A 517046-nucleotide genomic window follows, 5' to 3' on the forward strand; every position below is an offset into this window, starting at 1 on the left:
TCCTTCATTGGAAGGAGTGACGTGATGTTTTAACATTCGTTTGGTTGTCACACCAGACCCTCTGACCTACAGTATGTAACTCACAAGCCAAATGTCCTTGGGAAGGAATGAGAATGATGTCATTCCACAATCAGATACAATAATAGCTGGCATGTTGATCCTCTAGTCTACACCAAACTGTCAATAAATCCCCCATTGGAAACAACAGATATTTACAGTTGATTTTTATGTTGTTACAGTAGGTCTACAATAGGGCATGCTGTCTACAGTAGTGGAGGCTGGTGGGAGGAGCTATAGGAGGACGGGCTCATTGTAATGGCTGGAATGGAATACATGGAACGGAGTCAAAAATGTGGTTTCCATATGTTTGATGTGTTTTATACCGTTCCATTTATTACATTCCAGCCATTACAATGAGCCCGTCCTCCAAATAGCTCCTCCCACCAGCCTCCACTGGTCTACAGTAGGCCTGCCCTACACAGTTAACTGAGAGTAGTCTATGACCCTCCACCCTTATGGCACGCTGCAAACCAACAGAACTCTGGGGGAAAAAAGCTGTGTGTGAATGACGTGAGCTCACAGCTAGTCTAATGGACCTTGACCCTCCCAGCCTTTCTGAGAGAGAGACCAAGGGGCCATCCCTACGCCCTGTTGCGCCACACTTCCATGCATGCCTGTGGTAATCGCTAACAGATGTCAGGACTCTTCCTGCTTCAGAGGGTTAGAAGGTTACGATGGGTACGGAGGAGGACTAGGGGACAGAGTTCAGCAGTCACTGTGTGTGTGCCCTTATGTCAGTAAGTGAGGTATGTGTTTGTGCAGTCATGTGTATATTTCTGTGCGGTGTGTGTGTGTGTGTGTGTGTGTGTGTGTGTGTGTGTGTGTGTGTGTGTGTGTGTGTGTGTGTCAGAGAGATAATAGAAGCATGTGTGGGAGTATGTGAGACTCTGTCTCGCTCTGTATCTGTATTTGTGTGTGTATGTGTGTGTATGTGTGTGTGTGTGTGTGTGCGTGGCCACCACGTATCAAAACAAACTATGCAGGGGGAACAGAAATTACTGTTGTGGTGGGCCGGGCGACTGCAGGCTGACTTCGGTCGTCAGTTGAGCAGTGTTTCCTCCGACAAATTGGTGCAGCTGGCTTCCGGGTTAGGCGGGCGGTTGTTAAGAAGTGCGGTTTGGCGGATCATGTTTCGGAGGACGCATGACTCGACCTTTGCCTCTCCCGAGCCTGTTATGGAGTTGCAGCGATGAGACAAGATAGTAATTGGATCGCAATTGGATATCATGAAATTGGGGAGAAAAACAGAGTAAAATACAACCACCCCCCAAAAAAAACACAAATGACTGTCGATAAATTGGGCTCCCGAGTGGCGCAGCGGTCTAAGACACAGCGTCTCAGTGCAAGAAAGGTCACTGCAATCCCTGGTTCGAATCCAGGCTATATTACATCTGGCTGTGATTGAGAGTCCCATAGGGCGGCGCACAATTGTCCCAGCGTTGTCTGGGTTTGGCCGTCATTGTAAATAAGAATTTGTTCTTAACTGATTTTCCTAGTTAAATAAAGGATAAATACCTCTGCATGATGAGTATGTACACTACCGTTCAAAAATGTGGGGTCACTTTTGAAATGTCCTTGTTTTTGAAAGAAAAGCACATTCTTTGTCCATCAAAATAACATCTAATTGATCAGAAATACAGTGTAGACATTGTTAATGTTGTAAATGACTATTGTAGCTGGAAACGGCAGATTTTTTATGGAATATCTGCATAGGTGTACAGAGGCCCATTATCAGCAACCATCACTCCTGTGTTCCAATGGCACGTTGTGTTAGTTTAACATTTTAAAAGGCTAATTGATCACTAGAAAACCCTTTTGCAATTATGTTAGCACAGCTAAAAACTGTTGTCTGATTAAAGAAGCAATAAAACTGTCCTTCTTTAGACTAGATGAGTATCTGGAGCATCAGCATTTGTGGGTTCGATTACAGGCTCAAAATGGCCAGAAACAAAGACCTTTCTTCTGAAACTTGTCAGTCTATTCTTGTTCTGAGAAATGAAGGCTATTCCATGCTAGAAATTGCCAAGAAACCAAAGATCTCGTACCACGCTGTGTACTATTCCCTTCACAGAACAGCGCAAACTGGCTCCAACCAGAATAGAAAGAGGAGTGGGAGGCCCCGGTGCACAACTGAGCAAGAAGACAAGTACATTAGAGTGCCTAGTTTGAGAAACAGACGCCTCACAAGTCCTCAACTGGCAGCTTAATTAATAGTACGTGCAGGTTGGTGGCACCTTAATTGGGGAGGACAGGCTCTTGGTAATGGCTAGAGCGCAATAAGTGGAATGGTATCAAATACATCAAACAAGGGGCAAAACTTTCAAATGGGGACAGAGGGGACATGTCCCCCCCACATTCTGAAATTGCATTTTTGTTCCCCCGAGTTTTATCATTGGAATGTGATACAAAACGGACGCCTCCGAGCGGTCAGGTAGGCTGTTTGGAGTGTTTATCCGACCGGATACACTTCTAAAACAAAAGTTGCACCACTGCATCAAACATGTTGTTTTCAAGCCTCCACTGACCAAAGCCTGTATTTATAAAGTGTCACAGAGTACGTGTGCTGATCTAGGATCAGGTCTCTCCATCCATGTCCATCTTATTAATTATGATCTAAAAGGCTAAACTGACCCTAGATCCTTTCTCTTAATCAAATGATAGACTGTTGAGTTTCATGTTACAGTAACCCACGTCAACAGCAGCAGGTCATGTTATTATGTCACCAGGACAACACATTATGTCATCACCAGGCTGTCTGTCCTCCTTCTCTGTTCCTGAGTTGCATTGATGGATGTGACTGACGCATTCACCAGTCACCACCTTGGACTCGATTCATTCCGTATTACAGATATTCAGCGTTAAAGCGTGATTGAAGTGTAAATCCAGATTGAATAGAGCCCATTATCTTATCCTGCAGCGTTGCTACATAAACAGCAAAGTACAGTAGAGTTGACTACTATAGTGTTAGTAAGTAACAGGTGTATGTTTACCATGATCTCATGTTAGATCCCTTGTCCAGAGTCCATTCGAACTCCACCTAAAAAAAACAAATTGACAACTCATGTGACGAATACAACATCCCTGTGTAAATCACAAACAATATGGACATTTACAGTCTACGAATAGCTTTCCTATCAGTATGTACTTAGATATTTAAAGTGCACGTTTGAACGCTATCGTCACACTTGCAGTGGCTCAGTAATAAAGTATACAATGGCGCCCTCTATTGGAGAAAAGTTATACTCAACCAACCTGTTTTCACAGTAGCATTTATCAGGGAAATGCATGTGATTACATATGTCCACATTTCAATTACAAAACAGGAGTGAGTAGTCAACAGAGTTTACAACAGACAGATCTTCTTATTGTGGACCAAGAGTAGTCTAATGCTTGGAGAACAAGGACGGCCATTGCCAACTAACAGACAAGATATACAGCCTCAGCTCAGATTGTTCCACTTATACATTATTTTCAAAGACAATTATTAGTGGGCTGCTATACATTTTCTTTAGTTTTTTTTTAGATGACTCACCATCTTTATTCATCCACTGTTCCAGGTCTTCCATCTCCAGCTCCAACACAGAGGGGACATCATCCTCAAACATGGGCCTGGAAAACAGCCAACATAGTCAGCCCATCATATTAGTGTTTTGACGTTCGAAAATGACAAAATAAAGGGACTAAAACGAAGGGAGTGTAGAGGGGAAAAAATACAAACATCCACCGTTTTGAGGGGTTTCTCACACGATGTACTGGTCTCAAATTAAACTCCTTAGGAATATGCTGTTTTTCACTGATTTCCACCCAAAACTGTTCGTATTTGAATAAGCACTGTCCTTCCCTCCAATCGTTTGACATGATTTTCTACTCAAGGCCATTTGAGTGGTAGTGTTTCTGACTCTCACAGGAGGGCGCTCTCGTCACTGATTACAGTTTTCTGTCAATGCGCTGAAGCGTTCATGTGCAGTGTAAAGTTTTGACAGGAGATTGTTTTTTGATGGTTATTTCCTTTATGTTAGTCTGTCTCTTCCACTAAAGATACCTTAGTCATACCGTACATTCTCACATGGAGGCTGGTTACCAGGGACAGGGTGTCATATCATAGCAGGCTAATGTGTTCTCAGGCTAATGTGTAAACACTTAGATTCACACATGATACTTCTTGACTATATACTTTATGTCAGATATGAAAGACTGGTGCGTGTGTGTTTGTGTGAAACAACTTGTTGAGGAAAAGAGCACACGCGCACACACACACGCGCACACACACACGCGCACACACGCACACACACGCACACACACACACACACACACACCCACACACCACACACACACACACACACACACACACACACACACACACACACACACACACACACACGCCTTTCTTTCTAAACAGGAAATAACAAACAGAGGCGAGAAAGGGTGGGGTCAAAATCATACCAAGGGAAACGGATTTACTGCCATATACGAATTTAAGTGACTGCAACTTGAAATGTATAGAGAGCACAGTCAAGACAGCAGTAGCCTAGATACAGTGCATTCGGAAAGCATTCAGACCCCTTGACTTTTTCCACATTTTGTTATGTTACAGCCGTATATTTTACAGCCGTAAAATGGATTGAATTGTTTTGTCCCTTCATCAATCTACACACAATACCCCATAACGACAAAGCAAAAACAGTTTTTTAGACATCTTTGCAAATTTATAAAAAATATCACGTTTACATAAGTATTCTTGTAAGTATTCTTGCTTGTGTTATTGGCTTGTGTTATTGTTTACTCCATGTGTAACTGTGTTGTTGTCTGTGTCACACTGCTTGGCTTTATCTTGGCCAGGTCGCAGTTGTAAATGAGAACTTGTTCTCAACTAGCCTACCTGGTTAAATAAAGGTGAAATAAAATAAATAAAAAATTCAGACCCTTTACTCAGTACTTTGTTGAAACACCTTTGGCAGTGATTACAGCCTTGAGTCTTCTTGGGTATGACGCTACAAGCTTGGCACACCTGTATTTGGGGATTTTTAGGTCTCTCCAGAGATATTCGATCGGGTTCATGTCCGGGCTCTGGCTGGGCCACTCAAGGACATTCAGACTTGTCCCGAAGCCACTCCTGCGTTGTCTTGGCTGTGTGCTTAGGGTCATTGTCCTGTTGAAAGGTGAACCTTCGCCCCAGTCTGAGGTCCTGAGCACTCTGGAGCAGGTTTTCGTCAAGGATCTCTCTGTACTTTGCTCCGTTCATCTTTCCCTCAATCCTGACTAGTCTTCCAGTCCCTGCTGCTTAAAAACATCCCCACAGCATGATGCTGCCATCACCATACTTCACCGTAGGGATGGTGCCAGGTTTCCTCCAGACGTGACACTTGGCAATCAGGCCAAAGAGTTCAATCTTGGTTTCATCAGACCAGAGAATCCTTTTTATTATGGTCTGAGAATCCTATAGGTACTGTTTGGCAAACTCCAAATGGGTTATCATGTGCCTTTTACTGAGGAGTGGCTTCTGTCTGGCCACTCTACCATAAAGGACTGGTTGGTGGAGTGCTGCAGAGATGGATGTTCTTCTGGAAGGTTCTCCCATCTCCACAGAGGAACTATGGAGCTCTGTCAGAGTGACCATCGGGTTCTTGGTCACCTCCCTGACATTTGCCCTTCTCCCCTGATCGCTCAGTTTGGCCGGGCGGCCAGCTCTAGGAAGAGTCTTGATCAAAACCTCTTCCATTTAAGAATCTATTTAGTGTTTTTTTTAGGTTTACAGTTTTGGACCCTTGTGTACTAGGCAGTAAGTGAAACTCACTACACATTAGCACAGTTTACATTATTTATTTCTGCTGTGTTCTTGTGGACCTTCAATGCCTTTCCAAATCATGTCCAATCAATTGAATTTACCACAGGTGGACTCCAATCAAGTTGTAAAAACATCTCAAGGATGATCAACGGAAACAGGATGCACCTGAGCTCAATTTCGATGTCTCATAGCAAAGGGTCTATATACTTATGTAAATAAGGGATTGCTGTTTTTTGCTAAAATGTCTAAAAACCTGTTTTCACCTTGTCATTATGTGGTATTGTGTGTAGATTGATGAGGGAAATACACTTTAAAAATATATATATATTTTAGAATAAGGCTGTAATGTAACAAAATGTGGAATAAGTCAAGGGGTCTGAACACTTTCAGAATGCACTATATAACTCATAGAGCAGTGTTCAATACTTACATTGGAACGTTTTCTGTGTCATCGCTACCATGCAAATATTTATCCTCTTCTACATTATCTGGAATAGGAAACCATCATTATAGCCAACATCGTGCACCATCTAATAAAGTAATGTCAAAGTACATTAACAATATCCACTCATACATTGTATACTGTATTGTGGTTGAGTATACAACTGTAGGCCTACACACTATTCTAAATAAGTATGCACAAAGCTAAACATACCCCTACTCAGAGCAGTCTTTCACATGTCATAGTGTTGTAAAGTACCCATGCAATGAAAAGGACGACTGAATTGTACAGTACATCTAGTCATAAGCAGATCTGTCATGGTGTATGAGAATGGGGTCATGTCGCCTGTTGCTTCTCATCATGTGGACATATTTCCAGCTATAGCACAGTTCTCACGACTTACCAGAATTGCTCTTTTCTTTCCGATTCCATCTGCGGTTGATTATGACTACGCCCACTACCATGGCGATGATCACGACCCCCAGCACAACAGGAACCAGGATGAAGGTGAGACTCAGACTGTCCTCCAGTGGTGCTTCAGAGGATTTGAGAGTATCCTCTTCTGGAAGAGGAACCATCATGGTGGGAAACTGATCATGTTGCTACAGATGTAATACCAGCTTGTCTGTAATGTTTCTGCAGTTATTTTCACCATCTCAATAATCGTTTCTAACACACGGTTTTCTTTAACACTACATCAGTATTGTTGTTTGTGTTCAATCAATCAAATCAATCAAGTTTATTTTATAAAGCCCCTTTTACATCAGCAGTTGTCACAAATTGCTGATGTACTGATGTAATATACCTTCTAAATGGACACCTGGACTGTATCCAGAACCAGATTCAGCTTCAGTCTCATATCCCTCTGAAATGACATAAAATGAAATGAAAAACCAGAGGGCCTTTTTGTTGTTGTCATGCAAGGCTCTGATGGAAATCAGGTAATGGAATTGTGTTATGGAGACAGGTGTAATCTCACCTGAAGGACTCTCAGATGATAGGTATGAGTCTGGTGTAGGGGTAGCATCACTTGCAGTTGGGATCACTGGGAACATTGAGAAAAGTATCAACACAAGCACATCTAATGCCAAACCCGTTGGAAATGGACAGTTATGAGCTATTGCCACCAGGTTGTTTTGGAGGAGTTTGCACATGGGGGAAGCAGATAACAGCTAAAGCTCACCTGAGAACCCCGCATCATTTTCTGTTTGTGTTTCTTCAACAGTATTTGTGTCCTCATCACCCTGGCAGAACACTGCAATGAATGAAAGAGTCAATGGTTAAGCAACATAGGGCCAGGAGTTTTTCATTATAACACGACCTGACCTCAAGCCTACTGTATAACGAGAGCCAAGAGTTTTCCCGGGTAATTTGGCCAGGAAAAAAATCATCACCCTAGTTTTATGCAATTTAGAATATTTGGGATTCATAAAAAACCCACGAAAGACTCCACTATGTGCAAACTACACTGAGTCAGATAGTATGATAGTGTTTCCCAGAAAAAGGAGCTTAAACAGTCATCAGATCTTTGGATGTGAATGAGTTTGGGCCTGTCAGTAGTGTACTTGGTTGAGAGCTGTGACCTTAATTATGTTTAACAAAATGGGCCTATGTATCTTACACTCTTCCAAAAAAGGGTTCCAAAGGGGTACTTCAGCTGTCCCCATAGGCTAACCCTTTTTGGTTACAGGTAGTACCCCTTTGGGCTCCATGTAGAACCCTCTGTAGCTGGAACCAAAAGTGTTCTACCTGGAACCAAAAAGGGTTCTTCAAAGGGTTCTCCTATGGGGACAGCCTAATAACCCTTTTAGGACCTAGATAGCACCTTTCTTTGTGTAGGTTAACCCCGGACATTCCAAGAACCATCACAGACACATCTTACTGTAAATGTTTGGGCGTGTACAGTGTAATTCAAAATGAACGTGTTGAGGAGACATGGACAGGGCATTAAAAACCCTTCCAAATAAACATATCCCTTGGTTACCAGCCAGTATTTACAGTGAAAAAGGCAAGGCACATATACTGGCAGTAGACTCTATGACTCTTTAAACTAAAAAGAAGTATCACACAGATGGAGATAACATACACCACAGAGGGAACAAACTGCCATTAGGCCTAGGTAATGCCATTAGGCCTAGGTAATGCCATTAGGCCTAGGTAATGCCATTAGGCCTAGGTAATGCCATTAGGCCTAGGTAATGCCATTGCGAAAATGTTTCTGTTAACGCTTTTCCTACTAACAAAACACAATGTTCTCGTTCTTTTGGTGAAGATGGGTCTTTTGAAATAAAACAGGAACATCAATGTTTCACTGTGTTTATAGCTGATTCTTATCATTGGTAACTAACTACCTGTTGCAAGAAGGGATGTGAACGCAGCCTCTTTCACAACTGAAAGGTAACAGAAATGTACATAGACAATAACATCTGTTTGAATAGAAGTGAACAAGCTCTCGGAGAGCTATTCAAATATTCAATTGTGAAGCAACTCAAAGGCACATGTAACCATACAGCAACGGTTACTCAGGAACAGTGTGTAAGACCTACTGGATAGAATACCATGTCGTCAAAAGGCCTAGAACTTTCACTATCTCTTCATAAAACGTGTCCACACATATTTCAGCAGCCACCACCCGCAAATGTAAACCACATTTCAGCATACTATTACATTCTCAGGCAAACTGAAAAAAAAGAGGAGAACAGAGAGACACCAGAAAACAGACAGGTAATGAAAGTGAGTGAATGTAGGAGAGTAGAGAAAGCCATGAAAGCTCTATGCTTCCAATGAGCAGTAAGGGCAAATGATCTTTCCAATCCACAGTCCACACCTACCAGTCCCAGCCAGGCAGGCTGTCACAGCCAGCAGCAACATGATCGACGATAGGGTCATTTCCCTGTGGCCTCTCCTCCCTCTCGTCCTTGTGTTACCATGGACAGGAGTAGCAGCAGACATAGTGACATTGTGTGGTGGTGGTGCCCATTTCCTTCTGCCTACTAATGTCTGTCACGGCATCCTACTTCCTGATTCAGGGCTGCTTTTGACTCACCTAGAGACTCACCGAGAGGAGGAGGAGAGAGAGAATGAGAGAGAGGGCGAGGGGGGAGAGAGAGAGAAATAGGGAGGGAGGGAGGGAAGCGAGAGAGAGAGAGAGAAAAAAAAATAGAGAGGGAGAGAGAGAAACCTAAGGAGTACACAGCCACATAGCTACACACACCCAGCTGGATCACTCTTGCGGATGTGATGCAATTAACTGTGTGCTTGTAGCCACAAGCCTGGCAGCGCCTCTGCTCTCTGCTGAAGCAAATACTTCCCAGTTAAGGTATTCAAGCAATCGGGGCATACCAAAGAGAAGGCAAGAGCACAGCAAACTTACTAAATGGAGGAAAGGAAAATGTTTTGCTTAGTTACATTCAGTAAGGAGCAGCTGGTGGTTGTTCTCTGTTACACTGGTCTCCTGAAGGACCAGGTAAGCTTCTGTTTGGATTTGAATTCAAACCGCTTACAGGGTCAGAATTGAGCTCTGAAAGTACTATCTATGGATATGTCGTTATACCTCATTAACCTTCCCCCATACCCTTATCCACCTATCCCATAAAGCATAGCCCCGGCCATGACAAGTTTAGACATGATGTCACAGGTGAATGATTTTTCTGAGTTGAAACATGTTCAGAGTTGAGACTATAAACACAGAAGCTTCCAACCGATACGGACTTTTAAAGAAATGTTGGCCGGCAAATAAAAAGTAACAGTACACACCAATGCAAATGAGGGTTTGGCGATACATAGTTAGGGTTATCCACTGTACTTAAATAGTTTTTTTACAATTATTATTTTATACATGTGTATTGATGATGCAATGTATTATAGACATGTACCATGTTTGACCATGATTGTTTTTAGTGTCTCAAAACTCAGTTGGAGTGTTCCACAATGTGTTTCAGTATTGTGTATTATTGTATCATCGTGGAGTGACACTTTAATACATTTTTCTAACTCTAAGTCTAGTTGTGATTCATGGATGATGCAATTCAGGAAAATCACAGAGACATAATCCACCAGTCAATATAGGCTTTGGTAGATGAATATATTTCCTCTTTCTATCAATACTGAAGGCTTTTAAACATATTTATGTGTTCACCAGCTGTGTCTAGTCTGACAAGAGAACTAGGAGGCCAGCATGCCAGAGGATTTAATACAACATATATCTTCTATGGTCCATTAGCGCCCCCATGTGGTAAAGTGTAATATGAGTTCATGAGAATACAAAAGACGGCACTGTGCTCCCATTCGACCTCAAATAGAGTCATCTCTTCTACCTCTAACTCTAGTGGAGTTGCAAGTCTGTGACCACTCAATTATATTATTTCCACAATAATGAACTAAGCCGTTGGTGATCCCAGTTGGCCTGTTTAGAGATAACCTTGAAGGAACTTTAATTAGCATACATTGTCTGTATAAGATTATGACCGCAGTTAGAGTTCAGAGCGCTGAGGAGATTAATATTGAACGTTTCCATGGTTTTAATTAATTAGGCTAAACAGAAAATGCTTTCGCTCTAAAAGGCAGTGAGTGTGGAGATGAAATGCTTGTTCACAGCAAGCGTTACACAGAAACATAGTGGAGTCAGCCTTAACCTCTATGGGATTGGTGTGTGTGTGTCGTCCCCCCCCCCCCCCCCCCGGGATGGTTGAGTTAACGTAGGCTAATGTGAGTAGCATGAGGTTGTAAGTAACAAAAACATTTCCCAGGACATAGACATATCTGATATGGGCAGAAAGCTTAAATTCTTGCTAATCTAACTACACTGTCCAATTTACAGTAGCTATTACAGTGAAAGAATACCATGCTACTGTTTGAGGAGAGTGCACAATTATGAACTTGAACATGTATTAAATAAACCAATTAGGCACATTTGGGCAGTCTTGATACAACATCTTGAACAGATATGCAATGGTTCATTGGATCAGTCTAAAACACATACATTGCTGCCATCTAGTGGCCAAAATCTAAATTGCATTTCAAGATGATGGTACAAAATAAAAACCAAAAAACGCATGTTTTTTCTTTGTATTATCTTTTACCAGATCTAATGTGTTATGTTCTTCTACATTAATTTCACATTTCCACAAAATTCTATGTGTTTCCTTTTAAATGGTATCAAGAATGTGCATATCCTTGCTTCAGGTCCTTAGCTACAGACAGTTAGATTTGGGTATGTCATTTTAGGTAAAATTTTTAAAAAAAGGGTCAGATCCTTAGTCAGCCTTGAAGGGATGTGCTATGATTTAGTGAATTGTATTGTGTCTACATTTTTGAGGAATATCAACCATTACTACTAGGCGGGCGTCAAGTAGCTTAGTGGTTAGCAGGTTTTGAGAGGCGAGCTAGAGATTTGACAGTTCGAATCCCGGGTCAGACGTGAAAAATCTGTCGGGAAGTGAGCTAGCGTACCGGAAGATTGCTGGTATCAAATGATGCCATTGTCTTCCGTTGTGCTATTGAGAAATCCACAACAACATGGGTGCTCAGTGTGGCAGCCCGCTGCTCCAACCTGTAGGCCTATACGTGTCTTTCGGAGGGGTTGGGATAAAGCAGAAGTCACATTTTAGAGTGAATCAAGCAGATTCAGGGTCTCTAGTCACTTTGTTTTCATGTATTTATTGATGTTTAATGACCATCCCTCTCTGTTAAAATAGATGTGGTCAGAGGCTGCCAAAGTGGATGACGTTATTCCTTTCCGTTTCCATGGAGACGTCAATATCTACAGCTATGCAAATTAATCGTATCAGCAGTGAATGGGAGGATTTTATAACCATGGCTACTACCTAAGTCAACAAGCAAATTATTTTCATGACAAAACTGTTATGAAGAAGCAAAGCCGCTACTGCTAATAATCAAATTAAACCTTTAACATGCATCCCTCCCCCCCTCATAAAATATATGATCAAGTGGTGCATAAGCACCAAGCATAATAAGTGAATTCAAGGAAGGGAGGAAGAAGGCAATTTTAAGTATTCAAACAGGACCTACATTCCATTGGTTGCAGTGGGATAGATTGTCCACCGGAGGGCAGTCCAGCCCACCGTCCTGTTGGTCGTACTTAGAGCGCTGCAGCCTCTTATCAGTCAATTAAACCACTAACCTTTCCTGTCTCTCAACAGAGAGGGAACAACACACTGGAGAAATAAAAGTGACCAATAAATCTAAGACTTAATAATGCATTCAGCACAACTTTTTACCTCAACACATCTCTCACTGCAATACAATATCGATCCTTAAAGAAAAAATCGCTGCTCCTTCCTGCTAAAGGGACAGAAAATAAGGCAAAAGAATAGAACAATATCTCACTTCTAAAGAGGGAAAGCTAATTTACTCCCCAGACTCAGCATAATAGCCTATGCAGGGATGTAATGGTTGGTCCTGTGGCTCAGTTGGTAGAGCATGGTGTTTGCAACGCCAGCATGGTGTGTGCAACGCCAGGGTTGTGGGTTCGATTCCCACGGGGGGCCAGTACAAAAAAAAAATTAAAAATATAAAAAATGCATGAAATGAAATGTATGCATTCACTACTGTAAGTCGCTCTGGATAAGAGCGTCTGCTAAATGACTAAAATGTAAATGTAAAAAATGTCCTGACAGGCGGGTCGTAGAGGGTCATAGGTTTCTGTTTTTCTTTCCTCCGTCATCCCTCCAGCATCCCTCCGTCATCCCTCCGTCACTATCAGAGGAGGCTAGTGGAAGGAGCTATAGCAGGACGGGGTCATTGTATTGGCTGGAATGGAATCAATGGCACGGAGTCAAACATGGTTTCCATATGTTTGATACCGTTCCATTAATTCCATTCCTGCCGGTACAATGAGACTGTCCTCCTATAGCTCCTCCCACTAGCCTCCTCTGTTCACCACCCCTCCTTCAGTGAACTTCATCACTCCTTCCTTCCATGGTTGAGTTCCCTTAGTCACTCTGTAAAGCTCACATGGCAACATGCCATATTAATGCAGGAGTTATTGTACTGAGTCTCATACCTTCATATCATGATATTAAAAATGTATCCACAGGGGACTCCACTGAGATTGCTATAAAGGCAACCGTTCCTTAATCATTGTTATATGTGAATATCTCCAGGGAGAATTGGGGAATAGGCAGTTGGCATTATGAATTCCTCAATGGATTATTGGGTTGCAGACAGTTGATGACTGACTGGGTGTTTTTTGCTGACTTCCATTTCACCCAAACACATCCATTATTAGTGACTACAGAGCGTAGTTATCCTTTTAATAGCCCCATGCTCTGTGAGGCTGTTGATAATGACGGAGGAAGGAGAGGTTTGCAGTGACAGAGAGGACCGCTGCTTTGTTCCTGCTGGTTGTGATGAGGCGGCATGGGAGGGACAGACAGGGAGTCAGAGAGAGAGAGGCCCACAGAGAGAGAGAGAGAGGGGGAAGAGAGAGTGAGAGAGAGACAGAGAGAAAAAGAAAGAAAGAAAAAGAGAGGGAGAGAGAGAGAGACAAACCAATATCTGTTGTTTGTCAGCCAGAGATACTGTGCTCTCTGTCTTTTTATCTTCTCTTTTCTTCTTTCTTTCTTTCTCTCTCTAACTTTTTTCTCTTCTATTCTCTTCTCTCTCTCTCGTTACTTTACTGACCTAGCCTCTTTCTCCTTGTAGACTCCAGAGGTTAGAGAATATAGCCTGGTAATGTGTTACGTGTATTGTAATTATCACAAACCAGTGCATGCAGGTAATGAGGGACATTTTGAATGGCTTCATTAGGATCAATAATGTATGACATATTAAACATTGTTATGGACTTTCCATCAGCTATAATAGATTAGTGGATTTCCACTGCTCTCTTTTGCATTGGAATTCCCCATTAGTCTTGAGGGAGCTTCCCATCTGTACAGTCACTTCCTCCATCAGAGATTTCTTATGCATTTATTCCTAGGACGTGGATCAGTAGGGGCGTATTCATTAATGGACACCGTAGCAACCCCTTTTTTTTTCTCCAACAAAAACAAGAGTTTCTATTGAACAAATTCAGGTAGATCCCTCCCCATGCTGTCCCGTTTGGTTCCTGGTGAATACATCCCAGGCTTCTCCAGTCCTCTGAGGGTTATTAGGACTAGAAGAGGTTAGTAGTGAATTAATAGGAATGGGAACATTACTTTAGCAGGAGAGAGTGTTCACAAATGTCCTTGCCTGCTGACATCTGAATAAACCAACATTAGCCCAAGCAACATAATCATCATTCTGCCCGGATACAGCCCGGATATAGTATACGAATTAGATGGAGCGGCTAATAGCAATGTCGTGACATTACAAGGGCTCTTGGATGCTTTAATGCAGTGTGATGAGGAGGGTTTATCAAATGCTCTCAGGCTAACATTGGTTGGGGAAATGCTTTCCATGAAACCAGGGGGGAAAGCCAAGGCAGGGAGAAAGTCACTTCATGTAATAGAAGGGGATGCCTCTCTATGGTTTATAAAGCAGCTGATGTCACAAAGTGCTATACAGAAACCCAGCCTAAAACCCAAAATAGCAAGCAATCCACTGTCTCACTACGGTTCCCTTTGTTGGGAGAACTTCCTGAACATGTGAGATTTGGCTTCTACTTATATAATGGCAAATAAAAGAGTTGACTATGAGTGAATTGAACTGAGTAGTTTTTGGTAAAGGACGAAGGGGTATATTTTAGTAGATTTTGAATTCAGCTGTAATTTTTATGTACATGTGCATGCACAATATTTTATACAATTGTATCTCATTTTCTTGAGCGTGCAATTTAGCTCAGTATTTGTATTATTTCTTTTATAGTATTTTTTTTATCATCTTTATCAAGGGTGCCAATGATTTTGGAGGTGACTACATTTAAGACCTGTAGTTCTTTGCCGATGAATAATATTATGCTTCTGTCGCTCAGAGCTTAAGTTGAACAATTGAGGAAAGTCATATAATATAACACTGATGTCATGACGCTACATTGTATGACTGTTTAAAACCATAGAACTACAGAAGCTCAAATATTCATCAGTATAGATAGCAAATATGTTATCGAAATACTGTTGTTGATAGAAGTTGGGGTATCTGAAGATACAATTCAAACTCATCCCTTCATAGACTCAGCAACACAACAGAAGGTCACACATATTGTCAAATGGGACAAGTCAGGCTATCGATTTCACATTAGGCCTCTAACCTTTCTGGTCCAACCTGGCACAAAACAACACTTTCATACACTTCACTACAGAGTTATGAATCAAGAAAAATAAGAAACCTCCGAAAATGTCAACAAAACTTCAAATTGATGTCGGTGTTGTCTTTTTTTACGATATAAAACTCTTATAAAAGGCACAGATCTGGGGAACGGTACCAAAAAAATCTCTGCAGCATTGAAGGTCCCCAAGAACACAGAAACCTCAATCATTCTTAAATGGAAGAGGTTTGGAACCAAGACTCTTCCTAGAGCTGGCTGCCCGGCCAAACTGAACAATCGGGGGAGAAGGGCCTTGCTCAGGGAGGTGACCAAGAGCCCAATGGTCACTCTGACAGAGCTCCAGAGTTCCTCTGCGAACATGGGAGAAGCTTCCAGAAGGACAACCATCTCTGCAGCACTCCACCAATCAGGCATTTATGGTAGAGTGGCCAGACGGAAGCCACTCCTCCGTAAAAAGCAAATGACAGCCCTCTTGGAGTTTGCCAAAAGACACCTAAAGGACTCTCAGACCATGAGAAACAAGATTATCTGGTCTGATGAAACCAAGATTGAAGTCTTTGGCCTGATTGCCAAGTGTCACGTCTGGATGAAACCTGGCACCATCCCTACGGTGAAGTATGGTGGTCAAGGCATCATTCTGTGGGGATGCTTTTAAGCGGCAGGGACTGGAAGACTAGTCAGGATCGATGGAAAGATGAACGGAGCAAAGTACAGAGAGATCCTTGATAAAAACCTGCTCCAGAGCGCTCAGGACCTCAGACTGGGGCGAAGGTTCACCTTTCAACAGGACAATGACTCTAAGCACACAGCCAAGACAACACAGGTTTGGCTTTGGAACTTGAAGCCGATCGAACATCTTTGGAGAGACCTGAAAATAGCTGTATAGCGACGCTCCCCATCCAACCTGAAAGTGCTTGAGAGGATCTGCAGAGAAGAATGGGAGAAACTCCACAAATACAGGTGGCCAAGCTTGTAGCGTCATACCCAAGAATACTCGAGACTGTAATAGCTGCCAAAGGATCCTCAACAAAGTACTGAGTAAAGGGTCTGAATATTTATGTAAATGTGATATTTCAGGTTTTTTTTGCAATAAAACGTTTTTTTGCTTTGTCATTATGGGGTATTGTGTGTAGATTGATGAGGGGGAAAAACTATTTAATCCATTTACAATTAGGCTGTGAACGTAACAAAATGTGGAAAAAGTCACGGAGTCTGAACACTTTCTGAATGGACTGTATACAACATCTCTATATGAATTTACCGTTTGACAACATCCATCCGGCTTTGAGGTTGCTGTTCGTGATGCTGTGTAAAGCCAGCTTGAACACAGAGCTTGTCAATTGATTTATGATCTGCCCCAGGTTCAAGGTTGAGGTGAAAGGTACCCTGACATTCCTTCTTAATCAAATTCAGAAGCAATTCAATCACATGCAGTTGCTCTAAAAGGTATTAATCTGATCTCCAGCGATTTGTAAAGGCTCTGGCCCGTGCACTGCATGTTTAAAGAAGAGTACAGACGTGTCACACAGCACAGTCATGTCTTTTCACTGCTATATTGGAATATCACATCCGAAATGCACGTCATAGATAAATATATTTAAAACGTGTGAAATATATGTGAAATACGTGTGAAATAAATATGAAATACTGTATGTGATTGAAAGGTTGAAAAGCATTATCGGAGGCTAGTGTAAGTCGACTACTAAGCGATACACTTTTCTAACTGCTCACTTCGATCTCAGTCATTCCCCATGCCCAGAGAATATTTCCCTAAGCTATTCCCCCTCCTACACGTCCACTCTCTTCGAGAGTGTGACGTTTGAAAGTAAGATCTGTAGAGCCAGATTGTCTTCAAGCCTGTCTAGGTGTTGTATCCCCAGATGACCTCTTCATACAGGCCAGCGAGCGGTGTCAGAGACTCAGGAGACCATCCCATTTAGAACAGACAACTTTGGGAAAGGAAGGGGAGGAAGGGGAAGAAGGATCAAAGTCTTTGGAAGTTAACTCTCCTTTAAATGAAGATTAAGCTGTTTGTCAAAGGAAGGCATGGTACGATGAACGATTACATCTTTTTTCTCATCCACTCTCCACTTACCTTCTCTCTCTTTCTTCCTCTCAGCGGGGAGTTTTTGGGGATGAGAAAGAATGTCAAATGACACTTAAAAAAAAAACTTTTTAGACGAAATGGAAGACTACAGTTGCAAGCTCTCTTCACATACACTGCACACAACATTAAGAACACCTGATCTTTCCATGACATAGACTGACCAGGTGAATCCAGGTGAAAGCTATGATCCCTTATTGATGTCACTTGTTAAATCCACTTCAATCAGTGTAGATGAAGGGGAGGAGACAGGTTAAAAAAGGATTTTAAGCCTTGAGACAATTGAGACATGGATTGTGTATGTGTGTCATTCAGAGGGTGAATGAGCAAGACAAAAGATTTAAGTTCCTTTGAACTGGGTATGGTAGTAGGTGCCATGCGGACCGGTTTGTGTCAACAACTGCAACGCTGCTGGGTTTATCACGCTCAATAGTTTCCCATGTGTATCAAGAATGGTTCACCACCCACAGGACATTCAGACAACTTTACACAATTGTGGGAAGCGTTGAAGTTAACATGGGCCAGCATCCCTGTGGAGCACTTTTGACACCTTGTAGAGTCTTTTCCCGACAAATTGAAGGCTGTTCTCAGGGCAAAAGGGGGTGCAACGCAATATTCAAAAGGTATTCCTGATGTTTTGTATTCTCAGTGTATATTCTACTGCATGCTACTACAGTAGGTCACAGAGAGGGTGCTTTGCACCCCAATCATCTCCCGCAATAACTCTGCTGTGTCACAGCAGTATACATGTAGTAATTACAACTAATTGTGTGACAGAAATTATTGGTGCACAATTTGTCTGTCTGTTGATTCAGTCTGCCAAACAGATGCTAATGATGTGTCATTATGACATCATATCGAGCACATTGTTGAATACGATAGGGGCACAGAACCACAATGGGGCAACTAGTAAGTCCATATCAAGGCTGTTCTATGATAATGAAATGTTTGCATGCGGTTAATACTTGTGTGTGGACAGTTATTGTTAGTTTCTCACAAAACTCTAAACTCAAAATTCGAATGAAAAACCTCTCTCTATGTCAGGGGTCCTCAATGGCATTAATCTGTGGGTCGATTGTTTGTTGAGCGGATGGTCTGGGAGCAGGAACATAATTATAAATCATTTTAACACTGCAAATGGTCCGCAAGAAGCCCAAACAGATAATATTTGACAAAAACATAATGATTTCAAATCTTGATTACACTAGAATATGATCACATATGCCTCTTTATTTATGCGTGGGAATACTTGGGAACAGAGTTCCTGAATTAAAATCAGTTTGAGATGATTTCCTGGTGATTTTACAGTCATTTATGTTCAACAGCGAAAATGATAAAGTATTGGCCTGTGGGTCGCCTATTAGGGAAACCTGCTCTATGTCAATGAAGGACAGCCACTTACTGGGCATAAAGATGACCCACTGGGCAAAAACTGGTTGAATCGACATCATAAAATAAATAAATAAATGTGATGACGTTGAATCAACTTTGAAAATGGATTTGCAAAAAGTAATCAACATAAGGGAATTGTTAATTTTTTCACCTAACTAAATCCAGTGACATGGTGATTTTTGTTATTGTTGATTTCACGTTAGTTGACAACTCAATCAAATGTAAATCAAAACTAGACATTGAAATGCCTTCCAGTTGGAAGGAGCTTCAATATGGCCATGAATATAGCATAGGGGAGGTTATAATCATCGTTCACATAACAACTGATATCACAAACTGTCAGAAAATAGTTTGTGTCCTGACGAGCTAGCTGACATACGCGCAAGCCTTCGAGATAAACGGAAAAGCTTAAAAATCAAAACTTTGAATTACTTTGAACTTTGAATTATTAAAAAAAAACTGGTGACAGTAACTGTATTCCTTGATCAGTCACTGATTTAATGGCAGCACTCAATTCAATACAAATCCCCAATTGAAGAGTGATCACTGATGAGCAACCAGAAATTGTCAAAATATCCATTCTAATTGGCCACTGGAGAGTTCTGTCTAAATCTCTACGTGACTGCCACACTGTTCCGTCGGACCCGTTTTAGTGTCACAATCGATGACCAATACGTGTCACAGAGCCCCCAATCGATACTAAACACATATACTCTCTTGGAAGACATGGTGGCGGCATCTTGTTAGAATTGAGTTGTACAGGGATAACCTACTCTCGCTACAGACCTGCAGAGCCAACAGGGTTTAATAAAGGAATGTTAGGGGTTTAGTTAATTTGATGCGTGATTAGAAGAGCCCCTCCTGTTATTGGTGGACTCGGGGAGAGGGCGGGCTGTCTGGCAGTGACATTGGTTATGTCATGTAATGAGATTTGTAGGCAGGCCCACAGGCCAAACTGAAGGACAATGACAGAAGAATAAATTGAAAGTGGCTGTCTACAGGAATAGACTGGGGTGGTAAGGGTACTAGTCTATGCAATGCACATTTTGACTATATACAGTATACTAGTATGGGTACAAAAATGCCAGGCTCTGCTGCACACATTTGTGACAGTTCAGGTGCCTACTGTTGTCAAATGAAATAAAATGATACTGAGAACACTACATTCAAGTACTAGATAGACAGTGTGCTGTGGCTGGAGGCATTATGTTGCTACCAATCATATAAGTAGCAACGGCCATCGAAATAGTAAAAATGTTTTAAAAACAATTCTAATAAATGCAACAGTTGGACAATGGATGAAGATGCTCCAAACTCCAAACTTTTTTTAATAATCCATTAGATATTGACTGAATTATATATAGCATTAAATATTTTATAGGCAAGGACAAATAATGGAGTTCAGGTATTTCATTTATTGTCAAATGTATTTCTTACTGTATCAGGTATTTTTTATATATGTTGTGTTAAAATAAATTATATGTGGCTAATTTGCGTGAATACACCAGGTGTATTTGCATATATGAAACATTAACATAAATGGGTGGAACAGGGCTCTGTCTAACGTATCTGCACTCACCTGTGCTGTCTAGACTGACTCATTAATTACTGTCGTTTTCACATTCTCTTGCATAATTCAACAAGTGTGTCAATAGCAGGATACCCTCAGATTAAAAATCAACATGCTTGGCTCTAGATTACACCTATCTAATCTACTTTACATTGTTTGCGAGATTAGACATAATATCACTATAATCCGAGTGTTCATAATCGGAAGTTGCTTTCATTTCAGCACATCTAATTTGTAAACATTTAGACTGTACTAAACGATTACTTTGTTCATTTGCACATAAAAGGAACGTTCTCTTCTCTTTCTTGTGATGTAAGTGTCGAGACAGGGCGTTATATCCCCGACAACACTTTAGTGCTCTTATAGATACAACAGAAGGATACTGTATTCAATTGAGTCCATTTCAGCCATTACCAGGGTGTGTTTGACAGGTCATTACAAGAGTATGAAAGAGTCACAGGAGCAAAATGAAATCAATCAGTCATGTGAGATTAAAGTTACAAGTCTATTTTGCACCACTCACACACAGGAAAGAGATGGCTGAAAAAGACACATCCTCACATAGGCGGGGCAAATTTTTAAGTTCACCTTTATTTAACCAGGTAGGCCAGTTGAGAACAAGTTCTCATTTACAACTGTGACCTGGCCAAGATAAAGCAAAGCAGTGCAACACAAACAACAACACAGAGTTACACATGGAATAAACAAACATACAGTCAATAACACAATAAAAAAAGTCTATATATATATATATGTGTGTATGTGTCTATTGCAAGCCATTCAAATTCCAAATTCCATACAGTTATTCTTGTGTAAAATTGATGAGAGATTAACATGCTATACAACTTTGAACAAAGAAAGGGGAACTGTGATTTACATAAGCATCTACAGTGAGGGAAAAAAGTATTTGATCCCCTGCTGATTTTGTACATTTCCCCACTAACAAAGAAATGATCAGTCTATAATTTTAATAGTAGGTTTATTTGAATAGTGAGAGACAGAATAACAACAAAAAATCCAGATAAACACAAGTCAAAAATGTTATAAAATGATTTGCATGTTAATGAGGGAAATAAGTATTTGACCCCTCTGCAAAACATGACTTAGTACTTGGTGGAAAAACCCTTGTTGACAATCACAGAGGTCAGACGTTTCTTGTAGTTGGCCACCAGGTTTGCACACATCTCAGGAGGGATTTTGTCCCTCTCCTCTTTGCAGATCTTCTCCAAGTCATTAAGGTTTCGAGGCTGATATTTGGCAACTCGAACCTTCAGCTCCCTCCACAGATTTTCTATGGGATTAAGGTCTGGAGACTGGCTAGGCCACTCCAGGACCTTAATGTGCTTCTTCTTGAGCCACTCCTTTGTTGCCTTGGCCGTGTGTTTTGGGTTATTGTCATGCTGGAATACCCATCCATGACCCATTTTCAATTCCCTGGCTGAGGGAAGGAGGTTCTCACCCAAGATTTGATGGTCCATCGTCCCTTTGATGCGGTGAAGTTGTCCTGTCCCCTTAGCAGAGAAACACCCCCAAAGCATAATGTTTCCACCTCCATGTTTGACGGTGGGGATGGTGTTCTTGGGGTCATAGTCAGCATTCCTCCTCCTCCAAACATGGCGATGCCAAAGTTGATGCCAAAGAGCTCCATTTTGGTCTCATCTGACCACAACACTTTCACCCAGTTGTCCTCTGAATCATTCAGATGTTCATTGGCAAACTTCAGACGGGCATGTATATGTGCTTTCTTGAGCAGGGGGACCTTGCGGGCCCTGCAGGATTTCAGTCCTTCACGGCGTAGTGTGTTACCAATTGTTTTCTTGGTGACTATGGTCCCAGCTGCCTTGAGATCATTGACGAGATCATTGACAAGATCCTCCTGTGTAGTTCTGGGCTGATTCCTCACCGTTCTCATGATCATTGCAACTCCACGAGGTGAGATCTTGCATGGAGCCCCAGGCTGAGGGAGATTGACAGTTCTTTTGTGTTTCTTCCATTTGCGAATAGTAGCACCAACTGTTGTCACCTTCTCACCAAGCTGCTTGGCGATGGTCTTGTAGCCCATTCCAGCCTTGTGTAGGTCTACAATCTTGTCCCTGACATCCTTGGAGAGCTCTTTGGTCTTGGCCATGGTGGAGAGCTTGGAATCTGATTGATTGCTTCTGTGGACAGGTGTCTTTTATACAGGTAACGAGCTGAGATTAGGAGCACTCCCTTTAAGAGTGTGCTCCTAATCTCAGCTCGTTACCTATATAAAATACACCTGGGAGCCAGAAATCTTTCTGATTGAGAGAGGGTCAAATACTTATTTCCCTCATTAAAATGCAAATCAATTTATAACGTTTTTAACATGCGTTTGTCTGGATTTTGTTGTTGTTATTCTGTCTCTCACTGTTCAAATAAATCTACCATTAAAATTATAGACTGATCATTTCTTTGTCAGTGGGCAATTGTACAAAATCAGCAGGGGATCAAATACTTTTTTCCCCTCACTGTACATTTCCTACTGCACTGTTGACATTGTAGCAATTATCATGACATTACCCACAAACCCCCATCCTGAGGTACTGCCTCTTATGACTAACAAGCAACCTAAGTCAGGGTTCATGGAGTTATTTAACAAGGTCTGCATGTCCTACTCCCTGTGGTGTGTGTGTGTGTGTGTGTGTGTCAGGTTGAATCTTAGTTCAGCAGGTTACAGCACACTAGGGAAAGACTCATGTAATATTCAAAAAAGCCCCATGAATGCTTTATTTGCCAGAGAAAATGTGCATGCATCTGTGAAAATGCAGAGTGTGAATTAGCATATATGGGCATGATTACCCAAGTTCTAAGGCTGTGTTTACACAGGCAACCCAATTCTGTAATTTTTTCCACTGATTGGTCTTTTGACCAATCACATCAGATCTTTTCGCAACAGACTTTTTTTCAGAGCTGATTGGTCAAAAGACCAGTTAGTGGAAAAAGATCTGTATTGGGCTGCCTGTGTAAATGCAGCCTATTTGTGTTAGATGTGTAATGTGAATTGATCAGCCATATCATCATAGGGACTACTGAGTATGACTATATGACATTTATGTATTGTAATTAGACTTCGCTGTTCAAAAATATTCAAGGACATTAGCACAGAAATTCTGATAAGAATATCTCACTGCATTAACACTCATGTCACATCGACTTCTTCAGTGTCCCTACTACTGTACCTAGACACAACTCCTCTTCACCAGTGTCCTCATGTTCCTTCATCCGCTACAGTTCACTAGAGTGAGGTCTCACCTTTAATTAGTTGACTTTGCTGCCAAAAAATATTCTCCGCTCTCCTATAATTGAATGTGAAGTCAAACACCACTCTATAATGTGTACTCATTAACGGTATTTACGCTATTCATGAGCCTCCATGGTCTAAGAGAAATCGCTCATCACAGACTGAGGGTACGTCCCAAATGGCACCCTTTCCCCCTATACAGTAGATTAATTATAACCAGGGCCCGTAGGGTGCCATTTGTGATGCGGCCCACCTTGCTCATGAGGATGAGGAGCCATTTTTAATATACACTCATTTGCCATCCATCCCCTTCTGTTCCATCAATGCTTTCCTCCGGCTCCACAACAATGACAAAAAGCACTCAGCAGCAACACAACACCATGAATCACTACGCCACAGAACTCTATGATCGCTTACTCGAGATGCGGAGAATTTAGCAGAAAATAGCTATGAATTGAAACCTACAATCTTAAGTTTGCAGTATGCACACGTAGATAAATTACAAAGTATCTTTGTGATACAGGTTGTCTATCATACTATGCTACAGATTCTGTGGAGGGTTGAAGAAGTGACGTTGTATGTACTGTACTGTGTACACAGCCGAAGGTGCTGAGAGTGCCTCGTTAAATTGTTCCACATAGTTCATCCATCATAAAAACCACAAAGGATGAGATCAATAATAACCCACTGTACACTTTAATCAAAATCTAATCCTATCTCTTCCCTTGTGCCCTCTTAAAGACCAAACCAGAGCTACAGTGAATCCAGCCATCATTGGAAACAAAACAACACTGTGGTCACAATGAATAACCCATATGGTAATGAGGCTTGCAGAGATCCTGCTGACAAGTAGAATCTAATTGAGTCTCTGAGGAGTATATTGCCATTGCACTTTCTGAGTGAACCGCACCACAAAGGGAAAAATAAGTACTGGGTAGATTCAGAATGACATCATCTCTAAAAGTTGGAAAGAGAGTAGACATTTTTGTGAGATTTGATGGTTTGCAGTAGTCTACAGTTCAAGTGTCACATACGTAAGTGCATGCACAAATGTACGCGCACACACACACACACACACACACACACACACACACACACACACACACACACACACACACACACACACACTCTACGGTCTACAGTAGATGGCGCTGTTGTCCTGGTCTAGTGAACCAGATGAAGACTTTACACAATCTAACAGCTGTTTGTGTCAACCTCCCTCAATGTACAATAAAACAGAACTCCTTCAGCAACATATCAGCTGGTTGTTACAGATGTATGATCTTAATTTGGGTCAGTTTTCTACTGCAGGGTAATAATCCTACAGCAACCGGAAATGAAAAATGTCATCTGGTTGTTAGAAACAAGTCAGTATCTTTCTTCGTAGGGTTATCAAATCATTACGATTGATAAGGATGATAAATCAATCAGTCAAATGTATTTAGAAAGCCCTTTTTACATCAGCAGTTCTACAGATACCCAGCCTAAAACACCAAAGAGCAAGCACATCTGCATTGTATCTGCAAACGTCTCTTAATCACTTTTTTAAAGATATAAATTGCTGAAATAGTTTCACTTGACAATACCACTACCGTTTATTACTATATGATTGCTATATGATTGGGTACAGTCATATAAGTGGACTAGACTCTATAGATAGAGAAACTGCTACCAGCTAATAATCATATCAACACCGTTTTCCCTTTGGTAAGACATCTGTATTGAATGAAGTGTTGGGGAGTAGTGAACTACATGTAGTCATTAAATTACATTATGCTGTAGCTTTTTTCCATGTAGCGGTGTTGCTAACTACTGGAACTACACACTACTTTTTTTTGTTGCAAAAAATTGAATAAAAGATGGGTGAAGTAGACATGAATTTCCTTTCTTTTTCGACATCAGACCTGCCAAATTCTCACCTGAAACATCGTTTTTGTGTTTAAAACCCCCATGAGTCGATTGACGCACCGGTGCGTCAATCTAAGTAACATAAAGGAATCCCATTGAAATCTGTCAGTTTAAGCTAGAGATATCAGTTTGGGCTACAAACTAATACGATACCACTGTGGAAAGGGGAGATTTTGCTCCATTTTGCTCTGAGACCCCCACAAGTGTCACGGGAGTCGTCTGAAGGTAACCTGCACCGGTTTAAAAATGTATGGAGGTAGTTTTGTGCCTACTCAAAAAAGGGGTTAAATATGTGTAAAAAATAACCCTAAATATTTCCTAAGCTTTCTTATATCTCCTAGATATATTGAATTGAATTTATTTTGGGCAACATACATATACAACAAAATGTACAATGTGGACCCAGAGGATATCACTTGAAAGAATTAATTCAAACGCTTGTTTCCAAAGTGGTCCTCGATGGTAAAAACAATAACACATAATGATTAAAAGACAAGACAAAATTACACAGAACCATAAATACATTCATTTATATTGACATCCTAAAAAGTGGCACTATTCACTGCACTTCTCCCTAACCTTAAAAATCAACCATATTCAATTCACATTAAAACAATCTATTAATTGCACGATCATTTAAGATGTCAAACATATGATTAAGTTTAAGTTACTCCACTCTGAACTCCACAGGCAACAAGCCCACCTCCCGGAACTCCTGTACCCCTATGTGGGTCCTAGGGGGGGCATGACCTGCATTCTCTTTTTCAGCTTTTTTGATAGCCTACTATACCAAGCAGAGCAGGCATAATCAAAATGGCACTGAATCAAGGTTGAGACAAGCAGTTTCTGAACTTTAATGTCGAAATATCTAGCGTTACGATATAAACATTTCAATTTCTTTGCCATTTTAGAAAGAATTTTAGCAGCAATCAGGTTTCCAGAAAGGGATTGATCTAGGGACACACCAAGATAAGATACACTTGTTTTAGATTCAATCTCCTTGCCTGCACAGTTTACCATTATCTTGTCAGCCCTAAGCAATCTACGTTTTGTTCCAAACAAAATCGATTCAGTTTTTCCCCAAATGTAGTGACAATTTGTTGTCAGACAACCAATCTCTTACAAAATGCAATTCCTTACTCAGGGTCTCTTCTATGTAAATTGTATCCTTCCCTGATACCAGTATGGCTGAATCATCAGCATAAAGCAGGAGTTTGTGCTTTACTGTATCTGGCATATCATTAACGTAAATAAGAAATAAGAGAGGCCCTAAAATGTATCCCTGCGGTACTCCACAGGATATTTCTTTGGCCTCTGACAGAACATCACCAACATTACATACTTGTGTTCTGTTGGTCAGATAAGACCTAAACCAATTCACTGATACATAATTTAGAACCATGCATTACAGTTTCATCAGGAGAATATCATTGTCCACAGTGTCAAAAGCTTTCTGCAAGTCTAACATGACCATACCTGTATAGTTCCCCTTCTCACTTTCCTGCTTAATGTGGTCAAAAAGGTGGATAAGGCAAGTATCAGAGGAATGAGCTGTTCTAAAGCCAAATTGTAGTTCATAAAGAAGTTTGTGCTCAAGAAGGTATCCCTCAAGTTGATTAAAAACGAATCTCTCAATAACTTTGAATGAGGTGCTGAGGATTGACACAAGCCTGTAATTTCCTACATTTGTTTTACTGCTCTTCTTGTGGAGTGGAAACACCCGGGCTGTTTTGAGATCCTTGGGAAATGTACCACTACTAATAGAAAGGTTTACAATGTGTGTTATTTCAGCAGTGAAGGTTATTCAATCTTGCAGGAAGGTTATTCAGCCCAATTGATTTGTTTGTGCTCATTACATAGTAGATTGGAAACTTTGTCCTCTGCTACCATGCACAGCTCAAACAAATAATTTGCGATACCTATGGTAAAAGTTGTTAAAGAAAGACTGGCCATAGTGTCCAGAGAAGGTGGGTAACTTCTTAACCAGAGATGAGGTTATAGTGGTAAAAAAAAATGTTAAAATTGTTTGCACCCTTTGCCTGGTCATAGTATAAAACATCATCAATATCCAGGCCAATACTACAGGATTTTACCTTACGGGAGCTTTTGAGCCAATGTCCTTTAAAAATTGCCACAGTTTACGAGGCTGATGTAAGTTGTCATTAATGGCATTTACATAATGTTGGGATATGGTCTTATCCATTTTGTATCTTGCCTGGTTTCTACAGTTAATATAACCATCATAATCTTGTTGTAGATTTGTCCTTCTGAATCTGTCCAGGAAGCGACCCCTTTTCCTTATGAGGTCAAAGATCACAGAAGTGATCCATTTCCCTGACTGCTGTTTGATACGAATTTGTTTTATCGGAGCCAGAGAGTCGAGTGCAGACAGATACAGATCTTTAAAAAAATACAAAGCTTGATCAACATCATCACAGTTTTGTTCATGAGACCGATCCAAAATTCCAAGTACTTCTATAAAACGTTGTTTTGAGTATTGTTTCATAGACCGTACCTTCATGTATTTATTACCTGGCTCTAGAAGCATTTTTGGTTTCTTACGGGTACAGTAGGTTACCATATGATCACTAAAACCAATATTTAAGACTCCTGACTGACAGACATTCTCTTGATCTGACACAGTAATCAAATCCAAAGTTGATTTACTGTCAATACACACCCGGGTTGGCTCAACAATCTATTAGCACAAACCTTCAAAACCTTGTTCTTTATGATTTCTTTTTTTGACTGTCTTTATAGCCATTTATGAATGTGTTATTCAATGCGTTTCTCTGGACTATAGTAGTAAAGGCCAAACTCATTATTTTATCAAATTATTTAAACATATTTTTTTGTATACCTAAAGGGGTCCTAAAATTCTAAATCAAATAGTTAAATTATCCATAGTATGACCTTAGTATGATCTTAAAACAATTCCATATGTCAGCTTACATACAGTTTACATACTGTACATGCGATGACGTTGAATCAACAAGGAAAATTCATTGGATTTGCAAAAAGTCATCAACGTAAGGGAATTGTCTTTTTCTCACCCAACCTTTAACCTAAATCCAATGACATGGTGATTTTTTGTTGTTGATTTCACCTTGAATTCACGTTAGTTGACCACTCAACCAAATGTAAATCAGAGCCTACAACATTTCTGATTAGGAAGTGATAGCTTTATACATATGAAAACCTTTGCAAAGTAACTTTAGTTAAGTAAGCTATATTTTTCTTAAGGGTAGCTTTAGTGTAGCTTGGTAAACTATATTTTCAGAGTAGCTGTGAAACAAGCAAACATTGTGAATGAATGATACGACTCATCTAATTTCACCAGTCTATATCATCATCATACCATCCTCATGGGGCCACCCATATGTAAAATGGATGCATGCATGACTGTAAGTCACTCTGGATAAAAGCATCTGCTAAATGACATATTTCAATGAAATTACGCTGAATCAATGTGGAAAAGACGTTGAATTGACGTCTGTGCCCAATGGGATATAACTGAGTGCTTCCTCTAAAAAGCAGACAATATCATCTTCCATTATCCTTCAGGGACTCATATACTGTAGCCTACCTTGCTGATGTGTGATATTAGTCTTTTGAAAAGCGAGCAGATCTCCTTTGATGGTAAGTCTCCGAGGCCGATATCTTTCCAATATTGACCGAGGTGAAGAGGTGATGTTTTCCTTTCATTTATTAATGTTGAACTTTACCTGCAATGTTATGTTCTGTCTCTAGGGATTCCACCTTGCCTGGGCGGATTATTCATTACATCAATTGGGTTTCCATGGTTCCTGCCCTCGAAGTGGGATTTGAAGGCTTAAGGATAATATGGGAACCACAGTTGCAAAGATACCATAGGTGTTTTATTTGACATTTTGCTTGAGTAGGAAGGAATTCAGAATGGGGTAATTGTGTTCAGCATCTTCATTGGGATGTTACGCATCTAACCGTTCAACCTGTTCAGTTTGATTGTCAAGAGCAACAATAACATAACATTGACTTGTATATACATTTTAAGGGTGCTCCATACATTCAAATATTTCCTTTAATTATTATGTGACCATATTTTCATTCATAATTTGTAAAGGAAAGACTAATTAGTTTATGATTTTTAGAAGAATAGCATATGCAGTTCTTTAAGTGAAGGTTGTCGGTGCTGTATGAAAACCTTAGTTTTTGTTCTTCAAATATATTTCATTGGAGAGTGCACACACAGGGCCGGCTCAAGCCTTTTGGGGGCCCTGAGCAAGATTTCCTCTTGACGGTGGAGAGAAAAAGTTAATTGTAAAAGTTAATTTCCTGCAATTCTACACATTTTTCCATGGGGCGGAGAAAGAAAATATTGCAATTTTATAACAGATTTTATGCAATGTTACTAATTTTGCCATGGGGCAGAGATACAGTTGCCCTGTGTGGCCATGATTACTACAAGTTTAGATAGCTGGCTAGACTAACTACCTATCAAAAAATTGACATGGCTAATTGAGAGACATAACAAGAGACAAACAGCTGATGCGCCAGTAGCTGGAACGGAGCGAATGGAATGGCATCAAACACATGGAAACCATGTGTTTGATGTATTTGATACCATTCCACCTATTCCGCTCCAGCCATTACCACGAGCCCGTTCTCCTCAATTAAGATGCCACCAACCTCCTGTGTGATGCACAACCAAATTTTCGAAATTGCACCTGGTGTGTTCTACTATTCTTACTCTCAATAGTAAGTTGAGACCCAACTGAGTTCCTATTATCTCTTTTCAAACAAAATTGTGCTTTTTTTTATATTACATCTTTTGGGGTCAGGGGCCTGTCATGGCAAATAATGTCCCCCTCTACGTCACAATGGGATTCGATAAACTATTAGTGTCCGTTGCTATATCAACAGGGTGGGGACCTAATGATTCGAATTTTGGAGATCATTACAGCCTCAATGGTGTTCTTTTCATCGTCGCGATGCAAACAAGGCTGATTTCCGCGACAATTTCGCTGTTTAAACAAGTTTTGTTTAGATAAGAAAATGAAAACATTAAGTCAAACTACTTTTGGGTACCTTGTTAACATTAAAACATGACATCCATGGCTTAAACGTTGCTACGTTTCGGAAATGGCAAAGAAAACATGTAATCTGCTTGACACATTAAAGTTACTTACCTTACAGCTCATTTCCACTCCATTCATATGCAAATCAGTTTAATTCATACACTGGCTTGTCTGTCTGTCATGTTTTTATTTTAACCGGCCCTTCCCTTATCTACACCGAAATAATTTCAGCAGTCCTCTATTATGATCATTTGTTTTCTATCTCGCATAGCTCATTAGTACACACTTGTGGTTGAATATACACTACTGTTCAAAAGTTAGGGGTCACTTAGAAATGTCCTTGTTTTTGAAAGAAAAGCACATTTTTTGTCCATTAAAATAACATCAAATTGATCAGAAATACAGTGCAGACATTGTTAATGTTGTAAATAACTATTGTAGCTGGAAACGGCAGATTTTTATGGAATATCTGCATAGGCATACAGAGGCCCATTATCAGCAACCATCACACCTGTGTTCCAATGGCACGTTGTGTTAGCTAATCCAGGTGTATCATTTTAAAAGGCTAATTGATCATTAGAAAACCCTTTTGCAATAATGTTAGCACAGCTGAATACTGCTGTTCTGATTAAAGAAGCAATACAACTGGCCTTCTTTAGACTAGTTGATTATCTGGAGCATCAGCATTTGTGGGTTTGATTACAGGCTCAAAATGGCCAGAAACAAATAACTTTCTTCTGAAACTTGTCAGTCTATTCTTGTTCTAAGAAATTAAGGCTATTCAATGTGAAAATTTCCAAGAAACTGAAGATCTCATACAACGCTGTGTACTACTCCTTCACAGGACAGTGCAGAATAGAAAGAGGAGTGGGAGGCCCCGGTGCACAACTGAGCAAGAGGACAAGTATATTAAATTGTCTAGCTTGAGAAACGGACGCCTCACAAGTCCTCAACTGGCAGCTTCATTAAATAGTACCCACAAAACACCAGTCTCAACTTCAACAGTGAAGAGGAGACTCCGGGATGCTGGCCTTCTAGGCAGAGTTGCAAAGAAAAAGCCATATCTCAGACTGGCCAATAAAAAGACAAGATTAAGATGGGCAAAATAACACAGACACTGGACAGAGGAAGATTGGAAAAAAGTGTTATGGACAGACTAATCTAAGTTTGAGGTGTTCGGATCACAAAGAAGAACATTCTTGAGATGCAGAAAAAATGAAAATATGCTGAAGTGCTTGACACCATCTGTCAAGCATGGTGGAGGCAATGTGATGGTCTGGGGGTGCTTTGGTGGTGGTAAAGTGGGAGATTTGTACTGGGTAAAAGGAATCTCGAAGGAGGAAGGCTATCACTCCATTTTGCAACGTCGTGCCATACACTGTGGATGGCGCTTAATTGGAGCCAATTTCCTCCTACAACAGGACAATGACCCAAAGCACAGCTCCAAACTATGCAATAACTATTTAGGGAAGAAGCAGTCAGCTGGTATTCTGTCTATAATGGAGTGGCCAGCACAGTCACCGGATCTCAATCCTATTGAGCTGTTGTGGGAGCAGCTTGACCGTATGGTACATAAGAAGTGCCCATCAAGCCAATCCAATTTGTGGGAGGTGTTTCAGGAAGCATGGGGTGTAATCTCTTCAGATTACCTCAACAAATTGACAACTAGAATGCCAAAGGATTGCAAGGCTGTAATTGCTGCAGATGGAGGATTCTTTGACGAAAGCAAAGTTTGAAGGACACAATTATTATTTAAATTAAAAATCATTATTTATAACCTTGTCAACGTCTTGACTATATTTCCTATTCATTTTGCTACTAATTTCATGTATGTTTTCATGGAAAACAAGGACATTTCTAAGTGACCCCAAACTTTTGAACAGTAGTGTATATGTATCTATTGTAGGTCCTAGGATACCACAATGAATAATGTGGAACAAATAAATACCATCAAAGGATACCTTATAACTTAAAATAATGAACACCTTGTGAAACCGCTGTGCAAACCAACCTGGCAATATTTAAGATTTTAATATATAAACTTTGATCGTTTTTGGTACAGTTGTGTCATTCATTTATTTTCACAGATTTTTTGTGCACTCACATGGCAATCATAGAATAAAATACTGAATTCTGGTGTGTGGAATATAGAGGAAGGGGTTGCTGTGTGGGTGGGAGGTTCTGCCTGTCACTTGTTCTCAACAGGCAGCCAGTCTCATAAGGGGGACTTGAAGAGGCAGACTGCAAAGTCCAGGCACTGCTGCTCTCTTTGTGTTTGCAGTGCTCGTGTTTTTAGTTAATCTGTGTATCTCACAGGTTACACTTTACTGTGAGAACATTTGTTGGATTAGTGCAGTGTTATAATTGGGAGATATGTACTTTTCAACTCTTTTGGAAGGTATAGCCCACCTCAAGCTGGTCCCCCTCCGACTCAGAGCATAGAGAATCAGACTGATCCGAACTCACTGGTTCTGGTGGACGGGATACCTCCTGGGGGGCTCGAGCAGTTGATGGTCCTAAAGTAATTTGGAGAGGTAAATGGAAGAGGTACATTTTTAGAAGCTTAGCATAACTACCATTTTCTTGCTTTCTCAAATGTCTACCAAAGCTTAACATACTTTGTTTATTGGGCTTCATTGAAGTGTAGGGCGTCAGTGCTTTCAGTGGTCGACCGTCCAACTGCTCCAACTGTAGAAGATTGTTAGCTTCCACCCTTGGAAGACAAAGAGAAAAATCTCAGTGTTAGGGAAACTAAAACTAGTTTCAGGTTATTTTGTGTGCAAATGCAAATAGTTATTATCTGAGATTTTTTATATTCACTTTATTAACAGATGGTGACCCTAGCTAGGAGCGAAAGAGCAGCAAGGTTTTCCAGGACTCACCCTCCTTTTGTCCTTCTTCCAAACCAAGTAATTCGCCCGGATGTCGTAGCACTTGGTCCCCTTCTTGACTCTGCTTCCGTGGCTCTCCTTCTGTTTCTCCTGCGCCTTGTCCATGTTTAGTCTCACCATGATTGATGACAAGAATACATGTAATTATAGTTCATATTGCAAATACATTTCTTACATGTCTCTTGGAGGGCCAGAAAAGAAATGAATAGCGGATCATTTTTACCTGGTCAAAAACCTCCACATCCTTCTCAGTCCGTGCCCTAGGTAGTACTCGAAAGCGTTCTGATCTGGTTCCACAACTTCCACCACATCAGGAGGGGTTTCAGTGATCTGAAAATATGTTATACCAGCGTTGGTTGTACATATCTAAGTCTAAGTCACCTAGTTAAGGGCATTTGGAATTACCATAATTGCTTACCCCTATCCATTTGATTGATCAGGTTTAACTTACAGCTAAACACCTCAATATGACAGACATATAACTATATCAGTTATATCATAATGGAGTCAATTCTTTTTAATTGAACCTTTATTTGACACGTCAGTTAAAAACAAATTCTTATTTACAATGACAGCCTAGGAACAGAACGACTGATTTTTACCTTGGCTGCTCGGGGAATCGATCTAGCAACTCTTCAGTTACTGGCCCAACGCTCTTACCACTAGGCTACCTGCCACCCATGGAAGCCATGCGTTTCACTGAACCCAAACTGGCTGCACGCGTCCGCCATCGTGCATAAATGTATTTTGTCCCCCCACACCAAACGCGATCACGACACGCAGGTTAAAATATCAAAACAAACTCTGAACCAATTACATTAATTTGGGGACAGGTCGAAAAGCAATAAATATTTATGGCAATTTAGCTAGCTAGCTTGCACTTGCTAGCTAATTTGTCCTATTTAGCTAGCTTGCTATTGCTAGCTAATTTGCCCTGGGATATAAACATTGAGTTGTCATTTTACCTGAAATGCCCAAGGTCCTCTACTCCGACAATTAATCCGCACATAATACGGTCAACCGAAACGTTTCTAGTCATCTCTCTTCCTTCCAGGCTTTTTCTTCTCTTGACTTTATATTGCGATTGGCAACTTTCATAAATTAGGTGCATTACCACCTCCTTCGTTTTCAGTCACCCACGTGACATCGCAGACGCTCGTTGGCGCGCAGGAGCAGTGTGGGTGCAATAATAGAATAACATTGATTTCTAAATATATTTTGCAGCCTATAAGATACCATTCCATTTACTCCATGCCCAACATTATTATGAGCCATCCTCCCCACAGCAGCCTCCACTGAACTATATGTATAGCTAGCAACTAGCTAAAGTTAGATGGAAAATGGTTATTCATATCTCAATCCGTCCAGTTATCTAATAGAAATGAACTGCATGAATGAATTGTGAATTTCTCTAAATGTTGCGCCTCTTGTCGAGATCAGTGGTGTCTTCATAGTACTTTGCCTGGTTGGAAATATGAAAGAAAATCTCCTCGAGAGATGCCATTGAAGTGCAAGCTACATACAAACAGAAAGCTGCAATAAAAGTTACAGTAGCTTGCTTGCTAACTAGCTAGCCAACTGTTGGGTTGCGTCAATTCGAATCTGGTATTAGAACAAAATAGTCAGCACAGAGTAACTTCTGATTTCTTTGTACTTTAATTAATTCAATGATATATAAATGGTAAATATGATGTTCGTATATACGGGCTCACTGTGACACCACCCAGAGAACTAACTGTCACATCCAAAGTTCTTCTTTAATACTCTGACAGAGATAGTTCCTGCTTCAGAGCCGGCCTGTCAGTGTAGAGGCTGAGTGCGGTTTAGACTTACTCAGCCTATCGTAGGTGCACAGGCTGGTCCCAGCCTCCTGGCGCATCACTGTTGCCAAGCATAGTTGTCTTCTAGCTTATCTTCATTTTTAGACATTTTAGTCATTTAGCAGACGCTCTTATCCAGAGCGACTTAGAGTAGTGAATGCATACATTTCATACATCTTTTTTCTGTGCTGGCCCCCCGTGGGAATCGAACCCACAACCCTGGTGTTGCAAACACCATGCTCTACCAACTGAGCTACAGGGAAGGCTAGAGAGTCAGACACCCAAGGACAGTGTCTGTTTTTATGCTACAGTTAGGACAGTTTCTGCTTTTGTGCTACAGCTATCTTCCATTCTACCAGTCCCTCACGTACACATGTCCTTGAGTGGTTCCACAACCAGGCAGTGTGTGTGTGTGTGTGTCATGAGTCTACTCAGCCTACGCTCCTACTACACAGCAATATACTACAGTTAGTCACATACACGGTCTCTTAGGACATAATAATCACACAAGCATGTAGCTTAACAAAACAATAAAACATATTGATACATATGCTGATATAAAAAGATAATTATACCTTACACAACGTAAGCTAAATAAAACTGTCTAGCTAGACAGCAGGTTGTCACCGTCAAAAACATCGTCCTCGGAGAGCAATAATAATTTTGCGCGGACTGAGCGAGCGTTTATGCAGTGAAATAGAACGAGAACTGCCACCATCCTCCTTCCTTCGTGACCGCTACGAGGTAAAATAGAGCCAAGCAACCAGCATAGCAATGGACGCTTTGGTTCATTATGTAATCCGGTCAGAATGTTGCAAGTTCTAGCAACAGCCCTAGCAACAGAAGCTAGAACTAACTCATCGAATCCCATTGTGATGTAGTGGGGGACACTATTTGGCATGACAGGCCCCCTAACGTCCGGGGGCCCTAAGCGACCGCTTATGCCTGGAGCCGGCCCTGCGTACATATACAGGATAGTCTGCATAGGCCTTGGTTTTTCACTAACATTTGCGAACATACCAATAGAAACCAAAAGCTACTTAAACCAAGGCAACCATGTATTACATTATGAGCAGGTAGAGAGATGAATCAAAGGAACATTTTTATTTTATACCTGACTAAACATTCCACTCATTTGTTTCTTCCCTGCAGTGACCTTAGGAAAATGACTGAACGTTTCATTCTTCAGAAGCGTACGAGACACACATTATTTAAATATTGCTTTCCTAATCGAAAGGCTTTATGATTGGTTCTTGTCCAATGTGTGATGCAAGGAGGCATTCATCATTGCTAGACTGAGAACAAGGCACGTTTCACAAGCAATGCCTTCCCCATGGTTCAGCAGCCATGACATATTAATAAAAGCAAGGACAAACATGAGAATTTAAAAGCTTGTGTTTAGCTCTTCAGTAAAAGGCGGATAAGAGAAGGATGTAATGCAATTAAAAATTCAATACTCAAACTGAATTGGTTGAGTAATTGGTTTGCTACTCACTATTGACAGGTAGGCATATAGCAGAATGCTAATTTATTTGTATAGAATGCTACAACATGCAGTACCACTTCTAAAGGAAGAACTGTAGGATTTGGCAATAGTCCTAGACTGCGAGACAATTGAGTTCCATAATGTAATTAGCTGATTCTGTGAGAAAGGTTGACTTCTGTTCTGCAAAGGGAATAAATCTCTTATGCTATATGTCGTTAATAGTAGTCGGATTGCATATCATGAAAATAGCATTTCATATGAAAGAAATTAAGTATCTAGTTGGCTATTTGGAAAGATGCTCTGCAATTTAATTGGGAAAACAGATGTTGCCAGGTGGTAAAAGCACGTAGCTGGCGTACTGGTGTTCTTCCATGCCGTCCATGGGAGGGGTGCGTCACTTGAGTGGGCTGAGTCACTGACGTGGTCTTCCTGTCTGGGTTGGCGCCCCCCCCCCTTGGGTTGTGCCGTGGCGGAGATCTTTATGGGCTATACTCGGCCTTGTCTTAGGACAGTAAGTTGGTGGTTGGAGACATCCCTCTAGTGGTGTGGGGGCTGTGCTTTGGCAAAGTGGGTGGGGTTATATCCTGCCTGTTTGGCCCTGTCTGGGGGTTTCATCGGATGGGGCCACAGTGTCTCCTGACCCCTCCTGTCTCAGCCTCCAGTATTTATGCTGCAGTAGTTTATGTGTCGGGGGCTAGGGTCAGTCTGTTACATCTGGAGTATTTCTCTTGTCTTATCCGGTGTCCTGTGTGAATTTAAATATGCTCTCTCTAATTCTCTCTTTCTCTCTTTCTTTCTTTCTCTCGGAGGACCTGAGCCCTAGGACCATGCCTCAGGACTACCTGGCATGATGACTCCTTGCTGTCCCCAGTCCACCTGGCCGTGCTGCTGCTCCAGTTTCAACTGTTCTGCCTGCGGCTATGGAACCCTGACCTGTTCACCGGACGTGCTTGTTGCACCCTCGACAACTACTATGATTATTATTATTTGACCATGCTGGTCATTTATGAACATTTTAACATCTTGACCATGTTCTGTTATAATATCCACCCGGCACAGCCAGAAGAGGACTGGCCACCCCTCATAGCCTGGTTCCTCTCTAGGTTTCTTCCTAGGTTTTTGGCCTTTCTAGGGAGTTTTTCCTAGGGAGTTTTTCCTAGCCACCGTGCTTCTTTCACATGCATTGCTTGCTGTTTGGGGTTTTAGGCTGGGTTTCTGTACAGCACTTTGAGATATCAGCTGATGTACGAAGGGCTATATAAAAATGTTTGATTTGATTTGATCTGTATTCATTTATATCCACTAGATGGCACTGTGCGCAGTGTGTAAGAGTGAGAGCAAGCAATTACACTGGAGAGCTGATGAAATCCATCGTGGGTCCAACGCTACTTTAGATGGCTAAATAATACTTTTCATTTTACTCTTGTACCGGAACATATCATATTTTGCATCATCTGCAGTGTATAAGAGTTTGTTTTGTAATATTTATGCCAGATGGTCATGTTAGACTGTTGATACTTTCAGATTGACATGAGAAAGTTAGCTTCTTGCTAGCTGAATACCAGTGCTCTCAGAACCACGTTGTGAAGTTGATGATAACCTTATTTGAAGCGTGAGTAATTATCAGAATGACATTCTATTTCGTGTAACGCTATAGGGTGTTGTTTTTTGTTTCATTTTTAAATTGTAACTTATCTGTTGATATGACATTTCCCCCAGTGCAGTATGGGTGAGATGAGGATCTACTGTTCCATGTGGTGTTAGGGTATCACCTGGACAGAGTGTTTGTAAGTATTCATATTGTTTTATGACAATATTTATTTTAGTTTTTCATGCACAATGTCATTTTATTTATAGACATCTTGTACCCAGATATTTGAAATGTCAGAAAGTCCATTCTAACTGTGAACATTGCGGTCTTTGTGTTTTCTTGTGGTTTTCCATAGAAAGCAGAGCCACTACCATTTAGGCATTTCACTTTGTACTTATTGTACTCAGATTGTTTTTATGCTGATTTATTCACTTGATTGTGATTTAGACTGAACTTTACTTGATGGGGACTTCCCTTCTACATTATCCTATTTTAAATGTAAGATTCGACAGAATAAACAGCCCCAAATTAGTTTGTGTCCTGTGCTGGGTTTACTTTCGCCAGGCTACACAGACCTATGAGTATTGTGGAATCTGCACTCCTTAAAATAATTTTTCTTCTGCAGTGAAAAACTGTTCATAGGGAGTTTGAGTGTTCATTTTGAGGGAGGAAGAGAGGAAAAGGGAGGAAGAAGACTGTCAATGATTTCACTGCGTAGTTGATGATAGATTGGGAAGATCTCAATTGCATACTCCTCCCGTTCTCTCACCTCTCTACCCTTCTCCTCCAATGGGTTTTGAGAAGGAGACGATGGAGAGAACGCCAGATCATCCCATTGGCTAACAAGCGCCACGGCTAATTCAACTGACTTTTCCTCCACTTTATTTAAGTTTAAGTGCCTGTAGAATTGCAAATGCAAATTACTCCACCTGATAAATTCATTTCATTATGGTAGAACTGCATATCATGAGCCCTGACAGGCTAGTCAGGGGCTAAATAAGATTCATTTGATAAAGGTCGGGAAAGGTGACGCTAAAGCGCTTCATCAAACAGAAAAGGCATAGGGTATGTGTGTTTTACACTTGGCTGAATATTGCTGCCAGCAATTCATTTAAATGTTGCAGCAATGTCTTCGCATCATATTAATTAACCAGATGCTTTCACAGTCCGAATGGTTCTTTAGTGGAGATTATATGGCGGTACAAATTATCACCATTAAAACGCCAACGTAAGTCAAGTTTTGTCTGAAACCATATGTTGTCCCAGGGACACATCATACCCATGTTGTTGTCTTTTCTACTATTGTTGGAGAAAAGTTTCAAATTTCGTCACGCTGGCTGATTCTAATGAGGTGTAAAGTATTTTGGCACAGATGTGTGCTCTGTTGGAGCCACAACAATGTCGCCCCGTACCTTGAAGATCTTTGATGGGACTTTGATATTTGCATAGAGACACATACTGTATGCTCAGTGAGTGAACACATGATAACTCACAAGGAACATTTGTTGGACCACTGACTGTGAAAAGAAAGCAGATTGAAGCTTCTTTCCTCTACGGCAGTCAGTGAGCTGTTCAGTTTTCACTTTCAAATTGTCACTGCTCGCAAATACAGCACATCCATCATTCTTCAACCTATGGACACGGAAAACAAGTTCTGTCATGCAGGAGATTCTCAGATTGCCATGGGGATTTCAACATACTTTGATGCAAAGCCAAAACACCACCTCTCATTCTCATGAAGATTTGTACAACAATATTAGCACCACAGCACTTCATGAGGATAGTGAAAATAGAGGCCAACGAGATGATTCCCACACAAAGCAGCGGATGGCATATACAGTAGATAAACAGATAGATGATAGATTTTAAAACACAGTACAACCACACATGTGGATAATGAGTTCCAGATTTAGATATCTTTATTTAACTAGGCAAGTCAGTTAAGAAGACATTCTTATTTTCAATGACGGCCTAGGAACAGTGGGTTAACTGCCTTGTTCAGGGGCAGAACAGCAGATTTGTACATTGTCAGCTCAGGGATTTGAACTTGCAACCTTTCAGTTATAAGTCCAATGCTCTAACCACTAGGCTACGCTGCCACCCCAATAACAGAAGATGACACAAAAAGATCTGAAAACTTATTTCCATTGTGGTCGTCTTGAATAAATGTCTCAAACATAACAGGCAGGCCTAGTCTACACAGTAGACCTAACCTACTAGGCAACTTAGGTTACAGATACAATAATAATGAATACAATATTTTACTTGTATAGCGCTTTTCAATTGAATCTCAAAGCCCATAAAAAGTTAAATAACAAACTAACAATGGAAAAGATTGAGCTTGAAAGTCTCAGTCGGCTTCAGATGAAGTTGAGGCAGTTTGAGCTGGAAAGGAAGTGGAGGTTCAGTGGAGTTTCAGTATAGGTACCGTGTAGGTTTAGCGTAGGTTCAGTGTAGGTTCAGCGGAAAGGGCATTGATGGGATAGCCAAGGAGAAACAAAGACAGTCTGAACAGTCCTTGGACTTCCTCTGTTACCTCTTGACACAGCATGCAGTCCTTGGTGTAATACTTTCAAACAGATAAAACAAAAAGCTACATTATTTGAATATAAACATCCAGCTAGCTAGCTATCAAGCCAAAAGATCGACTTTTCATCACGATCTTGCAACTATGAGAGTCATGACTACAGGATATAGTGATCAATCTTTTCCAAAAAATACTGAGTGTACAAAACATTTGCCCTCAGAATAGCCTCAATTCGTCGGGGAATGGACTCTACAAGGTGTCGAAAGATTTCCACAGAGATGCTGGCCTATGTTAACTCCAATTCTTCCCACAGTTGTGTCAAGTTGGCAGGATGTCACTTGAGTGGTTAACCATTCTTGATACACACGGGAAATTGTTGAATGTGAAAAACCCAACAGCGTTTCAGTTCATGACACACTCAAACTGGTGCACCTGGCACCTACTACCATACCCCGTTCAAAGGCACTTTAATCTTTTGTCAATGTCTCAAACCTGTCTCCTTCCCTTCATCTTCACTGATTGAAGTGGATTTAACAAGTGACATCAATAAGGGATCATAGTGTTCAGCTGGATTCACCTGGTCAGTCTATGTCATGGAAAGAGCAGGTGTTCCTAATGTTTTGTACACTCTGTGTATGTACAATATTTACAAAGCTCTCTGACTAGGATACCTCACAGCGCCATGGCAACCACGGAATAATATCTGCCGATGACTGATTTTTCCCACAACAACAACCAGCCACTATATGTATGTTTGTAGTGATTGTGTCTCTCTCTGGGGGCCCATATACAGGAAGTGTAAATTGGGTTATTCAAAGGCTGGATGAGAATGATCTGTCCCCAGGCCTCTGTGGCCTCAGAGCAGCAGACCGTGTGTAAATGTCTGAGTCACTTCCTCTCTCTGGAGGCCTTAATGGAGCAACTTACACACTGAGATGGATGAGAAGGCCTTCAGCCAGCCATTCTCTATAGTCGATATACTATCACCAGACCAGACCAGAGGAGTTACTCACTCTGCCTGGCTCATCTACATGGTATACACGTGGAATGTACGTTTGCCCATTTTGTACATTTGCCCACTTACAGAGAAATGATCAGTCTATAATTTGAATGGTAGGTTTATTTGAACAGTGAGAGACAGAATAACAACAAAGAAATCCAGAAAAACGCATGTCAAAAATGTTATAAAATGATTTGCATTTTAATGAGGGAAATAAGTATTTGACCCCTCTGCAAAACAGAGGCAAAACCCTTGGTGGCAAAACCCTTGTTGGCAATCACAGAGGTCAGACGTTTCTTGTAGTTGGCCACCAGGTTTGCACACATCTCAGGAGGGATTTTGTCCCACTCCTCTTTGCAGATCTTCTCCAAGTCATTAAGGTTTCGAGGCTGACGTTTGTCAACTCGAACCTTCAGCTCCCTCCACAGATTTTCTATGGGATTAAGGTCTGGAGACTGGCTAGGCCACTCCAGGACCTTAATGTGCTTCTTCTTGAGCCACTCCTTTGTTGCCTTGGCCATGTGTTTTGGGTCATTGTCATACTGGAATACCCATCCACGACCCATTTTCAATGCCCTGGCTGAGGGAAGGAGGTTCTCACCCAAGATTTGACGGTACATGGCCCCGTCCATCGTCCCTTTGATGCGGTGAAGTTGTCCTGTCCACTTAGCAGAAAAACACCCCTAAAGCATAATGTTTCCACCTCCATGTTTGACGGTGTTCATAGGCAGCATTCCTCCTCCTCCAAACACGGCGAGTTGAGTTGATGTCAAAGAGCTCCATTTTGGTCTCATCTGACCACAACACTTTCACCCAGTTGTCCTCTGAATCATTCAGATGTTCATTGGCAAACTTCAGATGGGCATGTATATGTATTCTTGAGCAGGGGGACCTTGCGGGCGCTGCAGGATTTCAGTCCTTCACGGCGTAGTGTGTTACCAATTGTTTTCTTGGTGACTATGGTCCCAGCTGCCTTGAGATCATTGACAAGATCCTCCCGTGTTGTTCTGGGCTGATTCCTCACCGTTCTCATGATCATTGCAACTCCACGAGGTGAGATCTTGCATGGAGCCCCAGGCCGAGGGATATTGACAGTTCTTTTGTGTTTCTTCCATTTGCGAATAATCGCACCAAATGTTGTCACCTTCTCACCAAGCTGCTTGGCGATGGTCTTGTAGCCCATTCCAGCGTTGTGTAGGTCTACAATCTTGTCCCTGACATCCTTGGAGAGCTCTTTGGTCTTGGCCATGGTGGAGAGTTTGGAATCTGATTGATTGATTGCTTCTGTGGACAGGTGTCTTTTTTACAGGTAACAAGCTGCGGTTAGGAGCACTCCCTTTAAGAGTGTGCTCCTAATCTCAGCTCGTTACCTGTATGAAAGACACCTGGGAGCCAGAAATCTTTCTGATTGAGAGGGGGTCAAATACTTATTTCCCTCATTAAAATGCAAATCAATTCATAACATTTTTGACATGCGTTTTTCTGGATTTCTTTGTTGTTATTCTGTCTCTCACTGTTCAAATAAACCTACCATTCAAATTATAGACTGATCATTTCTTTGTCAGTGGGCAAACGTACAAAATCAGCAGGGGATCAAATACTTTTTTCCCCCACTGTATGTACGCCACACACACACACACACACACACACACACACACACACACACACACACACACACACACACACACACACACACACACACACACACACACACACACACACACACACACACACACACACACACACACACGTAGATTAATGTACATACTTACCTAACTAATGTAATCTCACATTCTCAATGAGCTGGAGGAGAAGTCTAAGAGGAGGGAATACATTTTCAAAGGCAATGGATCCTCTCATTATCAGTCCAGTCCTGTCCTTTTGTTAAATGGAGAATAAGTTATGGCCTTGGTGTTAATTGTTATTATTACTAATACAGTCCCTACAGGCACACACACACACACACACACACACACACACACACACACACACACACCCACACACACACACACACACACACACACACCTTGGGGGACAGATACAGCTGTAGGGTAGAGCAGCAGCTGTGCCCATCTGGTGTCCCACCATGAGGACTTTGGTCCCAGAGAGCCTCAACTCACTGAGAATCTGCCAGCTCTAACACTGATCCCACAACACACACACCTATAGGCCCAAACCTGCCAAAGTTACCATTCCCGCTCAAAGCCTCTCCCTGAGGAACCAGCACAGATACACAGATGAAAACCAGGGCCTCAAAGTAATGTGTGAACACTGGGTTTAGAGAAAAGTTTCCATCTAAATCAATCAACACCGGACATGAAGATGATCCATTCACCCACAGGAATAATAGATACAACATCCATGTAATACCCCTATATCAGTCTATGGATTCAGATGGAACTACAGCCTGACAGAATAATTGTTTACCATGCCACTAAAGCCTTGCTATCTTCAGGTTTACACCACAGAACACTAACAGTGTTCCAGAACACACACTGAGAGCCACCGGCATATCCTGGGTCCTGTGAATAAACACTCTGGCTCCAGGCATATCAACCGATATGTGTGTGTGTGTGTGTGTGTGTGTGTGTGTGTGTGTGTGTGTGTGGTGTGTGTGTGTACTGTACCTGTGAGATTGTGTTTGCCTTGCCATGCGAGAAACTCATTGCTAAGCCATGGGGAGGTTTTAGGCATCTTGATTGTTGTCGATGGGGGGGGGGGGGGGGCGAATGCAGACACGCATGGGAGAGAGCTGTGAAATGATTCTTGAAAGACACATTCTAGTCAGTGATGTGCTGCCGCCGACTTTGGATGAATTGAGTACTTAGCTGAGAGAGTGAGAGAGAGAGAGAGAGATAGAGAGAGAGAGAGAGAGACAGAGCGAGAGAGAGAGAGAGATAGGGTAACACAATGGAATATGGAGTTTGTTTATGCTTTAGCGGTTTACCATGGATATTTTGTATACATAAAGTATACCTTAATGTACTGTGTATTACATCACACATGGACATTTGCTGTAGTATTAGCTGTGTGTACACTCACTGATCTAAAATCCAAAACACGCATTGGGTGTACTCTTGTCTAAAATGGGCCAGAAGTGTGAGTATTTTTTGCTATTTGGCGGAGTCTGTACATGCTGTACTCTTGAGTCCATTTTCGGGTTCTGAATCCGGACCCTCTGTTAAAGTTTGAGTCCTGGACTGAGACGTGAAACGTCAGGAAGACACTGTGTGAATAGGAGGTGGCCTAGCAGCTAGAGTGTTGGACCATTAACTAGTTCAAGTCCCGAGGTGAAACATCTGTCCATGGCACTTGAGTAAGGCACTTAGCCTTAACTGCTCCAGGGCCGCTGTTGATAATGGCTGATCAAAAAAACACATTTCCAATTCACATGTGTATAATACATACTTGTACATGTGTGAAAAAGGACAAATATAAGCACCCACCACATTCTTATTGTAGTGACTGAATCATTGGCTCACACTCTGGATTGTGCATTACTGCAATGAGCTTGACTAAATGCCCACCATGAATCAAGCCCAGGGACTCCGATACTGAAGGGAGGGCATTACATATCACTTAAGCTGCCAATCACACTTGACTGACAGCTCCTCTTTCACCTAATTAAAACGTTCACCTCACCTCAGACTCCAGGGCAGGATAAGAGTATCCACACATTTTACCCTAGATGTTCCAGCAGTAAACTGCAACCAGATAAAAAACTGATCTGGACATTTCAACCAGCTTTGCCCACTGGGAATGAATCCCAAAACAGCAATATAATACTTCTCAACAAGTAATGTTTCAGGGGGTTTGGGAAATGTATACAAGACTAATACATCGGAATTCAGTGGCGGAGTTCAAGGGTTACCAGGGCAAATTAAACTGATTGACTGAACAGCTGGTGGATATGTCCTGGTGAAAATAGAGACCAGTTAAGGTTATCAGTGAAAACAGACCAGCTCCTCTCACACACAATTACAGAACCCCACCCAACACCCACATCAGAGCAACAGAGAGAAAGTTAGAGACAGAGAGAGAGAAGAGAGAAATATAGTTAGAGAGAAGAGAGAGAGAGGGGTAACGTCCACAAAGCTGTGAACGAGTTGAGCGATAAGGCAAGAAGGGCCTTCTATGCTATCAAAAGGAAAATAAAATTTGACATACCAATTAGGATCTTGATAAAAAATACTTGAATCAGTTATAGAACCCATTGCCCTTTATGGTTGTGAGGTCTGGGGTCCGCTCACCAACCAAGAATTCACAAAATGGGACAAACACCAAATTAAGACTCTGCATGTAGAATTTTATAAAAAATATCCTCAGTGTACAACGTAAAACATCAAATAATGCATGCAGAGTAAAATTAGGCCGATACCCACTAATTATCAAAATCCAGAAAAGAGCACTTAAATTCTACAACTAAATAAAAGGAAGCGATTCCCAAACCTTCCATAACAAAGCCATCACCTACAGAGAAATTAACCTGGAGAAGAGTCCCCTAAGCAAGCTGGTCCTGGGGCTCTGTTCACAAACACAAACAGACCCCACAGAGCCCCAGGACAGCAACACATTTAGACCCAACCAAATTATGAGAAAGCAAACGATAACTAGTTGACACACTGGAAAGAAATAACCAAAAAAACGAGCAAATTGGAATGCTATCTGGAATACCTACTTCTACAGTGTGATATTGTAATATAATAACAACGAAGGCGGGAGACTATGGGGGAGTTAATCATACCTGACCACTGTGACTGACCCAAAATGAAGAAAATCCTTGACCTTGTACAGGCTTAGTGAGCATAGCCTTACACACTGCCCACAAAATGAGGCGGAAACTGAGCTGCACTTCCTAACCTCCTGCCTAATGTATGACCCCCTTAGAGATACATATTTCCCACAGATTGTACGGACTCACAAAGAATAAAAAAAATAATAATCTAACGATGATAAACTCCAATATCTGTTAAGGGAAATACAGCAGAGTGCAGTAAGATTTGTGGACTGTTGCCATGAAAAAAGGGCAACCAGTACAGCATAAACAACATTGTAAGTACTACCAATATGTATCTGGTTATTTATCTTCCACTACTATTCATACTACAACTATTTGCACATTGCTAAAACCCTGTACATAGCTGATAATGTAACACTTTATCACCTTATTTTTATCTGCAATGTTTACTGTTCATTTTTTGTATATATTGTTTTGTGTCTTCTCGCTTTTGTTTATTTCGCTTGCTTTGGCAATGTAAACATGTTCACCATGCCAATAAAGTCCCTTTGAATTGAATTAAAAGAGAGAGGACAAGAGAGAGAGAGAGAGAGAGAGAGAGTACCAGAGAGAGAGAGAGAGAGTACCAGAGAGAGAGTACCAGAGTGAGTACCAGAGAGAGTACCAGAGAGAGAGAGTACCAGAGAGAGAGAGAGAGAGAGATTACCAGAGAGAGAGAGAGTACCAGGGAGAGAGTACCAGAGAGAGAGAGTACTAGAGAGAGAGAGTACCAGAGAGAGAGAGAGAGAGTACCAGAGAGAGTTAGAGAGAGCTAGAGAGAGTTAGAGAGAGCTAGAGAGAGTTAGAGAGTACCAGAGAGAGAGAGAGTACCAGAGAGAGAGTACTAGAGAGAGAGAGTACCAGAGAGAGAGAGAGAGTACCAGAGAGAGTTAGAGAGAGCTAGAGAGAGTTAGAGAGTACCAGAGAGAGAGAGAGTACAAGAGAGAGAGAGAGAGAGAGACTACCAGAGAGAGCGAGAGACTACCAGAGAGAGAGAGAGAGAGACTACCAGAGAGAGAGAGAGAGACTACCAGAGAGAGAGAGAGAGAGTACCAGAGAGAGTTAGAGAGAGTTAGAGAGAGAGTACCAGAGAGAGAGAGAGAGAGTACCAGAGAGAGTTAGAGAGAGTTAGAGAGAGAGTACCAGAGAGAGAGAGAGAGCGAGAGACTACCAGAGAGAGAGAGAGTACCAGAGAGAGAGTTAGAGAGAGAGTACCAGAGAGAGAGAGAGAGCGAGAGACTACCAGAGAGAGAGAGAGTACCAGAGAGAGAGAGAGAGAGAGAGTACCAGAGAGAGTTAGAGAGTTTGAGAGAGACTACCAGAGAGAGAGAGGCAAATTATTCATAATAAAAATGATCTATTCCTACTACACCCACACGTTAATTTTCAACATTAATGTTTTGCTCCCTCTGCTTTGGAATACTTACTTCTACAGTTTGATATAGTAATATAATAACAACGAAGGCGGGAGACTATGGGGGAATTAATCATTTTCTAAAGGTACACGCCACATGCAAAAAAGTTCAAAGATCTCTGAAATACAACAACAGAAAAACTTCATTTATGAAGTCTGGTTTTTGCATACCACAAGCTCACACTATGCTACTATAATAATAATACTGTATGCTTAGTATTCAATTGGATTAATACAGTGTAATGGAAATTCATTTAAATTGTGCCAAGAGCCAAGGTAACTCCTTCCATCGGTTATGTGATAAGATAAGCTTAGTGAACAATGGTCCAGTAAAACTGAGGGGATAGACACATGATAGATCAGTTACTTTTCTATTTTCTCTGTGTCTAGCCTCCATGGATGAAATGTGTGGTAATGTATTTGATGTTGGCTTACAGGAGGCAGAAAAATATATTTGAATTGCACATTTATATGTCTTCGAGCAATTTCATACTGGACATCATGAAAGAACTGGGCCAAATCAATTATTCACTTGGTCTTGAGTGTCAAGTAGACTACTGAATGAGTCATCAAAAACACTGTTATCTTAGGACCCCCTGTCATTTCCTTCATGTACAACGAATGGTGGGATACATCAGATGATCTGTTACTGTACAAATACAACATGACCAGTTGAGAGAGGTCAACAACAGGCTATCTAGGCTTTAGCTCTGTGGTCTAACGCAGGCTTGTGGCCAGCAGGACTTGAACATGCAAAACTTGAGACCCTCTTAATGACACCCTAAAGCTCGGATATTTTACTTGAAAAGTACTACTTGGCAGACACAGGCCATTGTCAAATATTTGAGCTCAGTGACCAACCTCTTCTAATATACGTGAAACTTAAACGAGACCGTAAAGCATTTTTTATGTTTTAAATGAAGGTTAGTCATAGTCTTGGCCGAAACGGAACATAATAAAGTATTTCAGTTTTCACATTCAAGGCAATATATCTCTTCAGCACCCCAGCTTCTACCGCACCAGAATCATAACAGAACCAAATGGAACACTATCAATACACACTAAATTCAAATCGATCAATACTTGTCTTGCCAAGGGGCCTACCCAAGGACTAGCTACAATTTATTGCCATGGCGATAATTCTGAAAATCCCCCAAAGCCTAAAATGGGAAACTATCACCATAAAATCTTTTTTAGGCTCGGTTTGAGTGATTTGTTTGGACATTTGTGATGTGAGGTTTCAGCTCGCTGTGTGGAGAGTGAAAAGTCTTTAGCTACAGGCAGTGTTGTAAAATACAGCAGGTAGCCTAGCGGTTAAGAGCGTTGGGCTAGTAACTGAAAGGTCGCTGGTTTGAATCCCCGAGTTGACTAGGTAAAAATGTGCTCTGAGCATGTCCCTTAACCTTAGTTGCTCTGGATAAGATTGCTGTTAAATGACGAAAAGGTTGTGATGTGATGTCTCAGATTGATGTATAGATGAGTGTGTGTATGGTTTAATAATGAGTGTACTTGGCTCCTGCGGTCCCCTGTAACTTGAGCAGATGTTTCATCTTCCTGTAGAGGAGGTGATTGGGGCTCCTGCTCTACTTCATCAGGCTGGATTCCTTCTCCCTGTGGAGGGCTGGAGGTGCACGTAGAAGTCACAGCAGCATGGGACGCATGTAATCCTGCTGCACCTCGCTGCCTGCCCTCCACACGCAGACACACACTTTTCCTATCTCTCCCACATTCTGCAGACTATTTCCAAATTATAGTCACACTTGTCTATAATTTGATTAATTCTCAGGCTTTTAAACCCCATTTCTCCCTGGGACACTATTCATTTCACAAGAACTAATTTTCTCTGGATCATTCCCATGAAATGATAACTTCAAATGTCTGCTCTCTGAAACCTCTTTCTCTTATCAGACCCTTTCTCTCATTAGGCCTATTGGAGAACCTGCACATTAGCTTTAAATTCATGGAGTAATATTTCATAAAGTCTCATTCAGTGGAGTGCACTTGCCTCCCTGTTAAACCTACTGTTTAACATCTATCATATCTGAAATTAGAAAGGAGGAAAGTCCTGGCTTACTGCCTTTACAGTATGCTGGGGGAGTGACATTATGTGGTGAAATGCTGCTTTTACTGATAAGAAAGCCAATGAAAATCAAATGTAAAGAGTTGTTCTGTTGTTATTGGTGAAGCAAAGGAAGCGGTGAGAGAGCAAAAGAGTGTATGACTTGCCTGTGAGCTCTATGCTATACACAACAAGTACTACACATACTGTAACTGAGCTCTGGAGAAAATGATAGGTGTAGTTGCCCCTTACGGTGGGGGGAAAAAGTATTTGATCCCCTGCTGATTTTGTATGTTTGCCCACTGACAAAGAAATGATCAGTCTATAATTTTAATGTTAGGTTTATTTGAACAGTGAGAGACAGAATAACAACAAAAATATAGAGAAAAACGCATGTCAAAAATGTTATAAATTTTTCCCCCCATGTGAGAATACACTTCGTGCTAATATGACATTTCAGTGTTCTGTATGTTTACCAGGGTGAGGACTGGTTTAAGTGCTATTTACTGTGAGTGTTTGCAATATGTTGAGTAATGAAAAACAGGAACATAACCAGCATGTCATTCCATCTACTTTAATGCAGAGACTAGAAACAGAGACCATGCCAGATTGCAGTCCCTGTTCCCTGTCCCGGAAGATAGCGTTGTCAGTTGAACAGTTGGATAGGCACGATGTTGTTAACGCCAAAACGAGATGTTGAGCGATGTTGACGAGAATCCAATTTACTTCAATATGCTCCCTGAAAAGCCTAATTAGCTTGAAAATGTCAACTTTCAAACTGAAGCGGAAAGGCACACGCACTGATCATCTCCACCAGATCTGGGCCTGCTGCTGTGCTCAGCCTCTCCTCATTAACCGTCTTTCTGTTCTAAAGTGTTTCATTTTTTAGAGAAGATGAGCTTCACTGTTCCAAGTGGCTTGGATTCAATTTGTTTTTGGAACAGTGATCAAAGCAACGTTTCAGGAGACACTTTCCCAGAAGTGCAGGAAAACGTATCTTTCCTCTCCTCCTTCCTTCAATTCAGACGACAAAGGTGTGTCTGATTCAAACCTTCCTACTCTTAGCAAGGGTGGCCTGCCTGACATGCCTCAGTACCTTGAACCACTGTGGCAGGACGATACCATAGATCGTAAGGTTAACACTCATCTGGCTGTGGAGGGCCTATCCTTCATTCCCCCTTCACGTGAGGCCCTGACTGCAGCATTGAACCCTGAATGCAACCCAGGATGACAGGCTGACAAACCCCTGCCTCCTGAGGTTAGCTGATACTCTTATTCCACCCACTCTTATTGGATGTATCCCAAACGGCACCATATTCCCAACATGTTGCTCAACTTTTTACCAGGGCCATTAGCACTATCTAGGGAATAGGACACCATTTGGGATACATCCTTTCTATCCAGTCTTATTAAGTCCCCTCTGAATGAACCAGCCCTGCAGGCTGGAGATACCACATGACAGAGCTCATAACAGCTTGCTTGATTACTTCGCCCTTCCCAGCAGCCTTAGCAGCTTGGGTTCCACCATGTTCCCTTGCCCGAGTCGCTGCTGCTTCTTTTCCTTCACACACTGAGGAGAAGGAAGAGGTGATGTGGTGTGGTTTACCCAGCATGCTCTAGGTCGGACCCACTTTAGTGGGCGGCGGAAACACTGTGAGTGACCTGCCCTAAGTCAGTCAGCATGTTATATGGAGACAGGCTGGTGGTGTTTTCGCCATAAGTATGCTCACCACACACACACACACTCTGACACTCGTGCGTACATATGTGAAAGTGCATGAGCTTATTGGGAAAAGAACACAACCATCCGTCTCCATATAACAGGCTGACTGATTCTGGTCAGGGCACTCACAGAGGAAAGTAAGATGAAGCTTTTGACCAAAGGTATATTCTATCATCATGCCGCAAGAAAAAAGGTCTTGACCCTTCTTAACTGTTGGAAAATCCCTGAAATCACAGTATATCAACGGGAGAATAATATTTTCACCAATTCCAGATGCACACACATTATACACATACATTCAAGAACAATGCAACAGTCATTTATTATGCGAATCGTTTACATAAGAATCATTTACATAAGAATCATTTGCATGAGAGTCATTTAAGAAGGGTCAAGACCTTTTCTCTTGCGGCATGATGACAGAATATACCTTTGGTCAAAATCTTCATCTTACTTTCCTCTGTGAGTGCCCTGACCAGAATCAGTCAGCCTGTTATATGGAGACGGACGGTTGGTTTCTTTTCCCAATAAGTTCATGCACTTTCACATATGTATGCACGAGTGTCAGAGTGTGGGAATGTGCAGGATTGCAACTCCTGAGCATACAGTTCAGAGAAACCACACCTCAGTCTTCTCCTATTGTTTACTCAACATAACCTCTCTCCTAGAAGAAGAAGGGGCGGAAAAACCTATTTATGAATTCCAGTCAATTTGTCACAGTGACACATTTATTGTTTGGCTGGGGGAGTGTATTAAAGTGTTGTGTTGCTGGTGTAATAAACGTTACTGTACTTCTCCTTTGATGAGCACCTACGGCTATGTAGTCTGTAATTTAGTGTGTAGAGAAACTACACCAAGGACAGTTCCTCTTAGAAATATGATCATTACTACTGGACAATTAGATTTAAGAAAGCACGACCTTCTCCCAAATTGAGGGGTTTTGTTATTACTGTTAGAAACATGTTTCAGGGAAAATAATAGTACCTTTTTTGGTTTTATTGTCTGCTTTTGGCTCACAGCATTTCTTTCAAACCAAGTTCTACCCACACATTTCCAACTGATAAAATGTTTGAAAGAATAACAATAACCTCAAATAAAGTTTACTTGAGGATACAATGTTCTCAGAGTAAAGAAAATGTTTGGCATTGGATTTATTGTGAAGGAGGTCTATGCTGAGAGTAATATTCAATGCTAATGCAGTGCCATTATGTACAACAACAGTTCATTTCAGGATATCTCTGATAATAATAATAAACACTTTTTTTACACAATGATTGAGAAAAGAGCTCAAAATATGTATTTGTACGTTCATGGGGAGCATTGTCTGACAAGATCTACTGGTGAACTCTAAGCTTAACCTTTGTACATCAATGGCCTCCTTCAATGTCTTTTCTTAGACCGTTTCAATGTTTGCAGTGGATTATTTTGCGTCGTTTGCATTGCCAACCATTGTCATGCCTATTGAGAACGTCTTGAAACCCTGTGTTCGACTGAAGGGACCGTTATCAAATGCATTCTGTTCATGTTGATGTATGATTGTCTTGCTTGGTAAGATCCACCCCAATATGAAGTGGAACTTCAGTGGATCATCAGAAGGACATTGGAAACACAATGTAAACCTTTCCAGTTTGTTTACGGAATGCACGCACATGCAAACGTGCACCTATGAATACACATATAAATAGTATTTTTGTTGTCTCTTGGTGTTAAAAAAAGAAGAAGATTTGTTTAATCATGTAATATATGCTTATGTTGTTCTTGTGTATAACTGTTCTGTACTTTGTCATGTATATTTCTACCTTTTATGTGGACCACAGGAAGAGTAGCTGCTGCATGTCAAAAGCTTGGACACACCTACTCAAGGGATTTTCTTTATTTTTACTATTTTCTACATTGTAGAATAATAGAGAAGGCATCAAAACTATGAAATAACACATGTAGTAACCAAAGAAGTGTTAAACAAAGTAGCCACCCTTTGCCTTGCACACTCTTGGCATTATCTCAACCAGCTTCACCTGGAATGCTTTTCCAAAAGTCTTGAAGGAGATCCTACATATGCTGAGCACTTCTTGGCTGCTTTTCCTTCACTCTGCAGTCCAACTATATATATATATATATATATATATATATATATATATATATATATATATATATATATATATATATATATATATATATATATATATATATAATACATTTAACTAAACTAAAATATACACCTACACCCACACCACATTTTTAGGTAAATTACTGTCCAACACTGTTACCATGACACATTAGAACAATAACCAGCAATTTAGCCCACACACCATGCTATGAAGACAGCAGAGAGGAATGAAGCTTGGTCGAAACAAACCAGGTCATGTAACCAAATACATTTTTTCCTATTGTGGCTAATGGCAGTGCAGTCAGTATAATGTGCAGTTTGATGGAGGCGTACAATTATGTAAAAAATTGCTAGCGTACAGCATAGTGGACTTAGTGCATCCCGTTCCATTTAAAATCTATTAAATATCCTTATCATCTGCCATAGTACCATTTTAGTCAAAAGTATCCTTATTATCTACAATCAGTGAACCTAGAAAGAACGTCCAGAATTGCTGCTAGAAACGTAGCCTTGAGTGGCCTTGCAGCTAGCGTCCACAGTGTATTGAAAGTACTGCAACTGACCCAATAATTCTGATGAACGTTTTTTACATTCTTTTCATGAGAGATTACCTCATACGCAAACACAGATGTCTCTTGAAAACCCCTCGGCGGCAAATCACCAGTTTGTTCATGACTTTTGTCAGCAACTCGGCGGATACAGAGATGTCACAGCAAACTGTAATTACATTTCTAATCCCCGAGCTGTGAAGATGAACACTAGTGCCGTCTAAATGAATATAGCTGAGGGGAGAACTCATCCACAAAACTGCTGTTGCACAAACATCACGCTAATAAAAGGTTGTTTGTAACCCGAACAGATGCACGGGAGAAATTGTTTGAGGTTTGTCTCTCTGCTTTGCTGGCGCTGTGTGTATCATTTTCAAACCACACTGGGTTTCAATAACTTCTTCTCTGCGCATGTAAGCTTTGACAAGTTAACAGTTATTTTTTTGTGCTAAAAATAATTTCAAATATTAAAGGTTTGTCCAGAACGGAATGTCCTTTTGATATATGTAGGCTATCAGTTTTTTGGCATTATACTCATTATTCACAATCTGTGAAGATGGTAAACACCAGATTGGATATTATTGCTCATCATTATGGAATCCTGGACATTGGGAATCACATCATTATACAGTCAAGGGTGGTAGGTAGCCTAGAGGTTAAGAGTGTTTGGACAGTAACCAAAAGATCTGTTGTTTGAATCCTCGTGCAGGCTGGGTGAAAAATCTGTCGCTGTACCCTTGAGCAAGGCACTAAACCTAATTGCTCTGGATAAGAGCGTCAGCTAAATATAGTGTCACGTCCTGACCAGTAATAAGGGTTATTTGTTATTGTAGTTTGGTCAGGACGTGGCAGGGGGTATTTGTTTTATGTGGTTCGGGCTGGTTGTGTTTATAGGAGGGTGTTTGATTTATTATTCCGGGGTTTTGGGCACTGTTCTATGTTTATGTATTTCTATGTTTAGTCTAGTCATTTGTATTTCTATGTTTAGTTTATTGGGGGTTGGACTCTCAATTGGAGGCAGGTGTTTTCTAGTTGCCTCTGATTGAGGGTCCTATAAATAGGTATGTGTTTGTATCAGTATTTTGTGGGAGATTGTGCTGGGTATAGCTTTGTTGCCTTACCGGCCTGTTATTCGTCGTTGTGTTTTTTTCTGTGTACGTGTTTGTTTTGGTTTACCTTCTTTGTCCATTTAATAAAAGAAAATGAGCGCACATATTCCTGCTGTGTTTTGGTCCACTCTACCCTACGACAACCGTGACATATAGTACCACTAGAACTGGGTCCATAAGCAGAGTTTCTTCCTGGTCACAGAAATATTCCTGGCCCTAGTCATATCAGAAGTGTAATAGTACAATATGCCACGGGCTGTTACAAGGATGTGCAAACGTTTGTGTGATGTCACACATTACTGTTTACTTGTACACCAGCCATCTGTCCACATCTTTAAATAGATATTTGCGTATGCTTCGAGATTTACAATATTATCAACCATACCAAAGAAGAATATCTGAACCACAAACAGAACTGTCTATGGCTGATATAACTCATCCATAGGACAGAGAGAGTGAGAGAGAGAAAGAAAGAGAGAGAGAAAAGGAGAGAGCAAGAGAGAGAGACAGAGAGAGACAGAGAGAGAGAGAGATGGATATACGACACAGCAGAACAGGATGCACTATCACGTGAAAACAACCAAGATTATTCCTTCAATTCCTTCAACCATAAACAAGGCTATTTGTCATCTGTGACAGCTTACACTGTAACGGGATGATGACTCAAGCCATACACACACCACTTTGATTGACAGGTGTGTTTGTTTTGTTCAGGGAAGTGGGACGTGTGAGGTCTGACCAGAATAACGTCTTTGACGTCGAAAAAACCATGATCAAGTAAACAAATCTCGTGACCAGAATAACCTCGATTTGATAGGTTTGTATTAATTCAACGCTACAGTGATATCATGGCTTTCTGTCAGTGACAGAAAGCCTGTGCCTGTGCTAGCCTATTTACAATAATACCTGTTGAAGATGTGGGGATGGTTGTGTTTCTTTGTATACAGAGGCGTGATGTACCAAAACATTTTCAAGGGGCACTTCTGTATTTGCGATGGATAAAACTGACAGGGCCTGATTTAATGGGCATGATGTCCCTGGGCGTACATACTGGATGTTGAAGGAGAACAATGGCCGTGCTAACCACAGGAGCTCATGCTGTATTATGAGGACTATGGGAATGGCCTTGCATGGCTACATGCTACATGGAGACAGCTAAACTCCAAATCAATAAATTACACTTCTGCTCCCAAGGTTTCCAAGAGGTAAAGAGGTGTGGAGGGCTGGGGAGTGTTGGACAAAGAAACCTAGGCTACCCCATCCATCAGCAGGGTGAAACAAAGGTAAAGTTGGCAGATGCAGCCAGCCGAGGCCCCACATTAATCTTGATGGCAAAGTGTAATTAGGAAGCGGCTGTATGAGCAGACATGATGCCATAAATAACTCTAAACCAGAGAGGAGCAGAGAAAGGAGAAAGGAGCTTGTCTCTTAATGACCCCAGAGTCACTGTGAACAGCCACATGTCAACAGGACACAAGATTCATAGCGTTGGTTTGGTGGCCATTTTAGAATGGAACTTGGCTGATTGACAAATGAGGTTGGATAATTACAAAGAGTAGTGATTAATAGCTATAGAGGCAGAGATGTGCACAGAAATGTTGACCGCTTTCAAAACAGGAAGCAATTACCTTTGAATCATTGTTAGCTATCTAGAGTTCAAACAAACAAGAATATTTTATCAAGGCAGCTTCAGAATGCCAGAATGTGGAGGGTAGGAAATATCTCCTCATATACTGTAATCCTCTTACTTAGTTATCGGCTGAGTCCAACCCTTTTCAATGCAAATCAAACTATATATGTAATATTTTATTGGTACATTAAAGCTCTAGTATGTCTTGCTTTTACTTCTATCTCAAAGCATGACGAATGATTCTGGTTTGGTTTCAAATGTGAGGCTGTGCACATCTCTGCCTTTAAACTCACACATTTGGTATGCTGGACACATCTCCCCAGCATAACTACATCAGGGCAGGATTCTTTGAAATATGGGAGTTGTATATCAGGGCATTTCTCTCCTCTGATCTCATCTGAGTGGATTCCACATCACTGGCCGTCGCCGCAGCAGAGAGGAGTGCAGAGACTGAGACAACAAGCCGGTAAATCTTCACTTCTGTGGCTGAGGACCAGTGGACCAGCAGTGGCTAAAGAGAGTGGCTGTTAACATTACACTGGAAAAAAGCATGAAGTGTTGACAGAGTTTTCCGCTCCAAACAATTTGTGGGACTCAAGTCGCACAGCCCACAAATACTGAAACACACACACACACACACACACACACACACACACACACACACACACACACACACACACACACACACACACACACACACACACACACATATATATAGAAACACACATACAAGCGTGCACGTATGAGCACACAAGTACACACACACACTCAGTGAAAAACGGTCTGTTCACTCTCCGTTGCGTTCGACAGTTCTCTGTGGGTGATACTGTCAGTAGTGGCAGCTAGATCACACGCATCACAATTCCCCCGCAATCACTAGAGCATACACAGACAGCACTGCAGCCAACCATCACACTGAATCCACTCTCAACAGTCACAACTTTGACTGAATTAGATCTGGCCCAGCTCAGTTGTCCCTGGCTGTGTCCACAACGGAACCCTATTGCATGTAGTGGATTGCTTTTGGCTAGACCCATATGGGCCCCGGTTGAAGGTAGTGCACTATTCAGGGAACATGGTGCCATTTGGGACCCTATGTCTGAGCATTCGCTCTCTCTCGCTCTCTCTGTCCTCGGGATCAATCTGGCCATCCAGCAGAGAAAGTGTATTGATCAAAACAAAGCCCACATTCATCTCTGCCAGAGTCTATTCTCCTATTACAGTAACATATCCCAACATCCTGTAGGCCTGGAATCACATTTGATAATGCACAGTCAGTCACAATTACCTAATGAGCATCAAGGATCAATTACTCTATTGCTGGCCGGTTGCTTTTAACCACAAGTAGTAGGACAGTCTATACACCATGTATTATGTAGAAAAACATAAAGATTTTTTTGACATTAGCGTAATATTGTATCTAAGTGTTTGGAAAGCTGGGTGCAGCCAGACATTTTGTACCACTCCATTCTCGCTCAATAGTTGCCACAGTAACGTGACATGTGTATGCGCTCTGGATAGTGAGAGAGGCTTGGTCAGTCAAGTGTTTCTACCAAGGTTCATTCCATTTCAATTCAGTCAATTCAGAGAGATGAATTGAAATTCCAATTCAATAAAAGTACCAATTGACCGGCTGAAATGGCATTGACCCCAACGCTGGCCTCATTCCTACTAAAGAACCAAGGATGGTTATATTCTCAAGCATCAGAAGCTCATTTAGTTACTGCTGTATATAATGAAATTAAAACATAAAAAAATACATAAAATATACCCTTGTAACCCATAGTCCAATCTCTGCATCCTTTATAAGGAAAGATCGTCAGACCCGTAATCCAATGTCACCGCCGGTACACATCGGTCACCACCGTTATGTTTCGGCGATGACAAATATCACCTTGCACGGTGGGTTTTAAATGCCATAAATCTGCGGGCCGGCGCCGCGGAGGAGAAGAGGGCCATAAAACATAAGAGACTTTTCTCTCCTTGAATAACAATCGCCAGAGTGGAGGAGTCAGTCAGTCAGTCAGTCAGTCAGTGCTGCCAGTTTAAACAGCCGTAACTCAGCCATATCCTCTCTGCTGAAGGACAGTTGAACATGCCAGGGACAATTCATGGCCTATCGCAATGAGATTACCACCCACATAAACATCATATAGATGATATACTCTGCGCAGGCCTATAGAGTGCACTCTACTGGGTGCGATCAAATTGTCTGGCACGAATGTGATCACTGTAAGACGACACTGTACGTGCATATGACGTTGGATTACTGTCATGGAGTATAATATAATGTAGACACATAGATCCATATCTTTGTCAATGTATTGTACAGTGGTCTAATGGCCTAATGATAAACCCAGAGTTTATAATCAATACGTAATTAACTGACAGCCAGATCCATATTGCAGTAGATTTCCATTCAACCTCTATAATGAAGCTTCTTATACAGAGTTTCCATTATATTTGCGGCCTACTGTAGATGGTTGGTGAGGGCCAATATCCACAAAGTGCCCTGCAGTAGGAGTACTGGATAAGATTGGGAGGACCTGATCCTAGATCAGCACTCCTACTCTGAGACGCTTCATAAATACTGGCACAGGTGGTGGTTTATCCCCTAGGTTCTGTGGAGATTGTTCCATCATATTTTGGCCTTCGCTACTCAATAGGATCTCTAATGAGATAAACCATCTGACTCATAACAGGGCTCACCTGTTCCCAGTCTCATACAGATCTTATCTAGTCCCCCCCACACACATCTGAAAATACTTTGTGAAAATGACTCACTTAATCTTGAGGGACATGCACGCATGCACGCACACACTCACACACGCATCCATATATAATGTAGTCCCCCCCACACACATCTAAATATACTTTGTGAAAATGACTTACTTAGTCCTTCATCTAGTGCCTGGATGAGACGGACGCGAACACACACAAGCACACACACACCACCCCTACACATTGTAATTAGTAGAGTATTGCATATCCATCAAGTCATTGACAAGAGCATATTTGATGTGACGGGCAACAGCAAACCCATCTAAAGGCAATTTAACTGAGCGGGAAAATATTGGGAATATTGTGAAGGGGAGCAATTTATTATCTCCCCTTCTTCCAAGGTGAAAAGTGTTTAATATCCGCTTGATTGCACTACGTAGTATCTCTGACGGAGAGAGAGAGAGAAAAGGCCATTACCATTTGATTCAGTGATAAATTAACTGTGATAAATGGCGTTTGATCATTTATGAGTTTCAAGAGCTGTATGGTTCACCGGCGCTGAGATGATTAACACTGAGCTATAGGTGGTTAGTCCATGTTGCACTAAGAGGGCTGTAGGTGGACGATATATGCATACAACCACATGAAAATACATATCATATATGATCCTTGTTTAACCTTGTAAATTATAGAACATAGTATGGCATCTAACTATTGGGCTGGCAATTTAATTGTATTTATTTATTTTTATTTTTATTTCACCTTTATTTAACCAGGTAGGCTAGTTGAGAACAAGTTCTCATTTGCAACTGCGACCTGGCCAAGATAAAGCGTAGCAATTCGACACATACAACAACACAGAATTACACATGGACTAAACAAAACATACAGTCAATAATACAGTAGAACAAAAGAAAACAAAAAGTCTATATACAGTGAGTGCAAATGAGATAAGTTAAGGCAATAAATAGGCCATGGTGGTGAAGTAATTACAATATAGCAATTAAACACTGGAATGGTAGATGTGCAGAAGATGAATGTGCAGGTAGAGATACTGGGGTGCAAAAGAGCAAGATAAATAAATAAATACAGTATGGGGATGAGGTAGGTAGATAGATGGGCTGTTTACAGATGGGCTATGTACAGGTGCAGGGATCTGTGAGCTGCTCTGACAGCTGGTGCTTAAAGCTAGTGAGGGAGATATGAGTCTCCAGCTTCAGAGATTTTTGTAGTTCGTTCCAGTCATTGGCAGCAGAGAACTGGAAGGAAAGGCGGTCAAAGTAGGAATTGGCTTTGGGGGTGACCAGTGAGATATACCTGCTGGAGCGCATGCTACGAGTGGGTGCTGCTATGGTGACCAGTGAGCTGAGATAAGGCGGGGCTTTACCTAGCAGAGACTTGTAGATAACCTGTAGCCAGTGGGTTTGGCGACGAGTATGAAGCGAGGGCCAACCAACGAGAGTGTACAGGTCGCAATGGTGGGTAGTGTATGGGGCTTTGGTGACAAAACGGATGGCACTGTGATAGACTGCATCCAGTTTGTTGAGTAGAGTGTTGGAGGCTATTTTATTGATGACATCACCGAAGTCGAGGATCGGTAGGATGGTCAGTTTTACGAGGGTGTGTTTGGCAGCACGAGTGAAGGATGCTTTGTTGCGATATAGGAAGCCGATTCTAGATTTAATTTTGGATTGGAGATGCTTAATGTGAGTCTGGAAGGAGAGTTTACAGTCTAACCAGACACCCAGGTATTTGTAGTTGTCCACGTATTCTAAGTCAGAGCCGTCCAGAGTAGTGATGCTGGACGGGCGAGCAGGTGCGGGCAGTGATCGATTGAAGAGCATGCATTTAGTTTTACCTGCATTTAAGAGCAGTTGGAGGCCACGGAAGAAGAGTTGTATAGCATTGAAGCTCGTCTGGAGGTTTGTTAACACAGCTTCCAAAGAAGAGCCAGAAGTATACAGAATGGTGACGTCTGCGTAGAGGTGGATCAGAGAATCACCAGCAGCAAGTGCAACATCATTGATATATAGAAGAGAAGAGAGTCGGCCTGAGAATTGAACCCTGTGGCACACCCATAGAGACTGCCAGAGGTCCAGACAACAGGCCCTCCGATTTGACACACTGAACTCTATCAGAGAAGTAGTTGGTAAACCAGGCGAGGCAATCATTTGAGAAACCAAGGCTGTCGAGTCTGCCAATAAGAATGTGGTGATTGACAGAGTCGAAAGCCTTGGCCAGGTCAATGAATACGGCAGCACAGTATTGTTTCTTATTGATGGCGGTTATGATGTTGTTTAGGACCTTGAGCGTGGCTGAGGTGCACCCATGACCAGCTCTGAAACCAGATTGCATAGCGGAGAAGGTAGCGGTGGGATTCGAAATGGTTGGTAATCTGTTTGTTAACTTGGCTTTCGAAGACCTTAAAAAGACAGGGTAGGATAGATATAGGTCTGTAGCAGTTTGGGTCTAGAGGTTGGAGTCTATTGGAGTTTCCTTTTCCATTGAAGATAAATTGCATTGTAACTTTGCAAAGTAAGTCTCCCATTAAAATCCAGTCAATTAAAAAGATCCTAGAGTCTAAACATCCACACAAAGAATGGTCAATAAAGACTCAATTTCCATGCTCCAAAAAGCATTCATCCTCTCCAATATTTACAGAAAATGAATTGAGATGCTTTGCACGGTTATCTCACAGCCCCATGTCCCCAATATTATGTCATGGAGGTGTCTGCCACACACAGAGGGTATTGTTTACGGCAAAATAATATTGTGGCTAATTGCTCCTGTGAAGTTGGGGAAATTGTTATAGTGCCCTGCGGCATAGTGCCAGAGAATAGGGCTGTGTCAGAAGTAGTGCACTAGTAGGGCTCTCGTTAAAAGTAGTGCACTATATAGTGAATATGGTGGCATTTGAGAAGTAGCCTAGATATTAAAAGTAAACATCCTCATCACTAGAAACAGCCCCACAGGCCCGCAGGGTGCCCTGTGTATTATGCGTTTAATGAAAAGCCAATATGGAGAGACAAGAGGATGTCACTACAGGCTGCCTCCCTGTCTCTGTCTGCCCTACTTCAGAGTGACTGTCCCTGTCCCTCAAAGCACCACTGTGGGCTGCTGTAATGAGTCCCTCTAGAAACGAGAATATATGAGAAGAATGCCTAGTAAAGGAGAATTAAGCAAAATTACATTTCCTAGCTTTGATTTGAGTTTGCATTTTAATCAATATAGCTAAAATTACCTCACCAAATTGTTATTGGGTTATGTACTTAAATATAGCTATGGAATACCACCACATATTTTACAAGGTGTGAGTAGTTCAGCAAGCTCTGTACGCCAGCGTCGGACAACGGAAATCTAGCTATGAAATACCCTCAAAATATTTTCCAGGATGTATAGTTCAGAAGACAACATGTTCAGAATGCCAGAATGATGGTCTACACTCTAGAGTGATAGCATCATTTATCATGGACAACCAATGCAGAGATAGAGAGAGGGTGGAGGAGACAACAATAACAACAATACAGGGTTCACCTCTCTCAGACCTGCTTTGCTGTCATTCTCCTGATATACTGTAGTGATATCTGGCCCAGGGGGACGCGACCCTGTCTCCATAGGTCAGTAAAAGGTCATGTATCTCAGACCCTGATGTCTACCATACCCTCAAGCTATTTCCTGGCTGACATATTGTCAGACTGATTAGTATAACAACACCTGTTGAGATGAGTTTGTTGGTGGACATATTCTGTATGGGACAGATGCAACCGCTGAGGCAGTAGACATAAGGTGGAGGGAGGGAACACGCTCAACTCTATCCTCTTGAGGAAAAACAGTGAAGGCAACAGTCAAGAGTAAAAAACATTTTTCATTGTCAGTAGATATATCTAACCTCACTGGAATAGGAGGAAGAAGTCGGTCTAATGAGGTGGTCTTTTAAGGGAGAAGTCGGTCTAATGACGTGGTGTTTTAAGGGAGAAGTCGGTCTAATGAGGTGGTGTTTTAAGGGAGAAGTCGGTCTAATGAGGTGGTGTTTTAAGGGAGAAGTCGGTCTAATGAGGTGGTGTTTTAAGGGAGAAGTCGGTCTAATGAGGTGGTGTTTTAAGGGAGAAGTCGGTCTAATGAGGTGGTGTTTTAAGGGAGAAGTCGGTCTAATGACGTGGTGTTTTAAGGGAGAAGTCGGTCTAATGAGGTGGTGTTTAAGGGAGAAGTCGGTCTAATGAGGTGGTGTTTTAAGGGAGAAGTCGGTCTAATGAGGTGGTGTTTTAAGGGAGAAGTCGGTCTAATGAGGTGGTGTTTTAAAGGAGAAATAGGTCTAATGACGTGGTGTTTTAAGGCAAACATGATGAATCCAGATAATGAAATGTTATGGAGCCGAACCTTAACGTTCATATTTTGAGTCTCTGTTGCTCTGTTAGCTGGGTTCCACTCACCTTCAGTTATGGAGGAGAGAGAGAGTGAGTGAAAGAAGGTCATTATAGTCTCTTGGTTTTAATTTCCAATTAATGTGAATCTGAAATGCTCTCTATCTCTACCCAGAATGATAAGGCCACATTACGATATATATTAATTCAGCCATCCTGAATTTGACAATGACCACGTCTGTTTAATGCCAGACATAAATTGACCCATGGAAGCCGTGCTGCTAATGATGTTGGGGATCAGTATAATTATAATTATCGGAAATGTGCCATTGGTAAAGGTGAACTGATTTAGATACTAATGACATTATAAGTCTGAATATGCAGAGGTTTTGTAGTTTCACAATGCTCTTTATCAGTCTGTAAGCCAAAGTGTCTGGTCGAAGTGTCTAGTCCTTTAATTGAGTTTAATTGTGAATAGTTTGGCAGGGGGAAAAAACGAAGACAGTCTCTAATAACTAAATTAATTCTCCCTAATCCCTCTTGCTGAATTAATGAGCGTTCAGCATGAGTCCACATCCAGTTCAGGTTAAAGAAACAGACTTTGTTCTTTGGATTTATCTGTCATTTTTTGTTTTGCTATTTTAGCATTGTATTGTATCTGAATGAGTCTGGTCATATTGTTCATGTCCTTGATTTCCCTGTAAATGCACAATTAAAAGGACCTACACTTAAGGGAGTGTACCCCAAAAATCTGAGGGGGCACAAAGTACAAAAACAGCTTTTTCCTGCAGTCTAGAGCAATAAAATAGGCCTATTTTTCTGCATTTCTAAGCATACCTCTTGAGCTGTCTGTATCCTCCTAACTGGTGGTTCTTTTTTTTAAAGAAACAAACTATTATTTTCTGCATCTCTGCTAAAATCTAGGTACAATATTTAAAGGAAAGTGAGTCTTATTCAGTACATTTAGTAATTGCTTACTTTTCTAAAGTCTACCAACCTTGCCAGCAGACATGCCAGCCAAGATATTTAACAAGCTAGCTAATCGAACTAGATTGATAGCCTGAAATTGCTTCTTGGTAGCTAGTTATGAGTTTGGGAGATTGGCAACCTATCTCGACTAGCTAAAGCCAACTTCATAAAAGTGAAGTGAAAGTGAAGTGACTAGTAGTATGACAGAGAAAAATAATATATATATATATATATATATATATATATATATATATATTTTTCATTGTAGTTTTTAAACAGGGACAATCTGAGGGGGCACGTGCCCCTGTGACCCCTATGAGCATGACCCTTCTTCCTACACATTTGGTGCAATAGCATCAGCATTATTGTTAACCAATGATTTGACTGCCATCATGGATCCATGGATACTGAGGGACTTGATTTGGAGTTTCAAACAAACATGTCAATAAATGTCAGTCAATGTCTATGAAATAGACAACATGAAAAGGGCAAGTCAGTCAGGGTTGACTAATGGATGAATAGTAAGGGAAGGCTGCCTTAAACAGCCAGGCTTAACTTTTCCCCATCCCAGAAATGTCACCTACACTCAAACTCCACAAGTGAGTCCCGCACCGGGAAACAAAGCAAATGTTTTCATGTCCTGTTAATAGGACGTGTGAAAGCCAAGCTTGATGTGTTAGATTCTAATTACAACACACTGAGCTGAATGCCCTCCCTGGGGCTAATGATACATTACAACACACCGGATGAACGGGCCTTCATCCATAAACAACTGGGTAAAGTGTTTGCCTACGGATGTTTGCCTACGGCAAGACGATCATGGATTGATGACAACAGTCATGTATTTCACTTAATTGTCACATCTGGTTTATGACGTGAATGTGTTTGAAATTAGATGAATAGATGAACATAGAAATATAACTACTAGTCAATGTTCTGTGATGGGTGGACTAGTGGCCATATTGATTTTACCCATTCACTCTATACTATTCTAATAGTCGTTTTATTTCCATGGCTGGCACATTATCATTCCAAATGTTTCCTGTTTAAATAGTTGTAGAAAGTAGAGCAGTAATTCATGTAGATTGACGCTTTCCAAATGGTCACCAATCGGTTGTTAAATACCACTAATGATGTTAAGCTTCGCTATACTTTTAGCATGTTAGCATGCATGCTGAGTCCTATTGACCCTTTGAGTGTCAGGTTGACCACCAGAGATGTAAGCTGTGGATCGATCCTGCAGCCACCTGCACGCACTGCGATAAGGGAGAGTAGACTATACCGCCCTGCAGAGCCTGTGAAAATAACTCACGTCAGTAATAGATCTAATCTAATATATATCTCCCCTCTGGTTTTTACCCCGACAGACGAGGCTTCTCTCTCTCTCTCTCTCTCTCTCTCTCTCTCACACACTCTCTCTCACACACACACACACACACACACACACACACAATGCTGTTAAACTTCAAAGTCTGAACGCCTTCATGCTGCAGCATGTAATCAAATATGGACAAAGGGCTGCTTCGAGGTGATGAGGGCAGATGTGAGACAATAAATGCCATTCACTCATACTGCAAGAGTTACAGCCTGGGTACTGAAGTAATGTTTCATCCATCCATGGTTTGATGTGAAATATAAGACCCACAGTTGAAATCCTTCAAGTCAAACTGCTGCTAGAGAGTTTGATTTAAAGGACAGACGTTTAGCACCAGACAAGGTCAAATGCTCAGATGTTAAATCCTGAGGCAACGATCTGATGAAATTTGATTAAAATGATAATGAATTGGATATTAATATTCAACTATTTGAGAATTATGAGGTTCATATATTACCTATATTCATATATTCAGATGCTATGAAGTTCTTATTTTAAATGGGGTTCCAGAACTGGAACATTACGAGCAGGATATAAGTGAATAAATGCTGAATAAGTAATTGGCATTGGAGTTAAATGAAATTGCTGCAGTGCCTTGTATTCCTGTATCTGACTGTTTGTTGGGTAGAAGTTTCTCACTCATTTGTTTATATGCTCTCCTCATTTACTGTCTCTGCCACTTCATTAGTTATAGTGATTTGATCCACTTTTATAGTCAGGAATGAAACAGCCAGAGAACAGTGTAGGCCCAGAGACTTGACCGAATGAGATTCATTCAAACTTTAATGGTCATATTAAGTATGTTTAAAACCCATAGGCAATTATAACTGGACAGCATCATCAAATCAAAATCAATGTTTATTGGTCACGTACACAGATTTGCAGATGTTATCGCAGGTGCAGAGAAAAGCTTATGTTTCCATCTCCGACAGTGCAGTAACGTAATATCATAGAGTACAAAAAGGCTTCTCAACAGTTTTTACCCCCAAGCCATAAGACTCCTGAACAGGTAATCAAATGGCTACCCGGACTACTTTCATTGTGTGCCCCCCCCCCCCCCCCCAACCCCTCTTTAACGCTGCTGCTAATCTCTGTTTATCATATATGCATAGCCACTTTAACTATACATTCATGTACATACTACCTCAATTGGCCCGACCAACCAGTGCCCCCGCACCTTGGCTAACCGGGCTCTCTGTATTGTGTCGCGCCACCCGCCAACCCCTCTTTTACGCTACTGCTACTCTCTGTTCATCATATATGCATAGTCACTTTAACCATATGTACATGTACATACTACCTCAATCAGCCCGACTAACCGGTGTCTGTATGTAGCCTCGCTACTTTTATAGCCTGTCTACTGTATATAGCCTCGCTACTGTTATAGCCTCGCTACTGTTATTTTTCACTGTCTTTTTACTGTTGTTTTTATTTCTTTACTTACCTATTGTTCACCAAATACCTTTTTTTCACTGTTGGTTAGAGCCTGTAAGCAGGGGCGGAAATCCCGGGGGGGACGGGGGGGACACGACCCCCCCCATCCTGGGAAAAATATTATTTGTCCCCCCCAATATATCACTGAAACATAACTATGTAATTTAAATAATATTAATAATACACAATGAAAGCAATTGTGCTGATTATAGACACTTAATAGCGCGTTTTTAAGTTTCAAAAGATTGCAACCCCCCACCCTTTGCCTCACAATGGTTTGATCCACTGCCAGTTCCTTAGTTGACAAGGTAACAGAGGGGTCGTATCCACTGTCTGAAAGGCACTCAATGAACGTAACTGACGTGAGGTTAATCCAGTCAATCGCGCACACACACTAGCTGAATATGTAGAGCTAGCGCGCAAATATTAACTATTAAACTAGCTAGTACCTATTCCATTTATGTGGCCTCGTCAAAGATGGAATCTTTGCTATCGTCAATTTATTCCAAGATCAGCATGCAGATGATGTAAGTTAGTGCTTCAAAGTCCCTGTGATAAGGTTAGCGATAAACTGGAGTCCAAACTGAACAGAACTACACTCTCTTCTACCATTGTCTTAAATATATTTAATGGTCTCGTTGCAAAAGCTAAATTGTCGCAAGGAAACTTTTATTTATTTATTTTATTTCACCTTTATTTAACCCGGGTAGCAAAGATTATAGCAAACACCACTGAAACGGAATTGGTGCTCGCTAGCTTTGCAAATTCAGCTATTGTTGGAAGCCAGCCAATATGAAACAAACTATTCAAATTACAAAAGGTTGCAGCATATGTTGTGTAAATGGTGAACTCATACAGCTGTCAACTCTTGTCATTTTAATCCGTTTCACATTTGCTAGCTACCTTTTAGATCGAAGCCCAAATAGAATGATTAAAGATAAGATGATAGAAGCCCATCTCCTACTGTAAATAACCTACACACTGTGTGTGTGTGTAGCCAGCCAGCCAGGTAGAAAAATGGCAGAAAAATAAAAGACGGACATCAGTGTATTTTTCAGTACACCAAAACGCAAAGTAAGAACCCTAGTAGCCTAATATCTCAAAGACTAGTTGATAAAATGTTCATAAGAAAGAAATGAAATTCTAATGGAAATGTTTCACAATGATGTCATTAGGCAGAGCAGGCAACAGATGGCACACAGACAGCAGAGTTGGGGACAGATATGCAGGGACAGACTGGCAGACAGGGAGTCTCAGGTAAGTTTGTTGAGTCTTTGTTTGGCAACATTATGAAAGGTTCTCAATTTTTTTAACTTGTAAAATAGGAACATAATTGGAAAATGCCATGGGTACCCCCACTCTCAACTTAAACTGGTGACTGAACTAAGATTTGTTAAAGGCAATGGTATTGCTGTTGTGATTAGTTGTGTAGTTTTGGGTACCGGTAGTTAGGAGTACGGCAAACACCTTATTTCTTTGGTTCCTCAATATACATTTACCATATTACAATGTAGGCTATGTGTTACAGCACTACTTTTGGTGTCCCCCTCAGGAATTGCTCTTGAGAAAATTTCATGTAATTGTCCCCTCCAAAGTGGATATCAGATTTTCGCCCCTGCCTGTAAGTAAGCATTTCACTGTAAGGTCTACAAATGTTGTATTCGGCGCATGTGACAAATAAACTTTGATTTGATTTGATACACTGCACTAAATCCTCATGAGGATACGTGGTAGTCCAACCTACTGTAGCCACTGTAGATGAATGCACTGATTGTAAGTCGTTCTGGATAAGATCGCTGCTAAATGACTCAAATGTAAAAGCAATGTGAATGACTTGCACACTGTAGCCACACCTCCCCTATTGGTGTCGTTGATGATAATATCACTGGAATAGGCTATATCTTTCGATAAACCTGTTACGGTGAGACTTTATATGGTCTGCTAGTCTTATTATATTGTATTATATTGTGTGTCAACCCTGTAAGATTTCTAACTGCTCTTTCAGTTCTGACCAGAGGCTCGATTCACAATTTCGGACAGTCAGCATTTTTGACGGAGGCATTAAAAAGACTGCTCACATTGTTCATCTCCTGGCCTTTTACAGCAGATGTCCAGCTATAACCTAGTAATAACTTGGCAATAACCTAGTAATAACCTAGCAATAACCTAGTAATAACTTAGCATTCTTGTGACACGTTTGTCTTTGCATATAAGATGGTTCAATGACTTAATGGATTAATTCATGAATAATGGGTAAATGACAGTTGCTGAATACAGACTGCAAATTCTCAAAACGTTTTTATTTTGGCTGTATGGCAGATGCGAAAGCTTAACTTTACATTGAAAGCAATATATTTAGCATGAGGAACAGATCATTCTCATCCAGCCTTCGAATAACCCAATTTACACTTCCTGTATATGTGCCCCCCAGAGAGAGACGCCATAACTACAAACGCACATATAGTGGCTGGTTGTTGTTGTGGGAGAAATCAGTCATCGGCAGATATTATTCCATGGTTGCCATGGTGCTGTGAGGTATCCTAGGCAGAGAGCTTTGTAAATATTGTACATACACTGAGTGTACAAAACATTAGGAACACCTGCTCTTTCCATGACATAGACTGACCAGGTGAATCCAGGTGAAAGCTATGATCCCTTATTGATGTCACTTGTTAAATCCACTTAAATCAGTGTAGATGAAGGGTAGGAGACAGGTAAAAAAAATGATACTTAAGCCTTGAGACATGGATTGTGCATGTGTGCGATTCAGAGGGTGTAGGATTAAGACAAAAGATTTAAGTGCCTTTGAACGGGGTATGGTAGTAGGTGACAGGCGCACCGGTTTGAGTGTGTCAAGATCGGCAACGCTACTGGGTTTTACACGCTCAACCGTTTCCCGTGTATATTAAGAATGGTCCACCACATAAAAGACATCCAGCCAACTACGGGAAGCAGTAGAGTCAACATGGGCCAGCATCCCTGTGGAATACTTTAGACACCTTGTAGAGTCCATGCCCCGACGAATTGAGGCTGTTCTGAGGGCAAAACGTGGTGCGGAACATAACTTGTTCCTAATGTTTTGTACACTCAGTCTATATCCACCCCTCATTAAGCCAAAATCTCTCACAGAAAACAACATATTACACGCTGGATTTACTGATGTGGGCTACCTGCTTTCATATCCCTGAAAGGTACAAATGAGTTCTTGAACAATCTAGTGGTTTTGAGGGTGAAACCATGTTATATGGCAGAAAGAAATGAATAACTAAAATGTCTGCCACCATCTCTCTCTCAGTGACAGTAGTCCCCTTGGGCATCTTTTGAATTACATGCTAAGTTCCACCTTTTTTGCGATGGCAAATCTATTGAATTTCAATTGCTTCTTCTTGAGGAAGGACGCCTCAGAGGTATTATAGAGTTGACATCGGCAGAACCAAGGAATAAAACGACATCTATATTAGGATGTGGGAAGTCAGGCAAGGGCAGAGGTAACTGAGTGGCCACTGAATATAGGGAAGAAAGACCATTCAATATCCCATTCACACTGAGCAGATAGATAAAGAAGACTACTTTTAGTCACTAACATTACACAGAGATAACCGGCTGGTGTCAGAGTTTATGCGTGAGTGTCTGCTGTGGGCCGTTTGTTAAATCTGCCTCTCAGGTAAGTGTTTTTCCTCCTGGTTTAGCCTGGGGCAACAGGAAGTAGTGGGAGCGGTGCTGTGTAGCCGTGAGGCTCTTGTCTAGGTGAGGAGTGATGTTGTGTAGTTGTGAGGCTCTTGTCTAGGTGAGGAGTGATGTTGTGTAGCCGTGAGGCTCTTGTCTAGGTGAGGAGTGGTGTTGTGTAGCTGTGAGGCTCTTGTCTAGGTGAGGAGTGGTGTTGTGTAGCTGTGAGGCTCTTGTCTAGGTGAGGAGTGGTGTTGTGTAGCTGTGAGGCTCTTGTCTAGGTAAGGAGTGGTGTTGTGTTGTTGTGAGGCTCTTGTCTAGGTGAGGAGTAGTGTTGTGTAGCTGTGAGGCTCTTGTCTAGATGAGGAGTGGGGTTGTGTAGCTGTGATGCTCTTGTCTAGGCGAAGGGTGGTGATGTGTAGCTGTGAGGCTCTTGTCTAGGTGAGGAGTGGTGTTGTGTAGCCTTGAAGCTCTTGTCTAGGTGTTGTGAAGCTGTCTGATACCTGTTCCCTACTTGTCTAGGTGTTGTGAAGCTGTCGGCTCCCTGTACTGTCTTGTCAAGGTGTTATGAAGCTGTCTGCTCCCTCTACTGTCTTGTCTAGGTGTTGTGAAGCTGTCTGCTCCCTCTACTGTCTTGTCTAGGTGTTGTGAAGCTGTCTGCTCCCACTACTGTCTTGTCTAGGTGTTGTGAAGCTGTCTGCTCCCTCTACTGTCTTGTCTAGGTGTTGTGAAGCTGTCTGCTCCCTGTACTGTCTTGTCTAGGTGTTGTGAAGCTGTCTGCTCCCTGTACTGTCTTGTCTAGGTGTTGTGAAGCTGTCTGCTCCCTGTACTGTCTTGTCTAGGTGTTGTGAAGCTGTCTGCTCCCTGTACTGTCTTGTCTAGGTGTTATGAAGCTGTCTGCTCCCTGTACTGTCTTTTCTAGGTGTTGTGAAGCTGTCTGCTCCCTGTACTGTCTTGTCTAGGTGTTGTGAAGCTGTCTGCTCCCACTACTGTCTTGTCTAGGTGTTGTGAAGCTGTCTGCTCCCTGTACTGTCTTGTCTAGGTGTTGTGAAGCTGTCTGCTCCCTGTACTGTCTTTTCTAGGTGTTGTGAAGCTGTCTGCTCCCTGTACTGTCTTGTCTAGGTGTTGTGAAGCTGTCTGCTCCCTGTACTGTCTTGTCCAAGTGAGGGCCGAGTGGCCCTCCTTATTAAACTTTATTAGAGCTTCCTCCGTCCCTCAATGGAGCGTTGCACCCTTGGAGATCAGTGTGGACGGCGGCTCCCCTACTGATTAGTTCCAGAGGTAATGACAGCCTCTCACTGAGGCAATCAGAGGTCACAGAGGTCACAGTCATCATCTCCCTCTCTGCTCCAGAGAGACTGCAGCTCTGGAGCTAAGACTCAACTCAACATACATCAGACTAGCAGACCAGCAGACCACAGAGCAGTGCAGGACAGACTCATCAGTACAGTAGGAACTGCTCCTGGCCTGGCCTTTGCATTCCCCTTTCTCTCTTTCTTTCCATCCTTCTCTTTCTCCTTTTCCCCCCTCCTTCTTTCCCTCCTTCTTTCCTCAGGACTCATTGAGGGCTCCTGGAGCGGGCCAATACTTCTCTCCCTCCCTCCTCCTTCCTCTCCTTCCTCTCTTTCTCAGGACTCGTTTGACATTCCAGTCTGCTGAGGGTTCTCCTCTTTATTTCACAGACTCATTGCTCTGAAGTCATTTGTCTCAGTCGTGCCTGCGAGACCTAATCACTCACCTCCTTCACAGGAGTCGAGCACCATGACTTTAATTTAGCACCACAGAGAGAGAAACCTATTACGGATGCAGAAGGGTTGCAACACTACGAATTCAATTACACCTGTGATTGCTTTGATTTGTATTATCACTTACTGGCAATTGAATGAACACCTCTCATAAAACCAACACACACACACACACACACACACACACACACCATGCACAACAAAATAAGATGTCATGACCTGATTACAGTATGGGGGAATACGACAACAGCTGTCTAGTGAATGCACGTGCAGTCTTCTGTAAAGAGAGGTCTTGCTCCTGAAGGCACAGCCTGTATCTAATGTATGGGTGGATACAGCCTCATGGATGGTCCATATGGGCACAGCTAAAGCTGAGAGACTTATTAGGCAAACCTTGAGATGTAATTAACTAAGACATACTGTAGTAGTCTTTTGTGACACAGTAACAAGTCCTGGTGAAAATATAATAACACTTTTAGCTTGACGCTACGGATGTAAATATAAAAAATAAATATTAACGAATGAAGCGCATGGTAAGTCTTCGGATGTATTTTAAGTGCGGACGAGAACTGAAGTTAGGTATGTCCACTCTAACACTGGCTAAACACATTCTAGTTCAAGTTCTATGAGCTAAACATTGTTCCGCTCTTCCCCACTGTGTTGGTCAACTGGTACTGGAAGCTAACAGCAGACGAAAAAGACTCAGAGGCCGAACAAACAGGAGTCAAGACAGACCCTGAGAAATGGGAGATAACATTCTGTGACAGGGTGCACACCAGTACACCACGGCTGGGCCAACAGAGAGAAGAGTCACTCCATCTTTGTCAGAGCAGATGAGATCTTTCGTCTTTTCCCAAAACTCAAAGGGGCTTTAGTACGGCGTGGAGCGAGGGACGAGAGAGAGAGAGAGAGAGGAACTTTACCTCAGGAGAGTGAAGACGGAGAGAAAGAGAGAAAGAAAGAGAGAACTAAAACAACACAGGGCGAGAGAGAGAGAGAGAGAGAGAGAGAGAGAGAGCAAGAGAGAGAGAGAGAGCAAAAGAAAGAGAGAGCGAGAGAGAGAGAGAGAGAGAGAAGGAGGAGGAGAGGGTATATTGGAGGCCTCAGCTGCAGAGGGACTCTCCTGTCACTGATAAGATCAGCCCAGCTGCCTCAGACTTTCGTTATATTGAATGCTAAAACATTTGGATGATAAATTGTTAATTTCCCTGGAAAATTACCAGAGAATTAAGGATAGGCGTTACTTCAGGCCTGTTGAGCCATTGAAAATAGGAAATGTGAAAAGGTTGTAGTCGTATTATAATTTATATAATGACTGGAATATGAAATGTACAGTGAGGGAAAAAAGTATTTGATCCCCTGCTGATTTTGTACGTTTGCCCACTGACAAAGAAATGATCAGTCTATAATTTTAATGGTAGGTTTATTTGAACAGTGACAGACAGAATAACAACAAAAAAATCCAGAAAAATGCATGTCAAAATGTTATAAATTGATTTGCATTTTAATGAGGGAAATAAGTATTTGACCCCCTCTCAATCAGAAAGAGAGTGCTCCTAAAGGGAGTGCTCCTAATCTCAGTTTGTTACCTGTTTAACCTGTTGAGGGTAGGGGGCAGTATTTGCACGGCCGGATAAAAAACGTACCCGATTTAATCTGGTTATTACTACTGCCCAGAAACTAGAATATGCATATAATTATTGGCTTTGGATAGAAAACACCCTAAAGTTTCTAAAACTGTTTGAATGGTGTCTGTGAGTATAACAGAACTCATATGGCAGGCAAAAACCTGAGAAGATTCTGTACAGGAAGTGCCCTCTCTGACCATTCCTTGGGCTTCTTGACTCTTTTTATTGAAAACTTAGGATCTTTGCTGTAACGTGACACTTCCTACGGCTCCCATAAGGCTCTCAGAACCTGAATGACGTCTTTGCAGCCCCTGGCTGAAAAACATTAGCGCCTTTGGTAAGTGGTCTATCAGAGGACAATGAGACTGAGGCGCGTGCACGAGGCGACCCCATGTTTTTATTTTCTCTCTCTTTGTACTAAAACACGGTTTCCCGGTCGGAATATTATCGCTTTTTTACGAGAAAAATTGCATAAAAATTGATTTTAAACAGCGGTTGACATGCTTCGAAGTACGGTAATGGAATATTTAGAATTTTTTTGTCACGAAACGCGTCGGGCGCGTCACCCTTCTTTACCCTTTCGGATAGTGTCTTGAACGCACGAACAAAATGCTGCTATTTGGATATAACTATGGATTATTTTGAACCAAACCAACATTTGTTATTGAAGTAGAAGTGCTGGGAGTGCATTCTGATGAAGAACAGCAAAGGTAATAACATTTTTCTTATAGTAAATCTGACTTTGAGGGCTAAACTTGGTGGGTGTCTAAATAGCTAGCCATGTGATGCCGGGCTATCTACTTAAAATATTGCAAAATGTGCTTTCATCGAAAAGCTATTTTAAAATCGGACATAGCGAGTGCATAGAGGAGTTCTGTATCTATAATTCTTAAAATAATTGTTATGTTTTTTGTGAACGTTTATCGTGAGTAATTTAGTAAATTCACCGGACGTTTGCGGGGGGTATGCTAGTTCTGAACGTCACATGCTAATGTAAAAAGCTGGTTTTTGATATAAATATGAACTTGATTGAACAAAACATGCATGTATTGTATAACATAATGTCCTAGGATTGTCATCTGATGAAGATCATCAAAGGTTAGTGCTGCATTTAGCTGTGGTTTGGGTTTATGTGACATTATATGCTAGCTTGAAAAATGGGTGTCTGATTATTTCTGGCTGGGTACTCTGCTGACATAATCTAATGTTTTTCTTTCGTTGTAAAACCTTTTTGAAATCGGACAGTGTGGTTAGATTAACGAGAGTCTTGTCTTTAAAATGGTGTAAAATAGTCATATGTTTGAGAAATTGAAGTAATAGCATTTCTAAGGTATTTGAATAACGCGCCACGGGATTCCACTGGCTGTTACGTAGGTGGGACGAAATCGTCCCACTGGCACTAGAGAGGATAAAAGACACCTGTCCACAGAAGCAATCAATCAATCAGATTCCAAACTCTCCACCATGGCCAAGACTAAAGAGCTCTCCAAGGATGTCAGAAACAAGATTGTAGACCTACACAAGGCTGGAATGGGCTACAAGACCATCGCCAAGCAGCTTGGTGGGAAGGTGACAACAGTTGGTGCGATTATTCGCAAATGGAAGAAACAAAAAAGAACTGTCAATCTCCCTCGGCCTGGGGCTCCATGCAAGATCTCACCTCGTGGAATTGCAATGATCATGAGAACGGTGAGGAATCAGCCCAGAACTACACGGGGGTATCTTGTCAATGATTTCAAGGCAGCTGGGACCATAGTCACCAAGAAAACAATTGGTAACACACTACGCCATGAATGACTGAAATCCTGCAGCGCCCGCAAGGTCCCCCTGCTCAAGAAAGCACATATGCCCGCATACATGCCCGTCTGAAGTTTGCCAATGAACATCTGAATGATTCAGAGGACAACTGGGTGAAAGTGTTGTGGTCAGATGAGACCAAAATGGAGCTCTTTGGCATCAACTCAACTCGCCGTGTTTGGAGGAGGAGGAATGCTGCCTATGACCCCAAGAACACCATCCCCACTGTCAAACATGGAGGTGGAAACATGCTTTGGGGGTGTTTTTCTGCTAAGGGGACAGGACAACTTCACCGCATCAAAGGGACGATGGACGGGGCCATCGTCCCTCAGCCAGGGCATTGAAAATGGGTTGTGGATGGGTATTCCAGCATGACAATGACCCAAAACACACGGCCAAGGCAACAAAGGAGTGGCTCAAGAAGAAGCACATTAAGGTCCTGGAGTGGCCTAGCCAGTCTCAAGACCTTAATCCCATAGAAAATCTGTGGAGGGAGCTGAAGGTTCGAGTTGCCAAACGTCAGCCTCGAAACTTTAATGACTTGGAGAAGATCTGCAAACAGGAGTGGGACAAAATCCCTCCTGAGATGTGTGCAAACCTGGTGGCCAACTACAAGAAACATCTGACCTCTGTGATTGCCAACAAGGGTTTTGCCACCAAGTACTAAGTCATGTTTTGCAGAGGGGTCAAATACTTATTTCCCTCATTAAAATGCAAATGAATTTATAACATTTTTGACATGTGTTTTTCTGGATTTCTTTGTTGTTATTCTGTCTGTCACTGTTCAAATAAACCTACCATTAAAATTATAGACTGATCATTTCTTTGTCAGTGGGCAAACGTACAAAATCAGCAGGGGATCAAATACGTTTTTTTCCCTCACTGTAAGTTTCCCCAAAAATATTTATAATTCTGATTTTAAGATGTTCTTTGTAAGGGAGGATGTTGTAACTGTGTTGTGTTGATCTTAAGTGTATTCCGACAGACAATCATGACAGTATTCATGTAACCGGTCAGGATTGGTACCTGCCATCTCAATATGCACAGCCACTAAAGACAGGAGACAACATTAAACCCACTAGGCTAAATGCTAATCTGTAGCCCTGGGGAACAACTGTTTTTGCATGTCAGACCAGGAAACATCAAAGTAACATCACCATGACGATGTCAGCCACAGGGTAACCTCACCATGACAGCCGATGGAACACAGGTGGTCCACCTCCGCTACACAAACTCTCCATCTCTATCTCCATCTCTCTCTATCTCTCTGTATCTATCTCTGTCTCTCCATCTCTCTCTCGCTCTCTCCTTCTCTTTATACATCTCTCTCTCTGTATCTATCTCTGTCTCTCCATCTCTCTCTCGCTCTCTCCTTCTCTTTATACATCTCTCTCTCTGTATCTATCTCTGTCTCTCCATCTCTCTCTCTCTCCCTCCCTTGCTCTCTCTCTCCATCTCTGTGGATAAATCAGGATCTCTCAACTTGTAAATCAACAGGACAGAAACCTCCAAAGGTCAGAGCACTTTGTAATTACAGCTAATTAAAATGTGCCAGGGAGATTGAGCCTGGAATTTACCACCACTCATTAAATTTGAGGAGACGCTGTTAATTGGATATCAACCTCTTGTAACTCACCCCACTGTTAACTGTCACAGTGAATTGGTGTCATGTTGGGTGCATTGGATCAGTACATAGGGGCATCTACTACAAGGATTACAGTAATACAGGTAATACATTGATGGTAGTGAATGTATGTATCAAGCCAGTCACACCTAATATCTCATGGACAGACTACGTAAACATAAACGGTAGCGTAGATCTGTCATGAATCGATACAACGGGATGCGTGAGATAATGAGCAGGATTAGTTCTGGTGCTTGGGTTTTTCATCACCTGTTATTTAGACAAATCACGATTTCGCAGGTCTTAGCAGCTTTCGAATTTTGAAAACCGAGATTTGAACTGAGATTACAGATCACCAAGCTAGAGTGCCCTCAGGTCTCCTATGATGTGCTGTGACATGACTTCCAGATTATAACATGGGTTCAGACCTTGTGCTCCTCTTAATGAAGGAAATAACCCACATACCAATGTATTCTATGGTGCAACACAGTGTAGGTTGCTGAAGATTTGCTTGACCTTTCTCTATTTCATTTCATGGAGAAAAACATATTTGAAGAGAGACAACTCAGTGGAAGTGGATCCTTGCATTTTTAGTCTAGACATATTTTGATGATCTCTGTTCTTCGTCTGTCACGTCCTGACCAGCAGAGGGAGTAGTTGTTTAGTATTTTGGTCAGGACGTGGCAGAGGGATGTTTATTTTGTATGGTGGGGGTTTTGTGTGTGTGTTAGAGAGGGGTGTTTGATTTATGTGTTCCTGGGTTTTGGGTGTATGTTCTAGGTTAGTTGTTCTAGGTTGTATTTCTGCATGTTGTCTAGTTTAGGTTTTCTATGTTTAGGTTTGGGTGCTGGACTCTCAATTGGAGGCAGGTGTTTCTCGTTGCCTCTGATTGAGAGTCCTATATATGGGTCATTGTTTGGTTTAGTGTTTGTGGGAGATTGTTTCTTGTTTTGCCTGTGTGAGCCTTACAAGACTGTTTTGTTGTTCGTGAGTTCGTTGTTTTGTTATTTTGGTGTTCATTTTGATTTCAAATAAATATCAAGATGAGCATCCACATTCCTGCTGCATTTTGGTCCTCCATTCCAGACGACAACCGTGACAGAATCTCCCACCACAAAAGGACCAAGCAGCAGAGGAAGGAGCAACAGGTGGACTTTGAGGAGCAAAGGGAATTTGAGTTGGACCAACAGGAGAAATGGACATGGGAACAGATTATGGCCGGAGAGGGCCCATGGAGAAAGTGGAGCGAAGACGGGGAGCGCTACAGGGGAACACGACTGGCGTTTAAGCCCGAGAGGCAGCCCCAAGATTTTTTTTTGGGGGGGGGCATATGGGTAGTTTGGCTGGGCGAGGTTTGAGCCCCAGGCCAAATCCCCGTACCTTTTCTGGGCAACCAGTGAATGGACAGGTTCCGTGCTTCGGGGTAATGGATACGGTGGCGAGGCCAAGTATTTTTAGGCCGGTACGCGCTATACCAGCACCCCGCATTTGCCAGGGGGTAGTGGGCATCCAGCCAGTAAGAGCGATGCCAGTTCTGTGCTCGAGACCGCCAGTACGCCTCTACGGTCCAATATATCCTGTTCCCACTCCACGCACTAGCCCTAAGGTGTGTGTTTCCAGTCTGGCATATCCAGTACCAGCACCACGCACCAGGTTTCCAGTGCGTCAGCCCAGTCCGACTCGTCCTGTTCCCGCTCCCCGCACTAGCCCTGAGGTGCGTGTTCCCAGGCTGATACCTCCAGTACCAGCACCACGCATCAGGTTTCCAGTGCGTCAGCCCAGTCCGACTCGTCCTGTTCCTGCTCCCCGCACTAGCCCTGAGATGCGTGTTCCCAGGCTGATACCTCCAGTACCAGCACCACGCATCAGGCTTCCAGTGCGTCAACCCTGTCCGACTCGGCCTGTTCCCGCTCCCCGCACTAGCCCTGAGATGCGTGTTCCCAGGCTGATACCTCCAGTACCAGCACCACGCATCAGGCTTCCAGTGCGTCAGCCCAGCCTCGAGAGTTTGGCAATAGTGTGCGGTCCAGAGTATCCGGCAACAGTGTGCAGTCCAGAGTATCCGGCAACAGTATGCGGTCCAGAGTATCCGGCAACAGTGTGCGGTCCAGAGAATCCGGCAACAGTGTGCGGTCCAGAGAATCCGGCAACAGTGTGCGGTCCAGAGTATCCGGCAACAGTGTGCGGTCCAGAGTATCCGGCAACAGTGTGCGGGCCAGAGTATCCGGCAACAGTGTGCGGTCCAGAGTATCCGGCAGCAGTGTGCGGTCCAGAGTATCCGGCAGCAGTGTGCGGTCCAGAGTATCCGGCAGCAGTGTGCGGTCCAGAGTATCCGGCAGCAGTGTGCGGTCCGGAACCGAGGGAGAATGCCTGCGATCCGGAACCGAGGGAGTCTGCCTGCGATCCGGAACCGAGGGAGTCTGCCTGCGACCCGGAACCGAGGGAGTCTGCCTGCGACCCGGAACCGAGGGAGTCTGCCTGCGACCCGGAACCGAGGGAGTCTGCCTGTGACCCGGAACTAAATATAAGTAACTGTGTTTCAAATGAGTCTGCCTACAGTGTGGAATGGAAGAGGTCTGCCTACGATCCGGAACGAGGGGAGTCTGCCTACGGCCCGAAACGGATCAAGTCTGTCTGCATTCTGGAGGACAGTAGGCCGGAGCCTGAACCACCACCTGTATAGGTGGGTTGGGGAGGGGGGGGGGGGGGTGTAGCACAAGTGCCGTCTGTGACGGCAGCCACCCTCCCTTCCCTCCCTTTAGTTTAGGGGGATTTTTTTGTTGTTGTTTTGGGGGTTTTGTTTAGTTATGAGGTGCATCCGGGGTCTGCACCTTTAAGGGGGGGGGGGGGGGGGGTACTGTCACGTCCTGACCAGCAGAGGGAGTAGTTGTTTAGTATTTTGGTCAGGACGTGGCAGAGGGATGTTTGTTTTGTATGGTGGGGGTTTTGTGTGTGTGTTAGAGAGGGGTGTTTGATTTATGTGTTCCTGGGTTTGGGGTGTATATTCTAGGTTAGTTGTTCTAGGTTGTATTTCTGCATGTTGTCTAGTTTAGGTTTTCTATGTTTAGGTTTGGGTGCTGGACTCTCAACTGGAGACAGGTGTTTCTCGTTGCCTCTGATTGAGAGTCCTATATATGGGTCATTGTTTGGTTTAGTGTTTGTGGGAGATTGTTTCTTGTTTTGCCTGTGTGAGCCTTACAAGACTGTTTTGTTGTTCGTGAGTTCGTTGTTTTGTTATTTTGGTGTTCACATTCCTGCTGCGTTTTGGTCCTCCATTCCAGACGACAACCGTGACATCGTCTGAACAGCAGAAATACATTCAAGATGGGGCTACAAATGATTAAGACTCAGCCTTCCTTGAGTCCTTTAAAACCAGTGCTTTGTGTGCCTGTGAAGGCGCTACATTACCCCTGGGAATGATGCTTGCCTCCTTCTCTCCCATCAGTCAGAGTTAAGTGGATATTTGAAGGCACTCACATGCTTTGTAAACAACAGGTGTAGACTAACTGTGAAATGCTTACTTACAGGCCCTTCCCAACAATGCAGAGAGAAAGAAAATAGAGAAATAATATTAAAGTAAAACACATAATAATAAAAGTAATAATAAATACACAATGAGTAATAATAACATGGCTCTATGCACAGGGTACCAGTACCAGTCAATATGCAGGGGTACGAGGTAATTGAGGGAGCTACGTACATATAACTGGAATAAAGTGACTCTTTCTTTTCCGAGGGCCTGGTCCATGGTGAGCAGTATGTCCTGTGCTGCAGACTCTGCTCTGATGTCCAGAAGCTCTTTTTGGTCGTAGGACACAATGGCGGAAACATTATGTACAAAAAACAATCAGCGTATAAAAACACTAAATAGAAGAACATATCTTGTCCAGAATAATTTATCCATTCCTCTGTTCATTCTATCAATCCATTCCTCTGTTCATTCTATCAATCCATTCCTCTGTTCATACTGTCAATCCATTCCTCTGTTCATTATATCAATCCATTCCTTTGTTCATTATATCAATCCATTCCTCTGTTCATTCTATCAATCCATTCCTCTGTTCATTATATCAATCCATTCCTCTGTTCATTATGTCAATCCATTCCTCTGTTCATTATATCAATCCATTCCTCTGTTCATTCTATCAATCCATTCCTCTGTTCATACTGTCAATCCATTCCTCTGTTCATTATATCAATCCATTCCTCTGTTAATTATATCAATCCATTCCTCTGTTCATTATATCAATCCATTCCTCTGTTCATTATATCAATCCATTCCTCTGTTCATTATATCAATCCATTCCTCTGTTCATTATATCAATCCATTCCTCTGTTCATACTGTCAATCCATTCCTCTGTTCATTATATCAATCCATTCCTCTGTTCATTATATCAATCCATTCCTATGTTCATTCTATCAATCCATTCCTCTGTTCATTCTCATCTGCGGAGCAGCAAACTAACATGGTATTGGCATAATTTGTACAGTACTCAATACTTCCTGGTTTCAACTCCATGGGTTGGAATAGTTTAGCGATTTGTTACGTAGACGACTCTTTAGCATTCTGCAAATTAAGGTGAGTTAGTTGTGTGTCAATAATATCAAGCAAAAGTGTAAATGTAAATTACTACCAAATGATGATGTTCTCATGCTGTCAGAAAATACTAATATCCTAAATGGATTATCTTGTTTGATGAAGAAATAAACTCAACCCAAGTGTCCATTGATTCAGGCCAACCATAAATACACAAACTGAAATGTCAATCAATGTATGTGTCTAGGCCTTTGCTCATCAAAGCTGGACTTGTTTTTTAGGATAATTTCCCCAAAGATGGGGTTTAAATAACTTAGTAAGGAATTTTGTATGGGAATCCTTTACAGGATGAAGGCCAAGCACAGAATGCCATTTCACAGAATCGACCCATGGCTTTTCTAACACACAAGACACCCAGTCTATACAACAACCTGGAAACTGTACACTAGATTTTCTGTAATTGCTATGAACATTACTTAACGTGGTACCAGACCTATGAAATACATACACGGTATCCCTGTGTGCAGTGCACATCATTTGCTCATCACCAGACGTTCTGACCCCTGCAGTCTTTTGGAGCCTATAGGGAGGCCTGTCTAGCCTGGTTGCCAGTCTGTTCAGCTTACATTCCACTCCTTGTAGTCCATGTCATGTGCCAATGAAGGAGTACAAGGAGTGGAATGTAAGCTTAACACACTAGCACCCAGACCAAGACTTGTCTTCTCTGTTCATCTTCGCTCTTCTCTCCTCTTCCCCCTTTTTCCTTTCCTCTTTTCCCCTCTTTTTCTCTCCTCTCTTCCTCTCCTCCTCTATTGTGGTTGCGTGATGTCCCACCAGATGTACTGCAGCATCCAGGCTGCTCTGCTGTTGGCTGCTCTTATCTCCACTGTAGGGCTCTGTGGCCTGAGGTGCTCTCCCCTTCTCTCTCTCACTCCCTCACCTTCCCCCTCCTCTATTACTCCCTTTTACTTTAAGTTTGTCTCTCCATCTCTCTCCCTTCCTCTCTCTCACACACACCGTCCATCTCTCTCTGAGTCATAACACACCCACTATTTGAAGGCTGCCAGGAAGAGAGAGTGTGTGTGTGTGTGTGTGTGTGTGTGTGTGTGTGTGTGTGTGTGTGTGTGTGTGTGTGTGTGTGTGTGTGTGTGTGTGTGTGTGTGTGTGTGTGTGTGTGTGTGTGTGTGTGTGTGTGTGTGTGTGTGAGAGAGAGAGAACACTGATGATGAGCCATCTGGACCTGTGCAGAAACCTGCTGTGGTGCAGAAACTCTCCCAACATCCTCTTCATCTCTGTCAGCACTCTGAACAGTGACCACTGACACACATAAAGGAGTTGGAATGACTGAGTCTGAACTTCTGCTAAACTTAGTCACCTCAAGATGCTAACATCAAATAAGTATACCGTAAAACTTCCGTTAATCTCAGTCTCCAGCGAGCGCTGATTTGTTCTGATTGCCGGGTAAAGAATCTGATTCTAGAAAATAAACGGTGGCCTACTGGATATAAAAAAAACAGATTGCCATGCTTCGGTATACTTTCAAAAACGTCTCTGCCACACAGCTCACATCTGAAATGATTAATCCCTGTCAAAATATTGATGCCTGTCTGTACAGCCCGCTTGCGAGTGAGTTGACTACGTGAGTGTAAATGAGTTTGGAGAAACTCACAAACTCATAACAATTTGAACCAGTTTCCAACGGCCATGAAACTTTGCAGTTCTAAAAACAAACTCACGGTAATGAAAATTGGATGATAAACTTTAGAGGGAAATAAATGGGTCTCACTGAGACTCTAATCCTCTGGAGTTCTGGTTGACTGAGGTCAGAGGAAGCAGAACTGCTCTTTCAGGTTCAGGTCTTTGCTCGTTGTTCTTGTTGTGCACCATGCTGATCTCCACAATAACATAATTCTCCTTTCCTTTCCGGCCCATTCCCATCTAACAACTGCTCTATAATGCAGACTAATGCATTTTCCATGTTCTAAACATCCCTGCTATTGTCTGGTAAAAAGGTCCCGTCTTCTGTCATTGACTTCAACTGAGAACGTATGCACCATGTACAACAAGTTTCAAGGCAAAAATAACCATTGCAGGACAGTGAGCTCGTTGTTAAGGGACTTTAAATTGATCATTAAGGCTAGTGTGTGTGTGTGTGTGTGTGTGTGTGTGTGTGTGTGTGTGTGTGAGTACGTAAAATTGCCATGCACTGTAGTTTAAATCATCAGGTCCTGTTTATATTTTAATTGAGAATGTGAGAGTGTATTAGCGAGGCAGAGTGAGTAACTCCTCTGGTCTGGTGATAGTATATCGACTATAGAGAATGGCTGGCTGAAGGCCTTCTCATCCATCTCAGTGTGTAAGTTGCTCCATTAAGGCCTCCAGAGAGAGGAAGTGACTCAGACATTTACACACAGTCTGCTGCTCTGAGGCCACAGAGGCCTGGGGACAGATCATTCTCATCCAGCCTTTGAATAACGCAATTTACACTTCCTGTATATGGGCCCTCAGAGAGAGACGCCATCTTAGCTGAGTTATGGGGTAAGCAAACACATAGTGGCTGGTTGTTGTTGACTGTAATTCCGATGGTATAAGATAGCATTGCTTTAGATGGGGAAGTAGGACCTGGATTTGTGTGTGTGTGTGTGTGTGTGTGTTTTTGCGTGCGTGCGTGTGTCTATAACATGGGTGTTTGTTACAACTATTAGCATGCAATGCTTGATCTATAACAGTAGAAGGAGAGTTGGAATCAGTGAAGGAAATATGTGAAGGAAATATGTCTATAAGCATTTATCGTTGAGCTTCAAGAAAAATCGATCATTCCTGCTAATTCCTATTAGATGGTGCATTAATAAAAACATAAGTGAGGTTGTCTCAATGTGATAGTTAGCTTCCAAATGTATGCATCCTCCTCTTCCATAATTAATGGAGATTTGAGGGAAAGCGCCTGAGGGCCTAACGACTATATTTTACACTGTTAGTGCTTATTAAAGGTTAAAAAGGCTTATAGGCAGTTCTATTCTGGGACATGTCTCCTAATTGTAGAGGATGGGGAGAGTCTCAAGTGTCTATCTCTTTGCTTTTGGCTAGCAGCAGGTTGCATTTATACGTAATCATATCAGGCGAATGCTAGCAGCAGGTTATACAGTATTCATAGAGATAGACATGCAGCCATTTGAGGATAATGCTAGTAGCAGGTTATACAGTATTCATAGAGATAGACATGCAGCCATATGAGGATAATGCTAGCAGCAGGTTATACAGTATTCATATAGATAGACATGCAGCCATATGAGGGTAATGCTAGTAGCAGGTTATACAGTATTCATAGAGATAGACATGCAGCCATTTGAGGATAATGCTAGTAGCAGGTTATACAGTATTCATATAGATAGACATGCAGCCATATGAGGATAATGCTAGTAGCAGGTTATACAGTATTCATATAGATGGAGATGCAGCCATTTGAGGATAATGCTAGCAGCAGGTTATACAGTATTCATATAGATGGAGATGCAGCCATTTGAGGATAATGCTAGCAGCAGGTTATACAGTATTCATATAGATAGACATGCAGCCATATGAGGATAATGCTAGCAGCAGGTTATACAGTATTCATATAGATAGACATGCAGCCATTTGAGGATAATGCTAGTAGCAGGTTATACAGTATTCATATAGATAGACATGCAGCCATATGAGGATAATGCTAGCAGCAGGTTATACAGTATTCCTATAGATGGAGATGCAGCCATATGAGGATAATGCTAGCAGCAGGTTATACAGTATTCCTATAGATGGAGATGCAGCCATTTGAGGCTAATGTTGGTGTAATATTAATGGTAGCATTGAATTATTTGTACACATTACATACAGTATTTTGTACTGAATGCCTCTGTATGTCTGAAAACCCTATCTTCTCACTCTAGATACAGGTTACATATGCCATTACACCGCATACTGACCCCATTCAACACTCTAGATACAGGTTCTATATGCCATTACACCTGGTCGGTAAGAGGTGTAATGGCATATAGAACCGACCCCATTCAACACTCTCGATACAGGTTCTATATGCCATTACACCTCTTACTGACCCCATTCAACACTATAGATACAGGTTCTATATGCCATTACACCTCTTACTGACCCCATTCAACACTGTAGATACAGGTTCTATATGCCATTACACCTCTTACTGACCCCATTCAACAATATAGATACAGGTTCTATATGCCATTACACCTCTTATCGACCCCATTCAACACTGTAGATACAGGTTCTATATGCCATTACACCTCTTACTGACCCCATTCAACACCATAGATACAGGTTCTATATTCCATTACACCTCTTACCGACCCCATTCAACACTATAGATACAGGTTCTATATTCCATTACACCTCTAACTGACCCCATTCAACACTCTAGATACAGGTTCTATATGCCATTACACCTCTTACCGACCCCATTCAACACTGTAGATTGTCATGAATCCCGCTTCCTGAGTCTGTTTTCTGCCTGAGCTGATTGTTTTTCTGTTTTGGAATCTGTTTCCTGAGGTTCCTGAACGCACCCTGTCTGGTTGCCAGGCGACGAAGCTAGGCGGGAGATCTCTCGATTACCCGCACCTGCAGCTCATCAGCTATCTGCACACCTGGTCCTGATCATCACCTCTTCACTTTATAAGCTCTGACCTGACATCCATTCCCTGCCGGATCGTTAGCAATGAACAGTATGTTGTGTCAGCGTATCAGCCTCAAGTCACTAGAGTTAGTTTTGTTGTTCTGTACTTTTTACCTGTTACTCACCTCTGTTTACTCTGTCTACAGTCATTCTCCCGGAACATTCAACCCCCCTGCCTGGTCGTCGGTGGCTTCTGTGACATCATTGGATCTGCCTATTCACTCTAATCAACTCACCTCCGCTGCGTCTCCTGGATTATTCTGTTTTCACCTTGACTCTGTAAATAAATACTCACCTTCATTTTACTCACCTTGTCCTGGTCGGCTTCTGGGTTCTGCTTTAGAGAATCGTGACAGTAGATACAGGTTTTATATGCCATTACACCTCTTACTGACCCCATTCAACACTGTAGATACAGGTTCTATATGCCATTACACCTCTTACTGACCCCATTCAACACTGTAGATACAGGTTATATATGCCATTACACCTCTTACTGACCCCATTCAACACTGTAGATACAGGATCTATATGCCATTACACCTCTTACTGACCCCATTCAACACTGTAGATACAGGTTCTATATGCCATTACACCTCTTACTGACCCCATTCAACACTGTAGATACAGGTTCTATATGCCATTACACCTCTTACTGACCCCATTCAACACTATAGATACAGGTTCTATATGCCATTACACCTCTTACTGACCCCATTCAACACTGTAGATACAGGTTCTATATGCCATTACACCTCTTACTGACCCCATTCAACACTGTAGATACAGGTTCTATATGCCATTACACCTCTTACTGACCCCATTCAACACTGTAGATACAGGTTCTATATGCCATTACACCTCTTACTGACCCCATTCAACACTATAGATACAGGTTCTATATGCCAATACGCATCTTACCAACCCCATTCAACACTTTAGATACAAAGCAAAAGTAACACAAAGCAAAAGTAACAATTTGAGAGCACGCAATGTCTCAGAAACACTCAGATAATCATCAACTAATACACTACAAATTAATTCACCGATTTTGTTTGACTGAAATGCTGCCAATTTAAACTTGCTCCTATTCCAAATACTCTGCTTTGTTCTGAAACAAATATTGTCAGCTACATACACATGATGTGGGACTGCCCCAGTGTGAAGACCTTTTGGTCACAGGTTGCCAGGTCTGTGTCAAGCATAGTTGGTGCTGCCATTCCTTATCTTCCCAATATATTATTGTTGAATGATGACTCCTCACTGACTCACAGTACCCCAGAAACAAGGATGGTTGTCCGGACTCACTGCTGCAAAAATAATGTTCAAATGGAAGCCTCCACCTAAGCTCAGCATAACTAAATGGCAACAAAACTTCCTTGATGTTCTTTCACTAGAGCTCTCCATAGCAACGTGTGAACAGCTATAAGGAAACAACATTAGATACATTCAGTAGAGCTGTCGAAAAGGTCAAAAGCTTATTTTGAATTAATATAATGTAATCCTGTTCGAATTTATCAATCGAATTTTGAATATCTGTATCGAATATCGATGTGTGCAGGCTGATTGTATTAATGTGTGGCTTGTTCCCACAAACAATTTAACAAACATAAGATGAGTTACCCATGATGTTTAGTTTTATGCATAGATATGTCCACAACATGAGTCCGTGGGGGGAGAGGAATAATAAAAAGTTGTTCAAAAAAAGAAGAAACACACAGATAAAACAAATTTATATTTAGTAGTTTAATAACAAAATACATTTCATTCCACAAGGCCCATCCGCTTTCTTCTGTACAATTTACAGCTATAGCTGCTCACTTATTTGCACTTGATTTATTGCGGACGCCACAGGGAATTTGATAAATGCGTTATAAGGAATATTTATCAGCTTAGCCCCATTCTCTGGGGAACCTAAACACAGAACGCACACTGTTTTGCTTGTCCTTGCCTTTATTAATATGTCGAGACAATTGATCCGCAGCAAAGTGTGTCATATGAGGGGAGTGTTGTGTGTGTGTGTGTGCCTTGAAAGCGATGCTCTATGCTGCACAGACCACGTTCCTTCACTGAAAAATGAATAAAAACACTATGCAATTCAAATGAAAGGGATCTTTGCTTTCGCTCCGAGAATGGGGCCATTGTCAACATGAAAGAAAATGAGATCACAGCTATTTCTCTTGTTACACACTTCCAACCACAAGAAAAGGGCTCCAAATGTGATTAATCGCTAGCAATGTGAACATCTAGCATTTAACATAAAGAATGTGCCATATGGATACACTCACGTTAACCTGCAACAATGTTCCCTTTGTTCCAGAAGAAACCCATTGAGGTAAACAACGATGCAACTGTAGTGGTTTGATGATGCAATACTTTAAAATATATAGAACTCATACAAGGCTCAATATCATATTGTGATCATGCATCAACGCAATGGCAAGCAATTCCACGTCAACAAATACACGGGAAAGCAACACTTGTCGTCTCGAAGAGAGAAAAAAAGAATCCACACCTTCACAACATATGCTTCCAGTTTATTTGAGCCAGCAAACATTTACTGTACATGCATAACTGTGAGATCTAAGTCAGTAACTTTTCACAAGCTTTATGAAATTGCGCTTTCCATCCTACTTGTAATAGTCATCTGCATTACAGTATCTTGTTGTACAGAGAAACTCTTAATATTACACACACAAAAGGAATGGTATTCTAAAACAACGTATTGGAATGAGATCTGCATTTTGGGTTTTCCATTACATTTGTTCAAATCATACATACAGTCTTTATAAAGATGTTAAATCTCACCAGGAAACTTAATATGTCACATTGGTCAATGTGTTTCCACTGTAATTATAGATGCCAAGCTAAGCCATTCCATTGGTCCTAAAGAGAAATCACCGCCCACCAGGTGACTCAACCTCACTTCCAGGTTGGTACTGGAATGAATGAATGGAATTAGGGCCTAGGGAAGAGGTTGTGTCCCAAATTGCACCATGTTCCATACAAAGGGCACTACTTCTGACTAGGTCAAATAGGTATTTGGTAAAAGATGTACACTATGGCGAAAAGGGTGCCATTTGGGTCTAAGAGAGTGATAATTGATTCAGAGTGATAATGGACTGGCGCACTTTGCTTCCAAAACCCAGCTCCGAACAAAGGCTAATGGGTGTAATGTACTATGTGTGCAGTAGTTAATCACCCTTTTTAAAATGGAGTTTATGACAATAACTGGTTCCTGTTCAGCAGTTTTCCAATAGTTCACCAAGTGCTCATGGTAATGCTGTATCCATTAGGCCTATTCTGTGACCCTCGCATAATTCCTCATTTTCGGGGGCAAATAAACTGAAAGCTATTTTTTTTTTGCTTTCAGGAACACGACTCACTATAGTGTAGTTCGGAGAGATTAGACACAGATGTACGATCGTTGGCAATAACATTTATTTAATATCACTATGTTATTTCCATGTTATTGATTCTACCATAGCCACAAACGACAGCTATATTGTGGTCATAACAGCCATCGGGGGGAGCGGGGGGTGGGCATTTGCTGTAGAGAAAGTCTACATGCTATAGACGTGAATTAGAATGACTGTAACTGTCATAGTGTTTCTGCATATATGGTGCAATTATCATCCATACCATTCCATGAAACATTTTCTAAAGTCTATTCTAGTCACTCTATTCTCACAGGCCTCTGACGTAAGCTATGCTATGCATCCAAAAATGATATCCATCTGCCATAGCGATCACTCAATCCCCTAGTGAAAAAGCCTGGCTACAAGGCGATGAGTCTATGAGGCTATAACAACCTAAAGGAGAAGAAATGCTTAGCCCAGGTTTTTGCGCTTGTTTATCCTCTGCATAAATGAGTGGTTAACCACGAGAAATGCAACGGTACGGGAATCAAACTCCTCGGAGGCTTCATTAGATCCTGTGTGTCGGATGGTTCCCTGTTGGCTCCAGTCACCCGGCCAGAGCACAGAGGCAGACCATTTTGTACGTTTATTTATCAATCCAGAAACACACATAGTGTAAATGCTGTTCGTTGACTAAAATGCTGTTTTTATTTTCAAATCATGCTGCTTATGACGTTGAGGTGAACTTTTCAATGCACAGTAGAACATAGAAACGGAATATAGAATGTATTCTACATGAGACCTATATGAGATATGATTTTGATGATACACAGCATTTAAGTCCCCATTAAATGACTAAAAGGGACATAGATTGAAACTGTAATAATGTGCATACACTTCAGTTTGAAACTATGACGTATTCCGTTTTAGGGAAGAACATTTTCTAAAAAGCACTGAAAAGGCAATGAGAGATTTAGCCATTGGTATGATGCCAGAGAAAGTCCATCATCAACTCTGTGTGGGGTGAAAGAGGTTGAGAAGAAGGAACCCTTTTCTCTCAATTACACTTGGAGGATAAACTTATCCACCCTCAGCGAGAAATAACTCATGAATATTGCAAATCGAAGTTAGAGTTCACATTATAGAACAGTGTTTGGCTTCAAATTCAAATGTCCCTAGGCAACAAATGTTTTTGGGGTAATGTCAACAAATTAAAGTTGAGATGCTTTTCGGATGGAATCCAGCAGAATGGTTCAAGGACATGGGCTGAGAAAGAAGCTTTCGAGGGGTTTAGCTTGCGGGTTATGTTCGAGAGGTTGGTTTTACTTCCTGTTGGAAATAAAGTACAGTGTTACTTAATCGACATAGCTCAAGGTATCTCTTTACGGAGATTCATCATTGATACACACACTCGCACACACCTTCACCCCGTGGGCCTCGATTCACACCAACAAGCAATTATTTGTCATTGAGGCTTATGATCTCTGTAATGCACACCTATAATGCGAGGCAATACAGAGAACACACATCCCTTAAAGGAACACTCCACCCAAAACGCAGCATCATAGGATGCAAAATGCATCATGCAGGGATGATTTTTGTATTTAGAAAGTTACATATGTTGAACACTTGATTGCTGACAAGCAAAACATTTTGGGACTATGTCAACAATGGACTAATGAAACAAATACCAAAATATAGTTTTTGGGTGGAGTTTTCCTTTAAGGCCCAGGGAAACAAAGTGACAACCTGCATTTTCTCTTCCACAAACTCAATAGTGAAGATCTACGTATTTTATACCCCCTTGTTACACTTCCCAGCAAGTCTGTGATGAGGTTGTGCTGTACTGTAATGGACTGTGCTGTACTATCCAACCCACATTGTGACCCCCTCAGGAGAACATACACGATGAGAGATCTAGTTGAAGCACGTTATCACAGCATACTGTAGCTTCTGTTATCAATATACACTGAGTGTACAAATGATCAGGAACTCTTTCCATGACATAGACTGACCAGGTGAATCCAGGTGAAAGCTATGATCCCTTATTGATGTCACTTGTTAAATCCACTTCAATCAGAGTAGATGGGGAGGAGACAGGTTAAAGAAAGACTTTTACGCCTTGAGACAACTGAGACATGGATTGTGTATGTGTGTCATTCAGAGGGTGAATGGGCAAGACAAAAGATTTAAGTGCATTTGAACGGGGTATGGTAGTGGGTGCCAGGCACACCGGTTTGTGTCAAGAACTGCAACGCTGCTGGGTTTTTCATGCTCAACAGTTTCCCGTGTGTATTAAGAACGGTCCACCACCCAAAGGACATCCAGCCAACTTGACACAACTGTGGAAAGTATTGGAGTCAAATGGGCTAGCATCCCTGTGGAACACTTTTGACACCTTGTAGAGTCCATGCACCGACGAATTGAGTCTGTTCAGAGGGCAAAATGTGGAAGATGCAACTCAATATTAGGAAGGTGTTCCTAATGTTTGTTATACTCAGTGTACTGTAACACAGTTCATCCCTGCTACTGTGAGTCCAGGATTCAAACTCTCCTCACAACGTACTCAACATACTCCAGACGCACCTGAGTCAGAAGAACCTGTAGTATCATATCAAGTAGTGTATATCTGAGTCAGCCATTTTGGTTATGGAGCTACAGTGACAGGACAATAGACTAAACTACTTCTAATCATTATTATTCTAAACCAAAGACAGCTGTTCTCCATTTAGTTGTCTTTCGGGATGCTCTATCAAATGCTTGCTGGACTCTGTGATATATTTGCTATTTAAAGAGCTCTTTCTGAACATAACTGATCATAAGCTTAAGCTAGTAGGCCTATGTCATTTGCTAAACTGGAATTCACCTCAAATTCAACCTGACACACACGCTATGGGGAACGTGGACGCTTCGTAGTCGAGCACCGTTTAACAAGTAAGATGTCTAGCCAATTACAGATCAAGCATGTTACTCATGAAAGTTATATCTCTTGTAAAGAAAAGTAATGTAAAATGGCCAGGGGCGCCCCAGGGAGTTTGGGCCCTGTGAAAAGATATCACATTGGGCCCCACCACCACAGGCCACACCAACCCTGCGCAATTTCTGTAACAATACACCTCCAGAACCCAATCAACCCATTCTTTAAATAACTCGACCTTTGCAGGCTTGCAACTGTCTTGTAGTCCAATATTTACTGTACGATATTTACTGACAGTGAGCTGTGAAAATATAACACTGTGCAGACATGCATGCAACATTCTGCATACAGTGGAATTCACTATTTGATGCAAGACTGATACCCTCTATAAGAAATGTTCTAAAGGCCATCTTTTACAGTCTAAATGGAATTTTAATGGTACAATTCTTGAATGGAAAATTCTCTTAACATTAATGAATAACTTTAATATACATTAACCTCTTCAATTAAAATACATGAACATTATCATCTATAGAATGATATAACAAACAAAATAATCAAATCAGCAGCAGATTGTTGAACTAAGTACACATACCAACTAGAAAATAAGCAGCTGGAAAAGTGAAACTGGAAAACTAAATGGAAATGAAAAGGCCTGATGGTGGCGCTAGAGGAAAGGTCAAGAGGTCACCAAATCAATAGGTTTCTTCCACTTGGGGTCTTGATTGTGCACAACAAATTTTATGGCAATCCAGCCATTACTTTGAGATAGATCTTGTTCTCAGTCTGTTCTCAGTCTTGTTCTCAGCCTGTGGGCATTGTGTGTAGTGATCCAATATCCATAGCCATGCCATTTAACAGTTATCACTGGCCCTTGCTTATCCTTACTCACCAAGAGCCCGAGCCTTCTTGCTAGCAAGGGGGTTGGGGGGATAACGCTAACACTAAACTAAATGGAGACATTGAATGCTCTCCCTCCTGTTGGTCCGGGGCGTTGATGTTAAACAATTTCATGATCATGCAAATGATGGTAACCTTATATCATAGCAAGATATGGAGGTGTATTCCAGTGGAGGCTGGTGGAAGGAGAAATCAGGAGGACGGGCTCCCCATTCCACCCCATGTATCCTTCCACCAGCCTCCACTGGTGAATCTATTGCATTGTCCATAACCTCAGGTGGCTAAATGGTGTTTGAGAGAAACATTGTGTAAAAAAAATTATACATTTACATCCATATGTTTTCTCTCTCCGAGCTGTAACCCTGCCTCCGTGGATAACAAGATTGAGATGGAGAATGATTGGGCATCATGCAACGATTCCGTTCCCCGCATCACAGTGTCAACAATGTTCTAATTAGGCCCTTGTTAAATGGCATTTGTTAAGCAGACTGAATCAACAGGCATGAGATTCAGTCGCAATAATTGCTGTCACACAATTAGCTGTAATTACTTTAAATCTATACAGCTGTGACACAGTTGAGTTATTATAGTGTATGGGAGATGATTCCAGGAAATAGAATGTGTTTCATGTCATACTAGGTTCAATGGCTGTGCTTCGGAAGTAGACACACTAGTGGTAATGTGATTCAACCGTGTAGTTAGAGCAGACAATATGGTTCGCTAGAGATAATTGCCTTCTAAATCAGGTCAGTCCAAACATTGTTGTGTCGGCCAGTAACTAGCATTAATCAAGGACTACAATCTCCCATATCAACGTAAGCTATTGTCACAAGAGATGCTAGAAGAGTACTCCAAACCACCAGCCTTTCATATGAGTACATGAGTGGGCATGTTTCTGAATGAATGGGGAATAGTAGAAATTAAATAATTCACTATTGTAGCCTATGGGTATTTAGTATACACACTTCAGACTCAAAGGAACAGCAAATAACAAATGTAAACACACTGCATGCTCTACAATCACTGGAGGCTCTACAGAGTTTGGAGCCCTCTGTTGTATTTGTAGTTAATACTACTGTTAGTGCCGTACATGCAGTACAATTTATTGGATCTGTGAATTGTACTTACATCAAAGATCATAACATGTCCAAGAGGCAATTGTATTCACATCAATGATCATAATGTGTCCAACATTAGCCAAACAGGAGTTCCTGGCTCATTAGCGATTCCTTATCATCCCTGATCTGCCCTCCAGAGAAAAAATGGAAATGGCCTCCAAGTTGGCAAGTAAGATGTTACCGTTCATTAATGGTTTTTGGTGGGGGGGGTTTTGACACCTACTGCTGCACTGCTTGAAGTTGAGGAGAATGAAGACAATCAGAAGAGGACAGGCATGCAGTCCGTCAGTACTGAACAGTGTTGGGGAAGCTACTCTGAACACAAGTTGCTTCTGTAAGTCGCTCTGGATAAGAGTGTCTGCTAAATGACTAAAATGTATGGTTTATCAAACTACCAATTACATCACACTAGAAGAAGTTAAGCTACCCTTAAGATAAATATAGTTCACTTAACGAAAGCTACTTTGAAAAATTTGTTCGCTAGTTCGGGAAAAATGATCATATCTTAATCTGAAATGTCATAGACTGCAAATTGCAAAAACAGATCACTCTGGAGTCAGATGTTAAAAGTATGTGTAATTTAGCCAATTGAAAACAAAAACAAAAATTTGGGCTAAATAATGTAGTGTGTAGTTCCAGTAGTTAGCTACACAGCTACATGGAAAAAAGTCATTAACAACTGAAAACACTACCAAGATTTGAATTTAGTTCAACTACCACCAAGCTACTGCAAATTGTAGTTTAATTACTACTTGAACCACAGATAGAACAATGAGCCAGATGTTTGATCTGAAGCATCTGGTTGGCATTTCCACTCAGCACCAAATATAGTGATGACAGGAAGCCCACTGGCCGGCAGTGGGAGTTAATGGAGTCAGATGGATTTTGGCATTCTGCAAATTTTCTCACCAATGAAACATTGAATCTCGATACAGTTTTCTGGTCCCAACACTAACATCTCTTACAAACAGAGTGGACTAAGTGTGGTAGACTTTACCCTTTGCCAAAGTTTCAAAAAATTGTGTTGTTTAGAAGGAGTGCGAGGGCAAATTGAGTTATTGCACACGAGTACTTCACAGAGTAGACGTTCCCTAATGGAAATATGCAAATACACGCTAGAAAGCACCAATAGGAACTTGCTAGCTCGTGCTTGGCTCTGCCCACCTCCTTGCTTTTTCTGCCCACTATGATTCATTTGCTCCCACTGGAAACGACAGGCTGCGGTCTATCTTGGATTAGTTATAAAAAATATTTGGTTGAACTACATATAGTTCACTACTCCCCAACACTGGTAATGAATGTGTTGTTGCAATCTATAGAAATACATTTAGAGGATGAATCAAGAGGAAATTGAGGATGACTACGTGTGGTAGATAGCATGAATATGTTCACATGTCCATGCTCCACAGAAGTTGCATGCTTTTCATAATAGTAAAGGATGGAAAACCTACAATGAGAAGGAACCTTAGAACTCCCAGACGGTTTACTCGCTAAATATATTAAGTGGGTAAAAATAATTAGACCTCAAAGAAGATGAAAGCCACTGAATGCTATGAATGAGGATCTTGAAGGCTACAGTATCTCCCCACATGTTCTTACCTGAATACCAAAAGATGTTCAGGTGCTCACATCACAGCATCACCGAAACACAAGTATGAAGGAGTGCTTCCTCTATGTCTTAGTGTGCATGATTAAATTGAGACTTGATCTCATTTAGCTGTAATGATAAATTATCCCACTCCCCAACCTTGAACCAGAGGTGCCTCCTAAATCCATTTACAACCTGAGTGTGTAAGCTAGTTATAGCTTTTTCATAGCTAGACCGTAGCTATGAAAAATACGGATTCTGTTATCCATCTTGGGTGCAGTTGTTACTTTCTCAAATCAAATCAAATCAAAATGTATTGGTCACATACACATGGTTAGCAGATGTTATAGTGAGTGTAGCGAAATGCTTACGCTTCTAGATCCGACAGTGTAGCAGTATCTAACAGGTCATATCTAACAATTCCACAACAAAACCTAATATCTAGCAAATTTCACAACAAAACCTAATACACACAATCTAGTAAAGGAATGGGATGAGAATATTTAAGTATAAAATATATGGAGGAGCAGTGACAGAGTGGCTAAGATGCAATAGATAGTAAAGTGATGAATACAGTATACAGTAAATACATATGAGATGAGTAATGCGAGATGTGTAAACATTCTTAAAGTGGCATTATTAAAGTGACTAGTGTTCCATTTATTAAAGTGGCCAATGATATAGGCAGCTGTATCTCTGTGCTGGTGGTGGCTGTTTAACAATCTGATGGCCCAGAGAAAGAAGCTGTATTTGAATCTCTCTGTCCCAGCTCTGATGCACCTGTACTGGCCTCGCCTTCTGGATGGAAGCGGGGTGAACAGGCAGTGGCTCGGGTGGTTATTGTCCTTGATGTTCTTTTTTGCCTTCCTGTGACATTGGGTGTTGTAGGTGAGCTGGAGGGCAGGTAGTTTGCCCCCGGTGATGCGTTGTGCAGACCGCACCACCCTCTGGAGAGCCCTGCAGTTGTGGGCGGTGCAGTTGCCGTACCAGGCGGTGATACAACCTGACAGGATACTCTCAATTGTGCACCTGTAAAAGTTAGTGATGGTTTTTGTACTTCCTGCCCGTCAGGAAGTACAGGACCCAGGTGCAGAGGGCGGGGTCCAGACCCAGGGTCTCAAGCTTAATGAGGAGTATGGAGGGTACTATGGTGTTGAATGCTGAGCTGTAGTCAATGAACAGCATTCTTACATAGGTATTCCTCTTGTCCAGATGGGATAATGCTGTGTGCAGTGTGATGGCGATTGCATCATCTGTGGACCTATTGGGGCGGTAAGCAAATTGGAGTGGGTCTAGGGTGACAGGTAAGGTGGAGGTGATATGATCCTTGACTAGTCTCTCAATGCACTTCATGATGACAGAAGTGACTGCTACGGGGCTTTGCTCTGTATTGAGTCTTGTAAAGATATTTTGGATTCTTCGCATAAAAATAAAACGCTTGTAGGAAAATATGTCTTAATTCATCATAGACTAATAATTATTTTCTGAGTTTACATTTCATATAACACAACAATCTAAAGAATGTGCAAAACAAATAACGATCGTTGATGAGAGATTACTGAAGTTACTGACGTCATTGGAAGCTACTGAAACCACTCCGTTAAATGAATAACTTAATCAGGTAGAGTTATGTTCGTCGTGATTACTTGGGAAGGCTTTGACAGACTGGCATCTTTATTCTCACCTGGTTCACAGAGAGCAAAAGTCTGTGTGTCCCCCCCCCCCCCCCCCCCCCCCTTCTCTCTCTCTCTCCGTCTCTATCTCTCTCTCTCTCTGGCGCTGTGGGCATCTCTCGCTACCTCTCTGTCGCTCTTTTTCTCTCTGACTCCTTGTCTGTCCCTCCCACACCGCCTCATCACAACCAGCAGGAACAAAGCAGCGGCCCCCCTGTCACTGCAAACCTCTCCTTCCTCCATCATTATCAACAGCCTCACACAGCATGGGGCAATTACAAAGAATGGCTCTACATGGAACTCATTAATGAAGTTGTTGGAATAATTAATGAAAGCAAAGTCACTTTTACAAAGTGTTCACAAAGTCACTGTTGTGTCACTCAAACTGTATGGTAAGTTTGGAGTAAGAGAAGTTGGGCTTCTTTTTCAAAATGGCCACCAACAGAGAATATGCAAACCACTGGGACAGCAATAGGATCATTAATGGGAGCCAGACTGAGACGAATTGCAAATCCTCAAAGATGAACGCAGATCAAGAATGCACGCTGCTTTTATCATCTCCCTAAAACGATAGGAAGGTAACAAATTAGATTAAAAAATAAATAATAATAAATCCAGAAAAAAACGATCGATTTCATTAATAGGATCTCATGGAGGGAGCTGGATGGCTAGAGGGGATTTGCAACATGCTGTAAACCAGGGCCTCACAGAACCATAGTGACCATGGAATCAAACAGAAAAACCAATAAGACATCCAATAAACCGGTGCCCTTGGGTGTGAGGCTTTGAGACCTGACGCCGCATGACACACATCCCACCCCCGCCCCCTTCCTCCCCCGCACCTCAGAAGGCAGCCAATAGAATTCATTAGACAGCCAATTACTCACAATAACATATTTTACACAGGAAGCGCCGCGTGACCCTGCAACTGTGAGATCCCCTGCAGCGTGTTACAGAGTGTGTGTGTGTGTGCGTGTGAGTGAGTTAGAACCATTAAATCTAGCTGAGGCCTACGTATCCTGGGGTGGAGCCTGGGGTACACGTTTGCCTTTTTCCTCTTTTGATAAGTGATATATCTTTAATGTCTCTTTTAATTTTATCTATTTTCAGCGTGTTCCAGTTCACGCCCATTTCCAGCAACTTCACATAGCCATTGAAGAGGAGTGGGACTACATTCCACCAGCCACAATCAACAGCCTGATCAACTCTATGCGAAGGAGATGTGTCGCGCTGCATGAGGCAAATGGTGGTCACACCAGAAAATGACTGGATTTCTGATCTACTCCCCTACTTTTTTTTAAGGTCTGTGACCAACAGATGCATATCTGTATTCCTAGTTATGTGAAATCCGTAGATTAGGGCCTAATGCATTTATTTCAATTGACTGATTTCCTTATATGAAATGTAACTCAGTAAAATCATTGAAATTGTTGATGTTGCGTTTATATTTTTGTTCAGTATAGTCTCTGTGGGATATGTATTATCCAGGCATTTTGGTATAGGGGCCTATGTTGATGAGCTGAATGCATTATTAGGCTACAGTTTCAACGTTCTTAACGTCCTTAACGTCATTTCAGACCATCCCTATACTGAGGAAGGGGCCATGGGATCAGTTATGGAATGGAAGTCATTATGCTAGATTCAAGACAGGGTTCAGTTATGGAATGGAAGTCATTATGCTAGATTCAAGGCAGGGTTCAGTTATGGAATGGAAGTCATTATGCTAGATTCAAGACAGGGTTCAGTTATGGAATGGAAGTCATTATGCTAGATTCAAGACAGGGTTCAGTTATGGAATGGAAGTCATTATGCTAGATTCAAGACAGGGTTCAGTTATGGAATGGAAGTCATTATGCTAGATTCAAGACAGGGTTCAGTTATGGAATGGAAGTCATTATGCTAGATTCAAGACAGGGTTCAGTTATGGAATGGAAGTCATTATGCTAGATTCAAGACAGGGTTCAGTTATGGAATGGAAGTCATTATGCTAGATTCAAGACAGGGTTCAGTTATGGAATGGAAGTCATTATGCTAGATTCAAGGCAGGGTTCAGTTATGGAATGGAAGACATTGATCAGCTAGAGTCAAGACAGGGTTCAGTTATGGAATGGAAGTCATTGATGCTAGATTCAAGACAGGGTTCAGTTATGGAATGGAAGTCATTATGCTAGATTCAAGACAGGGTTCAGTTATGGAATGGAAGTCATTATGCTAGATTCAAGACAGGGTTCAGTTATGGAATGGAAGTCATTATGCTAGATTCAAGACAGGGTTCAGTTATCGAATGGAAGAGATTGATCAGCTAGAGTCAAGGCAGGGTTCAGCTATTGAATGGAAGAGATTGATCAGCTAGAGTCAAGGCAACACATTGAGTTTGGGTTGACTTTACAGACATTCAGCTCCTTTACCAATTTTAGATGTTTTAACAACAGAGTTTAGTTCTATTTCTATGGTTTTTGCAATACATCCACACAAATAAGTGCTAACCCACTGGGCACAGACGTCATTTCAACGTCTAGTTTAGATTTACAATTAGTTGATTTGTCAACAAGTGTGAATTCAACGTGAAATCAACCAAACATGTTAACAATGTCATTGGATTTAGGTTAAAAGATGGGTTGGTTACTTTATATTGATTACTTTTTGCAAATCCAATCAGTTTTCCACGTTGATTCAACATCGTCACATAGATTTTTGTTGTTGTTGAAATGACGTGGAAACAACATTGATTGAACCGGTTTTTGTCCAGCGGGGAAGTTAATCCTGAAAAGTCTATTCATCTTTAGTTGTTTAGCTTTTACAGCACACTCTGACAGGAATGTGTAAATTGCTTGTGATCATGTGTAGCTTAAAGGACTTGACAGGTTGTAATACTTTCTAGATGAAAATGAGGATGCACTGCACACAATTGTGGGAAAACCCACCAGATACAATTCATTATTCTAATCACACAAATGACTCACAAAGAAAATGTATGACTCAATGGTACACCGTGAAAGTCATAGCCCCCATGCTCATTGATGACAGTTTTGTATGGCAGGATTTTCTCTGTGACATTAATCATTTCATTACAGTGCTTGTCGCTACCAAGACCACACCAGTGGCTTTTTCTCCTCTCTCCTTCATTATTCAAAACTGAAAAGGTTACATTGATTTCTGGTTCCATTTCCCCAGCTCAGCGATGGAATCTTAATAAATCAAATCATTTTTGACAGTTGGTGGCGCAGGCAGGCAGGGGCACCAGCGTTCTAGAATATTGGATTCTTGCAGCTGTGCCATCCTGTTTGCATTTCGTCGTCGGCACAGAGACGGTTGGTATTTAGAGTAATGACCAGGTGACACTGGTAGAATGTCACAAGGGGGAGTTTTTCCATGCCTGGTCTGACAGCTGGATGTGACAGTACTAAGATTATAACAAGTTAGACTTTTCACTTTGTACCTGAAGTTGGTGGATAATGGATTTATTTTGTTGGGAGGGGGATAACGACAACACCAGAACACCCAAACACCCATTTCTAATGCAGGGATCCATAACAATGTACTAATTTGAATGTTATTGGTCTGTTGCTGTTCAGATGAAGATTTAAATGAACAAAATAATCACGGGTTTTCTAAACTAATGCAATTTCTACCTTCCCTCCCTTGTGTTGCTGTTGGAAACATTAGTATAAATAGCTGTTGTCTTAGACTACTGACAATCTCAATCACAAATTGTTCTGGGTGTAGCTCTTAGCTGGTATATAAATCTATAAGAGCTGGGAAGCTGGACGACCTAGATCCTGTAACACTACCCCTCCAGATGCCTTTGTTGACAGAGAAAGCTCTCCTCCCTTTCTCTCTCTATCTCTCTATTCCTTCTCTTGCTCTCTCTCTCTCTATCTCTCGCTCCCTTCTCTTCTCTCTCTCCATCACTCTCTCTTTCCTCATTGTGCCCTATGAGGAGGGGAGAGAATCAGAGACGGAAAACACACACACACACACCACACACACACACACACACACACACACACACACACACACACACACACACACACACACACACACACACACACACACACACACACACACACACACACACACACACACAAACACGGCAACAGAACAAACTGAACAAATACAATGTAATCCTGGAGAAGATGAAGGCAGACAGCTAGGAAACGGTGATCCACACAAGCAGAAGAACAAATAGACTGACGGTTGGGTAGTATTTTCACAGGGATCGGATGATCTTTTAGAAAGTTTCCCCTCTCAATTATGTCACGTTTGTTTTTCTGGGTAACCGAATGCAGTGAACAAAATGGAACATGGCATGTACTTTCAGACTGAAATCTTGAACTTGAAAGAACTCTTTGTACATGTGTTCTGTTCTGTACAGTAACTCAGACTCTCTTGTAAATCAAAAGTTCATCCGAATACAGTATTTAATCAATATGCACAATATGGTTATCGTTCTGATGTTTCTTAATCTCTTGTTTCTTCCTCTTTTTGTTTTGGGATTATTTGTGTATTAGTATTGTACTGTTAGAAATGTACTGCACTGCTGGAGCTAAGAACAAAAGCATTTCGCTGCATCTGCTTTAGCGTTTGCTAATCTGTGTACGTGACAATTCCACTTTGATTTGATTTATGGTAGGAGTATATTCATCATAATCCATCACAAATATCGATCAGAAAGGTTGAGCTGCTTTACAAAGTCACCGATTACGTAAGTAGAAAATATCGCTGCCACGTTACGTAAGGAATGACGCTGGAGAAGAAAAGCAGGTATGGGGAGTCGACATTCAATCAGAACAGACATGAAAACAGGACAGGAACAGTGTCAGTACATGGGTATACAAAGACAGACGACAATCAATGCAGCAGCGGGGAACAGAGATGGGGAACTGACAAATATAGGGGAGGTAATAAACAGGTGATTGAGTCCAGGTGAGTCCAATAATTCGCTGATGCGCGTGACGAGGGAAGGCAGGTGTGCGTAATGATGGTGGAGGAGTGCATAATGCAGGGCAGCCTGGCGCCCCCGAGCGCCAGGAGGGAATAGCAGGTGCAGGCGTGACACATTAAGATATTCAAACCAATGGAAACTTTGGTTCAGGTCGTGGATTTACAGCAGGAAATGGTTGATAAGATTTCCAATCGATTTTTTATTGGGACTGAATCAAAGCCAACAACCACTGAAACAGTAATATCAGCTCTCTTGTTTTAATTCCTTTTATAAAATAAGTCATAAAAAACCTTAAACACAATCAATTTACGAAAGCCCTGCTTTGCCCCTTTAAACTCCTTGTCCAATAGAGGAAACACAAGTAAAGAAGAAATAAGCCTGTATGTCCGTGTGGTTTTTGGGAGGCAGTAGAAAGCAATTAAAGTTAATCATATAACGGTTTTATGGGCACTTTGTCATCTGTTTCATAGGACTGGGAGGCTGCTGCCCTGAAACAAGCATTTAGGTCAGATCACACATCACACTTCCTCACACTAACTTCCTGCTACATTACCCAAGCCATCAGGATGAAAACGCCTGTGAAATTTAGACATGCCTAAATACAGATGTGACTGACATTGTGTGTGTGTAGAGGGGTGTGTGTAGAGTGTGTGTACTTGTAGAGGTGGTGTTGTGTATGTATGTGTGTGTGTGTGTGTGTGTGTGTGTGTGTGTGTGTGTGTGTGTGTGTGTGTGTGTGTGTGTGTGTGTGTGTGTGTGTGTGTGTGTGTGTGTGTGTGTGTGTGTGTGTGTGTGTGTGTGTGTGTGTTTAAACATCATGGTTGTCTGAGATATATTCATGAGGCCAAGGTGTCATTATTTACATCTAAAAACGTATGTACACTGTGATTCCTACATTGTGTGGTGGTTAATTGCTGTATTACCAAATGAGGAGAGACAAACTTCACACACCAGTCAGAGTTCTACTTAAACTACATCTTTAATAATAAGAGCTTTGCAATAGCAATGACTTTCAACGATTCCCTATTTCTAATGAACCGTTGAGAGTGACAACACAACGGCTACTGAGAGCTTGAGATCTTTTATAGCAAAGATCCACCCCCCTAGTCGACTTAACAAACCACAGATATTAGGAACAGTTCACAAAGGAAGACTTTATAATGAGAAAGGAGTATCCCGTAGCCAGATAGCATTCGCTATAAATTATCGTTCAGTTTGGTCCCTAAAACGAGGTTATAATCTCGTTCCTGGTACGGTATAGCACAAACATTACCTCATGTCCTCTGGAATGCTCTTTAGGTTTTATCACCCAAAGACATCGTAAATCTCCTCTGTCAGTGTTATCTCATAGAGGCCCCTCCTCAGTAGAACACACACACACAATAGTTAACAGAATACTCTATTCTGTCGAATAAAACAACCATTAAAATGCAATACAAGCATTATAACATAATCTTGCAATTTCTGTGACAATTGTCTGAAAATAAAATAAATCCATCTAATTATCAAAATGGAGGTTATAGCATGTCAGTCTCATTTTCTATTTTCTATTTAAGCTCCCACCTTTCAAAACAGGAGAGAACATCCAGGCGTGTTGAAAACAACAAGGTTGTGAAGCCATAACATTATGGTAGATGAATGTAGCGTCGTGTGGGGTGAACATGTCAGTGTCTCAGAATAAAGCCGTGGATGATTACTCGCTCTGATGAATTCTAGTCAGTCAAATTGAGTTCCTTCCCTCAGTTATATGCATAATATGCCTACTTCCCTTTGATCAGAGGAGAGAGAGGAAGCAGAGGAGAGAGAGGAGAGAAGAGAAAGAGGAGGGAGAGGAGAGAGAGGAGAGAGAGGAGAGAGAGGAGGGAGATGAGGGAGAGGAGAGAGAGGATAGAGAGGAGAGAGAGGAGAGAGAGGAAAGAGAGGAGAGAGAGGAGGGAGAGGAGAGAGAGGAGAGAGAGGAGGGAGAGGAGAGGAGAGAGAGGAGAGAGAGGAGAGAGAGGAGAGAGAGGAGGGAGAGGAGAGAGAGGAGAGAGAGGAGGGAGAGGAGAGAGGAGGGAGAGGAGAGAGAGGAGAGAGAGGAGAGAGAGGAGGGAGAGGAGAGAGAGGAGAGAGAGGAGGGAGAGGAGAGAGAGGAGAGAGAGGAGAGCGAGGAGGGAGAGGAGAGAGAGGAGGGAGAGGAGAGAGAGGAGGGAGAGTCGAAGAGACAAATAGAAAGGTAGAGAAAGAGGGAGAGGGAACGGCAGAGCGAGGGAGAAAAGGAGGTTGAGGGAGATAGAGAGAGAGAGTGTAAAAAAAAGTACTACAGGATAAAAAAAGGGTAGAAGTAGTGAAGGTAGCCAGTGGTAAATTTGAATGGTCAGTCAGTAATATCAATGTTTGTGACCTCACAATTGGTAATGTCAGAGAGAGGGTGAAACTAAGACAAGCCCCGAAGCACTTGTTGAGACTTTCTAAAGCCAACAGATATAAGAGCTTTACCCTGAATTCTCTATATGAGAATATCATTCCCCAGGCTAACCAATTACAAAATCATTCGTAAATCTGGTGTAGTGATAGAATGCCACTAAGGGCACTAAGTGCAACGGAGGTCAGAACATTGGTCCATCAACCTAGCTATCAAAGTTAAAATGTGGAGTTCAAAACTTCACCTGAAAAGTCGCTGCAAGAGTTGGGCTAGTAGGCGGCAAACATGAGCTCTCCACAAGTGTTTCTTCCAAACAGCAATCAGAACAGCACACAAAAAAGGTAGGTTAAGCTGAATGTTTGCATCAACTTGCTAAACTCTTCCATCGGAAATGACTGACTTCCACTAGTTTGGTTGCTCAAAGTAGCCTGAATCCATAATAAGAGCACATTTGCAGACATCAACAGTGAATGACAACTGAGTGGATAACCACCCCTATTTCTCCTGGTGATTTTACTGAATCACAGTCCATAACGGATGGAAAGACCTGTTGACCTCCAGACCTGCTGTACTCTTTATCCTGTGACCTGCATGGTGGAGGAATAGATCTGCTATTGTATCCATGGTGTGGGGAGTATTTTGGTCTGTTTACTGCTGGCTCTACAACAAAAGCTCAGCATGGTCCTCTTTTTTCTATTTCATACCTGCTACCGCAGATGCTCTCTGGCTGCTGCTGTAAGTGGTACAACCTTTACACATAAAATAACACACATTTTTGAGAGCTGGAGAAAAATGTTTCATGTGATTCCTGGATCAAGAATTCAGTCTCTTGCTGTTTTGCGGATCACTATTTTGCAAGGCACTCTGCCAGATCAACAGAGTGGGGTAGCAACTTTGCTCTCTATTTTGCAAGGTACCCTGTCAGCCTGCCAGTGTGAGGTACACTGCATTTCAAAACTTTCTAAGTACAATTTACATTAAATATAAGTATCTCATTATTGTCAAATCAAGTTGTTTTTAAAAGTAGCTGTCTGAATGTGACTGACAAGGTATGAAACCATGGGCTCCTGCTACAAGACTATGTTAGCCCACTGGGCTAAAGCGTAGACCTTCAGGTCTCAAACAAAGGTACCTATCCTGCAACTGTGGTTTACTGAATCACAGCCGTGACACCAGCAGCCTACGCAGCCACCTCGGTAGGTAGTCTACTGTACTACCATCTAGTCACCTAGTAGGTAGTCTACTGTACTATCATCTAGTCATCCAGTAGATGGTCTACTGTACTACCATCTAGTCACCTAGTAGGTAGTCTACTGTACTATCATCTAGTCACCTAGGAGGTAGTCTACTGTACTATCATCTAGTCACCTAGGAGGTAGCCTACTGTACTATCATCTAGTCACCTAGGAGGTAGCCTACTGTACTATCATCTAGTCACTTAATATGTAGCCTACTGTACTATCATCTAGTCACCTAGGAGGTAGTCTACTGTACTATCATCCAGTCACTTAATATGTAGCCTACTGTACTATCATCTAGTCACTTAATATGTAGCCTACTGTACTATCATCTAGTCACCTAGGAGGTTCAAATCAAATCAAATGTATTTATATAGCCCTTCTTACATCAGCTGATATCTCAAAGTGCTGCACAGAAACCCAGCCTAAAACCCCAAACAGCAAGCAATGCAGGTGTAGAAGCACGGTGGCTAGGAAAAACTCCCTAGAAAGGCCAAAACCTAGGAAGAAACCTAGATAGGAACCAGGCTTTGAGGGGTGGCCAGTCCTCTTCTGGCTGTGCCGGCTGGAGATTATAACAGCACATGGCCTAGATGTTCAAATGTTCATAAATGACCAGCATGGTCAAATAATAATAATCATAGTAGTTGTCGAGGGTGCAACAAGTCAGTAACACAAGAGTAAGTGTCAGTTGGCTTTTTCATAGCCGATCTTTGAGAGTATCTCTACCGCTCCTGCTGTCTCTAGAAAGTTGAAAACAGCAGGCCTGGGACAGGTAGCACGTCCGGTGAATAGGTCAGGGTTCCAGCAGGTCTGGGACAGCAGGTCTGGGACAGGTAGCACGTCCGGTGAACAGGTCAGGGTTCCATAGCTGCAGGCAGAACAGTTGGAACTGGAGCAGCAGCACGGCCAGGTGAACTGGGGACAGCAAGGAGTCATCAAGCCAGGTAGTCCTGAGGCATGGTCCTAGGGCTCAGGTCCTCCGAGAGAGAGAAAGAAAGAGATAGAGAGAATTAGCGAGAGCATATTTAAATTCACACAGGACACCGGAAAAGACAAGAGAAATACTCCAGATGTGACAGACTGACCCTAGCCCCCCGACACATAAACTACTGCAGCATAAATACTGGAGGCTGAGACAGGAGGGGTCAGGAGACACTGTGGCCCCATCCGAGGAAACCCCCGGACAGGGCCAAACAGGCAGGATATAACCCCACCCACTGTGAAGGACCTCGGCGTTACTCTGGACCCTGATCTCTCTTTTGAAGAACATATCAAGACTGTTTCAAGGACAGCTTTTTTCCATCTACGTAACATTGCAAAAATCAGAAACTTTCTGGCCAAAAATGACGCAGAAAAATGTATCCATGCTTTTGTTACTTCTAGGCTGGACTACTGCAATGCTCTACCCGGCTCCCGGATAAAGCCCTAAACAAACTTCAGTTAGTGCTAAATACGGCTGCTAGAATCCTGACTAGAACCCAAAAATTTGATCATATTACTCCAGTGCTAGCCTCCCTACACTGGCTTCCTGTTAAGGCAAGGGCTGATTTCAAGGTTTTACTGCTAACCTACAAAACATTACATGGGCTTGCTCCTACCTATCTTTCCGATTTGGTCCTGCCGTACATACCTACACGTATGCTACGGTCACAAGACGCAGGCCTCCTAATTGTCCCTAGAATTTCTAAGCAAACGGCTGGAGGTAGGGCTTTCTCCTATAGAGCTCCATTTTTATGGAATGGTCTGCCTACCAATGTGAGAGACGCAGACTCAGTCTCAACCTTTAAGTCTTTACTGAAGACTTATCTCTTCAGTAGGTCCTATGATTAAGTATAGTCTGGCCCAGGAGTGTGAAGGTGAACGGAAAGGCTGGAGCAACGAACCACCCTTGCTGTCTCTGCCTTGCCGGTTCCCCTCTTTCCACTGGGATTCTCTGCCTCTAACCCTTTTACAGGGGCTGAGTCACTGGCTTACTGGTGTTCTTCCATGCCGTCCATGGGAGGGGTGCGTCACTTGAGTGGGTTGAGTCACTGACGTGGTCTTCCTGTCTGGGTTGGCGCCCCCCCTTGGGTTGTGCCATGGCGGAGATCGTTGTGGGCTATACTCGGCCTTGTCTTAGGACGGTAAGTTGGTGGTTGGAGACATCCCTCTAGTGGTGTGGGGGCTGTGCTTTGGCAAAGTGGGTGGGGTTATATCCTGCCTGTTTGGCCCTGTCCGGGGGTATCATCGGATGGGGCCACAGTGTCTCCTGATCCCTCCTGTCTCAGCCTCCAGTATTTATGCTGCAGTAGTTTATGTGTCGGGGGGCTAGGGTCAGTCTGTTACATCTGGAGTATTTCTCTTGTCTTATCCGGTGTCCTGTGTGAATTTAAATATGCTCTCTCTAATTCTCTCTTTCTCTCTTTCTGTCTTTCTCTCGGAGGACCTGAGCCCTAGGACCATGCCTCAGGACTACCTGGTATGATGACTCCTTGCTGTCCCCAGTCCACCTGGCCGTGCTGCTGCTCCAGTTTCAACTGTTCTGCCAGCGGCTATGGAACCCTGACCTGTTCACCGGACGTGCTTGTTGCACCCTCGACAACTACTATGATTATTATTATTTGACCATGCTGGTCATTTATGAACATTTTAACATCTTGACCATGTTCTGTTATAATATCCACCCTGCACAGCCAGAAGAGGACTGGCCACCCCTCATAGCCTGGTTCCTCTCTAGGTTTCTTCCTAGGTTTTTGGCCTTTCTAGGGAGTTTTTCCTAGGGAGTTTTTCCTAGCCACCGTGCTTCTTTCACATGCATTGCTTGCTGTTTGGAGTTTTAGGCTGGGTTTCTGTACAGCACTTTGAGATATCAGCTGATGTACGAAGGGCTATATAAATAAATTTGATTTGATTTGATTTTGATTTGATTTGCCAAAGCACAGCCTCTGTACTATCATCTAGTCACCTAGTAGGTAGTCTACTGTACTATCATCTAGTCAACTAGTAGATGGTCTACTGTACTATCATCTAGTCACCTAGTAGGTAGTCTACTGTACTATCATCAAGTCACCTAGGAGGTAGTCTACTGTACTATCATCTAGTCACCTAGTAGGTAGTCTACTGTACTATCATCTAGTCAACTAGTAGATGGTCTACTGTACTATCATCTAGTCACCTAGTAGGTAGTCTACTGTACTATCATCAAGTCACCTAGGAGGTAGTCTACTGTACTATCATCTAGTCACCTAGTAGGTAGTCTACTGTACTATCATCTAGTCACCTAGTAGGTAGCCTACTGGACTATCATCTAGTCATCCAGTAGATGGTCTACTGGACTATCATCTAGTCATCTAGTAGGTAGTCTACTGTACTATCATCTAGTCACCTAGTAGGTATCCTACTGGACTATCATCTAGTCATCCAGTAGATGGTCTACTGTACTATCATCAAGTCACCTAGTAGGTAGTCTACTGTACTATCATCTAGTCACCTAGTAGGTATCCTACTGGACTATCATCTAGTCATCCAGTAGATGGTCTACTGTACTATCATCTAGTCATCTAGTAGGTAGTCTACTGTACTATCATCTAGTCACCTAGTAGGTAGCCTACTGGACTATCATCTAGTCATCCAGTAGATGGTCTACTGTACTATCATCAAGTCACCTAGTAGGTAGTCTACTGTACTATCATCTAGTCACCTAGTAGGTATCCTACTGGACTATCATCTAGTCATCCAGTAGATGGTCTACTGTACTATCATCTAGTCATCTAGTAGGTAGTCTACTGTACTATCATCTAGTCACCTAGTAGGTATCCTACTGGACTATCATCTAGTCATCCAGTAGATGGTCTACTGGACTATCATCTAGTCATCTAGTAGTTAGTCTACTGTACTACCATCTAGTCACCTAGTAGGTAATCTACTGTACTATCATCTAGTCACCTAGTAGGTAGTCTACTGTACTATCATCTAGTCACCTAGTAGGTAGTCTACTGTACTATCATCAAGTCACCTAGTAGGTATCCTACTGTACTATCATCTAGTCACCTAGTAGATGGTCTACTGTACTATCATCTAGTCACCTAGTAGGTAGGCTACTGTACTATCATCTAGTCACCTAGTAGGTAGTCTACTGTACTATCATCAAGTCACTTAGTAGGTAGTCTACTGTACTATCATCTAGTCACCTAGTAGTTAGGCTACTGTACTATCATCTAGTCACCTAGTAGTTAGGCTACTGTACTATCATCTAGTCACCTAGGAGGTAGTCTACTGTACTATCATCTAGTCATGTACAGTAGTGGCCAAATGCCCATTACTCTGACCTCCTCTGTGCACAGGTTTCTGACTTTCACATCACGGTAAACCTTTCAAGTGAGCCGCAGCAATAATGAGGTTTGAATCCCCTGGCAGAGCAGAGCGGCTGGTGGTGAAATCCTCTGGGGCTGAACCCTCGTCAGAGCCTGGTACTGCTGCACCTGCTGAGGACACATCCACTCCTCATGTCCCACAAAGCCCCAGGCTCACATCCAGCTGTACAGATAATCAATGATATCACACATCAGCAGCCTGGGTGGTTAGGGTGGCAGGGTGGGTGGTTAGGGTGGCAGGGTGGGTGGGTATGTGTTCCCTAAGAGGCCTGTCTGTCTGTTAGCCCGCAGAATGAATGTGATTGCATTTCATGGAAAGATCTTTAAACATCTCACTCTTTTTCGCTTTCCTATTGGGTCCGTAGCTAATAACGATTATCAAACGGACCCGCTGAGGAATAATATGACACCCGGCATCTTATATCCACGCATGATGTAAAGACTTTAGAGGTGTAGCATATCAATACAGTTCTTATTCTCCCCTGTTCTGATCAAGCCATGTCTCTCTCTGTGACAAACTAATACAAATGGTCTCATGGATGGCATTTAAACAATGACATTATGTCACTGTGTGGTTTCATAAAATAATTAAACCAATATGAAATAATTATTTCTATCAACGCCGTCCATATGAAAGGCTTGACATTCTTACTGCGGATAGCAGACCTTATCAATCTACTCCCCAGTAATTACCTATTGTGTGGAATAATGAAAAAGTCCTCTCTCACTCTTTGCAATAGGAACGTTGTGCTTCTATTCTGATGATGTCTGATGTAAAAATGAGTCTGTGTGTGTGTGTGTGTGTGCGTGTGTGTGTGTGTGTGTGTGTGTGTGTGTGTGTTTATTTCCATCTGGGTATAGACTGTGTGAAAGGAGAAGCTCTGGTCTTCGATGCAGCAGCTCTGTTTTGTTCTTGGTGTTCTGCGTTTAATTATAACGCCACCTGACACTCCACTCTGGTAATAACGTGGGTCCACATTCAGCAGCATTGTGGGAACTGAACTAAGAGTGGAAATGAAATGTTCTAATCCCCCCTGAGTCGGAGCCTCTGAGATTTTTATTTTTACCACTAAATAGGCATGAGACAGTACATCTACCTTTATTTTTTCCGATTGTAATACACTTCATGGCCTTTAGAGAGCCAGTCACAGTTGGGCGAGTATTTTTCCCTCTCAATGTACGAAGGATTTGTTAAAGCAGTTAAAATCAGATAATAATGATATAATAATAATGAAGAGAGTTCAAATCAAAGTATATTGGTCGCATAGACAATTTAGCAGATGTTATAGATGGCGCAGCAAAATGCTTATTTTACTAGCTCCTAACAGTGCAGCCAAAATGTCAAACAAGTGCACAAATAATCATCAAAACTAGAAACAAGAAATCACGGATGTCAGAACGATTCCAGTTAACAACCCAAATAACACAGTTATCCAAATATAATCTATGCTTACAGTGCCTTCAGAAAGCATTCACACCTCTTGAGTTTACACATTTTGTTGTGTTACAGCCTGAATTTAAAATGGATTAAATGTTGTTGTTTTTTTGTCACTGGCCTACACACAATACCCCATAATCTCAACGTGGAATTATGTTTTTAGAAGTGTTTACAAATTAATAAAAAGTGAAAAGCTGAAATGTCTTGAGTCAATAAGAATTCAACCCCTTTTTAAAGGCAAGCCTAAATAAGTTCAGAAGTAAAAATGTGCTTAACAAGTCACATAATAAGTTGCATGAACTCACTCTGTGTGCAATAATAGTGTTTAGCATGACTACCTCATCTCTTACCCCACACCTACAATTATCTGTAAGGTCTCTCAGTCGAGCAGTGAATTTCAAACACAGATTCATCCACAAAGACCAGGGAGGTTTTCCAACGCCTCGCAAAGAAGGCCACCTATTGGTAGATGGATAAAACAAAACCCAAAAGCAGACATTGAATATCCCTTTGAGCATGGTGAAGTTATTAATCACCCTAGCGATGGTGTATCATTACAGCCAGTCACTACACCAGTACAGGTGTCCTTCCAAAATCAGTTGCCGGAGAGGAAGAAAACCGCTCAGGGATTTCACAATGAGGCCATGGTAACAGAGTTTAATGGCTGAGACAGGAGAAAACTGAGGATGGATCAACAACATTGTAGTTACTCCACAATACTAACCTAATTGATAAAGTGTAAAGAAGGAAGTCTGTACGGAATAAAAAATTATCCAAAACATGTATCCTGTTTGAAACAAGGTACTAAAGTAATACTGCAAAAATATAGCAAAGCAATTAACTTTTTGTCCTGAATAGAAAGTGTTATGTTTGGGGCAAATCCAGTACAACACATTACTAAGTACCATTTTCCATATTTTAAGGCTTAGTGGTGGAGGCATCATGTTATGGGTAGGCTTGTCATTGTTAAGGACTGAGGAGTTTTCATGATAAAAAATAAACGTAATGGCGCTAAGCACAGGTAAAATCCCAGAGGAAAACCTAGTGCAGTCTGCTTTCCACCAGATACTGGGAGATGAATTCACCTTAAAACAAAAGGCCAAATCTGCACTGGAGTTGCTTACCAAAAAGACAGTGCATTTTCCTGAGTGGCCGAGTTAAATCTACTTGAAAATCTATGGCAAGACCTGAAAATGGTTGTCTAGCAATGATCAACAAGTTATTTGACAGAGCTTGAAGAATTTTGAAAATTATAATGGGCATATGTTGCACAATCCAGGATTGGAAAGCTCTTAGGACTTACCCAGAAAGACTCAGAGCTGAATACTTATGTAAATTAGATATTTATTTTTCAATACATTTGCAAACATTTCTAAAAACACGTTTTCACTTTGTCATTATAGGGTATTGTATGTAGATGGGTGAGAACAAAAACCTATTTAATCAATTCTGAATTCAGTCTGTAACACAACAAGCACAGGTTGGTGGCAGTTTCATTGGGGGGGGACAGGCTCGTGGAAATGGCTGGAGGGGAATAGGTGGAATGTTATCAAATACATCAAACACATGGTTTCCATGTGTTTGATACGATTCCATTTGTTCCGTTCCAGCCATTATTATGAGCCGTCCTCCCCTCAGCAGCCTCCACTGAAGTCAAGGGGTATGAATACTTTCTGAAGGCACTGTATATTATAATGAACTATGTGAAGAAAACTGTATATGAATACACAGTGTGAAAGCAAAGGTCCAGTGTTTAATGTCTGTATATACATGGAACAGCAGCGTTGGCTATGTGTGTGTGAGTGTGTTTGTGAGTACTGTCACGCCTGCTCCTGCTCTCCCTCTTCGGCGTTCGAGGGCGCCAGGCTGCCCTTCATTACGCACACCTGTCACCATCATTATGCGCAGCAGCGCTCATTGGACTCACCTGGACTCCTTCCCTTTGCTGATTGCCCTGTCTATAACTGTCTGCTCCCCTGTTTGTTCCCGGTGTCAGCATTGATGTCGTTATTTTGTCCCCTGTCCAGACGCTGTTCCTGTCCTGTTTCACGTCCGTTGTTTATTATATGTTCTCCCTGTACCTGCTTCCTGTCTTCAGCGTCAATCCTCACAAGTACAGGAGTCCGCGTGTGTATGAGGTGTGTGTGTGAGCTTGTGTTTGTGTTTTGTGTAAGTGAGTGAGCGAGTGAGTGAGCGAGTGAGTGAGTGAGTCCATCTTTGTTTCTTACTACAGGAGATGGCTGTTCAACAGTCTGATGGCCTGGAGATGGAAGCTGTTTTTCAGTCTCTCGGTCCCAGCTTTGATGAATCTGTACTGTCTCCGTCTTCTAGATGCTAGCGGGGTGAACAGACTGTGACTCTGGTGGCTGAGGTCCTTGATGATCTTCATGGCCTTCCTTTGACACAGGATACTGTGAATCTTCCTGAGGGTTATATTTAATATTTAAGCAATAAGGCCCGAGGAGGTGTGGTATATGGCCAATATAGTCTACCACGGCTAAGGGCTGTTCTTAGGCATGACACAACGCGTGGTACATTGACCATACACAACAACCCCCCGAGGTGCCTTTGTTGCTATCATAAACTGGTTACCAACGTAAACATAAATGTTTTGTCATTCCCATGGTATATAATCTGGCATACCACGGCTTTCAGACAATCAGCATTCGGAGCTCGAACTACCCGGTTTATAATAAGCACACCACCTCATATCTTAATCATCCACACAGAAGAAATCTACTCATCTCATGAGTGAAGAGTACCATGAATATGAGACTGCAAAAGCATTTATTATTAAATCACTATTAACTTGTAATCATATAGACGAGTAGCCTGTTGTGGCCTTTCTCCCCTCTTGCCGTCCACTGAACTCCATATTACCAACATCCCTCCATATTACCCTCATCCCTCCATATCACCCTCATCCCTTCAAATTACCCACATTCCCCCATATTACCCTCATCCCCCATATTACCCTCATCCCCCATATTACCCTCATTCCTCCATATTAACCTCATCCCTCCATATTAACCTCATCCCTCCATATTAACCTCATCCCTCTATGTTACCCTCATCCCCCCACATTACCATCATCCCTCCATATTACCCTCATCCCCCCATATTACCCTCATCCCTCCATATGGTGCCGACAGAGAGGACTGTCGTGCTTCTAGCTCTTGAGGTAGGAAACTTTGCAGTATTTTTTTTTTTTATGTATTATTTCTTATTTTATTAATTCAGAAAATGTTTTGTGTTATTACGTACAGCCGGGAAGAACGATTGGATATCAGAGTAGAGGTAACTTACCAGCACCACCAGCATGACGACCAGGAATACGACTTTCCCGAATCGGATCCTTTGTTTACACCCCCCCAGGACAATTGAACTGATTCCAGAGGCCGACCCAAAACACTGCCGGCGGAGGAGAGGTACTCGGAGTGGTCTTCTTGTGCGACTTAGGAGGCACACAAACCACCCACCGCTTCCAAGTATATTACTTGCTAACGTTCAATCTTTGGGAAATAAAGTTGACGAGCTCAGGACGAGGATTTCTTTCGACAGAGACATAAGGGATTGTAACATACTCTGTTTCACGGAAACATGGCTCTCTCGGGATATACTGTCTGAGTCCGTCCAGCCAGTTGGGTTCTCAGTTCATTGCGCAGACAGGAATAAATATCTCTCAGGGAAGAAGAAGGACGGGGGTGTATGTTTCATGATTAACGACTCATGGTGTGACTGTGATAACATACAGGAACATAAGTCCTTTTGTTCATCCGACCTAGAATACCTCATAATCAAATGCTGACCGTATTATCTCCCAAGAGAATTCTCTTCGGTTATAGTCACAGCTGTGTATATTCCCCCTCAAGCCGATACAACGACGGCCCTCAAAGAACTTCACTGGACTTTATGCAAACTGGAAACCACATATCCTGAGGTCGTATTTATTGTAGCTGGGGATTTTAACAAAGAACATTTGAAAAAAAGGCTGCCAAAGTTCTATCAACACATTGACTGTAGTACTCACGCTGCTACTCCAACTTCCGGGATGCCTACAAGGCCCTGCTAAGTACTATTCAACGCTGGTCTGGCCAATCAGAATTCATGTTTCAAGATTGTCTTGATCACGCCGACAAAGATATGTTCCTTGGTAGCCTCCAATAATAACATTGATGAATATACTGATACGGTAACTGAGTTTATCAGGAAGTGTATAGGAGAGGTTGCACCCACTGTGACTATTAAAACCTACCCTAACCAGAAACCGTGGATAGATGGATTCGCACAAAACTTAAAGCACGAACCTCCGCATTGAACTATGGCAAGTTGACTGGGAATATGGCAGAATACAAACAGTGTAGTTATTCCCTCCGCAAGGCAATCAAACAGGCAAAATGTCAGTATAGAGACAAAGTGGAGTCGCAATTCAACGGGTCAGACACGAGGCATATGTGGCAGGGTCTACAGACAATCACGGACTACAAAAAGAAAACCAGCCACATCGCAGACACCGATGTCTTGCTTCCAGACAAGCAAAACACCTTCTTTGCCCGCTTTTAGGATAACACAGTGCCACCGACGTGGCCCGCTACCAAGGACTGTGGGCTCTCCTTCTCCGTGGCCGACGTGAGTAAGACATGTAAAAGTGTTAACCCTCACAAGGGTGCCGGCGCAGACGTCATCCCTAGCCGCGTCCTCAAAACATGCGCAGACCAGCTGGCTAGTGTGTTTAAGAACATATTCAATATCTCCCTATCCCAGTCTGCTGTCCCTACATGCTTCACCATTGTTCTTGTACCCAAGAAAGCAAAGTTAACTGAACTAAATGACTATCACCCCGTAGCACTCACTTCTGTCATCATGAAGTGCTTTGAGAGACTAGTCAAGGATCACATCACCTCTACCGTACCTGTCACCCTAGACCCACTTCAATTTGCTTACAATAGATCCACAGACGATGCAATTCTCATCACACGGCACACTGCCCTATCCCATATGGACAAGAGGAACACCTATGTAAGACTGCTGTTCATTGACTATAGCTCAGCATTCAACACCATAGTACCCTTTCAGGAGGCTGAAAAAAGGTTGTCCTGGCACCTAAAACCTTCACTAACTTTTACAGATGCACAAATGAGAGCATCCTGTTGGGCTGTATCACCGCCTGGTCTCAACTGCACCGCTCCGCAACTGCAGGGCTCTCCAGAGGGTGGTGAGGTCTGCCCAATGCATCATCGGGGGCAAACTACCTGCCCTCCAGGATACCTACAGCACCCGATGTCACAGGAAGGCCAAAAAGATCATCAAGGACAACAACCACCTGAGCCACTGCCTGTTCACCCCATTAACATCCAGAAGGCGAGGTCAGTACAGGTGCATCAAAGCTGGGACTGAGAAACTGAACAGCTTCTTTGGATTTCTAGTGTCAGTGTTTGTTGCAGGCATGTCATTCCTAAGTTTGCTAATCTTGCCAATGAAAAAATCATTAAAGTAACTGGCAATATCAGTGGGTTTTGTGATGAATGAGCCGTCTGATTCAAATAATGATGGAGCCGAGTTTCCCTTTTTTCCCATTTCATTTAAGGTGCTCCAAACCTTTTTACTATCAATCTTTGCATAATTTATTTTTGTTTCATATTATAGTTTATTTTTATTTAGTTTAGTCACATGATTTTTCAATTTGCAGTACATTTGCCAATCGGTTGTCCTGCCATCTCCTTAATATCTCCAAGGAGGCTCCCGTTGCCAGAGGGCGCTTTCTTCAATATCCACAGCGAGTGACATATCTCCATGGCTGGTTGGTTGGGTCGAGAACAGGAACATCCCCCAAGTCATCTTGGAGCATCCTACTAGCTCCGTTCCCCAGGGAAAGAGGAGACCCCTTCGGGGAGGGATCCCTGCAGAGTACCGGTCAGTCAGCTGTGGAGAGCCGACACAGCGGCAACACTCCACCAGACCAGAGCGGCGTCCGGCTACTGGGGTAGAAGAAAAAGAAAAAGTAGGCGGCCGTGGATTCCCCAGGAGCTTGTGTAGGCACTTCACCCATGTCGTCCTCTGTAAGCAAACAGTTGCTACATTGAATGTCTGGACGGTCCACATTGTCCCGGAATAAAGCAAAGTAACATAGCTCCTGCAGCGTTGAAAATAGCGACCACCATTTGAGACTGCAGAGCCAGCTATCCCTCATCCCCCATATTACTCTAAACCCTCCATATTAGTCTCATCCCCCCATATTGCCCTCATCCTCCATATTACTCTCATCCATCCATATTACCCACATCCTGTCATATTACCATCATCCCTCCATATTACCCTCATCCTCTCATCCTTCCATATTACTCTCATCCCCCATATTACTCTCATCCCTCCATATTACCCTGATCCCTCCATATTACTCTCATCGCTCATATTACCCTCATTTCCCATATTACCGTCCTCCCACACTGCCACCATGGAGTAGAAGAGCTTTCCATGCTGCAGGCAATCTGGGCTCCAAACAACCTGTAATAGAAACCCATGACACCATTCCATTTTAGATTCCAGCAACCTTGACACATAAACTCCAGCTATGGATATACTCCTCTGTCATATAATACACTGTCTGTGTTTCTTTCAACTCATCCAGGTGCCAACATACTGACAAGCCTACGTGTGAACCACGTCTTTTTACCTCAGTAGTCGTTGTGGCGTTTGATTTAGCGGGCACGCTTGTGTCTGACGTTTGAGTTTAGGACACAAATCAAACGAGACAACGCGTGGCGGGCGTACGGTTATTTAGTAGACGATTTGATGGATCTGACATATGTGCGAATGTGACATCTTTCAAATAGGTACCAGGCAGGCGAAAACGAGTTTGTCACTCCCATGCAGGGAAAATAGGCTGTCTAAGCAGCTGGCTCTTAGCTAGGCCATTTGGAGTTATTTTGATGTGTGGGGAGGAGTAGGCCAGAACTCAAAGTCAGGATGAACCTCCAATTTACATTGAAAGTAGTCTGTCTGGGGATGGGGGAAAAACACAATACGAGTGACAGTATATTACTAGGGGACCCTATTCATTACACAGTGCACTACCTTTGACCTTGAATGGGGTGCCATTAGGCCCTACCCAAAAGTAGTTCACTGCCATTTCAGATCGTCAAAAAAGATGAGTGTCAAGGCTGTAAAGGAGATACGCTAGGCTAAATGTAGCGTTTTAGCCTCTGAATGGTGTGACGCTAACAATGACGCTAACCTCGCTATTCGCTAGTTACAACGGATGCTTCAGACACATGGGTTCACATGCAGCAGGTAGAGGCTGTGTTCCAAATGGCATCCTATTCCCTATATCGTGCAGTACTTTGACCAGAGTCCAATGGACCCTGGTCAAAAGTAGGTCACTATCTAAGGAATAGGGTGTCATTTGGGACACACCCAGAGGCTACGGAGTGGAGCGAGTAATTAGCTAGAAAATGTTAGCGATTTTTCAAAATTCACTGCTTTGTTTAGTGACATAATGTATTTCCCTTTACATGAGATGGAGAGGAGAGGAACGACTAGGGTATGGCCTCTACTTGAAAAGTGAGGTCCAACAGAATGTCAAACTGCATGTTCAGCCCCAAGGGTACCACTTATCCAGTCACAGCTGTGCTACTGCAGTGATACTGTCAGGGATTTTTCTGCCATTGAAATCCTTGGGCAAACAGTGTAACACTTATTTTATTTTTTAAATACATTTTTGGGATGGAAAAACACTTTCAGTGTCAACTCAAACCACTAAAACCAGATATAAATGATGTAGTAAAGATAATGTGCCTATATTTTTTTAAATAATATAATCTTTGATAACTAACAATCACCAAAATAAAAGCTAGACAGTCAGGGAGAATTGAAAATTCCCAAAACAATGAATTTAGCAGTATTGATTTTGTTATTATGTTTGAGCAAAATAACACAGCATTAGCCATGGCAAAATCCATAGAATTGCAGGAAATTCTCTTTAAGGTAACAGTACAGTGAAAATCTCACTTTTAAAAGTTAATATTCTGTAAACCCAAATAATGTGGTTGACTCATCCTATATTCATATTTGTGGCAAAAATTGGAGTGGGAAGAAAACACTTAAAAAAAACACCTCAAAGCTGTTTAATATATGTCTATATGTCTTCACTACAAAACCTATAGTCAGTCAAGACAATTTTTATCCTAGATGTAATCAATAGTTCACCTCCGATCCATTATTTTAAATATTTGGCTCTGGTTCACTGTGTTCACTTCCTTTTATTGACCGTTTTTGACAGTTGTATAGTGTTGTAGAAGTACGTCAACATACAGACTGCAAACACTTTATTTGATCCCTTTATGCACTGTTTACTCCCATTTTTCATTCAAAATTAATCAAATTCGTATCAAATTACCTGTATAAATCTGAAGAAACCAGCAGATGGTACTCTGATAGATGATTATTTCCTCATATATTAGTCCTCTGAACACACCTGGGGCGCGTTCAGCACAATTACCGTATAACCGCGTAACTGGCGGTAATGGATGAAGACCGTAATGAAAATAAAATAACCGTCATAGCCGTTTGTGTGGAGCGAACAATGAAGATGGAACGGCCGGGCATTCGTGTGGTTGAGTCCATATCGGCCATAACATGGAGTTTTAACAACCTGATGAAACTTTGTTCCTCCTTGCTGAAACACGCAAACGAGTCTTCGGTTCCTTAGATTGCTGTCCTGTAATATGGTGAAGTGCAGCAAAAAAAGACCTAGCAAAGCAGCACGCCTTGCCCTTAACTGCACATAACTGTGACCGCGCTCATTTGACTGGCCAATTACAGAGGTCCAAAATTCCATGACCTTCACGGCCCTACGTTCAGCAGAACGCAAAGTTTGGGAACGTTCAGATAGATATACAGTGCATTCGGAAGGTATTCAGACCCCTTTACTTTATCCACATTATGTTACGTTTCAGCCTTATTCTAAAACGGATTAAAATAAAAGATTTCCTCATCAATCTACACACAATACCCCATAATGACATGTTTGCAAATGTATAAACATTTAAATACCTTACAGAAATACCTTACTTACATAAATATTCAGACCATTTGCTATGAGACTCAAAATTCAGCTCAGGTGCATCCTGTTTCCATTTATCATCCTTGAGATGTTTCTACAACTTGATTGGAGTCCACCTGTGGTAAATTCAATTGATTGGACATGATTTGGAAAGGCACGCACCTTTATATATAAGGTCCCACAGTTGACAGTGCATGTCAGAGCAAAAACCAAGCCATGAGGTCGAAGGAATTGTCCGTAGAGTTCCAAGACAGGATTGTGTCGAGGCACAGATCTGGGGAAGGGTACCAAAAAATGTCTGCAGCTTTGAAGGTCCCCAATAACACAGTGGCCTGCATCATTCTTAAATGGGAGAAGTTTGGAACCCCCAAGACTCTTCCTAGAGCTGGCTGCTGGCCAAACTGAGCAATCGGGGAAAAGGGCCTTGGACCAAGAACCCGATGGTCACTCTGACAGAACTCCATAGTGACCATCAGAGTGACCACCATTAAAAACAATTTAATTAATTTTAGAATAAGGCTGTAATGTAACCAAATGTGGAAAAAGTCAAAGGGTCTGAATACTTTACAAATGCGCTGTATGCTATGTAAAACGAGCATGCATCTCTGACAGGTAGAATAAAGAATCATGTCTGCTGTATTTGTGGTATTTCTATCTGCAATGTTCAAGAACGTTTTCGTACTGAACATGTCCCTGTTCACTCTCTGACTGGGAGGAGGTGGAGCTCTAGAGGGTTGTGTTCAGTTGGTTAAAAACGGAAGAAAACGCTTTGAAACAGAATGAAACAGGTACTGTCTGGACTGGTCCAATTAAGAAACACACATAGTATTCAGTTGCAAAAAGTTTTGCTACAAAGTGCCCTAATGAAAACAAAGCAGGTTCAGCTGGGACTATTATACAACTGCAGTATTATAATTAGCCAATGAGGGGAGGGTAGAGAGAAGTAGTCTTGTGTGGAACAGTTGTTGCGTGGTGTTAGCAATACCATGGTTGCGGGTTCAATTCCCGCAGGGATCACATACACCTACTAAAAATGTGTGAATTCAATGTACAAGCGTCTGCTTAGTGGTGTATAAAACTATGCTCTGTTGAAATACTGTTCAGCAGATTGGTCTCGTGATTAACTCAAACACTTACTGACACTGTATTATGTAGCATACATTGACAATATGATCCTGAGCCTAGTTCAGACTTACAGGTTGTAAATGGACATATCTTCTTGGGCACGTGGTAAAACAAGTTGACTGTAGTTAAAGTTTATTTGCTATAATATAATGATGATCTACTGTGTGAATAATTTACAGCTTTGTTGCATTTAAAGTGACAAATTAGACGTTTTGTATTTGATATCAATAGCCCAGTTACTGCCATTAAAGTTACTGTGACTTGTTTATTTAAATGAGAGGTTCTCATGGGACTTTGTTTCTGTTTCAAATATGTTTAATTATACTCTCTAAAGAGACAAACCTGCAAAACATATGAATCCCTTTCACAGTAGTAGAGCTGTCTGTCTGTCAGTCCCTCATGTTTGCCCTAAATGGAAATGTGGTGCTACACAACTTCTGTGGAAATGACAGGTGGCTCCCAGTCCTCCAGTCTGCTCACCGGAGTCATCTGACTCAATTAATTAAATCATGTCATGTTCAACGTTTGATCTTTCCTGCTCCAATAAAGGGGATAGGGGAGGTGGCTCTCCCTCATGGCCTCTATCTCTGTTGTTCTTTTCTCCCGCTCTCTCTTTTTGTCTGTACCTCTCTCGGCCTTTCTCTTAGGGCTCTATTTTTGGCTGGAGGCGCAAGTGTCAAATGGAACATATTTGGTCTTGTAAAAATTGGCACAGTGGCATTTTCCAGCCCTAACACTAGGTTTGACAATTTACCTGTCGAACATCTGCTTGCTTGCACTGAGGTGAGAGGGGTGGCAATATTTTGAGGTGTGACCTTAAAAACCAGCGCAAAAGTGACAATTTCATGAAACGCTAATGGGAAAATCAGGTCTTAATGGTAACGTTGGTTATGGCATGGATTTTGAGAGCGGAAGCGCAGCCTATCCATCCCTGATGCACAGTGCCCACGGAAGGAGAGATGTGTCTTTTGTGTTGGTGAATATATCTTTTTTTGTTTCCCCCATTTCGTTTAATTTGATTCAAAACCAAGCATAGCCTAGCCTCCCATTAATGCTGGTTTAGTTTAGAAGCATTGCATTGGTGCTTCTTTTTATCCTGGCCATTATCCAAAAGTAGCCTATAAATAAAGGGGATTTAAAGAGGTTTTTTTGGACGTTTTTGCCCTCATGCTTTTTCCTTATTCACAATTCGCATACCTGCATTCCGCTTGTTCAAGTAGGATATTCAACACCATTTTCAAAGAGCGCCCCTCGTTCGATTACCAAAGACAAGCTCCTCCAAACTATTCAATCCTCCTATAATGCCTTATCAAAGACAGCTTTTTTGGGAGAATCTGGCAACGATACACTTGACAGAGCCTAGTATTTTGTATAGACATGCAAATGTTATGCATAAAGTCATTTAGGCCGACGTCTGCACACAGTGCCATGGAACGAGATAAGGGATTTATGACATCATGCTGCTGACCTAATCCTATTTAGTAATATTGTTGTTGGTTTAAAAAACAGAGTGATTGTTTTTCATTTATTTGATAAAAAATCAATCTTATTAGAAAGATTCACCCTCCATGGGTTTATGGTGAGAACGTACAGGGCTCGAATGCAATGTAATTTGGTCTGCTATAATCTGTAAAATGGCTCCATGATGTTTATAAAACAATACATTTGCAAGCAGTACAGTGGTGAGTGGACATTCCCCCTTTGTCTTTGTATTGGATTCTTCAACCAGTGAAAAGTTTGGATGTGCACATTGTCTGAGCTGCCTTGTCTGTATTATGCCCTTGGAGAGCAATTATGGTGCCTGTAACTATATTTAGACATAGCCTATTTAAAAGAAGTTGTTGTTTCGCTTTCATTAGAATTTCATTCGAATTATACACTGTCTTTTCAGGCCTTATCAATAACCTAGTGAAATTAATCTTGCTTATTGACTACTTTTGGCATGTCCAGACTACAATTTACAGTATGTCTAGTCCCTATATCAGTTTGAATGCTATAGACTATGTTTAACAATGTATTTCCATATTAAAGTAATGCAATTAGAACAATGTGGACTGCAAACGTGTTCAAACAATGTATTTAACAAATTAGGCTATAACGGCCTAACATTCAAATTGGAGTTGATGACAATGCAATAAATTAAAATACCGGAAATACTCAACTTGAAGCAACCACATATTTAGCCATGGAGCACTTTCTGATTGGCCAGTGAGTGGGCCAAGCCTCGACACACCCACAACTTTCTTATTCATCAAAACACAGTCCTTTCACGCCACCACCTGCTACTGTGCCCATAATTCTGGTTCAGAAAATTGCGAGACTATTTCTGACCACCACCGAACCTAGAACGCTACCGCCAGCACTAAGATTTCCCATTGCGTTAGGTTTGTTAAAATGGAGCCCTTAGACTCTCTCCCTTTCTCTCCCCTCCTCCCTCGCTCTCTCTCTCTCTCTCTCTCTCCCTCCATCTTCACCCTTGCTCTGTCTCTCGGTCCATGTTGAAATATCAATTTGGTTTCTATTACCATGAGACATGAAGGCAAATGGTTCTTGCTTCTGCAAATTGAACAACATGGGGGAAATAATCAAAGGCCATTACTCAGAGGCAGCAGCACCTCACATTAAAGAGAGCCATCTATCAACTAGAGATATTTACCACAGCAACAGACATATTATGTAAAAAAAAAGATTTTTGGTGGTCGATGGATACAAAGAATTAGGTACTGGAACAAGAGTAAACATTCTATAGTTATTACAATATCTGAATTACTGGCATCAATGACCATAAACACCCTATACATCTATATTAAGTTAATTTATACATGTAAGAGACTTATAGAAAGTAAAAATGCTAATGAGACTATATATACAGTAGAAAGCCTATATTGCAGGTTTTTGATGTCCTTTAGCACCATATAGAATACTTGATAACTTTATAACACAACAGACATATATTAAAATGCTGTACATTTCCCTGGGATTTCTCCAATGGGCCAAAGGTTTCTCTCTAGATGTTGATAAAACTGTGACAGTAGAAGTACATGTTGAAATGCTGAATATTCTCTCTCTCTCAACCTCCCTCTTTCGCTCCCTCTTATATCAAACCAGTCCAGAAATTGTCAGGTAAAAAGGGAAGACCCAGATGCAGACCACGTCGAATAAACAATAGTTTAATATTCCAACAGGAGCAGGAAATAGACAGGTCAAGATAGGCAGGGGTCAGAAAACCAGAGGTCAGGCAACGGTACCGGACTGCAGGCAGGCTCAGGGTCTGGGTAAGGCAGAAGTCGGTAATCCAGAGGGGGGCAGCGGTACAGGTCGGCAGGCAGGCTCAGGGTCAGGGACAGTGATAAGGGAATTTATATGTTTAAAGGTAATGACTAAACAATTCCACCCTGAAACGTAATTATGACATTATGTAACATATATAATGAATAATTAAACAAGCGTAACTATTAGTAATTATTCGATTCTGTAATATGTATAATGAATTAGAATGATAAACTTCAGTCTAATAAGGTTTGGTCGAGACAAGTAGACTAAGAAAACTGTGTGACTAAGAAAATACCAAGAACAATTAAACTGTGTTTTACCTGACCTGGCTAGAACTCTGAGAAACTTACGGCAGGAAAGGGAGTCCTATCAAGGTCCCTCTAATCTCGGGGGAATGGAACTGCCAGCTTGGTAGTGATAAACAAGGTGAGAACTATGGGGAAGGATACATCCCGCCTACTGTTCGTGTGTATGTCTGTGCATAGGCTATCTACTGTTTGTGTGGAGGTATGTGCGTAAGTAGGGAGTGAGTTATAAAATGGCATGCCTTTTTTATGGACTTTAGAATGTTCTCGTGAATAAACTTTACGGACCTTTTGCAGAAGCTGAGTCTTTGCCTAATTATTATTAAACCCAGGGTCTTACAAACCTCGGGGATTAGTCAAAGCTTAAATAATTGTTAGTTATTATCATTGGGATTGAAAATTCTCGTGACAGACAGGCAGAGTGGTCAGTCAGGCGGGCTCAGAGTCAGGACAGACAATGGTCAAAACTGGGAGGGCAAGAAAAGAGAGACTAGAAAAAGCAGAAGGTGAGACACAAAACGCTGGTTGACTCGAACAAACAAGACGAACAGGCAACAGACCAACAGAGAACACACAGGGGATAATGGGGAAGATGGGTAACACCTGGAGGGGGTGGAGACAATCACAGAGACAGGTGAAACAGATCAGGGTGTGATACAAACACTTTGCACAGCATATCATCTCATATCATTCTTTCTCTTGTCTCCCCAGCCAGCCTCCATCAGGGCCCTGTGATAGTTTAGTGACATAGTTAATCTGTCTCCGAGGCCCTCAGGAGCAGATATGTTTAAACCACAGAGCTCAGTAAACAGTCACACCCCAAAGAGCACATGCATACTCTGGCAGTGTTTCAAATGGCACCCTATTCCCTGTATAATTCACTACTTTTAACCAGTGTCCATAGGGAATAGTGTGCTATCATTCCTCTCCGGCTAATGAAAACCAAACAGGCATGACATGATATGGAGGCCCCATGCCTTGTTATGGTTGCACTCTCACATCTCCAACTACAGTAGCATGGCTCATACTGAGCATTAAAGTGGAACTGACAGCGTTTTAACTACTTTGCAGAAACAAACAGACAACCCTAATATCAGTCATAATATGAAATGGAAAAAAAGTATCTTTATATTAGGTTTTAAAAATAGGTTCTATTTGACTCAACATTCCATGGCGTGCAATGTTGGCAGAATAAATGGATGCCATTTAAATGCATGATTAATATAATTCACCAATACATTTTTTGGTAGTCCAATAATATTGCTATCAGGTTGTAAATCACAGCTGGCCTGGTACATTGTTTGCTGCATCCATTCAGGATGCACTGTTTCAGTTTCAATGACTCAATATTTTGGACAAAAACTGACAAATGTCACTAAGGCTGGAAATGTCAATACAATCAAACTAGCAAGGGCAATGATCAAAAGTCAGTCATAACGTAGCTAATAGGTTAGCGTATCTATTTATGTAGCAAGCTAGCTGCTACATAAATGTCATGTTACTGGAGGAGTGGGTGAGTGACTGACTTTTTACCCTCATATCGTTTTTCGTTGGCTACTCAGCTAGAGATGCAGGTGTCATTTGGTTAGCTAGCAAGAACTTGATCGACTGTTATCCAGTTAGCATATTCGCAAATTCACTCTGGCTATATACTCCGATTTTAGAGCACTCTCTCGTCTGAGTGTGCAAGAGCGCAGAATAACTGATGAATTTACGAATGCGCAACAACCACTGAATATGACCGGTGTCAGTAAACGTAGGCAAAGAAAGTTATAGTTAGTCACGAACGAGCTACATAATATGTGCAGTAAACAGCCTAAAAACAGATCTGCAAGGGCAAGTAAATTGGTCAGAGTGTTCTCCCATTTGTGTCTGGAAGTAGCTTGCTAGCAAGCTAGCCAATTGTATCCAGTTAGCTTGGGTGCTTGGTTGGGACAAGCAATCATTGGCAGGCAAGCTGCAGAAGGACAGTAGTCTACAATTCCCCATTGTTTATCAGTGCAAGTTTGACGACCAACTTTCTGAAAAAGTTACAGAGGGTTTATCTAATGTTCCTTTGTTAGTTTTCAGCTCGTTTTGCTCTAGCTAGCGTTAGTTGTTGATGTTGTTGTTGTAACTGAGGGAGAGAGAGCCTACCTTTTCATGGTTGTTTGATCAATATGAATGTAAAGTTTTCCAAATGTAAGAGGCCTCCCATGGTGTCTACATATTTGCAGAAATCCATTCAGGTGTATTTTGTGGCTTTTGGTGAATGCGTTCTAATGATCTAAAGTCGCGTGTTGCAACTGCCTGTAAACACACAGTCCAGTTCAAAGTGAATGATGGCAGGCCTGTGTGTCTGCGTAGACTCCGGTCCTGGACGAGACAGATGTTTTTATCAGGTTTTATTTACTGCAATGTTTTTATTAATTGTCCAAACGCGCGTCCGTTTTCCCACTCTATATTACTATAGAATTTTCACAATTGCCTTAGTATACTGGTACGTACACTGAACAAAAATAGGGAGTATTTCTGTCTGTAATAATGCCCTTTGTGGGGAAAAACTCACACTGATTGGCTGAGGCTGGCTCCCCAGTGAGTGGGCCTGGCTGGCAAGTGGGTGGGCCTATGCCCTCCCAGGCCCACTCATGGCTGCACCCCTGCCCAGTCATGTGAAATCCATAGATTAGGGCCTAATTAATTTATTTCAATTGACTGATTTCCTTATATGTGGCCTCCATCCATCCATCCTTTCCTCTTTCCATCCTCTCCTCCTTCCATCCTCCCCTTCTTCCATCCCCCCCCTTCCATCCTCCCCTCCTTCCCTCCTCTCCTCTTTCCCTCCTCCCCTCCTTTCCTCCTCCCTCCTTCCATCCTCTCCTCTTTCCATCCTCTCCTCCTTCCATCCTCCCCTCCTTCCATCCCCCCCTCCTTCCATCCTCCCCTCCTTCCGTCCTCTCCTCTTTCCCTCCTCTCCTACTTCCCTCCTCTCTTTCTATCCTCCCCTCCTCTCCTCCTTCCCTCCTCTCCTCTCACCATCCTACCCTCCTTCCCTCCTCCCTCCTTCCCCTCTCCTACTTCCCTCCTCTCTTTCGATCCTCCCCTCCTCTATTCCTTCCCTCCTCTCCTCTCACCATCCTACCCTCCTTCCCTCCTCCCCTCCTTCCCCTCTCCTCCTTCCATTCTCTCCTCCTTTCCTCCTTCCATCCTCTCCTCCAAAAGAGCTACCCGCACACATACACACCGATGGTCCTCAGCTCCATATCGCCTGCCAGGTAGCAATATTGAAAATACATTGAAGACTGGAACAATATCACGTATCATTTTCCCCTCCACTCCTCGACCACCTGTGGCCTCCCTCCATCCCTCTATCCACTCCTCCAATGCTCCTCTCCTCTCCTCTATTCCCTCCCTCCTCTCCTCTATTCCCTCCCTCCCTCCGCTCCTCTATTCCCTCGCCCTCCCTCTCATCACCTCCCTCTCGTCCCCTCCCTCCCTCCCTCCACTACTCCACTCCCTCCCTCCCTCCCTCCCTCCCTCCCTCCCTCCCTCCCTCACCTCTCTGATTCCATCTGCTCTCTGGGTCTGCAGGAGAGCAACTCAAGCCCATTAGGAATGTTGGGTGAAATAACCTCAGCAATGAAATGTAAGTGCTGCTTCTGAAAACTATATAGTGATAGGAAAGCAGAAATAGTTGCTGACTGGAAAACACAGTCTGTCGAGGTGGAGGTCCAATCAAATGTGTGATTTCTCACAGGCAAGAGACTATTTATAATGATCAGTACTACTGCTGTTACGGTTGGTATTCTGGATGTGCCAGAACATTGCTCTTGGTGTTTGCATTTGGTTAACATGGCGCCGACAGAGAGGGCTGCCTCACTTCTAGTCCTTGGAAACTTTACAGTATTTTGTTTTTTTATGTATTATTTCTTACATTGTTAGCCCCGAAAATCTTAAGTGTCATTACATTCAGCCGGGGAAAACTATTGGATATCAGAGCGGGTCAACTTACCAGCACAACAAGCAGGAATACGACTTTCCCGAAGCGGATCCTTTGTCCGCACCACCCAGGGCATTTGAACTGATTCCAGAGGCCGACCCAAAACAACGCCGCCGGAGAAGAGGGAGTCAGAGCGGTCTCTAGTCAGACTTCGGAGGCACCCTATATTGCTCGCTAATGTCCAGTCCCTAGATAACAATGTTGATGAAATCAGGGCAAGGGTTGCTTTCCAGAGAGACATCAGGGATTGTAACATACTCTGTTTCACGGAGACATGGCTCTCTCGGGATATGCTGTCGGAGTCGATACAGCCACCTGGATTCTCAGTGCATCGCGCCGACAGGAATAAACATCTCTCCGGGAAGAAGCTGGGCGGTGGTGTATGTTTTATGATTAATGACTCATGGTGTAATTATAACAACATACAGGAACTCAAGTCCTTTTGTTCACCTGACCTAGAATTCCTCACAATCAAATGCTGACCGTATTATCTCCCAAGAGAATTCTCTTCGGTTATTGTCACAGCCATGTATATACCCCCTCAAGCCGATACGACAACGGCCCTCAAGAAACTTCATTGGACTTTATGCAAACTGGAAACCATATATTCTGAGGCTGCATTAATTGTAGCTGGGGATTTTAACAAAGCAAATTTGAGGAAAAGGCTACCTAAATTCTATCAGCATATCGACAGTAACACTCACGCTGGAAAAACACTGGACCATTGTTACTCTAACTTCCGCAATGCATTCAAGGCCCTCCCCGCCCTCTTTTTGGCAAATCTGACCACGACTCCATTTTGCTCGTCCTTTCCTGTAGGCAGGAAGTACCTGTGCTAAGGACTATTCAACGCTGGTCTGACCAATTGGAATCCACGCTTCAAGATTGTTTTGATCACACGGACTGGGATATGTTCCGGGTAGCCTCAATAATATTGACGTATACGCTGATTCGGTGAGTGAGTTTATAAGGAAGTGTATGGGAGATGTTGCACCCACTGTGACTATTAAAACTTATCCTAACCAGAAACCGTGGATAGATGGCAGCATTCGCGGCAAGGCGACTGGGATCAAGGCAGAATACAAACAGAGTAGTCATTCCCTCTGCAAGGAAATCAAACAAGCAAAATGTCAGTATAGAGACAAAGTGTAGTCGCAATTCAACAGCTCAGACACAAAACGTATGCGGCAGGATCTACAGACATTACGGACTACAAAAATAAAACCAGCCACGTCGCAGACACCGACGCCTTGCTTCCAGACAAACTATACACCTACTATACCTGCATCGAGGATAATACAGTGCTGCCGATGTGGCCCGCTACCAAGGACTGTGGGCTCACCTTCTCTGTGGCTGACGTGAGTAAGACATTTAAAGGTGTCAACCCTCGCAAGGCTACAGGCCCAGACGGCATCCCCAGCCGTGTCCTCAGAGCATGCGCAGACCAGCTGGCTGGTGTGTTTACGGACATATTCAATCTCTCCCTATCCAAGTCTGCTGTCCCCACATGCTTCAAGATGGCCACCATTGTTCCTGTACCCAAGAAAGCAAAGGTAACTTAACTAAATGACTATCGCCCCGTAGCACTCACTTCTGTCATTATGAAGTGCTTTGAGAGACTAGTCAAGGATCATATCACCTCCACCTTACCTGTCACCCTAGACCCACTCCAATTTGCTTACCGCCCCAATAGGTCCACAGACGATGCAATCGCCATCACACTGCACACAGCAATATCCCATCTGGACAAGAGGAATACCTATGTAAGACTGCTGTTCATTGACTATAGCTCAGCATTCAACACCATAGTACCCTCCAAGCTCATCATTAAGCTCGAGACCCTGGGTCTCAACCCCGCCCTGTGCAATTGGGTCCTGGACTTCCTGACAGGCCACCAAAAGGTGGTGAAGGTAAGAAACAACATCTTCACCTCGCTGATCCTCAACACTGGGGCCTCCAAGGGTGCGTGCTCAGCCCCCTCTTGTACAACCCTGTTCACCCATGACTGCATGGCCATGCACGCCTCCAACTCAATCCTCAAGTTTGCAGACGACACTACAGTGGTAGGCTTGATTACCAACAACGACGAGACGGCCTACAGGGAGGAGGTGAGGGCCCTCGGAGTGTGGTGTCAGGAAAATAACCTCACACTCAACGTCAACAAAACAAAGGAGATGATCGTGGACTTCAGGAAACAGCAGAGGGAGCACCCCCTATCCACATCGACGGGACAGTAGTGGAGAGGGTAGAAAGTTTTTAGTTCCTCAGCGTACACATCACGGACAAACTGAAATGGTCCAACCACACAGACAGCGTGGTGAAGAAGGCGCAGCCTCAGGAGGCTGAAGAAATTTGGCTTGTCACCAAAAACACTCACAAACTTTTACAGATGCACAACTGAGACCATCCTGTCGGGCTGTATCACCGCCTGGTACGGCAACTGCTCCGCCCATAACCGTAAGGCTCTCCAGAGGGTAGTGAGGTCTGCACAACGCATCACCGGGGGTAAACTACCTGCCCTCCAGGACACCTACACCACTCGATGTCACAGGAAGGCCAAAAAGATAATCAAGGACAACAACCACCCGAGCCACTGCCTGTTCACCCCGCTATCATCCAGAAGGCGAGGTCAGTACAAGTGCATCAAAGCAGGGACCGAGAGACTGAAAAACAGCTTCTATCTCAAGGCCATCAGACTGTTAAACAGCCATCACTAACATTGAGTGGCTGCTGCCAACATACTGACTCAACTCCAGCCACTTTAATAATGGAAAAATGTATGTAATAAATGTATCACTAGCCACTTTAAACAATGCCACTTTTATATGCTTACATATCCTACATTACTCATCTCATATGTATATACTGTACTCTATACCATCTACTGCATCTTGCCATCTTGATGTAATGTATCACTAGCCACTTTAAACAATGCCACTTTTATATGCTTACATATCCTACATTACTCATCTCATATGTATATACTGTACTCTATACTATCCACTGCATCTTGCCTATGCCGTTCTATACCATCACTCATTCATATATTTTTTATGTACATATTCTTATTAATTCCTTTACACTTGTGTGTATAAGGTAATGGTTGTGAAATTGATAGGTTAGGTTACTCGTTGGATATTACTGCATCGTCAGAACTAGAAGCACAAGCATTTTGCTACACTCGCATTAACATCTGCTAACCATGTGTATGTGACAAATAAAATTTGATTTGATTTAGTAGGCTTGATTACCAACAACAACGAGAGCCTACAGGGAGGAGGTGAGGGCTCTTGGAGTGTGGTGTCAGGAAAATAACCTCTCACTCAATGTCAGCAAAACAAAGGAGATGATCGTGGACTTCAGGAAAGAGCAGAGGGAGCACCCCCCTATCCTCATCAATAGGACAGCAGTGGAGAAGGTGGAAAGTTTTAAGTTCCTCAGCGTACATATCACTGACAAACTGAAACCCACACAAACAGTGTGGTGAAGAAGGCACAACAGCGCCTCTTTAACCTCAGGAGGCTGAAGAAATGTGTCTTTACACCTAAAACCCTCATAAATCTTTACGGATGCACAATTGAGAGCAACCTGTCTGGCTGTATCACCGCCTGGTACGTCAAATGCACAGCCCACAACCGCAGGACTCTCCAGAGGGTGGTGCGGTTTGCATAACACATCACTGGGAGCAAACTACCTGCCCTCCAGGACACCTACAGCACCCGATGTCACAGGAAGACCAAAAAGATCATCAAGGACAACAACCACTCGAGCCACTGCCTGTTCACCCCGTAACCATCCAGAAGGCGAGGTCAGTACAGGTGCATCAAAGCTGGGTGTAGTTGGTGTAGTTGACCTGCCAAAAATGATGCCAATGTGGCCGTGGTATCATTCCACTGAGGTTTCTTTCTAAGATTACCTAGTTTTACAAACTTTTGTGACGATTAGTCTAGTTCAGGTCTGCGTTGGTAAATTACCCCTCAATACTCTAAATGGAATGTACTCCTATAGGTCTACCGTAAATGGGATGTGATCCTCTATAGGTCTACTGTAAATGGGATGTGATCCTCTATAGGTCTACTGTAAATGGGATGTGATCCTCTATAGGTCTACTGTAAATGGGATGTATTCCTACAGGTCTACTGTAAATGGGATGTGATCCTCTATAGGTCTACTGTAAATGGGATGTGATCCTCTATAGGTCTACTGTAAATGGAATGTAATCCTATAGGTCTACTGTAAATGGGATGTACTCTATAGGTCTACTGTAAATGGGATGTACTCCTATAGGTATACTGTAGATGGGATGACTCCTATAGGTCTACTGTAAATGGGATGTGATCCTCTATAGGTCTACTGTAAATGGGATGTGATCCTCTATAGGTCTACTGTAAATGGGATGTGATCCTCTATAGGTCTACTGTAAATGGGATGTATTCCTATAGGTCTACTGTAAATGGGATGTTATCCTCTATAGGTCTACTGTAAATGGGATGTGATCCTCTATAGGTCTACTGTAAATGGGTTGTGATCCTCTATAGGTCTACTGTAAATGGGATGTATTCCTATAGGTCTACTGTAAATGGGATGTTATCCTCTATAGGTCTACTGTAAATGGGATGTATTCCTATAGGTCTACTGTAAATGGGATGTTATCCTCTATAGGTCTACTGTAAATGGGATGTTATCCTCTATAGGTCTACTGTAAATGGGATGTGATCCTCTATAGGTCTACTGTAAATGGGATGTGATCCTCTATAGGTCTACTGTAAATGGGATGTATTCCTATAGGTCTACTGTAAATGGGATGTTATCCTCTATAGGTCTACTGTAAATGGGATGTATTCCTATAGGTCTACTGTAAATGGGATGTTATCCTCTATAGGTCTACTGTAAATGGGATGTTATCCTCTATAGGTCTACTGTAAATGGGATGTATTCCTATAGGTCTACTGTAAATGGGATGTTATCCTCTATAGGTCTACTGTATATGCAATGTGATCCTCTATAGGTCTACTGTAAATGGAATAGCCTTCTGCTCCCCCTCTCCGATAGAGAGGTTGATGAGAAAAAGAAAGTGACACGCTGAAAGTGACACTGGGCCGGTTGCACCAACATGGATTAACTCTTGAACTGGGTTAAATCAAGCCTTAGCTATTAATCTTGTTGCACCAAACTTTAAACCTAGTTTAAAATTAATCCTAGTTAAATTAAATCCTTCCTCTAAGTTTAGTTTTCACTTTAAATTGAATATAAACTTATTTTGGAGATTAATTCTAAACTGCCACTTGAGGTGGTTTAACTGCTAAAATTGCAGCGTATCTACTGTGGAGAGACCAAAACGACAGTTCCCCAGAGAATAACTAGAGGCAGGTTGAATCCTGTTGAGTTTTATGATAATGATGAGTTGTCAAGGAGATATTGCTTCTCCAAGGACTCTGTAATGCAACCGGAAAGACAGGTTGGACCCACCATTAAGCATTTTTTTTATAAGAAACATTCATGTGTTGAAAATTCCAAATTGTTTGCATAGTCAATTTATGCAAAGCTCTGACAGACACCCTTACCCCACCAGACATGCCACCAGGGGTCTTTACACAGTCCCCAAATCCAGAACAAATTCAAAAAAGCTTGCGGTATTATACACTGCAGAGGCATTATTGCATGGAACTCCCTTCCATCTCATATTGCTCAAATGAACAGCAAACCTGGTTTAAAAAAACTGATAAAGCAACACCTCACGGCACAACGCCTCTCCCCTATTTGACCTAGATAGTTTGTGTGTATGTATTGATACAGTATGTAGGCTATGTGTTCCATTTTTAAATGTATGTAGTTCTGTCCTTGAGCTGTTGTCTATTAATGTTCTGTACTATGTCATGTTTCATGTTCTGTGTGGACCCCAGGAAGAGTTGATGCTCCTTTCGCAACGTCTAATAGGGATCCTCCCCTTTCAAACCCCCAGACACCTGAAGAGAGAGAAAACAACGCCTCTCATATTCTGGCAAGAGAGCACGAGTGGGGACAAGATTGAAGAACATCAAATTGCTTGGGGAAGCATTGTTTTAATAAATTCTTGTTTAAATAAATTCTTGTTTAAATGAAATAAAAATATTGGTTTTGTACAGCAATTTATTTGGGCCTTATGATACGCCCAGCCTGATGACTTTATGCAACGTGCTGTAACTGATAATGGTACCATTGTAGTGAAGTAGCATTAACGTTAACTTTAGCGTGCATTATAGTAATTGATATTGACCAGTTATTTATGCTTACTAAATATTGTTGGGTTGAGTTGTCCGTCGTCATCATATGGGTTAAGGAGAGGGGCAAACTGCTGGGGAATCATCTGCATATTTTCTGGGAGAGATTACCAATTCCCTTGGACGGAGGCCACCCTCTGGTCTGAAATAGCCCCTCCTCTCCTCTGACATATCCTTTTTGGCTTTGGCTTTTAAGTTTTTCCAGGCCGTCTTCATCTGTGTCACTCTTCTCTTTAATCCCTGACAGAGAGAATAAAGTAGACGGCGCGCATCAAATGTCTGATTTATGACCCAATGTCCGGATGACGCGTACATGCCCAAATATGGGTTTAGGACATCCTGGCGGGAAGGAGTCACGTGGTTATGGCCATATAAGTGCATCCTGTTCCTGTTGTCACATGTTAGAGTGTGGGTTATTTTATATCTATATTGCATCTATTCCTTTGAAGTTGTCATGATGATTGATGTGTAGGGACCTCGTTGAACTGGGGGGGGGGGGGGGGGGGGGTTTGAACATTTCAAAGAGGATGGCCCCACACCCCACCTATTTTATTGCTCTTAGGGTTGTTGTCTATGAAGCAGGAATGTCTGGGGGGGGGGGGGGGGGGATTGTGTAGGCGGCAGACGCATTATAAATAAGACCCAGAACAACACATGCGGCCCCAGAACACAAAACAAGATTTAAAAAAAAAAAACCAGAACATTAAACAGAAAATTATGTCTCCTAGGCCAATTCTCGGGGTGCTATGCGTCTCTTGTCACGAACCCAATGATAAAAGCATCGAGGAATTTTGGATACGAGTGATGGCCATATGACCTACATATTCCAACCTGAGGATTCAACTGTGAAGATTTTCACAGACAGCGGTCCCAACCCCCTTTATCATGCAAAACCCAGGAGTTTTTCTCCTGTGCTGGGTTTGAGAGAATGGCTTAAGATACGGCTAGCGCTCTGTCAAATTGAACAGGCCCTGAGTGGTACAACCCTGCCAGGCTATGCATTGGAAGAGCTTGTGTGGGGGCGCTATGATCGCAAACACCATAAGGATCTCTTCAATGGCTTATAGCCCCGACTCCAAAGTGACAATTTTAGCATGTGAATAATTTGATAGTACAAATGTGACGAAATCTGTCAGTTCATATGTATTTTCCAAAGCCTGCAAGGATGTAAACAATGTTATGCCAGAGTTTAGCTTTAAATGGATTGATTACCCTATATTCATAACCCTGATGAATAAGCTGGACAGTCTTTTCCAAAATCGTGAACAATTACGTCGCTGGTCGCTTCTATCCTTAAGACATACCCAGGGTCTACACCCAAGACGTTTGATCTATCCATGGAGTGAAAACTTACGGAGCCTTGACGGATCGTGCAAGAGAGTCTGTCTTGACGATGGTGAATTAGAGACGGATGGCTGTCAGGGTTAAACCTATAGCCGGGCCCTTTATCTGTAAGAAAGGAATAGTAAAAATGTTTAAGTAATTATAGCATGTTTTAAAAGGTCTGTACTAAAGATTTAGAATTAAATAAGGGGTATTAATGCTATATCTCAACCCTTAACGAACGGGGATCTCTCGTTTTCGCTCTAGCCCCGGTCTGTCGTGGAGAAATGCAATGTCTTAAAAAACAATGTCTTATTTTATACGAATACAGTCTTTCCTACAACAACATGTTAGAAACATTAAAGGTTATTAAAAGTGTAGTACTGTCTGGTAATGCTGTATAACTGTTGTACAACCAATGTCTATACATAAAAAAACATACGTGAGTGTTTCAATATTGCGCAGTAAAAATGTTTAACTAATTATAAGCTGTTTTAAAAAGGTCTGTACTAAATATTATGAATAAATGGTTTTAAAGCGGTATCTCACCTTTAACGAAGGGGCTCTGGCTTTTCGCTCTATCATCATTCATGTCCAGGAGAAAAAGGATTTCGGAAAGACGTGTGCGTGCGCGGGGGTGTGTGCGTGTGCGGGGCATGTATGTGTGTGTATTTCAAAACAAAAAGGGGGTGGGGATGTGTGTCTCTGCATGGGGCGTTTGATACCAAAAAAAGTGTGTGAGGCTGTTTAGGATTGTGTGTGTGTCTCTTCAATTGGGCTTGGCACTTTCGATTCATTACCCCACATGCCTTTCAAATATGTATTTATCTCACCCCCAAGGATGTGGGAGGCTAAAAAGTCAAACAACCCAGGCAGAATATATCTTGTCGAGACAACCTCCTACGGTTTAAAACATATGTTATTTCTAATCAGTGCATATACTAACGGTCCCCCCACCCCGGGCTATAAATTTACAACGGACACCCCCCAAGCTGCTACCCCTGAGGTTGTAGGGAAACAAAAGGAAATACAGGCACACAGAATATGTCGAGACACCCTCCTGTGGTTTTTGGGTCTCTAAACATTCTGGGGTACTATATGACCATTTGATTTTGCATACAGGATGCCGCCTGAAAAAACGGCACCCCCGCTCTGTAAGCTCATTACAGAATATCTCTCCTTAGAGCCACGACCGCGGAGCGAGGCTAGTGAAACAGATACTAGCCATTCTGTACGAACGGCAAAAGCGCAACTCCAGACACCAGGCCCAACATCCCAGAGGAGTTATCATCTCAGAACAGCTAAAAGATTATCTGTGAATCCGTCTGTCACGATTGTCGTAGGAATGAGAGGACCAAGGTGCAGCGTGTGTGTCGTTACACATTTTTATTTACACTGTGAAACTATGCAATACATAAATAAACTGAAAGACAAAAACAACAAACCGTGACACAGAGGTGAAACATACACAACTCAAAATGAATCACCCACAAAACCCAGGTGGAAAACCCCCTACTTAAGTATGATCTCCAATTAGAGACAATGAGAACCAGCTGCCTCTAATTGGAGATCATCCCAAACAAAAACCCCAACATAGAAATACAAAACTAGAACCTAAACATAGAAATAGAAAACATAGAGAGAGAAAAACCCCGTCACGCCCTGACCTACTCTACCATAGAAAATAACATCTTTCTATGGTCAGGACGTGACACCGTCCTAATGGAGCTTTCTGAAGGTGAGTTAGTGAAAATAATATATTAGATTTGGAGGTGTTAGGTATTTTCAGGGAATTATTTGGATATTACAATTTGATATTATTGTAATATTAAACAGGAGTTATATGTTTTTTTTAAACCAGGGGACAACAATGTTTTAGGTAATGTGTCAAATGCACGTATTCTTATAAGTTAAAATGTATATCGGATAAATATATGTTAATATTATCTAACGTTTGTAGGATATCAATCCTTTACCCAGTTGCTCTGGGGAATAAATGATTTGGAACAGCCTTTGTTAGAAGGGGATTCAGTAGAGCAAAACGCGTGCAGCCAGTCCCCATCACACCATTGTCGACGGAAGTCCAATAATAAAATCCATACAAATATTTATACATTAAAAACAAAAAGTGTGCACCCTATATTAAAAGCTATTTTTGTGTTTACAGCTGACAGACCGCAAAGAAGGATCACGGCTGCATTATGTACTCTGAACGACTACGGTGGAGATGATGACATAGATGCTATTCCAGACCCAAACAAGCAATGCACAACTTATGCGCAAATGCTTTGCGCAGAATCACCCCAGCCCGAAAAGTGTTACTGGGCCGGAAACTTACTGCTTCAAGAAACGGCGCTACATGGACACGGTATGAAGCCATTATATATTTATATATATATGTTATTAGTTATACATATTTTAATATTATTTATAGATTTTTATGATTGAATATGTTAAAACAATGACAAATAATGTTTTTTCAGACTCCAACGAGACATGCCCGGCAGAATCTGGAAGGCCTGGTGAAAAAAGTCTAGAGCCCACGGTTTCCGCGATTCGTCAGAACAGCCCGCGTCAAAAAAGCCGAGGTAATTTAATTATGTATTGTTAATATATAGTATTATATCTGAAATGTATTTGACATTTTTTACCTAATATATTTTATGTTTAATAATCTATTTTGTATATATTATTTTCTTTCAGACTCCTCCCCGGCGTATAACGGCACAGAAGACCATACACACCGAGAGCACGCGGAGGATTTCGGCGCACCGGACATTCACAATAAAACAACAAAACCGGATGATTTCACCGTTTTAAATAACATTTCAGAGGTAGACGACTTGATATTATGTGAAGCGGCCAACCTTCTTGATTCCTCCAATTCTTTTGTAGAAACACCCAAACCTGAAATAGAACAAGCTAGGTTTCTCACAGCCTTTTCTTGGCCTCTAAAATCCAGAAAGGTTTTGCTACACAAACAAATGGTGGCTTTACTCAAGCGGCAATACAGTCAGGATCTATCCTTCTGGCATAGAACAATGCCACGTTTGTTAAACAACAAACCGATTAAAACATGCAAATACATGTAACATGGATCCTTCCAGAATACCACAAGAACACACATCATTAATTACCCAAATGGATGAGCCAACAGACATAATTGAGACAGTTGAAACCCTGTTATCCCAGATACCGCACGAACTCCAAGCTTTAATTCACCAGATGAATGAGGCTGGGGTAACAGACATAATTCCGATAGATGAAAGCCTATTATCCCAGATTCCCGCCGAACTCATCAAATTAATTAATCATATGAGTGAGTCCGGGATGACCGATGAAAACCTGTTATCCCAGATTCCTGCGCCCTCATATCGTTAATTAACCAGATGAATGAGAGCATAAGATCTTCTACACAGGAACCCACACCGACCCCGCCATTAACTCCCATGTCCGAAGAGTCTGAAATGCAATACGATGTTTTGAGGAATTGGACAATTGTCTAATAAATCAGGAGGGAGATGGTCTTGATAGAAGTGTCCGGGTTGTATACCGAAATAAATTCAGCAATACAGAGATTCGACAGTTTTTCAATTTCACATAGATGAATCAGAATCTTGACTATGCGGTGTTTTATGTGATGATATTGGATACTCTGAACGACCTGTTAGACAGGGCAAGAGATTATGGCGAACCTCGTGATGTCATATAGTTGGACATTTGTGGAGCTAGCATGCAAAACACTTTATCTCTTATTTTACCCAATGATGAAGCAGATCTTGAACAATTTATAGCCCTGCTGGAACGAATTGTTCAATCAAATATATCTGTCATAGCCGATAGGACCCTCGAGCTTGTGGTGCAAATAATACGTCAACCCCTGGGTGGTGGGGGGGCAGAGAAGGAAACTAGATAGCCTAATGCAATCAGAAATCATAAACAATAGAAGGGCATACCTCATAAACGTTCACAATCCCGGTAATAAGCTATGCTTTGCAATAGGCCTAGCACATTTACTCAACGCCGGATGTACGGATCTAGCAGCGTTACAAAAGGCTAGAGAGCTCCAAATGGCCGTGGGTCTAGGTATACAGGATGCGGTGGCATTCTCTGACATAGTCAAATTTCAAAACTTTCTGAACATCAAGATTGTGGTTTTGTACCACAGTAGAGCTAATGCAGCTCTCTTGAAATTCCAAAACAACCCACAACCTCATCCTCAGATTCTGTACTTATATGTGCAAAACGACCATTATTATGCTATTACCAACATCACCGCGTTTTTAGGCGCACCATGTGTTTTCACACCAGAAAGGGGGGGGGGGGGGGGGGGGGCACTCGTGCAGTTATAACTGTTCAGTATGTCTGGATGAAAATTGTCCGATGCAACCCTTAAACCTGACACCATATGCGGATTGTCACCGCACATGTCGTTCGGACTACTGTTACAAAAAACACAAAATTGAACCATGGCACCCCAAGGCCTGTAAATCTGTAAGCAGTTGTGACATTAACAAGAAATGTCCAAAATGCCAGTGCAACTACAACCTTAAAATAGACAGCCCTAAACCTCATGTGTGTGGAATCATACATTGCCTAATCTGTAAAGGGCCTTTGAAAAGCAGAGACGCTGAAGTGGTTCAAGAAGTGCCACACGAATGTTATATTCAGCCCTTGGCTGAAGATGAACATTCAGAGAAATACGTTTTTTTTATGATTTTGAGACTAATCAGCAATCAGGGGTTAATTTGCCTATTTTTGTATCTACCCTGACTTTCAAGGGTGATAAGGGGTCAGCAGAGGGGCCCAATTGTGCGCTCCTCTTTCTAAAACACTTTAGAAAACCCCAGTACCGAAACTTCACATTTATAGCGCACAATTCTAGAGTCTATGACTCATACCTTCTTTTGAACCCTCTGATACAGCAAGGCGTTGCACCAAGTGTCATAGCTCAAGGTAGTAAAATCTTGTGTTTTGTAGACCCCGCCTTCAACCAGAGATACATTGACAGTTTAAGCTTCTTACCCATGAGATTGGCTCAAATGCCTGAGGCCTTGGGTTTTGAGAACTCTGTGAAAGGCTGGTTTCCCAATTTCTTCAGATCTGAGGAGAATCTACATTATATTGGATCTTATCCCAGACCCGAAATGTACGGGTGTGATCAGATGTCTCCCAAAGAGCGAGAGAGATTCATGACATGGTACGAGACAGTATGTCACAGCACTTTTGATTTCCACAAAGAGATGGAGTCATACTGTGACAACGATGTAGTTATACTTCGTGAAGAATGCCTCAGATTCAGAGAAGAAGAAATCAAAGACGCAGGCATTGACCCCTGGAGTTGTACAACTATTGCATCGGCATGCATGAAAACCTATTGTACACACTTTCTACCTACAGCATCTTTAGCTATCCCCTCACCTGACAACTACCGACGCCAATTGAAGTCATACTCTAGTGGGTCCATTCAATGGTTGGAGTACTTGGCCCAGGATAAAGACATTTTTATTCAACATGCTTTGAACAGGGGTGAGAAGGCGTTTGGGCCTTATCATGTAGATGGATACACACAGATTGACGGTGTTGAGACCGTGTTTGAGTACAACGGTTGTTTCTTCCACGGTTGTAAATCTTGCTTTGAGCCACAGGCCATGTGTGTCCTAACCCAAAAGACTTTTGGGGAAATGTACCAAGAGTTTCAAGACAAATTGGAATCTTTACAGGCTACTTATGGTTTGAAAGTGAATGTGATGTGGGAGCATGAGTGGACCGCACTCAAAAAGTCTGATCCTCATGTTCGATTCTTCCTTTCCAGCTTTGACACACCAGAACCCTTGGAACCATGACAGGCCTTGTATGGAGTCCGTACCAATGCTTTGACATTGCGGTACGTAGCGCAACCCGACGAGACAATAGGATATGTTGATTTTACGTCCCTTTATCCTCATGCAATGAGTTCCTCATGCTATCCTATGGGTCATCCTTAAATTATTCACCGCGACTTTGACTTACCCCAAAACTATTTTGGTCTGATCAAAGCAACTGTCTACCCTCCTAGGGGTTTGTTTATACCAGTGTTGCCTTACAAGGGACCTCAAGGAAAACTTTTCTTTCTTCTTCGTTGCACCTGCAGTGAAAACAACAACCAGGAAAAGCCTTGTGATCACTCAGATCAAGAAAGAGCCCTGACAGGTGTATGGGTCACAGTTGAATTCTCTAAGGCTCTAGAGATGGGGTATCGTGTGGCCAAAATCTTTGAAGTTTGGAACATTTCCAGGAAATCAGACACTCTTTTTAAAGAGTACATCAAGACCTTCTTGAGATGCAAGCAACTGGCTTCAGGCTATCCTGCATCGGTCACTGATCAAGAGAGCAAAGACAAGTACATTCAAGACTATCACGACAGAGAAGGCATACTTCTTGACCCTGACAGAATAGAGGTCAACAAAACCCCAAAAAAATTGTCGCAGAGATGCAACGTCGATCATTAAAGACCCCGAAGAATTTTTGGAATTAGTTTTTTCGGACCAATACGAAATTTCACATTTTCATTCTTGAGTCAAGACATTGCCCTGGTGCAATGGAGACGTAACAAGAATTGGGTTCTACCCCCGGGTAATGTAAATGTGTTTCTTGCAGCATTTACCACGGCCTATGGCCAACTTGAACTGTACGCCCTCATGGAGCAGCTTCAGAGGCGGGTTCTTTATCATGACAGACTCTGTGGTCTATGTAAGCAAACAGGGTGATTGGAGCCCCCCACTTAGCAACTATCTGGGTGGTTTAACGAGTGAACTCAAAGATGGTGACCATATCACAGAATGGTCCTCCTGTGGTCCCAAAAGCTATGCTTTTAGGACTAAAGACAATCATGCGGTGTTGAAAGCCAAAGGCGTGACTCAGAACTACGAAAATTCCCCGCGTGTAAACTTGGAATCAATCACACGCTTGGTCGAGGGGTTCATAAACAACCGGAATAGTGACTTGGAGATTTTGAGCTCCTACAAAAAAATTGTTAGGGATAAAAAGGGCTTCCATCTAAGGAATTCCCCACTTACTAAAAGATTCAGGGTAGTCTATGACAAGAGACTGCTTTTACCTGATGGGACCACATTGCCCTTTGGCTACTGACTTACGCTACAAGCCCCAGTGTGTCTTAAAGCTTAAGATATAATGGCTGCTGTAGAAGGTTTTGACCCCCGGTTGCAACTACCATTTTCGGCCTTAATCGCAGGCCCCTCCAATAGTGGTAAAACTTGTTTTGTAAAAAGTATTTTAGAGAATTCTGAACATGTGTTATCTCAGAAGCCTGAAAATATTGTGTGGTGTTATTAACCTTTGTATGATGAACTGTTGAAGAAAATAAAAATCTAGATTTTTGAAGGAATGCCTGAATCCCTGTCTGATGATGAACTTTTACCTCCTCATAAAAACAATCTGCTGGTTTGGACGATATGCTATTTGCAGGTAGCGAACATCCTGAAATTGCATAAGCTTTTACCCAATATACTCATCATAGAAACCTGTCCGTGCTTTACTTGGTGCAGAATGTGTTTCACCAAGGTAAAAATAGCAGTACCATTAGTTTGAACGCCAATTACATGGTTTTGTTCAAAAACCCTAGAGACAAACTACAAATTAACACTCTAGCTCAGCAGATGTACCCGGGAAGGAAATCCTACTTTATGGATAGCTATGAGGATGCTACCAAAGCGTCATTTTCTCATTTAATCGTGGATTTAAAAGCAAACACTTCAGAACACCTGAGGCTCCGAACCGGCCTGTTCCCGTGGGAGTGGCCGGCTGCGTACCTTCCTAAAAAGTAACCGCTATGTCTCTGCGTTTAAAAAGAAACCTTCCCCTCTTGAGAAACTTAGTTGGGGCTACAGCTAAAGAACGGAAGGCCATCTTGGGTCACTGTTCTTCAGATCTCATATTATACCTACAGTGAGGGAAAAAAGTATTTGATCCCCTGCTGATTCTGTACGTTTGCCCACTGACAAAGAAATGATCAGTCTATAATTTTAATGGTAGGTTTATTTGAACAGTGAGAAACAGAATAACAACAAAAAAATCCAGAAAAACGCATGTCAAAAATGTTATAAACAGATTTGCATTTTAATGAGGGAAATAAGTATTTGACCCCTCTGCAAAACATGACTTAGTACTTGGTGGCAAAACCCTTGTTTTGGTCAGACGTTTCTTGTAGTTGGCCACCAGGTTTGCACACATCTCAGGAGGGATTTTGTCCCACTCCTCTTTGCAGATCTTCTCTAAGTCATTAAGGTTTCGAGGCTGACATTTGGCAACTCGAACCTTCAGCTCCCTCCACAGATTTTCTATGGGATTAAGGTCTGGAGACTGGCTAGGCCACTCCAGGACCTTAATGTGCTTCTTCTTGAGCCACTCCTTTGTTGCCTTGGCCGTGTGTTTTGGGTCATTGTCATGCTGGAATACCCATCCACGACCCATTTTCAATGCCCTGGCTGAGGGAAGGAGGTTCTCACCCAAGATTTGACGGTACATGGCCCCGTCCATCATCCCTTTGATGCGGTGAAGTTGTCCTGTCCCCTTAGCAGAAAAACACCCCCAAAGCATAATGTTTCCACCTCCATGTTTGACAGTGGGGATGGTGTTCTTGGGGTCATAGGCAGCATTCCTCCTCCTCCAAACACGGCGAGTTGAGTTGATGCCAAAGAGCTCCATTTTGGTCTCATCTGACCACAACACTTTCACTCAGTTGTCCTCTGAATCATTCAGATGTTCATTGGCAAACTTCAGACGGACATGTATATGTGCTTTCTTGAGCAGGGGGACCTTGCAGGCGCTGCAGGATTTCAGTCCTTCACAGCGTAATATGTTACCAATTGTTTTCTTGGTGACTATGGTCCCAGCTGCCTTGAGATCATTGACAAGATCCTCCCGTGTAGTTCTGGGCTGATTCCTCACCGTGTTCTGGGCTGATTCCTCACTCATGATCATTGCAACTCCACGAGGTGAGATCTTGCATGGAGCCCCAGGCCGAGGGAGATTGACAGTTCTTTTGTGTTTCTTCCATTTGCGAATAATCGCAGCAACTGTTGTCACCTTCTCACCAAGCTGCTTGGCGATGGTCTTGTAGCCCATTCCAGCCTTGTGTAGGTCTACAATCTTGTCCCTGACATCCTTGGAGAGCTCTTTGGTCTTGGCCATGGTGGAGAGTTTGGAATCTGATTGATTGATTGCTTCTGTGGACAGGTGTCTTTTATACAGGTAACAAACTGAGATTAGGAGCACTCCCTTTAAGAGTGTGCTCCTAATCTCAGCTCGTTTCCTGTATAAAAGACACCTGGGAGCCAGAGATCTTTCTCACTGTATGTGAGATTGCTTTGAATCTTCTCAAAGGACGCATTCCACTCACCCTGACCCAATTAAAAAAATTAAAAAGACAAAAGACTGCGATCAAACTCTTTGCCAGTCTTCAAAAGAAAAGACATAGCATACAACAGTCTGGGGGTTTTCTTCTGCCTTTGCTAACTATAGCTGTGCCCTTCATCACCAGCCTTATTGCTGCCAGACGTGGGGGTTGAACACTGAGTGTGATGGCAAATAAAATGTACTTGGTGCCTCAACAAGAGTTGGATAGACTTAAAAAACAAATGCAGTGTCCTGAAAATATCAGACAAACAGCCGAAAATGATTTGGATACAGCCATGAAGGATATTTTGAACCAAAAAGGATTGAAAAGGTCCAAAAACGCACAAACCTCTTGCAAAGGTATTTGGCCTTGGTAAAACAAGGTGAGAGAGAGACCAACCATTTAACACTTTCCATACCGGAACCTTTAAAAGATGATACGCCTAGAGAGAGCCAAGCCCTGTAATGCCTGTACCTGCGATCTTACCGGCTGAAGATCAAATGCCTGTTGAAGATAATGTTATGCATGACATGTTGACACATGTTCCAGCACGTAACAGGAACATTTTTAGATACATTATGAACAAGATAAAAGACTCAAAGGGGACCCCTACTTGGAATGACAAAGGAGAGTTTGTCCTTCAGGGCGCTGTTGTCAAGGGTTCACATATGCTTGACTTGCTTAAAAGTACCACGGCAGCCCACAAGATTGCTGATGACAGAAGACCTCCAGGGTGGCGTCAGTTTCTTAAGGCCCTGGCAATCCTCAACATTCCCTTCTCGGGGTTACCCAACTATAAGCTTCGTCAACAGATTCAAGCTTTAAAACAAAAACCTTAAACGAGCTACAGCACCCCTAAAGATGTCCCAACAACCCCTCCCCCCTATGAAAGGGATGATGATAACTCATTTAACCCCATGAACACCTCTGGACCTTTTCCTAATCCCGATCTCTCGGGGTGGTTAGACTTTTGAATGACTTTTGAATGACTATGATTAAATTCAATACATTTTATTTGAAAAATTAAGCAAATTAACATTTATGGCATTCTTAAAACATTTGACGTGAGCATACACCTTGATTACACGTTCTTAAAGGACACATATTTGAACACTTTTGATATTTTGTAACAAAACAAGCTACAACGTTATCATTACTTCTTAAATCATCATTATAAAGAGACATAACATCTTCAAAAGAAACTCCCCGGGCTCTTTGGCATAGGTAGAATACACAGTGTTGACCACATGTAGTGGAAAGATTATCTTGCACTTGTTTGACGCTGTAGTATATATTTGATCCGTTTTGGGTCAAAAAATCTTTAATAGATTTGGGGAAATGTGAAAAACTAGGGGGAAAGCCGTAGGAAACAAAAAAAGTTGAGATTTTTCTTCCTCCTTCATCTTCTAGTGTCACAGCTAGCCAATGTTCACCCGGCATGTGTTTAGGATGGCCGGCCGCTCCGGCCATTTCTCAATAGGTAATTCATCACAAGCCCACACTCCACACATTTTTTTTCCATTCAAGCGGGTCATGAGCCCCTCCAACTCTTGGGTATTCATGTTTTTGCTCAACGATCCTTAATAATAATCCACTAAGACCTGTCTTCAGGCATTCACTTCCAAGATTGCATAAACAATCTTGCTAACTGTACAGGCTAAAGGTGTACGGAAACGCATTTCCAGCCTGAGGTTACCTTGGGACACCACAGACAGATTTCCTGAGGTGTCATCATCAGGAGATAAATTGAAAGCATACAATGTGTAACCCTCTGCAAAATCATTTCTGTCAATAGGTAAAGAGAGATCTTTTAGATGCCTCCCGGTAGCCAGGAATAGATTGTAAAATTCTCGCACAGATATGTTGTTATTAAATTGCGGTTGGAAAGCCTTAGCAGGGACCTGACGTCCATCCTGACAGAGAGCTACATACTCTGCATAGCTTCAACATAGCTACAGTGTGTAAATCAGCTAGAAAGATGTGTCGGCATCGAGTAATTGTCTCTGGCCCCCTCCCAGTTAGGGGGAGTGATGAGCTCTACAGCAGAGTCTCACAACTCAGTCGCTGGTTGAAAACTGTGTTCTGCCACTCCCAAAAGATAGAATTTGTAGATAATTGGCCCTCTTTCTGGGACTCACCCACAAACAGGACCAAGCCTGGCCTGTTGAGGAGTGACGGACTCCATCCTAGCTGGAGGGGTGCTCTCATCCTATCTACGAACATAGACAGGGCTCTAACTCCTCTAGCTCCACAATGAAATAGGGTGCAGGCCAGGCAGCAGGCTGTTAGCCAGCCTGTCAGCTTAGTGGAGTCTGCCACTAGCATAGTCAGTGTAGTCAGCTCAGCTTTCCCCATTGAGACCGTGTCTGTGCCTCGATCTAGGTTGGGCAAAATTAAAGATGGCGGTGTTCGCTTTAGCAATCTCACTAGTATAAAGACCTCCTCCATTCCTGCCATTATTGAAAGAGATTGTGATACCTCACATCTCAAAATTGGGTTACTTAACCTGTTGGGGATAGGGGGCAGTATTTGCACGGCCGGATAAAAAACGTACCCGATTTAATCTGGTTACTACTCCTGCCCAGTAACTAGAATATGCATATAATTATTGGCTTTGGATAGAAAACACCCTAAAGTTTCTAAAACTGTTTGAATGGTGTCTGTGAGTATAACAGAACTCATATGGCAGGCAAAAACCTGAGAAGATTCCTTACAGGAAGTGGCCTGTCTGACCATTTCTTGCCCTCCTTGATCATCTCTATCCAAAACAGGGGATCTCTGCTGTTACGTGACACTTCCTACGGCTCCCATAGGCTCTCAGAAGGCCGGAAAAAGCTGCATGATGTAATTCCAGCCCCAGGCTGAAACACATTAGCGCTTTTGGCAAGTGGCCGATCAGAGGACAATGGGCTTAGGCGCGTGCACAAGTCGACCCCATGCTTTATTTTCTTTCGTCTTTTTACCTAAACGCAGATTCCCGGTCGGAATATTATCGCTTTTTTTACGAGAAAAATGGCATAAAAATTGATTTTAAACAGCGGTTGACATGCTTCGAAGTACGGTAATGGAATATTTAGAATTTGTTTGTCACAAAATGCATCGTGCTCGTCACCCTTCTTTACCATTCGGATAGTGTCTTGAACGCACGAACAAAACAGAGGATATTTGGATATAACTATGGATTATTTGGGACCAAACCAACATTTGTTATTGAAGTAGAAGTCCTGGGAGTGCATTCTGACGAAGAACACCAAAGGTAATAACATTTTTGTTATAGTAAATCTGACTTTGGTGAGTGCTAAACTTGCTGGGTGTCTAAATAGCTAGCCCTGTGATGCCGGGCTATCTACTCAGAATATTGCAAAATGTGCTTTCACCGAAAAGCTATTTTAAAATCGGACATATCGAGTGCATAGAGGAGTTCTGTATCTATAATTCTTAAAATAATTGTTATGCTTTTTGTGAACGTTTATCGTGAGTAATTTAGTAAATTTTTAGTAAATTCACCGGAAGTTTGCGGGGGGTATGCTAGTTCTGAACGTCACATGCTAATGTAAAAAGCTGTTTTTTGATATAAATATGAACTTGATTGAACAAAACATGCATGCATTGTATAACAAAATGTCCTAGGTGTGTCATCTGATGAAGATCATCAAAGGTTAGTGCTGCATTTAGCTGTGGTTTGGGTTTTTGTGACATTATATGCTAGCTTGAAAAATGGGTGTCTGATTATTTCTGGCTGGGTACTCTGCTGACATAATCTAATGTTTTGCTTTCGTTGTAAAGCCTTTTTGAAATCGGACAGTGTGGTTAGATTAACGAGAGTCTTGTCTTTAACCTGTTGGGGCTCGGGGGCAGTATTGAGACATTTTGAAAAAAATATGTGCCCATTTTTAACTGCCTCCTACACCAACTCAGAAGCTAGGATATGCATATTATTAACACATTCGGATAGAAAACACTCTGAATTTTCTAAAACAGTTTGAATGGTGTCTGTAAGTATAACAAAACTCATATTGCAGGCAAAAACCTGTGAAAAATAGATCAAAAAAAATGTGAATTTTGTGACTGTACTATTTAGTGTCATTGTTTTATAGATACCATAGTGAGAAAGGATTCATTTTGCAACACCTACGGCTTCCACTAGATGTCAACGATCTTTATAAAGTTGTTTGAAGCGTCTATGATAAACAGAGAGCAAATTAGAATCCAAGGAAGTTGACATGTCATCACTTCATTTTTTTGCGCCTGCGCATAAATCTGAGAAACGTGAGTTTTGTCTTCATTTTTTATCTAGACATAGGATAGGTTGTGTGAAAATATTACTGATGTTTAACGTTAAAAATGGACAAAAAGATTAATGCTAAACAACATTTGACATGTTTGAACGAACATAAATAGATTATTTACTAGTTTTTTTTAGCTTTTCGGCGTGATTTTACAGTCCCCCCACCACGTTTTGTGGGAGCATAATGAACGCTAAGTACTTGGTGTTATTTGGACATAAATTATGAACTTTGTCAAAAGAAACCACATTTGTTCCGGACCTGGGATGCCTTCCGGACCTGGGATGCCTGCCTTCTGATGGAGATAATCAAAGGTAAGGGGATATTTACAATGTTATTATCGATTTTAGATGATGCTAACTGTATAGCATAGCCTGTTGTTCTTAGCATAGCACCCCGTTTATTGCTAAATGTGATTTCCCAGTAAAGTTATTTTGAGATCTGGCCATTCGGTAGCAATTACGAGATGATAATATATTATTCTTTGAATGACAATATTATAATTTACCAATGTTTTCGAATAGTAATTTTGTTATGTTCACCGGAAGCATTTCAGAGAAGAAAAAAATCTGAATTTCACGCTACTGTAAAATGCTGTTTTTGGATATAAATATGAACTTGATGGAACAAAAAATGCATGTATTGTATAACATAATGTCCTAGGAGTGTCATCTGATGGAGATTGACAAAAGTTAGTGCATAATTCAAGCTGGTTTCTGCTTTTGGTGACGCCTGACCTTGAATTGAAAATGGATGTTTGTACTTTTGTGGCTATGTACTGTCTTAACATAATCTAACTTTATGCTTTTGCCGTAAAGCCTCTTTGAAAATCGAACAATGTGGTTAGATTAATGAGATGTTTATCATTTAAATTGTGTAAAATAGTTGATTGTTTGAGAAATTGAAATTATTAGATTTTTGATGTTTTGAATTTCCAGCCTTGTTAGCAATCCCGGCTCGGGGTTCATTGCTAACCTGTAGCCCCAACAGGTTTACCTCTATGGGCTAGGTGGGACGCTTGCGTCCCACCTACTCAACAGCCAGTGTAATCCCGTGGCGCGTTATTCAAATACCTCAAAAATGCAAAAACTTCCATTTTTCAACCATATGACTATTTTACACCATTTTAAAGACAAGACTCTCGTTAATCTAACCACACTGTCCGATTTCAAAAAGGCTTTACAACGAAAGCAAAACATTAGATTATGTCAGCAGAGTACCCAGCCAGAAATAATCAGACACCCATTTTTCAAGCTAGCATATAATGTCACAAAAACCCAAACCACAGCTAAATGTAGCACTAACCTTTGATGATCTTCATCAGATGACAACCCTAGGACATTATGTTATACAATACATGCATGTTTTGTTCAGTCAAGTTCATATTTATATCAAAAACCAGCTTTTTACATTAGCATGTGACTAGCATGTGACTAGCATTCCCACCGAACACTGCCGGTGAATTTACTAAATTACTCACGATAAACGTTCACAAAAAGCATAACAATTATTTTAAGAATTATAGATACAGAACTCCTCTATGCACTCGATATGTCCGATTTTAAAATAGCTTTTCGGTGAAAGCACATTTTGCAATATTCTGAGTAGATAGCCCGGCATCACAGGGCTAGCTATTTAGACACCCAGCAAGTTTAGCACTCACCAAAGTCAGATTTACTATAACAAAAATGTTATTACCTTTGCTGTCTTCGTCAGAATGCACTCCCAGGACTTCTACTTCAATAACAAATGTTGGTTTGGTCCCAAATAATCCATTGTTATATCCAAATAGCGGCGTTTTGTTCGTGCGTTCAAGACACTATCCGAAACGGTAAATAAGGGTGACGAGCATGGCGCAATTCGTGACAAAAAAATTCTAAATATTCCATTACCGTACTTCGAAGCATGTCAACCGCTGTTTAAAATCAATTTTTATGCCATTTTTCTCATAAAAAAGCGATAATATTCCGACCGGGAATCTGCGTTTAGGTAAACAGACGGAAGAAAATAAAGCGTGGGGTCGACTCGGGCACGCGCCTAAGCCCATAGTACTCTGATCGGCCACTTGCCAAAAGCGATAATGTGTTTCAGCCAGAGGCTGCCTCGATATCGTTCAGCTTTTTCCCGGGCTCTGAGAGCCTATGGGAGCCGTAGGAAGTGTCACGTTATAGCAAATATCCTCAGTCTTCAATAAAAAGAGCCAAGATGAAACACAACTTGTCAGACAGGCCACTTCCTGCATGGAATCTTCTCAGGTTTTGGCCTGCCATATGAGTTCTGTTATACTCACAGACACCATTCAAACAGTTTTAGAAACTTTAGGGTGTTTTCTATCCAAAGCCAATAATTATATGCATATTCTAGTTACTGGGCAGGAGTAGTAACCAGATTAAATCGGGTACGTTTTTTATCCGGCCGTGTCAATACTGCCCCCTAGCCCTAACAGGTTAAAATGGTGTAAAATAGTCATATGTTTGAGAAATTGAAGTAATAGCATTTCTAAGGTATTTGAATAACGCGCCATAGGATTCCACTGGCTGTTACGTAGGTGGGACGATTTCGTCCCGCCGACCCTAGAGAGGTTAATGTTAGATCCCTCACTTCCAAGGCAGTTATAGTCAATGAACTAATCACTGATCATAATCTTGATGTGATTGGCCTGACTGAAACATGGCTTAAGCCTGATGAATTTACTGTGTTAAATGAGGCCTCACCCCCTGGTTACACTAGTGACCATACCCCCCGTGAAGCAAGCTTCCAGAAAATTGGAACGGAAATGGAAGTCTTCCAAACTGGAAGTCTTCTGACTAGCTTGGAAAGACAGTACCGTGCAGTATCGAAGAGCCCTCACTGCTGCTCGATCATCCTATTTTTCCAACTTAATTGAGGAAAATAAGAACAATCCGAAATTTATTTTTTGATACTGTCGCAAAGCTAACTAAAAAGCAGCATTCGCAAATGGAGGATGGCTTTCACTTCAGCAGTAATACATTTATGAACTTCTTTGAGGAAAAGATCATGATCATTAGAAAGCAAATTACGGACTCCTCTTTAAATCTGCGTATTCCTCCAAAGCTCCATTGTCCTGAGTCTGCACAACTCTGCCAGGACCTAGGATCAAGGGAAATCCTAAAGTGTTTTAGTACTATATCTCTTGACACAATTATGAAAATAATCATGGCCTCTAAACCCTCAAGCTGCATACTGGACCCTATTCCAACTAAACTACTGAAAGAGCTGCTTCCTGTGCTCGGCCCTCCTATGTTGAACATAATAAACGGCTCTCTATCCACCGGATGTGTACCAAGCTCACTAAAAGTGGCAGTAATAAAGCCTCTCTTGAAAAAGCCGAATCTTGACCCAGAAATTATAAAAAACTATCGGTCTATATCGAATCTTCCATTCCTCTCAAAAAAAATTGAAAAAGCTGTTGCGCAGCAACTCACTGCCTTCCTGAAGACAAACAATGTATACGAAACGCTTCAGTCTGGTTTTAGACCCCATCATAGCACTGAGACTGCACTTGTGAAGGTGGTAAATGACCTTTTAATGACGTCAGACCGAGGCTCTGCATCTGTCCTCGTGCTCCTAGATCTTAGTGCTGCTTTTGATACTATCGACCACCACATTCTTTTGGAGAGATTGGAAACCCAAATTGGTCTACATGGACAAGTTCTGGCCTGGTTTAGATATTATCTGTCAGAAAGATATCAGTTTGTCTCTGTGAATGGTTTGTCCTCTGACAAATCAATTGTAAATTTCGGTGGTCCTCAAGGTTCCGTTTTAGGACCACTATTGTTTTCACTATATATTTTACCTCTTGGGGATGTCATTCGAAAACATAATGTTAAATTTCACTGCTATGCGGTCGACACACAGCTGTACATTTCAATGAAACATGGTGAAGCCCCAAAACTGCCCTCGCTAGAAGCCTGTGTTTCAGACATAAAGAAGTGGATGGCTGCAAACTTTCTACTTTTAAACTCGGACAAAACAGAGATGCTTGTACTAGGTCCCAAGAAACAAAGAGATCTTCTGTTGAATCTGACAATTAATCTGGATGGTTGTACAGTCGTCTCAAATAAAACTGTGAAGGACCTCGGCGTTACTCTGGACCCTGATCTCTCTTTTGAAGAACATATCAAAACTGTTTCAAGGACAGCTTTTTTCAATCTACGTAACATTGCAAAAATCAGAAACTTTCTGTCCAAAAATGATGCAGAAAAATTAATCCATGCTTTTTTTACTTCTAGGCTGGACTACTGCAATGCTCTACTTTCCGGCTACCCGGATAAAGCACTAAACAAACTTCAGTTAGTGCTAAATACGGCTGCTAAAATCCTGACTAGAACCAAAAAATTTGATCATATTACTCCAGTGCTAGCCTCCCTACACTGGCTTCCTGTTAAGGCAAGGGCTGATTTCAAGGTTTTACTGCTAACCTACAAAGCATTACATGGGCTTGCTCCTACCTATCTTTCCGATTTGGTCCTGCCGTACATACCTACACGTACGCTACGGTCACAAGACGCAGGCCTCCTAATTGTCCCTAGAATTTCTAAGCAAACAGCTGGAGGTAGGGCTTTCTCCTATAGAGCTCCATTTTTATGGAATGGTCTGCCTACCCTTGTGAGAGACGCAGACTTAGTCTCAACCTTTAAGTCTTTACTGAAGACATATATCTTCAGTAGGTCCTATGATTAAGTATAGTCTGGCCCAGGAGTGTGAAGGTGAACGGAAAGGCTGGAGCAACGAACCGCCCTTGCTGTCTCTGCCTTGCCGGTTCCCCTCTTTCCACTGGGATTCTCTGCCTCTAACCCAATTACAGGGACTGAGTCACTGGCTTACTGGTGTTCTTCCATGCCGTCCATGGGAGGGGTGCGTCACTTGAGTGGGTTGAGTCACTGTCGTGGTCTTCCTGTCTGGGTTGGCGCACCCCCCCCTTAGGTTGTGCCGTGGCGGAGATCTTTGTGGGCTATACTCGGCCTTGTCTTAGGACGGTAAGTTGGTGGTTGGAGACATCCCTCTAGTGGTGTGGGGGCTGTGCTTTGGCAAAGTGGGTGGGGTTATATCCTGCCTGTTTGGCCCTGTCCGGGGCTGTCATCGGATGGGGCCACAGTGTCTTCTGATCCCTCCTGTCTCAGCCCCCAGTATTTATGCTGCAGTAGTTTATGTGTCGGGGGGCTAGGGTCAGTCTGTTACATCTGGAGTATTTCTCTTGTCTTATCCGGTGTCCTGTGTGAATTTAAATATGCTCTCTCTAATTCTCTCTTTCTCTCTTTCTTTCTCTCGGAGGACCTGAGCCCTAGGACCATGCCTCAGGACTACCTGGCATGATGACTCCTTGCTGTCCCCAGTCCACCTGGCCATGCTGCTGCTCCAGTTTCAACTGTTCTGCCTGCGGCTATGGAACCCTGACCTGTTCACCGGACGTGCTTGTTGCACCCTCGACAACTACTATGATTATTATCATTTATGAACATTTTAACATCTTGACCATGTTCTGTTATATTATCCACCCGGCACAGCCAGAAGAGGACTGGCCACCCCTCATAGCCTCGTTCCTCTCTAGGTTTCTTCCTAGGTTTTTGGCCTTTCTAGGGAGTTTTTCCTAGGGAGTTTTTCCTAGCCACCGTGCTTCTTTCACATGCATTGCTTGCTGTTTGGGGTTTTAGGCTGGGTTTCTGTACAGCACTTTGAGATATCAGCTGATGTACGAAGGGCTATATAAATAAATTTGATTTGATTTGAAGTGTTGAAAATGAAATACGTTTTTATGTAAGCTGCCCGTATTAGAGGCGTGATCAACCAAACCTATAACCATGTAGCGGGGTAAAGGGCCTAGAAAAGGTTTTCTTGACTGCAGATTCTACTGCCCACAGGTATGCTAAAGGTTTTCATGGTAATTCTTTGGAGAGGGTAAAGGGCATTTCCTTTCATCAAAGCCTGTGACTGACCCATACAAAATCCCGGAGATACAGACACTTTTTTAATAAAAAGCGTTGCCCCCAACACTTTTAAACTAAAGTCACCTTCTTGGGCAGACATCAGACAAAACTCATCATTGGCCCTGGTTAATTTTAGTCTTAAATCAACCGCATTTAAGAGTAAACGTTCTTGAAAGAAAATGTCAGAGTGTATAGGCCCTAGCAGATGAAACTCTTGAGATTCGGCACAGTAGCGAGCGCGTGCCTCCAGTCCTTTGTTTGCACCGGTGGAAGGGTCTATTGATTCCATAGAGACTCCTGCAGTATCCTTGCTAAACAGCCTGGTGCTGAATTGTGTCTTGAGAGTGTCTTCGGAGTAGTTGAGTAAACACTCCATGATCGCCCTATAAGGGTATGTGGCATTGCTTTGACTGATTAGGCGTTCACCCAAAGTCACATCCACTTGGGAGAACATGATGGCCACGGGGTAATTAATGAGACTCACTTTGGCATCGTTTGCAATATTAGTACCATCTCCTTTGGTCACTTTTAGACGTAAATGCACCAAGGTGTGCATGTTGAGGTCCAGATAGTTGTCACCGTGTCCTGGTATGAAAAATTCTATAGGACCGTTGTCGGTAATGGCAGAGAGTGGGGCTATCTCCATATAACTGGACCTATCTATTGAATGTTGGGTTAAGCGGACCGTGAAAAGATCGAGCTCTGTCTTTATAGCTTCAGAGGACATGCGGTGTAAAAGAGCCATGTTGCTTGGTTCTTTTAGAAAATACTTCCGAGTATTCTTTTTGTCGTTTTTGGTCCAGACCTCCTCACTTTACTACGTCTTTGAGTTACTGAGTTTCTTTAAACGGTTAACCTCTGCTTTTTAGGGGCAGGCCTGCGCCTTATACCCAGAGGTCTCTTTTTTGGTCTTCGAGACAACATCATAAGCCCCGAGCCTTCTTGATGCTCGGCATCTGGTGACGCCCTTCGTGTCATAGCATTGGCTACAACCTCACTTACTATATTTTTAGCCGCTGATTTTAAATGTGATTTGGCTATGCTGAGGCCTCTCTTCATAAACGGTAAAACCATCCTAAAGAGGTTACAAAATATACCTCCTATCCCCGAACCGTACATGGTTGGGGATCCATGATAGCCGGGTAACCCATTACCCACTTGATCAACATAGTATAAGACATAGCGGTTAGGGTCGAGATGGTGGTTGTGTTCCATAACCATTTTAATTTATTTGTATTATGTTTATAAAATAAATAAATAAATATATATATATATATATATATATATATAAAATACTAATAATATATTATATATAGAGAGGTTTTGGTGGGTCTAAAGTGGAGTTTTATAATCGTTTTACCATAAGTAAATTCGATGTTTTCGTTCTGATCCGTTTTAAACTCAACCAGAATGTTTTCAATATATTTCTTGCTTACACATACGTAGTGTGGCTTGTCGTAGGTGACAGTGACTATCCCTCCATCCTTTCCCTCTATATGAACTGTTCTCAGGAGGGGCACACAACTGTCTCCTACCCTTTGATAGGATATGATGTCGGTATACACAAATATGTTGTAAAACCATGCATGAATATCCACAGGGGTTGGGAATAATTTATCTTTCACATACGTCCATTTATTGGGACCCAGCCCCAACGTGTAGGCTAAATTACCGGTGGTATTTATACCCATATCCGCAGCCCCTGAGATTTGTACACGTTTATGAATAGGGTTGTAGATCAAGAGTATTTCCATATTGTTCAGGGTTAGGAGTTCATTCAACTCTGAGACGATCCTGTCGACGGTTCTATAGAACCCTTTTTTAATCTTTCTAAGTTTCGCAGGTTCAAATATCCTTTTGCAATAAAAATCCCGGTCCTTATCCTTGATATTATACCAACTATTGGGGTATGTAATCTCACTGAGACCTACTTCCCAGGCCTCGGATAACTCTATAGGCTTTGGAAAATTGGTTGTATAATTCGAACTTTGGTTATTACGATATATATGTGCAGACGCATTACTGGGGAGGGTCAGGTAGAAGCCGCTGTGTTCCATGATGCACTCCTGTGTACACGCGAATGATGCTGTATTTATCATGCATGAGGGTTTAAGTTAACCCCCGATGCCTCCACCACATCGTGCTCTAATACCCAACTGTTGAACTTTTGGGGCCAGTTTTTCCAACGGACCCAACACCCATTTTTTACCCTTTTCTCTCTAATGATCTAGAATCTCCTCCACGTGAAAGACTTTGTCTTTACCCATCTGTACCTTCTGTAGTTCCTTCTCATAAAACGATCCCTCTATAAGCTCCCCGTCATAATCTTTTAACTTGTAGACAGGAGGTATGCGCGGTAGACATTCGGTAACAGTGAACACCTCATCGCTGTAGCCTTGCTCATATTTTTGGTCGAAAACACCCCTCAACTTGGATATACGTACCAAGTCCTCCACTATGAATTTAAAATCTTTTTTTTTTCTTACGGCGAAGGGGGAACAAACCATACAGATTTTTAAAGACTTGAAAAGAGTTTTCAGAAGAGACCTCGGAGGGCTTCATCCATAGACTCTTATGGTAGCTGTAGTTGTAAACTTTTACTAAATCTTGAACTATATCTATATATCTATGCATGTTGTGAGCTGTAAAATATCTCCACATCCGCTCCTTCAGAGTTCTGTTAAAGCTTTCTGAAACTGAAACTTTCAAATCCGAGCCTGTAGCAAAATATACTATATTGTGCTTCTTCAGGAGTTTCTGAAAAGTATTATTAAAAACGTATTTTCCGCAATCAGATTGCACTTTCTTGGGGACTCCTCCTTCCATCAAGATAGAGTCAAAGGCCCTGGTCACCTCTGCCCTGCTCTTTTTTTTAAGACCCTTACAAATGCTATTTTAGAGAAAATATCTATAACCGTTAGCATGTATCGATTTCCATCATTTTTATCTGCAAGGGCCTGCATGTCACATAGATCCGCCTGAAACTGGGACAAGGGATGAGTAGAAAAAAAACTATATTTCTTGGAAATTGTTTTCATACAGGTGTAACGAGTGTCGTGTGTGGAGGACCAAGACGCAACAGGGAAGTGTATACTCATCTTCTCTTTTTAATATAAGACGGAGAAACAAAATAAACACGTATACAATTAACAGAAACGACACTAACAGTTCTGTCAGGTGACAAGCACAAAACAGAATACAACTACCCACAATCCACAATACAAACACACCCCTAATTATAGGACCTTCAATCAGAGGCAACGAAGGCCCCAACACCAATTAACTAAACATAGAAATACAAATGACTAGACAGAACATAGAAATAAACTAACATAGAACAGTCACCAAAACCCTGGACTAATAAATCAAATACCCCTCTCTACATGGACACATACACACAACCACCCTGAACCACATAAAACAAATACCCCCTGCCACATCCTGACCAAACTAAACACTAACAAATAACACCTTTACAGGTCAGAACGTGACAACAGGTTTATGCAGAGTATACGCATCCTGCTCTGCTAACCACTCATTCACATGAGCAACGCCTAACCAGCTACCTGTTTCTTCGGCTATAGCTCTCTGTAAATGCTCCTTACCCCCATAAGAACCAGGGTTAGAGGGGGTATTTACATTTACATTTAAGTCATTTAGCAGACGCTCTTATCCAGAGCGACTTACAAATTGGTGCATTCACCTTATAATATCCAGTGGAACAACCACTTTACAATAGTGCATCTAAATCTTTTAAGGGGGGGGTTAGAAGGATTACTTTATCCTATCCCAGGTATTCCTTGAAGAGGTGGGGTTTCTGGTGTCTCCGGAAGGTGGTGATTGACTCCGCTGTCCTGGCGTCGTGAGGGAGCTTGTTCCACCATTGGGGTGCCAGAGCAGCGAACAGTTTTGACTGGGCTGAGCGGGAACTGTGCTTCCTCAGAGGTAGGGAGGCGAGCAGGCCAGAGGTGGATGAACGGAGTGCCCTTGTTTGGGTGTAGGGCCTGATCAGAGCCTGAAGGTACGGAGGTGCCGTTCCCCTCACAGCTCCGTAGGCAAGCACCATGGTCTTGTAGCGGATGCGAGCTTCGACTGGAAGCCAGTGGAGAGAGCGGAGGAGCGGGGTGACGTGAGAGAACTTGGGAAGGTTGAACACCAGACGGGCTGCGGCGTTCTGGATGAGTTGTAGGGGTTTAATGGCACAGGCAGGGAGCCCAGCCAACAGCGAGTTGCAATAATCCAGACGGGAGATGACAAGTGCCTGGATTAGGACCTGTGCCGCTTCCTGTGTGAGGCAGGGTCGTACTCTGCGAATGTTGTAGAGCATGAACCTACAGGATCGGGTCACCGCCTTGATGTTGGTGGAGAACGACAGGGTGTTGTCCAGGGTCACGCCAAGGCTCTTAGCACTCTGGGAGGAGGACCCAAGGGAGTTGTCAACCGTGATGGCGAGATCATGGAACGGGCAGTCCTTCCCCGGGAGGAAGAGCAGCTCCGTCTTGCCGAGGTTCAGCTTGAGGTGGTGATCCATCATCCACACTGATATGTCTGCCAGACATGCAGAGATGCGATTCGCCACCTGGTTGTCAGAAGGGGGAAAGGAGAAGATTAATTGTGTGTCATCAGCATAGCAATGATATGAGAGACCATGTGAGGATATGACAGAGCCAAGTGACTTGGTGTATAGCGAGAATAGGAGTGGGCCAAGAACAGAGCCCTGGGGGACACCAGTGGTGAGAGCACGTGGTGCGGAGACAGATTCTCGCCACGCCACCTGGTAGGAGCGACCTGTCAGGTAGGACGCAATCCAAGCGTGGGCGGCGCCGGAGATGCCCAGCTCGGAGAGGGTGGAGAGGAGGATCTGATGGTTCACGGTATCAAAGGCAGCAGATAGGTCTAGAAGGATGAGAGCAGAGGAGAGAGAGTTAGCTTTAGCAGTGCGGAGAGCCTCCGTGACACAGAGAAGAGCAGTCTCAGTTGAATGCCCAGTCTTGAAACCTGACTGATTAGGATCAAGAAGGTCATTCTGAGAGAGATAGCAAGAGAGCTGGCCAAGGACGGCGCGTTCAAGAGTTTTGGAGAGAAAGGAAAGAAGGGATACTGGTCTGTAGTTGTTGACATCGGAGGGATCGAGTGTAGGTTTTTTCAGAAGGGGTGCAACTCTCGCTCTCTTGAAGACGGAAGGGACGTAGCCAGCGGTCAAGGATGAGTTGATGAGCGAGGTGAGGTAGGGGAGAAGGTCTCCGGAAATGGTCTGGAGAAGAGAGGAGGGGATAGGGTCAAGTGGGCAGGTTGTTGGGCGGCCGGCCGTCACAAGACGCGAGATTTCATCTGGAGAGAGAGGGGAGAAAGAGGTCAAAGCACAGGGTAGGGCAGTGTGAGCAGGACCAGCAGTGTCGTTTGACTTAGCAAACGAGGATCGGATGTCGTCAACCTTCTTTTCAAAATGGTTGACGAAGTCATCCGCAGAGAGGGAGGAGGGGGGGGGGGGAGGGGGAGGAGGATTCAGGAGGGAGGAGAAGGTAGCAAAGAGCTTCCTAGGGTTAGAGGCAGATGCTTGGAGTTTAGAGTGGTAGAAAGTGGCTTTAGCAGCAGAGACAGAAGAGGAAAATGTAGAGAGGAGGGAGTGAAAGGATGCCAGGTCCGCAGGGAGGCGAGTTTTCCTCCATTTCCGCTCGGCTGCCCGGAGCCCTGTTCTGTGAGCTAGCAGTGAGTCGTCGAGCCACGGAGCAGGAGGGGAGGACCGAGCCGGCCTGGAGGATAGGGGACAGAGGAAATCAAAGGATGCAGAGAGGGAGGAGAGGAGGGTTGAGGAGGCAGAATCAGGAGATAGGTTGGAGAAGGTTTGAGCAGAGGGAAGAGATGATAGGATGGAAGAGGAGAGAGTAGCGGGAGAGAGAGAGCGAAGGTTGGGACGGCGCAATACCATCCGAGTAGGGGCAGAGTGAGAAGTGTTGGATGAGAGCGAGAGGGAAAAGGATACAAGGTAGTGGTCGGAGACTTGGAGGGGAGTTGCAATGAGATTAGTGGAAGAACAGCATCTAGTAAAGATGAGGTCAAGCGTATTGCCTGCCTTGTGAGTAGGGGGGGAAGGTGAGAGGGTGAGGTCGAAAGAGGAGAGGAGTGGAAAGAAGGAGGCAGAGAGGAATGAGTCGAAGGTAGACGTGGGGAGGTTAAAGTCACCCAGAACTGTGAGAGGTGAGCCATCCTCAGGAAAGGAACTTATCAAGGCGTCAAGCTCATTGATGAACTCTCCAAGGGAACCTGGAGGGCGATAAATGATAAGGATGTTAACCTTGAAAGGGCTGGTAACTGTGACAGCATGGAATTCAAATGAGGAGATAGACAGATGGGTCAGGGGAGAAAGAGAGAATGTCCACTTGGGAGAGATGAGGATTCCAGTGCCACCACCCCGCTGGCTCGATGCTCTAGGGGTATGCGAGAACACGTAGTCAGACGAGGAGAGAGCAGTAGGAGTAGCAGTGTTATCTGTGGTAATCCATGTTTCCGTCAGCGCCAGGAAGTCTAGGGACTGGAGGGTAGCATAGGCTGAGATGAACTCAGCCTTGTTGGCTGCAGACCGGCAGTTCCAGAGGCTGCCGGAGACCTGGAACTCCACGTGGGTCGTGCGCGCTGGGACCACCAGGTTAGAGTGGCAGCGGCCACGCGGTGTGGAGCGTTTGTATGGCCTGTGCAGAGGAGAGAGAACAGGGATAGACAGACACATAGTAGACAAGCTACAGAAGAGGCTACGCTAATGCAAAGGAGATTGGAATGACAAGTGGACTACACGTCTCGAATGTTCAGGAAGTTAAGCTTACGTTGCAAAAATCTTATTGACTAAAATGATACAGTACTGCTGGCTGGTGGAGTAGGCTAGCTAGCAGTGGCTGCGTTGTTGACTTTGAACGTGTAGCTGGCTAGGTAACCTCGGTAGTTTCAGTACTACACCTTGTCATGATACAAAGCAACTTTGTAGCTAGCTAGCTAACATAACACTAATCAAGACGTTCCTTGTAGTGTATTTAGTTTCAACAATGCTGCTCGTCGGTAATAGTTGGCTGGGTTAGGAACAATGGCGTCGCGGGGGACGGAAATAGCTGGCTAGCTAACCTCGATGGCTGGCTAGCTAACAATTATCAAGCTATGACAAAGACAACTAAGTAGCTAGCTAGGTAACACTGCACTAGTCAAATCGTTCCGTTGTAAAGTATTAGTATCTACAGCGCTGCTAGTCGGTAACGTTTGGCTAGCTGGCAGTGGGTTAATGATGACTAGGTGTGTTGAGTAAATCTGGCGCCGCGTCGCGGCTGGCTGGCTCACCTCGATAATACTCAAACTCAAACTACACAATTATCTTAGATACAGAGACAGCAAAGACAACTATGTAGCTGGCTAACTAACACTAACACCACACTAATCAAGTCGTTACGATGTAATAGTTTCTGCAGTGCTGCTAGTCGGTAGAAGTTGGCTAGCTAGCAGTGATGACTAGCTAGCTAGCAGCTAGCAGTGTTGACTACGTTAGGAGGACGAAGATAGCTAGCCTGGATAATTACTCAGTTACTCTAAACTACACAATTATCTTTGATACAAAGACGGCTATGTAGCTAGCTAAGAAGAATTGCTCAGATCAAACAAATCAAGCCGTTGTAATCTAGTGAAGTGTAATATTACCTGTGGAGCGAAGCGTGGTGCGGCTGCTCGCTCCAAACCGGAAGTCAATACATGTTTTTCAACATCTGCTCCACCATCCTTCTTGCCTCTCTGAGGTACAATATCATTAATGAGCCACTTTCAAATAACGACTACATTTCATTTTCATTTTGAATTTTTACTTTTGCAAACATCAAGTATTACGTATACAGACAATTCAGGATTCGTTGCAGGATACTTGTCCCTGTTTTCTCAACGATCCAAGCATGCAACACCCTGTATATTTGGTTTAGATTTACAGGCTTGTGTCGCTGAATTTTTAGAACACACACATCCGCTATATAAGTATATAAACAACAAATATGATACATGTTACAATTAAATGGTGTTTCAAACAAATAAAGTAAAATCTTAGATAAAGTTGTTTCTAGTTCTTCAGAATCATCCACAAAACGGGAGACCAGTTGTGTCCATTGTAGACTCTCGCCCGTATGTTGTACATGATTCATGATTTGCTCCATTTTTAGCACACGCTCTACATTAGCCCATGTATTGTGGGTTGTGTAGAACGATACATTGTTCACTTTATTTTTAATAATTTGATGCATCACATTTGTAAGTTCTCTCAAAAGAAAAAATATATTTATTCTCTCTAACATCGTATGCATATAGTTACCCATTGCTTTACATCTAAATAACAAATATGTATTGTCACTCAGTCTCTTGGGGTTTATTGAGCCAGAAAGTCATCACATCAGCCACCACAGCTTCCCTGTATTTGTTGTCGTCCACCAGGGTGTGTCGGATTTCTTTGAGTTTCTCGTGGATGTAGATCGCCTCCTTCAGTTCATGTAGGAAAGCCTCGGTTACCCCATAAACTCTGGGAATAGACGGCACAAGACCCATAGACTCCAGGGCTCTGACCAGCGAAGGTATAAACCTGCAGGACCACAGTCTTTTCACCAGCTCCTCAAAATGGTTGAAGAAGTAGTATCTTGGGGGCTCGTATAAACACGGATGCCGGCGCTGGCTGGGGTGATTGATCTCACAACCGATGCATTTTTCTCTTATATACTCTCCAATCACCACGTCTAAAAGTGTGGCTACAGAGGCCTTGATGGTGTCTACAAAAATACTACTGACCACCCCATCAAACACATCCTCAGGCTGTGTACATGTAGGGAGTGTCGGGGATCTTGCCTGGGGGGAGTAGAATGGTGGGCTGCGAGGCATAGAGTCCTTAGGGTCTGGCCCAAATGACGTATCGGAGTCCTGGTATGTTGTATGAATATCCATGGTATATGCTGAAATGAAGAACCGAAGGCTTTATGGGCACTCCTTTTATTGTTGAACCAGTCCTTTGGGTATCAGGGCGTGGTTAACGCAGCCGCGTACTTAGTTTTCTTTGGGGGCTGACCCTTCTGAGGATGACCCTTCTTGGGGTTCCTTTGAATCATAATCCTCAGGATTCGTATATATTATGCACTTCCTTAGCCGAATAATGCTCTGCCGCAAGAGCGTCCAACAACTCTAACATTTTCAATTCCATTCGATCCTAACTTTTAAAAGGAATAATCATGCGCAACCTAAAATCCCCAGTCAAGCCACCATCACGAATGTTTCGCTTGCGGGTTTCCTCGTTGCTGATATAGAACTCCACGCTTCCACAAGGAAGTCCATTCTTTCTCTGTATTTTCACCCTGTGAAATACTCTTCCTGAGGAGTCTGGGGTACATTCCCAACGGGTCTTGTAGCCCGTGAACACCCTATACCCCTTTATGATAACTCTCAGTTCGGGACACACAACCTTGCGAAAAACCGGCCAGTCTTCAACCCCGTAGTCCACTCCTAAAGTCTGGTCTGTATATTCTTCACCTTTGGCTACGGTATAGAGTTTCACTCTACAGGCCTGGTAATCAAATTTATACCCCCATTGCTGTCCATTAGACATCATCACTTGATCTTTCAGGGTAGTTGCGGGCGGTATTTTGGTTCTATACACACTTAGAAACCACTTTTTTGGCGCATCGTATATTGTTGCTTTATACTTGGCCCTTTCTCTATGTTTCAGCAACGGTCCTGCTTCCGTTGTTACGGTCATCACTGCTTTGCCACTGATCACAAAATCCATGTTTATTTTTAAAATCTTGTTTTGTGTTCTGGGGCCGCATGTGTTGTTCTGGGTCTTATTTATAATGCGTCTGCCGCCTACACAATCCCCCCCCCCCCCAGACATTCCTGCTTCATAGACAACAACCCTAAGAGCAATAAAATAGGTGGGGTGTGGGGCCATCCTCTTTGAAATGTTCAAACACAACCCCCCCAGTTCAACGAGGTCCCTACACATCAATCATCATGACAACTTCAAAGGAATAGATGCAATATAGATATAAAATAACACACACTCTAACATGTGACAACAGGAACAGGATGCACTTATATGGCCATAACCACGTGACACCTTCCCGCCAGGATGTCCTGACCGGATGCCCATGTACGCGTCATCCGGAAATAGGGTTATAAATCAGACGTTTGACGTGCGCCATCTACTTTATTCTCACTCTCCTGACGATCCATTAAATCGGTCGCATAAAACGGCCAAGGTGTCTTCCTTCTTTTTGACAGTCATGTTGTCTGTCTTTTTATCCTCCAGTGTGTTACTAAATTCCTCCATCAGCTCTGACAAGAGGTCTTTTTCATATGCAGAGAAATGTGAACTTCTTTGGCGTGCCGTGATCAGGTGGCTACTGAACTAATAATAAATGGCTAAATAATGTTAAGTAATGAAAGTATTTTATCAAAGAAACAACAACTTTGTTGCCTCATTTGTCAAGTTGGCTAGCTATTTTGTTTCAACTCACAAAATACCTCACATATTAGTGTATCATGTCGCTTATCATTGTTTAAAACCGTTAATCGTAGATTTACTGATCCAGATAAAAAATTAAATGGTGCAACACATCTCTGATTAATTATAAACCTGGATTTACAAAACCTAGATTAGCTCTAATCCTAGATTCATTTAAACCATGTCGGTGCAACCCACCCAATGTGTTTTCCTGCCCAATCAGCATTTTCCCAGAAATCCGAAGTGATCCGTTGATTTAGGTTCCATACATAGTCAAGATGGATGTCTGTGGAACTGCAGGACTTAGTATCGATTGCTCATCCGGCTGCTCGTGGATATGAAACCTTATCAACAGCAGGCAGAGCATTTGTCACTTTTAAGTACAGCTATAAAAGCCTGTTCCCATCTCTGATCTCAGCATTAAAATACAAGAAATGAAGTCAATGTAAATTATATTATTATTGCAATAACATACATAAATATTGGATTTTCCTATGAAAGTGAGTCACTATGTTACAGTTATGTTATAGATCATCCTCACACGAGGCACCATAATGCCTATTCTGTTATTGCTTGTGGATTTCATCCAACATTCAACATCTACAACCATCCTCAAAACTTACAGTAACCTACAGTGCATGTCCTTGGTTCATCAAATCCATCACCCTGCTGCTTAGCCAACGGCTCACAGTCAAACCACCACGACAGATTGTCAGGCCAGTCAATTCGATGGATCTGTCATCACAGTGAAATGGACCGGGTTCTCTGTGGGAAGGCACACCATTGATCTGGTATAGAACACTATGACATTCATCAGGTCAGTCAATCAAACACCTCAAGGTGGACAGCAAGGCGGTGTCTAAAATGGCACCCTATTGTCCTCAAGGTGGATGGACATTGGACAGTTTGTGTTTTTCCCACAGCGATACGGTGCTTTTGTTGACTGCTCTACTAATCATCCTCCATCTATCAGTCTCTCCCTGCTGTGGTCTCAGTGCAAGATCCAGCCATACGGTGTCCATATTAGGACAGTGGCTCTGACACAACCTTCAATTGACTGTCTTGCACAACATCCGTGTGACTCTGTCCTAATATGGACTCTGTACAGCCAGGATCTCACCTTGATTCAGTCTTGAGGTGATACAGTACAGCTCACTCATTCACGTAGAAGTGCTTCTGCTTTTGTTGACTGCTCTACTCATCACCATCGATCACTTTCTCGCTGGTATCAACTTAGGTCATGTCTAAAATGGCCCCTCATTCCCTATGTTGTGCACTACCAAGGTCAAAAGTAGTGCACTAAAATTGCACCCTATTCCCTATGAAGTGCTCTGGTGTCAATTTAGGTAATGTCTGAAATTACCCTTATTCCCTATGAAGTGCCCGGCTTTCATTTAAGGCTACACCTGAAATGGCCCCCTATTCCCTATGTAGTGCACAAAGACATGGGGTCTTCACTTCAGTCAACCCTGATACGGAAAACTTTTTTGAAGGAACTTGTCAATTCCACTTGTATCCATTCGCTGGCATGTCAGAGTCACAGAGTCCCTGGGCTTTGCATATCTTACATGCTCCCTGATTACGACAGCCAGTGGCAGCAGCAGCCATCCGCCGGGGAGACCACATCAGGCTCCCAGATTTACACCACGGCCCCGGGGCAATGGCATTACATGAGACATTGGCAGGAAAAGCCTGGTCAACATGAAAGACATCGTCCACGGGATCCCTGCTGCAGCCAACAGAAACCACCAGGGTGCCGTGAGCGACGTATTTCCACCACACTAGAGTGTGGGTCTGTGGGTTAGGATAGACCATTAGGGGATGCCTGCAGCCTGGGGGTGTATGAAATCATTTACAGTGACAGCTGGAACTGGACGAATAACTGGAAGACGGTATCTTACCAGGTAAAGGGTACCATCCTACATGGACATTTCTCTATGTTTTGGTGTCTTACAGGATATTTGTGTTTGTACCACAGATTGGTTAGAAGGGTATTCTAGAATGGACATTAAAACCATTGTTGGGTCGCGTCAATTCGAATCTGGTATCAGAACAAAATAGTCAGCACATAGTAACTTCTGATTTCTTTGTACTTTAATTAATGCAAACACTTGAATGGTAAATATGTTGTTCGTATATACGGCTCACTGTAACACCACGCAGGGCAGACAGAGAACTAGAATGACATCACAAGTTCTTCTTTAAATACTTGACAGACTTAGTTCCCTCTCCCTGAGGGCCTGTCATAGTAGAGGCTAGAATATGGTTTAGACTTATTCCAGCCTATCGTTGGCGTGCAGGTTGGTCCCAACCTCTAGACACACTCCTGCTTCCTGGCATAGCCATTGTCTCTGGCGGATGTCTCATCTTGTGACTACACCATGCACAGTTCTCTAAAACCCTTACACCCCCCCCCCCCCATATACCTTTCACCCATATCCTGTTATTGCTATTATTCTACAGAAAATCCTGTTTTTACAGCATCAGCATTCTTTCCACATGACCCACCATCACATGAGCCACTTCCTCTAACATATAGCAGTATTCAATTATCTATAGTTTATATACTTATTATTATAGCATCTGTGTTATATTATATAGGTTATGCAAACAAATTGTTATATTATATAGGATATGCACACAAATAGTTGGTCAAACCCTAACACCAGATATCGGAACAGTTGGAAATGATATCGGGATACACCTTGCAATCATGACGCAATATGTGCCCACATTTGCAGACCGTACTTGCTACAAAGTTACAGAAAGCTAAACCAACAACCACATAAACCGAAATTGGATACATTGTAAACACAGGTCCAATGAGGAAACACTTAGATAACATTAGCTAGATAGCTAGCATTGATTTGTTTTTGCAGAGGGTCATTTTCTTGGAGCATCTGATGACCTAACGTGGTGAGTGGTGAACATTCATTTCTCTGGTCCCTATGTTGCAGAAATAGTGCTATGTTGTCAAATCCTACCATATGTTCTCTAGTTTAACCGGCTGATTTCAGCAACAGGTATTTTAGAATTCTGTTGTATTGGAAGGTTTGCTAGCTATTTAGCTAGCTTCTAGCCTAGTGTTTGATACTCCTCGTAATGAACAGTGTCGAGTGTCCTGACGTGAAACTTTTTCAGCTATGCCAGGCAAAATAAGGCATCATCAGCTCATTGCTATGGATGTATCCAAATTAATGTCAATAGAAAACAGCTTAAACAAACGCAAATGCAGCGACTTTGCTCTTATCCTGGCTGCCGCGGTCGTGACTTACATATAGAACGAACTACTGGGTCATTTCCATAAATATCGAACTAATCAAATGAACGACTTGGTCGCGTCTCTAGCAACCGAAAGACGAGAAAGTAGGAATTTGTTTATATTAATAAAAATATAAACGAATGTGTGCTTTAGTGTTGTTTTCTTTGGCAACTGTGGTATAAGTGGGAAAAACGCCTCCATTCCGTACATTATCTTGGCAAAATGAGCTGCGTCGTCCATTATTTCCAAGGTAATGTACAGAACGTCAGCGTTTATCCCTTACATAATATAGCATTATATTGTACTTCTGTTTTACAGTTAAGCTTTCACAAACAACATGTCAGTAATGTTCTCTCCATTACAGTGAATCACAATCACGCAACAACAGAAACCAGGAGATACTGGCGATAAGGGTATGCTGATTGTGGCTACATTAATATGCAGTATGCACCTCTCAGTCTGCCTGCACACAACACTCCACTGAAGTGGATTGTTTAGGCCCAGCAGGCCTCCAGCTGAGAATGGATGAGTAACGTCAAGATTCTTCGTATTCATCTCACTCTCTGCAAACAACCCATTTTCCTTATTCAACGTACACAACTCCATCCAGTAAGCTACTGTACAATTGCACTGTATTCCTTGCAGTATTGTGCAATGAGATAACAGACAGCAAAAGGACCAATTTCCATTTCGATTGACAATAACATATTGTAGAATTGTACAGTAATTGTACATTCATTGTACAATGATGCAGTGTTTGCATAGGCTATTAGATTGGCTAGTGTGGGACAGAACTGAGATGAAACAGAAGTGCAGTGTGTACAAAACAGCTGTGTGATGTCATTGTCTCTGCTCTCTATGGGTGTGTGATTAGATAATTGTGCATATTGTTTCCTGAGAAAAATGTTAATTAGAAAAAAAGAGATAATTAACATGCCTGGAAGAGCTACATTGAGCGCCACACACGCACGCACACACTTAATTGCTCTAGCTTGTTTTCAATAAGACAATGAATTGTCAACCACGTTTCTTGTTACCCAAAACCCCAAAATGTGTTCAAGAATGTTCATACATTCTTCCAAATTCAGTATTTTACTCTAAATGAAGTATTATGTTCCCATAGCAACTGAGAAATACTTAATTCTACTAATAAATAATGAGAATAATTTTCAATTCTTCACACAGAGCACTACCCATTCACTGAATCCATTCAAAACATCGTTGCCAGTCTTAATTTCAGCTCCAGAAAAACATCTCGTTAGCAGATTGTTAAGTGGTGAACATCAATTAGCATTGTACAAAATGTTGTACGAATGCGTTGTAAATAATTGAGGGAAGGGGTGAGCAGTAATGAGCAGGTCTGGGGAAAAGTTTCAATTCGTTTTAAATGCTTTGGAAAAAGCATACATTGCAGTGAAGTTTTATTTTTCTCACTACTGCTTTCTGTATGTAGTTGTCCTTCAAAACCTACACTAATGACAGTAAGGTAACCAATCTAACGACAGTTGGTCATTTTAAACAATTTGCATCTTGTTAAACGGCATGAATAGCTTGCATATACTGTAGGAACCATTGAAAATTCCTTTAAAAACAAATATCTTCGTTTCTCATGTTGATATCATCATTATCAAAAATGAAGGACAGTTTCTGTGTTGTACATGGTACTTTAGCATTAAACTCTTCTTGTGTATTGGAAGAGCTTTCAGTGCAGCCTTCCTTCCTGTCTGGACAACCATGGTGATTCCTTTCCACGGCTGTGACCTAATTTTCTGTTACAATTTGCTGATGATATTTCACATAAAGCTTAACAGAGAAGCAGGCTGGTTTAAAACTTTCAATATGCACTACGACTAATGTGAACTGCCACGAGTGCTGTCTGCCATTAAATACAACAGGACCCTTTGTAGCACTGCCACCCAGCCCAGTGAAATGCCATCTGGCATCAAGCTGCATTAGTGACGCCACATTAAACCAGGTAGGACATGAATCTTTCACAGCTCCAGGTGTACTGGGGAATGTGCAGCTCTGGTCTGGCAACACACTGACTCTATGGCCTTTTACTCTCTGCAACAAAACCACCCTGCACATTTTATTATCTGCGAACTAGGAGAGATAATAATGTCTCCACTCAGACCAATGATTATCATACAGAACCCATCCAGTACAGTACACAAACCTGGGTGATACTTACAGGAGCTCATCTGACATGAAAAATATGTAACATAATCTGTTTCATGAAATCATGTCTCTCTCCAGATATACTGTCCCTGTCCATACAGCCGTCGTTGTTCTCCGTACATCGTGCAGACAGGAAGAAAGAACTCTCCGGGAAATAGAAAGGTGGAGGTGTATGTTTCATGATAAACTAGTCATGGTGTGATTGTGGTAACGTACCGGAACTCAAGTCCTTTTGTTCTCCATATCTGTAATACCTTGCTATCAAATGCCGACCGCATTACCTCCCAAGAGAATTATCTTCGGTCATCGTCACAGCCGCCGATATTCCCCCTCAAGCTGACACCACGACGACTCTCAAGGAACTACGCATATCCTGAGGCCACTCTCCCTTTGGCAAATCAGATCATGCCTCCATTCTGCTCCTCCCTTCCTAGAGGCAGAACCTTAAACAGGTCCCATGTAGCTCCCCCTGACAATGGTGAGTCAAGGAAATTTCTGGTTGCGACAACCAGTCATATCGCCGTCTGCATCCAAGAATTGCACTCGCCAACCAATCCGAGACGCCAGTGCAACCAAGAATTAACCAAAAATGGACCAATGAGGATAGAGCTATGGCGAGACCTTTAAACACTAGAAGAGGAGTTATTATTTATTACCGTAGATAGCTACATAAACAAGTGTGATTTTATAGCTAGTAATTGTGTTTTGTCACTCAACTCAGCATCAGCAAACCTCTCCTTTTCTCTTTTAATTAATTTAGCTAATTGGACTAGGCATAGCTATAGGGCAAACACTGTCTTGATATGAAATAGGCTAGGGTCATCATGTTAATTATGAATTAAAAGGAGCGAGCGATATCCTATGCACTTGCTTATGCTGGTGTGTCTGTTTGTGGTAGAAATGTGCTTAAGCAAGCAGCTAGAGATGACAACATAAGTAGCTAGATATTATATACTTCATTTTATTGTTCCATCTATTAATCCAGTCTGCTCACTGTGATATAATTTATGCTTATTAAATACAAACTTTCCCATTTATTTTCACAGCCGACATGGAGCCCAGCTTCAGAAAACTGCCAAACGGAAGCCTTGTCTTAATGAACAGTAAGGATTCCAGGAAGCAAAGAGTTGGAATATAAACTAAATATACAGTGAGCTCCAAAAGTATTGGCATAGTGAAATGTTTGGTTGTTTTGGCTCTGTACTCCAGCACTTTGGATTTGAAATGATACAAAGTGCAGACTGTCAGCTTTAATTTGAGGGTATTTTCATCCATATTACAGCACTTCTTATTACAGCACTTTTTGTACATAGTCCCCCCATTTAGATGAACCAAACGTATTGGGACAAATTCACTTAGGTGTTTTAAAGTAGTCAAAAGTTTAGTTTTTGGTCCCATATCCATAGCACGCAATGATTACATCAAGCTTGTGACTCTGCAAACTGTTGGATGCATTTGGTTGTGTTTCAGATTATTTTAGCCCAATAGAAATTAATGGTAAATAATGTATTGTGTCATTTTGGAGTCACGTATTGTAAATGAGAATAGAATATGTTTCTAAACACTTCTACATTAATGTGCATGCTACCAGGATTACGGATAGTCCTTATGAATTGTGAATAATGATGAGTGAGAAAGTTACAAACGCACAAATATCATACCCCCAAGACATGTTGTATGACATAAGGGCTACATTGAGAGGTAGCTTGCAAGTAAGCATTTCATTGCACTGTTTCTGCACTGTTTCTGTATACACACTGCTCCAAAAAATAAAGGGATCACTTAAACAACACAATGTAACTCCAAGTCAATCACACTTCTGTGAAATCAAACTGTCAACTTAGGAAGCAACACTGATTGACAATAAATTTCACATGCTGTTGTGCAAATGGAATAGACAACAGGTGGAAATTATAGGCAATTAGCAAGACACACCCAATAAAGGAGTGATTCTGCAGGTGGTGACCACAGACCACTTCTCAGTTCCTATGCTTCCTGGCTGATGTTTTGGTCACTTTTGAATGCTGGCGGTGCTTTCACTCTAGTGGTAGCATGAGACGGAGTCTACAACCCACACAAGTGGCTCAGGTAGTGCAGCTCATCCAGGATGGCACATCAATGCAAGCTGTGGCAAGAAGGTTTGCTGTGTCTGTCAGCGTAGTGTCCAGAGCATGGAGGCGCTACCAGGAGACAGGCCAGTACATCAGGAGACGTGGAGGAGGCCGTAGGAGGGAAACAACCCAGCAGCAGGACCGCTACCTCCGCCTTTGTGCAAGGAGGAGCAGGAGGAGCACTGCCAGAGCCCTGCAAAATGACCTCCAGCAGGCCACAAATGTGCATGTGTCTGCTCAAACGGTCAGAAACAGACTCCATGAGGGTGGTATGAGGGCCCGACGTCCACAGGTGGGGGGTTGTGCTTACAGCCCAACACCATGCAGGACGTTTGGCATTTGCCAGAGAACACCAAGATTGGCAAATTCGCCACTGGCGCCTTGTGCTCTTCACAGATGAAAGCAGGTTCACACTGAGCACATGTGACAGACGTGACAGAGTCTGGAGACGCCGTGGAGAACGTTCTGATGTTTGCAACATCCTCCAGCATGACTGGTTTGGCGGTGGGTCAGTCATGGTGTGGGGTGGCATTTCTTTGGGGGGCCGCACAGCCCTCCATGTGCTCGTCAGAGGTAGCCTGACTGCCATTAGGTACAATTTATAACATTTTTGACATGCGTTTTTCTGGATATTTTTGTTGTTATTCTGTCTCTCACTGTTCAAATAAACCTACCATTCAAATTATAGACTGATCCTTTCTTTGTCAGTGGGCAAACGTACAAAATCAGCAGGGGATCAAATACTTTTTTCCCCCACTGTATAGATTAAGCCATTTCTCTTATTTGAGATAAACAAGATTTAACTCCTGTGGTGTTTAGGTTTAACACATTTAGGTTCCCCTTCTATAAATTGGAATCCTGAAGAGGGTGAGCGGTTTAACAATAAGAGACAGGGTTTCATAGTAAAAAGTTCAGGATGATGATGACAGATTTACGGGGTGAGAGGAACGAGGATTGTCGGATGAAGCCCGATGCTTTTCTACTCTCAGATTTTCACGGTAAGGAAAAGAAAGCATTTAAAACCGATTCAAGGCTAAATACAACAGCCGTGTCGGGATTCGATACAGGGTATGGGTATCGGCGAGTGTGTTCCTTGGTAGAAAATGCCACCCGAATTCGCTGCACTTGTTAATTCGTGGTGACACTACCTCAACTGATGAGTGATATCCTTGGCACAGTCGGTAGAGAATGGCACTTGCAATGCCAGGGTTATGGGTTTGATTCCCATGGGGGACCAGTACAAAAGAAGTATGAAAATGTATGCACTCACTACTGTAAGTCGCTATGGACAAGAGTGTCTGCTAAATGACAAAAATGTAAATAAGGACTGTTTGACAGTTGTCTGACCAATTGTCTGACCGTTCCACTAACGGTCCGTATGTAGCCAAACGTAGCTGATGCTCATTCCGTTTGCTCAAAAATGTATAAATGGTTAAAAAAAATAAGGCCCGTGTCCATAGAGACACATACCAGCTCTACTGGTAGTACTGCTACTACCAGCAGTACTATACCTGCACCTGTCGATGACACAAGTTGTTCTGCTTCCACGAGCACATCCAATGCTAGCATCAGTAAATCTACATTTGTTGTTAGCCCAGCTAGCATGGACACTGACAGTTGTGAATCTGATGCACCCGAAGGGCTACTGCCCCTTTACCCGGGAAAGCACTGAACAACAGACAGGGACGTTGGACCATCGAAGAGGCGCAAATACAATGAGAACTACATTGATTTGGGGTTCATTTATATTGGGAGTAGTGCAAAAGTACTATCTCACAACTCGATGAAACCTTCACTCTTGCGCAGATATTTAGAAACGAAACATGTAAATTTGAAAAATAAGCCATGGGAGTTTTTTGAGTGAGAATTAAGACGACTTTTGAGTAGTAAGACATGTATAAAAGCAACAGGTACCATTAATAAGAAGGGGCTAGAAGCATCTTATTGTCACGTTTTCCGCCAAAGTCGGTCCCTCTCCTTGTTCGTTCGGCGGTCGACATCACCGGTCTTCTAGCCATCGCCGATTCACCTTTCATTTTCCATTTGTTTTGTCTTGTTTTCTCACACACCTGGTATTCATTCCCTCATTACATGTCGTGTATTTAACCCTCTGTTCCCCCCATGTCTGTGTGTGGAATTGTTTATTGCCGGGTTGGTCCCTCTGGGAGACCTCTGTTGCACACATGTTTTTGTTTGTTACTTTTCCAGTGTTTTCCCCGCATTCCCAGCATAAGGTGCTCGTCGATTCAGGCGCGGCTGGAAATTTTATAGATAGATAATTTTCCCATAGTTTAGGGATCCCCATCGTTCCAGTGGCTATGCCCTTCCCAGTTCACGCCTTAGATAGTCGACCATTAGGGTCAGGGTTGATTAGGGAGGCCACCGCTCTTCTGGGCATGGTGACGCAGGTGGGTCACACGGAGAGAATCAGTCTCTTCCTCATTGACTCTCCTGCGTTTCCCGTGGTGCTAGGCCTACCCTGGTTAGCTTGTCATGACCCCACTGTTTCATGGCAACGGAGGGCTCTTACGGGGTGGTCGCAAGAGTGCTCGGGGAGGTGTTTAGGGGTTTCCGCTGGTGCTATTACGGTGGAAAGTCCAGACCAAGTCTCCACCATGCTCATTCCCCCCGAATATGCCGATTTGGCTCTCGCCTTCTCTAAAAAGAAGGCGACTCAATTACCACCCCATCGACGGGGGGATTGTGCGATAAATCTCCTGGTAGACGCTGCACTTCCTAGGAGTCACGTGTCTCCCCTGTCACAGGCGAAGACGGCGGCCATGGAAACATATGTCTCCGAATCCCTGCCTCAGGGGTACATTCGGTCCTCCACTTCACCTGTCTCCTTGAGTCATCCAGGCATCGGTCGGACGGTGCGCTGTCTGAGTGGGAAGTACTGGTGGCCCACTTTGGCTAAGGACATGAGGGTTTATGTTTCCTCCTGCTCGGTGTGCGCCCAGAGTAAGGCTCCTAGGCACCTGCCCAGAGGTAAGCTACAACCCTTACCTGTTCCACAACGGCCTTGGTCGCACCTGTCGGTGGATTTCCTTACCGATCTTCCTCCCTCACAGGGTAACACCACGATCCTGGTCGTTGTGGATCGTTTTTCTAAGTCCTGCCATCTCCTCCCTCTGCCCAGTCTTCCTACGGCCCTACAGACTGTGGAGGCCTTGTTTACACATGTCTTCCGGCACTACGGGGTGCCTGAGGACATAATGTCTGATCGGGATCCCCAGTTCACTTTGAGGGTCTGGAGGGCGTTTTCACCCCGAGAGTAACGGGCAGGTGGAGAGAGTTAACCAGGATGTGGGTAGGTTTCTGAGGTCTTATTGCCAGGACCGGCCGGGGGAGTGGGCGACATGCCCTGGGCAGAGATGGCCCAGAACTCACTCCGCCTCAACTCCACTAACCTCTCCCCCTTCCAGTGTGTACTGGGGTATCAGCCGGTTCTGGCTCCTTGGCATCAGAGTCAGATCGAGGCTCCTGCGGTGGACGACTGGTTCCGGCGCGCGGAGGAGACATTGGATGCCGCCCATGTTCACCTTCAGCTCGCCTTGCTGCGCCAGAGAGCTGGCGCAGACCGTCACCGCAGTGAGGCCCCGGTGTTCGCACCGGGGGACCGGTTCTGGCTCTCGACCCGAAACCTGCCCCTCCACCTGCCCTGCCAGAAGCTGGGTCCATGGTTTGTGGGCCCATTTAAAGTCCTGAGGAGACTGAACGAGGTGATTTACAGGTTACAGCTTCCCCCCGATTACCGTATTAACCCTTCGTTCCATGTGTCTCTCCTCAGGCTGGTGGTTGCTGGCCCGCTCCAGGGTTCTGAGATGCAGGAGGTTCATCCGCCCCCTCTGGACATCGAGGGGGCCCCGGCGTACTCCGTTCGCTCCATACTGGATTCGAGGCGTCGGGCGAGGGGCCTTCAGTACCTCTTGGACTGGGAGGGGTACGGTCCGGAGGAGAGATGCTGGGTTCCAGTGGAGGACGTGTTGGACACTTCAATGCTGCGGGAGTTCCACCGTCTCCGTCCGTATCGCCCTGGACCTCACCCTCCGGGTCGTCCCCGAGGCCGGTGTCGGCGCACTGCTGGAGCCGCGCGTCAAGGAGGGGTACTGTCACAACTTCCGCCGATGTAATGGTTGTCGTCGGGAATAGAGAACCAAAACGCAGCAGGAATGTGGATGCTCATCTTGTATTTATTTAAAATAAAGAGAACACCAAAATAACAAAAACAAAGAACTCACGAACAACAAAACAGTCTTGTCATGCTCACACAGGCAAAACAAGGAACAATCTCCCACAACACCAAACCAAACAATTACCCATATATAGGACTCTCAATCAGAGGCAACGAGAAAGCACCTGCCTCCAATTGAGAGTCCAACCCCCCCATCAACCTAAACATAGAAATACAACAAACCAGAAAGAACATAGAAATACAAAACATAGAACATAGACCAAAACCCGGAAATAATAAATCAAACACCCTACTACATAAATCACCACCCCGAACCACATAAACAAAATACCCTCTGCCACGTCCTGACCAAACTACAATAACAAATAACCCTTATACTGGTCAGGACGTGACAGTACCCCCCCTAAAGGTGCAGACCCCGGATGCACCTCATAAAAAAAACAAAAAAACAACAACAACAAAAAAATCCCCCTAAATTAAAGGGAGGGAAGGGAGGGTGGCTGCCGTCACCGACGGCACATGTGCTACACCCCCCCTCCCCAACCCACCTATACAGGAGGTGGTTCTGGCTCCTGCCTACTGTCCTCCAGAATGCAGACAGACTTGCTCAGTTTCGGGCCGTAGGCAGACTCCCATCGTTCCGGATCGTAGGCAGACCTCTTCCGTTCCACACTGTAGGCAGACTCATTTGATACACAGTTAATCATCTTTAGCTCCGGATTGTCAACAGACTTACTCAGTTCCGGGTTGCTGATCGACTCCCTTGGTTCCGGGTCATAGGCAGACTCACCCGGTTCTGGGTCGCAGGCAGACCCCTTCAGTTCCGGGTCGCAGGCAGACCCCTTCGGTTCCGGGTCGCAGGCAGACCCCTTCGGTTCCGGGTCACAGGCAGACCCCTTCGGTTCCGGGTCGCAGGCAGGCTCCTTCGGTTCCGGGTCGCAGGCAGGCTCCTTAGGTTCCGGGTCGCAGGCAGGCTCCTTCGGTTCCGGGTCGCAGGCAGGCTCCCTCGGTTCCGGGTCGCAGGCAGACTCCCTCGGTTCCGGGTCGCAGGCAGACTCCCTCGGTTCCGGGTCACAGGCAGACCCCTTCGGTCCCGGGTCACAGGTAGACTCCCTCGGTTAAGGGTCGCAGGCAGACTCCCTCGGTTCCGGGTCACAGGCAGACTCCCTCGGTTCCGGGTCGCAGGCAGACTCCCTCGTTTCCGGGTCACAGGCAGTCTCCATCGGTTCCGGACTAGACACTGTTGCTGGATACTCTGGACTGCACACTGGTGCCGGATACTCTGGACTGCACACTGGTGCCGGATACTCTGGACTGCACACTGGTGCCGGATACTCTGGACTGCACACTGATGCCGGATACTCTGGACTGCACACTGATGCCGGATACTCTGGACTGCACACTGATGCCGGATACTCTGGACTGCACACTGTTGCGGATACTCTGGACTGCATACTGTTGCCGGATACTCTGGACTGCACACTATTGCCGAACTCTCGAGGCTGGGCTGACGCACTGGAAGCCTGATGCGTGGTACTGGTACTGGATGTGCCAGTCTGGGGACACGCACCTCAGGGCTAGTGTGGGGAGCGGGAACAGGCCGAGTCGGACTGGGTTGACGCACTGGAAGCCTGATGCGTGGTGCTGGTACTGGAGGTATCAGCCTGGGAACACGCACCTCAGGGCTAGTGCGGGGAGCGGGAACAGGACGAGTTGGACTGGGCTGACGCACTGGACCGTAGAGGCGTACTGGCGGTCTCGAGCGCAGAACTGGCATCGCTCTTACTGGCTGGATGCCCACTTCCCCCTGGCAAATGCGGGGCGCTGGTACTGCGCGTACTGGCCTAAAAATACTTGGCCTCGCCACAGTACCCATTACTCCGAAGCACGGGACCTGTCCAGTCACTGGTTGCCCAAAAAAGGTACGGGGATTTGGCCTGGGGCTCACTCCTCGCCCAGCCAAACTACCCGTGTGCCCCCCCCCAAAAAAATCTTGGGGCTGCCTCTCGGGTTCCCTTAAATCCTCCACAGCCCTGGAAATGCCTCTCCTCAACTCTGCCCATGTCTCCTTTTCCCGACAGTCCATATCATATTCCCATCGCTCCCTTCTCCGCTGCTTGGTCCTATTGTGGTGGGAGATTCTGTAACGGTTGTCGTCGGGAATAGAGGACCAAAACGCAGCAGGAATGTGGATGCTCATCTTGTATTTATTTAAAATAAAGAGAACACCAAAATAACAAAAACAAAGAACTCACGAACAACAAAACAGTCTTGTCATGCTCACACAGGCAAAACAAGAAACAATCTCCCACAACACCAAACCAAACAATTACCCATATATAGGACTCTCAATCAGAGGCAACGAGAAAGCACCTGCCTCCAATTGAGAGTCCAACTCCCCATCAACCTAAACATAGAAATACAAAACATAGAACATAGACCAAAACCCGGAAATAATAAATCAAACACCCTACTACATAAATCACCACCCCGAACCACATAAACAAAATACCCTCTGCCACGTCCTGACCAAACTACAATAACAAATAACCCTTATACTGGTCAGGACGTGACAGCCGAAGTCGGTCCCTCTCCTTGTTTGGGCGGCGTTCGGCGGTCGACGTCACCGGTCTTCGAGCCATCACCGATCCACCTTTCATTTTCCATTTGTTTTGTCTTGTTTTCGCACACACCTGGTATTCATTCCCTGTCATGTACGTGTCGTGTATATAACCCTCTGTTCCCCCCATGTCTGTGTGTGTAATTGTTTATTGTCAGGTTAGCACTTTTCCGGCTGGCTTGCGCCGGGTTATATTTTACACCCGTGATTTTTGACAGCCTGTACTTTTTACTTTGGTATTCTTGTACTATGTGCTGCCTCACTTGTTCTGAGGGCATTTGTTTTTGTGACGGGGTTGCGTTCTATTCAATTATTGCCTCAGTAAAGTGTCTTGTCCACTCATCTCTGCTCTCCTGCGCCTGACTTCCAATGCACCAGCTACACCCACACCTTGACACTTATATGGTGAGCTACCGAGTGGCTAGGACAGGCAAGCCCAATACTATTGTGGAGGACTTAATTCTTCCTGCTGCCGCAGATATGGCTGGGACAATGCTGGGGGAAATGGCCAGAAATACTATACAGACAATTCCTTCATCAAACAACACTGTTTCACCACGCATCAGTGACATGGCAGGAGATGTTTTGAAACAATTACTGCTTCGCATACAAGCCAGTGAATTCTATGCATTACAGCTGGATGAATCAACAGAAGCCTGGCACAGCTACTGGTATATGTCCGTTACGTTTATGGGGGGTCAATTAAGGAAGACATCCTCTTCTGCAAACCACTGGAAATCAGGACAACATGAGAGGATATTTTTAAAGTACTGGAAAGTTTTGTGACATCAAATGGACTTTGGTGGTCAAGATGTGTTGGTATCTGTACTGATGGCACAAAAGCCATGACAGGGAGACATAGTGGAGTGGTAACGCGCGTGCAAGCAGTTGCTCCTGACGTCACTTGGGTACACTGTAGCATCCACAGAGAGGTTCTTGCTGCCAAGGGAATGCCTGACAGCTTAAAAGATGTTTTGGACACCACAGAGAAAATGGTTAACTTTGTTAAAGCAAGGCCCCTGAACTCTTGTGTATTTTCTGCACTATGCAATGATATGCGCAGCGACGATGTAATGCTTTTACAACATACAAAAGTGAGCTGGTTATCAAGGGGCAAAGTATTGACACATTTTTTGGAATTGAGAGACGAGCTTAAAGTTTTCTTTACTGACCATAATTTTCACTTGTCTGGCCGCTTCCATGATGACGAGTTTCTCACACGACTGGCCTATCTGGGTGATGTTTTTTCTCACCTGAATGATCTGAGTCTAGGATTACAGGGACTCTCCGCAACTATATTCATTGTGCGGGACAAAATTGAGGCTATAATTAAGAAGTTGGAGCTCTTCTCTGTCTGAATTAACAAGGACAACACACAGGTCTTTCCATCATTGCATGATTTTTTGTGTGCAAATGAACTCAAGCTTACGGACAATGTCAAATGTGATATAGAGAAGCACCTGAGTGAGCTGGGTGCGCAATTACGCAGGTACTTTCCCGAAACAGATGACACAAACAACTGGATTTGTTATCCCTTTCATGCCCTGCCTCCAGTCCACTTACCAATATCTGAACAAGAGAGCCTCATCGAAATTGCAACAAGCGGTTCTGTGAAAATGGAATTTAATTAGAAGCCACTGCCAGATTTCTGGATTGGGCTGCGCTCAGATTACCCTGCCTTGGCAAATCGCGCTGTTAAGACACTGATGCCCTTTGCAACCACGTACCTATGTGAGAGTGGATTCTCTGCCCTCACTAGCATGAAAACTAAATACAGGCACAGACTGTGTGTGGAAAATGATTTAAGACTGAGACTCCAATATAACCCAACATTGCAGAGTTATGTGCATCCTTTCAAGCACTCCCTTCTCATTAACCTGTGGTGAGTTATTCACCATTTTTGATGAACAAATACAGTGTTATATGTCAGATGGCTAAATAAAGAGCAAAATGATTGATTATTATTATATTATTATTATTTGTTCCCTGGTCCTATAAGAGCTCTTTGTCACTTCCCACGAGCCGGGTTGTGACAAAAACTCACACTCAGTCTTATGTTTAATAAATGTATCGTATAGCGTGTGTGGCAGGCTTATAATGATGGCAAAAAACAACATTTGAGAGTGCGCTGACCCTGGTGCTAGAGGGGGTACGCAGCTGGAGGTTGAATGTTTGAAGTGGTACGGGACTATAAAAAGTTTGCCCTAGACCCACTACAATTTGCATACCGCACCAACAGATTCACGGATGACACAATCGCAAACGCACTAAACACTGCTCTATCCCATCTGGACAAGCGGTATACCTATGTCAGAATGCTGTTCATCAACTACAGCTCAGCGTTCATTACCATACTGGGTCCTGGGTCCTGGACTTCCTGACGGGCCGACCCCAGGTGGTGATGATAGGCAACAACCCTCACAAACTTCTACAGATGCACCATTGAGAGCATCCTGTCGGGCTGTTATCCCTTCATACTGTATGTATATACTGTATTCTAGTCAAGGCTCATCCTATATAACTACTGTTGTACACACCTTTTCTATTCATATACTGTTCATAATGTCTATACACACCATCATATACATATACTATATATTTATATTCCGGACTCTGACATTGCTCGTTCTGGATTTGCATGTATTGACTTGTATTGTTTTGTATTACTGTACTGTTGGAGCTAGGAACATAAGCAATTCACTACAGAAATGAGGCAGAAGATAGAGGAGAGAAACCCCAAAGGATCCATTTAATCACCAGCAGTAAGATTTAGGATGGTGATTAAAGTAAAACAAAGAGCCGTTTCGCCTCCACCTCTGAAGTAGTGATGACTGGCCAGAGAAAGAGATAGAGAGAGAGAGTGAGCTTTAGGCCCGTAAAGTGGATGCTTTATTGACCTGCTGCCTGCCCCTCTCCTCTCCCCTCCCCTCCCATCTCCTCTCCTCCCCTCTCCTCTGGTCTGTCTGCTCTCTGGTCCAGCTGCTCTGCTCCCATTAGAGCCTCTTCTCTCTGGCAGGTGTCACCCTGCACCAGATGCATGGCCGTCTCCCATGGCCCTTCCTGTCCCATCATTAAGCCATCGAAGCTGCATCACTGTGGACAGAGAGAAAACAGGCTGTGGCAGGGATAATCCTGCTGCTAACCTGTCCAGATGAATAATACATGGGCCTGCCAGACAAATGTTAAACAAAGCAGGAGCAGACAACCAACAGGCCGCTACCGCAGATGGAGAGAGAGAGAGGGAGAGAGAGACCAGAGGGAAAGAGAGGGATGGACTCCTCCTCGTCAACCTTAGTATGCAGAAAGGTGCTCTCTCTCCTCTCCTTTTCCCTTTGTGCTGAGCTCAACCTTGTTAGGATAGAGAGGTGGGTCGTCAGGCCTGACTCCTCCAATCTGTTAGGATAGAGAGGTGGGTCCTTAGGGCTGACTCCTACTGTCTGTTAGGATAGAGAGGTGGGTCCTTAGGGCTGACTCCTACTGTCTGTTAGGATAGAGAGGTGGGTCCTCAGGGCTGACTCCTCCGATTTGTTAGGATAGAGAGGTGGGTCCTCAGGCCTGACTCCTCCTACCTGTTAGGATAGAGAGGTGGGTCCTCAGGCCTGACTCCTCCAATCTGTTAGGATAGAGTGGTGGGTCCTCAGGGCTGACTCCTCCTATCTGTTTGAGTTGAGCAGGGTGGATTTTATCCTTGACTGTTTTTCTCTGCTTCTGCTGCTAATACTACATTCCCTCTGACTCAAGGATCTAGTATGAACTACAACCAACACATCAACAAGGAGGAGAAATGCTTGTGTTAGTTTTGTTCGTTTCTGATTGAGCAAAAAGCGTAACATGAACTATTTTATTGTTGTTTTGATCCTTTCCTTCTTACCATCTTTTCAGGAATTCCAGAAGGCAATAACATTCATTCATGTTTTGTTTTACATTTACATTTAAGTCATTTAGCAGACGCTCTTATCCAGAGCGACTTACAAATTGGTGCATTCACCTTATGATATCCAGTGGGACAACCACTTTACAATAGTGCATCTAAATCTTTTAAGGGGGGGGGGGGGGTTAGAAGGATTACTTTATCCTATCCTAGGTATTCCTTAAAGAGGTGGGGTTTCAGGTGTCTCCGGAAGGTGGTGATTGACTCCGCTGTCCTGGCGTCGTGAGGGAGCTTGTTCCACCATTGGGGTGCCAGAGCAGCGAACAGTTTTGACTGGGCTGAGCGGGAACTGTGCTTCCTCAGAGGTAGGGGGGCCAGCAGGTCAGAGGTGGATGAACGCAGTGCCCTTGTTTGGGTGTAGGGCCTGATCAGAGCCTGAAGGTATGGAGGTGCCGTTCCCCTCACAGCTCCGTAGGCAATCACCATGGTCTTGTAGCGGATGCGAGCTTCAACTGGAAGCCAGTGGAGAGAGCGGAGGAGCGGGGTGACGTGAGAGAACTTGGGAAGGTTGAACACCAGACGGGCTGCGGCGTTCTGGATGAGTTGTAGGGGTTTAATGGCACAGGCAGGGAGCCCAGCCAACAGCGAGTTGCAGTAATCCAGACGGGAGATGACAAGTGCCTGGATTAGGACCTGCGCCGCTTCCTGTGTGAGGCAGGGTCGTACTCTGCGAATGTTGTAGAGCATGAACCTACAGGATCGGGTCACCGCCTTGATGTTAGTGGAGAACGACAGGGTGTTGTCCAGGATCACGCCAAGGTTCTTAGCACTCTGGGAGGAGGACACAAGGGAGTTGTCAACCGTGATGGCGAGATCATGGAACGGGCAGTCCTTCCCCGGGAGGAAGAGCAGCTCCGTCTTGCCGAGGTTCAGCTTGAGCTGGTGATCCGTCATCCACACTGATATGTCTGACAGACATGCAGAGATGCGATTCGCCACCTGGTTGTCAGAAGGGGGAAAGGAGAAGATTAATTGTGTGTCGTCTGCATAGCAATGATAGGAGAGACCATGTGAGGATATGACAGAGCCAAGTGACTTGGTGTATAGCGAGAATAGGAGAGGGCCTAGAACAGAGCCCTGGGGGACACCAGTGGTGAGAGCGCATGGTGCGGAGACAGATTCTCGCCACGCCACCTGGTAGGAGCGACCTGTCAGGTAGGACGCAATCCAAGCGTGGGCCGCGCCGGAGATGCCCAACTCGGAGAGGGTGGAGAGGAGGATCTGATGGTTCACAGTATCAAAGGCAGCAGATAGGTCTAGAAGGATGAGAGCAGAGGAGAGAGAGTTAGCTTTAGCAGTGCGGAGAGCCTCCGTGACACAGAGAAGAGCAGTCTCAGTTGAATGCCCAGTCTTGAAACCTGACTGATTAGGATCAAGAAGGTAATTCTGAGAGAGATAGCAGGAGAGCTGGCCAAGGACGGCACGTTCAAGAGTTTTGGAGAGAAAAGAAAGAAGGGATACTGGTCTGTAGTTGTTGACATCGGAGGGATCGAGTGTAGGTTTTTTCAGAAGGGGTGCAACTCTCGCTCTCTTGAAGACGGAAGGGACGTAGCCAGCGGTCAAGGATGAGTTGATGAGCGAGGTGAGGAAGGGGAGAAGGTCTCCGGAAATGGTCTGGAGAAGAGAGGAGGGGATAGGGTCAAGTGGGCAGGTTGTTGGGCGGCCGGCCGTCACAAGACGCGAGATTTCATCTGGAGAGAGACGGGAGAAAGAGGTCAAAGCACAGGGTAGGGCAGTGTGAGCAGGACCAGCGGTGTCGTTTGACTTAGCAAACGAGGATCGGATATCGTCAACCTTCTTTTCAAAATGGTTGACGAAGTCATCCGCAGAGAGGGAGGAGGGGGGGGGGGGGGGGAGGAGGATTCAGGAGGGAGGAGAAGGTAGCAAAGAGCTTTCTAGGGTTAGAGGCAGATGCTTGGAATTTAGAGTGGTAGAAAGTGGCTTTAGCAGCAGAGACAGAAGAGGAGAATGTAGAGAGGAGGGAGTGAAAGGATGCCAGGTCCGCAGGGAGGCGAGTTTTCCTCCATTTCCGCTCGGCTGCCCGGAGCCCTGTTCTGTGAGCTCGTAGTGAGTCGTCGAGCCACGGAGCTGGAGGGGAGGACCGAGCCAGCCTGGAGGATAGGGGACAGAGAAAATCAAAGGATGCAGAAAGGGAGGAGAGGAGGGTTGAGGAGGCAGAATCAGGAGATAGGTTGGAGAAGGTTTGAGCAGAGGGAAGAGATGATAGGATGGAAGAGGAGAGAGTAGCGGGAGAGAGAGAGCGAAGGTTGGGACGGCGCAATACCATCCGAGTAGGGGCAGAGTGAGTAGTGTTGGATGAGAGCAAGAGGGAAAAGGATACAAGGTAGTGGTCGGAGATTTGGAGGGGAGTTGCAATGAGATTAGTGGAAGAACAGCATCTAGTAAAGATGAGGTCAAGCGTATTGCCTGCCTTGTGAGTAGGGGGGGAAGGTGAGAGGGTGAGGTCAAAAGAGGAGAGGAGTGGAAAGAAGGAGGCAGAGAGGAATGAGTCAAAGGTAGACGTGGGGAGGTTAAAGTCACCCAGAACTGTGAGAGGTGAGCCATCCTCAGGAAAGGAACTTATCAAGGCGTCAAGCTCATTGATGAACTCTCCAAGGGAACCTGGAGGGCGATAAATGATAAGGATGTTAAGCTTGAAAGGGCTGGTAACTGTGACAGCATGGAATTCAAATGAGGAGATAGACAGATGGGTCAGGGGAGAAAGAGAGAATGTCCACTTGGGAGAGATGAGGATTCCAGTGCCACCACCCCGCTGGCTCGATGCTCTAGGGGTATGCGAGAACACGTGGGCAGACGAAGAGAGAGCAGTAGGAGTAGCAGTGTTATCTGTGGTAATCCATGTTTCCGTCAGCGCCAGGAAGTCTAGGGACTGGAGGGTAGCATAGGCTGAGATGAACTCAGCCTTGTTGGCTGCAGACCGGCAGTTCCAGAGGCTGCCGGAGACCTGGAACTCCACGTGGGTCGTGCGCGCTGGGACCACCAGGTTAGAGTGGCAGCGGCCACGCGGTGTGAAGCGTTTGTATGGCCTGTGCAGAGAGGAGAGAACAGGGATAGACAGACACATAGTTGACAAGCTACAGAAGTGTTGTTTCTTGTATTATTGTCTCTTGTGTCTTTAGAGAACTGTTTCACTTTGATATCCTTTTTCTTCTGTCCTGATTTTCTCTTTCTTTTATTCTGTTAACTAGATATTCTTTGTTGTTCTTCGTTAGCTAGCTAGCTTCTTCCAAAAGAGTCCCTAGCAACTGCTTAGCAACTGGTAAACAATTCAGCTAGCTAAGATAACTACAATTTTATGAAAAATAGTTATTTTTCAAAAGCCTATCTTCTTTGTTTGTTGCTTGTTTTTTCTCCTATTCAGTCTTGCAGTTTTCTTTTGCTTTTTTCCGATGTACTTCACTCTAAAAACCATGTAAATTTCAATATTTGTAGGAGCTCATTTTTCAGCTGCTGCTGCTCAAATTGGAGTTCCGGAACAACTCGCTGTTTTGATGGGTTAATTCACAGATTAATCATCTGCAGCATAAAAGTTTGTAGATTTGGGCATACAAAGCACAGAAAACCATCCATTATTTATTTACCACAACAAACATTACAGTTAACTGCCAAAAGAACACAGTCTTAAACTACTGAGTTGACGGCTGTGAGAAGCCAAGCTAGGCAACCCACTGGGTCCAGCAACATTGTACTTCCTTTCATTTTCCATTAAGCATTAATGCAGGGATGTCGAACTCTAGTGATTGTTAGCGAGCTGGACAGTCAAGAAACTGTTTGAATATAGGTATGTTATTATTTCTACACAATTTCGATTTGGTTTTAGTCATTTTAAAGTATATTGAGTTCTATATTTTTCTTTTTACTAAAACAACCCACGGGCTGGATTGGACCGCTGTATGTTTGACGCCCTTGCATTAATAAAGGGTGACGTCAACACATTTCCTACACAACCCTGTGTGAGACAATCCGATTGGGTTGTCAGACGGTGAGAATGTTTACATGCACACTAATAGTTCAATATTAAACAGATTATGGCAGTAGGCTGAGTATGGCAATAGTCATGTAAACACTTGACTCTGCTTATCTTAATCAGTGTAAGGTCAAAATCGAAGTCGGCATTCACCGATTAAAACACCTGGTTTTCTGAGCAATCTTTCAAATTATTAGGACATGTAAACACCATAATCGGCATTCCAGCTGTGTATGTGCCAGCACCGGTAGCGCAAGCCTCCCTCTTATGCGCGAGGGAAGTGAGTTCTGAAAAACTTGAAGTGCGCATCTTAGAAATAGTTTTCACATGTGAAACTTTATATGACGCAGAAATACAATCGCTGTGGTGGAACGTTTATTTTGATTGCTGATTTTCTGCTTTTATCAAAGTCCCATCAGGAAGCCTGATTTTAGATGCATCGATGTAAACAGGATTATTAGAAATCGTTCTTCTTGCAAAGCATGTAAACGTTTTAAACAAACTATTATATTAATCTGACTATACACAATAAGGGTATTATTGTGTGCATGTAACTATACTCAGAGTCCAAACCAACAAGACTTATGCTCTGCAATGACTTCTGTTCTGCACTATCTGTGTCAGGCCAGATATGATTTGGAAACCCAGTAACAGTGATTGGTTGACCCATTTCCCCCCCCTTCCCTGCCCAGTGTTTCTTTTAGAAAAGATAATAAGGACATGATTGGCAGGCTCTAGCTGGCTGGTGGTGGCTTTTCAGTCCTCTATTGTCCAGTATCTTTTCTCTCTGGCTTTTTCTGTACCTTAATTTGATTGATTGATTGATTGATTGATTGATTGATTTTATTGATTTTATTATTATTATAGTGTCATGTATCTTCAGGGTGCCCAGCCCACATGGGCTTGTAAGACACTGTATTTGCTGTAGCAAAATAAAATGATCATGTCTATACAGTATGCACACATCATTTCATTAGTCATCTTCGTTCCTAGATGGAACATAAGGATTCCACGACACGGCGCCACTGCTGCCGATCTTCTGCCTTTTTGGGAATGGTTTTCCATGACACACCACTGTCCTTCATCTCCTTCTCCGCGGCCCTTCGCCAGCTTTCTTTAGGGCGGCCAAGTTTTAGGGCGGCCATGCCCAATGAAGGGTTGTCTTTGGGAGTGTAGGCCCATTCATTTGGCATACATGCCCTAGCCATATCCTTCTCCTGATTGTTTGGGTTATTGTGATGATGTTTGTCCTTTGGTGTAGTTCGATACTGTGCGTGACCAGTAAATGCCCAGTATCTTCCGGAGACATTTGTTTTGGAAAGTCTCTAGTTTTCTAAACAGTCTGGATGTCACCTTCCAACGTTCAAAGCCGTACAGAAGCACAATGAGGACATTACTATTGAACAAGCAGAGTTTGGTTTTGATGTTGAGGTGTTTTGATTTGGTTTTTAACATGCCAAAAGTGTAGGTTGCTTTAATGATACGGGTGTTGACATCCTTTTTTGAATCTCCGCCATCAGTGGCCTTGCTGCCTAGGAAGAAGAAGAGGCCTAGTGATTTTTCCCTCATGACCTTGGTTTTCTTTTCATTGATTATCCAACAAATTCGGAGGGATGTGTTCGTGAAGTTGTCAACCTTTTCTTGCATGTGTAGGCCATTATTGTAAATAATAATTTGTTCTTAACTGACTTGCCTAGTTAAATAAAGGTGCAATAAAAAATGTTAATGTCAGGTTGTCTGCTGGAGCACAGGGTGATGTCATCTTTATAAACCAGGTCTCCAGAGTTGAGGTGAGTGTCGATCTGATGCCCCTATTTTTGTTTTTGTATTTTTTGAACATGTTTGAAAAATACAAAATGGAGTCTCCAGTAACCTACAGTAGGAGACTTTAGGACTTCATTTGGAAGCTCCTCTATTCCTGAAGCTATTCTTGTTTTTGTTTTCTAACAACCTTCATAACTTCTTCAATAGTACATTTTTCATTCAGGAATGAGTTTGAGGTGTATCCAGACCTATACATCTCAATTTCAAATCCATTCTTTAAGTATCATTTAAGAAGCCATCATCAAACACAGAAGGGATATTGTTGCCTGAAAATAGATTAGCAAAATCATTCTTCCAGTTATTTAATACACAATTATTCTTATGTTCAAGTTCACCATTTTCCAGTATGATTTCCATGGGAAGTTTCATAACACTTATTGCACCCAGTTTAATGATTTAATTCCAAAATTTCTCAGAGTTGTTACTTTGCAGTTGTTGAAGATGCAGTGCATGGCCCCTTCTGTATCCCCTCTTATAGCTTGTGGTCAAAGATAAGTTGACACTGTTTAAACTCTTCTCTCTCTATGATTGGTCTTTACATTTTAGGAACTTCTACTCTGCAACTCTCATTACAGACCATAAATGACTTAACTCTTTATTCCAATACGGCTTAGCAATCTGTTGAGGTCTCTTAGGCTTGGATGATACTGACTGGACAGGTGAACACTTTTACATTTCCTCATGTAGTACATGACAGAACCAGCCATACCACTGATCAGTATAAAATGGTGTTTTCAGACAAGCTTCCAGGTTATCAGTAAGGTCCATAAGAACAGTACAGCACATGTCAGATGAAGGAAAATGGTCAGGTAGGTTTCTAGGTATTTTTTTGGTCTGATTTGCATTTGACTTAGATGAGCCTACATCCCTTTCCTTCCCAGTATAGTTTCCCCTCATTGATTTCAGAAACAACAATGATTTATCATAGTATGGTCTATGGTCTCTAATCAGGCCAATACACTCAGGACCTTAACTTTCCACGAGCTCCTTTGACGTAATCACACTCAACTCCACATATGTATTCAGACAGTCATGGGATGTTACAATATAGTCGACGACTGCTTTTTTCTTTGTTGATATTGATGTGAAATGATCATTTTGTGGTGATAATCTACCATTCAGAATGCAGCCCTTGGTATCCTTTAAGAATTCAATGAACGTTTCCTATGCCTATTTACACCTGTGTCTAAAGCAACTCCAGGTACCGTCAACGTTTCGGTTGTGTCCAAACCAAGAATAACCGTCCAAGTCAACAGTGGAGTCGCCATACAAATGAATTTAATTTAAATAAAGTCTGGGTTGAGGGAATGTAATCTTCACAACTCCAGGTCAATACCGTCAGGATTTATTTGGCTTTCTGCTCCAAATCGTTTTTTTATGAAATTTCTATTTTCTATGAGCAGCTGCTCCAGGTTGTCACGGAGACTGTCCACCTTGCTGTTTATTAGCTTTTTCAGAGTCACTTTCACATTGAGCAACTTCAAATCTTTCATTATACCGGAGGCGGTATAATCTCCATCAGGTTATTTTCCGCCATACCTGCAGCAGACTTCTCACATATGATTAAGACAACCTACTGTTTTTAAAGTCATTCAAGTAACTTTTGGAAGTTTAAAACATCTTGTTTTAAAAGTTTTGTCTCAAAGTTTGCTACACGCTGTTCAGCACACTGCTCACCAACCCATGAAGCTTACGTATGGTCTTATATAAGGTTTAAAAGGTTTTAAACACTGATAATCACAGTACAGGCCTGATTGGCCACCTTATGTTGGGTGGTGGTGGCTATCATTTGTCCACTGTTGTCCAGACAGGGTGGACAACAAAAGTGTTTTCTCTATGGCTTTTCTGTTCTATTTTAGTCTCCTGTTGTGTTCTATTCTGACGTGACGCTCTTCTCTCTGTCAGGACTGGCATTAGCGGCTGGACTGGATGCACCACACAAAGAACCACTGCTGTTTGTAATTAGTTCCATATTACACAATTAGACTCAATTAATGCCACTCTGAATGTGCCGATGATGAGTTGCTCCCGCAAATGAGGGAATATGATCACAATGGGGGACGATAAGTGTGTGTGTGTGTGTGTGTGTGTGTGTGTGTGTGTGTGTGTGTGTGTGTGTGTGTGTGTGTGTGTGTGTGTGTGTGTGTGTGTGTGTGTGTGTGTGTGTGTGTGTGTGTGTGTGTGTGTGTGTGTGTCACAATGCCACACAGTAAATTAATGGCCCAAAAAATACAACTCTATTATTATAAATAAAATGGTTACACTAATAAAATAAATGAAATAATTGACGTTTATAGGACATAATAGTTATGTTTTGTCACTAACATCACAAAAAATGGTATTACGTGTGGCTGTGAATTTTCGATTAGACACCGAACCAAAACTGTCTTTGTGTGCGTGTTCTTAGAATTTCATCGGATATCTGTGAGTCGAATTCAGAAAGAACATTCATCATATTGATCTCAACATGCCTCCATTGTAATAAGGATTTTTATTTAATTTTTTAGGATATAATACGATATTCTGTTTTCAGAGGCTTATAATAATGGTCTTCCTATAGAGCAGCTGCACCAATTGTCGGCAAATTGAGAATTCTATTCTTTCCTCCATATCTTTTCAACAGAACAGGGTGAATTATAAAATAAGGTTCTTTTGTTGTCCGGACCGATCCAAACCTAATCGATCCACAGCGGTGATATAATAATAGCAATGTTCTCCCTCCAGTCTGACTGTGCTCAGATAGATAACCAATCCTCATATATAGAGCGATAGAGGAGGCCCAATCTTGTTAGGATGGAGGAGGGATGGTGGAAGGAGGAAAGGATAGAAGGAGGAGAGGAGAGGAGAGGTAGAAGGAGGTTGAGGAGGAGAGGGGTGTCTGTAAAGCCAGGCTGATAAAAGTGCTCTGTTCTGGGGCCTGGTCGTCAGGTTATCAGCCTGCTGGAGGATCAGATCATTACTGACTGAATGGGGATGAGGCTCTGGGCCCGGTTGCATAAAACATCTTATGTGTTTCCTGTTTACCTTAAGGAATAATTTCCCCTTACCTAAGGGAATTATTTAAGGGCATTGCATAGAGCCCCTCTAATATTTCCTTAGGTAAGGGCATACTTAAGGGGTTTTACGGTAGTTTGAAGGCATGTATGGCAGAAAAACTATCTGGTTACCATGGAGACGGCCTGATTCACTGACTTAAGGTCTCATCAAAGAGATCAAATTGCTTCGGAAGATAATAAACCACATTTCTTGTAGTTACATTTTTCTTAACTTGTTTATATTACTTTCTAGTACGTCAAGCTAGCTTACAGAGTCGCTATAACTAACTAGCCAGCTAGCTTTGTAGCCATGGATTGTGTAACTTCCATTGTTTAGCTAAGAAGCTAACTGGTTTCTTTTTGTATCCAGAGCAGGTGTCAGGAACAATCACCTCCACAAATGCTGTTTACATTGATGTCCATACTGAATTACGCACTTAGGGGACCTCATGGGCACCCTTAACTTTTTCACTAAATTTAAGGGGAAAATTTACCTTAAAATGTTTTGTGCAACTGACTTAAAGTGTAGGAAACTTTAAGGGAAAAGATAAGGGGGAAATTAACTTAAGGTGGTTTATGCAACCAGGCCCTGTTCTGTCTGGGTGGTGGGACATTGGAAACGGAGCTCCTCAATGGAAACGGAGCACATAGATCCAAGACTAATGGTGAAATACAATACAGTGTTATCACACACAGCTAGTTAATATTGGATGTTTGCTGTGATGGATCAGAGATGTGGGCTGCCATTGGACATCGCAGTGGGTTTATAGAGAAGTGAGGCCAATTTCACATCAATTGGTTATCTGCTTGTTCTCATTGATTTGAGCCATGCTTTGTGATTTTCTTGGTTTACAATCTCAACATTCTACTGTACTGTCTTAAGTGCCATTTTCAATGAATATCTAGTATTATGAACGGCACAAACCAGCCAGCTAGACACAAAAAGTAAATCTCTGATCTTAAATGTCATACAAGCGCATATGGATTATTTTGTTATGTATTTTGTCTATAGTGTAATTGTACACACTATGATTACAATCCAATATAGTGAAGCTCCCTGGACCCATATAATCCATAGCTCATCACAATTCTAGAGTATATCTTACCAGCTGGCTGGCGCTCCTACACACCTGATGTTACCAGCTCTGGTAATCAGCTCCTTCTCAGCTCTGCTTCATTAACAGTCTAGCCTCACGCCAGCTAGATTCAATTGCAGGACCATTGCAGGGTGTAATTACTCCAATCATCTCCATTAGGGGTCTGCCACACACACACACATACTCAAACGCGCGTACATAAACTAAGCATGCGCACACACACACACATTTGGCACGTGGACGCTTGCACGTGGACACGCACACACGCCCCTCTGAAGCCCGGAAAGTTACAGCTGTCGGAACATGTTTCCTGTATTAGCTCTTCGATTTTATGCGACTGGCATGACGGCGTCCATTAGGTGTCAAAACAACAATTATCAAGGGTCAAAGTGTTAAACAACATGGCCTCTAACCGATTACTTCACTTGTATAGACACACAATGGCCTCTGTTTCACAGTGACCATTTTAATGGAGGTTAATACAAAGCAGGCAGTTTCTCATGATGTTCACATTACTTAAGGGGGATAAGGAAACTGTGTCACTGTCGGGTCGACAGATTGACTTTTAATCAGCGGAGAGTGTGCTTTTGGTGTGCCTTTTGAGTCGCAATGGGAGGCCACCCAGACAGGTGAGGAGATGGGAGCAATCCCAATTCCCAATCTGTCTTCTTTGGTGTGTCCAGACGAAAGATCACTCACCCGGCTTCTGTGTGATCCATCAATAGGACTTTTAGAAAGGGACGCGGCCACGCCAGATCAGTCACGATGTTGTGAGGGCGCATAGGGACATCTCATCAGGAAGTCATTGGGATGTCATGGACGGGGATGTATGGGGAAGAGGTGTACACATGCATACTCACTTCTTACTTTGTGTGGATTCACACTGTAAAGAGATTTCAAATCGCTACCTGCAGTATTGACCTTCAAGCGATGTCCATCCTTGATTTAGTATTGTTGCCGCACACACACAGACACAAACACACACACACACTCCTTGCCAAACCTGGCGTTGATGAGAGGCTCTGATGAGGACCTCCAGCACCACATCACTGAGCCATATGAAACACCTCAGGGTACAGCCCTCAGCCAGTCCCTCTAATCAACTTCCACTGTCATTAAAAACTCACACAGAGAGAAGAGAGAGAGCGAGAGATGAGGTATCACTCTCCATTCAAGCAAATGGAGCTTGGGCAAATGAGCTGTTCTGTGGATGGAAAAAGAGTGTCATCTAGTAGTAGATGAATTCAGCCACTGTCATTAAAAACTTGGAGAGAAAGACGAATACATCTTCGCTCCAGCAATGACCTCTCAAGAGGTTGTCACTGGTTACCATAGCCACAAAGTCAAAACTGGCTATAAACTCCAAAATTCACGACAACAACCATTTGCTTTTTGGTCTTAATTTGAGGTTAAGGTTAGGCATAAGGTTAGCTGTGTGGTGAAGGTTAGGGTTGAAGTCAGATTCTAAGAATAGAAATTGTAGAAATGGGTGGGGTTTAGCCTTAATTATGACTTTGTGGCTGCGGTAACTAGTGAATACCCGCTCAAGACGTGGTGAAGCTTGGGTGAATGAGTACAGGCAATGCTACACATACATGGACATAAGATGATGTCATAGTTAGAGATTTTCCTGATTGGGTCACATGGTCAGGAAATCGTCTGGTCCTACTCATATAGGCGATACAAGAGACCTTGGAAAGTGTATTTTACAAGGTTGTACAAGCTTCCTCTCCAATGTCTTTTACATGGCCTGCACAGTATAGCTTGGTTATACATGAGTGTAATTTTCGAACCAGTTGTTTCACAAGATAATGTATGTTACCCATACATATTGTGAAAATCACAGGCACAAAGCTTTGGATTTGGATCACAGTAATTGATTGTTAATATGCTTCACTAAAGTGGATCTTTAAGGGGATCAGCTTAGCTACAAATCAGATGCCTCCTACCAGGCGGTAAACTGTCAGATAATGAATTTCTCATTCACCTTGATTATACTTCAGTTATTACTTCAACTATCTCATGGTCTTAAGACGATCTAGCACTCCACATGCAAAATGCCACCGCCCTATCCCTTTAATTACACACACATACAATTAAATGAGCATGCACAAGTGTGACTTGGTTACTTGAAAGTAATTGAGTTGAGGTAATTGCTGGTTCTTTAGGTGCTTTAAGCCAATTCAGGCACCTTGAGAGACTACAATTCAACCACTCCTTTTCCATCTGTTGATTGCAGTTTTACTTATAGCACTCCACAAAGAGACTGAGAAGACTTAGAAATCGCGTTTAAGAATGATTGCCTAAGAAATTAAATGTGTGTGTGTGTGTGTGCGTGTGTGTGTGGTGTGTGTGTGTGTGTGTGTGTGTGTGCGTGTGCGTGTGCATGCTTGCTTGCATTTAGCAGTGTGATGGTCCCACACTTTCCCTTCCCTGAAGCCAACGTGCAACAGTACGAACTAGGCAGGAACTAGGAACACGACATGCCACAGCACTCACCCCATCACTCTGCAGGTAGCAAGGTCATAAGAGATGTCGCACCCCCCTAACAGGGGTGACATTTCCTGTTTTCAACACAGTTGCCATGAAAAAGGTCAGGTGTCAGGAGAGGCCATCACGAGCGGTTTGAGGCTAGGGGAAATGTCAAGAGGAACTCAAAGGTACCATTTTTACTTGAGCTCTCTATCATAGAGAGTCATTAGTGTGGTATAACAACTGTCATAAGCTGTTCACTGACGTTAGGTTACGGAAACTAACTTTATAGGCTTCAATTTAGGCCAGCAATTTATCAGACCAAAGAACTACTGTACAGACATTGATAACTAACATGAGACATGCTTTATCCAGCTTTATTGTAGGTTCATGTACAGCCTATTTACTGTAAGCCAGTACTGCTCTTTTCATCCCCTGTGCAAGATTAGCATTAGAGGTTAGAAACTGCTGAGGTGAGGTGCGGCGGGCACTTAGTTCCCGTCAGTCCTCTAACTCCACTACAAAGTACATCTCCGTAGAGAATTACTATAGCGTGGTGTGATATGCTAAACTCCAGCTCTGAACCTTGCTACTTTACTAAAGGGGGGAGGGGTTTCTCCCTCTAAGGAGATGTGCAGGCTTTGACTGATTTGAACACACACAAACCCGCGTGTGATGGTGGGTGCACACACACACGCAACACACACACCGCAACACACACACACACGCAACACACACACACACGCACACACACACACACACACACACACACACACACACACACACACACACACACACACACACACACACACACAGATCCCTGATTGAGTTTAACTGTAATTAAGATAAATGGGTCTAGTCTAGTCATCTGTTAATAGGAGGCAGGCATGCTGAGTGCCTCGGCTAGGCCAGCCACTTCACCAGGCTGACAGAGGTAATGGATGAAAACTATTTTAGGACTGAAAGAACAAAGTTCCCCCCAAAATTGCCCCCTATTCCCCATGTAGTGCATTACTTTTGACCAGGTCCCATAGGGCTCCTGTCACAAGCGTTGTAGTGAACAGACCAAGGCACAGCGTGTAGAGTGCTCATTCTTACTTTATTAAATGATGACACTTCAACGAAAACAACCAAACGACCGCCAACAGTTCCGTAAAGTACTCAGACAAAACGGAAAACAACCACCCACAAAACCCAAAGGAAAACAGGCTGCCTAAGTATGGCTTCCAATCAGAGACAACGAAAGACACCTCTCTCTGATTGGAAACCATACTCGGCCAAACATGGAAAACGAAGCATAGAAAATGAAAACTAGAACAAATTCCCCTTGAACCAAAAAAAAACCAAAACACACAAAACAATCCCTCTGCCACGCCCTGACCATTCTACTATGGCAAATGACCCTTTTCACTGGTCAGGACGTGACAGCTCCGGTCATAAGTAGTGCACTATATAGGAAATACAGCAGGGTGCTGTTTGGGACACACGCCAAATGTCACACATGGTGTGGTGCAGTCAGAGTCCTCCATCTCTCAGAGCTCGGAGCATTAACCTGTGTGTTAGGAGTCAGAGTGCTCTATTCAGGGGAATGGCATTTTGCCGACATTTAAATGAATTGTAATGATTATCCTATGATTGGGTTAGTGGTGCAGTGGGTAGAATGAGTTAGAATCTGATTCAGTTCAAATGTTCATTTGAGGCAGGTGTTCTCTACCACTCAGATCTCATTGTCCCCCTGACAAATTTGAATGAATGAAATGTGTCATGCAGCCGTTTTCATGTCCCCCTGTACAGTGTGTGTGTGTGTGTGTGTGTGTGTGTGTGTGTGTGTGTGTGTGTGTGTGTGTGTGTGTGTGTGTGTGTGTGTGTGTGTGTGTGTGTGTGTGTGTGTGTTGTGTGTGTGTTCCAGGTGCATTGTGCAGAATGTCAAGTCTGTTCTTTCCCTCCACTGTATGGATTAACAGGTTCACTTCCCCCGGGGAGAAAGAGAGAAACTAAAAAATCATTCTTTCTTTTTCTTTTCCCCTAGCTTGACTGAACATCGGGGCCTTGTTAACCAGCAGCACAGGAGGGAAGTTACGTCTCTTCTATACCCACGATGGCTCACTTTATCCTGGGATGAAGCGAGAGAGATGAAGGTGTCTTGGTGGAGGTGGAGAAGGTGTATAGAGGGACTGTCTCTCTCCATCTCCCCTTCTCTCCCCCTCTTTCTCGCTCTTCCCCCCACCCCCCCACTGGCTGTCTGCGAGTCACAATCGATGCTGAGTGGAGCGGTCTCACCTTGCTGAAGGCAAGTGTCCTTCACTAGCCTTTTTACCCAGGCCTCCCCCAGTGAGGCTGTGGTGGCATGCCATGCAGAGAGCTGTTAATAAAAGGAAGGTACCACCTCCCTAGACGCTGCTCTTCCATCCCATTATCACTGTTTTCCCTCCCTGCTCCAGCCTGCACCAACCTGCCTTCTGGCCCTACTTTAGTGACAAGAATCTGTCAACCTTAGACTCTACCTACTTGTTTTTTTTCCCCTTCTAATGGCATTGACTTTGCTGACAGCTACTTTACTGAGGTAAAATGTACTTACTATGACTGAGATATGAGGTTGTCCCACCTTGGTATTGAAGTCGCTCTGGATAAGAGTGTCTGCTAAATAACTAAAATGTAAATATAAATTAGTGTCTATGTAACCGGTGTGAACTGGCTAGCGGTGCGTGCTAGTAGCGTTTCAATCGGTGACCACTCGGTCTGAGACCGTAAAGTAGTTGTTTCCCTTGCTCTGCTCCTTTGCTCTGCTTTTGTGGAGCGATAGATAGCGATGCTTCGAAGGTGACTGTTGTCGATGTGTGCAGAGGGTCCCTGGTTCAAACCCAGGTTGGGGCGAAGAGAGGTATGGAAGAAATACTGTTACATTGGTGCTGTCACTCAATGGGCTCTTCCCAGCTGCTGGGGTTACTGCGGAGAAGGATGAGATCAAAGGGGGGGGGGGGGGTGAAATAGACAGCTTGTTAGCGGTACGCGCTAGTAACATTTCAATCGGTGACATCACTCGCCCTGAGACCTTGAAGTAGTTGTTTCCCTCGTTTCCCGCGGCTTTTGTGCAGCGATAGGTAACAATGCTTCGAAGGTGACTGTTGGGTCGAGGAGAGGGACGGAAGCAATACTGTTAAACCTAATCAAGTACAAGTACAACAACGGTCAAGTTAACAAGTCCTAAAGTATTTAGCAGCATTGTATCTTCCAGACACAGGCACTGTATTGGTAGATATTTCATGAGCGATTTTGATGAACAGCTATAATTCACTCATTTTAGCTCTGACTGTCCTGTAATATTACTCAACTAAATCATTCACTTTACAGAATCAGAGCACCATCCAGTCTTCTGATGTGTGTCAGTGGTCTCTGTTCAGAGTGCTGACAGAGAGGAAGAGGATGCTGGGAGGGTTTCTGCACCACAGCAGGTTTCTGCACAGGTCCAGATGGCTCATCGTCAGCGTTCCACACACACACACACACACACACACACACACACACACACACACACACACACACACACACACACACACACACACACACACACACACACACACACACACACACACACACACACACACACACACACAGTGCGCAGTCAGGCACACACAACCTGACAGTGGCCTTCAAATACTCTGTGTGTTTGTGTGTGTGTTTGTGCGCACAATGGGGAGAGATTCCTCTTAAAGGCAGCCAGTCCAGCCGTTACACCTCAGGCCACAGAGTCCTACAGTGGAGATAAGAGCAGCCAAGAGCAGAGCAGCCTGGATGCTGCAGTACATCTGGTGGGACATCACGCAACCACAATAGAGGAGGAGAGGGGAGAAAAAGAGGGGAAAAGAGGAAAAAGATGAGAGGGAAAAGGATAAGATAAGGTTGAGGAGAGGAGAGAAATGAGAAGAGGGGAAAGGCGAGAGAATGAGAGAAGCGAGAGAGAGTGTGGAGCGAGTGTGAGAGAGAGTGTGAGAGAGGTGGAGAGAGTGTGTGAGAGAGAGAGGAGTGTAGGTCAGAGTATGGAGTATGGAAAGGGGGAGTAGAAGAGGGAAAGGCAAGATAAGAGGAGAGAAGAGAAGGAAAGGGATAGGAGAGAAGTGAAAGGGACAGGGAGAGGAGGGAGGAGAGAGGAAAGGGGAGGAGAGGGAGGAGAGAGGAAAGGGAGGAGGAGAGGGAGAGGAGAGGAGAGGAGAGAAGAGAAAGGGAAAGGAGAGAAGGAAAGGGAGAGGAGAGCGAGAGGAGGGAGGAGAGAGGGAAGAGGGAGAAGGAGGAGGAAGGGAAAGGGAGAGGAGAGCAGAGAAGAGAAAGGGAAAGGAGAGAAGGGAAAGGGAGCAGGAGAGGAGAGAAGAGACAGGGAAAGGAGAGAAGGGAAAGGGAGAGGAGAGCAGAGAAGAGAAAGGGAAAGGAGAGAAGTGAAAGGGACAGGGAGCAGGAGGAGGGAGGAGAGAGGAAAGGGCGGAGAGGAGGAGAGAAGGGAAAGGAGAGAGGGAGGAGCGGAGAGGAGAGAGAGAAAGGGAAAGGAGAGAAGGGAAAGGGAGCGGAGAGGAGAGAAGAGAAAGGGAGAGGAGAGAAGGGAAAGGGAGCGGGGGAGGAGAGAAAGGGAAAGGGAGAGGAAGGGCAGGAGAGAGGAAGGTGGGAGAGGAGAGGAGAGGAGAGAAGGGAAAGGGAGAAGAGAGAAGAGAAAGGGATAGGAGAGAAGGGAAAGGGAGAGGAGAGAAGAGAAAGGGAGTGGAGAGAAGAGAAAGGGAGAGGAGAGAAGAGAAAGGGAGAGGAGAGAAGAGAAAGGGAGTGGAGAGAAGAGAAAGGGAGAGGAGAGAAGGGAAAGGGAGAAGAGAGAAGAGAAAGGGATAGGAGAGAAGGGAAGGAGAGGAGAGGAGAGGGAGGGAGAAGAGACAGGGAGTGGAGAGAAGAGACAGGGAGAGGAGAGAAGGGAAAGGGCGAGAGAGTGAAGCTGAGAGGATAGATAGGGGAGAGGACAGGACCTCCCTCAGCGGTTCACTAAGCACTAGATCTGGAGCACCTGCAACACACACACACACACACACACACACACACACACACACACACACACACACACACACACACACACACACACACACACACACACACACACACACACACACACACACACACACACACACACACACACACACACACACACACACACACACACACACACACACACACACACACAGAGAGAGAGAGAGAGAGAGAGACACATATACACACAGAGACACACACACACACACAGAGAGAGAGACACACGCACAGAGAGACACACACACACACACACACTACGGCCCCTCCACCTGCAGATGCTTGGCCAACAACAAGTACTCCACCTGTGTTAAAAGGCCCCAGGGACCATTATAACGAAGACAGTGTCTGCTGAAGATGCAGTGTTAATGATCCACTCAAGTTCACAGCGAGTTCACTAAAACCTTGATGTAACTCCTCTGTTAGATGCAGAAGGCTACAACGTCCTATATGAAATTGCATTGGAAGTAAAATATGAAGAGTTTCAATTTGATTTGGGGTAGAAGCAACTTAACCGAATAATCACCCGACTGTGCATTAAATCGATTTTTTTTTTTTAAATCACATTTTCAAACAGTCCATTTATATTTTCCAACGGGGCTATACATTTGGGTTACAATGAGTTTTTTTTCTCGCCTGAGTAGCCTCGTTTCACTGCCCAAAAAATTAAACCTAGTGTTCAGTGAAATAACAACACAATGTCAAATACAGGTAGCCTTGTCAAATAATGAACATCCAATCACATTAACCGTTACTCTCTCGGGGGAAACCTTCATTCTTGTGCAGACATTAGAAACTAAACATGACAATTTGAAAAATAAGCCACGGGAGTTTTTTGAGTGAGAATAAAGACGACTTTCGAGTAGTAAGACATATAAAAGCAACAGATACCATTAATAAGAAGGGGCTAGAAGTGTCTTATATGGTGAGCTACCGAGTGGCTAGGACAGGCAAGCCCCATACTATTGTGGAGGACTTCATTCTTCCTGCTACTGCTGATATGGCTGGGACAATTCTGTGGGAAAAGGCCAACAAAAACTATACAGACAACGCCTTCATCAAACAACACTGTTTCACGACGCATCAGTGACATGGCAGGAGATGTTTTGAAACAATTACTGCTTCGCATACAAGCCAGTGAATTCTATACGTTACAGCTGGATGAGTCAACAGACGTGTCGGGCCTGGCACAGCTACTGGTATATGTCCGTTACGTTTATGGGGGGTCAATTAAGGAAGACATCCTCTTCTACAAACCACTGGAAACCAGGACAACATGAGAGGATATTTTTAAAGTACTGGACAGCTTTGTGACGTCAAATGACCTTTGGTGGTCAAGATGTGTTGGTATCTGTACTGATGGCACAAAAGCCATGACAGGGAGACATAGTGGAGTGGTAACGCGCGTGCAAGCAGTTGCTCCTGACGCCACTTGGGTACACTGCAGCATCCACCGAGAGGCTCTTGCTGCCAAGGGAATGCCTGACAGCTTGAAAGATGTTTTGGACACCACAGTGAAAATGGTTAACTTTGTTAAAGCAAGGCCCCTGAACTCTCGTGAATTTTCTGCATTATGCAATGATATAGGCAGCGACCATGTAATGCTTTTACAACATACAAAAGTGAGCTGGTTATCAAGGGGCAAAGTATTGACACGTTTTTTGAATTGAGAGACGAGCTTAAAGTTTTCTTTACTGACCATAATTTTCACTTGTCTGGCCGCTTGCATGATGACGAGTTTCTCACACGACTGGCCTATCTGGGTGATGTTTTTTCTCACCTGAATGATCTGAGTCTAGGATTACAGGGACTCTCCCCAACTATATTCGATGTGCGGGACAAAATTGAGGCTATGATTAAGAAGTTGGAGCTCTTCTCTGTCTGAATTAACAAGGACAACACACAGGTCTTTCCATCATTGCATGATTTTTTGTGTGCAAATGAACTCAAGCTTACGGACAATGTCAAATGTGATATAGAGAAGCACCTGAGTGAGCTGGGTGCGCAATTACGCAGGTACTTTCCCGAAACAGATGACACAAACAACTGGATTTGTTATCCCTTTCATGCCCTGCCTCCAGTCCACTTACCAATATCTGAACAAGAGAGCCTCATCGAAATTACGACAAGCGGTTCTGTGAAAATGGAATTTAATCAGAATAATCAGATTTCTGGATTGGGCTGCGCTCAGAGTATCCTGCCTTGGCAAATCGCGCTGTTAAGACACTGCTGATGCCCTTTGCAACCACGTACCTATGTGAGAGTGGATTGTCTGCCCTCACTAGCATGAAAACTAAATACAGGCACAGACTGTGTGTGGGAAATGATTTAGGACTGAGACTCTCTCTAATACAACACAACATTGCAGAGTTATGTGCATCCTTTCAAGCACACCCTTCTCATTAACCTGTGGTGAGTTATTTACCGGTTTTGATGAACAAATACAGTGTTATATGTCAGATGGCTAAATAAAGAGCAAAATTATTGATTATTATTATATTATTATTTGTTCCCTGGTCCTATAAGAGCTCTTTGTCACTTCCCACGAGCCAGGTTGTGACAAAAACTCACACTCAGTCTTATGTTTAATACATGTATCGTATAGTGTGTGTGGTAGGCATACAATGATGGCAAAAAACAACATTTGAGAGTGCGCTGACCCTGGTGCTAGAAGGGGTAAGCAGCTGGAGGTTGAATGTTTGAAGTGGTACGGGACCATAAAAAGTTTGGGAACCACTGATTTAGATGATACAAAAAAATATATATATTATTCAGTGTGGTTGGCAGCCGGGTCTGGATTCTAATTGTGAGCTATTGATTTTGGTTCGATCTCTCCTACAACTCTCCACATGCTCAGACATGCACACACACCTCCTCCACCTGCATCCTAATGGCGTGTGGCGATGAAGTTGCAATGTGACCAACAGTGGAGGGAGAACATTGACCTCTAAACATGCAGGAAACACGCAGGTAATTTTAGGCCCCTCACCTGCAGCATGTTTTTACTCTCCATGCATATGGTGAGAAAATTATAGACACAGTACTGTACGATCAATGTTACAAACTCCTAGCCTACTTACTTACTCCTCATCGTTCCCTGTGGCACATAAGGCCGATGTGTGAGTTGTTTTATTAACAGTATATTTACATGTAAGGAAAGGTTGACTATGTTTTTTTGTTGTGGCATTGTTGTTCTACAGCACAGCAAGATTGTGTATTATAATTTAATTGAGACAGCATTTGAAAAGATTGCAAGTTGGAATGTTAATGAAATCATTACACATTTATCAGTGTTTGTACAGATGTAGGATGTGAATTTGAGCCAGTTTGCTACAGCAGAAAAACAATCCTGAACCAACAGGAAATGTGAATTATTAGGATCTGTCACGTCCTGACCATAGAAAGATGTTATTTTCTATGGTAGAGTAGGTCAGGGCGTGACAGGGTTTTTCTCTCTCTATGTTTTCTATTTCTATGTTTAGGTTCTAGTTTTGTATTTCTATGTTGGGGTTTTGTTTGGGATGATCTCCAATTAGAGGCAGCTGGTCCTCGGTGTCTCTAATTGGAGATCATACTTAAGTAGGGGTTTTTCCACCTGGGTTTTGTGGGCGATTCATTTTGAGTAGTGTATGTTTCACCTCTGCGTCACGGTTTGTTGTTTTTGTCTTTCAGTTTATTTATATATTGCATAGTTTCACAGTATAAATAAAATGTGGAACGACACACACGCTGCACTTTGGTCCGCTCATTCCTACGACAGCCGTGACAGGATCATAATTCAGGACATTTTCGCAGGGGTTGATATATTTTTCATAAGGGAAAACCAAGTCTGAAATTTCAAAGTTGAGATAACAAACTTCAGAAGCCTTTTTAAACCTGAAATACACTACAAGTTGTACATGTCCCACATTGCAGGAAAGTTATCCTGCAACAAATTAAGATTCTACATCTGTATAAAGACACTGACAAGACTGCACAATACACAAATAAACATAGCAAGTGACTTATTTGGAGAATGGATTCAATCAATCCTGCTTAAATGTAGCCTTTCATCAAAATCTAAATGAGATTTGCTTCGTTTTTTGTTTTCCCATAGTCATATGAATCACTGTGATCGCTGTTGTTATGGAGCCAGAACAATATTATTGTGCTGTTGCAATGTAGATTTCCCACAATGCAAGTGGGTGAAAGAAAGAGAATGAAGAGAGAAAGGGTGATAAAGAGGGAGAGAGAAAAAACTGAGAAAGACAGCCAAGATGCAAAATACCAGTTAGAGAGAGAGACGGAAAGGGAGAGGGAGAGAGAGAGAGAGAGAGGGAGAGAAAGAGAGAAGTCATGAAAGAGAGGGAGAAGAAGCGAACGAGTAGTTCCAGATACTGTCAAACCCACAGTAGTCGAATCCCCCTTCCAACCATCCAGATTGCCTGGTCCTCGGAAAGCTAGCTGGACCTCGTCATACCACAGCAACCTGTAATTCCCTGTTGAGCTGTCCCAGACTGATGAGAAACCACTGGAGTAGAACGGGAGAGAGAGAGCAGGAGGGAACGGGAGTGTACAGAAGTCTTTAGCGCTGCAGGTTGACCTCTCCGCTGTACCTACATCATGTATTGCAAGTCCCAAGAAGCAATCATCTTTTTATAAATCACACCTTTCTCTCCCTGCAGACCTGCATCTCGGTAACTACTCTGGACCCCACAGATGGCCAACTGTCATATGAAACACACACACACAGGCACATACTGCATTTGTTTGCTTGACTGACTGGTAGCGACATCTACATTGCAGCAGGTCTATGACTTATGATAGCAATTCTCAGTGACGGTTAACAGGGGGGTGAGTTATAAGAGGTTGATATCCAATTAACAGCGTCTCCCCAGGTTTAATGAGTGGTGGTAAATTCCAGGCTCATTTTATTTCGCTGTAAGTGCTCTGACCTTTGGAGGATCCTATACTGTTGATGTACAAGTTGAGAGATCCGGATTTAACCACAGAGACAGACAGATCGAGGGAAAGAGAGATGTGGACGAAGACAGAGAGAGTAAGAGGGAGGGAGAAAGATAGAGAGGGAGACAGAGGAAGGAGAGAGGGAGAGCGAGAGAGATCAAACTCAATGACTCAATTAGCGCGTCGCAGCATAGTCAAACACACGAGTCTATCAGAATTAGGTCAGGGTGATAGAAATATGAATATGTGTAATGTACTGTATGTGAATCATGTAATTGTTACATGTCCCATTTAAAAGGTCAACTCATGGTTAAGACTGGATTAGATAAATACCATTTATGACTCATAACATCATATTGCATTCATCTCACACACTGTCAGTCAGGTTGCCAGCATCACATCACTGCTGAGGAAGCTGAGATTAGGTGTCGCCGGCGCGACTGAGACAAATGACTTCAGAGCAACAAGCCTCCATGAAATGCAGAGGACGAGTCCTAAGAAATAGAGGAAGGAGAGAAAGGAAGAGGGGGGGAAGGAGGCAGGGAAGGATGGAAAGAAGGAGAGAAAGGGGAATGCAAACGCCAGGCCAGGAGCCGTTCCTGTTGTCCTGATGAGTCTGTCCTGCTCTGCTCTGTGTACTGGTCTGCTAATCTGATGTATGTTGAGTTGAGTCTTAGCTCCAGAGCTGAAGTCTCTCTGCATGCCTCAGTGAGAGGCCCTGTCATTGGCTCATTATCACGCGTGGAGAAGGAAGCTCTGGAACTAGTCAGTAGGAGAGCCGTTGTCCGGGCTGATCTCCCAGGGTGCAACGCTCCATTGAGGGACGGAGGCAGCTCTAATGAAGAGTAATGAGGAGGGCAACTCGGTGATCACCTGGACAAGACAGTACAGGGAGCAGACAGCTTCACAACACCTAGACAAGACAGTACTGGGAGCAGACAGCTTCACAACACCTAGACAAGACAGTACTGGGAGCAGACAGCTTCACAACACCTAGACAAGACAGTACTGGGAGCAGACAGCTTCACAACACCTAGACAAGACAGAACAGGGAGCAGACAGCTTCACAACATCTAGAAAAGACAGTAGAGGGAGCAGACAGCTTCACAACACCTAGACAAGAGCCTCACGGCTACACAGCACGGCTCCCACTACTTCCTGTGGCCTTAGGCTTTAACCAGGAGGGGTATTTACCAGCAGGGAAAATGTAATATAGGTAGACCACTTCCAGACAGGGCCTGAGGACCACATTCTCTCTCTCAGACTCAGAAGCTGTTATTTTAGTGTGACGTCTGACTAAAAGTAGTCGTCTTTATCTATCTGCTCAGTGTGAATTGGATATTGAATTGTCTTTCTTTCCTATATTCAGTGGCCACTCAGTTACCTCTGCCCTTGCCTGACTTCCCACATCCTAATATAGATGTTGTTTTATTCTCTGGGTCTACCGATGTCAACTATATAACACCTCTGAGGCGTCCTTCCTCAAGAAGAAGCAATTGAAATTCAATAGATTTTCCTTCTCAAAAAAGGTGGAACTTAGCATGTAACTCAAAAGATGCCCAAGGGGACTACTGTCACTGAGAGAGAGAGAGATGGTGGCAGACATTTTAGTTATTCATTTCCACCGTACGAAATTAGAAAGTCATCGCCACGCAATGTCCATCTCCTTTTGACTGGAAGGGACATTTCCCGCTGTTCTCAATTTTGGTTCCCCATCATTTGCATTCACTGCAATAAAAATGTTGTTTAAAAAATACATTTCTATCTAATACCCATTTATCATAGACAAGGAAAATGCATTCAGGCCAGTCACAAAAGCAATGTAGGTTGCAAATGTAGCCTATGATTTTCTGCTAATTTATAGAACATGACTGCTAGTTAAACTCTTGTGGGAGATCAGTGACAACTCTACAAGCATACAATAGAATACTTAATACATTCTCCTGCTCCGAATTCTGCTGTTCTGAATCCATAATAAAATGTTAAGATTGAGCAATGAAGTTTGGATTTCCTGGGCTTCTACAACGGCAAAGTCAACATCTCATTACTTGAGTGTTCTGTAATCAGCCACAGCAGGCAATGGTAATTTGTCATTTTACAAATTTCAGTCGTAAAAAGCCGTTTTCTCCCGTGACAATCTGTGCCATTACCATGGTTAGAAAAAAGCAAACGCTCTTTATTTATTGGGTTGTTAAAAGCGAGAGCTATTGCCTTGGTTTTTCTACTGCAATGCAAATGACCCTGGGGAACAAACGATACCAATCTTTCCACAGACTGACAGCATAAGTCTAGCAATTTGCAACGCTTAGTTTCAGAGAGTAGGAGGATGGGAGGGGTGGAATTACTTTAATAAGGGCGAGTGACAGAGGAGATACACAGCGGTATGAAAACAGTCAGAATCCTCCGTAACAACAACTGACTAGACAAGCAGTAGACTAATGACGGCTCTCTCTTGTAAATCCTATCTATCAACTTTATCTAATTCAGCCCCTTTTCTATCTGAAGGTTACTCCTTAGGCATATAGTGTGGTATAACACAATTCGTGTTGAATAATTCAGGGAGATACGCACCAAAACCCTTTATTAGTTGAAGAAGGGCATCCTCATTTTCCATAAGCACAGTCTCTAGTTTAGCCCATATATTAGCAGTGTGTTAGTGTGTTCGTTGAGATTCTACAAACCTCTTATGGTATCCTCTTCTTCCGTAAACACTGACTATTTTCTATTTCCCTCTATGCCCAGGGTTAGTATAGTCTCCAGGCGAACACCTGGGCCTATAACGAACCCAGACTCAGACATAGGCTAAACCACTTGTGTTTCTCATAGCAAAGAGGCTGCTGGCCTAGCATGAATCTAGCAACGGCTTCCGTGACTTTAACAGTTGGACACTCGTGCTCTGTACAAAGAGCTGTGTGCTACAGTAGTACTGTTATTGGATCACGAGTTGGTTGAAAACTCAGACATGACTTGAAACCAGAGCCATAGAGATAGATATATGACTCTGCTGGTGCTAAAATCCTGCAACAATCATCATGAAATCCGCGTTGTTTTTCTCAGAAAACACTCATGCTTTTGACAATAATGAAGTGAAGCACTTTTGCAGGCCTACCTAGTTGTCCTCCATTTATATGATTCTGCTGAGGACAGTAAGATGAATCATGTGTGGCAGAATTTACTGCAAATGCACTGAAGTCGGCTTGCCTGTGGTCAGAGCTGGTTCCAAGATCCAAAAGTGATAAAATGAAGAAAATTGATGAAATGAGAAAAAGAGAATATCACAAGATTGTGTCATATATGAAGTAATGGATTTAATTTAATAACTGGCTCATAACCCTCACACAGGAAGGGGACGATGACAGCACCTCTTGTTCTAAACATGGTCTTGAAGTGTTCAGTCTGCACTACTTTTAACCAGAGCACTATGGGCCCTGGTAAAAGAAAATGTCACTTCATAACAAATAGGGGTGCCATTTGGGACAAAGCCCCTGTCGATATTTGATTACACGCAGCAGCTTGACGGCTTTCAGACTTTGAAGTTCAACAGCATTGATTGAAGGTGTGTGTGTGTGTGTGTGTGTGTGTGTGTGTGTGTGTGTGTGTGTGTGTGTGTGTGTGTGTGTGTGTGTGTGTGTGTGTGTGTGTGTGTGTGTGTGTGTGTGTGTGTGTGTGTGTGTGTGTGTGTGGGCGCGCGCGTGTGCCTGTGTGAAGATTTATCTGTCAGGGTAAAAAAACCAGAGGGGAGATATATATTCGATTGGAGCTCTGACCGACCTGTGAGTTATTTTCACAGGCTCTGCAGGGCCATATAGTCTACACTCCCTTATCGCAGTGCGTGCAGGTGGCTGCAGGATCGATTTAAAATGGCAACTTGTGGGTTTATCCAGAGCTTTTATCTCTGGTGGTCAACTTGACACTCCAAAGGATTTGAATAATTAGCATTAAATCACGCACAATGTTTGCTTACTTCATTTCAAAGTTCTAGACCAAGCTTTGGTTTAGAAATAATTTAATTCCAAAGGCTTGTAAGGAAAGGTTTCCATTATTTCTGTAATGATTACAGGTTTAATTCCAAACGCTGCATAGGCCTAACACTTAAAAGCTAGTGTCACGTTCTGACCAGTAAAGGGGTCATTTGTTATTGTAGTTTGGTCAGGACGTGGCAGGGGAGTATTTGTTTTATGTGGTTCGGGGTGTGTGTTTATGCAGAGGAGTGTTTGGTTTGAGTATTCCGGGGTTTTTGGGTTATGTTCTATGTGTCGTATTCTAGGTTCTATCTATGTTGTGTATTTCTTTGTGTTGGCCTGGTATGGCTCTCAATCAGGAACAGCTGTACATCGTTGTTGCTGATTGAGAGTCATACTTAGGTAGCCTGTTTACACCTGTCCCTTTGTGGGAAGTTGTATTCGTGCACTGCTATGTTTAGCCTGTAGAACTGTTAGCTGTCGTTTGTTTTTTCGTTTTGTTGTTTTTGTGTGGTGTTCATAATAAAATAAATATGAGCATTCACGTACGCGCTGCATTTTGGTCCACTTCCTACGACAACCGTTACAGCTAGATTGCATCCATCCATTTGAAAATCTCCAATATCAACAATGTAACTAACGTCTGTGCAATGAATGAAAATATTGCAAACCCCAAACTTCCTTGGCAGCATACAGAAACCATACATCCCAATTAAGTCCAGAGGGTTAAAAACAGCTTGCATCCATTTGAAATCAACAACGTAGCTAGGCCTACATACATAGACAGTAAAAATGACAGAGTCAATTTAACTTGAATTTAAGAAAATTTGATTCTGCCACAGATAACATTCGGTCCCAGTCTAAAAAGAGTAAAACGTACTCTGGCAACAGAGTTATTTTTTGAGAAATTTATATGCTGAATTTAGTGTTAACATTTAACACATTTGGGTGGTTTTATTTGGCCCCTCAAGTTCTCTGAGCAAAAAAAATCATAATTGTTGGACATGAAAGACTGTAAAAACACCAGGAAACCAGCACAGAGTGATTTAAATTTAACACATCTGTTCCTAAGTATTCCCACGCTGTCACAACTTCCACCGAAGTCGGTCCTCTCCTTGTTCGGGCGGCATTCGGCGGTCGATGTCACCGGCCTTCTAACCATCGCCGATCCACCTTTCATTTTTAATTGGTTTTGTCTTGTCTTCCCTCACACCTGGTTTCAATTCCATCAATTACATGTTGTGTATTTAACCCTCTGTTCCCCCCATGTCCTTGTCCGGAATTGTTGATTGTAAGAGTTTGTGCACGTTATGTCTGGCTTGCGAAGGGTTTCGCCCCATTGTACTTATTTATTGTTTTTGTTCACGGTGATTTTTATTATTAAACTGCACCGTTGTAACACAGTGTTTGCTCTCCTGCGACTGACTTCTCTGCCACCAGTACGCACGCATTACACACGCATACTAGAGAGACACGTGATCGTATAGAAATGTAAGCAAGGTTTGAAATTATTATGTTTTAGTCAAACATTTTATCTTGTGAGCAATTTGCAGTCTACAAATGATTTGCAATTATGTTCCGGCCCCCCGACCAGCCGGTCCAGAAAATATCGGTCCGCGGCTGAATCTAGATGATGATCCTTGCTGTACAGTATTCATTGAAAATCTCTGTTACTTTTGTAACTCTCTGCAGTGTTGTTCAATATAATCGCAAGAGTCAATTCAACTCCTATGGACCCAAACTCAACACTATGTTGGGGTTTATATGGTCCCATTTGAGGTGTAAGAGTGTATGTCTAATTTATATTTTTCTTAATGTGTCATATTATGATAGCTTGCAAAGTGACCTCTAATCGCTATTGGTATCCATTTAAGAGGGAGGATGTCCAGCAATTTCATATCACCCACAACTTACATTCAGAATGGCTGTCAAAGCAGGGAAGGGAGTACTGTTGTTAAGACTACCTACATCATGTAAACTGGAACAGCCTTTTCAGTAACCTTTTGCAATAAATCCAACCACTTACAGATTTGTAAGTAAAAACACTTTATAGCCTGCATAACCAAATCCTCTAGTCTAAAAACACTTTATAGCCTCCATCACACTGCACACTGCCCTATCCCATCTGGACAAGAGGAATACCTATGTAAGAATGCTGTTCATTGACTACAGCTCAGCATTCAACACCATAGTCCCCTCCAAGCTCATCATTAAGCTTGAGGCCCTGGGTCTCAACCCCGCCCTGTGCAATTGGGTCCTGGACTTCCTGACGGGCTGCCCCCAGGTGGTGAAGGTAGGAAGCAACATCTCCACTTCTCTGATCATCAACACTGGGGCCCCACAAGGGTGCGTGCTCAGCTCCCTCCTGTACTCCCTGTTCACCCATGACTGCGTGGCCATACACGCCTCTAACTCGATCGTCAAGTTTGCAGACGACACAACAGTAGTGGGCTTGATTACCAACAACGACGAGACAGCCTACAGGGAGGAGCATTGTGTTGTGCTGTATTGGTGTCAGGTTAACAGCTGACTAGAGGTGCGTTGTGTTGTGCTGTATTGGTGTCAGGTTAACAGCTGACTAGAGGTGCGTTGTATTGTGGTGTATTGGTGTCAGGTTAACAGCTGACTAGAGGTGCGTTGTGTTGTGCTGTATTGGTGTCAGGTTAACAGCTGACTAGAGGTGCGTTGTATTGTGGTGTATTGGTGTCAGGTTAACAGCTGACTAGAGGTGCGTTGTATTGTGGTGTATTGGTGTCAGGTTAACAGCTGACTAGAGGTGCGTTGTGTTGTGCTGTATTGGTGTCAGGTTAACAGCTGACTAGAGGTGCGTTGTGTTGTGGTGTATTGGTGTCAGGTTAACAGCTGACTAGAGGTGCGTTGTGTTGTGGTGTATTGGTGTCAGGTTAACAGCTGACTAGAGGTGCGTTGTGTTGTGCTGTATTGGTGTCAGGTTAACAGCTGACTAGAGGTGCGTTGTGTTGTACTGTATTGGTGTCAGGTTAACAGCTGACTAGAGGTGCGTTGTGTTGTGCTGTATTGGTGTCAGGTTAACAGCTGACTAGAGGTGCATTGTGTTGTGCTGTATTGGTGTCAGGTTAACAGCTGACTAGAGGTGCGTTGTGTTGTGCTGTATTGGTGTCAGGTTAACAGCTGACTAGAGGTGCGTTGTGTTGTGCTGTATTGGTGTCAGGTTAACAACCATGAGAGTAAATCCCTGTACCCAGTCAAGAGGGATTAAGGATGCTCTCCTATCATTGCTCGCCCTGTGTGTGTGGGTGTGTGTGTGTGTGCGTGCGTGCGTGCGTGCGTGTTTGTGTGTGTGTGTGTGTTTGTGTGTGTGTTTGTGTGTGATCCTTGAGTACCATAGCAAACAGCCTGAACCAACCAACCCAGGCCTGACAGCAGGCCTGGAATAACATACAGATAGATGAGTAATCCACTGTTTAATTATAGTAGACTTATAGTAGAGTAGAGACATATATAACCTCTGGATTCCCTCTGAGTTCTGAGGCTATTTATCCATATTAGTAACTGTGTTTGTACAGTGTGTGTGTGTGTGTGTGTGTGTGTGTGTGTGTGTGTGTGTGTGTGTGTGTGTGTGTGTGTGTGTGTGTGTGTGTGGTGTGTGTGTGTGTGTGTGTGTGTGTGTGTGTGTGTGTGTGTGTGTGTGCACGTGGGTGTGTGACAGCTGGCATTAATGACCATTTCTCTCAGGTTGATGTTGAAAAGTCAATACTTCAACTAATACACTTCCCTATTAAAAATGACCTTCTATTTCCCATGTGGGTTGGATTAGGTTAAGGAATACATTTGATCGGCCTTGGTAAGATGCGTTATGCATTCAGGATACATAGCTCCATGAATTTCCCCTTCAAAGAATGAGGTAATGAACACAGTTTATGCTTGTCCATGGGTCTTTTCCAGTGGTGATTTGCAGATAGAAATCAAAGGGTTGCATCCAAAATGGCATTCCCTGTTTAGTGCACTACTTTTGACCAGGGCCCATAGGGAATAGCGTGCCATTTGGGACGCAGGCAATGTCTCGTACATATTTTCCCACACAGTTGATCATGGTTCTTTAAAGTGACTTCCCATTAAACTATCATCATGCAGAAGCACATCCAGCAGATCAGATATAGATTCATGTAACTTTTATGCACCGTCTTCTATGTTGAGTTAAACAGCGTCGAGATATCAACCATAGGACAGATGTCAGATTAGATCAAGCGAATTGTTAATCTATGCAAAGAGAGATCGCTTTTATATAATCAAAGATGAAGACATCTGTGTGTGTGTGTGTGTGTGAGACTTGTGTGTATGCATGTGTGTGTGCCTGCCTGCGAGTGTGTACATACAGTACGTTTAAAAAGAACTAACCAGCCAACCCCTATGCCACTTACTCACAGAGTTGATCAACAACATATGTCGCCAAACCAACCAACTGGCAAAAGTTGGCGTGCCGAGCACTTAAAATATATCATGAATTCACAGTCTTGACACAAGCACGTACCTTGAGGCAGACAATTTATCTGGTTATTTTCAGATGAACGCACACTTCACATTTACACGTCACACATTTATTAATTAGCCCCAGGCCTGGCGTTTTAGCTTATTGCAGCATTCAAATTACAATAACTCACTGTGTATGTCATCCACACAGCACAGGGTAGTAAACACAGCATAATAAACATTCACTTTGCTTACACACACAGAGAGAGAGAGAGAGAGAGAGAGAGAGAGAGTCTGCTCATCAGTCTAGCTTGAATACAGTCACTAGTGTCTGCGTCTCAAATGGCACCCAATTTCCTTCATCAGGGGTGGGCAACTCTAGTCCTCGGGGGCCTGATTGGTGTCACACTTTTGCCCCAGCTAACACACCTGACTCCAATATTCAACTAATCACGATCTTCAGTTTTGAATGCGATTAGTTGAATCAGCTGTGTTTGCTAGGGATGAGGAAACAGTGTGACACCACTCCGGCCCCCGAGGACTGGAGTTGCCCACCCCTGATGAAGGGAATTGGGTGCCATTTGAGACGCAGACACTAGTGACTGTATTCCCTGCCTAATATGGTGCAATGCTTTTGACACGGGCCCAAAATAGTGCACTCCACAGGAAATAGGGTGCCATTTGGGACGTACCCAGAGTCTTAATAATAATAATAATAAATAATAATTTTTCTGGGTGCTTATATTTGTCCTATATTTGTCCTATTTGTCCTACCTCTCCCTGAGACACCCTTGGAGAGTGGGGTCACAGCGAATTGCTTCTACCCTTATGTTCGCAATCACACATGGGGTTGGAAGACATTGGAGACTGTTTGTGCCATGGCAACAACTTACAATAGGCCCAAGTCTCAAGAAGAGGATAATGAAATACACAGCTCTGCAAGTTCATCTCCTTCTCCCTCCTACCTCACAGTTAGATTCATGCACATGTTGGAATCATAGAAGGAATCTCAGAAGAATTGAGAACGTCCCGTACGTGTATGTTCTAGACTACCTAGTTTGGTCTTTTATTCCTAAAACAAAGTGATATTAGTGGTGTTATGAGTCATCGCTCTTTCACTGTAGGCTATACAAGGGCAGAATGAATCTAGCACGATATTCCTATTGTGTGTGGATGAGTAATAAGTCCACATGCAAAAGGTCTGGATTTTCTTACTTAAAATGAAGCTTTATATAGGAGTCATTACAGCTTTTCAAAAGGATTATTCGGCTGTCCCCATAGGAGAACCCTTTTTGGTTCCAGGTAGAACCTTTTTTGTTCCAGGTAGAACACGTTTGGGTTCCATGTAGAACCCTCTGTGAAAAGGGTTCCACCTGCAACCAAAACGGGTTCTCCAATGGGTTCTCCTATGGGGACAGCCGAATAACCCTTTTAGGTTCCAGATAGCACTATTTTTCTAAGAGTGTAGAGCTGACCCATCAACACTTTGATGAGGCCTGACATTGATTGCTTCAGCTTTGACTGGGTGACAGATCAATATTGCTTAGTTTAAAGCCTTTTACTGCAATGGGCTAGATCAGGATCACACAGAGTGATTATTGGTAGTCTTAAACAAATCTACTTTGAAACAAAATGATACAAAATGATACACATTGGTTATGGGCTTAAAAAATGAAGACACCTGTACCATGTCAGATATAGAGTTGAAATGTATTACATTTGGAGTTTACATCCCAATATTGCACTTGATATACATCACAGATTACTCAAATATAACAAAACTGTTTGACATAGAAACAACGGATTTTCGTCAGGTTTTTGGATATAATCTTTATTAATTATGAAAAATATGAATAACATTCCACCGCTTAACTGCATGAAAGGGTAACACGTACACCATCTCAAGTCAAGTGTGTACATTCAGTTCCAGTAAAAGGAACACACCTATTCATTCAAGGGTTTTTCTTTATTTGTACTATTTTCTACATTGTAGAATAATAGTGAAGAAATCAGAAGTATGAAATAACACATATGGAATCATGTAGTAACCAAAATAGTGTTAAACAAATCAAAATATATTTTATATTTGAGATTCTTCAAAGTAGTCACCCTTTGCCTTGCTGACAGCTTTGTACACTCTTGGCATTCTCTCAACCAGCTTCATGAGGTAGTCACCTGGAATGCATTTCAATTAACAGGTGTGCCTTGTTAAAAGTTAATTTGTGGAATTTCTTTCCTTCTTAATGCGTTTGAGCCAATCAGTTGTGTTGTGACAAGGTAGGGTTGGTATACAGAAGATAGCCCTATTTGGTAAAAGACCAAGTCCATGTTATGGCAAGAACAGCTCAAATAAGCAAAGAGAAACGACAGTCCATCATTACTTTAAGACATGAATATCAGTCAATATGGAACATTTCAAGAACTTTGAAAGTTTCTTCAAGTGCAGTCGCAAAAACATTAAGCACTATGATGAAATTGGCTGATTCCATATGTGTTATTTCATAGTTTTGATGTCTTCACTATTATTCTACAAAGTAGAAAACAGTGAAAATAAAGAAAAACTCTTGAATGAGTAGGTGTGTCCAAACTTTTGACTGGTACTGTATATTCACCCTAATGAGACAACTCTGCCCTGCTATCCCAACTAAAACAATTGATGCAGATATAGGCTGGGTCTGAAATGGCACCCTATATAGTGCAGATTGGACCTGTTCAAAAGTGACATGAAAAAGTCAAATGTGCACTTTATAAGAAATTGTGCATGGTCAATTTCATTAAAATCATTAAAATCCAGACAGAAAATATTTACACAAGAAGCAACCTATTATCACACAGTCAAACTCTCATTTCATTTAGTAAGTTCACCATTCTATGGTCAAAAGCATTGCACTTTATAGGGAACAGGGTGCCATTTCAGACGCAGCCACTGATTCATGTTACAAATATCTCTGGGATCAAAGGTTGACAAATGTATCTTGTGTGAGAGAGAGATAACTGTACCCTTTGCAGAGTTAACCAGTGGAAAGACATTAACATTCATATCAAAGACCATTTTGGTCACCACATTACCGTGAGCTTTCAATAGATCAAAACACATTTTCTTTCTCCTGTTTTCGCTTGTGTTTTAAAATCAGCAATGGTAATAGCTTTTTTTGCTCTGCGGTATATCAGAAACGCTATAAAGCAATCAAGCAGATATCATACACTTTTCACCTTGGAAAGGATATGAAGTCACTTTATTTCTCTGATTGATCTCAAATGTTTAATTTGTTCCATTAAATTGCCTTTAGATTTAGATGGCTTACTCTAGCCCGACACAATATGCTGTAGTCAGTTCGTTTGATGGATATGCTACATCGTAGTAAGTACGATGAAAAAGTGCCATCGCAAGATTTTTTTTCTAAAAGTTGCTTAGTTGTGAGTGTGTGAGTATGCGTGTGCAAGGGTGTATATAAATATATACATGTGTGTGTGTGTGTGTGTGTGTGTGTGTGTGTGTGTGTGTGTGTGTGTGTGTGTGTGTGTGTGTGTGTGTGTGTGTGTGTGTGTGTGTGTGTGTGTGTGTGTGTGTGTGTGTGTGTGTGTGTTTGAGCAGTGAGTGAGGAGAACAAGAGTGTTTGTTTTCAATTCTTTTAGACAGATGGTGCTCTCATTTGAAGATCCTGTGGAGTTTCCAAATTACAATACATCAGCTCCAAACAAAATCTATGGTTCAAAGTAATCAGATCAGATTAGAACAGTGTGTTTACCCTGTTAACTATAATTATGTTTACTCACAAGAGAAGCTATTTAGGCAGATAAACATTATATAAAGATATGCCAGAAATGTAATCACTAGATACATACAGTCAATAGTATTCTATTACATAATACAAGCATTAAAAACAGTGTCTAGGGCTGACATGTCACCCTATTCCCTACATAGTGCACTACTTTGGACCAGAGCCCTATGCCGGGCCATAGTCAAAAGTAGTGCAATATGTAGGGAAAGGGTGCCATTTCAGACACACAAAGTGGTGTCTTTTGGTCATATACAATACGAGGTTTATAGTACAGTAGTAATCTTTCCATATGTCTTCATCTGACCTGTCTATGCCATAGAGATACAGTACCACATCAGCCAATCATTTGTGAAGATGGATACCGCTACCAACACTGGCAATGAGTGGGGCTTTATGTGAACTAACTGCAGTGCCATATCTCACTACCTCTGTGCTGCTGAGCCAAGGGTCTGACGCTAAAAGTCACCTGGGGAGTCTTTTCCTTGGCTATTACATGCTTCACCTATGTCCCCTGATCTTAACTGTCTAATGAAAACCATTATGGTGATAATGGGATATCTAGCCTGGGTTCTCTGTCAAAAATCACTATAGTGAATCGAAACGGGATTGTGACACACAGTGGTATTGCGCTTGCTGTGGTATTGGATAGTTGCTTAGTGTTGCTATCATAAGATGTGTTCTAAGTGTGGTGTTGCCCTCATAACAGGCATTAAAAGTAAGGCCTGGAGTTTTTCCTTGACCATGTCAACTGACCAGGAAGAAACTCAGTGCCCTAGTTACAGATGTAGGATCTTAATTTGAGCATTTGCTACAGCAGGAAAATAATCCTGCAGCAACAGGAAATGTGAATTATTATGTGGATTATAATTAATGGACATTTTTGTTGGGGTTGATCCATTTTTCATTAGGGAAAATCAAGTTTGACATTTCAAAGTGACAAACTTTAGAAGCCTTTTTAAAACTCAAATACACTACAAGTTTGCATTTCCTGCTGTGCAGGAAAATTCCCAGCAACAAAAAGAGTGATCAAATTAAGATTCTACATCTGTATAAGCACACTTTACCGCTAAGTGCTAGTTGTACTGGGGTCAAGTTGATTGTTTTCCTTGTGGTTATGAAAGCACAGCAGCCCATGTTACGTGGGTGATGGTCGGTGTCCACGGTCCTGGAACTCAAAGCCAGACTGCTGGAGCGCTGGTAGTGAGTCCTGTCCAAGGTCCTGGAACTCTAGACGCCAGACTGTAGGCTGCTGGAGCGCTGGTCATGAGTGCTGTCCAAGGTCTTGAACCAACTATGTCCTAGCTGCAGTGTTTTTCTTGCTTTGAAAACATACTGAACCACTCATTTATAATGGACAACCTTGTTTCTTTGGGAGAGAGAGAGAGAGGGGAAGAGTGAGACAGAGAGTGACAAAGGAAGAGGAAGAGAGAGAAGAGAGGAGAGAGAAAAAACGGTAATATTCATTGCCTATAAAGTCTCCCTCTCTGTGTATTCTGAAATAATTGATCCTATACTTGATTTGACATTGTGACATAAGCAGAATGTCTAGTTAATTATACCTCATAAGAAGCTGCAAACGATTTTGCCGTGTATCTTTCATTGTTAAAATGTCATGGCATTTTGTATATTTTTTTTATCATTCTAAAAATGAACAATGTGAGTTAAAATGGAAAATCTCCTTATCTGACCAATTGATTGTTGGCTGGATCCTCTCCCTCTCTCTCTGCAGCTTTCACAAACTAAAATGGAAAGAAGATGGGAAAAAGTGGAGGGGGCACAGTATAGCTATAGGCCTTCTGACACTGACTGGAAGCAACATATTTTTCTCCTTCTTTCTTGATACAATCTTGTTAGTAAGAATTGTAATCCCAAAGTCCCAACACTAGCAGAACTTCGGGGCTTAAGTCAATAGAGTCTAACAACCATGGCTGTATAGAGGTTCTAGCTACACATCCATAGTGCTTGTTACGCTCGCTCTGCTGTCGCTATAGCGCTCAGATCTTTCCTCCATGTATTTCCTCAGCTTTCCTAATACAACCCGGGTTGGTTCTACTGCACTGTCAAGCCTAACGAGTGCCGTGCCTAATGAATCACAGTTAGAGGTTTACTTCAGATAAACTGGCATCGTCTGATAGTGATAATGGGTACAGACTTTGATAGCATTCAGTGAAGATCATGATAAAGCTGAGGAAGAAGGTCAAATGCCATGTTTCAACTGGCACAGTGCTATGGTGCACAGAGCCACCTGCTTCATACACACATCATTCATACACTTGTGTATGGGTGGGTAGTCAGACACTTGCCAACATGACCTCACCAACTCGGTGCATTACTTGCAGATGTTCCGTCTGTACTAACAGCGAATGGTCTCAACCACACCCCCCTCTATTGGTAGCCATGGAGACTGAAAACATAATCTGCTAGACCTCCGTGCCTCGGTGCACTGCTACAGGGGAATAATAACTGTGCTGTACCATTGCATCTATGCATTATTGAGGTTGTGGTCTGTGTTCAATTGGCTACAACCTCAATATTGACACCCACGCGTAGACGCGCACACATACACAGTGTGGTGAATACTTTGTTCTCCATGTATTCCAATACAATATTTACTCTCTCGCTCTCCTTTAGCATGCTTTCAAGTATGAAGCAGGATTCAATAGTAAATAAATATTTCAGCAAGTTCTGAGAATCTCCTCTCTCCTGTAAAGCAACTCTTTGCACATAAACAACATTTCATGGAAAACATGAACTGATTCATTTATTTTGAGGCTCATTTCATCTGAGCTGTGTTTGGTTCAAGTTTCTGAAGGTTATAAAGGAGTTGTGAATATATCCTGAATTCACAGATGGGCAACATTAATTCTCACTCTCAGGGTAAGCAACACACAGCAACAATATTAGCATTGCTTTAAAATGCTGCATTGTGAGTCTTATAAAAAACTCAAAGTGAAAACAACATTTTTCATGGACATCTGGGCCAGGGTTTCTGCCAATACTGCCAATAATTTAATATTTACTAATAGACACAGAGTTGGCTCATCCATGGACCTGTGTAAGTGACATAAATAGATCATTAAAGGGGAAATATGGTATTCAAACAATAACAAAGTGGTGACCCCACCACAACAAGTTGATTTAAAGTACAGTAGAAGTACTGTACATGCCAACACAGTCTGGGAGCATATGATTTGTCCCAAAAGGTAGCTAGCTACTGTAGCTAGCTAGTACTCTAGAGTTGAGTATCAGCTGTCCATTTCAGCTGTCCCCAATGTAGAAAATAGTAAAAATAAAGAAAACCCTTGAATGAGTAGGTGTTCTAAAACTTTTCACTGGTAGTGTATTTCTACCTCAATAAAAATGAACATGTTCATCATCTGCAATTGATTACTCCTATAGTGACAGGTGATGACATTTCTGCCTCTCTATCAATATTCAGTATCAGTGCAGTGCACATGATTAGATTCTGAATTTCATCAACACGTTCATTTGAATGCCAGACTGCAAAATTGTTAGGCTATCTATCCAAAGTGCATCAGGCAGCCGTCCAATGCATCAGTGCGCTTTGTTCTCTCGTCCGCTGTTTCGTGCCAAAGTGCTGTCGGATTCACTGCTATGTGGTCGCGTTGGCGCTCCTAGTCCCTATCCCACACCTCGCTCTTGCCTTTGAAGGGATCGCCAAGCCGTAGGAATGTTCCCACGTTAATGCGCAGTGCACGTGGTTCTTAACCGCAATATCTAAAATCCGGTATTGAGGAGCGACATTGCGAAAGAAGGAGGGGGAGAACATCATTTCTACCTAGATGTGGGAGAAATGCAGCTCGTGAGGGCTTTTCTGATTCATGAAGAGCGCGAGACGGACTCGAAATTCCCTCACGTGCGCATCGTGGGAGATAAAGCTGTTCAGCGCTTCTATTTTTGTCTTGATTTATAACAGAAATGCGGCGGAAAAGGACCTAAACAATCACGGTAAATGAGGCAACATGCAAATACGCACCGACAGTAAGTCATTGTGATGTGTTTAGTGTCGTCTGTTTAACCATTTGCGCTGTAAGTAGTAGGGTCACCATTTATTTATTTGAAACTGAAAGGTGTCACTGTCGTCTTCATCTCTGGTTTGAATTTAGTGACACATGTAGTTTACTGATTGTTAACTATGAGAGCATCGCCTACTGTTAGACTGGTAGTGTTTTTTTATGTGCAGCAAAATGTTTAAATTAGTGGAATGGTGGCTTCTCAGTCCTCTGCATTTGCGATTAGGCTAAATGTCAGTGCCCCTGCTGATACATTTTATTGTTTGTTTTAGGTGAACGTTTTTCAACAGCTCCCGCAGAAGGTGGTTTGCCACCGACCAACAAATAATATTTCAACCGAGTGGCACGAGCCAAGAAGAACGGACTCCGTAGTTTTTAGATATTGGGATTATATCTTCTTACTTGGGTGTCCACGATGAAGAGGAGACAGAAGCGAGTGTTGCAAATGGCCTTCGTATTCATGGTGGCTTTGATATTTCTGCCAAACGTCGGACTGTGGTCTCTATACCGGGAGAAACACCTGATGAAGTCGCACGAGGCCGGCGAACAGGTAGGTCTAAGGTCAAGTTACGTTGGCTTTGCCACTTTTTAAGCACCAAATTCGTCGCATTTCAAACTGGTGTAGCCTATAGTAACTAATTGGTGCTACAAAGTTGATTATTTTAAGTTCATGTAAAGTAATTGTGAGTTGGTGGAAAAGTAATTTGGCAACAACCTGCGCAGTCATGGCTTGAGCAACAGTGTTAGTTAGGAAGGCTTATCAATCATCCTTATCGCATCATCAGTTAGGCCCACATATCATGCATCTTTTCATCAACTTTATACTAGGCAAATTTTAATCTGGACCTTGAAGCCCAGTTGCACTGCTGATTTTCATTCTTCCCCTCTGAAGGACTGATTTAGATGGGTGTGGGGCACCAGTTGGTGCAGAAATTAGGCCTTTCGGGTAGAACATACAACCATATATTGTATTTGGTTAATATCGCCTAATGTTACCCTAATTCTAACCATTAAATGCAAAACAAATGTTTTTAATGCTTTTATACATTTCCTTGGGTGAAAGATGTGTATGCATACATTATACTTTAATGGGTGCTGCAGGCAAGCAATCGAGAGTCACCTGGTTTTAATTGTACCCAAGTTATTTTGCATCCAGGCCAATGTCCCTCAAATATGATAATATGTCAACCGTTGTTGTGATTGTGGCAGGCCCGGCACCAGGATAAAGTGACTAAGGGGGCAGTTGAAATCGGCGAGGGGGCACAATTTTGGGGCGTAATTACATTTGAATGACATTAAATTCTTCTTATATCACGCTATATCTCAATAAACATAAAGTTCAAATGCCGAGACTCCATGACCATTGAGTGCTTTTGAAGTGGCGGGTTGGTGTGCACTCTATCAGCACAATGGACAATGCTCTACACACTAAAGCGATACCGTTTTGAAAATGAATATAGGCTACAAGATAGATAGGGTAATTCACTTATTACAAACAGCCTATGTGAATGCAGCTGTACACACAGCCGTCTTACTACAATAATGCAAACTAAATGCTGAAAGTAGTAACCTAGTTATTAATGCAGGCAAACAAAAATATCGAATAGTAGTTTGGCTTAGAATACAGACAATATGTGAACGAATGAATGTGAACAGAACAAAACAGCGATACAAAGTATGCCTAGTAAACAAAATATCAAATCAATAAAGGCATGACAAAATATATATTTAGGCTAGTTACATTAACAGTAAACAAGCACAGTAAAGAAAAAGCAAATAGAAACCCAAAACACAGCCTACTTCGGTGAGATGCAGCCATGCACCGCTGTCTTGCCAAACAAACAGGCCTGTAGGCCCGGTTGAAACATGGAAAATCATGGCGCTCATGAGTTCAGCAACACGTTGTGATATGGTACAATACACTTCTGTGGATCAAATTCGATCCACATAATCAATTAAGCAATGCCAGGCTACCATACATGCATTTCCAATACGTACAGTTTACAACCACGAAAACCAATAGGCTACCTAGAAAACCATAATAGAATGTATCTATTTCTATGATGAAACATACTGATATGTAGCTATACCCAGGGGCATCATTTGGGTTCTTACATTAGAATTATATTGAATTCTGCTTATATCACGCTATACCACAATAAACATAAAAGTTCAAATGCCGAGAACATTGAGTGCTTTTGACCAAGAAGTGGCAGGTTGGTGCAAAATCTCAGCTGCGCTCTATCACCACCATGGACAGCGCCCTACAAACTTAAAGGCCTATAGTCTGGCTAAGGAAGTCATTTTGCCATTCCATACCATAGGTTTTTGCTGAAAGTACGCCACTGGCTGTACCACCAAGACTTTGATAAAAATCAACCAGCTAGATTGTTTCTTACCTTTTCAGAAGAGTTGCAGCCTCCTTGATGCTCTGTGGAACTTCCTGATTAATCGATCATTCCACTCTCCCCGAAATATTCTTGTAAGACCCCCAACAAATGCCAGTTGGATTAGTTGAGTGAACACGTTTCTCAAAGTGGAAAATTATTTCTCGCATGTAGCTGTGGATGCCCCAAAAGTCAATACGTGTCAGTGCAGTAAGCATGGTCGACATAGCGGAGAGAGGCCCAGAGATTCAAGATATCAAGTGTGGCCCATTTGTCCTCATTGGAGCCGGAGCGGGCGATTTCAGTCTGAAGAAACTGGCGTGTAACACTAAACTCAGCTTCCACCAAATCTGTTTTTCTTAGATCCAGCAGTGGTTTCATCTTTTTCCCATCTAGAAAGTCATGGATCTCAAGGGTAAACAGGGTCTCCACCAGTTGGCTGTTGCGTTTGCTGAATCGTACTGACATTTCACCGATGACAGCATCCAAGAACAGTCTTTTACACTCAGTCTCTTCTCCTTTGTCCTGCTGGCCTACTGTACTGTCCATCACATAATGCTAGAGATTTGTACTTACATAACGTTGTCATAATTGCTTGGAGCTTGTGGTGCGTCAGTGCCACTGGAACTGAACTGTCCACAAATGGCTTCGAACTCGCTGTCACACCCCGGCTTGTCACACCTCAGCACTCCAACGCCCTGCGGACCACTTTGACTCCAGTGTAAAGATCTGTTGCTTTTGCCTGGATACATTAGTTTGGAGGATGGAGAAGACTGAGGATTCTGTGCACCATGGTGGCTGTAAACATAAAGCCAGGGTCCATCATTGCCTTTAGCAGCCCTGTAGCCTCAAGGCTTACTTCTGTGTTGTACGAACGCATGCATTCGATGTCAGAGAGGAACTTCACGATGCTGTCACAACTTTTAACAGCCACTGAGACAGTAGCCAGGTGTCCCCTTCTCCATTGGCTGTGTTTGGGTACTATAGCTAAGCCAATTTCTGCTATCCACCGTGCCAGTGGCAGATTAGCTGGTTCCAGCTAGCTAAATAGGCTAAGGCTAATAACACTTACGCTTTTTACAGCTAGCTAAGATGCTAACTAAACTCTGTAGTGGTGGGGCGTGAGGCTGAGTTGAGTGAAGCAGTGTCAACGGTAAACTTGACCCCGCCCTTATAAATCTAAATCAAATATTACAGGCGGAGGCGTATCACGTTATTCACTTAGCCTACCGTAGATGAGAAGTGTTTTTTCCCGCTTTTTATGGAAACCAAAGGAGTCATACCTAACTACTGATACCGCGCGGCAGAGAGACACATTTTGCACCAACCTGTCACTCAATAATTGTAACTTTTTTTATAAAACTAAAATTGAGGGGGCTAAGCCCCCTTTTGCCCCCTTGTGGAACTGGGCCCAGATTGTGGTGGAAGTCACTGTGCTGTTTCCTAAGTGTGACTTATTATAACAAGGGTAGTTTGGTTCCTGAATGCTGATTGACTGAAACTGCTTTCCAGTGATGTGAACATTCAGAATATTATAGCATGAGGTTGGAGTACCATGGCACCAAATCCTCTTTAGCTTGTGTGGCTTGATGATCTCATTGAACACCTACAGCTTTTTGCCAGCCCTTCATGTTATGTAGCCCTAGCTGCACTCTGTTTAGCCGTGAGGCTTGTTTCATATACGCCTATCATCTTGTAATCTATTTCTGCTGCTGGGGGGTGCAGTGAAAACTGCCTGAGTCGGTTTTTGATTGCATCTAGTCATTGCCTCTTTCTCATTTGCCTGATCGTGATTTGCATTGCTGCATGGCGTAACATTGCCCTTCGGCACTGCATGGCCCCGTCTGTGTGAAGCCTTGTCAGTTCATCACCATTAGGCTAACCCAGGCTGTCGCCCTCTAGCTCCGGCCCGGGTTGACAGGGACAGAAACATCAGGCGGTGGTCATTATGTGGGACGACACCTACCGTCCTCTGCTCTCTCCACTGACCTCTACATGATACAAACTGAGTCACCCTGCTGAGATTGTCTCACATTCTATTTCGAAGTTGTCTGTCTCATAGAAAGAATGAGTAGATTGAACAAAGCCCCTCGGGCCAGTGCAACTTGATGACCAATGTCCTCTCTTGTCATTCAATGTTTTATCCACTGAAAATAGGAACCTCAGTAGGTATGTGTTAACTTTAGATTAGTGGTGTGTTGGTATTTATGGCAGCCATTTTACTGAACAAGGTGATGTCCTTTGGTTCTCTTGTAAGTCTTATTGATTCCTTTTGGTTTAGTTTAATCCATAGTGCCATAGTCTCTAGATTGAGCTCCTATACTACAGGCATTTGATACAAACAAAGCAAATCAAGAGAAGAAGAAGAAGAAGAAGAAGAAGAAGGTCTAGAACCCTTTAGTTGGGATCAGTAGGTCCCAGAGCAGCAACACAGGCGAACTGATGAGTTCCTTCCTGATTCCATGATTCAGAACCACCGAGCAGCCAGCCAATCCTCTGAAAGACGGAAGGGAGCGGCAGCGTTATATGCTCTGAGGGAAAAGGCTCATCCTCCGTGGCAGGCAACAGAAAAATGGGAACAGTCCCTAAGATCAGAATCACCCCGTTTCCTCCCCTGACTCAAAGTCTGCGTCCCAAATTGCCCCCTATTCCCTATATAGTGCACTACTTTATAGCCCTGGTCAAAAGTAGTGCACTACATAGGGAATAGGGTGGCATTTGGGAAGCTGTCCCCTGACTCAAAATCAAAGCAGCGGAAGTTTCACACACCAGCCAACCATAAAAGGAAAAAGAAGCCTGGGCTTGTATCTGTTTGATTGGGCCATTTTGTCTGCGGTCAGGGTGAGATAATTGACATTGGGGATGGATGTTTCTGTTGGGCCCAATTACCAACGAAGCTCACCAGATTGTCATTTTAGTTATTAACCTAGTCACCATGGTGATGTTTAGCCTATTATTACTGGCATTATGATGGACATCATGATCCATCTGTCTTTTATGTGATGCATCACATTGGACACATTATTGCCTTTGACCAGTTCTGTAACATTGTTCATACATTTCAATATAAGCAACTTATTTGTGGTAAGGGACCTGATCTCAGCTCACATGCAAATTTAGTGGCAAACAACAAACAACAGCTAGCATGTGTACTGATGGTGTGTTTTGTACCCTAGATACCAGGTGCACACACACACACACACACACACACACACACACACACACACACACACACACACACACACACACACACACACACACACACACACACACACACACACACACACACACACACACACACACACACACACACACACACACCAGCTGTCACTTGTGATGGGAGTATGCTAGATTTGGATATATGATGGCACACTGAGCAGTGACGTGTGAGAGACAGGAGTAATGCAGGCTAGGCCTAATAACATTTTGGAAGTGATGGAGGGCAACAGTACATTTATTACTGTTAATTTGTAGTGATGGAGCACTGTACATACTGTATGTATAATGCACAATGTCTAGTTTGATGTACTGTTTTATTTATGATGTAGGCTATTGTATTGTTTTATTCTTGTTTGGACCCCAGGAAGAATAGCTGCTGCCTTGACAGCAGCTAATGGGGATTCTAAGAAATACTAGATGGAAAATAATGTCAATGGTATTCAAACTTTTTCACCAGTATCTCTGGGGACTTTCTTCTAGGTTAGTGGTTCTCAACCTGGGGTACTAGTACCCCTGGAGATACAGTTGAAGTCGGAAGTTTACATACACATTAGACAAATACATTTAAACTCAGTTTTTCACAATTCCTGACATTTAATCCTAGTAAAAAATCCCTGTCTTAGGTTAGTTAGGATCACCACTTTATTTTAAGAATGTGAAATGTCAGAATAATAGTAGAGAGTGATTTATTTCAGCTTTTATTTCTTTCATCACATTCCCAGTGGGTCAGAAGTTTACATACACTCAATTAGTATTTGGTAGCATTGCCTTTAAATTGTTTAACTTGGGTCAAACGTTTTGGGTAGCCTTCCACAAGCTTCCCACAATAAGTTGGGTGAATTCGGGCCCATTCCTCCTGACAGAGCTGGTGTAACTGAGTCAGGTCTGTAGCCTCCTTGCTCGCACACACTTTTTTAGTTCTGCCCACAAATTTTCTATAGGGTTGAGGTCAGGGCTTTGTGATGGCCACTCCAATACCTTGACTTTGTTGTCCTTAAGCCATTTTGCCACAACTTTGGAAGTATGCTTTGGGTCATTGTCCATTTGGAAGACCCATTTGCGACCAAGCTTTAACTTCCTGACTGATGTCTTGAGATGTTGCTTCAATATATCCACATCATTTTCCGTCCTCATGATGCCATCTATTTTGTGAAGTGCACCAGTCCCCCCCTGCAGCAAAGCACCCCCACAACATGATGCTGCCACCCCAGGGCTTCATGGTTGGGATGGTGTTCTTTGGCTTGCAAGCCTCCCCATTTTTCCTCCAAACATAACGATGGTCATTATGGCCAAACAGTTCTATTTTTGTTTCATCAGACCAGAGGACATTTCTCCAAAAAGTACAATCTTTGTCTCCATGTGCAGTTGCTTCGTTGTACTGTGGATATTGATACTTTTGTACTTGTTTCCTCCAGCATCTTCACAAGGTCCTTTGCTGTTGTTCTGGGATTGATTTGCACTTTTCGCAACAAAGTACGTTAATCTCTAGGAGACAAAACGCGTCTCCTTCCTGAGCGGTATGAAGGCTGCGTGGTCCCAAGGTGTTTATACTTGCGTACTATTGTTTGTACAGATGAACGTGATACCTTCAGGCGTTTGGAAATTGCTTCCAAGGATGAACCAGACTTGTGGAGTCTACAATTTCTTTCTGAGGTCTTGGCTGATTTCTTTTGATTTTCCCATGATGTCAAGCAAATAGGCACTGAGTTTGAAGTTAGGCCTTGAAATACATCCACAGGTACACCTCCAATGACTCAAATGATGTCAATTAGCCTATCAGAAGCTTCTAAAGCCATGACATAATTTTCTGGAATTTTCCAAGCTGTTTAAAGGCACAGTCAACTTAGTGTATGTGAACTTCTGACCCACTGGAATTGTGATACAGTGAATTATAACTGAAATAATCTATTTGTAAACAATTGTTGGAAAAATTACTTGTGTCATGCACAAAGTAGATGTCCTAACCGACTTGCCTATACTTTACTTATCTAGGTCACAACAATAGACAAACACAGTCTGCTTAAACTAATAACACACAAACAATTATACGTTTTCATGTCTTTATTGAACACACCGTATAAACATTCATAGTGCAGGGTGGAAAAAAGTATGTGAACCCTTGGATTTAATAACTGGTTGACCCTCCTTTGGCAGCAATAACCTCAACCAAACGTTTTCTGTAGTTGTGGATCAGACCTGCACAAAGGTCAGGAAGCATTTTGGACCATTCCTCTTTACAACACTGTTTCAGTTCAGCAATATTCTTGGGATGTCTGGTATGAACTACTCTCTAGAGGTCATGCCACAGCATCTCAAATCGGGTTGAGGTCAGGACTCTGACTGGGCCACTCCAGAAGGCGTGTTTTCTTCTATTGAAGCCATTCTGTTGTTGATTTACTTCTGTGTTTTGGGTTGTTGTCCTGTTGCGTCACCCAACTTCTGTTGAGCAGCTTCAATTGGAGGACAGCTTAACATTCTCCTGCAAAATGTCTTCATAAACTTGGGAATTCATTTTTCCGTCGATGATAGCAAGCTGTCCAGGCCCTGAGGCAGCAAAGCAGCCCCAAACCATGATGCTCCCTCCACCATTCTTTACATCTGGGATGAGGTTTTGATGTTGGTGTGCTGTGTCATTTTTTTGTCCACACATAGTGTTGTGTGTTCCTTCCAAACAACTCAACTGTGGTTTCATCTGTCCACAGAATATTTTACCAGTAGAGCTGTGGAATATCCAGGTGCACTTTTGCAAACTTCAGACATGCAGCAATTTTTCTTTGGACAGCAGTGGCTTGTTCCGTAGTGTCCTTCCATGAACTCCGTTCTTGTTTAGTGTTTTATGTATCGTAGACTTGTCAACAGAAATGTTAGCATGTTCTAGAGATTTCTGTACTTTTTTAGCCAACACTCTAGGATTCTTCTTAACCTCATTGAGCATTCTGCGCTGTGCACTTGCAGTCATCTTTGCAGGATGGCCACTCCTAGGGAGAGTCGCAACAGTGCTGAACTTTCTCCATTTATAGACAATTTGTCTTTCCATGGACTGATGAACATCAAGGCTTTTAGAGATACATTTGTAACCCTTGCTTTATGCAAGTCAACAATTCTTAATCTTAGGTTTTCTGAGATCTCTTTTGTTTGAGGCATGGTTCACATCAGACAATGCTTCTTGTGAATAGCAAACTCAAATTTTGTGAGTGTTTTGTATAGGGCAAGGCAGCTCTAACCAACATCTCCAATCTCGTCTCATTGATTGGACCCCAGGTTAGCTGACTCCTGACTCCCAATTAGCTTTTGGAGTAGTCATTAGCCTAGGGGTTCACATACTTTTTCCCACCTGCACTGTGAATGTTTAAATGATGTATTCAATATAGACAATAAAAATACAATAATTTGTGTGTCATTAGTTTATGCGCACTATGGTCGTCTATTGTTGTGACTTGGATGAAGATCAGATTAAATTTGATGACCAATTTATGCAGAAATCCAGGTAATTCCAAAGGGTTCACATACATTTTCTTGCCACTGTGGACCTAATGATCCACTGCAAATGAGGGTGTAGCCTACTTTGGTTTGGGGTGTGATTGGGACTTTAAAATAACCCAAGAAGGTTGCGAACCGCCTTTAGCCTTTAGATCCAACTGAGAGAATTTTGATTTCCAAGTGACTGACTGTTATTGTCAGTATCCATTTCTTGACAAAGTGACAGTTGGAAGAGCAAGGCAGTCATTCCAATTAGGCTACCCACCACAACGTCATAGGGAGGAGATGCATGACGGTAATGCAGATGCAGAGCTGAGTGACAATGTGGCCATGGATGAATGATCTACCAGATATATTAGAACAGAGATGGGGTTTATATAAAACAAGAAACGCAAAAACATTGCACAAATCGTCTGTGGAAATGGAATCTATTTTCAGTGTGAGATGGGACAAAACAGGTTGAAAAGGCCATTCATGATTAGACTTGTAGTGGTTGTCACAAGGCATAAAAACCCTCTGTTGAAGGGACCCGATTTGGTGTGACATGCAAAGACTTCAATTGTGTGAGCGGTAATAGGTTGTTGGCTTGTTGGTAGGAATTCAATTGTGACCATGATATTTTGACAATGAATAAGAATATGAATCTCCAGTATTGTTATCATTCTTCTGAATATGAATTTGAATCAAACTCTCCCCGTATCAACAGTGAAAGAGGCTTCCCCATTACCATACAGAAAGAACACATAATGCATTTAGTAATTAAACCGGTAGTAATTAAACCTGCCAGTGTTGCTTCAAAGTATTGACTCCTAGCTTCCTCAGTACAGTATATTATTTTATAATGATTCGCTTCCTTAACGACTTCATTTTAGTTTCCTTCTGTTTTTATGACACCTCGTTATCTTCTCCCCTCACCGTTAACAATGTTTTTCTGTAATTACTGTGCTATTTTAGAGAACTGAGGTGATTGTGTTTCTGTGTTTATATAGTAGAACTATCATTATAGAAGTTGTTGATGTTGTTGTTGTTGTTGAGGTGTTGTATCATCAATGCTGCTATCATCATTTTCACCAGTATCGCAATGAGCTTGATTGCCGATCCTTTTCCAAAAATAGGTATTTTGGTGTTGATGGTGTTGTTGTTGAGTTGTTGCTCACATACTTACCATCTACATTCCACTCAGCTCCCCAATAAGCTTTCTGGCAGGACCAAGGATTTGCCACATTGTGTATTGATGATATGTATCATGAAGCTTTACATCATTTTCACCTCCAATCACTCCTTAATCTTGGTCAGTTTAAACCTGATTTGTCAAATGTGCCTTGTGTGCCGCTGACAGGTGGTAGAATGTGGTGGGAGGCTGTTTTGTGTCTTCTCAGAATAAAGGGCATTTCATATGGAGTGACTGCCTGGCCCTGTCTGCACAGTGATATAAAACGACTTATTCACCACCACCGACTCTCAGGAGGTGAGATCTAGACGTAATCGTTAAGGGTGCTTCCATAATGGCATTTGACTGGGCCCATAGGGTTCTGCTCAGAAGTAGTGCACTATGAAGGGAATAGGGTGCCATTTTGGACGCCCCTCAGTGTTGTGACGTGGGCATCTCCATTAAAGCTAAAAGCACTCCAATAGCACTTGTGTGTTTTTTTCTCATGCTTCTGAGAGTAATGGAAATAGGCTCGGTGTAATCACTGCCATTGTATTGTCAGACACTACACAGCCGTGCAATCTGTTTTAATGGTCATGAACTTATTTCAGTGTAAGAGGTAAATATAGCCACTTATTCAAGCCTATAAAGCTCACACCTATTTATTCTCCTTGTGGCACTAATCTAAATCAGTGAGAAAGTGTGGACATTGAATGTCTATCCATGTCAACGTGTGATCAGTCACAAATGCTCCCATACGCTAGACTAGGGCTGCATCTCAAATGGCACCCTATGCCCTATAGGCCCTGGTCAAGAGTAGTGCACTATATAGGGAATAGGGTGCCATTTGGGTTAGGTATACATACCATGAGTGTAATCACATAGATGGGCCCTGAATTGTCCCCGGCTTGTTCAACTGTCCCTCAGCACAGAGATGGCTGAGTTACGGCTGTTTAAACTGGCAGCACTGACTGACTCCTCCACTCTGGTGATTGTTATTCAAGGAGAGCAAAGCTTCTTATGTTTTATGGCCCTCTTTTCCTCCGCGGCGCCGGCGTTGTACCGTAGATTTATGGCGTTTAAAACCCACCGCGCAAGGTAATACTTGTCATCGGTGAAACATAACTAACAGTTAAATTAGACAGACAGTTTAACAATGTGGCCTGACAGAGGTTGTAAGAGATTATCGTGAGTCTGAAGGGTCATTATATTGCATCTATTAAAGGCAATCCAAAATCTACTTTTCAATTAAGCGGTTCTCAGGGGAGTAATTGATCATGGTTGTGACTGTCCACTCCACTTGATGGCTAGTACCTTTAAAAAAGGTACTAGCCGTCTAGCTTTCTCCTCCAATTATTATCTTGTTGGATAGGCTTACTTACAGCTGAGGAAAGTTTCAAGTTTTTTTAAACATTTTTGCTTTTACGTTTCAAACAAGAGTTTGTAGACCAAATCAAAATGTTCAAGTTGAAAATGTGATTTTAAAACATAATTAGTTGGAATCACCATCTCTCAACAAAAATTCCTCTCAGAAATCAATATTTATGATTATATCTTGATTCATGCTGAGATTGCCAGTCAGCCGTGTCTTCCAATCACATCAACCTTTGTTTTCGTCACTGTATGAAATTGAGTCAAATTCGATATGGTTCTGAAAAGGATGCCCCCCTGTCATTATGTCACATATTGTGTGGCGGTAGTCAGTGAAAGGGAGACTTTGTGTCCTGCTGTGTGTTATTGAGTTGTAACCTTTTCGTTGTATCCTACAGTATGGTGTGGAAAGGACAAAAAATAGGCGTGTCCTGCATTTGAAAGCAGACAGTTGGCCCAGTCGTGTTCTGAAAAGACCTATTGTCCTTCTTGGTGCAACCAACAGACACACCTAAGAATCAACCCAGCAGGTCGGACACACTGACTGAGTGGCTGAATGAATCGCAGCACAGCTATGCTCACAATAAACCATTGATTTATTTTAGCCTTCAAGTAACATGAATTTAAACCACAACACTACTTGTTAGACTGCGCCCCAAGAGCCACTAGCATCTTCCACAGCTTCCAGGACAGTTACTGATGATTTACCAGTGAATCAATGTAGCTTAATCACTTCAGTCACCAACGATGGGTATCTCTGTTAGTTATTAACTGCAGTCAGTTCTTTTCTTTGTGTGAAGGATGGGATGTGATATCTGATTGTTGTGGGGAACTGAGTGATTTGTAATGTGAGGAATATAAATGTCAACAGTGTATTAGTACACCAGAGCTGATTTAAATGATGTTGAAACTGGATCACTGCGGTGGATAGGATATTTTACCTAGGTTTAAATATGAATGAGCTTGATGAGTATCTTTTAATATTTTGCCGATTCCTCGAGGCTTATTTGAGAGGTGGTCTCAGGTTATCGATTTAAATTCCTTTATATTTCCTCTTTATCCTTTTAATGAACTCCCTTCATCATCCTCCCTCCTTTTTCCTCCTTTCTTCCTTCTACTAATTCACTGACTGCACTGATGAAAAACCCAAGCAGTCTCCCTAACTAGAAACGTCCTTGGTGCTTATTAGGATATTTGTGAGTCATTCCACTGTATTATCCTATCTCATTAAAAGCCCACGGTGCAGTTTTTGATTCTCTAATGGAGGAAAACTGTGAGGAATCATGTGTAGCCTGGATAAACCAGACTGAAAGCTGCACTCATTGGTTCAATGTTTTTTTTTACCAGTTTAAGGAATGTGAGTAATGTGTAGCCTGGTTAAACTAGACTGAATGTTGAACTCACCATTCACCTCAATGGAGAGTGCAGCGTTCAGTCTGGTTTAGTCAGGCTAAGAAATGGGTTCCCTGTGTTGTCAATATATCATTTATCTCTCTCCTCTATTCCTGTGTCATGAATTACTGGCCTCTCTGAAACACAAAGAGGTTGCACTATCTTTTTATGAGGAGGGAGATGTGTCTGGGTGAGGGATGCATGTGCCGTGCTGCAGCAGTGCTGGGTCAGGCTGATGAGAAAAGAAAGGGCCGGTCGGTGCTGGTGAGAGACCATGTAGCCAGTGAGTGACTGATTACTCAGCCTGTATACAGGGACAACTGGGACAGATATTATTCTGTAAAGTTTGGAATCTTGAATCCTCTGTAGTCCCATGGAGGTGATTCATCATGATTGTGTTGGGGTACTACGCAAGGCCTGGCCAAATACATCTACCTGTGTGTGTGTGTGTGTGTGTGTGTGTGTGGGTGTGTGTGTGTGTGTGTGTGTGTGTGCGTGTGCGTGCGCGTGTGTGTGCGTGTGAAAGCTGAGGAAGTATGTGTGACGACAGGGAGAGGGAACCGTTTGCTGCCGTAGCGACAGACTGACAGTGCTGCTTCCCACACTGTGAGAAACTGTGACATACGAGCAGAGCGAGGTGGGCACTGTTGTGTGTGTGTGTGTGTGTGTGTGTGTGTGTGTGTGTGTGTGTGTGAGATATTTGAGGGGTGTGTGTGGGGGGTTTGTTTCTCCTGCCAAGGCTTTTTGATTCCCTCCAAATTGTTTTGAGCAGAAAAATGCACTCTGTCACACTTCATGCTCTTTCCCAGGGCGATTTAACAGTCAGACACACACACACACACACGAGAGCCTGCCCGGCTCTCGCTCTACAGATGAGGGGATTTACTGAAACCCTCACAGCACCCCTCCTGGTCACACTGTGAACTTTTTATGGCTCATCCTTAATCACTTTTCTCCTAGTGTCTTTGCTTACCACTGAGGTAGACTGAGGTGGACTGAGGTAGACTGTATCACTCTTGTTGTTTTCAGATTATATAACTACTGTTAGAGTCAGCAGCACAAACAAATATGGTTGGTTTTCCTTCTGGCAAAACGGATTCATTATTTATTACACATAGTAACAACCACTGGTCAACCGCTGGCATACCGGACATCCCCGCAAGGAAGGGGGGCACAAAAAATAATTCAGAAACCTTTCTAATTTTCATATGTACTAGGAAGCTAAGTGTGTGTTTCTTGGGCTTCAGGAATGTGACTGAAAAAGTGCCTCAGGCCTTGAAAAAGGAAACATTTAACTGATTGAAATTATAAGGGGATATCAGTGAACAAATGGCGTGGTCAAGGCTCCGGACGGTGCCAGTGCAATGAGTGGGGCTTCCTCAGGTGTTCAGAAGCTGATTGCCGTAGAAACATCAGGGAAACTGGGCAGAAGGGAGTGGTGCTTCAAATACATCAATTCTGCAACATCTTTAATTGAGCCTCTCATTCTCCTTAATTGCCAGCCTCAACAGGTTGTCTGGTTACTGGACAGCCAATAAATTGTCAGATGCAAACAGATTATCATGTTTAGCAGATAACAGTTCTTGCTGGTGAACCAGCTTGGTGTGGCTGTAATTAGAGGTTGACCGATTAATCGGAATGACCGATTAATTAGGGCGGATTTCAAGTTCTCATAACAATCGGTAATCGGTATTTTTGGCCACCGATTTGCCGATTTAAAAAAATTATTATTATTTTTAATTGTTTTATTTTTTTTACACCTTTATTTAACTAGGCAAGTCAGATTAAGAACACATTCTTATTTTCAATGACGGCCTAGGAACGGGGATTAACTGCCTTGTTCAGGAGGGATTAGGGGGTTCGTTTTTGCAACCTTCCGGTTACTAGTCCAACGCTCTAACCACCTGCCTTACATTGCACTCCACGAGGAGCCTGCATGGCAGGCTGACTACCTGTTATGCGAGGGCAGCAAGAAGCCAAGGTAAGTTGCTAGCTAGCATTAAACTTATCTTATAAAAAAATATAAATCTTAACATAATCACTAGTTAACTACACATGGTTGATGATATTACTAGTTTATCTAACGTGTCCTGTGTTGCATATAATCGATGCGGTGCCTGTTAATTTCTCATCGAATCACAGCCTACTTCGACAAACAGGGGGTGATTTAACAAGCGCATTTGCGAAAAAAGCACTGTTGTTGCACCAATGTACCTAACCATAAACATCAATGCCTTTCTTTAAAATCAATACACAAGTATATATATTTAAACCTGCATATTTAGTTACTATTGCCTGCTAACATGAAATTGTTGCCTACCACTTAAGCCTGTCAACTCCCAAGATTAGGCTGGTGTAACCGATGTGAAATGGCTAGCTAGTTAGCGGGTGCGCGCTAATAGCATTTCAAACGTCATTCGCTCTGAGACTTGGAGTAGTTGTTTCCCTTGTTCTGCATGGGTAACGCTGCTTCGAGGGTGGCTGTTGTCGATGTGTTCCTGGTTTGAGCCCAGGTAGGAGCGAGGAGAGGGACGGAAGCTATACTGTTACACTGGCAATACTAAAGTGCCTATAAGAACATCCAATAGTCAAAGGTATATGAAATACAAATCGTATAGAGAGAAATAGTCCTATAATTCCTATAATAACTACAACCTAAAACTTCTTACCTGGGAATATTGAAGACTCATGTTAAAAGGAACCACCAGCTTTCATATGTTCCCATGTTCTGAGCAAGGCACTTAAACGTTAGCTTTCTTACATAGCACATATTGCACTTTTACTTTCTTCTCCAACACTTTGTTTTTGCATTATTTAAACCAAATTGAACATGTTTCATTATTTATTTGAGGCTATATTGATTTTATTGATGTATTATATTAAGTTAAAATAAGTGTTCATTCAGTATTGTTGTAATTGTCATTATTACAGATAAATAAAAAAAATCGTCTGATTAATCGGTATCGACTTTTTTTTTGGTCCTCCAATAATCGGTATCCGTATCGGCGTTGAAAAATCATAATCAGTCGATCTCTAGTTGTAATATCAACAGTCCCTTATCCCATTGGCGTGCATCATTGAAGACTACATGTAATTATGTGCAGCGCAATGGACATATAATGCACAATGTCTCAGAAAACTGTCTGGGTTGGCATTACTCAGTATAGAAAACAGTCTGGCCTGCAACCTGGACTTAAAGGCTGTGGTAAAAACATTTGCACAAAAAAAGACTTCAGGAGACCAGGGGAGTCTCTCAAGTTGGATTTAATTTAATTTACCTTGCATCCCATTTGTGGAGGCTATTCGCCAGACAAAACCCGCTGAGTTCAACAGTAAATTGTGGCTGAATTTATCCTTAAGCCGACTACTTTTTGCCTCAGTGTTAGGCTATTTGATATTTACATTTTATAAAAGGTTTATAAACAATAGCAGTTAAATACAGTATATAGCTATAGATAGTACACTGCATAATGAAACAAGCTAGTGTTTTGACCGATTAATTAGGGCCGATTTCAAGTTTTCATAACAATCGGCAATCGGCCTTTTTGGACGCCGATTATGGCCGATTACATTGCAATCCACAAGGAAACTGCGTGGCAGGCTGACCACCTGTTACACGACTGCAGCGTCAAAAGGAGCCAAGGTAAGTTACTAGCTAGCATTAAACTTATCTTATAAAAAACAATCAATCTTTACAATCTGCAATGTTTGAATTTCCAACTTGAATTACTGAACAATTACTGCCAGCAGTCTAAAAATGGCATCATTGTGACACTTTTAGGCTTAAATGACGACCAAATGGGCCTACCAATAAACATTTACACATTAGCTAAAGCAAAACTATACATGCCCTGGCACCACAGAAAGCCTATCATTGATTCGATGGGCATGCAGCTGCATAGACATGTTGCAATTTCAGCACCATGGACAGCGATCGGTAGTCTATACTTTGTGAGTGACTGTCTGGCTGACACATTCAATCTATTTTTATTTTAGGAAGGTGGGAGGGCCGAACTCGAACCTTGCGGGGGGGGTGCAGAGAAACTGAATTACGCCAGTGTGGCCAACCCGATGAATCTTGTGTCCTGTTGACATGTGGCTGTTCACAGTGACTCTGGGGTCATTAAGAGACAAGCTCCTTTCTCCTTTCTCTGCTCCTCTCTGGTTTAGAGTTATTTATGGCATCATGTCTGCTCATACAGCCGCTTCCTAATTACACTTTGCCATCAAGATTAATGTGGGGCCTCGGCTGGCTGCATCTGCCAACTTTACCTTTGTTTCACCCTGCTGATGGATTGGGAGTGAAGCTAAAGTTTTTTTTTCTAAGATCCCCCTCCGGAAACCTGGAGTTAAGAGATCAGAGGAGTAGCAGGGGAAGGCAATCACTAGCAGTGCTTGATTTGTGCCGATGCACGCCAGTATGGAGTACCGTCAACTCATATTTTCTACTGCTTGAGTACCGGCACCTCTTATAGATTAAATCATTACCTCTTTGTTTCATGCTCTGAACGCTGCTGTGCTGACCCTGATATCCAAAGGCGTTTGTTGAATGATATTTAGAGACTTGATTGAAAATAAAATAACTTCAGACTTGACTTGCACTTGGAGCTTCAAAACTCGCGACTCGACTTTGATTTGAAATTATCTGGCCAGGTTTTGTAACGTTTTGTCACTCATTTTGTGGCACAGAGTCATATTATCCATATAAAATACAGTTTAGCAATCTGCTATGGACTCATCTTTGCCAGAACAATACTATTAGGCTTCCTGGTAATTTCATTGCTCATATTCATATTTTAGTAGGCGTAGTTTGAATGGATAATAATTATATACCTCAGTGGTGTTACTGGCTATATGTCTAAAAATAGCTGTAACATCGTGCTACCATCAATACTTATGGGATGAATATGTAATATATTCTGGCGAATGAATGATGTGTTAATAATTGTGAGGAAGAGAAAGTCTCCAGCCAGATCATGATTTCCATTTGGTCCTGAAACCCCCGCTGCATACAGGTAGGCCATATGATCCTGCTTGCTCTGGACTCCAGAGAAGTGACAATGTGACATGTAATCCCTAGTTGATATTGACTGCTAAGATGAATGACTTTCAGCTCAAAATGCAGGTGTAAAACACAGTTTATTTCTGTATCTTACATTTTGAAAATCCAACACCGTTTATGGCTGAAATGACAGGGTACATTTGCGCAGCGATTGTGTTCCCGTGTGCACACGTGCATGTGCATGCGCAGGGGTCGCAACCTTGGACCCACACCTTTTTCGGGGTCAAAATGTTTGAGAACCTCTGAGCCTAGCGAACAGATTGTTGATTTGCTGTACAGCTATAGGATTGGCTGCAGTACAACCGTCAAATTGTAGGGAGAGAGAATTGCCATAAATAAATTTGCAGCTCCAAAACAAATGCATTTACTTGCAAGCTTACCAGCAATGGGGCATCAAGCAACAATAGGATAGGCCTGCTGGCCTTTTGGTGTGTCAAAATTGTCTTGAAATGTATCAATTATTACGTAATGTAAATGTGTTGTAGACAAAATAATGAAAATGCTATCTGGTAGCCTCAATAAATAGACAGTGATTTGTAGTTGTACAAGACTTGACTTTTGACTCGACTCAACTCGATTTGCTCTTAGAATGCACGACATGGACTTGACTCGAGACTCGACCTGTTCTCCTTGTGACTTGAGACTTGCTTGTGACTCAAATAATAGTGACTTGGTCCCACCTCTGCTGCAGCCTAATCATTTTAGTCACCAATGATGGCTCTCTAGTTATTGCCTGCAGTCAGTAGGTGATATCTGATTGTTGTGGGGAACAGTTGAGTAACTGTGACTGATTTGTAATGTGAGGAATATCCATTTCCACTGTGTCTAATAGGACAGCAGAGCCGATTTTTTAATGGTTTTGAAACGGAAGATTCTTTTGGACACCATACTGTGTCCTCAAAGCCCCACCAACTAGTTAGATCAATCTTGATGGATGTAATTTCCTAAATGGAGCATTGGCTTGGCTACAGTAGGAGTCTGAATGTATTATCCACATAATGGCTTCACTCCATGTACATCTGCAAGATAGCTAGGTTATTTCATCATTCCTTATTCTCAGATGTGCTTTATGTCAAATCCCCATCACACAAAAGCCAAAATACTGTATTGAAAAGTAAACTAAACAGTTAAAAAATGTAATGTTGAATCAAGTTAGGTGTAAGAAAAATGACCAAGTACACCAATGGTATGTTACTATCAGGAGATTTAGGATCTCAGCCTGTCTTTCTGACGTGTTTTGATTCTTTGATTCAATCCCAACTGCCTTAGTGTGACAGCTAGACACTTTGCGGAGTGATTTGTCTACATGGGGCTCATTGTTTTTCCTCTAGCTCTGTGATGTTATTTGTGTTCTGGAATCTTCAGAGGCGTTCCATGTAAACTCCCGGGCTGATTCCCTTATGACATCAGACTCAAAACAAACACAGATCTCCGACACGACGGATACGTCCCTCCAGGCCCTCTGGCTGTCGTCTCGCTCCTCACGCCTCTCATCCCACTAAAAAGTGACAGATTGCAGATATAATATGTACAAAAAAATGGGAACGCAGAAAAATAAAGATAACTTTGTGATTGTTTGGGATGTGGTTCGACCCCATAAAGAGGGAGCGCTGTGTGTTTGTGTGTGTGCGCGAGCACGTGTGTGCCGTCGTCGTGGGATTCAACAAAACCATTAAAAACTATGCAGCTGTGTGTCTCCCAATGCAGATATTCAGTGATGTATGGTATTAGTTACACGGCTGAATCAGAGTATATTTTCCAGGAGTGAAGCAAAGCATCATTTCTTCATCAGTATGCATTTGGCGCATCATTTCTGATGGGGTATTATGTAATCTGCCAAGTGGGCTTTTACAGTACTGCAGCTAGGCTACATCCCATGACTGGGAGTAATATCAGTGAAAATGTCAACATGCACTGAATCCACAGCATCTCTAACAAGGACCATTATTCTTGTTTTCCTTTGCTTGTAGTTAGTTCTAATGTTGTTTAAGTGTGTAATTTGCTTCTGCCTCGGGAAACGCGAGAGGAGCAGCGAAGCAAAAAAAGGAAGAACCTTCAGCCCATTTCTCCCGTGCATCTGTTAGGGTAACACATGACCTTTTATTAGCGTGATGTTTGTGCAACAGCACTCTTGTGGATGAGTTCTCCCCTCAGCTATATTCATTTAGACGGCACTAGTGTTCATCTTCACAGCTCGGGGATTAGAAATGTAATTACAGTTCTCTGTGACATCTCTGTATCTGCCGAGTTGCTGACAAAGTCTGGAACAAACTGGGGGATTTGCTGCCGGAGGTGTTTTCAAGACACATCTTGGCCCAGTGTAAACAATGTGTGTTTGCATAGAAGAGAGTGATCTCTAATGAATATAGTCTAATGAATGCATATACATTAAGTGCCGTATAATGTGTTAGCTTCACACAATGTGCAGAACATTGAACACTTTGCTTAAGTGCAGTAGTTTGAGCAGAGAACTCAAGCTTTTATAGTCCGTCACAATTAGAGCTACTTTAAGCAATTATTTCACAGTGACGGTATCAATTATATTATTTTCTTTTGTTGACTTTTGTGGTGACTTTATTTTTAGTTGAATTACTCGCTGAAGTGTTATACTGTCTTCATCATGACGTTGTGAAAAACACAATAATAGTTTTTTTTCTTGTTCTACATCAGATAAAAATGAGATCCACAGTTACTTCCTTCAGGCTCTGATCAGGCCCTACACCCAAACAAGGGCACTGCGTTCATCCACCTCTGGCCTGCTGGCCCCCCTACCTCTGAGGAAGCACAGTTCCCGCTCAGCCCAGTCAAAACTGTTCGCTGCTCTGGCACCCCAATGGTGGAACAAGCTCCCTCACGACGCCAGGACAGCGGAGTCAATCACCACCTTCCGGAGACACCTGAAACCCCACCTCTTTAAGGAATACCTGGGATAGGATAAAGTAATCCTTCTAACCCCCCCCCCCCCCCCTTAAAAGATTTAGATGCATTATTGTAAAGTGGTTGTTCCACTGGATATCATAAGGTGAATGCACCAATTTGTAAGTCGCTCTGGATAAGAGCGTCTGCTAAATGACTTAAATGTAAATGTAAATGTTACATCATATTTATCCTAACAGTTCAATGTATCTGAATGCAACACAGTAAACCTCTAAGCCAGCAATGTGTAGCTGCTGAGAGATAGATAGATAGATACGGGTTATGTCCCAATTGGCATCCTATTCCTTATAGTAGTGCACTATGTAGGGAATATGGTGCCATTTGGAACAGCCTTTGAGTAGTGGCTCAAGGGTAGAGGGGCACTCAGGACAATCCGGGCACTGGCAGACTACTGAATAATTAGACGTCATTGTTTCACTGTCTCCACCTAGCACTGCAGCAAAAAGCTTTATATATTAATCATCTGGTATATATTATGTATTGGGACATATGTTCCTGGTGAAAGCCGCATTGAGGCAAAGTTAAAAAGGTACGAATGGGTTTGACAGCAACCTCTCTCTGTTCCTGCACATGCAGTAGCTTGAGAACGATATTAATGCGTCTCCTGTGTGATTTTAATCTCTTTTCCCGGTCGTTGCACTTTATATTACACACATTATTATAAGTATACCTACCGTATGACCTAGACCTCCATCCTCCAGTTCTCAAAGCTTGCAGCGTTACTACGGATACTACTGGGGGTAGCAACGGTTACTACTGAGCAGAGAGTGGTATCTGTTGTGTCATAACCGGTTGTTGTTCTAGGCAACCTGAGGCTAGAGTCATTTACTAAAAATCCCCCCCGTATCCCATCTTAAAGTGTGTGTGTGTGTGTGTGTGTGTGTGTGTGTGTGTGTGTGTGTGTGTGTGTGTGTGTGTGTGTGTGTGTGTGTGTGTGTGTGTGTGTGTGTGTGTGTGTGTTTGTGAAATTAAAAGTCAGAGTACTAGATGCTGTGTTCCTCTCTCTCCTCTCCATGTTAATTACTCAGGGATCAACAGGATGATGTGTGCACTGCTCTCCACTACAGGAAGTGACCTCTCTCAGGATGTATAGGTTTCTGCTGTTAGACATATAACTCCTAAGTGGATGTTCAGTGTAGCAGGACATCTTCTCCACGTACTTGGATGTAGTGGTTTCTGGTACTGTACGAACAGAGAATGATGAGATTGAGTCATGCAGTTGGAGGTCTCGTTTAGAATATCTAAAACCGAAAGTGTTCATTCATTCAGTAATGGCAATGTTGAAGGACATTCGGAGATGTGCTTTTGGATAACGAGAAGAATATTCACCATTCAGAGCGCCATTTTGTAAGCTCTGTTCAATCTGCTGTAAGGATAGTGTATCATCACCCTCCGACCACATTAGTGGTCTATAGAGTCCAGCTTCAGCACTTGTTGTGGTGGTGCACGTCTCCACAGTGCCTCAACCAGTTAGTTTGGATATGCGTCAGGACAGTGTATCACCATCGTCCACTGTTTATTAGTGGTCACTAAGTCCCACCTCAGCACTCCACAATACCTCACCAGCATTATTCAGTGTCTCTTCCTGGCTGGATATGTGACATCCCTGTACCCCATAAGCTTTATTGGATGTGTGTGTAATGACAGTGTGTTAGCGGTCATAGAGTCCCACTTTTGCGCTTGTTGTGACTAGATGTTTTGGGGCTTGTCTCCTCAGCTCCTCACCTACTTCATTCAGTGTCTCTGCCTGGCTGGATGTGCGCCAGGAAGTCATTACAGCCCCCCATTAAGCTTCTGTAGTCCTTTAACATGTTGCTGCAACTGATTTACCACAGTCCCAGATCACTCTGTCTCTGAGAGGGAGGGAGGGAGGTGTAGAGAGAGAAAGAGAGAGAGAGAGAGAGAGCAAGAGCAAGAGAGAGAGAGAGAGGAATACATTAAGTCATTCTTGCTGACTCAGGAACAGTGGGACAAGGAATTGCTGTTTTCTGAAATCAGGAAATCATTTCATCAAACTGGGAGATATTTCCCCTCCATTTTCAGTGTGATATTGATAGATCGTGGCGGTTAACCGCGCTAGGCAGCGACCCACTGAGCACTACATTAATACATGGCGTCTTAAGTGTTGGTGTAATACGTCTTGAAATGACTTGCTGAAGCGTTTGTTGTGTTGGTGTTGATGGGGAAGTTGATGGGGCACAGTGATTAGCATATCCGGTGTTTTTGCTAATAGGAATGCAGTAAAAGCAGTAGCGCTAGCAGATTTTTGACCAGAAGACACAATGTGCTTATAATTGCTAGCATAATTTGAGCCGTGGGTGGGAGATTTGAGTAAGCCTTAGCCCACACTGCAATCTAAATCACAGATTGCCCCCCAGTTTATCGCTGCTTGTTATTATTTGTGTTCACCCAAAAATCCCTTTAGTACTTACAAGTCATGCTTATATCAGTTTCAGTAATGATCAAATCAAATCAAATCAAATTTATTTTTATATAGCCCTTCGTACATCAGCTGATATTCTCAAAGTGCTGTACAGAAACCCAGCCTAAAACCCCAAACAGCAAGCAAAGCATGTGAAAGAAGCACGGTGGCTAGGAAAAACTCCCTAGGAAAAACTCCCTAGAAAGGCCAAAAACCTAGGAAGAAACCTAGAGAGGAACCAGGCTATGAGGGGTGGCCAGTCCTCTTCTGGCTGTGCAGGGTGGATATTAAAACAGAACATGGTCAAAATGTTAAAATGTTAAAATGTTCATAAATGACCAGCATGGTCAAATAATAATAATCATAGTAGTTGTCGAGGGTGCAACAAGCACGTCCGGTGAACAGGTCAGGGTTCCATAGCCGCAGGCAGAACAGTTGAAACTGGAGCAGCAGCACGGCCAGGTGGACTGGGGACAGCAAGGAGTCATCATACCAGGTAGTCCTGAGGCATGGTCCTAGGGCTCAGGTCCTCCGAGAGAAAGACAGAAAGAGAGAAAGAGAGAATTAGAGAGAGCATATTTAAATACACACAGGACACCGGATAGGACAAGAGAAATACTCCAGATGTAACAGACTGACCCTAGCCCCCCGACACATAAACTACTGCAGCATAAATACTGGAGGCTGAGACAGGAGGGATCAGAAGACACTGTGGCCCCATCCGATGATACCCCCGGACAGGGCCAAACAGGCAGGATATAACCCCACCCACTTTGCCAAAGCACAGCCCCCACACCACTAGAGGGATGTCTCCAACCACCAACTTACCGTCCTAAGACAAGGCCGAGTATAGCCCACAACGATCTCCGCCATGGCACAACCCAAGGGGGGGGGGGGGGGGGCGCCAACCCAGACAGGAAGACCACGTCAGTGACTCAACCCACTCAAGTGACGCACCCCTCCCATGGACGGCATGGAAGAACACCAGTAGGCCAGTGACTCAGCCTCTGTAAAAGGGTTAGAGGCAGAGAATCCCAGTGGAAAGAGGGGAACCGGCAAGGCAGAGACAGCAAGGGCGGTTCGTTGCTCCAGCCTTTCCGTTCACCTTCACACTCCTGGGCCAGACTATACTTAATCATAGGACCTACTGAAGAGATAAGTCTTCAGTAAAGACTTAAAGGTTGAGACTGAGTCTGCGTCTCTCACATTGGTAGGCAGACCATTCCATAAAAATGGAGCTCTATAGGAGAAAGCCCTACCTCCAGCCGTTTGCTTAGAAATTCTAGGGACAATTAGGAGGCCTGCGTCTTGTGACCGTAGCGTACGTGTAGGTATGTACGGCAGGACCAAATCGGAAAGATAGGTAGGAGCAAGCCCATGTAATGCTTTGTAGGTTAGCAGTAAAACCTTGAAATCAGCCCTTGCCTTAACAGGAAGCCAGTGTAGGGAGGCTAACACTGGAGTAATATGATCAAATTTTTTGGTTCTAGTCAGGATTCTAGCAGCCGTATTTAGCACTAACTGAAGTTTATTTAGTGCTTTATCCGGGTAGCCGGAAAGTAGAGCATTGCAGTAGTCCAGCCTAGAAGTAACAAAAGCATGGATTAATTTTTCTGCGTCATTTTTGGACAGAAAATTTCTGATTTTTGCAATGTTACGTAGATGGAAAAAAGCTGTCCTTGAAACAGTCTTGATATGTTCTTCAAAAGAGAGATCAGGGTCCAGAGTAACGCCGAGGTCCTTCACAGTTTTATTTGAGACGACTGTACAACCATCCAGATTAATTGTCAGATTCAACAGAAGATCTCTTTGTTTCTTGGGACCTAGAACAAGCATCTCTGTTTTGTCCGAGTTTAAAAGTAGAAAGTTTGCAGCCATCCACTTCTTTATGTCTGAAACACAGGCTTCTAGCGAGGGCAATTTTGGGGCTTCACCATGTTTCATTGAAATGTACAGCTGTGTGTCGTCTGCATAGCAGTGAAATTTAACATTATGTTTTCGAATGACATCCCCAAGAGGTAAAATATATAGTGAAAACAATAGTGGTCCTAAAACGGAACCTTGAGGAACACCGAAATTTACAATTGATTTGTCAGAGGACAAACCATTCACAGAGACAAACTGATATCTTTCCGACAGATAAGATCTAAACCAGGCCAGAACTTGTCCATGTAGACCAATTTGGGTTTCCAATCTCTCCAAAAGAATGTGGTGATCGATGGTATCAAAAGCGGCACTAAGATCTAGGAGCACGAGGACAGATGCAGAGCCTCGGTCTGACGTCATTAAAAGGTCATTTACCACCTTCACAAGTGCAGTCTCAGTGCTATGATGGGGTCTAAAACCAGACTGAAGCGTTTCGTATACATTGTTTGTCTTCAGGAAGGCAGTCAGTTGCTGTGCAACAGCTTTTTCTAAAATTTTGGAGAGGAATGGAAGATTCGATATAGGCCGATAGTTTTTTATAATTTCTGGATCAAGATTCGGCTTTTTCAAGAGAGGCTTTATTACTGCCACTTTTAGTGAGCTTGGTACACATCCGGTGGATAGAGAGCCGTTTATTATGTTCAACATAGGAGGGCCAAGCACAGGAAGCAGCTCTTTCAGTAGTTTAGTTGGAATAGGGTCCAGTATGCAGCTTGAGGGTTTGGAGGCCATGATTATTTTCATCATTGCGTCAAGAGATATAGTACTAAAACACTTTAGTATCTCCCTTGATCCTAGGTCCTGGCAGAGTTGTGCAGACTCAGGACAATGGAGCTTTGGAGGAATACCCAGATTTAAAGAGGAGTCTGTAATTTGCTTTCTAATGATCATGATCTTTTCCTCAAAGAAGTTCATAAATTTATTACTGCTGAAGTGAAAGCCATCCTCCATTTGCGAAGGCTGCTTTTTAGTTAGCTTTGCGACAGTATCAAAAAGAAATTTCGGATTGTTCTTATTTTCCTCAATTAAGTTGGAAAAATAGGATGATCGAGCAGCAGTAAGGGCTCTTCGATACTGCACGGTACTGTCTTTCCAAGCTAGTCGGAAGACTTCCAGTTTGGTGTGGCGCCATTTCCGTTCCAATTTTCTGGAAGCTTGCTTCAGAGCTCGTGTATTTTCTGTATACCAGGGAGCTAGTTTCTTATGACAGATGTTTTTAGTTTTTAGGGGTGCAACTGCATCTAGGGTATTGCGCAAGGTTAAATTGAGTTCCTCGGTTAGGTGGTTAACTGATTTTTGTCCTCTGACGTCCTTGGGTAGGCAGAGGCAGTCTGGAAGGGCATCAAGGAATCTTTGGGTTGTCTGAGAATTTATAGCACGACTTTTAATGCTCCTTGGTTGGGGTCTGAGCAGATTATTTGTTGCAATTGCAAACGTAATAAAATGGTGGTCCGATAGTCCAGGATTATGAGGAAAAACATTTAGATCCACAACATTTATTCCATGGGACAAAACTAGGTCCAGAGTATGACTGTGGCAGTGAGTAGGTCCAGAGACATGTTGGACAAAACCCACTGAGTCGATGATGGCTCCGAAAGCCTTTTGGAGTGGGTCTGTGGACTTTTCCATGTGAATGTTAAAGTCACCAAAAATTAGAATATTATCTGCTATGACTACAAGATCCGATAGGAATTCAGGGAACTCAGTGAGGAACACTGCATATGGCCCAGGAGGCCTATAAACAGTAGCTATAAAAAGTGAGTGAGTAGGCTGCATAGATTTCATGACTAGAAGCTCAAAAGACGAAAACGTCATTGTTGTTTTTTTTTTTGTAAATTGAAATTTGCTATCGTAAATGTTAGCAACACCTCCGCCTTTGCCGGATGCACGGGGGGTATGGTCACTAATGTAACCTGGGGGTGAGGCCTCATTTAACACAGTAAATTCATCAGGCTTAAGCCATGTTTCAGTCAGGCCAATCACATAATGATGCCTAGATTTTAGCTCGAGGGTTAGCTGACAGCCCGTCAATTTGTCCAATGTTGTTTGACAAAATACATAACCCATCTTTGCTACAGTAAGATGGGATATTTAACTGGAACTGTGAATCTACTACTATAGATCAACAATGGAACGACATTCAGAAGTGTCTGTGGCAAAATCTCTCTTCAAATATATTGCAAAATATGTAGGTCAAATACAGCAACATGACGGGACAAACATTGCCAAATGACCATCAGGCAGCACTTGAGAGCAGCTCTATGGGGAACATTTGTAGAACATTTCTGTCTGTACTAGAAAACAGTGTTGACCGTTTTGTCGCTGCATTTTGTTAATGAATAATGTAATCTTGTGGAAAAACTCTATAGGGTCTCTATACCCCCCTCTCTTTCACTCTCTCTCTCTTTCACTCTCTCTCTCTCTCTTTCACTCTTTCTCTATTTCTCTCTCTTTCTCTTCCACTTTTTCTCTCTCTTGCTTTCTCTCTTTCACTTTCTCTCACAAACACATAATGCATGTTAACAAAGTATTTTTGAGAGGAAAGGAACATTAACCTTGAGAATGACTTGTAAAGGGCTGTGGAAAGGCTGGGAATGAACTGTTACACAAAGGCCAAGCCTGGTGTCGCACCATTAATCAAAAATGGACTCAGGCCTCAGAGCAATGTTATGTGTTTTTTCAGGGTGAGTTATTAAAAGAGATAACAGGGCTGACCGCTTTCTACTCCAGGCTGTTCTTATAGAACACCGGGGAGTTCTAGAATGCTTTATAGCTCTCACATTCTACAGCAACAGCAATACTGTTACTGTACTATACAAGAATGGCTTGTTCAATATTACACTACCGTTCAAAAGTTTGCGGTCATTTAAAAATGTCCTTGTTTTTGAAAGAAAAGTACATTTTTTGTCCATTAAAATAACATCAAATTGATCAGAAATGCCTAGAAGGCCAGCATCACGGAGTCGCCTCTGTTGACTTTGAGACTGGTATTTTTCCGGTACTATTTAATGAAGCTGCCAGTTGAGGACTTGTGACGCGTCTGTTTCTTAAACTAGACCCTCTAATGTACTTGTCCTCTTGCTCAGTTGTGCACCGGGGCCTCCCACTCCTCTTTCTATTCTGGTTAGAGCAATTATGAGCATGTAATCGAATCCACAAATTCTGATGCTCCAGATAAAATCAACTAGTCAAAAGAAGGCCAGTTTTATTTCTTCTTTAATCAGAACAACAGTTTTCCGCTGTGCTAACGTAATTGCAAAATGGTTTTCTAATGATCAATTAGCCTTTTAATATGATAAACTTGGATTAGCAAACACAACGTGCCATTGGAACACAGGAGTGATGGTTGCTGATAATGGGCCTCTGTACGACTATGTAGATATTCCATAAAAGAATCAGCCGTTTCCAGCTACAATAGTCATTTACAACATTAACCTCCCGGGCAAGGTGGGACGTTTGCGTCCCTAGTCAACAGCCAGTGGAATTGCGTGGCGCGAAATACAAATACCTCAAAAATGCTATAACTTCAATTTCTCAAACATATGACTATTTTACACCATTTTAAAGACAAGACTCTCGTTAATCTAACCACATTGTCCGATTTCAAAAAGGCTTTACAGCGAAAGCAAAACATTAGATTATGTCAGGAGAGTACCCTGCCAAAAATATTCACACAGCCATTTTCAAAGCAAGCATATGTCACAAAAACCAAAACCACAGCTAAATGCAGCACTAACCTTTGATGATCTTCATCAGATGACACTCCTAGGACATTATGTTATACAATACATGCATGTTTTGTTCAATCAAGTTCATATTTATATCAAAAACCAGCTTTTTACATTAGCATGTGATATTCAGAACTAGCATACCCACCGCAAACCTCCGGTGAATTTACTAAATTACTCACGATTAACGTTCAGAATTATAGATACAGAACTCCTTTATGCAATCGCGGTGTCAGATTTTAAAATAGCTTTTCGGCGAAAGCACATTTTGCAATATTCTGAGTACATAGCCTGGCCATCACGACTAGCTAATTTGACACCCACCAAGTTTGGCCCTCACCAAACTCAGATTTACTATAAGAAAAATTGGATTACCTTTGCTGTTCTTCGTCAGAATGCACTCCCAGGACTTCTACTTCAACAACAAATGTTGTTTTGGTTCCAAATAATCCATAGTTATATTCAAATAGCTCCGTTTTGTTCGTGCGTTCAGGTCAGTATCCGAAGGGGGATGCGCGAGTGTATTTCGTGACAAAAAATGTCAAAATATTCCATTACCGTACTTCGAAGCATGTGAAACGCTGTTTAAAATAAATGTTTATGCTATTTTTCTCGGAAAATAGCGATAATATTCCAACCGGGCAACGTTGTATTGATTCAAAGGCTGAATGAAAAAATTTGAGAATTCACATGAACGCGCATCTCCAGTGTCACTGTTCTCAGCCTGACCACTCACAAAATCTCCTGCTGTTTTTCGCCCAGAGACAGGAGAGACGTCATTCCACTTTCTGGCGCCTTCTGAGAGCCAATGGAAGCCTTAGAAAATGTCACGTTACAGCAGAGATGCTGTATTTTTGATAGAGATGCCACAGAAGGAGAACAAATTGTCAGACAGGGCACTTCCTGTATGGAATCTTCTCAGGTTTTGGCCTGCCATATGAGTTCTGTTATACTCACAGACACCATTCAAACAGTTTTAGAAATGTTAGAGATTTTTCTATCCAAATCGACTAATTATATGCATATTCTCATTTCTGGGCAAGAGTAGTAACCATTTTAAATCGGGTACGTTTTTTATCCGGCCGTGCAAATACTGCCCCCTAGCCCCAACAGGTTAACAATGTCTACACTGTTTTTCTGATCAATTTGATGTTATTTTAATGGATAATTTTTTACATTTTCTTTCAAAAACAAGGACATTTCTAAGTGGCCCCAAACTTTTGAACGGTAGTGTATGTTTGATGCGTTGATCATGCAATAAGTACTAAATAAGCCATACATAGCCTCTGTGTTTTGTCAATCTACTAGCTATGTCACAGCTAACAGCAAGTCCTAATTGTACCTGTAGATCAGACCATTAAAAGTTTGCTCTATGAAAAACTGAATGGCATTCCCACTTTGGGACAATAGTATTAATTTCTGTCAGTAGAAATAGCTAAGCAGAGACTGACATCCCAGCGGTGTCAATTCAATAGAGGTTGCAACACACGCACACACACACATGCATTTTACATTACCATGGAGCCCTACATTCTAAGAATTAAGAGAAAGTTCACGCCATTGCGATCCCACTTAAATATTGTGCTGTTTCTATCTAAGGAAAAAAAGCAGGCCCCGTCTAAGATGAACTGTCTTCTACCGCGCCTTGGTCAGTGCAGCGCCCACAGCGTTACCGACTAGCACTAGCCTGAGGTATTGATTAAGGCAAAAGTACAGTAAGCATTTATTATATCTGAAATGGCAGCCTTTGCACCAGTGGCAGAACAATAAGGTTGTCACAATGATGAATTGGCTGTGTTTACTCTAGGTTTTTTCTTACTTCCGCAAGAAATAGGAAGCCATTATTGACTAAACAATTACAGGATTCTTTGTTGACTGAAATCATGAGCGTATCCCAAGAAAGATATAGAATTTCATATTGTTTTGTAACTTTTGGACGATTTATGGAATTGAGATGTCCTCACCACTTGTTTGTCATAACTGTAGTAGTGAATAGTGAATAACTAGTAGTGAGATTTGAATAGTAGATAACTGTAGTCGTGAATAGTAGATACCTGTAGTAGTGAATAACTTCAAGAACTAGTAGTGAGATGTGAAAAGTAGATAACTGTAATAGTGAATAATGAATAACTAGTAGTGAGATGTGAATAGTAGATAACTGTAGTAGTGAATAATGAATAACTAGTAGTGAGATGTAAATAGTAGATAACTGTAGTTGTGAATAGTAGATAACTGTAGTAGTGAATAGTGAATAACTAGTAGTGAGATGTAAATAGTAGATAACTGTAATAGTGAATAATGAATAACTAGTAGTGAGATGTAAATAGTAGATAACTGTAATAGTGAATAATGAATAACTAGTAGTGAGATGTGAATAGTAGATAACTGTAGTAGTGAATAATGAATAACTAGTAGTGAGATGTAAATAGTAGATAACTGTAATAGTGAATAATGAATAACTAGTAGTGAGATGTGAATAGTAGATAACTGTAGTAGTGAATAATGAGTAAATAGTAGTTCGATGTGAAAAGTAGATAACTGTAATAGTGAATAATGAATAACTAGTAGTGAGATGTAAATAGTAGATAACTGTAGTAGTGAATAATGAATAACTAGTAGTGAGATGTAAATAGTAGATAACTGTAATAGTGAATAATGAATAACTAGTAGTGAGATGTGAATAGTAGATAACTGTAGTAGTGAATAATGAATAACTAGTAGTGAGATGTGAATAGTAGATAACTGTAGTAGTGAATAATTAATAAATGGACATAAACACAAGGGAACACTACTAGATGAATGTCTTGACCTTGACATGCAGAACAGTAATGGAGGCCAGTGTGTCTTAAGAGCAGCAGGGCCATAGAAACACATGATGCACAAAGCTCCTGAGATACTATCAACCTGGCCAGCACCATGCATGAGCGCGGAAGCACACTGCTCACACTGCGTAACAATAACAAGCTCATGGTTTTGTCTGGCGGAAGACAAGAGCCAAGTCAGTCAAGGCTGTAGAAAAGCCATCGCTGTGTAGCTCTTTCTCAAATCATGCTGCTACAGAACAGTAGTCTTGCCAGTCTAGCGCTTCAGAGAGCCACGGCAACCCTCAGCTCAACAACAACTCAAAGCAAACAGGGCCTCATTACCGTACAGCAGACAGCCCGGGCTGCGGGATAAGCACCTGTCACTCTCAGAGAGAGAAGGGAAGGACAGTCTAAAGGGATCTGCCGCTTGCTGCTTCGCCAAAGACAAATCCATACCGAATGCATGTCATTGCTTCTTCCATGTTATGCCTCATTAGGCTGATTTTCAGGCAATTCTTGTAGACACACATTGCACTGTGTCAGGAAAAGTGGGCTTAGAGTACACATCAATTCAATTGTCGAGGGTTATACTGGTCATCCTCATGCCACGTAATAGCCTTAGCAAGGTCAGTGCATATTGCATTTTGAAATGTCAGTAGTGTTACAATCCTGCCTTGTCTAGGAAGCACAAGTACTGGATGAAACAAATAAACAACAGTAAGAATAGTGTTTTTTTCCCCAATGCATCTACTAAATTTGACCAGTATTTGATCAAAACGCTAAACAAAAAAATGTACTATAGCTAAGTGTGCTGCAAAGGCAGCTTAACCCAATGTTTTATTTCTTGCACCATCGAACTTCTATCAAATACCACCTCCCACCTCCCTCCTTATAAAAGTAGAGTACTTTGAAGTTGAACCATCAATAAGACATAGAGGTGTTTTCTCCTGGTACCTCCCCTGTGTTAAGCCATAGCATCAGAGGCAGGAAAGAGGAAAGAGGAGAGAGAGAGAGAGAGAGAGAGGAGAGAGCGAGAGAGAGAGAGAAGCTTTGGCTCACGTCTTCTGAGACATTGTGTCTCCTGAAACGATGCTTTGATCAGTGTTTAATGACTTGCATGTGGCCTCCCCACTGTGGCGCAGAGGCACAGGAACAAAGTAAACGTGCTGCTCCACTTGTGACATTTGTCATTTTCTCCTTTAAAACCTTTTATAGGTGGTGAACGGTAATGACTCAGATGAGTTTAGAATGGATCCCCCCCAGTATAAACCTGCTGGTTGGATTCTCCCATATCTGTACATACTCTGTCCATGTATTGGTATAGTTACAGTATGGTGAAGAATTGTGTGTGTGTGTGTGTGTGTGTGTGTGTGTGTGTGTGTGTGTGTGTGTGTGTGTGTGTGTGTGTGTGTGTGTGTGTGTGTGTGTGTGTGTGTGTGTGTGTGTGTGTGTGTGTGTGTGTTAAGTAATGCATTAAGAGGTAAATGTGTGTGTGTGTGTGTGTGTGTGTGCCTGTGTGTGCGTGCACCGGTGTACACTTGTGTGCATGCTTGTATGCATGTTCTTGTGTTCACACACTTTACAGTATGGTGTTGCAATGAATAATGTGTAGCCACAAATCCCCACTCTATGCATGATTCCCTGGTTGTCATGGTGAGATAGTGAATGCACCTGGCCATAAGCCCTTTTGTCCATGATGCCATCTGGAAGGTGATTGCAGATGCTCTCTCTCACACAACAGCCCAGCCGCTGCTTAAAATAGGGCTACTGTGGCAAGAAAAAAAAAAAAAAAAAAAAAAAGAATGTTGACATTTATTGGGATGAATCTTGTCCTAGAGGCAGAGTTGAGCAGTTTCCGCTAGATGGGCCAGCCGCAAAGTCAAAATTGTCTATATCGTAAAAAAAAATATGAAAACAAAATTATGCCTAACCACAACCTTCATTTAAGGTTGGGGTTAGGCACAAGCTTAACAGTGTGGTTAAGGTTAGGTTTAAGGTTAGGGTTAGGTATAAAATCTGATTTTATAACTTTGTAGTTAGGCCAGGTACTGACAGCAGCAAAATAAAATAATCAGCTATAGGACCTCATTCATTTACCTATAGCTTTACACTGGGTGTTTGCACAGACTCATATTACTGCGCTGTGAAGTCAACACATTAAGGCGGTAGTGAGAATATAGCCATTCCCTTCTCAGTACAGCCAGTCTGTTCTGGAGCGGGTTCTAAGCAGTAGGCCTATCTCTGAAAGCTTGTCTCTGCTGCCTGGCCACTGAGACCCTGTAATATACTACTGCTGTATTACTGTGTGGAGGGATGTCATGGTTCTTTGTTACGGGTGGGACAAATGAAATGTGGCAAGTGTACTGTGGTACACATAGGTAGTTGCAGTCAGTGCTTTCTACTGCTGTGGCATGCTGTATTGCTGTGGTGTTGAGACACTGAAGCACTGTGATGTTGTGGTGTGCCACAGCCCAGAGTCATCCTGTAGGACTGATCCATCCATGGACACTGAAGGCCAGACATTTATCTCTCTCTGTATACCAGAACTCCCAGTGCCACAGAGCATAACATAAAGACAACCAGCAGCGATATGAGTGGTCTGGGAGTGTACTGGAGCATTGTTGTGTTGAATATTCTATCATCACAGGAAGCTCCATGCTGATTATCCGGAAAGTTATCCGGAAAATTTGGTGCAGTATTGGGAGAATATTGAGAGAGAGAGGGATTTTGAATAATGAAAAAGAGAGAGCAAGTGAGAAACAGAGAGAGCGGGAGAGAGAGAGAGAGAGAGAGAGGGAGAGAGAGAGAGAGAGAGAGAGGGAGGGAGAGAGAGAGAGGGAGGGAGAGAGAGGCACAGAGAGAGGCACAGAGAGAGGCACAGAGAGAGAGGCACAAAGAGATGCACGGAGAGATGCACGGAGAGAGAGGCACAGAGAGAGAGGCACAGAGAGAGAGGCACGGAGAGAGAGACAGAAAGAGAGAGAGAATATTGTATATGTAAATAACACTATTTCCTCTCAGACATTCTCTCTAAGATATTACAGTTTTTATCTGGCAATAAAGAATGTGTTGAGAATTAGAAACTATAATAAAAGCCCTTTAATTTCTGGGTCGCCGCTGGCTGCCTCATGCAAAAGCTCCCGTTATTTGTTGGGAACGGCTTTGAGAGAAATACAAACTGAGTTGCAGAAAAGCAATAAAGTGGTGTGTAATGAGGAGAAATCTTTACATTAGCAGCCTGTTGTTCAGATCCCAGTCTCTCTGTCTGCAGCTTGAAGCCAAGCCACTTGGAACAGTGAAGCTCATCTTCTCTAAAAAATGAAACACTTTAGAACAGAAAGACGGTTAATGAGGAGAGGCTGAGCACAGCAGCAGGCCCAGATCTGGTGGAGATGAAGCGGGGGGGGGTGTGTGTGTGTGTGTGTGTGTGTGTGTGTGTGTGTGTGTGTGTCTTCTGCCGAAAGTTGAAAACGTCAGGATAATTGGATTTGAAGGAGCACAATGTGGTATGTCTGTGTAAAATCAATATGACTGAATGTTCCTGTAATCAGTGTTATTTTTCATGTCAGGAGTAAATTGCTTAAAGCAGTGACATTATCAAAGACAAATGCCCAAGACAAGGAAAAACGCCTGGAGGTACAGAACATCAGACATCCTGCACAGGTGCATCTGCTAGGTATTGCTGTGTTTCATGATGACTCAATAAAATGTCTTTACTTGATCTGAAACTAGATAGCGAGGAGTGAGACTTTGCACATGCTGTGGTCCTACGTCCTTTTGTCTTGGTAGAAAAAAATGATTTGAGGGTCAGGAAGTATAATTTAGTTCTCTCAATTAGGTTTTTATGTCCTCTTCCCAGATAGTCAGCCAGGCCCTGGGTTTATAGAGTATTGTGCTAGGTACTCAATGGGCTAATGAGAGAAAGGGCCCAGTGAGCAGGCATTTGAAGTTGTAATTTCAGGAGAATGATCCTCAGTAAATGAGTTCTTGTGAAATGAATAGTGTCCCAGGGAGAAATGGAGTTTAAAAGCCTGAGAATTAATCAAATTGTGAGTGTGACTGTTTGGGGAAATGTAGGAAATTGAGTGCGCCACTAAGTTGGCGTGCGCGTGTGTCTGCGTGTGCGTGTGGAGGGCAGGCAGCGAGGTGCAGCAGGATTACATGCGTCCCATGCTGCTGTGACTTCTACGTGCACCTCCAGCCCTCCACAGGGAGAAGGACTCCAGCCTGATGAAGTAGAGCAGGAGCACCAATCACCTCCTCTACAGGAAGATGAAACATCTGCTCAAATTACAGGGGACCGCAGGAGCCAAGTACACTCATTATTAAACCATGCGCACAAATCACACACGCACACACTCTAACAACCTACACACACACAGACACACACGTCAGCTCAGCCCCAAGATACAGTAGTTCTTTTGTGTGCCGTTTTCTCAGAATGGCACTGCTACTCACACCACTGCATATCTGCTTAGTGCCTATTGTCCACCAGAATGGCTATATCATCACTGTTCTCTCCCTGTTTTAATCTCTTCTTTTCATGCCTTCTCTCTCTCTCTCTCTCTCTCTCTCTCTCTCTCTCTCTCTCTCTCACTCACTCACTACAGCACCTGGTCTTTGTGTGTTTTCATAGGACAGAACTGCTCCCATTCCACGGTGATGGGGATCTATTTATGGTTGGAAATGCAATGATGCAGGCAGGAAAACAGGCAGGCAGGCAGCAGACAGACAGTGGGGGCAGTGAATACATAGCGGCTGATGACTCAAACAGGGCCCTCATCATCCTTCCTTCCCGCAAATGACTGAATTCCCTCCGTGACACACACACATACATACACGCAAACACTGTGAATTCCCTCTGTGACTCCCCACCATCTCTCAGAGAAGAGAAATGATAGGAGAGGTCACAGCGTCATGTTCTCTGCTAGATTGGAATTTGTTTTGTACATCGTTTGCAGCGGGCGGCTTCTCGCTCGTTCCTCGCTGTTTTTCCGGCCGGCGTGCGCACTAGAGATGTAAGACCTGGCACTGAAGAGCAGACAGGAATTGCATTAGCAGACAGGTGATTGGTCACCTTGTGTAGACATTAGAGGAGCAGACAGTGCAGCGGCAGCTTCCCAGTCGGTCTAGATGCTGAGCAGAGCATACGTACCGTAATGGCCCTGTGTGTGTGTGTGTGTGTGTGTGTGTGTGTGTGTGTGTGTGTGTGTGTGTGTGTGTGTGGGCTCATACCGCACCAGTTTCATCACCTTCAGTAGTCTTATCTGCTGAAGAGGACATTTTCCAACCAATCTGTCTTTATAATTAAAACATAGTATTCAGCTCTATACAGTCAATCAGTGTGTTTGACGGGATCAATTTGACCGAGACCAGCCGCAGAATCTTGTTCACATAATGAGTAGTTATTTGGGCTGCAAGTTAATTTTTCAAATCAGTAATTCTGTGCAGTCTGACTGCAATGTAGTCTCAAACACAGTCACAACATTGGATTTGTCCAAAACAGTCAAGTGAGGAACGGCTGTTGTAATAGCGCCTGCATTGCAACAAATGTGACATTTCCTCAATTTGTGGCTTGAAAATCCTTGTAATTATTGTAGCCAATTTCTAAGTTGTCCTGCTCCTTTATAATTATCAGTGATTTCCTTTTTAATCCGTTTTTGTGAGAGATGTGGCCACTTTCGTTTGTCTCCCGCTGCTTCAATTGAAGCGTGTGGTTATTATGTGTGGTTATTATGAGGACATGTGGTTATTATGTGTGGTTATTATGAGGACGTGTGGTTATTATGAGGACAACATCTAATTCTGGCTTCAACTTGGCTTTCCATAACAATCCTTCCAGTACAAAAGGAACCTGTTTTTTGGTTGCTTTCTCATTATAAAAACAGCGATGGTGAGATTAATGCTACCTCTATTCAAGGCTTTATTATGTGTGGCTGTGTCGGCCACACAGGCTACAGGAAAATCACCCTACATCCATCCAATTTATTTAGTCAGGCCACATTATTCTCACATATTTTAGAATGTAATAATAATTTGAATATCAATGCATTGGTAAGGCACTGGTAAGGCCTAAAAAAATGCATCGTTCTTAAAGAGGTATTGGCCTTATTTTTTTTTGGGGGGGGGGGGTTCTATGATATGTACAATTATATAAATTATACAATTGTATAATATTGATGTCCTTGAATTGAAGTGCTTGAATTTGACTTGCCAATGTCTGTATGAACCCTGCTTAAAGGATGTATAGTCCTAGACCTATGTTGTTATATAGGTTAAGTTATGGGACAATTTGCACATATTTCTCTAAGTACACATGTGGAACTGCAAGTCTTTCTTAATTTTTCTAAATTGTTATCCAAATGTCAAACATTGGCCCCATTAGTTATAGAAAGACCCATCTACATAGGTGGTTCCAGGTAGAAACCTTTTACAGAGAGGGCTTTACATGGAACCCAAAAGAGTTCTACCTGGAACCAAAAAGGATTCTCCTATGGTGACAGCTAAAGAACCCATTTGGAAACCTTTTTTTCTAAGAGTGTACCTGCTGTAATCATGTTTCCCAGCTGTGAGACGCAGAGCTGAAGGACAGGCTCATGATATCACATAAGGCTGTGCAGAGCGGTGACGGTTCGACCGTGTCTACCTGACAGCATCACAAAAAGCTGATTTACTGTAAAACGCTTCCAGCCAGTCTTTAATCTGGGTTCTGTTCTGCTTCATACCGACCGGCTTTAGTGGCACCTTTCAGTGTGTATGTGTGTGCCAGGGTTTCCGTTAGCCTGTTGACCCGGGAGAAAAAATTATCCCATTGCAAAATAGTTATCGTGTATCTTATTCATCACACGTACACATCACACAGAGCCTATTTTGAGCTGAATATCACCTCAGCGCTAGAGCTGCTTCTGTAGTGAAATGTGCTTTTCATTGTCATTGCGCAACTATTTTAAATGCAATCGCATGTTAAAAACAGTTTTGATGGAAACGTGGAGGCAATTATTTTAGACTTCCAGCATGTCTCTCCTGTTCTGTTGGTTTTCATCTCAACTTTTTTTCTTTGTTCAGAAGCCTAGTTGTTGCATTTTAGATTTCCCCCTCTTTCAAAAATTTCTAACAAAGATTTAAATCTCTGTCACATATGGTCATGTGCGCTGTTTACAATGGTGTTTTCCAGCTAATTCTATTGGCTGCTTCATTACAGGAGTTGCATGTTTTGTTAATATGAATTACCATAATCTAATCCCATTTAGATTATGGTAATTAATTTGAACAGAAGATGCAACTCCTGTTGGTTATGCATCCAATGCATATGGATCCGGTACATTTTTAATGGCCTGCAAATTAAAATCTTCCCGGTCACGTTGTCCGGCGCCACATTTTCGTAACGTTGCATGTATCCCTCCCTCCCACTGTAGATCATTCATCAGACTGTGTTTACTGTTTACTTATCAATATCAAAGACAACCCTGGCTCAGAGAACCACAATTCACCAGAGCACCATGCTGACAGACAGGCCCTCTTTCAACACAGGGACCATGGAAGAGATTGAAGTAAGCTGTAGAAATGACAGCAATGGATAGTTTGGACAGCACGGCTGCAATACATAGTTAGGTAGCGGTGCGCTGGTAGAGGATGGAACGTCTGCTCACTTATCTGAGAGAGAGAGAGAGAGAGAGAGAGAGAAAGAGAGAGAGAGAGAGAGAGAGAGAGAGAGATAGAGATGAATATGGGTGACAGGCTCTCTCTCTCTTTCCTTTGGTAGAAAGCCATGATGCTGCCTAGGGCCTTGACAATAATTGAATAACCGTGTAACTGACCGTTATGGATGAAGAACATAACTGTTTAAATAGGCCTACATTCATTTTAGGATTGTAAAAAATGTTTATGAACTTTTTTTCCATGTAGATGAACTTTACCTAATAGCCGGAGTGTTTGCTAATGATTATAAGCAATTGTTTTGCTAACTTAGTCTGTCTATGATACTTTCTACATCTCCTCTTTCCAACTGTCCTTTGATGCTGGAGCAGCTAATCTTCTAGATCCGGGGGTAATGTAGAGTAATGCTGGAGCAGCTAATATTCTTGATCCGTGTGGGTGTAGAGTGATGCTGGAGCAGCTAATCTTCTAGATCCGTGGGGGTGTAGAGTAATGCTGGAGCAGCTAATCTTCTAGATCCGTGGGGGTGTAGAGTGATGCTGGAGCAGCTAATCTTCTAGATCTGCGGGGTTGTAGAGTGATGCTGGAGCAGCTAATCTTCTAGATCCGCGGGGGTGTAGAGTGATGCTGGAGCAGGTAATCTTCTAGATCCGCGAGGTTGTAGAGTGATGCTGGATCAGCTAATCTTCTAGATCTGCGGGGTTGTAGAGTGATGCTGGAGCAGCTAATCTTCTAGATCCGCAGGGTTGTAGAGTGATGCTGGAGCAGCTAATCTTCTAGATCGGCAGGGGTGTAGAGTGATGCTGGAGCAGCTAATATTCTAGATTGGCAGGGGTGTAGAGTGATGCTGGAGCAGCTAATCTTCTAGATCGGCGGGGGTGTAGAGTAATGCTGGAGCAGCTAATCTTCTAGATCTGTGGGGTTGTAGAGTGATGCTGGAGCAGCTAATCTTCTAGATCCGCGGGGGTGTAGAGTGATGCTGGAGCAGCTAATCTTCTAGATCGGCAGGGGTGTAGAGTGATGCTGGAGCAGCTAATCTTCTAGATCGGCAGGGGTGTAGAGTGATGCTGGAGCAGCTAATCTTCTAGATCCGCGGGGTTTTAGAGTGCTATAGGCTACGGCACTTCATTAAAAATATAGTTTGATGTGTGGACTTTCTTTTATACAATGCACGTTTTCATTGCTTGTTAGTAAATAAGTAAATCACTTCTTTTAAAAAAGGTTGAATGTGCCTGACTATTCATTAATTATTCAACAGCCGTTGACAAGGTTGTTCTGGGTCTGAGGTCTATTGCCTAAGGTGCTAATTTTGTGTCAAACGGTGAATTGGCCAATCCTCTCCAACCTTGCATGGTATAATTTGATACAGAATCATTTCTTAATTTATAGACTAATCAATGCTGATCAGACCCGGTCTTGGCTGATATGCTTCCCTAGGCTGGGGCGGCAGGTAGTCTAGTGATTAGAGCATTGGACTAGTAACCGAACGGTTGCAAGATTGAATCCCTGAGCTGACAAGGTAAAAATCTGTTGTTCTGCCCCTGAACAAGGCAGTTAACCCACTGTTCCTAGGCCATCATTGAAAATAAGAATTTGTTCTTAACTGATTTGCCTAGTTAAATAAAGGTGAAATAAATAGGCACCATTTTTTTTTTAAATGACACCCTCCTATCCCCGTATAGAAGAATAGTAGCCTAAACTATACGGTGTTGGCCCGCAATGGACTTTTATGAATGCCCATGTGGTAGTCTACTGTTTGGAAAACAGGCAATTCATTTCTGTTAATGCATGTATTAATTACAGAAATGTACCATTCTCATTCTCGGAATGGAAACGTTGTTTGCAGAGTTCATAATCTGCTATACTTGTGACAAGCACGTTTTGGTTTATTTCATACCGTCTTTTACGCGCTCCATGTGAGAATTAAGCACGTGTCTGGGTTCTCTGTCCTGTTAATGTAGACAGAGTGTCTGGGTTCTCTGTCCTGTTAATGTAGACAGAGTGTCTGGGTTCTCTGTCCTGTTAATGTAGACAGAGTGTCTGGGTTCTCTGTCCTGTTAATGTAGACAGAGTGTCTGGGTTCTCTGTCCTGTTAATGTAGACAGAGTGTCTGGGTTCTCTGTCCTGTTAATGTAGACAGAGTGTCTGGGTTCTCTGTCCTGTTAATGTAGACAGAGTGTCTGGGTTCTCTGTCCTGTTAATGTAGACAGAGCGTCTGGGTTCTCTGTCCTGTTAATGTAGACAGAGTGTCTGGGTTCTCTGTCCTGTTAATGTCGACAGAGCGTCTGGGTTCTCTGTCCTGTTAATGTAGACAGAGTGTCTGGGTTCTCTGTCCTGTTAATGTAGACAGAGTGTCTGGGTTCTCTGTCCTGTTAATGTAGACAGAGTGTCTGGGTTCTCTGTCCTGTTAATGTAGACAGAGTGTCTGGGTTCTGTGTCCTGTTAATGTAGACAGAGTGTCTGGGTTCTCTGTCCTGTTAAAGTAGACAGAGTGTCTGGGTTCTCTGTCCTGTTAATGTAGACAGAGTGTCTGGGTTCTCTGTCCTGTTAATGTAGACAGAGTGTCTGGGTTCTCTGTCCTGTTAATGTAGACAGAGTGTCTGGGTTCTGTGTCCTGTTAATGTAGACAGAGTGTCTGGGTTCTCTGTCCTGTTAATGTAGACAGAGTGTCTGGGTTCTCTGTCCTGTTAAAGTAGACAGAGTGTCTGGGTTCTCTGTCCTGTTAAAGTAGACAGAGTGTCTGGGTTCTCTGTCCTGTTAATGTAGACAGAGTGCGCGTGCCCATGAGCACGCATAAAAGTACCTGGCCTACTTCTCGCATTTTTTTCTTCACCTTACACAGTAAGTCAACAAAGTCCTTTTTAAAAAATTTTTTTTTTACATCCATTCAAATTATCAAATCAAGTCAAATTGTATTGGTCACATACACATTTTTATCAGATGTTATTGCGGGTGTAGCGAAATGCTTGTGTTCCTAGCTTCAACAGTGCAGTAATATCTAACAATTCACAACAATACACAAATCTAAAAAGTAAAAGAATGGAGTTAAGAAATATATAAATATTAGGACGAGCAATGTCAGAGTGGCATTGACAAAAATACAGTTGAATAGAATACAGTATATAGATGAGATGAGTAAAGCAGCATGTAAACATTATTAAAGTCACTAGTGTTCCATTATTCAAGTGGCCAGTGATTCCATGTCTATGTATATAGGGCAGCAGCCTCTAAGGAGCAGGGTTGAGTAACCGGGTGGTAGCTGGCTAGTGATGGCTATTTAACAGTCTGATGGCCTTGAGATAGAAGCTGTTTTTCAGTCTCTCTGTCCCAGCTTTGGTGCACCTGTACTGACCTCACCTTCTGGACGATAGCGGGGTGAACAGGCCGTGGCTCGGGTGGTTGATGTCCGTGATGATCTTTTTGGCCTTCCTGTGACATTGGGTGTTGTAGGTGTCCTTGAGGGCAGGCAGTGTGCCTCCGGTGATGCCTTGGGCAGACCGCACCACCCTCTGGAGATCCCTGCGGTTGCGGGCGGTGCAGTTGCCGTACCAGGCGGTGATACAGCCCGACAGGATGCTCTCAATTGTGCATCTGTAAAAGTTCCTGAGGGTCTTAGGGACCAAGGTGAATTTTTTCAGCCTCCTGAGGTTGAAGAGGTGCTGTTGCACACTGTCTGTGTTGGGTGGACCATTTCAGATTGTCAGTGTTGTGTACTGTACGCTGAGGAACTTGAAGCTTTCCACCTTCTCCACTGCGGTCCCGTTAATGTGGATAGGGGTATGCTCCCTCTGCTGTTTCCTGTAGACCACGATCAGCTCCTTCATTTTGTTGACGTTGAGGGAGAGGTTATTTTCCTGGCACGCACCACTCCACCAGGGCCCTCACCTCCTCCCTGTAGGCTGTCTCGTCATTGTTGGTAATCAGGCCTACTACTGTTGTCATCTGCAAACTTGATGATTGAGTTGGAGGCATGCGCAGCCACGCAGTCATGGGTGAACAGGAAGTACAGGAGGGGGCTGTGCACGCACCCTTGTGGGGCCCCTGTGTTGAGGATCAGCAAAGTGGAGGTGTTGTTTCCTACCTTCACCACCTGGGGGTGGCCCATCAGGAAGTCCAGGACCCAATTGCACAGGGCGGGGTTGAGACCCAGGGCCCCGAGCTTAATGATGAGCTTGGAAGGTACTATGGGGTTGAAGGCTGAGCTGTAGTCTATGAACAGAATTCTGACGTAGGTATTCCTCTTGTGTGCAGTGCGATGGCGATTGCATCTTCTGTGGATCTATTGGGGCGGTAAGCAAATTGAAGTGGGTCTAGGGTGTCAAGTGAGATAGAAGTGATATGATCATTAACTAGCCTCTCAAAGCACTTCATGATGACAGAAGTGACTGCTACGGGGCTGTAATAATTTAGTTCAGTTACCTTTGCTTTCTTGGGTACAGGAACAATGGTGGATATATTTAAGCAAGTAGGGACAGCGGACTGGGATAGGGAGAGATTGAATATGTCCGTAAACACTGAGGACGCGGCTAGGGATGCTGTCTGGTCTGGCAGCATTGCAAGGGTTAACAAGCTTGAATGTCTTACTCACATCAGTCAGTGGCACTGTGTTATCCTCAAAGCGGGTGATGAAGGTGTTTAGCTGGTCTGGAAGCAAGACATCGGTGTCCGTGACTTGGCTGGTTTTCCCTTTGTAATTTGTGATTGTCTGTAGACCCTGCCACATATGTCTCGTGTCTGAGCCATTGAATTGCAACTCCACTTTGTCTCTGCACTGACATTTTGCCTGTTTGATTGCCTTACGGAGAGAATAACTACACTGTTTGTATTCAATCATATTCCCAGTCACCTTGCCATGGTTAAATGCGGTGGTTTGCACTTTCAGTTTTGCACTAATGCAAACCACCGTTTCTGGTTTGGGTAGGTTTTAATAGTCACCGTGGGAACAACATCCCCTATACTGTACACTTCCTGATTAACTCAGTCACCGTGTCCATGACATCGTTATTGTTATTCTCAGAGGCTACCGAGAACATATCCCAGTCCGCGTGATCAAAACAATCTTGAAGCATGGATTCTGATGGTCAGACCAGCGTTGAATAGACCTTAGCACTGGTACTTCCTGTTTGAGTTTCTGCCTAGAGGAAGGGAGGATAAAAATTGTGTTGTGATCTGATTTGCCGAAGGGAGGGTGGGGGAGGGCCTTGTAGCCATCCTGGAAGGGCGAGTAGCAGTGATCAAGTGTTTTAGTAGCACGAGTACTACAGCCAATGTGTTGATAGAACTTCAGTAGCGTTTTCCTCAAATTTGCTTTGTTAAAATCCCCAGCTACGATAAATGCAGCCTCAGGATATGTGGTTTCCAGTTTGCACAAAGTCCAGTGGAGTTCCATGAGGGCTGTCGTGGTATCGGCTTGAGGGGGAATATACACGGCTGTGACTATAACCGAAGAGAATTATCTTGGGAGATAATACGGCCAACATTTGATTGTGAGGTTTTCTAGGTCGGATGAACAAAAGGACTGCTCTCACAGTCACACCATGAGTAGTTAATCATGAAACATACACCACTGCCTTTATTCATCCCGGAGAGTTCTGGCTGTATGGACTGGGACAGTATATCCGGAGAGAGCCATGATTCCGTGAAACAGAGTATGTTACAGTCCCTGATGTCTCTCTGGAAGGAGATCCTTGCCCTGAGCTCGTCTACTTTATTGTCCAGAGACTGAACATTGGCGAGTAATATACTCGGAAGCGGTGGTGGTGTCCCCGCCTCCTGAGTCAGACTAGAAGTCCACTCCGAATACCTCTTCTCCGCCCGCAGCATCTTGGAGCAGCCTCTGGGATAAGTTAAATAGCCCTGGGGGAATGAACAAAGGATCCAATTCAGGAAAGTAATATCCCTCGTCGTAATGCTGTTGAGTTACCGCCTCTATGATATCCAAAAGTTATTTCCGGCTGTATGTAATAACACAAAACACGTTGTGGTGCAAATAAATGTAAGAAATAACACAAAAAAAAACGAAATACTGCAAAGTTGCTTTGGAGCTAGAAGCAGAGCTGCCATGTCTGTCGGCGCCATATAATAGTTCCTCACAGTATTATAATAGTTTCTCACATTATTCCTCAAAGTAATTTTTCCAGGGTAGGCATGTATCTTTATGGTGACTCCATTAATGTTGTGTCAATACGAAAATGCGACAGATCAACTCCAACTTGGCATTTCTTCATTTGTTAATCACAAATTAATATTTGTGAGTAATAACCTGAATAATAAGGAAATTACTTGATAATAACGAAGTGTAATGTCTTGTTTAACCCTGAACGGTTATTTCGTTGACCGTAACCTCAAATTCCAAGACCGTCACAGCTGCTGCCTATATAGGCTTCTAGTAGTGGCAGTCATTCAGTGTAACAAACATCAGAGAATAAATTAGCCCATAATGCTAAGTGAAGTCTGTGCCACTGAGAACCCCAGCCAGCCCAGATGTTGGGAGCTGGAGCAGTTTGGTGGGGGATTTTTACTTCTCTCTCTCTCGCGCTCTCTCTCGCGCTCTCTCTCTCTCTCTTTCGCTCTCTCTCTCACTCTCTCTCTCTCTCTCTCTCGTAAATTTATGCCGGTGAAAACTTCATAACCTCTCTCCCTCCAGAGAGAGTGGAGCGACCTCGACGGCCGCTACCAGGGTCTTCAATGCACTCTGATGAGCAAACATTTGCATAGGGAGAGTGAAATATCTTCCCTTGTTCGTTTCTTTCCTGGCATAGAATGGAAAGAGAGAGAGAGGGAAGGGGCTGTAGGCACGGTGTCACACAGTATCCATAGTGAAAGAGAAAGAGACGAGAGACAGAACTGGATGCCAAATCCACACAGACATTAATTTGCAGCGCCACATGGGACTGGTAGTGATGATGAGAGAGAGAGAGACAGATTACTACTGAGTCACAGTTGGTGACCAGAGAAAGTCAGAATGCCTAACAACCTTCACAAATGGGTTGTTAAATGTCAGTTCTATAGTATCACTGCAGATATCTATTGAAAATCACATCGTCTGCCATCATTATATGAAGAACCTTTCCCATTGTTAGAATACAGAGACCTAAAAGTACTCCCAAATGAATCTGTGTGTTAGCGCATGTAATTTATAAAACAACTCCTGCAATACCTGCGTGTTCCTCTGCTGAGCGAGAGAGCAGCATTCTCAGCATGTGTAATTAAGTAGCACATTGTGCAGTGAGTCTGTGGCCCCAGACCCCGAGCTGCCTAGGCAGAGGCTGTACATAATTGGTAAATTTACTGGAATCAATGTGCAGGGAGCGCAGCCCGACAGACTGCCAGTCTCAGCATGCTCTAAGAACAGAGGGAAGAGTAAGAGAAAGAGTAGAGAGGAGGAGAAGAGAGAAAACAGAAAGGGAATGGAGGAACCATAGAATAAGGGGGAGAGGAGGAGGAGAGCAAACAGACAAGGTGAAGGAGAAGAAAAATTATCCTTCACAGAGAAGAAAATGCAACAGAACAGAACAGATGAACAGAACAGGACAGGACAGAACAGAACAGATGAAAAGAACAGGACAGAACAGAACAGATGAATAGGACAGGACAGAACAGGACAGAACAGTAGAGGACAGATAACGAGAACAGTACAGAACAGGACAGAACAGGAGAGGTGAATAAAACAGGACAGAACAGAACAGATGAACAGAACACGACAGGATAGGACTGAACAGACAGAACAGAACAGAACAGGACAGACGAACAGGACAGTACAGAACAGAACAGAACAGGAGAGGTGAACAAAACAGGACAGATGTCACGCCCTGACCATAGAGAGCCTTTTATTCTCTATGTTGGTTAGATCGGGGTGTGACTAGGGTGGGTAATCTAGGTTGTTTATTTCTATGTTGGCCTGGTATGGTTCCCAATCAGAGGCAACTGTTTTTCGTTGACTCTGATTGGGGATCATATTTAGGCAGCCATTTCCCCACTGTGTTTTGTGGGATCTTGTTTTGAGTTAAGTGCATGTAGCACCTCTGATGTCACGGTTCGTTGATTGTTTACTTGTTTTGTTTGGAAGTTGGCACTAAATAAAGATGTGGAACTTTATTCACACTGCGCCTTGGTCCGTCTCTCCACACAACCATGACAGAAGATCCCACCACAACAGGACCAAGCAGCGTGCCCAGAAGGAGAGAGTATCCTGGACTTCGGAAGAGATTTTGGATGGGAAAGGATCCTGGACAGGATCGCCTTCCTTGGTGGCAGACGCAAGGAGAGAAGGGAGGTCGGTGACGACGCCGGGGTTCGCAGCGACAAGGAAAGCCCAAAGGACAGCCCCAAAATGTTTTTTGGGGGGGCACATGGGGTGGTCGGCGGAGCCGAGGAGCGAACCAGAGCCAATCTGGGAGAAGAGGGAGAAATTGGAGGAGAGTGAACGGAGAGTCAGAGAACGTCAGTGAGTTGATGGAGAAATTGGAGGAGAGAGAAATGAGAGAGTTGTTGTGTTGGTGTATGATGCACGACATTCACCCTAAGGAGCTTGTTATCTGTTTGATGCCACCTGAGTCAGCTCTCCGTACTCATCCTGAGGAGCATGCTAGCAGTCTGGTAAAAACTGTGCCAGCTCCACGCACCAGGTCTCCAGTACGCCTTCACAGCCCAGTACGTCCTGTGCCAGCTCCCCGCACTCGCCGTGCGAAGTGTGTCACAATTTGTGCCGGCTCTACTTACCAGGTCTCCAGTGCGCCTCCACAGCCCAGTACGTCCTATGCCTCCTCCCCGCACTCGCCCTGAAGAGCATGTCACCAGTCCGGTGCAACCTGTGCCGGCCCCACGCATCAGGCCTCCAGTGCGCCTCCTCAGTCCAGTACGTCCTGTGCCTGCTCCTCGCACTCGCCCTGAAGAGCGTGTCACCAGTCCGGTGCAACCTGTGCCGGTCCCATGCCTCAGGCCTCCGGTGCGCCTCCCCAGTCCGGTACGTCCTGTGCCTGCTCCCCGCACTCGCCCTGAAGTACGTGTCACCAGTCCGGTGCCACCTGTACCGGCTCCACGCACTACGCCTCCAGTGCGCATTCACAGTCCGGAGCTTCCGGCGATGGTTCACAGTCCAGAGCTTCCGGCGACGGTTCCCAGTCCAGAGCTTCCTGCGACGGTTCCCAATCCAGAGCTTCCGGCGACGGTTCACAGTTCAGAGCTTCCGGCGACGGTTCCCAGTCCAGAGCTTCCTGCGATGGTTCCCAATCCAGAGCTTCCGGCGACGGTTCACAGTCCAGAGCCTCCGGCGACGGTTCACAGTCCAGAGCTTCCGGCGACGGTCCACAGTCCGGAACCTCCGGCGACGGTCCACAGTCCGGAACCTCCTGCGACGGTCCACAGTCCGGAGCCTCCTGCGACGGTCCACAGTCCGGATGCTCCTGCGATGGTCCACAGTCCAGAACCTCCTGCGACGGTCCACAGTACGGAACCTCCTGAGATGGTCCATGGTCTGGAACCGTCTTGCCATAGTCCACGGTTCAGAACCTCCTGCGACGGTCCACGGTCCGGAACCTCCAGCGACAGTCCACGGTCCGGAACTTCCAGCGAGGGTCAACGGTCCGGAGCTTCCAGGCAAGGTGTCCAGTCCAATTCCAAGGCCGGAGCCTTCCTCTGCGCCAGTGCCCAGTCCGGGCTCGGTATTCAACCCAGCTCCATGGCCGGAGCCTTCCTCTGCGCCAGTGCCCAGTCCAGGCACAACGTTCAGCCCGGCGCCATGGCCGGATCCGGGGTCTGGGCGGGGGTTACGACCTGCTCCAGAGCCGCCACCAACGCTAGATGCCCACCCGAATCCTCCCCTATTGAGTTAGGTTTTGCGGCCGGAGTCCGCACCTTTGGGGGGGTACTGTCACGCCCTGACCATAGAGAGCCTTTTATTCTCTATGTTGGTTAGGTCGGGGTGTGACTAGGGTGGGTAATCTAGGTTGTTTATTTCTATGTGGGCCTGGTATAGTTCCCAATCAAAGGCAGCTGTTTTTCGTTGTCTCTGATTGGGGATCATATTTAGGCAGCCATTTCCCCACTGTGTTATGTGGGATCTTGTTTTGAGTTAAGTGCATGTAGCACCTCTGATGTCACGGTTCGTTGATCGTTTTCTGGTTTTGTTTGGAAGTTGGCACTAAATAAAGATGTGGAACTTTAATCACGCTGCGCCTTGGTCCGTCTCTCCACACAACCGTGACAACAGAACAGGACAGAACAGGACAGAACAAAACAGGACAGGACATATTAACAGAACAGGACAGAATAGAACAGATAAACAGAACAGGACAGAACAGGACAGATGAACAGAACAGATGAACAGAACAGAACAGATGAACAGAACAGATGAACAGAACAGATTAACAGAATAAATATAGGACAGGAGAGGAAAAAACAAATAACATTTTGGTTTCAGAGAGAGAGGAAGAGTACACTATACAGTACAGGATTAGAAGGAACAGATCAGTGGAGAGGAGAAAAAACAGAACAGAACAGAATAAGCAGAGGAGACTGTTTAGAGAGAGGGGGAGTACCCCGGAGATGGATAGAGTGATGTGTGTATCTCTATGGAGAGTACACTAAGACAGGGTTAGTCTGGTCTGAGTAGTATGTCTTCCTCTTATTTTGATTCGAGCCATCCCCCACAGGACCTGTCAAGCCTTGATCCACTGCTGAGTTCAGATTTACAGCGGCAAGGTCACTGTACTGTTTATTGATCAGCCTGTCTGTCTGTCTAGCTATCTGTCTGGAGAATATAAGAGATTTTTAAGTATGCTCAACTGTGTGGATTTTACTTACTTTCCACCTTGATTGTGTTTTACAGCGTTGGTTGGTGGGAAAAGTGTATATTTTCAAAGCATTAGGGCTTATTTCTCCATAAGGTTTTAGTTTGAATACACATAGGGCATAGAGGAAAATAACCATTTGCGTTTACCCTATCACGTCCTGACCATAGAAAGATGTTATTTTCTACGACAGCCGTGACAGAATCTCCCACCACCAAAGGACCAAGCAGCGTACCCAGGAGAAACAGGAATGGACTTGGGAGGAAATTCTGGACGGGAAAGGACCCTGGAGTCAGGCTGGGGAGTATCGCCGTCCGAAAGAAGAGATTGAGGCAGCTAAAGCGGAGCGGCGATATTACGAGGCACTATACCAACCACAAGGCAAGTGGGAGAGGCAACCCCACGGGGAGATTGGCAGAGTCAGGTTGGAGACCTGAGCCAACTCCCCGTGCTTACCGTGGGGAGCGAGTGACGAAGCAAGCACCGTGTTATGCGGTGATACGCACTGTGTCACCAGTGCGCATTCACAGGCCGGTGCGATCTGTGCCTGCGCCCCGCATTTGTCGAGCTAGGTTGAGCATCCAGCCAGGGCAGGTTGTGCCAGCTCTACGCTCGAGATCTCCAGTGCGCCTCCACGGCCCAGTATATCCTGTGCTTGCCTGTAGTTTTACAGTCCGGAACCTCCTGAGACGGCCTACAGTCCGGAACCTCCTGAGACGGCTTACTGTCCGGAACCTCCTGAGACGGCCTATAGTCCGGAACCTCCTGAGACGGCCTACAGTCCGGAACCTCCTGAGACGGCCTACAGTCCGGAACCTCCTGAGACGGCATACAGTCCAGAACCTCCTGAGACGGCCCACAGTCCGGAACCTCCTGAGACGGGCCACAGTCCGGAACCTCCTGAGACGGGCCACAGTCTGGAACCTCCTGAGACGGTCCACAGTCCAGAACCTCCTGAGACGGTCCACAGTCCGGACCCTCCAGCGACGTTCCCAAGTCCGGACCCTCCAGCGACGTTCCCCAGTTTGGACCTTCCAGCGATGTTCCCCAGTTCGGCCTGCAGCCCAGAGTCTTCGGCAACGGCCTGCATCCCAGAGTCTCCGGCGACGGCCTGCAGCCCAGAGTCTCCGGCGACGGCCTGCAGTCCCAGAGTCTTCGGCGGCGGTCTGCAGTCCAGAGTCTATGGCGCGATGGTCTGTAGTCCGGAACCTCCGACGGCGGTCTGCAGTCCGGAACCTCCGGCGATGGTCTGCTGTCCAGAACCTCCGGCGGCGGTCTGCAGTCCGGAACCTCCGGCGGAAGGTTGCAGTACGGAGCCTCCGGCGATGATCTACAGTCCGGTTCCTCCACCGACGATCCACAGCCCGGTGGCACAGAAGCAGAGGGATCAGCGGGCAGAGCGGGGGTTACGCCCCGAACCGGAGCCGCCTCCTCTGTTGGAGGATCCGCGGGAGGAGAAGTAACCCACCCTACCCTCCCTTTTTTTGGATGGGGGGGTTGTTGTTGTTTTGTTTAGGTGCGGTCGGAGTCCGCACCTTTGGGGGGTACTGTCACGTCCTGACCATAGAAAGATGTTATTTTCTATGGTAGAGTAGGTCAGGGCGTGACAGTTTTTTTTCTATCTTTTCTATTTCTATGTTGTCAGGTTCTAGTTTTGTGTTTCTATGTTGGGGTTTTGTTTGGGATGATCTCCAATTAGAGGCAGCTGGTCCTCGTTGTCTCTAATTGGAGATCATACTTAAGTAGGTTTTTTTTCCACCTGGGTTTGTGGGAGATTGTTTTTGAGTAGTGTATGTTTCAACTCTGTGTCATGGTTTGTTGTTTTGTTTATGTTTATGTATCGCATAGTTTCACATTGTAAATAAAATGTGGAACGACACACACGCTGCACTTTGGTCTGCTTCTCCTTACGACAGCCGTGACATACCCACAAAGTTCTCTTACCTAAGACAGTTGCAAAAATAACATCCTGTATCGTGCGTGTCAGAAAATATCTGGAATGTTGGGGAAAAGTATTTAAGAATCAGCCTTTAAAGCATGTACTTAATCAATAGCCTCCTACCTAACTTTACCTTGAAGTAGTGTTTCTTTCAGATATATTTTTAAGTGGTTCACCGCCAGTGCTGCAAGGACATTGAAGGACAAAATCCAGACCAAAAGGAACAGTCTCACAGTTCACAATGAGTCCAGGACAACCCTGAACAAGAACAACCCTGACCAAGAATCCCACCTCTTTGCAGAAAACAACACTCTTCAGATTTTCAGAGGCTAGGTCGATTAGCTAGCTCAATGCATACTGATTTTCTATTCTGGATAGAACTGGAGAGAAGAAAACGTTGTACTCTGGAGTTATTCTTGACCTGATACTAGCCTAGAAAAACATAGTATAGATACCCATTATACTGTCTACATTAGAATATTTATAGCAGGTGAAAGCACAATAGGTGAAAGGGCATGAACAGATGCACAGTGCTTAGGGTGGCGGCCTGCTTTGTTCAAAACATTCCTTTGCTGTGTGTGTGTATGTGTGTGTCTGTTTGCATACACACGCGCATTGTGTGTGTGTGTGTGTGTGTGTCTGTGTCGTAGCCTTCAAAGCCTGGGAGTCTGAGAAGGAGAAGTCATGAAATATTGGTAGCCAGCTCCAACACCTCTTGACCTGCCCTTTATGAGGTGTGGATCAGAAGATGAGTTCCCTGTCTGTCTTCGTGTGTGTGAAACCCTGGGGTCATTTAGACTTTTAACAGGCGTGGACCTAGTGTCTTCAGATGGCAATGAAATTGGAATTATAGGACAATATAAATGAAAATTGCACTCCTTTAAAGATTGGGATTACCTCTTGGCTTGGCAATTATTTTGCGCTGTGTCCCGTGTCAGCTTGAGAGAGATGTAAATTACTCAAAGTGCAGGGTTTCACAGGATCACAGTTGTGACTGTAATGATATCAGCCTCTTAGGCTCTACCTGAGTAGTTAGAATATATTCTTTGTACTGAAAACAAGCTGGCGTGGATGTGTGAAAACAGACACAGTTATCCCTCACATAAACTGTAGCATCCTTTACTCTCATGTGGGTGAAGTGACTTCATAAAGTATCCTCAGTTTATTGAACAGTTGTCATGGCAACATTACCTAAAAAAAGGAAAGAAAAGTCTGAAATGTATTCTATGCTAATTGGTAGCATCAGTTGACTTTTAGAAGTCAACACTGTCCTTGTTTTTTCATCACAAGGTTTATCAGATGTGTTCTCTAAATCTCACGTCTGTCCCTAATAGAGAATGGAACTCTAAGCAGTAAACACACATTTTTCTTTTCAACCTCATGCTTCATTTTACATTGGAGCTTATTTTCAATTATCCAACAGTTTCCTATCCTTCTTCCCAGGGGCGAAAATCTGATATCAACTTTGTGCTGTAACACATAGCCTACATTGTAATATGGTAAATGTATATTGAGGAACCAAAGATATAAGGTGTTTGCTGTACTCCTAACTACCGGTACCCAAAACTACACAACTAATCACAACAGCAATACCATTGCCTTTAACAAATCTTAGTTCAGTCACCAGTTTAAGTTGAGAGTGGGGGTATCCATGGCATTTTCCAATTATGTTCCTATTTTATAAGTCAAAAAAATTGAGAACCTTTCATAATGTTGCCAAACAAAGACTCAACAAACTTACCTGAGACTCCCTGTCTCTGCCAGTCTGTCCCTGCATATCTGTCCCCAACTCTGCTGTCTGTGTGCCATCTGTTGCCTGCTCTGCCTAATGACATCATTGTGAAACATTTCCATTAGAATTTCATTTATTTCTTATGAACATTTTATCAACTAGTCTTTGAGATATTAGGCTACTAGGGTTCTTACTTTGCGTTTTGGTGTACTGAAAAATACTCTGATGTCCGTCTTTTATTTTTCTGCCATTTTTCTACCTGGCTGGCTGGCTACACACACACACAGTGTGTAGGTTATTTACAGTAGGAGATGGGCTTCTATCATCTTATCTTTTATCATTCTATTTGGGCTTCGATCTAAAAGGTAGCTAGCAAATGTGAAACGGATTAAAATGGCAAGAGTTGACAGCTGTATGAGTTCACCATTTACACAACATATGCTGCAACCTTTTGTAATTTTAATAGTTTGTTTCATATTGGCTGGCTTCCAACAATAGCTGAATTTGCAAAGCTAGCGAGCACCAATTCCATTTCAGTGGTGTTTGCTATAATCTTTGCTACCCGGGTTAAATAAAGGTGAAATAAAATAAATAAATAAAAGTTCCCTTGCGACAATTTAGCTTTTGCAACGAGACCATTAAATATATTTAAGACAATGGTAGAAGAGAGTGTAGTTCTGTTCAATTTGGACTTCAGTTTATCGCTAACCTTATCACAGGGACTTTGAAGCACTAACTTACATCATCTGCATGCTGATCTTGGAATAAATTGACGATAGCAAAGATTCCATCTTTGACGAGGCCACATAAATGGAATAGGTACTAGCTAGCTTAATAGTTAATATTTGCGCGCTAGCTCTGCATATTCAGCTAGTGTGTGTGCGCGATTGACTGGATTAACCTCACGTCAGTTACGTTCATTGAGTGCCTTTCAGACAGTGGATACGACCCCTCTGTTACCTTGTCAACTAAGGAACTGGCAGTGGATCAAACCATTGTGAGGCAAAGGGTGGGGGGGTTGCAATCTTTTGAAACTTAAAAACGCGCTATTAAGTGTCTATAATCAGCACAATTGCTTTCATTGTGTATTATTAATATTATTTAAATTACATAGTTATGTTTCAGTGATATATTGGGGGGGACAAATAATATTTTTCCCAGGATGGGGGGGTCGTGTCCCCCCCGTCCCCCCCGGGATTTCCGCCCCTGCTTCTTCCCTCTGATTAGTAAAGTGAGGAGACTTTTTAGATTTTAGATCATGTCCAACTGTAAAGTAACTGGATTATGTCCAGCGGAGGTTGATTAGCGCTAAAATACCACCTCATTCAAAACTTGAATTTCTCCGATATGATCATGATCGCTCTCTTCATATATCTACATGGCTTTTTAAAGTTATTCTAAAGCACATATTCATTGTGGTGTGTCTCTTTAAATTACTATTGTTCCTCTATCTCCAAATCCCTTATTTTGATGTGTGCCTCATGGGCTGCATTTACACAGGCAGCCCAATTCTGATCTTTACACATCTAATCTTTCTCAGAGCTGATTTGATTGGTCAAAAGGCCAATTAGTGGAAAAATATCACAAATTGGCTGCCTGTGTAAACACAGCCATATCGCCTTCAGCCAACAGTAAACCACTCCAATACGACTCTCATGAGGAACGTCTGTTGATTTACCATTCAGGAGTGTGTTTGTTCTCAGAGCTAACATATGAATGTGCTATCAGGATCTCTGAGATGAGATAATAGCATTACAGAATGCCTCTATTGTTTTGTTCAATTGAGGGGAAACGTTTTGAAATGTTGTGAAACAGGGAAGTACTATCTGAAGAGATTTTACTACTGCGTGCCCCTACTGAACATAACCAAGGTCAAGTTGTAGCCCTGTAGCTCAAATTGCTCGTCATAGCCATGCAGCTACCCATAGGGCATTAACCCGCTGCTACTAGGGGAGAGAAGAGAAACACCACAATTACTCCACAGGGAATCGAAGAAAAAAGACCCATTGACAAATGGGAAGTGTTAAAGTGAATCATTATGACTCTGGTGTCTTGTCTGTTTCCAAAAGCTGCTGAAAAGTAGTCTCTTCTGAGGCAAAGTGCTATAGGGGTCCATTTGTGAGGGGTCCATTTAGTGAGGGGTCTATTTGAACCACAATAACCACATTTCCACCTACATGCCATGATACTTCAGCATCTCTTGAAAAAAAAAGATGATGCAGGGCCTCAGAAGAGCCTACTTTTCAGCAGCTTTTGGAAACAGACAGGAAACATAATGGTCCACTTTAACCCATTTGTCAATGGGTCTTTTTTGGTAGATACCCCATGGAGTAATTGCAGTGTTCCTTTTCTCTCCCATTTCTATGATCAGAAAAGACACTGTAAATGCACAGATTAATTTCAGGGCTTGGCAGTTAGCCACTTTGGCGTAACGACGACTCCTAAATCCTCAAAAGACATCAAACCAGGAAGGGAAATATTTTGCCTGCCCTGCGATGACTAATATGATTATACACACCTTTGAGGAGTGTGTGTGTGTGTGAGAGAGTGAGTGAGAGAGAAGGAGAGATTACGAAGCCCTATCTGCGCCACGGTGTTTTTAAAAGTAGCATTTCATAAAAGCTTATTCTTCCCCCTCCGGTTATGACTTCAAATAAAATCTAAGTTTATTGGTCACGTACACAGTTTTGCAGATGTTATCGCCAATGCAGCAAAATGCGTATGTTTTTAGCTCCAACAATGCAGCAATATCTAGCAATACAATAACAATGCTCACATAATGCAAAAGTAAAATAAAATAACAAGAAATTAAGTCATATCAGATTGAGTAATGTCAGTCAGGAATGCAAATAAATATTTCTTTATTTTTACTATTTTCCACATTGTAGAATAATAGTGAATACATCAAAACTATGAAATAACATACATGGAATCATGTAGTAACCAAAAAAAGTGTTAAATAAATATATTTAGATTTTAGATTCTTCAAAGTAGCCACCCTTTGCCTTGATGACAGCTTTGCACTCTTGGCATTCTCTCAAACAGCTTCACCTGGAATGCTTTTCCAACAGTCTTGAAGGAGTTCCCACATATGCTGAGCACTTGTTGGCTGCTTTTCCTTCACTCTGCGGTCCAACTCATCCCAAACTATCTCAATTTGGTTGAGGTCGGGTGATTGTAAAGCCCAGGTCATCTGATGCAGCATTCCATCACTGTCCTTCTTGGTCAAATAGAGGTGTGTTGGGTCATTGTCCTGTTGAAAAACAAATGATAAACCCACTAAGCGCAAACCAGATGAGATGGCATATTACTGCAGAATTCTGTGGTAGCCATGCTGGTTAAGTGTGCCTTGAATTCTAAATAAATCACTGACAGTGTCACCAGCAACGCACCCCCACACCATCACACCACCTCCTCCATGCTTCACGGTGGGTTGGGAACTAGATGTCGGCCGATTATGATTTTTCACCGCCGATACCGATTATTGGAGGCCCGAAAAAGCCGGTGCCGATTAATCGGCTGATTTTTTTGCATATTTATTTATTTGTAATAATGACAATTACAACAATACTGAATGAACACTTATTTTAACTTCATATAATACATCAATAAAATCAATTTAGCCTCAAATAAATAATGAAACATGTTCAATTTGGTTTAAATAATGCAAAACAAAGTGTTGGAGAAGAAGGTAAAAGTGCAATATGTGCCATGTAAGAAAGCTAACGTTTAAGTGCCTTGCTCAGAACATGGGAACATATGAAAGCTGGTGGTTCCTTTTAACATGAGTCTTCAATATTCCCAGGTAAGAAGTTTTAGGTTGTAGTTATTATAGGAATTATAGGACTATTTCTCTCTATACGATTTGTATTTCATATACCTTTGTTATTGGATGTTCTTATAGGCACTTTAGTATTGCCAGTGTAACAGTATAGTTTCCGTCCCTCTCCTCGCTCCTACCTGGGCTCGAACCAGGAACACATCGACAACAGCCACCCTCGAAGCAGCGTTACCCATGCAGAGCAAGGGGAACAACCACTCCCAAGTCTCAGAGCGAGTGACGTTTGAAACGCTATTAGCGCGCACCCGCTAACTAGCTATCCATTTCACATCGGTTACACCAGCCTAATCATGGGAGTTGATAGGCTTGAAGGGGTGGGTATAATTTGTGGAACGTTCCAACAGGAATCTGTTCCAAAAAACGTAAAGTAAAAGGTTGCGAACCAACAACGCATACAAAGTAGCAACGCATACAAACCTAACTAACTAGCTGCCGAATAGGCATCAACTCACCACGTAGCTTATTCTTAATGTTTGTCCATAGGCAACCAGAGTGAGGACAGACATTTTTCGGAATAAATGTGATGAGTGAAAACGCAATGAAATAGACCACTCCCTACCCAGTATCTTATTCTGCCGCTATACAACTTTGTATGCGTTGTTTTTTGGCAACCTTGTTATTTACGAAGTTTTTGGAATAGATTCCTATTGGAACGTTCCACAAATTATACCCACCCGGCTTGAAGTCATAAACATCTTGAAGCACAGCGAAGAGCTGCTGGCAAAATGCACGGAAGTGCCGTTTGAATGAATGCTTACGAGCCTGCTGGTGCCTAACCATCGCTCAGTCAGACTGCTCTATCAAATATCAAATCATAGACTTAATTATAACATAATAACACACAGAAATACGAGCCTTAGGTCATTAATATGGTTGAATCCGGAAACTATCATCTCGAGAACTAAAGTTTTTTCTTTCAGTGAAATACGGAATCGTTCCGTATTTTATCTAACGGGTGGCATCCCTGAGTCTAAATATTCCTGTTACATTGCATAACCTTCAATGTTATGTCATTGGGTGCATGTAACATTCTGGCACATTCTGGCAAATTAGTTCGCAACGAGCCAGGCGGCCCAAACTGTTGCATATACCCTGACTCTGCGTGCAATGAACGCAAGATAAGTGACACAATTTCATGTTAGCAGGCAATATTAACTAAATATGCAGGTTTAAAAATATATACTTGTGTATTGGTTTTAAAGAAAGGCATTGATGTTTATGGTTAGGTACATTGGTGCAACGACAGTGCTTTTTTCGCAAATGTGCTTGTTAAATCAACACCCGTTTGTCGAAGTAGGCTGTGATTCAATGAGAAATTAACAGGCACCGCATCGATTATATGCAACGCAGGATACGTTAGATAAACTAGTAATATCATCAACAATGTGTAGTTAACTAGTGATTATGTTGAGATTGATAGTTTTTTATAAGATAAGTTTAACGCTAGCTAGCAACTTACCTTGGCTTCTTGCTGCCCTCGCATAACAGGTAGTCAGCCTGCCATGCAGGCTCCTCGTGGAGTGCAATGTAAAGCAGGTGGTTAGAGCGTTGGACTAGTAACCGGAAGGTTGCAAAAACGAATCCCCTAATCCCCCCTGAACAAGGCAGTTAACCCCCGTTCCTAGGCCATCATTGAAAATAAGAATGTGTTCTTAATCTGATTTGCCTAGCTAAATAAAGGTGTAAAAAAAAAAATTGGCAAATCGGTGGCCAAAAATACTGATTACCGATTGTTATGAAAACTTGAAATCGGCCCTAATTAATCGGACATTCCGATTAATCGGTTGACCTCTAGTGGGAACCACACATGCGGAGATCGTCCATTAACCTACTCTGCGTCTCACAAACACACGGCGGGTGGAACGAAAAATCTCAAATTTGGACTCATCAGACCAAAGGACAAATTTCCACCGATCTAATGTCTATTGCTCGTCTTTCTTGGCCCAAGCAAGTCTCCTCTTCTTATTGATGTCCTTCAGTAGTGGTTTCTTTGCAGCAATTCGACCATGAAGGCCTGATTCACATAGTCTCCTCTGAACAGTTGATGTTGAGATAGATGTGTCTGTTACTTGAACTCTGTGAAACATTTATTTGGGCTGCAATTTCTGAGGCTGGTGACTCTAATGAACTTATCCTCTGCAGCAGAGGTAACTCTGGGTCTTCCTTTCCTGTGGCGGTCCTCATGAGAGCCAGTTACATCATACCGCTTGATGGTTTTTGCGACTACACAAAGTTCTTCAAATGTTCCGTATTGACTGACCTTCATGTCTTAAAGTAATGATGGACTGTTGTTTCTCTTTGCTTATTTGAGCTGTTCTTGCCATAATATGGACTTGGTATTTTGCCAAATCTTCTGTGTACCAACCCTTGTCACAGCACAACTGATTAGCTTAAACGCATTAAGAAGGAAAGAAATTCAACAAATTAACTTTTAACAAGGCACACCTGTTAATTGAAATGCATTCCAGGTGACGACTTCATGAAGCTGGTTGAGAGAATGCCAATAGTGTGTAAAGCTGTCATCAAGGCAAAGGGTGACTACTTTGAAGAATCTCAAATATAAAATACATTTTGATTTGTTTAACTCTTTTTTGGTTACTACATGATTCCATATGTGTTATTTCATAGTTTTGATGTATTCACTATTATTCTACAATGTAGAAAATAGTAAAAAGAAAGAAAAGCACTTGAATGAATAGGAGTGTCCAAACGTTTGACTGGTACTGTATGTATGTGAATGGTGTGTATAGACAGTAAGGACAGTATATGAATAGAACAGGTGTGCACAGTCGTGGCCAAAGGTGTCTTTAGAAATGTTTTTCAGATGTTACTATGGAATACTGAAGTATAATTACAAGCATTTCATAAGTGTCAACGGCTTTTATTGACAATTACATGAAGTTGATGCAAAAAGTCAATATTTGCAGTGTTGACCCTTCTTTTTCAAGACCTCTGCAATCTGCCCTGGCATACTGTCAATTAACTTCTGGGCCACATCTTGACTGATGGCAGACCATTCTTGCATAATCAATGCTTGGAGTTTGTCAGAATTTGTGGGGTTTTGTTTGTCCACCCGCCTCTTGAGAATTGACCACAAGTTCTCAATGGGATTAAGGTCTGGGGAGTTTCCTGGCCATGGACCCAAAATATCGATGTTTTGTCCCCCGAGCCACTTAGTTATCACTTTTGCCTTGTGGCAAGGTGCTTTATCATGCTGGAAAAGGCATTGTTCGTCACCAAACTGTTCCTGGATGGTTGGCAGAAGTTGCTCTCGGAGGATGTGTTGGTACCATTCTTTATTCATGGCTGTGTTGTTAGGCAAAATTGTGAGTGAGCCCACTCCCTTGGCTGAGAAGCAACCCCACACATGAATAGTCTCAGGATGCTTTACTGTTGGCATGACACAGGACTGATGGTAGCGCTCACCTTGTCTTCTCCAGACCAGCTTTTTTCCGGATGCCCCAAACAATCGGAAAGGGGATTCATCAGAGAAAATGACTTTACCCCAGTCCTCAGTAGTCCAATCCCTGTACCTTTTGCAGAATATCAGTCTGTCCCTGATGTTTTTCCTGGAGAGAAGTGGCTTCTTTGCTGCCCTTTTTGACACCAGGCCATCCTCCAAAAGTCTTCGCCTCACTGTGCGTGCAAATGCACTCACACCTGCCTGCTGCCATTCCTGAGCAAGCTCTGTACTGGTGGTGCCCGATCCCGCAGCTGAATCAACTTTAGGAGACGGTCCTGGCGCTTGCTGGACTTTCTTGGGTGCCCTGAAGCCTTCTTCACAACAATTGAACCGCTCTCCTTGAAGTTCTTGATGATCCGATAAATGGTTGATTTAGGTGCAATCTTACTGGCAGCAATATCCTTGCCTGTGAAGCCCTTTTTGTGCAAAGCAATGATGACGGCATGTGTTTCATTGTAGGTAACCATGTTTGACAGAGGAAGAACAATGATTCCAAGCACCACCCTCCTTTTGAAGCTTCCAGTCTGTTATTCGAACTCAATCAGCATGACAGAGTGATCTCCAGCCTTGTCCTCGTCAACACTGACACCTGTGTTAACGAGAGAATCACTGACATGATATCAACTCGTCCTTTTGTGGCAGGGCTGAAATGTAGTGGAAATGCTTTTGGGGGATTCAGTTCATTTGCATGGCAAAGAGGGACTTTGCAATTAATTGCAATTCATCTGATCACTCTTCATAACATTCTGGAGTATATGCAAATTGCCATCATACGAGCTGAGGCAGCAGACTGTGAAAATTAATATTTGTGTCATTCTCAAAACCTTTGGCCACGACTGTACAGCAGTAGTTATATAGGATGAGCCTTGACTAGGATACAGTATATTCATATGAAGTTTGTAAAACAGTATGTAAACATTATTAAAGTAACCAGTGTTCAATGAATGTACAGCATAAAACATTTATTGTATTTGTGTTTGCAGCAAGCTCCCTGCTAAAGTTCAGGTTAAAGGCAATTATTTCTCTGAACCTCCAAGGCAACCTTCAAAATTCACAGAAAGCAAACAGAAAGCAGAACAAAGCTTAAGGTATCTGAATTATTACCAAGTTCTAGCTTTTTTTGCACTGGGAAGCACTTTAGAGAGCAATTTGAAGTCACTTCAGGCTCGTTCATGCATACGTTTTTTTTGACAGTTGAATTCAAATGTCATTCATATAGAAGAAAAAAAGAAAAATAATAGAATCAGCACATGTTCGACTGTTGATGGAGTGAAGGGAGAATGAATAGAAATGATGGTCAGTTAAATTATCAGGGCTGAACGCTCTATCAAAATGTAAGTGTTTTACTTTGCTCTTCATATTACTGTTCGGCTGAGGCTCACACTGAATTGGAGCGTTTAATCTCTTGGAGTGGGTGATAATGGAATGATGGAATTGTCCCCCACCCTCTTCCTCCTCTCCTCTTTCTCAGGGCTTCTCGCTGGGGCTGAGCGAAGGACACATTTACACCTGGACGGATGGCTTGAAGAGGAGAGACTGGCATGATAACGAGAGCATCAGGAGAGATGAACTGCGTGTCGGTACGTCTCACAGAGAACTCACAGGAAACCACAATCACTACACCTCCTGTAGCTAAAGAGTTTTCACTCTGCACACAGCGAGCAATGTGAGACCTCACGTAACAAATGTCCACATAAAGAACTTCAACCAAGTCTATCTTTATCATGATTTACTGTAATGGTTTCCATGAAGGTAAAAGGGAGATTGATAATGTTCGCATTAGCTCTGCTTGCAGGACAAACGCATTTCCATTTGAGACATATAAAAAAATAACAAATTATTGTCTGTTTCCACCAAGTAGAGGCAAGACTAACCCTTAGCTAAGTGAGAACATGTACCAGGATCTCAATTCAGATGTACATTAATTAGAAAAGGTCACTGACAGACAAGCCATTAGTATCCACTGTTCAAACAAGAAGTATCTGGGGGAGGGGTATTCGGGCCAGAACTGATTGTGTCCACACATAACCCAGCTATTTCTATTTCCATTCATTACATAAATGTCAAGTAAAGAGCAGAGAGGCAGAGACCCAATGTTCCTCTCCTAATCCAAACACAGTATCTGTGTCTCCTTCCTGCCGCTGTGCAGTTACAGCGTCAGTCAAAAAGAGCTCTATTTGAAACTGAAGTATTTTCAATCTTAGCCCCCTTAAGGTTAAATCACTGTGCCATTGCCAGTTAAAGCTTTAATATTTTAGCAGATAGATTTCAATACTCCCACCCTGGTAGAGACCTAGGCTGCATCCCAAATGGAACCTTAGTTCCTACATAGTGCACTACTTTTGACCAGTTCTGGGTAGTGCACAATATAGGGAATAAGGTCGGTTTTGGAACGTACACCAGAGCTGGGAAACATTTGAAGCCAAGCCAGATAAATCATCAATGCCAGACAGGAAATATATTATTTCGGTCAGGGGTTCATGTCAACTGTAGATAAACATGTCAGAGGCAGTATTAATGACCAGGCAACAATGGAGAATAGAACACTTTTACAGCTTCTGGAATTGCGGAACTCGGCTGTAAATTCTAATGCATGCAGACTTCAGAGTATTAAAAAAAGTCATTAGCCAGATTAGACTAAGTTGAACTGCTACCAGACTAAAACAGAGACGTCAAACAGGGCTTCTGTTCTAAATGGCACCCTATTCCCCACATTCCCCTATGGGCCCTCTTCGAAAGTAGTGCACTATGTAGGGAATAGGGTGCCATTAGGGTGGCAGACCTGTCACATCACGTAACCCTACAATATGGTTGCCTAAATCCTGAACGTTGCCCTCTCTGCCCTTCTGTCTGGTCAGATCATGATGCATGGTCATTGTCCCACCAGACCTCCACCACATATGTGCCACACCATCTGTTGAGCCTCAATTGTACGTTTGCGGCGACCATGATGAAAGCTGATTATAGCTCATCAGTGCATGAAACCCAGGGGTGAGTAATACATTTGCCCCTGTTCTTCTCGCGTACGTCGGATGGGAAAAGTGTAGTCTACTATATGTATTAACCACTTACAAATCTAAAGCAGTTCATATACAAATGCTCTGTATAATGAATTGTAGGCATGTGTATTAACCACTTATAAAGCTGCAGTGCTGGTAAATAACATCATTGTACTGTGATGGGCCTGTTAATTAAATGTTGAGCATCTCTCAATCAAGTAGACGTCAGCCTCTTGCCCATCTCTGTTGTGAATAGATTAGTGATTACAGAACAGGGCCTGCATTCAAATAGTGTCTCCGAGTAGGAGTGCTGATCTAGGATCAGGTCCCCCTTGTCCATGACATCTTATTAATTATGATCTAAAAGGATAAAATGATCCTAGTCTGAGACTCTTTGTGAATAATAGACTCATAATCACCACCATCCCCCAACCAGGAAGCTGTGGAAAATCTAACCCCATTGAACAGCATGTAGAAATGATTCATGTGTTAAACCAATTAAGTGATTTTCTCTATATATTGTCTATCCCATTATGCCTTTTAAAAGCATTCATTTACATGTTCTGTCAGCAGGGAAATTGGGTGAGTGCACTTTGTCCATGTTTTACTTTAGTTTTTTGAACCGCCATTGTTTCGAAAATCAAGCCCTTTCCGAGTGAAACGATGGAATGGAAAACCATTACTATTGAACATTAATGTGTGGGTGTGCTGGATTGGAATATTTAATTTGCTTGGTTTATTCGCCTCCCTCCTGTGAGCTTGGCTGCCCTGTGCTGTGGGTGTAGTGTTTCAATAATTATGTACCGAGGAAAATTAGCTTCCAGCGGCCAACAATACTCACAGTAGAGTTATTGAACTCACCGCATTATTGAGAGAGGGATCACTGTTTATGTCAATGTATAATTCACATTGATGAGAGAAATGATGAACGATGTAAAACTTGGCAAGTGATTTATTCATTAGCGTTGGTTTTGGCGAAGGATGTAAAATGAATTGTGTTTATGAGAGGACAGGGACGTGGGTTTCGTTTCATCCTATTTCCAGCCGACTCTAAGATTGTGGCATACGATACCTACTTGAAACACAAGCCTTTACTTGGCAGACGGCACCCACAAAATATTTCCCACCTCCCGCTTCCAAATCCATTTAATGTTTTACAAAAACAAAGATTTTTCTATTTCCCTCTTTTGTACTTGTCCTGGAAACTTTCCATGTTTTCCTCGGTCTCGCTCACACATCAAAAGGAAAGCCTCTCGTTAAGAATGTCATTGTTTTCCTTTCTGGATCCTCTCCGTACATCAAACAAAGCCAGCTGTCAGTGTACATTAACCGCATGTTTGCCACGCCAGGAGTGTTTTCAGGGATAACCTTAACATACCATACATATGCGCTAAAACACTTTTTTTCCCTAGGAGATTTCTCTCTATGTTGTAAGCTTTCTCTTTATATTAGAAGCTGTACATTTCTCTCATATGTGTCTCTCGTCCAATAAGAACAATGCACATTAGCAGGATTCTGGAATTAGATGCTTCTTTACCCACTTGTGATTTCATTGCAGCATCCTCTAATAAAGTATGCCGATAGGATCCTCTACTTCTGGCCCCTTGGAGGTATAAACGAGGTAAACGGTTTAATTAGATGAAAGAGGAGCTGTCAGTCAATTGTGAATGGCAGCTTAAGTGATATGTAACGCCTTCCCTTCAGTATCGGAGTCCCTGGGGCTTGATTCATGGTGGGCAGTTAGTCAAGCTCATGGCAGTAATGCACATTGCAGAGTGTGAGCCAATGATTCTGTCACCAGGCAGACTCTTTCTGAGGTTTTACATCTCAGTCCAGGACTCAAGATTAAACAGTAGGGGGGTCGCAGAACAAATGGATGGACTCAAGAGTACAGCCTGTGCGGATAGATACTATAGTATGTCACCATAGTTACTGGCATAGTATATCACATGCAATGGCATCAAAAACATAGCGTTTTGTTCTTAATTGGTTTCAGTGCACACAGCAAACCATTTCATCACCTTGGTAACCACTAACCAGCACCATTTGATTGAACAAATACAGTAACACTTTACTTCAAGCCTGCAGGTATAATGTTTTAGGTCTATAACTTCTAAGCATCTATGAGCTTTTATAACCATCGTATGGTGCTGTATATCAGTGTTTCAGTACAGCTACTGATCCACACTCATGTAGGCTACTGTTTTTAGCATTGCATGCTTTACCAAGCCCCCCTAATGAGATACTCACACCGTAGCAGTTCAAATGAACACACAGCTCTTAGCCTATTGTTTGTATTTAACTTGTGCCTAAACGGCAGTATCCAAGGAGAATTCAATCTCCTCTTCTCTATCAGCATGTTAAGCAGCGTGTGTAGAGGGCTGCTTATTCAATTTAAGAAGTCCTGGTTCCTGTTGTTGGTTTGGGGCCAACGTTGATTACAATACCGAAAACAGTGTTTTGCATCTCTAAATAGACACACACACCACACACACACACACACACACACACACACACACACACACACACACACACACACACACACACACACACACACACACACACACACACACACACACACACACACACACACTCCTGATCTGATAAATCACAGACGTGTGTATAATTGTATTAGTGATCGCAGGGCAGGCAAAATGTCTCCCTTCCTGGTTTGATGTCTTTTGAGGATTTAGGAGTCGTCGTTACGCCAAAGTGGCTAACGGCCAAGCCCTGAAAAAAATCTGTGCATTTACAGTGTCTTTTCTGATCATAGAAATGGGAGAGAAAAGGAACACTGCAATTACTCCACGGGGTATCTACCAAAAAAGACCCATTGACAAATGGGTTAAAGTGGACCATTATGACCCTCTGAGAGGCACACACACACACACACACACACACACACACACACACACACACACACACACACACACACACACACACCACACACACACACACACACACACACACTGCAAAGCACCTTGAGATTTCACAGTATTTTCTGTCTTTTAGGGAAAGGGGAGCACGGCAAGCCCTACCCTCTAGCTGAGGATGAGTGTGACGACTCGGTTTACAAGGAGAACGGCTTCAACATCTACGTTAGTAACAACATCGCCCTGGACCGCTCTCTACCAGACATCAGACATCCAAAGTAAGTAGAGGGACAGATGGGTCTTTCTCTGACCCAAATGTTGACGCAATAAATGTGCAGAGCAGAGGTAATAACGTGTGTTAATTGGGGGTCAATTGCTGCACTACTAACGAGAGAACATGGCGGTGTGCGCGTTAACATTTCACTTCAAACACAAAATGGGGTCACGCCTTGCATCTCCAACGATGTTGTCTTCTCTAATCCCCCAGGTCTTAGTATCTGTGTCTGTTCAATGGCTTGGAGGAGAGGAGCGTGAACAAACACGTTCACCTCTATTGATCCTCACATCAAATAAATGTGAAAGTAACCCGTATACAATGCACACGATTTGCACTGATACTTTACTGCTATTCATTAGTAGGCAAACATGGCTAATATCATTACATGGAAAATGGCAGCTTACATCGATTAGGGTTTGTTGTGGGTAGTTACTCTGCTACTCTGGTACCAATCAAAGGTGTTTAGTTGAACAGTGCTGCATATGTACGTTAGGATGGCCGTATTGGCTGCTTTTCGTAGTGATGTCAGATATTGCTTAAAGAGGATTTGCAATGAGGTATTTGATGGATTGGTCCATAATGGCTCTCAGGGAGCACTAGAAGGCATTGTAAGAAAGTGAGAGAGAGAAACCACTGGCCTTCTGCGCACCATTAGGCCCTCATAGAAACAACATGGATTTTCTCTCTCTCTGTCTGTCTGTCTGTCTGTCTGTCTGTCTGTCTGTCTGTCTGTCTGTCTGTCTGTCTGTCTGTCTGTCTGTCTGTCTGTCTGTCTGTCTGTCTGTCTGTCTGTCTGTCTGTCTGTCTGTCTGTCTGTCTGTCTGTCTGTGTCTGTCTGTATCTCCTTGCAAGAAACAAATCTCCCAGTAACTCCTACTGCAATGGGTTGGAAGTCAGGAGGGGGGTTGCAGTAGTGTTACAGCTCTGTCGATAATGAGAACTATTCCCTCCGCTGCGGGGGGGCTGGAGAGTGACTGCATCCCAATGGCACCCTACTCCCTATATAGTGAACTACTTTTTACCCTATGGGCCCTGGTAAAACATAATACACTTTATAGGGCATAGAGTGCCGTTTGGACTCCAAGTGATTCCATGTTAGCGAGGTAGGGAAATTAGATGCCACACTGTGCTGTGCATACTGTGGAGAGGGATATGGGGACATTTTCTCATTTGAAAGCTAGTTAAGCTTGGGATTGAAATATAGTGTTTTCTCCCTGTGGATATTGTCCCGTGTCTAATCTCTACTGACTGTGTGACTGTCTATGCATGTGTGTGTGTGTGTGTGTGTGTGTGTGTGTGTGTGCGTGTGTGTGTGTGTGTGTGTGTGTGTGTGTGTGTGTGTGTGTGTGTGTGTGTGTGTGTGTGTGTGTGTGTGTGTGTGTGTGTGTGTGTGTGTGTGTGGGTGCAAGTATATTCGACATGATGCACAGGATGTACAAGGTGCGCACATAAGTACATTTTCATGTGTGAAAATGGTGTGTGCTCAATTACTAGTAAACATGTTTTCCACACCGCACTCCGTGTGTGTGGGATCAGAACATGTGTTGACAGGAAGTCAGGTTTCTATGGAGCTAAATCAGCCCTCCAGGGCAATGCTCTTCAGTTCAGTTCCATCATCACAAAAAAACATGGCAATTTTCTTCAGCAGGTTACGTGTCTTGTGCGGAGTGTGAGAGAGAGAGGGAGAGAATGAGAGAGTGTGTTTATTAGTGTGCGAGAGAGAGAGAGGGGGAGGGAAAAAAGGAGGGGGGAAAGAGAGAGGGGAGGAAGAAAGGAAGAGGGGGAGAGAGAGAAAAAGCGAGAGAGGGGGGAGATAGATAGTTATAGAGAGAAAGATATAGAGAGTGATGGGGAGAGGGATAGATAGTTATAGAGAGAGGAGGGGAGGAGAGAGAAAGTTAGATAGAGAGAGAGAACAAGAGAGAATATCTATGGTGAGAGGGCATCTCTGTTTATTTACAGTCTCATAAAGCCCTGCAGCAATCCTCTCAGTATGTGATCTGGAACGTTATTTTGTAGACAGTGGCTGAATGATCTCCGTCTCCCTCACAGTAAGCTGGGGCCCTGCCTGACTTCCTGCTCTGCCTGTCTGTCTGTTCTGCCTGCCTGTCTGTTCTGCCTGCCTGTTCTGCTTCCCTGCTTAATGTAATGATGGCTATAACTCAGATACACCCCTGATTTCAACGAATTTAAGAGATGGAAATGAGGCCAGTGCTGCCGCTTCCTAGCTAATGTTGTTGACGCAAAGCGGTACGGAAAATAAACCTCACAGGTTAAAAACATTTAAGGGATTGCGATGTCTGTGAATGCTAAGTATTTTTGTCAATGTTTTATTTCTCAGTCTGCACATACACTATCTAGAACCTAAAATGGTTCCTAGGGCTGTCCCCATTGGAGAACCCTTTGAAAAACCCTTTTTGGTTCCAGGTAGAACCCTTTTGGTTCCAGGTAGAACCCTTTTGAATTCCATGTAGAACCCTTTACACAAAATAGTTATACCTGGATCCAACCCAACTTGGTCTCATTTACAGTTTTATATTAGGTTATTTTCACAATGTTTTCACTGCTGAATTAATGACCGTTTTTTTCTCAATTACTGAAGCATTGGACTATCTATAATCAGTTCCACAAGTCATACGATATGATGGAGAAGTTGAACGTTCGATAGTTAGTGTACATAGCCTACACTTGAACAGAGCTATGCCTCAGAATAAAGCCTGGCATGTTTTTACAGCATTGTGCATTATACACCAAATGACGCAGCTCAACATTTCATCCAACATTAACACCTATGCATTTACCCAGGCAGGTGTTACATTAAGTACTGATCTGATCTGGAGAGCAGCGACCTGTTATTAAATGGCGGTAACAGCATGGCAGACAGTATAAGACGCAGTGGGGAATCCTATCATGCTGGGAGTGGAAAATCAGCACGTAAGGAACAGACTGAAGGCAATTTTACCCATACAGAATGTAACATGAATGTCATTCTCATCGGGTCTGTGTGAGCGACAACCACGGTGGTGCAAAGGCCTAGTTGAGATGAAACAGAATCACATCAGCAGTTGATAGCATCAAGTCTGCATCATGTTCAATGTCATCTTATCAAGTTCAACAGAAGCTGACAGTTCTGCTTCATTCTTACCTGACCTGAACGGAGTCTCTATTCAGTCATTTATTTATTCACTCTCTCATTCTTTCTCTCTTCCTCATATACTCATTCCATACAGTCAGGAAGGGAACATGGAAGTTTAATTTAAGCCTATATGCATTTAAGAGAGGTCTATAAAGCCCCAATCCAGCCCCATATTTCAAGTTTCCTCGCGATACGGCGCTGGAGGGGGGTGACAACGCTATTTTCCATAATGGTATGTGGCTCTATCTGCCTATTACTATGCAAATCGATGCTCTTCTCCTTCCTGAATGGTATTTCATAATGTAGAATTATCTGACAGGGCAGCTGGAGAGACCAACCTTGTGTTTTAGAGATTGGCTCAACTCCAGCAGGAATGAATTTGCTTTCCCAGCCCAGCACAGATGTAGGGAGCTGGAGCACTTTGGTGGGGGATTTTTATGCTCCCTCCCTCCCTCCCTCCCTCCCTCCCTCCCTCCCTCCCTCCCTCCCTCCCTCCCTCCCTCCCTCCCTCCCTCCCTCCCTCCCTCTTTCTCTAAATAAAACAATAATAAAAAACAGGGCTTCTAACCAAGTACCGAGTCATCATTCTGCAGAGACCGGTGATAAATTAGAACAGCTTGTCAAGGTTGTCACCGGGGTAAATTAGCAGGAGACTCGTGTGAACCGTAAAACTGCTGCTTCATTTGCCAATTTCAGCTTTGTCGAGGCGGCTATTAACATGCAGATTTCCCTGAATTGTTTATTAGGCCGGCTGAAGCTGGAGTGGCTCTTTTAAACGCTGATTTACTTTACGACTCTGCAGAGGTAGAAGGTAAAGCAGGCTATGTGTTTGAGGCTGGCTGGCTAGCTGGATGGCTGTCTGGCTGGCTGGATGGTTAGCTAGCTGGCTGGCTGGCAAGATGGCTGGCTGGATGGCTGGCTGGCTGGCTTGGCAGTGTGACACACAGCTGGGAGCAGGTTGGCTTTCCAGATGTAGGAAGACGTGATTAAAGATATCAGTATTAGATTGTGACATTTAGCCTATCACAGAGGCACTATATTCAAACATACCAAATACCAACACATGCAGCTAGCTCTACATCAAATGCGTAAGCTAAACATGGAGATGAAACATGCATTTCGATCCCACTGGGGTCTTTGTTAGGACAGGTCAAGAAAGGTCTGGTCTGATGTATTACAAACCATGGAGGCTAATACAGCCCCTGGTATATTATGTATTCTCTTTCCTCAGCTGCAAGACGAAGTTGTACCTGGAGAGCCTTCCCAACACCAGCATCATCATCCCCTTCCACAACGAGGGCTGGTCGTCCCTGCTGAGGACCATCCACAGCATCTCCTACCGTACCCCAGACCACCTCATCGCTGAGATCATACTGGTGGACGACTACAGTGACAGAGGTAGGACACCTGGTTAACTGTTACGCTACTGTGTGTGTTGGTGGTCAGGGTCCTTACACCATACCCTACTCAGTGACTGTGGTAGAACCCTGGTTGAACAACAGTTAAACTACAGTTATTACAGTATGGTGCTGGTAGGACCCTGGTTAAACTACAGTTATTACAGTATGGTGCTGGTAGGACCCTGGTTAAACTACAGTTATTACAGTATGGTGCTGGTAGGACCCTGGTTAAACTACAGTTATTACAGTATGGTGCTGGTAGGACCCTGGTTAAACTACAGTTATTACAGTATGGTGCTGGTAGAACCCTGGGTAAACTACAGTTATTACAGTATGGTGCTGGCAGGACCCTGGTTAAACTACAGTTATTACAGTATGCTGCTGGTAGGACCCTGGTTAAACTACTGTTATTACAGTATGGTGCTGGTAGAACCCTGGGTAAACTACAGTTATTACAGTATGGTGCTGGTAGGGCCCTGGTTAAACTACAGTTATTACAGTATGGTGCTGGTAGGACCCTGGTTAAACTACAGTTATTACAGTATGGTGCTGGTAGGACCCTGGTTAAACTACAGTTATTACAGTATGTTTCTGGCAGGACCCTGGTTAACCTACAGTTATTACAGTATGGTGCTGGCAGGACCCTGGCTAACCTACAGTTATTACAGTATGGTGCTGGTAGGACCCTGGTTAAACTACAGTTATTACAGTATGGTGCTGGTAGGACCCTGTCTAACCTACAGTTATTACAGTATGGTGCTGGTAGGACCCTGGTTAAACTACAGTTATTACAGTATGGTGCTGGTAGGACCCTGGTTAAACTACAGTTATTACAGTATGGTGCTGGTAGGACCCTGGTTAAACTACAGCTATTACAGTATGGTGCTGGTAGGACCCTGGTTAAACTACAGTTATTACAGTATGGTGCTGGTAGGACCCTGGTTAAACTACAGTTATTACAGTATGGTGCTGGTAGGACCCTGGTTAAACTACAGTTATTACAGTATGGTGCTGGTAGGACCCTGGTTAAACTACAGTTATTACAGTATGGTGCTGGTAGGACCCTGGTTAAACTACAGTTATTACAGTATGGTGCTGGTAGGACCCTGGTTAAACTACAGTTATTACAGTATGGTGCTGGTAGGACCCTGGTTAAACTACAGTTATTACAGTATGGTGCTGGTAGGACCCTGGTTAAACTACAGTTATTACAGTATGGTGCTGGTAGGACCCTGGTTAAACTACAGTTAGTGCAGTATGGTGCTGGCAGGACCCTGGTTAAACTACAGTTAGTGCAGTACGGTGCTCTATGTATCAGATAGGACCCTGGTTAAATCAAATCAAATCAAATTGTATTGGTCACATACACATATTTATCAGATGTTATTCCGGGTGTAGCGAAATGCTTGTGTTCCTAGCTCCAACAGTATGGCGTTGGTGGGTTCGGGGCACTGCACTAGTTCCGTTACCCCTACCAACTAATAGAATCTCACTTTGATTCATCTCTGTTAGTGTATGTTGTTGGTGTCCACAACCCTGGATGTTGCCTCTGGGGGTCTTTGCCTTCAGTATAACCCTGTGTGTGACGCTAGTATGAGCCATACTCATTTGTGTCAACCTCTCATCCGTCTATGGTCAGGTCGTTTGGTTTGGGAGGAGTTGGGTTTTACTCCCCAGCCAGCTGGTTGCCCTGTTGGCCGTTGCCCTCTTTCTCTCCTGTGGTTCTGTGGATGTTAGTGTTGTGCAGAGAAACAGATTCACTTCCTATAGTGGTGTGGCTGCTTGCCTCAGGGGGAGTGAGATAGAACGTAAGCGTTCAGTAGCCAGACCACCGTGGCAGGACAGGGTCAGTCATTGTGTCGACTCAGTGTACTGTATGCTCCCCCGCAGTGTTGAGACGTTGAGACAATCCACTGGAACTCTCAGTCCACTGGCCTACCGAGACAGACACACACACAGAGAGAAGACTCACCACACCACAGGGCTTAGCTCGGATCATTCCACATTCCGTATTCCGCCTCTGTAAGCCCATGCATGTATTAGCATAATTGAGGTATTTTAATATTGTTTTAGCGGGCGAAGAGCAACAGCACAAACAACCTCTTGGTGGATGGACTTTAGAGTGTGTGTTCTTCATTTGCATCAGGTGATGATTCAGCCTAATGGGGAATTCACTGGTTGTTTAAAGGAGCAGTTGCTACATCCATTTTGGACTTGGAATTCATTCTTGAAGAATATGTCTTATAAATAAATGCCTGGTGAGTTTAGTTCAACTGTCGTATCCCATTAGAACCCAAAATATCAGCTTGTTTTACTCCAATGTTTGTAAACAACCTAAATGTAAACAAACGCAGTATAGGCTCAAAACATGGTCAAAACCCATTTTGATATCATGGATGGTCAATCCTGGCATCTAGCTCTGTTTATGAATTTGAAAGTAGTTACATATCTCCAGCCCCATCCCCCAGCTTTTTACCAAAAACAGTGGTGGGGTGCCAGCTTTGTTGTCGTTTCAACTACTGATTTCCCCTTTAACGTTTGTAACGTTTACGTTAAAGCTGTGCACTTTCATAGTTTGAGTCCATGGTCTACAGTTCATCCATGTAACCACTCTCTGTTGGTTGGTTCATGCTGTAGGCCTGTCTGTTCTGTTTACATACTCAGTCAGGTGAATGTGTGGAAATGGGTTATTTGGCTTCTGTGTGTGTGTGTGTGAATGGCAGCTTTGGGCAAGGTTTTGTGTGTTTGTGTGTGTGTGTGTGTGTGTGTGTGCGTGCGTGCGTGCGTGCGTGCGTGCGTGTGGGGTCAGTTAGAGGTGGCAGATTCTCAGTGAGTTGAGGCTCTCTGGGACGATAGTCCTCACGGTGGGACACCAGATGGGCACAGCTGCTGCTCTACCCTACAGCTGTATCTGTCCCCCAAGAGGGTGTGTGTGTGTGTGTGTGTGTGTGTGTGTGTGTGTGTGTGTGTGTGTGTGTGTGTGTGTGTGTGTGTGTGTGTGTGTGTGTGTGTGTGTGTGTGTGTGTGTGTGTGTGCTTGCCTGCGTTTGATGTGCTAATGTTATTGTCACTGGCCATATTATATTGTTTAATTATTCTCCCATCTTACAACCACACTTCAATAGTACCTAAACTGGTCAGCTGTGTAATGCATGCCAGATATGCTGGCTACATATCCTAGGACTGCGTTCACCCCCATCATGTTCTGGTGTGTTACACAGAGAAGCTAGGTACGTTCTGGTGTGTTGCACACAGCAGCTAGGCAGAGTGGCCTCTTTGTGCCTGTGGAGGACAATTCTCCAGTGAGTGCAGAGGAAATATCTATGAACAGATTTTTCACCTGAAGCGAGAATAACAATAAGCTCTGCTGACAGAATAGCTACATTTGAAACCAAACCTTCTGAGAAATCATTTGGCAATGTATAATTATGAGTCATAATGATAATAACTCTCCATCTGTTGCCCGAATGATAAATAATGAAATCAACCTTTATTGTCTGATGCTACGTTCATAACCCGGTGGCACGGTTGTAATTCCCAGTTGTGAAGTCATCAATACCAGTTGGATGCAGTCACGTGCTTTGTATTCGCTGAGAAACACTGATTGGCTAAAGGCCAACAGGCTGCGTCAGCCATAAACTAAAAGTACAGCTACCATGCTTGTAAACAAATTATAATGCTCAAAAACCATATTAATAGATTGCTTTTTATAAATAATGTTTTGTTGTTGTATTTGACTGCTGGAAATGCAGTTATCGAGGTTTTTCCTTACTAGGTGACATCAGAGGTCAGCATGTGGGATAAGTCGGAGCTCAAGGATGATAGACAAGTTTCCCACTAGTAATTACCAGTTGGAGGGGTGTTCAAGTGGATTTATCCCAGCTGAATGTGGTAAATACCACCTTCCCTCTTTTTGTGAATGCAGCATTAATCACCTACTGTACCTGTGAAGATATCCAATCTATTAAGTTTCAGTGGAAAGCTGTGATTATGTTGCATAAGTATACCAATCAGTTGGCTACATAGTTTAGATGGATGGGCATTAGAAATTATTTCACTATTCAAATAATATGAAGGTGGAGTGGGACCAGAGGACTTACCTAGGATGGAGAGTGCACCAGAGGAGGGGGGGTCTGCAGAGGTGCGGAGGTCACCAGAGGCGAGAGACGGGGGACACGGTGTTGAGGCTGACGAAGCAGCACCTGGGGAGGGGTGGCAGAGAGGCCACCGGAGGCAGTGCAGCGGGAGGATGGTAGTGCAGTGGGAGGCGAGTTACAAGTGGATCGGGTATTCAGTGAGGCCTTTGGGAATACGTGTTTACATTTTGTGTACTTAAACATCCGAAGCCTACTACCGAAGATAGATGAGATACGTCTGTTGGTTTGCAAATCAGAGGTGGGTGTCTTATGTTTTACAGAGACAGGAAGAATCTGAATGGTGGAGGGGATAAGATTGGACATTGCTTATAACGTCAGATCGGATTTAAGCATTGATCTGGAGATTGTCTGGCTGGATATCTGCCTTCCCAAAACTAAGCCGATTTTGTTGGGGGTGTGTTACAGGCCGCCCAATCAGAATGCATTCTATGTAGGTCTCGAAATTGTGTTGTCAAACTGTAATGATTCCCTGGTGAAGGAAAACTATTTCTTAGGGTATTTCAATACTGATGTCTGCAAAAAGAAAAACCCAACTCACGATGTATTTATGCACTTCTGTAGATCACTTGTCCTGACCCAAATGATAAAAGATCCCACCAGGGAATGTGAAACAGTGCAAAGTACAATTGACTTAATATTGGTGTCTGATAAATCCAAAATATCGCAGAGTGTAGTAATAGTATATGGAATCAGTGATAATTTTATTACATTTTGCACAAGGAGAGTTTTTTAAGATATATTATAGTGTCACAAAACTGTTAGAATCAGAGGACTCCAAAAATACTGTGTTGAAATGTTTAGGGAGCAAGTGGGTAAAATTGACTGGTCACCGTGTGGCTCAGTTGGTAGAGCATGGTGTTTGCAACGCCAGGGTTGTGGGGTTTGATTCCCACGGGGGACCAGTACGGGGGAAAAAATGTATGAAATGTATGCATTCACTACTGTAAGTCGCTCTGGATAAGAGCGTCTGCTAAATGACCAAAAAAAAAAAAAAAAAAAAAAAAAAAGTTAAAATCTAGTGTTGGTCTCGTGTGGCTCAGTTGGTAGAGCATGGTGTTTGCAACGCCAGGGTTGTGGGTTCGATTCCCATGGGGGACCAGTACGGGGAGAAAAAAAAATGTATGAAATGTATGCATTCACTACTGTAAGTTGCTCTGGATAAGTGTGTCTGCTAAAATGACTAAAATGTAAAACTGGATAGTGTTGGGGTAGACAGTGCCTGGGAAGCCTTTAAATGTAGATTCCTTGATGTGGTGAATGTGATGCTCCCATTAGACAGGGTCAGGGTAAAGCAGAGATCTAGCCCTTGGTTTAATCATGAGATTCTAGAATCTATCCAAGCAAGGAATAAGGCCTTGATGAAATTTAAGAACTCTCAAGAGCAGTCTGATTTTCTCCTATATAAACTTCACAAAGATTAAGCACAGCGCAGGATGGATGAAGCTAAGAGGGGTTACTTTGCTGATAAAATCATTGAGAACAAAAATGACCATAAAATGCTTTGGAAATCATTTAAGGAACTAGGCTGTAGTAGTACTACCAAAAACAAACTAAACAGTATTGGATTGAACATCAGGGGGGAGATGGTATATGAAAAAGCAGAGGTTGCCAATGAATTCAACTATTTTTGTTACTTCTGTTGCCAGCAAGCTGATTAGCAAGCTGGTTAGAAAGCTGCCCACCAGTTCTGGTATGTATGGAAACGACCAAGTCAATAAGTATTATGCTGAGTTACGGGTTTTGCAAAGGTAGCAACAGCCAAAATAGTCAGTATACTGGCAGAGCTTAAATGCTCCAAAGCCACAGGCCTGGATAATATTCCTGCAAGGTTTCTTATAGATTCTGCTGAGGAAATTGCCCCATGTATTACGCATATCGTTAATCATTCTCTTGAACAAGGCATCTTTCCCAGGAACATGAAACACACTAAAGTTATACCTCTGTAAAGAAGGGGATAAAGTCTGACCCTGGGAATTATAGGCCTGTACCTCAATCAATCAATCACATTTATTTCTAAAGCCTTTCTTACATCAGCTGATGTCACAAAGTGCTGTACAGAAACCCAGCCTAAAACCCCAAACAGCAAGCAATGCAGGTGTAGAAGCAGGTGTAATATCTATCCTCAGTGTAACATCAAAGATCCAGGAGAGAGTTGTACATGAGAAAATGTATGAATATGTCAACAAACAAAGTCTAATATATGATTTTCAGTCAGGTTTTAGAAAAATATACTCCACTGATTCATGTCTACTTTTCTTGACTGACTTCATCAGGAAAGAGATTGATGAGGGAAATCTGTGTGGAATGGTACTGCTTGACCTACAGAAGGCCTTTGATACAGTTAACCACTGTCTCCTAATCTCCAAACTGGAAGCACTAGGGTTAAGCAGTATCCCTCTAGGCTGGGTAAAGTCCTTGTTATCAGGTAGGGAGCAATAGTACAGGTTAATGGTTCACTGTCTCAGGCAAAACCAATGAGTTGTGGCGTTCTGCAGGGGAGCGTGCTTGGGCTTTTACTGTTTTTACTGTATATTAACAATATGAAATATGCTTGTTCTTGCCGGATGACTCTACACTTCTGGTGTCTCACAAAAGTAAAACTATGTTGGAGAACATACTTAGCACAGAGCTTACTAACATTAGCAAATGGCTTGGAGAAAATAGGGTATCTCTGCACTTAGGTAAAACTGAGGCAATTATTTTTGGATCCAGACCTAAATTGAGTAGGTCCTTTGAAATCAGAGTGGAGTTAGGGGGGAGGTGCTGACTACTAAAACCTCTGTTAGCTACCTGGGGTGCATCCTTGATGGAAGATTGGGAGGTGTGAGCATGGCCACTATGTCACGCCCTGGCCATAGAGAGGGTTTTATTCTCTATTTTGGTTAGGCCAGGGTGTGACTAGGGTGGGCATTGTATGTTCCTTTTTCTATGTTCTTTATTTTCTATGTTTTGGCCGGGTATGGTTCTCAATCAGGGACAGCTGTCTATCGTTGTCTCTGATTGGGAACCATACTTAGGTAGCCTTTTTTCCCTCCTTGGGTTGTGGGAAGTAGAATTGTTAACCTCTCTAGGGAAGGTGGGACAAAATCGTCCCACCCTATTCAACAGCCAGTGAAAAGTCAGAGCGCCAGATTTAAAACCACAAAATGTCATAATTCAAAGTTCTCAAACATAGGACTATTTTACACCATTTTATAGATACACTTCTCCTGAATCGAACCACGTTGTCCGATTTCCAAAAGGCTTTACAGCGAAAGCAAAACATTAGATTATGTTAGGAGAGTACATCGACACAATAACCACACAGCCATTTTCTAAGCAACTAGCATGCATCACAAATACACAAAACACAGCTAAATAAAGCACTAACCTTTGACGATCTTCATCAGATTACACTCCTAGGACATTATGTTATACAATGCATGCATTTTTTTGTTCGATAAAGTTCATATTTATATATAAAAACAGCATTTTACATTGCCGCGTGACGTTCAGAAAATATTTTGCCTCCAATACTGCCGGTGAATCAGCACCACAGTCTACAAGAATACTCGTGAAAAACATTGATCAAATATTAAACTGTCATTCAAAGAATTATAGATTAACATCTCCTGAATGCAACCGCATTGCCAGATTTCAAAATAACTGGGAAATCACACTTTGTAATAATCTGAGTACTGAGCTCAGAAAAAAACACTAGGCGATACAGATAGCCGCCATGTTGGAGTCATCTAAATTAATAAATAGTATTAGAAATATTCACTTACCTTTGATGATCTTCATCAGAAGGCACTTCCAGGAATCCCAGGTACTCAACAAATGTTGTTTTGTTCGATAAAATCCATAATTTATGTCCAAATAACTCCATGTTGTTTGCGCGTTCAGTAAGGTACTCCAAATGTAGGGCGCGCGAGGGAAATGTCACGACGAAAGGTAACATTTTTTTTTATTTACGTTCGTTCATACATGTCAAACATTGCAAAACATCAATCTTTAGGGCCTTCAAGACGTGAAGATTCAGTAATATTTCAACCGGACGGTTCCTGTGTCTTGAAAAAAGTTTTTGGAACGGAGCATCCTCTCTCGTGAATGCGCCCCAATGAAGTGATGTCATTCCCTGGTCTCCAAGTTCCATGCCTTCTCATTCGGTCTGTGTTCATCGTAGACGCTTCAAACAACTTCCTAAAGACTGTTGACATCTAGTAGAAGCCTTAGGAAGTGCACAATGCACCCTAACTCACCGTGTGTTTGAATGGCAATGACTTGAAAGGACTACAAGCACCAGAATTCTCACTTCCTGCTTAGATTTTGCTCCATTTTTTGCCTGCCATATGAGTTCTGTTATACTCACAGACATCATTCAAACAGTTTTAGAAACTTCAAAGTGTTTTCTATCAAAATCTACTAATACTATGCATATTCCAGTTCCTGGGCCTGAGTAGTAGGCCGTTTAATTTGGGTACGTTTTTCATCCGGCCGTGAAAATACTGCCCCCTACCCTAGTGAAGTTAATGGCACATAGCCTTTAGCTTCACGGTTTGTTGGGGAGTGTTTATTGTTTTGTTCAGCGTCTTTTCAAATAAAAAGAATATATACGCTCACCACGCTGCACCTTGGTCCTCTTCTTGCAACTGACGTGACACACTGAAGTGCTAGGGAAGCTTAATGCCAGGACTACAATTTTGCCTAGAAAGTCCAACCTGCTTGATAAGGACTCCATGAAAGTGATAGCCACTGCCCTCATTCAATGCGACTTTGACTACACTAGTACTTCCTGGTTTGGGGGCTTATCTATGCTCATGAAGGGGAAGCTCCAGATAGCCTAGAATAAGCTGATCAGGGTAGTATTGAAGTGAGTCCATGTACACACATAGGCAGGAGCTGCTTTCAGGAACTCAACTGTTTGCCTGTTGAGGGTGTCCCAGATTAGACTGGGTTTGGTTTACACAAGTATTTATTGTTCTGTGCTCAGATATCTAACTGATTACTTTCCCAGTGTTAGGGATGCACACAATAACAGCACCATCAGGTGTTGCTAATGTGTGCTTATACAGGTTCAGGAGTAATGCTGGGAAAGGTACTTTCTTGTGTACTGGAGCCTCAGAGTGTAACTTCCCATAAAAACGATGTCCTTTCTGGGCAGCTTTAAAAAATAAAGTAAAAAACTGTTTGTCTTCTGTGCCCATATGAATGACCCCTATGATGTACCTCTAAATGACGTCACTCAAAATGACGTAAAATGCCACAACAGCAGACAGTGCAGTTGTTTTCAGGGTGCTATTCCGGTATTTGTTAGCTAGGGGCGGCAGGTAGCCTGGCGGGTAGGAGCGTTGGGCTAGTAACCAAAAGTTTGCTGCTGTCACAATTGTTGTCGGTGAATGAGGACCAAAACGCAGCAGGTACGTGAATGCTCATCTTGCTTTTTAATTATCTTTCCAAAACGAACATACAAAATAACAAAAACACGAACGATCAACAAAAACAGTCTGGTAAGGCACAAGGCGAAACACAGAACAATCACCCACAAATCACACATACAAACACACCCTAATATATGGAACTCTCAATCAAAGGCAGATAGACAACACCTGCCTTCAACTGAGAGTCCCAACCCCAATCAACCAAACATAGAAACACACAACCTAGACTAACCATAGAATACTAAACATAAACCAAAACCCGGAATTATTAAATCAAACACCCTTTACACAAAACACACCACCCCGAACCACAGAAAACAAATACCCCCTGCCACGCCCTGACCAAACTACAAAACAATTAACCTTATATACTGGCCAGGACGTGACAGTTGCATGGAATCCCTGAGCTGACAAGGTAAAAATCTGTTGTTTTGCCCCTGAGCAAGGCAGTTAACCCACTGTTCCCCGGGCGCCGAAGATGTGGATGTTGATTAAGGCAGCCCTCCGTACCTCTCTGATTCAGAGGGGTTGAGTTAAATGCCGAAGACACATTTCAGTTGAATGCATTCAGTTGTACAACTGACTAGGTATCCCCCTTTCCCCTTTCGCTAACAGTAGCCTCAGCTAACAACAATAGTGAATATGTCTGATGTTTGCCATCATAGAACTGATTCTGTTTCAACAAAAGGTTTTCTGGTGAGTGTTTTGCATTGATCTGTGTCAGGTTTTGTGAACCCTCCGTTGGTGCGCGCCTGCAGGCTATTTGAAGTGGGGAAATAGTATACTGTTGTCAGGGCTGACCGGAGGGCTAAATGCGCTATGATAGTAAAATGCCTTTTCATGTGAAACGCAACCCTAGCCCTAGCCCATAACCCATAGCCCATAACACATAGCCCATAACCCATAACGCATAACCCATAACACATAGCCCATAGCTCATGAGAGAGAAAAAGGAGCTTTAAAATAAAACAATCACTTTGTGCGTCCTCAGAACTGTAGGCTAGATTTACAGTGTGGAGCTTTAAAGCAGGAGTAAAAAATACGAAATTCTAAAGTTCATTGTTTTATTAGATTAAGAATGTAATGTGTCATGGTTTATCCTTGTGTGTAACAATGTAACAAAACAAACCCCCCAAAAAATCCTGCGTCTAGCCAATATTTCCCCATGCTACTAGCCTAGCATTTGGTTTGGTACAGCGGGGGTTAATATAAGCCTTGCTGTCTGCCTATCCAACCTGTGCAACATGTTGCTTTTTTTGTGGGGGGGGGGATCTCCATGGTGCCATGCACATGAACATGACGAGACTAAAAGTCAGGCCAATTCCTTTATCAGGATCATTAATGGATATATCCAAAGAATTGGCAATATAAACGAAGGTAAAACAAAGGAAAATGCATTTAGTTTGCTGTCATTTCAGCTGCTTGATGTGATTGTGTGTTAGTTTTAGTTGGCTAGTTAGCTACAGTAGCAAAGGAGAAGTAACTTTAGCCTAGCTATCCTCAGTGCTTAATTTGTAAATCGGGAAGTGCTGGAACAAAAACTGAGCACGAGAGGGGGGTGACCTGGGGAGCTCTGAGGTACCGGAACGCATGAAAAAAATAATCACCTTTATAATAAAGCATTGCATGCATATCATCACATTTGCGTAGTGGCATGGGGAAAAATTTTAGTGGCATAGAGTCCGGGAAAATGTTTGTCTTTTAAAAACGCATTTCATTTGACTGGAGACTTTGGTATAATCTTTTTTAATGCCGCGTTCAAAACAACTAGGAACTCGCAACTGGGAAATCTCAGAATTCCGACTTCAGTGCATTCAAGACAACTGGGAACTCTGAAAAAACTAGCTCCAATTGGTCAAATTTGTTTTGAATAGTCATCTAACGAATTCCAAGTCAGGAACTCGGGCCTATTTCTAGAGCTCTGACCTGAAGATCACTGACATCATGATTCCAACTCGAGTTCCCAATTGTCTTAAAATCACCATAATACGACACAAATGATCGAAATGAGAGGCTACTTTGACAAAGAACAACTGAGAATCTGAGATCAATAAAAACGAACTTGTCTTGAATCCATTAATAGCTATTGTAGGCTACAGTATGAGCAGGAAATTATAGTCCTAAAAATTCTTTCCAGTTCCACTGACTCACCCAATGACGCGCAGCTTCCTTGCTGGTGATGGCCGATGCGCTGTTGCCAAAAGCCTCTCTCCTGTTTTACTTTGTAAAATATTTGGAAGTTGATCAAGTATTTTGGTAGCCTACAGCATAGAGTCTTCTCTTTTCAGGAGGAGCCATTTGCTTTCCAACCTGTTTTGTCTGCATGCTGTTTGTTCACTGACAGATTTGCCACGTGTTCCAGACTGTAGACTATGCCTTGTTATTGGGATACACTCCACAGCTAGGCAATTTCTTTAAAGACGCTATTGATCCTCTGTGGCAACATTCTAGGCTTTTCTAGTGTAGTAGGCTATTCTGAAATATTTCATTTAGTTCTGAACAGACAGCAGTAACTCTATAACTTTGGTAAAGGTATTTAAATTCATCAGTGTTGCTGCAGCTCCTCCAGAACCATTCGCACGGTTATGATTCTATAAGGAAATAAATGATGAAGTGCAACGCTGGAGAGATGAGAATTGCAGGCTCATGTCTATCAGAGCAGAGAGAGGGAGAGAAATCATAGAAACGGAATCTCATTGTAGTTCTGAGAGAGATACGGGGGGGTGCAACTCGAAATAAATCAATTTTATCGCTTTTATTTGAATTTTGACATTGCAAAAAGTGAAAATAATTGTTCATGCCAGGAGTGGTACCGGATAGGTGAACAAAAATTGTCTGATAACCCCCTCTAAAGGGCTGTTTCCCTTGGCTTCGCCTCGGGCCTAAGAACAGCCCTTAGTCGGGAGTTATCACACGATAACCCCCAGGTTCTTATGCCTTATTGCTTAAAAACCGGTGTGCTGCTTGTTCGTTATATTGTCTATACATATGAACTGTTGCTTCAAATGTGCATGTTTTACCCTGTATTAAAGGCACACCTAGTCCAATTATCTTGGTACCTGCAATGTGTGAACCAACCAATCGGAGACCTGTTGGCAAGGACTCAGCTGAATTGTGTCCAAAGGTCTTCACCTTGGCAGAACTCAGAGTTTCCCTCTCTCTGAGCTCAGACCCCCTCTGACACCTTGGGGGGAGAAAATCACCTGTCACTCCTGAAGTGTCACCGCCCGCGGTCACCGTGGAGATATCCAGGAAGTCACTCACAGCATGGAGCTGTCACCACCGCTTTATCTCCACGGCAACATTTAAGGGCAAAGATCCAATTCCCATCAATCACCCGGCAACCGCCCCCAAAAAATGTGATGTGAGAGATAAGAGAGAGGTGTTCTTATTGGAATAGACTGACTGACTGACTGACTGACTGACTGACAGTGTCATTTCTGCAGCTCTCAAACAAGAGGGGTTGGAAAATGGAATATGAATTAGATTCTACAGCTCAAAGCATCAAAGATGACAGTTGTTTCTAATTTAAGTTACCTGAATGACAGACTCAAATGACATCGGTAGGAATCTCAGAACATGAATTTGTTGCTGTCTAACCTTAGACAAATTAGAAATATGACAGGGCATGCCAGGTTAGAAAACACTAAGCTGAAAACTAAATGTTCACAGTAAATAACAAGTAGCCTAAATTAAAACTTTAGAGTGCTTTGAAGTTTTTAAAAGAACAATCCTTAGCTAAATAGAAGGCCCTGCAAAAACATCCAGCTGTGTATTGTGTGTGCTTTCCTTTTATAGTTAAGCCAAATCACCATTCTCCCTCCACAGGCAGTAACACACACACACACACACACACACACACACACACACACACACACACACACACACACACACACACACACACACACACACACACACACACACACACACACACACACACACACACACACAGAGAGAGAGAGAGCCCCCCCCACACACACTTCAGCTAAAAGTCTTTAGAAAGGAAAGCTGTTCTTGTGAAAGATACCCTGAGAAGCAATGTGAAATGGTTATCTCCAAATTAACCACTGCTGGGCACTCATTAAAACATGGGCGGAAATTGAATTCACTCCACAGAATTTAATGAATCGTGAAATGTCCCCTCATTCAGTGTCATTTAGCTAGAACCGTGATGGCACTCTGTTAGGCGCTCTTGCTCTTTCTCTTCTTAGTATTATGCAAACGTGTGCTAATTTCAAAAATAACATTTTGGGCGACTGAGAGTCATCACCAATCGATTGGTTGAAATTGTTACATGTGTATTTGTCCATAGACTGTATGTACTGAACTTATCTGAAGCTTTAAGCATGCTGTTTGATTAAATAATTAAGACACACAAAGGACTCAAGAGGGAGCCAGAGATCAATATAGCCTAACCAGAAGAAAAAAAAACTGTTTCCGACCCTCCTCCCGCTGCTGCTGGCATTTGCAGATTTTGCCTTTATGCTGATGCGGAGCCAGAGGGGTCCCAAAATTGTATTCATTACTGGCAGTTTGATGCTGATTGACTTCTCATTTCACCTCTTGTTGAAAGTAGCATTTCATTTTACATTCGGCCAGCATTTTTCAAATCAAGGACGTGGAAGAGAGAATATTAACGTTGGTTGCGAGATACAGAAGAAGAAGAATAAGAAGAACATACAGAAGAAGAAGAGAGACTATTTCCACAGCTCCACAAGCTCTTTTCGCGATTGGCGAAAGCATCATATTTGAAGTAAGTTTTAAACCCGATGCTAAACCTTAGGTTTCCTGAACAACTTTGTGTCGCTGTGTAAGTTAACGTTAGACCATTAACAGACAGTTAATCAGATAAGAGAGATTGGTTCCCAATTTAGCCTAACATTATGTTTACATCTGTGCTAGTAATACACGCATGTACAGTGCAGTGTTGTAAGTTACAGTATACGAATGTTTAGCTAATGTGGGGTAACTAGTAGGCTACAGCTGTCAGTGTTCAGCAAGTTAACAATCAGCAATTTGAAATCCATGATCTCAGTTAGATTTTTGTACTTGAACTCAAAACAAACAATTTTTATTATCAATCTGTTAACGTTACTCAAAAAATTACCACAATTTGTAGATAGCCTGTTTGCTATCGTAAATGTGTAAGAAATTATAACTATAGCCTGTTTGCTATCGTAAATGTATAAGAAATTATAGCTAGCTAAGTAACTTACTGCAGAGTAGGGCTAGCCATGATCTAACTAGTAACTTAGGCTGGTAGTTGATTTTAAGGTACAGTTATGATAATGGAGATTTGTAATTAAGATTGGACTAAAATGTGGGTAATTGGATGCTTAGATGTAACCATAGGCTGTCTTATTTTTGCATATGGTCAATTAAACATGAGAAGAAGGGGAGAGATATCAGACTTCTTTTTAAAGAATCACAAATAGGCAGATCAGGTGCAAACAGAGCCCAGCCCTTGCATCACCACCGGACCCCAGAGCAGCTCCCTACCTGAGGCTAGTCAGAGTCAGTGTGGTCAGACAAGGACCCAGTCTACCACCACCAGGCCAGAGCATCTACCAGGCAGTCAGTCACATGCCCAGTTCAGAATTTAAGTTTAGCTTCAGCTTGTAATATATGATTTTGCCACTTTAAAATGTTGGTTGTTGATTCATGTGTGTTCTTGTTTTGATGGCTGTGGCACTTTTATTGTGATTGTACACTAATGGTTGTTGTGTTATTTTAACCTCTGGCTCTGAGCAAGACAGTGAGCCAGAGCTGCCAGGAGATGTCATCGAGCCCCTCCTAAATGCATCAAGCACCAGATATGCTGTTCCAAAAGGACCCAATGGTAGGCCAGGCCTATACTTTAAACTACACATGTTAGTTAGCAGCTGTTAGTATCTAATCTTGTGGATCCCTTAATTATTCATTTCCATAGAGATATGACATTATTTAACGTGTATTTCAGACACTTCAAGATCCAGAGACGAGGGTCCTGTACATCCGTGTTTGAAAACATTTCCCAGAACTCTGCATGATACTCGGAACAGGGCTTTCAACAGCTCCTGGTATAAGGACAATTCATGGCTTGAATATTCTGTAAGTCAAGATTCGACTTATTGTTTCTTTGTCTGTAGGCATTTTTCTCTGCCCAATACACCTGAATCTGCCATCACATCACAGTCAGGTTTTTGTAACTGGAAAAAGGCACTGTTTAAAGATTCTGGGGTTTAAGCTCCATTCGAAGGCAGAGCATCATATCAATGCTATGTATCCTTGGAATCAGCATAAAAGGGCTCTTGACAGCAACTCATCAATGTTAGATGTCATAAATGAGGATCGGGAAAAGAAAGTGGAGGAAAACTATACTTACAGTTGTGGCCAAAAGTTTTGAGAATGACACAAATATTCATTTTCACAAAGTTTGCTGCTTCAGTGTCTAGATATTTTTGTCAGATGTTACTATGGAATACTGAAGTATAATTACAAGCATTTCATAAGTGTCAAAACCTCTTATTGACAATTACATGAAGTTGATGCAAAGAATCAATATTTGCAGTGTTGACCCTTCTTTTTCAAGACCTCTGCAATCCGCTCTGGCATGCTGTCAATTAACTTCTGGGCCACATCCTGACTGATGGCAGCCTATTCTTGCATAATCAATGCTTGGAGTTTGTCAGATTATTTTTTGTTCGATTTTTTTTTTTACAGTCAATACAAAGTAAAATAATAAGAGAAGTAAAAGAAAGTGAAGTTTTTAGTGTAATTGCAGATGAAACCAAAGATTTAAAGAAAAAATAACAAATGTCTTTAGTTGTGAGGTACAATTACTACAGGGCCATCCACAAAATCTTTTTACACTTTCAGTCAGCTGAAAGCTTAGATGCAGCAGGTCTCACAAAAATGATTATTGATTGCCTTGAAAAACATGGTCTGGACTACAGAAATAATCTTGTGGGGCAAGGCTATGACGGTGCATCCGTCATAAGCGGAAAGCATTCTGGTCTGTCTGCATGGATTAAAATGCAAGATTTGCATTTTATGTGCACTGTATTGCACATAGTTTGAATTTGGTTCTTGTCGATGCTGTAAAGTCAGTGCCTTAGGCAGTTAACTTTTTTGCTCTACTGCAGAAGCTTTTTAACTTTGTATCTGGCTCATACGTTCATCTCAAGTGGCTTGCAGTTCAGAAAGAGCTGTGTCCACAGCAGCAGCCCAGGGAACTACAGAGACTTACGGGTGTAAGGTGGGCATGCAGATACATGGCATGCCGTAATCTGAGGGACAGGCTTCCAGCAGTTCTGAGAGTGCTACAGGATATCACACTTGAAAATAGTGGTGATAGATCAATGGAGGAAAGGGGCCTTCTTTCTCAGATAGATTTACATTTCATTAGGCTTTTGGTTACCTTTTGTGAAGTGCTTGGTGATGCCAAATGTCTTTCTGACATGCTCAAATCAAGCTCTCTTGACATAGCAAGGGCTGTGTAACTTGGGTCAAACGTTTCGGGTAGCCTTCCACAAGCTTCCCACAATAAGTTGGGTGAATTTTGGCCCATTCCTCCTAACAAGAGTTGGTGTAACCGAGTCAGGTTTGTAGGCCTACTTGCTTGCACACGCTTTTTCAGTTCTGCCCACAAATGTTCTTTTGGATTGAGGTCAGGGCTTTGTGATGGTCACTCCAATACCTTGACTTTGTTGTTCTTAAGCCATTTTGCCACAACATTGGAAGTATTCTTGGGGTCATTGTCCATTTTGAAGACCCATTTGCGACCAAGCTTTAACTTCCTGACTGATGTCTTGAAATGTTGCTTCAATATATCCACATAATTTTCCTCCCTCATGATGCCATTTATTTTGTGAAGTGCACCACTGCCTCCTGCAGCAAAGCACCCCCACAACATGATGCTGCCACCCCCGTGCTTCACGGTTGGGATGGTGTTCTTCGGCTTGCAAGCTTCCCCCTTTTTCCTCCAAACATAACAATGGTCATCATGGCCAAACAGTTTTTTGTTTCATCAGACCAGAGGACATTTCTCCAAAAAGTACGATATTTGTACCCATGTGTAGTTGCAAACCGTAGTCTGGCTTTTTTTATGGCGGTTTTGGAGCAGTGGCTTCTTCCTTGCTGAGCGGCCTTTCAGGTTATGTCGATATAAGACTCGTTTTACTGTGGATAAAGATACTTTTGTACCTGTTTCCTCCAGCATCTTCACAAGGTCCTTTGCTGTTGTTCTGGGATTGATTTGCACTTTTCGCACCAAAGTACGTTCATCTCTAGGAGACAGAACGTGTCTCCTTCCTGAGCGGTATGATGGCTGTGTGGTCCCATGGTGTTTATACTCGCGTACTATTGTTTGTACAGATGAACATGGTACCTTCAGGTGTTTGGAAATTGCTCCCAAGGAGGATCCAGACTTGTGGAGGTCTACAATTTTTTTTCTGAGTTCTAAGGTCTGATTTCTTTTGATTTTCCTATGATGTCAAGCAAAGAGGCACTGAGTTTGAAGTTAGGCCTTGAAATACAGCAACAGGTACACCTCCAATGACTCAAATGATGTCAATTATCCTATCAGAAGCTTCTAAAGCCATGACATCATTTTCTGGAATTTTCCAAGCTGTATAAGGCACAGTCAACTTAGTATATGTAAACTTCTGACCCACGGTAATTGTGATACAGTGAATTCTAAGTGAAATAATCTGTAAACAATTGTTGGAAAAATTACTTGCACAAAGTAGATGTCCTAACCGACTTGCCAAAACTATAGTTTGTTAACAATAATTTTTTGGAGTCCATCCTAAGTGTATGTAATCTTCCGACTTCAACTGTATATAAGCATAAATATGATACTGTAAGTTTGTAAAATTGATGGGCACCAAAATTATTTATATTTTTCATGTCCATTTCTGCATGATACCTGGTATGTCAAATTAGGGTGTTTTTTTGTACATTTACTTTTTTGTAAGTAAACTATGCAATTTATGTAACACACACATGCTTTTTTATCTTCTTGGTGGTTGAGCTTTTTTTTCTGAAAATATTTTGGATGTTCAACACTTATAGACACAGATTATATATTCATGAAAACAGAGTGACCCAAGTCTCTCCAGTATGTGAGTACTGTGTGTGTGTGCGTGCGTTGGTGCGTGTGTGAGAGAGAAAGAAATTGAGCTGCAGTTCTGACTATTCATAGTGTGTTAAAGAATTCTAGTGAAGTAACCCTTTTGGACCACACTATCTGCCACATTGAAGAACTCCGGGTTAAGTGAATTATCACTTCTACCTTTAATCAGCAATCATAGGTAGGGCTGGGCGATATGGCCAAAATCTCATATCCCTATATAGGTCATTTCATATCCCGATAACGATACATATCACAATATACACATTTTCTGTAAATTCAATGAGTAAATAGTTTTTATAAAATGACCACATGTAAAGGCCTATTTCTTATTACATGTTGAATTATACTCAACAAATAAAAGGTACTTACTCATATTTTATTATTTCTCCTTTTATTTAGAACCTTTGTGCAAATTTTCAATTAAGCATTGAACAAAATATAAAATATGAATGTATAAAATCTAAAAAGGTAAATAAAAAACACTTCAACTATAGTTGCAAACAAAATAAATATAGGCCTAAAATATAGCCTCTTGCAACATCTCAGTCTGGGGGTTGTTTTGAGCACTCAACTGTACTTTCTTGGGTCTCATCCGTAGACTCTCTCCGTACTGTTTCACATGATTCTTGCGTAGGTGGTAAAAGAGGTTAGTGGTGTTTGAGCATGTTGTTGGGACCGGCCTGCTGCATATTTTGCAGAGGACGGTTTTCTGGTCCGTGTCAGACTTTTCATACCCAAACCACGCCCATGCGGCCGAAGTAGCCCCTCTTTTAGGTACGAGCTCTGTGCTCTGTCTCACGTTCACTCTCCTCCATGTTTGTTTGTGTTGTAAATTTCGAGAAAGAACACAAAGCGACGTCCAATTGACAAAAAATATTGCCGTAAAGAGTGTGATTTGCGACACAAATAAACGGTTTTCCATCGTCACACAACATATATCGTCATATCGCCCAGCCATAATCATAGGATTCATTCATGCTCCTTAGATGCCAGGTTAGGGTAACACACACATTTTTTGTCATGGTCTATGGACCCCCTGAAGTAGCCTTGGCCCCCCCCCCCCCCGGCCACCCCATATATATAACTCTAGTTCCGCCACTGCCTTTACGCTCCTGGAGTTGCTAGGCTACACCAACAGTCGGCAACCTTTTCCATTTGGAGTGCCAATTTATCCTACCATTCCTACTGATCTGTGTGCCTGTTATGATTTTGATATGCACATTTTTGTGATGCAGTTTCATTTAATTTATAATAGTCTTGGTATCTCAAAATCATTGTCTGTGGTTAATGATACAAATCTAAAAGTAACTTTTATTGCCATTGCCAACTGTGTAAAAATAGCCTACATAAAGCCAACAAATAAAAACATTGGAGCCTGCAGGTAGAAAATATCCTGAATGAAAAAAAAAGGTATTCTGGGCCCTCAGAGTTTCCTGTGCCAGTGAACTCAGAACAGACACAGCTGTAGGCTATTTGTGCAAGGGATAAGAAGTAATCAGGTATTTTATGACTGAAACAGAGCATTACATGTTTCCTTTTAATGCCGAGTGGTTATTGAAAGGGAGAGAGCTGGAAATATTTGCATTCTCAATTGAGTCTAAAAACAGACTTCGTTTACTTGTTTGTTTGAGGTGCACAGCTCATTAGTGGTGATATGTTAAGACAACCAAAAATACTATTAGACTTCCCCAAATGGGCCTATTTATAGGCCTACATTTGCGCGCAGGCCAGGTAGACTAGTCCTACTTCTATATGCGTAATCAGCTGCGAGTCCTTACTCAGCAAAGATGATTAATAAATTGACAAAACTCAAAAATGGAATGAAATGAATAAAAACTTGTCTCTCACAAGTGTAGCATAGGTTGTGAGTTCTGCTAACAACGTGTCCACTCAGACAATGAAAACGGTAAACAACTGTAATAATAATAATATATTGAATGCATTAACAGAAATGACTGGCCGGTCAACTAAATGGGGTCAGCCCTAGTATAGATACATTACATTTAAGTCATTTAGCAGACGCTCTTATCCAGAGCGACTTACAAAATGGTGCATTCACCTTATGATATCCAGTGGAACAACCACTTTACAATAGTGCATCTAAATCTTTTAAGGGGGGGGGGGGGGTTAGAAGGATTACTTTATCCTATCCTAGGTATTCCTTAAAGAGGTGGGGTTTCAGGTGTCTCCGGAAGGTGGTGATTGACTCCGCTGTCCTGGCGTCGTGAGGGAGCTTGTTCCACCATTGGGGTGCCAGAGCAGCGAACAGTTTTGACTGGGCTGAGCGGGAACTGTGCTTCCTCAGAGGTAGGGGGGCCAGCAGGCCAGTGGTGGATGAACGCAGTGCCCTTGTTTGGGTGTAGGGCCTGATCAGAGCCTGAAGGTATGGAGGTGCCGTTCCCTTCACAGCTCCGTAGGCAATCACCATGGTCTTGTAGCGGATGCGAGCTTCAACTGGAAGCCAGTGGAGAGAGCGGAGGAGCGGGGTGACGTGAGAGAACTTGGGAAGGTTGAACACCAGACGGGCTGCGGCGTTCTGGATGAGTTGTAGGGGTTTAATGGCACAGGCAGGGAGCCCAGCCAACAGCGAGTTGCAGTAATCCAGACGGGAGATGACAAGTGCCTGGATTAGGACCTGCGCCGCTTCCTGTGTGAGGCAGGGTCGTACTCTGCGAATGTTGTAGAGCATGAACCTACAGGATCGGGTCACCGCCTTGATGTTAGTGGAGAACGACAGGGTGTTGTCCAGTGTCACGCCAAGGTTCTTAGCACTCTGGGAGGAGGACACAAGGGAGTTGTCAACCGTGATGGCGAGATCATGGAACGGGCAGTCCTTCCCCGGGAGGAAGAGCAGCTCCGTCTTGCCGAGGTTCAGCTTGAGCTGGTGATCCGTCATCCACACTGATATGTCTGACAGACATGCAGAGATGCGATTCGCCGCCTGGTTATCAGAAGGGGGAAAGGAGAAGATTAATTGTGTGTCGTCTGCATAGCAATGATAGGAGAGACCATGTGAGGATATGACAGAGCCAAGTGACTTGGTGTATAGCGAGAATAGGAGAGGGCCTAGAACAGAGCCCTGGGGGACACCAGTGGTGAGAGCGCATGGTGCGGAGACAGATTCTCGCCACGCCACCTGGTAGGAGCGACCTGTCAGGTAGGACGCAATCCAAGCGTGGGCCGCGCCGGAGATGCCCAACTCGGAGAGGGTGGAGAGGAGGATCTGATGGTTCACAGTATCAAAGGCAGCAGATAGGTCTAGAAGGATGAGAGCAGAGGAGAGAGAGTTAGCTTTAGCAGTGCGGAGAGCCTCCGTGACACAGAGAAGAGCAGTCTCAGTTGAATGCCCAGTCTTGAAACCTGACTGATTAGGATCAAGAAGGTCATTCTGAGAGAGATAGCAGGAGAGCTGGCCAAGGACGGCACGTTCAAGAGTTTTGGAGAGAAAAGAAAGAAGGGATACTGGTCTGTAGTTGTTGACATCGGAGGGATCGAGTGTAGGTTTTTTCAGAAGGGGTGCAACTCTCGCTCTCTTGAAGACGGAAGGGACGTAGCCAGCGGTCAAGGATGAGTTGATGAGCGAGGTGAGGAAGGGGAGAAGGTCTCCGGAAATGGTCTGGAGAAGAGAGGAGGGGATAGGGTCAAGTGGGCAGGTTGTTGGGCGGCCGGCCGTCACAAGACGCGAGATTTCATCTGGAGAGAGAGGGGAGAAAGAGGTCAAAGCACAGGGTAGGGCAGTGTGAGCAGGACCAGCGGTGTCGTTTGACTTAGCAAACGAGGATCGGATATCGTCAACCTTCTTTTCAAAATGGTTGACGAAGTCATCCGCAGAGAGGGAGGAGGGGGGGGGAGGGGGATACATTATACAATAAACCTTAATTACATTGAAACTAGTAATTAGAGGCCTTACTTCATTTGGTTGTTTGATGATGAGGTAGCCTAGCCGTAACGGTGACTGTATGTGAGCTTAATGGATTATCAAAATATAGTATTTGAAAGGCAGACATTTTAATGGGTGAGGAATAGGTCATTTTTATAAACCGTCCTTGAGGCAGAACTGCTCGATATCTGATGGGCCAGCCTCAAATTGGCTATATTGTAAAAATTCAAGAAAACCAAAATTGTATTTTCAGTCTTCATTTAAGGTTAGGGTTAGGCGTTTGGGTTAGCAGTGTGGTTAAGGTTAGGGTCAGGTTTAAATCAGATGTTATGACTTTGTGGCTGTGCCAGCTATTGACCACTCTGCAGAGCTGCCTCCAGAACCACATTCGTGACGAAAAACGCTAACCTGCGAAACACAAGCCTGCACTTTAGATTTCATCCACAATTCTCTTCTCTAACCCTTCCCATAGATCCAACTGACGCCTTGTCTCAACAGATGCTAGTGATGGAAGTCCTGGAGGCACTTAAAGCCAATGGTGTGTAGCAAAAAATACAGAAATGTAATTCTCTGTTGCCGTTTGGGAGAGCTGAGTGGTGAGGGGTCACGGCAGCTCAGCGGTAGAGTTGTTTTAGCTTTTGGCTAAAGCTACGGTCTGGGATTTGTGGATGTGGGATTTACCTTTAGGGAGCTATATTTGGGGGTAATTACTGAGCATTTTTACTCTGCCTTTTGGATAAACCAAAACAGGCTTTATGAGATTGGAAGCCAACAGGGAGCCCTTGAGACCACGCATGCACTCATGAACACACACGCACACAAACACTGTCTATCTCACAAACACAAACATACACACTCTCTCTACACACACTCCCTCCCTCTCTCTCTCTCTCTCTCTCTCTCTCACACACACAGTCTAGCACGCCGTATCAGACTGACAATGAATAATTACCACCTGTTTCGTTCTGTGTGTGACGAGAGAACAGAGAATGAATGCAAGCTAAACATATTCTCTGCCAATTCAGAAGGGCGTGTCCTTGGAATATTATTGAATGATTCATTCACTGTCCTGTATATCAATCAAATGTAGAAAGTTACTTTACATTACTGAAGTTCCCTCTGGAACTCTCCATTCCATTCCATATTCAAACATTCAAACAAGGAAGCTCTGACATAAAATGACATGAGCAGCCACTTTAATTAAGGGCTGTATAATAATTCGAATTTCACTTTTCCCAGAAAACCTTGACACGGTTACAGTAGCGTCAACCACTTAGTTTCAATTGAAATGAAATCAAACACCTTTTTAAAAGTTGTCTTGGGAGTGTTCTGACTTCTACCATGTACAATTCTGAAACATCTGGTTAATTTACCTGGTGTGTTGCATTGAACCTAGAATTACTCCAGAAGAATGCAATTAAATTACTGAATTGACTGTGATTTACATGGAATTGACCCCACCGGCGATAGAGGTGTCAGTCAACCCCAAATGTCTACTGTATCTTGTCTACTACATTTGGGGTCAATACCTAATATAATAATATATGCCATTTAGTAGACGCTTTTATCCAAAGAAACTAAAGCCCTATTGAGACGGGATTAGTTTTACTGGGGGAGGTTGGGTAATGTAATTATGTATACGAGCACAATACACCACATCTGTCATTTTAGTCCGGTCCGAATCTGCCACGTCTGTAATTTTTCCGTGGCAGGAGAGTAATAATTCCAGCCAGAATAAACTACTGTTTTTTGGTGAGCTCCAATGTCCTCTGGTAATACTTGTCCTGTGCGAATCGACATCCCTGTGTTTGAGAGAAATATCTGAGTTTGACAGGTGTTTGATCGTGGTTTGAGCAAGAAAACAATAACTGATTTGATCAATTGAACGAAGTGCTGCACACAGCCTATATATGTGTCCTACATGTATCAACTTTCACAGTGAATGTTTTTTTGTTTTGTGCGGATTCATTTAATGTTACCAAATGCATCAGTAAAAAATATTGCGCCTATAAAATGCAATGCTTGCTGTTAATATATCTCAAAGCAGCAGCATACAACTGACCTAAACATTTGGAAATGAAGTCAACTTTAAAAAATATATATATGTATATATATGAAAATCCTGTCCAAATTATTGTCTGGAATAACAGACATTCTGGAGTAATAATTACAGAACCAACGTTCTCTAGTAGTACTAGTCCCGTGCGAATAGGGCTTTACAGTCATGTTTGCATACATTTCACATACGGATGGTCCCGGGAATCAAACCCACTACCTGGGCGTTGCAAGCACCATGCTCTACCAACTGAGCTACAGAGGACATATACCTGTATTTCTTCCCCTAACAAGACAGGTGGGTTTAGGACCCCTCTTTAATGTCACGTGTTAATTATCTAAGCTAATTAAGACCTCCGAACGGTGTTGTAAATCACCTTAAAATGCCTCGATTACTGTACCTTAGCAATAAATAGAATCAAGGTAAGAGGAAAATCCATTGTCTTAAAGACTTATACTGCACAGGACGCGTCTAATGTAGACTAAGCTTTTTGGGCTCAGGATCAGCTTTAAGGATCAATGTGAAGTAAGCCAAATCAAAGCTATGTCCTTGTTTTATTTGGCCAGACTAATTGCAGCGACTGAAATATGTTAATTCAACCCGGGCTTCATTGATCTGTCTACTGTACACTGAGTGAACAAAACATGAAGAACATGGATTGTGTATGTGTGCCATTCAGAGGGTGAATGGGCAAAACAAAAAATGTAAGTGCCGTTGAATAGGGTATCGTAGTAGGTGCCAGGCGCACCGGTTTGAGTGTGTCAAGAACTGCAATGCTGCTGTTTTTTTTACACTCAATAGTTTCCCTGTGTATCAAGAATGGTCCATCACCCAAAGGACATCCAGCCAACTTGACACAACTGTGGGAAGCATTGGAGTCAACATGAGCCAGCATCCCTGTGGAATGCTTTCGACACCTTGTAGAGTCCATGCCCCGATGGAGTGAGGCTGTTCTGAGGGCAAAAGGGAGGGGGTTGCAACTTAATATTAGGAAGGTGTTCTTAATGTTTTGTCCACTCAGTGTACAGTCGTGGCCAAAGGTTTTGAGAATGACACAAATATAAATTTTCACAAAGTCTGCTGCCTCAGTTTGTATGATGGCAATTTGCATATGCTCTAGAATGTTATGAAGAGTGATCAGATGAATTGCAATTAATTGCAAGGTCCCTCTTTGCCATGCAAATGAACTGAATCCCCAAAAAACATTTCCACTGCATTTCAGCCCTGCCACAAAAGGACCAGCTGACATCATGTCAGTGATTCTCTCATTAACACAGGTGTGAGTGTTGATGAGGACAAGGCTGGAGATCACTCTGTCATGCTGATTGAGTTTGAATAACAGACTGGAAGCTTCAAAAGGAGGGTGGTGCTTGGAATCATTGTTCTTCCTCTGTCAAACATGGTTACCTGCAAGGAAACACGTGCCGTCATCATTGCTTTGAACAAAAAGGGCTTCACAGGCAAGGATATTGCTGCCAGTAAGATTGCACCTAAATCAACCATTTATCGGATCATCAAGAAATTCAAGGAGAGCGGTTCAATTGTTGTGAAGAAGGCTTCAGGGTGCCCAAGAAAGTCCAGCAAGCGCCAGGACCGTCTCCTAAAGTTGATTCAGCTGCGGGATCGGGGCACCACCAGTACAGAGCTTGCTTAGGAATGGCAGCAGGCAGGTGTGAGTGCATCTGCACGCACAGTGAGGCGAAGAATTTTGGAGGATGGCCTATTGTCAAGAAGGGCAGCAAAGAAGCCAGTTCTCTCCAGGAAAAACATCAGGGACAGACTGATATTCTGCAAAAGGTACAGGGATTGGACTGCTGAGGACTGGGGTAGACAAGGTGAGCTCTACCATCAGTCCTGTGTCATGCCAACAGTAAAGCATCCTGAGACCATTCATGTGTGGGGTTGCTTCTCAGCCAAGGGAGTGGGCTCACTCACAATTTTGCCTAAGGACACAGCCATGAGTAAAGAATGGTACCAACACATCCTCCGAGAGCAACTTCTCCCAACCATCCAGGAACAGTTTGGTGACGAACAATGCCTTTTCCAGCATGATGGAGCACCTTGCCATAAGGCAAAACTGATAACTAAATGGTTCGGGGAACAAAACATCGATATTTTGGGTTCTTGGCCAGGAAACTCCCCAGACCTTAATCCCATTGAGAACTTGTGGTCAATTCTCAAGAGGCAGGTGGACAAACAAAACCCCACAAATTCAGACAATATCCAAGCATTGATTATGCAAGAATGGTCTGCCATCAGTCAGGATGTGGCCCAGAAGTTAATTGACAGTATGCCAGGGCGGATTGCAGAGGTCTTGAAAAAGAAGGGTCAACACTGCAAATATTGACTCTTTGCATCAACTTCATGTAATTGTCAATAAAAGCCTTTGACACTTATGAAATGCTTGTAATTATACTTCAGTATTCCATAGTAACATCTGACAAAATTTTCTAAAGACACTGAAGTAGCAAACTTTGTGAAAATTAATATTTGTGTCATTTTTTTAACTTTTGGCCACGACTGTGTGTGTTGCCTTAACATATTTAAAAAATATGCTCTTCATGGTTTATGATACATTAACCCTTATCAAATATACCCTTTCTTTAAACAGAAACTTAAGTGACAATGCAGCGTTCACCATTCGGGATAATTATAGTTTTTCTGTCCCCATGAGATTGTACAGGGAACATTTCAGGACCCTCATCAAAAGCTTTAAGTACGGCTCGGGAGTCTCTCTCTCTCATGGTCCAAAAAATGAATTTCAGTTCCACATGGCACTACACTTCAACAGGCCAATCCAACCCACACAGTAGCCCACTGTATTCATCATGGATTGTGAACGCCATTGTCTTGTAGAAGTGCTTTGTGAAGTGGAGTAGTAACCGGTGTGTCACAGGGGCCAGGGATAAAACCTCGCTTCAGGCCAGCGATGGCCCATTGACTTAGTCTCACTATGATCTCGAACTGTGGGGGCAGAAACCGGACTGGACTTGGCTCAGCCTGCTGGGATGAGATGAGATAAGACGAAGATGGAACCAGGGCCATCCAGAGTCAGATGCCCTTGGCCAGTATTTCTGCTGCCTCTGCAAGGCTGCGTTTCTTGGGGGGGAGAATAAGCCACACACTCCCTTCCTGGGAGAGTGGATGGAGATGGGATTGATTGGAGCAGGCAAAAGAAAGAGTGATGTACACTTTGTCCCTGCCACCCGCCTGCTTCCCCGCTTCTCCCAAACCGGACAGCTTTTCTTCCATCGGCAAAAACGTTTAAGGCAAAATCAATCGTCTTGTCCGCGTCCTCCAGGCGTGCCTGTCGATACTCATAAGCAGCCAACTTTAATGTTGAAATTCAAAGAGAGAGAGTCCTTCCGGAATGTGTCACTTGTCAGTGAAACTTCCTCTGGCAGATATTGGCTGCCTGCATCACTCTCTCGTTCTGCACGTCAATAGCAGCATCCTGGTTCTGAGATAAATGGAAGCCTCATTGAAGCCTCTTCAGCTGATAGCCTTGGCAAATAATATTAATCATTTATATACAGTATAATACCAAAGTACTGTTACGTAAGTTCTTGGAAGGACTTGAAATCTTCCTGTGCATTATGAGGTTTTTAGTACTTCTTCCAGACACTGAACATCTTGAAGCTCTCCGTGATCATCAGAGTGTTTCCTTTGTGTGTGTGTGTGTCTGTGTATGTGTGTGCGTGCGCGTGCGTTTGTTTTCTTTCTGGCTCAGAGATAGAGGGCAGAGGCAGGTCACAGAATCTATTAAATGATGAGAATTCTCCATCAGTTCTGAGAGCCACAGTGATGTCTTTCTTTCTGAAGTTCTCATTTTGGCATTGTATTGAATCACACAATCCCACATCATTTTTATTTTCACTCAAGATGGATTTCTAATACAGTATCTATCACACACACACACACACACACACACACACACACACACACACACACACACACACACACACACACACACACACACACACACACACACACACACACACACACACACACACAGTATGATGTTTATATGGAGTTGCCTCTCTATCCTCTCTTCTAAGTCCTCCATCCACTGCAGAGTTAGCTGGCGGTGTGTGTGCATGTGTGTGTGCATGCGTGTGTGTCTACACGCAAGTGTGTATGCGGACAACGCGTGTGAGTGTGTGTGAGGGTCAACCTTGCCAACCTTGCCATTACATCTTAATAGGAGAGCGCCAACCAGCCCTGCTTAGACTGGCTACGTCCCAGGTCCCTCCAAGGATAAAGTTATCTCTCTGGCCCACCTCGACCACACTGCAGATCAAAGAGCTACTGCTCTGGGCAACAAGGCAAGAGATCAGACACACAACCTGTCTGCACCCTAAATGGCACCCTATTCCCCACATAATGCACTACTTTTGACCAGTGCCCTATGCAGGCCTTGTCAAAAGTAGTGCACTACATAGGGGAAAGGGCGCAATTGTGGTTGTACCCTTCTGTCTTGTTCTCGGTCTGCCCCATTTGATTTGGCACACTAAATAGACCCACTTTGTTTTAATTCATTTGTCTCAATATATGCCCAACGAAATGATTATTCTCCGACAACGCGGATTAAACACTTTGTATTCTGATTAGGTGGCCTGTTGACTTGGCAACCAGACCCACAGTTCTAATTTCTGAGATCCAAACAAAAACACACCAACCGAACGAACCAACAAACACTCAATTCATCCCTAGCTACTTAAGTTCCCAAACCAGACCCCCCCCCTTCACCACTGCCTCTGTCTGAGATCCAAACAGAAACAACACAGCCCTAATTGCTGAAGTCAAGTTAACTCCATCCAAAGTTGCTTTGCCTCTCCATGACGCTGACAGCCAGGCTCTTTTGTAAGTACCAGTCAATGAAAGGTAAAGGTCAATGAAAGAAGCTGTCTTGGTTCCGTAGCTCCGGAGCTGTATTTCTCCCCGTTTTCCTGCAAACTGACGTGTTGCACTCCCCAAGGGGCTGTCTGGTGTCTCTGGCTGCCCTCCTGGCCCTCTGCTCAGCATAACTCTCAACCTTAACACACACACACACCGACTCCACATGACCGCATCCTTAAGAGAAATGTCCTCCGTGATTGATGGCCGTGCTCTTGGCCGAGCCATCGCTCATTTTGGACACCCGAGACGACCGATTTGAGCTACCCTCCCCAAACCTTACACACACACACACACACACACACACACACACACACACACACACACACACACACACACACACACACACACACAAAGACACACACACAGACACACAGACACACACACAGACACACACACACAGTCACCGTCGCTGCTGTCTCCATCACCGACAAATTATCCCAGACTATGGCTAGCAGATGAGCTACTCTCTCTGATGAAGATGATGCACGACAGTCCCTGGCTTTCGTCCTCAAACTTCAGTAAACAACATCACCAAAGTCATTAGGTTGAGACAGGACAGAATATTAGTCATTTCATTCAAGAGCAATGAGCTTGTACTTTGTGACCTATTGTAGACCTGGTTTACCGGTTAGTTTCTTGGTACTGAACCCCTTTGACTCCCTGTCTGTTTTGACTGGTTATAGAGAAGTCAACGTAAGTCCCTGTTTTTAGATATATTTGTCCCCAAGTAATTTGACTTGAACCGTTTTCTCGGTGTTTCGCTGTCTTCCATTATCCCCACGGAACTTTAAAGTGTGTCGTCAGTTGGGGTAGTTACTATGGAAATTAGCCTTGAAACTCTTCCAAATGGCACTGCAATTAATCAATCATTACGGGCACATTTCCCGCTTTATTATTTGCATCATTACCAGAAGTCCTACCTCTGTCAGCCATGCCAGTGTGCCGTGAATGTAAGGGGATTCTAAATATAGCCCTGGGCTCGTTAGTGAAGCACTACTCCGTGCTCTAGGTACTGTAGCATTTTAAAAATATATATATTTCACCTTTATTTAACCAGGTAGGCTAGTTGAGAACAAGTTCTCATTTACAACTGCGACCTGGCCAAGATAAAGCAAAGCAGTGTGACACAGACAACAACAGAGTTACACATGGAGTAAACAATAAACAAGCCAATAACACAATAAACAAGTCAATGACACAGTAGAAAAAAAAGAAAGTCTATATGCAGTGTGTGCAAAAGGCATGAGGAGGTAGGCAATAAATAGGCCATAGGAGCAAATAATTACAATTTAGCAGATTAACACTGGAGTGATAAATGAGCATATGATGATGTGCAAGTAGAGATACTGGTGTGCAAAAGAGCAAAAAAGTAAATAAAATAAAAACAGTAGGGGGATGAGGTAGGTAGATTGGGTGGGCAATTTACAGATGGACTATGTACAGCTGCAGCGATCGGTTAGCTGCTCAGATAGCTGATGTTTAAAGTTGGTGAGGGAAATAAAAGTCTCCAACTTCAGCGATTTTTGCAATTCGTTCAAGTCACTAGCAACAGAGAACTGGAAGGAAAGGCGGCCAAATGAGGTGTTGGCTTTGGGGATGATCAGTGAGATATACCTGCTGGAACATGTGCTAAGGGGGGGTGTTGTTATCGTAACCAGTGACCTGAGATAAGGCGGAGCTTTACCTAGCATACACTTATAGATGACCTGGAGCCAGTGGGTCTGGCGACGAATATGTAGCGAGGGCCAGCTGACTAGAGCATACAGGTTGCAGTGGTGGGTGGTATAAGGTGATTTGGTAACAAAACGGATGGCACTGTGATAGACTGCATCCAGGTTGCTGAGTAGAGTATTGGAAGCTATTTTGTAGATGACATCGCCGAAGTCGAGGATCGGTAGGATAGTCAGTTTTACTAGGGTAAGTTTGGCAGCGTGAGTGAAAGAGGCTTTGTTGTGAAATAGAAAGCCGATTTTAGATTTGATTTTGGATTGGAAATGTTTAATATGAGTCTGGAAGGAGAGTTTGCAGTCTAACCAGACACCTAGGTATTTATAGTAGTCCACATATTCTAGGTCGGAACCGTCCAGGGTGCTGATGCTAGTCGGGCAGGCGGGTGCGGGCAGCGAACGGTTGAAAAGCATGCATTTAGGTTTACTAGCGTTTAAGAGCAGTTGGAGGGCACGGAAGGAGTGTTGTATGGCATTGAAGCTTGTTTGGAGGTTAGTTAGCACAGTGTCCAAGGAAGGGCCAGAAGTATACAGAATGGTGTCGTCTGCGTAGCGGTGGATCAGGGAATCGCCCACAGCAAGAGCGACATCATTGATATATACAGAGAAAAGAGTCAGCCCGAGAATTGAACCCTGTGGTACCCCCATAGAGACTGCCAGAGGTCCGGACAACATGCCCTCCAATTTGATACACTGAACTCTGTCTGCAAAGTAGTTGGTGAACCAGGCGAGGCAGTCATTAGAAAAACCAAGGCTATTGAGTCTGCCGATAAGAATATGGTGATTGACAGAGTCGAAAGCCTTGGCCAGGTCGATGAAGACGGCTGCACAGTACTGTCTTTTATCGATGGCAGTTATGATATCATTTAATACCTTGAGCGTGGCTGAGGTGCATCCGTGACCGGCTCGGAAACCGGATTGCACAGCGGAGAAGGTACGGTGGGATTCGAAATGGTCAGTGATCTGTTTATTAACTTGGCTTTCGAAGACTTTAGATAGGCAGGGCAGGATGGAAATAGGTCTGTAACAGTTTGGTTCTAGGGTGTCACCCCCTTTGAAGAGGGGGATGACCGTGGCAGCTTTCCAATCTTTAGGGATCTTGGATGATACGAACGAGAGGTTGAACATTCTGGTAATAGGGGTTGCAACAATGGAGGCGGATAGTTTTAGAAAGAGAGGGTCCAGATTGTCTAGCCCAGCTGATTTGTACGGGTCCAGGTTTTGCCGCTCTTTCAGAACATCTGCTATCTGGATTTGGGTGAAGGCGAAGCTGGGGAGGCATGGGCGAGAAGCAGGGGGGGGAGGCTGTTGGCCGGGGTTGGCGTAGCCAGGAGGAAGGCATGGCCAGCCGTTGAGAAATGCTTATTGAAATTTTCGATTATCATGAATTTATTGGTGGTGACCGTGTTACCTAGCCTCAGTGCAGTGGGCAGCTGGGAGGAGGTGCTCTTGTTCTCCATGGACTTTACAGTGTCCCAAAACTTTTTGGAGTTAGAGCTACAGGATGCAAATTTCTGCTTGAAAAAGCTAGCCTTTGCTTTCCTGACTGACTGCGTGTATTGGTTCCTGACTTCCCTGAACAGTTGCATATCGCAGGGACTATTCGATGCTATTGCAGTCCGCCACAGGATGTTTTTGTGCTGGTCAAGGGCAGTCAGGTCTGGAGTGAACCAAGGGCTATATCTGTTCTTAGTTCTGCATTTTTTGCACGGGGCATGCTTATCTAAGATGGTGAGGAAATTACTTTTAAAGAATGACCAGGCATCCTCGACTGACGGGATGAGGTCAATATCCTTCCAGGATACCCGGGCCAGGTCGATTAGAAAGGCCTGCACGCAGAAGTGTTTTAGGGAGCGTTTGACAGTGATGAGGGGTGGTCGTTTGACCACGGACCCATAGCGGATACAGGCAATGAGGCAGTGATCGCTGAGATCCTGATTGAAAACAGCGGAGGTGTATTTGGAGGGCAAGTTGGCCATGATAATGTCTATGAGGGTGCCCATGTTTACAGATTTAGGGTTGTACCTGGTGGGTTCCTTGAGGATTTGTGTGCGATTGAGGGCATCTAGCTTAGATTGTAGGACTGCCGGGGTGTTAAGCATATCCCAGTTTAGGTCACCTAACAGAACGAACTCTGAGGCTAGATGGGGGGCAATCAATTCACAAATGGTGTCCAGGGCACAGCTGGGAGCGGAGGGGGGTCGATAGCAGGCGGCAACAGTGAGAGACTTATTTCTGGAGAGATTAATTTTGACAATTAGAAGTTCGAACTGTTTGGGTATAGACCTGGAAAGTATGACAGAACTTTGCAGTCTCTCTCTGCAGTAGATTGCAACTCCTCCCCCTTTGGCAGTTCTATCTTGAAGGAAAATGTTATAGTTGGGTATGGAAATCTCAGAATTAAGCCAGGATTCAGACACGGCAAGGACATCAGGGTTGGCGGAGTGTGCTAAAGCAGTGAGTAAAACAAACTTAGGGAGGAGGCTTCTGATGTTGACATGCATGAAACCAAGGCTTTTTCGATCACAGAAGTCAACAAATGAGGGTGCCTGGGGACACGCAGGGCCTGGGTTTACCTCCACATCACCTGAGTAACAGAGGAGGAGTAGGATGAGGGTACGGCTAAAGGCTATCAAAACCGGTCGCCTAGAGTGTTGGGGACAAAGAATAAAAGGAGCAGATTTCTGGGCGTGGTAGAATAGATTCAGGGCATAATGTGCTGACAGGGGTATGGTGGGGTGCGGGTACAGCGGGGGTAAGCCCAGGCACTGAGTAATGATAAGAGAGGTTGTATCTCTGGGCATGCTGGTTATCATCATGGTCACCTAATAATCCCCAGTTTCCAATTGGCTCATACATCCCCCTCCTCTCCCCTGTAACTATTCCCCAGGTCATTGCTAAATGAGAACGTGTTCTCAGTCAACTTACCTGGTAAAATAACAGATAAATAAATAAATAAATAAGTTATGGGTGAGGTCACCGCATGTGTGGGAGGTGGGACAAAGGAGTTATCAGAGGTATGATGAGTGGAACTAGGGGCTCCACAGTGAACTAAAACAATGATAACTAACCTAAACAACAGTATACAAGGCATATTGACATTTGAGAGAGACATACAGCGAGGCATAAAGTAACCTCCGATGGAGGACGGTTGAAGGCACAATGGAAGGAGTCTTCGTCGGTAGACCAGTCGTGGTGGTGCGGCGGGGCGCCGTGTCGACAAAGGATCCAAGCCAGATGGCGAAAGAGGTATTGTAGTTGTAGTAATTTAGTTTGCTAGCCGGGAGATGCGCCTGGCTCACGGCTAACTGGTGCTAGCTTCGGGGCAGGAGCATTAGCCACTATAGCCACTCGGTAGCAGCGGTGATCCGGTGCCAAGGTCCAGAGCTTACGGCAAGGATCCGGTGGAGTCGTGGGTTCTAGCTGTGTTTGGGTGGAGTCCGGTTGAACAACTGAGTAGGCTGGGAGGTGGGCCTCAGGGATAGCTTCGGTAGTAGGTAACTCGGTGGGTGCTAGCTAGCTGTGAAGATCAGGAGTAATGGTCCAGGGATTACGGCAGGAATCCGGCGTTGTAGTGTAGAGACAGTCCAATTCTGGTAGGCTGGCGAGTATTATCCAGGCTAAAAAAAAGGGCTGGTATCTGAGCAGAAGGTAAGGGCTGCTAGCAGTGGCTAACAATGACTAAATAGCTTGTAGCTAATTAGCTGGTTAGCTTCTGATGGCTAGGTGGTTCTTGATATAAGGTCTAAAAATAAAAAATAATAGCGGTTCCGTATCACATTGGGTGAGGCAGGTTACCGGAAGGTATAATTGAATTAAAATGGAAAAGAGATTGAAAATAAAATTGAAATATATACAACAAAAGACGAAAAGTACAAAAGTACACGAGAGGACAAACAAAACACGTCTGCACTGCTACGCCATCTTGGACATGCAGGATGCACATCTGTACATTATAACAGGTTTCTATGAATCTAATAGAGAATGTTGTACCTGCTCTTACAGCCTTTAGAGTGCACTTACTGTACAACTATGGACTGGGGGTTACTGCTCTTAATAGATAGCACACTGCTGTCTGTACATTATCATATAGGCTTCTATGGACATCACAGTGAATGTCTCCTGCTTTTAGAGCCTTTGGAATGCACCTACTGTTCGCTGTACATGCTTAACTCTACATGTAACTGGACTATGGACTGGAGTATGTGGACTTGACACTGTATGGTTTTTCCCAGTTGATTAGACTTGGATCTACCCATATGTAAAATGTATGCACGTATGACTAGACGCGCTGGATAGAAGCATATATTATTATATATTTTTTATGTATAAAATATATATATTTTTTGCTTACCAGGTAAGTTGACTGAGAACACATTTTCATTTACAGCAATGACCTGGGGAATAGTTACAGGGGAGAGGAAGGGGGATGAATGAGCCAATTGCAAGCTGGAAGTGATTAGGTAGCCATGATGGTATGAGGACCCCAGATTGGGAATTTAGCCAGGACACCAATAAGCCAGGACACCGATACTCTTACAATAAGTGCCATGGGATCTTTAGTGACCACAGAGTGTCAGGACACCCGTTGAACGTCCCATCCAAAACACAGCATCCTACACAGGGCAATGTCCCCAATCACTGCCCTGGGCATTGGGATATTATTATTATACATTTTTTATACAACTGAAAGGTTGCTGGGCTATACAGTATATCAGGGGTATTCAACTCTTACCCTACAAGGTCCAGAGCCTGCTGATTTTCTTTTCTACCTTGATAATTAATTGCGTCCACCTGGTGTCCCAGGTCTAAATCAGTCCCTGATTAGAGGGTAACAATGAAATCAAGCAGTGGAACTGGCTCCAAGGTCCAGAGTTGAGTTTGAGGGCAGTATATGATGCTGCTGGACCTGTTTCCATCACAGCGAAAATCCAATAATGAAAAGCTGTGTGTGATAACACTGTACTGATGAGACTTGGATCTAACTGCTCCGTTTCCAATGAGGAGTTGTGTGATAACAGTGTCCCAGTGACCTACCAGACAGAGCAGCTCATCCAGCTCCATTCAGTCAGTAGTGATCTGATCCTCCAGCAGGCCTGATAACCTGACCACCAGACCCCAGAACAGAGCACTTTTATCAGCCTGGCTTAAGACAGATAACCCCCTCCTCCTCTTTCCTCTCCTCCTCTCCATCCTAACGAGATTGGACCTCCTCTATCACTCTATAAATGAGGATTGGTTATCTCTCTGAGAGCAGTCAGACTAGAGGGAGAACATTGCAATTATCATATCATCGCTGTGGATCGATTCCCCAATCCTTTAAAAAAATACAGGGGTGGAAGCATACGCCCAGACAAACTGAAAGCTTTCTTTTTCTGTCATTTTCTATTTTCTTGTCCGCGTTGAAGGATCCATAGCAATTATTCTACCCATACACTGCAATTGTCAGGGAGTTCAATTCAGCACTGTCATAGCCCTTTAGAGAATGTATTTTATCTAGTCGGGGTATAATGTCAATTGTTGGAGCTTTGTAATAGATTTCTTTGGCGGCTAAATTACTGCTATTTTCACTTGTAAGCTTACAGAATATGTTCTGAACACATCATCTGCATAACCGTCAACTAAATAATACAAAGGAAGTTACATGGGAACCAAAGGAGCTGTTCTGCCCACCCTGTTACCTCATTTACTCTGAGCAGACGACAAGAAAAAGGGAGGGCCTGGGAGTGAGTCTAATTGTGTAATATGGAGCTAATTACAAACAGCAGTGGTTGTTTGTGTGGTGAATCCAGTCCAGCTGCTAATGCCAGTCCTGGCAGAGAGAAGAGCATCACGTCCAAACACAACAGAACAGGAGACGAAAACAGGACAGACAAAGACAGAGAGAAAATACTTTCGTTGTACTATTGTTTACTGTGGTTAAGGTACAGAAAAGGCCAAAGAGAAAGAATACGAAACAACAGAGGACTTACAAGCCACCACCAGCCAGCCGGAGCTTGCCAATCATGCCTTTTTACTATCGTTTACCAGTGTGTTGTGTTATACCTCTGTTCATCAATGGTAGATGATTACGCCTTTTGTGTAGATCAACAATGATTCACACAAGTACACAGTCATGTCCTTTTTATGAGAAGGCTTTTGTGCAGCATAAAACCCCAGCTGTGCCTCACGCATTGTATGCACATGGCCTGTTTATTTTAAAGGTACAGTATATTTTTTGCATCGTATGCTATATTAGATAGAGGAGAGACAGTGGGAAAGATGGAGGCCAGATTCAAACCCATGCTGCAGCGGTATATGTGATATGGAGGCAGCGGTTTAGACAGCTGGATCATTGTAGTCATCTTCAAGAACAATCTGGCCTTAAATGGCCATGTACTCTTATAATCTCCACCCGGCACAGCCAGAAGAGGACTGGCCAACCCTCAGAGCCTGGTTCCTCTCTATGTTTCTTCCTAGGTTCCTGCCTTTCTAGCGATTGTTTCATAGCCACCGTGCTTCTACATCTGCATTGCTTGCTGTTTGGGGTTTTAGGCTGGGTTTCTGTATAGCACTTTGTGACATCAGCTGATGTAAATTGATTGATTGATTGATTGATATAAAGACATTATGATGACATGCATTATGTAGGTTTTGTAGCATATTGCTCATTTAGAATTTCATCACTTTCGTACGTTTGTATGTTTGTCTAATATCTGTGCCTGTGTGTGTATGGCGACATAGCCTGTGTGTGTATCCGTGATACATTTGACATTTTCCCTGACCTGATCATTTGGTGGTGCAGAGGGAGGGGGAACTTGTCTAGATGGTGGAGCTGGTAAATCTAGTCCAGTGAAACAGTAAAACTGGGGGGAGAGTTGTGTTGTGCAACCCAGCTCTGCCCTGTGCTACAGTACCTCTGCCTGCCTGAGACTGATGAATATGCCTGGTCTCCGAGATGGGCCCATTTGTTACCCGGCCCAGATGACAAATCATGGCTACGGCAATACGGGGCTAGTTGGTGCACTTGGCCACCTCTGCACAACAGAGCCATAGATAACTCCTAATGCCTGACATTTCTTTTATGGGCTTGCAAGGCCATCCCCACCATGTAACCCCCATGGTGCTTGAAGCTGCTGGAAGTATGGATGGGCTGTATTTTAAATGGGGTACTAGGGCCTACATCCGCCATGCAGAGGCGCAGTAGGGGCACACTCGAGGATGGTGCTTTACCACATTTGATCCTGCATTAGCGACTCCTGCATGAATTAGACTTGATTAATCCAGACATCAAGAGTGTTAGATGTATGACTGTAAAGGTACTGCACTCTACAGTACTGCACTCTGAAGTACCCCCCCCCTCCCCCCCTCCCCCAATTGAGAACCACTGAGCTACACCACTACATGGCAAAGTAATTAACTACTGAAGACATTACCGAGATTTGAATTCAGCTAGCACCTAGCTTATAGCAAATTGCAATTCAATTGCTAGTTGAGCTACATGTAGTTCTCCCCAACACTTGTCAAAGGAACTTAGAAAGGCAGTGTTAAGAAAAAAAGCATGAGCCCTGCTCCGGTACAGTGCATGGCAGTTCTACTGTCCTACTCACCCATTCCCTTTTAAATAATGCATCTCTACTCTAATTACGCTCACTACATTTACCCATTTGATCTGATATCTTCTTTCAATGAAAATATTCCTCTCCTCTCTCAGTTTTGGCTTTGATTTCGGCTTTGATAAAACTCCCCTTGACTCAACTCCCAACATGGTGCACTGTAGGCGTGTTTAATAGTGTACTTTACATGCAGCAAGACTGGACAACAGTGAGTAGGGTGAGAGGGGGGGAAGTGTCCCAAATAGCACCTTATTCCCTATATACTGTAGTGCACTCATTTTGACCAGCTCTGGTCGAAGGTAGTGCACTATAATATATAGGGAATAGGGTCCCATTTTGGGTATCAGCCAGGTTTTTACCAACACTGAAGGACTGGAGGATCCACTTGGCTCATTTATTAGCCTACAGTTTGGCAGCCTCATGCGATAAAAAAAGCTCATCTCTGTTCTGAAGTGACTTCACTGCACTAGCTACTTGCTAGTTTAACTAATTGGATTTTTAATTAGTTTCTCAGATGACAACTGACAGTGATTACAATAATGGTGTCTATCAGTGTTATTCAAGCACGACTTTGTTAATTAGATTCGGCGCTCTGAGCAGCTCCATTAAAATGCTGCATGCGGTTGACAGTTGGGAACGCGGGGCTTCCTGTACATGTGTTCCTACCTGTGTAAGTACTACTACTGTATTCCTCTCCATCTCCCATCTCCCCATCGCTGGTGTGCTGTGTTTTTCCCACATCTTTCTAATACTTTTTTTGTGTTTGATTGAGCCTGGCTGGATTGCCAGGTGGGTGTGGTTTGCACTTTTGGGACAGTTCTATTGGTTCCATTGCGCCAGGCAGTCAAATCAAATTGTATTTGTCACATGCTTCGTAAACAACAGATGTGGACCAACAGTGAAATGCTTACTTACGGTTCAGTTTTTCAATATAGAGACAGGAGGGATAAATACACAGTGAATAATGAATAACAATAACGAGTAAAAAAATAACATGGCTATATATAACAAGGCGAGCTCAATCAAGCAAAGCTAAAGAATTTGAAATTATTCCAATTATTATTTTAACCCAGGTCTGGTACCGCTAGTATATTCCTCTCCCATACTCCCATCGCTGATGGTGGTGTTACGGTGTGTTGGTCCCAACTCTACCGTGGAGCCAGAGGGTATGGCAGGCAGAGTTGGCTGACTCAGAGAGAGAGAGAGAGAGAGAACGTACTGTTCTAGCAGCAGAGAAAAACAGACAAGTAGTTGATTGAGAAGGATAAAATCCATCAACTCAAACAGGTAGGAGGAGTCAGCCCTGAGGACCCACCTCTCTATCCTAACAGGTAGGAGGAGTCAGCCCTGAGGACCCACCTCTCTATCCAATCAGGTAAAAGGAGTCAGCCCTGAGGACCCACCTCTCTATCCAAACAGGTAAAAGGAGTCAGCCCTGAGGACCCACCTCTCTATCCTAACATAAAGGAGGAGTCAGCCCTGAGGACCCACCTCTCTATCCTAACATAAAGGAGGAGTCAGCCCTGAGGACCCACCTCTCTATCCTAACATAAAGGAGGAGTCAGCCCTGAGGACCCACCTCTCTATCCTAACAGATAGTAGGAGTCAGCCCTGAGGACCCACCTCTCTATCCTAACAGATTGGAGGAGTCAGCCCTGATGACCCACCTCTCTATCCTAACATAAAGGAGGAGTCAGCCCTGAGGACCCACCTCTCTATCCCAACAGATTGGAGGAGTCAGCCCTGAGGACCCACCTCTCTATCCTAACATAAAGGAGGAGTCAGCCCTGAGGACCCACCTCTCTATCCTAACAGGTAGGAGGAGTCAGGCCTGAGGACCCACCTCTCTATCCTAACAAATCGGAGGAGTCAGGCCTGAGGACCCACCTCTCTATCCTAACATAAAGGAGGAGTCAGCCCTGAGGACCCACCTGTCTATCCTAACAAATCGGAGGAGTCAGCCCTGAGGACCCACCTGTCTATCCTAACAGATTGGAGGAGTCAGCCCTAAGGACCCACCTCTCTATCCTAACAGATTGGAGGAGTCAGCCCTGAGGACCCACCTGTCTATCCTAACAGGTAGGAGGAGTCAGGCCTGAGGACCCACCTCTCTATCCTAACAAATCGGAGGAGTCAGCCCTGAGGACCCACCTCTCTATCCTAACAGACAGTAGGAGTCAGCCCTAAGGACCCACCTCTCTATCCTAACAGATTGGAGGAGTCAGGCCTGACGACCCACCTCTCTATCCTAACAGACAGTAGGAGTCAGCCCTAAGGACCCACCTCTCTATCCTAACAGATTGGAGGAGTCAGGCCTGACGACCCACCTCTCTATCCTAACAAGGTTGAGCTCAGCACAAAGGGAAAAGGAGAGGAGAGAGAGCACCTTTCTGCATACTAAGGTTGACGAGGAGGAGTCCATCCCTCTCTTTCCCTCTGGCTCTCTCCCCTCTCTCTCTCTCCATCTCTCTCCTGCGGTAGCGGCCTGTTGGTTGTCTGCTCCTGCTTTGTTTAACATTTGTCTGGCAGGCCCATGTGTTATTCATCTGGACAGGCTAGCAGCAGGATTATTCCTGCCACAGCCTGTTTTCGCTCTGTCCACAGTGATGCAGCGTCGATGGCTTAATGATGGGACAGGAAGGGCCATGGGAGACGGCCATGCATCTGGAACAGGATGACACCTGCCAGGGAGGAGAGGCTCTAATGGGAGCAGAGCAGACAGACCAGAGGAGAGGGGAGAGGAGAAAGGAGAAAGGATCAGAGAGGTGGGGCCATAAAGAGATTCTACTCTCTCTTTCAAAAAAGTATCTCTCTGGTCTCTCTGGTTCTTTCTCTGGTCTCTCTCTCTCTCTATTTCTGGCCATCACTACTCCAGGGGTGGAGGGGAAATGGCTCTTTGTTTTACTTTAATCACCATCGCCGTGAGTTTTACTGCTGGTGATTAAATGGATGGGTTTCTCTCCTCTCTCTCCTGCCTCTAAACTCTATTCCTCTCCTGGTGGCAGCTCCAGTACAGTCACCAGTGGGTACTACTACAGGGTCTTAAAGTGGAGCTGAGTTGACATGTTTTCCAAGTCAGATGAGCTGTATCACTGTGGACTGTTTCTCTTCCTGTAAGTATCACCCAGGTTTGTGTACTGTACTGGATGGGCTCTGTATGATAATCATTGGTCTGAGTGGAGACATTATTATCTCTCCTAGTTCGCAGATAATAAAATGTGCAGGGTGGTTTTGTTGCAGAGAGTAAAAGGCCATAGAGTCAGTGTGTTGCCAGACCAGAGCTGCACATTCCCCAGTACACCTGGAGCTGTGAAAGATTCATGTCCTATGTGGCTTAATGTGGCGTCACTAATGCAGCGTGATGCCAGATGGTATTTAACTGGGCTGGGTGGCAGCGCAACAGAGGGGCCTGTCGTATTTAATGGCAGACAGCACTCGTGACAGTTCACATTAGTCGTAGTGCATGTTGAAAGTTTTATACCAGCCCTCTTCCCTCAGTTAGGTTTTACATGAAATATCATCAGCAAATTCTAGTGGGAAATTAGGTCACAGCCGTGGAAAGGAATCACCATGGTTGTCCAGACAGGAAGGAAGGCTGCACTGAAGGCTCTTCAATACACAAAAAGAGTTTAATGCTAAAGTACCATGTAGATGCTAAAGTACCACATTGGGCTTGTGTGCATTTTCTATTTCAGGATTATAATTTTTTTTAAGGAATTTACAGTTCCTACAGGCAGCAGTTTCCTGGTTCATTATTTAAACTCACCCTGTTTAAAAGTAGGTGAACCCAGTTAAGCACCTCTGTCAGGGTATGTAGGGCTATACCAGTTTAAATAGACTAAATAGACTTGAGATTTTGAAAAAAATCACATGTTGGTCAGTATGGTCATGCAATAATATATTCTGGTGGTAGAGCAGAATATATTCAGTAACTTTCTGATTGTATGGGTGTGTCAACAGATGGGAAGAGACAGAAGATAGGATGAAGGTCCCCGGTTGTTGGTAAAGAATTAGAGCAGTATAATATAGCTGAGAAATACAATGACTACCCAGTCTTCCAAACGTCCGGCACAAATCAAATTTACTCCTAATTTACTTATAAAAACTAATCGAGAAAATGTTTCTCTCCCCTTTTCAGACCTGCTCTGTTCTCTCTCATTAATGCTCACCCACTCCAATCCATAGTTAATTAAAAATCGCTGTTGTGTAAAAAGTGTTTGGAACACAATGGATATAAAGTGAAACACTAGGAAATCGGCTGCTAGTACATCATTTCCATCGGCATAGTTTTTTTTCTGTGTTTTTATACACCTCGAGCACTTCCGTCCTCAGTCTATCTCTGTGTGGAAAGTGTTTACGGATTATATTACAGTCTGTATACTAAAATTGTCATCATGCAATAGTGCTGAGCGATTAACCAACATTTTTTTCGGTTATTAAACAACTAATTGACCGACGTCGGTTCAATTACTTGAATATCATTTAGTTCTTTTTTTTTGTGAGCCCAACGTGCTGTTTCTCTAGAGAGAAATTGGAGAAATCAAGTCAAGAACTATGGGACACTTGGCTGAAGGGAGTTGTAGTTTTCACTAAGCTAATATTCAACCTAGTTCAGCACATAAACGTGGTAATTAACTACAATGACCATAATCTATTGCACCATTTTTTTCAGGCTCAGAGACTGATCAGACTGATCTGAGAGGTAGAGGCGAAGCAAGAGGTTTCACTCTCGCCAAAATATGTCCAGATAAGCCCAATGTCTTTCTTTGGGTTTATTTTGGACCTAAGCTTGTCGCCTGTCTTCCCGCCTTTGGGACAACATGGGACTCCCAATCACGGCCGGATGTGATACAGCCTGGAATCGAACCAGGGACTGTAGTGACGCATCTCATCATTGTGTACAGATCTCTGGACGGATGCATTTTTACGCCTGCTACGTTAGGTTAGATACACACAGACTGCATAAACAGCGTGAGAGTAATGTACACAACACAAAACGAGAGGGACAGAGATAGTTTGTGGAAGTATACCTTATCTACTTTGAAGAACTAGTCAAATTATTTTGTCCGACAGCTCTGCAGCATGCTTAGGCTAGCTAATTAGGATGACTAAAGACGGTACAGTCTGGGGAGCATATAACGTTAGATGGTCTGGCTGGCGGACTGCTACTGCCTGAGCAGAGATGAGATTATTACTTTATTAAGGAATTCAAATAATAAAGTAATCAGATAAAAACTAAGCAATATACACAACTGAAATATTTTATTATTTCATAGTAATTTGCTATTTTTCTATTGATGTCTACCCAATGTGGAGCTGACAGAGACAACCGAATATTTTCAATGTTTAGGTAATTGAATGTTCACCATTTTTGGCTTTGGAATTTCCATTAAAAAGCTCTAAAATCATTGTAACGTAATTATTTCATAATGAGTTTCATTATTTCATAATGTATTTCATGTTAAAAAAAAAATATAGAAATCGAAAACGGTGATGATTTTTTAAATTGTCGAACCGAAACGGACCGGAAAAAGCACTAATGGCTCAGCACTATCATACAAACAAGGGAAGGTGTAAAACGTTGTTCTGCTCAGTACTACATCAACATCTATTGCTAAGGTCTGGAGGGAAAAGCGGACTTAGGCTGCAGTAGTAAGCCATTAGAAGGCTGTTCATCTGTGCTCACTTGCGTGACCCCATTGCAGAGACCGTGGTAATCGAGTAAGACGACATGACTAACCAATGAGACATCTCTCTTATTCAACTGTCCTCCCCTCTTAAAGCAACAGCGCAATAATAAAATGTGTGTTTTTGTGTGTTTGTGTAGTCTCTGAATAGAAATCTAACTGTTACAGTTGCCATGGTAGCACATTGTTCAGCAAAATCGTACAAACGCTAAATACTTTACTGTATACATGTTTTTTCTGTATGCTAACACGATTCTTTGTCTTGTGTCTTTAACAAGACAGAGCAATTAAAATGTTTGGAACGACATAGTCCAAGGGCGATAGGAGCCACCATTAGGCTCAGTACCACCATTACATGACATGAAATTAGGCCGGAGTCTGAGCAGCGGTTCCAGTCCGCCAGAACAGCGGTTACGCCGTTGACGACACCCTGGTGGTTTCGGTTGGCTGCAGCAGGGATCCCGTGGACGCTGTCTTTCATGTAGACCAGGCTTTTCCTGCCAATGTCTCGTGTAATGCCAATGCCCCGGGGCCGTGGTGTAAATCTGCGAGCCTGCTGCGGTCTTCACGGACGGCTGGCTGCTGCTGCTGCTGCCACTGACTGTCGTAATCAGGGGCCGTTCTAAGATATGCAAAGCCCAGGGACTGTGACATGCCAGCTCTCCTTTAATACATAAGAACAGGAGCATATTGAAACATGTGGGTTTCGGAGCTGGCGAAGAGAAGAAGTTTGGGGGGAAATGGGGGAGGAGAGAAAGACATGCGGGCTGGCAGAGTTTAAGGTTATTGCCTCAATTCACATCATGATATGTTGTCAGCTCACATCGCTTCGATAGTTAGTGTGATGTGACTCCGAAATGGCAAACATGATTACGATGAATGTTGCGTTTTGTCATGGTGATGCTTGGTGACAAAAAACATTTGCCACTTTGCAATTTGCAGTACGCTGGAAGCTGCAGATGTACTCCAGAAGCAACTAAATTCAAGGTACCAAAAGGGACCCTGGAAACTATCACACTAATCAATGAAAATATTCATCGGTTAAAAGTCCCCGCATTTTAAATGTTCATTATTTTCTATAATGTGAACATGAGGGAATTGTTGAAGGGGGGTTGAACTTACTGATATGACCTTGTTTTTTAGCTTACTCATTAAGAAATGCAGCGGCAATGACTGAAGACAAACGAGAGTTGTCTTGGGAAGGTGGTTTAATGTGGGTGTCTCTTGTGTGTGTGTGTGTGTGTCTGTGTGCACGTGGCAAGCGTTTGTACATTCACTCTGCCAAAACAGTACACAGTTACAGTCACTCACCTTCTAGATAACTTGAAACAGCCTAACTCTTGTGTCTTGAAGTTGCCTAGGCTAGCTTGTGCTAGCCAACTTTGTTCGCCAATAAGCTTCAGCCTGATAGCCTCCGGGGGTAGTTAGGGACCGTCAATAAATCACACACACAATACCCCATAATGTCAAAGTAGGATTATGGATTGTGAAATGTTTACAAATAAATAAAAAATGAAAAGCTGAAATGTGTTGAGTCAACACATTTTCAACCCCTTCGTTATGGCAAACATAAATAAGTTCAGGATTAAGAATATGCTTAACAAATCACATAAAAAATTGCATGGGACTCAATCTGTCATGGTTGTCGTAAGGATTGGACCAAGGTGCAGCGGGAATATGTATACTCATCTTCTTTTTATTAGGTAGAAAGAAGGAAAACCAAAACAAACGTATACCAAAACAACGATGATGAACAGTCCTGTAAGGCTTACAGCTATACAAAGAACAACTACCCACAAAATCCCATAGAAAACACACCCCTCTTAAATAGGACCTTCAATTAGAAGCAACGAGGAGCAGCTGCTTCCAATTGAAGGTCAACCCCATTAACTAAACATAGAAATAGAAAGACTAGAACGAACATAGAAATATACTAACATAGAACATTAACCACAAACCCCGAAACACATAAAACATACACCCCTCTTACATAAGAACATACCCCAACAAACCCCGAAACACTCTAAACAAACACCCCCTGCCACGTCCTGACCAAACTACAATAACAAATAACCCCTTTACTGGTCAGGACGTGACACAATCTGTGTTCGATAATAGAGGTTAACTCGATTTTTTTACGATTACCCCATCTCTGTATCCCACACATACAATTATCTGCAATGTCCCTTAATCGATTAGTGAATTTCAAACACAGATTCAACCACAAAGTCCAGGGAGGTTTTTCAATGTCTCGCAAAGAAGGGCACAGATTGGTAGATGTGAAAAAACATTTGAGTTATTCCACAATATTAACATACAGTGCATTCGGAAAGTATTCAGACCCCTTCACTTTTTCCACATTTTGTCACGTTACAACCTTATTCTAAAATGGATTAAATGGTATTTTTTCCCCATCATCAATCTACACACAATACCCCATAATGTCAAAGCAAAAACAGGTTATTAGAATTCGGAGCACAGCTGCACGCAACCCAATTGTAATGCCTGTCAATTTGGTTTGACATTCGATATCCCTATGGGGGGCTAGTTAGGGACCATCATTTAATTACACAATTTACATGGGACAAAATTTTAAAAGGTCAATAGCTTAAAATTCAATGACTTAAAAACCTCAAACCAACTATAAATTGTAGAAATCCATATACAAATATTAAAAGCATTTAATGAGACAACTAAAAGGTGCGCCACATGAAAATATGGTCCCATCTACATTGTGTAGGTAGGCCAGTGGCAAATAAAGTCAGAATTTAATCGACTTTAAATTCAGACTGTAAAAAAAAAAAATGAAAGAGTAAAGGGGTGTGAATACTTTCTGAAGGCACTGTATATCAATATCTTGTCAGCGCATTACCGGGTCCCAAGGTCAAGCAGTTGTAGCAGGTTTTTATACATAGCTGTACTGTACTTTAACATGACAAATGTTCCTCCTGCTGTTGAAAAGGTTTTAAATCCTCTAGCAGTCGGGATGATCAATCGATACCAAGTCCTGCAGTTCCACAGTCCTCCATCTTGACTACTGTATGTGTGGTACCTTAATCAACGGATGCATCACTTTTCACCACCATCAACCTTTCTTTCTGCTGGAGAGAGGGAGAGAGAGAAAGGAAAAATATATATTGTCACATACACCGGATAGGTGAAGTGAAATGTGTTGTTGTACAGTGTCAGCAATGGTAGTACAGCAAATCTACAGATTTTATTTCACCTTGTCTGCTCAGGTATTCAAACGGCCCAATGCTCTAACCACTAGGCTACCTGCCAGGAGAGAGCAGGAGCAGTATTCTATTCATATAGGAGTCATTTACCAAAGAATGGCTGGAGTAAGATCATCACTGGGCGGGGGCGGGAAAAATGCTCTTTACTTTTTAACTGCAAAATGTGGCAACCTGGGGATAAAAGTAAAAAAAACAAGCCAAGTCAAAAAGTCCAAAGAAATGAAAGCCATAACGGATTTAGAATTTCCTACAATTTCCTTTGTCAGTAATTGCTTTACTGAAATGTCCTTGCACTGCCTCTCCTGGTGGACTGACATTTGGTAAATGACTTCTATGTAAATAGAATACTGCTTTGCACACTCTTGGCATTCTCTCAACCAGCTTCAACTGGAATGCTTTTCCAACAGTCTTGAAGGAGCTCCCACATAGTCCATTGTTTTGTCTTAAACCATCTCATTTTGGCGTTCTTCTTTTTCAAATATACAGATGTTGCTTTGACCCATCTTGGAGAGAAACATAGGGGAAACAATGCTGTACTCACAGGGTTAATTCCCCTAGAACAACAAATAGCTCTTCCACTCTTCTACAGCTCTAATACTATACTCTATATAACCGCCAGGGCATTAGTAGCTGAGATGGATGTCACAGACATGATTGGTTCTCCAATCCACATGGCTTCCCTCCCGTTTCTCACCATATCAGGTTTGAGGCTTTTTTTTCTCAAAGCACTTCTTCCATTTCATGGCTGAGGTTATTTCTCCCAACACTCGTAATGGGCTTGAGCTGCTCTCCTGCAGACCCAGAGAGCAGATGGAAGCAGAGAGGTGAGGGAGGGAGGGAGGGAGGGAGGGAGGGAGGGAGGGAGGGAGGGAGGGAGGGAGGGAGGGAGGGAGGGAGGGAGGGAGGGAGGGAGGGAGGGAGGGGAGAGAACCTGCCAGGCGCACTCATGATGATTATCTGACTGGAGATACACTACCGGTCAAAAGTTTTAGAACACCTACTCATTCAAGGGTTTTTCTTTATTTTTACTATTTTCTACATTGTAGAATAATAGTGAAGACATCAAAACTATGAAATAACACATATGGAATCATGTAGTAACCCAAAAAGTGTTAAACAAATCAAAATATATTTTATGTTTGAGATTCTTCAAATAGACTCCCTTTGCCTTGATGACAGCTTTGCACACTCTTGGCATTCTCTCAGCCAGCTTCATGAGGTTGTCAGCTGGGGTAGAGGAGAGGAGAGAGGAGGGAGGTAGGAGAGGAGGAGGTGGAGGAGAGGAGACAGGATGTAGAGAAGAGGATAGGTAGAGGAAAGGAGAGAGGACAGAGGAAGTAGAGGAGAGGAGAGAGGAGGTAGAGGATCGAGAAGGTGGAGGACAGGAGGCAGAAGAGGGTAGAGGGAGGCCACAGGTGGTCTGAAAGGCGGAGAAATGATACGTAAGATTGTTCCTTTCCTCAATTGTATTTTCTACATTGCTAATGTTATTCCTACTAACATGAGGAATGTATTAGATGTGAGGCTCAGTTTTTGAATGGTGTATGCTCTGGAATGGCATGTACATATACTACATAACCAAAAGTATGTGGACACCTGCTTGTCAAACATCTCATTCCAAAATCATGGGCATTAATATGTTGTTGGTTCCCCCTTTGCTGCTATAACAGCCTCCACTCTTCTGGGGAGGCTTTCCACTAGATGTTGGAACATTGCTGCGGAGACTTGCTTCCATTCATCCACAAGAGCAATAGTGAGGTCGGGCTGTAATGTTGGGCGATTAGGCCTGGCCCGCGGTCTGTGTTCCAATTCATCCCAAAGGTGTTTGATGGGGTTGAGGTCAGGTCCAATGTTCCCTCAAATTGTGGGGGCACTGAGTAAATTTAGGCCATGTAGGCTACTGTAGCTATTTTATCATAATGTAGGCCTACCAGAGTGGTCTACCATAAAAGACAATGGAAAAATTGCATCCCATAACATTTTAACATGGAATTAGCTGTTCTAACATTCAGCCTACATTAGCAGCCAATGTGTGGTGTTCAATGTAGGCCTACATTCCATTATACTTTTTTAAAAACATGCAGGGCTTGACATTAACCTGTTTATGTTGTTGTGTTGTTTGATGCAAGAAACCACTTTCCAAAATAAAATGCATTATTATTCCCACACCATTATTACAGAGAATCAGACAAATTGTGCTACCCTCTGCCTATTGGCTACTTACTTTATTCAAGCTTGTCTCAAAATACAACACTGCCCCTTTAAGACAAAACAAAAGCTCTTTACCTGACTTGCTTTTCAAAGACGTCTAGAAATGTATACATTTTGTGCTCTTGTAGGAAGCAATCACTCCCCTATTACTGACTACAAATGATCTATAACTAGGTTAATAACTCACTAACTAGCAAAGATATGAACAAAATGTGCACATATGGCTACATGCAGCTCTCGCTTTGATCTCAAAACATCGCATCTATTCATGACCGCTCATGCTGTCAACACAGTCCAGTTGGCACAGATTCATATATGGCAATGTTTGATTTGTAAATAAGCCTACTGCATCTCCGTTTAGGCCGCACAGGCTGAGTAATGTGTGTAAATGCAATAGAGTCCTACTCCGATGTGTTCTGCCTACAACAAAATCTGTTGCATTTGTTTCGGTATGTTGCATTGAAAGTGGCTAATATTGCGTGTCACAATTGCCACAGTAAAGAGAAACGTTGATATTGTTAACAGGGAAAACTAGAACAGTAGTCACCAACATTTTCTGAGTCAAGATCACTTGCAAGCTGATATCTACCGCTCAGATTTTTTTTAACATGACTTAAAAAACCTAAGCCTATGCAACATTAACCAATTAAAAACACTACTGTAGCAATGAGGTTTGTCCAGTAATCTATAGGCCCAATACATTACCACCGCTTTTTGGCTTTGCTTGAATTGCCCTGCCATTGCATTGTTGTTCGGACCATTTTTTTTTATTATATTTTAAAATTTGAGGTAGGCTATGTGATCTGTTGTTGTATTATTTGTGAAGCACAGCTGAATGACCATACATTGAAGTCATTTGATTTATTTTAATTTTACTGGGCTGATGGTGCCTGCATCTGATGGTCAGTCTCAGCGGAGGGAGAGAGCAGTAGACTGAGGGTCCGCCTCCGCTGACACTGACCAAAAAGGGACACCGTCTTCCAGCTGATGGCAAAACTGGTGTTGCACCGCATTATTTCTCCTATGAACAGATAAAGTGATATTGGAAAAAGACCCAAGCCACTAATAATAACAACACGCAAGACTATATCTACACTTTCCTACTCATTCATTACTGCTGCACTGCTTGTTGTAGCACTGAATGGAAATAGGAAGAACGCGCATTTTATGGTTTATAAAAGTGTTGAATACAAAGTGTTGACAGTGCTGAGTAAGAACTTAAACATGAATTCACTCATAAAAACAGAAGCTCTTTGCTGTATTCGTTGACAGTCTCTGTCTCGCAATCTCACAGTATCAATTTTGCTGTATATTTATTTTATGCCTGCTACGTTACTGCAGACATGGTCATCTGAGCCATCCGATTGGCCAGCGGTAGGCCTATAGTGCACTTGATTTGTTCTCTGGGCCCGCAGGGAAGGTGGAGTTTGTGCCTTCAGACACATGAAATTGTTGAAAATAGCAACAGTTCCATCAAAATCATTTCTTTGCTGCTGCTTCTTGTTGACTTTTGTACGGGGGCATTGTCATGCTGAAACAGGAAAGGGCCTTCCCCAAACTGTTGCCACATAGTTGGAAGCACAGAATCCAATGCTCCGTTCTGTGTGCTTGTGTGGCTTACCACTTCACAGTTGAGCCGTTGTTGCTCTTAGACTTTTCCACTTCACAATAACAGCACTTACAGTTGGCCTGGGAAGCTCTAGCAACGGTGCCACATTGAAAGTCACTGAGCTCTTCAGTAAGGCCATTCTACTGCCCATGTTTGTCTATGGAGATTGCATGGCTGTGTGCTCAATTTTAAATACCTGTCAGCAACGGTTGTGGCTGAAATAGCCGAATCCACTCATGTGAAAGGGTGTCCCACATACTTTTGTATATACAGTGTAGACAAAAGCTATGGATGCAGGCCTATATTGGATGCTGTAGTCAGTACATTACAGAATAATAAAAAAGAAATTCAGATAAAACTGTTATTAAACACAGTTACTGAGTATTGTTTAAGTTGCTTCCCACCACCAACACACAAACACACACACATTCACAAACACCGGACACTCTTGCCCAGACACACTCAGACTCAACAGGTTGATGGATGAACCAAGGATCAGGACATCAGTCTGACTGCTAGGCCACCATGTTGTCTGGTTTGTTTCTGCTGAATATGGAACAGTCTTCCCTCCCGCTGACTTCCTCTGTATCCCCGGGGGGGCCAGAGTGGTATAATGTCTGGAGCTGCTGTCTGAGGATGAGGCACTCAACTTGTTGTTGTGTTTGAGTCATTCGTTTCCCAGCAGAACAGGACACCTCATCTGACCGTGTCAGGAGATTACAGCTTAGACAGTCTGCACCAAGTGAGATCAGGAAGACTGTCATTACCTGGCAAGTGCGTGTGTGTGTGTCATAGACATTAAAACCAGTAGACAGTGATAGCGCTGACGTATTCCTATAAAAAACTCCCAATGGCGCATGAAGCCGGAAGTATTTGAATTTGAAGTGCAACATATTGCTGAATGGCACCAAAAAAATCACTAACGATCATGGTGAAAGTGGCCGTAACTTGCAAAGGATCATGATTAATGTAGTTCTTTTCACCCTGCCTGAGAGACACATGCAAAGAGCGTGCATGAGGGCCTGCTGGCCAGTGATTGGTCTGTGTCAGCACGTGGTCCTGTGTGACGACAAATGTAGTAGTCAGAATGGATCACTATTTAATTAGATTCATCGATTTGGAGCAAACTTTTAACATAATTCAGCCCTGCTAGGTTGCTACGCATTAGCCAAACAGCAGAGCTTGTAACTTTACGCTCCAGAACGGACATGGGGGGCCTGGTGTGTGTGTGTCTATGGCCCTTTCTTACCCTTTCTACGTTGAGAGCTATTATTTCCCATGGGGAAGAGTGTCCCTCTCCTGTCTGTCAGTCTTTGTCCATCATTGAGTAGATCCTGCCGAGCCATCAGAGGTCTGATTACAGCCCTGGAGGAGGAAACATGAAGGGACAATATCAGTTCAACATCCAAGTCTTCATTTAAACCAGAACTTTTGACAAATCAGAGAGCGTGTGTGTGTGTGTGTGTGTGTGTGTGTGTGTGTGTGTGTGTGTGTGTGTGTGTGTGTGTGTGTGTGTGTGTGTGTGTGTGTGTGTGTGTGTGTGTGTGTGAGTGTGTCATTCCCCTTCCGATAGACACCAACCCTCACCATGCTGATGTATCATCCTCTCTAGAAGTGTCTTGGGGGTGTGTGACTCTGTGCGGTTTCATCCTGTTGTTAGTCATTGAGGGAGGGCTCTCTCGCTGTTAGACAGTCAAATTGCTGTGGGGTCACTGTGAGATCTTTTCAACAGCATCCTCCTGTGTGGCTTCTTGACAGAATGGCTATTGATTCGTCAAAACACACAGCCTTTGAAAAAGCTTTTAGTCAAAGAGCTGTGTTTATTATTGCTAACTGTGAATGGGATTGCTTGTATTGCTCTAGGTTGTCTGCATTGCAGATTGATTAATTAGTATTTATAGTTTTGCAATTTCACCCAGTGCAATTTCACAGTTTCTCTCTGAAATGATGTGGCTTTTGCTTTGGTCGACGTGATGTTGGTGTTGGTTGTATCAGAGTTTAGTTACTGTTATCATGTTTTCCATGTTGAAATCAGAGGAGCACCGGTCCTATTGCAACAGTTGTCACAAACATTGAATCACCCATTGTCATTATCAAATATGACAATGATATTGGGGATATTCAATTGTGACATTGCATCTCATTTGCAACAGTCGTCAGTTGACATTGAATGACCTGTTGATACTGTGGATGATATTGTGGTTGTAGGTTACCTTTGCTCAGTGTTATCGTGGAACTTAGAGCTTAGAGCTTAGAGCAGACCACCATAGTCCCTGTGCCCAAGAACACAAAGGCAACCTGCCTAAATGACTACAGACCCGTAGCACTCACGTCCGTAGCCATGAAGTGCTTTGAAAGGTTGGTAATGGCTCACATCAACACCATTATCCCACATCAACACCATTATCCCAGAAACCAATTTGCATGCCGCCCAAAAAAATCCACAGATGAGGCAATCTTTATTGCACTCCACACTGTCCTTTCCCACCTGGACAAAAGGAACACCTATGTGAGAGTGCTATTCATTGACTACAGCTCAGCGTTCAACACCATAGTACCCTCAAAGCTCATCACTAAGCTAAGGATCCTGGGACTAAACACCTCCCTCTGCAACTGGATCCTGGACTTCCTGACGGGCCGCCCCCAGGTGGTGAAGGTAGGTAGCAACACATCTGCCACGCTGATCCTCAACACTGGAGCTCCCCAGGGGTGCCTGCTCAGTCCCCTCCTGTACTCCCTGTTCACCCACGACTGCGTGGCCAGGCACGACTCCAACACCATCATTAAGTTTACAGACGACACAACAGTGGTATGCCTGATCACCGACAACGACGAGACAGCCTATAGGGAGGAGGTCAGAGACCTCGCCAGGGGGTGCCAGAATAACAACCTATCCCTCAACGTAACCAAGACTAAGGAGATTATTGTGGACTACAGGAAAAGGATGACCGAGCACGCTCCCATTCTTATCGACGGGGCTATAGTGGAGCAGGTTGAGAGCTTCAAGTTCCTGGGTGTCCACATCAACAACAAACTAAAATGGTCCAAACACACCTAGACAGTCGTGAAGAGGGCACGACAAAGCCTATTCCCCCTCAGGAAACTAAAAAGATTTGGCATGGGTCCTGAGATCCTCAAAAGGTTCTACAGCAAAAAAAATAATAATAATATATATATATATATATATTTTTTTTATGCTGCTGCTACTCTCTATTTATCATATATGCATAGTCACTTTAACTATACATTAATGTACATACTACCTCAATTGGGCCGACCAACCAGTGCTCCCGCACATTGGCTAACCGGGCTTTTGTAAATGAGAACTTGTTCTCAACTTGCCTACCTGGTTAAATAAAGGTGAAATAAATAAATAAATGTGACACCATTCTTCCATGAGAAATTGCATCATTTGGTGTTTGGTGGTGGAAAACACTGTCTCAGGCGCTGCTCCAGAATCTCCCATACTGTAAGTGTTCCATTGGGTTGAGTTCTGGTGACTGAGACACACACACAGCCTTTAAACCCCCTATGCTCTTTTGAGCCCTCTTTCAAAGTCACTGAGATCTCTTCTTCTAGCCATGGTAGCCAAAATAATGGGCAACTAGGCATTTTTGTACATGACCCTAAGCATGATGGGATGCTAATTGCTTAAATAACTCAGGAACCACACGTGTGGAAGCACCTGCTTTCAATCTCTCCACCCGGCACAGCATGAAGAGGACTGGCCACCCCTTCCTCTCTAGGTTTCTTCCTAGGTTCCTGCCTTTCCAGGGAGTTTTTCATAGCCACTGTGCTTCTATATCTGCATTGCTTGCTGTTTGGGGTTTTAGGCTGGGTTTCTGTATAAGCACTGTGTGACATCTGCTGATGTAAAAAGGGCTTTATAAATACATTTGATTTGATTTGAAAATGCTTTGTATCGCTCATTTGCTCAAGTGTTTTCTTTTTTTTGGCAGTTACCTGTAAATGTTAGTTAAAAAGAGAAGTGGGGTCAGGTGGGGTGGTCCCTCTATGGCTGTTTGAGGAGTAGGAATGGGACCAGGGAGGAACGTTATCCTGACAGCCTGATCAGCTGTGAGTGAGGGGGACAGCACTCTTAGAAAAACATATGCTTTCTAGAACCTAAAAGGGTTCTTTGGCTGTCCCCAAAAGAGAACCCTTTGAAGAACCATTTTTGGTTACATGTAGAAAGGGTTCTGTGTAGAACCCTTTCCACAGAGGGTTTCCACAGACAGTTCTACCTGGAACCAAAAAGGGTTCTCCTATGGGGACAGCTGAAGAACCCTTTTGGAATCATTTTTTCTAAGAGTGTATACACAGGATAGGACTACCAGTTATTCCTGATAATCAGGCCATCAGACCTATAGGGAGCAGAGTTTTTCCGGGACGTGTCATGTACGTCTCCCTTGTAAAAGAGTTGACCTCAATGACATTTCCTGGATAAGCAAAGGTTAAAGAAAAAAGGAAAACGTGGATGAACTGAGGAGTGCTGGATGGCTTAGTTCAGACTGTTGTAGCTACGCATAGTGTGTGTGTGTGTGTACATACTGAGTTCACTACGTACCTGTACCTAGGGTTTCTGAGGTCCCCCAAGACATGTTTCTCCTAAGGTTGGGCCGATATATGATTACACCGAATATGGTGATATTTGACATTGATGGTATATCGTGAAGTGCAAGACTATACTCTGTTTGAACTTTACAAATACAGTGCCGTTTTATCAATATGTTGAACATGAAGTCCAAATGAATGAACTAAGCCTTATTGTTTCACCATACAAAGATCATTTAATGACAATGCGACTATAATATCATAAATAATAATGGCACAGTCTGGAATTACTGCGTCATTAACGCCGCAAAACGATTATATCGGATATCGCGGTATTTGGAGTAGGATATCATAGAAGAGGTAGTGCAATGGTCCATAGTCTTTAATGTTCAGTATGATATTTTTGACTGAGATTATGGTTGTCTGTTTCTGCAAAGTAGTTAAAACGCTGTCAGTTCCACTTTAATGCTCAGTATGAGCCATGCTACTGTAGTTGGAGATGTGAGAGTGCAACCATAACAAGGCATGGGGCCTCCATATCATGTCATGCCGGTTTGGTTTTCATTAGCCGGAGAGGAATGATAGCACACTATTCCCTATGGACACTGGTTAAAAGTAGTGAATTATACAGGGAATAGGGTGCCATTTGAAACACTGCCAGAGTATGCATGTGCTCTTTGGGGTGTGACTGTTTACTGAGCTCTGTGGTTTAAACATATCTGCTCCTGAGGGCCTCGGAGACAGATTAACTATGTCACTAAACTATCACAGGGCCCAATGGAGGCTGGCTGGGGAGACAAGAGAGGGATGGGAGTTCAAACAGACAGAGAGGCATAGGGAATAGATATCGGTGTGTGTGTGTGTGTGTGTGTGTGTGTGTGTGTGTGTGTGTGTGTGTGTGTGTGTGTGTGTGTGTGTGTGTGTGTGTGTGTGTGTGTGTGTGTGTGTGTGTGTGTGTGTGTGTGTAGGCGAAGAAGCGAAAAGCGAAAGCCTCACCCCTGTGGGATCACCAGTGCCAATCAGCATGGTGGAAACAAGAAACTAGATTTACTCGTAGTAATTACAAGTAAATGCGTAAGTAAATGTAACTCCTGGCTGAGGATTCACAATGAGAGGAGCTATTTTGATATCTCGGCAAGAGACAAATGTTTTTGGGAAGGGCATTGTAAAGGAGAGAGCGAGACAGAGAGAGAGAGAGAGAGAGAGAGTGTCTGCGTCTGGCTGTGTCCCTTACTTTTAGATTTAAGCCCATTGGGAAATCCGTCCTCCCATCTGAGAAATCCCTTTGGTGAAATTTGATGCTGTAAAATAGAGCCTGCAGTTATTGCATCGCACTATTCCTGTCCTCATGCTCATTTTACTCCATAGTTTACTCCTCAAACCTGCAGTTTCCTCTAGTAGTCTCCACTTTTTTCCCTTTTTCTTAATGCAAATCTATCAGCATTATATTATACTTTGCGTGACATTAGATTAGCTGAGTATGCATAATTGGACACCAGGAGGGCCTTTGGGCATGTCTATAGTCTATTGTGGCTTCCTCTCCTTGTCCCCATAAGGTGTATCCACATAAGCCACACAACAAGTGAAGTGTACCCTCTCTAACGCATGGTTGTTTTAACTAAATTGTACCGGCCCTTTTCAAAAGTGTGTTATGTTAGCCCCACACACAACACCTTTAAGACACCTTATCTGAACAGCCCATAAATCGCATCCAATTATGAGCCTGTTGCCGTGGGAAATATCTTGAGTTGATAGATGGCTCTCATTAATGTGAGGTGCTGCTGCATCTGGGAAATGGCCTTTCATTCTTTTCCCATGTTGTTTAATCTGCAGAAGCAAGAGCCATTTGCCACCACGTCCCATGGTAATAGTAACCAAATTGATATTTTAACGTGAAGAGAGAGACTTTGAGAGCAATGGAGGAGATGGAGGGGGAGAGAGAGAGAGAGAGGGAGGATGACAAACAGAGAGAGAGGGAGAAGAAGAGACAAAGAGAGAAAAAATAGCAGCACCCCATGAGGGAGAGGCACGCTACTTTACCTTCCCCATTATTGGAAATGGTGAACATGACGTGAGTTAATTCACTGACTCAGATGACTCTGGTGAGCAGAGTGGAGGTCTGGGAGAGGCCTGTCATTTCCCCAGAAGTTCGTGTAGCACCACATTTCCATTTAGGACAAGAATAAGAGACAGACAGACAGACAGACGGCTCTACAGCTCTGCTACTGTGGGACTGGGAACGAACCCCAGGTTGGGGACATGTTCTATTAACATACTGATACAGCCTTCAGCTACTAGACCAGACTGTGTACTACAGTGTTGTATTGGGATGAGAGTTTGACTGCGTGGAGACTACTACACCGTAGTCGTGTAGTACAGTAATGTACTGTAGTCAATGCAAGTGTGTGAGACAGCAAGTCAAGACACTCTTTCCCTGTGCCCTTCCTCTTCCGTGTCACTTAGCTCAGTGTGGAGCTACTTGAGAGGAGAGGGGAAAATGATGGTAGAGAGTGTGTGTTTGTGTGTGTTCACTCTTTTGTGTGTGTGTGTGTGTTCAATCTTTTTTGTGTGTGTGTGAGTACCTGTGTTCGAGAGTGTACACGTGTGTGTACCTCTGTGTGTTACCCATATAACAAGAGCGATAATCACCAAGCCGAACAAGCCCAAGCAATTGAGGTCAAGTGCTGGAAACACTATCGAAGCACCGTGTTGGAGGAGGACCAGTATCTCTACCTAACAAGGACACACACACACACTTAACTACTATACAACGTTGCGATGCGCAACTTCTCCGTTTTTCAGCCAGCGCATAACACTGCTAACTGTGATATGTCGATACTCCTCCTCCTCCCGGTGAACACCCGTGTCGATCAAATGTTCTCTGTCTCCTTCACAGAGAAATCCAATTACAGTGTTTCACTGGAGCACACACCTTCTAGTAATAGCAGTGGATAAACAATGTGCTTTTTAAAATAAGTGCTATGTGAGACTTGCACGCACACACGCACGCACGCACGCATGCACGCACGCAAACACACACACACACACACACACACACACACACACACACACACACACACACACACACACACACACACACACACACACACACACACACACACACACACACACACACACACACACACACACAAAGCATTAACCTTTTCCCAAATACCATCTGGGAGACGACATTGGTTAAGTCGTATTTAATAGATTTTTAATTCTAGTTTGTCTTTTAAATCCTCCCAGTGAGAAGCACAATGACTAGATGATTGGCTATCCATCAGCTATACAAGTGGATGTTTTCTCACATAAAAAATGCATCAACCGTATGAAAATGGATCATGTATTATAATGCAGGGGGTTTGTGTTTTGTTGCCCTTAGATTAGTTACCATTTAAGCAGTTGATATCATTTTTTCTTTTGGCTTGTACTGAAGTATAGCCACCATTTTATACCAGCTGTTTTGTTAGTTCCGATCAGGTTATATCCCATTATATAGGGCTACAATATGTTATACAGATAAAAATACACCTTATGCGAGGACTGTGAAGAGTCACACACACAGGTACAAACACACATAACATACACACTATACACACACGTACATCTGGATTGTGTATTGTAGTAGAGTAGTGGCCGGAGGGCACACACTTAATGTATTGTGAAATCTGTGGGAAAATGTATCTTAATGTTTAAAAATGTTATTATAATCGATATTCCTGCCCAGGAAGAGTAGCTGCTACCTTGGCAGGAACTAATGGGGATCCATAATAAATACAAATACATATTTTAAGACATTTGTAGTGGGTTGTGAGTGGTGTATAATAATTAGCCTAATGTTGTTGTGATACACGTAGTCTTGTATTTTTGTATCATATGTCTCATTATAGACAGTGTATCCAAAGTGTAGCCAGAGTGTAGCCAGGGTGTAACCATAATGTAACCACAGTGTAACCAGAGTGTAGTCAGAGTGTAGCCAGGGTGTAACCATAATGTAACCACAGTGTAACCAGAGTGTAGCCAGGGTGTAACCATAATGTAACCACAGTGTAACCAGAGTGTAGTCAGAGTGTAGCCAGGGTGTAACCATAATGTAACCACAGTGTAACCAGAGTGTAGTCAGAGTGTAGCCAGGGTGTAACCATAATGTAACCACAGTGTAACCAGAGTGTAGCCAGGGTGTAACCATAATGTAACCACAGTGTAGCCAGGGTGTAACCATAATGTAACCACAGTGTAACCAGAGTGTAGCCAGGGTGTAACCATAATGTAACCACAGTGTAACCAGAGTGTAGTCAGAGTGTAGCCAGGGTGTAACCATAATGTAACCACAGTGTAACCAGAGTGTGCCCAGTGGGTAATCAGAATGTGAAAACTTATTTTTATTTTATTCTCTCAGGCCTTGTCTTATTAAGGCGAGACATGATGCTGTCCAGTGATTCACTAACTCATTGTCAGGCCCAGGTACTACTGCCTGTCTGCTCTGTTGCCTGCTCTATCCAATTCAATCTATCTGCTACACCACCATCTTAATAGGCTAGAGTCCTCCTGGGGACATCTGGAGTGGAATACAGAATGACACACGCACACGCGCACACACACACACACACACACCTTAGTAGGCTATATACCTCATGGGGACATACAGTATGTAGTGGAATGCTCTCGTCTACTGGACCATAGGCTATGAAATAAGCATCACCAATCATGGTGTTACACGTCCACGTCAGACCTCATATAAGACCTCAAATATGTTAAGTGCCATATCTTATCTGTTAATATAAAAACTGAAATCCCCATGGCCAAATCCCAGAGGAAAATATATGGTTGGAAGATAATATATCAAAATGTCTAAGCTGCAATTCTTTTTGTATCCATCCCCCTGCATACTGTAGGTGTCACTCAATCAATACATGCATTGGAGGCTACTCCTTTATCTGATAATCACAGTTCTTTCCTCTCTAAAGGTAAACTGTAAGGGGGTTATCTATAGACAGCTATGAATAATATACAGTACCAGTCCTGCCAATAACCAGAATGCTTTTCTGGACAGAATTAGGTCATTTTCTGATGATGATGAGTTGTGTATCGTGTGTGTTGCTTGGTAATGGAGCTAGTGGTTGTTGGCCCATCTGGCACCTGTGTCTAATTCATGTCCAGGCAAGCAGTCTCTTTTGATTTGTGTCTTCTGCTTATTTTTCAATGATATGTGGCATCCTTCAACCCCCCCCAAAATAATGTAAAAAATAACAGCCTTCCTTATTGCAATGCCACTAGTCAACAAGGCCCAGTTAACCCTGGTTCTATCTCCACAGAACGAGATGGTCTCTCACCAGTTAACCCTGGTTCTATCTCCACAGAACCAGATGGTCTCTCACCAGTTAACCCTGGTTCTATCTCCACAGAACCAGATGGTCTCTCCCCAGTTAACCCTGGTTCTGTCTCCACAGAACCAGATGGTCTCTCCCCAGTTAACCCTGGTTCTATCTCCACAGAACCAGATGGTCTCTCCCCAGTTAACCCTGGTTCTATCTCCACAGAACGAGATGGTCTCGCACCAGTTAACCCTGGTTCTATCTCCACAGAACCAGATGGTCTCTCCCCAGTTAACCCTGGTTCTATCTCCACGGAACCAGATGGTATCTCCCCAGTTAACCCTGGTTCTATCTCCACGGAACCAGATGGTCTCTCCCCAGTTAACCCTGGTTCTATCTCCACGGAACCAGATGGTCTCTCCCCAGTTAACCCTGGTTCTATCTCCACGGAACCAGATGGTCCCCCCCCCAGTTAACCCTGGTTCTATCTCCACAGAACCAGATGGTCTCTCCCCAGTTAACCCTGGTTCTATCTCCACAGAACCAGATGGTCCCCCCCCAGTTAACCCTGGTTCTATCTCCACGGAACCAGATGCCCCCCCCCCCAGTTAACCCTGGTTCTATCTCCACGGAACCAGATGGTCCCCCCCCAGTTAACCCTGGTTCTATCTCCACAGAACCAGATGGTCTCTCCCAAGTTAACCCTGGTTCTATCTCCACAGAACCAGATGGTCTCTCCCCAGTTAACCCTGGTTCTATCTCCACAGAACCAGATGGTCTCTCATCAGTTAACCCTGGTTCTATCTCCACAGAACCAGATGGTCTCTCCCCAGTTAACCCTGATTCTATCTCCACAGAACCAGATGGTCTCTCCCCAGTTAACCCTGGTTCTATCTCCACAGAACCAGATGGTCTCTCCCCAGTTAACCCTGGTTCTATCTCCACATAACCAGATGGTCTCTCCCCAGTTAACCCTGGTTCTATCTCCACAGAACCAGATGCTCTTTCCCAAGTTAACCCTGGTTCTATCTCCACAGAACCAGATGGTCTCTCCCCAGTTAACCCTGATTCTATCTCCACAGAACCAGATGGTCTCTCCCCAGTTAACCCTGGTTCTATCTCCACAGAACCAGATGGTCTCTCCCCAGTTAACCCTGGTTCTATCTCCACAGAACCAGATGGTCTCTCCCCAGTTAACCCTGGTTCTATCTCCACATAACCAGATGGTCTCTCCCCAGTTAACCCTGGTTCTATCTCCACAGAACCAGATGCTCTTTCCCAAGTTAACCCTGGTTCTATCTCCACAGAACCAGATGGTCTCTCCCCAGTTAAACCTGGTTCTGTCTCCACAGAACCAGATGGTCTCTCCCAAGTCAGCTGTCAGCAGGCTCAGATGTGAGTCTAGATTTACTGATGTCATGGTCTCCTATGGGGCTTCTCTGGGGCTTCAGAGTCCAGAGTGTCTGCACTGCACCATGGAGACTGTTACTGTAGGCTGGCAGTAGAAATGTGGGACGTCACACCTACACCTGGGTTCAGGTACTATTTGGACAATTTAACAGAATGGGTATAGTTTAGTCTTTGTTTGTCAATGGTGGGTGTGCTCAGTGCTCAGTGCCCAGACTGTTCAAGCATGTCAGTGTGTTTATGAATCAATAGCGGTACGTATGCCATCTCTATGAGTCACATCACTGCATGTTTATCTCTTCAATCTAGCAGAGGACATTTACACATGCAGCTGTTTGTGAGCTGCATTTTCCCTCACTCTTTTTAAAAAGACATTTAGGATAATATGAATGATCCACCAGTCTTAACATAGCCCTATAACCCAATGTTGTTTCTTCTTCGGTGCTTATGAAATGCGGCATGGCAAATGAACCCAGTTCGCAGTACTGAGACATCATCATATCGCTGTCTATTGATTCCATGAGCATTATAAAGGAGCCCGAACTAGAAAGAAAGGAGGGAAGAGCTGAGAGAAAGAGAAGATGTATCAAGTCTATTGACTGGTGAAAAGAAAGATCTGGGAGGCAGACTCAGGGGGGATTAGAACATTTCATTTCCACTCTTAGTTCAGTTCCCACAATGCTGCTGAATGTGGATCCACGTTATTACCAGAGTGGAGTGTCAGGTGGCGTTATAATTAAATGCAGAACAACAAGAACAAAACAGAGCTGCTGCATCAAAGACCAGAGCTTCTCCTTTCACACAGTCTATACCCAGATGGAAATAAACATGAAAAAAAATCCTAAATATATTCTGAGGTAATTAGAATGGCGCTTGTTAATAGTGGCAAAGAAATACACTTTATTCAGTACCACACACAAGGTAATTGCTTTGGGAGCAGATTGATACTCTGTTAGGTTGTTATATTTACGGCTTAATCTACGTGGCAATCAGATTTATTGGGATTATAAAAAGAATGACTTTACGTTGATACGTACTGTAAATTGTTTTATTGTACCTGTCACGTTCGTCGAATTGAGTGGACCAAAACGCAGCGGGAATGTGTATACTCATCTTCTTTTATTTAGAAGGAAACGTAAACGCTTAACAAAATAACAAACAATTGACGAATACAGTCCTGTAAGGCAACACGCTATACACGGAACAACTACCCACAAACACAGTGACAAAAACCCCTTACTTAAATATGGCCTCCAATTAAAAGCAATGAAGAACAGCTGCTTCTAATTGAAGGCCAAACCAAAAAACCCTGAACATAGAAATAGACTAAATAGACACAGACATAGAAATATACTAACATAAAACATTGCCCCCCAAAAAACGAAACACACTAAACAAACACCCCCTGCCACGCCCTGACCAAACTACAATAACAAACAACCCCTTTTACTGGTCAGGACATGACAGTACCACTGCCTTGTGGTGGCAGCAGCAGCAACAGGAATGTAGAAATCATTGGGCTAACAATGTGTATTAAATTGAACCACCAGTTGTTGGCAAGACAGGCATTCATTTATTCTCCATTACGAGGATGTCAAATGGAGAACAACCTGAGATTTAAAAATGACAGTCTGACAGCTCAGAGCTCGTCGCGATTCATCACTTGATCTGAAAGCACATATGACATTTGAAGCGAGAGATAGAGACAGAGAATAGAGAGATAAAGAGCTGGAAAGAGCCAGAGAGAGAGACAAAAGGAAGAAACATTGATCACAGAGAAACATGGAGTAAATGGATGGTCTATTGAACCAAACCCTGGCAGGAGGAAGGATGCCATGCTTTTCATCTTGGATCTGCTACTGTCTGAGATTCCCTTACAGCCAATGGAAACCCTTGATCCGGGTTCTAAAAACACTGCTTGGATCGTCCCTTTAATGACTTGTGTTTATGCATCATCACCAGGCCTACAGTATACTGCTGTTGACTTCTATGAGACAGACGTGAGGACCAACAGCCTTGATCCGACCAACTGAAAGACAGCTATGGTGAGCGTATAATGACTTGTGCTTGTGTGTTATCAGTGCATACAGTACACTGCTGGAGTGTTGACTTTTACAGTATATTGTAGGGCCTATTGCTTACTCCATAACCCTCAGAGCAACAAGGGCACACACTAATAGTTCCTACAGGGAGACTAGCAGTAGAATAACTCACCATCCATCCAGAATACATGAATGTTCATTCTGCCCCTCAGACGATTATATCCTGGCCTTTATCGTTTCCATCGCGAAATTAATAATTGATAGGCCCTCCCCTGCTGACCTGCAGTTCTTCTCCTGATGATGTCAGCCCGGTTAAAATATCCTTCCACCCTGTGAGGAGGTTCATCTGTAGAGCTACATTAGATTCTGTAGATGTGTAGTGGTTTGATTGGAATGTTTTGGTGTGAATTTCCTTCACTGAACTCTTTGGTGTGAATTACTTTCATTTGTTGAGCTCTTTTGGTGTGAATGATTTGAATGAGAAAAGGCGGGTAGGGCTTGTTTCAGTTAAAATAAGTCTGGTAGCCTACTGTATAAATGCATTCACATTATAAATGATTCATACATAACACGTCCTTGGGCTAGTGCACTGAAGTTACTCTGTGCTGGGCGTAATGGTGTGTGTGTACAGTGTTCAGACATGCTCCTGGCTGTGTGTTGAGGTTGTCGTTGTAAATCAGTGTGTTCTGGAGTTGTTCTTCTCCTGACTAGAGGCTGTAGGCTGTTTAGACTCCTAGCAGGTAAAACTTTTCTCTGTGGACCGACCGACAGGCAGACAGGCAGACAGACAGACCTCTTAGTGAACACATACACACAGTGACATTTACAGAGATGGAGAGTAGCTTAGACATGCTTAAATACCTCCTCCGCGTGAAGGTTAATTATGTCCAGCTAAAGCCCATTATTCCCATTCCTCTTGTTATGGAGTCCCATGCTGCGTCCCGAATGCTACCATATTCCCTATATAGTGCACTACTTTTGACCAGGGCCCGTAGGGCTCTGGTCAAAAGTAGTGCACTTTATCGTGGAAAGGGTGCCATTTGGGACGTATCCCCAATGTGGCGGCGTAATAATGAGGTTTGAATCCCCTGGCAGAGCAGAGCGGCTGGTGGTGAAATCCTCTGGGGCTGAACCCTCATCAGAGCCTGGTGCTGCTGCACCTGCTGAGGACACATCCACTCCCACAGAGCCCCAGGCTCACACCCAGCTGTACAGATAATCAATGATATCACACATGGGTGGTTAGGGTGGGTGTGTGGGTGTGGGTGTGTGCGTGCCTGAGTTACATGTTGCCTAGTTGTACAAATACAATTTTTCTTTGACCTTCCTTTGTGATCTTACTTCACTGTCAGATATAGAGAATCCGTCCTATGAGCCCTCCTTCCTTTTCCTGGAAGGAAAGGTTTGCGCCCTCCTTCCTTTTCCTGTGTCGCAATATCACCTGCACTCACCACCCTCCTAATATCACTCACCACCCTCCTAATATCATTCACCATCCTCATAATATCATTCACCATCCTCCTAATATCACTCACCATCCTCCTAATATCACACACCACCCTCCTAATATCACTCACCACCCTCCTAATATCACTCACCACCCTCCTAATATCACTCACCACCCTCATAATATCACTCACCACCCTCATAATATCACTCACCATCCTCATAATATCACTCACCACCCTCCTAATATCACTCACCACCCTCCTAATATCACTCACCACCCTCCTAATATCACTCACCACCCTCATAATTGTAAACCTTTTGAATTGTACGTACAGTTATCAGTGTATGCATGTTTTATGCTTACTGTATTGAATGACTTTCAGTGCAATGGACCATTATGAATGTAGTATGTTTGCATCTGTAATGATCATAACCATTATTGTAAATCACTGTACATTTAGAAATATACTGAACAAAAATATAAACGCAACATGTAAGGTGTTGGTCCCATGCTTCATGAGTTGAAATAAAAGATCCCAGAAATGTTCCATACGCACAAAAAGCTTATTTCTCTAAAATGTTGTGCACAAATTTGTTTACATCCTTGTTAGCGAGCTTTTCTCCTTTGCCAAGATAATCCATCCACCTGACAGGTGTGACATATCAAGAAGCTGATTAAACAGCAGGATCTTTGGGGCGGCAGGTAGCCTAGTGGTTAGAGCTGTCACGTTCGTCGTATAAAGTGGACCAAAATGCAGCGGGAGTCTGTATACTCATCATCTTTTTTATTGGCAGAAAGAAGGAAAACCAAAACAAAAGTATACAAAAACAATGACGACAAACAGTCCTGTAAGGCATACAGCTATACACGAAACAACTACCCACAAAAACCCATGAAAAAACACCCCTACTAAATAGGACCTTCAATTAGAGGCAACGAGGAACAGCTGCCTCCAATTGAAGGTCAACCCAATAAACTACACATAGAAATAGAAAGACTAGAACGAACATAGAAATATACTAACATAGAACATTAACCACAAACCCCGAAACATATAAAACAAACACCCCCTGCCACCTCCTGACCAAACTACAATAACAAATAACCCCTTTTACTGGTCAGGACATGACAAGAGCGTTGGGCCTGTAACCGAAAGGTTGCTGGATTGAGTCCTTGAGCTGACAAGGTAAAAATCGTTCTACCCCTGAACAAGGCAGTTAACCCACTGTTCCCCGATAGGCTGTCATTGTAAATAAGAATTAGTTCTTAACTGACTTGCCTAGTTAAATAAAAAATAAAAATAATAATAATTACAAAGGTGCACCTTGTGCTGGGGGCTCTAAAATGTCAAGTTTTAACACAATGCCACAGATGCTTCAAGTTTTGAGGGAGCGTGCAATTGCCATTCTGACAGCAGGAATGTCCACCACAGTTGTTGCCAGAGAATTGAATGTTCATTTCTCTACCATAAGCTGCGTCTGACGTCGTTTTAGAGAATTTGTCAGTACGTCCAACCGGCCTCATAACTGCAGACCACGTGTGACCACACCAGCCCAGTACCTCCACATCCGGCTTCTTCACCTGTGGGATCGTCTGAGACCAGCCACCCGGACAACTGATGAAACTGTGGGTTTGCACAACCAAATCATTTCTGCGCAAGCTGTCAGAAACCGTATCAGGGAAGCTCATCTGCTACCTCACTAGGATCTTGACCTGACTGCAGTTTGCCCTCATAACCAACTTCAGTGGGAAAATGCTAACCTTCGATGGCCACTGGCACACTGGAGAAGTGTGCTCTTCACGGATGAATCCCGGTTTCAACTGTACCAGGCAGATGGCAGACAGCGTGTATGAAGTTGTGTGGGTGAGCGGTTTGCTGACGTCTACATTGTGAACAGAAAGCTGAAAATGTCTCAGTTCTTCCATGGCCTGCATACTCACCAGACATGTCACCCATTGAGCATGTTTTGGATGCTCTGGATTGACGCGTACGACAGCGTGTTCTAGTTCCCGCCAACATCCAGAAACTTCGCACAGCTATTGAAGAGGAGTGGGATAACATTCCACAGGCCACAATCCACAGCCTGATCAATTGCTATGCAAAGGAGATGGTGCATGAGGCAAATGGTGGTCGCACCAGATTCTGAATGGTTTTCTGATACACAGCCCTACCTTTTTTAAGGTATATGTGACCAACAGATGAATATCTGTATTCCCAGCAGTGGCGATTTTAGCATGTAAATCTTGGTGGGGCAAACAAACAAAAAAAGTGGGATGCATGCCAGCAAAGCCACTACACAAAAACATAGCTGATATGGCAGACTTGCTTAAACTAATGTGGTTTCTCCTGACAATTGAGATGTACAAACTATGGCATAAGGGGACGACAAGCGGATAAGAGGCCATCCGTAATTTCGATTGAGACATTAATGAGAAAGCGACGATGGACGTAGTCAATATAACTATTTGTTCAGCACTTTTGAAATGTGCAGCGACAGAATTCAGAACATTGGCCGTTCTTACAGTGTACTCCCTGTACACGTCAGAACCGTAGGATAAATCAATGGTGCATATAAACAGACAATGAAAGCTCTTAAAATATTTGATGATTACATTTCTCTAAAACAGGTTATAGGCTATTTGTGCACCACCAAGTTAGAACAGTAGGCAAAATTAAGAGGTGAAAATAGACCAAATTATTAGGGTGAGGCACGTTGATTTCCGTTTGGGTTTTTGCGTGTCAAAAAAGATACACATCATGTAACACTATTTGACTCGTTAAATATGTTTTTAATTTGACAAATCAAATAACATAATTATATTATAGAATGTTGTGTGTGCTGAATTTGCACGTGCAAGCCAAGCACCACAACTACTATCAGTAGCACTGTCAACACTGTACAAACAAAAAGTTGCCAAACATGCACACACTGGGCCATGAACGATGTGTTTACAATACCGCGTTGGTGAAAATAGACCAAATTATTAGGGTGAGGCACATGGGCTACTAAGAGCTTACTACACAACATACACTTAGTATTACTTTCTTAGCTACAGTATACATATCTCCCTTGCATATTACATAATTTATGCAGCAGCATACAATACATTTTTGGGCTCACCTTGTGAAGGTAGCGCTGCGGCCCTTTGTTGGAAAATTTAGTCATCGAAGTCTGGCATTCTCTGGATTTATGGGTGGGAACTCTGGAAAAGAAAATAAAGCCACTCCATTGAATAGCAGGTTAACGTTAGGGGTTTCTTTACTACGCTTGTAGTTAGCCACTGATTCTTTCCAAACGACTCATTGTTCAATCTATCAATCAAATGTATTTATAAAGCCCTTTTTATATCAGCAGATGTCACAAAGTGCTTATACAGAAACCCAGCCTAAAACCCCAAACAGCAAGCAATGCAGATATAGAAGCAGAGTGGCTAGGAAAAACACCCTAGAAAGGCAGGAACCTAGGAACAAACCTCGAGAGGAACCAGGCTCTGAGGGGTGGCCAGTCTTCTGCTGGCTGTGCCAGGTTGAGATTATTGTTGAATTTGCGATTTCCAACTTGTTGTGTAATCTTTATGTACAATGGCCCATTCGTTTTATCTATAATTTCTCTTCATTATTTCTCTTCATGTGACAAGGATTAAAAAGGATTTGCCAGTAGATTGTCGACAACTGATAATGACTGCTAGCTAAGACTTTGAAAGTAAGATGTTGACATAATCAGTCAAGCTTCTTGGCAGGTTGCCTAGTGGTTAGTAACAGAAAGGTTGCTGGATCGAATCCCTGAGCTGACAAGGTAATGATCTGTCGTCCTGCCCATGAACAAGGCAGTTAACCCATTGTTCCCCAGTAGGCCCTCATTGTAAATAAGAATTTGTTCTTAACTGACTTGCGTAGTTAAATAAAAAAAAATGTACTACTGTAGATATAATGTGATTTAATGTCATTCTATCTGTGACCTTCAGCCAAGGGGCTAACATTTTAGAGCTCTAACCTTAGAATTGGGGATGACGTACTGTCCCATGAGTGACAGAAAACTGAGCCAATCAGGCGCAACGTTCTGTATTTTTTGCTGGCTAGCCCCTTCCACCACCACAGAAAGCACTGAGCTAGGTTGAAACACCTGCCTTTTGGAGCTTCCTTACTAAAGAAAGCAAAAAAGAGACCATGTTTGTATGCTGCTTTATTAACTCAATTAAAAAAAAATTTTACATTGTTTGCAAACTGATATGTGACACGTATTAATGACAAAATAACAAGCAAAACCGGCAAACCCGACCCCAAAAAACTAAAAGTATGGCTCTGCCCCACCTGCCCTGAATGACGGGTCACCACTGATTCCCAGTCATGTGAAATCCATAGATTAGGGCCTAATGAATTTATTTCAATTGACTGATTTCGTTATATGAACTGTAATTGAGTAAAACCTTTGAAATTGCTGCATGTTGCGTGGATGTTTTGGTTCAGTGTATATTTCCATCTCTCATTCCTGAAGCATCGAACTGTGTAGCCTCTACTTCACTCACACAGTCATGCTGGCAGGTACTGTAGCCTTGGTACAGCACAGAGACTGAATGCATGATCCAGGAATCATATGAATCATTAATTTATTTCTCGCTTTCTGAAAAATGTGTGTTATTTTATGTGTAAAGGTTGCACCACTTACAGCAGCAGCCAGAGAGCATCTGGGGTAGCAGGTATGAAATAGAAAAAAGAGGACCATGCTGAGCTTTTGTTGTAGAGCCAGCAGTAAACAGACCAAAATACTCCCCACACCACGGATACAATAGCAGATCTATTCCTCCACCATGCAGGTCACAGGATAAAGAGTACAGCAGGCCTGGAGGTCAACAGGTCTTTCCATCCGTTATGGACTGTGATTCAGTAAAATCACCAGGAGAAATGGGGGTGGTTATCCACTCAGCTGCCATGAATGCATCACTCTTCAAAGCCTCTTTCAGAAACACTTTTGATTTGAAAGCCAGGTATTTTCCCTTTGATCGTTCCTTCCAACCAAAAACACAAATACCCATTCACTCACTCAGAGATGCCAAAAGGAAAGCTAGACTGAAATTAAATCAAATTGAAGTGAAATGAAAAACAATTGAAGCCTAATTTAATTTACGTGGGGCACTGGAGCAACAGAACTGACTCGAGGAGCCCACTTTGCCCAAGTTATTGTGTGAGACATATTGGATGCCTTTTGGTAAGGATATCCAAAGTGGCATCAGACTTTCTGACTCAGACAAGATCCATTTGGCATCATCTTTCTCCAGGTGCTCCCCAGCTCTTTTCAAGCCAATTCATAACTTCTCTTCTTGAGATTCGTGGCTGCTTCATTATCAGAGTACTGAACTATATTTTGCGAGTTGGGAAATTCATTTGACATTAGTTGTTTTTAGCTTGGGCTGTGAGTCAGAACCTTAGGAAGTGTTGCTCTGCTCTGCTCTCCCTGTGGCTCTGACTGCTTACTGTTTTACAGAACGGCTCCTCCGTACTCACGAAAGTCAAGCAAGGCCGTCGTCCTATCTCTGCTCTGATGGGCTATTGATTTAGCTGCTCTCTAAGTCAGAGAAGGGATTTCTCATTGAGATAATACTGTAGCAATTCTATCTGAAATCTTCATTGAGTGCCAAGGGGCTCCTGAGTTCTTATCTCGCCCGCCTGTGGATTGAGATTGACTTTGCCAACAATGACGTTGTCCTTCTACTGCACTCCACTGCACTGCTCTCTCAGAAGGAAGTATCCTTACTGTCTTTGTCCCTGAGCTACTCACCCTGTCTGTTACACTGTAATGGGTTTTGTGACATGGGGGAATTGTTCCGGGGTCTCGATACCTTTCGTTCCGCATTATGTTGCCCCCTTTCCAGATAACCACTTACAAAAAAATGTTGTAATGTTAATCTATGTCAAAACACTGTAGGAAGGTGTTGTAGGCTAGCTAGCGTCCCCCTGAATGCTTGGTGGCCATGACCTCCATTTTATATAGGAAGCACAATTTGACAGGGCTCATTCAGGTGACTTCCAATCTGCTGTTCCCTTGGAAACGGGGTGTGTGTGTGTGTGTGTGTGTGTGTGTGTGTGTGTGTGTGTGTGTGTGTGTGTGTGTGTGTGTGTGTGTGTGTGTGTGTGTGTATCCCCACCTAATTGGAATGCAGGACTCATTTTGTGGCATCTCATCTGAGTCTATAAAGCACTTTCCTCCTCTTTCTCTAATGAATATTAATGCAGCCATGTTGAGTGAGGTAAAGTGGAGGCTCTTCTGTTTTTTTTGTTGAGAGATTCTTGTACACTATGAATATTTCCTCAACACACACACGAGAGAGAGAGAGAGAGAGAGAGAGAGAGAGAGAGAGAGAGAGAGAGAGAGAGCACCGCATCATGCAACCTTAATGCTTCTCTATGAGTCTCTATGACTATGTTGAGAAAGAAGGGAATATTTAACATAGACACGCTGCGTGCAGTCACTCAGAAAACAGGCGAGCACCTCAGTCTTACCTCTCCCTCCCCAAAGCACCTGCATCTAATCCTTTGCTCTACCCCGGTTACCATACATGATTCAAATATGCCCTCAGGTTCTCTTTCCTGTCTGGACTGATGTGTTTCACGTTTATTCTAACTGGAATGTACAGGTAACTGCCAAAATAATGGAAACACTTGAGTAAATGAGAGTAACAAAGTATATTGAAAGCAGGTTCTTCCACACAGGTGTGGTTCCTGAGTTAATTAAGAAATTAACATCCCTTAATGCTGAGGGTTATGTATAATGTTGGGCAGGCCATCATTTTGGAAATTATTTTGCTCACCATGGCTATGCCCCCATAGGATGACAATGTCCCGATTCAATGGGCACAAGTGGTCACTGAATGGTTTGATGAGCATGAAAACGATGTAAACTGAATGCCATGGCCGTCACAGTAACAAGATCTCAACCCAATGGAACACTTATGAGAGATTCTGGAGCGGGACCTGAGACAGCGTTTTCCATCAACAAAACACCAAATTATGAAATTTCTTGTGGAAGAATAGTGTCGCATTACTCCAATAGAATTCCAGACACTTGTAGAATCTATGCCAAAGAGCATTGCAACTGTTCTGGCTCGTGGTGGCCCAACGCCCTATTAATACTCTTTATGTTGGTGTTTCCTTTATTTTGGCAGTTACCTGACATCCCTGATTAGATAGATATTCTCTACAGTGATGTGTGAAACAAATAGAGCTTCACACATGTTCAATAGCAAACCCCAAACAGTGTCAATAGACCTGCCGTGTATCTAGTTTTCCCACAAACTGGTTGAATCAATGTTATTTCAACATCATTTCTCAGCATATTGTGATGTGGAATCTATGTGGAAAATACATTGGATTTAAAAAAAAGTCCATCAAAAGTCCATCAACTGTTGTTTTGAGGGTGCAATTTCAACCACATGATTTTTTCAACATGGTAACCAAATTTCAACATAGACAAACCTTGTATAAAACATGTTACATTTATACCTTTCAAACAACGTCAGATCTTCAACGTTATATCCACAATCAGAAAATAAACTATAGGCTGGGCAGCACCTACTGGAGAATTGAACCCACAGCTACCCTTTGGTCTCCCACCCAGAGTTTTAACCAATCCCAGCCCTGCTTAGCTATTATATTTGTCACTCACTATTAATCTGTTAATTACCAATGTGCTATCGTGAGGATGATTGTTGAGAGATCACCATTTAAAAACGAAATACATTCATTGTTGCTATCATTCCAAAGGGCAGGTTAAACCGAGCAAATGAAATGTGACCATACTTTATCACTTATATATCATCAAAGATGCTATTTACTGTAGACCTCTAATATAGCATTTAGAAAGTCATCAACAGCTATTGTTTCAATTCAACCCAGAATTCAACAAAAAATGTACAATATAGTAGGCCTAGGGTTTCAAGCTCTGGTTGATTTAAAATGTAATGGTTATTTAGTGATATTGTGTTTGGTTGTCAATGCAACCGAATATCAACATTTGACGGAGATGTATTTTCTTCTTGGCTTTAATTCCAGTTTGTCTACAAATGAATCATTTATATGTTGAATACATCCAACTCAACCAAACAAGTTAAAGAATAGGACTAAATTGACTTTATTTAAAGTGCATTTAAAGTTTGATTTGATATAGTCCTCTTTAACCTTGGTTTTTGGTTGGGATGGAGATGTGAATCCAACATATACATGATTCATTTGTAGACAAACTGGAATTAAAGCCAGACTAAGTCAGTGGCTCAGATGGAACTATCCAAGCAGAAGATTCATCTTCTGTGGTCTTCCCTGTGGCTCAGTTGGTAGAGCATGGTGTTTCCAACGCCAGCATGGTGTGTGCAACGCCAGGGTTGTGGGTTCGATTCCCACAGAGGGCCAGTACAAAAAAATGCATGAAATGTTTGCATTCACTACTGTAAGTTGCTCTGCATAAGAGTGTCTGCTAAAATGTAAATGTAATTCATCTCCTTTAAATGTTGCTATTTGGTTGCACTGATAACAAAACACAATTCAATATCACTTTCAAAATACAATAAATAGCCTTAAGTTATCTTACAAACTAATGTAACAATCAACATTAAAACGAGTATCACATCCATGGCCCGCATTTTCAAATCAAAGTTATTGGTTGTGTACACCGTTTAGCGGGTGTTATGGCAGGGGCAGCAAAAAGCTTATGTTCTTAGTTCCTATTAATCAATACAGTAAATGTCAACAAGCACACACTAATCCAAAATTTAAAAATTATTTTAAAAATGTAGGTTACTGTAACTATAAATGTCTTCTTATGTAATCATATAAAGCGTGCATGTAGATTCTATAGCATGCATAGGTCGACGCAGGTCTGTGGAGACCTTCACAAATACTGTAATCATCTGTGCAGAATCTCAAACGGCATTGGTCACTTGCACCATGTACTTATAATGTATTCTCAACTGCAATCCAAAATATCTGACATTGTATTCCCATTTTAACTTTGCTGTGCTTTTAAATGTTGAAAGCGCAGTGATGGACATTCGGGTGACAACTAAACCAAAAATCCGACATTGTTTTTCCATTGGAATTTGGTTGTGCATTTAGATCCACAGTGATAATACATTGGACATTCAAACAACTTTTCATTCTCTTTTTGATTGGATGAATATAGGTTGTAATGTTATTATACAGTTATACACATTGAAATGACGTTGAGTGCCCGTGGTTTGTATCCAATAAATGTGTGTGCACTTCACACCCTAGAAGTCTGAGAACGAGTCTGTCTGCGTAGCTTAGTGTAGACTGTCAACTCTTATCTTAGTGTGTCAATGTGGAAATTAATTAGAGGTTAGGAGTGAACATGCTCATAGCCACTAGTGAATGAACTAGATAATTAATAAATATGCTTTATAAGCTATACAGTATATCTGTAGTCCAGAGGTAGCTAAGTGAATAATAAAGCCAACAGTATAGTCTCTCTTTCTCTCCTCTTTCTTTCTTGATCTGTTTGTCTCTCTCTGTGTTTCTCTCTCTCCTCTTTCTTTCTTGATCTGTTTGTCTCTCGCTGTGTCTCTCTCTTCTCTCCTCTTTCTTTCTTGATCTGTTTGTCTCTCGCTGTGTCTCTCTCTCTCCTCTTTCTTTCTTGATCTGTTTGTCTCTCTCTGTGTTTCTCTCTCTCCTCTTTCTTTCTTGATCTGTTTGTCTCTCTCTGTGTTTCTCTCTCTCCTCTTTCTTTCTTGATCTGTTTGTCTCTCTCTGTGTTTCTCTCTCTCCTCTTTCTTTCTTGATCTGTTTGTCTCTCTCTGTGTCTCTCTCTCTCCTCTTTCTTTCTTGATCTGTTTGTCTCTCTGTCTCTGTCTCTGTCTCTCTCTCCTCTTTCTTTCTTGATCTGTTTGTCTCTGTGTGTCTCTCTCTCTCTCCTCTTTCTTTCTTGATCTGTTTGTCTCTGTGTCTCTCTCTCTCTCCTCTTTCTTTCTTGATCTGTTTGTCTCTGTGTGTCTCTCTCTCTCTCCTCTTTCTTTCTTGATCTGTTTGTCTCTGTGTGTCTCTCTCTCTCTCCTCTTTCTTTCTTGATCTGTTTGTCTCTGTGTGTCTCTCTCTCTCTCCTCTTTCTTTCTTGATCTGTTTGTCTCTGTGTGTCTGTCTCTCTCTCTCCTCTTTCTTTCTTGATCTGTTTGTCTCTGTGTGTCTCTCTCTCTCTCCTCTTTCTTTCTTGATCTGTTTGTCTCTGTGTGTCTGTCTCTCTCTCTCCTCTTTCTTTCTTGATCTGTTTGTCTCTGTGTGTCTCTCTCTCTCTCCTCTTTCTTTCTTGATCTGTTTGTCTCTGTGTGTCTGTCTCTCTCTCTCCTCTTTCTTTCTTGATCTGTTTGTCTCTGTGTGTCTCTCTCTCTCTCTCCTCTTTCTTTCTTGATCTGTTTGTCTCTGTGTGTCTCTCTCTCTCTCTCCTCTTTCTTTCTTGATCTGTTTGTCTCTCTCTCTGTCTCTCTGTCTCTCTCTCCTCTTTCTTTCTTGATCTGTGTGTCTCTCTCTCTTTCTCTCCTCTTTCTTTCTTGATCTGTTTGTCTCTCTCTGTGTGTCTCTCTCTCTCCTCTTTCTTTCTTGATCTGTTTGTCTCTGTGTGTCTCTCTCTCTCTCTCCTCTTTCTTTCTTGATCTGTTTGTCTCTGTGTGTCTCTCTCTCTCTCCTCTTTCTTTCTTGATCTGTTTGTCTCTCTCTGTGTCTGTCTCTTTCTCTCCTCTTTCTTTCTTGATCTGTTTGTCTCTCTCTGTGTGTGTCTCTCTCTCTCCTCTTTCTTTCTTGATCTGTTTGTCTCTCTCTGTGTCTCTCTCTCTCTCTCCTCTTTCTTTCTTGATCGGTTTGTCTCTCTCTGTGTGTCTCTCTCTCTCTCCTCTTTCTTTCTTGATCTGTGTGTCAATTCAATTCAATTCAAGGGGCTTTATTGGTGTGGGAAACATATGTTAACATTGCCAAAGCAAGTGAGGTAGATAATATACAAAAGTGAAATAAACAATAAAAATCAACATTCCACTCACAGAAGTTCCAAAAGATTAAAGACATTACAAATGTCATATTATGTATATTTACAGTGTTGTAACGATGTACAAATGGTTAAAGTACAAAAAGGAAAATAAATAAGCATAAAAATGGGTTGTATTTACAATGGTGTTTATCCTTCACTGGTTGACCTTTCCTTGTGGCAACAGGTCACAAATCTTGCTGCTGTGATGGCACAATGTGGTATTTCACCCAGTAGATATGGGAGTTTATCAAAATCAGGTTTGTTTTCGAATTCTTTGTGGATCTGTGTAATCTGAGGGAAATATGTGTCTCTAATATGGTCATACATTTGGCAGGAGGTTAGGAAGTGCAGCTCAGTTTCCACCTCATTTTGTGGGCAGTGTGCACATAGCCTGTGTCTCTCTCTATGTGTCTCTGTCTGTGTGTCTCTCTCTGTGTCTCTCTGTCTCTCTCTCTCTTTGTGTGTCTCTCTCTCTCTCTGTGTCTCTCTCTCTCTGTGTCTCTCTCTGTGTCTCTCTCTCTGTGTGTCTCTCTCTGTGTCTCTGTCTCTCTCTCTCTCTCTCTGTGTCTCTCTCTCTCTGTCTCTCTCTCTCTCTGTGTCTCTCTCTCTCTGTCTCTCTCTCTGGGTGTGTCTCTCTCTGTCTCTCTCTCTCTGTGTCTCTCTCTCTCTCTCTCTCTCTCTCTCTCTCTCTCTGTGCATTGGTTTGAGTCCAGTCCAGCTGTAGCTAAGTGAATGATAAAGTTACTGTGGTGATCAGATATGGATCACAGCAGGGGGTTAATCCAGCCAATATTGAGCTGAACACATAGTCTTTACAGCAGGGAGCCCCACACACATACTCTGCATCAGGGTGCTAAACAGCACAGGTCACAGTTTAATGAGAGGATAGAGCTCTGATTAAATAGCGTACAAGCTGGAATAAAAGATACTGTGTACCTCATGAAGATATAGATAGGAAATAATGTATTCAGAGCAATACTCAATACTCATTAAGGGTTCCCTGAGATGAAATAATTGCATAGTACTGTGTTGTTCAAACATATTTGTTGAACGGGAAGTGTTGTAGTGTAATACAGCAAGCCTGCCTGCCTGCCTGTGTGTGTGTGAGCATTTGCACTTATATACGTTCTTGCTTGTGTGTGTGTGTGTGTGTGTGTGCACTCATCTCTGTGCATCTATGTCCACCTGTGTGTATTTGCAGATGCACTAAAAGTGTCTCTTCCTCTAGCTAGCTTTAGCTGAGGCTGCAGGGACGTACATCACCATCCCTCAGGTATTGATGTTGAAAAGCCATTATAGAGGCAGAGGGGAAGATTTATATCTGTCTGCATGCTTTTAATTGAGTGTGCATTCACCATCCAGCCCTTCCTCCATCCAGCATGCAAAGCGTGAAATGTTCGAGGTTTGTCAGTAAACCTGTCAGCGGTCTGAGATTTCTCTCTCGACGTCTGTCAAGCTTGGTTGGTTGGTCGTAGGCGAGACACTGGTGAGGCGGGCTGGGCTCTCTGTTTGATGCCAGCAGCAGCTGTTATGTTTCACCATTCATTCACCGGGAGAGATGGCCTTATCAAATGGAACATCCATCAGAAGGACATGTCCTCTCCTTTCCTCTCCTCTTCTCATCCATGGGCACCACCTGTCAGAGACAAAGAGAGAGAGAAAGAGACGTCAATTGGCTAGTCACCAAAGCCACTTCCAATTCCCCCCTCAACGCTTGCAGGGCCACATTCCAATTTCCTGTTGCGCGCACACACACCACACACACACACACACACACACACACACACACACACACACACACACACACACACACACACACCAATATTTTGAGAGGGTCCCACCTGGAGTGTGATCAATCACCTCAAAGCAGAGCAGAGCGAGGTCTGTCTGTGAGTGTCTCCATGCGGAAACGCACAGCGGGATGCAACACACAAACAATCAATTCACCACGAAGCCCCTGATTGGTCAGTTCAGCTTCCCCGACTGCTCTGCTCTTTCCACTAATTGGCTGTCTTGTTTTTGATGTCTTGGCATGAAGCACTTTTTCCTGCATGTTTCTATTTTTTCTCTCTCTCTCTACCTTTCTCTAGCTTTCCCCCTCTACCCCTCTCTCTCTCCCTCTCTATACATCCCCCTTTCTCTACCCTCTCCCCTCTGCATTTCTCTCTCTCTTGCTCCATATACCACCCCTTTACTGTCTTTCTCCATTTCCTCTTTCTACCTCTCCCATCACTCTCTTTATCTGCTGTCGTCTGAATAAAGCAGTGATCCTGCCTGCCTGCACTCAACAGGAAGTACGCCTATTAAGCATAATGACTGAGGGAAGGAACTGCAGTTGACTGACTAGAACTCATCAGAGCGAGTAATCAGCCACACATTTTTTTCTGAGACGTTGACATGTTCTGCACTACATTACCATTACTGTTACGGCTTCACAACCATGTTGTTTGCAACACGCCTGGCTGTTCTCTCCTGGTTTGAATGCTGGGAGCTTAAAAGGAGAAAAGAAAAACATTTGCCTGACATGCTATAACCTCCATTTTGATAATTAGATGGATTCTTTTGTTTTCTGACAATGTGAGAAGTCTGGGTGAGTATAGGGTTTAAATCTGCCTAAATGACTGCCACAGTGCTTACAATTCTCAGTCAGTCTAGCTGTGTGAATCCCATTTACTGCCATACAGAGTCAACGATTTGAATATGAGTAGGACAGTGTTAGCATACTGTATTCAGACAAATGAAGTCATTCACAGTATTGTCATCTGCACAATCGAAGGATGGAACACTCTCAAGCAGTTATGATTATGATTTTTTAAAAGCAGTTATGATTATGAATGGGGAAAAAGCAGTTATGATTATGAATGGGCAAAAAATATCAAAATATTGGTGAATATATAGTGAAGCTGGCTTTCAGGTCATGTTTCGGAGGACGCATGACTCGAACATGACTATCCCGAGCCTGTTGGGGAGTTCATAAATGGATCGCAATTGGACATCACGAAGTTGGGGAGAAAAGGGGGTAAAATTACAACAACAAAATAATAATAATAAACTATATATCTTGTTAGTTCAGGTGTGTGTGTGTGCGTGCATGCATGCGATCTTATGGGTGTGTCTGTATAGTGCCTGACTGTGAAATAATTCCTGCTTCTAGATTTACCCACTGGGAAATGTAGTGATGATAACTGCAATCAGAACCATCTCCACTGCTGCTACAGTATGACTGCAGGCCTCACTGTTTTCATCTGGATCAGTATACACACACACACACACACACACACATTTAGACATAGCTTAGATTTTTACCCACCGCGGGTCAAAATCAATGTGTACGTCTTTGTAAGGGAAGAAATGAGATGTATTATGCAGTTACGAAATAGGCAGGTAGACAGAGAAGAATTTACAATGGTATTACAAGGATAAGTGCTTTCTACCTTTTTGAGCATTTATTGCACACTCACATTTATTCTCTCTCTAAATGCGGAAGACACATTTCAATTGTAGGCATTTAGTTGTGCAGCTCACTAGGTATCCCCCTTTCCTTTCTCTCTACCTCTCTCACACACAAACATATGTGCACGCACGCACACATATATCACACACACACACACACACACACACACACATATCAAAACCGTCTACATTTGGGGCCAGCCTTCATGTCACAAGAGACTTGGGTCTGATGACTTGTGTATAGCAGCAGGGGCAGTTCGGAGCCCTGATGGGGGCCCGGACATTATCCTTCCTCTAGTTGTTCCAGGGAGCCACTCCTGTGAGTGTGTGTGTGTGTGTGTGTGTGTGTGTGTGTGTGTGTGTGTGTGTGTGTGTGTGTGTGTGTGTGTGTGTGTGTGTGTGTGTGTGTGTGGTGCGCGCGCGGTGCGTGCGTGGTGTGTGTGTGTGTGTGTGTGTGTGTGTGCGCGCGCGTGCGTGCGTGCGTGCGTGTGTGGTGTATGTGTGTGTGCGCGTGTGTGTGTGTGCGTGTGTGTGCGCGTGTGTGTGCGTGTGTGTGCGCGTGCGCGCGTGCGTGCGTGCGTGGTGTATGTGTGTGCGTGTGTGTGCGCGTGCGTGCGTGTGTGCGTGGTGTATGTGTGTGTGTGTGTGTGTGTGTGTGTGCGTGCGTGCGTGTGTGGTGTATGTGTGTGTGCGCGTGTGTGTGTGTGTGCGTGTGTGTGTGTGTGCGCGTGTGTGTGTGTGCGTGTGTGTGTGTGTGCGTGTGTGTGTGTGCGTGCATCATTCTCTCTGGTCTGTGGCTTCACAGACTCATGACTGGGATGAGGGCTTCCCAGTGACTAACTGTAATAGCATTCCAATGCTTCAGAAACTAGCTACTGATGGAAAGTGGCTGTCTGATGAGACTTCTGGCTGTAAAATCCATAGCAATGGGCAAAGGGCTGTGTTACATGGACCGCGACTTAGCTGGTTGTTAAAGGCTCCATGCAGTAAAATTGGTTGGTTGGTTTAATTTATGATAAAAACGAGGTTGACAATGAACCATATGCAATGAGATAGATAACAGATTCAGGGACAGGTTTAATGAGAACGAGGTTGTTAAACAGATGTATTTCCTCCCCAGACAAATTTGTCAGCTTGTCTGAGGGACAATGCTAGGGTATACACATTAAGTTGTATAGTTGTGGGTAAATTCTCTATTCACATTGTTGTATTTTGTCCTTGTAAGACAATGATTGGAGATGTATTGCCTGTGACGGATAGACATTGTATACTAATGCAACTAAGGTACCTTGAAAAATCAAATCAAATGTATTTATAAAGACCTATTTACATCAGCAGATGTCACTAAGTGTTCATACAGAAACTGTGTACCCTACATCAGATGTATATCTTCCATAGGTAGATATACAGTAGTTAGAGTCCCTGGTGTACTGGTGCACAGCTTGAGGCGGGGTCGAGGTCACACACACACACACACAAACCGGCCGAGGCCCTAGCTGGCTAATAGGTGGGGGTCCAGGTCCTGTCCTGTCACTCACCCACAATGAGGTTTTAATATTTAACACCAGGCTGTTTATTTACATGGCTGCTCAAGGATATGAGCCTCGGAAATTCAGATGAAGGATGGAGAGGCGAGGCGTCACGCTGCTATGGAAATGAGACAGTACTCTGGAGGCCAAGACACAGAGGGGGGAAAGAGGGAAGGAGAGAGGGAGTGATGCCCAGCATAGCAGGGCTTCTAATAAGATGAGGAGTATTGTCGCCCAGCTGGCGTACTGTATCACAGTGTGCAAGCACACATACATGCAAAACACACACACATAGAAAACAAAAAGGGATTTGTATGATGTTCTAAAGTAAGTAAGTAGTGATGTCCGAGCCAGAATGGCCCATAGTGACAGAATTATCCATAGTACCAGAATGGCCCATAGTGACAGAATTATCCATAGTCCCAGAATGGCCCATAGTGACAGAATTATCCATAGTACCAGAATGGCCCATAGTGACAGAATTATCCATAGTACCAGAATGGCCCATAGTGACAGAATTATCCATAGTCCCAGAATGGCCCATAGTGACAGAATTATCCATAGTACCAGAATGGCCCATAGTGACAGAATTATCCATAGTACCAGAATGGCCCATAGTGACAGAATTATCCATAGTACCAGAATGGCCCATAGTGACAGAATTATCCATAGTACCAGAATGGCCCATAGTGACAGAATTATCCATAGTACCAGAATGGCCCATAGTGACAGAATTATCCATAGTACCAGAATGGCCCATAGTGACAGAATTATCCGTAGTACCAGAATGGCCCATAGTGACAGAATTATCCATAGTACCAGAATGGCCCATAATGACAGAATTATCCGTAGTACCAGAATGGCCCATAGTGACAGAATTATCCATAGTACCAGAATGGCCCATAGTGACAGAATTATCCGTAGTACCAGAATGGCCCATAGTGACAGAATTATCCATAGTACCAGAATGGCCCATAGTGACAGAATTATCCATAGTACCAGAATGGCCCATAGTGACAGAATTATCCATAGTACCAGAATGGCCCATAGTGACAGAATTATCCGTAGTACCAGAATGGCCCATAGTGACAGAATTATCCATAGTACCAGAATGGCCCATAATGACAGAATTATCCGTAGTACCAGAATGGCCCATAGTGACAGAATTATCCATAGTACCAGAATGGCCCATAGTGACAGAATTATCCATAGTACCAGAATGGCCCATAGTGACAGAATTATCCATAGTACCAGAATGGCCCATAGTGACAGAATTATCCGTAGTACCAGAATGGCCCATAGTGACAGAATTATCCATAGTACCAGAATGGCCGATAGTGCAGGAGCTGATGAGATGACTTCATGGTCAGTTTACAGATTGATGTCAGTTTACAAAGTGAAAGTGATCCACCAAATATGTTCACACAGAAATGAGTTTAGTATATTGTTCTAAAGTACGTTTGATAAATGAAGTAGCGTTGTCCCAGCCAGAATAGCCCAGAGGGCAGGAACCTATCTCCTGTTATTATGTTGTTTTTTATTTCACCTTTATTTAACCAGGTAGAACAGTTGAGAACAAGTTCTCATTTACAACTGCGACCTGGCCAAGATAAAGCAAAGCAGTGCGACAAAAACAACAACACAGAGTTACACATGGGATAAAACAAAAGTACAATCAATAACACAATAGAAAAATCTATATACAGTGTGTGCAAATGGCGTAAGGAGCTAAGGCAATAAATAGGCCATAGTAGCGAAGCAATTACAATTTAGCAAATTAACACTGGAGTGATAGATGTGCAGATGATGATGTGCAAGTAGAAATACTGGTGTGCAAAATGAAGAGAGACAAACAATATGGGGATGAGGTAGGTAGTTGGATGTTGTGGTGTACAGTAAATGTTTCAATTGATGGCTGCTGAAATGACTTTGTGGTCAGATTGAAGGCAGTTTAGGAAGTGAAAGTGATCAACCAAATATGTTTTTCAAAGTGAACAAAAGTTTCAGGACATCAATATCAGAAGAACCGACAAACCACAGGTGAGAAGGTCAGCAGGCTGTTAGAAAACTGAGACAGAGGTGAAAGAACACTCGCCCACATACTCTCACCCCTGGGATTCATCATTAAATTGGCCCCCCATCCTCAAACACAACAAACACTCATGTGCATGCACACACACCCACACACACAAATAGACTGATGGACAATTCCATGGTAATGGAATTACGCCGAGACTCCGATCTTTCACTTTAAAATGTATGCCAAACAAAAAAACATTCAGTTCAAAGTTCAACAAACCATACAACTCTATGCATAATGATAACTTTGGACAACTTGCACAGTAAGTGGAAAAACACACATTTACCGGAAGAACTGTGCCAATCCCAAGTTTGGTAACAGAATTACGTTAAATCTCCCTCAGTTTTATTCTGTTACCAAACGTTGTATCTGCTCAGTGCTTGCTGTAAATGTGTTTTTGCAAAATGTTCAGTTGAAATTGTTAAAAGTACATCTTGCGCATGGAGTTCTATGGTTTGTTTTTACTTTGAAATCAATGGTTATTGTTTGGTATACATTTTAAAGTGAAAAATCGAAGTCTCGGAGTTGCCCTGAAGTCTGTGTAGGAGGGCCAGCAGTGGGTCAACAACCAGGGGTCAAACGGTCTGACTCATCTCAGAAACATCTTCCAATCTCTCAGATGGATCTACAGCGCTAACTAGATGATTCCTTTCATGTCAGACTTGATGTTTGCTCTCGTTTCAAAGGTGAAAGGTCAGTTACAAGGCCAGACGCTCAGATGATCACAATAAAACTGTTGATAAGCAGTTTGCACCCTCCTACTCTTTCAGCAGTAGACTTACCATAACATAGGCCATATAGCTCTGTGATCACCAGTAAGAACATGAGACAAGTTAGCTATATTGCAAAGGGTACTTATTATCGGGTGCAACCCTGTCACACATTTTACAACACTATCATCCAGATCAGGGTTTTCATTGTTAGTCAAACGGCTCCATGTCACTAGGATGGCATTTCTCTTTTAGTGATGTAGCGAGTTTGGCTGTCATGATGAGGCTAATTAAAGGTTACACTCTGAAGGTTTGTACTGAAAGCTTCCTTCCCCTGTGTGTCCATCCGGCTGTCTGTGTGTGTGTGTGTGTGTGTGTGTGTGTGTGTGTGTGTGGTGTGGTGTGGTGTGTGTGTGTGTGTGGTGTGGTGTGCGTGTGCGTGTGGTGTGTGTATCCGTCTCAGACTGCTTGTCCTCAGAGGTCCAGCTGTAGTAAGGCAACATCTGCTAAGATACATCGTTATGACTAGGTGTGATCAGGGACTAATGCGATATTATGTGAATGTGGTGAGATCCTTTTCATGGTTTCCTTAAGGCATTGTAGAATTTGATCAGACATTGATTAAGCATTGATCAGACACTGATCAGACATTGTACAGTTACATTTGATGATGATATTTAGTGTATATTTATCTGTTGAATGAATGATAGATCATGATGACTGCAGCTGTGGAATTGCCAGTGTGAACTTGAAGCAATTCTGTCAGATAGACAAAATGGCAGCTGGCATTTTTCCACCGTAGATCTGTTTTAATCAGTGAAGATAGACTAGGTGATCTGTCTGTTTGCTTTTCAAAATGAGAGTCTGCACAGGAATATTTTACCTCAACAATTATTAGCGGTGCTAATATTATCACAGGTAAATAATTAATACCTTGTGATAGCATTCCATTACCTCAACAACCCTTTCATGTCCTTCAGGTACGCAATTTCAAGAGGTGACATAACACCGTAACACCACTGTACATCATTGCACGTGACACAACTGTATAACACCATGAAGAGGTCCACCATGCAGCGGTCATTGTTTCAGCAACATTACCTCAGGTTCACATAATCACTATTACCGCAAATAATCGGTTAGTGGTTTGGATGTGTCTGCAATTAGACACCTTATTATCTTCAGCCGTCTAAAAATGCATGTAATTAACAGGTCTCGCCATCAGACTCCAATAGTAGAGGAAACGCTGACCTGGAATTCACTGAGGCCATTCTGTTCCCTAACTACCACAAGGCTGCTCTCACCGCTTCATTTTCTAGGGGGTAGGAACTAGGAGTTGATTTAAGATTCAGGAGTTGACTTCTGTGGTTCTCCTGCCATGAATAGTCTGGACAGCAGGCGGGCAATCTGTGAAGTTTTTGATTTTACGCTTTTGATTGACAGCTCAGGACATGTTAACGATCATTACAGGGAACAACTTCTGCCTCCTAATGTAGATTCTTCCATTGTCTGTATTCATGTTGGATAAACAGTGCACAAGATCATTATCCTATAGACAGGTATTCACCAGCCATGCACGTGCACACACACACACACACCCACACACACATGCGCACACATACACACGCACAGCCTCTCAAAAGTCTCCTTTGACACGCTGGTTGTAAAATCCAGTCCTCGTTAGTGATATCAATATGACTCACTGTCATATCTCTATCGGACGTTTCTCTTTTCATAGCGAGAGAATATCTATTTCAGACCGTTGTCTCGACACCTTTGCCAGTCACAGCGTACAGCTCTGGTGTTGAAGCTGCTCTGTCACCGTTTGGATATCATAACACAAAGCTCTGACCTGTAGGACACAACAAGATACAACTGCAGGTGGTAACATATCACCCTCCCTTATGGATATAGGAGCACTAACCTTTGGGCCCTGGTTAAAATGAGTGCACTGAATAGGTAATAGTTTGCCATTTGGGACATTACCGTGCTATCAGATCAATACAGACCTGCCTGGACTGATCCACAGCCTGATCCCTCCCTCCCCGCACACACACATACACACACACACACACACACACACACACACACACACACAGCTCTGTAAATCCCCTTTGGCCATGTGATCCATCACCCGTTGTGTGTGTGTGTATGTGTGTGTGTGTGTGTGTGTGTGTGTGTGTGTGTGTGTGTGTGTGTGTGTGTGTGTGTGTGTGTGTGTGTGTGTGTGCGTGTGCGTGCGTGCGTGCGTGGTGTGCTGGTGTGTGTGTCTGGCACCCTCTCACTTTGCTGCTGAACTGAGAGCTTCTCAAGGAGAGAGGGAGAGGTACAGAGATATATATATATATATACAGAGAGAGAGATACAGAGAGATACAGAGAGATACATAGATACAGAGAGAGAGAGAGACAGAGAGGATAAGATCAGTCTGGAGCTTTTCATCTAATTTCAGAGACTGTCTGTCATATTCTCTTCCCTACTTGTTAATCCCTACTTGGTCTTATCTAAGGGTCAAGAAGGCCTTGTGTTTTTGTCCAGCCCTGACAACACAGGCCAACTGGTGCTATAATATGGTGCTAGACTGTCAGGCTAAATATACACACTGAGATTAGGCCTGTACTGTGTAATATTGATCAATCTGCATCTCTTAACACATACTGTATGCATGAAGACTTATGGCATGAGGAAACAGAGAGCAACAGACCGATAACAAATAATCATGACATCCTTGTCTGATGATGTATGAAGACTTGTTGCCCGGATGTTGCATCACGCTGCAGCACACCTGGCTGTACGACTACCTGAACCTTATTGTGGACATCACTTCAAAAGCAGACGCTGCAGGCAGGGGTTCTGCAAGGAGGGCAGGTATGGCAGGGAATCTGCTTCTATATGTATAGCTGTCTCTAGTCTGCTACCCTTCAGCCTCTCGCTTTTTATCTTTCAAATCCTCTCACTCTCTCCTCTCTCTCTCCCTCGCTCTTTCTCTTGCTTCTTTCTCTCTCTCTCTCGCTCTCTCTCTTCTTTTTCTCTGTCACTCACTCTTTCTCTCTCTGTCTCTCTTCATATCTGTCTTTACTTTGAGCTGTTGTTTACTTCTCTCCTCACCTCTGAAAACGTGGTGATCTGATCTGAGAGCCTACCTGGACAACCCAGAGTTTGCTACGTGGTTTGAATGTTGCCCCACTGATGTTGGGCTGGACTCACAGATTTGAGTATGTCCCCATGTTGGCTTATTTATTTCCAAGTTTTTCGGCGTGCTGTGTTGGCTTTGGGCTAAGTGTGGCGAAGCCTATAGGAAGTATGTTTTGATATGCAACATGTGGTTATGCTTATTATGAGTCAAACGATTTAAACAACTCAAGGCGATAATACAATTAAATATGATTTAGGAATCAGTTTATGAATCAATTTTAGGGTACGATTTTTTGTTTTGCAAAGTTTATGATACGTGCATTCTGAACATATGATAATAACTATGTGTCAAAAAAGAAAATAGTTTTAGAAGACTTTAGAAAGCAAAATGCCATGAAACAGATTAAGAAGGGGAGAGCAAACATACGATGTGGCACACAAATTATATTCTTATTCTTCTCAAAGACGTAGTGATCAAAGGTTGTCACTGAATTCCACATAGATAAACAAACCTTGTTGTGATGGGGATGAAAATGCATAAATGAATAAACAAACAAGTATTAAGAGAATCCATCCCAATCTAGTTTAGTCATGTGTTTGTGTGTTTGTTAACGTTTCTGACAGCAAATGCTGTGTCCTGTATAATCATTGCAACAAGAAAGCTGTTGGCGCATCTCAGGACACAGCTTGATACGAACACACACACACACACACATCACACACACACACACACACACACACAGCTTGATTCGAACAGACACAAACTTATAGAGATGCCGGATCCGTCCTCATTCCCAATGAAGTTTCTATTTTTTTGCTTTGAGAGACACAGAATATAAATAAACTTGTATTAACTTGTTTTGCACAACGGTGCCAATATTTATGCTAATAGTCAATTTTGTTATGACATTACCAGTCCTCAGGTCGTCTGAAAGAGGTCTAAACATCCTCCTTCTTTTCTCTCGTCTCCTCCATTTTCCCTTCATCGTCACCCTCCGGGCTGAGAAGGGAGAGAGAGCAGCCTGCACGTGCTCAGTAGGGAGGTCCTCTCGTCCAATCACAGTTGATTAACCCAGCTAATTAAGCCGGACTTCATTATTAATTATGGAGGTATAATTAATACTCCGTCATTCCTTGGGTAAAGGCTCCCAACCGTAACCGTCCGTATCCCCCATGGAGTGGAGGAGGGTGGGATGTGGTCGCCCCTCTAGCACTGGAGCCTCGGAGGATCCAGCTGGTTGCTGGTCAGGCGTTTAGAGGGACGCTATAAAAACCCTGGACACTGGAGTGAAACGGAACAGGGGCCTAGGGATCAATCAGTGGTGTCCTTGACTTTCTTCCTCCATCCCTCCCCCGGCCAGTGGGAGAAGATCATTGCGCCACACGGAGGAGGCTCCTTGATTAATGGCCGTTCCACTACAGTACCAGACAACGGGCGAGGTCGGGCGTGAAGAAGAGGAAGAAGTTGTGAAAATGGCAACATAAACCCTTTTTTGTAGAAGAGGGCAGTGGGGGAGACTTTAGTCTCTTTGATCTAAGGATCTAGGTTTCAAGGAGGATCTCTAATACATTTTATCTGATTATAAAATGAAAGGGAATCAGGGAAAATAGTTAAAGGCTTTGTTGTCGAGACTTCGAGAGATTGGATGGAACCGAAAAACCCTCATCTCACTTAGGTTTCATCCTCATAGTTTTAATGAAAGCCCTTATGAATGAGAATGTTTACTAAATGCATCACTGGCCCCTCCCTTGTTTCCCGTTCTCAATGCTGATGGGTTGACGAGTGACATCAACCATGCTTTATCGCTTCGGCGGGTGTGCAAACTGTCATCGAATCAAACAAGCATCTTGTGGAGAGCACGGGGGAAACAGCAAGAGTTGTCGTCTTTTCTGTGTTTCTCTCAAAGCGTCAGCCTGGCTGGCGTTGAAAGTTAAAGTTTGTCAGGCTGCCTCCCAAAAGGCACCCTATTCCCTTCGTACTGCACTACTGTTGACCAGAGCTGGTCAGGAGTAGTGCGCTATAAAGGCAATAGGGTGCCATTTGGGAGGCGGCCCATGACGTGGAAGAACTGCCTCCGCTGAGATCTGTGTCTTAATTGAACCTCGCTGTGCCCATAGAGTTCTGCTCAACATTTAAAGCTTTTGTCACCGCGGACATCTCTGGCTTCGCTCTCTTAAAACCTTTCCTCAGCATCTCTTATTGGTGCCGAATCAGACTTTAAAGCTTTTCCAGACAGTCAGAGAAAAAGTGACAGACGAGAGTGACTTTTTTCCTGTTCCTTTTTCCTCTTTTCTTTTTGTCTGAACAGGAACATTTGTGCCATTTTAGTGTTATTACTGTAGAGGCACTTAGACAATGGCAGGGTTATATACTTCCTCTCCATGTCTCACCACAGAGAAGTCTCTCCATCGCTTCCCTCTCTTTTGTTTCCCTCTCTCTTTCTCTCTCTCTCTCCCTCCCTCCCTTCCTCGCTATCTCTCGCTCCCTTTCCCCTCTCTCTCAATTCAATTCAATTCAATTCAAAGGGCTTTATTGGCATGGGAAATATACTGTATGTTTCCATTGCCAAAGCAAGTGAAATAGATAATAAACAATAAAAAATGTACAGGAAACATTACACTCACAAAAGTTCCAAATGTCCTATTATTGCTATGTACAGTGTTATAACAATGTCTCGCTCTCTTTCTCTCTTTCTCTTTTCCATCCCCCTATAATCAGAGGCAGCGATCCAACGCCAACCCCGTAATTGTGTCTGTGCGCCTCTCTGTAATTTCTCTGTCCATCTCCCTGAATGACAGATGTCATCCTCATCCTGTCTGTCTGGAGAAAAAGGGGTATAAAAGCTGTCTTTGATTACAGAAAGCAATTAAAGGGATACACAGGCTCCCGGGGAGGGGCGGGAGTTGACTATTTGTCCGTGTATAATTAATGATTGGCTTCAAAGGGGGGCCTGTCTGATAGAAGGGTAATTAATCTGAAGGGAGAGCAGGAGAGCAGGGGGACTATGCCTTTGACTGACCTCACCGGCTTTTTGCAGCATCACACACACACACACCACACACACACACACACACACACTCCACTTTTAATTAGCCAAGTCAAGCAAATTGTTAGGATCCAGATGCATCAGCTGTTAATCTCAGGGCGGTAATCCCTTTCAAGCCCCAATGACCCCTCAGAGGTATTTGATGGTAACACTAATCTGCCTGTGCTGATTACACTGCTGTGTTAACCTGTTCATAGATGAACAGCAAGCGGTGCATGGCTTTGTATTAATAGGCTAGCACACACACACACACACACACACACACACACACACACACACACACACACACACACACACACACACACACACACACACACACACACACACACACACACACACACACACACACACACACACACCTACAGAGACATCAACTCTCATCAGACTTCTTGACTGACACATAGCTAGATATTAGAATCGATCCATGATCACTCACTGCCAGTCGTGGTATCGATTAGGGAACCGCGTTTTCTGAAGTTTTTTCCGTAAATTACATTTACAGCAGTATAACTCCTTTCTGAGCCACTAGTTTGCAAATGAGAATGTGTCATCACTGAGCTTAAAGTACGACTGGATGGGGTAATGCATACGTGTGTGTGCTCGCTCAAGCGCAATGCATTAATCACTTCATTATCAGACCATCTTATTTCAGCATGGTGTCCTACTGTATCTGTTTGCTCCTGGCCTGCAGCATTGTGGCGTGATCCATCTCCTACCCCATGTAATCTAGTGCCGTAATGAATCAGGCTTCATAAGAGGAGAAAGTGCAGTGGATGGCACAATTTTTTATTTTACCTTTATTTAACTAGGCAAGTCAGTTAAGAACAAATTCTTATTTTCAATGACGGCCTAGGAACAGTGGGTTAACTGCCTTGTTCAGGGGCAGAACGACAGATTTTTACCTTGTCAGCTCGGGGATTCTATCTTGCAACCTTTCGGTTACTAGTCCAGCACTCGAACCACTAGGCTACCTGCCACCCCTGCCGCCCCACAATGAACTGCTTCGCCAGAGAAAATATATGCTGCGTCCCTAATGGCACCCTATTACCTATATAGTGCACTACTTTTTACGAGAGTTCTACACTCTTGGGAAAAAGGGTTCCAAAAGGGTTCTTCACATGTCCTCATTGGTTCCAGGAAGAACCCTTTGGTGGTTCCCTGTAAAACCCTCTGTTCTACAGGAACCGAAGAGGGTTCTTGTCACGGATCCCTCTGGAACTTTCATTGCGCACACCTGGCCCCTATTCCCCCTGATTGTATTTGTATATATGTGCCCTTTGTTCACCATGGTGCTGTCTATTATTGTTTCAATGTCCGTTGGTGCGTGTGAGTACCTGTCCTGTGTGTTTCGGGCTTTCATGCCCTTGTGGATTGCGCAGATGATTACGGGTCTCGTCCCGTGTGGTATCATTGTGCGCGTGTGTTATTTATTCGAGGTACTCCTCGCTCTTTTGTTTGTTTCAACCCTGTGTTTTGTATAGTGTTTGTTTTGGGGCGTAATAAAAAAAATATATATTACGCATTCCTACGCCCGTCTCCCGAATCATTGTTACCAACGTGACAGTTCTACCTGGAACCAAAAAGGGTTCTTCGAAGGGTTCTCCTATGGGAACAGCTGAAGAACCCTTTTAAGTTCTAGATAACAGCTTTTCTTCTAAGAGAGTTTGGGCCAATAGGGTGCCATTTGGGATTCACACTAAGTGTATTCTGCTTGTCTTGTCTCGTCATCTTCTCTTGGCCGGGCTTAGGAGGAAGTGTAGGTGATTCAATTTGGATGGCACTGTATTATTTAAGAGCTCGGCATGTTGTGTGGCTGGTGAGAATTCACATGTTTGTGCGTGAAATAAGCTTAGATGGAGAGGGAGGAAGCGAAGGAGAGGGAGAGAGAGAAATAGTCTAGGAAAGAGGGAGAAATTAAACTTTCTCTAAAGTACATGTTGACTTTGGTGTTTTGCTAACTTGTTGACCTTAATACCAGCCTTACCAGATTGGTTATATTCACAGATAGATTTAACAGCAAAAAATGTTTTCCTTCAATACTCGGTTTCGTAACCTTGGTTGTTTGAGGTCAGACAACCTCATCGTCCTTCTCCCTCTGTAAACACTAGACAAAAAAACTCTTTCTCCGTCTGTAATGACTTGTCACTCCGGTGATTAGAGAGCTGCACAGTGAGGTTCAGAATCACCCAGGTAGTGATTACTCTTGATTTGTCATCTTGCCTTTTGTTTAGTTAATCAACATACGCTGTACGGTGCAGTACGTGGGTTGCCACCCTGCTGTGGCAAAACCTTGAAATGTTGTACCCTTAATCATAGAATAATTATTTTTCTGTTTATTTAGTGTGTTTTTCATTCTTTGCAGTTGGGGGGGAAGGTCCGTGATTCATGAAATTGATACCTTGAGAGCTTGAATATCAAAATGCTACCTGTAGGGGTGTATGCAAAATTATACAGTATGTCCACCTACCCAGCATGTCAATCATGCTAGACAATACACTTTCAGCAGTCCATTTTCCCATGTCATGTAATTTGTGAAAAGACCAGTCTTGGTAATGCTAATAGATTGATTGCAGATGGTTTGTCTAGCCTTGAAATTGCTCTTTGAAGCAGACGGCCTACACGCCCGCCTTCAGTGTCAGTTCAACATGAGCTGTTGCATTACCTACCATGAAATGTGTGTGTGTGTGTGTGTGTGTGTGTGTGTGTGTGTGTGTGTGTGTGTGTGTGTGTGTGTGTGTGTGTGTGTGTGTGTGTGTGTGTGTGTGTGTGTGTGTGTGTGTGTGTGTGTGTTTGTGTGTCCTCCAAGACCAGAGGGAGGTGTGTTTTTACTTAATAAGGAAAGTAAACATTTCTCATCCTTAATCACGCAACTCCATTAATATTTGATTGAATGTTCTAGATTTTTCTAAGATAGTGTTGCAGTTCCCTAATGTTTTTCATGGGTTTTTCTATGAAGTGTGCATATGGTTTGCGTCCCATCATCCCTCTTACAAAGTTGAATGTAGCTTGAGTATAGGCTTTGAGTAGGCTTTACTGTTTCATTATTTCACTATTTGCCCATAAAAGCACAGATTTTCTTAATGATACGTCAGTCTGATCTGTGTGCTGTTTCATCTATTTTCCCCATTCTGCATTATGGCCTGTGAGTATGAACAATTATGCTATTAATTAAACTAAACAATTAACTATAATGTAATGCTAGAACTGACTGTAGGTTCAGGGGAAGAGATGGGTGGCATTTTTAGCCTGACATTGTGGTGTCTACCACTGCCACTACGAGATCGGTGTCCCTATACCGGGACGGTTGTTGCTAACGTGCGCTAATGTGACTGGAATGATGTTGTAAGTCACAGCCAACTTTCCAGGAAATAGACATGTCTTATATGGGCAGAAAGCGTACATTCTTGTTAATCTAACTGGAGTGTCCAATTTACAGTAGCTATTACAGTGAAAAAGTACCCTTCTATTGTTTGAGGAGAGTGCACAACAACAACAAAAAATTATCACGGCAACTGGTTTGATACGTTCACCTCTGAAGGTAAATAATGTACTTACATTCAGTAATCTTGCTCTGATTTGTCATCCTGAGTGTCCCAGAGATAAAATGTAGCATAGTTTTGTTTGATCAAATCCATTTTTATATTCAAATGTTGGAACTGGGTTCTACAGTTTGAACCCCTGCTGTATCTGTATTATCTTTTACCAGATCGAATGTGTTATATTCTCCTACATTAATTTCACATTTCCACAAACTTCAAAGTGTTTCCTTTCAAATGTTATCAAGAATATGCATATCCTTGCTTCAGGTCCTGAGCTACAGGCAGTTAGATTTGGGTTATTTTAGGTGAAAATTGAAAAAAAAGGGTCAGATCCTTAAGACATGCAAGCACATATTTTTTAAACCTCCCGCTTTGGGCTGGATGTGTCAATGTGTAGTTGATACATTCATCATCTATGAGCAGTATTACTGTCTTAACTCAATTAGCCACAAAATCCCTTGAAAGCTGCTGTTTACTGAAAGCTGTGCAGCGCCATTTTCCCAAAATTTCGCAATTTCCCCCCTAGCATTTAAAGTTCTAGCCAATGGGCTTCAGCCCCTCGCCATTTGAGTGACAGTTAGCAAGATTCACACACACACACACAGAGAGAGAGAGAGAGAGAGAGAGAGAGAGAGAGAGAGAGAGAGAGAGATAACGTGGTGCACATATCTAATTACTAGGTACATCCCCCATGTGAATGGACTTGTAGAAAACAGGAGACTAGTAACTACTCATTCCAGGGTTTTTCTTTATTTTTACTATATTCTACAGTGAAGGCATCAAACCTATGAAATAACACATATGGAATCATGTAGTAACCAAAAAAGTGTTAAACAAATCCAAATATATTTTATATTCTTCAAAGTAGCCTTAATGACAGCTTTGCACACTCTTGGCATTATCTCAACCAGCTTCATGAGGTAGTCACCTGGAATGCGTTTCAATGAACATGTGTGCCTTGTTAAACATTTCTTTGTGGAATTTCTTTCCTTCTTAATGCGTTTGAGCCAATCAGTTCTGTTGTGACAAGGTAGGGTTGGTATACAGAAGATAGCCCTATTTGGTAAAAGACCAAGTCCGTATTATGGCAAGAATAGCTGAAATAAGCAAAGAGAAACGACAGTCCATCATTACTTTAAGACATGAAGGTCAGTCAATATGGAACATTTCAAGAACTTGAAAGTTTCTTCAAGTGCAGTCGCCTAAACCATCAAGCGGTATGATGAAACTGGCTCTCAAAAGGACCGCCACAGGAAAGGAAGACTCAGAGTTACCTCTGCTGAACAGGATAAGTTCATTAGAGTTACCAGCTTTAGAAATTGTAGCCCAAATAAATGCTTCACAGAGTTCAAGTAACAGAAACATCTCAACATCAACTGCTCAGAGGAGACTGCGAGAATCAGTCCTTCATTGTCGAATTGCTGCAAAAAAAAGACTACTAAAGGACACCAATAATAAGAAGAGACTTGCTTTGGCCAAGAAACACGAGCAATGGACATTAGACCGGTGGAAATCTGTCCTTTGGTCTGATGAATCAAAATGTAATATTTTTGGTTCCAACCACAGTGTCTTTTTGAGACGCAGAGAAGGGGTGCTTTGCTGTCGTGATTTATTTAGAATTTAAGGCACACTTAAACAGCATGGCTACCACAGCATTCTGCAGCGATACGCCATCTCATCTAATTTGCACTCACTGGGACTATAATTTATTTTTTAACAGGACAATGACCCAACATACCTCCAGGCTGTGTTAGGGCTATTTGACCAAGATGGAGAGTGATGGAATGCTGCATCAGATGACCTGGCCTCCACAATCACCCAACCTCAACCCAATTGAGATGGTTTGGGATGAGTTGGACCGCAGAGTGAAGGAAAAGCAGCCAAACAGTGCTCATCATATGTGGGAACTCCTTCAAGACTGTTTGAAAAGCATTCCAAGTGACTACCTCATGGAGCTGGTTGAGAGAATGCCAAGCGTGTGCAAAGCTGTCATCAAGGCAAAGGGTGGCTACTTTGAAGAATCTCAAATATAAAATATATCTTGATTTGTTTAACACTTTTTTGGTTACTACATGATTCCATATGTGTTATTTCATAGTTTTGATGCCTTCACTATTATTCTACAATGTAGGAAATAGTTAAAATAAAGAAATGAGTAGGTGTGTCTGAAAGTTTGACTTGTACTGTGTATATCATTGGCTCTGGCTTTATCCACTCAGAAGAGTAAGAGTAAGGCAGAAAGTCTAGGTCTGCTAACCTTGCATAATGACATCATGACAGGGTAAATCACTCATGTCCAGATTGAACAGCACACAGCAGTGCAGTTAATGGCATACTACCTTATTAATAGAAGCCAATTTATTTGGGGACAGCAAATGAGCCAAGCGAGAGCCAAGCGAGAGAACTACAGCAAATGATTATTTCCTTCCTGTCCTGTGGGCAGGAGTTAGAAAATGAAATGCCTTCAAGTCTTCAGCAGCAGCACCATTTACTTGTATTCAATTGAAGGCCGTATTGATTTGAATGATAAGGCTTGGTTATGCCTGGCATGGCAGGGTCAATTGTTATTATTATTAAGCTGCACGGAGAAAAGTTTCACTTAAGCACACAATGGTCATTCATATTAAGTTGTATTGACGCAATACTGTATATCCTGCCAGCATACTGTATAAGGGCTGTAGTGTGGCTATCTCTTTATGACAGTGGAAAGTGAGAAAGAAGTGAGAGAGAAAGAAGTGAAAGAGAGAGAGATAGAGAGAGAGAGAAGTGAAGAGAGAGAGAAATAAGTGAAAAGAGAGAGTTAGAGAATGGGAGAGAGAGAGAGAGAGAACGGACCAACTCCTGACTTCAGCGGAAGCCAGGAAGAATTTATTCCCCACTGCCGGCCGGTTGCGGTGGTGGTAATCCCCATATGGATGGTAAAGCTGTCAGTCAGTGAGACAGAAGGGCCAGCCTCGGCGCCTGCCACCTCTTTAACCTGTCATAAAGCTGCTCTGACAGTACTACTACTGCCCAGCCTCTGCTGCTGTTCATAACCTGGGTGCTTTAGGCCCTCCACACTATGGGTTGTGGTTGATAAGCTGTGGTGGCTGGTCGTGTTACGGTCTGAGTTATATATAACCATGAAATCAATGTGTGATCATAGATAGTTTTGCGCAATGACTGAAATAAATATGTCCTTTTCTAACAATGGAATTAAGGCATGGTCCGACAGTCTTATTGAGCAGCGACTCAGAGCAATATTTCCTTTTCTAACCATGGAATCAAGGCATGGTCCTACTGTACAGTCTTATTGAGCAGCGACTCAGAGCAATATTTCCCAGGGATAAAGAGAGCTTTGACTGTTGACAAGTAGTGGGTGGGTGTATTTGCTGGTGCAGAGAGAGATCAGCTATTATCTACTAGTTTGTATGCACGGTATTAGGGGGCTTTGGGAAGATATGATCTCCTAGGACCAATGAGAAACTTTGAGAAAAAAGGTTTATCAAATATTATTTTCTCTTTAGCTCCCGTTGCTGCGTGAATAACTCCCTCATGTTCCCCCGGTCTCTGTGATAACTGGGTTCACTTCAAGCATTAAGGTTGACATTACTTCTGTTTTCTCCCCAGTCCCTTTCCATCACTGTCGCATATCTCATACATGCACCAGCTAAATGTGAAATGACACATTACACCAAGTCTCCTCTCCTACTGCCAGCTAAATGACCAGTTCCGGTGCTCATCTTGTCTCACCAGCCTTGAGATTATATGGCCGCTGCCTCCTGTCCTCGTCTCAGCTAAATCTCTTCTATATACTTCAGCTTACTAATGCCTCTGGGTGCCTGACTCCCGGCTTGTGTCTGACCTTCACGGCTCCGTCCCCTGTGTTTCAATCTGGTTGTGGGGTTTGATATTGGCAGCGATGCGTCGGGAGACCGAGACCCTCTAACACCCATGATTACACTCAGCAGGAGGAACAGGGAGATTTCCTGCAACCCGCTTTCCACATTTGTCCTGGCCGGGATCCATTCTACGGTAACCCGCGTCGGGGAGTCTCATAAGCAATTAACGACCAGTCACTGAGGACCTGGTGTCTCCCCTGCTTTACCGTTATATACATCATATTAGTTACAGAATCTCATTCCTTCTCAGAACAATTCCCTGTCTCTTTATCTCTGTTCCTCTCTCTGTCCCTTTCTCTGTTCCTCCCCCTGTTCCTCTCTCTGTTCCTCTCTCTGTTCCTCCCCTGTTCCTCCCCCTGTTCCTCTCTCTGTCCCTTTCTCTGTTCCTCCCCTGTTCCTCCCCCTGTTCCTCTCTCTGTCCCTTTCTCTGTTCCTCCCCCTGTTCCTCTCTCTGTTCCTCCCCCTGTTCCTCTCTCTGTTCCTCTCTCTGTTCCTCCCCCTGTTCCTCTCTCTGTTCCTCTCTCTGTTCCTCCCCTGTTCCTCTCTCTGTCTCTTTCTCTGTTCCTCCCCCTGTTCCTCCCTCTGTTCCTCTCTCTGTTCCTCCCTCTGTTCCTCCCCCTGTTCCTCCCCCTGTTCCTCTCTCTGTTCCTCTCTCTGTTCCTCTCTCTGTTCCTCCCCTGTTCCTCCCCTGTTCCTCTCTCTGTTCCTCTCTCTGTTCCTCTCTCTGTTCCTCCCCTGTTCCTCCCCCTGTTCCTCTCTCTGTCCCTTTCTCTGTTCCTCCCCCTGTTCCTCCCCCTGTTCCTCCCTCTGTTCCTCCCCTGTTCCTCCCCCTGTTCCTCTCTCTGTTCCTCCCCTGTTCCTCCCCCTGTTCCTCCCTCTGTTCCTCTCTCTGTTCCTCCCTCTGTTCCTCCCCCTGTTCCTCTCTCTGTTCCTCCCCTGTTCCTCCCCCTGTTCCTCCCTCTGTTCCTCTCTCTGTTCCTCCCCCTGTTCCTCCCCCTGTTCCTCCCCCTGTTCCTCTCTCTGTTCCTCCCCCTGTTCCTCCCCCTGTTCCTCCCTCTGTTCCTCTCTCTGTTCCTCTTTCTGTTCCTCTTTCTGTTCCTCCCTCTGTTCCTCCCCCTGTTCCTCCCCCTGTTCCTCCCTCTGTTCCTCCCCCTGTTCCTCTCTCTGTTCCTCTCTCTGTTCCTCCCTCTGTTCCTCCCTCTGTGCCTCCCCCTGTTCCTCCCCTTGTTCCTCTCTCTGTTCCTCTCTCTGTTCCTCCCCCTGTTCCTCCCCCTGTTCCTCCCTCTGTTCCTCCCTCTGTTCCTCTCTCTGTTCCTCTCTCTGTTCCTCTCTCTGTTCCTCCCTCTGTTCCTCCCTCTGTTCCTCTCTCTGCTCCTCCCCCTGTTCCTCCCTCTGTTCCTCCCCCTTGTTCCTCTCTCTGTTCCTCTCTCTGTTCCTCTCTCTGTTCCTCCCTCTGTTCCTCTCTCTGTTCCTCCCCCTGTTCCTCCCCCTGTTCCTCCCCCTGTTCCTCCCTCTGTTCCTCTCTCTGTTCCTCCCCTGTTCCTCCCCCTGTTCCTCCCTCTGTTCCTCCCCCTGTTCCTCTCTCTGTTCCTCCCTCTGTTCCTCTCTCTGTTCCTCTCTCTGTTCCTCTCTCTGTTCCTCCCTCTGTTCCTCTCTCTGTTCCTCCCTCTGTTCCTCCCCCTGTTCCTCCCCCTGTTCCTCCCTCTGTTCCTCTCTCTGTTCCTCCCCTGTTCCTCCCTCTGTTCCTCTCTCTGTTCCTCTCTCTGTTCCTCCCCCTGTTCCTCTCTCTGTTCCTCCCTCTGTTCCTCCCTCTGTTCCTCTCTCTGTTCCTCCCCCGGTTCCTCTCTCTGTTCCTCCCTCTGTTCCTCCCTCTGTTCCTCTCTCTGTTCCTCTCTCTGTTCCTCCCCCTGTTCCTCTCTCTGTTCCTCCCTCTGTTCCTCTCTCTGTTCCTCTCTCTGTTCCTCCCCCTGTTCCTCTCTCTGTTCCTCCCTCTGTTCCTCTCTCTGTTCCTCCCCCTGTTCCTCCCCCTGTTCCTCCCCCTGTTCCTCCCCCTGTTCCTCCCCCTGTTCCTCCCCCTGTTCCTCCCTCTGTTCCTCTCTCTCTCTGTTGTCAGTGGCATGAGTCATAGTCAGAGATGTGAGCACAAACCCCAATGGGGATGTCTTTCTCTCTTTTTTGCTCTCTCTCTTGTTTTAAACAATCCCATACCAGGTAGGGTGACAAGAGAGGGAGGGAGGGCGGGGGCCAGAGAGAGGGAGAGAGAGAGGGAGAGAGAGATGGAGAGAGTAAAATAAAGGCACATCTTGCTCAAAGGATACCCTTCATTTTGAGGAAGAAGCCAAGCGATAGTAAATGTCACAGCAATTGCAAGAGCCATAAAACAGCGTAGTCACCGGGATTTTATCTGGAGCCCAGAGCTGATGGGATCTGAATTTGCTTAGCTACTGTTTTACTATACCCCAGAGGGAGCGAGACAGAAGAGAGAGATGGTATGGTACCTTTAGGACTTTGAGCAGCCATTCGTTCTGTAGGCATGGAAATAATGCAATATAGAGCCTCTCCCCTGGGCACACATTCTGGTTCTGACGAAAAGGAAATTCTACTTTACAAGATTGCTATACTTTTATTTGGCAATATTTGTCTTTAATCCCCTGCACAGCAAAAAGGGAGCAGAAGCAAAGCTCTGACGGTGACCAAAACCAATTGTCTGTAGTCCTCACATATGAATACATTGAATGTATAATAAATAGTATTGCTACAATATGTAGAATACCCAAGAAGTAAACTTTTGATAAAAAAAAATGACATAACTTTTAGGTTACCAAACATAGAGAAGAAACCCAAGAAGAAATTTCCCATGCAGAAACCCCTCCCATTCATTGATAAATGGCTCCAATTCAGCGACACGTTATGCACAAACGACAACATCCCCTGACATGAAATACTGCCTGGTGCTTCTTTGACATTGTCTGGCGTTCATTACCGTGTTCTGTTCTCCCTTCCAGTCACTTCTATATGTATTTAACATGGCCCATCACTCAGGCTTGACATATTCAATTAGACACGGTGATTGTTCTTAAACAGACCTTGAAGGGTTTTGTTTTCCCACTGCGCCGGGACGACAAGGATAATTGCGGTGACTCGTCGACAGAGGAGTTTACTTGAATTGATGAAACACCCGCCACCCTGCCGCCCACGTTCAACAATGAGCTTTGAATGTCATTTTTCATTGTGTATGTAGCGACATCATCTGTTGTAGAATCGATGGCAATTCATAGTGGCTTGCATTAGTAGATCAGGCCTCGGGCCACTGAACACAACACCGGTAGGTAGCAACAGCAGCTGTAGCAGCAGCAGAAACAATGGCAGTTTATAGTGGCAAGCAGAAGCACTTGCACTAGTAGATCAGGCCTCAGGCCCCACAACAGAGTGTGACTGCATCCCAAATGGTACCCTATTCCCTATATAGTGCACTACTTTTGACCAGGGCCCTGGGAATAGGGTGCCATTTGTGGCACAGACAGAGATCCGGCGGCACAAAGAGCACCAGTAGTTGATGTAACAGATATAAAGGCCTTGATAGAGGAGGACACTGGAGTGGGAGGCAGGGAGGTAGGGAGGCAGGGAGGTAGGGAGGCAGGGAGGGAGGGAGGGAGGGAGGGATGGCGGCAGGGAGGGAGGCAGGGAGGAAGGAGGCAGGGAGGCAGGGAGGGAGGGATGGAGGCAGGGAGGGAGGCAGGGAGGAAGGAGGCAGGGAGGTAGGGAGGGAGGGAGGAAGGAGGCAGGGAGGCAGGGAGGGAGGGATGGAGGCAGGGAGAGAGGCAGGGAGGAAGGAGGCAGGGAGGTAGGGAGGGAGGGATGGATGCAGGGAGGGAGGCAGGGAGGAAGGAGGCAGGGAGGGAGGGATGAAGTCAGGGAGGGAGGGATGGATGGAGGCAGGGAGGGATGGAGGCAGGGAGGGAGGGATGGAGGCAGGGAGGGAGGGATGGAGGCAGGGAGGTAAGAAGGGAGGTAGGGAGGCAGGGAGGGAGGTAGGGAGGCAGGGAGGGAGGGAGGTAGGCAGGGATGGAGGTAGGGATGGATGGAGGCAGGGAGGGAGGGAGGGGTGGAGGCAGGGAGGGAGGGAGGCAGGGAGGTAAGAAGGGAGGGAGGGAGGGATGGAGGTAGGTAGGTAGGGAGCCCATGGCCGTAAGGCAGCCACACACACACCGCTTTTCTGTCACGATGTAATCACTACCGCCGAGGTCGCAGAGAGAGAGAGAGAGAGAGGCAGAGAGAGAGAGAGGCAGAGAGAGAGAGGCAGAGAGAGAGAGAGAGAGAGAGAGAGGCAAAGAGAGAGGCAGAGAGAGAGAGAGAGAGAGAGAGAGAGAGGCAGAGAGAGAGAGGCAGAGAGAGAGAGAGAGAGAGAGAGAGGAGGCAGAGAGAGAGAGGCAGAGAGAGGCAGAGAGAGAGAGAGGCAGAGAGAGAGAGAGAGAGAGAGAGAGAGAGAGAGGCAGAGAGGGAGAGAGAGAGAGAGAGAGAGAGGCAGAGAGAGAGAAAGGCCCTGTCCAGAAGGAGCTTCTTCTTCTACTCCTCAGTGCTACAATCAATGTGAAGCAGAACTTGTTTTCACAGGAATGGTAGAATAAGAAATGGAACAAAAGGCATGGAGAGGAGAAGGCATGAAAATGCCTTTCCAAGGCTCAGTAGCAGGACTAGAAAGGGTGCTCTTCTCTCCATCTCTCTCTTTGTCCTCTCTCTCTCACTCTCTGTCCCTCTCCCTCTCTCTCCCTGGCTTTTAAAGTAAGCTTAACCGAAGAAAACATGATCAGTTATCACTGTGCAGCATGTGTGCCGATTCTCAGCTATGCGTTTACCTCGTGTCTTCGCAAGCAGTTTTCAGTGTGTGTGTGTGTGTGTGTGTGTGTGTGTGTGTGTGTTCTCTAGTCCATGTAATGCAGTCATTCCAGAAATGGAATCCTCCACCATTTTCCGGATGGGAAAAACATTCTCTCAATGGCTCTCTCTTGTTGGTGTCATGGCATGCTGGATTATGCTTTAATTATATCATAATCCCCTAATAAAACGAGCTTGATTACAGCACGGAGCCAGATGTGACCCCCATTACTAATGGAGATGCAGCCCTACTTTCTCTCCCTGTCACCGCTGCGTTATGGAGATGTCCCTACGGCGACAGCAACCCCATTAAAGTCGACCGCCGTCGGCACGTTACTCAGATTCCTCAGGGGATTTGTTTGGCAGCCATTCTGTAATATTTAACTTACGCCGCACTGTTTTTGACAGCCCTCCATGCTAATATTGAATCCTTCCTGTTTTTGGATGCCGGCCGGTTGGTCGATATGCAGGGGTTCAAAGTTTGTGCTCAAATTAAAAGAGGAAATCAGAGAAGGGTGCAGCTTTTTCTCGTGAAGTAATTGAATTTCAACAGATGTTGATGGGACTTGGCAAGGAGCAGACTCTCCACGGGCTGTTGGCAGTGATTAAGACATGTTCTGATCATTGTGTGTGTGTCTGTCTGTGTGTGTGTGTGTTTACAGTGCCTTCAGAAAGTATTCATACCCCTTGACTTATTCTATATTTTGTTGTGTTAAAGCATTTATTCAAAATTGATTCAATGGATGTTTTTTCCTGAACCATCTACACACAATACCCCATAATGACAAAGTGAAATATTTTTTAACATGTTTGCAAATTTATTGAAAATAAAATACAGAAATATCTAATTTCTATAAGTATTCACACCTCTGAGTCAATACAGTTGAAGTCGGAAGTTTACATACACCTTAGCCAAATCCATTTAAACTCAGTTTTACACAATTCCTGACATTTAGTCCTAATAACAATTCCCTGTTTTAGGTCAGTTAGGATCACCACTTTATTTTAAGAATGTGAAATGTCAGAATAATAGTAGAGAGAATGATTTATTTCAGCTTTTATTTCTTTCATCACATTCCCAGTAGGTCAGAAGTTTACATACACTCAATTAGTATTTGGTAGCATTGCCTTTAACCTCTTCACTTGGGTCAAACATTTTGGCTAGCCTTCCACAAGCTTCCCACAATAAGTTGGGTCAATTTTGACCCATTCCTCCTGACAGAGCTGGTGTAACGGAGTCAGGTTTGTAGGCCTCCTTGCTCGCACATGCTTTTTCAGTTCTTCCCAAAAATGTTCTATAGGAAGGGGGTCAGGGCTTTGTGATGGCCACTCCAAAACCTTGACTTTGTTGTCCTTAAGCCATTTTGCCACAGCTTTGGAAGTATGCTTGGGGTCATTGTCTATTTGGAAGACCCATTTGCGACCAAGCTTCAATTTCCTGACGGATGTCTTGAGATGTTGCTTCAATATATTGGGGTGGCAGGTAGCCAAGTGGTTAGAGGTTGCAAGATCGAATCCCAGAGCTGACGAGGTAAAAATCTGTCCTTCTACCCCTGAACAAGGCAGTGTTCCTAGGCTGTCATTAAAAATAATAATTTGTTCTTAACTGACTTGCCTAATTAAATAAAGGTTAAAATATCTACATGATTTTCCTTCTGGTGATGCCATCTATTTTGTAAAGTGCACCAGTCCCTCCTGCAGCAAAGCACAACATGATGCTGCCACCCCCGTGCTTCACGGTTGCGATGGTGTTCTTCGGCTTGCAAGCCTCCCCCTTTTTCCTCCAAACATAACGATGGTCATTATGGCCAAGCAGTTGTATTTTTGTTTCATCAGACCAGAGAACATTCCTTCAAAAAGTATGATCTTTGTCCCCATGTGCAGTTGCAAACCGTAGTCTGGCTTTTTAATGGCAGTTTTGGAGCAGTGGCTTCTTCCTTGCTGAGCGGCCTTTCAGGTTATGTCGACATAGGACATAGATACTTTTATACCTGTTTCCTCCAGCATCTTCACAAGGTCCTTTGCTGTTGTTCTGGGATTGATTTGCACTTTTTGCACCACATTACGTTCATCTCTAGGAGACAGAACGCGTCTCCTTCCTGAGTGGTATGACGGCTGCGTGGTCCCATGGTGTTTATACTTGCGTACTATTGTTTGTACAGATGAACGTGGTACCGTCAGGCGTTTGGAAATTGCTCCCAAGGAAGAACCAGACCTGTGGAGGTCCACAATTGTTTTCTGAGGTCTTGGCTGATTTCTTTTCATTTTCACATGACATCAAGCAAAGTGGCACTGAGTTTGAAGGTAGGCCTTGAAATACATCCACAGGTACACCTCCAATTGACTCAAATTATGTCAATTAGCCTATCAGAAGCTTCTAAAGCCATGACATAATTTTCTGGAATTTTCCAAGCTGTTTAAATGCACAGTCAACTTAGTGTATGTAAACTTCTGACCCACTGGAATTGTGATACAGTGAATTATAAGTGAAATAATCTGTCTGTAAACAATTGTTGGAAATATTACTTGTGTCATGCACAAAGTAGATATCCTAACCGACTTGCCAAAACTATAGTTTGTTAACATGAAATTTGTGGAGTGGTTGAAAAACGAGTTTTAATGACTCCAACCTAAGTGTATGTAAACTTCCGATTTCAACTGTACATGTTAGAATCACCTTTGGCAGCGATTACAGCTGTGAGTCTTTCTGGGTAAGTCTCTAAGAGCTTTGCACACCTGGATTGTACAATATTTGCACATTATTATTTAAAGAATTCTTCAAGCTCTGTCAAGACGGTTGTTGATCACTGCTAGACAGCCATTTTCAAGACTTGCCATAGATTTAAGCCGATTTAAGTAAAAACTGTAACTAGGCCACTCAGGAACATTCAATGTCGTCTTGGTAAGCAACTCCAGTGTATATTTGGCCTTGTGTTTTAGGTTGTTGTCCTGCTGAAAGGTGAATTTGTCTCCCAGTGTCTGTTAGAAAGCAGACTGAGCCAGGTTTTCCTCAATGATTTTGCCTGTGCTTAGCTCCAGTCCGTTTATTTTTATACTAAAAAAGCTCCCTAGTCCTTGCTGATGACAAGCATTGGCTCCCGAGTGGCGCAGTGGTCCAAGGCACTACATCTCTGTGCTGGAGATGTCACTACAGACCCTGGTTCAATTCCAGGCTGTATCACTACCAGCTGTGATTAGGAGTCCCCTAGAGCAGGGTACAATAGGCCCAGTGTCGTTAGGGTTTGGCCGGGGTAGGCTGCCATTGTAAATAATAAATTGTTCTTAACAGACTTGCCTAGTAAAATAAAAAAATACCAATAACATGATGCTGCCACCACAATGCTTGAAAGTATGAAGAGTGGTACTCAGTGATGTGTTGTGTTAGATTTGCCCCAACATAATGCATGTTTTTTCAGGACATAAAGTTAATTTCTTTGCCACATTTTTGGCAGTTTTACATTAGTCTTTTTGAAAACAGGATGCATGTTTTAGAATATTTTTATTCTGTACAGGCTTCCTTCTTTTCACTCTGTCAACTAGGTTAGTATTGTGGAGTAACTACAATGTTGTTGATCCATCCTCAGTTTCCTCCTATCGCAGCCATTAAACTCTGTAACTGTTTTAAAGTCTCCATTGGCACTCATGGTGAAATCCCTGAGCGGTTTCCTATCTGTATGTAGGCCAGTGACACAAAATCTCAATTGAATCCATTTTAAATTCGGGCTGTAACACAACACAATGTGGAAAAAGTCAAGGGGTGTGAATACTTTCTGAAGGCACTCTATGTACGAGTGTTATGGCATACCTGAGACATGCGATTCATTAGCGACAGGAGGCCCCGAGGGAAAACACACATTGTAACGGTAGTTGATTTGAGGTTATTGTTTGTTAAGGGGTGCCAGGTAAGACGTGCCTACCAGAGAAAATATAGATTTCTCCTTTTTGCTGGTGAGGGAATGAGTCCCGTCTGGTCCGTCAAGTCTACACCAATACTAAGGACTCATGTAAAAGTCCGTATGGAAATATACTTTTCATAATACCCTTCAAACATTAGAAATCCACAACAACTGATCACACACATAAAAACATCACAAAACAATGATCTCTGGTTCCTCAAGAAAAGCCCCGTACCTCGGGCCTAAAAAAAGAGTCCCGCCTGGTAAATGAGTTCAAGTGAACTCAAGTGACCTCAGTCACGCAATGTTTGTCCGTTCATAAAGTGTAGCATAAAGCCAGTCTCAATAATACAATCAAAATCTCAAACTCTTTTATCACACAACGCTCAAGTAGGCACACATCCACACAAACACACACACACGCACATACACACACACCCCTGTACTCCCCCCTTGGTCTCTCCTCACTCTCTTCACACTCGGTGGGTCTCTCGTTTTCCACTTAGTTTGCAGGGCGCTAAGGATCAGCCTGTTAAGAGGCAGGGAGGACAGCTGGTGTTGTCACCCTACCTTCTTCAAACACTTAGTCAAGGGCTGTGGTGCCTGGATGGAGGAGCTTACTACTCCACGATCCATCTCTCATCTATCGCCTTATAATCAATGCGGAGCTTACAACTCAAGGCAACCAGTTTTAAATAAAACAGGGGACTTAAGCAGTATTATTCAGAATTAATTAAAATGGAAATTTGCTTTTTTTTCTGCAAATACAAATGGGCTTTTATGGAGAGCAAATAAAAACAGATTCAGTGAATGCAAATATAAGTTGAAATCCAGTACGGAGTGAAAGTGAGTTTTTCACTATTTTTTCTCTTAACGATGCTGGCACGTTGCCATCTCATTTAGATGAGACAGGGAACGGAGAGCAGGAGAAGTCGGTTGAGAAAAGGCATAGAGGAGAAACATTTCTTTGTGTGGTATAAGCTCGTATGCAGCTACGTGAGGACACTGTTGAAACACACAGAAGTACGCACAGACACCACACACACACACACACTGAAACACAGTCTCTCTCCCTCCCTCTCGCTCTCTCTCACACACACCAAACACACTGAAACACACTCTCGCTCCCTTTCTCTCTCACACACACCAAACACACTGAAACACACTCTCGCTCCCTGTCTCTCTCACACACACACACGAAACACACTGAAACACACTCTCGCTCCCTGTCTCTCTCACACACACACCAAACACACTGAAACACTCTCTCGCTCCCTGTCTCTCTCACACACACACCAAACACACTGAAACACACTCTCGCTCCCTGTCTCTCTCACACACACACCAAACACACTGAAACACTCTCTCGCTCCCTGTCTCTCTCACACACACACCAAACACACTGAAACACACTCTCGCTCCCTGTCTCTCTCACACACACACCAAACACACTGAAACACTCTCTCGCTCCCTGTCTCTCTCACACACACCAAACACACTGAAACACACTCTCGCTCCCTGTCTCTCTCACACACACACCAAACACACTGAAACACTCTCTCGCTCCCTGTCTCTCTCACACACACCAAACACACTGAAACACACTCTCGCTCCCTGTCTCTCTCACACACACACCAAACACACTGAAACACACTCTCGCTCCCTGTCTCTCTCACACACACACCAAACACACTGAAACACTCTCTCGCTCCCTGTCTCTCTCACACACACCAAACACACTGAAACACACTCTCGCTCCCTGTCTCTCTCACACACACACCAAACACACTGAAACACTCTCTCGCTCCCTGTCTCTCTCACACACACCAAACACACTGAAACACACTCTCGCTCCCTGTCTCTCTCACACACACACCAAACACACTGAAACACACTCTCGCTCCCTGTCTCTCTCACACACACACCAAACACACTGAAACACACTCTCGCTCCCTGTCTCTCTCACACACACACCAAACACACACTGAAACACACTCTCTCTCCCTCCCTCTCGCTCCCTGTCTCTCTCACACACGCACACACTTTCTCACCTCCCCTCCTACTGCAGGTTTAATCTCCAAAGGACCATATTCCCCTCCATCCCTGTTCATTAATCATCATTTTTTTACTGCTTAAAATAAAGCCCGGGCCATGGGGGTCTTATAGCAGTGATGCATCCCTGGTGCTTCACACAGGGAATTACAATAAGAAGCAGAGAGGAAGGAAGACAGAGATGTCTTCTCTCTTTCATTCCTCTTTCCAATCCTATTGGTTGAATGATTTATTTGAGTACAGTCAAGACAAACAACCAACTCAGACCGGTATTTTATCTGAGAGATATTACTCATTCCTGGGCTCGGGTAAAGCTACAGTTATATATTCTGCTGCTGAGACCACTGTACGAGCTGAATTAATGAAATGGTTTCTTTGGTTTCTTGCTACGGCTTCACTTCACAGTTATGGAATTGCATATTACAGAGGTTATGCTTAATTATGCTTAATGGTATACAGGTAGGTGTACCTGGAGGTACGGTTATGTTCTGAACAACCCTAAGAATGGTTTGGAAGGACTTATAACAGGGTCGTGTTCATAAGGGAACACTTTAGAAAAACCTCAAATGAGACTTTCTTAATGGACAAGTTCAGATAGTACCTCCCTGTTTCACTCCGTTTCAGAGCGTTTTCCTATCTTTCTATAATGTCTTTCTAAGAAGGTTCGGGTCCATGTACACACTGTGGCAAAACTTTTTGCAATGGAAAACAAAAATGAGCGCTTCTTATTGAAGTAATGACTTCAGATCATTGGCTGCATCCCTGTAGTAGATTGTCTCACACTCCAACTCTCAGTCCTGAGGAGAATGAATAATTAGTTGAATTCCCTCAGTACAACGTTGACTTCTATCCTTCCTTAATTATACTTGAACAGTCCTTATTCAAAGGTTAGAAGTCCTGCTCTTCACTCTGAAATCCTCACGGACTTTTAGAGGTTAGATGGTAGATTTCCCACTATTATCTATGTAGAAACAGCTTTTTCCAAATGTATGTCACGTCTTTTTGTTTCCCCAGCCAGCCAGCCGGTGCGGAGCGGGGCAGGAAGACATATGGGTATTCCGTGCTTAAAGTCTCTCCCAGAATATTTGATCGGTGTTAAAAAGGTCAAGGCTCCTTGGCACTAGCCACATGTTTTGATGATTCAGGCCCGCTCCATAGCTGCTTCCCCTACTGATAGGAACGTGTTTAAAAAACGCTTTTTACAAATATTTTCACATCTTCCACATGGAGTTATTTTTTTCGGTGGAAGGTTTGAGTTACATTTCTCTCTCTCTTTCTCCCCCCTCTCTCTCCATCTCTCCCTCTCTTCTCCTGACTCCTATTTGTCCTACTTCCATCTGTTCTCTGTCTGAGTGAAGCAGCAGAGCTGGAGGATAATGAAGGCATTGTTTAAGGAGGACAGTAGGCACATCCGTCATAAATCCCCAAACACCCCTTCTTTTTCCTCTCGTTTGGGAGACAAAGCATCTCTTCTTTTTCTCTCGTTGGTGGGATGTAAGTTTAAGAAAAACAGGAACAACCGTCATACCTCCCCAAAACATCCCTTTTTCTTTTTCTTTCGTTTTGTGAGAAGTAACCTGTCTCGTCCGTGATAAGACAGGCCTATTGTACAAGCAGTAGCTCCGTACAGCTTTATTGTTGTGTTAGACACTACACTTCAATTCTGTTTGTGACTCACAGGTTTTGTGTTTGTGGTTTGTCTTAATTCATTGCTATAATCATGTCTCTGCAGCTCTCATAAACCCAACTTTCTGCCTGTTCCTCTGACAGGTACTGATACGTTTTCTAGACAAAACAACAGCCTATTTTCTGTAGGTTTACTCCTCGTCTGCTGTTTTGCTCCTAATCGTGTTGACTCTTTATTTTCTGTCTGTCTGACTGAACTACAAGTATTGGTTTTATTATTATTTGCAGCCTCTGCCTCCCCAATATCCATGTTTTAAATCTGTGCTGTGGGTTGAGGCTTTGTGGGTGGGTGTTTTTCAGTCACTCTATCTGACATGAACCAATAGGTAGAGGCTGGAGTTGTTTCTTAACAAGCCATAATCTGTTGTGCCACACAGATGTCCTTCCCCTCTCCCTCCTTAGCTGCAGTGACAGTGACAGCGTGCAACCTGCTCGCCATAGGACAGAGTCAAGTCCACTTAAACCCCTAAAGGATTGCAGTCAGAAAGCTCCTGGTGCTAAAGGACCTAGTGTCAGTGATAATGATGGGCCATAGTGATACGCTGTCTCTGCAGTAGGAGGATTTGGCATGGCTTAACTGGTCCCACTCCTCCCACCAGTCACAGAGGTAGAATAAATAACATCAGTGATGTACACACACACACACACACACACACACACACACACACACACACACACACACACACACACACACACACACACACACACACACACACACACACACACACACACACACACACACACACACACACCCACAGCTGTAGCTGCTTGACTTTTTCACAATCACTCAAGGTAAACTTTAGGTATGTTGTTGCTTTACAAACATGTTACGATGCTAATGGGCAGGAAGATACTTTGTAAGGGATATTCAACGAAGTGCTATATATGCGTTCTATGGAAGATAATGAACGACGTTGAAGGTGTTTTCCACGACGCGCTAGCCGAGTGGATCTGACCTTCCACGGAGTTGCATTATGTTCCGTAGAATGCATAGAGGCCCAAGTTGATTATTCCTTTTATACAATGGCTATAATTTAACACATATGCCAGTAGAAATGTGTTCAACATCCACTGAAGTGGCTTGCAAGTTTACTAGATAGCTACAGTAGTTGCCATGGTAACAAACAGACTTGCTAGTTTAGCTAACCAAACCATCAGTCCTAGCTTGCCATTATGAAAATCAAATGCCAGTAATGTTTTCAATTCGACTGTTGCTTTCAAAAGCAGCCCAAACATAGAACATGAAAGAATGAACTATAGCCATTGAATTCTACCGTGTAAATATACTGTTATAGGGATAGGGAAATAATGTACGCTCTAGAATGCCCTTCAAGCCAATCAGAAACAAGTATTGAACAACGCCATGGTATAAATATAATTATAAACTGGGTGGTTCGAGCCCTAAATGCTGATTGGCTGACAGCCGTGGTATATGAGACCGTATACCACAGGTATGATAAAACCATTTATTTTTACTGCTCTAATTACGTTGGAAAACAGTTTATAATAGCAATAAGGCACCTCGGGAGCTGTGTCCAGGCACTCCGCATTGCGTCTTGCATATGAACAGTCCTTAGCTGTGGTATATTGGCCATATACCACACCTCCTCGGGCCTTATTACTTAAATAAATGGTGGAGTAGAGAAATTGAAACCAACACTGCATTAAAAAGCCTGGGGACTACAATGCCATTATCCTTTTACCTAAATAACTGCAAATAACCACAGACCAGCTGGTCGGTCGTAAGCAGTTGGACTACTGGAATGTCACAAGGAAATCTACCCATACATACAGTATAAGGATGTGAATATCATTCTACACTGAACACTGTGAATGCGTGGGGACTATATAGTTGGAGTGGCCCTCTACAACCTAGTCACAGTAACTAGTGAGCTACAGGACCATCCTCCATGTTCTGTGAGAGAAATGAAGTCGGCTCTCCTCTGTCTCCTCCTGTCTATTGACAGTTGGTGTCGGCCCCGGCGCAAAGCGGGAGTTGTGGTACGCCATACTAATGATCCCTCATGAAACCAAACCATCGCTGTGCTTCCAATCAGTCCGCCGACTGTCAATAGAATATTCATATCCTGACCTCAGAGCGGGCGAGTGTAGAATGTCACAAACGAGAGAGAGGGTCCCGGGGTTCTGGAGAATTCCAGACGCTTTCATCTCAGAGGCGGGGAGTGGATTCCCGGTTCCATTATGGAACTGGAATAGAGGACACCTTTAATGTCCTGTACTGTACGGTCTGCCTGGGAAGCGGGGAGAGAGGGAGGAGAAGGCAGGGAGAGGAGGGGGGGGGGGGAGAGGGAGGAGAGGGCAGGGAGAGGAGAGGAGGGGAGAGAGGGAGGAGGAGGAGAGGATTGGGAGAGGGGAGAGAGGGAGGATGAAGGAGAGGAGAGGGGAGAAAGGGAGGAGGGAAGCTTGTGAAACAAAACCTTTATGAGCTCTTCCCTTTCATTTGCCTATCATATTAAAACATGTTATAATAGCTGAATATCTCAATCCATTGAATTACTTTCAATGAGAGGGCAGTGGTTCCTGTTTAATGATCAGTGATTCATCTATTATTATAATAATTATCATCCACTCTTCCATAATATTAAAATGTTGATGTTCTCTAAAAATTAAGAATTTAGGCGTAGTGCTTGTGTTTTTATTGTACCTTTTTATTGTGTAACATCAGAAACAGAAATGTAGCATTGTTCTCGCTTTGCATGTTTTCACACACACACACACACACGCACACACACACACACACACACACACACACACACACACACACACACACACACACACACACACACACACACACACACACACACACACACACACACACACACCCTGCATGCACGTCCTGCACTTCCTTCTCTTATGTTTTCACTGTGACACACCCAGGTATGGATAAAGTGCACTCAGAGAGACATTCCCCTGACACCACACTCCGACATGATTATAGCAAGAAGGCCCCAATAACTAAAAGGCGGTATAAAGAAAATAGACAGACATACACCAAGACACTTGGAGGGTAAACTATGTCAAATTGCATTCACAACATGTTAGTTCTACCCTCAGAGCATTAGAGTGACAGTTAAAGTAGAAGGCTATTTGTGTCCATTATTACAGTAAGAACCCCATCGTCTACCCACAATGCTGTTCTAAATATGCTTAGGATCTGTTCTGTTTTAACATACATTTCCATTTCCAATTATGAGATGAGGATGAGAGACACATTATACCCCTCCTCCAAAAACAACCACATTTGCAGAGGGGGGAAATAAGTCAGGCTTAACTGTCCTGTGCTTAAGTGAAGTGAGTCATTGATTTAAAGTTTCAGGGAACGGAAACATGTAATGACTTGAGGAAGAACAAATAGGCAGCTCAATAGGCACAGTGTATGCTCTGAGAGGATGGAATGGAGAGGCTGGACAACTTTGAGCGCTGTATCAAATGCACCGACTAATTTAAAGCTGTGCTCCTTCGTGGGTTTTGTTGTCCGATGGGTTTTTGCCAGAATCTCTTTTCATGCCAAGTGTGTAATTGCTTCCCCAAACTCCCAAAGGAACCCTGAGATACATACACACAAATACACACACACACACACACACAAATATACACACGCGCACCTACGCAGGCACTCAAACACAGTCTTTATGGATGCTACACTGGAGACACTTTTGTCCAGTGCTGAATGTGGAGTGTTTTTTTCCCTCCACTTCTTTCAGGGATGTTCTTGCTTCTGTCAGCTCTGCCTCCACGGTAAGGTCATTGTGATGGGGTTTTATGGAATGTGCTGAGAGTGTGTAGAGGGTGTTTTTCGGGAGCACGGTGCATGTGAGCTGTTGATTGGAGTTTGGGGAAGTTGTTTAGGAGCCTGTAGTGGGAATAGAAAGAGAATGAAGGAGGAGACTTCAACACTATAAATAACCTTTCCTATGAGAATAAACTACAGTACTGATAACAACAACAACAACAACAACAACAGAACAGACAATGTTTCCAGACTTCAAACAGCATCATAATAACTGGTTGCCATGACGAGACTTCCTTGATTCTTTTGGCCTACTCCCATCTTGATACAGACACAGATCTGTTTTCCGGCAGATAAATGCTGATCTACTTCTTATAAATGTGTTAGCTATGTCGTATGGATGTCTTACAAAGTCCTTATGTCGGTTCCCTTCAAAGTAACCAGGTTGTTAGCAAGTTTTCAGTAAGCACGGTTCCTTCCTCAGCTTCTATCGAAGAACAACCACCATGGGTTTTCCAGGTCATAGGCACTTTTCTGCTGACTTTGTTCCAAACATTCACTTATCTTTTTGTATCTTAATAATGCGTTTATCAGTTTGTCAGACTGATGAATCTGTTATCTGTTGCAAACGCTGTGTGACAAATCCGTTGTGATGGTTGCAGGGCTGAGAGAAGTTTCACATTTGTTCAAGGAGTTACTCAAAGATGATTTTGCAAAGCAGGGAGGTGTTTGGTAAAGAAAGTGGTTCATTGAAGTCATCAAAATCTGCTTCCCTCGAGTTGTCCTTCCTTATGTTGGAGATTTGAAAGAGAGCGAGAGAGCGAGAGAGCGAGAGAGAGAGAGAGTAAACTAGCTTTAGCAGCTGTCATTGTCCTGGTTGTCCTTCTAATTGTCATCTGTTCCATTCCTCTCTTTTTTTCACTGACATTTTTAATTGTTATGAAAGGCGCTTTTTTTTTTTTACCAAGGCCTAAGTTAACTACACATGTTCTTTGGACTGGAAGAACCCTCGTTCCCACCCTTGGAATTGTATTGCACTGAACAGCACTTCTTCATTAATGCGACTTCAGAAATAATCATCTGTAGTCTGTTAGCAGCATGTTGGCTATAGAACAAGTACAAAACACATTGTGAGCATTAAAGAGGGTTGTAAGGTGAAGGAATCGTCTAGCAGACTCTTTTAAAAACGTCAACGACAAATAATTGTTCATATAAGCATGGCATGTTGGAAATGGTATCTAATTCAAAAGACAGTCATGTCAGAGTGGTTTCTTCTGCATGACGTTGTACCTTTTGTATAGGCTAATGTATTGAGACAAAGTCAAACTATAAAACAGAGCATTGCCTTGCTGGTATTGTCTGCCTGACTCCATGCCTTCTTAAATACTTTATCATAGATCATGGATACGGATGTTCTCAAAGGCATCTAGATGCTGAGTTGAGTAGAAAGAATACACCTGTAGTTTATTTAGTCCCTAGGAAGGAACAGAGAGCCCAGTGTTGATAAAGGGCAATTCTCAAGATAAGAGCTAGAAAAGCCGTTCAGACACACACACACACACACCTGCCTCAGCGCTGATTAAGGACCCCATGTCATATAACCTTGGTGGTAAACAAGCGTAGTGAATGAAAGAGTAGCCACTGTTTCCGATAGGTGCGGGGGAGCGACCTCTCCTCCCCCCCTTCCTCCCACCATCCCCTCACTAGTCTTACCCGTGTTACACAAACTCAGCCAGGTAATTATCCCTTGGCCTCCTTTGATTGGACGAAACCCTCGCTCGCGACAAATGTCAGTGTGGTGCGTTATACGTCGGCTGTGTCTTCTCCCTTCTGCCTCTTTATCCCGCCAATTATATGCGGCGTCTGTCATCTTCTCCCATCGAAGAGCAGGGGAACACGTGCACACACACATACACGCACAACACACACACACACAGCGGATCAATAAGGTCCAGGCGTGGGCTTTGTTCCCCGTCTCTAACGATCGGTGTATATCAAACATACAACCGGAGCCCTCACCGCTTCACCAAGCAACCTTTGACATTTGGATGTCAATTATCTCAACGCTCGTCAATAGATCTTCTTGCTTCTTGTTGCAGGTGATCTTACAGGGTGGGAAATCCATACGTCTATGGATCCTATTCTGTTCCTTGGCTGTTTCACCTTTTAAAGCAAGGGACCGTTGTTCTGGGGAAGTGTTTAGAAATGTATCAGCATTTTCTGTGTTGTTATGTGGCATTGTGTGTCATCCTGTCCTTAAGACATTGGGCAGTAGGCATCAACCTCGCCAAGGTTGGAACAGAGTGCTCTGGTGCCATTCAATAGAGTTTCGTAAGAAGAACAGATATTCAGCGACTTTGTAGGACAATTTGCTTTCATAAGTTTCTTATCCACTGTGGATTGTAAAAGGATAGATCGATTGTGATTGAAACAACAGAAGAAGGAGTGTGGACAATAGTTCTCTCTCAGGAAGGTTTGAAGACCTTAAAATATATGGAAGTTGGAATGATTTACCAAGCAAAAGCTTTTAACTGGCGGAGCTTTTAGGTTGTAGTGAAGGACATGCCATGGCAAAATACAGTACGTCAATCTGAGTGAAACACAAAGCTCCAGCCAAAACATTTAGGATTTATTGGAACGGAGGGAGGCAAGATGAATTATTAGTTGAGTTGGCCAGAAGTTCATGGACTAATAATCATGATCTCTCTCTGCACACGTTGTGAATCTTATCTGGTTTACTTTATGTTTAAGATTTAGGAGTCACTTCGACCTTTTTACCACCGTGACTTGATGTAATCTCGGTAATAGCCAAGCAGTAACTGCTGGAAAAGGCTTCTCGCCAGACACTTCTCATACCTTTAAAAAGTCACTTCATTACATGCATTCTTTATGTTGTACTGCTTTCTCTTTTCATACACTTGGACTATAGTAACACGTGCTTTACAGTTTCAGGGTCACCATATCAGAGGTCAGAAATAGAGATTCCAGACTCAATGGGGCTTTTGTGATTAGTAAAGGATGAATGAAAAGATATAGCTGGATCAGAATGCCTCCATCTTGCCCTTCCTCTCCTTTATGTGTATTAACAACCATGCTCACACTAGGACATCGGAGCCTCGCGCGCCTAGTTACCCTCACGTGAACACGTTTACTCCTCACCCTTGTTCTAGAAATCTACGCCTGATGGAATCTCTCAAGATTCCATGCAACCAAAGCGAGTGAACCTCATTGTTTTCTTCTCTTTAGAAAAGCGAGAACGTAATAAATTGGGATTGAGTCTGAACATTGATCTCTGTTGGTACAGAGCGAGGTAAGCCTTTATGAGCGGTTCAAGGCGGTTCATCGCAGTCGTCCCAGAGGAAAACCTGGTTGGAGTAAATTGAAGCCAACAAGGGGAGAAGGGGGGGTCTTCTTATTCAACAGGCTGGGCCTAGGCTTCCTGCGCACTTCAAATACGCACAGCACAGCTAATACTGTGAACAAAGCATAGAGCCAACGGCTTGCTTAGTGATTATTTGATTCTATCTTTGATGATGCTCTAGTGCTCTAGTGTTAGTTCTTTAGAGATTCTTCACCATCAGTATGCTTATTACTAGGTGGGTCTGGGGGAATGCCACTGACTTACATAGGCTATTGTGAAAGACCAAATAAGTTCAACAGATGTGTGGGAAATGTGAGTTGGTCAAGGTTGGAGATGAAAATACTGACCAGAGCCTGTATTTGGGCCTATTTTAATTATTGTTCATTAAGATACGTCAAAAAATGTTGAAGCAAATTTCCTGCAATTCGATGTAGTGTAAGTAACATGACTCATGACATCTTTTGGGTAGGCCATTTAATTATAATTTCATATATTTCATATAGGGAAAATAAAGTCTATACTATTTTCACAAATGTTATTTCACTATCAAACATGTTATAAACATTTAATTTATATGAACCATCAAGTATCAATTTAGTTAAACATCTTTTTCAGAACGTGATTAGCTCAATTGATATCGGCAGAGTCACACCTGTGTCTATAAATTCCTGTCTGTCACGTGAACTAATTGAGATGGTGGTTGCCTGACCCAGAATAAAGTCACATCCTGCTCAGATCCGTATGCTGTCTCGTGTCAAATTCTTATCTTTGATGTAGCTGATGTTCCACTCTCGAAATGGCGCGTTACACTTCCAAAATGCCTGTGAATGTTACAGAGACGATCCAAGGATATCCACATGTGCATCGGAGTCGCACATCTTGTTTCTAGCCTAAAGCATTGCAGAGTAAAGCGTCGTTATAGATCTCTTAATATAATGGGGTCCAATTTTCTAATATTTCTTTACGCTTTTTGACCTTTTTCTAACAAGGGATATGGCATACCCCCGCATACCCCCTCAATTCGATCCGATACTGAAACGAAGGTCACACTCACACAATACCCTCTTTGATCCAGCCGTAGAGAGGTTCATTTGAACTACACCATCTATAACGTTTTCAACTATCCACTCATAATTGGCTTTAAAAACCACATGGGGTGTTTTGGACTTTCCACTCATAATTAGCTTTGAAACCCACATGACATGTTTTAAACTTTTCTGTTCCGCCTATTTGATTAAAAGGCAAATTATGGAAATTCTGGCCATTTTCTTTTGCCCTGTGCGTTTTCACTTCTCTAGCTAGCTGTGTCCCTGACTGAGTCTATACCCCCTGAAGCTATTGGAGGTTTTAATGAATGACCTGTCATGGAACTGAAGAGAGAAGCCAGAACATCTAGATATGTAGTCTTTGACATGGTCGGTCTTCAAGACAAACACTATAGCGGGGGCAAATGCACACATGCATGGAGGCATCTACACACTCACACGGACGCACGCACACACTGTACACACACCCACCCAGTGTTGCAAAGAGTGTGAGCTGCCAACGTAGCCAGTAGCCAAACCATAATTATCCAACACTCTTTACACTGGCTAATAGTCTTTCTTCACTAAGCTATTTGAACTTTACAGATGAAACAATCGAGTTAGTATAAAATAATATTAATACAGAAATTGATGCAATTAAAGTGCAGGAAAAACTTGGGCTTATTGCCTCTTCATTAAAACACAGGAGCGAAGAGAGGGATACGGCAATTGCTACTTCCTAAAAACGCTTATATTTCTAATCATTTATTTAACTGGAGCCTGCCCAGACTACGTTTCAAGAACTAGTTTTCAAGGGGGTGATTTCAGACACATCATTTGAGTTTCTTTCTCTGTGTAGTTATTGCTGGTGATGGGGGTCAGTGGGAAAAATTAGAAGGCTTAGGCTTTTGAGGGAATCTAAACTCCTGATGGACCGACTGACAGATGAGGTCAGGTATACGCTCTATAGGCTAAACGCCCTTATTCAGCAATCCATCTTTTTATGCCTTGATGGAGAGGGAGAGAGATGAGAGAGAATAGGAGAGAAGAGGAAGAGAGAGAGAGAGAGAGAGAGAGAGAGTAGGTCCCAAAGAGAAATCGCCCAAAGACATTTTAGACGGAGAGAGGGGAGAGAGAGAGAGCGAGAGAGAGAGAGAGAGAGCACCTTAAAAGACTATCCCCCTGCCTGTGAAACATCAAAGTAGCAGGGAGGAAGGAACCCAACCCACCGCCATGGCTGCTGCCCTTTATCACGAGCTGTCGGGCTCGCTGCAGTGCCGCTGGGATCGCAAAACTTTCCCCCCTTCCATAACTGTTTGTCACCTCCACCGCCGTAGCAACCATGCCATGTGTCAGTCCGTTGATTTATGACCTTGATTAATAAACCACTCAAAGGACACCTGGCGTGATAGATCTCTCTCTTTCCTGTTGGAAATTGTACAGGGAATTGGCCCGCCTCTTACCTCTTTAGACCCGTCCAACCAGCTCCAGAGCTCCCTAGCGTTTTCTAGGTGGCGCATATCACTTACACTAACAAGCCTTGAACCATTCTCCCTCCCTCCTTTTTAATTTCCCCTCCTGTCGTCCTGTTCCTTAGTGAGAGAGAGAGGGAGAAAGAAAGAGAGAAAGAGAGAGAGAGCGCCGGGTCGGGCCGGGAGGCATCTCATTCATACTGCTACTGTCACTTTTATTGGGGCCATTAGTTTGAAGGGGAGACACCCTGGGAGTTTAGATAGAAGTGTTGTGATGAAGGGAGAGAGGGAGGGGAAAGATAGAGAGGAAAAGGGAAAAGAAAAGTGCTGAATCCAACTTTTTTAGGTGGTGAGTAGTGACTTTGGGGAGGTGTGCCCCACTCAAGGACACAAAATGACTGACTTATTGGCCAACCTGGACATTCTCTCTGTGTGCTGATAGGACAATGAGGTTCATTGTCTTTGCCAACACTCAGATGTATGGTTATGTTTGCGGTGTGAATAATAGGCCCCGGAATGGAAAATCACTTGTTACTGTGCAGGGGTCAGATTTCTTTTGTAGACTAATGGGTTACACAGAGAACACTGGTCTTACAGGCCTACAGGCGGATGATGCAGAGACAGTACTATTGGCGTTCATCTCAAAATGTCACGTCCTGACCATAGTAAGATGTTATTTTCTATGGTAGAGTAGGTCAGGGCGTGACGGGGGTGTTTTTCTATGTTTTGTATTTCTACAGTGGGGGAAAAAATATTTGATCCACTGCTGATTTTGTACGTTTGCCCACTTACAAAGAAATTATCAGTCTATAATTTTAATGGTAGGTTTATTTGAACAGTGAGAGACAGAATAACAACAAAAAAATCCAGAAAAACGCATGTCAAAAATGTTATAAAATGATTTGCATTTTAATGAGGGAAATAAGTATTTGACCCCTCTGCAAAACATGACTTAGTACTTGGTGGCAAAACCCTTGTTGGCAATCACAGAGGTCAGACGTTTCTTAGTTGGCCACTTAGTTGGCCACCAGGTTTGCACACATCTCAGGAGGGATTTTGTCCCACTCCTCTTTGCAGATCTTCTCCAAGTCATTAAGGTTTCGAGGCTGACGTTTGGCAACTTGAACCTTCAGCTCCCTCCACAGATTTTCTATGGGATTAAGGTCTGGAGACTGGCTAGGCCACTCCAGGACCTTAACCTCTATGGGCTAGGTGTGTCCCACCTACTCAACAGCCAGTGGAATCCCGTGGCGCGATATTCAAATACCTTAGAAATGCTATTACTTCAATTTCTCAAACATATGACTATTTTACAGCATTTTAATGACAAGACTCTCGTTAATTTAACCACACTGTCCGATTTCAAAAAGGCTTTACAACGAAAGCAAAACATTAGATTATGTCAGCAGAGTACCCAGCCAGAAATAATCAGACACCGATTTTTCAAGCTAGCATATAATGTCACAAAAACCAAAACCACAGCTAAATGCAGCACTAACCTTTGATGATCTTCATCAGATGACACTCCTAGGACATTATGTTATACAATACATGCATGTTTTGTTCAATCAAGTTCATATTTATATCAAAAAACAGCTTTTTACATTAGCATGTGACTAGCATGTGACTAGCATTCCCACCGAACACTTCCGGTGAATTTACTAAATTACTCACGATAAACGTTCACAAAAAACATAACAATTATTTTAAGAATTATAGATACAGAACTCCTTTATGCAATTGCGGTGTCCGATTTTAAAATAGCTTTTCGGTGAAAGCACATTTTGCAATATTCTGAGTAGATAGCCCGGCCATCACGGGCTAGCTATTTTGACACCCACCAAGTGTGGTACTCACCAAACTCAGATTTACTATAAGAAAAATTGGATTACCTTTGCTGTTCTTCGTCAGAATGCACTCCCAGGACTTCTACTTCAATAACAAATGTTGGTTTGGTTCCAAATAATCCATCGTTATATCCAAATAGCGGCGTTTTGTTCGTGCGTTCAAGACACTATCCGAAGGGTAAAGAAGGGTGACGCGCCTGGCGCGTTTCGTGACAAAAAAATTCAAAATATTCCATTACCGTACTTCGAAGCATGTCAAACGCTGTTTAAAATCAATTTTTATGCGATTTTTCTCGTAAAAAAGCGATAATATTCCGACCGGGAAACCCTGTTTTCGTTCAAAGACGAAAAAATAAAAACATGGTGTCGGCTCGTGCACGCGCCCCCAGTCTCATTGTTCTCAGATCGACCACTATCCAAATGCGCTACTGTTTTTCAGCCATGGCCTGCAAAGTCACCATTCAACGTTCTGGCACCTTCTGAGAGCCTATGGGAGCGTTAGAAAATGTCACGTTATGCCAGAGATCCCATGTTTTGGATAGAGATGATCAAGAAGGCCAAGAAATAGTCAGAGAGAGCGCTTCCTGTTTGGAATCTTCTCAGGTTTTGGCCTGCCAAATGAGTTCTGTTATACTCACAGACACCATTCAAACAGTTTTAGAAACTTTAGGGTGTTTTCTATCCAAATCAAACAATTATATGTATATTCTAGTTACTGGGCAGGAGTAGTAACCAGATTAAATCGGGTACGTTTTTTATCCGGCCGTGCAAATACTGCCCCCTATCCCCAACAGGTTAATGTGCTTCTTCTTGAGCCACTCCTTTGTTGCCTTTGCCGTGTGTTTTGGGTCATTGTCATGCTGGAATACCCATCCACGACCCATTTTCAATGCCCTGGCTGAGGGAAGGAGGTTCTCACCCAAGATTTGACGGTACATGGCCCCGTCCATCGTCCCTTTGATGCGGTGAAGTTGTCTTGTCCCCTTAGCAGAAAAACACCCCCAAAGCATAATGTTTCCACCTCCATGTTTGACGGTGGAGATGGTGTTCTCTGGGTCATAGGCAGCATTCCTCCTCCTCCAAACACGGCGAGTTGAGTTGATGTCAAAGAGCTCTGTTTTGGTCTCATCTGACCACAACACTTTCAACAGTTGTCCTCTGAGTCATTCAGATGTTCATTGGCAGACTTCAGACGGGCCTGTATATGTATTCTTGAGCAGGGGGACCTTTCGGGCGCTGCAGGATTTCAGTCCTTCACGGCGTAGTGTGTTATCAATTGTTTTCTTGGTGACTATGGTCCCAGCTATTGACAGTTCTTTTGTGTTTCTTCCATTTGCGAATAATCGCACCAAATGTTATCACCTTCTCACCAAGCTGCTTGGCGATGGGTCTTGTAGCCCATTCCAGCCTTGTGTAGGTCTACAATCTTGTCCCTGACATCCTTGGAGAGCTCTTTGGTCTTGGCCATGGTGGAGAGTTTGGAATCTGATTGATTGATTGCTTCTGTGGACAGGTGTCTTTTTTACAGGTAACAAGCTGTAAGAGTGTGCTCCTAATCTCAGCTCGTTACCTGTATAAAAGACACCTGGGAGCCAGAAATCTTTCTGATTGAGAGGGGGTCAAATACTTATTTCCCTCATTAAAATGCAAATCAATTTATAACATTTTTGACATGTGTTTTTCTGGATATTTTTGTTGTTAATCTGTCTCTCACTGTTCAAATAAACCTACTATTAAAATTATAGACTGATCATTTCTTTGTCAGTGGGCAAATGTACAAAATCAGCAGGGGATCAAATACTTTTTTCCCCCAATGTATGTTCATGTTCTAGTTTTGTATTTTTATGTTGGTTTTGTTTGGGATGATCTCCAATTAGAGGTCCTCGTTGTCTCTAATTGGAGATCATACTTAAGTAGGGGTTTCTTCCACCTGGGTTTGTGGGAGATTAATTTTGAGTCAGTGTATATTTCACCTCTGCGTCACGGTTTGTTGTTTCGTCATTTCAGTTTATTTGTGTATTGCATAGTTTCACAGTGTTAATAAAATGTGGAACGACACACACGCTGCACTTTGGTCCGCTCCTCCTTATGACAACCGTGACACAAAGGTGGTAGCTAGGCTAATATCTGTTTATGCTCTACCTACTGTAGATGTTAACATCTTGGATCAGGGCTGCCCAAACCTCTTCCCGGAGATCTACTGTCCTGTAGGTTTTCAGTCCAACCCTAAACTAGCTGAATCAGATACACTAAATAAGGTATTTTTGAGCAGCTAATTAGTAGAATCAGGTGTGTTAAATTAGGGTTGGACTGAAAACCCACAGGACTGGAGATGTCCAGGAAGAGGGTTGGGCGGCCCTGTCTTAGATGCTAGAAAGAAAAGTCTGACACCGAATAGGTGCAGTGAAATGTGTTTTTCTACAGGGTCAGCCATAGTAGTACGGCACTCTTGGAGAAAATTAGGGTTAAGTGCCATGCTCAAGGGCACATCGACACCTTGTCAGCTCAGATATTCGAACCAGCAACTTTTTGGTTACTGGCCCAACGCGCTAACCGCTAGGCTACCTAACTAAGCCAGCATCTGTCTATAGACTGAAATAAACCCTCTTCCTTCCCCCTTTCTCTCCCATTTCAACACTCTACTTAGTGTAAATCCAGACAGGGTGCGGTATGGTGCTATGCGGAGCGTTTAAAAAGCAAAGCGGTGTGGCTAATCACGGACAAACAGTGGCCGAGGCTGCAGGCGTGTGATAGAGCCCCAGCATGCAGGTATTAACGGCTACCTTTAAAGGATTTGAATGATGCCGGTAATGGGGACACGGTTGGCATGCAAAAAACTCCCGCCGACAGGGAAATTAACAAATAATACAATGAAGGAAGATAAGAATGGTTCTCCTATTCTACTATACTGCCACCATACCGATGGTCATCTTGGCCTCTGTTAGGAAGGGGTCAAACACATTACCAGTTCTTTATATGAGAACAGAGAAAGAGTGAGAGAGTGAGAGACAGAGATAGAGAGGAAGACAGAGAGAGAGAGGAAGACAGAGAGGGAGAGACACAGAGAGAGCGAGAGAGAGAGGTGGAGGGGGGGAGAACGAATGGATGTCGATTTGGAATGCTTTTTTCCATCACATTCCCCTGCTTCGTCTCTCAGGTTCTAAATTAGATTTCTGGAAATAGATATTGTCAGTAAGAATTTGTTCATTGTTATTATTTTGATAAGGTGACAGTTCTTATTTGTATGCATGCATGTATATAGAAGGATCATATTGAACTGTATTTCAATTATTACAAACACAATGTGACAAAGGTTGACCGACAACAAGCTTTTACGGTATGACATGCTTATTTACTGCTTATGAATGTGTCTTGTATGGGTTATGAAGTCTTTATATAAGTTAGCCTTGCCGCCATGTTATTTTGCTTGGTTTATCAGGTGGGCCTCTATACCACTGCTCCTTGTAATGTCAAAAAAACAGAGACCAATTCAACAATTCAATTAAGTGCTAACAGTGGGGCAATCTTAAGGGACGTTAACTGTTAATGCCCTTGAATGGGACCAGGAGAATGGTGAAACAATAGCAAGATTAGATTAACATATCACTAGAGATGAAATTCTCTCTCTCCTCATTTCTTTATCTTACCATCGCTCTGCCCTTCTATCTCTTACTTTTATGTTTTTCCCTCTACCCTTCTCTCCCTCTTTCGATCTCTTTCTTTTACTTTTCTATATCCCTATTTTTCTCTCTCTCTCTCTCCCTCCCCCATCTCCTTTCAATTCAAATACCCTGAATTACCTCCTGTTTCAAGGAAACGAGCAGCACTGATTGTTTCTCTCTTTCCCTCTCTCTACCGCTCTCTCCCTCTGTATTTCATAATGTACCATCTGACACCTCCTTGGTCTGTGTAATCTACCTAGAGTGTCATCCCCTCCCGTCTCTAGTAATGATGACATAAGTGTCTCTCCGGCACGACTAGCTGATTGGTGACCCACCCTGCTCAGGCACATCCAGAATAATCAGCCCCATCGGTGGCCTGGAGATAGCTTGAGCTGATGAGCAGCCAGGAGCTAACATCACCACCCCCTCCTCTTCTCGCCTCTCCCTCTCTCTCCTTTCTCCTCTCTCTCTCTCCTTTCTCCTCCCTCTCTCTCCTTTCTCCTCTCTCTCTCCTTTCTCCTCCCTCTCTCTCCTTTCTCCTCTCTCCTCTCTCTCTCCTTTCTCCTCCCTCTCTCTCCTTTCTCCCGCTCCTTTCTCCTCCCTCTCTCTCCTTTCTCCTCTCTCTTTGTGACACAAATGTGATCTTAACTCCTACTGTATAAGTCATGGGCATATGGCTACATGGTATACGTAATAGGGATACATTTGTGGAATGCCATTATCCTCTTAGAGCGGTCTAAGGCACTGCATCTCAGTGCAAGAGGCGTCACTATTGCCCCTGATTCGAATCCAGGCTGTATCACATCCAGCCGTGATTGGGAGTCCCATAGGGCGGCACACAGTCGCCCAGCGTCGTCTGGGTTTGGCCAGGGGTAGGCCGTCATTGTAAATGATAATTTTTTCTTAACTGACTTGAATAGTTAAATAAAGGTTAAATAAAAAATATAAATAAAATATATATAATTATAAATCTCTCTCCTCCTCTCGCTCTCTCTCTCTGTGTGTGACAGAGGTGATCATAACCCATGTACTAAATAATGTATAGGGATGGATATCTTTTATAACACTCTCCCTTCTCTCTTTCTCTGTGGCAGAAAGGTGAATAGATGATCTTTGAGGAATGTACTGTAAAGGGATGGATATCCTTTTATAACACTCTCCCTTCTCTCTCTCTTTGAATAGATGATCTTTGAGGAATGTACTGTATAGGGAGGGATTTCATTCCCATGTGGCACATTTCTAACCTTTTCTCTCTCTTCCTCTCCTTCCCAGAGCACCTGAAGGGCCGTCTGGAGGAGTACATGGCCCGGTTCCCCAAGGTGCGCATCGTTCGGACCAAGAAGAGGGAGGGTCTGATCCGTACCCGTCTGCTGGGGGCCTCGGTGGCCAAGGGAGAAGTCCTCACCTTCTTGGACTCTCACTGTGAGGCCAACGTCAACTGGCTGCCCCCCCTGCTTGGTGAGTGTGTGCGTGTGTGGACCAGCCAAACAAAGTGTAGTCCCCCCTGCTCGGTGAGTCGACTAGAACAGAGTCGCAGAGCGTAGCTGCAGGTAGAGATAACAACAAAAAAAGCTTAGACAGGGAGAGGTTTGGGCCAGGAGAGGAGTGAGCGGGAAAGGAAAGTGGGGGGAGAAGAGGTCAGACAAAGTGGGACGGAGAAGGTGCATCTTTTAGTCGTCTTTATTTCTCTGTAAGAAGAGAGTGGCGCCAGGGAGAAGTTTGGGTCAGGAGAGCGAAAGGAAGGGGGACGGGTCGAGCAAGAGAACGTGTGAGAGAGTAGGAAGGTTAAAATCTCCATTAGAAAACTGGCTTATCTCACACTTCTATATCTGTCAGTTTCACAAAGGAAATATCTCTCTGTTTCTGTAGTTTGTTTGATAAAAGAGTGCCGCAGCCTTAGCTTGAATCCATGTTCAATGCACGTTCCCGACGCGCCGCTCCAGGGGTGCAACCCTAAGCATTGAGGAAAACTGCAACATTAGGGAGACCAGGGAAACTCCCTGATAATAGCCATCTCCCAGCACAGTCAAAGTAAATGGATGTGAAGTGATTACAGCCATTACTGTACTCAATCACACAGGGACTGGGATTCCCATGAAAGGTATGACAGATATGTACGCCCAGGTCCCTATGATAATAATAATAGTAGATAATAGCCACACCACCACCACCATTCCACGACATGGCTCCATTGTCTTCTGGCTAACGGAGAAAGAGGACTCGCAGTATGGGGTTCTTTAATTGGTTGGAATGGAGCCGCCTGCCTGTCAGAGAGCAGAACAGAGCGAGGCTGATGAGGATATGCGTCCCAAATGGCACCCTATTCCCTTTATGGTGCACTACTTTCCTATGGGCCCTGGTCAAAAGTAGTGCACTATGAAGGGAATAGGGTGCCATTTGGGAGGCTGATGTAATGTGGGGCGTGAAGCGGAGGAGGGAGGCCATGCTGTGCTGTGGGGCTCGCATGTATGAATAGAGTGGAGGAGATACCGCAGTGAACCCCAGGCCATCCACAGGCACGGTGACACATGCAATCATCCTGCCGGGCTCTGATATCAGATCAGTGGAATACAGGGATTTGCTGTTTGTCTTTCTTTCTTTCTCTCTTATTTCAATCTCTTTATCTTTCTCTCTCCCGCTTTCTCTCCCTCTACCTCTCTCTCTCTCTGCAGATCTAAGACTCCAACACCACACCAGTCTAATTAACAGGCCAGGTTTTATCACTGCTCTCTGAATCTAATGCTTCCTCTCTCCTTGGATCTCCTACAAACCCTGGATCTTACCTTGATCAAAGGACATAATGTATAACCCACATAACGAATGGAACAACTTTTGAAATAACTGTTCTTTCGCTATGTGTATCAAACCTATAAGATAAGGAAGTGTGGGCATGGCAACTGGGTGGATTACCTCTTTTTCTTTTTCACCTGACTGCTACATTTGAAATGCAATCCCTTCTCGTTTAATGAGCTCTTGAGAGTTCCCTTCCCATTTGCCTCTTGTTATTTGCCTATTTTGTTCATTTCTATTTCATTACAATTGGGAGCTCTCTCTCTCTCGTTCTCTCTTTCCTTTGTTTCAAATGTATCCTTGCAGGCCCAGTAAGATGGTGTCATGGGTATTCGGATTTAGACTACTTAGGCGCAGCGCTGGAATTGTGAGGGAATAAAACAAAGGATTGTGTCACAGTAAGCACACTAGATGAATATTACAGAGACCTACACATAAACACGAACTGATTCAAGTCAATAGTTTCTATGTTCATATTGGCAGGGCCAAAGGGGGGCTTATAGCTGGGTAGTTACTGCTTGTACAGCCTTCCATATACCAATTAAATTACATCTTAACCGTGTGAGAAACCCACCACCATTTCAAAGTGTGTTACTCTTTGCCATGCTGCATGACAATGATTTTATAGGAGTTGGCCATAAACAGATCTGGGACCAGGCTACCAGTACTGAGCCCCATGGCATGGCAACAGCCATAGGACCACAAACAGATCTGGGACCAGGCTACAGTATTGATAGTAAGGTGTGTCAATGTACAATACTGTACAGTCACTCCCCATTAGTCTCAGTGCTGTGGTGTTGGGCCTCTGCTCCCCTTCTCTCCATGGTCCAGCACACACGGCCCACAGAAGAGAGAGGAGGGTGGGGTGGGCGGGGTGTGACAGATCTGGGGCGGCTTATCATTGCTCGGCTCAGTCACACACACACGGCAGACAGACACGTTGAGGTTGGCTCTCAGGCCTCCACGGAGCCAACCTACTTTGAAACGCTGTAATTGTTTCTAATCGTCCAGTGACTCGCTGTAGGAGGAGCAGAGCTGCCCAGAGACCTCCACAAGGTCCAAGGGAAAAAAAGCAATTGCCCTGGTTCCACTCCCTATGTGTACGTCAGAGAAATGGAGAGAGAGAAAAACAAGAGATAGGAAAGAAAGAAAGAAAGAGAAAGAAAGAAAGAAAGAAAGAAAGAAAGAAAGAAAGAAAGAAAGAAAGAAAGAAAGAAAGAAAGAAAGAAAGAAAGAAAGAGAGAACTACAAACAGCAGGGTATGGTGGTTGATACATGCTCACACTCTTTCTCTCTGTTGTTCCGTCCCCCATAAAGACCAGATTGCCCAGAACCCCAAGACCATTGTGTGCCCTATGATTGACGTGATCGACCATAACCACTTTGGATATGAAGCCCAGGCTGGGGACGCCATGAGGGGAGCCTTCGACTGGGAGATGTACTACAAACGCATCCCCATCCCTCCAGAGCTCCAGGGCCCCGACACAAGTGATCCCTATGAGTGAGTACCCATATACGCATGTGCACGCAATCATACACACACAGACACACCTATCAACCACCTTATATGTGTCATAGACAGGCAGCCCAATTCTGATATTTGTTTAACCAATTGGTCTTTTGATCAATCAGATCAACTCTGAAAAAGATCTGATGTGAAAGATCTGATGTGATTGGTCAAAAGATCAGAAAATGGGCTGCCTGTGTAAACGCAGCCTAATTTATGACACGCGACACCAGCCTGCTACAAGCCGCACGGCTGAATCATTTCCCCCAGTCAGTTACTAGAACAGTGGCGCAGCCAGGCAGCAAGGAGGGGAGGTGAGAAAGCTAGAAAGCTAATTTCCTCCGCTAGCCCTCTTCATATATCCCTCTAAATTAATCCTGGGCTTAATGCCTTGGCTGCGTCGCCAGTTGGGGGTGAAATGTGTGAGAAGGTGATAGAGGATAGGGGATTGGGAGCGGCACAGCAGTCACTGGGCTGTAACATCCTCTACTCTTCACTGTGACTGCCTCCTCTGGCTCACTCTCTCGTTCCCCTGCTAGGGACTTTTTGCTTGCTGCTATTACTGTGTATGCAATGAATGCTTAAAGGAACCCGCTAACCTATCTTTAGACCCCCAGAAATGACTCACGATGTCTGGCAAGCTGTCCAGTTAGTCACTCTTTACACCCTAAAATATCTTTGTGATCTAGGTCTACACTGTGTGTCTAAGGCCATTTTATCCCTCGCGGAGATAAGAGTTCATCCTATCCTATCCTAGGTAAGCACTTGCTGTTAAAGATACACACCTGAACCAACTCCTTTTTTTGATCTCTTTAACGCGTCAGGCTCCGACTGGCGATAGCTCACAGATCTACAGAGGTACGTAGGTAGAGGGCCCCTAGAATAGATGAAAGCCCCACTGACGTAAAGGCAGAACAGGATGATCCAGTGGGTGTTACTTCTGGTCTGTGTCCCAAATGGCACCCTATTCCCCTAAGGGCCCTGGTCAAAAGTAGTGTACTGAATAGGGAATAGGGTGCCGTTTTGGATGCAGGCATAGCTTTACCCAGTCAGCAGATACTTTTATCCCAGGTGACAGGGAGCGGTTGGCATTTTACACGTCCTCCATTTACATAGAGATACAGTATGGTTTATTAATGAAGCAAATCATCACCTGTCCTCTTCAAGGGCAACGGCATCATCAGGGGTTAAACTGTGTAAATGCTGAGATGGTAAATATAGGGGTGGGGTGGTGGGGGTGTGTGTGCACGTGTGCTTATCCACCTACTCAGAAATCCAGCTGTCAGGGTGCTGTTTTCCCTTGACAAGTGGCTCCCTCCCTTCTCGTATCTAGACCTTTCCCAGGACAACCAAATATCCTCCCCCCACCTCCACAGCAACTTGCCCAAAACACTGACAGCTCAATGCCGTGCACCCCTGGATCTGAACCTTTACCTAATTTAAATTCTATAACACCAGCTCTCATTCCTGGTTCCCTTTATCCAAATCTCCCACCTCTCTGCCTATAGCCTGAGGCTAAGCTCTCCACACTCAATGGTCCTCTTCTTATCCTAAACCCAGACAGACAGAAAGACAGAACGACAGCCCTCCTACCTTCCAACGAACCCTCTCCCTGTTCCCAGACTATCCCCCCGGGCTGCTGCTGCCTCCTACTCCTCCAGACTCTAAGGACTTGGCCCAGGGCAGCTCACAGTAGGCTGCCCAGACTTGTATGCTCCCCTATAGGCCCTGAGGCCCAGCATGAACCCCCTACCAGGCATGAATCCATGGATCCTCTCTGGAGCCAGCCAGCACAACTCACACAGCCAGACTCCCAGCCAGGCCTCCCTGGCTCCATTTTGTTGCACTGATAAACCAGACCTTTAACCCTCCCACACTGCTTACTCATCTCAGCTCCATCATCCTAAACTTTCAATGTGTGTGTGTGTGTGTGTGTGTGTGTGTGTGTGTGTGTGTGTGTGTGTGTGTGTGTGTGTGTGTGTGTGTGTGTGTGTGTGTGTGTGAGTGTGTGTGTGTGTGTGTGTGTGTGTGTGTGTGTGTGTGTGTGTGTGTGTGTGTGTGTCCTATTACCACAGGTGTCCCAGTCAAAGCGGTGCTAAATTGGGATTCATTAAGGGAATGAATGCAGAAGGATGATGCTCATGAAATGTTACATTTTCCCAAACTGCCTCCATCTGTCATGTTTGGCTATGGGAGAGAGATTCTGTTCAACCAAGATAATACCCACAATGCTGTTTGGTAATGTGAACATGGGCCGGGTACACTGAAATGATTACAGTTTAAATGAGATTACTACTGCACCAATATATTTAGACTCGAGTGGCTTATTTTAGAAAAATCACTGTGTGGGGTTGACTCATATGAAAAGTTCTGGTGGAATGACTTAATCGTAATCATAATCGCACTTTGAAAGTCGAGCACGTACTGTATTGAAGGCATGTTCATTTGTATCAGCAGACACAATACTACAACCATTCCAATTTTCACTTATTGCTTGGTCGAACAAAGCTGAACACATACTTTGAGTACATTACTTTTAGTGAGCCACGTATGTGTTCTGAAAGAAACTGGTCCATGTTCATGTTCCAAACAAAGATATCAAAGAGTGATTTTTATCTCACCTACGGTGTCATCATGTAGTGTGCAACGTTTGTGAAAGACTTGCTCCTTTTAAATCCCCTTGCTATTGAGACTATTTCTTTTTTTTTACCTGTGGGTGCCGTGTTTTTGTTTCGGTTTGAGAAAAGAGAAGTTAAAAAACACCAAGAGGAGACAAGGAAGAAAGTCAAATCAATATCGAGACCAGTATTTCTTCATGTGCGTTGTGATACCAAGCTGAATATCTGGACATATTCCTCATCACAACCTTGTCTCTCTGGGAGGTTAAGAAGAATATCCAACAGGGAGGAACAATGTAATATAAATAACTATCTTAGGCCAAGGTTTCCACTTATTTACAATGATTCTACAGAACACACATATCTTATTAGAATAACAGTTCCCTATGTACAGGAGAATGTTGAGGGCGAGAAGGCTCTATTCCTTTGTTATAACCAACGACATGCACTTTATTGTGAGGATGTTGTGGAGGAGGGAGAATGGGACACTCTCTGTAGCATCTGATCTGAGGTCAGGGTAAGAGGCATAAAGGAGGACCCTGATGCTGACAATGTAACAGGCAGTGGGGTCCATGTTAAACTTTGTCACGTGCCATGGCACTGATGGCAGACACCAAGGCTTCTGAAGATGTCCAAGACTTAATACATTAATCAGTCCATCTGTTTGTGAACAGCCTTTTCTCTGTGTGAAACTAGAAGGACCACCAACTTCCACGTCAAGTCAGGACATTTTGTGAATTTGTACTCGACTGTCAGAGGAGTGAAGGGAGGAAGAAAAAAAAGAAAACATTAAAAACTTGCTGATTTCCTACTTTACCTCTGTTTGAAAAAAAACTAAAGAGTGGGAGTTAGACAAAATGGGGCAGCTCTGATTTTTCAGAATCGCCTCTCCATTCCAGAAGAGAGAGAGAAAGAGAGAGAGGAAGAGACAAACATGTGATGGACTGGTAATGAGGCTCTACTGCTAGGTGCAGAGGAGATAAAGGATTCCACAGGCTTTCAATAAATCCCTCCTGCCTTTCTACTGGTGGCGCCACATACGGCTGCGGGCCTGCCTGCCCCCGTCTGCCTTCCTGCCTCCATCCCTGCCTGCCTGCCTGCCTTCCCTCCCTCCATCCATTTCTGTCTTCCTTCCTGCCTGCCTTCCCCCCTGCCTGCCTGCCAGCCTGCCTGGCACATTCAGCACCAACACATTGGCATGTGTGAAGTGTGCTCCTCTAAGATGCCTTAATATAGATCTTAGCGCCTGTTATCAGATGAAAGCAGTTCCTCTATCTGGAACAAAGCTCATTGTGAAATGACTGATCCATTGAGAAGGCACATTTTGCTTCTTTTTTTTCATGCTCTGTGTGTGTGTGTGTGTGTGTGTGTGTGTGTGTGTGTGTGTGTGTGTGTGTGTGTGTGTGTGTGTGTGTGTGTGTGTGTGTGTGTGTGTGTGTGTGTGTGTGTGTGTGTGTGTGTGTGTGTGTGTGTGTGTGTGTCCTAGCACATCAGAACTAAATTAAACCTGATAATTGAACTTTGTCACAACGCTGTTCGATGGGCATTAATCTTGCTATATGACACTACACCCCCCCCCCCCCCCCCCCCCCCCACACACACACACACACACACATACCCCGACACAAACATACACACTTCCCTTCTCCACATTCAGATCATGACATGACCTACACTCTGACCTATATCTGATGTCATATCGCCACCTACTGGCCTACCAGCAACAACACTATCATCATAATATCCTTTACATACATACTGTATCACCATAATCGACTCAATTTAACCTTTGCTAAGCCCCTCCCCAGAATTTTGGGCAACCAATCACAGTGCTCCAATGGATAGCAGTATGGTTGAGTATGATACACTTGGGCAAGCTCATGTTTGAAATGAATGAAAGCCAGTGGGCAGTGGGAAAACAAGAGTTGTATTCAAATATATATTTTAAATGGCTTAATAATTAAGCAGTGCATCAGGAGTACTTGTTACTGTGATTTTTGAAATGCAGAGCGTGTATTTTTTTCGAATCCGAAATTATACTTTTGTTACATTGTTTGATAGCTCAGGTGGTTAGCAGTCTCATTGACCACCAAACATTGCTAACGCTACCTAGCTAACCACTTAATATAACTTGTTTTCTCGAAATGTATGTTAGCTAGCTAAGTTAGCCATATTAACTCCCATCCGAGGTCGACTTCAGGATACGATTTCAGAGCACGAGTTTGCTCCAAATTGATTGTAGCTTTGACTACATGCTCACATTGAATTCAGAGCCAATCAGTGGCTAGCTACACTACAAACATAATATTACCAGGTTCACGAGAAGCAGTTGACAGTCCACCACATCATACCCTAGAGTTTCCTGATTACCAAAGGGTAGTCTGTGTTTAATTTCATTGTGTATTTAAGTTTGTTATCATTGTGGGGGGATTTTGCCAGTGGTTATTGGGGGAATTGGGTTTCCCAGGAAAATGTTGTCCAAGATTGCAACAGTAACCAAGGGGGGTGGACAGAGGGGAAAGTAATACGGTCCGGTACGGCATCCCGGCTAAATAATTAGTGGGTGTAAGCCATGCCGGTAAAACGTAAGCCTATAGACTATTACACCATTTTTTAACATTACTGCATGTCAGCTGCATGATAAATTAGCGAATTGACTGGAAACCAGGTGTTATGCAATCTAAATTGCGTTGTGGTTTGAGGAGAACACTTACATTTTGTCAAGGCGGGGATGGGTGGCCAAGACGCTCGCAGCCAAGACGGAGATGAGTGGCGTGGACATGCATCAATTCAGGCTACAAGTGTGAGCCTAATGACAATTGCAGAATGTCATCACAATACACGTAGGTGTTTTGTAACAGATGCCTCTTTGCATTCATGAAATTGCGGGTGCACAGTGCACTGTTGGGCTTTGGATGCTGAAATGATTTTCTGAGTGGACGAATGTGCGTGGGTAGCCAACAGGAGCGCCTATGTTAAGTGATTGTTTGACAATCAGATGAAAACATCATGACTGGTTGTGTTTATGCCACATTAAAAAGCATAGGCGGCGTGTCCATAAGGCTAGGGGAAGCTTTCCATCAAGTAAATTGAATTAAATTGCCAAAATGATATAGTCTAATTAGCTAACTCCTGTCTATACTTAAATAAATAAAACCATTCAATATAGGCTACTAGAACAGAAAGCATGATTTGGCCACAGAGGATAATTAGCTTTAAAAAAAATAGCTGCTGATTGTTTTAAAGTGCATATCCTACAGTCGGAAGGGCTTGCAATTTGGGCAGTGCTCGCTGCAAATACGAAATAGATGATTGTAGAGTTGCGACTGTCAGTGAAAAGCAGAGACCAAGCCAAGCATATCGCAATACTTAAAAATACAATCGCGGAAAAACTGTTTGGAAAGTAAATGGCTATTGCTGTAAAGAGATGACAATGAAAGGATTCCAGTCTATCTTTTAGATATCAACATTCTTAACTTAATTAAGCGAACAGTCGCCTATCTTATTGGCACCAGCAGAGAACATCGACCGTATATATCCCCGTTGAGTCTGCATATTCACTGTCTGCCATTGGGTCAGTGCCACTTTCGTTTGTTTCCTCCAGGTTATATGGACATCATATTGTATTTGTGTCTCTTCTTTTCGTAGGCCTATTATATGGATCAGACAACATCGTTTTTATTGATCTGTTTGTCAGTGTCAGCAGAGTAGGCTACCCTGTAATTTTATAGCATAAAAAAAATGTGCGTGCATGTACAGGTAAGACATTAAATCTACTTTCACCCCTGGGGGTTGGGCTTAGCGAAGGGTCAATTAGTACAATACAGTAAACTCTCATTCATATATTACAGACCCTGCTGCCATCCCGACATTCTATTATATCATTATAGCTGACTCCATATACTGGGGTCCCATTGTTCTGTATAATATGCAGTCTGTGGAGGCGGAGGGCATTGAATAATGGATATGTACAGTACATCCATTTTAATCATAATATAATCACCATACAGAGACACAGTGACTGTGTGCCCTTGCCGTCTCCTACTACTGTGCCTTGAACACACACACACACACACACACACAGATACACACACATAGACACACGCACAATCTTCACATGGCGGCCTCAAAGCGAGGGGATTATATAAAGAGAAATAAATAAATGACGGGAGGGGGTACCTATGCAGAGAGAGCAGGGAGCTGTATCACTGGATAGCACACACACATTGGGCCTATATTCTCAGCTGACTCCCCTTTGCCCGCTGGCAGTCTCTGACCTTGGCTGCATGGACGTGCATTGCAAATGACTCCCCCCTACACACTCGCACACATGCGCACACACAACTCCCCCTCTATCCTCCCCCTTCCATTTCCATGATTTGAACTGCTTAAAGGGATGCACGAGGAGACATAAAAATATTCACAAGTTCATCTGACTGGGGAAGTATAGATAAAGGGCTTCATTGCCAAAATCCTGAAGTATCACTTTAATAAAGCCATCCATAATTGGCCATAAGAAGGTTGAGGCATCCATTATTCCATTTTCCCCAGTGGAGAGCTTGGACTGTGCTGGCCAGTGGAGAGCTTAGACTGTGCTGGCCAGTGGAGAGCTTGGACTGTGCTGGCCAGTGGAGAGCTTGGACTGTGCTGGCCAGTGGAGAGCTTGGACTGTGCTGGCCAGTGGGGAGCTTAAACTGTGCTGGCCAGTGGAGTTTAAACTGTGCTGGCCAGTGGAGAGCTTGGACTGTGCTGGTGAGTGGAGAGCTTGGACTGTGCTGGCCAGTGGAGAGCGTGGACTGTGCTGGTGAGTGGAGAGCGTGGACTGTGCTGGCCAGTGGAGCTTAAACTGTGCTGGCCAGTGGAGAGCTTGGACTGTGCTGGCCAGTGGAGCTTAAACTGTGCTGGCCAGTGGAGCTTAAACTGTGCTGGCCAGTGGAGAGCTTGGACTGTGCTGGCCAGTGGAGCTTAAACTGTGCTGGCCAGTGGAGCTTAAACTGTGCTGGCCAGTGGAGAGCTTGGACTGTGCTGGCCAGTGGAGCTTAAACTGTGCTGGCCAGTGGAGAGCTTGGACTGTGCTGGCCAGTGGAGGGGCTTTTTTGTGCTGCAGATGGCACTCTGATGATGATATTTCTATTTTCTTCTAGGCTCTGAATAAATTGTGTGATTTTTATTGATGGAAATGATATGGGAGGAAGAGTAATAACTGTGGTTTGGCTGAAGTTTCCCTAAACAGTGTGTGGGTGTGTGTGTGGGTGTGTTTTGCATGCGTTTGTTCGTGTGTGTGTGTGTGTGTGTGTGTGTGTGTGTGTGTGTGTGTGTGTGTGTGTGTGTGTGTGTGTGTGTGTGTGTGTGTGTGTGTGTGTGTGTGTGTGTGTGTGTTTATAAGCAATGTTCCCTCTAATATTTTTCGTCAATGAGCAAATTTCAGGTCTGCTGAGCGCAAACTTGAATGTTGTGAAAATTCTGTGCAACTTCCAGCGCACGTTTACTGTGAACACGGAGGCTGTACCCGCTTTAAGTTACAGTTTTAACAGTGGCCAAGTAGGCTACTGTGGTTATTTGATCATAGTTTGTTTTGTTTCAGTATGTTGCATTGAAATTGGATAATATTGCATTGTAAAGGAAAACGTTGATATTGTTAACAGGGAAAACTCTAGAACAGTGGTCACCATCCTTTTCTGAGTCAAGATCACTTTCTGAGTCAAAATGCAAGCCGAGATCTACCACTCAGATTTTTTTTTACAAACCGTAAGCATATGCAACATTAACCAATTAGAAACAGTACTGTAGCAATGAGGAATTGTGCAGTAAACTATATGCCCAATACATTACCACTGCATATTGGCTTTGCTTGAATTTCCCTACCAATGCATTGTTGTTCAGGCCATTTTTCACACTGGTAATAGATCCATTGTTGTATTACTTGTGAGGCACAGCTGAGTGAGCATACATTTAAATAATTTGCTCTTTATTTTTATTTCACTGGGCTGATGGTGTCTGTATCTAATGGTCCGCCTATCTGAGGGTCTGCCTCTCAACATCCCTCGGCTCTCCCTTTCCTCCACTGACACTGACCAAAAAGGGACACCGTCTTCCAGCTGATGGGGAAGCTCGAGTCGCGACACATTATTTCTGCCTCATGCACAAATCCATGTTGTTACTCTTATGAACAGAGAAAGTGAAATATTTTTCTATTGAAAATGACCCAAGCCACTAATAATAACAACAACACAAGACTATAGCTACACTTTCCTACTCATTCATTACTGCTGCACTGCTTGTTGTAGCACTGAATGGAAATAGGAAGAACGCGCATTTTATGGTTTATAAAAGTGTTGAATACAAAGTCTTGACAGTGCTGAGTAAGAACTTAAACATGAACTCACTCATAAAAACAGAAGCTCTTTGTTGTATTCGTTGACAGTCTCTCCCTAGTCATGGTTTTAAAGGTTTTGAAATCTAACAGTATCAACTTTACTGTATCTTTCTTTTATGCCTGCTACGTTACTGCAGACACGGTAATCTGAGTCATCCGATTGGCCAGCGGTAGGCTAATAGTGCACTTGAGGTACTAGTATGGAAGCAAATGTAAGTAATTATAACGTCAAAACAAGTCAATGAAGAAAATGTACTGTTGAGAAGAGTATGTTAGTTACTGTAGAGACAAACGATTATGCATTTTTTTTGTCAAAGTTAATTTAATAAAATTGCTATTTAGCAAGCTAGCTGACTAGCTAACATTAGCCAGCTAGCTAGCTAGCTAGCTTTATGGGTGTTGTGATGTGAGTATGAAATTGTAATTGTGTTGTTTAATGTTTTAGGGACTCCTGAGAAGACCAGCAAACCAGGTTGTCGTCTTGTGAAACAGTTAATGTAAATAACCTAGCTAGCTAAAGCATTTACTGCAAATTGAATGTACAATTTTGTAAGCTTGCCTTGCTGATATTTCCCATGCAATGCAGCTGAAGTAACCTAGCTAGCTAATTATTTTATTGCTTATTGTGTAGTGGAGGATAAAAATACCAGTATGCCTATGGATGTGTAGCTAGCTATGTAGCCGATCTGTGTATGGACCCTAAAACGTTTGGTATAAATATTAGTTCAGAACCTATTTATGAACCTCAGCCATCATAGCCTGTTGTATTCACTAATCATGCACTCTACATTGGCAAATAAAGGTGCAGTTCAGGTATGAATGTCTGTGAGACTGTCACGACCATCGTAGTGAGTAGACCAAAATGCAGCGGGTACGTGAATGCTCATATTTACTTTATTTAGAACACTACACAAAAGCAAGAAAACGAAAAAACGAACGACAGCTAAACAGTTTTGCAGGCTATACACAGCAGTGCAAAAACAATTTCCCACAAAAGGCAGGTGAAAAAAGGGCTACCTAAGTATGACTCCCAATCAGCAACAACGATGTACAGCTGTTCCTGATTGAGAGCCATACCAAGCCAACACAAAGAAATACACAACATAGAAAAAAACATAGAAATACAAAACATAGAACAATACCCCAAAACCCTGACAACACAAAACAAACACACCCCTGCCACGCCCTGACCAAACTACAATAACAAATAACCCCTTATACTGGTCAGGACGTGACAGAGTCATTCTTTTTAAGTCATATCCAATACCAGGATTATCAAACTCCATTATTTGAATGATGTTGTGTCTGCATGTATGTATTACAATTATACACTTCAACAGTGTTTACCAATCCTGGTCCTGGGACATCAATGTTTGAAAAAAAGAAATTACTTCATCTTTATTTAACCAGGTAGGCCAGTTGAGAACAAGTTCTCATTTACAACTGTGACCTGGTTACACATTGTAACTATGCAATAGACTAGAAACATGATTTAAGTTATTAAAGGCTGATTTGTAATACATATATACAGAAACAGAATTTAAAACCCAGTACACTATACTTCCTATGCATCATGTAAATACTCTAAAACCGGTTCATCTCAATATCTAATTTCCTTCATCTGCATTGATCTGAGGACACAGGATAGGTGTAGTATTTCATCAAATGACAGACTTCATTTCAACCAGTAGAGAACGCTTTATTGAAAGAACTTCATTATCCAAGTGTTATAAATACATAATACATGCATTATAAATATTATAATTGTAATATGATATTATAAATACAAAGTTCAATTTGTACTTCAATGCACATCTGGTGTGCATTATAAAAACAGAGGAAGAAATACGAGGTAGGTAGAGAGGTGTGAGAGAGTGTAAAAGACAGAAAGGGAAAGAGGTATGAACAGAGGAGCAGGGAAGACAGCATATGATTAATGAATCACAGTGCTACCCTAATATTCTCTCAGTTCATCACAATTACATAATAGTGTCTCTAGCGGTGTCTCCTAACAGCCTCGGAACCCCAGTTGGCCCGAAGGTTATCTTAGTAGCGAGTGAGATGGCGATGACGGGACTGGGGGTTGGCATCCTCTCTCACATCAAAACATACCTGCAGTCGAGAGACAGATGGAGAGAAAGATTAAGCCTGGTTTTCTTTTTATTCTAACATTGTCAGTCATCATAATCATCAGTACGTGAAATACAAAACTGACCATGGATCATTAACTCTGGGACAACTACATCTCTAACCTGTATTTCAATTAATAATAAATCACTTTAATAATACTTCCTGTTGACCCGACCAAGTCGGTCATGCCCTCTATGTGTCAGCCAATTCAGATGCAGGGGGGGGTTCACCGACATAGCTGAAATATATAGTTTTTCCGAGCCACGGCCTGTTCACCACGCTATCATCCAGAAGATGAGATCAGTGCAGGTGCATCAAAGCTGGGACCGAGATACTGAAAAACAGCTTCTATCTCAATGCCATCAGACTGTTAAAGAGCCATCACTAGCCGGCTAGCACCCAGTTTCTCAACCCTGCACCTTAGAGCCTGCAGCCCTATATACATAGACATGGAATCACTGGCCACTTTAATAATGGAACACTAGTCACTTTAATAATGTTTACATACTGCTTCACTCATCTGCTCATCCTAGATTTGTGTGTATTGTTGTGAATTATTAGATACTACTGCACTGTTGGAGCTAGGAACACAATAATTTTGCTACACCCACAAAAACATCTTCTAAAACAGTGCATGTGACCAATAACATTTGATTTGATTTGATAACCTAGAGGATTTAGGGAGAAGGGAGGAGAGAAAATAAGGTAGTTATTGAGGAAATAATGTAGTTAAAGATAGTGTTCAACAGGAATCTGTGCGTGTGGTCTCACCTGGTGTCCACACTAAGTGGCTGCAGAGTACTTTATCAGGGATGCAAACTAGTCACTTTTCGGCGAAAATCGCCATTTTGAATCCAAAATAGGTAACCTACGTGATTCGTGTAGATCCGATGAGAAAAATGTGGGAGGAGGGGGGGTGATGCACGTTTGGCGCAATACTGGCTGTATCCAAAGCTCAGCCAATCGTTCACATAACAACAGAATGCAGCACACGACTAAAGAGAAGAGACAACCAACTTGCTAGTTACAGCATCAGCGCCCGCACTAGAATGCTACAGCAGCGCGTCCACTGAACGATAACGACGTGGTAGGTGAGAAGCCCGACTACGGTGGTGAGAAGGTGATGAAGCGTACTTCATCAGCTGTAACCGAAAAACAACTGGCATTTGGAAAGTTTGAGGTGAGGGAGCAAGCGTGGTGGAACAAGAATTGTTAGCATTGTTAAGTATCTCTTGCTAGCTGGATCAAATTATCTGTTAGCTAGCGAACTAACTAACATTACTATCTATGAACTAATGTTTTCCCTATACATTAACGTTATGTGGTTCATTTTCAGAATGAGAGAATTAGGTGAAAAGGAGATGTTGCTTGTTAAACAAGTGGATTCAGGGATGAATTGGAGCTGGGCCTTGCTTAAACTGGATGCCACTATAGGTGTGAAAGGAACACCACACACTTTTCTCACTTTTTCAATATGGCAGATAAAAAGGGGTATGCCAGGTGTACTCCCTGCCTGAAAGAGATCAATTATGCCAACAAAGGGTTTCATGCTCTGCTGCTGGCACATTGTAGAACAGATGTCCACAGGCAGAAAGTGTAAAATGAAATAACGTGCAGTGTAGCTCAAAGCTATTGCTTTTGTTGTGTTGAACTTGATATAAAGTTGTGTGTGAGTGAGGGGGGATTCTTTTAGTTTTTACTCAGTCAACGTTATTTTTGCACACATAGTCTTGTGCGCTTGATCGATGTCTACTACAGTGGCCAATATAACAGAGCAAAAATAGAATGCCTGTTTGTTTCATTCTATTTCTACTTTAAGATCTTTTTTTCCCCAAGTGCAATATTTAAATGTGTGTGGTCACAAGCGTTCTATTATAAAGGCTGTCATGGCTAACTGCAATATTAGTGTATTGTTTTTTTTCTCTGGACTTGAGTGTCATTTGCAGTAAAGTCTAGGCAACAAATAACATTGGATTTCTTTCCTAATATTTTTTAGCTGTGAGTTCAGTGGCGATTTTAGCATGTAAATCTTGGTGGGGCAAACAAAAAAAAGTGTGATGCATGCCAACAAAGCCACTACAAAACACAACACTAAACAATACAGGAATTGCACTATAACGGTGACAAACGGTGCCCACAAACTGTTAGGGCCTACATAAATCTGTCCCAACAGTAGAGTCCCAACAGCAGTCCCAACACCTTACCACTGCTACACCTGTCTATCAGCAGAGCCTTGTCTGGCAGTGAAACAGTTCATTCAGCCTCATTTACTGCCTTTTTAAAAAACTTAGCTGATATGGCTGACTTGCTTAAACAAATGTGGGTTCTACTGACAATTGAGATGTACACACTATGGCATAAGGGGACGACAAGCGGATAAAAGGCTATCCGTAATTTCGATTAAGCCGTTAATGAGCGAGCAACACCGGACGTAGTCAATAACTATTTGTTCAGCACTTTTGAAATGTACAGCGACATAATTCAGAACATGGGCTGTTCTTACATTGTACTCCCTGTACACCAAGTCAGAACCGTAGGATAAATAATGGAGACATATAAGCAGACAATGAAAGCTCTTACAGTATTTGATGATTCCATTTATCTAAAACAGCTTATAGGCTACATGTGAATAACCAAGTTAGAACAGTAGGCAAAATTAAGAGGTGAAAATAGGCCAAATTGTTAGGGTGAGGCACATTGAATGCCGTTTCGGTCTTTGTGTGATAAAAAAGATACGTCAAATAACACTATCTCATTAAATAAGCTTTTAATTTGACACGTCAAATAACACAATTCTGTTATAGAATGTTGTATGTGCTGAATGTGCACATGTAAGCCAATCACCACCACTACTATAAGTAACACTGTCAAAACTGTACAAACAAAAAGTCTGCTAATAATCACAGACCGGCCACAAGAGATGTGTTTACAATACCGCATTGGTGAAAATAGACCAAATTATTTGTTTAGAGGCACATTTGGCTACTAACAGCTTGCTATACAACATACACTTAGTATTACTTTCTTAGCTACAGTATACATATCTCCCTGGCATATTACATCATTTATGCAGCAGCATACAAGACATTTTTGGACTCACCTTGCTCACAGGAAGGTGGCGTAGTGGTCCTTTTTGGGCAAATTTTGTCATTAAAGTCTGGCATTCTCTGGATTTATGGTGGGAACTCTGGGGGAAAAAAAAACACAGCCACTCCACTGAATAGCAGGCTAGTGATTGCTTTGCGATGCTTGCAGTTAGCCAATGATTCCTTCCAAACCACTCATTGTTGAATTTGCAATATCCAACTTGTTGTGGAATGGGTATGGCCGATGACCACCGATAAGTTTTATCTATAATTTCACTTAATTATTTATCTTCATATGACAAGTATTGAAAAGGATTTGCCATTACATTGTCGAATTGATTCATAATGATGACAGCTAGTGTAACAGTGTAGGTTCCGTCCCTCTCTTCGCCCCAACCCGGGCTCGAACCAGGGACCCTTGCACACATCAACAACTGACACCCCACGAAGCATCGTTACCCATCGCGCCACAAAAGCCGCGGCCCTTGCAACGCAAGGGGAAACCCTACTTCAAGTCTCAGAGCGAGTGACGTCACTGATTGAAATGCTATTAGCGCGCACCACCGCTAACTAACTAGCCATTTCACATCGGTTACACTAGCTAAGATTTTGAAAGTAAGATGTTGACATGATCAGTCCAATCAAAGCTACTGTACATATAATGTGATTTGATGTAATTTTATCTGTGCCCAATGACCTTGAGCCTTCTTGGAAGGGTAGTTATAATGTAAGTCTATGGCAGGGCTGAAATGTTTGATGTCTACCCTTACTAAGGACTTAGACTTGGCCTGTGACGTAGTGTCCCCATGAGTGACTGAACACTGAGCCAATCAGGCGCAATGCTCCTATTTTCTGCTGGCTTTCCCCACCACCACAGAAAGCACTGAACTAGGCTGAAACACCTGCATTTTGGAGCTGCCTTACTCAATAAAGCAAAAAAGAGACCATGTTTGTATGCTGCTTTATTAACTCAATTATATATATTTTTTTTTTTACAGTTTGCAAACTGATATGTGACACGTATTAATGCCAAAATAACATGCAAAACAGCCAAGGCCAATTTTTAAAAATATACATATCTTTTTAAGGCTTTTTATTTTTTATTTTCCCTGAATGATGGGTCGGCACTGTGAGTTAGGTTCACATTAACCACTTTTTATTTTACACACAGACTGATCATGTAGATCATATTCTTTGTTGTTTAGTTAGTTAAAACCTGCATTTCAAGAAGGGATCCAGCCTAAGTCACTAGAAATTAGCATTTTAAAGCTCACCAGTTTGCATCCCTGACTTTATACTGAAAAACATGCACAGACACACGAGTAGGAGGTGAAGATCTCCCGCACACAGATTGCCTCCCGTGCTGCGTTGTTGGACCCCATCCTTGAAACATCCTGCAGAGCAGCAGACTTCTCCTCTGGCGCACGAGGGCGAGCTGCAGATCCCCTACTGGTCCTTGTGTCCATCATCATGAAGTTATGCAGGACACAGGTAGCCTTCACTCACATGAAATCTCCCAGGAGGTAGTCCCAGATGGCCCTGGTCATCCAACCTTGCAGTGCCCTACACGGTAACTGTAGGCAATCATTTTCAAGGTATCTGTAGGAATATGGAAGATAATTTCATTATTAGACTTTTACATCACCAGGTCATTGTGGATTACTAAAGTATAATATCCCTTATAACAAACCATAATAACATCGGATAGATAGATACACATGTGCATGTGTAGCACGTGACAAGCAGGATCATATCCAGGATAGCATCACAAATTAACACATAAATACCACTTGAAGCTTGATGATGAGTAGACCATTTGAATCAGCTGTGTAGTACTAAGGCAAAAACAAAAAGGTGCACCCCTTTGATTCCCCAGGACCAGGACTGAGAACCACTGCTCTTCATTGGGACCTCTTCATTTGCAGACAGGCTTTCATCGCTCCCTGTAACTGAGGACAGAAAACCTCACAAGAAACAGACTTCATTATTCTCAAATTAGACCGCACTGAATATTATCTCCGTTCTCACTTCTAGGGACTGGAACTACACAAAAGTACCTGCCCTATCCAGAATAGCCTAATCTCTCACTTATCTATTTTACCGTCCTCTGTGACTGTTAGCTAGCTACCTACAAATGCATTTGGAGTTGTTTTTTTACAGTGATAAATACATCAAGGTAGCTAGCTAATATGAAGTTAGGTAGCTGGTGATATTTAATTAACTTAGCTAGCTATCAATACAGTATGTAAAGTTGGCTAGATAGCTAGCTATGTTAGCAGCTCATTTAAGTTAGCCTTTACTGTAGCTAGTTAGCTAATAAGACATCGTTTTTTTTTTACATTTTCGAAATGTATTTACTTACTTGAATAGGTCCTCCCAACCATGTGGACGATTGGAAACATGGCAGCAAAGTTTGTTTGTCACCGGAGCGTTTTACAGCATATTACTATTTACCTGTGAATAAATTCATGAAATGGAGAAAACTATTTACCCATTTCATTTATTATTTAACCAGGCAAGTTAGTTTAAGAACAAATTCTTATTTACATTGACGGCAAATTGTGTGCCACCCTATGGGACACCCAACCACAGCCAGTTATGACAGCCTGGATTCGAACCAGGGTTTCTGTAGTGACGCCTCTAGCACTGAGATGCAGTGCCTTAGACCGCTGCGCCATTCGGGAGCCCCCAAAATAATTTTGTCCCTGGGTGGGCCAGACCTTCATACAAACTAACGTGCAGTATATTCCTACCGCTGGCCAATAGGATGGCTCAGATGACCGTGTCTGCAGTAATGTAGCAGGCATAAAAGAAAGATACAGTAAAGTGAGATGTCAAAATGCTTTAAAACATGACTAGAGAGAGACTGTCAACTAATACAGCAAAGAGCTGCTGTTTATGAATGAGTTCATGTTTAAGTTCTTACTCAGCACTGTCAACACTTTGTATTCAACACTTTTATAAACCATATGCTGCCAGCACACCTACAAGCAAACCACTCTGGGCGGACTAAGCGGCACGCTGCAATTTACCGCGTGCTAGTGTACACGAGCCGTACGGCTTTATCGTTGGGTTTTTTACAGAAATGTTTGTCGATTGACTAGAAATGCCTTGGAGATGGACCAGTGGAATGCGATCGACCGGTTGGTGACCACTGCTGTAGAAAGTGGAGTGAAGTTCTACCTCGTGCTTTTCTCTGTGGGGTGATATTTCTGCATGGCAGCTGTGCGGCAGTCTCAGGGCCACAGCGCACACACACGCAGTTTAGAGGGAACATTATTTATAAGCTGCATGAATGTGGTATTTGTGTGGAGGTCCTTCCTTAATTGGATCTGAGAGCTCATCTCTTGAATGTAAAGGATGATTGGCATCTCCAGGCAGGCAGGTAGGTGGCAGTAATTGGGGAGCGTGGCTCAGAAACAGATAGGTGTCAACATATTAAGGTGTTGCGAAGTGTTTGTCGACAGACAGACCCTCCGAATCGATGCCTGGGTTTTTAAAAGCTAAGCCACTGGAAGCTACAGTATGTCTGTCTGCACTACAGAAGAGAAGGGGAATGATTAATTGTATTTGGACAAGCCTAAGTAAAGAGAGGTTGGAGCTGAGCTCCCCTATCGTTTGGACTGATGGAGACTGGGAGCCCTTCCAAACTGTCTCCTCACACACACACACAGACACACACAATCCTCTGTTGGTTTACTGTGCTGTTAAGGGATGACAAACATACATGAGAGGTGTCAAAGTCTTGCTAACTATTTGTCTGTGTACAGTGTGTGTGTGTACAGTGTGTGTCTCTCTGTGTGTGTGTGTGTGTGTGTGTGTGTGTGTGTGTGTGTGTGTGTGTGTGTGTGTGTGTGTGTGTATTTATTCTTCTACATCTGTCTGTTTGATTCACTCAATCATAAACAACCTATTCTCCCTGGACAAGAGTGTTCACACATTACACCGCTTAACCCAGGACAGAAACGATGTTATATTTGAAGAAGAAAAATCTCCAACTCATTTCCCGAGAGAGAGAGGGAGGCCAAAGGCTTCAACAACATGGCTTTATTAGCATGTTGCACTAATTCCAACAGCATTTAACTAATCACATCAGATAATTCGTATTTTGAGTGGAATTACTTAATTTGCGTATAATCAGTCAGTCAGTCAGTCAGTGTTCAAGACTAGTAAACTGCCTGATCATGTTAGCTTACATGCAAGATGGCTACACAGATATCAGCGGTAATCAGTCTGATAATTATGAGGCTATGTTCAGACTGTCTGTCAGGGTTGAGCTCTAGTCTAATTCCACAAGGAATTGGCCAGACATAGGAAACCACACACACACACATCCACACGAGAGAGACACACACACAGGGTCTTCAATTCAATGGCATTCATGGCTCTATTTCGTTTGCCTAACGTGTTACATATACGGATGAATAGAGCAGCTAAGGCCTTGTTTGTAAGCTATTCCCCAAAGGTCTATAATGTACACATCAATGTACAACACCAGTGATCTGCTGTGTAGAGTGCAGTACAGACTCAACTGGCTGGAGGGTAGAGTGGTGTTGTGTCAGAGTGCCGTAATTTATGCATGTTCAGTATGATAACACTAGGAACAGTATGTATGAAGGTTAATGAGCTGTGTGAGTCGAGGCTTGTACAGTGTGTGTGTTTGTACAGTATGTGTACATAGGCCAATGCGTGCTTGTGTGTGTCCTGCTGTTTGATTACAGTGATTAGGTTCCTACTGTGGGTAGCAGGTCATTTACAGGGCTGGGCCTCCCAGTCTCTTATGGGCTTCACAGGCCAGAGAGGCTCAGTCAGCCTCAGTAAGTAGCTTGACCCGGTTACACACGCCCCACTGTCTCAGAACCACAACCTGCAGCGGTGTGACCTCTGCTTTACTCACCTGGCTGGCCAACCACACACACACACACACACACACACACACACATACAGCCTCTTCCGTCTCAGCTCAGCCTTATTGATCTACACGTTCCCTCTGAGATCCCTGTCTAATTAAGGGATCGATAACAGCCACCACTCTGCAGTCTTACTATATCATATCCAGTTTGGCTGCTCCCTTCAACTCAGACACAATCCTTCCTGGAGGAACCCACACTGAAGTAATCACATCTCCTTAGTGTTAGCCCTCTGTCCCTGGCAGGTTTGATTGACTAATATCATTTTGACTGACTGGCCTTGTTTCTTGACTACATGTTCTGCATACCAAATGGCACCCTATTCCCTAAATAGGGCACTACTTTTGGCCACGGACTACCTTTTGATTGGGATTGTGTTGCGGCCGGGAGAGGGAACGTGCACGCTGCATATTCAGCTCAGCCCCCCTCAGTTTTATCTGTTTGTACACTGACTTTGCGTATAATTAATTAATCCTACAATATTGAATTTGGCTATCAGGGCACCCTTGAATAAATTGCATGACGTCTCTGAATGCAGGCTGGTTTCTTCCTCCTTGTTGGTTAAGCCTCCTGTAGGCTGAGATGAAGGATATTCATTCTCTCTCGCTCTCTCTCTGAGCCTATCAGCAGCAATCCAGCCTGATCAAACAGTGTAAAGCCTCCACTAACCACTGAGATATCCACAGCTAAAAAACAGCTCTCATTACCTTCTATATCACCACACAAACTATCCCACTCGATCTCTCCCGTGGTGTATTTCAATCGTAGTGAATCAAAAACGGACTTTCCAAACGATGAGGGTTATATATATTATCCTTTCATTTCAACCACCACAACCAGAAAGTGTAGTGTCCACGACAAATAAACGACTTTAACTTCCCAAATAAACTATGTTCTCTAGTGTTTTTCAGCTGTCGTTGGCAAGGCTGCTAAGAAGATAAAATATATAATGATTTCAGCTTGCTCCTCCGTTAGCTCCTTTAATTGAGTGGACTGGTATATTTCAGCGCTTTCTTAAATTGGAGGGAAGCAGGCCGGAGGGTATTACCGCAGAGTAAATAGATTTCTGCACTGAGCTCCCTCCGTCTGGCTCTGCCTTCACCACCACACACAAGCTCATTCCTCACTTGTTGTCTTGTCTTGTTTTTTGCACGGGCAGATCATGGTTGTCATAGATACATAGACACACAAAACAATTGTAACAAGGAACATTTGGTTCCTTTGACTCATCATTGGGTCAGACCAAACAGTTTTTCGGATTGGAAAGACTGTCAATCTGTAGAGGCCTAACCTTAAGCACCAAATCCAATCCCTCCCACAACTCCTTTGCTATTCTGGATTTTACTGCTTAAAACTTTCTTGGCTTTAAGCTCTTTTTTTGTTGACTAAGATGCCCAAATAATGCGACGCTTTCTCTGTGAATCAGGAGGTGTGAAGAGATTTAATGAGTCAAGCTTGCTGTTGTGTTGTGGCTTTGTGCCATGGTGCTGTTTATTCTGAGCATTTTGGTTACAAAACACCCTTAGTTCAACGGCTCCCCAGCTCAAACGCTAGACCTATCCTCCACACTGCCGTACCACATCCATCCAAGCCTCGCATCAAGACACCGCCGCTCTTTTCGCCCTCTCAGTAATTCAAAGTGCTGTGGTGTTTTCCTTTTTTGGCCTCCTCTACTTACATCACAGTATTTCATCCCCCCACGCTTTATTAGAAGATTGGCGCCTTGTCCTCGTCGCTACCGAGGAATGACTCAAACGCAGGAAAAGAGCTCTTCCCATTACCCGGAGGATTACTCTGATTCTCCACCGTGCGTCGAAGAAGAACTACAAGGAAAAACATTCAAACATGCCAAAGTCAGGGTCCAACAAAATCCACTCCCCGAGCTTAAGCCCTGCTGAAAGGGAGTGTGAATAACAATGAGTACAGGTTTGGGGCAGTACAATGAGCAAGGAGGGAGAATAGGAATAGACAGGGAGAAAGGATTAGAATACTATTAGTAGAAGCAGTTTGTTGTTGATAGGAAGGAAGTTGCTTCTCCTTGGAGTAGATGCTGCTTACTGTGCACCAATCCCTCATCTGCTTTGATTTTTCTGTAGATTCTGCAGTGGGAAATGTGAAATGTCAGGTAAATAGCCATGTCAAGTGTCAATCATGGGGATTTTTGACTGCTTGAGCTCTTTGTGAAGTTTATCGATTGCGCGAGGGTCGGTGTCAGCATACCGTGAGAGACTGGTATTTCTTTGCCGTGATTGGATGAAAGCTTTGACTGAGATAAGCCTGAACGGAACATCCTTTATTATTGCAAGCCAGGGGATTTATGGGTAAAGACTCAATATGTCTTTGAGACTGCCTGCGTGTCTGAGTGCATGTTTTTACTACATGTATGATGGTGTTTTAGAAGGTGTGTATTCACGTATCCAGGGGCAACAGAGAGATGCGGGTCATGTGAGGGCCCCATAATTTCTCTCTGTATGCTTCCACTAAGACTGCAATATGATTGTCTCTGGATTATGATGCTCAAATGCCACCTTTCAATATATGTACTTTACATAGGTCATATTGTTCTCAGCTCAAGGGATTAGGTATGTTACTTTATAATTTTGTTAAAGAATTACTCACGCCCGTTATCTGTCTGATACCACAAAGACTGCAAGTGTAGATTACTTTCTCTGTATTTAGGATGCTTGGAATTACACCAAATGTCACCTTTCAATATATGGATGTTATGCACTATTTTAACGTAATAAATCTGAACATGGTAGCTAACGCTTGTATTATTTCTTAGTCTCTCACTGTTTCTCTTGTACAGTTTCTCTATCTGTCTATCTCTCTTAAGAGCTCCAGCTGTAGCAGTAGATGCTCACATTATAACAAAAAAAGAAATGGACACCGCCACATTGTTTTGTGCTGATCAGAAGATTTAGAACATAACTTTACCGACAAGCTAAAGACATGGATTCTCTCCCTGTCTCTCCTACAGGTCTCCAGTGATGGCTGGAGGTCTCTTTGCCGTCAACCGTCAGTGGTTCTGGGAGCTGGGTGGCTACGACACTGGCTTGGAAATATGGGGCGGAGAGCAGTACGAGATATCGTTCAAGGTGAGCAAAAATGTATAGAAGATAGCGTTTCCCAATCATACATTTCTCTTACCAATGTTCTCAAGACTGGAACAAGTCTTATCATTTAAGCATCTCAATACAGCACTGTAGAAAAACTGGAATATGTTGTGAGACCAAGGTTGCTAGTCATACTCATGAGGTCTAAGTTCCTCTTTCAGTATACACCAGGGTTAGGCAACTAGATTCAGCCACAGGCCAATTTTTGTCGGAGCGGATGGTCGTGTGGCTTAATCAAATCAAACCAAGCTTTATTTATACAGCACATTTCAGACATGAAATGCAACACAATGTTCGTCACAGAAAAAAACCAGAATAAAAACAATTAAAATAACAGAAATATTTACTACACAAAAAACAGAAGAGGATAGGTGGGAAACGTTAGTGTGGAGTGCAATAGAGATTGCGTCATCTGCTGCCTGTAATCCATGGCCTCTGGTTGGGATACGTACGTATGGTCACTGTGGGGACGACGTCATCAATGCACTTATTGATGAAGCCAGTGACTGATGTGGTGTACTCCTCAATGCCATCGTAAGAATCCCATAACAAATTCCAGTCTGTTCTAGCAAAACAGTCCTGTAGCTTAGCATTTGCGTCATCTGACCACTTCCGTATTGAGCGAGTCACTGGTACTTCCTGCTTTAGTTTTTGCTTGTAAGCAGGACTCAGAAGGATAGAGTTATGGTCAGATTGCCAAATGGAGGCTGAGGGAGAGCTTTGTACGCATCTCTGTGTGTGGAGTATAGGTGGTCTAGAGTTTTATTTCATCTGGTAACATGCTGGTAGAAATGAGGTAAAATGGATTTAAGTTTCCCTGCAATAAAGTACCTGGCCACTAGGAGCACCGTCACCGGATGAGCATTTTCTTGTTTGCTTATGGCCGTATACAGCTCTTTGAGTGCGGTCTTAGTGCCAGCATCGGTTTGTCACGGTAAATAGACAGCTACGAAAAATATAGATAAACTCTCTCGGTAAATATTGTGGTCTACAGCGTATCATGAGATACTCTACCTAAGGCGAGCAAAACCTTGAGACTTCCTTAATATTACATTTCGTACACCAGCTGTTACTGACAAATAGACACAGACCTTCTTGTCTTACTAAAGGCAGCTGTTCTATCTAGCCAATGCACGGAAAACTCAGCCAGCTGTATGTTACCCATGTCGTTGTTCAGCCACTACTCGATGAAACATAAGCTATTACAGTTTTTAATGTTCCGTTGGTAGTATAGTCTTGGTCAGAGCTCATCCAGTTTATTATCCAATGATTGCACGTTGGCTAATAGGACTGATGGTAGAGGCGGATTACCCACTTGCTGTCGAATCCTTACAAGGCACCCCGACCTACGTCCCCGATATCTCTGTCTCTTCTTCATGTGAATGACAGGGATTTGGGCCTTGTCTGGTGTCTGAAGTAAATCCTTTGCGTCCGATTCATTTAAAGAAAAAATCTTTGTCCAGTACGAAGTACCTTGGTCTTGTCTTGATTTAGCTGGAGGAAGTTGTGAGCCATCCAAGTATTTAAATCACTAATACAGTCTAATAATGTATCTGTGAAGTTAAAATCCTCTAGTGACACAGAAATGTAAAGTTGTGTATCATCTGTGTAGCAGTTAAAATCAATGCTGTGCTTTCTGATAACGCTGCCAAGGGGTAACATATACTTTATAAACTGAACAGTACCAGACCCAAAATCAAACCTCGTGGACGCCACAGCGCCTATTTTGACTCTCGACCAGTTAAATAGGTCCTAAACCAATTTAGAACTGGAGCGGAGAGGCCAACCCACCTTTCCAGTCTTTTCAGAAGGACATCATGGTCAACCGTGTCGAGTGCAGCACTTAAGTCCAAGAGTACAAGGACAGAGAGCTGTTTGGCATCTGTGTTGGCTCTAAGATCATTTACCACTTTTAAGGACAGACGTTCCGCTAGCGGAACACCTCACCAATATCCAATGGTAGAGCGTGGCGTGAAATACAAATACCTCAAAAATGCTATAACTTCAATTTCTCAAACATATGACTATTTTACACCATTTTAAAGACAAGACTCTCGTTAATCTAACCACATTGTCCGATTTCAAAAAGGCTATACAGCGAAAGCAAAACATTAGATTATGTCAGGAGAGTACCCTGCCAAAAATAATCACACAGCCATTTTCAAAGCAAGCATATATGTCACAAAAACCAAAACCACAGCTAAATGCAGCACTAACCTATGATGATCTTCATCAGATGACACTCCTAGGTTATACAATACATGCATGTTTTGTTCAATCAAGTTTATATTTATATCAAAAACCAGCTTTTTACATTAGCATGTGATGTTCAGAACTAGCATACCCACCACAAACTTCCGGTGAATTTACTAAATTACTCATGATAAACGTTCACAAAAAACATAACAATTATTATAAGAATTATAGATACAGAACTCCTTTATGCAATCGTGGTGTCAGATTTTTTTACGGTGAAAGCACATTTTGCAATATTCTGAGTACATAGCCCAGCCATCACGGCTAGCTATTTTGACATCCACCAAGTTTGGGGCTCACCAAACTCAGAATTACTATTAGAAAAATTGGATTACCTTTGCTGTTCTTCGTCAGAATGCACTCCCAGGACTTCTACTTCAACAACAAATGTTGTTTTGGTTCCAAATAATCCATAGTTATATTCAAATAGCTCCGTTTTGTTCGTGTGTTCAGGTCACTATCCGAAGGGTGACGCGCGAGCGCATTTCGTGACAAAAAAATGCAAAATATTCCATTACCGTACTTCGAAGCATGTCAAACGCTGTTTAAAATCCATTTTTATGCTATTTTTCTCTTAACTAAGGCTGTCTCTGTGCTGTGGTGGGCACAAAATACAGATTGGAATTTTTCAAAAATACAGTTGGCACTGAAAAAAATTATATATTTGTTTGAAAACCAATTTCTCCAGAATTTTGCTTAAGAATGCAAGGTTGGAGATTGCCCGAAAATGGCTAGAGCTGAAGAATCTAGATGACTTTTCTTCAGATTCACCTACTCTGCGTCTAACAAAGACACAGCGGTTGGAACCAAAAATCTCAAATTTGGACTAATCAGACCAAAGGACAGATTTCCACCGGTCTAATGTCCATTGCTCATGTTTCTTGGCCCAAGCAAGTCTCTTCTTCTTATGGGTGTCCTTTAGTAGTGGTTTCTTTGCAGCAATTCGACCATGAAGGCCTGATTGACGCGGTCTCCTCTGACCAGTTGGTGTTGAAATATGTCTGTTACTTAAACTCAGAAGCATTTATTTGGGCTGCAATTTCTGAGGCTGGTAACGCTAATGAACTTATCCTCTGCAGCAGAGGTAACTCTGGGTCTTCCTTTCCTGTGGCGGTCCTCATGAGAGCCAGTTTCATCATAGTGCTTGATGGTTTCTGCAACTGCACTCAAAGTTCTTGAAATTTTCCCGGATTGACTGACCTTTATGTCTTAAAGTAATGATGGACTGTCGTTTCTCTTTGCTAATTTCAGCTTTTTCTTGCCATAATATGGGCTTGGTTTTTTACCAAATAAGGCTATCTTCTATATACCCCGCTACCTTGTCACAACACAACTGATTGGCTCAAACGCATTAAGAAGGAAAGAAATTCCACAAATGAACTTTTAACAAGGCACACCTGTTAATTGAAATGCATTCCAGGTGACTACCTCGTGAAGCTGGTTGAGAGAATGCCAAGAGTGTGCAAAGCTGTCATCAAGGGAAAGGGTGGCTACTTTGAAGAATCTCAAATATAAAATGTAATTTGATTTGTTTAACACTTTTTTGGTTACTACATGATTCCATATGTGTTAATTCATAGTTTTGATATCTTCACTATTATTCTACAATGTAGAAAATAGGAAAAATAAAGAAAAACCCTTGAATGAGTGTCCAAACATTTGACTGTTACTGTACAGTATATGCCAAGTTGCTCTCTCAGAATATCATAATGAACCTGCAACTTTGACTTTCTCCACTTCCGCTCTGCCTTTCTGCAATTTCTCTTTAATTGATTTGTTTCTTCACTCATCCAAGGGGCTCTCCAAGGGGCTCTCCTAACATAATTATAATAATTTGACTACAACTCAGCCCCAACAGATTTATTTGAAAATAGCAATAATTTCATAACTTGATTACATGTAGACACAATCACATACAGTGCATTCAGACCCCTTGACTTTTTCCAAATGTTGTTACTTTACAGTCTTATTCTAAAATGGATTAAATAAACACAAAATCTCATCAATCTACACACAATACCCTATAATGATAAAGTGAAAACGGGTTTTTAGAAATTCTTGCAAGTGTATTAAAAATGTTAAACAGAAAAACCTTATTTACATAAGTATTCAGACCATTTGCTATGAGACTTGAAATTGAGCTCAGGTGCATCCTGTTTCCATTGATAATCCTTGAGATGTTCCTAACGCTGGATTGGAGTCCACCTGTGGTAAATTCAATTGATTGGACATGATTTGGAAAGGCACACAACGTTCTATATAAGGACCCATAGTTGACAGTGCATGTCAGAGCAAAAACAAGCCATGAGGTTGAAGGAATTGTCCGTAGAGCTCCGAGACAGGATTATGTCACAGGTCTGGGGAAGGGTACCAAAAAATGTCTGTAGCATTGAAGGTCCACAAGAACACAGTGGCCTCCATCATTCTTAAATGGGAGAAGTTTGGGACCTCCAAGACTCTTCCTAGAGCTGGCCGCTTGGCCAAACTGAGCAATCGTGGGAGAAGGGTCTTGTCAGGGAGGTGACCAAGAACCTGATGGTCACTCTGAATGACCTCCAGAGGTCCTCTGTGGAGATGGGAGAACCTTCCAGAAGGACAACCATCTCTGCAGCACTCCACCAATCAGGCCTTTATGGTAGTGGCCACCCGGAAGCCACTCCTCAGTAAAAGGCACATGACAGCCCTCTTGGAGTTTGCCAAAAGGCACCTAAAGGACTCAGACCATGAGAAACAAGATTCTCTGGTCTGATGAAACCAAGATTGAACACTTTGGCCTGAATGTCAAGTGTAACGTCTGTAAGAAACCTGGCACCATCTCTACATGGAAGTGGTGGCCGCATCATGCTGTGGGGATCTTTTTCAGTGACAGGGACTGGGAGACCAGTCAGGATCGAGGGAAAGATGAACGGAGCAAAGTACAGAGAGATCCTTAAACCCAATCGAACATCTCTGGAGGGATCTGAAAATAGCTGTGCAGCGACGCTCCCATCCAAGCTGACAGAGCTTGAGAGGAACTGCAAAGAAGAATGGAAGAAACTCCCCAAATACAGGTGTGCCAAACATGTAGCGTCATACCCAAGAAGACTCAAGGCTGTAATCACTGCCAAAGGTGCTTCAACAAGGTACTGAGTAAAGGCTCTGAATACTTATGTAAATGTGATACTTCATTTTTTATTTTTAATACATCAAAAAAATCAATAAACAGTTTTTCCTTTGTCATTATGTGGTATTGTGTGTAGATTGATGAGGAAAAACAACAATTTAATCAATTTTAGAATAAGGCTGTAATGTAACAAAATATGGAAAAAGTCAAGGGGCCTGAATACTTTTCCAAATGCACTGTGCCTCTTTTTTTTATTCATGGAAATACTTGGTGAACAGATTTCCTAATTGAAAGTAATTTCTAGCTGAATTCCTGGTGATTTTAGTATTTTTTTTCTCCAAAAACTAAAATCCCTCCCCCAAAATATATAATATATATATTAGTTTAGTTTTTTTGCTAAAAACTTTGGGGGGGGACAAAAGAAATCACTTGAGGGCTTGTTTTGGCCCACGGCCACCTGTTGCCTGTTGCTGACCCCTGGTCTATACTATCCACTTCTATCTATGCTGAGGTGCTTCTATTTAGTCCTTATCTGCACTGTGTGTAACACGACATATAAATGCCACTAATCTTTTATTCAATAGGATATGATACAATATAAATTATATTTACTAATAGTTCATATTATACAATCATGGTCACATAGCAATGTGGCTCTTCCACCCTTTTCATCCAGTGACTGTGTCCCACCTTACCTTGAATTAATTTTATTAGACATATTTAAAATACATATAAAGTTGCGTCATTCATCTGAGCACAACAATGTATCCCTTAAAATGTGCAGATGATTTAAAACACGCCAAAGTCTACCAACCTTGCAATTATATTAGAGTCCAGACAATCATGGACCCATAACAATGTGTTTCTTTCGTCCATTCTTTTCCATCCTGTCCCATCATACCCCTGCCTTAGTCTCCAGACAGGTCAATCTGCTCCCAGACAACTTTATTAAACTGGAACGACTTTCACTCAGAAGAATTGCTCTCGCTCTGTTCTCCAGTGTTTTATTTCCCCTACCTTCTCCAGTACAATGCACTCCTCAGAACCCAGCATTCCAAAATAATGTTTGTGTGTGCGTGTGTGTGTGTGTGTGCCCGTGTGTCTGCAACCGTGTGTGCACATGTTAGTGGGTTACAAGCAGTAGTTCAGGCTTTAGCCTCCTTCCCAAACTAATTACAACCAGTGATGTTTGGCTTGTTTGCGGCTCAGAGGGTATTCCATTTTGATTTCCGGAGGAGAACACGGTATATGGATGTGAGGGAATATCGTGGTTATCGTGCCTGACGTACCTGCCATCCAACCGGGTCTCAGTATACTCTCTCTCTCTCTCTCTCGCTTTCTCTCTCTCTCGCTCTCGTTCTGTCAGTGAGTGCACTTTGTAATTGGAATGCAGCCCTTTCTTCCTTGACTGGAAACCATGGCAACGATAAAAATAGTTCCCAAGCAAAATTGCAATAAGTCTTACTACAGAGGTGGGAGGAGGGATTCAGACATTTGTGTTAATCTGTGTGTTTTTTGAGTCGTTGGTGTTATTTTGTATTGAGAATTCACAAGTGTACAATAAGCACACAAATGAAGCAAAAGTGTAAATATTACACAGTGGCGCCCCCATCTGTCTAAATGTTAAAAGCTCTGATTCAGAGTTGTCTGGTCCAGTTACTTAGGGGAGAGACATTTTTTACATTCAGCATCACTCTGTTAATGAAATATAGTATTATTTCTAGCAAAGATATCTACATATATTTCAGGATGTTGTGTATCCCTGGAAATAATCAGTATCCAGCTAAACATTTCTTTTGAAAACATAGCTATGCCGCCTACAAATTTCTGTATTGATTGAAATATTAGCACTACGTTTTTTAAACCATCTTTATTACCTAAACACAATTCATCATCACCACAATTGCTTTTTTGTCTTTTAATATTTTGAAGCATCTTTTAACACAGGCTTAACACCTAACAAACACTTTGTACTTTTTCAAATTAACATAGGCCAGGCCCTGTTGTAACCTCATATCCCACCAATAATGCCTTGCATTACACTTGGGAAGAAAACACTTCAATTTGCTCAACTTGCCATTGGCTCAACTTACCCCAAGACAAACATTTTGACTTTATTACCCCACACAGCTACAAGGATACACTTTCATGCTAGGTTTAGGACCTCATTTTGAAGCTTATACAGACCCCAACTGATGTATGTATAGAACACTCTTAATATGATCTACTTTGGTTTAGAAGCATCATGAAACCTCTAACACAATAAATGATTTTGACTTTTTTGACATAACTTGCTTACCACTTTTTCCATGTGGTTTCTTCCTTCATAGACTCCATGAAATGATGACCTCTCCCTAAATATTTGGTCAAATTATACATTTTGTGTATGGTTTCCTAGAAACAAGGGTGGCTCAACTGACCCCTTTGGCTCAACTTACCCCACTCTCCTCTACTGTCACGGAATATGGATGTCTGACAGTTAACCTACATATGATAGCTGTTAGACTGACAATCTATTGACACTGGTTGTATCTCACATTGAACAGTTATCATCAAAGCATCTCAAGGAATTTTACCTCGTCCTGTGAGTGGTACGCTAAAACAAATTGTTACTCATGAACGCATGGGAGTCATTCATAAACCCCTCATCTGCTGATATGAGAGGTTAATGAACATCTCCTCTGAAGAGGCCATTTTCTGAAGACTGGAGGAATCTCTCCACATGTCAATGAAGCCTGTAAAGCCAGCTTGACCATTAACCTGAGGCTCCACAGGAAAGCGCCCTGCCTCGTTTTGATATGGCAGAGCAGGGAGAGAGGTGGAGCGAGGAGGAGAGGTGAAATGTCCCAGGATCCTTTCCAAACAGTCAGCATGACCACTCTAATTCTAATCAAGCTGCCAAGTTTGAAAGGAGGGGTGAGAGAGGGAGGGAAAAAGGGGAGAGGAATGAGAAAGAATGGAGGGACATGAAGAGATACAGAGAGGCATAGAGAGGAAGAGAGAGCACGGGAGACAGTAAGGGAGAGGATAGCAGACTGAAGGGGTTCAGAGTAGCACTACTGACACCTGCCCTCTTCCTTCCTCTTCTTTCTAGCTCTTCCTTTGATGCAGGAAAAGAGGGGTATCGAGCGGAGTGCTCTGGAAATAGGATTCCTTTCAGTCCCTCCGCTCAAAGAGGCTTATAATGTGGCCCTGCCAAGCAGACAAAGTGGGAATCCACTTCAAGTGTGGACAGAGGGACAATAGGTTGCCTGTATTAGGGTCTTGCAACAAACAGAACACAAACCCATCTACTCAACCATTTCAACAACAATATCCTCACTCTGAACTCAGTCCACAATAACTCAGGGCTTTGAAATTGAAAGATACCTGTGATTCCTTTCTGGCACAATAGGAAAAACTAAGTGAGCTTTTTTCTTTTCTTTCTTTACTTCAATGCTTACAACTAGGGTTGCAAAATTCCGGGAACATTCAATAAATTCTCTGATTTCTCCCGAAATCCCAGAATCAGGAGGGAATAAGCAGGAAATCCGGAATCATCCAACCAGGTATTCTGGAAAACCAGAAAATGTATTAAATGTTCCCGAAATTTTGCAACCCTACTTACAACACACGGTTGGTTGAGTTACAAAGGTTTTGCGGCCTGGCTTAGGACACATAGCTAGCAGACTGACAGAAAGCTTTTGAAGTAATGTACTGAGGTATTATTTGTGTTCCATCTCCATTCAGGTATGGATGTGTGGGGGCAGTATGTACGACGTACCATGCTCCCGAGTAGGACATATCTACAGGAAATACGTCCCCTACAAAGTGCCGTCTGGAACAAGCCTAGCCAGAGTAAGTTAGACTGACCAGTCAATACACTGCTTCCATCAACTGGTTATGGCTAACATGCAGCCATTTTGACTGGTTGACTATCAGCACATGGCTGATAGTCAAACTGAGGATGTAGGTCCAGCCATCTATCTGATTTAAGATGAGGTCTGACTAACTCAGCGCACTGTGATCTGTGCTGTGATAAGCTAAACACACAGACAGTCCATCTCCTTACCCCTTCTCTCCCTCCCTGTCTCTCTCCCTTATCTCAGAACCTGAAGAGGGTGGCTGAGACATGGATGGATGAGTACACAGAGTTCATCTACCAGCGTCGTCCAGAGTACCGCCACCTGTCCACCGGGGACCTGACAGCCCAAAAGGAGCTGAGGAGACACCTCAAGTGTAAAGACTTCAAGTGGTACATGAACGCTGTGGCCTGGGACCTGGCCAAGTACTACCCCGCTGTGGAGCCGCTGCCTGCCGCCTGGGGAGAGGTAGGAAGTTAGGAATACACACAGAACCACCACACATACACACACACACACACACACACACACACACACACACACACACACACACACACACACATACAAGAGCACGTACGCACACAGACAGAGCTAACGCACCTACAGAACGAATGAACCCACTCGCAAGAGCCGGTACACACACACACAAAAAGAAAAGCATACAAAGGCATATAAAACCATATGTGATTACCTTTGAATCCAAAATTAAACGTCAGGTCATGTATTCGAGGTCACTTACTGAGGCATTGATACAAATAATAGGACTTCTCACAATACTTAGGCCTACATAAACCCACTGTCTTACTTGCCACCAATAACAGCAAAGTCTGAGCAGTATCCACAGGCTGATTTGGTTTCTTCCGTATTTTTAGCTGGTATTGTAATGAAGGAATCTATTTCCAGACACCAATACATCAGCTAAGAGACAGTGCCTGAATGCCTCCACAGGTGTGTCACGGAAGGCTATTATTCTACCAGAACTGTATCCCAAATGGCACCCTATTCCCTTTATAGTGCATTGATTTTGATCATGGCCCAAAATAGTGCACTATATAGGGAATAGGGTGCCATTTGGGACTCTTCCATGTTCATTGATTTATGAATGTCTGGTGCTCGCTGAAATGTAATGCATTTCTCATATGGGACAGGCAGCCAGCAGCCTGCTAATGAAATGTTTTAGAGTAGACAGTGTCACAAAACGGACAGAGCTGGACTGTCTGCTTCACTACCCCCAGAAACCATAAGTAGGAGATTTGACTTTACATTGTCCATAAACATGACATGCAGTTTGCTGCATCGTATTCTGAGATATATATAATGCCTCTCTGTGTTACCTGTGAAGGGATGAGGCTGGAGATGGCCTTGGCATTTTATTACCATCTCTATCTGTTCTCTGTGAGGATGGGATCTAGCCTCAGGCAATCATATCCATAAATGCAGGAGCTGGAATCAGGTTGCCTGGAATCCATACTGGTATGCTCCGTTCACCATTTACAGTTGAAGTCGGAAGTTTACGTAGACCTTGGCCAAATACATTTAAACTCCCGTTTTTTCACAATTCCTGACATTTAATCTCAGTAAAAATTCCCTGTTTTAGGTCATTTAGGATCCCCACTTTATTTTAAGAATGTGAAATGTCAGAATTATAGTAGAGTGATTTATTTAAGCTTTTATTCCTTTCATCACATTCCCAGTGGGTCAGAAGTTTACATACACTCATTTAGTATTTGGTAGCATTGCCTTTAAATTGTTTAACTTGGGTCAAACGTTTCGGGTAGCCTTCCACAAGCTTCCCACAATAAGTTGGGTGAATTTTGGCAGATTTCTCCTGACAGAGCTTGTATAACTGAGTCAGATTTGTAGGCCTCCTTGCTCGCACACGCTTTTTCAGTTCTGCCCACAATTTTTCTATGGGATTGAGGTCAGGGCTTTGTGATGGCCACTCCAATACCTTGACTTTGTTGTCCTTAAGCCATTTTGCCACAACTTTGGAAGTATTCTTGGGGTCATTGTCCATTTGGATGACCCATTTGCGACCAAGCTTTAACTTCCTGACTGATGTCTTAAGATGTTGCTTCAATATATCCACATAATTTTCCATCCTCATGATGCCATCTATTTTGTGAAGTGCACCAGTCCCTCCTGCAGCAAAGCACCCCCACAACATGATGCTGCCACCCCCGTGCTTCACGGTTGGGATGGTGTTCTTCAGCTTGCAAGCGTCCCCCTTTTTCCTCCAAACATAACGATGGTCATTATGGCCAAACAGTTCTATTTTTGTTTCATCAGACCAGAGGACATTTCTCCAAAAAGTACAATCTTTGTCCCCATGTGCAGTTGCAAACTGTAGTCTGGCTTTTTTTTATGGCAGTTTTGGAGCAGTGGCTTCTTCCTTGCTGAGCGGCCTTTCAGGTTATGTCGATATAGGAATCGTTTTATTGTGGACATAGATACTTTTGTACCTGTTTCCTCCAGCATCTTCACAAGGTCCTTTGCTGTTGTTCTGGGATTGATTTGCACTTTTCGCACCAAAGTACGTTCATCTCTAGGAGACAGAACGCTTCTCCTTCCTGAGCGGTATGATGTCAAGCAAAGAGGCACTGAGTTTGAAGGTAGGCCTTGAAATACATCCACAGGTACACCTCCAATTGACTCAAATGATGTCAATTAGCCTATCTGGAATTTTCCACGCTGTTTAAAGGCACAGTCAACTTAGTGTATGTAAACATCTGACCCACTGGAATTGTGATACAGTGAAATGTAAGTGAACTAATCTGTCTGTAAACAATTGTTGGAAAAATTACTTGTGTCATGCACAAAGTAGATGTCCTAACCAACTTGCCAAAGCTATAGTTTGTTAACAAAAAATGTGTGGTTGAAAAACAAGATTTAATGACTCCAACCTAAGTGAATGTAAACTTCCGACTTCAACTGTAAATAGTGTCCCCACTATCCAGGCTAAGAATCAGGTATTCATGGAGATTGTTTCCCAGCCATGGGAGGTTGGGTGCAGGAGTAGTTTTAATAATCACTGGTAGATGGTTAGATGGACCTGGAATACATCATTCACTAATTAATTCATCCTATGTGCCGGAAGGAAACCACATCCTCCTCTCAAGCCACTGAAATATTTCAGAAACCTCACGGTGAACACGTTGTACGTTAATATGAAAAATGAAATTAATTTTGCATTACATATAATTGGATTCTTTGCTCTGCCTTCTTTTAGAAAATCTCACTTTCTATGTTTTTCTGACGTCCTGGCCCCTGGGTCAGGGTACTAATGATAATAGGTAGAATGGAAGGCCGTCTCCGCAGTGACCCACCTTTCCCACTCTCCGCTGTTCACGTCTACAAGGTCATTAGCACAAATTGTACAAGCACACACACAACACAAGTCCCAGCTTATTACCGTCCCCGCTGATTAACCACCTCTTCCCTATTAGCCAGAGGTGAAAATGGATAGTAAATAAGAAGTGAAGTGGTGTATCTCTTGATGAGAAAATGTTTGCACAGTAGGTAAATATCTCCTCTTTCCTCCCCCGGGTGAGGATGATAGTAATTTTATCATCAGGCTGACAGCTTCATGTGCCATCTCTTCTCTGGCTCTCACCCTGCCTGTCACCCCACCTGATCTATGGAACTATAAAGATCTCTCATTGGGTATTCAAGCCCAGATTGCAAGGGAGGACAGGGAGAGAGAAGGGAGAGGGGAGACCGACAGAGCGAGAGAGGGAAGGGGATAAGATCAGAGGGACAAAGAGAGAGTGAGATTGTGAGACAGACATAGAGGAGAGAGAGCTCAGATTAAACTTCCTCTACATCTCTGGAAGATGACGATCAGGGGGTCAGCCTTCTCGACACCTCGGCCTTGGAGCTGTGCAGACTGGGTAAATAGGGGGCTGTCGATCTGACCCCCTCCCCACCATCCAATCTTCCTCGCTCCCCACAACTCCACACTACGGCTCCTTCAATAGGTCTAAATCACTTCAAGTGATGCAATCATCAGGCCTTTTGATTCGGCTCTAACTGTGTCTCTAGATCAGCGCTGGCATGTTGATAGGCATGGCATCGGGGAGAAGCACTGTGTTTTGCTCCTGGGCCCATTTCAGACAGATGAGGCTTGGGAAAAGTGGAGAGTGAAGGCCCATTATGCAGTACAATTTGCACACCATTATTGGTCTTTCAGAGCGATCAGCAGTTTACTCCTAATGACCCTGTGGTTAAATGCACTTTGTCGATGCGGGCGGCAGGCTGAGGGAGTTTGATTATTTGAAGTTTCTGAATTGCAATGCAGGTGGGTATTATTTTGCATTTCCAACTGCACTTCTGGCAAAACTTTTTGCTTCATAATGCTGCTCCACGGGTGCCCGATAGGCACAAAGTGCCAAGTTTGTTTGCAGCATTTAAAGGACTAAACTCGTATTATTGTTTGACATGTAAAATACTGTAGAACTTTGCAGCAAAGATTTGTATTATTGGTATGTATCATCCTTTTGGAATAGTGTCCGATTGAATTAGGTCTACGTCAGGAACACAGCGTTTCCTGTCTTTTCTCATTGGCTGACGATGTGACCTTCCAGAGATGGGGCTGCCTGTAGAAAATTGGTCACATCTGACCTGTACCTAATGGATGTTTCTGTTGTTGTTCAAGAGGAAAGGGGAAATCACTTGTCTTGAATATTTCACTCCTTCATGATGGGAAAAGGGGAGAGGCTCTCTAGTTTAGATGCGGGAGCAACCAAAGAGGCAGAAAGCACTGACGCAAGAAATGTGTCGCCATTTTGTAGAGAATTTCTGTCATTCCGTTAGTTTAGTTTTTGTTGCTCCATTTTTCACAGCTCGAGTTTTTATCTCAACTCCACAAAAGAAACACAAGTTATCCTGACCCAAATAAAAGCCGTAATCTGTACTGTTATTAGAAAAACATGCACAACATTGAGGAGAGCTGACATTGAGTTGGTATACATTTTTATAATCAACATTTTCTGAGCCAACCATAGCGTTGTTGTCAGACATTCTCCACACTAACAGTCAAACAATCACCATTATTTGCTACAGCCCTAGCTAATGTCTTTGGCCCCATCTAGTGGCGAGCAGGGGTAACAAAATTTATAAGAGAGTCAACCCTGTGCAAAACACCTCTGAGTATTCCATCCCTGGTCTCCTTCCTGTCAAATACAGTGTCTCACTCTGACCCTGTAGGACCTCATCTCTCCAACCATTCCTCTGGCTCTCTCTCTATCTATCTCTCACACACTCTAACTCACTCTCCCCCTCTCTCCTCCTTTGTCCTCTCTCCTCTGCCCTCGCCTTTCTCTCTCCTCTGAATGTGTTAGTGAGGGCCACAGAGACAGACAGAGACCAGGCTACTTTAGATGCAGTGCTACTGGATTCATGCATTATTGAGCTATACTGTGACACCAGCCAAGCTCACCTGAATGCTATAAAGAGAATTAGGCAAATGGCACAATCAATCAAATGTGTTTGAGAGCCAAGTAACTCTGAAACTTAGAAAGTTTTCACAGTAGGGGGGAGCCTGTTAACTCCGGCTTAAAGGGAGGAAGATGCTCCAAGAACTAATTAGCTTATCTCTTACAGTCACTGGTGAGAGTAGATCTTGTCAGCAAACTGTGAGAGCTTTGATACCATGTCAGATCATACGCTGTTACTTAAAACCACGTACTGTGTATAGATAGTTGGCTGCTTGTACTAAGTTACTGTGTACAGTGTGTTTGGAAGGTTGCCATGGATTCCACTCACTATACACTGGAGTCCATTGATCAGAGCGTTGAGCATTAGAGAGAAGCCGGAGTATCTCATCCTGTGGTCTCTACATCTATAGATGTGTGTGTGCGTGCGTGCGTGCGTGCGTGCAAGTCTTCACCGAGGCCTCCTTTCTCTGTTTTTGGGAGGCTTCCATGTGTGTGTTTAGTTTTAACTGAGCCCTCTCTCTCTTTGTGTCCTTGTAGATTCGTAACGCTGCATCAGGTCTGTGTATAGACTCCAAGCACGGCCCCACAGGGACAGAGCTGCGACTGGACGCCTGTCTGAAGGAGGGGGCTGAACGCACCTGGGCACACGAACAGGTAGGTACAACGGGAGCCTTGTACTGTATAGTAGGGTGTAGGTGTAGTCTATACTACATTATACTGTATAGTAGGGTGTATTCTATACTATATTATACTGTATAGTAGGGTGTAGTCTATATTATATTATACTAGTAGGGTATAGTCTATACTATATTATACTGTATAGTAGGGTGTAGTCTACACTATAATATACTGTATAGTAGGGTGTAGTCTACACTATATTATACTGTATAGTAGGGTGTAGTCTACACTATATTATACTGTATAGTAGGGTGTAGTCTACATTATATTATACTGTATAGTAGGGTGTAGTCTACACTATATTATACTGTATGGTAGGGTATAGTCTATACTATATTACACTGTATAGTAGTTTGTAGTCTACACTATAATATACCGTATAGTAGGGTGTAGTCTACACTATAATATACCATATAGTAGTGTGTAGTCTATATTATATTATACTAGTAGGGTATAGTCTATACTATATTATACTGTATAGTAGGGTGTAGTCTACACTATAATATACTGTATAGTAGGGTGTAGGTGTAGTCTATACCATATTATACTGTATAGTAGAGTGTAGTCTATACTATATTATACTGTATGGTAGGGTGTAGTCTATACTATATTATACTGTATGGTAGGGTGTAGTCTATACTATGTTATACTGTGTAGTAGGGCGTAGTCTATATTATACAGTATAATATATTATACAGTATAATATACTATATTATATGTAGTCTATATTCTATCATACTGTATAAAGGGTGACGTCTATACTATATTATACAGTATAGTAGGGTGTGGGTGTAGTCTATACTATATTATACTGTATAGTAGGGTGTAGTCTATACTATATTATACTGTATAGTAGGGTGTAGTCAAATACTATATTATACTGTATGGTACAGTGTAGTCTATACTATATTATACTGTGTAGTAGGGTGTAGTCTATATTATACAGTATAATATATTATACAATATAATATATTATATACTGCTCAAAAAAATAAAGGGAACTCTAAAATAACACATCCTAGATCTGAATGAATGAAATAATCTTATTAAATACTTTTTTCTTTACATAGTTGAATGTGCTGACAACAAAATCACACAAAAATAATCAATGGAATCCAATTTATCAACCCATGGAGGTCTGGATTTGGAGTCACACTCAAAATTAAAGTGGAAAACCACACTACAGGCTGATCCAACTTTGATGTAATGTCCTTCAAACAAGTCAAAATGAGGCTCAGTAGTGTATGTGGCCTCCACGTGCCTGTATGACCTCCCTACAACGCCTGGGCATGCTCCTGATGAGGTGGCGGATGGTCTCCTAGGGATCTCCTCCCAGACCTGGACTAAAGCATCCGCCACCTCCTGGACAGTCTGTGGTGCAACGTGGCGTTGGTGGATGGAGCGAGACATGATGTCCCAGATGTGCTCAATTGGATTCAGGTCTGGGGAACGGGCGGGCCAGTCCATAGCATCAATGTCTTCCCCTTGCAGGAACTGCTGACACACTCCAGCCACATGAGGTCTTGCATTAGGAGGAACCCAGGGCCAACCGCACCAGCATATGGTCTCACAAGAGGTCTGAGGATCTCATCTCGGTACCTAATGGCAGTCAGGCTACCTCTGGCGAGCACATGGAGGGCTGTGCGGCCCCCCAAAGAAATGCCACCCCACACCATGACTGACCCACCGCCAAACCGGTCATGCTGGAGGATGTTGCAGTCAGCAGAACGTTCTCCACGGCGTCTCCAGACTCTGTCACGTCTGTCACATGTGCTCAGTGTGAACCTGTTTTCATCTGTGAAGAGCACAGGGCGCCAGTGGCGAATTTGCCAATCTTGGTGTTCTCTGGCAAATGCCAAACTTCCTGCACAGTGTTGGGCTGTAAGCACAACCCCCACCTGTGGACGTCGGGGCCTCATACCACCCTCATGGAGTCTGTTTCTGACCGTTTGAGCAGACACATGCACATTTGTGGCCTGCTGGAGGTCATTTTGCAGGGCTCTGGCAGTGCTCCTCCTGCTCCTCCTTGCACAAAGGCGGAGGTAGCGGTCCTGCTGCTGGGTCGTTGCCCTCCTACGGCCTCCTCCACGTCTCCTGATGTACTGGCCTGTCTCCTGGTAGCGCCTCCATGCTGTAGACACTATGCTGACAGACACAGCAAACCTTCTTGCCACAGCTTGCATTGATGTGCCATCCTGGATGAGCTGCACTACCTGAGCCACTTGTGTGGGTTGTAGACTCCGTCTCATGCTACCACTAGAGTGAAAGCACCGCCAGCATTCAAAAGTGACCAAAACATCAGCCAGGAAGCATAGGAACTGAGAAGTGGTCTGTGGTCCCCACCTGCAGAACCACTCCTTTATTGGGGGTGTCTTGCTAATTGCCTATAATTTCCACCTGTTGTCTATTCCATTTGCACAACAGCATGTGAAATGTATTGTCAATCAGTGTTGCTTCCTAAGTCGACAGTTTGATTTCACAGAAGTGTGATTGACTTGGGGTTACATTGTGTTGTTTAAGTGTTCCCTTTATTTTTTGAGCAGTGTATTATATGTAGTCTATATTCTATCATACTGTATAGTAGGGTGACGTCTATACTATATTATACAGTATAGTGGGGTGCAGGTGTAGTCTATACTATATTATAATGTATAGTAGAGTGTAGTCTATATTATACTGTATAGTACGGTGTATATGTAGTCTATATTATAGTATGCTGTATAGTAGGTTGTATTCTATACTATAATATACCGTATAGTAGGGTGTAGTCTATATTATACTAGTAGGGTATAGTCTATACTATATTATACTGTATAGTAGGGTGTAGTCTATACTATATTATACTGTATGGTACAGTGTAGTCTGATCTGTATTATACTGTATGGTACAGTGTAGTCTGTACTATATTATACTGTATAGTAGGGTGTAGTCCTTTTTGTATGGTACAGTATCGTCTATACTATAATATACTGTATAGCAGGGTGTAGTCCATGCTGTATAGTATGGTGTAATCTGTACTATATTATACTGTATAGTAGGGTGTAGTCTATACTATATTATACTGCATAGTAGGGTGTAGTCTATACTATATTATACTGCATAGTAGGGTGTAGTCTACTATATTACACTGTATAGTAGGGTGTAGGTGTAGTCTATACCATATTATTACTGTATAGTAGGGTGTAGTCTACTATATTATACTGTATAGTAGGGTGTAGTCTACTATATTATACTGTATAGTAGGGTGTAGGTGTAGTCTATACCATATTATTACTGTATAGTAGGGTGTAGTCTATACTATATTTTACTGTATAATAGCGTGTAGTCTATACTGTATAGTATGGTGTAGTCTGCACAATATTGTACTGTATAGTAGGGTGTAGTCTATACTATATTGTATGGTACAGTGTTGTCTATACTATATTATACTGTATAGCGGGGTGTAGTCTATACTATATTGTACTGTATAGTAGGGTGTAGTCTATACTATATTATACTGTATTGCAGGGTGTAGTCTATATTATATTGCTCTAGGTACAGCACATCACCAGCCTGTTAATCATTCATTCATTCAGTCAGTATCAGTCAGGAGTGACCCCTCCATGAGTCTGGCCTGTTAATCATTCATTCATTCAGTCAGTATCAGTCAGGAGTGATCCCTCCATGATCCCTCCATGGCCTGTTAATCATTCAGTCAGTCAGTTAGTAATAGTCAGGAATGAATGACCCCTCCATGAGTCATACTGTAGCAGTATGTTTTATTTATTTAACCTTTATTTAGGCAGGGAGCCCCATTAAAGCGGCAATCTGCAATTACTACATCCATTTTGTCACTTTTAAATGAATTATATGTACCCATTGATACTTAAGGAATATAACTTCCAAATGTTGTTGTTTGAACTGCATATTGCCCCTTGCAAGAAATACCTTTTTGGTAAGGTACCTGCAAATAGTTTGATTAAAGATTAGTCGCAACATGTGCTGTCTGCAAAACAGCCATCACAACACTTAGTCTCACAAAATAACCATAACATACGAAATACACAGAACTACACTAAATGGAAAATTCCACCCAAAAATGATATTTTGGTATTTGTTTCATTAGTCCATTGTTGATATAGTCCCAAAATGTTTTGCCTGTCAGCAATTTGCCTGTCAGCAATATATAACTTTCAAAATACAGCAATACAGCTGGTATGATGCTTTTATTATAATTTTGCTTCATACTGGCATTATTTCTGTATTTTTAAAGTTATATATGTTGAAAACTTGATTGCTGACATGAAAAACATTTTAGTAGTATATCAACAATGGACTAATGAAACAAATACCAAAAGATAATTTTTGGGTGGCATTTTCCTTTAAGTCAAAACAAGTTTGGGGTACTGTAGCCGGCGATTGCTTCATATGCAACAAATTTTCCTGCTGTTTACTGTTAAATCTGAACAGATCATCACTGCATTCTTGTCCTCATGTTCATCCGCCTCTAAAATGACATTTAGGGTAGTCATACTGTGAATCTCATAACGGAACTTGGATACCATGTTGTGCCTGTGTACTTGTTTGTACTCAGATATTTACATTTGGCTGGAGAGAGGACATCAGGCCAGGGGATCCTCTCCACACCAGGAAGTTCTGCTTTGACTCCATCTCCCAGAGTTCCCCTGTCACACTGTACGACTGCCACGGCATGAAGGGCAACCAGCACTGGAGCTATAGGAAGGTAACTTTAAACAGAATTAAATAGAACACGATTATATTGTATCTGTATGGTACTTACTTTACTTCTGTTTTGGCTTTATATTCCATGTGGAACGTAAATTACAAATAAATAATCAATAATCAACAGAAAGCCTGGTATGATTACTGTTATAACACCACATCAAGCCCCTCATCATTCAAATTCTACCACAGCCGCAGTTGTGTGGTTATTCCACTGCCACAGCAAGGCAATCTAACTAAATGGCGTTGATAGCAGTCCTACACGCCAGGGAAATGTCCATACGTAGCCACGTAAACACTGTAGTAAAGGAAAGTAGGCCTGATGTATTCAGTCACAACACAATATCAAAGTCATCAAATAGAAAAGATGTACACTGTGTTTTTACTGCTGCGTTCCAGGTAGAGGAAAGTAATAGGGGACTTATTTTATCGTCACACCACTCCTATTTCCTCCACATCATTTAGGGAGGAGAGATGAATGTTTACCCAGCACAAAATCAGAATGTCATTACAGTCCCATCTCTCTTAAGGTTCTGCCTAGAATGACGTGATGAGGTTCAGAGGTGCACAGATGCTAGCGTGAGTCCCAGATCTGTTTGCCACCTCCATTACTGTGGCAAGACAACACAGTCAGGTCTGGAACTCAAGCTACACAGATGCAATAGCCACCTATTAAAGGGCTGAGGTGGGCTTGAGGCTGTGTCAACATTGTAAAATCAGGAAGGCGGACTCATGATACAAGAACAAAAATACTGCCAAGTACCTCTGAGGCGTTCTCCAGCTCATCTTTCTCCACAACTTTATCCCTCCCCACAGAATCCTTTTTCAGTTTGAATCCATCACTGGCTATATTTAATAGTTTGCAATCACCATAGATAATATTTTATTGGAAGCCATTTTGTGTTGTCAGTTTTCAACGATTCGTACTTCCTTCAATTCCTCTTTCTTTTGCAGCTGAATTTGTTACTTTTCCCTTTCTGTCATGCGAGGGAGGATGAACCCAAAGAATAAACTTTCAGAAAAGTAATGTAATAGTCCGTTGGAACTCTGGGTTTAAAAACTCTTGTGTGTTGAACTCATATTTCTCAGCCTAGTTTAACTCCCAAATTCAGCCCCCTAACCCCAATGAATTCATGTAAACTCGGATTAGATTGGAGGGAGGAAATACCTTGTTGCAGTCAGATGCTCAGCTCCCCGTCTGTAATCTGTTTGAAGGGAGTGGGAGATGAGAGAGCAGGATTAAACAGCAGCCTGCCTGCCAGAGACAGGCTTACCTGTCTCTACTTTATTTGAATAATTTATCTCAATCCTTCTTTTCCTCCCTCTCTTCTCTCTCTCTGCTTCCTGCTCTCTCTCTCTCTCTCTCTCTCTCTCTCTCTCTCTCTCTCTACCTCATGCTTTTTCTTTCGTGCTCTGTGTCTCTCTCGCACGCTCTCTCTCGCTCTCTGGGCCAACACACAGGATAAATTGCTGTACCACCTGGTGAGCAGCGGTTGCATGGACTGCAGTCCCGGTGATAAGAGGATTTTCATGAATAAATGCGACCCCGGGTCGGAGACGCAGCAGTGGCTGTTCCAGAGAGTCAACGCCACCGTCCTGGACAAATTCAACAGCGCTGCGGCTGCCAGCTCCTAGGAACCAGGCGCCAACCCCCACGACAAAAAAAAACAAACAAACGTGTGCATTGTAGCAGCAAGCGGCCAGCCAGTTAGCTAGCGGTCCTGTTTCCCAGACCCCCCAGCTCATCAACGTGGGGGCTACAAAGTGGAAGAGAAGGGGGTGGGGGGACTGGGGCTACGTTTCTGTTTTGTCTGACGGATCCTCTGCCCGATGGGATCAGATCCAAAATGGAGGATAAAGACTCCTTCCTGGCTGAAAGAGATTCTGGGATTCTGCCTGTTTCTGCCCAATGGGCTGATGGGACGTTCAAGGTCGCCTATTCTCAGAGAACCAACCAGACTAGACTAGACCCAAGCTAAGCCGCCACACAGGGGCACCTTGCTGGTCGAGGACACAGAAACCTCCAGAACACTGTCCTCTAGGTCCTCTATGGGTCAAAGGTCAAACACAGCAGGTCTAGTAGACTGGATTTGTTTGTATCAGGTTGAAAAAGGAATGTTCCAACTGTCACTCTCTCAAGATCGCATGGTGGATTTGTACTATATCGGAGGCTCATGAAATTATTTGCTCATTTTTGTAAGGCTATTTATTTTCCATTATTATTTTATTAGTATTTATTTTGCATTAATTTATTTAGTCTTTTTTTTTTTTTAAGAACAATAATTTATTAAGTGTATACTTGAATGGGTTTTTCAGATTTCTGGTCCCCGTGATTGTACGATTTGAAGTTGTGAAGTTCAGCCAATGAAAATGATGTAGTAAACATGAATAAAATTTGAAAAAAGTACATGAATTATTGCAATTGTATGGCGTGTGTGAGCATTTATATGATGACACATCTCACAATGATATTACATGTAGATAGCAGCCAAGAAGATGCCCATGGACTTATGATTATGCATGAGGGTGCTCATTCAAAAGTGATGATTGTGTGCCCTCTTTTGAAGAGGTTTCATAACTCGTCCACATGTGCACCAATGGGACGATTCAGCCTTTTTTACACGTTTTTAATTTAAGCACTTCTTAGTATGTGCTGTTCAGACTTACCCTATAAACGTGCGTAACAAGGTTTGAGGGTGTGGCTCCCTTGTATACATTGTGCACATTTGATAAAATTCCAGAAAACACACCCACTGGGTGGCCAACCAATTTGATCAGGGAGTTGTTCTGTTTGTTCATCTTAGTCGATCCCTTTATTCGCCCACACCAGTAGAAATCCACTTTTTCGAGCTGAAAGATTATGATGGCCAGAGCTTACCCATGGTGTTTCCAAACGATTTAATTCAATAAGTCATCGTTTTAGTCAAAGTATGATATATTTGGGCTAGAAGTGACACATCCAAACTGCCCACTTTGTGCAAATCCATGTGAATGCAGTCTTTTCTTATGATATACAGATTATTTTCAGCCTACGTTTCGTTTCAGTGCTGGGTTTTATTGGAATGTTACCACCCACCAGCATGGCATTGTTTATTAATCAGAAACAGCTGCAATGTTATTCCTCTTAGCCACTGAGATGACAGCCTTTGTTCCACTTGGCCGCCTGAGCCATGGAGCAAATTAAAATAGGAGCAAATTAAAAGTTTTTTCCACCTTCTTTTCTTACTAGAAAATTATCATAATCCATTGGATAATTTGTACATTTTCACCGATTAAAAAAAAAAAAGAATAATCCGGTCTGTATTATATATATATATATTATAAATGGTATAATTGCGTCATATGATAGCGTTTTACAAACCCACTCCCCCCCGTCGCCCCAAGATTAATGATTTTGTCCACTACAAAGTTTTGCTTCACTACACGCTCCACAGCTTTGATTGGTGTAACATTAGCTAGAAACCACAAGTGTCTATCCAGATAATGAAAAGGATCCTGCAAAATGTTTATTCAAGGAATTTATAGTTACATGTAGCCTATCATTTCACTTCCCCTGTGAGACCCATGAGCACTGTCTGACTTGGCTTTGCTCTACCACATATCAAGAAGCTGATTAAACAGCATGATCATTACACAGGTGCACCTTGTGCTGGGGACAAGAAAAGGCCACTCTGAAATGTGCCGTTTTTCCACACAACACAATGCCACAGATAACTCAAGTTTTGAGGGAGCGTGCAATTGGCATGCTGACTGCAGGGATGTCCACCAGAGCTGTTGCCAGAGAATTGAATGTTAATTTCTCTACCATAAGCCACCTCCAATGTTGTTTTGTAGAATTTGGCAGTACATCCAACTGGCCTCACAACCACAGACCACTTGTAACCACGCCAGCCCAGACCTCCACATCTGTCTTCTTGCGGGGGGGTATTTATGTCTGTAATAAAGCCCTTTTGTGGGAAAAACTAATTCTGATTGGCTGGGCCTGGCTCCCCAATGGGTGGAGCTGGCTCCCAAGTGGGTGGGGCTATGTATGCCCTCCGAGACCCACTCATGGCTGCGACCCGGTCATGTGAAATCCATAGATTAGGGCCTAATGAATTTATTTCAATTGATGGATTTCCTTCTATGAGCTGTAACTCAGAAAAATCTTTGAAATTGTTGCATGTTGTGTTTATATTTTTGTTCAATATGAAAAACATTGTTCAATATTTCCGGATCTTCATCTTATTCTTCAACTATTTATATGGCGGATTCGCAGCCGCAATTTACAGACAATGTAAAAACTTTGGAGATAACAATAGATGGCAAAGTTGTTGATGTTTATCTCTAGGACAGGAAATTACATCGAACTAGTGGAGGATGTCTGGGGGTGTCCTTTAAATGTAGTGACTTTTCCTTTGATTTTGATGTGCACAATATTAGAATGTAGCCTTATGGAGAATGCTTTCAGAATGGAGATCAATGAAAGGTAGCCATCAAAACATGCATATTTATCTCAGTTTGAGAACCCATGCATAGATTTCAAAACACTGTTGTTTCACAATATGTATGTTTAGGGACGTTTTCATGAATACTAAAGGTTCATGGAAAAATAGGGTTTCATTCATTCAGTGGTTTCATTCATTCTGAAATTTGCCACATTCAGTTCATCAACCCAAGGTAATGTTGGAAGATTAGTGTAGAAAGAATAATAATAGGGAGAATAGTGTACAATAGTATACCCTAGCCTATTGCCCGCACTTGAATGGAATTGAGTGATGATGGTTCAAACTGTTACAAACTTACAGCTTGGTCTGCACTCCATAATGACTTAAACCACCTACAGTGAAGGAAAAAAGTATTTGATCCCCTGCTGATTTTATACGTTTGCCCACTGACAAAGAAATGATCTGTCTATAATTGTAATGGTAGGTTTATTTGAACATTGAGAGACAATAACAACAAACAAATCCAGAAAAACACATGTCAAAAATGTTATAAATTGATTTGCATTTTAATGAGGGAAATAAGTATTTGACCCCTCTGCAAAACATGACTTAGTACATGATGGCAAAACCCTTGTTGCACACATCTCAGGAGGGATTTTGTCCCACTCCTCTTTGCAGATCTTCTCCAAGTCATTAAGGTTTCGAGGCTGACGTTTGGCAACTCGAACCTTCAGCTCCCTCCACAGATTTTCTATGGGATTAAGGTCTGGAGACTGGCTAGGCCACTCCAGGACCTTAATGTGCTTCTTCTTGAGCCACTCCTTTGTTGCCTTGGCCGTGTGTTTTGGGTCATTGTCATGCTGGAATACCCATCCACGACCCATTTTCAATGCCCTGGCTGAGGGAAGGAGGTTCTCACCCAAGATTTGACGGTACATGGTCCCGTCCATCGTCCCTTTGATGCGGTGAAGTTGTCCTGTCCCCTTAGCACAAAACCACCCCCAAAGCATAATGTTTCCACCTCCATGTTTGACGGTGTTCATGGGGTCATAGGCAGCATTCCTCCTCCTCCAAACACGGCGAGTTGAGTTAATGCCAAAGAGCTCCATTTTGGTCTCATCTGACCACAACACCCAGTTGTCCTCTGAATCATTCAGATGTTCATCGGCAAACTTCAGACGGGCATGTATATGTGCTTTCTTGAGCAGGGGGACCTTGCGGGCACTGCAGGATTTCAGTCCTTCACAGCGTAGTGTGTTACCAATTGTTTTCTTGGTGACTATGGTCCCAGCTGCCTTGAGATCATTGACAAGATCCTCCCGTGTAGTTCTGGGCAGATTCCTCATCGTTCTCATGATCATTGCAACTCCACGAGGTGAGATCTTGCATGGAGTACCCAGGCCGAGGGAGATTGACAGTTCTTTTGTGTTTCTTCCATTTGCGAATAATCGCACCAACTGTTGTCACCTTCTCACCAAGCTGCTTGGCGATGGTCTTGTAGCCCATTCAAGCCATGTGTAGGTCTACAATCTTGTCCCTGACATCCTTGGAGAGCTCTTTGGTCTTGGCCATGGTGGAGAGTTTGGAATCTGATTGATTGCTTCTGTGGACAGGTGTCTTTTTTACAGGTAACAAGCTGTGGTTTGGAGCACTCCCTTTAAGAGTGTGCTCCTAATCTCAGCTCGTTACCTGTATAAAAGACACCTGGGAGCCAGAAATCTTTCTGATTGAGAGGGGGTCAAATACTTATTTCCCTCATTAAAATGTAAATCAATTTATAACATTTTTGACATGCGTTTTTCTGGATTTCTTTGTTGTTATTCTGTCTCTCACTGTTCAAATAAACCTACCATTAAAATTATAGACTGATCATTTCTTTGTCAGTGGGCAAACGTACAAAATCAGCAGGGGATCAAATCCTTTTTTCCCTCACTGTACATGTTTTTTTTTTTTTTACATTAAATATTATCAACTATTACTAGTGATCTTCAGCAACAACCACATGAACGTGACAGCCTTTACAGACAAGGTGTTAAAATCTGTCATTCTGCTCCTGAGCAAGGCAGTTAACCTGCTGATCCCCAGGCGCTGATGATGTGGATTAAGCCAGCCCCCCGGGTGCCTCTCTGATTCAGAGGAGTTGGGTTAAATGTGGAAGACACATTTCAGTTGTACAGCTGAATAGGTATCCTCTTTCCGAAAGGTTCATTTGGCATGACTGTCGTTAGGCAAAGCTTTGCCGCGTCATCAAATGCGCCAGGCTGCCGTAGCCTATCCATTTGTCTTGCGTCTCCAAGTTTCATCACTGCAAGTTAGAAGGCCATACAATTACAATTATGCATAAGGTCACAGCATTTTATACTTCACTGTAGGAAAGGGGTGGAAATGCTTGTCATGCTGATATGCTTTTTAAAAATGATATATTAGAAGTCCCAACCCCTCAATCAGTAACTTTGCTCCCACTCATCTCCAGTTCTATATTCCAACCCTTGATTTCCCTCAGCCCATCCCACCTATCTCTGCTGGCCACACTTTTCGGATTTCTACACGCCATATATCTTTCAACTATGCTGTGATGTTTAACATACAATTTTAATCTATCTAATCTAATAGAATCAACGGATTGCGAGAGTATTAATATATTATCGAGTGACTGACTGAAAAGGTCTCTCCAAATCCCCCAGCAAGGGTTCATTTACTTTTTTTGGGGTTGCTTAAAATTTGGGGCTCAAAACAGGTGGGGCCTAGCCCCCCCTACCCTGAATGACGGGTCACCACTGGATATGACTAATGACTTCATCTAATTATAATTTTTTTATATGCTTTATAATTTGCTTCCATGTAAGGTATCACATTCATCTCCAGTGATCAGAAGGAAAAATCTTATAAAACAATTGCTATTATTATTATTACTTAACTATTATCAATAGCTCCTATCAATTTATAAATTGCTGTCACGACTTCCGCCGAAGTCGGTCCCTCTCCTTGTTCGGGCGGCGTTCGGCGGTCGACCTCACCGGCTTTCTAGCCATCGCCGATCCACTTTTCATTTTCCATTTGTTTTGTCCTTGTCTTACACACCTGGTTTCAATCCCCCAATTACTTGTTCATTATTTAACCCTCTGTTCCCCCATGTTTGTTTGTGAGTGACTGTTTATTGTATTGCGGTCTGTTATTGTGGCCTTGGATTTATTTGACATGTATTGTGATTATTGTTGAGTAAAATTGCGTACATTACTCATATCTGCTGTCCTGTGCCTGACTCATCTACATCAGCTACACCCAGATGCATTACAATTACAGTGCATGGAGAATGGTGTTCCATGTAGTTATGGCTCTATGTAGTACTGTGCACCTCCCATAGTCAGTTCCTGACTTGGTGACTGTGAAGAGACCTCTGGTGGCATGTCTTGTGGGGTATGCATGGGTGTCTGAGCTGTGGGCTAGTTGTTTAATCAGACAACTTGGTGCATTCAGCTCGAAGAAGTCAATCTCTCTTCCACTTTGGGCCATGAGAGATTTACATGCATATCATTAATGTTAGCTCTCCGTGTACATTTAAGGGCCAGCTATGCTGCCCTGTTCTGAGGCAATTGTAATTTCCTTAAGTCCCTCTTTGTTGCACCCGACCACACGACTGAACAGTAGTCCACTTGAGACAAAACTAGGGCCTGTAGGACCTGCCTTGTTGATAGTGTTGTTAAGAAGGCAGAGCAACGCTTTATTATGGACAGACTCCCCCCCCCCCCATCTTAGCTACTGTTATATCAGCATGTTTTGACCATGACAGTTTACAATGCAGGGTTACTCCAAGCGGTTTAGTTACCTCAACTTGCTCAATTTCCACATTATTCATTACAAGATTTAGTTGAGGTTTAGGGTTTAGTGAATGATTTGTCCCAAATACAATGCTTTTACTTTTTCAAATATTTAGGACTAACTTATTCCGTGCCACCCATTCTGAAACTAACTAACTGTAGCTTACTTGCATAGTGTTGAGTCATTCACATACATAGACACACTGGATTTACTCAAAGCCAGTGGCAAGTCGTTAGTAAAGATTGCCCTGGGGAATTCTGGATTCTACCTGGATTATTTTGGAGAGGCTTCCATTAAAGAACACACTCTGTGGTCTGTTAGACAGGTAACTCTTTATCCACTATATCGCAGGGGGTGTAAAGCCATAACACATACGTTTTTCCAGCAGCAGACTATGATTGGTAATGTCAAAAGCCCCACTGACATCTAACAAAACAGTCCCCACAATCTTTTTATCATCAATTTCTCTCAGCCAATCATCAGTCATATGTGTAAGTGCTGTGCTTGTTGAATGTCCTTCCCTATAAGCTTGCTGAAAGTTTATCAATTTGTTTACTGTAAAATTGCATTGTATCTGGTCAAACACAATTTCCAAAACTTTTCAAAAAGTTTACTAAGGGTTGGTAACAGGCTGATTGGTTGGCTATTTGAGCCAGTAAAGGGGGCTTTACTATTCTTAGGTAGCGGAATGACTTTTGCTTCCCTCCAGGCCTAAGGGCACACACTTTCTAGTAGGCTTAAATTTAAGATATGGCAAATAGGAGTGGCAATATTGTCCGCTGTTATCCTCACTAATTTTTCATCCAAATTGTCAGACCTCGGTGGCTTGTCATTGTTGATAGACAACAAAACTATTTTCACCTTTTCCACACTCACTTTACGGAATAACAAATTACAATCCTTGTCTTTCATAATTTGGTCAATTATACTTGGATGTGTAGTGTCGGCATTTGTTGCTGGCAGGTCATGCCTATGTTTTCTAATCTTGCCAATGAAAAAATTATTGAAGTAGTTGGCAATATCAGTGGGTTTTGTGATGAATGAGCCATCTGATTCAATGAATGATGGAGCTGAGTTTGCCTTTTTGCCCAAAATTTAATTTAATGTGCTCCAAAGCTTTTTACTATCATTTTTTATATCATTTATCTTTGTCATAGTATAGTTTCTTCTTATTTTTAATCAGTTTAGTCTATGATTTCTCAATTTGCAGTACATTTGCCAATCAGTGTTGCTGTCAGACTTAGTAGGTGACGTCAGAGGTCAGCATGTGGGAGAAGTGGGAACGCAGAATGATAGACGAGTTTCCCACCAGTAATTAATTACCAGTTGGCATTCAAGTGTATTTTTCCCAGTCGTATGTGGTAAATTCCCAATTCCGACTTGGTTACGAATGCAGCATTAGTTCAAGGTCAGAATACAAGTAAAGAGAAAAATGCATCAAATGGAATTAAGTTTCATTTACTCACCTTTAACTTGGGTCTTAATTCCTTTTTTAATGAATATAATCTATTGAAGGTATTCATAATTGTTTTTAATTCAATCAGTCAGCTTTAGTCATTTGTTCTGTAGTTACCATAATTGGACATGAGAGGTCAGCTGTGTCCATGTATTCACCACTGAATCTTCTCTCTAGTCATTCTACTATTTTGCTCCAAAACTGATATAAAAACATAGGCTATCATTGAGATATTACATAGATTGCTCTTGATACGGAGACCTTGCCAAAAGTAAGAAAGTGATAAGATACTCTGTAAATAAGCAGTTATTCTACGGTCTCTCAAATCATGCCTCACGTCACTATCCCACTTTATTTTATGAAACAAGTTTTGCTTCTTTGTAGGAGGCTGATGTGGAATGTCAAGAAGTCACCTCAATGCTGTCTGCAACACACATTATGTTAATATAGAGCAGGTAATGGGCAACTCATGGCCTCCCTCTTGTTGAGAGTTAGAATAATAGAATACACAAGGTGTAATTTCGAAATTTGGTTGTGCCTCAGCCGTCACTCAATTGTCAGCTAAATTGGTCGTGGCCAGCTATCTAACCTTGTAGTAAGCACGGCCGAATTACCGACCGGGGTGTGGCCCGTTGTTCATCAGTTATAATACTCATGGTATACGTCGTCCAACAAAATGCTTAATTCCAGGGTCCTTCCTCAACAATGCAGAAACAATAAGAATAATAAAAGATAAGAATACAAACAGGGGTATATGGCAGTAGAATCAAATAGATTTTAACATTTAGCATCCTCTCATGCCATATGTGTTACGCGGAGTGGAACCCAAGAGCAGACCCAGACGAGGAGATTGGGATGAAGTAACCAAGGTATTTATTGAAACACAGGGGGAAGATGGAGTGCAGGCCAGGGGAAGCTCAGGGGGATGCAGGAAACCAGGTGAGGCTGAGACTGGAGCGAGAGGGGTTGGGACAGGGTAAGCAGGTCCAGAGGGGAATCCAGGACAGAGTAGCTGGATGACAAGACGTGGAACTGGAGACAAGGGACCAGTGTCAGAGCAGGTGGAACTGTAGCGGAGAAGAAAACAGCATCAGGCAGGGAAAACAGGCATAACAGGCTCTAATAGTAACAAACGGCTAGAAGCGTAGACTGACTGAGCAGAGATTACAATCTGGCACTGTGGAAGTGGCAGGGCTGAGTATTTGTAGAGGTCTTGATTATGGAACAGGCTGCAGCTAGTGGGGATCTGCTCTGACTCCAGCACACCTGTCTCCGCCCACACAATCACACACACACACAGAGAGAGGGAGGGGGTGAGAGTACTGGAGGAGTGGCGGCAGGTCAAGGAGACACAGGATGAGCAGTAGATGGCGTTGCAGGAGCAGATGTGAGAGTATGTAAGAGTATTGTATACTGAACAAAAATATAAACTCAACATTCAATGATTTACACTTATATAAACTGAGTTACAGTTCATATAAGGAAATCATTCAATTCAAGTACATTTGATAGGCCCTAATCTATGGATTTCACATGACTGGGAATACAGATATGCATCTGTTGGTCAGATACCTTAAAAAAGAAAGTAGGGGCGTGGGTCAGAACCAGTCAGTTGTGTGTGTGTATATCTCTATCAAAGGAGGTTGGTGGCACCTTAATTGGAGAGGACAGGCTTGTGGTAATGGCTGGCGCAGAATTAGTGGAATGGTATCAAATAAATCAATGGTTTCCATGTGCTTTGATTTATTTTAAAGTAAGTATTTAAATAGGCACGTCAGGTAAGAACAAATTCTTATTTACAATGACGGCCTATCCCGGCCAAACCCTAACCCGGACGATGCAGGGTCAATTGTGCGCCGCCCTATGGGACTCCCAATCAAACCCAGGATCAAACCAGGGTCTGTAGTGATGATTCTAGCACTGAGATAGAGTGCCTTAGACCACAGCACCACTCGGGAGACCATTGAGGCCATTCCATTTGCTCTGTTCCAGCCATTATTATGAGCCGTCCTGCCCTCAGCAGCTTCTACCTATCTCTATCTCTGGAACACACTTGAGTCAACAAAGTTTGACACCTCCAGGATATGTAAGCAGCAGAGGCCTACAGTATGCTTTTGAAATGTTTCACATCTCAAATTAATGCATGTTATTTTGTGAGTAAAATGGAAAATCACTTGCAGTATATGACTGAAATACACAATTCTTGTTAATATTTGAAACAAGCATTAGGCCCCAGAGCTACCAAAAAAAAACATTTTTCAAAAGGCAGCACTGTTCAAAAAACATGGTGATGGTAAACTAGGTGACATATCAGTGAGGTTGGCATTCACAACATATTCAGTTATGTTGCCCCTGGTTGGTTCCGTGCATGATGGAACAATTTGTAATGGTTAGTGCAATCCTGGGACATGCCTACCTTAAACCATAACCACAACCCTTACCAAACAACCACAACCCTGAACTTAACCATTGAAATGTCATCTTCAATTGGGTGATGTAAGAATTGGGAAGTCCCAGGATCCTGGATATCAAGGTAATAGCCCACCGAAATGTGGCAATGTTTTATAGTTATGCAAATACGAACCGCTAATCAAACAAGCCTGCGGCTTCCTGGTTTTGATTGCTCCACATCCGTGTGTCCGTCTACCTTTTCAACCTGCGTTCCAATTTCTATAAGATTGCATCGTTCTAGAAATTATAGGCATAACGGTGACAAACTGTTAGGGCCTACATAAAGCGGTCCCAACAGCAGAGTCTCAACAGCAGTCCCAACACCTTACCACTGCTACACCTGTCTATCAGCGGAACCTTGTCTGGCAGCGAAACAGTTCATTTAGCCTCATTTTCTGCCTTTTAAAAAAACATAGCTGATATGGCTGACTTGCTTAAACTAATGTGGTTTCTACTGGCAATTGAGATGTACAAACTATGGCATAAGAGAACGACAAGCAGATAAAAGGCCATCCGTAATTTCGATTAAGACATTAATGCTAGGGCGCACGTAGTCAAACCACTCTGTGTTGAATTTGCGATTTCCAGCTAGTTGTGTAATGTTCATGTCCAATGGCCGATGAGCACCGATACGTTTTACCTATATTTTCTCTTAATTATTTATCTTCTTATGACAAGTATTAAAAAGGATTTGCCAGTAGATTGTCGACTTGATTCATGATGATGACATGATCAGTCCAATCAAAGATACTGTAGATATAGTGTGATTTGACCTTCAGCCTTCTTGGACGGGCACTTCTAATGTAACTCTGTGGCAGCACCCAAGGAGCTTGAATTTTCTAGCTCTACCCTTAGACTTGGTGGTGACTAGTGTCCCCATGAGTGACAGAGAGAGAGAGAGAGAGAGAGAGAGAGAGAGAGAGGTTACATGCGGACGAGGGGGATTCAATCAGGAAAGGCGCACGGTTGGCTCAATTTGGGATTCGAACTGGCTTTGGCAGGCAGGGGTGCCACGAAGTAACGAGGTTAGCTAGCACCTCGTAGATGGTCTTATTTTCAAGATGAGGTTAAGAGTTGGATTTATTCTTCGTAGTGTAATAGTTATTGCCACATTCTTAGGGCTTGTGGTGCTTTGGTCTTCCCTTTCGCCGAAAGAGCACGACGAAAATCCCTTCGCTAAACGGGTAAGTTTTCAGTTACAACCAGCTTTCTATTGGTCAAACGTTATCATTTTATATGTTTCATGTGTTTTGTTGTAGCTATGCATTCTATAAAATTTTTGGCATGTAATTCTGGCTAACGTTACCTAACCATGTTGCTTAAGTCGTTAACGTCAGTTAGCAAGCAAGTATGAGTCGTTGTCATGGAGATTGTTAGCGTTTGGGTCTATTTTAGCTAGCTACTGTAACGTTAAGAGTGCAAAAATGTCATTGGGACTTGATGACAGTCTTCCTAACTACCATTTGCTTATACATTTTGGTATCTAACGTTAACTAGTTAATCAGACAGCTAACGTTAGCTAGCTAGCGTTCCTGCATTGAACCCCACTCATTCCTGAATGTCCGCTTGTGTTAAGTCATATTTAAATGCTTTGACGACAATATCAAACATACCCGGAAGGCTTTAGCCTGCAAACTGTCTCTCGTTCAAATTGTCTCCTGTAGCTCACGAATTCGACAACAGCTATCATTGTATGAAAAGACACCACCAAGATTGTAAAAACGTTGTGTTGAAATGACACGTAGCCAGCTGGCAAAACGAATGCCTGGAAAGCTAGCCATCTACGTTAATGCATCCCTGCAGCTAAACTCACACCTGTCAAGACTCGCACCGAAGCTGTAATTGCCTTTGTCGAACAAGTGATACTGTGTTAAAACAAACAATGCCGTGTAATTTATATTGGTTAGCTATGCAATGTTCCTAGCGATGTTACTGTGAACCTCATGAACATAAACGCATGTGCGTGCACACCTTAATGTGGTCAGTGAAGGAATTCGACATTAAGCTAATTGCTGGGGGACTAGTTAGCCAATTGAGCTGTCAAGTAGGGGAGATTAAGACCTTTGCTGATCCTGCAAACGTAGATTAAGAGCATCATCATCTGTTTAACCCTTTTACGCCTTGTAAAAGCTAGTAGCTACCGCTGTCAGCTAAACTTGCTTGATAATCTATCACACCCTCCATTTTAGGCCTTGGAAAAGCAATAGGCCTAGCTAACCTCTTTCTGATTCTATGTAGGAGGGAGATGCCTCTAACCTCTTGCCTAAGAATGACATTGCTGACCAGTTCAAACCCGTGGTCCCCTGGCCCCACGTGGAAGGGGTCGAGGTGGACCTGGACTCCATCAGACAGAAGAACAGGGGAGACGACAAGCTGGTTCCTGGCAAACCAGCCGGCGGTGCTCAGAACCAGCAAAATGTCATCCAGAAACAGTATGTCACCTTCAAGCCCCACACCAATGTCTACTCGGCACCTGTCCTAAGGAAGGGGACCCTGGGGAACTTTGAGCTCAAGGAGCCGGAGCCCCACGGGGTGCAGGATGGGCCTGGGGAGGGGGCGAAGCCATTCGTCCTGGGAGCGGAATATCACGAGGCCGTCCAGGCCAGCATTAAGGAATTTGGCTTCAACATGGTGGCCAGCGACATGATCTCCCTAGACAGGACCATCAGCGACATTCGCCATGAAGAGTAAGTAGTATTAAGGCCAAGGCCCAATCCAGGCAGATAGACAAGGTGCTGGGTCATAGTATACATTTTTTTTTAGACCTAGGCCTATTGGAATGGTTTGTGTGTTATGGCATTTGAATTGGAATGAAGGAATCTGTGACATTCACCATAAAGAGTAATTACAGTAGTAGGCCTTAGAGCCCAGGCTACTGTATGGATTGGTACTGTGTCGTATAGACTAGTAGTCGTCCCGATTTAAGGATGTAGCTAGGCCTATCGGAATGGTACGTGTGTTAAGGAACTGGCATCAACTAAATGTTTTTTTCTCTTCTAAATATGTCTCACTGGGTGTTCCAGTTGAATGTTACTTCATCGTTCCTTTCACAAATGTTACAAATGTATTTTTTTTAAAGATCATAATGTATCCATGGCTTGACACTAAGGTTTGAAAAAAAAAGAATAAAAAAAAAAAGACTGACTTGCCAAATTGCCCATTAGGCAAGTCAGGAGTCTTTTTAAAAAAATTTATTAAAAAAAAAAATATATATATATATATATATATATATATTTTTTTTTTGCATGACGATTATGATCACTTGCCTGAAAATGTAAATAGTTAATTCACACACATGCCATACTAGCTGCCCTTTACCGACACAGGGGAGGAATCAAAGACCTGATAAAAAATTCTGATAACTAAAATTCTTTATATTCTATCAGAGCAGGCTCAACTTGCCAGACTGCCATAAATGGTCTGTCTTTCACTTAAACAATGGGAGGGAGGAACCAGAAAGATCAGTTAGGCTATTGGAATTATTTTTACAGTTTTGGTTTCACCTGCTCAATATGGCAACCTAAGAGGAGGCTCAACTTGCATCACTGTTCAGAGTTCACTTGCTCTAGGCAATAGGGCAACCCTTTATGTCAATCCAGGTACATGTCATTTAGCAGACACTTTTATCCAAAGCAACTTTGTCATTCGTGCATATATTGGAATCTAACCCACTATTCTGGTGTCGCAAGCACAATTCTATACCAGAAGGGCTGGTATGACAAGGGTGTGGGTCCGGCTTTTAAAGGTTGGTTGTGTGATGTTAACAGAACAAAGGCCTACCACCAGTCCAATAGAAAAGCAATTCTTTCGTAGTCAAACTATTCAGTTGGTCCATTATCAAAACGGTATATATTGTGTGTCACAAACTCACACCTTGCGATCCGAGGCGTGGCTTCTCTATTCTGTTTGTAGTGTTTGCGTCATATTGACATTTATTTTGATAAGAGTTACACATGCTTACATTTACACACCAATTAGGCTATAGGCCTAGGTGTTCTATTGAAGATGTGTTTATCAAGTCATGTCTGTATCGGCCACATTCTACCCACTTAGAATGTGGAAATGTAGCATCATTCTTCTAATACTGGTAAGAATAATTGTATTTTTATTTTATTTAACTAGGCAAGTCAGTTAAGAACAAATTCTTATTTACCAGACACATGACCATTGTTTTGGAGGTGTTCAGAACATGGTTAAGGGTGGAGAAGGCTTGTTGGACACAAGGAAAGCGTTAACATGGTCCACACACCTGCACAGTCGTGAAGCGTGAACTGCAGCGGCTCTCATCCCCTCAGGAGGCTGAAAAGATTTGGCATGGGCCCTCAGATCCTCAAAGTTCTACAGCAGCACCATCGAGAGCATCTTGAATGGCTGCCTCACCGCTTGGTATGGCAATTGTACTGCCCTTGACCACAAAGTGCTACAAAGGGTGGCGCGGACAGCCCGGCACATCACTGGGGCAGAGCTCCCTGCCGTCCAGGACATCTATACTGAACAAAAATATAAACGCAATGATTTCAACAATTTTTTTTAAATTGAGTTTTACAGTTCCTATAAGGAAATCAGTTAATTGAAATAAATTCATTAGGCCCTAATCTATGGATTTCACATGACTAGACAGGGGCGCAGCCATGGATGGGCCTGGAAGGGCATAGGCCCACCCACTGGGGAGCCAGGCCCAGCCAGTCAGAATGAGTTTTTCCTCACAAAAGGGGTTTATTACAGACAGAAATTGTTCTCAGTTTCATCAGCTGTCAGGGTGGCTGGTCTCAGACGATCCCACAGGTGAAGAAGCCGGATGTGGAGGTCCTGGTCTGGCATGATTACACGAGGTCTGCTGATGTGAGGCTGGTTGGATATAATGCCAAATTCTCTAAAATGACATTGGAGGTGGCTCATGGTTGAGAATTCTCTGGCAACAACTCTGGTGGACATTCCTGCAATCAGCATGCCAATTGCACACTCCCTCAACTTGAGACCTCTTTGTGTTATGTGACAACTGCACATTTTAACGTGGCCTTTTGTTGTCCCAAGTACAAGGTGCACCTGTGTAATGATCATGTTGGTTAAATGAAAACAAATTTGTGCACACAATTTGAGACTTTTTGTGTGTAAGGAACATTTTATGGGATATTTTATTTCAGGTCATGAAACATGGGACCAGTACTTTTACATGTTGCATTTATATTTTTGGTCAGTGTATATATATCAGGCGGTGTCAGAGAAAGGCCCGAAGAATTCCCAAAGACTCAGCCACCCAAGCCATAGACTTTTCACTCTGCTACTGTCCGGCAAACCGTATCAGGGCATTATCTCTTGGACCAATAGGCTCCGAGACCGTTTCTACCCCTAAGCCATAAGACTGCTAAATAGCCAGACTACTAAATAGTCAATTAATGGTGCCCAAACTATCTCACGCTGTCATTCTCACACTGACACAACCATATACACTTTTACACTCATTTGCTGCTGCTAGTGTTGTTTATTAGACTCTTATCTATCCTGATGCCTGCCCTGCCTTAATGTACATATCCATGTCTAATACCTCTTATCTCTAATACCTCTTACCTACATTGACCTGGTACTCCCTGTATATATAGCTCTATTCTTGTGTATTTTATTCCTTGTTAGTTACTATTCTTTTTTTAAACTCTGCATCGTTGGGAATGGTTCGTTAGCTAGTATTTTAATGTTACGTCTACACCAGTTTTATTCAGTGCATGTGATAAATGAAATTTGATTTGATACATTGAATTTCAATCTACAATGTTCATACTTTTTTCAGTGGAACGTGGTCCTGTTAAAATTACCAGTAGCCTATATGCGAACATTTTGGTGGCACAGAAAGAAAAAGGGATAGCAAACAACTTGACTACTTGCCACTATGCTATATATGACTGGGTAAATCATTTGTTTTGAGTTCATGTGGACCCAGTGACCCGACTTGAGCACTGGGCCCCGGACTTGAGCACAAGGGACTTGGGACTCGAGGTCTAGGGAATCTACTACATCTCTGGGCAAAATAGTCATTAGCCCTCGTTCTACTTTTAGACCTCAATGTGGCTGCGGCGTCTGTGGAACGTTGATAACAATGACGTGACTGTGATGGAGGTGTGTAACCCATACTACTTTGCCAATAGCCTACTTTGCGGCACCATCTTGTGATTGTGCTTTGCGCTCTCAATTCAAAGGGCTTTATTGGCATTGCCAAAGCAAGTGAACTGGATAACAGTTAACAATACACTTACAAAGTTTCAAGAATATACATTTCAAATGTTATAATATGGCTATGTACAGTTACAATGTACAAAAGGGAAAATAAACAAATAGGGGTTGTATTTACAATGGTGTTTGTTCACTGGTTGCCCTTTTCTTGTGACAACAGGTCACAAATCTTGCTGATGGGATTGCACACTGGTATTTCACCCAATACATATGAGAGTTATCAAATTTGGATTTGTTTTCTAATTCTTTAGGTCTGTGTAATATGAGGGGAAATATGTCTATGGTCATACATTTGGCAGGAGGGTAGGAAGTGCAGCACAGTTTCCACCTCCATTTTGTGGGCAGTGTGCACATAGCCTGTCTTCTTGAGAGCCAGGTCTGCCTATGGCGGCGCCTCCCAATAGCAAGGCTATAGCTCTCGCTCTCTGCACTTGTCTGTTTTGTATGTAATGTGCAACATCTATGCAGGCTGAATTGGGAATTTACATGGGCAGATAATATGTAAATAATATTCTTACTGTATATGTTTGTTATTTCTGCTGTTGGGAAGAGAATAGGAAGTTATGCAGAAAAATGTTGGTAGGACAAAGCTATATGTTTGTGCACATGAAAGTTGGGGATATGTGTTTTCTATAAGTTAGCTCATTGTACAAAGGTATTTGTTTTCAATAATCATCGGAGACTATTTAATCTAAACCAATCCGGGCTGTTTTGCCCGATTTTAGTTGCGCACGTGTCGGTTTTGTTGCTAAACAACCAACCCGTCTATAAAGAATGAGGGGGAAATTATATGAAAGTTGCTTGGCGACATGGACAAAAATCCATATCACGATAAATTGACTGAATTATCGCTAACGATGAGTTGACCGATAAATGTATAACATACTTTTTTACATTTCCATGAACTACTACTTTGAATGCTGTAGCTATCAATGGTCCCGTTTTTAGCAATCACCCGTGTTGGGGTAATGCGTTAACCTGTTACTTTTATATGTAATCAGACTGCTTTTTATGAGTAACGGAGTGAAGTAACACATTTTCAAATTGGGTAGTATTGTTAGTTAATTTGTCAAACAATGCCTGCGTTACTTTCAGAATCATATCTCTACCGGGCGTGTTTCCATGATCCGATCTCGACTTGTTTCCCTCAGTTAGTTCTTATGCGAGCTGAGAGGCTGTTTGGAGAAATGTCATGACAGCTGCTGTCCGTAGAATTGTATAGAGGGCGCACCTCTGATCTTTGCCATTGATCACTTCTGTGATAGCAAATCCCATAGCGGGTTTTCCTGTCTAGTGGAAATGGTCCCCTCTATACATCTCTATTGGTCTGTGTATGTGCAGTCTATAACCAGACCTGGCTGCTCGTGAGATTGACTGGAAATGCAGTGCATTTGGAAAGTATTCAGACCCCTTTTTCCACATTTTATTACAAATAAAAAACTGAAGTATCATATTTACATAAACATTCAGACCCTTTACTCAGTACTTTGTTGAATCACCTTTGGCAGCGATTGCAGCCTCGAGTCTTCTTGGGTATGATGCTACAAGCTTGGCACACCTGTCTTTGGGGAGTTTCTCCCATTTTACTCTGCAGATCCTCTCAAGCTCTGTCAGGTTGGATGTTGAGTGTCGCTGCACAGCTATTTTCAGGTCTCTCCGGAGACGTTAGATTGGGTTCAAGTCTGGGCTCTAGCTGGGCCACTCAAGGACATTCAGAGACTTGTCCCGAAGCCACTCCTGCACTGTCTTGGCTGTGTGCTTAGGGTCGTTGTCCTGTTGGAAGGTGAACCTTTGCCCCAGTCTGGGGTCCTGAGCTCTCTGGAGCACTTTTTTTTTTAAATCAAGGATCTGTCTGTACTTTGCTCTGTTAATCTTTCCCTCAATCCTGACTAGTCTCCCAGTCCCTTCACTGTAGGGATGGTGCCAGGTTTCCTCCAGACGTGACGCTTTGCATTCAGACCAAAGAGTTCAATCTTGGTTTCATCAGACCAGAGAATCTTGTTTCTCATGGTCTGAGTCTTTAGGTGCTTTTTGGCATACTCCAAGCGGGCTGTCATGTGCATTTTACTGGGGAGTGGCTTGATTGGTGAAGTGCTGCAGAGATGGGAGAACCTTCCAGAAGGACAACCATCTCCACAGAGGAATTCTGGAGCTCTGTCAGTGACCATCGGGTTCTTGGTCACCTCCCTGACCAAGGCCCTTCTCCCCCATCTGTCAGGGTGGCCTCAGGGGTACGCACAATGCCGCCGGGGTACGCCAAATAAAAATGTGAGTCACATTTTCAAACATTCCATTTAGATTTTCCAACGGGGCAAAACATTTGGGTGACTTTTTTTTGTTTTTTTTTCTCACCCGAGTAGTCTTGTTTCACTGCCAAAAATAAAATGTAACCATCTAGTGTTCAGCTAAGTAACAACACAATGTCAAATGCAGGTAGCCTAGTCAAATAATCAAGATCCAATCACATTAACCATTACTCTCACGGGAATTCCACTAACAGTCCGTATGTAGCCAAACGTAGCTGCTGCTCATTCCATTTGCTCGAAAATTAATAAATGGTTAAATAAAAGTAAGGCCCGCGTCCATAGAGACACATACCAGGTCTACTGGTAGTACTGCTACTACCAGCAGTACTATACCTGCACCTGTCGACGACACAAGTTGTTCTGCTTCCACATGCACATCCAATACTAGCATCAGTAATTCTACATTTGTTGCTAGCCCAGCGAGCATGGACACTGACAGTTGTGAATCTGATGCAGCCGACGAGCTACTGCCCCCTTACCCGGGAAATGTCCGAACAACAGACAGGGACGTTGGACCATTGAACAGCTGCAAATATGAGAACTACATTGATTTGGGGCTAACTTATATTGAGAGTAGTGCCTTTCCTCAGCAACAGTGTGTTATGTGCAGAAGTACTATCTCACAACTCGATGAAACCTTCACTCTTGCGCAGACGTTTAGAAATGAAACATGCCAATTTGAAAAATAAACCACAAGTTTTTTGAGCAAGAATTAAGACTACTTCCGAGTAGTAAGACATGTATAAAAGCAACAGATACCATTAATAAGAATAGACTAAAAGTGTCTTATGTTATGTGGTGAGCTACCGAGTGGCTAGGAAAGGCAAGCCCCATACTATTGTGGAGGACTTCATTCTTCCTGCTACTGCTGATATGGCTGGGACAAGGCCCAAAAAAACTATACAGACAATGACTTCATCAAACAACACTTTCACGATGCATCAGTGACATGGCAGGAGATGTTTTTGAAAAATTACTGCTTCGCATGCAATCAAGTGAATTCTATACGTTACAGCTGGATGAGTCAACAGAAGTGGCGGGCCTGGCACAGCTACTGGTATATGTCCGTTACGTTATAGGGGGTGTCAAATTAACCTGAAGAGGACAGACGTTCCGCCTGCGGAACCCCTAGCCAACAGCCAATGGCATCGCACGGCGCGAAATACAAAACCAACTAAAATACCACAATTCAATTTTCTCAAACAATCAACTATTTTACACTATTTTAAAGATAAGACTCTCGTTAATCTAACCACATTGTCCGATTTCAAAAAGGCTTTACAGCGAAAGCAAAACATTAGATTATGTTAGGAGAGTACATAGACACAAATAATCACACAGCCATTTTCCAAGCAAGCATATATGTCACATAAACCCAAACCACAGCTAAATGCAGCACTAACCTTTGATCTTCATCAGATGACACTCCTAGGACATAATGTTATACAATACATGCATGTTTGGTTCAATCAAGTTCATATTTATATCAAAAAACGGCTTTTTACATTAGCATGTTATGTTCAGAACTAGCATACCCACCGCAAACCTCCGGTGAATTTACTAAATTACTCATGATAAACGTTCACAAAATACATAATTATTTTAAGAATTATAGATACAGAACTCCTTTATGCAATCGCGGTGTCAGATTTTAAAATAGCTTTTCGGCGAAAGCACATTTTGCAATAATCTGAGTACATAGCTCGGCCATCACGGCTAGCTATTTTGACACACCAAGTTTGGGGCTCACTAAACTCAGAATTACTATTAGAAACATTGGATTACCTTTGCTGTTCTTCGTCAGAATGCACTCCCAGGACTTCTACTTCAACAACAAATGTTATTTTGCTTCCAAATAATCCATAGTTATATTGAAATAGCTCTGTTTTGTTTGTGCGTTCAGGTCACTATCCGAAGGGTGACGCGCGAGCGCATTTCGTGACAAAAAAAGCGAAATATTCCATTACCGTACTTAGAAGCATGTCAAACGCTGTTTAAAATCAATTTTTATGCAATTTTTCACGTAAAATATAGATAATATTCCAACCGGGCAACGTTGTATTCATTCAAAGGCTGAAAGTAAAAAATGGAGTAGTCTCGTGAACGCGCGTCTCAGTCTCACTGTCCCCAGGCTGACCACTTACAAATTCTGCTGCTGTTCTTTGCCCAGAGACAGACACCCCATTCCACTTTCTGGCGGCTTTAGAGAGCCAATGGAAGCCTTAGAAATTGTCACGTTACAGCACAGATGCTGTATTTTCGATAGAGATGCAACAGAAGGACAACAAATTGTCAGACAGGGCACTTCCTGTATGGAATCTTAGGTTTTGGCCTGCCATATGAGTTCTGTTATACTCACAGACACCATTCAAACAGTTTTAGAAATGTTAGTGTTTTCTATCCAAATCTACTAATTATATGCATATTCTCATTTCTGAGCAAGAGTAGTAACCAGTTTAAATCGGGTATGTTTTTTATCTGGCCGTGCAAATAATGCCCCCTATCCCAAAGAAGTTAAGGAAGACATCCTCTTCTGGAAACCAGGACAACAGGAGAGGATATTTTTTTAAGTGCTGGACAGCTTTGTGACATCAAATGGACTTTGGTGGTCAAGATGTGTTGGTATCTGTACTGATGGCACAAAATGACAGAGACATAGTGGAGTGGCAACGTGCGTGCAAGCAGTTGCTTCTGACGCCGCTTGGGTACACTGCAGCATCCACTGAGAGGCTCTTGCTGCCAAGGGAATGCCTGACAGCTTTGTTAAAGCAAGGTCCCTGAACTGTCGTGTATTTTCTGCATTATGCAATGACATGGGCAGCGATCATGTAACGCTTTTACAACGTACAGAAGTGCGCTGTTTTTTTTTTTAAATTAAGAGACAAGATTAAAGTTTATTTTACTGACCATAATTTTCACTTGTCTGACCGTTTGCGTGATGAGTTTCTCACACAACTGGCCTATCTGGGTGATGTTTTTTCTCGCCTGAATGATCTGAATCTAGGATTACAGGGACTCTCCGCAACTATATTCAATGTGCGGGACAAAAATGAGGCTATGATTAAAAAGTTGGAGGTCTTCTCTGTCTGCATTAACAAGGACAACACACAGGTCTTTCCATCATTGTATGATTTTCTTTTGTGTGCAAATGAACTCAAGCTTACGGACAATGTCAAATGTGATATAGCGAAGCACCTGAGTGAGCTGGGTGCGCAATTACGCAGGTACTTTCCCAAAACGGACGACACAAACAACTGGATTCATTATCCCTTTCATGCCCTGCCTCCAGTCCACTTACAAATATCTGAACAAGAGAGCCTCATCGAAGTTACGACAAGCGGTTCTGTGAAAATTGAATTTAATCAAAGCCACTGCCAAATTTCTGGATTGGGCTGCGCTCAGAGTATCCTGCCTTGGCAAATTGGGCTGTTAAGACACTGCTGATGCCCTTTGCAACCATGTACCTATGTGAGAGTGGATTCTCGGCCCTCGCTAGCATGAAAACTAAATACAGGCACAGACTGTGTGTGGGAAATGATTTAAGACTGAGACGCTCTCTAATACAACACAACATTGCAGAGTTATGTGCATCCTTTCAAGCACACCCTTCTCATTAACCTGTGGCGAGTTATTCACAATTTGATGAACAAATAAGGTTTTATATGTAAGATGGCTAAATAAAGAGCAAAAGGATTTATTATTTGTGCCCTGGTCCTATAAGAGCTCTCTGTCACCTCCCACGAGCCGGGTTATTACAAACTCACACTCATTCTTATGTTTAATAAATGTATAGTGTGTGTGTGGCAGGCTTACAATGATGGCAAAAAAACATTTGCGAGTGCGCTGACCTTGTTGCTAGAGGGGGTACGCAGCTGTAGCTGTTCAAAGGAGAGCTCTACGGACAATTCCTTCGACCTTATATAGACGTGTGTGTGTGCCTTTCCAAATCATGTCCAATCAATTGAATTTACCAAAGGTGGACTCCAATCAAGTTGTAAATATCTCAAGGATGATCAATGGAAACAGGATGCACCTGAGCTCAATTTCAAGTCTCCTAGCAAAGGGTCTGAATACTTATGTAAGTAAGGCATTTCTGTAATTTCTTTTATACATTTGCAAAAAAATCTAAACCTGTTTTTGCTTTGTCGTCATGGGGTATTGTGAAGATGGAGGAAAAACATTTAATCCATTTTAGAATAAGGCTGCAATGAAACATTGTGGAAAAAGTGAAGGGGTCTGAATACTTTCCGAATGCACTGTAGGTAGGAGCAGCAGCTCATCTTTGGTAGAGCACTCGCCTTGATCCCTATGACTGGTAAACCAATGGTGAGATTTCGTTTTTTTTTGTGAAAGTAATGCAAAGTAGTATAGTAGTAACGCGTTACTTTCCACACAAAGAAATATTGTAAAGTAGCTCATTAAACAAAAGTAATGTAATGAGTAATATTGCTTTTTCAAGTGACTTGTCCTATAAGCTGCATTATTTAATTTCAAACTTAACATTTCTCTACTTTAGTGTAATTATCAATATCTGTAAAATGCCCTCTAATTTATTTCCAGCTCTATCACACTAGGCCTATGCATACTGAACAAAAGTATAAGCGCAACATTTAGAATGTTGGTCCCATGTTTAATGAGCTGAAATAAAGATTCCCGGAAATTTCCCATATGCACAAAAAACGTATTTCTCTAAAATGTTGTGCACAAATGTGTTTACATCCCTCTTAGTGAGCATTTATCCTTTGCCACGATAATCCATCCACCTGACTGGTGTGGCATATAAACAAGCTGATTTAAACAGCATGATCATTACACAGGTGCACCTTGTGCTGGGGACAATAAAAGGCCAGTCTAAAATGTGCAGTTTTGTCACACAACACAATGCCACAGATGTCTCCAAGTTTTGTGGGAGCGTTCAATTGGAATGCTGACTGCAGGAATGTCCACCAGAGCTGTTGCCAGAGAAATTGTCTATTTCTCTACCAATGTCGTTTTGGAGAATTTGGCAGTACGTCCAATCAGTCTCACAACCGCAGACCACATGTAACCACGCCAGCCCAGGACCTCCATATCCGGCTTCTTCACCTGTGGGATCATCTGAGACCAGCCACCCGGACAGATGATGAAACTGTGGGTTTGTACAACCAAAGAATTTCTGTACAAACTGTCAGAAACCGTCTGAGGGAAGCTCATCTGCGTGCCTGTTGTCCTCACCCGGGTCTTGACCTGACTGCAGTTCGGCATCGTAACCGACTAGAGTGGCAAAATGCTCACCTTCAATGTCCACTAGCATGCTGGAGATGTGTACTTTTCACAGATTAATCCTGGTTTCTACTGTACCAGGCAGATGGCAGACAGTGTATGGCATCGTGTGGGAGAGTGGTTTGCTGATTGTCAACGTTGTGAACAGCGTGCCCCATGGTGGGGTTATGGTATTGGTAAGCATAAGCTACGGACAACGAACCCAATTGCATTTTATTGATGGCAATTTGAATGCACAGAGATACCGTGATGAGGCCCATTGTTGTGCCATTCAGTCGCCGCCATCGTGTTTCATCATGATAATGCACAGCCCCATGTCGCAAGAATTTCTACACAATTCCTTGAAGCTGAAAATGTCTGCATACTCACCTAACACGTCACCCGTTGAGCATGTTCGAGATGTTCTGGATCGACGTGTACCCGCTAATATCCTCAACTTCGCACAGCCATTTTAGGGGTGGGACAACATTCCACAGGCCACGATCAACAGCCTAATCAACTCCTATGTGAAGATGTCGTGCATGAGGTAAAATCGTGTTCACACCAGATACTGACTGACTAGTTTTCTGATCCACGCCCCTACTTTTATAAAATTGATCTGTATTTCCAGTTGTGAAATCTGTAGTTTAGGGCTTAATACACTGCTCAAAAAAATAAAGGGAACACTTAAACAACACAATGTAACTCCAAGTCAATCACACTTCTGTGAAATCAAACTGTCCACTTAGGAAGCAACACTGATTGACAATAAATTTCACATGCTGTTATGCAAATGGAATAGACAACAGGTGGAAATTATAGGCAATTAGCAAGACACCCCCAATAAAGGAGTGGTTCTGCAGGTGGGGACCACAGACCACTTCTCAGTTCTTATGCTTCCTGGCTGATGTTTTGGTCACTTTTGAATGCTGGCGGTGCTTTCACTCTAGTGGTAGCATGAGACGGAGTCTACAACCCACACAAGTGGCTCAGGTAGTGCAGCTCATCCAGGATGGCACATCAATGCGAGCTTTGGCAAGAAGGTTTGCTGTGTCTGTCAGCGTAGTGTCCAGAGCATGGAGGCGCTACCAGGAGACAGTCCAGTACATCAGGAGACGTGGAGGAGGCCGTAGGAGGGCAACGACCCAGCAGCAGGACCGCAACCTCCGCCTTTGTGCAAGGAGGAGCAGGAGGAGCACTGCCAGAGCCCTGCAAAATGACCTCCAGCAGGCCACAAATGTGCATGTGTCTGCTCAAACGGTCAGAAACAGACTCCATGAGGGTGGTATGACGGCCCGACGTCCACAGGTGGGGGTTGTGCTTACAGCCCAACACCGTGCAGGACGTTTGGCATTTGCCAGAGAACACCAAGATTGGCAAATTCGCCACTGGCGCCCTGTGCTCTTCACAGATGAAGCAGGTTCACACTGAGCACGTGACAGACGTGACAGAGTCTGGAGACGCCGTGGAGAACGTTCTGCTGCCTGCAACATCCTCCAGCATGACCGGTTTGGCGGTGGGTCAGTCATGGTGTGGGGTGGCATTTCTTTGGGGGGCCGCACAGCCCTCCATGTGCTCGCCAGAGGTAGCCTGACTGCCATTAGGTACCGAGATGAGATCCTCAGACCCCTTGTGAGACCATATGCTGGTGCGGTTGGCCCTGGGTTCCTCCTAATGCAAGACAATGCTAGACCTCATGTGGCTGGAGTGTGTCAGCAGTTCCTGCAAGAGGAAGGCATTGATGCTATGGACTGGCCCGCCCGTTCCCCAGACCTGAATCCAATTGAGCACATCTGGGACATCATGTCTCGCTCCATCCACCAATGCCACGTTGCACCACAGACTGTCCAGGAGTTGGCGGATGCTTTAGTCCAGGTCTGGGAGGAGATCCCTCAGGAGTCCATCCGCCACCTCATCAGGAGCATGCCCAGGCGTTGTAGGGAGGTCATACAGGCACGTAGAGGCCACACACACTACTGAGCCTCATTTTGACTTTTTTTAAGGACATTACATCAAAGTTGGATCAGCCTGTAGTGTGGTTTTCCACTTTAATTTTGAGTGTGACTCCAAATCCAGACTCCAAATTGGATTTCCATTGATTATTTTTGTGTGATTTTGTTGTCAGCACATTCAACTATGTAAAGAAAAAAGTTTTTGGTAAGATTATTTCATTCATTCAGATCTAGGATGTGTTATTTTAGTGTTCCCTTTATTTTTTTGAGCAGTATATATTTCAATTAACTGATTTCCTTTATGAACTGTAACTCAGTAAAATCGTTGAAATTGTTGCATGTTGTGTTTTTTAATATTTTTGTTCAGAGTATATCATAGGTAAAACTATGCGAAGTGATGGGAATCCCTGTAACAACACTGGCTAGTGTGCATTGATGGAACTCTTAAGGTCAGGTGACGATGTAATAATATGAGGGGCAGTCTACGAGACATCTGTGCCAGTGGGAGCCCTACCATAGAACATCAGCGTATATACAGAAGAGCAGTCCAGCCAGCCAAAACACACAGAACATAAATCCAATTGACCTGCGTTATGGCTTTAGTTTATATCAGAGCAGATTAGAGAACAGTCATAGCATGAGGAATGGAGGCTAGGCTGTCCCATAGCTAGGTCAACCCAAGGTTCTCAAGCTGAGGGGAAACCTTTTGGATTTCATTTGCATGGCGTTGTTTTGGATTCAGTGTATAAACGAACGTATCAGATCGCCTAGTCCTCCTAACCTAATGCAGCACAGATTATTTTCATTACTGGAGATGCGTGACTGATGTCCCTATCCCAATAGTATAGGCTATGTTGCCAGTGGTCTGGTTCTTGATAAGACTTATGTAGGTTTTATTACTGTGCACTAGCTGATTACAGTATTCTGTAGAGTTGTTTGTGTAGCAGTACATTTCAGGTACTGAGTGAAGTTTGGTATAATGGGAGTATCTAGCTGAACAGAAAGGAGCAGTCGTAGGTCAAGTCAATCGGGTTTATTACAAGTTGTAACGGAGACGCCTCCAGCACAGAGTAGAGAATGTCTAACTTGCCTCTTGGAGACGGACCCTTTATATTCTAAATCAGACATCACCAAATGTTCTGGAAACACCAGCCCGAGAGGCTCGCCAGTTCAAAACCAAGGCAGCGGCTTTGTCAGCTGCTACAGAATCGGTGTCCACAGAAGGTCATAATCAGTGGGTCCTTGAACCTCCCAGTCTGGCGTCAATCACTATCAACCGATATGAGCATAATCCATAACAAGTCTAGTGACCAACCCTCACCTTGAGTGTCACAACTAGAACACTGGAAATGTGTGTTACAGAAATATGCTAAACATTGTGTTAATCACTCTTAACTAAATATGATCTTTAGTCTTCTTTCATTTTCCAATTACATATGGTCAAACCAGGGCAGAACGACTGCCCCCCTCTCATTGAAGCCATGGAAGTTCAAGGCCAACAGTGGTACGGCAGGCATTGTTAGCAGAAAACCGGATTGCCCAATATAGTGAATGTGGAAAAATTGCCATCTTTGTGTAAAAACATTTTGGGAAGACCATGGTACCAGTAATTGCTTCTAATACACCAAATGTATGTCCTTAAATCTTTTTTAATTTTTTTAAATCGCACACAGAAGTTTAAGGGTAATTTAGCAGCCTGCAGTACCCCGGTCGGTCTTCAACTTGAGTTACTCGATGAGAGGGAGCAGCGTCACTTCCTGGAGTAGCTGAAACATTTCAGGTTATGTCTCCATGAGACGCCGTCCTAACAGATTTCAATTCGCTTCAATGCGCTATTGAGTCTTCACATAGGAATGAATGGTGTCACCTCATCGTTTTTGTCTGTGTGCACACATTGGGCCACACACACACACGGTCACTGATTAACTCACAACGGACTGATACTGTGTGGAGAACAAACAGGCGAAGGTGTATTTCTCCAGCCTTTCATCTGGCCGCAGGGCCCAGTGGGAACGCAAAGGGCACCTTTGAACAGTCAGCATGAGACAGGACAGGCATCCCTGGTTGGACGCTACAGTACAGGCTTTAGGTTATGTGGCTGGGGTGCTGACTTCCACGTGGACTTTACTATAGCCTAGTCAGTAAGGGAGATAATGGATGCTAGACTAAAGAACATAATGAGTGACACTGGCTGGGCCCCCTTTTTGGTTTGGTGCTTCCTAGGAATGTAGGACAACATACTGTCGACTGATGACATTAACTGTAGTAGGTGTGAGACTGTTGCTGCACCCAGACCAGGGGTGTAGTGGAGGGTGAACGTCTCTTTCGCAACTTTCTATTTGTGAAATGGCATTCACGCACTTTAACCACTACATCACTGCCCCAGACCGAACTGTTGATATTAGACTGCATGTCTAGACTGCATTGCCTAGTTGGTCTACATATGTAAACCGTTCCATGATAAATGGGCAGCTGTACATTATTCTGTCAGTTGAGGTTGTTGACAGCCATGTGAACTGCACCGTGTTAGGAAAATAGAACTCATGTGGACTAACCAGTTACTGACAAAGTGCATCACTTGCTGTGGCTTGAGCTGCTCTACAAAGATGGTCCTGATTGGCACACTGCTATTCAAGCCTTTCTGTGGATCAGTGCACAGTAGATGTAGGCAAAGCTGTCACTCACTCCATTAGGGGGGGCTCCTGAGGGGCGCAGCGGTCTAAGGCACTGCATCTCAGTGCTAGAGGTGTCACTACAGGCGCTCTGGGTCGAATCCAGGCTGTATCACAACCGGCCGTAATTGGGAGTCCGATAGGGCGGCACACAATTGGCCCTGCGTCGTCCAGGTTTGGCCGGTGTAGGTCGTCATTGTAAATAAGAATTTGTTCTTAACTGACTTGCCTAGTTAAGTAAAGGTTACATAAAAATGTAAATAGTGTAGAGAGGCTTTGCCGCATATATATTTTGCAAACTGATTACCAAATATTGGAAAATATTTCTGGAATAGAAAGCTGTTCGGTCAATATGAACATTATTACCCTTTTTTAATAGATTTTCACGATCATTTGTCAATATTTATTTAGCTTAATCTGTTTGATTACAGATAACCCATGTGGCTGAGGTGGATTGGTTGTGCTTTAGTTGTGCAATCAGGATGTGAATCGTCTCAACACAGGATCTGTAGTTCCGGTTTTGACCACAAGATGGCCCACTGCAGTCACTATTGAGCAGCCTTGTCCGTTACACTTAATTTTAGCCCCGTTCAGGACATTGGGTAAGACTGCAATTCAGTGGCAGGAACTCTCTTTTGAGTTTTACGGCAGATAACGTTAGACATTCTCACCTCTCTGCAGAGGGGCTGAGTTGTGTTGCCTATGTGTGCATGCTTGGCCACAGTCCCATAACATGGTGGGAAGAAGCCAAGGATGTTCAGTATTTTCACCACAGCTCTGGCTCAGCTGCTCTCCTCCAGGTGCTGTGAGTAAACAAAAACAACTCTCTGATGAAGCGCGAGCCTGTATCAATTAGACTAGTCCCGAGACACGGCCGTAGGTCTACAGATGGGACTAGTTGTCAGCCTGGTATAAATAGTAAACCGGTTAAGCGCTCAAGACTTTTCCGCGCTGAACAATTCATATTATGTATCCAATATCCACACATGACACTACACTACAACACTTAAGTTATTCACTTCTAGAATTTGTTTAAGCCATATGAAAACATTGATGTTACACCCTTAGCCTCCTCAAATCACGACTTTAAACACTTAATAGTTTTTAGTGCTGTGGTTTTCATAATTTTTCTGTTGACATAGGGCTGTTTATTTAGGATGCGTGTGGTACTTTACATGTGACTTGGCCGTGGCATACGTGTTCCAGGCTTCATGTTTGTGTGTGCGTGGTAGGTTAGTAGCTATCTGTCATAGATTAGTGTTTCTCTGGGAGGGTGACTGCGTTAGAGCTGCCTAGCCTGGAGGGATCCTGTCAGCAGAAATGTGGTGAAACAGTCTCCATTTAAGATTTCTGCGAGGCGTTTCACTTCAAGGCTGCGACAGTGTTTTATAGGCAGGAAGATGGCTGACCTTCGCTCAGCACAGGACCCTCTTTCCCTGTACACACATGAGCATACACTTGTTTTAGCGCTATCTCCTTCCTATACTATTTGTCAGGCGCGCACACACGTAGTGAAACTCACATGAAGCCCCTAGAGCGACAAGTAACCTCCACAGACTGAGTTAAGGCACCGGTGTTATTCATTAGTGTTGCTCTTGTCCTCCCCTCCAGTAGAGCTCAACACAGAGAGAACTGTTGTCTTTACAGACGCGTGATGAATGTTTCCACACACAACGATCTCTCTTCAAGCCTCCAGTCTGCATCCTGACTGATATGTTGGCTAATAATCTTAGCTACATTTTGCGTCATTTATGTTTACGTCGTCTGTCCACGAGATGAGTTGGCGAAATGCTTGCAAAATCCGTATGGAAGTTTTGCGATTGTAATTTCATGTGGAGAAATTCATGACCTTTTACCAAGAGTAGTGGGTTAAGTGTGTTGTCATGCTGAGAACTAGTCTTTGGGACAGACATTCCCTCTCACACAACAACAGCAACCCAAGCCATTCAACTGTGCCCGCTCGCATGAGTTAACATCAGGTCCAAGACCATCATTGGATATGTTTCTATTTGTGTCTTTTCAGATGGGAATGAACGAGGATTTCGTGGAAACTCACGTAGGCTAACCGCTGTTCTGCAATGGATCCCTGTTGGACTTTTTTTCCCCCCAGAAAACACTCCGCACTGTCAGAGCATATTACCCATAGGCCTAGTGAATATTCATGAAGTGCAGCAACTTAAAAATTGTTCTCAAATGCAGTAGATTTGAATACAGCCATAGAGCTTACCCCATGTGTGGACTATTGCACAGTGTTTACAAGAAGCTGATATGACTAATGCTTTCCTCCCCTGCCCTTCTAACTCATCGACGCCTCAACTCAAAACACAAGCCAGCAAACTGTAGCTGAAGGATAAGCCATTAGTTACACTGTTAAACACGGAGATGGGTTGGGGATGGTAAGAACACCGAATCCTATAAGATCCCCCTCTAATCTTTTCTTTCACAACTTTCTATAAGCCTCTCCAGGGAGACTTCTTAAGTGGCACCCTATTCCCTATATAGTGCACGACGTTTGACCAGAGCCCTATGGGTCCTGTTTTTAAAAGTAGTGTACTATATAGGGAATAGGGTGCCATTTGAGATGCTACCCGTCTGTCTTTAGTGCCTCCCTCTTTTGGCCTTTCCTAGCCTTTTATTTACTGTTGACGCTTTTTTGTGCAGGTCATAATAAAGTGGCAGTCCAAAACCTCCCTGGCTGTAAAAGTGAAAGACGTGAGGAGGTGCCTGAGGATCTTTATCTGTTTTCAGGCCTAGGGAGGCTGAAAGACATTTTCCCTTAATGGAGCTTTGAGCTCTCAGGTTATAAAGGTTTGGTCAAACAGGACTGTAATCTGAGGTGTTTATCTGAGTGTTGGTGGGTGAGAACCAGGAGGACAGGCCAGAACAGGAGCCGTTCCGCATGTTACTGCAGGGGAGATGCGATGGGAGCAACACACACACACTAACACAAGGATTAACTTTTGCAATGCAAAACACATCCAAAACATACACATGTCACAATGCACACAAACCAGCCAGGCGTTTCTTAGAAAGAGAACATTTTATATGCAAAATGTTAGAATCTTCCTAAACAGGAAGGACGGGTGGGTAAACGTGTGATTCACCATAAATGAAACCTCCCAGAGATGCTCTATAAACTGTTCTCAGTTCAGTCTCTAAGCCTTAACAACCCCTCCCAGATACTCTAGATCTGCTGTGCTGCAAACTGTTTTCAGTTCAGCCCAGACCTGACCAACGTCTTACTGCTCACTCCGTCCTGAATTCCGCATATCACTGATGATAACGCTCACAATTCTTGTGTCAAGTGACCTCAGACGCCTCGACGCTCCGTCTTTTCCTTTCAGGTCGTCCCCGAGGCAGATTGCTTTGCTAGTGCTCAAACCAAGGCTAAAAATAGACCTCAGTATGCCACACCAGTGTCTGGTCCGGCCTCTCGCTCTCACTCTCACACACTCAGCTGTATTAACAGGGCAGTTGGATGGCTAGTTGTAGGGCAGTTGGCTGGCTTGAAGCCTATACGTAGGCATGGCATGTGGCAATGGGAGGTAGTGAGTACTGTTGTTTTTGCAGTAGAAGAGCAGCAGAGACCTGTAGTGAGTGAGTACGCTGAGAATGAGGAAGTGGAGTCCAGGACACACACACACAGCGCACTCTGCCAGAGGAAACCACACAAAGCAGGGCTGCCTTCCTGCCTTACAGATGGTCTGCCTGTGGAGGAGGAGGGGGGAGGGGATTGGGGGTTGTGACAGAGGCCTAGCAGAGCTCTGGGTAGACACAAAGGAGAAAGAGCTAAGCAGCTGAGCTTAGGGATATCATGTGTTGGAATGGATCTAGCTAGCAGCAATTGCTGGTTAAGCTAAACTAGCCAGGGCTGTGTCTATTCTGATGTCTTCAGATTGCATAGTGGAATCTGTTGTGCCTTTGGCCTCTTTTTTTAATATATTTTTTTGTGTGTACAGTCCTATTTCACTCCAAAGCAGTATTTTCTAAATGTATGAAATGCCATGCAAACTTGGTCAAAAGATGTTACTTTCCAGCTTCTGAACATAGCCTAATCTATATAAATAGTCCCTGTTATCCACTACATGTACAGTATGTATGCCTACAGCCATTTTAATTCTTCCTCTCCTCCTACTGTAGGTGTAAGTACTGGCACTACGACGACAACCTGTTGACGTCCAGTGTCATCATCGTGTTTCACAATGAGGGCTGGTCCACCCTGATGAGGACGGTCCACAGCGTCATCAAGAGAACGCCCAGACGATACCTGGCCGAGATCGTCATGATCGACGACTTCAGCAACAAAGGTAGCGTTGGTTTGAGTACAAGTAATTACAACACAAGGCTGATAGGGTTTTGTCTTTGTACCAATATTGTCTTATCAACTAACGCTCGCCCCCTTACTAGCTCTGACTTTGCTGACGGCTACTTTATTGATGTACTTACTGTGATATGTGGTTGTCCCACCTAGCTACCTTAAGATCAATGCACTAAGTCGCTCTGGATAAGAGTGTCTGCGAAATGACTTGCATGGAAATGTTTGTTCCATTTTGAATTAGCCAATCAGGTTAGACTAGAAGGCTTCATGACATCACTCTGCTGCATTGTATCAGCGCTTCACTGCTGTACTTGTACATTTCCTCAGATACAAGCCGTAGTGCATAACATGTCTATTCTTGGTTTAAGGTTAAAAGCACCCTGCTTTGTTTCAGCTAGGCTAGTAGATAACTACAGTTGGCTGTAAGCAGGGGACCCCCACTCCAATTACCAAGTAAAACGCCCAGCAATTGAATCAGCACTCTGCAACAACACTTTGCCATTGTCATGCTAAATTATCACTGGCTATGAAAGCATTGGAGTGGAACAGCCTTTCGCCCCCAGTGTCTCCCTTAGTCTTGCATTGTGAGGCCCTGCCCAAGCAATGGAACACCATTCAGTTGTACTGTGAGTGCCTAGTCCACCATTCAGATGTAGAACTGTGAGAGTCTAGTCCACCATTGTGAAAATCTGGCTGAGTAATTCCCCTGAAGCGGAGGCACCACAACACCAAAAGATACATAATGGACACTGACTTCATGAGAACATCAAGAGCTCAGAGAATTCATCTCATTAAGCATGCAGCCTGCCACTGATTGCTATTACCAAAGCCTGTTACAGTATTCTAAACCATCTGCATGCTATCACAAGCACTTCATTGCCAATAAAGCTAGTCTAGCCATTGGAAACAGGGTTTTGAAGGAGAAAGATGCCACGTTATTGCTCAGGTTTCACATCAGTTGTTGCACATTTAGTTCTACAGCAGGCAGCAACAGCCAAGCATACACAAGTAATTATAAAGGTTGTGACTAACTCACAGAACGCAAGTAATATATAGCGATGCCAGGGGCTCATCGTTGTTGCACTTCTGATGTTATGGAGTTAAACTCAAGGTTATGGTTTATAAAATAGTATTCTAGGGTCGATACAGAAATATCCCTGTGTAGTTAAAGCATGAAACCGTCTTGCTGCTGATAGATACTTATCACAGTGGTGGGCCGTGCCTTTTCTTACTACAACAAAAGCGGTACCTGCTTCCTGCCGTCCCTGGTAGCGACGAACCTGCCGTTTTTACTTGTAGAATTGCAATTCTTGTCAGTGGCCAACAACTCGACTTTGAGCCACTCGGAGAGCACAAACCCCCACGTGGGAGAGCCGACAGGAGTGACAACAAAGCTGGGAAGAGGGTGTTTTCTCCGTACAGCCACAGTTAAATGTCATGAGCCAGTCACACTTCATATGCAATGTAGGCTATGGGATGTTAGCTAGCTAAGTGCACAGACTCAATGCACACAACACTAAATATTTCCTGCAAGCTAGCTAACCACTGGAGCAAATATTGACATAAGGAAATCACAATGGATTAGTTTCCATGAAACCGCTGCCTGTGTTAGCTGCAGTGTCCTTAGCTAGCTACACTACATGACCAAAAGTATATGGACACCTGCTTGTCGAACGTCTCATTCCAAAAACATGGGCATTAATATGGAGTTGGTCCCCCCACATTGTTGCAATAACAGCCTCCACTCTTCTGAGAAGGCTTTCCACTTGGAACATGGCTGTGGGGACATGCTTCCATTCAGCCACAAGCATTAGTTAGGTTGGGCACTGATGTTGGGTAATTAGGCCTGGCTTGCAGTCAGCATTCCAATTCATCCCAAAGGTGTTCGATGGGGTTGAGGTCAGGGCTCTGTGCAGGCCAGTCAAGTTCTTCCACAACGATCTCGACAAACCATCTCTGTTTAGAACTCAGTAGTGAGTGTTGCAACCGAAGACAGATGATTTTTACTCACTTCAGCACTCTGCGGTCCCGTTCTGTGAGCTTGTGTGGCCTACCACTTCGCGGCTGAGGTGCTGTTGCTCCACTTCACAAAAACAGCACCTACAGTTGACCAGAACAGCTCTAGCGTGGCGGAAATTTTATGAACTGACTTGTTGGAAAGTTGACATCCTATGATTATGCCACGTTGAAAGTCACTGAGCTTTTCAGTAAGGCCATTCTACTGCCAATATTTTGTCTGTGGAGATTGCATGGCTTTATGCTCAATTTTATACACCTGTCAGCAACGTGTATGTTGCACTAGCTTGCAAATATGCTAACGTTAGCTAGCTAACGAAACAGAGCTAGCTAGCTATGTTGCATCATCTAGCAAATATGCTAACGTTAGCTAGCTAACGAAACAGAGCTAGCTAGCTATGTTGCATCATCTAGCAAATATGCTAACGTTAGCTAGCTAGTTAAACTTTTGGCCATGGGCTGGTACTAGCTGTATGGGATTATGGAGAATGAATTTAATTGTTTCTTCGTCATCTTGCTAGGTAGTAATCTAGCTCTGGCTAGTATCATGCAAAATTACAACATTAGCACAGCTAGCTAGCTAACGTTGGAATCTAGACCATAAACTTAGCAACACACTGACATGCAGTGTCAAACAACGCTTCTGCCACCTTCTGGTTTAGAGTATTTTAACAAGGCTGACGACTTCAAGGTCTTTGCTGTGTGAACAGGAGATTGACTGCCGACACTCTGTTCAGAGGTGCTAAGTATTGAAGGCCGATAAACGTTTGATAATCCTACCGGTGGGTCTGGGCTATAAGCTTCTAGTGACGATTGTAGTATATAATCTGCGCGACCAAGACACTACCCACTTTATATTTGTAAATACAGTCATACTTTTCATAGCACAAAAATGATCTAATACTGTAGGATATCATATTGTGTACATATCAGGCTATTGCTAGGAATACTATCTCTTCTATTACTTGATTTGAGTCTTATTGATTTATTGTACTGCAATGTTCTGGGGCCTAGCACACAAGCGTTTCAGTGCACATTTTGTACCTCCCGGTAAACTGTGTACGTGGCAAATAAAAGTAGGTTTAATCTCACTGTCCCTGTCGGTCTCCAGTGCACCTGAAGGAGAGACTAGAAGAGTACATTAAGCAGTGGAACGGCCTGGTCAAACTGCACCGCAATGAGAAGCGAGAGGGCCTCATCCAGGCTAGGAGTATAGGAGCCCATGTAGCCACCCTGGGACAGGTAGGTTACAGCTACTCCATCACCTCTACACTTACTGTGTGTGGATGAGACAAAGGGAAAGGGGGGATGAATGAATGGATTGATCTGGAGCCACTAATATAGATTGACATCCATATAGATGGAAAGATATGGAATGGTAACAACTCTACTGTCAAGTAACTGTTCTCTCCAATGTCTGACGTGTTTGGCTGCTGTGTGTGTCCTGTCGTCTGTAGGTTCTTATCTATTTAGACGCTCACTGTGAAGTCACTGCCAACTGGTACGCCCCTCTGGTGGCCCCCATATCCAAGGACAGGTATGAGTGGTCTGCGGCTGGGATTTTTGAATATTTATACTTCATATGATGACTTGTTCTACTGTAATAATGAAAAATATTCTGACTCATCAATGAACGGCGCAGGTCATGAATCCTCTCTACCAGAAACATCTCTGTATTATGTCACAGCATAACTAGTGATATACATTGACGTATATACAACCTAATTCATGTGCAGATTGTATTGAAAATGTATAGATGGGTGTATCCATCCATGCTGAATATGCAAAACTATTTATCTATGCTAAATATTGATCAGTAATTAATATCCATTTAGTGCAGTGGTCTGCCACACTGTAACATCTTGTGTGTATTCTCATTGCCTGTTTCCAGAACGGTATGCACTGTACCTCTGATAGATTATATAGACGGCAGTGACTATACCATAGAGCCCCAGCAAGGTGGTGATGAGGACGGGCTGGCCCGGGGAGCCTGGGACTGGAGCCTGCTGTGGAAGAGAGTGCCTCTCTCCAGCAGGGAGAAGGCTAAGCGAAAGCATAAGACCGAGCCTTATCGGTAAACATCCTGCTACCATCCATGCCTTGCATGCCCATCTAAAACCCAGATGTATTGTTTGTTTCCCCCCTTTGTGTGTGTGTGTGTGTGTGTGTGTGTGTGTGTGTGTGTGTGTGTGTGTGTGTGTGATGCATGAAACCCTCCCATCTCCCCACCGGCTGTCCCTACCCAGAACGGTGTGCACGGTCCCTCTCATAGACTCCATAGATGGCCAGACATTCCGAATTGACCCACAAGGGGGAGGGGATGAGGATGGCTTTGCCCGCGGAGCATGGGACTGGAGCATGCTCTGGAAGCGTGTGCCCCTCACTAGCAGGGAGAAGGAGAAGAGATTAACTAAAACTGAGCCCTATCGGTAATTCATCAGCACTAAAAGAAAAATCTGCCCTGCTTGCAACATCAACCCCTTACTGAGGCACAAATGATGCACTAGAGTATACAATATGCTGTCTGCATGTACAGTACTATTTGCTTGGCCTTGGCTTGCTCATACTACTGCTTGGCACTTCTCTATAGTGTATAACTGTATGCTGACCTGCTAGTGATCGCAGTACTTTAACTATGAAACACAAGTGCTACCTCATATAGTGGTCTGTAGATGTAACAATAATCAGAAAGCTATGTAATACCCATTAATTACCAACTGTAGCACTCAATGTGGTTTATTAATTTCTCTAACTTGCTCTAGTGCAAAAATGTCATGCTCTTGAAGAAACGCCTATGGCCTGGACCAATTAAAAGTGTCAATTTGTCCGAACCCTCAATGCTAGCAGTCTCTGATACCTGGAAGGAATTTTGACAGATGCCACTGCTTGTGCCTTAGAAATCAACACTTAAGTCTTTGAAATTAAACTCTTCATTCTCAGTTTATCTTGGTGTGATTTCCTCACCAATAATCTCTTCTGTCTTCTCCACAACTCGGTATCCTACCACATTCTATTGTTTGAGAAGATAAGTCAGTAATGTTTCACCTTCGATGGCTAGCATGATATTTGGTCATTTGACAGGAAGGATTGTTTGGAGCACTCTTTGGGTCAATGTACTTGTTCACTCTTTTTGTCATAATGCTTATGTTTCTCCATATTTCATCATGTATCCACCTTCTTCCCTGCTACATTTTAGCTCTTGTCCCTCTCTCTGGATGAGACTCCTGTGGATTGTGGGTAATGTAGTTTTGGGCCTTTCTCAGGTCGCCTGCCATGGCTGGGGGGCTGTTTGCCATTGAGAGGGACTTCTTCTTTGAGCTGGGCCTCTATGACCCAGGACTGCAGATCTGGGGAGGGGAGAACTTTGAGATATCCTATAAGGTAAACACTAAGACCACCTAAAGCACTCAATCGTCTACGAAAGATTTCACATCATAATAAAATACTTGGGTTATTGTTTGGTCCTGTATTGATACTGTTACTGATCATGCATAATGCTTAGTAGCTGTTATTTATTTGCTGTGAATTCCAACTATGTTATCTCTCTATTGTACTCGTATACTATTGTATTTTCAGCTTTGTATGTACCATCTGTGTAACTCCAGCATGTTCTATTGTCCTGATCTGATTCCAGATCTGGCAGTGTGGTGGCCAGCTGCTCTTCGTGCCGTGCTCACGCGTGGGCCATATCTACCGCCTACAGGGCTGGCAGGGCAACCCACCCCCTGCCCACGTTGGCTCCTCGCCCACACTTAAGGTCAGTGTGCCAAGTCTGTCAAACTAAGCACCCAGACCCCCCTCTTAGCCTGCTCCCAGATCTGCGTTTAATCTCTTTCCAACTCCTATGGTGATTGTCACAATGACTGTAAGAGTTGGCAGGACAACACAAACAGATCTGGGACCAGGCTAGCCCACTCTGGCAAATCCCTGGCAGCTTTTCTTGGCTCCTTTGAGCTGACCTGGCACCATCTGCTTATTTACTTGGATTCATCCTTGTAAACTAATATGGTTCAGCCAGTTTCAAATGTCTACAAGGGTGACTAGATTTAATGATATATTGTGCTAAGGACAGTTCATGTAGGCCTACAGCCGTTTATCAAATGGTCAGTAGTGGATTAATTATATGGATATCATCATATGTATCGGTCATCTGTATTGTATCATAAAACATCAGCAATCTTATGGAAAAACACCATATGAGAAGTAGCATATGGATTGACTGACTGATGTCCTTCAAGAGGTGTTGTCCTTCATGGAAACTAATAATTGGTGTTTTATTCTGATCCTCCCTGCTCCAGAATTATGTGCGTGTGGTGGAGGTTTGGTGGGACGACTACAAGGACTACTTCTACGCAAGCCGGCCGGAGACCCTCACCCTGGCCTACGGGGACATCAGCCAGCTCAAGAAGTTCAGAGAGGAGCACCGCTGCAAGAGCTTCAAGTGGTTCATGGAAGAAATTGCCTATGACATCCCCATGAACTACCCACTGCCCCCCAAAAACGTGGAATGGGGAGAGGTAGGCTAAAGTATTGTCCATATTTAGTTTTTAGTTTATTCATACTACACAATAGTAGCTAAAAGCTGAATTGCAGTCTTCATTAAAATATCAACATATGCATCTGTTGAAAAGTAGTGTGTTACTGTCCGCTACATGACCAAAAGTATGTGGACACCTGCTCGTTGAACATCTCATTCCAAAATCATGGCCATTTAACTATAACAGCCTCCACTCTTCTGGGAAGGCTTTCCACTAGATGCTGGAGCGTTGCTGCGGGGACTTGCTTCCATTCAGCCACGAGCATTAGTGAGGTTGGGTGATTAGTCCTGGCTTGCAGTCGGTGTTCCAATTCATCCCAAAGGTGTTTGATGGGGTTGAGGTCAGGGCTCTGTGCAGGCCAGTCAAGTTCTTCCACAACGATCTCGACAAAACATTTCTGTATGGACCTCGCTTTGTGCACGGGGGCATTGTCATGCAGAAACAGGAAAGGGCCTTCCCAAAACTGTTGCCACAAAGTTGGAAGCACAGAATCATCTAGAATGTTGTATGCTGTAGCGTTAACATTTCCCTTTACTGGGATTAAGGGGCCTAGCCCAAACCATGAAAAACAGCCCCAGACCATTATTCCTCCTCCACCAAACTTGACAGTTGGCACTATGCATTTAGGCAGGTAGTGTTCTCCTGACATCTGCCAAACCTAGATTTGCACTTACAGTTGGCCTCTCGAGTGGCGCAGCGGCCTAAGGCAGTGTTTGAGGCGTCACTACAGACCCGGGTTTGATCCCAAGATGTCTCACACCCGGCCGTGACCGGGAGACCCATGAGGCAGCACACAATTGGCCCAGCGTCGTCCGGGTTAGGGGAGGGTTTGGCCGGCAGGATTACCTTGTCCCATCACGCTCTAAAGAATCCTTGTGGCGGGCCAGGTGCCTGCAAGCTGACTTCGATCGCCAGCTGGACAGCGTTTCCTCCAACACATTAGTGTGGCTGGCTTCCGGGTTAAGCGAGCAGTGTGTCAAGAAGCAGTGTGGCTTGGCTGGGTCTTGTTTCGGAGGACGCATGGCTCTCGACCTTCGCCTCTCCCTAGTCCGTAAGGGAGTTGCAGCAATGGGACAAGACTAACTACCAATTGGATATCACGTAATTGGGAAGAAAAATTTGGTTAAAAGTACAACAAAAAATTGATATAAATAAAAGCACTTACAATTGACCGGAGAAGCTCTAGCAGGGCAGAAATTTAATGAACTGACTTGTTGGAAAGGTGGCATCCTATGACGGTGGCACTTTGAAAGTCACTGAGCTCTTCAGGAATGCCATTCTACTGCCAATATTTTGCTATGGAGATTGCATGGGAGTGTGCATGATTTTTATACACCTGTCAGCATCAGGTGTGGCTGAAAGTCAAATCCACTCATTTGAAGGGGTGTCCACATACTTTTGTGTATATGTAGTGTATGTGCATTTGGAATGTATAGTGAACATTATTGCTTTGTTCCAGGTCCGTGGATATGAGACCAGCTACTGCATTGACAGTATGGGCCACACCCACGGAGGCAACGTGGAGATTGGACCCTGTCACAGAATGGGTGGGAACCAGGTCAGAAAACCCTGTTCGTCATTTGGGATTATAGACTTTATTTATTCCTAAACATTATTCCTCATTTACTGATTAAACATCTCTTGTAGCTTTTCAGGATAAATGAAGCCAACCAGCTCATGCAGTATGACCAGTGCTTGACGAAAGGACCAGACGGGTCAGCGGTGATCATTACACACTGTAACATGAACGAGAACACAGAGTGGAGATACTTCAAGGTATGCAGCTGCATCTAACTTCATATACAAAGTGTGTCATCCTGAGATAAGAACCTCCTTAGATTGGTACCATTGTTTCAATATAAGATTGCTTCATAAGATGTGGTAAACAGTTGGAAAGAGAATCCATCCTTGTTACCAATACAGTATTATGAGTTTTTTTCCTATCGTGCTACAGCTTGAGATGGTACTGCTGAACATAGCATATTAGCATGTATGTGTGAGGGTATATGTAGTGTAAGTGATATCACTGTTTCGTTTCCTTCCCAGGACCTCCACAGGTTCACCCACGTCCCCACGGGGAGGTGCCTGGACCGGTCGGACGTCCTCCACAAGGTCTTCATCGCAGACTGTGACACCAGCAAAAGCACACAAAAGTGGGAGATGAACAATATTGTAGCGGTTTAAAGCTACGGCCCCACAGAGGGTACTTTACTCCTACTGGAACTCACTCAACAGGATAGGGCATCGAACACTGCACTTCAACTGTCTGCTGCATTGAGAGGTTGTGTACGTCCAAAATGGCACACTATTTCCCTATATAGTGCACTACTTCCAGAGCCCGATGGGCAGGGGCGTCAATTGTGTATGGCAGTCAACATACACCAACTATTTTAAAATGGGCTACTGAAGTCATTCCAATCCCCATTAAATGGCAAATGCAGTTTAAGCGGTAATAGCTGGCAGGCCTCCGAGCGCGTGGAAAGACTGTCTGGCTAGAGCACATTGAGCTGAGGTAGCTTTTGTCTTAAAACAGTGCAGAGGTGGAAGATTGCTGTAGATGGCTATGAAACTGCACTTTTGACTTCATGTGGAACTTAACTCGTTTTTAATCCCAGTGCTGAGCTAGTGCTTAGTAGCTAATTGCTGTATGACATGTTTGTAGAAAGTTAAGTCCCTTATTGACTGTGGGGAATGAAGCTACATCTAAGGTGATAATGGCTGGAGTCAATTCTGCTTGTTTTCACTGTCTCCAAATAGCTTTTTAGAGTTTAAATTGAGTAGGTTTAGCTGAAATGACACCCCTACCTAAGGGCCCTGGTCAAAAGTAATGCACTATATAGGGGATACTGTGCTCTCTCAACCATGTCCCACGGAAGATACTCCTCCGTACACACACTTGGATAATGGACCTTTTTTCAGTTGTAGATGTTTACACGTTCTTGCTCTTCTCTCGATCTTTACATCTTATTGGGGTCTTTGGGCTATTACTCAGGGGTCGTGGAAATGTTCTAACTTTAAAAAAACATTGGTGGAGGATTCATTAATCAATGTGCAGAATTTAACATTCAACAATTCAAAACCACTTCTAGAAGTCGTGTAATAAACTGCCCACTAGCTAGGTTTTTATAACCTGGTCTCAGATCTGTTTGTACAATGACCCATAGGTGTTTAATTGACAAGAAAGCACAAACAGATCTGGGACCAGGCTAGATGGATAAGTCCACTCATGAATCATGGTCAAGAATGAACACTGGATGTTTTGAAAGGACTTACTACTTCAATGATGTTGGTCTTAGGCACAGTGAAATTCCAAAAGCTTGAATTTAACATGTTGGCTCTAACAGGTGAATTTCAAATGGCTATATAAAGAAAGGGTTTGTGTTTTTTAGTGTTTTTATATTTCCAGCTTGGTATGTAAATGTTGTTGAATGAGGACTACAAAGCAACCAGAATCAGACACCAATTTGTTCAATGCAAAATTAAGAAAATGTTTTCTTTGGGGTGTGATGTGTATGCATTTTTTATAATGTAAATAGGTTTATTTCTAAAACATAGAGCTATACAGTGAGCCTTGGATGAAGGTGTACATATCTAACTTATAAAAAATATTGGCTCAAACTGTACTCATGGCAATAAATTGAACCTTTTTACCAACGACTTTTGTCCCTTTTCCTTGAAATTACAATTTTATAGAGAAATGTATATTTCTCTAAGTTGTAGAATATGGGTCTTTTTTATTATGCATTCATGCATCTTTTGAACCTTCAACCTTGTTCAGGTCTGATTACACTACATCCCCCAGATTTTGGGGTCCTCACCCCTCCCCCAGATAAACATGGTCTCATTTGTATGTTATCTATCCAAAAGAAAATGCCTCAACCCTGTCTGGCCTTATGTCAACCACTCCAACTGCAGTGGATTTGAGACATGCATTTCCCTCGGACCATCTGTGCCCTATTGACTTGTTAGCTGGTAAGCACAAGGTCTACAACCAAAGGTGAAAGTCAACATTACAGCAAGCTAGTCTGATCGGGTGGCAGGTAACCTAGTGGTTAGAGCGTTGGACTTGTAACTGAAAGGTTGCAAGATCGAATCCCCAAGCTGACATGGTAAAAATCTGTCGTTCTGCCCCTGAACAAGGCAGTTTAACCCACTGTTCCTAGGCCGTCATTGAAAATAAGAATTTGATCTTAACTGACCTGCCTAGATAAAATATATAAACGCAACAATTTAAGATTTTACAGTTCATATAAGGAAATCAGTCAGTTGAAATAAATGCATTAGGCCATAATCTATGGATTTCACATGACAAGGTATACTGACCAACCGATGCATAAGGGC

General features: G+C 43.0%; 3 protein-coding genes and 1 long non-coding RNA gene across 7 annotated transcripts in view; 3 read left to right on the forward strand and 1 right to left on the reverse strand.

Moving 5' to 3' along the window:
• Positions 1-9491, reverse strand: part of LOC106602392 (uncharacterized) — a 12249-nt gene extending 2758 nt beyond the window's left edge. The window contains exons 1-8 of one of the 2 annotated variants that reach the window (XM_014194997.3): positions 9119-9491; positions 7471-7542; positions 7267-7332; positions 7093-7152; positions 6691-6846; positions 6276-6333; positions 3593-3669; positions 3051-3097 (exon numbers count right to left, since the gene is read on the reverse strand). In XM_014194997.3, the coding sequence (XP_014050472.2) occupies positions 3063-3097; positions 3593-3669; positions 6276-6333; positions 6691-6846; positions 7093-7152; positions 7267-7332; positions 7471-7542; positions 9119-9239 (645 nt within the window). In that variant the 5' untranslated portion in view covers positions 9240-9491 and the 3' untranslated portion in view covers positions 3051-3062. Of the gene's footprint in view, positions 1-3050; positions 3098-3592; positions 3670-6275; positions 6334-6690; positions 6850-7092; positions 7153-7266; positions 7333-7470; positions 7543-9118 lie in introns of both variants that reach the window. The other variant, XM_014194996.3, reaches the window with a different exon arrangement.
• Positions 9492-141571: 132080 nt separating this feature from the next.
• On the forward strand, positions 141572-143528 carry LOC106602391 (uncharacterized). The gene is made up of 3 exons (XR_001328209.3): positions 141572-141644; positions 141760-141864; positions 141980-143528. It is a non-coding gene; the product is annotated as an uncharacterized LOC106602391 (long non-coding RNA).
• Positions 143529-225871: 82343 nt separating this feature from the next.
• LOC106602390 (polypeptide N-acetylgalactosaminyltransferase like 6) lies at positions 225872-473697 on the forward strand. 2 transcript variants are annotated; one of them, XM_045716609.2, is made up of 13 exons: positions 225872-226318; positions 226623-226900; positions 289121-289229; positions 293661-293799; positions 298166-298332; positions 425988-426173; positions 428823-429006; positions 451113-451230; positions 460337-460444; positions 460696-460917; positions 466422-466538; positions 471136-471285; positions 472746-473697. In XM_045716609.2, exons 2-13 carry the CDS (start codon positions 226766-226768, stop codon positions 472917-472919), a joined length of 1809 nt encoding a protein of 602 aa, XP_045572565.1. In that variant the 5' UTR covers positions 225872-226318; positions 226623-226765; the 3' UTR covers positions 472920-473697. The 2 variants fall into 2 exon arrangements, with proteins under 2 accessions (XP_045572565.1, XP_045572566.1); XM_045716610.2 differs by having other exon boundaries at positions 225872-226285.
• Positions 473698-484307: 10610 nt separating this feature from the next.
• Positions 484308-516362, forward strand: LOC106602388 (N-acetylgalactosaminyltransferase 7). 2 transcript variants are annotated; one of them, XM_014194989.3, is made up of 12 exons: positions 484308-484621; positions 485676-486124; positions 505974-506140; positions 509279-509409; positions 509625-509704; positions 510414-510596; positions 511431-511548; positions 511802-511924; positions 512466-512684; positions 514165-514263; positions 514353-514481; positions 514752-516362. In XM_014194989.3, exons 1-12 carry the CDS (start codon positions 484499-484501, stop codon positions 514887-514889), a joined length of 1959 nt encoding a protein of 652 aa, XP_014050464.1. In that variant the 5' UTR covers positions 484308-484498; the 3' UTR covers positions 514890-516362. The 2 variants fall into 2 exon arrangements, with proteins under 2 accessions (XP_014050464.1, XP_014050463.1); XM_014194988.3 differs by lacking the exon at positions 510414-510596 and adding an exon at positions 510059-510241 and having other exon boundaries at positions 484309-484621.
• The last annotated feature ends 684 nt before the right edge of the window (positions 516363-517046 follow it).

The sequence above is a fragment of the Salmo salar genome, chromosome 04 (genome assembly GCF_965601325.2).
Source record: "Salmo salar chromosome 04, fSalSal1, whole genome shotgun sequence".
Classification (NCBI taxonomy): Eukaryota; Metazoa; Chordata; class Actinopteri; order Salmoniformes; family Salmonidae; genus Salmo; species Salmo salar.

Coding starts and splice junctions, on each gene's coding strand:
- LOC106602388 (XM_014194989.3), top strand. CDS start 484,499: ATGAGGTTAAGAGTTGGATTTATTCTTCGTAGTGTAATAGTTATTGCC. Junction 486,125..505,973: donor AGCGACATTCGCCATGAAGA/GTAAGTAGTATT, acceptor CTCCTACTGTAG/GTGTAAGTACTGGCACTACG. Junction 509,410..509,624: donor ATGTAGCCACCCTGGGACAG/GTAGGTTACAGC, acceptor TGTCGTCTGTAG/GTTCTTATCTATTTAGACGC.
- LOC106602390 (XM_045716609.2), top strand. CDS start 226,766: ATGAAGAGGAGACAGAAGCGAGTGTTGCAAATGGCCTTCGTATTCATG. Junction 289,230..293,660: donor GAGAGATGAACTGCGTGTCG/GTACGTCTCACA, acceptor TCTGTCTTTTAG/GGAAAGGGGAGCACGGCAAG. Junction 460,918..466,421: donor TGCCTGCCGCCTGGGGAGAG/GTAGGAAGTTAG, acceptor GTGTCCTTGTAG/ATTCGTAACGCTGCATCAGG.